Genomic DNA, 576,716 nt, shown 5'->3' on the forward strand with positions numbered 1-576,716 from the left:
GACCTTCCAGACTAGGTCATCCTCCACAAAGTCGCAGCCACAATCTCCCCGCCCCAAACTTCCTGCTCCTCCTCAACTAGCTCTGCCTCCTCGGCCGGAGACCACTGACTTAAAGAGAAATAGGAGTCCCAAGGGTAAGGAAGCCATGGACGGGGGAAAATCCCAATCTTCTAAGGAGAGGGATGAAGCCTCGCGTGTGAAACAATTGAAGATTGGGCACCAAAGTAAGGGTAAAGAGACCGAAGCCCAATCCGCCCAAAGCAAGGGGAAGGGGATCGAAGCCCAATCCTTGCCAAGCGCCTGGCTTCCCGCCCCAATGCTCCATGGGGGGCCACTGCTGGAAACCGCGTCCATGAGGGACCTTGGAGGTGGCGAAGGGGGTTATGTGGCCGACACACTAGGGAGAACTATGTTGCTTCCTAATGACGTGGATGAGTTGAAGAAAATGAGGATGCAGGAGGTTTTCCTCAGTACGGAGAGGTACTTGGGAATGGTAAGGCTCTTGAAACCTAAAACTTTATTAACTCTTGCTCCGGTTTGTTATTCACAATGTATTTACCTCACTTGACAGGCTCTCCAGGCCATATATAGAATGGAGGAGGAAGTTAACAAGCAGAGTAAGGCCGCCGAGAATGAACGCTCCAAGCGCATAGACACCGCGCGGACTCTCAAAGCTTCCGAGGACGACCTCGCAAAGGCCAAGGATGAATTAAAGGAGGCTATCCGAGAGAGGGATAACGCCTCGGCGGGTTTAGATGGCACCCAAAAACAGGCCGAGGAACAGACAAAACGTCTACTTGAAGCCGAGGATCAGTTGCGAATAGCCAAGGAGTAGATCAATGATTTAAAGAAAAGACTGATCTTGGCAGAGAATGATAAAGGCATGGCAGAGTATGCCCGGGACGAAGCCATGAGGGCCAAGCGAGAGGTCGAGTTTGCTAGAAACGAGGCTGAGGCTGCTAGGGAAACGGCCGAGGATGAGGGTTACAACACGGGGGTAGCTGAAACCCAAGCCTCCCTTAAAGCCCAAATTCCCGGAGTGTGCAGGCTATATTGCTCCCAGGTTTGGGAAGAGGCCTTAAAGCGAGCTGGGGTGGATGCTTCATTTGATTTGTGGAAAGCGAAGAACATATTTTACCCTACAGCCATCCGTGAGGCCGCCTCCGCCAACTCCGAGGCTGTGAGTGATCAACACGAGGGAGGGGTCACTCAGTCAGAAGCTGCACAGGTCAGCGTCCCTCCTGGCGAGTCGCTTAAAGGGGGAGAGCCCCATGATGTGATAGAAGCACCCATAAGTATGGATCCCGAGGTGCCCAAAGAAGATGCCGAGCCTATAATCAGCGCTCAGATCCCTGATGCCGTAGAGCCAGCCATCCTTGCCCAGCCCCTGCAGGCAATTCCTCTTACTGAGGTTCCCAAGAGTACCGACACCGATCCCGCTTAGCCTTCTCCAGAAGCGACTATCCTCCAGGGCTTCGAAGCCAGTCCCGTTTTGCCTTCCTAGGATGTGGCCGACATAGAACTGAAGAAGTAGAAGCCCCGGCCAGCCTCCGTATTTATTTTTAATTCAATGATTTAACTAGTTTTTCTTTTACTTTGAAAACTTTGTAGTTTGCCTGTAGTTGAACCTATTGAACACGTATATGAGAGTCTTTTCTTCCTCTTTCTGTTTGATTACATGTTAGTTGCCCTCGTCGATGCTTACTATCGCTGATGATTTTTGAGCTAATTATCTTAACATGTATGAATGGTTGTACATATGAGATGTTTAGGATCATATTTCGGAATGCTAGCTCACCCGCACCCATAGGGTATTGAACTCGTGTCTGAACCTATTTCAGTAGGGATATAGGCATCACTTGAAATGTCATATGTGTCGTTAGGACCAACTTGGCGTCTAAATTTCCTTTAAGTAGTTGGTTTCCCCATAGGTTTGAGTCCGAGGACCATGCAATACCTTGGTTCTGTCCAAAACTCGATTTTTTAAGTAGTTGGTTTCCCCATAGGTTTAAGTCCGAGGACCATGCAATACCTTGGTTCTGTACAAAACTTAATTTTTAAGTAGTTGGTTTCCCCATAGGTTTGAGTCCGAGGACCATGTAATACCTTGGTTCTGTCCAAAAACTTGATTTTTTAAGTAGTTAGGGGAATTAACCCCTCGACTATGGCGTGGGACCTTGGTTTAGGGGGATTAGCTCCTCGGCTAAGCCCTTAGAACCATCCGCGCTGCTGACGCTACGAAGCATAGCCCCTATCTAAGAAACGTAGCCCCTTGTGGAACTTTATGCTAGGACACTACAACCGGCTGTTGGAAATGATGGGGGGATTGTCTCAACCCACCGTCTGTGCCAACACACAAGCCCTTTCCCACAGACGGCGCCAATTATAAGAACTCAATTTGTAACAACCCAAAATGATATTGGGTTCGCACGTAAAAAAGGCCCAAACAACATCATTTGTAGAGCGTGGGTTTGAAAGGCTAGGCCTTAGTCACCGGACGGTGGTTGGTCGTGGTATTCGTACAGAGTTAAACCGTGTTCGCTCGAGGAGTCTTTCTCCTTGAGGCGGTCTGGGAGGCTCTGGTTCTTGGCCTTTTTTCCCAGCCTTCTTTTTTGGCGCATCAACCTTCACATTATATAGCCCTTCTTGGTTGATCCTAGCCCTCCACTTGTTGGTCAGGCAGGTGTCTACTTAAATACCCGTCCCATCAGCTGCCTCCCCTTGTTTTTTGTTAGTTGCAATGACCGAAGTCACCCTGTTTAGGCGTCTTTTCTCATTAATATGGTTAGGACATTTGCAGGCGCATTTAATGCGGAGGGGACGTATTTACCTTGAACTAGTTCTGCACCGTACTCCCACGTGGGTCCCGTTCTACTCGCCTCTTCTTCAGGGGGCTTTTTGGGGGCAGCCTTCAACGAGATGTTGCTCTTCCCTTTGAAGTCTTGGAATGCCGAGGACAGGGTCATCCTCGGCTGTGCCCCCAGGCATTTCGGCCTTTCCCTATTCGTCCTCGGCAAACACCTTCCTCAGCACGGGCCCTGGGCCCTAGTAGAGCGTAGGCCGGATCATAAGCTTTCTGGCCCCACACAACCCTTTTTCAGGTCGGCCTTATTATGCCATACAGCTTTAATAAATTCATAATAATATCTTTTATAAGGGTTTCGGCCCTAAGTATCGCTTTTTCAGGTCGGCCTTATTATGCCATATAGCTTTAATAAATTCATAATAACATCTTTTATAAGGGTTTCGGCCCTAAGTATCACTTTTTCAGGTCGGCCTTATTATGCCATACAACTCTAATAAGTTCATAATAACATCTTTTTTCGTTGTAAGGGTTTCTGCCCTAAGTATCTTCTGTTCAAGTCGGCATAATTGTGCTAGATAGTTTCAATAAGCGCAGAGTAAGGTCTTTTTATTAACAGGGATTTCGGCCCTAAGCATTGTTTAGAGTATAAAAATGAAGAGTTCATACGGTAATACGTCCATTCACGGCATAACCATTGCAGGAAAGGAAGAATACATAGAGTAAAACAATGGCAACTTTTATTAATGTAAAGAAGTAGTACATCGTACAATGAAGGGCTTAAACAAGCCTATATAGGAAACAAATTACAAAAACAAGAAAAAAAAAAAAAAAAAAAAAAAAAAAAAAAAAAAACCCAACAAACAACAATAAGAAGTCTTTTTAAATTCTGCTCTAGTAGCCACCATATTGAGAGGAGGACCCCTTTTGATGGATGAGGAGAAGAAGAGGAAGAAGTAAAAGCACCAGGATGGATCCGGTGATGGAAAAGAAGAAGAAGGGGAGGCAAAAGAAGGCACCAGTGAAGGAAGAGAGGAAGAAGCATGGATACTTAATCCTTGCGTCATCCCTGACTCCTAACATGCTGGTGCCATATTAGCTATGCTCGAAGGAGAGCGGATGGTACTGATGATGAGCAATCCCAGCTCAATTGCACCAAAAGCTTGATGCGATTAACACCTGCTTCGGATTTTGGCTGAAGGAAGATGAGAAATATCTTGAGTCTTTGCCTACCCTGCCCTGACCGAGCCATCTTAAGCTTTGGAGGGACACGGTGCTTCTGGAGAGGATGTGGTTCCTTCACCCCCGCTTTTACTTCAGACATATCACACTCTAAGTTTTGATTGCGCTAATAAGGAAAACTTTGAGCGCGGCTTGAGGTGTAAAGCTTTAGAAAGGTTAAAGGGTCTCTATGTAAAGGAAGTGCCCTCTTGCCTTGCTTCTTATATGGAAGGTAAGTTCAGTGACATTTAATCCGTACAGATTTCCAAGAATAGCTACAAACGAGATAGTGTCCACTCAACTCCCCAACGCCGTTTATAACCGTCAGATTTGGTTGGCCTCGTAAAGGGAAGTTATTAAAGACGCGCCTCGTACACGGAAACGGCAGGAGCGCATCGTGAGTAAATCTAGAAGAGTGTCTCGTAACCCGGCGCATTTTCTAAACAGATGAAGAGACACCAACATTAATGAGGGATAAAGATGGGCAAGCCTTGATACAGGCCCGACATCAGCAAAATCCTCCTCCCCAACAAAGAGGTGGGGCAGCAGGATTTTGAGGGGCTATTGTGGGGCCCAATAATTTGTGACCCTGGCCCATTTTTACATTGGGGCCCAAGGCCCGGGCCGAGGAGGGATATAGCCGAGGACGTATAATAAAAGTCCAAGTAATCTTGAGACATGGCCGAGGATGACTCTTTCCTCGGCATCCCCGTGGCCCTCCTGAAAGAAAGGGCAAGAGCGGTATAGGAATAGTTTTGGGAAAAACTTAAAATATCTGCGTTGATAGAGAAAGGACCGCTGGACAGTATGGCGACCAAGGACAAAGGGAAAGCTGTCATTACTGCCATTGAATACTCTGCACCTGACAGAACCATGCTCTTCAGCTTTTACAACCACCCTCAACCACTTTGGGTATGGGTTAATGGAACAAGTATCAGTCCTGGAAAATCGAACCTACACATGGACGTTAGATGAGGGGCACATGCTAATATAAAAGGAAAAGTAAGCAATCCAGAGAAAGAGGAGGTTGGGAAAAAAGGCCAAGAACCAGAGCCTCCCAGACTGCCTTAAGGAGAAAGACTCCTCGAGCGAACACGGTTTAACTCTACGAATACCACGACCAACCACCGTCCGGTGACCAAGGCTTAGCCTTTCAAACCCACGCTTTACAAATGATGTTGTTTGGGCTTTTTTTACGTGCGAACCCAATATTATTTTGGGTCGTTACAAATTGAGTCCTTACAATAAGAAAATTATTATGTATAAGCAATAAATTATGAGAATATGTATCATAAAAAATAATTAACTTTTGTACACACAATTAAATTCACAATTTTTTCTTATGGAAAGTTACGAGTGGTCCATAATTACTTTTACACAAATATACTATTGACGTTATTTTTATTTCCATCACTCATAGCTTATAACTTCAATAAGTTGTAGACCAAGTTGTGTGACTAGATCCATTCAAAACTAATAAGACCCTAAATTCAATATGTAATAATTTTTTTTCATAAAAATGTGTGTATAAGCAATAAAATTTGAGTTTGACGAACCCATTTGAACAGTTTTGAACCCTTAAAATGCCTCCACCATTCTTTGCTCTATATTGCTCTTTGGCATTCAAAGTTTGCCAAATTCAACGAAGATCTCAAGATCGCCACCATGATGCCACCATTGATGAGAAGACTGAAGTTTTTGACTTATCCAACCACCAAAATTCCCACGCTTTGCCAGTTAACAATCCAATCCGTTGATGAAGAATCCAACTAAACCCAATCCGTTGACACCTCTAGTGGAGAGAATGAGGAGACATCAGTTGGTTCAACTAAAGTATGTTTTTTTCCTAGAATTTTGTTTTAGGTCTATTATATTGATTCCATTATAGATATTTTAACTTTCCAATTTTAATTCTCATTCTTTGAAATTTTTTAGGCCATCTTAGACATATATCCTATGTCTGTTAAGTAGTTACTTTGTTTTTCTATAAGTTATATATATAGGGTTGGGTTCAAGTTACATCTGGTGTAACTTTAATCAATGTTACACCATTCAATATATTTTAATTGAATGTGACTTTTGACAAATCCACCATCAAATTACATTATTTTTGTATGTTTTCTATATTTGCAAAATTTTAAGGTGATCAAAGGTTAATATATATATCATCAATCAATTGTTTAAATTCAAGTTTTTCTACTTTAAAATAATGCATAAAAGATGAGTTAATAAATTGAATTGTATATAGCATCCAATTTGCATGAATATTAAGAATATATAAAACAAGTAATTCAACAGTGAGATTTTCAAATATGAATTTTATAATAAGTTATTGGATGGTATAACATTGTTTAGAGTTACACTAGATGTAACTTGAACCCAACCCATATATATAGACCTCATGGTATTGTGTCAAATAAGTATTTAAGGCATTACAATTTTACATATTATTATTCTAATATACATTTTGGGTAAATTACACTAACACCCTTGAGATATACAACAAAATTGAATATGCTCTACCTCATTTTTAAGAAGTGACACTTTATCCCAAAATGATCAAAATAATTTACACTTCGCCCCAAAATAATTCAAAAAAAGATGGCACCAGTGTCAATTGTTTTGATTATTTCAAGGTATGTGATGATGCTGAAAATCGTCAATGAGTCGAATGATCCATACGCGCCCTTGATGAAACTTGAGAAAACACAAACACCAAGAAAACCTCATAGAGAGTATTGGTGTGGTACCGACTAAAAACCCCCCCGAAAGTTAAGTTAGAAAAGAGAATTTTTCTATCACTCTAGAATGCCAGAACTAGGGTATTATTATGTGTAGCTCGATTTGTGAGGGTTTTGGGGGTTTTAATAGTAGTGTAGAGTTGACCTCCGTTTCTTGATGGAGAAGGTATTTCCTTGTAAAGAAGACCCTCTTCAATGCTCATATATCATGGGATTCTTTCCTTGTAGGGATTCCTCTGATTATGGTTGAGCATAGAATGCAAGACATTTCCATATTAGGTTCCTCAGAGACCACTTAGGCCACGTAGGTGCCACGTGGCTTTGCCACCCGTCTCCCTTGAGTCCGTCCACTTTAAAGAGTCCGTCCATCTCTCTGCCTTTCTGTCCAAGACACGATTCTATCTACTAGTTCTTTGACTGTTAGGCTATCTAGACCGTCTCTTTTGGCAACACCGTTGCTTATGACTAACTCTATTAATTGGATCCGTTTGCTTTGGGATTAATCCCTATCAGTTGCCCCCTTACTCCATGAGTTCGTCACTTGGTATCCTAGATGGACACGTGGAGTGACGGTTTCATGTAGGAGTCGTGTTTTGATTGACAGGGTAGTTGAGAGTCATAAATGCTGAGGGGACACGTGGCACAATTTCAGTGGTTGGCTACTTGGATCGAAGTGTCGCTTTGTCTTCTGCATCGTTTTCTCTATATATATGTCACCTCTCCCATCCAATTCTACTTTTCGCAACCATTTTCTAGTGTCAGAGCGCCACCATCATCTGCAAGAATCTATCACTCCACTTTGTCACCTTAGTGCATTCGTTCACCACACCATTTTCGTCTCTTTTCTGCATTGTACACCTGTAAGTGATCTCCGTCCTGTACACATATTTTTTATTTTCTTTTTTCATTTAAGTATTATATGTCCATTGCGTATACAGACCTGTAAAGTCTTAGGAGTTTATCCGTCACTTATAGGTGTAATAGATGTCTAGTGAAGCGTCGAGTGAACAATCGTGTGTCCGAGAAGGAGCGGGTTACGATAAGGTGTACCTGTCAGGTTAAGGCAACCTTGGCGCCTCTTATCCTGAAAGGGTTTTTTTTGCCAACTCACCTTCCGAAGAGGAGGATGAGGATTTGGACGTGGATGGGTCAGAAAGTGATACAGACGGAGACTTAAGACGACAAGGAGAGCTTTGAATCTCCTATTAGAATCGTTATTGGCCCTGACGGCCTTAGGAATTTCGACCTTCCCCCTTTGTGGATGGTCAATGATTTTAACTCGACCATTCAAAGAAAACACTTCAACACCTTACGGGAAAGGTATCAGATTCCCGTCGACGTCCCCATCCATCTACCTTTTAAGTTTGAAAAGTGCTACTACCGTGGTGCTGATGATGTCGGGGTGTATGAGCAAATGTTCAAGGCAAGATTTAAACTACCTTTGAGTGCTCTCCACTATCGCTTAGTCCAACACCTAGGACTAGCCATCATCCAGATTGCTTCGAATGCTTGGAGAATCTTTCTTGGTGCAGAGGTGTTATACGAGGTTCTGAGTAAAGGGAGACGTCGCTTAACCGTGGAGGAGTTCTTCCACTATTACTGTCCTACTGAGATTGTCAAGTCTAGGGGCATTTATAGCTACCTGCTAAGGAAACCGACGCTTAGGCTAGTGTACGAGAACCCTAACTCCAATCGGAACTAGAAGAACCGGTTTTTCTTCATCCAAGGAGACAACTGGGTGTGCCACCCTAACGAACGGGAGGACATGCCCCTTGTTGATAGAACTTAGGGTATAATGCCCCCATTTGGTAGGAGTTCGTTTACTTAATTTGCTCATTTATTTATTTTGTCCATTTTACTTGTTTGTCTAACCATCTCTTGTTGCAGCTCAGGACCGTCCAGAGGTTGACCTTGAATAGTGGAGCTTCTTAGAGAAGATCTTCAGTATTTCACTAGAAGAGAGGATGTGGAAGAAGCTCGTCAATTTGGACACCCTACACTGGTACTATGAGGGTCCCAAGCCTATAGACACTGCCCGTCATTACGATGCACTCGCACGCCAACGTGAGTTCGTCACTTATTCCTTACTTTTTTAGTTCCTTAGTAATTTCTGTCTAACTCTTTCTTCCCGTCCCCTTTGGCACAGAAATGGAAGATGGTAAGAGGAGGGCTTTCATTAGCCAACAAGCCGCCACGCATGCAAAGAAATGGCAAGAGGAGGGTGTGCCCCCTACCGGAGGGATGGGCCCAGTTAAACCGTTCATCAAGAGGAAGACAAATGGACAAGGTTGACCGTCTTGCAAAGAAGCCAAAAGTGGTAATTACTACAACCGTCGGGGAGATGCCTCTAGCTACCAAGCTACCTCCTCTACCCCGTCATGGGACTGAGAAAGGTTTAATGGTGGCTAAAGGTCCCGTCGTTGAGCAGCGCCCTCCCCTCCTTCGCAAGGACTCGCGATATGCCATCAGGCAACTCTCGTCCATCATCAAGGATGATGATTATGAAAACTTGGGCAACCGTGCAACTGAAACCATGGGAGAGACTGGCCTTTTCAACTTGGCATAGGTGTGTAACCATCCTCTTTCCCTTCTGTTTCTCAAATACCCTTATTTCTAACCTTATTTTGACTCTTGCAGGGGGTGCTGATGATGAAGGGCTTGATGGATCATTGCATGGCTTGAGAAAAGTTGGTTGTCCATCTAAAGGAGAGGGCCAAGGCCGCGGAGACGGGGTTGAACAAGCTTAAGGCTTAGAGGAAGGTGTAGATCAAGAAGCTAGACACGACGAAAAAGGCATTGGAGGAGTCGGAGAGTCATGTTGAGGCGCTAAAGAAGGTGCTCAAGGACAAGGAGGGGGAGATCTCCTTGTTAAGGAAGCAAGTCCATCGGGCTAAGGAGGACGAGAAAACGGAGTTTCGCAACTCCGACGATTTCCTTGACGAGCTTGGCAACTGCTATGCTAATGGCTTTCATGAGTGCCTCCATTAGGTCAAGGCTCTCTTCCCCGACCTGGACGTGTCTTAGGTCTCCTTGGACGTCGTGGCCCAGACCCCAGCCAGATCCGTTGAGCTTGAAGGTATCGATGAGCTATTTAAGGCTGACCCCACTCCCGACGCTCAAGGTGATGAAGAAGCCGCTCCACAAGATGAACAGGTTAAATCTGTCGAGGATGAGAACCGTCTTGTTGAGGAGGCCAAGCCAGTTGATCACGAGAAGGTTATGGACGAGGAGGCCCTCGTTGACCAACCTTAGCTTTTGAAACTTATTATTATGTCTTATTTTTCTTTTCCCCCTTTTTTTTTTGTTACTTCTATTATAGAAATCATTGGGAGAACAGTGTTTATGTATTTTTGGGCTTTGAATGTAAACATTTTGCCTTCCATGGGCTTTTATCTATTATCTTTTTCATATCCGTCGCTTGCATTTTTACTTGTTGTTTGAACATGCCTTTGCCATTATATTTCATTGGATTTTTCCGTCCATGTTAAGATCAGGTGGGATCAAATACACCCGTCCGTTCCCCTTTGGGATGCGACATGCGTAGTACAATTTTTACTCGTCCATTCTATGGACTTAGGAATGTTGGGCTCATTTTTTATTTTCATTTTTGGTGGAGATAGATACAATATACTGCTCAAACTCTTTCTTTCTTAGACCTCTAATCACTTTGTGTTGAGGTTTATGTTAATATGTTAGGACTTTGTGGTTGGAGTCTTGGAGACAATTCAGTCACAAAGTCATAATTTAAAAAAAAAAAAAAAAAAAAATCACAAAGCTAACTTATTTGTTTTTTTTTTTTTTTTTTTTTTTTTTGGTAAAAAGGAAATTTCATTAAAACAAACTAAAGGCTACCAGCAACAGCAGGAATAGCCCTGATACAAAACACACCCTCCTTATCCGTACTAATAAGATCTAGCAAGTCCACAGGAGGATCCTGATACACATAATAACAACAATCCTGGAGCATACATTTCCTAGCTAAAAAGTCAGCACAAAAATTAGCCTCACGATAGCAATGCCCAATCCGAACTTGGCCAAATTGGGATATCAACTATCTACAATCATCAACAATAGGCATAACAACCCGGTTCGAATAATAAGGATCTCTAATAATATCAACAACTGCTTTAGCATCAATTTGAATATCAACATCTTGAAGATGCATGTTGTGACAAAGGTTAAGGCCATCACGAAGAGCCCAAAGCTCAGCTATAAAGCTTGTGGTGACTCTGATGCATCTAGAGAAGCCACCAAGCCAATCTCCACGATCATTCCGAATGATGCCACCGCAACCAGCTCTACCAGGATTCCCTAAGGCTGATCCGTCAATGTATAAGTGAACCCAGCCAGGTGAAGGCTTCTCCCATTTGATCCGGAACATCCTTCTGCTACCTGCAATTTTAGGATTCAAAGCACAATATAAAAACTTAAGAGCTTGGAACACCGCCTCACCGTGAACACCAGGCCGAAAGATTTGACCTCTAAACACCACATTATTCCTTTCTTTCCACAACAACCAAATGACAAAAGGAAAAATAATTCTCCACGGTGGCTGATTGGGCACTCTGCACCCATGATCTTTGCAGTTCTTTTCAAGCCAAATGTGGAGGCTATCCTCAAAAAAGCTGCTGTTTGGCTGAACCCCCAGGCTAGTCCAAGTTGTTTTTGGCATCTCACAATCCCTAAGTCTATGAATAATGGTCTCAACTTCCCTTAGACAGATAAGGCACCTATCCATCTCACTAAGGTGCCTTTTAACAAGGCAATCTCCCACCCCAATGCTATTATGCAAGCATTGTCACATGAAAGATTTAATACGCAGTAAAGTATCCACCTTCCAAACCCAACACCCCATAAACTCCTCTTCCTCGTCACTGCATCTAGTGGCTAAAGAATACGCTGATTTGAGCTCAAAATCCCCATGCTTATCACCATTCCAAATCAACCTATCTTCCTCAATAGAAGTTCCCAAAGAAAAAGGCATGGCATTAATTTCCATAATAACATCATTTTGAACTTGGACAGAAACTTTTGACCAATCCCATCCATGAGGACCAAAAACCTCTTTAACTTGGAGCCTCTCTTCTTCTTCAAGGAGAGGACCTTGAATTAAAGCTCTTAACGGAGCCTTTGCAAACCATTTGACATGCTAAATGCTCAAACTACTATTTTGTCCCGGAATCCACCGAGTGCCTTTATGGAAAACCTCACTGCCCTTTTGAATTACTTTCCAAACTCTAGAGCAAGGAAGCTTGTCTTTAGCTCTAGCGTGCAACCGACGGCTAGTACAATACTTGCTTCTAAGAACCTTTGCCCACACAGCATCCTTCTCCGTCCGAAATCTCCAATTAAGCTTGGCAAGCAGAGCTTGATTCCTTCCCCTAGCTGATTGAATTCCAAGACCCCCTTGCTCTTTAGCTTTGGTCACTTTGTGCCAACCCACCCAATGTGTTCTTTTCAAAGAATCCGAAGATCCCCACAGAAAATTGCGATTAACTCTATCAATATCATCCAACAACTTCTTGGGTAACGCCGTGCATTGCATGACATAGGCAGGAATAGTAGACGTGGAGGCTTGAATGAGCACCGTTCTGCCTGCAAGTGATAATAAATTAGCTTTCCACCCCGCCAACTTCTGCTTGACCCTATCCAAAATGAAATTTTGATCTTGATTGTTCCCTCCCCGGTGCTTCAAGGGAAAACCAAGGTACTTTCCAAGATTAGGAGTAGATTTAAATCCCAAAATATCACACAAGGATTCTCTAGTATCCATGTCTACATTTGGGGAGAAATAAACTCTAGACTTACTCTCACTGATGGATTGGCTAGACCTAGTACAAAAGTCATCAAGCACATCCCTAATTGTAGAACAATTCACATGATCCGCCTTCACAAAGAGAAACAAATCATCCGCCAAAAAACAAGTGAGAAAAAGCCATCCCACTTTGAGAGCTTTTGACAGGAACCCAACTCTTTTCACTACACTTATCTTCAATGATATGCCCAAGAACTTCCATACAAAGAATGAAGAGGTAAGGAGATAATGGATCACCTTGCCTAATTCCACGCGAGGGGAAAATAGGCTCAGCAATTCCACCATTAAATAGAATAGAAGTGGAAACAGATGACACACAACTCATGATGAGATTAACCAAATTGTAGGGTAAATTTGCATTAATCAACACTTCTCGAATGAAACTCCATTCAATTTTGTCATAAGCCTTTTCAAGGTCCACTTTAATTGCCATGTAGCTTCCCAGCCCCTTCTTATTACTAATAGTATGAATCAACTCTTGCACCACAATAGCATTGTCTACACTTCGCCTCCCCGGCACAAAAGCTGATTAGAGAGGGCAGACCAGCTTATCAAGATGAGGTCTAAGCCTAGCTACAATGATCTTAGAGACAATCTTGTACACCGTATTGCAAAGGCTAATGGGGCGATAGTTCCCCAAACTTTCCGGGCCCGCTATTTTAGGAATTAGAATAATATTGGTTCTATTGAGGTAATCGGGGATTCTACCTTCTTCAAAGATATGCATAATTTCATTCCTCACAGATTCCTTTACAGTGGGCCAAAACCTTTGGAAAAACCCCGCATGGAGTCCATCCGGACCAGGGGCTTTGAACGGTTTGAGAGCCCACAAACCCTTTCTGATTTCATCATCAGACACCGGCAAATTCAGGCTGCCCTTATCCTTATCCGACAAAACCGCTTGCCACCTAGAGGGTTGGGGAATATGTAAAGGAGAGGAATCAAGGGTAGTCGAAAACAATTTACTAAACCCTTCTCTAATGAAAGATATAGTCCCACCCTCACTAGTAATCCATTCTCCCATATCATTTTTTATACGCGAAATACGGTTACGTCTTCTCCTAACAATTGTAGACATATGATGGAAAGCAGTGTTTCTATCACCCTCAATTAGCCGATTAATGCGAGACTTTTGCACCCACAACTCCTCTTCCTGACAAAGAATATCATTTAACTCTTTATGCAAAGATTTCTCCAATTCCACCAAAGAATGAGAAGGAGTTTCAGCCAAAGCTTTCTGGGCACCATTCAGCCGGGCTAAAACTTGCTTCTTCCTCCCAAAGATATTTCCAAAGTGGTGCTTATTCCAATCCGAAGCCTTCCTGGAAAAACAGTCAATAGCCACTTGGAGAGGTCGAGAAAGACCCCAGACTTCCGAAACAATCCCAGGAAAAGATAGGTCAGACAACCAAAAGCTCTGAAATCTAAACAGCCTAGGAAGACGAATCCCAATACTCGGGTTGGGTTCGAGAAGCACCGGGCAATGATCAGATGCATATCTTGTAAGATGAGTCACCTTCGCATCGGGGTGAGTAGCACACCAGTTTGGATTAGCAAAGAAACGATCAATTCTTTCTTGGACTAATGTATTAATATTACGCCTGTTAGTCCAAGTAAACCGAGGCCCAGTGAACCTCATATCTATCATGTTGCAATAATCAAGACAGTCTTTAAAAAGCAGAGACCTATTTGAGTTAACAGCTCTACCCCCAAACTTGTCCCCAACAGCAAGAACTTCGTTAAAATCTCCAGCTATTATCCAAGGTTTCTCATGCAGGTCAGCAACATTTTTAAGATTGTTCCACAATATGCATCTTTCATGGAATCTAGGACTGGCGTAAATAGCAGAAAAAATAAATTCAAGGGAAGTTGAGATTACCTTCACTAAAACGTGAACCTCCTGCTCAGACATAGCTAAATGAGTAATCTGCACTTTTTCAGAGTTCCAGAGAAGCCAAATTCCACCAGAGAAACCAATCGTGTCTGAATGGATGGCTCCATCAAACGGCAACCTATCTGAGATATCCCTAGCTCTATCACCACCAATTCGAGTCTCCATAACAACCATAATAGCTGGATCATGACTATTAACCAGCTTCCTAACATGATTTTGAAAAGAGGGCTTTAAAGCTCCTCTGCAATTCCACATAATAATACTCATCATTAAGCAATATAAATGACATAGACAAACCATTAGATGGACGGACCTAGCCCGCTTCCTTCATCAGATGTTGAAGTTGGTTCCCATACAAAAGGGATGCCGACCCACTCACTGGTTGTAGATAACCAAAACCCACAAAAGGCAGAGCAACCCGTTAAACAAAGAGCTATTCCAGCAACCAAGACCCACAAAAGGTGGAGCAACCCGCTGTACAAAGCCAGCACACCAGACCCACGCAGGAGCAAAGAATTTCGCCTCCAAGTTGCCAGATGGAAATTTGTCCAATTTCAAAGAGAGACCCACTTTCGTGAAGCATCCAAAGATAGAAGAAACATACACCAGGTACCTACACTGAAGCCAGGTAGACCAAAGGAGAAAGCTATTGTGAAGTTTAAGGGACAGAAAGATAGGTTAGTGAATACTGAAATTTGGGTTTAGATTTAGGGAACTGCAGAAAGTTAAGAGAAACCCACGATAAAAGTGGGTAGAGAAGACCCTCACGATGGAGGTGAAGACGCGCCACACGGAGGCGGAGAGAACCCACACAGGGAGGTGGAAAAGCGCCACACGGAGGTGGAGATAACCCACACAGGGCGGTGGAGAAGGCCACATGGAGGTGGAGGACAAACCCACACAGAGGTGGGAGAGAAGGCCACACGCTTTTTTTAGTAGCTAACTTATTTGTTAACAATAAATAATAAGTCATTTTTTCTTCAACAAATAACAAAGACACGTCACCATAAATAAGTCATTTTTTCTTCAACAAATAACAAAGACACGTCACCATAATGCTATGGCCTCAACACCCACCTCTCTCTTTCATTTTTCTGTTATTTTTGAGATTTTTTGGATAATTAATTTTTTTATAGGTTGGATAATTAATTGTTGTATATTCATTAAAAAAAAAATTGTTGCATAAAATATTGTGAATTAAAATGTATAAAAAATGACAATTTAAATGTAAAAATATAGTAGTTAATATGAAAGATAGGGAGTTAATCAAATATTTAATTCCACATTAAAAAGGTGAGAGACTCTTTTATTTATTTATTTTTTTAAATGTGGTGATTAATAGGCTAAAATGTATTAGAGTAAATATTGGACCAAATACGTGCGTAGGAACCAATCACGTAAGTTCTATAATAATTGTTGTATAAAATATTGTGTAATTAAAATGTATATAAAACGACAACTTAAATGTAAAAATATAATAGTTAATATAGAAGATATGGAGTTAATCAAATATTTAATCTCACATTAAAAAGGTGAGAGACTCTTTTATTTTTTTTAAATGTGGCGATTAATAGGCTAAAATGTATTGGAGTAGATATTGGACCAGATACATGCGTAGGAAAATGTGAAGAGAGAAGATTTTCACCCATTTCATGAACTAGCATTTGGGCTTATTTATTTCTTCAGAAACTCATTATCATCATTTATATAGTAATTAAAAGCATTCTTTATTATGAATGCCTTTTTTAAATGAAAATACATTTTAAAAATAGAAATATTTAGGATTCAAATAATAAAAATAAAAGATACTCATACATATATTTGAGGAACCATATATATTTGTTTTAGATGGAAAGATAGAGTGCTTAGAACATGTTTACTAAGATAAGAGTCTTCTTCAATAATAACCAAGAAAAAAAATGTGTTCTTTTTATTTAAAAAAAAAACATTGTGTATACTGTATATAATCTCCTTATCAAACGTCTTCATCATTTGTATAGCAATTATAAGGATTCTTTATTATTAATGCCTTTTCTAAAAATATTGTGTATATAACCTTCTTATCAAATTTCTAGAAACAATTTGAATAATGATTATTACACATTACTGTACGCACTCGGTATAAAAGTGTGGATATCTACCCCTACAAAATGTGGACATTGAATAGTTTTCATGAAAAGAACGTACCATATTGGAGAGAATGTAAACTTCTGGATCTATAATTTGAAGAGTGCTGAGTCCAAAGCCATTGGTTCAGCTTCAGAAGGACACATTATCCCAAGACCTATCTATGTATTCTATCACTCAAAATAAGAAGCTAAGTTGAGAACCATTTATCGGCCTCTCATCTTTGTATTAGAATTTAATCATTACGCAGTCACTTGGTAAAGGAGGTCAGGCCTCTTTGAGTACCTTATAAATGATACCCCGATCACATTTTAGCCAAGATATGTCTTATGAGAACTTTTAGCCCTCATTTTAGCTAACGATTTAATGATACGAACGTGCCCAAATACTAGGTTAGTCGTAATTGGTGAATGGAGGCCTAGGGCTAGGACTCAGTCTTGAGCCTACACAAATTACAACCAGTCAACAAACCCTTTAATGAGCCAACTACAAACTACTGACAAAACTACTTTGCATCATTAGGGATCATTTATAAACCCTGGGAATGGTTGGTGACCATAATATCAGGACAAGGGCCATATTCCCAACTGTACTGGAATGTACGTATCAAATATTAGAGTAATAATTTCATCCTAAGTAATCTTTAAGATGTTATATTGTTATAATTAGAATAAAAATGCTTTCACTTTAATTTATCATTAGTACTATTTTTATTATTTACTAATCACAAGATGTCATATCAACATTTTATATTTTAGAAAAAAATTTATAAAAAGTATTTCGCTTGTATACTTATTATTGTTTAATTTAATAGCATCTACTGGTTTTCAACATTAGTTCAAACCTTTATGAATAGGTAGTAAACCAAAAACAAGTCCTTCAGAGTAATACTAGGGACACAACTTTTACAATAATTTTTACTACAATTTTTACCACAACTTGCTCAAGTGACAAGTTGTGAGTGATGGAGTAAAATTATAGGTCTACAACTTTACCACTCACAACTTACCACATGAGCAAGTTGGCAAAAATTGTGGTGAAAGTTGTGTCTTGAGCATTACTCAATCCTTCATGTTGTTTTATAGTACTTGAACTGAAGCAACAATCCTTGAACTTACATTATTCTTGAGAAACAACTTACATTATTCTTGGTGATTCATTTCAACTTAATTTTATTTTTCTGATCATAACATGTTCTGGACATTACCACTATTGAACCATTAACATCTAACCTATTTGTTAGTGATAATATCATAATATGTATAATAAAAAAAAAAAAAAAAAACGTATTGGTGTTTCCTTTCTCCCTTTTTTCTAAGGATTTAGCATGGGCGGACATATGTAGTATCTTTGTTGGCTAAGGGGGCGCAAAATTACTTAGGTATAGTCGATGTTGTATCTTATATTCCTCAACTGAATTCAACCATATAGTTGTATTAATCAATACAACAAAAAGGTGTTATTTTAAGACAATTTATTTAGGGTGAGTGTGCACTTCTTATTTTCTGCGTCCTATATAATGTGCTCATTTTATTAGTCTGGCTACTTTCATCTTATAAAAGTTCGCTTATGCAATGATTAATGGCCAGGGCAAGGCTAACTATAGCTTTAGTGACATTATTTTAAAACGGTTCATATAAAAACTATAGGCAAATGAGTTGCAATTATACTTTTCTTGTCATTTGGAAAAAGAAATGGTAAATGGACTAATTAGAAAAAAAAATGGCAAATGGATTTTCAAAGGTCGTTATGGCAGTGACACCTTTTGCCAAGTTTACAGCAAATGGACGCCTACTGATCCTTGTTGTAAGGTGGCATGCTTGAAAGTTTCCTCAAAATATATTTATGTACAAACCAAGGCATGTCAAACTCAAGCACGTCGTGATACCATATTAATTTCATAGGAAACTATCAGTCAGTTTTCCTCACCAAAGGCCATGGTTTTGTACACCTAGCTTTGTGGGCTACCTCATAAATTATAAACAAAAATGGATCATGATATACGTTCATTGAAGTTCACCTTTTTTTTTTATCTGTTTGAGGTTGGGGAGAGAGAGAGAGAGAGAGAGAGAGAGAGGAGTTGCAAAATACAATCATGTTAAACCAAGTACAAGGACAAAACTAAAAACCAGATATAAAATAGATAATAATGTAGATGGACTTTGTTCACATAAAAGTAATGGAAAGCCAAGTCAAGACCTCACATTCTCAAAAAAGCAGCAAACATTCCCAAAGGTGAAAACTTTATTTTCTACCAAATATAAAGTCCTAACACTACAGGATTTGACCCTAACAACACCATCAAGACCCAAAAGACTAGAAACTCACAAGAAAAAGAAAAATAAACAAAGCACAAAGCAACTAGCTAGTAGATCTCAAACTACTAATACCTAAAACAAGTCCTAACTCTGAAAGACCTCAAACAAGACCAGCAAGCCAGAGACCCTATTGTGCATCCATGTCCTTCATTCTTTCATGGTGGTGAGCCAACACCAATGGGAATACCACTACCAGGGATTGTGGGGAGGATTGGAACACAGCCACCTGGGAAGAAAGTACAAAAGCTTGATGGACCAGAGCCAGAGCCAGAGCCAATGCCACCAGCAAAACCTGGACTTGGAATGGAGCCACCAACCCCACCAATGCCTCCAAGAAAGTTCTGAGGGTGTTCGACCTTGTCATTGCTCTTGAGTTGCCTTCCTCCTTCAACATCAGATGAAAGGACTAGTAGCAGGATGGTGAGCATCAAAAACACCTTAGTTACTCTCTCCATCTTAACACAAACACAACTCTCTGAAGTCTGAATACCCTAGCAATGCTCTCTCTCTCTCTCACTTTCAAACACACACTCTACAATGAAGAGAAGCTTGGTCATATACACCCATCTTATAGTACCAAGCTTTTCCATTTAAAGAAGGGTCTCTATAACTCTCAATTTGCTTAGCTTATGGTATGGTCGGGGATGGAAAAGAAGTGAGAGTAGTCACTAAATGCAAATTAAATTATATAGTCCTTTGGGAAGGGATATAACACACACCAAACAACCAACTTACTTGAAGTTACTAGCTAACCATGAGTTGGTAATTTGTTCACATAAATGAGTGGTGGATTAAAAAATTGTACATTTTGTAGCTAGGTATAAGTATAACTGCATTTTTGTCTAACTTATTTTTTGAACCCAATAAGTCAATTACAAAAATAAATTCAAACGTAAATAGCTATTTCACAACAAATGGAAGCATTTAGGTTGCTTTTAGCACATTCCATTATTTGGTAGTAAGTGATGAATTTCATTTCCATAATCCATTCCAACGTTTAACCCAAGAAAACATCCTCTTATTTTTGTTGGTCTGTAACGTATGTTTCGTGGCAAGGATTTATGATACCTATCTGATAGGATAGGAATGTCCAGAGAAGCATCCATGTTGAACAAAAAGTGACCATCTCTTAGCCAAAAATAATAAAATAAAATTTTAAAGAAAAAACCATCCATATAGTACAAAGGATTTAACATAACTTATATATGGTATTGGTCTTGAATTTATGACGATCCTAGCTACCTAACAATAAATGAATAGCGTAAAGGAACTCTGAAGATTTTTCTTCTTGACATAATGGCTACTTTACCCTCCAGTAAATACTTTTCCAAATTCTTGAACTGTCGTTCACTAGTTCATATATCCACCCCCACCGATACATTTCTATTATAGCGGGGTAATATTTAACTGTTGCGCAGCTTTGTCGCAAAAATTAAATTTGCCATCATTACGTATACTATATTGAAAGCGAAACTCTATAGAAAGGGATTAGTTTAATGTGAATTCAATAGTTTATATAATTCATTTTTCAGTGGTTGGTCGGAAACTTGGAATCAATAAAATAGGAAGTATGGACGATTAATTTCTGCCTCTTTTGGTGAATGAAATGATATGCTCCACATATGTGCCGAAGAGGGCTAGTTTTCAAAAAAATTTGTAACTCATTGTCATTATTTTCTTCCAATAGTAAGAATTAAGGTTCAAATATCTTCACTTGTTGTAAAACACACACACATAGATATATATATATATATATATAGAGAGAGAGAGAGAGAGAGAGAGAGAGAGAGAGAGAGAGAGAGAGAGAGAGAATCAACTGCAATTTTTATTGAATTTGATTGAATGAAAACTAGAATAATCAAGTTAGGGTCAGCTAATTAGTAAATAGCCTTTTCAAATCATTTTGTTTGTTTGTGCTATATTCACTTTACACATTTTTTGTATCAATTAAAAAAAAAAAAAAAAGATAGAGTTATGCACGTTTTTGTAACGTCACAAATACAAATTTATATTATTATTTTCTCACCAGAATTTATTCAAAGGCTTACAGAAGAACTTATTTATACTTGAATCATCCTTTTAAGAATGAAACCGTGTAAGTAATAATACAGAATAATTTCAATTGCTACACAGCCTATAATTTAGTTCACAAACTTACAGTCTTTCCTAATTTCACCCTGGCTCCCTGTGATCACTTCAATGTAACCCATTTTCACCATAGCTGCTCCAAACTTATAAGCCCATATTTCACCTTGCTTTGCATTATTCTTGACAATTTCAACCGTTGAAGAGCTGCTCAAAAGAGTTTGATCAGAGGTTAATAATCCATTGTGATTCTTCAAATCTGTATAGTACTTATTATCAAGCCTATGTGGTGTAAGTACATCAAGGGGCACAGTTATTGGATAGTCATTGCCAGCATTTTTTGGACACTTGGTCTTTAAGGCTCTAGCAAATTTGGGATCCATTGAAGGATCTTGTGGATGTGTTGCATTGAAAGTGTATAGCCGCTTTGAGAAAGAAGAACAATGTGACACGCCTATAGAATGTGCCCCAGAAAGTGTCACCATTTCATCAAGACTAAGGCCTTTTTTAGAAAACCATTTTTTGAGTTTCTTGGCATTGAAGTCAAATGCTGGAAGGTTATTGTTAGGCTCATCTATGTGGGAAACCCTGCCATCACGGCGTCCTGATGGTACCATGTAACTTATGCCTCCAACTTTGTAAGCACTGTCACGAGCAGCAAATGCAATAATATCTGCACAAGAAACTGTTTGTGGGCATTGAGCTTCAAGTTGAGTCTTTGCCTCATATATCACTTCAAAGCCTCGTAAGGGTTTGTTCGCTAAATTTTCCTTCTCTGCTTGGTTTCCAGGTGTTGACTCCAATAGGATAGAGGCATCACAACCCTAGCATAGATAAAATGGGAAAAATATGATTTAACTCTAACATCTTAGTAGCATTCAAAGTATTCTTTTAAACCCCCACCCCCCCCCCCCCCCCCAAAAAAACCTTAAAATATTGGAATATGACGCAATAATTATCTTATGTATCGGATATAATCTATCATTTTTTTTTAAGTATGTAGATCCCCGACTATGTTGTCGAAGTATTCTTCTCGCCAAAATAATAATAATAATAATAATAATAATAATAAACTTCAAATTTTGGCACATAACTACATCTATATACGATAATTATATATGTAGTGGACAAATGCAGTACGCCTTTGATTATAGATGGTAATTCATGTTTACGTGTTATATTGACTTATGAGTATTTGGTTGTATAGGCGTTTATTAATTGTGTTAAGATTTCTTGACAATAACATGATCTGTTTATTAAATAGGTTAACATGATACAACCTGACACGACTAGTCTGACAAATAAATCATGCAATCAAAGTTAACACATTTACTTTACACGAATAACCTATTTGCAATTCTCAAATTTTATAAAATGAAAAAAGTACACAATTATATTGCAAACAAAATTCTTCTAAAAGTTTAAAGATTTGAAACAAAGTCACAAACAATTAAAATATAATTATAACTATAAATTTTGAAGAGTAAATTTATCAAATTAACCTTAAATTAAATGGATCAAAATGAGTTCAAACAGGTTTCACATGTTAAACTTGAATTAAATAGGTTAATTCATGTTAACCCGAATTTGACCCGAACTCGTCAAAATTAAATTTTAAACTTCTAATATTGACACCCCCCCCTACTCTGATAGCAAAGAGATATTTGTTTCATCTATATTATGGGGATCTGCTCTTAAAGCAAGTTCAACAAAAGTCGTGGGTTAGACACCTGATGCTATATACTGTCCGTTAAGATGAACCTTTCTTCCGTGACACGAACCAAAAAACTAATATCTTAGAAGCTTGTTCCCGTAATGGTCCCGTAGCTCAGTTGGTTAGAGCGTTGGTCTTATGAGCCGAAGGTCGCGGGTTCGAGCCCCGCCGGGACCATTTCTCTCTCCGAATTTTTTATTCTAGCATTTTTTTAAGGTAGCCTATATATAGCATAATAGCAATGCGCAATTATGTTTGACTTGACTCTCTCTCTCTCTTTGTTCTTCAAACATAACAAATATGACTTCGAAATTAACATGTACAAGAAGCTTAACAAAACAAAAAAGAAAAAGAAAAAAAAAGAGCAGATTCTATTGAACATAAGATGTTGATGGATCTTGAAAATGACTTTGAAACGTGCATATATAAGAGGCTTAACAAAATAACAAAAACAGATTATATTGAACAATTGAACATGTTAATAGGTCTAAAAAAGTGTCTTTGAATGCTTGAGAAGCTTAACAGACAACAAAAGCAGAAGCTATTGAACACGACATGTTAATGGGTCTTGAAAATGACTTTGAAACATGCATAAGAATCTCAACAAATAACCAAAAAAAAAAAAAAAAACTATATTTCGAGCATAATATGCTCATGAGTCTAAAAAGTGACTTTAAGAAATAGCAAATTAACAGATTCTATATATTGAACGTAACAATTAAGTTGATTGGTGTATTGCAAAATTGAGCTAGCATACCCTGACAAAACAGTCATGATAATGCATTCTGATGATGGCAGCAGCTAGGCCAGGGTTCTTTGACACAGCTTTGTTCACAGTGTTTCTCACAATGGTCTCTGCAGAAGGACAAGTTGATTGATAGTAACCCACTTTGAGTAATGATGGCATGGCCAGTGACACTGACACCATCATAGACATAGTAACAAAGAGAACCAAGCAAATTTTGATGGTTGTTGCCATAGTTACTCTACAACTGATCAAATACTGTAAAGAGTGAATGATGAATAGGCGAAAAGAGCAAAGAAAGAACAATATATATTATAAGCAAGTTGGAGATGAAGGGAAAGGTCGATGTTAACCAAGTATATATAGGCAAGAAAATAGTGAAGATAAGATTGGCATGCAGTTTTACTTTTACACAAAAACGCGTATAGCTACATGGAAGAAAAACTTGAAGCTGTATAAGTTTGAGGGTTTCCGAGGTACGTAATTACTTAAAAGGAAACAGTCTTCAATGGCTCATTAATTTCAAGTAGCTTATTTTGTACAAGATCTTTTAGCCTATTAGATTTTTAGTGGTTGGTGATGTATCTATCTTCTTTGACTTTCAAAGAACTCAGCTTGACAATGGAGAGAATAAGAAGGCAAAATAATCTTCATACCCCTTCATGCGTTCATAATATGCAGACTGGGTCAGTCATTCATATTTGAGCTTAATTTTCAGAATCATTAGGGTTATAGTTTCTCTTCACGTGTTAACAACTTGATTAGGACAAGAAAATGGATGGAAAAGAACCGAAAGGAATATTAGTGCATCCCACTAATACTATTCTACTGTTTGAGAACTCTTCAGAAGAGAAGAATGGAACAAGTCTAATAGGGAAAATGCTGATCATTTTCCTAAATACTGAAGAAGAAATATAATATAAAGGGACTTAATATTAAATATATGTATATTTATTTACTTTTCATTCTTTAAAAAAAAAAAAATTCAAATAGACTGGAGAAAAATGAGAATAAAAAAGTAATTATTTTTCTATTTCATTCTATTTTCATTAAAATTTACTTATTTCATTTCATTTGATATATATAGTGTTTATAAACACCCATAATAGAGTATAACTTATTAGACAAATTAATTTAAGAAGGAACAAGTATGTATTGCAATTGGGAAAATAGGTTACCAAACAAGTAATTATTTATTATTTTCAAAGTTTTACAATGTGATACTTCGTCTCTCACATTAATTAGATTTGTATGATAATATTCACCATTCATATAAGATAAAGGAGTACTGTGTTCCTCTACTTTGAGAGTATCTAGTAATTTTCCGTGATTAATAGGGGTGGCGCTCGCTGACTTACCAAAAAAAAAAAATATATATATATATTATATATAATATTTTTATATTTATTTTGTTTTGACCCTCCTAAAATAAAATTTTCAACACTTTGACCTTAATTTTTTTTCTAAGTACAATTGAAATAAGCTTAAATAGGATCCTCTTACCAATATCTTAGCATTTTTAAACAAAGAAAAAAAAGCCCAACAATAAACCAATTTGATCTAAAACCTTGAAAAAAAAAAAGTTGCTAAATCTAAATGTATTTTTAATTTGTTGTTGAGTGGAGACTGGGGGCGGGCATGGTATAAGCCAAGAGTGATTGGGTGAAGACAAAAGCAATTGTTAACATAACAAAAATTTTCTTAGTCCATTTGGGAATGATTTATCTTACTTTTTGCTAAAAGTAGTATAAATAATAGGTAAAAGCTAAATAAAACAAGTAAGGACTCACATGAGACTTGCATATAGCAAGAAAAAAAAGAGAGAGCAATAAGCTCACATATAATCAAGACTCAAACACACAATAAAATTACAAAGAACAATAGTTGTTAAAGTTGAGTTCAATTGTTAAATAAAAGAATCATAAAGAGTAAAGACAAACTAATAGATAAAATAATTATGAGCAATAGTAATTAAAGTTCACTTAACAATAATAATTAATATGTTTATTGTATTTATAAACAATAAATGATTTTTAAGATTTCATCTTAGCAACAATAATTAATATGTTCATTGTATTATGAAACAGTATGCCAAATAAAGTAATAGTTTATCTTTTATTCTCTTGCATGCTAGTACTATGGTCAAATTTGTAATAAGAAAATCTCGTAGACTATAAAATTCATTTCCTATAAAAAATTCATCTATTTTTTGACACTCCTAAAAATAATTCTAGAGCTGCCATTGGTGATTAACCATGACAAATTAGCTAAATATATCCCATTGATCAAGTAGCTACATTTTAAAATTAATTGGAACCCACTTAAGATGACCATTTAAGTGTCATCCATAGGGAAGAGTTCGTTCTTAGCCTAATGAAATACCTTTCTCGGCTTACAAATCCCAGCTTTAATTTTATGGATTAATACATATGGCTAACTATGAAAAAACAACTAGTTTCTTAATTAGTTCAACCATTCAGTGTTTATTGCACCTTCGTAATTATTTCAGTTATGTTAGAAAACCTATTAATTAATAGATAAAAGCATACTCCAACTAATTCACAAAAAGTACTTTATTTTATTTCAATTGAATTTTGTAACAAAAGATTTGTTATCCCTAATGTAAGGACAGAATTTGGATTAGACCCAATATAGGGTTAGGTTTAGCCTAACAAGCCCAAACAATGAATTTATAGAGCGTGGGTAAAAAAACTAGTTCTATTTGGTAAGAAAGACAAAAACAGTTGTTTATTTAAGATAATCAAGCACAAGTGAAATGAGAAAAATTGTCTTCGGCACAGTCCAATGAGCTATACTATAATATCCAGTTGATGATCAATGTTACATGAGTTCAAAGGATTATTACCAAGATTACTTGACTTCTCCCTCTCCTTTCTTTAGGCCACTTCTCCATGCTATATACTATAATTTTGGTATCATCCCTACTATACACATGTAGGTTAGTTTTTAGGAATTTCTTCTTGTCCCATCCAACACCTCCCAGAACCTTTAACTAGTAGCTGTAAAAGGCTGTTTAACCACTGTTTAGGTATTACCTTCACATTAATGCGGCCAGAGAGTTAGCTGAGATGCATTTAATGTGGAGGTTACAGCCTTTGAAGATATTTGTTGCCTCTCTTTACTCGTCCCTTATCCAATATTCGACTTCTAATTGTGATGCAATCTTAAAGAGTGTCTAGGATGATAAGACATTCTTACTGACCTCGGATTTTTATTTCCGAGATGATTTTTCTCCTCGGACATATTTTGGACTATCATACACAATCCTTATTTTTTCTTCTCATACCATTCTCATAATAACCTTATTTGACCATCCTCGGATTGGGCCATAGGCCCAATTCATACAGCTTTAATAGTATCTTCTGGCTAATTGGCCCCCACACCTAAATTTTAAATTTTAACTTTAGCCTTTAACATAGAATGTTTCTAATTACTTTCAAAGATATTTATATAGTTTATCTAATAGATATGGGAATCCCCTATTCTTTTTCTTTTAATTATTACTTATCAAAAAAAAAAAAAAAAACCCAAGGCCTCTATTCTATTAGTCTTTACCTCATGGAAAACATGAAATAAAGTAAATTGAAAAAGGGATAAAAAACCATATCAAAAAGATGTGATATTGAGAGATTTGCCCTATATGTGTAAATAAAAATTGAGTCTATCTTTATTCAGAGTAGAGCATAAACCTTAAAATATTAACACTGAAAAATTCACATAAAATTTCACTTATTACTCCATCACATTGAATGACAACTCACCTAATTTGGCCCCACCGCAACATAGAAATTAGATTGGGGTACGAAAATTACAAAAGGTTTTCAGTGGCTATAGAATGGATCGTAGCACAAACTTGGGAAAATTTGTTGCCATCCTATATCATGTTCAATTTTTTATTAGTTCATTTAGTTGAGAATGCACTATGCAGCTGTAAATGTCATGAATTAGTAGTGTTATTAAGATCTCTCATTTCGATAATCAAATAAAGGATTTCTTTCTTTCTTTCTTGGGGAAGGGGACATAATGACTAGCCAAAGAAAAACCGATGTTCATGCATTTTAATTTTAGCAGCATATTACTATCTAAAAATAAAAACATTTTCACTCAGATTTTAGATTTTACTTTTTATTTAATTCTTTTCCAAATTTCACCTTTTTCAAAATACAAATATAATTTAGAACAATTTAAGGAAAAAAAATCAGTGAAAAGATAAATAATTTGATACTAAATGCAAACTTAGGGGTACAATTACCAAGTGCGTTATAACTTGATGGTATTGTTTACCTAAATGACAAGTTATTATTATAAGAACTAGAATGTAACTCATGCAAATGCATGAATGCATTTAAAATTAAACACAATTTTTATTATAAAAATATAAATAATAAGTCAAATCATTAAAAAAATATCATGTAATACATGCATTAATGTATACATATAGATACATTTAAAATCAAATACAATTTTTATCATAAAAATATAAATAATTAGTCAAATTTTTTTAAAGTAAACGTAATTAATTACATATTAAAATTCTTACCTAAATTTAATACTATTTATGCTTTTTTTTTTTTTTAATAAGAAAGAATATGTGGTGATTTTTATTTAGATTATGTGATTGGTTTTTCTTTTTAATTTTATAGTTTATCAATATTAGATTCTTAGTATTTTACAATACTCATCTTGACACAAAGATTAAAAAACTTAAGTGGACACATGGAACAAACTTAAGTGAATAATTATGGAGTGTGGTCCTCATATATATTTAGACATATAATGCAAAATTGGATTCTAATTTCAAATTCTAATTTAACTTTCTTTAAGTTTTGCCTCTTAATATCTATAAATATATATATATATATATATAGATTAATAATAATAAAAAGGTAGATCATCAGGTATTATAAAAACTAGCATGTAACCCATGCAAACGCATGAATGCATTTAAAATTAAACACAATTTATATTATAGAAATATAAATAATTAGTCAAATTATTTATAATAAAAAATAGCGTGTAACACATGCATATGTATAGATATTGTGGGGCCCGAAATCTGAGGTCCCAGCCCACTTTGTGTTGAGGGCCCAAAGCCCAGGCCAAGGAGCCCTACTGCCGAGGACGCGCAATGAAAGCTCCTTGAAGGCCCAAGGATGTGGCCGAGGACGATCTCACGCTCAACACCTCACAAAACACCTGAAGAAAAGGACAAACTTAGTACAAGAGCAGTACAAGGAAGAAAGCTGCCAACACCGTAATGTGGATCCCTGCGTCTGACAAGCCCATACTGTAGACCTTACTATTTAACTTTTCCCAACCACCCCCAACTACTCTGATGTATGGATTGATAGGACGAGTCATTACCCCCAAAAAGGAAAAATTGACACGTAGACGAGAGACGGGAAGTAAACACTGGTATAAAAGGGGAAGAGAGCCAGGGGAGAGGGGGGGAGACAGAAAGAAACTACAAAAAAGAAGAATGGGAAGAATGTGATGCTCCTCGGACTAAGTCGAGGAGTCAAACCCTTCAGGCTACATCGATGTAAGGCTTAGCTATTCAGGCCAAACCTACCTTTGTATGAGCTCCCATAAAATCAGGACCAGACCGCTGCCCTTCGACTAAGGGCAAGCCTTTCAAGCCCACTCTCTACAAATTATATTGTTTGGGCCTATTACACACGAACTCAATATCATTCTTGGGTCGTTAAAAATCGTGTCCCTACAATTGGCGCCGTCTGTGGGAATGCTTGTGCATTGGCGCCGTCTGTGGGAAGGCTTGTGCATTGGCGCAAGTGGCGGTGGAGTCAAATCTCTATCAAGCAGAGGTCCAAGAAGTTTCCTCCATTTCCAGCGACATGCAGTTGTTGCTCCAACATAAACTTCCGCTAGGGGTTACGCCTTGCAGTGCCAATGGCACGGGTAGCTCTAGGGGCTTCCAACCTCAAGCTAACTCTCCCCACCTTGGTCGAGGGGCTAACCTTTGAAAAATAAATACAAAGAAAAACTACTTAAAAGAAAAAATACAAGTTTTGGACAGAACCAAGGCCTTGTATGGTTCTCGGACTCAAGCCTATGGGGAAACCAACTACTTAAAAGAAAAAATGCAAGTTTTGGACACAACCTGGACGTTATATGGCACTTAGAATCTACCCTGGAGAGGAGTTACCCATTGATAGTAGGGTTAACCCATGGACTGAATGGGATCCCCAGTCTACCCTCGGATCCTCAATACCAAGGGAACTAATGCGACTATCATAGGGTCAGGTATTATCAACAGCACGGCCAATGTCCCTCACTGCTCGGCAGCCCTCTCGGACGGTTTATTTAGGGTTTATCGTTCTCGGGCGGTCGCCTTGCACACGTTGCGGAGCACTCAGCTGTTATCTCGGTTAGTTTCATGAGTTTAATCTACTGTGAGTTAGCATTATTATACTTGATATTGTCTATAAGTTCGAATTAATAGGATTCTGTTTCAGGGTTTCCTGCTCTAAGTATCATTAAAGAAAAATATAAATGTAGTATCCCATTCACAAAGTAGTTGTTGCAGAAAAAGAAAAATATTTAAAAGGAAACAAATCCATTTCTTATTAAGACAAAGAAACAGTACAGCGTACAATGAAAGAGCTGAAATAAGCTCATACTGAAACTAACTACATAAGCGAAAAGAAAAGATACAAGGGAGTGAAAAAAAAGCCGAAGAAGAAGTGCAGAGAAGAGACGTGCTGCCGTTCCAAAATTTTGTCTAAGGAAACCATTCCTCAATACTTTTACATGCCTATAACTCAGGTAGCAAAAGAGCCCAACTTGGGGCTTGCACCGTTGAAGAAAAGGTGCAGAGAGTCTGACTTTGGGCTACCACCGTTGAAGAAAAGGTGCAGGGAGCCCAACTTGAGACCAGCACCGTTGAAGAAAAGGTGCAAGGAGCTGGAAGTTGATGAGCCTCCACGTAACCATGCCTGCGATAGAGCAGACGGCGTTGATGGCGGAAAACCTTACTCCTGACGCACCAAGAATCTGGTGCGACCAGTACCTGCTTCGGATTTTGACTGAAAGCGGGAGAAATACCATTTCCCCCTTGTCAAGACGGAAGATTATCTTGAATCTGTGCCTCCCCTGTCCAGACCACGTCACCTTGAGTCTCGGAAGGACCCGGCGCCTCTGTGGCGGATGTAGTTCCTTTACCCCTGCCCGTGTCTCAAACATATTGCACAAAGGGTGGATAACGCTGAATATGAAAACTGTGATTATAGCTGAAGGATTATGATTTTGAAGAGAGCCGAAGGGTTTGTATGTAAGGAGAATAACCTCCTATCCTATTTATATAAAAGGTAAGGTGGTGACATTCAATTCGTGCAGCTTTCCAAGGAATGCTACGGACAAGGCAGACTTGGCTCAATTTCCAACATCATCCGCAGCTGTAGGATCTGAAGATCCTCGTGAAGGCGCGTCTCGAATACTGAAACGTCAAAGGACTCCGCGTGAGTGAATAAAGGAATGCCTCTTAATTTGGCACGTCTCACATGTAAATGGAAAAACACAAATATTAGTAGAGTACAGAATTTGAGTGAGCCATGATGTGGGCCCAACATCACCAAAACCCTCCTCCCCAACTAAAAAATCGGGCAGCAGGATTTTGAGGGGCTATTGTGGGGCCCGAAATCTGAGGTCCTAGCCCACTTTGTGTTAAGGGCCCAAAGTCCAGGCCAAGGAGCCCTACTGCCGAGGACGCGCAATGAAAGCTCCTTGAAGGCCCAAGGATGTGGCCGAGGACGATCTCACGCTCAACACCTCACAAAACGCCTGAAGAAAAGGACAAACTCAGTACAAGAGCAGTACAAGGAAGAAAGCTGCCAACACCGTAATGTGGAGCCCTGCGTCTGACAAGCCCATACTGCAGACCTTGCTATTTAACTTTTCCCAACCACCCCTAACCACTTTGATGTATGGATTGATAGGACGAGTCATTACCCCCAAAAAGGAAAAACTGACACGTAGACGAGAGACGGGAAGTAAACACTGGTATAAAAGGGGAAGAGAGCCAGGGGAGAGGGGGGGAGACAGAAAGAAACTACAAAAAAGAAGAATGGGAAGAATGGGAAGAATGTGATGCTCCTCGGACTAAGTCCGAGGAGTCAAACCCTTCAGGCTACATCGATGTAAGGCTTAGCTATTCAGGCCAAACCTACCTTTGTATGAGCTCCCATAAAATCAGGACCAGACCGCTGCCCTGCGACTAAGGGCAAGCCTTTCAAGCCCACTCTCTACAAATTATATTGTTTGGGTCTATTACACACGAACTCAATATCATTCTTGGGTCGTTAAAAATCGTGTCCCTACAGATACATTTAAAATTAATATTATCTAAAAAAATTAAAAATTAAAAACAATTTTTATCATAAAAATATAAATAATTAGTCAAATTATTATTTTTTAAGTAAACAAATTAGTTATATATTAAAATTCTTTCATAAATTTAATACTACTTATTGTATTTTTTTTTTCTTCTGATTTTAATAAGATAGAATGTGTGGTGATCTTTCTTATGTGGTAATTTTTATTGAGTATATGTGATTTTTTATATTTTATATTTTTTTTATAAATTTTATAGTTCATTAATATTAGATTCTTAGTGTTTTGCACTCATTTAACTCACTTGGCAGAAAGATTAAAAAACTTAACTGGACACATGACACAAACTTAAGTGGACAATTATGGTGTGGTCTCCACATAAATTTAGACATATAGAGCAAAATTGAATTCTAATTGAACTTTTTCTAAGCTTTGCTTATATATATATATATATATATATATATATATGAGATGGGTTCAAGTTACACCTGGTGTAACATGACAAGAGTTACACTATTTGTAGACCATAGATTTGTAATTGATCTAATGGTTAAAAAAATAATATTAAATGCTAATTGACTTACACCTCATTCACTTAATCAATAGCAATTTTGTTTCTCTCTCCTTATTTATTATTTAAAACCTTTTACATATATTCCTTTTTTTGCCAATGACTTTTCAAATATATTTGCAATACTTTTTTTTTTTTTTTAATTGAGTTCATACTACTCTGTTTTCTTTTTTCTTTTTTTTTCCTTCTTTTAAGCTGGTCATACTCTTATAGTCTTATCAATTGTGAATATATATCCTGTCTCCTTAAAAATAAATAAATGGCTAAATGTTGTTTAATGACGGACCAAGCTTGTAATTTTTTGATCTGAGATAGAATTTAATCTTCACATAGACAATGCGAGACCAAGGTACTCTGTATTTCCCTCAGCAGTTTTTAATCTAATGACTGACCAAGCTTGTAATTTACTCGATGCCACTAGTGCTAATCTAATTTATGTTAGATTTTTTGTCCCTTCAGAAGATGTGTCTATCATTCGCAATTGTAAATGGGACGTGGCTGGGTTCCTTGAGCTATTTGGATGCCTTTAACTAGGCTTTCCATCTAATGTCTTGCAAAAGTTTGAAGAGAGCTTCCATGACTGAAATTAATTGGGCTTCTGACCTGGATTTAGTTCGAGAAGTAAAATATGACACTCGCATCCATTTTCTATTTCGTGCACTCAGGAACTCATGGAAATATTTTGAACCATCTGCTGATGTATTTGAAGATTTATGAGAGTATAAAAGACACTAGTGCAAATAGGCTACACAGCCAACCCGTGTGCTCTTTTTTACCACCAAAATAAATTCTCTTTTGGCCAGCACACAACAATTTTCATATCAAAGCTAAATTTCTATTCCTATAAACTTGAACCATAAACTTTGTCAGCAAGTTCAAGTGAATCTAATTTCAACTATACCCAAAACAGGGTTCCTATTCTCATGAGTGAGAGCTATGTTTAAAGTTCATAATTGACAGACTTTTCATCTTACAAAATTTGTGGGATAAAAGTGAAGAATATAATTTAGATCGGTCTAACTAAAATTAGCTTATTAAAGAGAATGAGAAATAAAAAAAATTACTGGGTGATTGCAATACTCATGGGAAAAATAGAAACACCAACGAACCCGTGTTTTTGGCAAAACAACCACTTATTTGGGCTGAAACAATGAGCAGCACACTAGAGGAGACAACTTGTCAACTACAAACATGTGAAGGTAATACCATGGAGTTTCTTTTATGTGAAAGAATAAGCCCATGGTGTCCTAACAACAACAATTATATCCACTCTCCATCCAAGTCTGCAAAAAAAGCACAACAATTCCTAAGCTAAGGTTTACTTAAAAATGATTTAATAGGAATATTTAAGATATTCCGGGGAAATGTGTAGTACGAACTCAACCCAAAAAAAAAAAAAATATTGCAAATATATTTATAAAGTTATTGGAAAGAAAAGGAGTATATTTAAAAGGTTTTAAATAATAAATAAGGAGAGAGAAACAAAATTGTTATTAATTAAGTGAATGAGGTGTAAGTCAATTAGCATTCAATGCTATTTTTTTAACCATTAGATCAATTACAAATCTACGGTCTACAAATGGTATAACTTGAACCCATCTCTCTCTCTCTCTCTCTCTCTCTCTCTCTCTCTCTCTCTCTCTCTCTCTCTCTCTCTCTCTCTCTCTCTATATATATATATAAATAATACAAAAAGGTTGATGGTCAACTGTGAATTTTACATATTAAAATTTACTGAATAAAAAATCAAACTCTAAATTAGTGTCAGCTAATTGGTAATAGCACTTCAAATAATTATGTTTGTTTGTGTTACATTCACTTCACACATTTCGGTATCAATGAAGATAATCCATAACATCCACAAACGAATGCTTTGCACATTTTGTAACATCCAACAAATACCAATTTACCCCATTAATGTCTCAACAGAATTTACCCAAAAACTTTCAAAAGAACGAATTTACACTTGAATCTCAACATAGAAAAATGAAACAAAAATGTAAACAAATCATACAAAAAAGTTTCAATAGTCACACAAATAAACCTATAATATATATCTAATTCACAAACCTACAATTTTTTCTTATCTCTCCCTGGCTTCCTGTAAGCACTTCAATGTAACCCATTTTTACCATAGCTGCTGCAAACTTATATGCCCATACTAGATTATGTCTTGCATTATTTTTGACAATTCTAACCGTTGAAGGGTAACTCAAAAGAGATTGATCAGAGGTCAATAAGCCACGGCGCTTCTTCAAATTTTTATAATACTTACTATCAAGTCTATATGGCGTAATTACATCAAATGGTACTGTTGGATCATTGCCATTATTTGCATTTTGTGGACACTTGGTCTTTAAGTCTCTAGCAAATATGGGATCCATTGAAGGGTCATGTGGATTTGTTTCACTGAAATTATATAATCGCTTTGAGAAAGAAGAACAATGTGACCTTCCAATGGAATGTGCCCCAGAAAGTGTCACCATTTCATCAAGATTAAGTCCTTTTTGTGCAAATCTTTCTTCGAGTTGCTGAGCATTGAAGGTAGGAAATGGAAGGTTTTGATTGGGCTCATCTTCACGTGATATCCTGCCATCACGGCGTCCTGATGGTACCATGTAATTTATGCCTCCAACTTTGTAAGCACTGTCACGAGCAGCAAATGCAACAATGTCTGCGCATGAGACTGTTTGTGGACAGTGAGCTTCAAGTTCAGCCTTTGCCTCAAATATCACTTCAAAGCCTCTTAAGCTTGGATTGTTGGCTGGATTATCTTTCTCAGCTTGATTTCCAGGGGTTGAATCAAGTAGGACAGAAGCATCACAACCCTGGCATAGATAACATGTACAATATGATTTAATTCCACATCTTAGTAATTAAGCAGATTTTAAGGTATGCTCTTTTAGCGGAGAAAAAAAAAAGCAAAAGGGGCTACAAATTTAGGTACAGTTTCTGTTAAACATATAACAAGTTAATTGGTGTTGCAAAGAGCTAATTAACATACCCTGACAAAACAGTCATGAAAATGCATTCTGATGAGGCCAGCAGCTAGGCCAGGGTTACTTGACACAGCTTTGTTCACAGTGTTTCTCACAATGGTCTCTGCAGAAGGACAAGTTGATTGATAGAAACCCACTTTGAGTGATGGCATCGCCAGTGACATTGACACCATCATAGACATACTAACAAAGAAAACCAAGCAAAATTTGATTGTTGCCATAGTTACTCTACAACCCAAATATACCGCAATACTCTAATGAGGGAATGAATAAGACTGAGAGTAAAGAGCAGAGAAAGAACAGATAAAGAAGAATATTATAAGCAAGAAGGAGATGAAGATAAAGGTTGTTGTTAGCCAAGTATTTATAGGAATGAAGTTAGTGAAGATGGGACTGGCAGTTTTACTCTGTAAACCAAAACTATTGCTGTATAGAAGAAAGACTTGAAGCAGTCTAAGTTTGAGGGTTTCTATGGTAACAAAGAGGAAACAGTCTCTTTGGCTCACTCCAACGCACAGTAGCTTATTTTACACGATCTTTTATCCTATTAGCCTATTAGAAATTGAGTGGGTAGTGATGCATTTATGTTCTTTGGCTGTTAGGGATGTCAACTTGGCAGTGGGGAGGGTAAGAAGGTAAAATAACGTACGTATATATAATATCTGCATCTTTGGTTGTTAGGGATGTCAACATGCATCTAATGCAGACTAGGTCAGTGAGCTCAATTTTCTGTATCTTTGTATAGTTTTTCATGATATTTTAATATCTTGATTAGGACAAGGAAATGGATGGAGGTGAACCGATGGGGATAGTGGATCCCATCATTATTCTACCCTGATAGTTTTTCAAGAGAGTGGAAGGTAAGAAGTTAGGAAAAATGATCACTTTTCTCAATAATTAAGAGAAATAATTTTTTTTTGTTCCTATATTTTTATTTGATAGTAGGTGCCATCCCTATTTAAAAAGGAAAGAAATAAAATATAAGAGATTTAATAGTAAAACTTTTTTTTTCTTTTCATTTTATTTTATAAATTTTAAATAGACTAGGGAACTAGTATTTAAATATATATATATATATATATATTTTTTTTTTCTTTTCTTTTCTATTCCATTATATTTTTATAAAAATCTATTTATCTCATTTCCTGCACTTATAATATATACGTATGGAAGCATTTTCCATATAAATAAAAAGTATTACAATTGAGAAAACAAGTGATCAACCAAGTAATATATTATTAAATATTTTCAAAATACAATAATATACTCTCTCCTCTCACATAATAGCAATGGGGCCTATTTATTAAATTTATAGTTTAATCTACCATTCATATATTAGAGGAGAGAATATCTAATAATTTTCATGATTAAGCATAACAAACTAGCTAGGTCTCCCATTGAGTAGCTAGCATTTCATTATCAATTGGAACTCATTTTAGATGATCATTTATGTCACCTAAGGAAAAGGTCGTCTTTAATTGATGAAATGTCATTCTCAACTTACAAATCCAAACTTTTATTTGGTGGATTAAGACAAAATGAATAGTTGTGAAAATACAACTTGTAGCTTAGTTCAACCACTCAATGTTTCTCGCACCTTTAATTCTTTGTAATTTTTTTAGTTCGGCTAGATAAAAATTCCACATAAAATTTCATAGACTCCCTCACATTGAATATAACCATTCACTCGATATGAGACCACCAAAACACCTAGTTTAGAGAGGGTGTGAATATTTCTGTGAGCACAAACTTATAGTAATATTTTTCCCATTTGACAATTGTACATATAATGGGCCACATAAAAATCAATGGGCAAGTTGTTCACATCCTACATCATGTTCATAATTAGTTATTAGTTGGAAAAATGCACTGCATGCATCAAGTGATTGTAAATGTCCTGAATTTGTTGTGTTATTTAAGAAGAGCTTTGATTGTGTTGATGAAATAAAGGATTTCTTTCATTTTTCTTTCCTTCATTCTTTTCTTCTTCTTCTTTCTTTATTTCTTTATTTTTTATTTTTTATTTTTATAATTTTTATATTTTTTTTAAGAATTAGGGTTCAAATCTCCTATCCCCCATCTACCATCTACTATCAATTAAGAAAAAAGAAACTAAGGGCCTATTTGGTTTGGTGCTAACTCAATTTTCATATCTCAACACTCAAATCTCAAATCTCATCACTCAAACTCATTACTCAATTCTCATATCTCTAACTCAATTTTCCCATAACTCTATTGGTAGTGTGTTTGGTTGGATTCTTAGTGGTATTTCAATTCAAAAACTCAATTTTAAGTAAAGTTGTGGGACCCACAAAAATAATGCTCAGCAAAATGCATCCTCTCCACTTCACATCTTCATCTCTTTAAACAAAACCCAATGGCTACAACTTGAAGATAAAAGAAGAACGCAAAGTGAAAAAAAAAAAAAAAAGAAGCTTTAATCTCATAAAATAAACCTAGAAAATGAAGCCAAAAGATCTCAGTTTTAAGGGTTTGGTGTTGATATTTGAAGCTCTGATCTCATGTGATAAACCCAGCAAGTAGCACAAATATCACAAACCCAGAAAATACCCAAAAAAAAACTAAAATAATCTAGTCTGAAAATCAAAGCCAAAACCCATCTAGTAAAAAGAAAAAAAAATTGATGTAAAGAAAGAAAGAAAAAAATCAGTGTGAAGAGATGAAGAAAAAAAGAAGAAGCAGCTGTGAAGAAACAAAGAGAGAAAAGAGAAGAGAAGTGGTGGTGTAGTGCAGAAGGAAGAAAAAAATAAAAAAAATAGAAAGAAAGAGAGAACCAGGCGTGTGACCTGAAGAAGAAAGGAAGAAAGAAAGAAAAATAGGAAAGAGAATTGATGTGACAAGACTTTAGGTGGGTTCCATTATTTTTATGTATTTACTAAAATGCCATGTAACTCATAACTTGGAAACGTGAAAACACCAAAATTGTGTTTTCAATTTCCATCATCCAAACTCAAAATTTTGAGTTTTTGAGTGATGGAAACAAACATCCAAAACTAATCCAAACATTGCATCATTTGTGGGACCCATGAGTTTTGGATGATGGGTCATGAAAATTTAGTGATATCACTCAGTTTTTGGACTATCCAAACAAGCCTTAAATAAGTGAATTAATGGAATATTTATTAGGATAATAATCTTGTTGTTGAATTAGAAAAATATGGTAATTTCAAGGGGGTTCAGGAACCCTTTTGTGCTGGTTTTATTTAGCTAAGGTAACCTCAATGAAAGAAAAAAAATAGAAAAAAGAAAAAAAATGCACAGTATTGGGCTTTAAAGCCCAATGAGATCCAAGGTTTCTACCAACCCAACAAATTAACAAAAAACTCCCAAATCCAGCCGTTCAAGTAGAAAGCCTGTAACATGGTCCTAAATTAATCAAATGGTTCCTAGGTTTCTACTTTTGAAAGAAGTAACTTGAGCCACAGCCCAAATCTTCTAGCAATGCATTAGAGCCTCCTCAAGTAAAAAATTCTTAGGCAACTTTATCCTACATTCTTTCAACACAAGCCGAAGGCCTAAATCCAAGACCCAAGCACCACCCAAAATAAATAAATAAAACTCACAAAAGATTAAGTGTTAGAAACCTAATTCCAACATTGATAAAAAGAGAGTCTACAGAGTTATAATTAATAAAATGTTGTTCAGTTAAGTGTTAGAACCTAATTCCTATCACAATTCCCAAGTACCACTAGTTTTGATATAGTATCACTATCTCCATTTTCTTTTTTAGGAACCAACATGTTTTAGCCTTCACTAACTCACGAGAAATTATTCACTCCCACAATCTTTTTGCAAGAGTGAATAATTTCTTGTAGAGTTCACTCCTCAAAGAGGAGGTGTGAGTCCTAATGTGAGACCTATGTAGGACTCAAAACTTTTGTGAGGGGGGGAGGACTCCTCTCGTAGGACTAAAAAATTTCTTCTAACTCACGGTGTCACTTATCTAGTCTTCATAGCAATTAATTATTTTACGCAAACAACTTGATTGAAAACAATATTACATATTAAACCATGATATAGTAAAATGAGATTTACATCATTTGAAAGTAAATTAAACTCTAAAAAATGGATTAGTTTAATGTAAATTCAATGTTTCACATAATTTATTGCTCAATAGTTGGTGGAATTAATAAAATGAGAAGTTTGAAGAGTTAATTTTGCCACTTTTTGTCTTTAGTGAATGAAATAGTACACTTCATGTAAGTACCAAAGTTAAAGGGACAACTATCAAGAGCCTTATAACTAAATAGTATTGTTTGATTCCCCCAAAGGGGAGAACTTAAGTTTGATTCCCTCATTTATTATATAAAAAAAGGTAGAGAGTTATACATTGAATTTGGTTGAATGAAAATCAAAATCTATAAGTGCAGGTAAGCTAATTAGACAATAGCTCCTTCAATTTATTTATTTATTTTTTGTGTTGCAATCACTACTGCAAACATTTTTTTTTAATGATTTTTTTCAAAAGATAATAATAAAATTAAAAAACAAGGTTATAAATAAAGTAATGAACATAATTTTTAAGTTCCACTTTATTAAAAAACAAGGTTATAAATAAAGTAATGAACATAATTTTTAAGTTCCACGCACGAATGCTATGTAGATTTTGTAACATCCAACAAATACGAGTTTATCCCATTAAATTTTCAACAAAACTTGTTCAAAAAACTTACAAAAAGAATTAATTTACACTTGAATCATTAGTAAATAATACAAAATAATTTAAATTGTCACATGACTCATAGCAACAAACTTATAATATCTAGTTGACAAACCTACAACTTTTCCTAATCTCACCCTGGCTTCCTGTAAGCACATCAACATAACCTATTTTCACCATAGCTGCAGCAAACTTATAAGCTTATGTTTCAGTTTGCCTTGCATTATTCCTGACAATTCCTACCATTGAAGGGCTGCTCAAAAGAGATTAATCAGAGGTCAATAAGCTATGGTGGTTCTTCAAATTTATATAGTACTTATTATCAAGCCTATATGGTGTAAGTACATCAAGTGAGTACAGTTGGATCATCATTGCCAGCATTTTGTGGACACTTGCTCTTTAAGTCTCTTGCAAATATGGGATCCATTGAAGGGTCTTGTGGATTTGTTTCATTGAAAGTATATAACCGCTTTGAGAAAGAAGAATAATGTGACCTTCCTATGGAATGTGTCCCAGAAAGTGTCACCATTTCATCAAGACTAAGTCCTTTTTGTGCAAATCTTTGTTCTAGTTGCTGAGCGTTGAAGGTACGTGGTGGAAGGTTTTGAATAGGCTCTTCTTCAAAATATAAGAATAAGTCCCACAATAGACAATACCTTAAGCCAACATGAGACGTTTGGTGCCTGAAACACTTAACTCTTCTTCTTTTTTTTCGCTCTCTTATTGCTTCCCATCATCTCTGTCTCAATCTCTACAATATCAAACAGTGACGCTCCACACGTCACAAACCAATCAACTAATGTCTTTATAACTCCAACGTACAAACCAAAGGATAACATGAGGGGTGAGGACCACCAAAAGCGGTGGCAACTGTATATGCGGGAGTTACTCTGTGATATATATTTATGTCCGATCAAAAAAGAGACAGATATCCGCACCGACTAGACTAGTAACTGTGCACTGGCTGAGTCCATCATCAGGAAGCTTAGAGTGTATATATAGTAATAAATACACTGTATAGTATACCATACATAGAAAACATAGGAAATGTTATTTAACTCTACAGTTTAGTAATTAAGAAACGTATAGTCAGGGGCGGCCCAACATAATTAAGGGCCTAAGGCGAAAAATTTATGCGGGGCCTTTAATATGTAAATATTAATTAAACAAAATTATTTAATACTAATCAAATTAAGGTTAATTTGATACATTAAATACATAAATAATACCAACTAGACTAATGTTAATTTTATATAGAGAATTGAATATCATAGTTGAATTATAAATATTAATAACAAGAAATAAAAATATATTGCGATTAAAAAAGATACTTTATTTAGGATATAAGACGATACTAGTTAAATAAAATTGTAATCTAATTTTTAATTTTATATTTTGATTTTAAGAGAGAGAGAGAGAGATAGATATTATTTGGTATATAGTTTTGTAGGATATTAGTTTACAAAAATCAAAGTCTTAAACTATTAGAGGAGATTAATCTATAATTGATGATTTAACACATTTGTAACATCTTTTTGAAATATTTTAGGGTTTCAATTGAGTTAAGGTTCTATTGGTCTCGTACTTTGAGAGTCTTAATAAAAATGAAAAATAAAAATGGCTAATTAAAAGTACTATAAAATGTTCAAAATATAATGTGATAATGTCACTTATTGGTGAATTTCATCAATTTAACTAATGAATGTTTATATCACGCTTTTTTGTGATTAATAACATGACAATTTGTAAGCCAATAGTAAAATTTGTACATCACTAATAAAAAAAATGTACAACCTTTAGAAAATATATATAATTTTATAAAAATTTGGGTTTTTAACTATAAATAATGGGGTCTTTTTTTTCAAAGAAATTTTTGTTTTTTTGGTGGGGCCTTAGGCCTAGGCCTAACTTGCCTAGGCCTTGAGCCAGCCCTGCGTATAGTATAAGTATATTCTTTTAGCGGAGGAAAAAAAAAGGGAAATGGAGAAGGGGCTATAAATTGAGGTACAGATTCTGTTGAAGCTATAACAAGTTAGTTGGTGTTACAAAGAGCTAACATACCCTGACAAAACAGTCATGAAAATGCATTCTGGTGAGGTCAGCTGCTAGGCCAGGTTTGCTTGACATCGCTTTGTTCACAGTGTTTCTCACAATGGACTCTGCAGAAGGACAAGTTGATTGATAGTAATCCACTTTGAGTGATGGCATTGCCAGTGACATTGACAACATCATAGACATAGTAACAAAGAAAACCAAGCAAAATTTGATGGTTGCCATTGTTAAGCTACAACCCAAATATGAAAAACCCCAATACTGTAAAGAGTGAATGAATACGACTTAGAGAAAAGAGCAAAGAAAGAACAGATAAAGAAGAATATTATAAGCAAGAAAGAGATGAAGATAAAGATTGATGCTAACCGAGTATTTATAGGAAAGAATTAAGCGAAGAAACAGTCCTCTTTGGCACACTCCAACGTACAGTTGCTTAATTTACAAGATCTTCCATCCTATTAGCCTATTAGCTTTTGAGTGGGTGGTGATGTATTTTCTTTGACTTTCATGGATGTCAACTTGGCAATGGAGAGGGTAAGAAGGTAAATTAACGTACGTACATACCCCACATATATACATGCATGTTATGCATACTAGGTCAGTGAGCTTAATTTTCAGTATCTTTCACTTATTGTTTAGGGGTTCTAGCTTTTCATGATATTTTAACAACTTTGATTAGGACAAGGAAATGGAGGAAAAGAACTGAAAGGAATAGTGGATCCCACCATTATCTTCTGTTCGAGAGTTTTTCAAGAGAGAGGAATGGAACCAGTTATAGGGAAGATCAATTTCCTCAATAATTAAGAGAAATGAATTTTTCGTCACTCTTTTTTTATTTATTTAATAATTCAATAGTTGGCAAAGAAAAACTTGAACACTGGATATCTTTGTTAGAAGATCCATAGATGCCATCCCTATTTAAAAAGGAAATAAATAAAATGTAAGAAATTAATAGTCAAAAACTATTTTATTTTTCATTTTATTTAATAGATTTCAAATAGACTAGGAAACTAGATTTTTTTTTTTTTTAATCTATCTATTTCTATTCCATTTTATTTTTATTAAAATTTATTTTTCTCACTTCCTGCCTGCACTATACAAATATATTGAGAAAATAAGTGACCAACCAAGTAATCTATATCTATATAATAACTAATAGCCGAAACGTTTGACCTTTTGTTGACTTTACCTTATTGCGCCATGTGGCTACATATATTTATGCCACACAACTACATTTAAAAACCAAACAATTGTGTCATTTCTTTTTGCAAAATAAGACACTGAACAATTGTATCTTTTGGAATTTTAAATAACTAACCACAACCAAAAGAAACAAATCATTACACTGCATCATACTGTTGTTTTCCCTCGGTACATATAAATATAACCGGATTGCAAAAAAACTGCAATTTGCAAGCACTTATTCTTTTCCAACTGCACACCTTTGTCTCTGAAAAAAATCGTTGACAATCTCAATGCCAATATAGCAAGTGATCAACTTGTTCATGAAAATCACTGGCACTTCCGAGTCATTACCACTAAGTAAACTGGAGGTGCATTTTCGTCCTTATTTATCACTTCATTCTGATCTACCTTTGTTTTTCTACTATTTCTTTTATATTTTGGCAACTGATTATGTTGTTTTTCAAGGAGTACTCTTGAATCATTGTTGAAGAAAATGGAACAATTACCGTCGGCAATGATGATGGTACACCACATTATTTATATTTATTAACCTCAAAATTGTCTAACACTAACAGAAGTTGACTTCTCTTTAAAAAACTATATTGTTTCACTGGATACAAGCACCATACAATTGTAAAACAAAGACACAAAAAACATAGAAGAAAAAAAATAGAAATGCCAAAATAATAAAATCTTAATTTCATGATCTGATGCGTCTCTCTACTTCTCAACTTTACCGGTCCAAACTCCACCAAACCCAACAGTTTCCTATTTTTCAATTTTTACAGCAATTGATAGAAGAAGAGGAAGAAGAAGATGAGAATGAAAGCAGTGGATGATCTTATTGTGGGGGAAAAGAAACATAAATAAAATGAAAAATTGAAAACATAGGAGAGAGTTACAGAAGCACTATGAGAGAAAAAGAGGTTTAAAAAAAATAAGGAGACGAGAGAATGTCACAGAAAAGATAAGAATGAAGAGAATTAAGAAAGGGAAAGAATTAAAAAGATAAAGAAAAAGTGGCGTTGTAGAAGAGGAGATGATAGTCACGTGAGGGAGTTGAGTTTTGCTTCTTCAGCAACTTTTAAGCAGAAAGGCAACTTCTTGGAAGGTACACATAAAATACCATTCCATCCTTACTTTTATTATTTTATACAAAAAATAATAATAATAAATTTGTTTCATTTATTTATTTCATCTTTCACTTGGGCTTTGGTTTCCAACTATCTCCCAATAGTGTTATTAGAATATTTGTGTTATGTGACTCTAACAGTTAGATCTACACAGTTTCCTTTTAAATTGGTATGGGCATATAATATACTACAAAGACTAAAGTAATACTTAGACGTGTATATTGTATAGATTTTTGTACATTGCTGATTCAATATTAATCACAAAATATTTTTTTTAAATGATAATTTAAAATTTTATTTATGCAATTAGTTTTTTAGGCCTAAATTTATTATGTTCTTGATATCAATTAATTACTTTCTATAAAAAAATTTCCAATTAACTATGAATATATATATATATATATATATTTAAAATATTAAGTCATTTTCTTATGTCCTTTTATTATTTTCTTTTAGTTATATAATGTTATTTATTACCTATTTATGATTACATTTTTTTTTTAAATGATTCCAATGCTTGTTGTGGATATATATAGCCATCGACCCATCTCCTCACAAGCATTCCATGCATCTATGCTACGTTGCTAACTATTTTTCTTTTTTAAGTCTTAATAGTAACTATTTAAACTCAAATATAATGTTTTTTTTTTTCCCTTCCAAACTCATTCAGTAATTTAACCCGTGCATCGCACAGGTTAAACGACTAGTTATTCAATATTCTTAAAACACAGTGATATGCTTTTTTTTTTTTTTTTAATACAACATAGAAATTCTACACTAACTTAATCTAAATGTATATGTATGAGAAGCTCCCTTCTGAAGACTTGAATCCTAACCCTTACCTCCAACACCCCACAAGCACTTAATACTTGTGGAGTGACTTAATACTCTATAAATATATATATATATATATATATATCAAAACATTAGTGTAACTTAATTAAGCTTTCTATTCTTTCTTGATTCATCAATAAAGTTCACATTTTATTTAGAATGCTCTTAATTTAATATTGGTATTAGAGTATAAAATCCTAAGTTTAATCCTTATTTTATCTACTCTACCTCCCATTTAAAATTCTACGTGTTGGGTCTCATCTATTAAAAGGTAGTTTTGGCCCACATGTGAGAAAGAGTGTTAGAATTGTATGGGTAAATAGTTAAATTTACCATATATATCTTGATAATTTAATATTTTGGAACAATCGGTAATTTAACACTAATTAAATTTGTAGTTCAATTTGCCATTCACATATTAGAGGAGGGAATACCTAAAAATTTCCATGATTAAGCATGATAATTAGCTAGGTCTTCCATTGACCAAGTAGCTAGAATTTCATCATCAATTGGAACTCATTTAAGATGATCATTTATACATCATTCTTCCATTGACTCTTTTTTTTTTTTTTTCTCACTGGGTTTGGTGATTTTTTTTTTTTTTTTTTTTTTTTTTTTTTTTTTTTTACTGGGTTCGGTGAGTTTGGGTATTGGGGGTTGAAGGGGAAAAAAAAAAAAAAAGTAAAAGCTGCACCAAATTATAGGTATGAGGCCCATAAATAGTTGAAAAATATTGAGTGATGACAAATGAGTGATGGTGCCTAACGGGTGGGGTGTAGAGAGTTGGGGTATTTTAAGTGATGAGTGACAAAAATTGAATGATAAGTGATGAGTGACCATTTTTTTTAACCAAACAAGCCCTAAGTGCCTTATAACTCAATAGTATTGTCTACTTCTCTCGATACAGAGAACTTAGGTTTTAAATAACCATTTATTATTATAAGAATTAATAATAATAAAATGGTATATATCTCCAGTTATAATAATAATAATAATAATAATAATAACAAAAGTTGATAGTCAACTGTGAATTTTATGTATTAAAATATATTGAATAAAAAATCAAAATCTAAATTAGGGTCAGCGAATTGGTTAATAGCACTTTCAAGTAATTATGTTTGTTTGTGTTACAATCACTTCACATATTTTGGTATCATTAAAAAAAAAAAGGTCTTAAAAAAAGCTATGAACATAAACCTCAAGATCCACAAATGAATGCTTCGCACATTTTGTAACATCCAACAAATACCAATTTATCCCATTAATGTCTCAACAAAATTCACTCACAAACTTTCAAAAGAACGAATTTACACTTGAATCAACATAGAAAAATGAAACAAATACATAAGCAAATCATACAAAAAAGTTTCAATAGTCACATAAATAAACCTATAATATATATTTAGTTCACAAACCTAAAATTTTTCCTTATCTCACCTTGACTTCCTGCAAGCACATCAATGTAACCCATTTTTACCATAGCTGCCCCAAACTTACAAGCCCATGCTTGACCGTGCCTTGCATTATTTCTAACCATTTCAACTGTTGAAGTGCTGCTTAAAAGAGATTGATCAGAGGTCAATAAGCCATGGTGGTTCTTCAAATTTTTATAGTACTTATTATCAAGCCTATATGGTGTAAGTACATCAAGAGGTACTGTTGGACCATTGCCATTATTAGCATTTTTTGGACACTGGGTCTTTAAGTCTCTAGCAAATATGGGATCCATTGAAGGGTCTTGTAGATTTGTTTCACTGAAATGGTATAATCGCTTTGAGAAAGAAGAACAATTTGACCTTCCAATGGAATGTGCCCCAGAAAGTGTCACCATTTCATCAAGACTAAGTCCTTTTCATGCAAATCTTTCTTCTAGTTGCTGAGCATTGAGGGTAGGTGGTGGAAGATTTTGATCGGGCTCATCCTTATGTGATACCCTGCCATCACGGCGTCCTGATGGCACCATATAACTTATGCCTCCAACTTTGTAAGCATTGTCATGAGCAGCAAATGCAACAATGTCTGCACATGGGACTTTTTGTGGGCATTGAGCTTCAAGTTCAGCCTTTGCTTCAAATATCACTTCAAAGCCTCTTAAGCTTGGATAGTTGGCTTGATTGTCCTTCTCGGCTTGATTTCCAGGGGTTGAATCAAGTAGGACAGAAGCATCACAACCCTGGCATAGATAACATGTACAATATTAAACTCCACATCTTAGTAATTAAGTAGCTTATAAGGTATATTCAGAGAAAAAAACAGAAGCAAAAGGGACTACAAATTTAGGTACAGTTTCTGTTAAACATATTGCAAGTTAATTGGTGTTTCAAAGAGCTAATTAACATACCCTGACAAAACAGTCATGAAAATGCATTCTGATGAGGCCAACAGCTAGGCCAGGGTTACTTGACACAGCTTTGTTCACAGTGTTTCTCACAATGGTCTCTGTAGATGGACAAGTTGATTGATAGAAACCCACTTTGAGTGATGGCATCGCTAGTGACATTGACACCATCATAGACATAGTAACAAAGAAAACCAAGCAAAATTTGATTGTTGCCATAGTTACACTACAACCCAAATACCACAATACTCTAATGAGGGAATGAATAAGACTGAGAGTAAAGAGCAGAGAAAGAACAGCTAAAGAAGAATATTGTAAGCAAGATGGAGATGAAGATAAAGGCTGTTGTTAGCCAAGTATTTATTGGAATGAAGTTAGTGAAGATCTGGGATGCACGGACGCGGCTCCCAGGCCGGCGCACCCGCGTCCGACGCGGTGACGTGGGAGGGACGCCGCAGACCGCGCGTCCGTCCCACGTCGTGCCGCGTCGCGCCACGTGGCGGATCCTGATTCAGGCCGACGCGGGCTGACGCGGCCAAAGTCGGCGCCGACGCGGCCGAAATCGGGCCGACTCGGTCCGTATCAGCCTATATCGGCCGAAATGGCCGAGTCAGGCCGAAATTCAAAAAAAAAAAAAAAAAAAAAAAAGGTGCAAACGCACCGTTTGACTTAAGGGGTCTTAACCTAAATACCCAGACCCCTTAAGTCACTCACACTTCAGCCAAAATTCCTCTCTCACTTCGTCCCTCATCTCTTTCTCTGTGTGCTTCACTACTTCGTCCCTCATCTCTGTGTGCTTCACTGCTTTGTCCCTTATCTCTGTGTGCTCTGTCCATAGTGATTGCTGTGTGCACACTACACTACTTCAGCCTTTAGGTGTGCTCTCTCTGCTCTTTTCTTGAATTTTTATTCTTTGTTCTTTACTATTTCTCTCTTTCAAATTGCTTAGAAATAAATTTGTGAATCTGAAAATTTATGTGCTTGACTGCTTGCTGTGTTTTTTTGCTTGTTTTTTCAATTCTTGTGGGAGTTAAAGGGTTTTGTTAACCTATGATTTGTGATTTGTGGTTTGTGGGAGTTAGGGTTCTGTGTTTTTTTTGCTGTGAACCTGGTTGCTGTGTTTTTTTTTACTGTGAACTTGGTTTGATTTATCATTAATTTATTTAGTTAATAGTTATTATTTGTAGGTTATTTGTGGGGAGTTAAAGGGTTTTTTTTGGTTTTGTGGTTTTGTGTTTTTTTGCTGTGAAGTTCACAGTGTGAACCTGGCTGCTGTGTTTTGTTGCTGTGAACTTGGTTTGATTTATCATTAATTTGTAGGTTAAATTGAATCTATTGAATTTACAATGGACGAAGTTAATAGCACAGAAAGTTCACAAGAAGTATCAAATGCTGAATCCCCTCTTTGGCAGTATGTGACTAAAGTAGAAAAACCAGCTGGTGCATCTGTGAAATCTGGTGGAAACACATATTTTAAGTGCAACTATTGTGATATAGTTTTTATGGGATCCTATTCTAGGGTTAAGGCTCATTTATTACAAATTTCTGGCAAAAGTATTAGAGCATGCCGTAATGTGTCAAAGAGCCATAGGTTGGAAATGCAGCGAATGCATGATCAAGTTGAGGCTAATAAGTTAGAGTAAGAACAGAGAAGTCATATTCCCTTACCCCCACCTCCCCCAGGCCGTGGGATACCTATTTCCCCATTTCGGAGACAAGAAGGGAGTGATAATAGTCATAGTACAAATCCGGTTGATGCTAAGAGGAGGAAGGTGACTATGAATACTACTTTGGAGAAAGCATTTCAGAATAATGCTAGACATGATTTAGATAGTAGAATTGCTAGGATGTTTTACACCGGTGGGCTTCCGTTTAACTTTGCAAGGAACCCACATTATCGTAGTTCCTATGCATTTGCTGCTACTCATAGCATTCCGGGTTATCTTCCTCCTGGATACAATGCTTTGAGAACAACACTTTTGCAAAAGGAAAGAGCTCATGTTTAAAGACTCTTGAAACCAATTAAGGACTCTTGGCTTGAAAATGGTGTAAGTATAGTTTCTGATGGATGGTCAGATCCACAAAGGAGGCCTCTTATTAATATTATGGCTGTATCAGATGGGGGTCCAGTGTTTATAAAGGCAATTGATGGGTCAGGTGAGTTCAAAGATAAGCATTACATTGCTAGGGTGTTGAAAGATGCTATAAAAGAGATTAGACATGAAAAAGTTGTCCAAGTCATCACTGATAATGCAAATGTGATGAAGGCTGCTGGAGCTCTTATTGAGGGTGAGTATCCTAAAATATTTTGGACACCTTGTGTTGTCCACACTCTCAATCTAGATTTGAAGAATATTTGTGCAGCAAAAAACACTGAAAAGAATGAAGTTACATATGAGGAATGTAGTTGGATTACACGTGTTGCTGATGATGCATCCTTCATACGTGTTTTTATCATGAACCATTCTATGAGGTTGGCAATGTTTAATGAATTTTGTCCATTAAAATTGCTCCAAGTTGCTGATACTAGATTTGCTTCGGTGGTTGTAACGTTGAAAAGGTTGAAGTTGATAAAAAGATGCCTTCAAGCCATGGCTATTAGTGACCAATGGGCTTCTTATAGGGAGGATGACGTTGGAAAAGCTCAAAAGGTGAAAGATATGATTCTAAGTGATCTTTGGTGGGATAATATTGATTATATCCTTGAATTCACGGCACCCATTTATGATATGCTACGAATAGCCGACACAGATAAGCCTTGTCTTCATCTTGTGTATGAGATGTGGGATTCCATGATAGAGAAGGTGAAAGCAGTGATATATCGGCATGAAGGCTTGGAAGAGGATCAATATAGCTCATTTTGGGGTGTGGTGTATGATATACTCATTGATCGGTGGACTAAAAATTCTACACCACTACATTGCTTGGCTCATTCCTTAAATCCTAAGTAAGTACATTTATTATCTATTTTCCTTAGTTCACCCTTTTAGTAAAACATACGTTTGATCTATATTTGTTTTTTAATCTTTAACTAGGTATTACTCCATTGAATGGATTTCGGAGAATCCAAAACGTATCCCTCCACATCGGGATCATGAAATTTCTATGGAAAGAAGCAAGTGTTTGGAGCGATACTTTGAAGATGAGAATGACTTAACGGTGGTGAAGTATGAGTTTGCTAAATTTTCAGGAGGGAGGTTTCCTTCACCAAGTGCCTTGATCGATAGGTGGACCTTACTACCTTTGGTTTGGTGGCAATACCATGGCTCCGCATTTCCAACTCTTCAAACCCTTGCCCTTAAACTTCTTGGACAACCTTGCTCATCCTCATGTGCTGAGAGAAATTGGAGCACGTACAAATTCATTCATTCCTTAAAAAGAAACAAAATGGCTCCTGCACGCGCTGAGGATTTGGTATATGTGCATTCTAATCTTCGACTCTTGTCAAGGCGCAATGAAGAGTACATACATACCGCAACAAAGATGTGGGATATTGCAGGAGACTCTTGGAATGAGAGCGACATGCATGGAGGAGCTGGAATTCTTGAGAATGCAACTCTTACACTTGATGAGCCAGAGTTGGAGGCTATAGTTATTGGGAATGTTAACACTAGTGCTACTACTAGTGAAAGTGAAGTTCGAAGTGAAGCCATTGATCTTGAGGATGATGATATTTGTGTTTGATTGTCTTGTTGATTACCTTTTATTTTGTTTTAGTTTCAAACTTATGAGTTGTATTATAATTTCCAAACATCATGGAATGTTTTAGTTTCAATCTTGTGGATTATATTTAATTTATGAACATCATGTTTTAGTTGTTATCTACTATTGCTCTTAAATTTGGTATTTGTTTATATAATGTGAAAAAGTAAAAGTATGCTTAGCAATATATTAAACATATATTATAAAAATATTTTTAATAATTTTTTAATCGCCGAGTCCTGCCGCACCCGCACCTACCTTTTTCAAAAATTGCCGAGTCCCGCACCCGCACCCGAGTCCCGAAACGCACCCGTGCTTCATAGGTGAAGATGGGACTGGCAGTTTTACTCTGTAAACCAAAACGTGTATTGCTACATAGAAGAAAGACTTGAAGCTATCTAAGTTTGAGGGTTTCAATGGTAACAAAGAGGAGACAATCCTCTTTGGCTCACTCCAACGTACAGTAGCTTATTTTACAAGATCTTCCATCCTATTAGCCCATTAGAAATTGAGTAGGTAGTGATGCATTTATGTTCTTGACTGTTAGGGATGTCAACTTGGCAATGGGGAGGGTAGGAATGTACAATAATGTACGTATGTATATACCCCACAGACATGCATCTATTGCAAACTAGGTCAATGAGCTCAATTTTCTGCATCTCTATATAGTTTTTCATTATATTTTAACATCTTGATTAGGACAAAGGAAATGGATGGAAGAGATGTACTGAAAGGGATAGTGGATCCCACCATTATTTTTTTATTCTACTGTTTGATAGTTTTTTAAGCGCGTGGAAGGTAAGAAATTAGGGAAATGATCATTTTCCTTAATAATTAAGAGAAATAATTTTTTTTTGTTCCTAATTTATTTTATTCGATTGTAGGTTCCATCCCTATTTAAAAAGGGAAGAAATAAAATCTAAGAGATTCAATAGTTAATATATATATATATATATATATTTTTTTTTTTTTCATTTTATTTTATAGATTTTCAAATAGACTAGGAAACTAGAATTAATATATATATATATATATCCTTTTCTATTCCATTATATTTTTTTATCTCATTTCATGTATAGTATTATAATTGAGAAAACAAGTGATCAACCGAGTAATTATTCTGTATTTTCAAAATATAATAATGTGCTCTCTCCTTTCACATAATAACAATAGGGCATATTAAAGGACAGAGTGCCTAATAATTTCCATGATTAAGCATGACAAACTACCTAGATCTCCCATTAATTGACCAAGTAGCCAGCATTTCATTATCAGTTCGAACTCATTTTAGATGATCATTTATTTGTCATCTTAAGGAAAAGGTCCTCTTTGATGGGTGAAATGCCATTCTCAACTTACAAATCCAAACTTTTATTTGGTGGACTAAGACAAAATGAATAGTTTTGAAAAGACGACTTTTGGCTTCATTCAACCCCTTAACATTTCTCACACTTTTCTTCATAATTATTTTAGTTCGGCTAGATAAAAATTCCACATAAAATGTCACTTACTCCCTCACATTGAATAACCATTCACTCGATATGAGACCTCCAAAAAACCTGGTTTAGAGAGGGTGTGAAAATTTCCTTGAGCACAAACTTAGAGTAATATTTTTCCCATTTGACAATTGTACATATAATGGACCACAGAAAAATCAATGGGCAAGTTGTTCACATCCTACATCATGTTCATAATTATTAGTTGGAAAAATGCACTATATGCATCATGTGGTCGTAAATGTCCTAAATTTGTTGTGTTATTTAAGAGGAGCTCTGATTGTGTTGATGAAATAAAGGGTTTCTTTCATTTATTCTTTCCTTCATTTTTTTTTTTTTTAAATAATGTTAACATAGCCTGTTCCCTTTAAAAAAAAATAAAAAAATTAAGGTTCAAGTCTCCTATCCCCCATCTATCATCTGCTATCAATTAAGAAAAAAAAAACTAAATAACTAAATTAATGGAATATTTATCAGGATAATAATCTAGTTAGTTAAATTAGAAAAATATAGTAGTTTCAAGAGGGTTGATGACCCCTTTTGTTCTGGTTTTATTTAGCTAAGGCAACCTCAATTGAAAAAAAAAAAAAATGCACAGTATTGGGCCTCAAAGGCCAACGAGATCCAAGGTTTCAACCAACCCAACAAATTAACAAATAACTCCTAAATCCAGCCTTTCAAGTAGAAAGCCTGTAACATAGTCCTAAATTAATCAAATGGCTTCCAGGTTTCCACTTTTGAAAGAAGCAACTTGAGCCACAGCTCAAATCTTCTAGCAATGCATTAGAGCCTCCTCAAGCCTAAAATTCCTGGGCAACTTCATCTGAAATTCTTTCAGCACAAGCCAAAGGCTTAAATCTAAGACCCAAGTACCACCCAAAATAAATAAATAAAACTCTCAAAAGGTTAAGTGTTAGATACCTAATTCCAACATTGATAAAAAGAGAAAGTCTATTGAGTTATAATTAATTAGACTCATCATACGTGTTTTACGCGTGCAATAATTTTCTTTTTTATTTATTTGTTTTTTTAGTTTAGTGTTATAATGTTTAAAGTGATAAACAAATAACTGTGTGTGTGTGTGTATTTAAGAAAGAGGTAAGTTAATGTGGAATACTGTTTAAAAATGAGATAAAGATAGTGTCCTATGTTTTAGGTCAAATAAAGAAGATAAAGGAAAAAGCTTAAAATTTGGGAACAATAAATTACTCTTTTAACCAATTTGTGTTTTTTAATTTGAAATTATTTAATTAAAAAATAAAGGCATTTTAGAGTTTTTTTAAGAATTTGTGTGAGAGTATTTTCGTACACTAAAAATTGAAACCCGAATAGAGAATCATGTTATTAATAGTATAGATAAAATGTTGTTTAGTTAAGTGTTAGAACCTAATTCCTATCACAATTCCCAAGTACCACTGGTTTTGATATACTAACACTATCTCCTTTTTCTTTTTCAGGAACCAACATGTTTTAGTCTTCACTAACTCATTAGAAATTATTCACTCCCACAATCTTTTTGTAGGAGTGAATAATTTCTTGTAGAGTCTTCACTTCTCAAACAGGAGGTGTGGGTCCCAATGTGTGACCTATGTAGGACCAACACCTTTGTGAGAGGAGGTAGGACTCCTCCTGTAAGAGTAAAAATTTTCTTCTAACTCATGGTGCCACTTATCTAGTCTTCATAGCAATTAATTATTTTACCCAAATAACTTGATTGAAAACCATATTACATATTAAACCATTATATAGTAAAATGAGATTTACATCGTTTGAAAGTAAATTAAACTCTAAAAAATGGATTAGTTTAACATAAATTCAATGTTTTAGATAATTTATTGCTCAATAGTTGGTGGAATTAATAAAATGAAAAGTTTGAACAATTAATTTTGCCACTTTTGGTCGAAATAGCACTCTTCATGTAAGTGCCAAAGTTAAAGGGACAACTATCAAGAGCCTTATAACTAAATAGTATTGTTTGATTCTCTCAAAAGGGAGAACATAAGTTTGATTCCCTCATTTATTATATAAAAAAGGTAGAGAGTTATACATTGAATTTGGTTGAATGGAAATCAAAATCTGTAAGTGCAAGTAAACTAATCAGACAATAGCTCCTTCAATTTATTTATTTATTTTTTTGCAATCACTACTGTAGACATTTTTTTTAATGATTTTTTTCAAAAAGATAATAATAAAATTATAAAACAAGGTTATAAATAAAGCAATGAATATAATTTATACGTTCCACGCACGAATGCTATGTGGATTTTGTAACATAAAACAAATTCAAGTTTATCCCATTAATTTCTCAACAACATTTGTTCAAAACACTTACAAAAGAATTAATTTACACTTGAATCAATAGTAAATAATACAAAATAATTTCAATTGTCACATGACTCATAGCAATAAACTTATAATATCTAGTTCACAAACCTACAATTTTTCCTGATCTCATCCTGACTTCCTGTGTGCACATCAACGTAACCCATCTTCACCATAGCTGCAGCAAACTTATAAGCCCATGTTTCACCTTGCCTTGCATTATTCCTGACAATTCCAACCGTTGAAGGGCTGCTCAAAAGAGATTCATCAGAGATCCATAGATGCCATCCCTATTTAAAAAGGAAATAAATAAAATGTAAGGAATTAATAGTAAAATTATTTTATTTTTCATTTTATTTAATAGATTTCAAATAGACTAGGAAACTAGATATATATATATATATATATATATTTTTAAAATTTATCTATTTCTATTCCATTCTATTTTTATTAAAATTTATTTGTCTCACTTCCTGCATGCAATAGAAAAATATATTGAGAAAACAAGTGACCAACCAAGTAATTATTCAATATTCTTAAATACAATGATATGCTTTTTTTATATATACAACATAGAAATTCTACACTAACTTAATCTAGGTGTATAAGTGTATGAAACTCCCTTTTAGAGACTTGAATCATGTCCCTTGCCCCCCACACCACACAAGCACTTAATATTTGTGGAGTAACTTAATACTGTATATATATCAAAGCATTAGTGTAACTTAATTACGCTTTCTATTCTTTCTTGATTCATCAATAAAGTTCACATTTTATTTAGAAAGCTCTTAATTTAACATGGCATCAGAGTATAAAATCCTGAATTCGATCCTCGTCTCCTCTACTCTACCTCTCATTTAAAATGCCACGTGTTGGGTCTCATCTATTAAAAGGTAATTTTGGCCCACACGTGAGAGAGTGTTAGAATTGTGTAGTTAAATAATTAAATTTACCATATATATCCTAATAATTTAACATTTTGGGACAATCGATAATTTAACACTAATTAAATTTGTAGTTAAATTTGCTATTCACATATTAGAGGAGGGACTACCTAAAAATTTCCATGATTAAAAGCATGATAATTAGCTAGGTCTCCCATTGATCAAGTAGCTAGCATTTCATCATCAATTGAAACTCATTTAAGATGATCATTTATACGTCATTCTAAGGAAATAGTCTATTCTCTATCCTATGAAATGAATTTCTCAGCTTAGTAATTCCAACTTTTATTTCGTTGACTAAAACAAAATGATTAGCTGTGAAAAGATAACTTGTAGTTTAGTTCAACCACTTACTGTTTCTCACACCTTTCTTCATAACTTTTTTAGTTCGGATAGATAAAAAATTCACACACTCCGTCACATTGAATAACCATTCACTTGATATGGGGATACTAAAACACATGGATGAGAGAGTGGGCATGAAATATTTTGTGAAATTTTTTGGTAAGTAATTAAAGAATTATCGTAATATTTTTTTCCATTTGACAACTGTATAATGGATCATAAGAAAATCCGTGGGCTATTTGTTCACATCATGTTCAGAATTATTAGCTGGGGAAATGCACCATAATGCATATCTTGTGGTTGTAAATGTCTTGAATTTGTTGTGTTATTTAAGAAGAGCTCTAATTTCGCGGATGAAATAAAGGATTTTTTTCATTCATTCATTCATTCATTCATTTTTTTTTTGGTGGGAGAAGGGGGTAATGACTAATCCAAAGGAAAAGTGATGTTCAAAATTTTTTACTCTGTCTCTCATTAGATAACTGAATTAATGGACTATTGAAAAGGGTAATACCTTTTTTATTATTATTAATAATCAGATAACTAGGTAGTGCAAGCTCAATGGAAATTATAAACAAGACGGCACAGTATTGGGCCTCAAAGCCCAATAAAATCCAAGGTTTCTACCACATGACATCAGGCTCTAACAATACAACAAATTTACAAATTACTCCCGAATCCAGCCATTCAAGCAGAAAGCCTCCAACATGGCCCATTCTACTACTTTTGAAAGAAGCAACTTGAGCACCACAGATCAAATCTTCTAGAAATGCACTAGAACCACCTCAAGTAATATAAATTCCTAGGCAACTTAATTATAAATTCTTTCAGCACAGATCAAGGGCCAAGATCTGAGACCAAAGCACATAAATAAATAAAGACGCCCACTAAAGGTTAATGAGGTCAACCTAATTCTTACATTGATAAACAGAGAAATTCTATCGATTTATAATTAATTAATAACGTTGTTCGCTTTAAGTGCTTGAAACCTAATTCATATAATGAGTCCAAGAAACTTATTTTAAGAACCAACATGTAATTCGTCACAACATGTGTTACTAACTCACAAGAAATTATTTACTCTTATATGAGGAGTTTTTACTCCTCAACATGAGGTGTGGGTGTGGGGATTCCGGTATGAGGTCGGCTTTGTCACTGTCAAGGAGCTGCTGCTATGGATGATAGATGAAGATGAAGATAAATCCCTGGAACTTCTAGCTTTTACGGCATGGGGTGTATGGAACCAGAGGAACAGAGCACGTTTAAAGTTGCAGTCCAGCCCGCTTCATCAGGTTGCTGCACAATCACGGATTAGTCTGGTGCAATACCGAGCTGATTTGCAAGTTTCAGAGGTACAAGTGGGGTGTAGCGGCAGGGGGGGAAATAGATGGACGGCACCGCCAAACGGTTTTGTTAAAATAAACTTTGATGGAGCAAATGCCGAATCCTCAAGGCTGTCTGGTGTGGGAGTAGTGATTCGAGACTCGGAGGGTGCTGTTTTGGCTTCTTGTGCAGAGAAATTAAATCAACCGTTCAAGGCAGAAGATACGGAAGCCTTGGCTGCATTGAAGGCTTTGTCCTTCGCACACGAGCTGGGCTTCCAAAATATTGTCCTTGAAGGTGATGCGTTGGACTTAATTCAAGCGTTGAAGGCACAAGAACAGAACTTATTGCCGTGGGGTCTGCTGGTAGAAGATGTGAAAGAGTATGGAACAAAATTTAGAAGAATATTGTATTCTCATGTTAAGAGAAATGGCAATAGTGTAGTTCATAATTTGGCCAAACATGCTTTATGTATACCAGATTATCAAGTTTGGATGGAGGATGTTCCATCCTATATTGTTCAGTTTTTACAGATGGATGTAACTCATTTATGTTAATGGAATTTCATAAGTTCTTTCTCAAAAAAAAAAAAAAAAAAAAAAAAGAGGTGTGGGTCCTAATATGGTATCCTTGGTAGGGCCCACACTTTCCAAGAGAGGAGGGAGGACTCCTCCCACTGGAGTGAAATATTTCTTCTAACTTATGGTGCCACTTATCTAGTTTTCATAGCAATTATATTACATAAACAACTTCATTGAAAAATACAGAGTAAACCATATTTAAAATGAGATTTACATCATTTTGAAAGTAAAACTCTAAGAAAATGGATTAGTATCATGTAATTAAATTCAATATTTCTCATAATTCATTGTTCAATAGTTGTTGGAATCAATAAAATGGGAAGTTTGAACAATTAATTTTTGCCTCTTATGGTCTTTGTTGAATGAAATTGTATGCTTCATATGTAAGTGCCAAACTTAGGGGGACTAACTATTAAGAGCCCTATAACTCGATAGTATTGTCTGTGTGGGAGGGGGGGGGGGGGTGGTGTAAAGGGTTATATATTGAATTTGGTTAAACGAATAATCAATATCTAAGTTCGGGTAAGCTAATTGGACAATAGCTCTTCCAAATATATTTATCTTATTTTATTATTATTTTTTTTGCGTTATATTCACTATTGCAAACATTTTTGTATGATTTTTTCAACCAAAAAAAAAAGAGGTTATAAATAAGTAATAAACTTAATTTTTAAGTTCCACGCATAAATGGTATGCATATTTTGTGACATCCAACAAATACAAGTTTATCCCATTAATTTCTCAACAAATTTTATTCAAAAACTTACAAAAAAATGAGTTTACACTTGAATCATGTTGAAGAATGAAACATTGTAAGCAAATAATACAAACGTAACCCTGGCTTCCTGTAAGCACCTCAACGTAACCCATTTTCACCATAGCTGCTCCAAACTTATAAGCCCATGTTTCACCTTGCCTTGCATTATTTTTGACAATTCTAACCGTTGAAGGGTTGCTTAAAAGAGATTGATCAAAGTTTAACAAGCCATAGTGGTTCTTCAAATTTTTGTAGTACTAATTATCAAGCCTATATGGTGTAGCTACATTAAGTGGTACTGTTGGGCTGTTGCCATTTCCAACATTTTGTGGGCACTTGGTCTTCAAGTCTCTAGCAAATATGGGATTCATTGAAATGTCTTGTGGATTTGTTTCACTGAAATTGTATAATCGTTTTGAGAAAGAAGAACAATGTGACCTGCCAACCGAATGTGCCCCAGAAAGTCTCACCATTTCATCAAGATTAAGTCCTTTCTGCGCAAATTTTTCTTCGAGTTGCTGAGTATTGAAGGTAGCTAGTGGAAGGTTTTGAATAGGCTCATTTTCACGTGACACCCTACCATCACGGCGTCCTGATGGAACTTTGTAACGTATGCCTCCAACTTTGTAAGCACTATCACGAGTAGCAAATGCAATAATGTCTACACAAGAAACTGTTTGTGGGCATTGACCTTCAAGTGCAGCCTTCGCCTCAAATATCACTTCAAAGCCTCTTAAGCTTGGATTGTTGACTGGACTATCTCTCTCCGCTGGATTTCCAGGGGTTGAATCAAGTAAGACAGAGGCATCACAACCCTGGCACAGATAACATAAAAAATATGATTTAACTAACAACTTAGTAATTAAGCAGCTTATAAGGTTTATTGTTTTAGCAGGGAAAAAATGAAAAGAAAAGGAGAAGGGTCTGCAAATTTAGGTACAGGTTCTAGTAAACATATTACAAATTAAGTGGATTGCAAAGTGCTAACATACCCTGACAAAACAGTCATGAAAGTGCATTCTGATTAGGCCAGCAACTAGACCAGGGTTGCTTGATACATCTTTGTTCACAGTGTTTCTTACAATGTTGTCTGCCGAAGGACAAGTTGATTGATAGTAACCCACTTGGAGTGATGGCATCGCTAGTGACATTGTCACCATCATAGACATAGTAACAAAGATAACCAAGCAAAATTTGATGGTTGCCATAGTTACTCTACAACCCAAATACCCTAATACTGTAACGAGTGAATGAATAAGACTCACGAGTAAAGAACAAAGAAAGAACAGATAAAGAAGAATATTATAAGCAAGAAGGAGATGAAGATAAAGGTTGTTGTTAGCCAAGTATTTATAGGAATGACCTTAGTGAAGATGGGACTGGCAGATTTTCTTTGAAAACTAAAACGTGTATTGCTGCATAGAAGAAAGGCTTGAAGCTATCTAAGTTTGAGGGTTTCCATGGTAACAGAGGAAACGGTCCTCTTTGGCTCACTCGAAGATCTTTCCATCCAATTAGCCTCTTAGGTTTTGAGTGGGTAATGATGTATTTAAGTTTTTTGACTTTCAGGGATGTCAACTTGGATTTTTTTTTTTTGTTGGGGGGGGGGGGGGGGGGGGGGTAAGAAGGTAAAATAACGTACGTGTATATATATATAACCCAAGTACATGCATCTTATACAGACTAGGTCAGTTAGCTTAATTTTCAGTATCTTTGTTTACAGGTTTTACTTTTTCATGACATTTTAGCATCTAGATTAGGATAGGGAAATGTATGGAAGGGAAAGGGGTAGTGGATCCCACCATTATTCTACTATTTGAGAGTTTTTCAAATTTCAAGAGAGCGAGAAAGGTAAAAAGTTAGGGAAAATTATCATTTTCCTCAATAATTAAAGAGATTTTTTTTTTTTTGTTCCAATTTTATTATTCAGTGGTAGGTGCCATCAAAGAAACAAAATATAAAGAGATTTAATAGTAAAACTATTTTTTTTTCTTTTCATTTTATTTTATAAATTTCAAATAGACTTGGAAACTAGAATTAAATATATATATATATATATATTATTCTATCCTTTTCTATTCAATTATATTTTTATAAAAATCTATTTATCTTATTTCATGCATTCATTATATATATATATATGTGTGTGTGTGTAGTATTACAATTGAGAAAACAAGTGATCAATTGAGTAACTATTCAGTATTCTCAAAATATAGTAACATGCTCACTTCTCTCACTTAATAGCGATGAAGTTATTAAATTAATAGTTTAATCTACCTTTAACATATTGTAGGAGAGATTACTAAATAATTTCCATGATTAAGCATGACAACTAGTTAGGTCTCCCATTGACCAAGTAGCTAGCATTTCATTATCAATTGGAACTCATTTAAGATGATCATTTATATGCCATCCTAAAGAAAAGTTCATTCTCTATTTGATGAAATTCCTTTCTCAACTTATAAATCCCTACTTTTATTTCGTGGACCAAGACAAAATGAATAGTTGTGAAAAGACAACTTTTATAGCTTAGTTCAACCAATCCATGTTTCTCGCACCTTTCTTTGTAATCTTTTTTTTTTTTCTTTTTGGTTCGGCTAGATAAAAAATTCACATAAAAGGTTACTGAGGTCTCCTTTTTTATTGATTTATAATTAATAATTAATATAATGTTATTTAGTGTAAGTGTTTGAAACCAACATTCCCAGGAACACCTATTTTGGTATGCTAGTAGTATCTCCTTTTTCCTTTTTAGGAACCAACATTCAGTCAACCACAACATGTTTTAGCCTTCATTAAGTGCAATTGAATTAGTCTATGTAAAATAGAAAAAGTGGTGAATTTTACACATTTTGTATCACACCCTGAACCCAAAAAGATCCAAAGCAAGGGAAAAGAACCATTAGTAGAGAGACTGTAGAGGATTTTTTTTTTTTTTTTTTTTTTTTTTTTTTTTTTTTTTTTTTTTTTTTTCCACAGGATGAGAATATATAATCATACTAAAATCTCCACATTACAAGTCAGATCTTTATAACACACTTACGAATAATAACTAAAAATAATGTGCCTCCATGTAATACAGGAATGTATTACAAAACTTCAATTGGATTACACAAAGTCACAATCTTAGCAAGAATAAGGAACCTTAACATCGAGTTTAGGCCTACCATGCCTAAGGCTAACAAACCTCAAGTGCCTAACCTTCTATGGAATTAATCAAGACCTTGTTGAACATAGTAAGATCAAGTCACCAACTATTAACAGTACAAGTCTCCAAATTTAACATGGCACTCCAATCATCACCAATGAAGTAAGCTCCATACTTGAGGTATAGCTAATTGATCTAAAAAACTGTTAGAGGGTGAGATGAGCTAAAACCCAGTAAGTAACTTAATTAATGGGGGTGGAGGAAATGCAAGTCTCATGATGATGAACAGTATACAAAACACGTTTTAGTTTAGAAAATTTCTAACTGAATCTTGCAAGATCATTTTCTATAATAATATGACAAGAATGATTAAATGATAAAACACAAAGTTTCTCAAAATAATGCCATAAAACTATATACTATAATCTATGAGCACTAATAATATAATTCCAAAGGCATAAAATCTAACATGCCGTAATTTATCATAAATATACCACACTACCATATAGACTGGTTAGGGGATCCACTCATTCACAATTGGCATGATATTGTCCTCTATGGTATGCAGTCTCTTGGCCGCATAGGTAGCAGCCTCACCTATACCCTCAAGGTTTTGTCTCTCCCCTAATGGGGAACGCATTAAATAGGACCTCTTTTGCATGTGGCCTTTTGGCCCCATGGGCAGCAATCTCACCCACACACAATCAAGGAACCTCTTTCCCCTGTAAGCAACAGGAAAGAACATGTCATCCAAAGCGAAAAGACTACAGAAACCAGATCGACTGATCACTAGGAAATCACACAATGGCATAAGGTTAAAAAAACATAAAGCTCACAAGTTACATGTACTTTCAAATACATAGTTTATATTCAGGTAATTTCAGAAAAACTTTAAATAATCTAACTTTCACAAAGTTTTAAAGGTTTTCAACTTTATTCTTGTCAAAAAGATTTTCTATTAGTTTCCCAAATAACAAGACAAGATAAGCATCTTTAAATTTTCCAATACACCATAAAAAAATCAATGAATTTCGTATGAAAGATTAAATAAAAAATGCTCATATTTTCCATGTCAACAATTCATGCATTTCCCCAAATGCAATACCAAATATAATTCACTTTTCATATATAATAATATAAAATAGGGTCATAACAGAACACTTTTTAGAAAAACATAGTTCCACAAATAATTTCCCAAAATGTGTTTGACCCAAAAACAACGTTTATGCAACATGGTTATTTTTCAAAAATCCCATTAAAAAGTTACTTACCTTGCAACCCGCAAAAAGCCTAATTCTCTAAGCTCCAAAGAAGATTAGCTAGAGTCTAAACAATATCAAGCAAACCAATCACAATAAGTATAAAACTTGAAATTATATCTAGCTACAAACTAGGAATTGCCAAATAAGCAATTGATTGGGCAAGCCTAGTATTTAAACTCATCAATAATGTATTCCTCTTCCAAAGTTTCTCAACAATTTAATTCACAAGGCATAGGCTCCAATTTATAAAATTAACCCATTCAATGTATTATCTCTAACATCAAAACCTCAACACCTTCTAAGTACTTCCTACAAGATTTACATCACATCAACAAGAGACCCATGATACCAAAAATCATAATAACCTCCAAGGCAAACAATTTGAATACTTAACTAGCTCCAAATAATCAATAAAAAATTATACTCACCGTTTATTTCACATTAAGAAGCCAAAACCCCAAAATCTTCACCACTTAGTCACCATTGTAAAAATCATATATCCACTCATCAAATAATTCCATCAATACAACCCATACATATAAACACATGAATATCACTTTCAAAGTTCATAAATCACGTGAATATTATTATCAAAACTTGGACAAAAATAAATAATTAACCTCATGCAAAAGTACAAAACCCACAAAAAAAATTAGAAAATTTTACCTCAAATAAAAGGGATGAAAATGCTTAGAGTTTCCTAAGGTTTTGCAGATGACCTTGCTGGAAAAATAATGGTGGAGATGGTGGTATGAAGTGGCATCGTTGGGAGAGTAGGAGGAAGTTTGAGAGAAGTGTGTATGTTTAAGTGAAGAGAAAAGAAAAGAAAGCAAATGAGAATAAGAGGGATGGCCGGCTGAGAGAGAAGAGATATTTGTGTAATGAGTGGTGGGGGTGATGGGATAGGTGGGGTATGTGGGACTCAAATTTTTTTGTGTCCATACCTTTTTTTTTTCCCCCTAAAACTGGGACGTTACATTTTGGCTCAAAAATTACTCATATTAGCGGGTTTATAATACTGTATCTATGCAAAAATGTTACAATATATATATATTTATATAGTTACTGTAACTTTTTATTTGATTATTTTATTTGATTTCTCTCTCTTCACTCAGCCTTGTCAGATCTCTTCTCTCTTTCATTCCATGCCTCTCTTCTATGCCCAGAGAAAGAAGAATGAAGAAGAGGAAAAAGGAAGACCAAATCATCACCACCGTAGCCCTGCAACACTGAAACCTAGCACCACCCATCCACCCACTAACCATTACAACAAATCATCATAATAAAAAAAAAAAAAAAAATCAATCCAAAATAAGTGGAAATCAAATCAAAATAAACTCAAGCCTATCCTAAATCCAACTCAAAATCAACCAAAAACATAATTAACTCAAAACAAAATACAATGGAAAACCTAAATCAGCCCAAACCCCAAGCCGTCGCCTCTGCCAAGGAAGCTCACCGCTGCCATGAAAGAGAGTGACAACGAGGCTCTGGTGGAGAGATACTTTTCAAATTTGAGAAATCCAAAACCTAGCCAGCATTGCCGTTGCCTCAGCCTTGGAGACACGTGGCTACTGTCGTTGCTACCATGAGAAGGATGAGGCTCGGATGGAGAGAGTTTTCAGATTGATGATTTGAGTTATGGGGGCCAGTTAGAGAGAGCGAGAGTTTTTTATAAAAGATAGGGATAATTACACATAACCCACCTGTGGTTAGGGCGAAAATCACTTTGCCTACCCGTGGTTTGAAAAGTATCACTTAACCCACCTGTGGTATGTTTCCGTCAATCTCCGTAACCCACCTCAAGCCCAGCCGTTACAAAAACACCTCTTAACACCAAAACACAACATAACACGAATCAAAACACCCAAAACTCAGAAACTTTTCAAGAGAGAGACTTGTGGTGAGATCAACGTGTTCTTCGTGGTTTTTATATCTCTTTTTCAGCATCACTCACCCGCAAATCCCTACTCTCTTTCAGTTTCATGGGGTTTTCTCGCAGACCCATTTCGCATTCCACCCGAATTCCCACAAACCCAGTTCAGATTAGTGGGTTTCGTACTTGTTCTTCGTGCCACTCTTACTCTCACCCGTTGAGTTCTAGCCATGGAGCCGAGTTTAAGAATTTGGGCCGTTTTGAAATGCGATTTGGGCAACTGGGTTTTGATCATTTTCTAGTTTCTACAGTTTTGAATGGTGGGTCGGGTGGTTATGGGCAACTGGGTTTTTTTTTTTTTTTTTTTTTTTTTTTAATAAATTCGAGGAGTTAGCCAAAGGGTTGAGGGAGGCAATGAGGAAAACTTCTATCTTTCTTTTCTCTCTATTGTGAACCCATAACCACTGGCCACCGTGATTTCTGCAAAAAAAAATAAATAAATAAAGCACACCCATGAATCTGTAATAAGGTTGATCTGGCGAACCTATACTAGTAACTTAATTCGATAGTAACCCATCAAAAGCAAAAGTGATTTATAATGGAATAAACCAGCTGCCTAGATTGAAAAAAGAAAAAAAGAAAAGAAACTTGCAATAACATACAAAGAGATGGGAGTCACCTCAATGTGTAGAAGATATAAATCAGAGTCTATAACCAGGTTTTGTTCCTTATGAAATATCCATCGTGGCACAACTTTATTAATCCAATGACCATAGTTTCTTGGGAAGCTCCATATCAATCTGCTACTCCCTGGACTAACTGGAATGGAAAAAAAAATTTAAAAAAAATTCCTTCTGCACAGATGTATCCTACATCAACCAAGATTTACATAAATAGAAGTACTAAGGAACGAAAAATGAAATACATAAGTAAGAATTAACCAAAAATTTTGTTTATCATCTATGTATAAAAGATTAATCAATCTAATAGATAACCTTTCTGGTTCCAGCTGATGATTCAGATCCATTAGCTTGATCCTCAGGCTTAAGAGATGCATAAACCAAGTATGGGGCAATAAATGTGCATCTGCTCCATTCCTGAAACTGTACTATATTGAACCCATTGCCGTCCAACTTTTCAATCTTAAATTCAATCGGTGTGCACCCCTCTCTATCAGCCTCCGCTGTGAAGGTAACTTGGTTTCAGTCATAAATAAAGAAATCAAAACTTATTGGCAGAACATAAGGATTATTCAAAACTTCACTGTTTTTGGATGGTAGAATTTCCTTTACTCTATAATGTGCATAAGGAACATGAGCAGGATCCATAAGATTCTCAATCAATACCTCATATCTGAATTTGTAAAAAATCAATATATTCCCAATCAGATCTGCTAAAGAGAAAGGAGGTAAGATATAAAAAATAAAAAATAAAAAAAAGAAGCAAAGCCCAAATTCAGGTGCCCAACTTTTAGTGATACACACATTTGAAAACCTTCCATATGATATTTATGCCAAATGAAAAGAAAGAAGAAACCATTTACAATCAATCAAAAAGATATGAACTTTCTTATGACATTTGCCAAAATGAAATTATAAAATATTAATACTTTGTCCTTCAGCATTACAGGTGCCTAAAAGTTATAAAACATATAGCAGGAAAAAAGGCTAGATATGGTTTCATAAGTAGAAAAAATAGAATCTATATTTTCCAAGATAACAGGTTTTTGTCAGAAGATAGTGGCAGACCATACCCATTAGGAATATCTCTATTTCCCATTAAGTTAGTATATGAAAGATCATCTATTTCTGGAATGTAGGGGGGTTTCTTTTCCACAAGAATATCTTTGTATAAAAAAAAAAAAAAATAAAGCACACCCAAATGCAAAAACCAACAAAACCCACAAATGGTGACACAAAACCACCAAATGGAGAGCCACAACTCATTAATGGCGAGAAAATTTGTAACCACTTATGGAGAGCCAGAACCATCGTGATGAGATGAAACCACCGGGCCAGGATAGGCTGAAAAAGAGATATAAAAATCACGAAGAACACGTTGATCTCACCACAAGTCTCTCTCTTGAAAAGTTTCTGAGTTTTGGGTGTTTTGATTCGCGTTATGTTGTGTTTTGGTGTTAAGAGGTGTTTTTGTAACGGCTGGGCTTGAGGTGGGTTACGGAGATTGACGGAAACATACCACAGGTGGGTTAAGTGATACTTTTCAAATCACGGGTAGGCAAAGTGATTTTCGCCCTAACCACAGGTGGGTTATGTGTAATTATCCCTAAAAGAAACCATGAGATATGGTTTAGAAAAGAGGGAGAGTGTTTTAAAGTGGGTTAATAAAATAATAAAAAAAGAATAAATTATTACTATTTAAAGTTTCAACGTGGGTTAATAAAATAATTAAAAAAGAATAAATAATTATTATTTAAAAAAAAAAGAGTATATAATAGATAGACTTATGTGATTTTTTGTAAAATATCTGTGTAAAATAGAAAAAGTAAGTTCTAATGTTAAAATAGTTTTTTTTTTTTTTTTTTTTAAAGACTAATGTTAATGCTCTAACTCATGAGAAATTATTTACTCCTCCTCACTCTTCAAACATGAGGGGTGGGTCCCAATATAGGACCCATGGTAGGGCCTACACCTTTTATGAAAGAAGGGAGGACTTCCCTTATTGGGGTGAAAAATTTCTTCTAGCTTATTGTGCCACTTATCTAGTCTTTATAGCAATTAATTTATATAAAATACTTGACTAAAAAAACATATTACAAAGTAAACCATATTTAAAATGAGATTCACGTCAATGGATGAGTTTCATGTAAAGTCAATTTTTCACATAATTTTTGCATCTTTTAGTCTTACTCGGTGAAAGATATTGTACGCTTCATGTAAGTGCCAAAGTTAAAGGGGCAACTATCATGAGCCCTGTAACTCGATAGTATTGTCTGAATCTTAAAAAGGAGAACTCAAGTTTGAATCCCCTATATATTATATTAAAAACGAAGTTAGAGGGTTATTTATTGAATTTGGTTGAATGAAATATCAAAATCTAAGTTAGAGTCAGCTAATTGGACAATAGCACTTTCAAAAATTTGTGTATTTTTATTTTTATTTTTTTATGTTACATCCACAGCAAACGTTTTTGTATGATTTTTTCCAAAAATAAAAACATGGTTGTAAATAAAGCAATGAAAATAATTTTCAAGTTCCACGTACAAATGCTATGCACATTTTGTAACATCCAATGAATACAAGTTTATCCCATTAATTTCTCGACAAAATTTGTGCAAAATCTTACAAAAGAATCAATTTACATTTGACTCAACATTGAATAATGAATCAATCTAAGAAAATAATACAAAATAATTTCAATAGTCACACCAATAAACCTATAATATCTAGTTCACAAACCTACAATCTTTCCTAATCTCACCTTGACTTCCTATAAGCACATCAACGTAACCCATTTTCACCATAGCTACTGCAAACTTAAAAGCCCATGTTTCACCTTGCTTTGCATTATTCTTGACAATTCCAACCGTTGAAGGGCTACTCAAAAGAGATTGATCCGAGGTCAATATGCCATGGTGGTTCTTCAAATTTATATAGTACTTATTATCTAGCCTATTTGGTGTAAGTACATCAAGTGGTACAGTTGGATCGACATTGCCAGCATTTTGTGGACACTTGGCCTTTAAGTCTCTAGCAAATATAGGATCCATTGAAGGGTCTTGTGGATTTGTTTCACTGAAATTGTATAATCGCTTTGAGAAAGAAGAACAATGTGACCTTCCTATAGAATGTGCACCAGAAAGTGTCACCATTTCATCAAGACTAAGTCCTTTTCGCGCAAATCTTTGTTCGAGTTCCTGAGCATTGAAGGTAGGTGGTGGAAGGTTTTCAATAGGCTCATTTTCACGTGACACCCTACCATCACGACGTCCTGATGGAACTTTGTAACTTATGCCCCCAACTTTGTAAGCACTGTCACGAGCAGCAAATGCAATAATGTCTGCACAAGAGACTGTTTGTGGGCATTGAGCTTCAAGTGCGGCCTTCGCCTCAAATATCACTTCAAATCCTCTTAAGCTTGTATTGTTGACTGGACTATCTCTCTCTGCTGGATTTCCGGGGGTTGAATCAAGTAAGACAGAGGCATCACAACCCTGGCATAAATAACATTGAAAATAAGATTTAACTCTAACAGCTTAGTAATTATGTGGCTTATAAGGTATATTCTTTTTGCGGGAACATAAAGGAAAAGTAGAAGAGTGCAAATTTAGGTACAGATTCTAGTGAACATATAACAAGTTAACTGGTGCTGCAAAGTGCTAACATACCCTGACAAAACAGTCATGAAAATGCATTCTGATGAGGCCAGCAGCGAGACCAGGGTTGCTTGATACGGCTTTGATCACAGCGTTTCTCACAATGGTCTCTGCAGAAGGACAAGTTGATTGATAGTAACCCACTTTGAGTGATGGCATCGCCAGTGACATTGACACCATCATAGACATGGTAACAAAGAAAACCAAGCAAAATTTGGTTGTTGCCATAGTTACTCTACAACCCAATAAATACCGCAATACTCTAACGAGTGAATGAATAAGACTCGAGTGAAACAAGAAAGAAAGAACAGATAAAGAAGAATAGTTTAAGCAAGAAGGAGATGAAGATAAAGGTTGTTGTTAGCAAAGTATTTATAGGAATGAAGTTAGTGAAGATGGGACTGGCAGTTTTTCTTTGAAACCAAAACGTGTATTTCTGCATAGAAAAAAGGCTTGCAGCTGTCTAAGTTTGAGGGTTTCCATGGTAACAAAGAGGAAACAGTCCTCTTTGGCCCACTTGAAGATCTTTCCATCCTATTAGCCTCTTAGGTTTTGAGTGGGTAATGATATATTTATGTTCTTTTGACTTTCAGGGATGTCTACTTGGCAATGGGGAGGGTAAGAAGGTAAAATAACGTACGTATATATATATATATATATATAACCAATGTACAGGCGTCTTATGCAGACTAAGTCAGTTAGCTTAATTTTCAGCTTCTTTGTTTACGGGTTCTACTTTTTCATGACATTTTAATTAACACCTTGATTTGGACAAGGAAATGGATGGAAGTCTGAACTGAAAGGGATTGTGGATCCCACCATTTTTTCTACTGTTTGAGAGTTTTTCAAGAGAGAAAGGAAAAAAGTTAGGGAATATGATCATTTTACTTTAAAGATTTCAAGTACACTAGGAAACTAGAATTAAAAATATATATTTCTATCTTTTTCTATTCAGTTATATTTTTATAAAAATCTATTTATCTCATTTCTTTTATTCATTATATATATGTTATGTGTGTATGTATAGTATTACCATTGATAAAACAAGTAAACAATCGAGTAATTATTTAGTATTTTATATATATATATATATATATAATAGAAATTCTATCATAATCTAATCTAAGTCTATATGTATGTAAAACTCACTCATGGAGATTTTAACTCCAACCATTACCCTCCACACCCTATAAGCACTTATACTTGTGGAGTGACCATTATTCCAAGGGTGTGCAGTGGTATTATTCTGTATTCTCAAAATATAATAACATGCTCTCTTCTCTCACTTAACGGCAAGGAGGTCTACTTATTAAATTTATAATTTAATCTACCATTGACATATTGCAGGAGAGAGAACTTAATAATTTCCATGATTAAGCATGACAACTAGTTAGGTCTCCCATTGACCGAGTAGCTAGCATTTTATTATCAATCGAAACTCATTTAAGATGATCATTTATATGTCATCCCAAGGAAAAAGTCAATTCTCTGTTTGATGAAATGTCTTTCTCATCTTATAAATCCCTACTTTTATGTTGTGGACTAAAGACAAAATAAATAGTTGTGAAAAGACAACTTTTATAGCTTAGTTCAACCACTAAATGTTTCTCACACATTTCTTCGTAATCTTTTTTTTATAGTTTGGTTAGATAAAAAAATATAAATAAAAGGTTACTAAGGTCACCTTTTTTATTGATTTATAATTAATATAATGTTGTTCAGTGTAAGTGTTTGAAACCAACATTTCTCAAGACGCTTGTTTTTGGTATGCTAGCAGTATTTCCTTTTTCCATTTTAGGAACCAACATTCAATCAACCACAACATGTCTTAACCTTCACTAACTCATGAGTAATTATTCACTCCTCCTCTCTTTTCAAATAGGAGTGGTTCCCAATGTGGGATTGATGGTAGGGCCTACAACTTTTGTGAAAGAAGGGAGGACTCCCCTTGTTGGAGTGAAAAATTCTTCTAATTCATTGTGCTGCTTATCTAGTCTTTATAGCAATTAATTTATATAAAACATATTACAACATAAACCTTATTTAAAATGTGATTTATGTCATTTGAAAGTAAAACTTTACAACAAAAAAAAGGATTAGTTTAATGTAAAGTCAATGTTTCACATAATTCATTGCTCAATCATTGGTGAAAACAATATTATGGGGAGTTTGAACAATTAATTTTTACATCTTTTGGTCTTACTTGGTGAAAGAAATTGTACGCTTCACGTAAGTAAATCTATCACAATTACCAAGCTAGGCTCTGACTCCATAGACTTCCTTGATCTGGATCTTGTTCTCACATGAACCATTTGTTCATGCCTTGATCTTCAGTACGCTTGATAGTTGACGATTTGGCAGCAACTTTACTCCACCATTACTAGCAATATGGATTTGATCTTCGGTAGGTGCTTATAGAGTTAGAAGATTACAGAACCTCACAGATCTCACATGAGTATCTCACGACTTAAAAAACGTGTATTAAAGTTTCCCATTTATACCTAGCAATGTTGGACTCAAATTCTAAACATTTCGTGGGCTGTTGGGCCTAATTTAAAAATCTGTCAAATTGTAGTTCCATTGGTCGAGCTTGATAGTTTCTAAATTCTTCTTTTTGCCGCTTGTATGTTCTTGAATCTTAACTCGTATAAATTTGATTAATGTCTAAAACACTTCTAAGACACTAAGATCTTATACTAGACATATTTTTGTTCTCGGTTTTTCCAACATACAATAAAATTATAACCTAAACATTTATGACTAAATATTTAAAACCTAAAAGGGGGTATTATTAAGGTAATTAGATGCTCATACATTTTAATATTAAGTGAATAACTAAATTAATGGATATTTATTATAATAATAAGAAAAATTTTATAGATACACTCAATTTAACAATATGCTTGGATGTACTCGTGATTAGTGCACAACAATTTCACTCTTTCATCAATTGTTAATGGTGAGCCCATATGTATGTGATGAATTCAATTACAAATTAATATTCAAATATGTTGTGAAATTAGGTGTGAATTTGAGTATGTCTATAAATGGATTGTGATAATAATAGTTAATAGAATAATATGGTGGTTTCAACTTTCAAGGGTGTTCAATTTTGTGTGGCTAAGCCCCACAACTCATTTGGCAATTTATTTAAGAGGCTAATACCTGTACTCGAACTCAGGACATATTACTTTTAATTAAAGGAAATTTCTATCACACTAAGGCTAGACCTCAAATCACTTACCTGGTCATCATAGAAATTGTGTTATATAAACAACATGATTGATAACATGTTTCAAAATAACCCATTTTTAAAATGGGATTTACATAATTTGAAAGTAAAACTATATTAAAAAAAAGGATTTACATCATCTAAATTTAATGTTTCACATAATTCACTATTCAGTGGTTGGTAGATTCAATAAAATAGGAATTCTGAACAATTAAAAGTTTCCTCTGTTGTTTTTTAGTGAATGAAATTGTATGATTCTAATGTAAGTGCCAAAGTTAGAGGGAGAACTATCAAGAGCTCGATATTATTGTCTTATTCTCCAAATAGGGAGAACTTAGGTTTGGAATCCTTCCTTTATTATATGGAGTACATAAAAGAACAGGGTAGAAAGTGAAACTGCAATTTTTATATCTTCAATTTGGTCGAGTGAAAAATAAATATCTTGAATATAGTTGAATAACAAATCAAAATCCAATTTAGAGTCAGCTATTGGATAATAACTCTTTCAAAAAATTTTGTTTCTTTGGGTTACATTCACTACACGCATTTTTGTATAATTCCCCCCCCCCCCCCCCCCCCAAAAAAAAGGAGGATGTAAATTAAGCAATGAAAAAAAAAATCCATTAATAAAGCAATGAAAAAGAGGTTTTTAAAAAGAGCTATGCACATTTTGTAACATCCAACGAATACAAGTTTATCCCATTAATTTCTCAACAAAATTTGTTCAAAAACATGCAAAAGAATGAATTTACATTTGAATTAACATTGAATAAGGAATTAATGTAGGAAAATAATACAAAATAATTTTAGTAGTCACACCAATAAACCTATAATATCTAGTTCACAAACCTACAATTTTTCCTGATCTCACCCTGACTTCCTGTAAGCACATCAACGTAACCCATTTTCACCATAGCTGCTGCAAACTTATAAGCCCATATTTCTCCTTGCCTTGCATTATTCCTGACAATTCCAACCGTTGAAGGGCTACTCAAAAGAGATTGATCAGAGGTCAATAAGCCATGGTGGTTCTTCAGATTTATATAGTACTTATTATCAAGCCTATTTGGTGTAAGTACATCAAGTGGCACAGTTGGATCGACATTGCCAGCATTTTGTGGACACTTGGTCTTTAAGTCTCTAGCAAACATAGGATCCATTGAAGGGTCTTGTGGATTTGTTTCACTAAAATTGTATAATCGCTTTGAGAAAGAAGAACAATGTGACCTTCCTATAGAATGTGCACCAGAAAGTGTCACCATTTCATCAAGACTAAGTCCTTTTTGCGCAAATCTTTGTTCGAGTTCCTGAGTATTGAAGGTAGGTGGTGGAAGGTTATCAATAGGCTCATTTTCACGTGACACCATACCATCACGGCGTCCTGATGGAACTTTGTAACTTATGCCTCCAACTTTGTAAGCACTATCACGAGCAGCAAATGCAATAATGTCTGCACAAGAGACTGTTTGTGGGCATTGAGCTTCAAGTGCGGCCTTCGCCTCAAATATCACTTCAAAACCTCTTAAGCTTGGATTGTTGACTAGACTGTCTCTCTCTGCTGGATTTCCGGGGGTTGAATCAAGTAAGACAGAGGCATCACAACCCTGGCATAAGTAATATTGAAAATATGATTTAACTCTAACAGCTTTGTAATTATGTAGCTTATAAGGTATATTCTTTTTGCGGGAACATAAAGGAAAAGCAGAAGAGTGCAAATTTAGGTACAGATTCTAGTGAACATATAACAAGTTAATTGGTGCTGCAAAGTGCTAACATACCCTGACAAAACAGTCATGAAAATGCATTCTGATGAGGCCAGCAGCGAGGCCAGGGTTGCTTGATACGGCTTTGATCACAGCGTTTCTCACAATGGTCTCTGCAGAAGGACAAGTTGATTGATAGTAACCCACTTTGAGTGATGGCATCGCCAGTGACATTGACACCATCATAGACATAGTAACAAAGAAAACCAAGCAAAATTTGATTGTTGCCATAGTTATTCTACAACCCAAATATCACGTTACTGTAAAGAGTGAATGAATCAGACTCAGAGAAAAGAGCTAAGAAAGAACTGATAATTAAAGAAGAATATTATAAGCAAGAAGGAGATGAATATAAAGGTTGATGTTAGCCAAGCATTTATAGGAAAGAAGTTAGTGAAGTTGAGTCTGGCAGAAGAAAACAAAAACGTGTATTGCTGCATAGAAAGAAAAACTTGAAGCTGTCTAAGTTTGAGGGTTTCCATGTTAAGAAAGAGGAAACAGTCTCTTCTTTGGCTCACTCCACCAGCAGTTTCTTATTTTACTAGTTTTGGAGTGGGTGGTCAAGCGTTTATCTTCTTTGACTTTCATGGATGTCAAACTGGCAATGGTTAGGTAAAATAACTATACATATTTAATTTGCAGACTAAGTCGATGAAATTTTCATTATCTTTTTCTTACTACTATTTTGGGTTCTTGACTTCTGGCTTTACATGACGTTTTGGTTTTATTTTTTGTCCCTATTTGGAAAGGATAGAAATAAAATACAAGAGATCCAATAGTAAAATTTTATATTTATTGCCTTTTCGTTATTTTTATATATAAAAAAATTTTCAAACTGACTGTAGCAAAAAAAATTAATTTTTTTTTTCAATTGCTTTCTATTTTTTATTCAATATTTAATTATATTTTTATTCAATTTACTTATTATTATTAAGCATTTATTGCCAGCGGGAACAAGTAGGAAAACGCGTGATTAAGCATGCTTGACCAAGTAGCTGGCTTTTATGCATTGATGGGAACCCATTTTAGGTGACAATTTAGTTTAGCATGCTTGACCAAGTAGCTAGCATTTTTGTATAATGGGAACACAATTTACAGTGTGCTACCTATTAAAAAAATGATAAATATCATCTAAATTTATCCATAAATGCAGGGTTTATTTAAGATCTGCTTATTTTGCTGAAACTAAAAACTTTTTGCTGAAAGTAAGGTAGATAAAAGTAAAAGTTAGCTGAAAAAGAACAGTAAGACCCATAAATTGTATCAAAAAGTGCAGTGAGACCCATAAATAGTAGTAACAATTAAATAAATAGTAGAATAAACTAGCAACTTTCATCAATGCCAAACATACACGCAATGTGCTACCTATGGCTGTAACTATTATTTAAGATTTCTGATTTCACTCTTTCTTTTTTCTTTATCTGTTTTCTTTTTTCTTTAGTTGAGAATCCATAGAAAATTTGATGTTCATACATTTTAATATTAAGTGGATAATTGAATTAATGGATATTTAGTGTCGGTTTAAGAACAGTTTCTTTAGCTGAAACTGGAATTTTTTTACTGAAAGTATTATAGATATAGCTAAAAGTTAGCTGAAATAGTATAGCGAGACCTATAAATAGTACCAAAAATAAGCTGAATAGTGAAATAAACTAGCAAAAATAATCAATGCCAAACGCACGCTTATTATAATCAATGCGCCCCCCCCCCCCCTCCCAAAAAAAAAGAAGCTAGTATATTAAATTTTCGTTCTAATAGCCCCCCCCCCCCAAATTAAAAATAAAAATAAAATAATTGGTATACGAATGCAATCTGAAAAAATAACCGACAAACTCTCACAAAAAAAAAAAAAAAATATATATATATATATATATATACATGTATAAAACTGACAAACTAAAAACTACAAAATAAAAAATAAATATGGACTGAAAACCTAAATTACAATTCTCAAATTTTTACCCTAACCTCACTGTTCCTCCACTCAACCTCATCAACGCCTCCATCACTGCTGCTGCTGTTGTATGTTCTTTTCCTTAGATCAGATCTAGACTGTTGCTGCTACTGCTCCTCCTCAGATTCTTAATCACAGTCACACACAAGTCTGGTAAATCTAAGAAATTTCTCTCTTGAGATCTCCATTGGTGAAGGGCATAAATTTGAAGAGCTCAGCATAGTCCACCGTTCAAAATGTCAGGATTTATGTGGGACGAAGTGCCATCACTAAAGAAAGAGGAAACCTATTGACAAAGAGTGAGTTGTTCCGTCGATGATGTTAATATAGGTTTGCGAAGGATTCTCGCCCATGGCTGTAGGACCATCTGTACTAATTTTGGCTTAGCAATGCTATTTGGCGAAGAGGAAGGAACCTTTGTGAAAAAGGAGTGAAACTTTGTTATAGGAGGATGGTGTTTTAAGCGACATCCTATTGTTGATGTACTGGTTCAAAAGGTTGAGCCATTATTCTCATTGAAGTTGAAGCTCATTTCAAACCCGACACCCATTATTTCCGATAATGGCAATGCTTGGAAATTAGTTTTCAATGCAGCTATGCTTGACTTTGAGTTGGCCATCTTGTTGGAGGTAAATTGTCCCCATTGTTTGCTGTAAATTTGAATGGGCGAATTGGGTCCAGATGAGGAGATGATGATGAACGAGACATTAACGATGCTTCAATTTTTTAGTTGCTTTATTGTTGGCCAACTTGGTGAGATTGTGTTTGCCAAGATTAGTTTTGATGAAGCCATATCCATGAGCAACATTGCTAGTTGCCTTAGGACAACTTATTTGAGATGGAACAAAGCAAAGATATCACTTGGTGATATAATAAAGAGGCGTGACATAGCTGCTATATGTGATGGCAGTCCCCAGTATTGTGTTCTTGTGGTGAATGTGAATAAAAATGTAGAGTCACAAGTTGTTTTCACTTCATGCCTATTGTAATGATGAGAAAAGTGTTGGCAAAGCCATGATTAATGATTTCCATAGAGTGTCTATTGTTTGATCATGGTACTGCCCATCCATAATAGCCTTTGCATCTTAGGCCTTGATGGGAAAAATTGACCATAATAGCATGAGAAGACGCCTTGTAAGATGGATGTTGTATATGCTTAAAGAGATGAATAGCGCAACTTGTAAGCAAGTGGGAGGTTCTTCTTTGATGCACGTCTATAATAGGATATTATATAATGAGACTTGTTGTGCCGAGATGCTTTTGCATGTGGCAATGTCACATCCACTATTCTTTCTACATTGTTGTAACATACTAAAAATGGTACATGGACAGCAATTTCGTTTGTTTGAGAATGAAGCCGCAACTTTTTTGGCAAGTCAAAACTTGATGTGACAAGTCAAAACCTGCTACCACCCCTTCTTGTCATATCAATAGGAGTTCTTGAGTGCGCCACTTTTCCCTTTTGTGTGGAATAAGTGTTCTTTAGAAGGCTACACCATTATTGAGCGGGAACTTGTAACTCACTTAGTAAGTCACAGTTCTTCTCCATTTTCTTTTCTTGATTGCATATAATAGTATATTAAGCGAGCTGTACTTGGTTTCTTGTAAGATGACTTTGGCTTAGACAATTATGGTGCTATTGTTGGGAGTTTCATTCTCAAGGCCAATCTCATTACCAATGCATCATTTTCTGAGGTTGAAGCCGCTGTGGACACTTTTCCCTTTTGTGTGGAATTTTTTAACCAAACAAGCCCTCAGTGCCTTATAACTCAATAGTATTGTCTACTTCTCTCGATGCAGAGAACTTAGGTTTTAAATAACCATTTATTATTATAAGAATTAATAATAATAAAAAGGTAGATATCTCCAGTTATAATAATAATAATAATAAAAGTTGATGGTCAACTGTGAATTTTATGTATTAAAATATATTGAATAAAAAATCAAAATCTAAATTAGGGTCAGCGAATTGGTTAATAGCACTTTCAAGTAATTATGTTTGTTTGTGTTACAATCACTTAACATATTTCGGTATCATTAAAAAAAAAAAAAAAAGGTCATAAATAAAGCAATGAACATAAACCTCAAGATCCACAAACGAATGCTTTGCACATTTTGTAACATCCAACAAATACCAATTTATCCCATTAATGTCTCAACAAAATTCACTCACAAACTTTCAAAAGAACAAATTTTCACTTGAATCAACATAGAAAAATGAAACAAATACGTAAGCAAATCATACAAAAAAGTTTCAACAATCACACAAATAAACCTATAATATATATTGTTAGGTTCTAAAGACTTAGGTTTTTTTGTATTTAGAACTCTAATGTGTATTGTTGGCAAACCATGATCAAAACAATGTGTTTAGAAGTGTTTTAGTCTTGCTCAAAGTTGTATATTTTATGTAAAGTTGGAATCGAGCTAATGCAGAAAGTATTGTGCATTTCGATCTGGCTCGGTCGATCGAAGCTTAGGCTCGATTGATCGAATCTCGGGCAGAATGTTTTTTTCTGCAGATTTCCAACTCAACCCTAGTTGTTTAAAACGTTTAGGATTTTCTAATTTGTCATAAGTATAAAGGCAAACCCTAGCCACGTTTTAGTGTTGCTCATATTGATGTTTGTGTAAATCTCTTGTGAGATCTAGAGCAGTTTTCTTTTACACAAACTTAGGGTTTTCAAGGAGGAGATTTTATCTACACCTTGATAATCAACTCGGTTACTGCCATTGAAGCTTAAAGAAAACACAAGCGGGTATGCTTGTGTCTGGTGCTGAATCCAAGAAAGAAGAAGTATGTGGATTCGGAGCTTGCATGTGGTTGTGTCAGTAAGTTCTACTGGTGGGTAGCAATAAGAAGTCGTGCGTGGGGGCTTGTAAGTCTTATTGTATGAATTTCGATTCTTTCTAGTGGATTTGCTTTTTACCTTGAGGATAACTAGGTTAAATCCTCCCCAGGTTTTTACCTGTGTGGTTTCCTAGGTCATCATATCATTGTGTTATTTATATTTCTGCTGCTTTGCATGATATGATTATATGATTGTGTTAACTTAGATCTGAAACTTGGATTAAGTAATTACTTGACTAATTACCTAGGTTAATTTGATTGTGGTTTTAAGGGGTCTAAAAACCAACAAGTGGTATTAGAGCAGGTTGATCTTTTGTTTTAGATCTTTTGATCTAAGAGCTGATCCTTGACCCATGTTGTCATGGATAATTTGAAGTGTCTTTCTGATCATGTTTCTGCTCATGCTTTTGTTGATTTTATTGATACCTGTGAAACTCTTCGTAAGGAATTATTGAAATCTATGAAAATAGCTAAGAAATTCAAGGAAGAGTTAAAATTGGCTAATCTTGAAAAAGAGGAATTAGTTGTTAGATTAGATGAATCTAATAAAAAGAATGAATTTTTTAGAAATCAAATTTCCTCTCAAGATGAGAAGAGGAAAAGCTTAGAACAAGATTTAGTTGAATCTAAAACTAAAATTGAAAATTTGTCTTGTACCAAGTCTGCTGCTGATAACAGAAGTGTTTCTATTTCTCTTAAGCCTAAAACTAAGAAAGTTTATATCCCTCCTTTTAAGAGGAATGATAAAGAAAATGCTTATTTTGCTAGGTTAGACAAAGGTAAAAGTTCTGATGTTGACGCTGAAGTTTCTAAACTTAAGTCTAAACCTACTCTTCCTCTCCATTGTCAAATCCTTGAGAGGCATTATACCAAACCTGGTTCTCACCATCATCATCACTGTGAGACAGTTGTTTGGATTTCTAGGAAGCAGTTAGGAAGGAGCCAATCTTCATTGGTTGATGCTACGGTCTAGTAGCGGAATCCGGGAAGCTAGAAAAGAAAAAGGTTCGGCGCAACCTCGTTGGAGCAAGAAGCTTGGAGGGCTTAGGTGCACTGGGTAGATTAGGCTTGGAGGGTCTATTGCTGTCCTTGTATCCCAACTGTATTTTCTAGTGGATTGCTTACCGCTTGGAGGGCGGCGGAGAGGTTTTTCGCCGAGGACTTCGGTTTCCTCTTCGATAACACATCGCGTGTTGTCTTTGTGTTTGCATCTTCCTTCCTCTCTATCTTTGCCTTTTTATTATCTGCTGTGGTTTTATTTTGTTATGGCTTAGATAGTATTTAACCAATTTCGTATTATAGCATGTGTTAAGTTTCCGCATACTAGTTGTTTGACATATTGCTTGTATTGGTTAAGTTATAATCTGGGGGTCTAAACGTTCAAAGGTGTTTTGTACACGTTTTTGAACTTTCAATTGGTATCAGAGCGGGTACACTGCTATTGGTTTCATTACCATTGTGTGATCCTTGACTCCCTTTTGAGATGGATAGGTCTCAATCCCTAAATGCCCCTCCATATTTTGATGGTAGTAATTATGCTTTTTGGAAGGTTCGCATGAGAGCTTTTCTGTGTTCTATTGATGAATCCGTTTGGGATGCTGTTGAGATTGGTTGGACCAAACCTGAGGCAGCCAAATCCACATGGGATAAGGCAGCACTTGCTGCATCTAATGCTAACAGTAAAGCACTCAATGCTATTTTCTGTGGTGTGTCTCCAGATGAATTTCACAGGATTTCTCACATTACCATTGCCAAAGAAGCATGGGAGATTCTGGAAACCACTTATAAAGGCACGAAGAAAGTGAAAGACACCAAGTTACAAATGCTGACCACTCGGTTTGAGGAGCTCAAAATGAGTGAGGATGAGTCTTTTGACTCTTTCTATGGAAAACTAAATGAGGTGGTTGTCAGTAAGTTCAACTTGGGGGAGAAAACGAAGGACTCAAAGATTGTAAGGAAGATCCTTCGATCATTGCCGGAAAGTTTTCGTGCTAAAGTGACAGTAATTGAAGAGGGCAAGGATCTTGACGACATCAAAGTACAGGAGCTGGTTGGTTTTCTGCAGACTTATGAGATGTCACTGCCCAATCAACGGAAGAGTAAATCCCTTGCTCTAAAGACCATTAATGAGAAGGTGGAAGATCAAGACTCATCGGGAGAAGATGTGGTTGACAAAGATGTAGCCTACCTTGTCAAAAATTTCAGAAAGTTCTTGAAATTCAAAAATAATGGCAAATTTGATGATAAAAGAAAATTCCAAAGTTCTGGAAGAGAGAGGAGGGATTTCAAAAAGAAAGATGGAAAAGAATCCCAACCCACACAAGGTGTCACTTGTTTCGAATGTAACGGGCATGGACACTTTAAGAAGGAATGTCCAAATTATTTGAAATCGAAAGGAAAAGTGTATGCCACGACCTTGAGTGACTCAGATTCGTCTGACTCAGAATCTGAAGAGAGTTGTGATGGAGAGGGGAACTATTCAGCTTTTATGACTATTGCTCATGTTGAGTCTTCGGATGAGTTGAATCTGCTTGTACGAGACCTTGGAGAACATAGTGATGATGAATCACTAGGAATTGTTGAAGAATCGGATACTGAAGAAGATGAAAGCACAGCAAATCTTCAAGAGAATTATAACTCACTCTTAGAGAAGTCGGGTGAGTATACAAGGGTGGCCAAGGCTGCTGTGAGAAAAATGAAGAAGGCTGAGGAGGACTACAAAAGTCTCCTAATCCGATATAGGGAGGCCAAATGTGAGATAGAAACACTGAATGGTGAGTTGTCCGAAACTTACACAAAAGTGAGATTTCTTGAGAATGAGGTTGTGCAAGCGAATGCTAAAATAGAGAGGGTCACCACCAAGAAGCTAGATGATATTATATCATCTCAAAAGAGCTTTTCAGACAAATCCGGATTGGGATATACCGGAGGAAGTAGTTCATCTGGAAATGTCACTAAAGAGGTGAAGTTTGTAAAGGCCAAAGATCCAGTTGTAGCTGACCTTACTGGTGAAAAGCTCGAGGTGGAGGAGAAGAAGAATGTGGTGAACCAACGGATGCTGAATCCCCGTAATCAGTCTGTGGGCAGGTCTGAATCTCGTGCCAAGTCACGTTCACGACCACAAAGAGGTCCTAGAGGAACTTATGTGTGCCATTATTGCGGACTTCAAGGGCATACTCGACCAAATTGCCAAAAGCTGAGAGCAAAGAACAGTGCAACTCCTCAAAGGTCAGGAGGACCCAGAAATGATAGGAGAATTTGGGTAGGTGATCAATCTAGAGATCAAAATGGAGATCCCGGAATGATGAACGTGATGAAGATGATTGGTGCATTCACCAACTGCTTGGAAAGCTTCTCACGAAGGTTTGAAAGCCCTAACTCCCGTACCCAATCCTATAAGGAAATCACCCCAAACGCAAGTGACGTGTGGGTGAAAAAGGGTACTCATGCATAAGCATTACAACATGTCCATGCATTAATACTTCCTATGATTTGCGATAATGTTTGTTTGGTTTGCTTGCTGTTTTTGATGTTGGTTGTTTGCTTGTCTACTTGTGAATATTTTTTAATTTTGTTTTATCAATCTTTTTGTTTCTTGTGTCAAAAATCCAAAAATCACATAAAAATTAGAAAATCAAAAAGCTTGATTAACTTTGTTGAGTCTTGTCTCAAAACTTGTTTTGCCTTGTACCTTTGTGCTAATGGCTTTGTGCATTTTCGAGCATTGCTTGTTTTCATGCACTCATATCATTGTGGGAAAAATCTTGAAATCTATGTGATTGTTGTAAATAGATCTTCAAACTCGTTATGAATGATTAGTGAATGGTTATGTTGATCTTGAGACATGCATAGACTTGTGTCTATATATCTTCCCACTCTTTATTTTTGTTTTGCTATAAAGAGCTCACCAAATGTAAATCTCCAAATGAAAAGAGATCACTACAACAAAAGTGGACTATGGTGACGAAACCAATCGTCATAATATGTCCTTATTTCGTCACTGAATACATATGGTGACGAAATGGTGACGAAACAGTGTTCGTCACCTAAGCTCCGTCACAGAATGTATTGGTGACGAAAATGTTTCGTCACTAATAAAAAAATGATAGGTGACGAAATTTTTTCGTCACCAATAAAAAATGATAGGTGACAAAAGTTTTTCGTCACCTAATATTTTCGTCACTAAACCTTATTTTCAGTGACAGAATATTTCGTCACCAAATGTTTTATTTTTTCCAATTTCAATAGATTAGGTGACGAAGTTTTGTGTCATCGGTTTTTTATTTTTATTTTTTTTTATTATTAATTTCAATAGATCAGGTGACGAATTATTTTGTCACCAATTTCTACTTATAGTCAAATATGGCGATGAAAATTATCGTCACCAATTTTATTTTTTTATTAATATTCTTTACATTTGATTGCCATTACATTAAACTATTCATTTCTAACCAAATCCATAAAAACAAACGTCCATTCATTTCTAACCAAATCCATAAAAAAAAAACATCCATACAATCTAAAAATGCAATAAAGATGTTCACAAAGTAATTACAACCATTTATATACAAATGATGTCTTAGCTTCCAAACTTTATAGAAAATTATTTGAGTTCAAGTAGCCTCACAAAAGCTATCTTTTTGCCACCAATCCCATATCTGCACAAGTATAAAGGAAAATACATCAATAACAAACTAAATTGCAAACCTATATCCCTGATAAGATGTACTGCAACAAAAAATATTATTATTAGTAAGACAATGTAGAAAAAGTCCACAAAATACCCAATAACAAACTAGACAAAATAATCATAATGCAACATCATATGAAGCCAAACTATCAAAGAAAGAAGACTCACAACATTCTCATCAAATAAAAACCAAACCCACATTACAAATCTTGGAGAAATCATAAAGAATGCAAAAAAATCTCAATTTAAAACAAAACAAATAAAGTGAAATCCAAAACAAAAACCCAGCCACCATCATAAACACAAACCCAACCACCACAACGAATAAAAAATCTAGCCACCACCATTAAACAAAAACCACAACCACCACCATAAACAAAAAACATAGCCACCACCATTAACACAAAAACCCAGCCACTACCATAAACAAAAAAACCCAGCCATCACAATAAACAAAAAACTCAGCCACCACCATAAACAAAAAACCCACCACCACTATTAAACAAAAAAACACAGCCACCACCATTAACACAAAAACCCAACCACCACCATTAAACAAAAAACACAACCACCACCATTAACACAAACCCAACCACTACCATAAACAAAAATCTCACCACCACCATTAAACAAAAAACATAGCCACCAACACAAAAACTCAACCACTGTTATAAACAAAAAACCCAACTATCACAATAAACAAAAAGCATAGTTATCACCATTAACACAAAAACCCAGCCACTATCATAAACAAAAAACCCACCACCACCATTAAACAAAAAACACAGCCACCACCATTGACATGAAAACTCAACCACTGTCATAAACAAAAAACCCAACCATCACAATAAACAAAAAAACCCACCACTAACATTAAACAAAAAACTCAGCCACCACTATAAACAAAAAACCCACCACCACCATTAAACAAAAAACACAATCACCACCATTAACACAAAAACACAGTCATTGCCATAAACAAAAAGCTCATCCATCACAATAAACAAATAACCCACCACCAACATTAAACAAAAAACCCAAAAACCACCATAAACACAAGAACCCAACCACACAATAAACAAAAAATCCAGCTACCATCATTAACACAATCCACCACCACCATTAAACAAAAATTCCAACCACCACCACAAACAAAAAACCCACCACCACCATTAAACAATATAGCAACATATACCATATACAAGCCTCAATACTAATCTTTTAGGCAGGAAAATAAAACACTAACCAAGGTGTGTTCTAGTTAGTAGATGAGCTCCCTCCACTGCCACAAATGTCACTGTCACCCTTGCTCCTCAAATATTGTATGATGCAATCCATCTTCTCCTCCAGCCTAAAGTTTGCATCTTGGAGCTCTTCTACTCGATCCTCCAGCTTGTAGTTTGCATCCTGGAGCTCTTCTACTCTACCCTCGAGTTGTTGAGTATACTGAGTTGAGGAAGATGAGGCAGGAGTCTTAAGAGATAAAGAAGGCCTCATGCCAAGTCCCTTTACATAGCCAGATCTCGGCTTAAGAACCATCATAGAAATCTCCTCTTCAGTTAAAGGCTGTGCTTCAGGAGTGCTACAATGCTCATCTTGTACTCTCAACATCTCTTGCTGTCATTTCAAATAATAGAAACCATCAGAAATACATATGTTCTAGTTTTGCAAACATATATAGAATAAAAATACATATATTCTAGTTTTGCAAACTCAAGGCATGTACTGATATACATACATATGTATGTTCGCAATCATGGTGTACCCACTGTTTTGTCTTTGAATTGAAGTGGGTATCATAGTAGAGTTGTGCCACCTTAGGAATATGACCTCCATTTTTCCTTCTCTGATCAGTTTGCTTTCAAATGTTAGAAGACAAGTTAATTAATTACAACAAGTAATATACTAAGCTTTTGAAAAATTGAAATAACACACCGCCTCATCCACTCTAACTGCAAGTGACTTGCTTCCACATCTATGAATGTGTTTGTCAACCGTTTCCTCTTTATTTCTGTTTTTAGCATTTCTTTCTGAGACTTTCTATAAAAAATAAAGACCAAGAAAATATTAGAGTTTTGACTTAAGTTATATATATATATATATATTACAATATAAATCTACTCCACATTCCAAATAAGTATTAATCCAACAAATTTGATAGAACGAATAATCTAGTAGACATGACACCATAATAAGATCTACATAAAACATTAATCCAATGCATATATAAGTAGGTATTATCCAGGTGAAAGGTGAGAACATACTTCACTTGTAATTAAAATTTTCAAAGTATTAATTACCAGCCAATCTTCATCACTCCACTTTCCATCAATTAGTTCAATCCATTTTTCTCGTGTAACATTTTTTGGTGGGTGGTTTCTTGCATATGTGCTTCCTTCATCCTTTACAAGTTTTTTATATTTTGCAAACAACCTGTAGTAGTGGCTGCTCAATAATCTACCACACTTTGTATTTAGAGATTTGTTCACAAGTATAGATTCTCCTTGTATATCAAATTGATCCTGCACAGTGAAGTATGTATAAAGAAAATATTATGCCTTAAATTCAATATGCTTAGTGACAACATCAACAATACACTATAAAATATAGTATAAAGTATAAAGTAATGTAATGAAAACAACAAAATCAAACTCATGGACAATTATAAACATTTAAAGTACCGCCACATTTTGAATGATTGCCTCTTTTTCACCGCTACCAACATTCTTCCAACTATAAGCATTCATAGTGGACAAATTCGTACGCACATGTACACCAATTTGGCTAACAAGCTTCCCTGCATGTTCACCAACAGGAGCACAAAACTCTGGGGCAATGCGGACCGGTAGCTTCCCATGTTTCTCAAGAAGTCCTCGTACCCCTAATCCACGTGTCATGCCACGGGCACGTCTACTAGTCGATGCTATCAAGACATAATATAAATTAAATCAACAAGTGAACCAAATATAGTGTGACTACGAAATCAAGTAATGGAACTTAAATATCTCACCATCCGTGGTAGACGGTGTGCCCACAAGCTGTGCCTCTACATTAGTAGAAATTTGGGCAAGAGAATCTCCACCAAGATGCGTGCTCAATGATGGGCCAGTATGCTGGACTGCTGGGGTAGATTCCTCACGCCTATAACGAGCCATCTGTATCATGCAAAAGTATATAAAGATATCTAAATTCATTACAAGTTAAAATATAAATAAGTTATTTCATCATTTAAAATATCTTCAATCAATGATTTTCATTGATCATTCCAAGCACAATAATACAAAGTATCTCGGGCACCAGATCATGTATATAGTACCTTAGAATCTCCACTAGGAAGTAGGCTCGATAACGGGTCCTTATGCTGGACTGTTGGGGTAAATTTCTCACGGCGTGAACGAGTGCTACGTCCTGGTGCCATCTATATCATACCAAAATATGTATAGATTTTTAAATTCATTAAAAATAATAATAATACGTTATCAGGCACCATATCATGTATATAGTACCTCAGAATCTCCACCAGGAAGAAGGCTTGATAATGGGCCCTTATGCTGGACTGTTGGGGTAAATTTCTCACAACGTGAACGAGTGCTACGTCCTGGTGCCATCTGTATCATACCAAAATATGTATAGATTTTGAAATTCATTAAAAAAAAATAAAATAAGTTATTTCATCACAATATTACAAAGTACGAAATATCGCATGCACCAAATCATATATATAGTACCTCATTATTTAAAGAACTAGATAACTCATCATCACCAATAGCTGGTACATAGTCGTCGTCATCTACCTGAACACTTACTCTCTTTCTTCCCACATTTGCACATTTAGGTAGAAAAGTTGACAGATACTTCAATCTTAAAGCATCTATTTTCTCTTGGTTTTGCTTGATTCTTTGTGCTCTTTCCATCTCATATTCTGTTATTTTATTATGAGTGTCTTTGCCCTTTTTGACCATTTCTGCAACTATAGATTTACATAGAAAATAAAATATAATATCTATTCATTACAAATTCTTCCCAAGTACGAAACATAAACTGGAACATCAAATAAAAATATCCATGAACAAATAATAGGGAATCAAAAATTATTAAACGCAGGTTTCCACATACAAAGGAAAAAAATGAAATCTACATATCATAATCCATATCAGGATCCATATCAGAATTAGGTATGTTATGCACTTCATCTTCATTATTATCCCCTTGCTCTCCCAAATCTTCTGGAATATTCTCAACTTCAATACCACCCTTACAATATTGAACATTATCTTCAACATCGATAGGGACAACATCGATAGGGACAAAATCGCTAATGGCTTCTTGTTGGAATGCTTCATTTGCTTCTGTTTGATCATTGGATTCTCCATCACCCACCTCTGGCACATCAAACATTCCCCTATATTGTACACATTGCACAACATGCCAAGGTTCACCCCATTTGGTATCACGAAGGTAGAAAACTTGTTTCGCCTGACTAGGTAATATGAAAGGGTCATTTTGATACCACCGACTTTGCACATTGATACTTGTGCAATGTGTCTCAGTTCGTATCGTTCTCCTTCGACCGATCTTATTACCAGTATTGTACCATTCACACTGAAACAAAACAACTTTATATTGATACATATACTCCAATTCCCAAATTTTGCACACATGACCATAGAAGTCATGTATTTGTCCATCATGGTCCCCTTCTGTAGATACACCGCTATTTTGGGTTACACGACGATTGTCCAAGTCTTTTGTATGGAACCTTACACCATTGACCATGCAGACCGAGTATTCTTTCATTAGCAACTTAGGACCATTTGCTAATGACCACATTTGTTTTGTAACTTCTGATGAGTCGTTCTCTTTCAATCTATAGATCTATAATGACATGCAACATGTGACATTAGTAGTGAGAAAACTATATAACTGCTTAATACTGTTTAATGTGTCACAATATTCAAAATTTCTTACACGTTCTTTGAACCACTTAGGAAACTCTCGTCGTTGTATTTGAGTTATGTCTTCTCCAGTTGGATTATGTAATGTGTTTTTGTGTTCACTATTCAAAATAAGTGATTTATATTCAGCTAAGAAATGCAAATAATATTAAGGACAATTCAAGCATAATCAAAATAAGACTTCACATACTCTAAATACGGCTCCAACTCGGGACAATTGTACAACAAATACCACTGAGCAATATCACGCAATTCACGTGACATCCCCACATCATTCTGCCTAGACCCGGTGGGTCGAGCTGTTTGTGAGAAAATCGTCAACCCTTGGCCATATTCACCACAATCAGCATTTCTTTCCCTTCGATTATGCACGGTTTCAGCTCCATCCAGATATAATGATGAGAAAGTAATACACTCTTTAAGAATGTAAGCCTCTGCAATTGAACCTTCTGGTCGAGCTCGGTTAGAAACGTATCTTTTCAACGTTCCAAGAAACCTTCAAGGAAAAATGAATTGCGAGTATGACTACATACACAATATAATTTGCTTAAAAAAAAAAAAACACTCGCCAGACTATAATTAATGGATGGAGAGAGTTACCTTTCAATGGGATACATCCACCTATATTGCACTGGTCCTCCAAGAATGGCTTCACGAGGTAGGTGAACAGCAAGATGAACCATTACATCAAAAAATGCTGGAGGAAAGTACTTCTCGAGTTTGCATAGTATGAGAAGTATACGTCCTTCTAATTTCTCCAAGTCGCTCTTCCTTAGGGTCCTAGAGCATAAGTCTTGAAAAAAACTGCCCAACTCAAACAATACTGTACAAATGTCCTTATCAGCAAAACCCCGCATCCCAATTGGAAGAATCCGCTGTAAAAGCACATGACAGTCATGGCTTTTCAGATTTAATAGTCTACCATTTCTTGTGTTCACCGACCTCGATATGTTTGCTGCATAGCCATCTGGATACTTAACTGATTTCAAAAATTCATAAAAACCATCCCTTTCTTCAGGATACAATGAAAAGAAGGCATGAGGCTTGTCAAATGATCCATCAGGACGTTCTTGGAGGTGCAAAACACTCCTTATGCCCATATTTTTCAAGTCCTTGCGTGCCTTGTCTGTGTCCTTGTTTTTCCCCTCAATTCCCAACAAAGTTCCGAATGTACTCTCACTAATATTTTTCTCAACATGCATGACATCAATATTGTGTTTAAGCTTCTTATTCCTCCAGTATGGTAGCTTGTATAGGATACTTTTCTTTGACCAATTCGGTCCCCCAATAATTGGACGCTTTTTCTTATTGTTTGGATTCTTTCCTAAAATTATATTTGGCATTCGGTCAAATTGCTCATTTATCTTTTCCACCGGTAACTCCAATGATCTCATCCGTTTCTCAATTTTACCATTGAATGAGCAACTCCTTCGCCAAGGGTGGTCCATAGGCAAGTAGGCACGATGGTTAGTGTATCCAATTTTACTTTCCAATGTCTCCGAATATGGTTCATCATTGCAAGTGTAACAAGCATGATAACCCTTTGTCCTCCATCCAGACACATTACCGAATCCAGGATAGTCATGTATTGTCCACAACAAAGCGGCACGCATCTGAAAATGCATACCACAAGATGCATCGTAAGTGCGTGCACCCTCTTCCCACAACTCCTTCAACTCATCAACCAATGGCCTCAAGAAAACATCAAGCTCATTTCCTGGTTGACTGGGTCCAGGAATAAGTAAGGACATCATAAAATAAGGTTCTTTCATAACTAACCAAGGTGGTAGGTTATAGGGAATGAGGATGACAGGCCACATACTGTAGTTATTGTTCATATTCCCAAAAGGATTAAAACCATCTGTAGCCATCCCTAACCTCACATTGCGAGGTTCTAGGGCAAACTCATGATGTTTCAAATCAAACTCCTTCCACTCCTGACTATCAGCTGGATGCCTTAATATCCCATCATTCACCCGTTTTTCTATGTACCATCTCATGTCCTCAGCTCTTTTTCTAGACATGTATAATCTCCGCAACCTCGGAGTCAATGGAAAGTAGCGCAATACTTTTTGAGCAATCTTCTTACCACCTGTTCTATTATCCTTGTATCTAGGCGTTTGACACACCGGACATTTATCAAGGTTTTCATTTTCCTTCCAAAAGAGAGCACAATCATTTTTGCACGCATGAATGTGCTCATATGATAAGCCCAAGTCACGTAATATCTTCTTTGCTTCATAAGTTGACCTTGGAACCAAGTTACCTTTCGGTAAAATCTTACTCAACAAGTCTAGTATCATGTCAAGCCCCTTATTACTCAAGTTGGTTGTTACCTTCACATTTAGCATTTCAATGACAAACTTCAAAAGAGTATAATCTGTGCAACCTGGATATAGCTCATGCTTTGAATCACTAAACATTTTATCAAAATTACGCACTTCCTCATCTTGCTGGGTGGTATCTCTTGGTTCCCCTCTAATTCGATCCTCCACCAAGGCATCAATACCATCCAGATGATCATTGTCTGACATTTCTTCATCATCAATGTGCTCATTTAATTCACGGGGTTCTCCATGATAGTACCACTTAGTATAATCTTGCATAATCCCACGATGAAGCAAATGACTTTGCACAATGTGAGCATGTTGTTGATAGCAATTCAAACAGTCAATACATGGGCATAGAATTTTTCCACTTCGGTCCACAACAGTCATTGCAAAAGTAAGAAATGACTTCACCCCATCAATATATTGTTGACTTAGTCTGTCTCTAGGTGTCTTACCAAGTGTCATCCAACTATTATCCATATCTGATCACACATACAAGGTGAATTTTAAGTCATCAAGATAATGAAATGTCATACATAACGTTTTCTAACATCTAAACCTCCAATATACTTTGGAGTGACACATTATATCAAGAAAGAAAAAAAAAATTTGTACCTATTTTATTCTGAATAACAATAAGGAATTTTTTTATAATCATTATTTTTATTTTTATTCTGGGTTTCTTCCTTTTTGTGGTGGCCAATGACATCTTTTGAATACGGCTGTTATTTCCAACTAAAAATCTATACAAGTAATATAACACCTATTTTCGTAAATTGGATAGATTAACTGCAAGGCCATTGGGCCTTATGGTTAAAAGTTTCAAACAGGAAGTGATGGTGGTTTGTACAGTGCCAAAGATTAGCCCAACAACATAGCCCGTGAATGTGATGAAAGAGACATCTAAAAGAAAACAATGAACCATGCAGTAGAGGACACACAAAAGAAAGTTAATTAATACATACAATAGGACAAACAACAAGTAATTGTATTTTTTAATCACAAACAACATTGTTGATAAAATAATTTTTTGTTTCCAAGAGCAAGTTTGACTAGTATTTATTGAAAATGCAATTGTACTTGCCATGCATAGGAGGTAACAAAATTACTAATTTAAAGCATTTGTCAGGTACGATGATGCTTATGCCAAACCCAAACCCAATACTATTTTCCATTTTGTAATTTAAAAATTCTAGGATTAATTATAAATCTTTGACAAATTAATCAGTTCAGATCGGTCACATTCAAGAATATCTCAACGCCTATTTGTTGTGGATTTAATTTGCAAACTATCAACTTGAAATTTTCCTTGTGAAATAAACAAATAGGAAAAATAGTTCAAAGCAAAGTTAGTGTTGGTAAACAATATAAACTGTACAACAAACCCACCCTTCCATGTGCTAGCTTCTTGTTTTATATTACTGTTATCATTATTACTTAGCGTGCTAGTTGATATTCTCTATTATCTATATTTGTCAACCATATAAATTTCATTTATGTGGCTCCACAGTTGGAATGATGTGGTGCTTATTTCAACAAACTATTCTGCTCCAGTGAACCTTACTACGCTGGCCCAGTTTAAACTATTCTAGTACAAGGACCTGTGGTGCACCTTGGTTTTGCATTAGGGTACCCCACAACTACAAGACTAAGCCAATAAGCCTAGCCCTTCTCAGCAAACATCTATAAAAGCATTCAAAAGTGTGCAAATTTACGTGAGACTCTGCAAAGGTTTTGGCAAAATAAGTAAATAACCATGCTTTGACCACTTTTTGGTTATTTACCCTTCATGCATATATAATCGGCTATTCCAATTTTCACAATAAATTTGGATTTTTTTCTGTTTATAATATATTATAATTATAGGCCCCCAGTTTCAAATCACGCAAAGAGATTCTTGCTTAAAATTCGATAAGAATCAACAAACAAAAAGGAAAAGATGGATATTTTAACATGAATCATCAAAAACCATGTATCATGTGTGCACCACTGTTGCAATGATTACAAAAATCAACTTGCAGCTAACTTTGACATACTTTGGGCTCAATATCAGTAAAGCATTGACAACTAGCTAGCATTGAATAGCTTCTTCTAGCTACTTCATTTGCAATGACATACAGAATGATAATGATATTAAAAAAAAAAAAAAAAATCAAAAACATCTAGCAAATTAGCAATTAATAGGGTCTTCTCTCTTTAACTTTTTTAAACTACTAATATTTTCTTGTTTCCTAGCTAGTACTATTTATCTACCTTGATTAATAACCATTTTAAAAAAATGTATGAAAAGCATCAATATGCATAAATGAAAAAAAAAATGATATGATGATACAAATTATAATATTGTTTATAATATATATATTGTTTTAACAATTTTATATATATATATATATATTGTTTATAATATATTGATTATTATAATATTAAATAATATATTATAAGAATTTTAAAAAAGAAAGCAATGAAAAGAAAAAATTTAAAAAAAAAAAACTAAACAAAGAAAATACAAATACCTGGAGCAGACAGCACAAGCACAAGCACAGAAGCTTCACAAAATAGAGTCACAAATTCAGGGGCCCACAGCAATAGGTTATTGACAATGATAATGAGAAAGGGACAAAATTAGTCACTCTTTGTTGTCTAAATTCAACACATAGTACGTTTACCAAAGAAAAATTGAACACATAGTACATACATTACACTATTGCAATTCTGGAAAGTGCAAAACATTTACTTTTAAACAAAGAGACAAAACTTTTACTTTTAAACAAAGGGATGAAAATTACACTTTCTATTTTCTTTTCCCTGTCCAGGACGAAGAATATGTGTAGTGAAATTATGTTGGGAAGCAAATTCTCCCTTTTTGGCACAATCAGTGCATCAACTACTTCGTTCAGTGGTGGGGAAATAACAGATGAACTTGATGTGACTCATTGGACAAAGGTTTTTTTTTTTTTTTTTTGGGATACATTATAGAGGAATAAAAAATTTAAAAATCCTCTTTGACACAAACATTGGTCCAATACCATGTGTTATACGTTTGAAGTCAAATAGTCTAATCCTTAGTGAAAGGTATTTATTTTTTTAATTTTTTTATTTCGAGAATGTAGTGAAAAGTGTTTATAATATGAAAGGAAGTTTATGTATTTATTTAAAGAGAAAAGGAATGCATATTTAACCTAAATTTCAAAATTTTTTAATATAATAAAAGTGTTGGGGTTAACCCCTACGAGATAGAACAGTTGGGTTGAAATGGGTATTTTAGTATAGAGAGAATGGAGGACTTACCTCCCATTCAACAAAAAAACAAAAAGATCTTTTTTTTTTTTAATAATGCCAGTTTGTAATCTTTTTGGCTTGGGGATAATGTTCTTTTATTCTAAATCTGAACTGGGTTTGTTTGTGTGGTTGCTATATAAAAAGCAAGCACGTCATACTCAAGCTAATGATCATTCAGGAATTTCAACAAACAGGTGAGAGACATATTAAATTTGTCCATGAAACACATGCATTCATGCGTATAATTTGAACAAGGAATCTTTATAAATAAACCAAGAATTGGTGAGCATCATACCTGAGCAAAAACAAGAAAACATTTTTTTTTTTTTTTTTTGGTCACAATAAGATCTTTAAGGTCCTAGAAAAACCCAAATTCAGTACCAAACAAAAACTACCAAAACCCACAAAAATTAAACTTAAAAATCTAACATATCAAGTCACAAAATTGCATTTATTTAATAGACACATTTATGCACACGCATGAAAGGGGAAAAAAATTATAAAAGCAATGTCCAGAATCCATAATGATATACATAAATTTGCTGCTAAGTTTAAATATTATAAAATCAATAGGGATTGTTGTTCCATATCTCAAAAAATCAATAGGGAAAGACTCATTACCTTCTCCAATCCCAAAAGCTATGTCCTAAAATCAACACCCTCTCTAATCCCAAAATCAATATCCTGTTAATCCTGAAAGAAGAAAAAATAATCCACAAAGTCACCAAGTTTAACATGAGAGAGAGAGATAGAGAGAAGAGTGATGAGAGAGAGAGAGAGCTTACCAGTCTTTTTGGGAGAGGTTGAGAGGCGTGGGTCTGTGTATGGGAGGAGAAAGAGGGAGTAACAATGTTTTGTTTACACAAATAAAATAAAATAAAATAAAAGTAAGACTTAACTACAATACTTAGATGCTGTTCCTTAGATGCTATTCTTTAGATCACTCTTGTAAGATTTTATCACGTGGCTTTTTTCTCATGATAGAAGTGTATTTTTAAAATTAAGTAGCCACATGGAAGAATCTTAAAAGAGGAACTTAAGTAACAGCACCTAAAATACTATACATAAATTTTATCCAATAAAAAATAATGAAAGAAAAAGAAACCTAAAAAGTTTAGAACCCGCCAGAAAATTGGTCACCGCGCGAAAAGAAATAAAAAAAAATTCACTACGTGCTGTGCACTACTCAAAAGGATAAACTGAACCTCTACTTTTAGTTTGCTTTGCTAGTCTGCTAATTCTATTTGTATACACAAGTACACAACAATTCAATGAGAGCCACACCTTTGTTTTTTAGTTTTTAATATAGAATGAATGTGAGCCACATAATTGTGATATTCTTTTAAGCCTTGAGATTTTGTTTTACTTGCAACACTGTACATTATACTACTTTCTTCTTCTTTTTTGTTGAGTGTAGCAACGTACTACTTCTCAAAAATATTATTATTATTATTATTATTATTATTATTATTATTATTATTATATATATATATACATATTACCACTACTACTTTTTTTTGAGAAAGATTACCACAACTACTTGATAATTATGATTTAGCTTTGATATTCACATAATTTAGTTTTTTTTTTCTTCTTATGATAATTATGATTAGAAAAAAAAACAATAGTTTTGATTAATTAAGTGAATAAATTTAAAAAGTACTTAATTTTTCTCTAACATTAATTCATTAATATATATATACACAAATAAACAAATAATAAACATTTTATTTTTAAGATTACAATTCAATATATGTGATGTCCATTTTGCAAAAAAAAAATTAAATCTAAATGAAAGTATCACTAAAATATGTGATGGTCCATTTTTACGTTTTGCTATTTTTATTTTCTAAATATAAGATGTGAAAACCCACAAAAATCTTTTGCAAATTTTTACTTACATAATATTAGTAATAAACTTATTATATTTTTCCTTTTATAATTATAAAATAAATATTTATGACGTCACCGGTCAGACCAAAAAACTGGTAACTAGTCACTTTTTTAGCTCCTTGTTCGTATCAGTTTTTAAAACTAGACTAGACTTGCCAATTCAACCAGGAACCAATCACTGATCTGGTTTGGTTATAACTAAAAACCGAAAAATAGTAAAAAACCAAAATTAACTACGAATCGGTTGATCAATCGTGAAAACTGAAAACCAGGACAGCTCAATCGGTTTTTGAATATTTCTGTTAAGATGCCAAAATGATCCCGAAATAACAGTTGTTATAGCAATCAAAATTCATATCAAATTAAGATATGTAGGGCTGGGTTCAAGTTACACCTAATGTAACTCTAAAAAATGTTACACCACCCAATAACTTATTACTGAATGCATATTTTGAAAATCCAACCATTAGATTACATGATCTATCTATTCTTAACATGCATACCAATTTTCATGCCAATTGGGAATAATTTATCATTCATCTTTAAACTCATCTTTTATGCGTTATTTTAAACTACAAAAACTTGAATTTAGACAATTGATTGATGACATGCCTATTAATCTTTGATCACCTTGAAATTTTGCAAGCATGAAAAATTTATGAAGATAATGTAATCTAACGGTAGATTTTCAAAATTCACATCAAATTAAGAAATATAGGACTGGGTTTAAGTTACACTTGATGTAACTCTAAAAAATGTTACACCACCCAATAACTTATTATTGAATTCATATTTTGAAAATCTAACCGTTGGATTATATTTTCTATATGTTCTTAACATGCATGCCAATTTTCATGCCAATCGGATGTAGTTTACCATTTGATCTTTAAACTCATCTTTTATGCGTTATTTTAAACTACAAAAACTTGAATTTAGACAATTGATTGATGACATGCCTATTAATCTTTGATCACCTTGAAATTTTGTAAGCATGAAAAATATATAAAGATAATGTAATCTAACGGTAGATTTGTCAAAATTCACATCGAATTAAGAAATATAGGGCTGGGTTGAAGTTACACCTGCTGTAACTCTAAAAAATGTTACACCACCCAATAACTTATTATTAAATTCGTATTTTGAAAATCTAACCGTTGGATTATATTTTTTATAAGTTCTTAACATACATGCCAATTTTCATGCCAATCGGATGTAGTTTACCATTTGATCTTTAAACTCATCTTTTATGCGTTATTTTAAACTACAAAAACTTGAATTTAGACAATTGATTGATGACATGCCTATTAATCTTTGATCACCTTTAAATTTTGTAAGCATGAAAAATATATAAAGATAATGTAATCTAACGGTAGATTTGTCAAAATTCACATCGAATTAAGAAATATAAGGCTTGGTTTAAGTTACACCTGCTGTTAACTCTAAAAAATGTTACACCACCCAATAACTTATTATTGAATTCATATTTTGAAAATCTAACCGTTGGATTATATTTTCTATATGTTCTTACAATGCATACCAATTTTCATGCCAATCGGATGTAGTTTACCATTTGATCTTTAAACTCATCTTTTATGCGTTATTTTAAACTACAAAAACTTGAATTTAGACAATTGATTGATGACATGCCTATTAATCTTTGATCACCTTGAAATTTTGTAAGCATGAAAAATATATAAAGATAATGTAATCCAACGGTAGATTTGTCAAAATTCACATCGAATTAAGAAATATAGGGCTGGGTTTAAGTTACACCTGCTGTAACTCTAAAAAATGTTACACCACCCAATAACTTATTATTGAATTCATATTTTGAAAATCTAACCGTTGGATTATATTTTCTATATGTTCTTAACATGCATGCCAATTTTCATGCCAATCGGATGTAGTTTACCATTTGATCTTTAAACTCATCTTTTATGCGTTATTTTAAACTACAAAAACTTGAATTTAAACAATTGATTGATGACATGCCTATTAATCTTTGATCACCTTGAAATTTTGTAAGCATGAAAAATATATAAAGATAATGTAATCCAACGGTAGATTTGTCAAAATTCACATCGAATTAAGAAATATAGGGCTGGGTTTAAGTTACACCTGCTGTAACTCTAAAAAATGTTACACCACCCAATAACTTATTATTGAATTCATATTTTGAAAATCTAACCGTTGGATTATATTTTCTATATGTTCTTAACATGCATGCCAATTTTCATGCCAATCGGATGTAGTTTACCATTTGATCTTTAAACTCATCTTTTATGCGTTATTTTAAACTACAAAAACTTGAATTTAAACAATTGATTGATGACATGCCTATTTATCTTTGATCACCTTGAAATTTTGTAAGCACGCAAAATATATGAAGATAATGTAATCTAACGGTAGATTTGTCAAAATTCACATCGAATTAAGAAATATAAAGCTGGGTTTAAGTTACACCTGCTGTAACTCTAAAAAATGTTACACCACCCAATAACTTATTATTGAATTCATATTTTGAAAATTTAACCGTTGGATTATATTTTCTATATGTTCTTAACTTGCATGCCAATTTTCATGCCAATCGGATGTAGTTTACTATTTGATCTTTAAATTCTTCTTTTATGCGTTATTTTAAACTACAAAAATTTGAATTTAAACAATTGATTGATGACATGACTATTAATCTTTGATCGCCTTGAAGTTTTGTACACATAAAAAATATATGAAGATAATGTAATCTAATGGTAGATTTGTCAAAATTCACATCGAATTAAGAAATATAGGGCTTGGTTCAAGTTACACCTGATATAACTCTAAAAAATGTTACACCATCCAATAACTTACTATTCAATTCATATCTTGAAAATCTAACCATTGGATTACATTTTCTATATGTTTTTAACATGCATGCCAATTTTCATGCCAATCGAATGTAGTTTACCATTTGATTTTTAAACTCATCTTTTATGCATTATTTTAGACTACAAAAACTTAAATTTAAATCAATTGATTGATAACATAACTATTAATCTTTGATCACCTCGAAATTTTGTAAGCATAAAAAATATATGAAGATAATGTAATCTAACGGTAGATTTGTCAAAATTCACATCGAATTAATAAATATAGGGCTTGGTTCAAGTTACACCTGATATAACTCTAAAAAATGTTACACTATCCAGTAACTTATTATTCAATTTATATTTTAAAAATCTAACCGTTGGATTACATTTTTTATACGTTCTTAACATGCATGCCAATTTTCCTGCCAATCGGATGTAGTTTACCATTTGATCTTTAAACTCATCTTGTATGCGTTATTTTAAACTACAAAAATTTGAATTTAAACAATTGATTGATGACATGACTATTAATCTTCGATCACCTTGACATTTTGTAAACATGAAAAATATATGAAGATAATGTAATCTAACGGTAGATTTGTCAAAATTCACATCGAATTAAGAAACATAAGGCTTGGTTCAAGTTACACCTAATGTAATTCTAAAAAATGTTACACCATCCAATAACTTATTATTGAATTCATATTTTGAAAATCCAACCATTGGATTACATGTTTAATATGTTCTTAATATGCATGTCAATTTTCATACCAATCCGATGTAATTTACCCATTATTATCCATTTAACTAATTAAATCTTATCCAAACCTAACTCAACCAAATTATTATGAGTAAACCCCAACCAACCCAATTACCCAATAATCAAAATTACCAAATTACAACTAAAACTTGTAAATAAACAAAGTACTCCTAAAATCCTCTAAAATTGCCAAAATGCACCCTAAACCTAAAAAATGACCGAAATATCTCTAAAATCATAAAATTACTAAAATACCCCTTAAACTTAAAATATTACCAAAATATCCCCGAAAACTATAAAAATACCAAAATACCCCATAAACCTAAAAAATAACCGAAATACCCCGGAAACCTTTAAAATGACCGAAATACCCCCCGAAACTTAAAAATGACAAAAAATACGTCCTAAACCTAAGAAATGACTGAAATACTTCCCAAAACCTAAAAAGTACCAAAATGCCCATGAAACCTAACAATGACCAAAATACCCTCAAAATATTAAAATTAACAAAATACCCCCCCAAAACCTAAAAAATGACCGAAATAGCTCGAAATTATAAAAATGAGTATTTTGGTCATTTAGGGGTATTTTGATCATTTTTAGGTTTAAGGGTATTTTGATCATCTTTTAGGTTTAAGTTATATTTTTATCACCATATAGGTTTTAGGGCATTTTTGTCATTTTATAAGTTTCAGGGGTATTTTAGTCATTTTTTAGGTTTCGGGGGGGTATTTTGGTCATTTTTTAAGGATTAGGGGTATTTTGGTAATTTTCAAGCATCAAGGCTATTTCGGTCAGTTTTTTTTTTTTGGAGGTATTTTGGTAAATTTTTTATTTTATTTTTATTTTTATTTTTGTTTCGAGGGTATTTTAACCAAATTTTAGGTTTTAGGGGTATTTTGGTCATTTTTTAAGTTTCGTGTGTACTTTGGTCATTTTTTAAGATTTGGGGGTTTTGGTCATTTATTAGGTTTAGGGGATATTTTGGTAATTTTTAGTGGCTTTTGAGCATATTTGGTGATTTTTGGGGTATTTTGGTCATTTTTGAGGTTATTTCATGGGTATTTTGCTCATTTTAGAGATTTTGGGATATTTTGGTCATTTTAGTGGTTTTTTTTAAGCATAATTGGTGATTTTAGAGATTGTAGGAGTAGTTTGGTCATTTTAAATGTTTCATGAGTATTTTGCTTATTTTAGAGATTTTGAAGATATATTGGTCATTTTAGTGGGTTTTGAAAATATTTGGTGATTTTATAAAAATTGGCTTTGGGTAGGGTATGGATATCTATGGATAAACAGACCGAGTAACAATTGGGTATGAATACTAATTGGGTAAGGTAATCAGATATCCATAGAAAAATTAATTGGGTCGGGTATATATGGGTATACCTTACCCATGACCATCCTTAATAGGTGATGAACACTTATTTCTTCACCAAAAACACCTCCATCTTAATAGTGGATGATAAATTTGGAATTTTGTCACCCTCCAGTTAGTCTTTGGTTAAACAATAGGAGACCAAAATTTATTTCGTCACCAAAAACACCTACATCCTAATATTAGGTGACGAGTTTAGAATTTCATCACCTTTGGTAAGTCTTTGGTGACATGAATATTTCGTCACCCTAGGTTTGCCTTTTTTTCATGACCTATAGTGACGAAATAAATATTTCATCACCAATTTGTGCATCTTTGGTGATAAAATATTGATTTCGTCACCAATCGGTACATCTTTGGTGACGAAATATTGATTTCGTCACCAATTTTAAATTTTTTATAATATTTGGTGACGAATTCTTCTTTTCCTCACTAAATGTTATCATTTGGTGACGAAATTGTTTATCCTCACTAGATTTCGTCACCATAGCCCACTTTTGTTGTAGTGGATACTGAGCTGCAAAAGCCTGTCGCACATTCTAGTATTTGACTAGGAAAAATGGTAAGCGACCTTATATTAAAGTGAATGTTTATTCAAAAAGGCCAAAGGCCTGTTCTTTAAAGTGAAATGTCATATATCACTCTCACAATGAAAGATGATTGCCTCAAAAGATCAAAAAGATCAAATGTTATGATTGAAAGTGGAGTCAAATGATAAGCTCCAAGTTATGTTATCAAGTTGTGTGGGAGGTCATATATACATATTTCTATAATTGAGATGGGTCACATAATCTAGTGCTTATTGTGTATGCCTTGGTTGAATTGATCATTGAAGCTTCACATTAGACAAAGGACTATCTCATTGTTGATATCCACACACAACACACAAGTTTATGTTCAATAAATGTCATATTCATTTGTGTGATTGTACTTGATGAAATATGTTTTCACATGCTCAATCTTTGTTAATTCAAGCACAAAAAGATTTTTGAGTGTTTTAGGTGTTTTTGGAAAGTATTTTGTTAAAAAATCTGAAAATTTCAAAAATCCAGTTTTTGCCCTGTTTTGGCGGCTCAGTCGCGGGTATGTCAAGTCGCGAGCCTCAGTCGCATCTTCGCCGGTCATTTTTGGCGACTTGTTCGCAAGTGGAAGGTCCAGTCGCGAGGTTCTCTCAGAGATTTTCGCGGCTCAGCTCGCGACTCACTCGCGGGTAGACCTTCCAGTCGCGAAAAACACTTAGAAAAATTTTTCAAATTTTTGTTCTTGAGTGCTTTGGCGGCTTGAGCTGGCGACTGTGTGGCGACTTAACTAAGTCGCGAAAAACGCGTGTTTTGCAGAAACAGGAGCAGTTTTTAAAACCTCTTTTCAGTTTTCCCTCGAACTTTTGTAACTGTTCATCTTCTCTCTAAACTATCTTCCTTCCAAACACTTCGTGAATCCATTTTCAAACCTCATTGGTGCTTCATTTCTTATCCAAATCATCAAGAAAAGGTATGGGTTTTGCTTTCTCAATCTCATTTTCTTTTTCCTGCATATTTTTGTTACCGTTTGGACTGTTAGTATGTTCGAAATACTTCTCTCTTTGTGTAATGGGTATGGAGTGTCTTGTTTGATATTGTTCTCTCCTGTTTTCATGCTGAGCGGTTACAATGGGTTTTTCATTGTTCTGATTTTTGCCTATTATTGAGTCTAAAAATCTTTTCTTAAATGGGTTTGGTGTCTATTTGACTTACTCATTTCACTTGCTTAATTATTGATGTTGGTGTTCGGTATTGGTTACTGAGTTTTTATGATAACATAATGTATGTCTCTCAACCATGTGCTCTAGTGTGGATTATTGGTTTCTTCATGTTGAAATATTTTCCCCTTGTTCATATCTTTGGTGGAGTGTTTTATGTTATCTGCTCTAAATGTTCGAATGCTGTATCTGTTTGCATATCATAGTCATGATAACCTGTCTCATTGACAGTTTTGTCAGTTGTGTTGTCTATCTATGTCTTGGTGCACTATCACCATTTTGCTGCACCTGTTATTTTGTGCTTCTTTGTATTGTTGGAAGTTTGGTTGGGTCTGCACTATCTTCAGTTTGTGTTTATATATTGAAATTTTGTTTACACTGAATCTTGTTGACAATTATCTTGTGTGGTATTGTTGTTTGGTTCTTTGCTGTGGGCCTATTCTCTTGCAGATGTCTCGTCGATCTTCTAGGGGTAAAGACATTGTTGCTGACGAACCAACAACACCAGTTGCTAAAAGGACTCGTCTATCATCTCAGGCATCTCAAGATCCCAATGAGGATAGGTTCAGACTTCCGCTTAACTCACACGCCTACTCAAATGTGTTTGACAAGTCAACCACTATAGTGGAACGGGTGGTAGAGTTCAACACCTTAGGGACCACTTTCATCCCTCGAATCTTTGAGAAACGAGATTGGGCAAACTTGTTCGGGAACTTTGATGATCCAATGGATGAGCTGGTCAAAGAATGCTTCTCCAATGCAACTGATCTTGGACCTCAACTCATTTTCTGGGTTAGAGGAACAGAGTTTAGTGTTACCCCAGACTCCATCGCAGATCTTCTCAGCATCACCAGACCTCAGAATGTGAATATAACTCCTTATGATGAACGAAATCCAGAAGTTGGAGAAATTTTACAAATCCTAGGATACGATCATGAAGTATCCAGTGCAGGAACATCCATCAGCACCGCAAAATTTGCACTTGAGCTGACCACACTGAAGTTGATCATGTTCACCAATCTCTACCCACTGTCCAACACTACATTCATCAATCTTAGGAGAGCTCTATTTCTTTGTGACCTTATTACAGGAGCCCCCATTGATATATGTGCTCACATCTACTACACCTTGAGGAAGACCGCGTGTCGATCTGCAGCTCGAGGAGTTATTCCATTTTGCAGTCTCATCATGAAGCTCATTCTTCGTGCAGGCATTATTCCTCCTGCAGATGGAAAAATGTTGCCTCGTCAACGTCCCATTTCCTTGTTCACTCTTCAAGCTAGCAGAAGTCACTCCTCTAAATCACCAAGAAGTGCTCACATCTCTCCGGTTACTCCATCTGCCCCTGACTCAGAGACACCTGCACATACCACATCTACATCACGTGCTGTTCCTGAAGCTTCACCGGCTAGTATTCCGCAAGCACAGACTGCTCCTCATACTGATAGAGTCGGCAGTGTACTTGAGCATATTCAGAAACGTGTTGATGAGCTTGTGGCACTTCTCTACTCCACAAACAACCATGTCCAAATGCGTCTCGAGACTATGGAGAATCAGCTAGATGATATTCAACGAAAGTTGGACGAGAGCCTTTAGCTATTCGTGACAAAAAGGGGGAGAGCATTCAGTAAGGGGGAGAAAAGTTCAAAGGGAAGTGTGCATAGTGATAGGGGGAGTACACACATACTTTTGTCATACTTTTGTTTTTAGTCTTATCCTCTAAACTTATGGTTTTAGGTTTATGTTTGTTGAGTACTTTTAGTGTTTTATGGTTTTGATACACTGTGTTTTGGTGTATAGCTGTTTCTAACTCTTAACTTATACTCTTGGTTTAATCTTTAATATATTTTGATGATGTTATTCAGGATGTTTTTTTGTGTTTGTACCCATGTGCTTTTGTAAGCTTTTAGGGTTAATGGTTTATGCATAGTTTGTAGGCTTTATGGTATGTAGCTTGCTTAATGCAGCCTTTATGCTATGTTGAAATCAATACTTTAATCTAAATGTTCTACATTTTGGTTTATGTACTGTCACTCTTGTGCCCTTGTAGGATTGTTCCTAGATGCATATGCCTTGTGTGTTATGCATTGGTTGAGTGTTGAGCATACAAGTGTCTTGCCTTGTGCTTGGTAACTTGTATGTCCTTGTGTTCATTCCAAGTGTGAATGAGCACTGTGATCACTACCTTTTGGTGTTCACTCGGTTGATCAAGCCATGGTTTGTTTATTAACTCCATCTTTGCTTGATCACATATTGCCTGTTTCATATGCATTTATAATTTTCTGCTTACAATGATCATGGTGTATTGTTGTGTTTCAGGAGTATTATGTTCATATGATTCAAGTGCTTCACAGCTTCTAGAGTTAGGTGTGAGTGAGTTTTGTTCAACTGTTCCCAACTCACATGTTAAGTCTAGAGTCTGTTTTAGGGTTTTGTCACGGAATAGCCAAAGGGGGAGATTGTAAGGTTGAATTTATTCAACCATCTAATTGGCTTTATTCCGTGCCAAATTTGCTTGTAATTCAGCATTTAGTAACCCTGTATTTAGGTGGGTTTGTTGTAAGGGTAGTGAGTGAGATAGAGTGAAGATTGCTCAAGAGTGTGCAAGAAAACAGAGACTCGCGGCTGGGACTCGCGGGTGACTCGCGGCTGCAAGCCGCCAGAAGCTGTACACGTGCCAAGCATGCTGGAAGATGAACAGTCATGCTAGCTGGAGCACTACAGGACAAAACAGGACAACTGGCCATACGGTTAACTCGCGACTGGATCTCGCGACTTAGTCAAGCCGCGAGCCACCCCTGTTTTGTAAAACCTGACGTTTCACATTCCTCTCCCACTCCAGTATAAATACCCATTTTACCCACGATTGAAAGAGAGCTTCCAGAGAGAATTTTGAGAGAGAAACCCTAAAGAAAAACCAGATTGCTTCACCCACAATCTCTACCTTAGAGTCTCTTCAAATTCCTCAACTCTCCTCCTCTCCATTGTCAAATCCTTGAGAGGCATTATACCAAACCTGGTTCTCACCATCATCATCACTGTGAGACAGTTGTTTGGATTTCTGGGAAGCAGTTAGGAAGGAGCCAATCTTCATTGGTTGATGCTACGGTCTAGTAGCGGAATCCGGGAAGCTAGAAAAGAAAAAGGTTTGGCCCAACCTCGTTGGAGCAAGAAGCTTGGAGGGCTTAGGTGCACTGGGTAGATTAGGCTTGGAGGGTCTATTGCTGTCCTTGTATCCCAACTGTATTTTCTAGTGGATTGCTTACCGCTTGGAGGGCGGCGGAGAGGTTTTTCGCCGAGGACTTCGGTTTCCTCTTCGATAACACATCGCGTGTTGTCTTTGTATTTGCATCTTCCTTCCTCTCTATCTTTGCCTTTTTATTATCTGCTGTGGTTTTATTTTGTTATGGCTTAGATAGTATTTAACCAATTTCGTATTATAGCATGTGTTAAGTTTCCGCACACTAGTTGTTTGACATATTGCTTGTATTGGTTAAGTTGTAATCTGGGGGTCTAAACGTTCAAAGGTGTTTTGTACACGTTTTTGAACTTTCAATTGGTATCAGAGCGGGTACACTGCTATTGGTTTCATTACCATTGTGTGATCCTTGACTCCCTTTTGAGATGGATAGGTCTCAATCCCTAAATGCCCCTCCATATTTTGATGGTAGTAATTATGCTTTTTGGAAGGTTCGCATGAGAGCTTTTCTGTGTTTTATTGATGAATCCGTTTGGGATGCTGTTGAGATTGGTTGGACCAAACCTGAGGCAGCCAAATCCACATGGGATAAGGCAGCACTTGCTGCATCTAATGCTAACAGTAAAGCACTCAATGCTATTTTCTGTGGTGTGTCTCCAGATGAATTTCACAGGATTTCTCACATTACCATTGCCAAAGAAGCATGGGAGATTCTAGAAACCACTTATAAAGGCACGAAGAAAGTGAAAGACACCAAGTTACAAATGCTGACCACTCGGTTTGAGGAGCTCAAAATGAGTGAGGATGAGTCTTTTGACTCTTTCTATGGAAAACTAAATGAGGTGGTTGTCAGTAAGTTCAACTTGGGGGAGAAAACGAAGGACTCAAAGATTGTAAGGAAGATCCTTCGATCATTGCCGGAAAGTTTTCGTGCTAAAGTGACAGTAATTGAAGAGAGCAAGGATCTTGACGACATCAAAGTACAGGAGCTGGTTGGTTCTCTGCAGACTTATGAGATGTCGCTGCCCAATCAACGGAAGAGTAAATCCCTTGCTCTAAAGACCATTAATGAGAAGGTGGAAGATCAAGACTCATCAGGAGAAGATGTGGTTGACAAAGACGTTTCACATTCCTCTCCCACTCCAGTATAAATACCCCTTTTACCCAGGATTGAAAGAGAGCTTCCAGAGAGAATTTTGAGAGAGAAACCCTAAAGAAAAACTAGATTGCTTCACCCACAATCTCTACCTTAGAGTCTCTTCAAATTCCTCAACATCTCTTCCTCTCCATTGTCAAATCCTTAAGAGGCATTATACCAAACCTGGTTCTCACCATCATCATCACTGTGAGACAGTTGTTTGGATTTCTGGGAAGCAGTTAGGAAGGAGCCAATCTTCATTGGTTGATGCTACGGTCTAATAGCGGAATCCGGGAAGCTAGAAAAGAAAAAGGTTCGGCGCAACCTCGTTGGAGCAAGAAGCTTGGAGGGCTTAGGTGCACTGGGTAGATTAGGCTTGGAGGGTCTATTGCTGTCCTTGTATCCCAACTGTATTTTCTAGTGGATTGCTTACCGCTTGGAGGGCGGCGGAAAGGTTTTTCGCCGAGGACTTCGGTTTCCTCTTCGATAACACATCGCGTGTTGTCTTTGTGTTTGCATCTTCCTTCCTCTCTATCTTTGCCTTTTTATTATCTGCTGTGGTTTTATTTTGTTATGGCTTAGATAGTATTTAACCAATTTCGTATTATAGCATGTGTTAAGTTTCCGCACACTAGTTGTTTGACATATTGCTTGTATTGGTTAAGTTGTAATCTGGGGGTCTAAACGTTCAAAGGTGTTTTGTACACGTTTTTGAACTTTCACTATTATACCCTTCATTTTAAAGAATATAAAAAATAATCAATGAGAACTTATAATTGCTTTGAAATACTTAGTATTTAGTGGATGATGTGAAACTAGTTAGCCACAATTGGGTCTGTGTTAGATTATTGAATTACAATATTGTTTTGTCAAGGTGAATAGATTGTATCACGCTAATCAATAATTTAACAGATGAAGATAATGGCATGAAAAATTAACAATAGTACAATTTATTTATTTCAATTTGCAAATTTTTTTTAGGGGCTGCTAGTTTTAGATTGGATCTTTTTTGGCTGGTATGCTTTACAATGGATTTGATAATTTAATACATCTCCATCTCCCAATTTCATTAAGGAAAAAAAAATTATTGTAGCTAAAAAACAAGTTATGTATATTTCTATGTTGTAAAGCAATTCACGCATCACATATTTATTCTTAACAAAATAAATATTGTCTAACAATGCAAACAAATATCTTTTAAAAAAAAAACTCTGGTAATGAGTTATGCCAAAACAAGACAAAATAACATAATCCATTCCAAAACTAAGTTGGCCAAAAAATCCCACACTTTTTTAATTTTTAGGCCTAGACATCAGTGTCAATAAGACACATTTGCGCTCATGATCTGGGCAACCAAAGAACATCTCTTTATAAGTTGGATTTTCCATAAAAAATATGTAGGCCTCAGGCATAAAAAAAATTTATATTAAAAATAATCTACTCCAACTTATTAAAGTTCTAAACTACTATTATTTTAATTAAAATACTTTTCATTTTATTTTCTTCTCATTTAAAATTTTTTTTACTCTTGTTTTTTTCTTAACCACACACCTGTCCTTGTACATTAGCTTTAACATCTTAATAAGTTGTAAACAAATGCATAAAATATATTATGTATATATTTTGTTTAGACAGAAGGGGAATTGACGTTGATAAATTATAACATAGATTGATGGATAGAAAAGGGAACTATCTTGGTCTGATATTGGTTTTGTTATTTGCATTGCAAGAATTCTGTTGTGATTTCATGAATAAGTAGTGGGCAATAAATTTGTTTGAATTATTTTTGGCTAAGAATATATTCAATGAAATGCCTTGATTTGAATTTGGGCAAAGTCATGTTACTCGGTCCTAGGCTGAATCATTTTCATGTTCAACATTAATAGTAAAAAAATAAATTTCTATGCTAACTCAGTGTATGATTTTCTGCAACAGTGCATTACTTTCTAATTTCTTCTCATTTAATTTTTTTTTTTACTCTAGTTTTTTTCTTAACCACACACCTGTCTTTTGTCTAAACTTGTACACTAGCTTTTGTAGACATTTCCTCTTAACCAGACACATGGTGAAGCCTTGGAGCTATTAACTAATTGGATGGTTGACTTAAAACTACAAGTGTACGTAACACACCACTTGCTTCGTAAATAACAGAAGAATCAAAGAGGAAACAGAGTAAAAAGCAAATTTGAGTTCTCTAGTGGTTCTCAGTTTCAAATTCACAGCAGTTTTCCAGCAATTCTCACTTTTAAATTTCTAAATACAATTTTTTTTTAGCGGTACAGGTAATAGCAGTTTTCGTTTCTTTTCACTTTCAAGGTTTTTTCGTTTCTTTTCACTTTCAAGGTTTTTAGTTGTACAGAATGTAGTTTGTTTTGGTTTTTAGGTGTACAAAAACACTATATATCACTCTCATGAATCACTAGCAAACAGTTCATAAAAGTTAAAAAAAAAAAAAAAAAAAGACTAGCAAACAATCGAAAAGAAAAAGAAAAAGATATACATACTTGGTTTGAGCAATATCTGAAAATTGCAGCAGACAAAAAAAAAAAAGGACCAGCAGCAGTAGCTTCACTTTGTAGAGGACGAACAATATTGTGCAAGAATTATAGCTTTATTTTTCTTACGGCTGAATGAGAAAAAAAAAAAGGCTGATATTAAAGGGGTATTTTAGGGATTTTAACAAAAATTTCATTAAACCTAAATTCATTCCCTCCCATTCCTCCCAATTTTGAGGGGAACAAAAATTTGAGGTTTTGAGGGAAAAGGGAGGAATGAGCATTCCCTCCTAACCATTCCATTCCCTCCCACTTAAACTCCCAAAGAAGGGAATTGACATTCCATTCCCTCCGTTAAAACTCCCAAACAAGAGGAGGGAAGAATATTCTAAAAATATTCATTTTATTCCATTCCATTCCATTTCATTCCCTCCTCCCAAACGGAGCCTTAGAGAACATAATAAATCTGTTTTTGTGCCTACCTGTCACCTTTGTGGTGTTGTTGGTCATATTAGACCAAATTGTTCTTTGTTGAGGCAAGAAACAAAGCCTATGACCAGAAACCCCACTAGGAATATTGATGTTCCTAAATTTGTTCTTGTCTACCACTTTTGTGACGTCCGTGGTCACATTTGTCCTAATTGTCATAAACTAAAATTTAAGCATTCTATGTTTCAGTCTAGGATTTGTGATGATATTTCTCTTGTCATAAGTCCATATAAATTTTTTCATATTATTTTGAAAAATTTAAGCTTGTTGGCTTGTAAAAGGAATTTGCAGGATTTAGTCTTTCTCAGAAGATTGGTGTAATCCCTCAAATACACTCTACTTCACATGGATTTTCACGTACAAAGCCGAAGACTCATGCTAGATGGGTGAGAAAAAATTCTCTAAGGTGAGTGTTGTTGACTTGTCCCTGATTTAATTCTTTCAATTTTTTGTGGACATGTTTTGTTTTTGTTTTTGGTTGTTTTGTTTTTGTTTTTGGTTGTTTTGTTTTTTAGGTTGTTTAAAAAAAAAATCCAAAAACATTGAAAAATTTCAAAAAAGACAAATATTTTATTTTGTGTCTTGTTTTATTTGTTTTGAGGATTACATGAATTACGATATCTCTCTTGATTTAGAACATGCTTGACATTGTGGAGAAACTTGAATAGTATGTGTTAAATAAGTGCTAAGTTATTTCTGATTTTGTGTGAGTATGTACTAGTTTGTACATGTACTCATGGGTTAATTAAGAAATTGATATTTCTTGTTTGTGTACCATCTATAGCTTAGTTAAGCACTGTCATGCATTGCATTTGCATTGTTCATTTAGCATAATGTGTACTTTTTGTTTTTGGTCATAAATTTTTTAAAACCAAAAAGATTTTTGTTTTTTGTATTTCACATCTTAGATTTATAATCAAGAATTGACCATATTATCTTTACATAACAAGTTTATGTACCTTGTTTAACTTTGATGAGCTTACTTATTGCACTTTACTAGTTGAAACTTTGTAGTGCATGTTGTGTGGGAAAGATGTTTATGGTTTTGATCACTTTGTTTTGATCTTAAAGTCACATGTCTTTGACTGTCGGACTTGAATCTTTAGAGAAAGGAATAAATAACCATCTCACCACTGTTCACTAGCCAATCATGAACACCTTAGTGCATATCGTAAGATTTCGTGCTCGAGAAAGTGTAGCACATGCACAAAAAGAACATAAGGTGTAGCCTCGATTATAAATGCTAAAATTGGTGTGTACATTATTGGACTAAATGTGAAATCTATAATTAAAATTTGTGTGTACAATATAAGGCAAAATCAAGAAATTTACTTGATTGCAAGCTTATGATCTAGGAGATGTGGGAGTTATATGATGTAACTCTTTAGGTGATAGTATCTTTCAAATTCTATGTGATACATTTTGTAGATATTGTGATTGATTTCTATTTACATATCACCTCACATGTATCTCAAGTTTTTACTAGTTGCACACACTACACAAGTTACTCTTTGCTAAACTTGGTACATTATATTGTGTGTGATCTTGTTGTGGCCATCCAAGATTAAAGTTCCTTGATTTTGATACAAAATGTGCTTAATATTTGAGTTTTTGAGACAAATTGGTTGAAAAACTTGTTTTTGGAAGATTTGGGTTGAATTCAAGTGTTTTTTTAAAAAAAAAACTTTTAATCTCATACTCATGTATTTCATTCATGAAATATTGTGCTTTGAGGAGTTTCTGCATTAAATTGTTCTATTTTTCAAAAAGTTGATTTTTCCATGCATCATTTATGTTTAGGATTTACATGTATTGCATTAATTTTTTTTTGTATCCATCTTGCAGTTTTGCAATCATATCTCTCATTGTTTTCACACATAACATGCATACACTTTGCTACATTGGGTACTCAACTTGATCAAAAAATTGATTGATTAATTTTTGAGCTATGTACTTTCTAGTATATGCCTTTTTTATGTGTGAACTGTAGAAAATATTTTTCTTAAGAGATATGATGGATAATCAATGTGCAAATATTTTTTTTTCTTATGCAACTGTTTATGGGTCACATAGTGCCATGTTTGCATTTTATTGAAAGAGAGAATATTTTTTCTTCATGTGTATCCTCAACTTAGTTTTTTTTTTTTTTTTTTAAAGTTGGCTTGTGTCTTTTTATTTATCCCCACCCCCTTTATTTTTCCCCAAAACTTGTTTTGTTTTTCCTATTTTTATAGGGGGAGAAATTTTTTTTAACCTTTGTGGTTCTTAGGGGGAGTTGTTGCTCTTCATAGGGGGAGTTGTCTCTATTTTCTCTTACTCTGTTGCGTATGTTTTCTGTCTACCTTCTGATTAGGTAGACTTTGCCAATACATGACAAAAAGGGGGAGACATAGATGACCTGTTCGTTTTGTTTAGGGGGAGAATATAAAAAACTTTTTGTTGTATCTAACTTAGGGGGAGAGTTAGTTTATTTTTTTTATATTCTATTTCATATTATTGTTTATATGTCTTTATTATGTGTTGTTTGAAATCAAGAATTTACTTTATTTACTTGTACTTTTTCCACACATGCGGTTATGCATTTTGTTTAGTGTTTCAGGAAATATACAGCTTGATTCAATTGAGCTGCTGTCTACACTTGCAATTGATGGATAGTAGTTAGAATTGAATTTCTTTTATGAGCATTATTTGTGTAAAGGGCTCTTATTTTGTAAACTTTGAGCTTCTAGTTGTGTTTTGTCACGGATTGCCAAAGGGAGAGTTTGTTAGGTTCTAAAGACTTAGGTTTTTATGTATTTAGAACTCTAATGTGTATTGTTGGCAAACCATGATAAAAAAAATGTGTTTAGAAGTGTTTTAGTCTTGCTCAAAGTTGTATATTTTATGTAAAGTTGGAATCGAGCTAATGCAGAAAGTATTGTGTATTTCAGTATGGCTCAATCGATTGAAGTTTAGGCTCGATCGATCGAATCTCGGGCAGAATGTTTTTTTCTGCAGATTTCCAACTCAGCTCTAGTTGTTTAAAATGTTTAGGGTTTTCTAATTTGTCCTAAGTATAAAAGGCAAACCCTAGCCACGTTTTAATGTTGCTCATATTGCTGTTTGTGTAAATCTCTTGTGAGATTTAGAGCATCTTTCCTTTACACAAACTTAGGGTTTTCAAGGAGGAGATTTTATCTACACCTTGATGATCAACTCGGTTACTACCATTGAAACTTAAAGAAAACACAAGTGGGTGTACTTGTATCTGGTGGTGAATCCAAGAAAGAAAGAGTCTGTGGATTCAGAGTTTGCACGTGGTCGTGTCAGTAAGTTCTACTGGTGGGTAGCAATAAGAAGTCAAGCGTGGGGGCTTGTAAGTCTTATTGTATGAACTTCGATTCTTTATAGTGGATTTGTTTTTTACCTTGAGGATAGCTAAGTTAAATCATCTCCAGGTTTTTACCGGTGTGGTTTCCTATGTCATCATATCATTGTGTTATTTATATTTCCACTGCTTTGCATGATATGATTATATGATTGTGTTAACCTAGATCTGAAACTTGGATTAAATAATCACTTGGCTAATTACCTAGGTTAATTTGATTGTGGTTTTAAGGGGTCTAAAAACCAACATATATTTAGTTCACAAACCTACAATTTTTCCTTATCTCACCCTGACTTCCTGTAAGCACATCAATGTAACCCATTTTTACCATAGCTGCCCTAAACTTATAAGCCCATGCTTGACCGTGCCTTGCATTATTTCTAACAATTTCAACTATTGAAGTGCTGCTCAAAAGAGATTGATCAGAGGTCAATAAGCCATGGTGGTTCTTCAAATTTTTATGGTACTTATTATCAAGCCTATATGGTGTAAGTACATCAAGAGGTACTGTTGGATCATTGCCATTATTAGCATTTTTTGGACACTTGGTCTTTAAGTCTCTAGCAAATATGGGATCCATTGAAGGGTCTTGTAGATTTGTTTAATTGAAATTGTATAATTGCTCTAAGAAAGAAGAACAATGTGACCTTCCAATGGAATGTGCCCCAGAAAGTGTCACCATTTCATCAAGACTAAGTCCTTTCCGTGCAAATCTTTCTTCTAGTTCCTGAATATTGAGGGTAGGTGGTGGAAGGTTTTGATCGAGCTCATCCTTACGTGATAAATTGCCATCAGGGCTTCCTGATGTCACCATGTAACTTATACCTCCAACTTTGTAAGCACTGTCACGAGCAGCAAATGCAGCAATATCTGCGCATGAGACTGTTTATGGGCATTGAGCTTCAAGTTTAGCCTTTGCTTCAAATATCACTTCAAAGCCTCTTAAGCTTGGATCGTTGGCTCGATTTTCCTTCTCGGCTTGATTTCCAGGGGTTGAATCAAGTAGGACAGAAGCATCACAACCCTGGCATAGATAACATGTACAATATTAAACTCCACATCTTAGTAATTAAGTAACTTATAAGGTATATTCGGAGAAAAAGAAGAAGCGAAAGGGACTACAAATTTAGGTACAGTTTCGGTTAAACATATTACAAGTTAATTGGTGGTTCAAAGAGCTAATTAACATACCCTAACGAAACAGTCATGAAAATGCATTCTGATGAGGCCAGCAGCTAGGCAAGGGTTACTTGACACAGCTTTGTTCACAGTGTTTCTCACAATGGTCTCTGCAGAAGGACAAGTTGATTGATAGAAACCCACTTTGAGTGATGGCATCTCCAATGACATTGACACCATCATAGACATAGTAACAAAAAAAACCAAGCAAAATTTGATTGTTGCCATAGTTACTCTACAACCCAAATACCGCAATACTCTAATGAGGGAATGAATAAGACTGAGAGTAAAGAGCAGAGAAAGAACAGCTAAAGAAGAATATTATAAGCAAGATGGAGATGAAGATAAAGGTTGTTTGTTAGCCAAGTATTTATAGGAATGAAGTTAGTGAAGATGGGACTGGCAGTTTTACTCTGTAAACCAAATCGTGTATTGCTGCATAGAAGAAAGACTTGAAGCTGTCTAAGTTTGAGGGTTTCTATGGTAACAAAGAGGAAACAGTCCTCTTTGGCTCACTCTAACGTACAGTAGCTTATTTTACAAGATCTTCCATTGTATTAGCCCATTAGAAATTGAGTAGTTAGTGATGCATTTATGTTCTTTGACTGTTAGGGATGTCAACTTGGCAGTGGGGAGGGTAAGAAGGTACAATAATGTACGTATGTATATACCCCACAGACGTGCATCTATTGCAAACTAGGTCAATGACCTCAATTTTCTGCATCTCTGTATAGTTTTTCATTATATTTTAACATCTTGATTAGGACAAAGGAAATAGATGAAAGAGAAGTACTGAAAGGGATAGTGGATCCCACCATTATTCATTTATTCTACTGTTTGATAGTTTTTCAAGCGCGTGGAAGGTAAGAAATTAGGAAAATGATCATTTCCCTCAATCATTAAGAGAAATAAATTTTTTTGTTCCTAATTTATTTTATAGATTTTCAAATAGACTAGGAAACTAGAATTTAAAATATATATATATATATATATATCCTTTTCTATTCCATTATATTTTTTATAAAAATCTATTTATTTCATTTTATGTATAGTATTATAATTGAGAAAACAAGTGATCAACTGAGTAATTATTCTGTATTTTCAAAATATAATAACGTGGTCTCTCCTCTCACATAATAGCAATAGGGTATACTTATTAAATTTATAACTTAATCTACCATTAACATACTAAAGGAGAGAGTACCTAATAATTTCCCTGATTAAGCATGACAAACTACCTAGATCTCCCATTAATTGACCAAGTAGCCAGCATTTCATTATCAGTTGGAACTCATTTTAGATGATCATTTATTAGTCATCTTAAGGAAAAGGTCCCCTTTGATTGGTGAAATGCCATTCTCAACTTACAAATCCAAACTTCTATTTGGTGGACTAAGACAAAATGAATAGTTATGAAAAGACAATTTTTAGCTTAGTTCAACCCCTCAACATTTCTCACACTTTTCTTCATAATTATTTTAGTTCGGCTAGATAAAAATTCCACATAAAATGTCACATACTCCCTCACATTGAATAACCATTCACTCGATATGAGATCACCAAAACACCTAGTTTAGAGAGGGTGTGAAAATTTCTGTGAGCACAAACTTAGAGTAATATTTTTCCCATTTGACAATTGTGCATATAATGGACCACAGGAAAATCAATGGGCAAGTTGTTCACATCCTACATCATGTTCATAATTATTAGTTGGAAAAATGCACTATATGCATCATGTGGTCGTAAATGTCCTAAATTTGTTGTGTTATTTAAGAGGAGCTCTAATTGTGTTGATGAAATAAAGGGTTTCTTTCATTTATTCTTTCTTTCATTCTTTTTTCTGAAAAAATAATGTTAACATAGCCTGATCCCTTTAAAAAAAAAGAAAAAAAAAAAAGAATTAAGGTTCAAATCTCTTATCCCCCATCTATCATCTACTATCAATTAACCCAAAAAAATAAATAAATAAATAAATAACTGAATTAATGGAATATTTATCAGGATAATAATCTAGTTAGTTGAATTAGAAAAAATATAGTAGTTTCAAGGGGGTTTAGGATATTTTTTGTTCTGGTTTTATTTAGCTAAGGCAACCTCAATGAACAAAAAAAAATGCACAGTATTGGGCCTCAAAGCCCAACGAGATCCCAGGTTTCTACCAACCCAACAAATTAACAAATAACTCCCAAATCCAACCTTTCAAACAAAAAGCTTGTAACATAGTCCTAAATTAATCAAATGGCTTCCAGGTTTCTACTTTCGAAAGAAGCAACTTCAGCCACAGCTCAAATCTTCTAGCAATGCATTAAAGCCTCCTCAGCACAAGCTGAAATTCCTAGGCAACTTTATCTGAAATTCTTTCAGCACAAGCCAAAGGCTTAAATCTAAGACCCAAGCACCACCCAAAATAAATAAATAAAACTCTCAAAAGGTTAAGTGTTAGATACCTAATTCCAACATTGGTAAAAAGAGAAAGTCTACTAAGTTATAATTAATTAGACTCATGATACGCGCTTTACACGTGCAATAATTTTATTTATTTATTTATTTTGGTTTAGTGTTATAATGGTTAAAGTGATATATAAATAACTATGTGTTTTTTTTTTTTTTTTTTTTTTTTTTTTTTTTTTTTTATTTAAGAAAGAGGTAAGGTAATGTGGAATACTTTTTAAAAATGAGATAAAGATAGTGTCCTAAGTTTTAGGTCGAATGAATAAGATAAAGGAAAAAACTTAAAATTTAGGAACAATAACCAATTTGTGTTTTTTAATTTGAAATTATTTAACTAAAAAATAAGGGCATTTTAGAGTGTTCTTAAGAATTTATGTGAGAGTATTTTAGTACACTAAAAATTGAAACCTGAATAGAGAATCATGTTATTAATAGTATAGATAAAATGTTGTTCAGTCAAGTGTTAGAACCTAATTCCTATCACAATTCCCAAGTACCACCAGTTTTGTTATACTAACACTATCTCCTTTTTCTTTTTCAGGAACCAACATGTTTTAGTCTTCACTAACTCATGAGAAATTATTCACTCCCACAATCTTTTTGTAGGAGTGAATAATTTCTTGTAGAGTCTTCACATCTCAAACAGGAGGTGTGGGTCCCAATGTGTGACCTATGTAGGACCCATACCTTTGTGAGAGGAGGTAGGACTCCTCCTGTAAGAGTAAAAAATTTCTTCTAACTCATGGTGCCACTTATCTAGTCTTCATAGCAATTCATTATTTTACCCAAACAACTTGATTGAAAACCATATTACATATTAAACTGTTATATAGTAAAATGAGATTTACATCATTTGAAAGTAAATTAAACTCTAAAAAATGAATTAGTTTAACATAAATTCAATGTTTCACATAATTTATTGCTCAATAGTTGGTGGAATTAATAAAATGAAAAGTTTGAACAATTAATTTTGCCACTTTTGGTCGAAATAGCCTTATAACTAAATAGTTATAAGGGACAACTATCAAGAGCCTTATAACTAAATAGTATTGTTTGATTCTCCCAAAAGGGAGAACTTAAGTTTGATTCCCTAATTTATTATATAAAAAAGGTAGAGAGTTATACATTGAATTTGGTTGAATGAAAAATCAAAATCTGTAAGTGCAGGTAAGCTAATTAGACAATAGCTCCTTCAATTTATTTATTTTTGTTGCAATCACTACTGCAAACATTTTTTTTTTTTTATGATTTTTTTCAAAAGTTAATAATAAAATTATAAAACAAGGTTATAAATAAAGCAATGAACATAATTTATACGTTTCCACACACGAATGCTATGTGGAATTTGTAACATCCAACAAATACGAGTTTATCCCATTAATTTCTCAACAACATTTGTTCAAAACACTTACAAAAGAATTAATTTACACTTGAATCAATAGTAAATAATACAAAATAATTTCAATTGTCACATGACTCATAGCAATAAACTTATAATATCTAGTTCACAAACCTACAATTTTTCTTGATCTCATCCTAACTTCTTGTATGCACATCAACGTAACCCATTTTCACCATAGCTACAGCAAACTTATACGCCCATGTTTCACCTTGCCTTGCATTATTCCTGACAATTCAAACCGTTGAAGGGCTGCTCAAAAGAGATTGATTAGAGGTCCATAGATGCCATCCCTATTTAAAAAGGAAATAAATAAAATGTAAGGAATTAATAGTAAAATTATTTTATTTTTCATTTTATTTAATAGATTTCAAATAGACTAGGAAACTAGATTTTTTATTTATTTTTAATCTATCTATTTCTATTCCATTCTATTTTTATTTAAATTTATTTGTCTCACTTCCTGCATGCAATAGAAAAATATATTGAGAAAACAAGTGACCAACCAAGTAGTTATTCAATATTCTTAAATACAATGATATGCTTTATATATATATATATATATATATTTATATTCAACATCGAAATTCTACTCTAACTTAATTTAGGTGTATAAGTGTGTGAAACTCCCTTGTAAAGACTTGAATCATGACCCTTGCCCCCCACACCCCACAAGCACTTAATACTTGAGGAGTAACTTAATATTGTATGTATATATATCAAAGCATTAGTGTAACTTAATCACACTTTCTATTCTTTCCTGATTCATCAATAAAGTTCACATTTTATTTAGAAAGCTCTTAATTTAACATGGTATTAGAGTATAAAATCCTGAATTTGATCCTTGTCTCCTCTACTCTTCCTCCCATTTGAAATTCCACGTGTTGGGTCTCACCTATTAAAATGTAATTTTGGCCCACATGTGAGAGTCTGTTAGAATTGTGTGGTTAAATAATTAAATTTACCATATATATCCTAATAATTTAACATTTTGGGACAATCGATAATTTAACACTAATTAAATTTGCAGTTAAATTTGCGATTCGCATATTAGAGGAGGGACTACCTAAAAAATTTCATGATTAAGCATGATAATTAGCTAGGTCTCCCATTGACCAAGTAGCTAGCGTTTCATCATCAATTGAAACTTATTAAGATGATCATTTATACGTCATTCTAAGGAAATAGTCTATTCTCTATTCTATGAAATGAATTTCTCAGCTTAGTAATCCCAACTTTTATTTCGTTGACTAAAACAAAATGATTAGCTGTGAAAAGATAACTTGTAGTTTAGTTCAACCACTCACTGTTTCTCACACCTTTCTTCATAACTTTTTTAGTTCGGCTAGATTAAAATTCACACACTCTGTCACATTGAATAACCATTCACTTGATATGGGGCCACTAAAACATATGGATGAGAGAGTGGGTATAAAATATTTTGTGAAATTTTTTGGTAAGTAATTAAAGATCTATCGTAATATTTTTTTCCATTTGACAACTGTATAATGGATCACAAGAAAATCCGTGGGCTATTTGTTCACATCATGTTCAGAATTATTAGCTGGGGAAATGCACCATAATGCATATCTTGCGGTTGTAAATGTCTTGAATTTGTTGTGTTATTTAAGAAGAGCTCTAATTTCGCGGATGAAATAAAGGATTTTTTTCATTCATTCATTTTTTTTTTGGTGGGAGAAGGGGGTAATGACTAAACCAAAGGAAAACTGATGTTCAAAATTTTTTAGTCCGCCTCTCATTAGATAACTGAATTAGTGGACTGTTGAAAAGGGTAATACTTTTTTTTTTTATTATTAAAAATTAGATAACTAGTGTGTTCCAGTTAACTCAACTGGTAAAATTTCTAATGGTTGTATATGAGATTTGGAAACTATCTAAAAAAAAATAGATAACTAGGTAGTGCATGCTCAATGGAAATAATAAACAAGACAGCACAGTATTGGACCTCAAAGCCCAACAAAATCCAAGGTTTCTACCACATGACATCAGGCTCTAACAATCCAACAAATTTACAAATTACTCCCGAATCCAGCCCTTCAAGCAGAAAACCTCCAACATGGTCCATTCTACTACTTTTGAAAGAAGCAACTTGAGCACCACAGATCAAATCTTCTAGAAATGCACTAGAACCACCTCAAGTAATATAAATTCCTAGGCAACTTAATTATAAATTCTTTCAGCACAAGTCAAAGGCCAAAATTTGAGACCAAAGCACATAAATAAATAAAGACGCCCACAAAAGGTTAATGAGGTCAACCTAATTCTTACATTGATAAAAAGAGAAATTCTATCGATTTATAATTAATTAATAACGTTGTTCGCTTTAAGTGCTTGAAACCTAATTTATATAATGAGTCCAAGAAACTTATTTTAGGAACCAACATGTAATCCGTCACAACATGTGTTACTAACTGATCACGAGAAATTATTTACTCTTATATGAGGAGTTTTTACTTCTCAACATGAGGTGTGGGTCCTAATATGGGATCCTTGGTAGGGCCCACACTTTCCAAGAGAGGAGAGAGGACTCCTCCCGTTGGAGTGAAATATTTCTTCTAACTTATGGTGCCACTTATCTAGTTTTCATGGCAATTATATTATATAAACAACTTCATTGAAAAATACAGAGTAAACCATATTTAAAATGAGATTTACATCATTTTGAAAGTAAAAATCTATAAAATGGATTAGTATCATGTAATTAAATTCAATATTTCTCAAAATTCATTGTTCAATAGTTGTTGGAATCAATAAAATGGGAAGTTTGAACAATTAATTTTTGCCTCTTATGGTCTTTGTTGAATGAAATTGTATGCTTCATATGTAAGTGCCAAACTTAGGGGGACTAACTATTAAGAGCCCTATAACTCGATAGTATTGTCTGATTCTTTAAAAGGGAGAACTTATATTTGAATCTCCCATTTATTATGTCAAAAAAAAAAAAAGAAAAAAGAAAAAAAAAAAGGTAAAAGGGTTATATATTGAATTTGGTTAAACAAATAATCAATATCTAAGTTCGGGTAAGCTAATTGGATAATAGCTCTTCCAAATATTTTTTTTATTTTTTTTCTTTTTGCATTATATTCACTACTACAAACATTTTTGTATGATTTTTTCAACCAAACAAAAAAAATGGTTGTAAATAAAGTAATGAACTTAATTTTTAAGTTCCATGCATAAATGGTATGCATATTTTGTAACATCCAACAAATACAAGTTTATCCCATTAATTTCTCAACAAATTTTATTCAAAAACTTACAAAAGAATGAATTCACACTTGAATCATGTTGAAGAATGAAACATTGTAAGCAAATAATACAAAATATTTTCAATAGACACATCAATAAACCTATAATATCTAGTTCACAAACCTACAATTTTTTCTGATCTCACCCTGGCTTCCTGTAAGCACCTCAACGTAACCCATTTTCACCATAGCTGCTCCAAACTTATAAGCCCATGTTTCACCTTGCCTTGCATTATTTTTGACAATTTCAACCGTTGAAAGGCTGCTTAAAAGAGATTGATCAGAGTTTAATAAGCCATAGTGGTTCTTCAAATTTTTATAGTACTGATTATCAAGCCTATATGGTGTAACTACATCAAGTGGTACTGTTGGACCGTTGCCATTTCCAACATTTTGTGGGCACTTGGTCTTTAAATCTCTAGCAAATATGGGATTCATTGAAGGGTCTTGTGGATTTGTTTCACTGAAATTGTATAATCATTTTGAGAAAGAAGAACAATGTGACCTACCAATGGAATGTGCACCAGAAAGTGTCACCATTTCATCAAGACTAAGTCCTTTTTGCGCAAATCTCTGTTCGAGTTCCTGAGCATTGAAGGTAGGTGGTGGAAGGTTGTCAATAGGCTCATTTTCACATGACACCCTACCATCACGGCGTCCTGATGGAACTTTGTAACTTATGCCTCCAACTTTGTAAGCACTATCACGAGCAGCAAATGCAATAATGTCTGCACAAGAAACTGTTTGTGGGCATTGAGCTTCAAGTGCAGCCTTCGCCTCAAATATCACTCAAAGCCTCTTAAGATTGTATTGTTGACTAGACTATCTCTCTCTGCTAGATTTCTAGGGGTTGAATCAAGTAAGACAAAGGCATCACAACCCTGGCATAGATAACATAGAAAATATGATTTAACTAACAACTTAGTAATTAAGCAGCTTATAAGGTATATTGTTTTAGCGGGGAAAAAAGGAAAAGAAAAGGAGAAGGGTCTGCAAATTTATGTACAGGTTCTAGTAAACATATTACAAATTAAGTGGATTGCAAAGTGCTAACATACCCTGACAAAACAGTCTTGAAAGTGCATTCTGATTAGGCCAGCAGCTAGGCCAGGGTTGCTTGATACAGCTTTGTTCACAGTGTTTCTTACAATGTTCTCTGCCGAAGGACAAGTTGATTGATATTAACCCACTTGGAGTGATGGCATCGCTAGTGACATTGTCACCATCATAGACATAGTAACAAAGATAACCAAGCAAAATTTGATGGTTGCCATAGTTACTCTACAACCCAAATATCCCAATACTGTAACGAGTGAATGAATAAGACTCACGAGTAAAGAACAAAGAAAGAACAGATAAAGAAGAATACTATAAGCAAGAAGGAGATGAAGATAAAGGTTCCTGTTAGCCAAGTATTTATAGGAATGACTTTAGTGAAGATGGGACTGGCAGATTTTCTTTGAAAACTAAAACGTGTATTGCTACATAGAAGAAAGGCTTGAAGCTATCTAAGTTTGAGGGTTTCCATGGTAACAAAGAGGAAACAGTCCTTTTAGGCTCACTCGAAGATCTTTCCATCCAATTAGCCTCTTAGGTTTTGAGTGGGTAATGATGTATTTATGTTTTTTGACTTTCAGGGATGTCAACTTGGTTTTCTTTTCTTTTTTGTTGGGGGGGGGGGGGGGGTAAGAAGCTAAAATAACGTACGTGTATATATATAACCCACATACATGCATCTTATACAGACTAGGTCAATTAGCTTAATTTTCAGTATCTTTTTTTACAGGTTTTACTTTTTCATGACATTTTAACGTCTTGATTAGGACAAGGAAATGTATGGAAGGGAAAGGGGTAGTGGATCCCACCATTATTCTACTATTTGAGAGTTTTTCAAATTTCAAGAGAGCGAGAAAGGTAAAAAGTTAGGGAAAATTATCATTTTCCTCAATAATTAAAGAGATTTTTTTTGTTCCAATTTTATTATTCAATGGTAGGTGCCATCCCTATTTAAAAGGAAAGAAATAAAATATAAAGAGATTTAATAGTAAAACTAATTTTTTTTTTCTTTTCATTTTATTTTATAAATTTCAAATAGACTAGGAAACTAGAATTAAAAATGTATATATATTATTCTATCCTTTTCTATTCAATTATATTTTTATAAAAATCTATTTATCTTATTTCATGCATTCAATATATATATATATATATATATGTGTGTGTGTGTGTGTGTGTGTGTGTTTGTGTGTAGTATTACAATTGAGAAAACAAGTGATTAATCGGGTAACTATTCAGTATTCTCAAAATATAGTAACATGCTCTCTTCTTTCACTTAATAGCGATGAAGTTATTAAATTAATAGTTTAATCTACCATTAACATATTACAGGAGAGATTACTAAATAATTTCCATGATTAAGCATGACAACTAGTTAGGTCTCCGATTGACCAAGTAGCTAGCATTTCATTATCAATTGGAACTCATTTAAGCTGATCTTTTATATGCCATCCTAAAGAAAAGTTCATTCTCTGTTTGATGAAATTCCTTTCTCAACTTATAAATCCCTACTTTTATTTCGTGGACCAAGACAAAATGAATAGTTGTGAAAAGACAACTTTTATAGCTTAGTTCAACCACTCCATGTTTCTCGCACCTTTCTTCGTAATCTTTTTTTTTTTTTTTTTGGTTCGGCTAGATAAAAAATTCACATAAAAGGTTACTGAGGTCACCTTTTTTATTGATTTATAATTAATAATTAATATAATGTTATTTAGTGTAAGTGTTTGAAACCAACATTCCCAAGAACACCTATTTTGGTATGCTAGCAATATCTCCTTTTTCCTTTTTAGGAACCAACATTCAGTCAACCACAACATGTCTTAGCCTTCATTAAGTGCAATTGAATCAGTTTATGTAAAATAGAAAAAGTGGTGAATTTTACACATTTTGTATCACGCCCCAAACCCAAAAAGGTCCAAAGCAAGGCAAAAGAACCATTAGGAGAGAGACTGTAGAGGATTTTTCTTTTCTTTTGTCCACAGGATGAGAATATATAACCATACTAAAATCTCCACATTACAAGTCAGAGCTTTATAACACACTTACGAATAATAACTAAAAAATCATGTGCCTCCATGTAATACAGGAATGTATTACAAAACTTCAATTGGATTACACAAAGTCACAATCTTAGCAAGAATAAGGAACCTTAACATCGAGTTTAGGCCTACCACGCCTAAGGCTAACAAACCTCAAGTGCCTAACCTTCTATAGAATTAATCAAGACCTTGTTGAACATAGCAAGATCAAGTCACCAACTATTTACAATAAAAGTCTCCGAATTTAACATGGCACTCCAATCATCACCAATGAAGTAAGCTCCATACTTGAGGTATAGCTAATTGATCTAAAAAACTGTTAGAGGGTGAGATGAGCTAAAACCCAGTAAATAGCTTAATTAATGGAGGTGGAGGAAATGCAAGTCTCATGATGATGAACAGTTTATAAAACATGTTTTAGTTTAGAAAATTTCTAACTGAATCTTACAAGATCATTTTCTATAATAATATGACAAGAATGATTAAATGATGAAACATAAAGTTTCTCAAAATAATACCATAAAACTATATACTATAATCTGTGAGCACTAATAATATAATTCCAAAGGCATAAAATCTAACATGCGGTAATTTATCACAAATATACCACACTACCATATAGACCGGTTGGGGGATCCACTCATTCATAATTGGCATGATATTGTCCTCTCTGGTATGCAGTCTCTTGGCCCGATAGGTAGCAGCCTCACCCATACACTCAAGGTTTTGTCTCTCCCCTAATGGGCAGCAGGGAGAACGCATCAAATAGGACCTCTTTTGCATGTGGTCTTTTGGCCCCATGGGCGACAATCTTACCCACACACAATCAAGGAACCTCTTCCCCCCGTAGGCAACAAGAAAGAACATGTCATCCCAAGTGAAAAGACTATGGAAACCAAATCGAGTGATCACTAGGAAATCACACAATGGCATAAGGTTAAAACAACATAAAGCTCACAAGTTACATGTACTTTCAAATACATAGTTTATATTCAGGTAATTTCAAAAAAACCTTAAATAATCTAACTTTCACAAAGTTTTTAAGGTTTTCAACTTTATTCTTGTCAAAAAGATTTTCTATTAGTTTCCCAAATAACAAGACAAGAAAAGCATCTTTAAATTTTCCAATACACCATAAAATCAATGAATTCCATATGAAAGATTAAATAAAAAATGCTCATATTTTCCATGTCAACAATTCATGCATTTCCCCAAATGCAATACCAAATATAATGCACTTTTCATATATAATAATATATAATAGGGTCATAACACAACACTTTTTAGAAAAACATAGTTCCACAGATAATTTCCCAAAATGTGTTTGACCCAAAAACAACATTTATGCAACATGGTTATTTTTCAAAAATCCCATTAAAAAGTTACTTACCTTGCAACCCGCAAAAAGTCTAATTCTCTAAGCTCCAAAAAAGATTAGCTAGAATCTAAACAATATCAAGCAAACCAATCACAATAAGCATAAAACTTGAAATTGTATCTAGCTACAAATTAGGAATTGCCAAATAAGCAATTGATTAGGCAAGCCTAGTATTTAAACTCATCAATAATGTATTCCTCTTCCAAAGTTTCCCAACAATTTAATTCACAAGGCATAGGCTCCAATTTATAAAATTAACCCATTCAATGTATTATCTCTAACATCAAAACCTCAACACCTTCTAAGTACTTCCTACAAGATTTACACCACATCAACAAGAGACCCATGATACCAAAAATCATAATATCCTCCAAGGCAAACAATTTGAATACTTAACTAGCTCCAAATAATCAATAAAAAAGTATACTCACCGTTTATTTCACATTAAGAAGCCAAAACCCCAAAATCTTCACCACTTAGATAGTCACCATTGTAAAAATCATATATCCACTCATCAAATAATTCCATCAATACAACCCATACATAAAAAACACATGAATATCACTTCCAAAGTTCATAAATCACGTGAATATCATTATCAAAACTTGGACAAAAATAAATAATTAACCTCATGCAAAAGTACAAAACCGACAAAAAAGATTAGAAAATTTTAGCTCAAATAAAAGGGATGAAAATGCTTAGAGGTTCCTAAGGTTTTTCCAATGACCTTGCTGGAAAAATAATGGTGGAGATGGTGGTATGGAGTGGCACCGGTGGGAGAGTAGGAGGAAGTTTGAAAGAAGTGTGTATGTTTAAGTGAAGAGAAAAGAAAAGAAAGCAAATGAGAATAAGAGGGATGGCCAGCTGAGAGAGAAGAGATATTTGTGTAAATGAGTGGCGGGGTGATGGGATAGGTGGGGCATGTGGGACCCAAAATTTTTTGTGTCCATACCTTTTTTTTGTTTTTTTTCCCCCTAAAACTGGGATGTTACATTTTGGCTAAAAAACTACTCATATTAGTGGGTCTATAATACTGTACCTATGTAAAAATGTTACGGTATATATATTTACACAGTTACTGTAGCTTTTTATTTGATTATTTTATTTTATTTCTCTCTCTTCACTTAGCCTTGTCAGATCTCTTCTCTCTTTCATTCCATGACTCTCTTCTATGCCTGGAGAAAGAAGAACGAAGAAGAGGAAAAAGGAAGACCAAGTCATCACCACCGTAGCCCTGCACCACCCATCCACCCTCTAACCATTACAACAAATCATCATAATCAAAACAAAATCAATCCAAAATTAGTGGAAATCAAATCAAAATAAACTCAAGCCTATCCTAAATCCAACTCAAAATCAACCAAAAACATAAGCAACTCAAAACAAAATACAATGGAAAACCCAAATCAACCTAAACCCCAAGTCGTTGCCTCTGCTAAGGTAGCTCATCGCTGTCATCACCGCTGCCATGAAAGAGAGTGACAATAAGGCTCTGGTGGAGAGATACTTTTCAAATTTGAGAAATCCAAAACCTAGCCAGCATTGCAGTTGCCTTAGCCTTGGAGACTCGCGACTGCTGTCGTCGCTACCATGAGAAGGATAAGGCTCGGATGGAGAGAGTTTTCAAATTGATGATTTGAGTTGTGGGGGCTAGTTTGAGAGTGAGAGTTTTTTAGAAAAGAAACCATGAGATATGGTTCAGAAAAGAGGGAGAGTGTTTCAACGTGGGTTAATAAAATAATAAAAAAAGAATAAATAATTATTATTTAAAGAAAAAAGAGTATATAATAGATAAACTTATGTGATTTTCTTATAAAGTATCTGTGTAAAATAGAAAAAGTAAGTTCTAATGCTAAAATATATATATATATATATATATATTTATATATATTTTTAAAAGACTGATGTTAATGCTCTAACTCATGAGAAATTATTCATTCCTCCTCACTCTTTAAACATGAGGGGTGGGTCCCAATATAGGACCCATGGTAGGGCCTACACCTTTTATGAAAGAAGGAAGGACTTCCCTTATTGGAGTGAAAAATTTATTCTAACTTATTGTGCCACTTATCTAGTCTTTATAGCAATTAATTTATATAAAATACTTGACTAAAAAAACATATTACAAAGTAAACCATATTTAAAATGAGATTCACGTCAATGGATGAGTTTCATGTAAAGTCAATGTTTCACATAATTTTTGCATCTTTTAGTCTTATTCGGTGAAAGAAATTGTACGCTTCATGTAAGTGCCAAAGTTAAATGGGCAACTATCATGAGCCCTGTAACTCGATAGTATTGTCTGAATCTTAAATGGGAGAACTCATGTTTGAATCCCCTATATATTATATTAAAAACAAAATTAGAGGGTTATTTATTGAATTTGGTTGAATGAAATATCAAAATCTAAGATAGAGTCAGCTAATTGAACAATAGCTCTTTCAAAAATTTGTGTATTTTTATTTTATTTTTTTATGTTACATCCACAGCAAACATTTTTGTATGATTTTTTCGAAAAATAAAAAATAAAATAAAAACATGGTTGTAAATAAAGCAATGAAAGTAATTTTCAAGTTCCATGTACAAATGCTATGCACATTTTGTAACATCCAACGAATACAAGTTTATCCCATTAATTTCTCAACAAAATTTGTGCGAAATCTTACAAAAGAATCAATTTACATTTGAATCAACATTGAATAATGAATCAATCTAAGAAAATAATTTCAATAGTCACACCAATGAACCTATAATATCTAGTTCACAAACCTACAATCTTTCCTAATCTCACCTTGACTTCCTATAAGCACATCAACGTAACCCATTTTCACCATAGCTGCTGCAAACTTATAAGACCATGTTTCACCTTGCTTTGCATTATTCTTGACAATTCCAACCGTTGAAGGGCTACTCAAAAGAGATTGATCAGAGGTTAATAAGCCATGGTGGTTCTTCAAATTTATATAGTACTTATTATCTAGCCTATTTGGTGTAAGTACATCAAGTGGTACAGTTGGATCGACATTGCCAGCATTTTGTGGACACTTGGCCTTTAAGTCTCTAGCAAATATAGGATCCATTGAAGGGTCTTGTGGATTTGTTTGACTGAAATTGTATAATCGCTTTGAGAAAGAAGAACAATGTGACCTTCCTATAGAATGTGCACCAGAAAGTGTCACCATTTCATCAAGACTAAGTCCTTTTCGTGCAAATCTTTGTTCGAGTTCCTGAGCATTGAAGGTAGGTGGTGGAAGGTTTTCAATAGGCTCATTTTCACGTGACACCCTACCATCACGACGTCCTGATGGAACTTTGTAACTTATGCCCCCAACTTTGTAAGCACTGTCACGAGCAGCAAATGCAATAATGTCTGCACAAGAGACTGTTTGTGGGCATTGAGCTTCAAGTGCGGCCTTCGCCTCAAATATCACTTCAAATCCTCTTAAGCTTGGATTGTTGACTGGACTATCTCTCTCTGCTGGATTTCCGGGGGTTGAATCAAGTAAGACAGAGGCATCACAACCCTGGCATAAATAACATTGAAAATAAGATTTAACTCCAACAGCTTAGTAATTAAGTGGCTTATAAGGTATATTCTTTTTGCGGGAACATAAAGGAAAAGTAGAAGAGTGCAAATTTAGGTACAGATTCTAGTGAACATATAACAAGTTAACTGGTGCTGCAAAGTGCTAACATACCCTGACAAAACAGTCATGAAAATGCATTCTGATGAGGCCAGCAGCGAGACCAGGGTTGCTTGATACGGCTTTGATCACAGCGTTTCTCACAATGGTCTCTGCAGAAGGACAAGTTGATTGATAGTAACCCACTTTGAGTGATGGCATCGCCAGTGACATTGACACCATCATAGACATAGTAACAAAGAAAACCAAGCAAAATTTGGTTGTTGCCATAGTTACTCTACAACCCAATAAATATCGCAATACTCTAACGAGTGAATGAATAAGACTCAAGTGAAACAAGAAAGAAAGAACAGATAAAGAAGAATATTTTAAGCAAGAAGGAGATGAAGATAAAGGTTGTTGTTAGCAAAGTATTTATAGGAATGAAGTTAGTGAAGATGGGACTGGCAGTTTTTCTTTGAAAACCAAAACGTGTATTTCTGCATAGAAAAAAGGCTTGCAGCTGTCTAAGTTTGAGGGTTTCCATGGTAACAAAGAGGAAACAGTCCTCTTTGGCTCACTCGAAGATCTTTCCATCCTATTAGCCTCTTAGGTTTTGAGTGGGTAATGATGTATTTATGTTCTTTTGACTTTCAGGGATGTCTACTTTGCAATGGGGAGGGTAAGAAGGTAAAATAACGTACGTGTATATATATATATATAACCAACGTACAGGCATCTTATGCAGACTAAGTCAGTTAGCTTAATTTTCAGCTTCTTTGTTTACGGGTTCTACTTTTTCATGACATTTTAATTAACACCTTGATTAGGACAAGGAAATGGATGGAAGTCTGAACGAAAGGGATAGTGGATCCCACCATTTTTTCCACCGTTTGAGAGTTTTTCAAGAGTGAAAGGAAAAAAGTTAGGGAATATGATCATTTTACTTTAAAGATTTCAAATACACTAGGAAACTAGAATTAAAAATATATATTTCTATCTTTTTCTATTCAGTTATATTTTTATAAAAATCTATTTATCTCATTTCTTTTATTCATTCTATATATGTTATGTGTGTGTGTATTACAATTGATAAAACAAGTAAACAATCGAGTAATTATTCAGTATTTTATATATATATATATATATATTCTATCATAGTATAATTTAAGTGTATATGTGTGTAAAACTCACTCATGGAGATTTTAACTCTAACCCTTACTCTCCACACCCCATAACCACTTATACTTGTGGAGTAACCATTATACTAAGGTTGTGCGGTGGTATTATTCTGTATTCTCAAAATATAGTACCATGCTCTCTTCTCTCACTTAACGGCAATGAGGTCTACTTATTAAATTTATAATTTAATCTACCATTCACATATTGTAGGAGAGAGTACTTAATAATTTCCATGATTAAGCATGACAACTAGATAGGTCTCCCATTGACCGAGTAGCTAGCATTTTATTATCAATCGGAACTCATTTAAGATGATCATTTTTATGTCATCCCAAGGAAAAAGTCAATTCTCTGTTTGATGAAATGTCTTTCTCATCTTATAAATCCCTACTTTTATGTTGTGGACTAAAGACAAAATGAATAGTTGTGAAAAGACAACTTTTATAGCTTAGTTCAACCACTCAATGTTTCTCACACATTTCTTTGTAATATTTTTTTATAGTTTGGTTAGATAAAAAAATATAAATAAAAGGTTACTAAGGTCACCTTTTTTATTGATTTATAATTAATATAATGTTGTTCAGTGTAAGTGTTTGAAACCAACATTTCTCAAGACACTTGTTTTGGTATGCTAGCAGTATATCCTTTTCCCATTTTAGGAACCAACATTCAATCAACCACAACATGTCTTAACCTTCACTAACTCATGAGAAATTATTCACTCCTCCTCTCTTTTCAAACAGGAGTGGTTCCCAATGTGGGATTGATGGTAGGGCCTACAACTTTTGTGTAAGAAGGGAGGATTCCCCTTATTGGAGTGAAAAAATTCTTCTAATTCATTGTGCTGCTTATCTAGTCTTTATAGCAATTAATTTATATAAAACATATTACAACGTAAACCTTATTTAAAATGTGATTTATGTCATTTGAAAGTAAAACTTTACAAAAAAAAAAAAAAAAAGGATTAGTTTAATGTAAAGTCAATGTTTCACATAATTCATTGCTCAATCGTTGGTGAAAACAATATTGTGGGGAGTTTGAACAATTAATTTTTACATCTTTTGGTCTTACTTGGTGAAAGAAATTGTACGCTTCACGTAAGTAAATCTATCACAGTTACCGAGTTAGGCTCTGACTCCATAGACTTCCTTGATCTAGATCTTGTTCTCACATGAACCACCTATTCATGCCTTGATCTTCAGTACGCTTGATAGTTGAAGGTTTGGCAGCAACTTTACTCCACCGTTACTAGCAATATGGATTTGATCTCTGCTTGTAGAGTTAGAAGATTACAAAACCTCACAAATCTCACATGAGTGTCTCAAGACTTAAAAAAATGTGTATTAAAGTTTCCCATTTATACCTAGCAATGTTGGACTCAAATTCTAAACATTTCGTGGGCTGTTGGGCCTAATTTAAAATTTTGCAGAATTGCAGTTCGATTGGTTGAGCTTGATAGTTTCTAAATTCTTCTTTTTGCCACCTTTATGTTCTTGAATCTTAACTTGTATCAATTTGATTAATGTCTAAAACACTTCTAAGACACTAAGATCTTATACTAGACATATTTTTGTTCTCGGTTTTTCCAACATACAATAAAATTAGAACCTAAACATTTAAGACTAAATATTTAAAACCTAGAAGGGGGTATTATTAAGTGAATTAGATGCTCATACATTTTAATATTAAGTGAATAACTGAATTAATGGATATTTATTATAATAATAATAAAAATTTTATAGATACATTCAATTTAACAATATGCTTGGATGTACTCGTGATTAGTGAACAACAATTTCACTCTTTCATCAATTGTCAATGGTGAGCCCATATGTATGTGATGAATTCAATTACAAATTAATATTCAAATATGTTGTGAAATTGGGTGTGAATTTGAGTATGTCTACAAACGGATTGTGATAATAATAGTTTATAAAATAATATGGTGGTTTCAACTTTAAAGGGTGTTCAATTTTGTGTGGCTAAGCCCCACAACTCGTTTGGCAATTTATTTAAGAGGCTAATACCCGTACTCGAACTCAGGACATATTACTTTTAATTAAAGGAAATTTCTATCACACTAAGGCTAGACCTCAAGTCACTTACCTGGTCATCATAGAAATTGTGTTATATAAACAACATGATTGATAACATGTTTCAAAGTAACCCATTTTTAAAATGGGATTTACATAATTTGAAAGAAAAACTGAAAGTTCAAAAACGTGTACAAAAACACTTTTGAACGTTTAGACCCCCAAAAACCAACTTAACCAACACAAGCAATATGTCAAACAACTAGTGTGCGGAAACTTAACATATGCTATAATATGAAATTGGTTAAACAACTATCTAAGCCAATTAAAAACACAGCAGATAATGTAAAGGTAGAGATAGAGAGGAAGGAAGATGCAAACACACAGATAACACCCGATGTGTTATCGAAGAGGAAACCGAAGACCTCGGCGAAAAACCTCTCCGCCGCCCTCCAAGCGGTAATCAATCCACTAGAAAATACAGTTGGGATACAAGGACAGCAATAGACCCTCCAAGCCTAATCTACCCAGTGCACCTAAGCCCTCCAAGCTTCTTGCTCCAACGAGGTTGCGCCGAACCTTTTTCTTTTCTAGCTTCCCGGATTCCGCTACTAAACCATAGCATCCGCCATCTTTGGCATCTTCCAATGCTTCCCAAAACTCCAAGAACACTCAACACTCTAAATGGGTGTGGGTAGTGTTTGGATAGAAATCTCCTCTCAATAGGTATGACAATGAGAGAGGGAATGAGAAGAGACTACAAAGATTTCTCTCTAAGAATGAGTAGCTCTCTCTAATTGGGTGGGTGTTTTGAAGAAACCTCTTTTAGGGTTTTTCTTTCTGAATAGCCACACATATCTTGTGGTAATGAGGGGTATTTATACTGGTGTGAGAATGGAATACGAAGAGTCAGTTTTTCCAAAAACAGGGCTGGCTGGCGACTTGACCTCGCGACTTGACTGAGTCGCGAGTTCAAGTCGCGAGCTAACTTAATGGCTAGTCTGGATTTTTGTCGTGTAGTGCTCCAGGTGGCGTGACTGTTCAGCTCCCCTGCATGCTCTGCACGTGAGCAACTTTTGGCGGCTTGCAAGCCGCGAGCCACCCGCGAGTCCTAACCGCGAGTCTCTGCTTCACTGCACTGTCTTGAGCATTTCTTCACACTCTCTCACACACTACCCTTACATGATTCCCACCTAAATACAAGGTTTCTAAGTGCTATATTACAAGCAAATTTGTCATGGAATAAAGCCAACACATGGTTGATTAAATTCAACCTTACAATCTCCCCCTTTGGCTATTCCATGACAAAACACCCTAAAACAGACTCTAGACTTAAACGTGAGTTTGGGAACAATGGCAAAACTCACTCACACCTAAATCTAGAAACTGTGCAGCTCTTGAATCATATGAACATGAATCTCCTGAAACACAACAATACACCATGATCATTGTATGTAGAAAAGCATGAAATACATATGAAGCAAGCAATATGTGATCAAGCAAAGATGGAGTTAAGAAACAAACCATGGCTTGATCAACCAAGTGAACACCACAAGGTAGTGATCACAGTGCTCATTCACACTTGGAATGAACACAAGGACATACAAGTTAACAAACACAAGGCAAGACACTTGTATGCTCAACACTCAACCAATGCATAACACACAAGGCATATGCATCTAGGAACAATCCTACAAGGGCACAAGAGTGACAGTACATAACCAGAAAATGCATGACATTTGGATAGAAGTACTGATTTAACAAAAACATAGAGGCTGCATAAAGCATGGTACAAACCATAAAGCCTACAAACATAAACCCTAAAAGCTTACAAAAGCAACATGGGTACAAAGCACATTATATTGAATAAAAACTTAAACAATATAAACTAAAAGTGCTTAAAGTTTCTCCCCTTCAAAATGATGAGAAGCTATGATGCACTTGGAACATATATACTTGTAACCTGAAACACTTGCACAAAACACATTAGACCCTCGAGGTAAAGCAAGTAATAAATGACAAGTATAATATAACAAGTATAGAAATGACTACAATGATCACATAGCAAAGCAAATGATCATCTGAACATGCATTCAATGAAGCATAATAACATAGGGATATATGCATGTCCAAAGCACAAACATGATGCAATGAGAACAGCAAAGCATAACACAAAGCACCATAAAGCCAACAAGAAAACAAACAGAACAAGGTTTTCTAGTTAACACAATGTCTTCTCCCCCTTGGTATATGCATCTCCCCTATGGAATATCTCTCCCCCTACAAATGTGCATGAGAAATAGAATTTCTCCCCCTAAGGATGTGCACAAGAGTCATATAGAAATGACAAAATACTCCGAAACATACTCTAGAGTATACTCTCCCCCTTTTTGTCAGGAATAGACAAAGGGTCAAGAAGAAACGAGGGCAAGATATGAAGGTATGAACAATGCTAATGATGCATGAGGGATGCAAGATGAATGAGAAAATGAAGCTCAAATCTAAGACAAAGAAACATGCTACAAAGCATAAGGTAAGCATGACATGCTAGGATGAAGAAATAAGGTAAAGACCAATGCATGACAAGGGTAGCAAAGGTGTGTGCAAGAGGTGGCTAAGTGCAATGCATGACCAATGCATGAAAAATGCACATGTGGGGCAAAGTGTGTTAAAATACACAACCAATGAACCAAACATGTTCCTAATGAGGAAACATGAGAAACCCTAAAGTTTGGTACTCATCGGAGTCCAAACAAGCGAGAAAATGTCTAAGAGGCATTTTATCAAACACCTAGCATGCACACTATGAACAAAAATATGAAACAATGCATGAACATCATGAAATCCACCCTTAATACATGTTCTTTCTGCCACAAGGGGCCAACATCCAATGCATAACAACAAAAGAAACCAATCCCATGAAGAAAATTGACAGAAAATAAGTTTTCCCAACCCCAATGATAAAAATCTCAACCAAGAGCACAAAACTCTCCAAAACATAATCCAAGGATCAAAAATAATGAAAAGAGTTTATAATTACCTTAGAGATATTAATGGATTGAAAAACCATTCAAATTGGTTGGGTTTTGATGTAAAAATATTGAAAGAGGGGTTTTAGAGAGGATGGGAGAGGTTTAAAACAAGTTTCCCACGAAAAAGCTCTTTAAAAAGCTGATTCTGGGCGACTCGCGACTGGCGAGTCGCGAGCCAAGTCGCGAGCGAGCCGCGAAACCTCTCTGTCTGAGCTCGCGGCTTAGACTCGCGGCTTGCAAGCCGCCAAACCGACCAGCCAAAACTGGCAGCTTGCTGGCAGCTCACGCAAGTAGCCAAAATGAGTGGCCAAAAAATCTGACACTTGTTTTTCAAACCAGAACATGTTTAAACATTGAAAAACAAAGTAAGCACTAAACATAAACACAAAAAGTGATAAAAATCACTTCCAAAAACATATAAAATGATCAAAAATATTTTTGGATTGAACCATATATGATTGAGCACACACACATCACATTTAAACAAGTACAATCTAACAAATGAATAAGACATTCATTGAACATTAGGCATGTGTGTTGTGTGTGTGTGTATCAAATGTGGAATAGTCCTTAGTCTAGAGTGAAGCTTCAATGATCAATTCAATCAAGTCATACACAATTAGTGCTAAGTCAAGTGGTCTATCTCAATTATAGAAATGAGCATATATGACCTCCCACACAACTTGATAACATAACTTGGAGCTTATCATTTGACTCCACTTTCAATCATAACATTTGATCTTTTTGATCTTTTGAGGCAATCATCTCTCATTGTGAGATAGATATATAACATTTCTCTTTGAAGAACAGGCCTTTGGCCTTTTTGAAAGAACATTCACTTTTAAAATAAGGTCGCTTACCCTTTTTCCTAGTCAAATACTAGAATGTGCGACAGGCTTTTGCTGCTCAATATCTCTTTTCATTTGGAGATTTACATTTGGTGAGCTCTTTTTAGCAAAACAAAAATAAAAAGTGGGAAGATATATAAGCACAAGTCTACGCATGTATCAAAACCAACATGACTATTGACAAATCATTCATGACAAGCTTGAAGATCGATTTACAATAATCACACAAAGATGTCAAGATTTTTCCCACAAAGATATAAGTGCAAAAATAACAAGCTAAGCTCGTAAATGCACAAAGCCATTTGTACAAAGGTACAAGGCCAAATTCACATGTGATATGTGCTCAAACAAATATGATCAATCTTTTCGAATTTTTCACTTTTTATGTGGTTTTGGATTTTTTACTCACACAAAATAGAAACATAAAAGTAAGATCAAAAACGAAACAATGCATACAAATAAATGCAAGATGCACAAAATGCATGAAGATATGACATTTAATGCATGAAGGGTCCTACAAAGATCGAAAGAATTAGATCAAGGACCAAAAGAGCAAAAACTCAACCATAGGAACCCTTCCTCATCCAAACGGAACGATTGTTTGGAATGAGTGTCTCAAGAGAAGTGAGACGAGGGTTGGAAGAATGAGAATCGGAGATGCACATAGACAAGGAGTTAAGAGCACTAAACACTTTCTTTAACAACATGCTATTATCACTAAAATCCGGTTTATCCTTTTTAGCACAACTTCCAAAAAGCTCAAGTTTTTCTTTTCTTTTGATTCTTTTAAAAGCATGAAACTTAGAGCATTGAGGTCTTACATGACCAAAAGCACCACAATGGTGACACACAATGTGTTTAGGTCTACTAGGCTTTTTGGGAAGAGATCTAACAACAAAGGTTTGTTCTCTTTTTAACTTGGGGCATTGGGGTCTTATGTGACCAATCACACCACAATGGTGGCAAGTTGGAACAAACTTAGATCCATCCAAAGCCTTAGGTTGAGACCTAAACAGAGGCTTTGACTTAACAGCCTTTCTCTCCACCTTTTGATTTCTTTTATGTGGAGGAATGTACACCGATTTGTCCTTTACGGTAGAACACACACTAGGCACAAAATCGGGTACCACAACATGATTGCAACACATATTTTCATCATTTTTAACAGTAGGTTCAGCAATCAAACACTTGGCATGCATCTTAAGAGATTCATTTTCACATTTAAGATCATCAACAAGTTTGTTAGAGAAAACAAGTTTAGCATCCAAGTCCATATTCAAACGTTCAAACTCTTTCAGCTTTTCAAGAGAAATTTCAACAAGTTTTTTATATTTCTCAACCAATTTGTTGGATTCATTGAGCTTAGCAATCAAATCATCCTTTTCACAAAATAACTTGCTCAAATTCTTTTGAAACTTCTTAGCATTTTTCTTCAAGAGTTTGTCAACAACACCTATAGATTCAAATAACATGTCATCACACTTATGAGGATTAACACTCATAGAGGCATTTTCACAAACATGTGGCATGTTACATTCATCACCAACCAAATCATGCAAAGAGTCATACAAAGCACAATCCATGGCAAATAGACACAAGGGGTCAAGGATCACACTTAGGTATTTAAACCACAACAAGTGTACCCGCTCTGATACCAATTGAAAGTTCAAAAACGTGTACAAAAACACTTTTGAACGTTTAGACCCCCAAAAACCAACTTAACCAACACAAGCAATATGTCAAACAACTAGTGTGCAGAAACTTAACATATGCTATAATATGAAATTGGTTAAACAACTATCTAAGCCAATTAAAAACACAGCAGATAATGTAAAGGCAGAGATAGAGAGGAAGGAAGATGCAAACACACAGATAACACCCGATGTGTTATCGAAGAGGAAACCGAAGACCTCGGCGAAAAACCTCTCCGCCGCCCTCCAAGCGGTAATCAATCCACTAGAAAATACAGTTGGGATACAAGGACAGCAATAGACCCTCCAAGCCTAATCTACCCAGTGCACCTAAGCCCTCCAAGCTTCTTGCTCCAACGAGGTTGCACCGAACCTTTTTCTTTTCTAGCTTCCCGGATTCCGCTACTAAACCATAGCATCCGCCATCTTTGGCATCTTCCAATGCTTCCCAAAACTCCAAGAACACTCAACACTCTAAATGGGTGTGGGTAGTGTTTGGATAGAAATCTCCTCTCAATAGGTATGACAATGAGAGAGGGAATGAGAAGAGACTACAAAGATTTCTCTCTAAGAATGAGTAGCTCTCTCTAATTGGGTGGGTGTTTTGAAGAAACCTCTCTTAGGATTTTTCTTTCTGAATAGCCACACATATCTTGTGGGAATGAGGGGTATTTATACTGGTGTGAGAATGGAATACGAAGAGTCAGTTTTTCCAAAAACAGGGCTGACTGGCGACTTGACCTCGCGACTTGACTGAGTCGCGAGTTCAAGTCGCGAGCTAACTTAATGGCTAGTCTGGATTTTTGTCGTGTAGTGCTCCAGGTGGCGTGACTGTTCAGCTCCCCTGCATGCTCTGCACGTGAGCAACTTTTGGGGGCTTGCAAGCCGCGAGCCACCCGCGAGTCCTAACCGCGAGTCTCTGCTTCACTGCACTGTCTTGAGCATTTCTTCACACTCTCTCACACACTACCCTTACATGATTCCCACCTAAATACAAGGTTTCTAAGTGCTATATTACAAGCAAATTTGTCATGGAATAAAGCCAACACATGGTTGATTAAATTCAACCTTACAAAAACTATATTAAAAAAAAGGATTTACATCATCTAAATTTAATGTTTCACATAATTCACTATTTAGTGGTTGGTGGATTCAATTAAATAGGAATTCTGAACAATTAAAAGTTTCCTCTGTTGTTTTTTAGTGAATGAAATTGTATGATTCTAACGTAAGTGCCAAAGTTAGAGGGAGAAGTATCAAGAGCTCGATATTATTGTCTTATTATCCAAATTGGGAGAACTTAGGTTTGAAATCCTTCCTTTATTATATGGAGTACATAAAAGAACAGGGTAGAAAGTGAACTTCAATTTTTATATCTTCAATTTGGTCGAGTGAAAAATAAAAATCTCGAGTTTAGTTGAATAACAAATCAAAATCCAATTTAGAGTCAGCTATTGGATAATAACTCTTTCAAATAATTTTGTTTCTTTGGGTTACATTCACTACACGCATTTTTGTATAATTTTTTTCCCAAAAAAAAAAAAAAAAAAAAGGAGGATGTAAATTAAGCAATGAAAAAAAAATCCATTAATAAAGCAATGAAAAAGAGGTTTTTAAAAAGTGGTATGCACATTTTGTAACATCCAACGAATACAAGCTTATCCCATTAATTTCTCAACAAAATTTGTTCAAAAACATACAAAAGAATGAATTTACATTTGAATTAACATTGAATAAGGAATTAATGTAGGAAAATAATATAAAATAATTTTAGTAGTCACACCAATAAACCTATAATATCTGGTTCACAAACCTACAATTTTTTCTGATCTCACCCTGACTTCCTGTAAGAACATCAACGTAACCCATCTTCACCATAGCTGCTGCAAACTTATAAGCCCATATTTCTCCTTGCCTTGCATTATTCCTAACAATTCCGACCGTTGAAGGGCTACTCAAAAGAGATTGATCAGAGGTCAATAAGCCATGGTGGTTCTTCAGATTTATATAGTACTTATTATCAAGCCTATTTGGTGTAAGTACATCAAGTGGCACAATTGGATCGACATTGCCAGCATTTTGTGGACACTTGGTCTTTAAGTCTCTAACAAATATAGGATCCATTGAAGGGTCTTGTGGATTTGTTTCACTAAAATTGTATAATCGCTTTGAGAAAGAAGAACAATGTGACCTTCCTATAGAATGTGCACCAGAAAGCGTCACCATTTCATCAAGACTAAGTCCTTTTTGCGCAAATCTTTGTTCGAGTTCCTGAGCATTGAAGGTAGGTGGTGGAAGGTTATCAAGAAGCTCATTTTCACGTGACACCCTACCATCACGGCGTCCTGATGGAACTTTGTAACTTATGCCTCCAACTTTGTAAGCACTATCACGAGCAGCAAATGCAATAATGTCTGCACAAGAGACTGTTTGTGGGCATTGAGCTTCAAGTGCGGCCTTCGCCTCAAATATCACTTCAAAACCTCTTAAGCTTGGATTGTTGACTGGACTGTCTCTCTCTGCTGGATTTCCGGGGGTTGAATCAAGTAAGACAGAGGCATCACAACCCTGGCATAAATAACATTGAAAATAAGATTTAACTCTAACAACTTAGTAATTATGTAGCTTATAAGGTATATTCTTTTTGCGGGAACATAAAGGAAAAGCAGAAGAGTGCAAATTTAGGTACAGATTCTAGTGAACATATAACAAGTTAATTGGTGCTGCAAAGTGCTAATATACCCTGACAAAACAGTCATGAAAATGCATTCTGATGAGGCCAGCAGCGAGGCCAGGGTTGCTTGATACGGCTTTGATCACAGCGTTTCTCACAATGGTCTCTGCAGAAGGACAAGTTGATTGATAGTAACCCACTTTGAGTGATGGCATCGCCAGTGACATTGACACCATCATAGAAATAGTAACAAAGAAAACCAAGCAAAATTTGACTGTTGCCATAGTTACTCTACAACCCAAATATCCCGTTACTGTAAAGATCGAATGAATAAGACTTAGAGAAAAGAGCTAAGAAAGAACTGATAAGTAAAGAAGAATATTATAAGCAAGAAGGAGATGAATATAAAGGTTGATGTTAGCCAAGCATTTATAGGAAAGAAGTTAGTGAAGTTGAGTCTGGCAGAAGAAAACAAAAACGTGTATTGCTGCATAGAAAGAAAAACTTGAAGCTGTCTAAGTTTGAGGGTTTCCATGTTAAGAAAGAGGAAACAGTCTCTTCTTTGGCTCACTCCACCAGCAGTTTTTATTTTACAAGTTTTGGAGTGGGTGGTCAAGCGTTTATCTTCTTTGACTTTCATGGATGTCAAACTGGCAATGGCTAGGTAAAATAACTATACATATTTAATTTGCAGACTAAGTCGATGAAATTTTCATTATCTTTTTCTTACTACTATTTTGGGTTCTTGACTTCTGGCTTTACATGACGTTTTGGTTTTATTTTTTGTCCCTATTTGGAAAGGATAGAAATAAAATACAAGAGATCCAATAGTAAAATTTTATATTTATTGCCTTTTCGTAATTTTTATATATAAAAAAAATTTCAAATTGACTGTAGCAAAAAAAAATTAAAATTTTTTTTTTCAATTGCTTTCTATTTTTTATTCAATATTTAATTATATTTATATTCAATTTACTTATTATTATTAAGCATTTATTGCCTGCGGGAACAAGTAGGAAAACGCGTGATTAAGCATGCTTGACCAAGTAGCTAGCTTTTATGCATTGATGGGAACCCATTTTAGGTGACAATTTAGTTTAGCATGCTTGACCAAGTAGCTAGCATTTTTGTATAATGGGAACCCAATTTACAGTGTGCTACCTATTAAAAAAATGATAAATATCATCTAAATTTATCCATAAATGCAAGGTCTGTTTAAGATCTGCTTATTTTGGTGAAACTAAAAACTTTTTGTTGAAAGTACGGTAAATAAAAGTAAAAGTTAGCAGAAATAGTACAGTAAAACCCATAAATAGTATCAAAAAGTGCAGTGGGACCCATAAATAGTAGAAACAATAAAATAAATAATAGAACAAACTAGCAACTTTCATCAATGCCAAACATACACGCAGTGTGCTACCTATGGCTATAACTATTATTTAAGATTTCTAATTTCACTATTTCTTTTTTCCTTTTTCTTTAGTTGAGAATCCATAGAAAATTTGATGTTCATACATTTTAATATTAAGTGGATAACTGAATTAATGGATATTTAGTGTCGGTTTGAGAACAGTTTCTTTAGCTGAAACTGAAATTTTTTTACTGAAAGTATTATAGATATAACTAAAAGTTAGCTGAAATAATATAATGGGACCTATAAATAGTACCAAAAATAATTTGAATAGTGAAATAAACTGACAAAAATAATCAATGCCAAACGCACGCTTATTATAATCAATCCCCCCCCCCCAAAAAAAATAATTAAATAGCTAGTATATTAAATTTTCGTTCTAATAGCCCCCCCCCCCCAAAATTAAAATATAAAAATAAAATAATTGGTATACGAATGCAATCTGAAAAATTAACCAACAAACTCTCACACAAAATATATATATATATATATATATATATATATAACCGACAAACTAAAAACTACAAAATAAAAAATAAATATGGACTGAAAACCTAAATTACAATTCTCAAATTTTTATCCTAACCTCACTCTTCCTCCACTCAACCTCATCAACGCCTCCATCACTACTACTGCTGTTGTATGTTCTTTTCCTCATATCAGATCCAGACTATTACTGCTACTGCTCCTCCTCAGATCCTTAATCACTGTCACACACAAGTCTGGTAAATCTAAGAAATTTCTCTCCTTGCTCAAGTGTGTGTGTGTTTTTTTTTTTTTTTTTTTTTTTTTTTTTTTTTTTTTTTTGTCTTTGCTATATTGCTCTGCCTTAGCCAATTAGCCCTCTGCCCTCCATGTTTTTTTTTATGAATTGTGGTGACTGTGTTGACTGTTGTATTTGTGAGTTATGGGCTTTTATGGACTGGTGTGTTGTGTCATGTGTAAACCGTACACTAGTTTGTGTTTGTGGCTTTGTATTGACTACTGTGTAATTGTTTGTGGCCTTTTGTGATTGTGTGGACTGGTTTCAATGTTTGTAACTTTTTTTTTGGTTTTGGTTTTATCTATAAAGAAATAAAGTGGGACCACTAGGACAGTAGGACGTGAGTACTGAATTGTGATAGTGAACTTGTGAGAGTAGTCTTTGGTAGTCACTATTTTGTCATTTGTGAGTACTGTTAACTGTGATTATGAATTTGTGAGACTAGTCTTTGGCAAGTCATAAGTGACTTTTTTCTGAGACCAACTGACCAAAGTCTTTGGTCTGATTGTTTTGGTTTTATCAAAAATTTTGTCTTTGTCACTTTGTGTGATGTGTCTAATATTAGTAATATATATATATATATATATATATGTATATGAACTTGTGAACTTTGTCTTTGTCACTTTGTGTGATGTGGTTAATATTAGTAATATATATAAACTTATGCTTATCTGTTTGTAATTATTTTGGTTTTAGATTTTTTTTTTTTTTTTGGGTTGAGAAGTCCCTTTTTTTTAGTTGGTGTATAGAACTACGAAATATGGAAATAATGAAACAATTTTTTTTTTTTAATTTGTAGATCATGAGTAAGTCCACTACATTATTAAATTTTTTCAAAAGAAAAAATATAAATAATTCTGAGGTCATAGCTGATGATGCAAGATTGCCAACCCCTAGCATTGATGTCCTAGTTTATGAAAATCTCCAAACAGAAGTTCCAAATGTCACCATAGTCAAAAGTACAGGTTTTGTGCATGATCCTGGAATGCGTAAGCAAATATGGGAATATGATGCTAATGAATAGGATGAAATTTGTCGAGCTTACATTAAGCTTGGTTCATACCAACGTAAACTAGATGAGTACAAGAAAACTAAATTTGGAAGTCATTCTCGTAAATTTAAACATTCATGGTTTGCAATTAAGGCATTTAGTACATGGCTTGAATATTCACCTAGTAAAGATGTTGTTTTTTGTCTACCATGCTTTCTCTTTGACAAGCCAACTAGCAATTCTGGGACTCATGTATTCACTAAGGACAGATTTCGGAATTAGAAGAAAGTTAATGATGGAAATAATTGTTCCTTTTTAAATCATATGGGGAAAAAACCTAACTCTTTTCATAGAGCTTCCGAGCAAGCCATGATAGATTTGATGAACTAGTTTCAACACATACAAAATGTACTTGAAAATTTCAATTCTGATCAAATTGCAAGCAATTGATTGTGGTTAAAGGCCTCAATTGATGTTGTCAAAGTGCTTGCATTTCAAGGACTTGCTTTTAGAGGACGAGATGGAAATTCTGATTCAATTAATAGTGTGAATTTTCTTGAAATATTGGATTTGGTGGTATCATATAATGAATATGTTACAGAAGCGATAGAGAAAGCTCCCAAAAATGCCTCTTACAAATCATCAAAAATCCAAAAGGAAATCTTACATGTATTTTCAAATAAGGTGAAGAAGGCAATTCGTGAAGAAATTGGTGATGCAAAGTTTTGCCTAATTGTTAATGAAGCTTGTGATGAGTTAATGAAGGAGCAAATGGCTATTGCTATAAGATTTGTAGACAAAGTTGGTTTTGTTTGAGAACATTTTTTTGGGGTAGTTCATGTCCCCGATACTATGGCATTAACTCTAAAAGATGAAATATATTCTATCTTGTCACATCATAGTCTGGATATTCAAGATATTCGAGGGCAAGGATATGATGGTGCAAGCAATATGTGAGGCGAGTGGAATGGATTAAAAGCTTTGGTTTCAAATGATTGTCCATATGCTTACTACATTCATTGTTTTGCACATCGCTTGCAATTAGCATTAGTGGCAGCATCAAAAGAAGTTATTCTTGTTCAAAGTTTTTTTAATAGATTATCATCTATTGTCAATGTTGTTGGTGCATCATGCAAGCGTACTGAGCAACTAAAAAAAGCTTATGCTAATGAAATTGCATATTTTGTTGAAATTGGTGAGCTTTAAACAAGAAGAGGACTTAACCAGATTAGCACATTACAATGGGCTGGAGATACTCGTTAGGGTTCTCACTCGAGATTGATTTCTAGCTTGGTAAATATATTTAGTCCAACATGTGAAATTTTACTTAAGATCAAGGAAGGAAATACTACTTCCCAACTAGAAGCAGCATACTCATGTTATCATGCTCTGATTTCTTTTGAATTTGTGTTCATTTTGCATCTCATGAAAGAAATTATGAAGATCACTGATGCACATTGTCAAGCTTTTGTAGTGTCAGTCTCAAGACATTTTGAATGCGATGAATTTTGTTTCATCCACTAAAGCACTTATTCAAAAATTCAGAGATGAAGAGTGGGATAATTTACTTACCACTGTGAAATCATATTCTGAGGCACATGATATAGATGTCCCAGATATGAATGCTCATTATGTTGAGAAAGGAGATCTAGCACGTTATCAACAAGATGACTTCACAATTAAACATCATTATTGGGTAGATATTTTTATGCTGCAATAGATTCTATATTACAAAAATTAAATCATCGGTTTAGTAAGCATGCAATGGAATTGCTTAATCTTAGTTCAGCACTTGATACTAAAGAGGCACGTGAGTCTTTTAGAAGTATAGACATTTTGTTGTTAGTAAGCAAATTTTATCCGAAAGACTTCATAGATCAAGAAATGACACTTTTAGAGGCAAAAGTTGATCATTATAAGCACAATGTAGTTCAACATCCGGACTTCAAGAAGCTATCAAGTATTTCTGAGTTGTGCCAATGGTTGGTAAAAACCTGAAAGTCATTATTTTACCCATATATTTATAGATTGATTACACTTGTGATTACTCTTCAAATTTCTACTGCAACTACAGAGCGAGCATTTTTAGCCATGAATATTATCAAGAATAGGCTTAGCAACAAGATGGAAGATGATTTTCTAATGGACTCTATGATTCTGTACATTGAGAAGGAGATTGCTGCAAAATTTGGTACAGAATCAATCATAGACGACTTTCAAGACTTAAAAGACCGTTGATTCCATTTTGATAAATGTGTTGAAATGTTTAAAAAACACTTATTTTATATGTTATACTTTGTCGATATTTTTATAATATTAAATGTTTAAGAAACACTTATTTTATATGTAGTATTTTGTTGAATATGAAATAGGTGTTAGTTTTTATTTTCATAAAAAAAAATTTGTTTTAAGCTTTGGCCCCCCAAGTTTGAATCCTGGTTCCATCCCTAATTATTATAATAATAAGAAAAAATCTATATATAGACAGTACACATCCTCAATATACCTAGATGTCAACTTGTGATTAGCAGTTAGCACATAACTAGTTTACTTTTTCACCAATTGTCAACAGCAGACCTATGTGTAAGTAATAAATTCAATTACAAGTTAATATTTAAGTATGTTGTAAAATTAGATGTGAATTTGGGTGTGTCTATAGATAGATTGTGATAATAATATCGTTAATTGAATAATATGGTGGTTTCAAGGGTGTTACAATGTTCTTTTTTGTGTAGGTACAATAAATGACATTGTACAGACTGTACAGTACTAGGCCTAGATCCAAGATTTCAACGAAATGACATTGAGCTCTCCCAAATCCCAACCCATCGATTCAGTATACTTGTTATACTCAAATCCTACTTTTTGTAATGCGAACACAGTCACAATGGGCTACTTGGATGATTACATTTAAGTCTCGCTAGAAGTAAGCCTATGGCCATATGTATGTAGGCACAAGCTTGAGCTTTCTCATGAGCGACAAAATCGCAACCTGCTTGGCAAGGGTTTTGCACAAATTAAGCTCCTATTTTTGTGGAGCTTGGAAGAGGTAATGATAAACAATATTACTCTAAATTAATTTGAGAGTTTAATTTTTGTACTTGAATTTGTGATTTGTAAAACAATGAACAAAATTTAGAGTTCCACACATGAATGCTATGTACATTTTGTAACATCCAACTAATCCAAGTTTATCCAATTAATTTCTCAACAAAATTTGTTCAAAAACTTACAAAAGAAAGAATTTACATTTGAATCAACATTGACTAATGAATCAATGTAAAAAAATAATACAAAATAATTTCAATAGTCATACCAATATACCTGTAATATCTAGTTCACAAATCTACAATCTTTCCTTATCTCACCTTGACTTCCTGTAAGCAAATCAATGTAACCCATTTTCACCATAGCTGCTGCAAACTTATTAGCCCATGTTTCACCATGCCTTGCATTATTTCTGACAATTCCAACTGTAGAAGGGCTGCTCAAAAGAGATTGATCAGATGTCAATAAGCCATGGTGTTTCTTCAAATTTGTATAATACTTATTGTCAAGCCTATGTGGTGTAAGTACATCAAGTGGTACTGTTGGATCATCATTGCCACCATTTTGTGGACACTTGGTCTTTAGGTCTCTAGCAAATATGGGATCCATTGAAGGGTCTTGTGGATTTGTTTCATTGAAAGTGTATAATCGCTTTGAGAAAGACGAACAATGTGACCTTCCTATGGAATGTACACCAGAAAGTGTCACCATTTCATCAAGACTAAGTCCTTTTTGCGCAAATCTTTGTTCGAGTTCCTGAGCATTGAAGGTAGGTGGTGGAAGGTTTAGAATAGGCTCGTTTTCACGTGAAATTCTTCCATCACGGCGTCCTGATGGAACTTTGTAATTTATGCCTCCAACTTTGTAAGCACTGTCACGAGCAGCAAATGCAATAATGTCTGCACATGAGACTGTTTGTGGGCATTGAGCTTCAAGTGCAGCCTTTGCCTCAAATATCACTTCAAAACCTCTTAAAGCTTGGATTGTTGACTGGACTATCTCTCTCGGCTAGATTTCCAAGGGTTGAATCAACTAGGATAGAAGCATCACAACCCTGGCATAGATAAGAACAAAACATGATTCAGCTCTAACAACTTGGTAATTAAGTAACTTTCAAAGCATTCTTCTAGTGGCAAAAAAGGGAGGGTCTACAAATTTAGGTACATGAGTACATCTATACGTGATGATCAACTAGGTTCAATCCCCACCTCTCACTTTGGTTTTCTATTCTTCCAAGTTATATGGTTTTGTATTAATTATTAAGGTGATTCCATCTGTCATTTTAGAAAAAAATAAATAAATAAAGATTCTATTAAATATACCATAATTAATGGGTCTTAAAAGTGACTTCGAAAAATGCATAAGAAGCTTAACAATATATATATATAAATATATATATATATATATATATTAATGGGTCTTTAAAATGACTTTGAAAGTTCTCTTTTTCGATGAATAATTACTTTTAAACATGCATGAGAAGCTTAAGAAAAATGGCAAATTAACAGATTCTATAGAACATATAACAAAGTTAATTGGTGTTGCAAAGAGCTGACATACACTGACAAAACAATCATGGAAATGCATTCTGATGATGCCAGCTGCTAGGCCAGGGTTCCTTGACACTGCTTTGTTTACAGTGTTTCTCACAATGGTCTCTGCAGAAGGACAAGTTGATTGATAGTAACCCACTTTGAGTGATGGCATTGCCGATGACACTGACACCATTATAGACATAGTAACAAAGAAAGCCAAGTAAATTTCGATGGTTGGCATAGTTACTTTACAACCCAAATAACCCAATACTGTAAAGAATTAATGAATGAATAAGAGACGAGCAAAGAAAGAACTTAGATGAAAGTTGAAAGAAGAATATTATAAGCAAGTTTGAGATGGAGATAAAGGTTGATGTTAACCAAGTATATATAGGCAAGAAGATATATAGTAAAGATGAGTGTGGCAGTTTTACTTTGTAAACCAAAACGTGTATAGCTGCATAAGAAAAACTTGAAGCTGTCTATGTTTGAGGGTTTCCATGGTAACTAAGAGGAAACAGTCTACTTTGGCTCACTTCAACAGTTGCTTATTTTACAAGATTTTCCATCCTATTAGCCTATCAGGTTTTGGAGTGGGTGGTCAAGCATGTATCTTCTTTGACTTTTATGGATGTCAAACTGGCAATGGCCAGATAAAATAACCTACATACTCTTCAAACATACAAATTTTGCATACGAGGTCAGTGAGCGTAATTTTCATCATATTGGGGTTCTTGTTTAACCATGATATAAATAAAATACAACAGATTCAATCGTACGATAGTAGAATTTATATTTTATAGTATTTATTTTCTTTTCTTTTTCTTTTTTAAATATAAATTTCAAATAGACTAAAAAACGGAAAAATAATAATAATTTTTTTTCTTGTCCCATAATATATATATATATATATATAAAGGGTTTAGTGTTTGACAACCATCATAATCATATATTAAAGATTAACTTGATTAGGAAGGAAAAATCATTAATTGCCAGCGGGAACAACCAGGAAAGAGCGTGGTTAAGCAATAAGCATGGCAAGCTAGCTAGGTCTCTCACCTTGACCAAGTAGCTAGCATTTCTGCATTAATGGGAACCCATTTTAGATGAAAATTCAGTTTAGCATGTCATCCAAATGGAAAAAGTCGTGGACTATGTGCATATATAATGACTAATGACTAGCTGTAAAATTACAACTAATTTCTTAGTTCAACCACTTGGTGTAACCGTGTTTCTTGCATCTTTCTTCATAATGTTTTTTTTTTTTTTTTTTTTCAAAGACAATTATGCATTGGATCATAGTACAATCCAAAAGAAATTTGTACATTGAAAGCTCGAAAATGTGTTAAAACACAAGAGCTGTTTAGAACCCCAAATTAAAGTTACGGCTCAATAGATTTTACTCTAAATTATACTAAGTGCGGAATAGAATAAATACGAGCGAATAAACAAATAAACTACTTTAAGCCATATTTAATATAACACATCAGTAATATGAAAGCTAAAAGAGTAAGGAAGAAGAATGCAAATAGAAGATAACACGCTGATGTGTTATCAAAGAGGAAACCGAAGTACTTAGTGTAAAACCTCTCCGCCGCTCTCTAAGCGGTAATCGATCCACTAGACAATTAGTTGAGATACATGGGTTAGCAAAAGACCCTCCAAGCCTAATCTACCCAATGCATCTAAACCCTCCAAGCTCCTACTCCAATAAGGTTTCTCAAAACCGTGTCTTGTCTAACTTTTCGGATCCCATAATACACCCAATTGCTTCTGCCAAGCCTTACCGACTTCTTTTGGCAAATCCCCCAAACTTCCCAAGCTCCAAAACACTCTCTACTCTCTGAAAATGTGTGGGTTGTGTTTGGGTACAAATCTCCTCTTAAGGTATGTCATTGGGAAAGGGAAGGAGAAGAGGCTACAATGATTTCTCATTAAGGATGAGTAGCTCTCTCTCTAAAAGATGGGTGTGTGTGTTGTAGAAAACCTATCTAGGGGTTTTCTCTCTGAATGGACTCCTTTACATTTGTGGGTAATGAGGGTATATATAGTATAGGTGAAGGGTAAGAAAGTCACACTTAAAAATCCTCCAAGCAGAGAGTCTTGCGAGTATCTCGCGGGAAAGCCTTACCTGCGAAATACTCACGAAATTGACAGCCTAACACGACTTTTCAATTTCCAGTCATGTGCTTCTCACATGCCCTTTTTGCGGGAACCCTTCTCGCAAGCTAGTCGCGAAATGCACTAATTTTCAATTTATGCTCAATTCTTCACTAACTTAATATTAAACCCAATACAATAAAATCTCACAAAATACAAGGAACAAAATTAAAGCAATTACAACACTTTTTGTCATGAAATAAAGCCAACATAAAACATAATTGTAAATCACAAATTTACATGCATAATGGACCAAGTAGGCCAAAATTCACCAAATTGGCCCAAATAGACCGAAATAGACCAAAGTAGGTCAAATAGGTAAAAGTGGACTGAAGTAGACCAAAGTGGACTGAAATAGATCGAATAGACCTAAGGGGACCAAATTGTTCTCCCTAAAAATTAAACAATTTTTAAAAGTAATTTCTATCTCCCTATTTTTATTGTCTTTGATTGATATAATTCCTTTTTGAAGTGATTCATATTCTTCTAACTATTGTTATTATGCATTACTTCTATATTTTTCTAATTTATTTTGGTACAACTAAAATTCTTAAATTTTAAATCTATTATTCAAATTTCTCATTTACTTAAGGAGATTATCATTATAATCAAAATTTATCTTATAATTACAATTAATATTACTCAAATAATTCATATTACTCTTAACCTAAACTTTTCATTTCTCATTTTTAAGTAAGTGTACCAAAATTGGTTGAATGGACCAAAGTTGACTGAATCAAATGGAAGTGGACTAATATAGACCAAATTGGACTGTAGTGGACCAAATGGACATATGGACCGAATAGAACAAAATAAACCAAATAAAACGAAATGGACCAAATAAATGAAAATGGACCGAATTGGACTAAAGTGGATTGAAGTGGACCAAATGGACCGAATAGACCTATAGGGACAGAATTGTTCTCCCAAAAAATTAAACAATTTTTAATAGTAATTTCTATCTCTCTATTTTACAAATATATAATTTTTTTTATTGATATTATTCCTTTTATAACTTAAATTTATATTATATTTTCTATGTTAATCAAATATTTTCTTTTTTTTTATATTAATTTAAAATTTTGGAATTAATTTTTTCTTCAATATTTTATCTTAATTTTACTCCCCTAACCAAAATCCTGGCTCCACCACCAAAAGAAAAAGCGATGAACAGTTACCTTACATTTTAGACAAATCTATATCTTATAAAATAACATATTTGGTTAGAGATTCAAATATAAAACCAGTTGAATTGATTGTTCATAATCAAAAAATGACTATAGCCTACGTGTATTGTGTTCTGTGTTGTATATCTATGTATGGTGTTTATATTACGTGATTATCATTGATAACAAGAAAGTATCTCATGAGACCATTTCATACAAGATTTTTTCCACTTCTAACAGGTATTTGATAGGATATTTTTTATCATGTTAATCAACTCTATTAGTTATATAAAAAATTAAAAAAATAAAACAGAGTTGTATTGTAGTCATTATTCTTGATTAATGAAAATCACTTAGCTTTTTTTGCTAATGTCATTTGGATATATTAAAAGTATAAATAAATAATTAAATAAATTAAATACTGGGTCTATGACCTTAAAAATCGGGTTAGAAAAGTCCCTTTGATAGCCTTGAATGGGGATTAATTCTAGGTGCTAATTTTCTTTAAATTTTCTAGCCACCTTAAAAAGTTAATTATGAGTTATATATATAACTTCACCCGTAATCTCAAGTTGAGAGAAAGCTTAACCTCAAATTAATTACTTAAAACTTAAAATTATACCATGTAAAATGATAATTTTTTTTCAAACTTAAATCATTATCTTTTGGGCAATTTTCATTTTAACTAAACTATCTTTGCATTGGCGAAAATCAATACCAGTTAGGTTTCATCTACTACATTGTTGGCACCGGCAACCCATTGGCATTGCTCAATAGGTTCAGTTACTTGAGCTAAAACTATTATTTCATTAGAACAGGACTTGTTTTGCTGAAGGGAGAGTCAATGAGATAAGGCATATTGCTGTCTCAATCAAACTGTAAAGACAAACTAGTTGTGCATATTGTTTCAAAAGTTTTCAAATTGGACTATTGAACATCATTTAGAGTATAAACACCAAAATTTCACCAACCATGGTTTTAAAGCAACAAATCTGAGGCGTTTTTAAAGACACAAATAAGAGATTCACATTACATGCTACGTTGCATGCCCTTTTGGAAATCATCAAGTATATTCTTTCATATATATATTTTTTGAAAGAATTATCTTCTTACAAAAACAAGAAACTTTGACAAAGTAAATTTACAGTTGAATCAACAATGAAACAATGAAAAAAAATGAACATTAGAGTACAGACATTTCCCCACCCTGCACGCCAAAGTACACAAAATAATCTAATTGACAACCCTGCAATTCTTCCTGACCTCACCCTGCCTTCCAGTGAGAACATCAATGGAACCCATTTTCACCATAGCTGCTGCAAACTTGTTAGCCCAAGCTGCTTCATTTCTTGCATGGTACCTCACAATCCCCACCTTTGCGGGGCTGCTCAAAAGAGTTTGATCGGAGGTCAACAAGCCATGGTGATTCATCAAATCTTTGTAGTACTTATTATCAAGTTTGTTTGGTGTAAGAACATCCAGTGGCACTGTAGGATCACCACCATTTCCAGAACTTAATTGTGGGGGACACTTAGCTTTCAAGTCTCTAGCAAATTTGGGGTCCATTGAAGGGTCTTGTGGATGTGTTGCATTGAAAGTGTCTAGCCGTTTTGAGAAAGAAGAACAATGTGACACGCCTATAGAATGTGCCCCAGAAAGTGTCACCATTTCATCAAGACTAAAGCCTTTTCGTGCAAAGTTTTCTTCGAGTTGCTTGGCATCAAAGAAAGGCGGGGGAAGGTTTTGGGTAGGCTCATCTTCATGTGACACCAGGCCATCATGACGACCTAATGGCACTTTGTAGTTTATGTCTCCAACTTTGTATGCACTGTCATGAGCAGCAAATGCAATAATGTCTGCACATGAGACAGTTTGGGGGCATTGAGCTTCTAGTTCAGCCTTTGCCTCATCAATCACTTCAAAGCCTCGCAAACTAGGATTGTTGGCTATATTTTCCTTCTCTACTGGGTTTCCAGGAGTTGAATCAAGTGAAACAGAGGCATCACAACACTGAAACATATAGCATGAAAATTATGATTAAGTCCAATCGATGATAATGAGAGAATTATTTTTTTCTCGTTTTGGGAGAATTTATTTTTCATTAGCTTACTGCATTTAAAAACTATCTATAAATATATATATATATATATATATATAATAGCAGAAGCTGAGAGAAACTGAGTTCCTGCAATTAAGGAGGTGATGACAAATAGGATAAGTGGTTATCTAAAATTCAGCCATGTGCCACTTTGAAAAAGCGATACATTATATTGTTTTCAAAAAATTAACACCGTTTGGCTGTAATTGTTTATATTTAAAAAAAAAAAAAAAAAAAACAACTGTTAAAAGAAAAAAAACGTAGAAATTAAAAAATATCTACCGATCTCTTCACACTACTTAACATTTTCTCTCTCTTAAAAAAAGAAAACCCCTGCCAATATTGCGATACAAAGAAAGGGAAAAAGGAAAAAAACCTAGCCTCTTCACATCAGTCTTCTTAACATTTTCTCTCTCTAAAAAAACCCTAGCCATATTGCGATAGAGGCAATCTCTTCACATCAAACTCTGCTAGGAGAAAAAAAAAACTTGCGCCACACTGGAGATTCGGTTGGCCGACCATCGCTATCCCCTTTTAAGTTTTCTAGATATGTTCTTATTTCTCTCCCTCTCTTTCTCTCTATGATTTTTTGTTGTTTTGATTCGGTTTTGAAACTTCTTTGTGATTTCGGGATAAGTTTCCCCTGTTTCCGTGAATTTACGGAATATTCTAGATCTATTTTGCGATTAAAACCCTAGCGATCTCTTCTCTTCAGACTCTGCGAACCAGTGGATATTTGTACGGCCGGCCACCACCATACCCTGCCAGACTTAGACCATCACAATCGGCATCCATCAAAGCTAAATACGATCAAACGTCCCATAGGTTTTGAGAAACGGAGTTAGAGATCGGCGCTATTCTGACGAAAGGTACGCATCAATTCTCTGTGTTCATTCTTCCCCTTTTGGTGCTTTGTTGTGAAAATTGATTCTTACGGCATGGACAATAATGCAGAACCCTAGAATATTGATTCTTCAAATTTCTACAATAATTTTCCTGCATAATTTCGTTTAAGAACTATTGTTCGATAAATCTGTGTGCTGTGATTGATATATGTGATATATTAATTCAAGTTTCGGATACTGTGGCTTGCCATATATATAATTTTATATGGGTACAAACTTGATTCGTAAAACCTATGGTTATAGATGCACACCGCCAATAAGATTTTTAGGTTTATTCAGATATGATATAACTTCTTTGTTTTATCATATAATATTTGAAGCACTAGAATCTTTGTTATGATTCTGATATATCTATGGAATTATGTGCTTTACATCGTTCGTATGCTTTTATATCCTTAGATTAAATGAATATATATATATATATATATATAAATTCATGTGCGGATATTAACTATTGTTTTTTAACTATAGGTTTTTTGATATCAGTTCATGATTAAATGGGTTAGATTTTGTTTTAACTAAGGTCTTTGGGTTACAATTGATTTTGTTTTGGGTATTTATGTTAGATTTGATTCTTTTTGGGATTATTGCTTTTGGGTAAGAGAGATTGAAATGGTGTTGAATCACACCAATCACAGGTTCTTTACAAATACAATTTCTTTGTTTTCAGTGAATATAAATATTTGAATGGGAAGGAATTCATGAGAGGCAGGCATTAAGAAGTGTAGCAATTTAAAAATGAATATTTGGTGTGAGATTCAATTCTGATGTATATTTGTGTTGTTGGTTAGATTGGATTGGTGTTTAGTGATCTTCTTCAACCTAACTTAGAAAAGTCTTTTAATAGTAATATTAAAACATATTTATTCCGCCTTTTCCTACATCTTCATGCCTACTCTATTATTATGTATGGATTCCTTGACAATAAGAACACCATATAATGAAATAAAAATTAAAATTGTTTGTTCAATGTTGTTCAAGATTATCTTTTGTATGAGCTGAATCTGTTTTCACCAAAATGTATAAATATTGTCTAAATTTGTTGGATTCTTTTTCATATGCAAAGTTTATGGTTCTTTGTTTTGATGTATTAATGTATTTCTTTCCTAATTGTTTAATTGCACATTTGTTAGTAGAATAGTGACTATATTTATCTGTAAGCTCATGGAATTAAGTTAAAGCACTAAATACATACTAAAATTTAGAAGTTGGCATTTACAATTTACCTTAGGCTGTTGGTTGTTGCTGTTATTTTTAATGGGTGTAAATATATACTAAGTTTACTTATTCATAAAAGTCACTGGTCATATGACATTGAACTATTATGTTTTATTTACAAAATATAGTGTAAATTTTGCTTTAAGTTTTACTGTTTGATGTGCTTTAAGTATTTATTTATATATATCCTTGGCTAATGGAAACCAAATTCTTTACCATCATCATATTGGAAATAGGCAATAGATTATTAAAAACTAAAACAATCTTTCATATTTTTTGCAACTCAAAACCATATTACAATGTTTGCTTCCGCTTCTTTTATAGTCTCTCTTTCATCTTTCTTTGTCGCGGTTCTTAAAAACTTTTTTAGAAGAACCTTTTTATTTTAAAACCCAATAAAAGTATCATGCAAACGTTTTTTTTTTTTAATTCTTGGTTCCATCTGAATGACCAAAGAACAACAATATTTTGCGTACTTCTATTGATTCATTAATTCATTTATTCTTTAATTAATTTTTTACATTAGTCCATGAATGTTGATTATTATGTTTGCTTGGCTTTGCAATTAATTTTGGCTTATTTGTTTTTGTTAAATTTTACTATTTAGTGTAGCTCAATGATTACATTGTGTTGGTTTTGAAGGATTTGAATTTCTATTTGTGATGATTATGTAATCATTAATTTCAGTTCTTATTTCACATCCTCACCGCTATTTTTTGTTATTTGAATTTGAATTAAAATCCGGACGTTTTTTCTCTTTCTTTCAATGTTTTGGCCTCAAGTTATAATCTTTAATTATTTACTGTTATTAGGGACAATCTAAGTCATTAGATGATTTGTATTTATTCATTAGGGACAATCTAAGTCATTGTGTTATACTCTTTATTTAGATGCTTTCTTCTTGATTTATCATAATTCAGAGTTTTTGGGGTGGCATCATGAGTTTTAGCTCTTGAATATGTGTAGGAAAAAACATGTTAGTTGTTCAATAATGATTGATTTCTAAACCTTTTTTTTTTTCAATGTTTGTAGGTTTTGGTGTTTTGGGCTGCTTTGAATAAGTATATGATAGTTTTCTTATAAGATTTTTGGTGTTGGCCTATAATAATTTTTCCTAAGGGAATATTTGCCTATATATATATATATATATATATACACATAATATTTAACAATGCTTTTACTTGGTTCTTTTTTAGAATAGCATTTCGTTATTTCCTATTGGCTTTTCTTTTCTAATTGTCTTTATGTTTTGTAAGATGGATGGTTTAAGATCTAAATGTTTGAGGAGTAAAATTATTTTGTAATTTTTAGTAAGTAAAATTATTTGTTTTTAATGTTAATTACTTGCTAAATGTGGTTTCATCTCTGGAGGATTTAGTTAAGTCAGTTCCAAAGCCAGAGGAGTTGATAGAGTTAGAAATTTTTGGAGAAGATTACCATGATCTAATTGTATTTAATTGTATGTACATTTTTTGTATGTACCCTTGGTCTGTTTGATTGGAAGCCTTTTATTTTGGTTTTTCTTGGGTTTGAAAGGTGGTTTGGTTTGGTAACAGACACATTGTTAATTGGCTTATAGTATGCATCTTAGAGTTTGATAGCCTTTGTATTTTGGATGATGTATGTTAGATTGTTGGGCTCTTCTACTTTAATGAAGATTTGGAATTTTTTTTGGGAGAATACTAAAAAAAATTAAGTATCTACAATATTTCATTATGCAACATTGATGCTTGAGGTGGTAGATAATTTGCAGTTGGTTCATTGTGATAACTTTTTTTTCTCCCTCCAATCATTCTCTTATCAATTTTTTTTTTCTTCCTCAGGTCAAAGCTGATTGATTGTGTTATGTGGAATCTATAACTGTATAGGACCCTTGCTCTTCTATAGTTTTAGAGTTAAGATGAGGACAGGTTCCATGTGCTTTTCCATCTTGCAAGTTCCCAGATGCAGAATCCCCACCTTAGCTACTTTTTGGAGGGAAAGCTTCCACAATTTGAGTAGGATTGACAAAATCAGTTCTAGCTTTAGGCTACTTGATTCTAATATCTATGGGCTTGAGAGAGGTTATAATAGAAAATGGACTTAAAGTCCTGTATTTACAAAAAGTGATACATTTAGTGTAAACTAGTCGCTAACCCGTGCGATGCACGGGAAAGCCATTGATAACTTCCCCAATATGAAAAAAAAAAAAAAAAAAATCAAGATCATGGTAGAAGAATCTCTTACATACAATGAGGTGGTTGTTGTGTTGCATCTCTTAAGAAGAATCTACCCTTTACATTTTTTTTTTTTTTTTTTTTATGTAATTGACCCATAACAAAATAGATGTACCACATTCAGAGTATGCACATTTAAGAGATTAAAAGTAAAGGAAAATGAGAAAATGAACCCATGTAAAGTTTTTTTCTCTTCCTCTTGATGTTGACTTTTCTAGCATCATCTAGAATCAAATTTAAGTACTCCTCCAAGCTCTGTAAAGCATAAAAATTAACATTTGAACAAATTTACACGTATTCACTTAAAAAGCTATATGTTGCAACTAACAATGGCAAAATTGCTCAAAAGCTAAATGGTGCAATTTTGGCCATCAAATTTTACTCAAAAGCTAATATTAGACAACCTCCATCCTGCATTACTCTAAGAAATCTGTAGAACCCTTACCCTAAAATCAAAAGGAACATGCCACAGCCATGGGAAGGAGGCAGAACAAAAAAATTATATGTTCACAAAGATTTCGAAGTTCTCAAGATGTAAATTTGACAATATCACCCCTAAACTTGCTTAATCTATATATATATAAAAGCAGAAGCTGAGAGAAAATGAGTTCCTAGAATTAAGGAGATAATGACAAATAGGAAAAGTCCCTATCTAAAATTCAGACATGTGTAACTTTAAAAGCGATACATTACATTGTTTTCAAAAAATTAACCCCGTTTGGCTGTAATTGTTTATATAAAAAAAAATGTTAAAAGAAAAAAAAAAACGTAGAGATTAAAAAATATCTACCGATCTTTTAGACTACTTAACATTTTCTCTCTCTTAAAAAAAAAAAAAAAACCCTGCCAATATTGCGATACAGAGAAAGGGAAAAAAGGGCTTACAATACTCCCAAAAAACACTTGCGTTACTGAGAACGGAGAAGGAGAGAGAGATCGAAAGATCAAAAACTGAAACCCAAAACATCAGACACCAATCAAGATGAAGAAGAGCCGTACAATCTCTTCTAATATCCCCAAACTCTCTCTCTCTCTCTTCTCATGAACCCTAATCTTTTTCTTCAAGAATATTCAATCCCTTCAATCCAGGCTACAGGTTTGTTCTTTAATTTAATCTTTTTCCAATTTAAGATTCACGTATTTGTTTCTTTCTCTCTATATTATTGAATTCCTCAAATTTTTGAAGTTAAATTAATTTTGTTATATGTTTTCCACTTATACAATTGCAATGAGATTTTGTTTCCTGAAATTAGGGTTAAGGAATTCGGAGTTATGATATTTGACTATTTTTATTAAATATCTTCGGTAATGGTTTGTTTGAATTCTTCTTTTTTGGATTTAAATCATTCAATTTCTTTCTCTGCAGATCTAGAGTCTCTAATTTAATCAAAGCAAAGGTATTAATTTCTTTTCCCTACATTCTCTTCGATTATGGTTTGCTGTCAATTTAGGAATTTGGATTCATAACCCTTTTCCTCTCTATTTGTTAAAATCAGGGAAAACACTCACAATATGAAAATCCTACCTGTGTTTTATTGGCCTCTTATCTGTTCTGTTTTTTTAAGGGGAGTGAAATTGTGGGATTTTGAAATCTGATAGAATAACTTTCTCTATATATTTTTTAAAAAGATATTTTTAAGTCTTGATTTTGTTGTTTTTGATGTTGGATTTTAATGGGTTTAAATTGTGAAATCTAAATTAATAATAGTAAAAGGAAATGGATCAAGTTCTAAAGTTTTTTTTTTGTTTGTCTCAAATTTCAATTACATTTGTTAGTATACTTTTATAATTGTGGATTACTTCTGGTATTTAAATACCATGAAATTTCAGTAAGTTGCGGAGACAAGTAGAGAATCTGTCATGTAGCCAGAACCACTACAGGTAAAGGTTATTGTTTATTCGTTTTTAAATTATACCATAACTTGATTTTATGTTCAGTCCATAACTTGATTTTATGTTTAGTCATTTGGTTGGATAGGTTTGGATTTATGTATTTCAGTTGGATTTGGATTTGGCTACAGTAATTGGGCTAGAATTTATTTTATTTTATGTTTTTTCCCGTAATGAGCATTTTTAAATTCGTGCCTTTGGTTTTTTGTTAAATTCTTGATTCAAAATCTTGGTTTCTCTATTTGTGTTTGCCTTTTGTTGGAGCCCCTGGATTGTGTGGAATTATAATGGTGTGGACATCAGTTATTTTTAATTGGCATGGACCTATTAATGTTCCTCAAGTTTTTTTTTTTTTGGATACCTCATCGGTTCTTTCTTTGTTTTAGAGTTATGATTGAATTTTAACCTATGGTGTCTATTGTTTCTGTTTGTGTTATTTATATTTCAATCTATGTAGAGAGCAAAGAGTAGGGAGGCAATGAGACATGAGAGAATTAGAAGTGTTACCAACAAAGGATGCAATTTTAACATGATTGGTAGACCCAATGCGGCTGGCTAATCTTCTTTGCAGGATAGCCTTTATTGTCTACAACAATCTGTCATTAACACAGGTTTTAAACTTTTAATTCTTTTTCACCTTTCTTATATGGCATACTTTGTACTTCTTTCTATTTGTGTATAGGACTTCTATTATTTCTGTTAATTGTTTCTTCAAACTTATCTTATTTTAAAATGTTATTTTATTTCATATTTTTAGTGCATATTGGCATGACCAGCATGAAGATTTATTGAGCTTTTTTAATGCCTCTTATAAGTGTTGAATATAGAGGACAAAACAGGGGTATAATAAAGTTGTTGGTGACGGATAATGTCTATATTCCCATGTATTTTCTTTTCAAGTTCTTTTTGGCACTTAAATGTGAAGAGAAAACAATAGAAGACCAGCAATTGTTGTGGAACATTCCACTTGACAATATGCAACTAATCCTAACCATGAAGAATAGATTATCATTGTACAAATACATATTATCATTTCTTAGAGTATGAGTTTTTGATGGCCGTAGGTAATATTTTGAATATTATAATCCACCTTTAATCTTATGTAATGAAAATTATCATAAATAGAGGGGTTATACGTCTTTAGTAAACTTTGGTGCTTGGTCTTACTATAGTTTGAAAATGTACTACAATTTGACAGTAGGCATGATCTATTGACAAACAATCCTTAATTTCCAACCTGTTACTTAAGATTGCATTAAGAAATTGGTCTTACAGTCACCCATCAATGTGTAGTAGTCTCTCTTTTGTTTCGGTTTTGCCCTTGCAACACGTGAATAAAATGCTTTTTGGAAAAATCTTGATAGAATTTTGGAGGGTTAAATTATAATGGAAGTAACTACTGCCATCCTATTTCCTTTTTTTTTTTTTAATATATCAAAATTAAATATTCAACAAACTAACAGAAAAACATGTCAAATGGTGATGCATAGAATGAACACCACAATGGACATTAATGTTACACAAATGATACCAAGGAGACCACGTGAAGTACATGATGGAGAACTTTCCTTGCATAATGGAAAATCAATATCTTAAATAAAGGACTTGGAGTGGAACTTAGAGACAAAGGTATCAAAGGTAAACGAGAAAAACTATTTGTAAATTTACAAATGCACACATAATAAAAATATACATTATACTAACAACTTTGCAACTGAAACAAGTGTAGGATACATGTCCAAGTAGAAAGTAAAACCGATTCAACAACATTCATTTCATTTGACAAAGCGACTGAGAAATTTGTATCTAAGACTATAAAAGAACTTGCAGAGATATAAGCAGAGGTAATTTCAATTAGAAATATCAATTCTATTTACGTAGCTTTTCCTCTTACATACATTATCCCCAATCTGTCCTGGCACTCGAAAACAATGCCAGTCAATTTTATTTCTATTAGCAAAACACCTGCACTTTATGAGCATCATTATTTGAACAATTAACCATCCACCCCCTTTCATATTTTACTATTACATTAAGTGAAATAAACCAACCTTCAAATACAATTTTGTTCTTCAAAAAACACACAGAATCTCATGCAAAGCGTTAATCATGATGAATGTATGTTTACTTTGCTAAATTTATGAGCTCTTAGGTTTTCTTCTTTTCCTATTACTAACCAATCATATTGACAGTTTATGCCTGATGTGTTAGTGTACAATATTGTTGATTAAAATCATAATGGTTGTTGAGGTTGTACTACTCTTTGTATTTCTATGGTAGGTAACGTAGAAGTAACAACCATATAGTTTATCTCTACTATATACAATCTCTTCTATCAAAAAAAAAAAAAAAAGAAAGATTGGTGGGGAGATATTTCTAAGAAAGGGGCTCTGCCTTGGCAAATAACAGCTGTGATGGAAGACATCTGAGACTTCCTGGCTTAGTGTAGACATTTATATTTTGTACATAGAAATTTATTGGCAAAAGAAAAGTCTTAGGTGCATTTTTTTGGGACAATAACTGCAGTGCTTAGTAGTTTTTCTTTCTTCAAGATTTATAGAAAGCTTATAGAAATGTTCAAAGGGCTTAAAAAGGTTTGTAATTCCATATGCAATATATTTGGATCAATGATGATTTAAATGCCAGTCAAGTTTTTTGGTTGGCATGTATGTTATGCATTATAAAATGCATATAAGTTTAGACTTTTTTTTTTTTTTTTTTGAGAAATAATTACAACATGCTGCTAACCCCGCAGCTCGAACCCTTTTCCCCCTAGACCCCCAAGCACTTTGTGCATGGGGAGGTGCCAATTCAGCTACAAAGCCTTTGGCAACATATAAGTTTAGACTTAAATATGATTTTTTATTTTATTTTGTTAGTTAGTATGGTTTAGTAGGAGTTGTGAAATTGAATTAAACATCTATTGAATGGATAGACTAAGGAGAATATGTGTCTAAAATTAATGAGGTTAAGAAAATTTATGTCATGAGGTAGCTTAAACAAAACATAGATTATGATCAAACTTTGTGGTTTATATGCATTTATGATTTTTTATTTTATTTTGTTAGTTAGTATGGTTTAGTAGGAGTTGTGAAATTGAATTAAACATCTATTGAATGGATAGACTAAGGAGAATATGTGTCTAAAATTAATGAGGTTAAGAAAATTTATGTCATGAGGTAGCTTAAACAAAACATAGATTATGATCAAACTTTGTGGTTTATATGCATTTATGATTTTTTTTTTAGTTCCTTGGGAGGGGAGAATGTTCCACATGGAAGCCTTTCAAAATTGGATATGGAATTTGAGCATATTGGTTTGATGGGCATGTTTCCTTTTCTTTGCAAGTATTGATTTTAAAGCTTTTCAATCTGTGAGTCTTTACATTGTCAATTAGTTAACAGTTTTTTTTTTTCTTCAATTTCCTTTGGGGCTTCTTGAATGCTGAAAAAACTATAAGAAAGATAGAGAATTACCATTTTCTGTTTGCAAGATTTGGGGCTGTGCAAGCTTGAAAATAATATAATTTAGCTTGATTTTTAAAAAAAAAATATTTTTGTTTGTTTAGCTTTTGAGAAAATTAACTACTATGAAAGAAAATATCATGTTGATTCTCACAACAATTCTCTATTTGCAGCTTATAAACCTGCTGAAGATGGAAAATGAGAAGATGATAGCATGCTTATTCAAATGCTTCGCAAACGAAACAATGCTACTAAACAAAATGCATCAAAGAAGAAGAAAAATTGAAGGAGGAAAAATAGCAACTACAGAATTCAATTTAATTTTCAGTTTTTGTTTTTCCTCCTACCTGGTGGGTGAATTTTTAATAATAAAACAATGAATGCGATTGCTATTAAGTTGACAGGTTTTTAGTGGTATCATCTTAATATCTTTTGGTTAATTTTTTGTTTATAGTTTGTGAAATTTCTATTGCTATGACAGCCTTGCAGCTATTCTTTGATGATAACTTCATATTATCCAACCAACTGATGTGAATGCTCTTAGGGTGTTTATGTGTTGATCATCCTTATGTTTGGTTTATTTGTTTTACCATTAAGCTGCAATTAAATAATGTGCCAAGAAAAAGACATATTTTAAAACTAGGAAAAAGCAAAGTCACCATCAATTATTGTTCTTATTATCACAAATTTTTTGTCACTGATGAATAATTATTGGAGGATTTACAGACAGTTCAGTCAACCTCAACTAATATACATAGATGGTTACAAATTAAAGAATGATCATATATACTTCCTTTTCTAAATTTTTTGTTTCCTTACATCTTTCCTTTTCCCCCTTTTATGTACCAACTTTAAGTCCATACTTTCGGGTGAAAGAAGTTCCGGGGCAATGCAAGATGGACTCAAGGGACTCCTTGGGCTGACACTTAATTGAGATGGCTCATATCCCATGAGGAAGTACTCCAATGGTATTAACTTAGCATGGGGCTGCTCCTCTGTCACCATTGACCCACATGCCTGAACCTGTATGTCCCCATATTCATAACAGCTTAATGTATATAGTTTTAGGTATTGGACACTATATGCTTAAATATACTATGTTATTAAAGTTTGAATATATGTAGTAGAAGTATGATAAGTTTATGTTAAATGCAAAGTTCATTAATATGTAAAACGATCCCGCGCATTGCGCGGGTTAAACAGTAGTATACATAATATTACAACCCTCTACATAATATATATATATATATATATATATTTTTTTTTTTTTTTTTTTTAAAAAGACTATCCTTAACATTTTATCTTCAAAACATTATAATAGGGAATGTTGCAAAAATTTGGAACGATTTACCTATATACAGCTTAACCATACTTGCTACTCCATATAATTCAAATCAAGACGTTTGCAAAACCCAGAAAAGCCCAACATTGAAAAGGACAAAATCAATAATTAAAAGTCTCTAAAAAAACATTACCACTATCATGCAATATCCAATACAGCCACTTTTAATAAGCACTATGAGAAGCAAATATACAAGAAAATACCATTAAACTGAATAACACATAATCAAGAATATACATTCTTTTCTTATTAAAACTACACCATTTGGTATCGGTGTAGACACAAGAACTTCTTTGTAAACAAATGCAAACATGATCACTTGAAAGCATTAGAATATATGTTTTAAGGGTGACAATTCCTCAAATTCAATTTGTTCAAGGAACCTACAGAATCAAAGACCAATCCTACAGATTATAGAGAAAATTAAAATAAAAGACATTGTAATGGCAAGTTATGTCTGCCTCAAGCAATGTGTTCCAAGTTTGAGTCTTGAAATCAGCCTAACCCACCTCTCCCAAAGCCTTTTTTTTTTTTTTTTTTTTTAAAGTAAATATCTAACACATCAGTAACATTTATCATATATAAAAATATGGAATGATATTCTTACCAAAAGAGATAATCTCTCCATGTCGAACTTCGGCTTTGACCCTATTCTTCTTCAACCTCTCCCAATTGAGATATGACATTTTCTCTGCAGTCAAAAATATATTCCAAAGCCAAAAAATAAATGTCGTTTCCAATTCTTTCAAAATCATCTATGTTTGTATAGGCAATCAAGGAAGACTCTATTCAGCCTTGCAGTAATAAGAGCAACAAAAGTAACATAAAAGTAACATTCTAGGTAGCAAAAATCCAGACAAACATCAATTGCCCTGCCATAATTCAAAATAAGGAGCACAAGAACAAATACCCAATTGAAATTAGAAGGAAGAAAAGTTCCATGTGCCTAGCATATGTCTTCTTGGTAGAAAGTTCAAGTCCTAAAAATATATGTATAAATTTCAAGAAATATATGCTACAAACAAAAGCTATTTGCAAAGCAACAGCTATAGCCTAACTGAAAACATAAAATTAAGACCTATAAATTACAATTTGACACAAACCAAGACAAAAATATTATATTACCCATTAAAATGTCTTCAAAATACACAAACAAATTACCTGCTATATGGAAAAAAAAAAAAAAAATCATTAATGTAAGCATATATCGTATACACTTAAAAAAAAAAAAAAAAAAAAAAAATCTTCAATACAAAGTAAGCCTAGAGTCATATTTATTTCATTTGTTTTTTGGGTCAGTGTCAGATTGCTAACCTTGATATAAAACTTAGACTAAAAAAGAAGTTGGAAGTCACATATATGAGACAGATAACTTTTCATTAAGAAATTTCGTTCAAAATGAAGCAAGAACCATCCAAAATTACAATGAAAGAAGTCCACAACTCCCAGAGATAAACAGCAGTACAGAAACTCTAGTGAGTGGGCAGAGATTAACAAAATAAAAATTAAAAACAAAGGAAAGTAGCAAACCTACTGACATCATGAAGATAGATCATTCAATAGCGGCCCCCTGATGCAAGGAAGGACTGTCTATCTGTGGCTTCTTCAGAATTAGCCTCCTTTTTACTTGAGTCATAAGCACCTTGCCAAATTTTCCAAAATTTTAATATTCTAAGATGCATAGGACCTAAACGCTTGTCAGAAAGCATATCCTGAAAGGAATATTTCAAAACTGCATGTAGGTGAATGCATTACCTGATAGCATGAATAATCAAAAGTTTGTAGGTAATAGATATGAAGTTTTCCCATACAATCACCAGCACTGGGGTACTTGCAAAGATTGATAAAATTTAAAAGCATTCTTATTAGCTATGTTGTCACGGAATATTCTCTGATTAGCCAAAATCAAGAAATTCAAAAACCTAAAATCGAAATTCTAAGTAGGAGTGGAAAAATTAAGAACCAACTGGAATCTAAATATCTACGAAAACATTCAAAAACCTAAAAATCAAAATTCTATGTAGGAGTGGAAAAATTAAGAACCAATTGGAATCCAAATATCTACCAAAACTGAAAACCCAAAGATTGAGAGAGAAAAACCTGAATGCCCGGTGCTCTAAAGAGAGAAAAAAGAGAAAAGACGTTACCTGTGAAAGAGGAGATTGGTGGTGAATCAATAGCAAAACCGGTTTTCCAAATCAAAACCCTAGGAAAAAAAAACCACCATGAACGCAGATGTTAGAAAACAGACGATGGAGATGCAGAGAGAAATCAATGCGGTGGCGGTGATCTGTGTTGGCGACGGCGGTGGGAGGAACTGGGTTTTGGGTTTTGATTTTGGGGGAAGGAAAGGGTGATATTTAAGCTAGGGGGAAGGAGAGTTTAGGGTGACAAATGAGAGAGATTTTTTTTTTTTGTTTTTTTAAGGAGTATCGGGTGTATTTAATTATTATTTAATTAATTAATGCTGACGTGGAAAATTGTGGGAGCTTCAAAAGCTTCGGTTTTATATATATATATATAGATAAGACAAAGATTAGTCAATTCCACAATACTGAATATTGTGAATCATAAGATTTACTTCTTATAGATTATTGAAATAAAACAAAAAATATATATGACTACCTTCAAAAGAATAATCTACGGTATGATTATTTTTATTGTGTATGTCTTAGTGTTTTGGATTTGAGTACTTATAGATGATTTACTTTTATTTAACAAATTTTCTCTGTATCATTGCAACTTTTTCGGGATTGTGAGCTTTTTCTTTTTCTTTTTTTGTTTTGCAATTGAAATTTAGGGTCAAGATTAAGATTCGATGTTGTTTTTATGGGTTATGACTTATGAATTGGTTTGGTTTTAGAATTTGAGATTCCCATCTACTATTGATTATGCATTTTATTTGTTGCAGGTGGAATTCTGTTTTGTTTATATATTGTGGCTTGATTATGCACTACAACTTTTTCTTTTTTCTTTTGTGATTAAAAAGTTGGATTCAATGTCCCTTTTAAGGGTTATATATTGGTTTGGTTTTAGAATTTGAGATTCCAATGTACTATTGATTATGCATTATTATTTGACTAATATTTTTCTGACCAAACCAGTAGCCATTTTTCTTTTTTAAACTTTTTGGTGTAAAATTCTCAAATCTTATGGTTTAATTCATTGTGGTTCCTAGGAATGGTAGATTTGGTATTTGAAATTGTCTTGCAAGTTTTAGTTCAGTGTGATTAATTATGGTTCCTAGGAATGGCAGATTTGGTATTTGAAATTGTCATGTAAGTTTTAATTGCTTAAAGTCAGATTCTTTTTTATTAGTCTCTCATAACAGGGAAGTACACACATGAGGGATTTGAAGAAACTAATTTTTTAAAATTTTAGGGGATATTGGACACTATATACTTAAATATACTACATTATTTAAGTTTGAATATATGTAATAGAAGTATGATAACTAAGTTTATATTGAATGCAAAGTTCATTAATATGTAAAATGATCCCGCGCATTGCGCCGGTTAAACACTAGTGTTGGATAAAAGAACAATACACCTTTAAAAAAAATAATACTTTAAAAAGTCGTACAACAAAAGAAATTGGGGGAAAAAAAAAAGTCAATCTAGTTTAGTTTGCCTAGAAAAATCTTGATAGACATTTAAAATGAAGCTAAAAAAAATCTGCGTTTTGTGTCAGTTTAATTTGTCTGGATTGAAATATAATCTTTAACACCTACCAATTACAATAAAACCATTATCCACCATTCAAAAAGAATGTCATTAATGTGTACTAGTCGCTAACCCGTGCGATGCACGGGAAAACTATTAGAAAATAATAAAGCATGCATATATTAAAAGACAATTTAAGTTCATGTGTGCTTGCAAGGGATACATACCTAAATATTTCTTGCGGTAGAAATAAAAGCCTTATCTTTGAGATAAAGAACTGATGTAAACAAACTAACCTTACATAAAACAAATTAAAATAAATAAATAAATAAAAAAACATAAAACTGATGTCACGGGAAATTCAGCCACATAGTAGTAATATATAAATCTCTTAAAACCTAAACCTAAACCTAAACATAAGGACTAAATATATAAACAAACTAACCTTACAAAAGCTGAACTTTATAAGCTAAAATCTATACCGTGAGTTGTAGATCTTGAATGTTATACCGTGTGTTTAGGGCTTCCTACATCTAGAGAGAGAGAGAGTTTGCAGAAACCAAAAAAAATCTCTCTATAGTTTAAGAAACACAATATACTAAAATCAAAGCGATAAAATTTTCAGAGGACAAAATATTATAGATAATTTAAAAGAATTTTGGTTTAATTCTTGAACACCGCAACTCTATAAAATTCATACTAATAATAATATTTTATGATAGCGCAGTTAGAATTTTGGTTTAATTCTTGAACACTGAATTTGGAATTGATTATATGAGTATTCAATGGTGAAAAAAGTACTATGTATTAATTAATATATAAACAAAACTAACCTTACAAAAGCTGAACTTTATAAGCTAAAATCTATACCGTGCATTGTAGATCTTGAATGCTTTAGGGCTTCCTACGTTTGGAGAGAGAGAGTTTGCAGAAACCGTGGCTTTATATTTCTTAACTTGAGAGAGGGGTAAGGTTGCTAGGGTTTTGTAGATCTTGAATGCTTTAGGGCTTCCTACATCTGGAGAAAGAGAGAGTTTGCAGAAACCGTGGCTTTATATTTCTTAACTTGAGAGAGAGGTAAGGTTGTTAGAGTTTTGAGGAGTTATAATTTTTATTTATTTTTTATTTTTTATTTTTTAAATATTGTGCTGACGTAGAAAATTGTGGTGTCAGCAAAGGCTTCGGTTTTATATATATTTTTTAAATATTGTGCTGACATGGAAAATTATGGTGCCAGCAAAGGTTTCGGTTTTATATATATATATATATATATATATATATAGATTAGTATCAAATTGGAAAAGTGCCACAGATAATATCATGAAATGTTTTTCATGCAACGGTCCCGTAGCTCAGTTGGTTAGAGCGTTGGTCTTATGAGCCGAAGGTCGCGGGTTCGAGCCCCGCCAGGACCAATACTCAAATGATTTTTATTGGTATCAATGTCATGGCTAGCCAAAAGGGTTAATAAGTTTTAAGTTATCAAGTTTTTGATACACATGTCATATCTATATATGTTAATAATGTGATATTTTAAGAAAATGTTTTGCTTTTTTTTTTTTTTTTTTCTTTTTTGAGGAAAAATGTTTTGCTTTTAAGCCAAAAAAATTAAATAAATTTGGATCAAATAAGCTCTTGATAGACATGTTATTTCTATATATTGTGATATTCTAAGATAAGGTTTTGCTTTTAATCTAGGAAGCACGGACGTGTCGTCAGAGGAGCCGCACCCGCGTCCGACGCGGCGCGATGTTGCGACGCGTAAGGGACGCCGCTGCCCATGCGTTGGGCCGCGTCCTGCCACGTGGTTTTTTTTTTTTTAGCCGACTCGCCCGACTCACGCCGACGCTGCTCAGACTCAAGCGGTAGCGGCAAAACCGATGAACTCATCCCCTTACAGCAATTTTCCAACACGTGACGGTTGCTAGAATAAACCCAGGCCATGGCAGAGGCGGCTGCTGCTGCTGCTTCTTCTTCTTCTTCTCCTTTGTTCATTTTGTCTACTCATCCTTTTCAATTCTATTTTAAATTTTCCTTGCCTTGTTTTACGTTTTCTTTTTGTTTTGTGAACCTAGCACGTGACTGGGTGTTGGAAATGATAAAGAGATTTGACAAAAGCTTTATTTCTATGGGCCCACATGTAATACTAATATATGAATAATAAACCTATTTTAATATTTAACTTGAGCCTTTATATTGCGTTTTTAATAGTAATTTTTTTAAAGAATATTTTAATAGTAAAATTGTTTTAATAGTATTATTATAATTATTAGATAGATATTTAGACTTGAAATTGATAAATTAGCTGAAATTAGCTTTCAATCTTGTGGAATGTTTTAGTTTCAATTTTGTGGGTTGTATTTAATTTATGAACATCATGTTTTAGTTATTATCTACTATTGCTCTTAAATTTGGTATATGTTTATATAATGTGAAAAAGTATGCTTAGCAATATATTAAAAATATAAATAAAAATATTTTTAATAATTTTTTAATCTCCAAGTCCCATTGCACCCACACCCACCTTTTTCAAAAATTGCTAAGTCTTGCACCCGCACTCGAGTCCCGAAACGCACCCATGCTTCATAGCTTTTAATACATACAAAAGTCATCGTAGTAATTAAGGATGTCATAAATGCTTTTTTTGAGAGAAAATGGTGTATTTGATTTATAAAATACTGAAAATATAGTGGCCAATAAGGGTGAGAAGAAGCTGTACCCTAACAAAACAGTCATGGAAATGCATTCTGATTAGGCCAGCAGCTATGCCAGGATTCCTTGACACAGCTTTGTTCACAGCTTTTCTCACAATTGCTTCTGCAGAAGGACAACTGGTCTTATAAAAGCCCACTTTGATTGATGCTGATGAGACAGAAGCCATCGTAGATGTACTAATTAGAAAGAAACCAAGCACAAGTGTAGTGTTGCCATCTTCATTGTACAACCCAAATGACCTTAATTTGTGTGACGCAAAGAAAGAGTAAGGAACAATATATAAGGTAGTTAAGAACGAAGCAAGAAATGGATTGTGTGCTACAAAGAAAGATAATGTGAGAGGAAGATGGTGAAATGAGGTGATTGAGATTTGAGCTGAAGGGAATGGTTGATGTTAAGTTCATATTTATAGGTAAAAGGAAAGAAGAAGATTATGCCGGCTGCTTTTACTTTTTGTATTCCAAAATGTGCGTTAAGCAAAGAAGTGAAGCTTTAAGCTGTCTAAGTTTGAACAGTTCCATATACAGTGGTACACTCCCTTCGCCTCCTTGCTTGGTTTGACTTCTAATTTTCCAGGCCAGCTGGTTCAGAAAAGTACGGGTTTTATTTTTTTATTTTTTTCAGACTTTCAAATATGTCGAGTGGCAATGAAGAATGAATATTATGGTCATGACTGAAAATATCCATGACAAATTCTCATACTGATCATCAAATGAGTTTTATATTAATTTTTTTTTTATATATTACATTTTTTTAGGGGTATACTTTGACAATTCCGTTCTTGCATCAGCGTTTTATATTACATTTTAAATGAATATATTGAAGAAGTCTATTCGCATGTAGTAGGATATGAATTGAAGTATCAGATTCAGCCCGAAAAAAGATATGAAGTCATCAAGCTAGCTTTATAATTTTTGAAAGGGAAAGTCTAATCAACTTTTTCTTTTTTTTTTCAATTTTAAAGAGGAAAGTGGATTTTTAAGTTCTAATACAAAGATACGCCATAAACTCTGCTTTAAAAATAGATTCAATTTTTACACAATTTTAAGTAGTCGTGGTGGTAAAATGTGGCAAGTCCATATAAAAAAAAATGTCCACCACTTCATCAAATTGTAATAAAAAAATTAAAAATAATAAAAAATAATTTTGAACCCTTAAAATCTGCATCAGAATCACCAAAAAATAAAAAAAAAATACTAATTTTGAACTTACGAGCCTCTTACCTTTTAAAATATTACGTTAGTTCAAGTCCTTAGACAATCACCTTAAAAGGGTAATGAATAAAGTAATTAACAAAGGGACAAATGTGATAAGTATGATTCAGATAAGTTTGACCATGTCATGCATTGTAGCTACTTGTTCAATCTCCATGTATCAAATCCCACAGAAATATGAACTTTCAAGAAATTTAATCGAATAAAAATCAAGGTTATTAAACCCGGACCGGACCGTACGGTCCGACCGGAAAACCCGGGAACCGTTCAAATTCACGGTCCATTTAAGGTAAGGAACCGTTCCATGCGAAAAAAGCATGGAACCGTCCGGACCGCGGTCCGACCGTCCGGGTCTGTGAACCGTGACCGGTTCACACGGTTCGGACGGTTCCCTAATTTCAGCCTTTTTTTTTTTTTTTTTTTTTTTTTTTTTTTTTTTTTTTTTTAACCCTCTCTCAAAAATCACTCTTAGCCTCACTCTGAAACCCTCTCTCAATCACTCTCAATCCTCACTCTCTCAAGTCTCAATCACTCTCTCGTCTCTGCCTCTCCCTCGTCACCGTCGCACTGTCGCAGCTCAACCCAGATTTCTTCCTCAATCCTCACTCTCTCAATCACTCTCTCCCTCGTCGCCGTCGCACTGTTGCAGCTCAGCCCAGATCTCTTCCTCACTCTCTCAAAGTCTCAATCACTCTCTCGTCTCTACCTCTCTCCCTCGTTGCCGTCGCAGCTCAACCCAGATCGTAGCTCACTCTCTCACGCTCATCTCTGCCTCTCTCCCTCGTCCCTGTCGTAGCTCACTCTGTGCCTCGTCGCCGTTGCCGTCGTTGGTACTTTAATCTGTTTTTTCTTTGTTAATATTTGCAAGTTGATTGTGGATGATGATATAGATTTGAAGTGTTGGTGTGTAAATTGATTTGGGTCAATTGAAAATTGATTGTGGATGATGATATAGATCTGAAGTGTTGGTGTATGTGAAGACAAGGCTTGTGATATTATTGTAATTGTGAAAATTGATTTGGGTCAATTGGTGTTTCTGTCTGCCAAAATTACTTTGTTGTGTCTGCAACTTCTTGCTGCATGTTTTTTTTTTTTTTTTTTGTATTTTTTATTGCTGTTGGTTTCAATAATATTTACATTATTCTCAAATCATTTGCCCCATTACTAAAAGCAATCTCAACATAATTGAAATCCCATAATTAACATAGCATCTGAATATGCTAGATTTCAAATTTACTTAACTACAGCTATCAGACCACATATTAATAAAAAAATAAAAAGAGAAGAAGAAAAATGACCCTCAAGAATAGAACAGGCGGACCATGGACCTGTTTCAAAATGAGTTCAGTGATAGAACAGGCAGACGCCTTATAGTATCTTAACTAGCTTTTTCTTATGATGGTGTCCTGAAAACAATTGGCCCTAATGTCTCACATACTTGACAAGCACAATGAAGAAGAAATGACTAATCAAAATATGAAACAAAAGTAAGCTAATAGCTAGTCAAAGTGAGAAGAAGCAAAAACAGTGTGAAACAAAAGTAAGCTAATAGCTAGTCAAAGTGAGAAGAAGCAAAAACAGTAATACAAGTACCAATGACTTGCAGAAACCCTGTGCTTTCCCAGATAAGAAGACATTATTCTCAGAAACCCTATGCTTTCCCAGCAATACAAGTTAATTATTTAGGTTTTTTTTTTTTTTTTTTTTTTTTGGGGTCTGTTGCATAATGAGTAGGTTCTGTGGAAAGTTGAAAAGGAAAAGTGAATGTGGGATTAGGATGTTTTAGGGATCAGTTTTTGTATTATGGTTCAATTAACTTGTGGAAAGGATGTTACATTTGAAAAGTTTTTTTGTCTAGTGACTTGTTTCTTTCATGCATTTTTGATGGGAAGGAGTTTTTTTTGTCTAGTGTGTAACAATGTGTAATTGTGTACTGTATTTTTGTAAGTTTTATGTATTTTTTAGAAATAAGCTTTTCTAAATGAATTAGGCTATTTTAGTTAATTTTTCTTTTTTTTTTTTATTAATTTAATGTTTTTATATATATTTAAAATAATTATTAAATTAATTATGACGTCATCACGGTTCGACCCCGGTTCGACCTCGGTCCAACCTCAAAACCCTTGAACCTCTCCCTTTTACGGTTCAATGAACGGTCCGGGTCTGAAAACCTTGATAAAAATTACTTGTTCTTGAAATGCCTTTAGCAACTAGCTGCTTAAACTGTAAAACAAGGCACTGGACAAAAAGCTACTTGAGAAATTCTCATCTATGTCCCCTCAAAAAACAAAAAACTAATAAATAAATAAAATGTCTTCATTCTGAAAACCAAAGAGGTTGTCGTCGATAAAATGAGTTCCTTGCTAAATTTTAAAATTAAAAATAAGAGAATTCAAGCTTGAGAGGTCTCAAAGGTATTAGCAACCTCACAATACTTCCTCTAATGATTTAGTTATAACTTAAACTAAATCTCATCAAGATCTTAAGATAGCATTAGGTAGTAGGTTTCAAATAATTGTTGGCAAATCAAACTCATTTCTCCCTAGGATTTGAATGCACCTAAAGACCTATCCATCACCAAACCACGTGGAGCCTTTTATTATACTAGACCTTTTATTATGGTGTTGCATAGAGATATGGTTGGAAATTTAGTTTCATCATCAGTACTAATACCAAAATTGATCAATTTAATGAATTTAGTTGCATATGGTAAAAAATTTAGTATGTTACCTCATTGAATTTATTTGTATATAGTAAAGAGTTTATATGACCTTTAGCCAACTACCTCGATATCTCCAACTCTTAAAGTAAAAAATGAGTATTTATGAATTGTGAATAGTATCTCTCTCTTTATTATAAATTTATATTATGTGTGTGTGTTTGATACTAATTGTGTGCATTATTATTATTATTATTATTATTATTATTATTATTATTATTATTATTATTATTATGTTGAAATGTTATTCCTGTGAATGGTGATTTGTGTGAATGTGTGCGTATATAGTATGAGTATAATATAATTTTATATAATTTAATAAATAGAAAATAGAGAGGGTTTGTTACACATGTGTGTGTTGTTATCACATTTTAATAACTCCTTGTAATAAAGTTAGTGATTCAAGAGAAAAAAAGTAAAGTTGGTGATGTTTTAAGCATTTGATTGATTAAGTAGACAACTAGTGTATTATTTATGTTCTAATAAGTGTAGTTGTGTGGGTCAATAATTAATATAGTGCCAATGGATTGAGTTTTATAATTCTGTTTTAAATATTTTTATAAAAAAATGACAAATGGAAAATGAAAACTACATCTATCTATATATATATATATATATATCTAAAAACTAAAGCGTAGCATTTATTGATGCTACATTCTAGTTAAGCCATATTAGCATAATTAATGTCATCATTTATTTATGTTTTTTATTTACCAGTTGACATTTATTAAGCCTCTCCTTAAATTCAGATACTACTCTATCTCCAACTCTATTGTTTTTCTCTCCATTAACCCAAGCTCTTCATATGCCGCTATTATATGAAATTCTAATAGTCATCAATAGATTTTCTTTCCCTTTAAACCACATTTTTAACCTTCTCACCTCTCATTTGTTTTCTTTATAAATTTTCAATTTCTCTCTCTCTCCACAAATGATTGGTATGGCTTTTAACGGGATAGTTTCTTGAGTGTTTTTCCCGTTCTTTTGGTCATGGTTAAACTTGTGTACCAAAACTCAATCAAATGAGTGCAAGAGACAGAGAGTGTGTCACGCCCCAAACCCAAAAGGGTCCAAAGCGTGATAGAAGAACCATTAAGAGAAAGAATGTAAGAGTTTTTTTTTTTTTTTTCTTCTCCTTAACACACGATAAGGATAAATAACCATACTAAAAATATCCATATTACAAGTCAGAGCTTTATAACACATTTACAAACAATAAAAATTACAAATAATGTCTCTAAATATACACAAAATTCCAAAACTCCAAATGGATCAACATCAAATCACAATCCTTCCTAGGATAGGCAACCTCAACGATAGAATCTATGTCTACCATGCCTAAGGCTAACAAACCTCAAGAGCCCAACCTCCGATAGAATTAGCTATGGCCTCAATAAATTCTAAAAGTTGAGTCACCAACCAATCATAGCATAAATCTCTCAATTAGCACAACGCTCTAACACCACCAATAAAACAAGCTCCATGCCCGAGGTATAGCAAATTTATCTAAAAAATTGTTGGAGAGTGAAATGAGTTAAAGCCCAGTAAGTAGCATAATTAATGGGAGTGGGGGAAATGCAAGTCTCATGATAATGGGCATTTTACAAAACATGTTATACTTTGGGAATTTCAATGAAAATCCAAAAAATTCATTTTCATTGGTAAAATGACAAGAATGATTAAAACTATGAAACACAAAGCTTTCTTAAAATATCTCAACATGAAACTACATACTATACACTATGAGCAATAACAACATTGTTCCAAACCAAAAAATCCAACCCAAGGCCGCATGACAATCGCCGACACAAAGCCGGAACTCATCTGCCGACACAAAGCCGAAACTCATTGCCAACACAAAGCCGGAACTCATCTATCGACACAAAGCCAAAACTCATAACCATCACAAAAATGGGTGCTAAGATACCAATGTCACACAGACTATAGTATCTAGCTGGGTAATCACCGGACAATCACATGTCACAACCCAAGGATAAAACATAAAGAGCTTACAGTTTATAGGAATTCAAAACACAGTTCATTTCCAAATAGTTTCACAAAACCTTTAATATCTGAAGATATTCACAAGGTTCTCAAAGCTTTCAAACTCATTCCTTGTCAAAAATATTTTGTATCATTTTCCCCAGTTATCAAAGCTCCTTTAAACTTTGCAAATAATGCAATAAATCAATAAGATCCATTCTCAGGAATTTCATCAAAGGTGCTTTTCTTTTTCATACCAAATCATGCATTTCCCCATATGCAATAAGAAATACGATGCACTTTCAATGCTTCATGCATTTTCCATAAATGATTAACAATAATAATACACATAGTACGTTTTAGGAAAACCATGAATAATTTTCCAAAATGGGTTTAACCATAAAATATTTTAGTGCAATAATGATTCCTTTTTAAAAATCCCATTAAGAAGCCACTTACCTCAGCAGTCCAATCCAAATTTACCTCAACTGGACACCGCATTCAACCAATCAAGTTACTAGTTCCATCACCAAGTACCTTAGAACCTAGAAACACAAGTATCAAGCCAATTAATAACAAGGCTTACTACAAAATTACACCATCAAATTTGTCTCCATAAATTGGAAATGATTCCCTCAAAAATATAACCTAAGGCCCTAAATCCTAGCTTGACCATCCCAAGACAAGTACCCCTACCCAAATGGGAACCAAACAAGCATACAAGAAACTCATAGGACTATAACACAACCAAAGCCTTTAATTTCCCTACTGCAAACAATGTGCATTTACCAACTTGATACAAAGTACGTTGCTACCAAACCATGATAAAATTAGCCAAAATAAAACACTTGTTAAAGAAAGCACATAAAAACTTACAAGCTAAACCACACAACAAAAGCTTGGAGTAAATTCCTTAAAGTCTCAGCATCCTAATCACACTTTCAGATAACTTCCAATAGGTCAGCCCTTATTATAAAATTCGTTTGGTCCACTTAGTGTTATCCAAAAGGCTTGAAATTAAATAAGGAGAAGCTTTTATATGTCTAGTATGTACCACCAAAAATTCGGCTCAAAATGGTTTTTCTATAAGTTATAAAAAATCATGTAGTGCCGCTTACTCAAATCTGTCAGGGACAGATTTAGGGTTCGAAAAGAAAAATACTATAATTTTAACACTATGCCAAAAGCTTCGAGACTTGGTTAAACCTTAGAGCTACTTGTGTTAGCACATATAAACAACTAAGATTACAACCCATAACCTCATATAACAATCATCACAACACAAGTCAAGAAATTCAATCTCATAACTCATATAGGCAATTTATCAAACACTTGGCACGCAACGAGCATAATGTACATATCAATTAAACAATTTCATAGTCAATGCCATCAACCATCGCATATGTCAAAATCTTTCCCAAAATGCAAGGAACTCAGATTCAAAAATAAATCACAATCCTCAACATAAATCAAAAACCATGTGATTTCTCAAGAAATTTAATTCACATGGTTGCCAAACAAAACATCCAATTCACCTCATTAAATCAATAGCCTCCAAATAAAGTCTTAAATGCCCCTACTTCAGGAACTATAAGAGTCATGGGAAGGATTAAACATAGGACTTTTGTGATTCTCATTGATTCAGGAAGTACTAATAACATCATTGATGCTGCCTTGATGTCATAGTTGCATATTCATGTTGATAATCAAAACTCAAGGTGTTTGTGAGGAAGTTTCAATCTTGTTGCAAGGGCATCAGCTCTTGGTACACTTGCATGTGTTGCCAATTTTGGGGGGGGGGGTGATTTAGTTTTGGAAACTCAATGGTTGCGCACTTTGGGAGTAATTCAATGGGATTTTAAGTTGTTTACAATGAGTTTTTGTCATAATCATAGGCAGGTTCTGCTACAAGGATTAAGGAGTGCAAGGTCTCAATTGCAAGGTGGAGATACCTTCTTGAAGCAGTCAATTAAAAGGGGAATGGTTCTCCAAATTTCACTTCAGCCTTGTTTGTTGTCTATAGAAGGTTCAGCTCAGTGGCCTGAAGAAGTTATTACTGTGTTAACTGAGTTCAAGTCTGTTTTTGCTACACCTGAGGGACTGCCTCCCTTAAGAGATCATGAACACTAGACTATTTGTCAGAGGCCTTACAGGAACCCTTATTACCAAAAAAAATGAAATTAAGAAAATTGTCAAAGAATTGTTATCTATTGAGTTTATTAGAAACAATAGTAGTCCTTTTGCTTCACCAGTTCTCTTAGTTAGGAATGCTGACGGCTCTTGGAGAATGTGTATTGATTATAGGGCCTTAAATCAGGAAACTATTAATGATAAAATACCTATACCTATCATTGATGAACTGTTAGATGAATTGTTTGGTGCTACTGTTTTCTCTAAGCTTGATTTAAGGTATGGTTACCACTAAATCAAAATGAAGGAAGAAAACATCCCTAAAACTGCCTTTAGGACTTATGAGGGTCATTATGAGTTCCTGATGATGCCATTTAGCTTAACCAATGCTCCTTCCACCTTTCAATCCCTCACAAATTCCATTTTTAAACCTTACTTAAGGAAATTTGTCTTGGTGTTTTTTGATGACATCCTTGTTTATAGTAAGAATTTAATTGATCATGTGGAGCACCTTTGTTAGGTGTTAGAATTTTTGGTTAAACATCAATTGTATGCTAAGCAATCTAAATGTGTGTTTGCTTGTAAGGAGGTGGAATATTTAGAGCATTTTATCTCAGGTGATGGAGTCAAAATAGACCCAAGAAAGACAACTACCATGCATCAGTGGCCAATTCTCAAGGATGTTAAGGCCTAAAAAGGATTCTTAGGCTTGACAAGCTACTATAGGAAGTTTGTAAAGGGATATGGTTAGATTGCAGCCCCTTTGACAGCCTTGTTGAGAAAGGATTCCTTTGTTTGGACTTCTAAAGCTTCTCATGCCTTTCAACTTCTTAAGGATGCCATGTCAAATTCACTTGTGTTGGCATTACCTGATTTCTCCAAGCCCTTTTTGGTAGAGTGTGATGCATCTAGATTAGGTGTTAAGGTTGTCTTAATGTAGAATCAAAGGCCAATTGCCTTTCACAGCTAGGCTTTGAAGGGTAAAAACCTTGCTCTTTCCACTTATGAAAAAGAATTATTGGCCTTGGTGGTGGCAATGAAGAAGTGGAGACCTTACCTTCTTGGAAGACCCTTTGTGATCAAGACAAACCATCAAAGTCTCAAAAATTTGCTAGAACAGAAAATTGGAATTCCTGCTCAGCAAAAATGGAACACCAAGCTTCTTGGTTATGCATTTCTGGTTGAATATAAGCATGGCAAGGAGAATTTGGTTGCTGATGCACTCTCTAGAAGGGAGGTTGTTGTGGATGTTGCTGCTGAGTTTGATAATGTGGGCACCTTATGCATCATTTCTTTTCCCACTCTCACTTGGCTTAATGATCTCAAGACTAGCTATGAATCTGATCCTGCTATTTAGAATATCATTCTTGCCATTAAGTCAAGGCAGAATGTTCCTGTTGGTTTTACTTTTTGCAATGACTTGTTGTTTTATAAAGGAAGGCTGTATTTAGGAGGTTCTGCTCTGGATTTAAAAGTTCATGTGTTGCAACAAGTGCATGCTAGTCCTTTAGGGGGTCATTCTAGGTTTTGAAGTCTTTTCAAAGGCTCAAAAAGGATTTTTATTGGACTTGTATGGTGAGGGACTTAAAATAGTTTGTTAGGGAGTGTGATGCTTGCCAAAGGTTGAAGAGTGATACCTGCTTCCTTGCTAGTCTGTTGCAGCCCTTGGCTATTCCTAACAGGCCTTGGCTTGACATTAGTATGGATTTTGTGAAAGGGTTACCTAAGTCTCAACAAAAGTCAGTGGTGTTTATTGTCGTAGACAGGTTCACTAAGTATGTTCATTTCATTCCATTGACTCACCATTACACTACTATTAAAGTTGCTCAATTGTTCATGCAGTTTGTGCTTAAGTTACATGGAATGCCTTCTACCATTGTTAGTGACAGGGATCTAATGCTTTAGTTACATGGAATGCTTAAGTTAATATAACCTGCTCCCATTTTTTAAAAAAGAATTAAGGTTCAAATCTCCTATCCCCCATCTATCATCTACTATCAATTAAGAAAAAAAAATTGAATTAATGGAATATTTATCAGGATAATAATCTAGTTAGTTGAATTAGAAAAATATAGTAGTTTCAAGGGGGTTTAGGACCCTTTTTGTTCTGGTTTTATTTAGCTAAGGCAACCTTAATGAAAAAAAAAATGCACAGTATTGGGCCTCAAAGCCCAACGAGATCCAAGGTTTCTACCAACCCAACAAATTAACAAATAACTCCCAAATCCAACCTTTCAAGCAGAAAACCTGTAACATAGTCCTAAATTTATCAAATGGCTTCCAGGTTTCTACTTTTGAAAGAAGTAACTTGAGCCACAGCTCAAATCTTCTAGCAATGCATTAGAGCCTCCTCAAGCCTAAAATTCCTAGGCAACTTTATCCGAAATTCTTTCAACACAAGCCAAAGGCTTAAATCTAAGACCCAAGCACCACCCATGAAAGCTTAAAAATGTGTTAAAAAACACAAGAGCTGTTTAGACCCCCAAATAAAAGTTACAGCTCGATAGATTTTACACTAACTTAATTCTAAGTGCAGAATACTATAAATGCGAGCGGATAAACAAACAAGCTACTCTAACACATATTTATATAATCACAGCAGTAAAATGAAATGTAAAAGAGTAGGGAAAAAGAATGCAAACACAGATAACATGCGGATGTGTTATCGAAGAGGAAATCGAAGAACTCAGCGAAAAACCTCTCCGCCGCCCTCCAAGCGATAATCGATCCACTAGACAATCAATTGGGATACATGGGTTAGCAAGAGACCTTCCAAGCCTAATCTACCCGCTGTACCTAAGCCCTCCAAGCTCCTACTCTAACAAGGCTTCTCAGAACCGTGTCTTGTCTAGCTCTCCGAATCCCGCAACAAGCTCCATGTTGCATCTGCCATCCTTGACTTCTTCCAATGCTTCCCAGCAGCACCAAACGATCACTTGACACTCTAAAAGGGTGTGATAAGTGTTTGGGCTATCAACCTCTCAATGGTATGGAAATGGAGAGGTAGGAGTTGAGGAAAATCCACAAGCTATTATATAGAGGATTGTGGGTATAACAATCTCTAACTCTCAAGGTGTTTCGCTAGGGTTTTCTCTCAGAAGCTCTCCTTTACACTTGTGGGTAATATGGGTATATATAGTGTGGGTACAGAAAGTGTGTATTAGATAGTACAGTTTGGCAAAATAGAATGTCTCGCGGGTGTCTCGCGGGAAGGCCTTACCTGCGAGATACTTGCGAGACACAGCTGTCTCCATCTGTACTGACTCTTTGCATTCCAGTCATGTGCAGGGCACATGCATTACTTTGTGGGATGCTAAGTTGCGAGATACTTGCGAAAACCTCTTCAGTCTTCAATAGCTTTTCTTCACACACTCTCTCTCTATCACACAACCCTTACAATCAAATCCCACAATAAATACAGGGTACAAAAGATTGAATAAAATTACAATCAAATTTGGCACGGAATTAAAGCCAACAAAACACATAGTTGTAAATCACAACTTTACAATCTCCACATTTGGCTATTCCATGAACAAAGGAAGAAGATACAAAAAACACTTTAAAGTTGTCTTTCAATCACTAAGATTTTCTAAGCACAATTTGGTTTTAATGGATTTGTGATTTTGGTACTAAAGACAGTGGAACAAAGGAAATTTTTTTGCTTTTATGCACAATTTGGTTTTAAATTGAAACAGAGAGGAATTAAATTCTTTTATTTAGTTATTTGAGGATACAGCTCTACTTCAAAGTTTTTTTTTTTTAAATATTATGAATACAATGAATATTTAGTGGAAGTCATGAAATAAATGAAATTGAAAAAAAAAAAAAAAAAAAAAAAAGCCATAGCAAAAATACATGGTATTGGGACTTATGTGCAAATTAAAAACTGTTGGGAGGAGCTTCAACTTAAAACTGTGATCTATGTGTCATCTTTTGGGACAATAATGATATTTTATGTCCTTCTATTATGGATATAATTTTTATTTATTTTTAATTAGAAAAATTAGTAGCATTCTCGTGCGATGTTCTTTTGTAATACTTATTAAACCAAATGTAAAAGCATATTATGATTATTGTAATATATTACTTCATAATATCCGTATTTATCTCATTTTTAATATTACTTCATAATATTATATGTTTCATCTTATATCAGAGTCAATTTAGCTTTCAATAATTGAAATTAGAGAAATATTTAAATCTGAATGTGTTAACATTTGATTTAAAACTATCCCGTGCATCGCATGAGTTTGCGACTAGTTTTGCTAAAACTAAAAACTTTTTCCTGAAAGTACGGTAGATAAAAGTAAAAGTTAGCTGAAATAATACAGTAAGACTCATTAATAGTATCAAAAAGTGCAGTGGGACCCATAAATAATAGCAAAAATAAGATAAATAGTAAAATAAACTAGCAACATTCATCAATGCCAAACACAAACGCAGTGTGCTACCCATGGCTGTAAATATTATTTAAGATTTCTAATTTCACTCTTTCTTTTTTCTTTATCTTTTTTCTTTAGTTGAGAATCCATAGAAAATTTGATGTTCATACATTTTAATATTAAGTGAATAACTGAATTAATGGATATTTAGTGTCGGTTTGAGAACAGCTTCTTTAGCTGAAACTGAAATTTTTTTGCTAAAAGTACTATAGATATAGTTAGCTGAAATAGTATAGTAGAACCCATGAATAGTACCAAAAATAAGCTGAATAGTGAAATAAGTTGGCAAAAATAATCAATGCCAAACGCACGCTTATTATAATCAATGCCCCCCCCCCCCTCCCCCCCAAAATAAAAAATAAAAATAAAATAATTGGTATACAAATGCAATCTGAAAAAATAACCGACAAACTCTCATACAAAAATATATATATATATATATATAAACGACAAACTAAAAACTACAAAATAAAAAATATATATGGACTGAAAACCTAAATTACAATTCTCAAATTTTTACCCTAACCTCATTCTTCCTCCACTCAACTTCATCAACACCTCCATCACTGTTGTTGCTGCTGTTTTTTTCCTCAAATCAGATTCGAACTGTTGCTGCTACTGCTTCTCCTCAGATCCTTTATCATAGTCACACACGACTCTAGTAAATCTAAGAAATTTCTCTCCTCTCTCAAGTTTTTTTTTTTTTTTTTTTTTTTTTTTTTTTTTTTTTTTGTCTTTTTGTCTTCGCTATATTGCTCTACCTTAACCGGTTAGCCCTCTTCCCTCTACGTTTTTTTGTGAGTTATGGCTTTTTATGGACTGGTGTGTTATGTCATGTGTGGACCGTAGACTAGTTTGTGTTTGTGGCTTTGTATTGACTACTATGTAATTGTTTATGGCTTTTTGTGATTGTGTGGACCAATTTCAATGCTTGTAACTTTTTTTTTGGTTTTGGTTTTATCTATAAAGAAATAAAGTGGGACCACTAGGACAATAGGACATGAGTACTAAATTGTGATAGTGAATTTATGAGAGTAGTCTTTGGTAGTCACTGTTTTGTCATTTGTGAGTACTATTAGCTATGATTGTGAATTTGTAAGACTAGTCTTTGGCAAGTCATAAGTAACTTTTTTCTAAGACCAATTGACCACAGTCTTTTGTCTGATTGTTTTAGTTTTATCAAAAATTTTGTCATTGTCACTTTGTATGATGTGGCTAATATTAGTAATATATATATATATATATATATATGAACTTGTGAACTTTGTCCTTGTCACTTTGTGTGATGTGGCTAATATTAGTAATATATATAAACTTATGCTTATCTGTTTGTGATTATTTTGGTTTTAGATTTTTTTTTTTTTTGGGTTGAGAAGTCCCTTTTTTTAGTTGGCGTATAGAACTACGAAATATGGAAATAATGAAACAATTTTTTTAATTTGTAGATCATGAGTAAGTCCACTACATTATTAAATTTTTTTAAAAGAAAAAATCTAAATAATTCTGAAGTCATAGTTGATGATGCAAGATTGCCAACCCTTAGCGTTGATGTCCCAGTTTCTGAAAATCTCCAAACAAAAGTTCCAGATGTCACCATTGACGATAGTACAAGTTTTGTGCATGATCCTGGAATGCGTAAGCAAATATGGGAATATGATGATAATGAACGGGATGAAATTCAACGAGCTTACATTAAGCATGGTCCATACCAATGTAAACTAGATGAGTACAAAAAAACTAAATTTGGAAGTCATTCACGTAAATTGAAACATTCATGGTTTGTAATTAAGGCATTTAGTACATGGCATGAATATTCACCTAGTAAAGATGCTGTTTTTTGTCTACCATGCTTACTCTTTGACAAGCCAACTAGGAATTCTGGGAGTCATGTATTCACTAAGGACAGATTTTGGAATTGGAAGAAAGTTAATGATGGAAATAATTGTTCCTTTTTGAATCATATATGGAAAGAACCTAACTCTTTTCATAGAGCTTCCGAGCAAGCCATGATAGATTTGATGAACCAGTCTCATCACATACAAAAGGTACTTGAAAATTTCAATTCTGATCAAATTGCAAGCAATCGATTGTGGTTAAAGGCCTCAATTGATGTTGTCAAAGTGCCCGCATTTCAAGGACTTGCTTTTAGAGGACGAGATGAAAGTTCTAGTTCAATTAATCATGGGAATTTTCTTGAAATATTGGATTTAGTGGTATCATATAATGAATATGTTGCATAAGCGATAGAGAAAGCTCCCAAAAATGCCTCTTACAAATCATCAAAAATCCAAAAGGAAATCTTACATGTATTTTCAAATAAGGTGAAGAAGGCAATTCGTGAAGAAATTGGTGATGCAAAGTTTTGCCTAATTGTTGATGAAGCTCGTGATGAGTTAATGAAGGAGCAAATGGCTATTGTTATAAGATTTGTAGACAAAGATGGTTTTGTTCAAGAACCTTTTTTTGGGGTAGTTCATGTCCCCAATACTATGGCATTAACCCTAAAAGATGAAATATATTCTATCTTGTCACATCATAGTCTGGATATTCAAGATATTTGAGGGCAAGGATATGATGGTGCAAGCAATATGTGAGGTGAGTGGAATGGATTAAAAACTTTGGTTTCAAATCATTGTCCATATGCTTACTACAATCATTGTTTTGCACATCGCTTGTAATTAGCATTAGTGGCAGCATCAAAAGAAGTTATTCTTGTTCAAAGTTTATTTAATAGATGTAAGGTTGAATTTATTCAACCATCTAATTGGCTTTATTCCGTGCCAAATTTGCTTGTAATTCAGCATTTAGTTACCCTGTATTTAGGGTGGGTTTGTTGTAAGGGTAGTGAGTGAGATAGAGTGAAGATTGCTCAAGAGTGTGCAAGAAAACAGAGTGTCGCGGCTGGGACTCGCGGGTGGACTCGCGGCTGCAAGCCGCCAGAAGCTGCACACGTGCCAAGCATGCTGGAAGATGAACAGTCATGCTAGCTGGAGCACTACAGGACAAAACAGGACAACTGGCCATACGGTTAACTCGCGACTTGGTCAAGCCGCGAGCCACCCCTGTTTTGCCAAAACCTGACGTTTCACATTCCTCTCCCACTCCAGTATAAATAGCCCTTTAACCCACGATTGAAAGAGAGCTTCCAGAGAGAATTTTGAGAGAGAAACCCTAAAGAAAAACCAGATTGCTTCACCCACAATCTATACCTTAGAGTCTCTTCAAATTCCCTTACTCTCTTCCTCTCCATTGTCAAAACCTGGTTCTCACCATTATCATCTCTGTGAGACAGTCGTTTGGAGTTTTGGGAAGCAGTTAGGAAGGAACCAATCTTCATTGGTTGATGCTACGGTCTAGTAGCGGAATTCGGGAAGCTAGAAAAGAAAAAGGTTCGGCGCAACCTCGTTGGAGCAAGAAGCTTGGAGGGCTTAGGTGCACTGGGTAGATTAGGCTTGGAGGGTCTATTGCTGTCCTTGTATCCCAACTGTATTTTCTAGTGGATTGATTACCGCTTGGAGGGCGGCGGAGAGGTTTTTCGCCGAGGTCTTCGGTTTCCTCTTCGATAACACATCGGGTGTTATCTTTGTGTTTGCATCTTCCTTCCTCTCTATCTTTGCCTTTGTTTTATCTGCTGTGGTTTTATTTTGTTATGGCTTAGATAGTTGTTTAACCAATTTCATATTATAGCATGTGTTAAGTTTCCGCACACTTGTTGTTTGACATATTGCTTGATTTGGTTAAGTTGTTTTTTGGGGGTCTAAACGTTCAAAGGTGTTTTGAACACGTTATTGAACTTTCAATAGATTATCATCTATTGTCAATATTGTTGGTGCATCATGCAAGCGTACTGAGCAACTAAAAAAAGCTTATGCTGATCAAATTGTATATTTTGTTGAAATTGGTGAGCTTGAAACTGGACGAGGACTTAATCAGATTAGCACATTACAACGGGCTAGAGATACTCGTTGGGGTTCTCACTCGAGATTGATTTCTAGCTTGGTAAATATATTTAGTCCAACATGTGAAATTTTACTTAAGATCATCAAGGAAGGAAATACTACTTCCCAACAAGAAGCAGCATACACATGTTATCATGCTATGATTTCTTTTGAATTTGTGTTCATTTTGCATCCCATGAAAGAAATTATGAAGATCACTAATGCACTTTGTCAAGCTTTGCAATGTCAGTCTCAAGACATTTTAAATGCAATGAATTTTGTTTCATCCACTAAAGCACTTATTCAAAAATTCAGAAATGAAGAGTGGGATAATTTACTTACCACTATGAAATCATTTTGTGAGGCACATGACATAGATGTCCCAGATATGAATGCTCGTTATGTTGAGAGAGCAGATCTAGCTCGTTATCAACAAGATGACTTCACAATTAAGCATCATTATCAGGTAGATATTTTTTATGCTGCAATAGATTCTATATTACAAGAATTAAATCATTGGTTTAGTAAGCATGCATTGGAATTGCTTAATTTTAGTTCAGCTCTTGATCCTAAAGAGACACGTGAGTCTTTTAGAAGTACAGACATTTCATTGTTAGTAAGCAAGTTTAATCCGAAAGACTTCATAGATCAAGAAATGACACTTTTAAAGGCAAAAGTTGATCATTATGAGCACAATGTAGTTCGACATCCAGACTTCAAGAAGCTATCAAGTACTTCTGAGTTGTGCCAACAGTTGGTAAAAACCCGAAAATCATTATTTTACCCATATATTTATAGATTGACTACACTTGTGCTTACTCTTCCAATTTCTACTGCAACTACAGAGTAAGCATTTTCAACCATGAATATATTATCAAGAATGGGCGTCACAATAAGATGGAAGATGATTTTCTAATGGACTCTATGATTCTATACATTGAGAAGGAGATTGCTGCAAAATTTGGTACAGAATCAATCATAGACGACTTTCGAGACTTAAAAGACCATCGAGTTCCATTTTGATAAATGTGTTGAAATGTTTAAAAAACACTTATTTTGTATGTTATACTTTGTCGACATTTTTATCATATCAAATGTTTAAGAAACACTTTTTTTATATGTAGTATTTTGTTGAATATGAAATAGGTTCGAATCCTGGTTTCGTCCCTGATTATAATAATAAGAAAAAATCTATACATAGACAGTACACATCCTCAATATACCTGGATTTCAACTTGTGATTAGCAGTTAGCACACAACTAGTTTACTTTTTCACCAATTGTCAACAGTAGACCTATGTGTAGGTAATAAATTCAATTACAAGTTAATATTTAAGTGTGTTGTAAAATTAGATGTGAATTTGGGTGTGTCTATAGATAGATTGTGATAATAATATCGATAATTGAATAATATGGTGGTTTCAAGGGTGTTACAATGTTCTTTTCTGTGTGGGTACAATAAATGACATTGTACTGACTGTACAGTACTAGGCCTAGATCCAAGATTTCTACGAAATGACATTGAGCTCTCCCAAATCCCAACCCATCGATTCAGTATACTTGTTATACTCAAATCCTACTTTTTGTAATGCCAACACAGTCACAACGGGCTACTTGGATGATTCCATCCAAGTCTCGCTAGAAGTAAATGGCCATATGTATGTAGGCACAAGCTTGAGTTTTCTCATTAGCGACAAAATCGCAACCTGCTTGGCAAGGGTTTTGCACAAATTAAGCTCCTATTTTTATGGAGCTTGGAAGAGGTAATGATAAACAATCGTACTCTAAATTAATTTGGTTAATTTCTGTACTTGAATTTGTGATTTGTTGCTTTTTATAGAAGACACCATCACACCGAGATTCAACCTAGTCATCATTTTGGTACAATTTTTCAATAAAAAAAAGTTGTAAAACAATGAACAAAATTTTAGAGTTCCACACTTGAATGCTATGCACATTTTGTAACATCCAACGAATACAAGTTTATCCAATTAATTTCTCAACAAAATTTGTTCAAAAACTTACAAAAGAAAGAATTTACATTTGAACCAACATTGACTAATGAATCAATGTAAAAAAATAATACAAAATAATTTCAATAGTCATACCAATAAACCTGTAATATCTAGTTCACAAATCTACAATCTTTCCTTATCTCACCTTGACTTCCTGTAAGCAAATCAATGTAACCCATTTTCACCATAGCTGCTGCAAACTTATTAGCCCATGTTTCACCATGCCTTGCATTATTTCTGACAATTCCAACTGTAGAAGGGCTGCTCAAAAGAGATTGATCAGATGTCAATAAGCCATGGTGTTTCTTCAAATTTGTATAATACTTATTGTCAAGCCTATGTGGTGTAAGTACATCAAGTGGTACTGTTGGATCATCATTGCCACCATTTTGTGGACACTTGGTCTTTAGGTCTCTAGCAAATATGGGATCCATTGAAGGGTCTTGTGGATTTGTTTCATTGAAAGTGTATAATCGCTTTGAGAAAGACGAACAATGTGACCTTCCTATGGAATGTGCGCCAGAAAGTGTCACCATTTCATCAAGACTAAGTCCTTTTTGCGCAAATCTTTGTTCGAGTTCCTGAGCATTGAAGGTAGGTGGTGGAAGGTTTAGAATAGGCTCGTTTTCACGTGAAATTCTTCCATCACGGCGTCCTGATGGAACTTTGTAATTTATGCCTCCAACTTTGTAAGCACTGTCACGAGCAGCAAATGCAATAATGTCTGCACATGAGACTATTTGTGGGCATTGAGCTTCAAGTGCAGCCTTTGCTTCAAATATCACTTCAAAACCTCTTAAGCTTGGATTGTTGATTGGACTATCTCTCTCGGCTAGATTTCCAGGGGTTGAATCAAGTAGGATAGAAGCATCACAACCCTGGCATAGATAAGATGCAAAACATGATTCAGCTCTAACAACTTGGTAATTAAGTAACTTTCAAAGCATTCTTCTAGTGGCAAAAAAAGGAGGGTCTACAAATTTAGGTACATGAGTACATCTAAACGTAATGATCAACTAGGTTCAATCCCCACCTCTCACTTTGGTTTTCTATTCTTCCAAGTTATATGGTTTTGTATTAATTATTAAGGTGATTCCATCTGTCATTTTAGAAAAAAAAAAAAAATTTCATAATGAAAATTACAGATTCTATTAAATATAACATGATTAAAGGGTCTTAAAAGTGACTTTGAAAAATGCGTAAGAAGCTTAACAATATATATATATATATACACACTAATGGGTCTTTAAAATGACTTTGAAACTTCTCTTTTTCGATGAGTGATTACTTTTAAACATGCACGAGAAGCTTAAGAAAAATGGCAAATTAACAGATTCTATAGAACATATAACGTTAATTGGTGTTGCAAAGAGTTAACATACCCTGACAAAACAATCATGGAAATGCATTCTGATGATGCCAGCTGCTAGGCCAGGGTTCCTTGACACAGCTTTGTTCACAGTGTTTCTCACAATGGTCTCCGCAGAAGGACAAGTTGATTGATAGTAATCCACTTTGAGTGATGGCATTGCCAATGACACTGACACCATTATGGACATAGTAACAAAGAAAGCCAAGTAAATTTCGATGGTTGGCATAGTTACTCTACAACCCAAAGAAAGAATGAATAAGAGACGAGCAAAGAAAGAACTTGGATGAAAGTTGAAAGAAGAATATTATGAGCAAGTTGGAGATGGAGATAAAGGTTGATGTTAACCAAGTATATATAGGCAAGAAGATATACAGTAAAGATGAGTGTGGCAGTTTTACTTTGTAAACAAAAACGTGTATAGCTGCATAAAAGAAAAGCTTGAAGCTGTCCTAAGTTTGAAGGTTTCCATGGTAACTAAGAGGAAACAGTCTACTTTGGCTCACTTCAACAGTTGCTTGTTTTACAAGATTTTCCATCCTATTAACCTATCAGGTTTTGGAGTGGGTGGTCAAGCATGTATCTTCTTTGACTTTCATGGATGTCAAACTGGCAATGGCTAGATAAAATAACCTATATACCCTTCAAATATACAAATTTTGCAGACTAGGTCAGTGAGCTTAATTTTCATCTTATTGGGGTTCTAGTTTAACCATGATATAAATAAAATACAACAGATTCAATCGAACAATAGTAGAATTTATATTTTAAAGTATTTATTTTCTTTTCATTCTTTTTTTTAATATAAATTTCAAATAAATTAAAGAAAGGAAAAATAATAATAATTTTTTTCTTGTCAAGGCAAATTATTAGGTACTCCTAGAGTACCATAAATGCGTACTCCCTTCTCTCACATGAATGATGGATCTCACCATGAATTTAATTAGTAGGACTCACCATTTATGTTAAAAAAGGGAATACGCATTTATGGTAATCCAGGAATACACAATAATTTTCCAATAATATATATATAAAGGGTTTAGTGTTTGACAACCATCACAATCATATATTAAAGATTAACTTAATTAGGAAGGAATAATTATTAATTGCCAGCGGGAACAACCAGGAAAGCGCGTGGTTAAGCATGGCAAGCTAGCTATAGGGCTCTGCATTAATGGGAACCCATTTTAGATGACAATTCAGTTTAGCATGTCATCCAAATGGAAAAAGTCACTTCTTTGCGTGATTCTTCTAAAATAAATAACTAATGAAAATGGCTTACAAGTCCCAGCTTTGATTCTGTGGATTAAGGGTCCGTTTGGATACAGCTAAAAACTGAAACTGAAAACTGAAAAACACTGTAACAAAATAATTTTTAAATGTATGAATAGTACCGTAGGATCCATTTTTAATAAAAAGTTGCTGAAAGTGAGATTTGTGGGTCTCGTGAATAGTGCACGGGATCCACTGATATGGCTAAAAATTGTTTGACAAGTCAAATATTGTGGCTACTATTCATGAACAGTAGCCGTAACAGTAAAATTTGTCCCTAAAACGCGGGGAAAAAAAAAAAGAGGCCAGACGCAGACGCTTTCAGCCGAATCCAAACATACACTAAATGCATAATGACTAATGACTAATTGTAAAATTACAACTAGTAGCTTAGTTAAACCACTTTGGTGTAACCGTGTTTCTTGCATCTTTCTTCATAATGTTTTTTTTTTTTTTTAATTTCAAAGACAATTATGCATTGGATCATAGTACAATCCATAAGAAATTTGTACACAATGGACCAAATAGGCCAAAATTGACCAAATTGGACCAAAGAGACCAAAATAGACCGAATAGACTAAAGTGGACCAAATAGGTAAAAGTAGACTGAAGTAGACTAATGTAGACCAAAATAGATCGAATAGACCTAAGGGGACCAAATTGTTCTCCCTAAAAATTAAACAATTTTTAAAAGTAATTTTTATCTCTCTATTTTTACAAATATATAATTTTATTAATTTTTGTGTTTTCGATTGATATTATTCCTTTTTGAAATGGTTCATATTCTTCTAACTATTGTTATTATGCATTACTACTATATTTTTCTAATTTATTTTGGTACAACTAAAATTCTTAAGTTTTAAATTTATTATTCAAATTTCTCATTTACTTATGGAGATTATCATGATAATCAAAATTTATCTTTTAATTACAATTAATATTACTCAAATAATTCATATTACTCTTAACCTAAACTTGTCTTTTCTCATTCTTAAGTAAGTGTACCAAAAATTGGCCGAATGGATTGAAGTTGACTGAATTGAATGGAAGTGGACTGATATGGACCAAATTGGACCGAATAAAGAAAATTGGACTGGAGTGGACCAAATTGGACTGAATTGAACCAAATGGATATATGGACTGAATAAAAAGAAGTTGACCAAATGAACCGAAATGGACAGAATAAACCAAAGTGGACCAAATTGGATCAAAGTAGACTGAAGTGGACCAAATGAACCGAATAGACCCAAGGGAACTGAATTGTTTTCCCAAAAAATTAAACAATTTTTAAAAGTAATTTCTATCTCTCTATTTTACAAATATATAATTTTATTAATTTTTGATTGATATCATTCCTTTTTTATAACTTACATTTATATTATATTGACGAAAAGCACATTTTAGTTCCTATATTTTCAGGCTATTCCCATTTTAGTCCATACGTTTTATTTTTACCACTTTTAGTCCCTATCTTGAAAAATCCTTCCCGTTTTGGTCCCTTCCGTTACATCAGAAACGGAGAAAACTGACGTGACAAACGGCAAAAATAAATAATACTAAATTAATGTCCACATGGTCTAAATTAATAATAAAAAATATTTTTTAACATTAAAAAATGTCAAGTTAGCATCTAAATTAAAAAAAAAATTATTAATTTATTAATTTTAACTAAATTAAAAACTAAAAATCATATGAATTGAGATCTTAATGTATTTTGAACAAAAACAACAAGAACACAAATCCAGATCCAAGAACACCAAGCCAGTAATTATAATTAAAAAAAAAAAAAAAAAAAAACCCCACAGATTGGCCACAGATCCTCAACAAACCCCAAAAAAAACCCGGATCCTTTATGCAAAAAGCCAAGCCCTTTGATCGTAGCTTCACTTCGAAACAATGAAGACTGAAGAGTACGTTAAATTTTTTCTCTCTTTTGTTTTAATTAAGCTCTCCCTTTCACTTGGCAAGTTTGCATTTCCATTCACCTTCTCATTGCCATAATTCCCAAAAAAAAACAAAAAACAAAAAAAAAAAAAAAACCTCACAATTTCCACTACAACCCCAGAAGAACCTAAATTGCAAAACGGAATCGTACCCGAACCAAACTCGAATTCTGAATTAGAACCAGAACCACAACCCAAACCATCAGACCCACTGCCTCAGCCTGAATCACAACCAGAGTAAAAGGCTCCAGAACCAAAGCCAGAACCAGAACCAGAAAATCACCGATGCAGATCCAAAGCCCGAAGATCCGAAACCAAGTCTGATCCAATCCAATGGATCCGAGAACGCAACGGACAAAGAGTCTTAAATTTCGAAGCCGGAGCTGCCCAAAGACGAAGGGAGCCAAACTTTCACGATGAGAGAGTTGCTCCACGGTTTGAAAACCGATGAAACCGATGCCACCTCGCCAATGCTCCAAGCAAAGCAGAAACTTTCTCAGCGACAAAGTTTTTTTTTTTTTTTTTTTTTTTTTTTTTTAATTTATGAGTTTATGTTGTTGGATCTGGTCTGTGTTCTTATTGTTCTTGTTCAGGACACAGTTAATCTCAATTTATATAATTTTTCGTTTTTAATTCTGTTTTTAATTTATTTATTTAGTTAAAATTAATAAATTAAATTTTTTTTATTTAGATGTTGACGTGGCATTTTTTAATGTTAAAAAAAATTATTTATTCTTGGCGACGTGGATATTAATTTTATTAAAAAAAATTATTAATTTAGAAAACGTGGACATTAATTTAGTATTATTTATTCTTGTCATTTGTCACGTTAGCTTTCTCCATTTCTGATGTAACGGCAGGAACCAAAATGGGAAGCATTTTTCAAGATAAAGACTAAAAGCAGTAAAAATAAAATATATAGACTAAAATGAAAATAGCCTAAAAATATAGGAACTAAAACGTGTTTTTCGCCTATTATATTTTCTATGTTAATAAAATATTTTCTCTTTTATATTAATTTAAAATTTTGGAATTAATTTTTTCTTCAATATTTTATCTTAATGTTACTCCCCTACCCAATATCCTGGCTACACCCCCAAAAGATAAAGCACAGTTACCTGACAATCTATATCTTATATAATAAACATATTAAAATAACATATTTGGTTAGAGATTCAAATATAAAACCAGTTGATTTGATGAAAACATGAATTTTTTTTTTTTTTTGAGAATGAATGAAAACATGAATTGATTGTTCATTATCCAAAAACGACCATAGCCTAAGCGTATTGTGTTCCGTGTTTTATATCTATGTATGGTGTTTATATCACGTGATTATCTTCTGAGACTATTTCATACAAGATTTTTTCCACTTATAACAGGTATTTGATAGGATATTTTCGGTCATGTTAATCAACTCTATTAGTTATATATAAATATATATATATATATATATAATAAAAATAAAACTGAGTTGTTGTATTGTACTCATTATTCTTCATTAATGAAAATCGCTTAGCTTTTTTTGCTAATGTCATTTGGACATATTATATTAAAAGTATAAATAAATAATTAAATAAATTAAACTCTGGATCTATGGCCTTAAAAATCGGGTTAGAAAAGTCCCTATGATAGCCTTGAATGGGGATTAATTCTAGAAGTGATAATATTCTTTAAATTTTCTAGCCACCTTTATGAGTTATATAACTTCACCCGCAATCTCAAGTTGAGAGAAAGCTTTACCTCAAATTACTCACTTAAAGCTTAAAATTATACCTTCTATCTTTGACGTCAAAAATAAATAAATAAATAAAAAGCTTAAAATTATACCATGTAAATGATAATTTTTTTTTTCAAACTTAAATCATTATCTTTTGGGCAATTTTCATTTTAATTAAACTATCTTTGCATTGGCGAAAATCAATACCAGTTAGGTTTCATCTACTACATTGTTGGCACCGGCAACCCATTGGCATTTCCCAATAGGTTCAGTTATTTGAGCAAAAACTCTTATTTCATTAGAACAGGACTTTTTTTGCTGAAGGGAGAGTCAATGAGTTAAGGCATATTGCTGTCTCAATCAAACTGTAAAGACAAACTAGTTGTGCATATTGCTTCAAAAGTTTTCAAATTCGACTATTGAACATCATTTAGAATATATAAACACCAAAATTTCACCAACAACCATGGTTTTAAAGCAACCAATCTGAGGCGTTTTTAAAGACTCAAACAAGAGATGGACATTATATGCTAGGTTGCAAGCCCTTTTGGAAATCAACTAGTATATTCTTTCATATATATATATATTGAAAGAATTATCTTCTTACAAAAACAAGAAACCTTCACAAAGTAAATTTACACTTGAATCAACGATGAAACAATGAAAAAAATGAACATTAGATTACAGACATTTCCCCACCCTGCACTACAAAGTACATAAAATAATCTAATTGACAACCCTGCAATTCTTCCTGATCTCACCCAGCCTTCCTGTGAGAACATCAATGGAACCCATTTTCACCATAGATGCTGCAAACTTTTTAGCCCAAGCTGCATCATTTCTTGCATGGTTCCTCACAATCCCCACCATTGCAGGGCTGCTCAAAAGAGTTTGATCGGAGGTCAACAAGCCATGGTGATTCATCAAATCTTTGTAGTACTTATTATCAAGTTTGTTTGGTGTAAGAACATCCAGTGGCACTGTAGGATCACCACCATTTCCAGAACTTAATTGTGGGGGACACTTGTCCATTGAAGGGTCTTCTGGATGTGTTGCATTGAAAGTGTATTCCGCTTTGAGAAAGAAGAACAATGTGACATGCCTATAGAATGTGCCCCCGAAAGTGTCACCATTTCATCAAGATTAAGGCCTTTTCGTGCAAAGTTTTCCTCTAGTTGCTGGGCATCAAAGAAAGGAGGGGGAAGGTTTTGGGTAGGTTCATCTTCATGTGACACCCGACCATCACGACGACCCGATAGCACTCTGTAATTTGTGTCTCAAACTTTGTGTGCACTATCTCGAGCAGCAAATGCAATAATGTCTGCACATGAGACAGTTTGGGGGCATTGAGCTTCTAGTTCAGCCTTTGCCTCATCGATCACTTCAAAGCCTCGCAAACTAGGATTGTTGGCAATATTTTCCTTCTCTACTGGGTTTCCAGGAGTTGAATCAAGTAGAACAGAAGCATCACAACCCTGAAAAATATAACATGAAAATTATGATTAGGTCCAATTGATGACAATGAGGGTATTATTTTCTTCTCGTTTAGGAGAATTTATTTTCAATAGCTTACTGGATTTAAAAACTAAGTTGCATAAAAAATCAATACACCTTTTAAAAATAAAAATAAAAAGAGAGCTGTAGCAAGTTCAGTAAATCTAGTTTAGTTTGTCTAAAAAAATCTTGATAGACGTTTAAAATGAAGCTAAAAAAATCTGCGTTTTGTGTCAGTTTAATTTGTCTAGATTGAAATTTACATTAATATACCTACCAATTACACTACATTTACAACCATTATCCACCGCTCTAAGAAACAGTACATTAATGTGTATTAGTATCAGATTGGAAAAGTGCCAAAAATAATATCATGAATTATTTTTCATGCAACGGTCCCGTAGCTCAGTTGGTTAGAGCGTTGGTCTTATGAGCCGAAGGTCACGGGTTCGAGCCCCGCTGGGACCAATACTCTAATGATTTTGTTGGTGTCAATGTCAATACTAGCCAAAAAAGTTAATAAATTTGAAGTCATCAAGTTTTTGATACACATGTCATATCTATATATGTTAATAATGTGATATTTTATGAAATTTTTTTGCTTTGCAGCCCAAAAAAGTAAATAAATTTGGAACAAATAAGCTTTTGATGGACATGGTATTTCTATATGTTCTTTGTATTGTGATATTCTAAAATAAGGTTTTGCTTGTTGGGGAATCAGACATGGGAATTGACTGAATTGCCAGTAGGAAAGAAGACTTTGCACAACAAGTGGGTATACAGAATAAAGAATAAGCATGATGGTAGCAAACGTTACAAGGCCAGATTAGTTGTTAAAGGGTTTCAGCAGAAGGAAGGCATTGACTACACAGAGATATTTTCTCCAGTTGTGAAGATGTCAACAATCAGACTGGTACTGGAAATGGTGGCTGCAGAAAACTTACATCTTGAGCAGTTAGATGTGAAGACAACATTCCTTCATGGTGACTTGGAGGAAGACCTTTACATGATTCAGCCAGAAGGGTTCATTGTTCAGGGACAAGAGAATTTAGTCTACAAACTGAGAAAGAGCTTGTATGGCCTAAAACAAGCTCCTAGGCAGTGGTACAAGAAATTTGACGGTTTTATTTATAGAATTGGGTTCAAGAGATGTGAAACTGATCACTGTTGCTATGCTAAATCTTTTGACAATTCTTACATTATATTACTGTTGTATGTGGATGATATGCTTATTGCAGGGTCTAGCATTGAGGAGATTAAGGCGCCGTTTGGTTACCATGTTTAAACACTAGTGTTCAGTGTTTAAACACTGAACACTAGTGTTCCAAAAAAAAAAAAATGTTTGGTGTACCAGTTTTGTTCTTATTGTTTGGAAAACATTGTTCAAAAACTAATGTTATAAAACCCATTTTTTGAAATCAGCTCCAGATAGTTTTTAAACAATAAACACTAGTGCTTAGTGGCAATTCCGTAATTATCTCAAACAACAAACACTAGTGCCGGTCAACTTTTTCATACTTTGTCAGTTTTTTTTTAAATGTTTTGGCTCTCTCCTGATATTTATGGGCTTCTCTCTCCTAATTTAAAATATATTTATTTTGTACTTTGGTCAGCTTTTTTTATCATTCAAAACACACATACCAAACACATATTTTATATTTTTTGAATACTGAAAAATGTTATTTAAACCATGATACCAAACACATTTTTTTGTTTTATCCACACTAAAAATACGTTTTTCAACAACACTTTTTAAACCACAATTTTCACATCTTTTTAAACAACAATTTTTGAAAACTATAACCAAACGGGCCCTAATAATCTGAAGAAGCAATTGTCCAAACAATTTGCAATGAAGGATTTGGGAGCTGCAAAGCAAATCTTTGGTATGAGAATCATTAGAGACAAGGCTAATGGTACATTGAAGCTTTCACAGTCAGAGTATGTGAAGAAAGTTCTCAGCAGGTTCAACATGAATGAAGCTAAACCAGTGAGCACACCCTTGGGTAGTCATTTCAAACTAAGCAAAGAACAGTCACCGAAGACAGAAGAAGAAAGGGACCATATGAGCAAGGTGCCCTATGCCTCAGCTATTGGCAGCTTGATGTATGCTATGGTGTGTACAAGGCCAGACATTGCACATGTAATGGGAGTTGTGAGTAGATTCATGAGTAGGCCTGGAAAGCAGCATTGGGAGGCAGTCAAGTGGATTCTAAGATATTTGAAGGGTTCATCAAATACATGTCTTTGCTTTACAGGTGTAAGTTTAAAACTGTAGGGTTATGTAGATGCTGATTTTGCTGGTGATATTGATAGTAAAAAGAGTACTACTGGGTTTGTTTTTACTCTGGGTGGTACAGCTATATCATGGGCTTCAAATCTGCAAAAGATTGTCACTTTGTCTACTACAGAAGCTGAGTATGTTGCAGCAACTGAAGTTGGAAAGGAGATGATTTGGCTACATGGTTTCTTAGATGAATTGGGTAAGAAGTAGAAGATGGGCATTCTACACAGTGACAGTCAAAGTGCAATCTTTCTTGCCAAAAATTCAGCTTTTCATTCAAAGTCGAAGCATATACAAACAAAATACCACTTTATCTGTTATCTTGTTGAAAATAAACTAGTAATACTTGAGAAGATTTGTGGATCTAAGAACCCAGCAGACATGTTAACAAAGGGTGTCACTATTGAGAAGTTGAAGCTGTGCGCAACTTCAATTGGTCTTCTAGCTTCAGGACAGGAGGATGAGTTGCAGGGATGAGGGATTGTGTTATGGAGGATTGTGGTTGATGTTTGCAGCTTGTGAGCCCTTAAGGGCTAAGGTGGAGCTGATGGAGAAGTTTGCTAGTGTAGCTTGATCAATTCAAGCCAAGGTGGAGATTTGTTAGTGTGGCTTGAATTTTGCCACAAGCCCATAAGGCCCAACCAAGCCCAATCCGGTCATAAGAATTGACCTAATACAATTTGTATTAGGAATCCTAGGAGCCGATTATATAAAATTGCCGAACCAGGTAAATATTGTCTTGTGCGTGTGATTGTTTTCTTTGGCGTGTGTTTTCTCTATTTGTTTTGTTTCTCACAAGTTGGGATTTTGATTAAATTCCCTACAAAGGATACTACAAATTTTACTATTGACTTACAAATTGTCATGTTATTAATCACAAAAAATTGATATAAACATTCATTAATTAAATTGATGAAGTTTATCAATGAGAGACAATGTCACATTATATTTTGAACATTTTATAATGTTTTTAATTAGCGCATTTTTCTTTTTCATTTCTATTAAGACTCTCAAATTACAAGACTAATAGAACCTTAACTCAATTGAAACCCTAAAATATTTCAAAAAGATGTTGCAAATGTGTTAAATCATCAATTATAGATTAATCTCCCCTGATAGTTTGAGACTTTGATTTTTGTAAACTAATATCCTACAAAGCCATACACCAAATAATATCTATCTCTCTCTCTTAAAATCAAAATATAAAATTAAAAATTAGATTACAACTTTATTTAACTATGCATCATCTTATATCCAAAATAAAGTATCTTTTTCAATCGCAATATATTTTTATTTCTTTTTATTAATATTTGTAATTCAACTATGATATTCAATTTTCTATATGAAATTAACATTATTCTAGTTGGTATTATTTATGTATTTAATGTATCAAATTAACCTTAATTTGATTAGTATTAAATAATTTTGTTTAATTAATATTTACATATTAAAGGCTCCGTATAAATTTTTCGCCTTAGGCCCCAAATTATGTTGGGCCGCCCCTGATCATGCCTGAAAAAGCTACTTGAGAAATTCTCATCTAGGGTCACCCAAAGAACAAAAAACAAATAAATAAATTAATGTCTTCATTCTGAAAAAAAAGAAAAGTTTTGTCGTCTATAAAATGAGTTCCTTGCTAATTTTTAAATAAAAAAATGAGAGGATACAAGCTTGAGAGGTCTCAAAGGCATTAGGATCCTCACAACACTTCCTCTAATGATTTAGTTATAACTCAAACTAAATTCCATCAAGATTTTAAGATAGCATTAGGCAGTAGGTGTCGAATAATTGTTCGTAAATCAAACTCAGTTGATCCTTGAAGTCTTGGAAGTAGCTCGTGGAAGGTATTTAGAATAGAAGAGTCCAAGCGGCCTAAAGCCAATTATGTGGTCATCTCAGTAAGTCATTTTTAGATGAGAATTCAGTTTAGAATGTCATCCAAAAGGAAAAAAGTCACTTCTTTGCCTGATTCTTCTAAAATAAATAACAAGTTCTTTGCCTGATGATTTCGTGTACAAAGGCATAATGACTAATTACTACTTTGGTGTAACCGTGTTTCTTGCATCTTTCTTCATAATAGTTTTTTATTTCCCAGACAATTATGCATTGGATTATAGACAATCCATTAGAAATCTGTACACAATGGACCAAATAGATCGAAATGGACTAAATTGGATGGAATAGACCAAAATGAAGTTAATGGACCGACATGTACAGAATTGGACCAAATAGACCCGAGGGGACTGAATTGCTCTCCCTAAAAATTAAACAATTTTTAAAAGTAATTTATATCTCTTTATTTTTACAAATATATAATTTTATTAATTTTTGTGTTTTTGATTGATATTATTCCTTTTTGAAGTGGTTCATATTTTTCTTAGTTCTAACTATTATTATTATTATGCATTACTCCTATATTTTTCTAATTTATTTTGGTACAAATAAAATTTATAAGTTTTAAATTTATTGTTAAAATTTCTCATTCACTTGAGTAAATTATCATGATAATCAAAACTTATCTTATAATAACAATTGATTTTACTCAAATAATTCATATTACTCTAAATCTAAACTTGTCTTTTCTCATTCTTAAGTGTGTGGACCGAAATATGCTAAATGGACTGAAGTAGAATGGATTGAACGGAAGTGGACCGACATGGACTAAATTGGACTGAATAAACCAAATTGAACTAAAGTGAACCAAATGGACCGAATTAGACCAAATTAGACAGAACTAGACGAAACAGACCGAAGTTTATCAAATTGGACCAAATGGACGGAGTTAAACTAAATTGGGCCGAAGTGGAAAAAATAGACCAAAAGGCTGTAGAAGACTGAATAGAATCAAATGGACTAATTTGGACTAAAGTGAACCGAATAGACAAAGAGGACCGAATTGACCAAAATAAACTGAATTGGACCAAATTAGACCGGATTGGAAATTTTTAAATTATTTTTCTTCAAATTTTTTAAATTAAAAATTTTGAATTAATGATTGTAAAATATTTTCCAGAATTTTTTAATAAAAAAATTAAATTAAATGAAGCTGACAGAGATAAAATAAAATAAAACGAATCACAAAAAACAGAGTCTTTTGGCTGAATATTGCTAAATCCAGAGTTTATTTGCTTTATAGGCACTGTTCCAAGTTATTTAGGGAATTGAGGAAAGAGAGTGAATTTCGGAAACGGTGTTGCCGAAATTCAACAAAAGTATGAGAGAGAAAGAGAAAAAGTGGGAGAGAGAAAATTTTGAATTTCGGTAATCACATTACCGAAATTCCTGCTACCCAAACCTGCTGACCGAAAACCAATTGTGGCAATGCCATTGCCGAAATAGGGGAAAAAAAATTTGTGGCAATTGTGGCAATGCCATTGCCAAAAATGGAAGGAAAAAAATAAATAAATAATGGTTGCCGAAATCTAGGGAGGAATTAAAAAAAAATATGCTACGTCCATAATATTTTTACAACATTTTCACAACAAATCACAGGTGATTAGTTATTATTAATTAAAATTTGAATTTAACGCTGAGATTACTTTTTTAATCCAACAATAACAACCTACCACTTAAAATTTGTTGTAAAATTATTGTAAAAATTGTGTGCACATATCATTTCTAAAAAAAAAAAAAAAAAAAAAAAGTGGAATGGATTTGTGGCAATGGCATTGCCACAAATCCATTCCACTTTTTTTTTTCTTTTTTTCTTTTTTTTAAGAAATGATATGTGCACACAATTTTTACAATATACAACAAATTTTAAGTGGCAGGTTGTTATTGTTAGATTAAAAAAGTAATCTTAGTGTTAAATTCAAATTTGAACTAATAATAACTAATCACCTATGATTTGTTGTGAAAATGTGGTAAAAATATTGTGAACGTAGCATTTTTTTTTTTTATTCCTCCCCAGATTTCGGCAACCATTATTTTTTTTTTCCACCCATTTTTCGCAATGGCATTGCCACATATGCCACAAAAAAAAAAAAAATTTCCCCTATTTCGGCAATGGCATTGTCACAATTGGTTTTCAATCAGTAGGTTTGGGCAGCAGGAATTTCAGTAATGTGATTACCAAAATTCAAAATTTTCTCTCTCCCACTTTTTCTCTTTCTCTCTCATACTTTTGTTGAATTTCGGCAACACCATTGCCGAAATTCACTCTCTTTCCTCATTTCCCTAAATAACTTGGAACAGTGCTTATAACGCAAATAAACTCCAGATTTAGCAATATTCAGCCAAAAGACTTCAAAAAAACAAATCATAACTTACTTATATTATATTTTCTATGTTAATCAAATATTTTATTTTTTATATTAATTTAAAATTTTGAAATTAATTTTGTCTTCATTATTTTATCTTAATTTTACTCCCCTAATCAAAATCCTGGCTCCACAACCAAAAGATAAAGCGATGAACAGTTACCTTACCTTTTAGACAAATCTATATCTTATATATTAACGTATTAAAATAACATATTTGGTTAGAGTTTCAAATGTAAAACCAGTTGATTTGATGAAAACATGAATTGATTGTTCAAGATCAAAAACGACTATGGCTAAGCTTATTGTGTTCCGTGTTGTATATCTATGTAGGGTGTTTATAGAGTTTTAATTTCCAAATTGCTCTATCTTTGAGTTTATAGAGTTTTCAAGGCTAAATATTTTCCAAATGTCTCTTTGAAGAAAAATCTTCCTCTGGTTTTTTGTTTGGAAGAGTATTTTACGCACAAGAAAGCTTATAGCTAAAGAGTCTAGATGGCAAATTGTTGATGGGAAGACTACTCGGATTTTCTATGATTCTTGGCTATTGGACTCAACTGATGGCAAAGTAACTTCCCCCCTAATTTTATCTCACCCGAAGCTACTGTTGATGTTCTCATTGATTCACATACAGGGTGGTGGAATACAAATTAATCTTACTGTTCTTTGTTTCTATCCTCCCGAGGCCAAAATGGCCAAATACCACTGTTTATCGAGATATATATCAATTTACCACTATTTCAAAAATATGTAGAGATCTACCACTTTTTAGATACTTAAGTTTGGGGAAATCAAGTTTTTCATGGTACTTGAGTTCTTTGAAAAAACAGTCTTCAAAGTTGCCGAAATTTTTTTAATAGAACTCAAGTTCATAGAACTCGAGTACCATGGAAAACTTGAGTTCTCCAAAATCGAGTACCCAAAAAGTGCTACATTACTAGATATTTTCAAAAGAATGGTAAATTGATATATATTTCGGTAAACAGTGCTATTGTGCTATTTTGGCCATCCTCCTGAAGCTCAACTCATAAAATCAATACGTCTGCTCAATCCCACAACCCAATATCCTCATTTGGCCCGAGGTAAATTCGGGAAACTATTCTATCAAAACAGATTACAAAGCTTTGCAGGAAAAGCCAACTCTGTCCGCAGATGAAATTGAAGCTTCTGAAGAAAAAAAAAGGTTTTGGAAAGGCATTTGGAAACTGAAAACTCCGGGGAAGATTAAACAATTTCTATGGAAATCGTATACAAACTCTCTACACACTAGAGAGAATCTGCTGAAGAGAACCATTCTCCACGATCCACTGTGTCATCTCTGTGCAAAGGAACCTGAAAATGTGTTACATGCTCTGGACAGCAAAGTTTCAAGGGATCGAAGCACAGTCAAGAAAAAATGGAGCCCTCCAGTTCTAGACTCTTTCAAGACAAACTTCTACGGAGCAATGTTTATCCCATTAATTTCTCAACAAAATTTGTGCAAAATCTTACAAAAGAATCAATTTACATTTGAATAATGAATCAATCTAAGAAAATAATACAAAATAATTTCAATAGTCACACCAATAAACCTATAATATCTAGTTCACAAACCTACAATCTTTCCTAATCTCACCTTGACTTCCTATAAGCACATCAACGTAACCCATTTTCACCATAGCTGCTGCAAACTTATAAGCCCATGTTTCACCTTGCTTTGCATTATTCTTGACAATTCCAACCGTTGAAGGGCTACTCAAAAGAGATTGATCAGAGGTCAATAAGCCATGGTGGTTCTTCAAATTTATATAGTACTTATTATCTAGCCTATTTGGTGTAAGTACATCAAGTGGTACAGTTGGATCGACATTAGCAGCATTTTGTGGACACTTGGCCTTTAAGTCTCTAGCAAATATAGGATCCATTGAAGGGTCTTGTAGATTTGTTTCACTGAAATTGTATAATCGCTTTGAGAAAGAAGAACAATGTGACCTTCCTATAGAATGTGCACCAGAAAGTGTCACCATTTCATCAAGACAAAGTCCTTTTCGCGCAAATCTTTGTTCGAGTTCCTGAGCATTGAAGGTAGGTGGTGGAAGGTTTTCAATAGGCTCATTTTCACGTGACACCCTACCATCACGGCGTCCTGATGGAACTTTGTAACTTATGCCTCCAACTTTGTAAGCACTGTCACGAGCAGCAAATGCAATAATGTCTGCACAAGAGACTGTTTGTGGGCATTGAGCTTCAAGTGCGGCCTTCGCCTCAAATATCACTTCAAATCCTCTTAAGCTTGGATTGTTGACTGGACTATCTCTCTCTGCTGGATTTCCGGGGGTTGAATCAAGTAAGACAGAGGCATCACAACCCTGGCATAAATAACATTGAAAATAAGATTCAACTCTAACAGCTTAGTAATTATGTGACTTATAAGGTATATTCTTTTTGCGGGAACATAAAGGAAAAGTAGAAGAGTGCAAATTTAGGTACAGATTCTAGTGAACATATAACAAGTTAATTGGTGCTGCAAAGTGCTAACATACCCTGACAAAACAGTCATGAAAATGCATTCTGATGAGGCCAGCAGCAAGGCCAGGGTTGCTTGATACGGCTTTGATCACAGCGTTTCTCACAATGGTCTCTGCAGAAGGACAAGTTGATTGATAGTAACCCACTTTGAGTGATGGCATCGCCAGTGACATTGACACCATCATAGACATAGTAACAAAGAAAACCAAGCAAAATTTGGTTGTTGCCATAGTTACTCTACAACTCAATAAATACCGCAATACTCTACCGAGTGAATGAATAAGACTCAAGTGAAACAAGAAAGAAAGAACAGATAAAGAAGAATATTTTAAGCAAGAAGGAGATGAAGATAAAGGTTGTTGTTAGCAAAGTATTTATAGGAATGAAGTTAGTGAAGATGGGACTGGCAGTTTTTCTTTGAAAGCCAAAACGTGTATTTCTGCATAGAAAAAAGGCTTGCAGCTGTCTAAGTTTGAGGGTTTCCATGGTAACAAAGAGGAAACAGTCCTCTTTGGCTCACTCGAAGATCTTTCCATCCTATTAGCCTCTTAGGTTTTGAGTGGGTAATGATGTATTTATGTTCTTTTGACTTTCAGGGATGTCTACTTGGCAATGGGGAGGGTAAGAAGGTAAAATAACGTACGTGTATATATATATATATATATATAACCAACGTTCAGGCATCTTATGCAGACTAAGTCAGTTAGCTTAATTTTCAGCTTCTTTGTTTACGGGTTCTACTTTTTCATGACATTTTAATTAACACCTTGATTAGGACAAGGAAATGGATGGAAGTCTGAACTGAAAGGGATAGTAGATCCCACCATTTTTTCTACCGTTTGAGAGTTTTTCAAGAGAGTGAAAGGAAAAAAGTTAGGGAATATGATCATTTTACTTTAAAGATTTCAAATACACTAGGAAACTAGAATTAAAAATATATATTTCTATCTTTTTCTATTCAGTTATATTTTATAAAAATCTATTTATCTCATTTCTTTTATTCATTATATATATGTTATGTGTGTGTATGTATAGTATTACAATTGATAAAACAAGTAAACAATCAAGTAATTATTCAGTATTTTATATATATATATATATATATATATATATTCTATCATAGTATAATTTAAGTGTATATGTGTGTAAAACTTACTCATGGAGATTTTAACTCTAACCCTTACCCTCCACACCCCATAAGCACTTATATTTATGGAGTAACCATCGTACCAAGGGTGTGCGGTGGTATTATTCTGTATTCTTAACATGCTCTCTTCTCTCACTTAACGTCAATGAGGTCTACTTATTAAATTTATAATTTAATCTACCATTCACATATTGTAGGAGAGAGTACTTAATAATTTCCATGATTAAGCATGACAACTAGATAGGTCTCCCATTGACCCAGTAGCTAGCATTTTATTATCAATCGGAACTCATTTAAGATGATCATTTATATGTCATCCCAAGGAAAAAGTCAATTCTCTGTTTGATGAAATGTCTTTCTCATCTTATAAATCCCTACTTTTATGTTGTGGACTAAAGACAAAATGAATAGTTGTGAAAAGACAACTTTTATAGCTTAGTTCAACCACTCAATGTTTCTCACACATTTCTTCGTAATCTTTTTTTGTAGTTTGGTTAGATTAAAAAAAATATAAATAAAATGTTACTAAGGTCACCTTTTTTATTGATTTATAATTAATATAATGTTGTTCAATGTAAATGTTTGAAACCAACATTTCTCAAGACACTTGTTTTTGCTATGCTAGCAGTATATCCTTTTTCCATTTTAGGAACCAACATTCAATCAACCACAACATGTCTTAACCTTCACTAACTCATGAGAAATTATTCACTCCTCCTCTCTTTTCAAACAGGAGGAGTGGTTCCCAATGTGGGATTAATGGTAGGGCCTACAACTTTTGTGAAAGAAGGGAGGACTCCCCTTATTGGAGTGAAAAAATTCTTCTAATTCATTGTGCTGCTTATCTAGTCTTTATAGCAATTAATTTATATAAAACATATTACAATGTAAACCTTATTTAAAATGTGATTTATGTCATTTGAAAGTAAAACTTTACAACAAAAAAAAAAAAGGATTGGTTTAATGTAAAGTCAATGTTTCACATAATTCATTGCTCAATCGTTGGTGAAAACAATATTGTGGGGAGTTTGAACAATTAATTTTTACATCTTTTGGTCTTACTTGGTGAAAAAAATTGTATGCTTCACGTAAGTAAATCTATCACAATTACCGAGCTAGGCTCTGACTCCATAGACTTCCTTGATCTGGATCTTGTTCTCACATGAACCACCTGTTCATGCCTTGATCTTCAATACGCTTGATAGTTGAAGGTTTGGCAGCAACTTTACTCCACTGTTACTAGCAATATGGATTTGATCTCTGCTTGTAGAGTTAGAAGATTACAGAACCTCACAGATCTCACATGAGTATCTCAAGACTTAAAAAAATGTGTATTAAAGTTTCCCATTTATACCTAGCAATGTTGGACTCAAATTCTAAACATTTCGTGGGTTGTTGAGCCTAATTTAAAAATCTGCAGAATTGCAGTTCGATTGGTCGAGCTTGATAGTTTCTAAATTCTTCTTTTTGCCGCTTGTATGTTCTTGAATCTTAACTTGTATCAATTTGATTAATGTCTAAAACACTTCTAAGACACTAAGATCTTATACTAGACATATTTTTGTTCTCGGTTTTTCCAACATACAATAAAATTAGAACCTAAACATTTATGACTAAATATTTAAAACCTAAAAGGGGGTATTATTAAGTGAATTAGATGCTCATACATTTTAATATTAAGTGAATAACTGAATTAATGGATATTTATTATAATAATAATAAAAATTTTATAGATACACTCAATTTAACAATATGCTTGGATGTACTCGTGATTAGTGCACAACAATTTCACTCTTTCATCAATTGTCAATGGTGAGCCCATATGTATGTGATGAATTCAATTACAAATTAATATTCAAATATGTTGTGAAATTTGGTGTGAATTTGAGTTTGTCTACAAACGGATTGTGATAATAATAGTTAATAGAATAATATGGTGGTTTCAACTTTCAAGGGTGTTCAATTTTGTGTGGCTAAGCCCCACAACTTGTTTGGCAATTTATTTAAGAGGCTAATACCCGTACTCAAACTCAGGACATATTACTTTTAATTAAAGGAAATTTCTATCACACTAAGGCTAGACCTCAAGTCACTTACCTGGTCATCATAGAAATTGTGTTATATAAACAACATGATTGATAACATGTTTCAAAGTAACCCATTTTTAAAATGGGATTTACATAATTTGAAAGTAAAACTATATTAAAAAAAAGGATTTACATCATCTAAATTTAATGTTTCACATAATTCACTATTCAGTGGTTGGTACGGATTCAATAAAATAGGAATTCTGAACAATTAAAAGTTTCCTCTGTTGTTTTTTAGTGAATGAAATTGAGCGATTCTAACGTAAGTGCCAAAGTAAGAGGGAGAACTATCAAGAGCTCGATATTATTGTCTTATTCTCCAAATAGGGAGAACTTAGGTTTGAAATCCTTTATTATATGGAGTACATAAAAGAACAGGGTAGAAAGAAAACTGCAATTTTTATATCTTGAATTTGCTTGAGTGAAAAATCAAAATCTTGAATTTAGTTGAATAACAAATCAAAATCTAATTTAGAGTCAGCTATTGGATAATAACTCTTTCAAATAATTTTGTTTCTTTGGGTTACATTCACTACACACATTTTTGTATGATTTTTTTTCCCAAAAAAAAAAAAAAAAAAAAAAGAGGTTGTAAATTAAGCAATGAAAAAAAAAGTCCATTAATAAAGCAATGAAAAAGAGGTGGTAAAAAGAGCTATGCACATTTTGTAACATCCGACGAATACAAGTTTATCCCATTAATTTCTCAACAAAATTTGTTCAAAAACATACAAAAGAATGAATTTACATTTGAATTAACATTGAATAAGGAATTAATGTTAGAAAATAATACAAAATAACTTTAGTAGTCACACCAATAAACCTATAATATCTAGTTCACAAACCTACAATTTTTCCTGATCTCACCCTGACTTCTTGTAAGCACATCAACGTAACCCATTTTCACCATAGCTGCTGCAAACTTATAAGCCCATATTTCTCCTTGCCTTGCATTATTCCTGACAATTCCAACCGTTGAAGGGCTACTCAAAAGAGATTGATCAGAGGTTAATAAGCCATGGTGGTTCTTCAAATTTATATAGTACTTATTATCAAGCCTATTTGGTGTAAGTATATCAAGTGGCACAGTTGGATCGACATTGCCAGCATTTTGTGGACACTTGGTCTTTAAGTCTCTAGCAAATATAGGATCCATTGAAGGGTCTTGTGGATTTGTTTCACTAAAATTGTATAATCGCTTTGAGAAAGAAGAACAATGTGACCTTCCTATAGAATGTGCACCAGAAAGTGTCACCATTTCATCAAGACTAAGTCCTTTTTGCGCAAATCTTTGTTCGAGTTCCTGAGCATTGAAGGTAGGTGGTGGAAGGTTATCAATAGGTTCATTTTCACGTGACACCCTACCATCACGGCGTCCTGATGGAACTTTGTAACTTATGCCTCCAACTTTGTAAGCACTATCACGAGCAGCAAATGCAATAATGTCTGCACAAGAGACTGTTTGTGGGCATTGAGCTTCAAGTGCAGCCTTCGCCTCAAATATCACTTCAAAGCCTCTCAAGCTTGAATTGTTGACTGGACTATCTCTCACCGCTGGATTTCCAGGGGTTGAATCAAGTAAAACAGAGGCATCACAACCCTGGGATAAATAACATTGAAAATAAGATTTAACTCTAACAGCTTAGTAATTAAGTAGCTTATATGGTATATTCTTTTAGCGGGAAAATAAAGGAAAAGGAGAAGAGTGCAAATTTAGGTACAGATTCTAGTGAACATATAACAAGTTAATTGGTGTTGCAAAGTGCTAACATACCCTGACAAAACAGTCATGAAAATGCATTCTGATGAGGCCAGCAGCAAGGCCAGGGTTGCTTGACACAGCTTTGTTCACAGCGTTTCTCACAATGGTCTCTGCAGAAGGACAAGTTGATTGATAGTAACCCGCATTGAGTGATGGCATCGCCAGTGACATTGACACCATCAAAGACATGCTAACAAGGAAAACCAAGCAAAATTTGATGCTTGTCATTGTTACTCTACAACCCAAATATCCCGTTACTGTAAAGAGTGAATAAATAAGACTGAGAGAAAAGAGCTAAGAAAGAGTAAAGAAGAATATTATAAGCAAGAAGGAGATGAATATAAAGGTTGATGTTAGCCAAGCATTTATAGGAAAGAAGTTAGTGAAGTTGAGTCTGGCAGAAGAAAACAAAAACGTGTATTGCTGCATAGAAAGAAAAACTTGAAGCTGTCTAAGTTTGAGGGTTTCCATGTTAAGAAAGAGGAAACAGTCTCTTCTTTGGCTCACTCCACCAGCAGTTTCTTATTTTACAAGTTTTGGAGTGGGTGGTCAAGCGTTTATCTTCTTTGACTTTCATGGATGTCAAACTGGCAATGGCTAGGTAAAATAACTATACATATTTAATTTGCAGACTAAGTCGATGAAATTTTCATTATCTTTTTCTTACTACTATTTTGGGTTCTTGACTTCTGGCTTTACATGACGTTTTGGTTTTATTTTTTGTCCCTATTTGGAAAGGATAGAAATAAAATACAAGAGATCCAATAGTAAAATTTTATATTTATTGCCTTTTCGTAATTTTTATATATAAAAAAAATTTCAAATTGACTGTAGCAAAAAAAAATTAAAATTTTTTTTTTCAATTGCTTTCTATTTTTTATTCAATATTTAATTATATTTATATTCAATTTACTTATTATTATTAAGCATTTATTGCCTGCGGGAACAAGTAGGAAAACGCGTGATTAAGCATGCTTGACCAAGTAGCTAGCTTTTATGCATTGATGGGAACCCATTTTAGGTGACAATTTAGTTTAGCATGCTTGACCAAGTAGCTAGCATTTTTGTATAATGGGAACCCAATTTACAGTGTGCTACCTATTAAAAAAATGATAAATATCATCTAAATTTATCCATAAATGCAAGGTCTGTTTAAGATCTGCTTATTTTGGTGAAACTGAAAACTTTTTGCTGAAAGTACGGTAAATAAAAGTAAAAGTTAGCAGAACTAGTACAGTAAAACCCATAAATAGTATCAAAAAGTGCAGTGGGACCCATAAATAGTATCAAAAAGTGCAGTGGGACCCATAAATAGTAGCAACAATAAAATAAATAGTAGAATAAACTAGCAACTTTCATCAATGCCAAACATACACACAGTGTGCTACCTATGGCTGTAACTATTATTTAAGATTTCTAATTTCACTCTTTCTTTTTTCTTTTTCTTTTTTCTTTTTTCTTTAGTTGAGAATCCATAGAAAATTTGATGTTCATACATTTTAATATTAAGTGGATATCTGAATTAATGGATATTTAGTGTCGGTTTGAGAACAGTTTCTTTATCTGAAACTAAAATTTTTTTACTGAAAGTATTATAGATATAGCTAAAAGTTAGCTGAAATAGTATAGTGGGACTTATAAATAGTACAAAAAATAAGCTGAATAATGAAATAAACTGGCAAAAATAATCAATGCCAAACGCACGCTTATTATAATCAATGCGCCCCCCCCCCCCCCAAAATAAATAAATAGCTAGTATATTAAATTTTCGTTCTAATAGCCCCCCCCCCCCCCCCCCCAAAAATAAAAAATAAAAATAAAATAATTGGTATACGAATGTAATCTGAAAAAATAACCAACAAACTCTCACACAAAAAGAAATATATATATATATATATATATATATATAACCAACAAACTAAAAACTACAAAATAAAAAATAAATATGGACTGAAAACCTAAATTACAATTCTCAAATTTTTACCCTAACCTCACTCTTCCTCCACTCAACCTCATCAACGCCTCCAACACTGCTGCTGCTGTTGTATGTTCTTTTCCTCAGATCAAATCCAGACTGTTGCTGCTACTGCTCCTCCTCAAATCCTTAATCACTGTCACACACAAGTCTGGTAAATCTAAGAAATTTCTCTCCTTGCTCAAGTGTTTTTTTTTTTTTTTTTTTTTTTTTTTTTTTTTTTTTTTTTTGTCTTTGCTATATTGCTCTGCCTTAGCCGGTTAGCCCTCTGCCCTCTACGTTTTTTTTATGAACTGTGTTGACTGTTGTATTTGTGAGTTATGGCTTTTTATGGACTGGTGTGTTGTGTCATGTGTGGACCGTAGACTAGTTTGTGTTTGTGGCTTTGTATTGATTACTGTGTAATTGTTTGTGGCTTTTTGTGATTGTGTGGACTGGTTTCAATGTTTGTAAATTTTTTTTTGGTTTTGGTTTTATCTATAAAGAAATAAAGTGGGACCACTAGGACAGTAGGACGTGAGTACTGAATTGTGATAGTGAATTTGTGAGAGTAGTCTTTGGTAGTCACTGTTTTGTCATTTGTGAGTATTGTTAACTGTGATTATGAATTTGTGAGACTAGTCTTTGGCAAGTCATAAGTGACTTTTTTCTAAGACCAATTGACCAAAGTCTTTGGTCTGATTGTTTTGGTTTTATCAAAAAATTTGTCTTTGTCACTTTGTGTGATGTGGCTAATATTAGTAATATATATATATATATATATATATGAACTTGTGAACTTTGTCTTTGTCACTTTGTGTGATGTGGTTAATATTAGTAATATATATAAACTTATGCTTATCTGTTTGTGATTATTTTGGTTTTATATATATATATATTTTTTTTTTTTGGGTTGAGAAGTCCCTTTTTTTTAGTTGGTGTATAGAACTACGAAATATGGAAATAATGAAACTTTTTTTTTTTTTTAATTTGTAGATCATGAGTAAGTCCACTACATTATTAAATTTTTTCAAAAGAAAAAATATAAATAATTCTGAGGTCATAGCTGATGATGCAAGATTGCCAACCCCTAGCGTTGATATCCTAGTTTCTGAAAATCTCCAAACAGAAGTTCCAAATGTCACCATTGTCAAAAGTACAGGTTTTGTGCGTGATCCTAGAATGTGTAAGCAAATATGGGAATATGATGCTAATGAATAGGATGAAATTTGACGAGCTTACATTAAGCTTGGTTCATACCAACGTAAACTAGATGAGTACAAGAAAACTAAATTTGGAAGTCATTCTCGTAAATTTAAACATTCATGGTGTGCAATTAAGGCATTTAGTACTTGGCTTGAATATTCACCTAGTAAAGATGTTGTTTTTTGTCTACCATGCTTTCTCTTTGACAAGCCAACTAGGAATTCTGGGACTCATGTATTCACTAAGGACAGATTTCGGAATTAGAAGAAAGTTAATGATGGAAATAATTGTTCCTTTTTAAATCATATGGGGAAAAAACCTAACTCTTTTCATAAAGCTTCCGAGCAAGCCATGACAGATTTGATGAACCAGTCTCAACACATACAAAATGTACTTGAAAATTTCAATTCTGATCAAATTGCAAGCAATTGATTGTGGTTAAAGGCCTCAATTGATGTTGTCAAAGTGCTTGCATTTCAAGGACTTGCTTTTAGAGGACGAGATGGAAATTCTGATTCAATTAATCGTGTGAATTTTCTTGAAGTATTGGATTTGATGGTATCATATAATGAATATGTTGTAGAAGCGATAGAGAAACCTCCCAAAAATGCCTCTTACAAATCATCAAAAATCCAAAAGGAAATCTTACATGTATTTTCAAATAACGTGATGAAGGCAATTCGTGAAGAAATTGGTGATGCAAAGTTTTGCCAAATTGTTGATGAAGCTCGTGATGAGTTAATGAAGGAGCAAATGGCTATTGCTATAAGATTTGTACACAAAGATGGTTTTGTTTGAGAACATTTTTTGGGGGTAGTTCATGTCCCCGATACTATGGCATTAACCCTAAAAGATGAAATATATTCTATCTTGTCACATCATAGTCTGGATATTCAAGATATTTGAGGGCAAGAATATGATGGTGCAAGCAATATGTGAGGTGAGTGGAATGGATTAAAAGCTTTGGTTTCAAATGATTGTCCATATGCTTACTACATTCATTGTTTTGCACATCGCTTGCAATTAGCATTAGTGGCAGCATCAAAAGAAGTTATTCTTGTTCAAAGTTTTTTTAATAGATTATCATCTATTGTCAATGTTGTTGGTGCATCATGCAAGCATACTGAGCAAATAAAAAAAGCTTATGCTAATCAAATTGCATATTTTGTTGAAATTGGTGAGCTTGAAACTGGAAGAGGACTTAACCAGATTAGCACATTACAATGGGCTGGAGATCCTCGTTGGGGTTCTCACTCAAGATCAATTTCTAGCTTGGTAAATATATTTAGTCCAACATGTGAAATTTTACTTAAGATCATCAAGGAAGGAAATACTACTTCCCAACGAGAAGCAGCATACTCATGTTATCATGCTCTGATTTCTTTTGAATTTGTGTTCATTTTGCATCTCATGAAAGAAATTATGAAGATCACTGATGCACTTTGTCAAGCTTTGCAATGTCAGTCTCAAGACATTTTGAATGCGATGAATTTTGTTTCATCCACTTAAGCACTTATTCAAAAATTCAGAGATGAAGAGTGGGATAATTTACTTACCACTGTGAAATCATATTCTGAGGCACATGACATAGATGTCCCAAATATGAATACTCATTATGTTGAGAAAGGAGATCTAGCTCGTTATCAACAAGATGACTTCACAATTAAGCATCATTATCGGGTAGATATTTTTTATGCTGCAATAGATTCTATATTACAAGAATTAAATCATCGGTTTAGTAAGCATGCAATGGAATTGCTTAATCTTAGTTCAGCTCTTGATACTAAAGAGGCACGTGAGTCTTTTAGAAGTATAGACATTTTGTTGTTAGTAAGCAAGTTTTATCCGAAAGACTTCATAGATCAAGATATGACACTTTTAGAGGCAAAAGTTGATCATTATAAGCACAATGTAGTTCAACATCCGGACTTCAAGAAGCCATCAAGTATTTCTAAGTTATGCCAATGGTTGGTAAAAACCCAAAAATCATTATTTTACCCATATATTTATAGATTGATTACACTTGTGATTACTCTTCAAATTTCTACTGCAACTACAGAGCGAGCATTTTCAACCATGAATATTATCAAGAATAGGCTTCGCAACAAGATGGAAGATGATTTTCTAATGGACTCTTTGATTCTGTACATTGAGAAGGAGATTGCTGCAAAATTTGGTACAGAATCAATCATAGACGACTTTCAAGACTTAAAAGACCGTTGATTCCATTTTGATAAATGTGTTGAAATGTTTAAAAACCACTTATTTTATATGTTATACTTTGTCGACATTTTTATAATATCAACTGTTTAAGAAACACTTATTTTATATGTAGTATTTTGTTGAATATGAAATAGGTGTTAGTTTTTATTTTCATAAAAAAATTTGTTTTAAGCTTTGGCCCGCCAGGTTTGAATCCTAGTTCTATCCCTGATTATTATAATAATAAGAAAAAATCTATATATAGACAGTACACATCCTCAATATACTTGGATGTCAACTTGTGATTAGCAATTAGCACATAACTAGTTTACTTTTTCACCAATTGTCAACAGTAGACCTATGTGTAAGTAATAAATTCAATTACAAGTTAATATTTAAGTGTGTTGTAAAATTAGATGTGAATTTGGCTGTCTATAGATAGATTGTGATAATAATATTGTTAATTGAATAATATGGTGGTTTCAAGGGTGTTACAATGTTCTTTTTTGTGTCACTTTGCTAGAGCTATATGGTATGGTTCTGCTCAAGGGCTGAGAACTCATTTGATATACACAACAGATATAGCTAACTGGATGCAGTCACAAATTGAAAAGTGTAATATAAAAAGTCAAGGGGATTTAGAGATATTGACTGAACAAGGAGCGATTCTTTGGACAATTTGGAAGACAAGAAATAGAGCTATTTTTGAGAGACTAGAGCCAGACATCCATCAAGCTTTGCATACAGTCCAAAGATTAAAGAGTGAATGGATGCAAGCAATGACTCCACAAGAGCAACACTTCTACAACCCACAAGAGAAAAGAGATTATATAAATTTCTCAAGCTGTAAGGGATGGCAGATTTTAATTATCATAGGAAACAAAAACCGTTGCGGCAATACAAATTGGGATGGAGGAGCCTTTGTGATTAAAAATCACTTAGGACAGTCCGTCAAGAAGGAATGTTTTTCATGGCATACGAGGAATAAGAAGACCAGCAATCTTTTAACCATTCGCGAAGCGCTCTATACTGCTTGGAAGGAAGGATATAGAAAAGCCATCTTACTTGTTAACTCAAAAAATTTAGCGGATGAGCTGGCAACCATAAATACAGACAACAAGGAAGCAGAGATTCTCCTAGAAGATATCCGAACCCAAAAGAGAATGTTTCAAAGTCTACAAATCAAAGTTGCTCCTGAACCCATATTCAAGGAAGTCCAGCAATTGGCGAAGATGGCAACCCAGTTTTTTACATACACTCTTTGATTTTCCATTGTTACCAAAAAAAAAAAATGTTCTTTTTTGTGTAGGTACAATAAATGACATTGTACAGACTGTACAGTACTAGGCCTAGATCCAAGATTTCAACGAAATGACATTGAGCTCTCCCAAATCCCAACCCATCGATTCAGTATACTTGTTATACTCAAATCCTACTTTTTGTAATGCTAACACAGTCACAATGGGCTACTTGGATGATTACATTTAAGTCTCGCTAGAAGTAATCCTATGGCCATAAGTATGTAGGCACAAGCTTGAGCTTTCTCATTAGCGACAAAATCGCAACCTGCTTGGCAAGGGTTTTGCACAAATTAAGCTCCTATTTTTGTGGAGCTTGGAAGAGGTAATGATAAACAATCTTACTCTAAATTAATTTGAGAGTTTAATTTCTGTACTTGAATTTGTGATTTGTTGCTTTTTATAGAACACACCATCACACCAAGATTCGACCTAATCATCATTTTGGTACACTTTTTAAATAAAAAAAAGTTGTAAAACAATGAACAAAATTTTAGAGTTCCACACATGAATGCTATGCACATTTTGTAACATCCAACGAATACAAGTTTATCCAATTAATTTCTCAACAAAATTTGTTCAAAAACTTACAAAAGAAAGAATTTACATTTGAATCAACATTGACTAATGAATCAATGTAAAAAAATAATACAAAATAATTTCAATAGTCATACCAATAAACCTGTAATATCTAGTTCACAAATCTACAATCTTTCCTGATCTCACCTTGACTTCCTGTAAGCAAATCAATGTAACCCATTTTCACCATAGCTGCTGCAAACTTATTAGCCCATGTTTCACCATGCCTTGCATTATTTCTGACAATTCCAACTGTAGAAGGGCTGCTCAAAAGAGATTGATCAGATGTCAATAAGCCATGGTGTTTCTTCAAATTTGTATAATACTTATTGTCAAGCCTATGTGGTGTAAGTACATCAAGTGGTACTGTTGGATCATCATTGCCACCATTTTGTGGACACTTGGTCTTTAGGTCTCTAGCAAATATGGGATCCATTGAAGGGTCTTGTGGATTTGTTTCATTGAAAGTGTATAATCGCTTTGAGAAAGACGAACAATGTGACCTTCCTATGGAATGTGCACCAGAAAGTGTCACCATTTCATCAAGACTAAGTCCTTTTTGCGCAAATCTTTGTTCGAGTTCCTGAGCATTGAAGGTAGGTGGTGGAAGGTTTAGAATAGGCTCGTTTTCACGTGAAATTCTTCCATCACGGCGTCCTGATGGAACTTTGTAATTTATGCCTCCAACTTTGTAAGCACTGTCACGAGCAGCAAATGCAATAATGTCTGCACATGAGACTGTTTGTGGGCATTGAGCTTCAAGTGCAGCCTTTGCCTCAAATATCACTTCAAAACCTCTTAAGCTTGGATTGTTGACTGGACTATCTCTCTCGGCTAGATTTCCAGGGGTTGAATCAACTAGGATAGAAGCATCACAACCCTGGCATAGATAAGAACAAAACATGATTCAGCTCTAACAACTTGGTAATTAAGTAACTTTCAAAGCATTCTTCTAGTGGCAAAAAAAGGAGGGTCTACAAATTTAGGTACATGAGTACATCTATACGCGATGATCAACTAGGTTCAATCCCCACCTCTCACTTTGGTTTTCTCTTCTTCCAAGTTATATGGTTTTGTATTAATTATTAAGGTGATTCCATCTGTCATTTTAGAAAAATAAAAATAAAATAAAGATTCTATTAAATATAACATGATTAATGGGTCTTAAAAGTGACTTTGAAAAATGCATAAGAAGCTTAACAATATATATATATATATATATATATATTAATGGGTCTTTAAAATGACTTTGAAAGTTCTCTTTTTCGATGAATAATTTCTTTTAAACATGCAAGAGAAGCTTAAGAAAAATGGCAAATTAACAGATTCTATAGAACATATAACAGAGTTAATTGGTGTTGCAAAGAGCTGACATACCCTGACAAAACAATCATGGAAATGCATTCTGATGATGCCAGCTGCTAGGCCAGGGTTCCTTGACACTGCTTTGTTTACAGTGTTTCTCACAATGGTCTCTGCAGAAGGACAAGTTGATTGATAGTAACCCACTTTGAGTGATGGCATTGCCGATGACACTGACACCATTATAGACATAGTAACAAAGAAAGCCAAGTAAATTTCGATGGTTGGCATAGTTACTCTACAACCCAAATAACCCAATACTGTAAAGAATTAATGAATGAATAAGAGACGAGCAAAGAAAGAACTTAGATGACAGTTGAAAGAAGAATATTATAAGCAAGTTGGAGATGGAGATAAAGGTTGATGTTAACCAAGTATATATAGGCAAGAAGATATATAGTAAAGATGAGTGTGGCAGTTTTACTTTGTAAACAAAAACGTGTATAGCTGCATAGAAGAAAAGCTTGAAGCTGTCTATGTTTGAGGGCTTCCATGGTAACTAAGAGGAAACAGTCTACTTTGGCTCACTTCAACAGTTGCTTATTTTACAAGATTTTCCATCCTATTAGCCTATCAGGTTTTGGAGTGGGTGGTCAAGCATGTATCTTCTTTGACTTTTATGGATGTCAAACTGGCAATGGCCAGATAAAATAACCTACATACTCTTCAAACATACAAATTATGCAGACTAGGTCAGTGAGCGTAATTTTCATCTTATTGGGGTTCTTGTTTAACCATGATATAAATAAAATACAACAGATTCAATCGTACAATAGTAGAATTTATATTTTATAGTATTTCTTTTCTTTTCTTTTTCTTTTTTAAATATAAATTTCAAATAGACTAAAGAAAGGAAAAATAATAATAATTTTTTTCTTGTCCCATAATATATATATATATAAATAAAGGGTTTAGTGTTTGACAACCATCATAATCATATATTAAAGATTAACTTGATTAGGAAGGAAAAATCATTAATTGCCAGCGGGAACAACCAGGAAAGCGCGTGGTTAAGCAATAAGCATGGCAAGCTAGCTAGGTCTCTCACCTTGACCAAGTAGCTAGCATTTCTGCATTAATGGGAACCCATTTTAGATGAAAATTCAGTTTAGCATGTCATCCAAATGGAAAAAGTCGTGGACCATGTGCATATATAATGACTAATGACTAATGACTAGCTGTAAAATTACAACTAATTTCTTAGTTCAACCACTTGGTGTAACCGTGTTTCTTGCATCTTTCTTCATAATTTTTTTTTTTTTTTCAAAGACAATTATGCATTGGATCATAGTACAATCCAAAAGAAATTTGTACATTGAAAGCTCGAAAATGTGTTAAAACACAAGAGCTGTTTAGACCCCCAAATTAAAGTTACGGCTCAATAGATTTTACTCTAACTTATACTAAGTGCGGAATAGAGTAAATGCGAGCGAATAAACAAATAAACTACTTTAACCCACATTCAATATAACACATCAGTAATATGAAAGCTAAAAGGGTAGGGAAGAAGAATGCAAATTCAAGATAAATCGCTAATGTGTTATCAAAGAGGAAACCGAAGTACTTAGTGTAAAACCTCTTCGCCGCCCTCCAAGCGGTAATCGATCCACTAGCCAATTAGTTGAGATACATGGGTTAGCAAGAGACCTTCCAAGCCTAATCTACCCAATGTATCTAAGCCCTCCAAGCTCCTACTCCAATAAGGTTTCTCAAAACCGTGTCTTGTCTAGCTTTCCAGATCCCACAATACACCCGATTGCTTCTGCCAAGCCTCACCGACTTCTTTTGGCAAATCCCCCAAGCTTCCCAAGCTCCAAAACACTCTACACTCTGAAAATGTGTGGGTTGTGTTTAGGTACAAATCTCCTCTTAAGGTATGTCAATGGGAGAGGGAAGGAGAAGAGGTTACAATGATTTCTCATTAAGAATGAGTAGCTCTCTCTCTCTAAAAGATGGGTGTGTGTGTGTTGTACAAAACCTATCTAGGGGTTTTCTCTCTGAATGGACTCCTTTACATTTGTGGGTAATGAGAGTATATATAGTATAGGTGAAGGATAAGAAAGTCATACTTAAAAATCCTCCAAGCAGAGAGTCTTACGAGTATCTCGCGGGAAGGCCTTACCCACGAAATATTTACGAAATTGATAGTCTGGCACGACTCTTCAACTTCCAGTCATGTGCTTCTCACATGCCCTTTTTGCGGGAACCCTTCTCGCGAGCTAGTCGCGAAATGCACTAATCTTCAATTTATGCTCGATTCTTCACCAACTTAATACTAAACCCAATACAATAAAATCTCACAAAATACAAGGAACAAAATTAAAGCAATTACAACACTTTTTGTCATGAAATAAAGCCAACATAAAACATAGTTGTAAATCACAACTTTACATACACAATGGACCAAATAGGCCAAAATTGACCAAATTGGCCCAAATAGACCGAAATAGACCAAAGTAGATCAAATAGGTAAAAATGGACTAAAGTAGACCAAAGTGGACTGAAATAGATCGAATAGACCTAAGGGGACCAAATTGTTCTCTCTAAAAATTAAACAATTTTTAAAAGTAATTTCTATCTCCCTATTTTTACAAATATATAATTTTATTAATTTTTGTGTTTTTGATTGATATAATTCCTTTTTGAAGTGATTCATATTCTTATAACTATTGTTATTATACATTACTTCTATATTTTTCTAATTTATTTTGGTACAACTAAAATTCTTAAATTTTAAATCTATTATTCAAATTTCTCATTTACTTAAGGAGATTATCATTATAATCAAAATTTATCTTATAATTACAATTAATATAACTCAAATAATTCATATTACTCTCAACCTAAACTTTTCTTTTCTCATTTTTAAGTAAGTGTACCAAAATTGGTTGAATGGACCAAAGTTGACTGAATCAAATGGAAGTGGACCAATATGGACCAAATTGGACTGGAGTGGACCAAATGGACATATGGACCGAATAGAACAAAATAGACCAAATAAACCGAAATGAACCAAATAAATGAAAATGGACTGAATTGGAACAAAGTGGATTGAAGTGGACCAAATGGACGGAATAGACCTAAAGGGACAGAATTGTTCTCCCAAAAAATTAAACAATTTTTAATAGCAATTTCTATCTCTCTATTTTACAAATATATAATTTTTTTAAATTTTTTTTATTGATATTATTCCTTTTATAACTTACATTTATATTATATTTTCTATGTTAATCAAATATTTTCTTTTTTTTATATTAATTTAAAATTTTGGAATTAATTTTTTCTTCAATATTTTATCTTAATTTTACTCCCCCTAACCAAAATCCTGGCTCCACCACCAAAAGAAAAAGCGATGAACAGTTACCATACATTTTAGACAAATCTATATCTTATAAAATAACATATTTGGTTAGAGATTCAACTATAAAACCAGTTGAATTGATTGTTCATAATCAAAAAATGACTATAGCCTAAGCGCATTGTGTTCTGTGTTGTATATCTATGTATGGTGTTTATATTACGTGATTATCACTGATAACAAGAAAGTATCTCATGAGACTATTTCATACAAGATTTTTTCCACTTCTAACAGGTATTTGAAGGATATTTCGGTCATGTTAATCAACTCTATTAGTTATATTAAAAATTAAAAAATAAAACAGAGTTGTATTGTAGTCATTATTCTTGATTAATGAAAATCACTTAGCTTTTTTTGCTAATGTCATTTGGACATATTAAAAGTATAAATAAATAATTAAATAAATTAAATACTGGGTCTATGGCCTTAAAATCGGGTTAGAAAAGTCCCTTTGATAGCCTTGAATGGGGATTAATTCTAGGTGCTAATTGTCTTTAAATTTTCTAGCCACCTTAAAAAGTTAATTATGAGTTATATATATAACTTCACCCGCAATCTCAAGTTGAGAGAAAGCTTAACCTCAAATTACTTACTTAAAACTTAAAATTATACCATGTAAAATGATAATTTTTTTTCAAACTTAAATCATTATCTTTTGGGCAATTTTCATTTTAACTAAACTATCTTTGCATTGGCGAAAATCAATACCAGTTAGGTTTCATCTACTACATTGTTGGCACCGGCAACCCATTGGCATTGCCCAATAGGTTCAGTTACTTGAGCTAAAACTATTATTTCACTAGTCGCAGACCCGCGCGTTGCGCGTGATAATTTTTTGATTTATTATTATTATTATTATTTTTTATGATTGTGTTATTATTTTGAATAATTTTCAATGTATTACTACTTAAGCCCTCTCAATAGTTGGGCTCCGATATTGAATTTTAAATTCAAATAATTTTGAATAATTTTCAATGTATTACTACTTAAGTCCTACCAACCATCATTTAACCGTCATTATAGCAAAAAATCATTTCAAATAACTGGTGGATAATATGAACACCCTACCAAAAGAGAATATAAAAATTATTTTAGCACAAAAAAAGATAATATAATCTCAATTTTATAATAGTCATTTCATTAATTGAGAGTTGGACATACTTTACGAAACAATCTAGCTGTTGAACTTGAAATTCAACAGATAATCCGTAATCAACTGATAGAAAATATGAACAACCTACACAACCAAATGAAAATATAAAAAATATTTTAGCATAGCCTTTTCATTTTATAGCTGTTGAACTTGCAATTTAATAGATATTCCATAATCAACTGGTAGAAAATATGAACAACCTACACAACCAAATATAAATATAAAGAATATTTTAGCAAAGCCTTTTCATTTTATTTATAATTAAAAGTTAGAAATACTTGAAAAAACAATCCAATGTCAAAACATGTAAATTAATAGGTAACTTGTGAGCAACTGGTAAGTAAAATAGTAATCAAAACGGTGACAGGTGTCCACATCATTGAACACCAAGACCCTTTTTTTTTTTTTCTTTTTTTAATCTTTTGATAAATGAACACAAACACTCACATGAAAATACACACTCAAACACTAAAAAAATATATAATATTTTATGTCATCTATCTATAATGTCTTCCTGCTTGGTAAGTAAGTTCACACAAGTATCATGAAGACCATTTTTCTAAGACTATTTGGAGATTCCTGTCTTTATGCAGTTCCGTTAAAAATTAAAATATCACAAGGTAAGACCAACCCAAAAACTTAAACTATAATAGTTTTTTAGACCAACCTCATTCTTTTTAATCTCCCTCCTTTTTTGCTTTTAATCTACCTTTGTTTTTACTCTTTCACTTTGTGTTAAAACCTTCCACTACCAAGCATGTGAATTTCTGTCAAAAATTCATTAAATAACTTATTGTTCCACAATTGATTTTCCAACTGCTATAATTGCAGTTAACACCTTCCTTTTGAATGAGATCAATAGACAAAAGACCCAAAACAATAGCAGTTTTATTTTTTTGTACTTCGAAATGTATTATGTATACAACCATGTTTTGAAGCTTGGCCTTTGGTAGCAATTATTTCACAGAATGGACCTCATAAGAAGACTAAATTACTGAACTTTTTTGAAAATCAACTAAATTATTGAACTTAATGATGTATATAAGGCTACATCTAGGAAATAATTAATTAACCATGTTCTAAGGCATCAAGATGGTTGCTGAAAAATGTTGTAGACACTAATCTCAATGTTGATTTCTTTTTCCTTAGCTCATCGTGCTTAAATAGTAGTGACATGACATAAGAGGCATAGATTTTAAAAAAAGTATGCAGTTAATTAAAACTTCTCAATTTGAGGAAAATATTTCATCAACTTCAAAAATTCTTGAAAAAAATGTTCACTGAGTGATTTCATGATAACACATCTTCGTCTTTTTACACATATATCTCTACATCCTCATCAACTTCAATATGGAAATTTTCACACCTCAGCATAATCACCTAAATGTACAACTTGCCCTCAATATGAAATATTTAAATAGTAATAAATAAAAAACAATGACAAACAAACAGAAAATAGTGTCAAGGTTTTCTTGTGAGAGAGAGAGAGAGAGAGAGAGAGAGATTGAAACAGATATTATATAAATCACAATCTAGTCTTGGATTTTGACATGATTTTTTATTTGAACCCTTATGTGTTACAGTGGCTAAAAATATTAACTCCATGAATCTTCAACAAAATATTTGTTTACAATCACAAACAAATCAAAGTAACCCCACATAGTTATGAAAATTTCACCTTCAGAGCATTGGGGTCTCAAAGGTCAAAAAAATTGATTGTATCATCCTTAAGAGGTCCACAACACCACTTGCCTCTCTGAAAATACAAAACGCATATATCAAGTTTCATATGCTTTTAACTATGGCATCTATGAAATCAAGAACAGAGGACATTCTGTTGACGACAAATTAACACAAACCTTTGACTTTGATTAAAATTTTGGATGACAATTTTCTATTAAATTGAATAGAGTCAAACTAATCACATATAATGAATTAAACAATTGTGCATAAGCTATATATCACGTGGCTAGATTTAGAAGATTCATCCTAAGTGACACTTCCAGTGTCATTGTCATTGTTAACTTAAATTATCGAGTGGCTAGAAGATGCATTAGAAACATGTACTGCACTTTCTGTCAAACATTTTATTAGATATTTTGCATTCAAATAGGCTTCATAACAAAATTCTTATACATGGGTAGGAGCTGTTAGTTAACAATTCAACCATGGACAACCAAAAGATTCATCCTAAGTGACACTTCCAGTGTCATTGTCATTGTTAACTTAAATTATCGAGTGGTTAGAAGATGCATTAGAAACATGTACTGCACTTTCTGTCAAACATTTTATTAGATATTTTGCATTCAAATAGGCTTCATAACAAAATTCTTATACATGGGTAGGAGCTGTTAGTTAACAATTCAACCATGGATACCTTTAGTTAATTTTTTGTGAACACATGGAAGAAGAACAATTGAATGTGAAACCACATGACAAATCCAATTGAAACTTCTGGTTTTGTTGCTGATGCCACTACTAATGATTATGGTTCTGATATTATGATGGTTTTATTGTTATAAAATGCTCTAAAATTTGCATGAAATAAAATAGATTTGCGATGAAATCCTCCACTCTATTTAGCATTCTAGCTATCCAAAACAATTCCATTAAAATTTTATGAATAGGAATAAAATGGATAGTCCGTCAATTAATCCAATTCAAAACACACGCTAAATTATAAACCAATCCCAAATCTAATCTTATTATCAATTATCATGGCTAGTTTAGCACTTAGCAAACTTTATTTTATTTTTATTTTTTATCCTTTAGGTAGCATTCAAATTTGGCTTGATAGTCCTACAATACACCTACCATTTTTACTAAAAAATACATTACAATTTTCCAGAAAGCAAAACATAAAGAACATTACAGCATTGCATCCCTTCCTCATTCTGATTGTGCGAGGTCTTTCATTGATCAAAACAAAGATAACATAGTCTTCATCCCATACCCACAATTATGATAGGGGGAAATGCCACAACAAATAATTGTATGATCACATATTAATTCAACTTTTGGTTGTTCTTTCCCTTTTGAAATCATCCTATAATGACCAAGGCAATTAAAATAATAAACTCTAATTCAAGCATATTATAGCAACAGATACAATTTCAAAGACATAAGATTAAAATTCACTTTGTTAGAGAAAAAACATACAGGCAGCAAGCCACTACTACCAATCCATATAAATCAAAAGACAAACTACTGGCAGTATTTCTGTAGCTTCTGTCAGACAGTGCACCAATTAAAAACCACAGCCACCATAACAATCATCCACACCATTCCACGAAAGAGGCAGTAACAAAATGCAAAAAGGGAAACCAAAAACATCAAGCAAAATAATGGAGCACAAAAACAACTGGGGTTTAGAGATACCTAACTAAATCAGCCAGGTTCCGTAAGTATTTATATATTGTGAGGAGAGGAAGACAGCAAGGAAAGAACTCAGATAAGCGGACGTTACTGTGAAATCGTAGAGTAGGAAGGTGGGGAGATTTTCAGACTCTTTGGTTGTCCTTGAAACCGTTACTGTGAAACCATAGAGCTGAAGCGTATCACACTGTGCTTCTCACACACAACCCTTCAAGGTTCCACGGTTTCAAATCTTTCTTTTAAGTTGAAAAGGCCTTGGGCTGGGCTTTATGGTGGAAGTAAATAGATAGAGAGTGGGCTGGGATTTATTATACATATAATACTGGGATTTATTATTCTGAAACTTGTAAAAATTGTTTTAAAATTGTAGGTAAAAAAAAATTAAAAAAAAAAAAAAAGGATTGGGATGACATGGCCGCTGACGTGGCTCAACGTGAGCGCAGCGACATTAAACGCTACGCTTCAGCTTTTAGTAATATATTGATTAGAACAGGACTTGTTTTGCTGAAGGGAGAGTCAATGAGATAAGGCATATTGCTGTCTCAATCATACTGTAAAGACAAACTAGTTGTGCATATTGCTTCAAAAGTTTTCAAATTGGACTATTGAACATCATTTAGAGTATAAACACCAAAATTTCACCAACCATGGTTTTAAAGCAACAAATCTGAGGCGTTTTTAAAGACACAAATAAGAGATTCACATTACATGCTACGTTGCAAGCCCTTTTGGAAATCATCAAGTATATTCTTTCATATATATATTTTTTGAAAGAATTATCTTCTTACAAAAACAAGAAACTTTGACAAAGTAAATTTACAGTTGAATCAACAATGAAACAATGAAAAAAATGAACATTAGAGTACAGACATTTCCCCACCCTGCACGCCAAAGTACATAAAATAATCTAATTGACAACCCTGCAATTCTTCCTGACCTCACCCTGCCTTCCTGTGAGAACATCAATGGAACCCATTTTCACCATAGCTGCTGCAAACTTGTTAGCCCAAGCTGCATCATTTCTTGCATGGTACCTCACAATCCCCACCGTTGCGGGGCTGCTCAAAAGAGTTTGATCGGAGGTCAACAAGCCATGGTGATTCATCAAATCTTTGTAGTACTTATTATCAAGTTTGTTCGGTGTAAGAACATCCAGTGGCACTGTAGGATCACCACCATTTCCAGAACTTAATTGTTGGGGACACTTAGCTTTCAAGTCTCTAGCAAATTTGGGGTCCATTGAAGGGTCTTGTGGATGTGTTGCATTGAAAGTGTATAGCCGTTTTGAGAAAGAAGAACAATGTGACACGCCTATAGAATGTGCCCCAGAAAGTGTCACCATTTCATCAAGACTAAAGCCTTTTCGTCCAAAGTTTTCTTCGAGCTGATTGGCATCAAAGAAAGGCGGGGGAAGGTTTTGGGTAGGCTCATCTTCATGTGACACCCAGCCATCACGACGACCTGATGGCACTTTGTAGTTTATGTCTCCAACTTTGTATGCACTGTCACGAGCAGCAAATGCAATAATGTCTGCACATGAGACAGTTTGGGGGCATTGAGCTTCTAGTTCAGCCTTTGCCTCATCGATCACTTCAAAGCCTCGCAAACTAGGATTGTTGGCTATATTTTCCTTCTCTGCTGGGTTTCCAGGAGTTGAATCAAGTAAAACAGAGGCATCACAACCCTGAAACATATAGCATGAAAATTATGATTAAGTCCAATCGATGACAGTGAGGGAATTATTTTCTTCTTGTTTTAGGAGAATTTATTTTCATTAGCTTACTGGATTTAAGAACTATGTTGGATAAAAGAACAATACACCTTAAAAAAAATAATACTTCAAAAAGTTGTACCAAAAAAAAAAAAAAAAAAAAAGAAGAAGAAGAAGAAGAAAGAAAGTCAATCTAGTTTAGTTTGTCTAGAAAAATCCTGATAGACATTTAAAATGAAGCTAAAAAAATCTGCGTTTTGTGTCAGTTTAATTTGTCTAGATTGAAATATAGTCATTAACACCCACCAATTACAATAAAACCATTATCCACCATTCAAAAAGAATGACATTAATGTGTATTAGTATCAAATTGGAAAAGTGGCACAGATAATATCATGAAATGTTTTTCATGCAACGGTCCCGTAGCTCAGTTGGTTAGAGCGTTGGTCTTATGAGCCGAAGGTCGCGGTTTCTTCAAGCCCCGCCGGGACCAATATTCCAATGATTTTGTTGGTGTCAATGTCAATACTAGCCAAAAAAGTTAATAAATTTGAAGTCATCAAGTTTTTGATACACATGTCATATCTATAGATGTTAATAATGTGATATTTTATGAAATTTTTTTGCTTTCAAGCCCAAAAAAGTAAATAAATTTGGAACAAATAAGCTTTTGATGGACATGGTATTTCTATATGTTGTTTGTATTGTGATATTCTAAGATAAGGTTTTGCTTTTAGTACATACAAAAGTCATCATGCTAATTAAGGATGTTATAGATGCTTTTTCTGGAGAGAGAACGGTGTATTTGATTTTATAAAATACTAAAAATAGAGTGGAAAATGAGGGTGAGAAGAAGCTATACCCTAACAAAACAGTCATGGAAATGCATTCTGATTAGGCCAGCAGCTATGCCAGGATTCCTTGACACAGCTTTGTTCACAGCTTTTCTCACAATTGCTTCTGCAGAAGGACAACTTGTCTTATAAAAGCCCACTTTGAGTGATGCTGATGAGACAGAAGCCATAGTAGATATACTAATTAGAAAGAAAACCAAGCACAAGTGTAGTGTTGCCATCTTCATTGTGCAACCCAAAAGGCCTTAATTTGTGTGAGGCAAAAAAAGAGTAAGGAACAATATATGAGGTAGTTAAGAACGAAGCAAGAATTGGATTGTGTGCTCCAAAGAAAGACAAAGTGAGAAGAAGATAGTGAAATGAGGTGATTGAGTTTTGAGATGAAGGGAATGGTTGATGTTAAGTTCATATTTATAGGTAAAAGGAAAGAAGAAGATTATGCCCGCTGCTTTTACTTTTTCTATACCGAAACGTACGTGTGTTAATTACTTAACAGTTGCAGCAAGCAAAGAAGTGAAGCTTTAAGCTGTCTAAGTTTGAACAGTTCCATATACAGTGGTACACTCCCTTCGCCTCCTTGCTTGGTTTGACTTCTCATTTTGCAGGCCTGGTTCAGAACAGTACTGGTTTTATTTTTTATTTTTATTTTTTTTCTGACTTTCAAAGATGTCAAGTGGCAATGAAGAATGAAGATTTGGTCATGACTGAAAATCTCCATGACAAATTCTCATATTGGATCATGAAATGAATTTTATATTACTTTTTTTTTTATTACATTTTTTTAGGGGTATACTTTGACAGTTCAGTTCTTGCATCAGCGTTTTATATTACATTTTAAATGAATATATTGAAGAAGTCTATTTGCATGTAGTAGGATATGAATTGAAGTATCCGATTCAGCAGGGAAAACATATGATGTAATCAAGCTAGCTTTATAATTTTTAAAAGGGAAAATCTAATCAACACTTTTTTTTTTCTCTTTATTCAATTTTAAAGAAGGAAAATGGATTCTAAATTCTAACACAAAGATACGTCATAAACTCTGCTCTAAAAATTGATTCAATTTTTACACAACTTTTAAGTAGTCGTGGTGGTAAAAATGTGGTAAGTCCATATAAAAGTAAATGTTCACCACTCCATCAAATTGTGACAAAAATTACTAATTTTGAACCCTTAAAATCTCCGTAAGAAACACCAAAAAAATACTAATTTTGAACTACAAGCCTCTTACCTTTTAAAATATTACTTTAGTTCAAGTCCTTAGACAACCACCTTAAAGGGGTAATGGATAAAGTAATTAATTAACAAAAAGACAATTAAATATGATAAGTATGATTGAAGACCAAACAGACAAGTTTGACCAAGTCATGCATTGTAGCTACTTGTTCAATCTCCATGTATCAAATCCCACAGAAATATGACCTTCCAAGAAATTCAATCGATTAAAAAACTACTTGTTCATGAAATGCCTTCAACAACTAGCTGCTTAAACTGTAAAATAAGGCACTGGACAAAAAAATCAGTAACGCGTTTGCTTTGTTAATTGTATCTTGTATAACATCAGCACCATAATAGTGATACTATTCTCTCCCTTGGCCTCCCTCCTTGATTTGAATTCTAATCTAAATGTTTTCTTAACTTGTGCATGAGGTTTAGAAATTTGTTTTCTTTTTCACTTTCAAAGATGTCAACTGGCAATGATGATCATGCCTGTAAAAGCTACTTGAGAAATTCTCATCTAGGGTCGCCCAGAGAACAAAAAACAAATAAATAAATTAATGTCTTCATTCTGAAAAAAGAAAGGTTTTGTCGTCTATAAAATGAGTTCCTTGCTAATTTTTAAATAAAAAACTGAGAGGATACAAGCTTGAGAGGTCTCAAAGGCATTAGGATCCTCACAACACTTCCTCTAATGATTTAGTTATAACCCAAACTAAATCCCATCAAGATCTTAAGATAGCATTAGGCAGTAGGTGTCGAATAATTGTTCGTAAATCAAACTCAGTTGATCCTTGAAATCTTGGAAGTAGCTCGTGGAAGGTATTTAGAATAGAAGAGTCCAAGCGGCCTAAAGCCGATTATGTGGTCATCTCAGTAAGTCATTTTTAGATGAGAATTCAGTTTTGAATGTCATCCAAAAGGAAAAAAGTCACTTCTTTGCCGGATTCTTCTAAAATAAATAACAAGTTCTTTGCCTGATGAAAATGGCTTACAAGTCCCAGCTTTGATTTCGTGTACAAAGGCATAATGACTAATGATTACTTTAGTGGAACCGTGTTTCTTGCATCTTTCTTCATAATAGTTTTTTATTTCCCAGACAATTATGCATTGGATTATAGACAATCCATTAGAAATTTGTACACAATGGACCAAATAGATTGAAATGGACTAAATTGGACCCAGTAGACCAAAATGAAGTTAATGGACCAACATGTACAGAATTGGACCAAATAGACCCGAGGGGACTGAATTGCTCTCCCTAAAAATTAAACAATTTTTAAAAGTAATTTACATCTATTTATTTTTACAAATATATAATTTTATTAATTTTTGTGTTTTTGATTGATATTATTCCTTTTTGAAGTGGTTCATATTTTTCTTAGTTCTAACTATTATTATTATTATGCATTACTCCTATATTTTTCTAATTTATTTTGGTACAAATAAAATTTATAAGTTTTAAATTTATTGTTAAAATTTCTCATTCACTTGAGGAAATTATCATGATAATCAAAACTTATCTTATAATAACAATTGATTTTACTCAAATAATTCATATTACTCTAAATCTAAACTTGTCTTTTCTCATTCTTAAGTGAGTGGACCGAAATATGCTAAATGGACTGAAGTAGAATGGATTGAATGGAAGTGGACCGATATGGACTAAATTGGACTGAATAAACCAAATTGAACTAAAGTGAACCAAATGGACCGAATTAGACCAAATTAGACAGAACTAGACCAAACAGACCGAAGTTTATCAAATTGGACCAAATGGACGGAGTTAAACTAAATTGGACCGAAGTGGAAAAAATAGACCAAAAGACTGTAGAAGACTGAATAGAATCAAATGGACTAATTTGGACTAAAGTGAACCGAATAGACAAAGAGGACCGAATTGACCAAAATAAACTGAATTGGACCAAATTAGACCGGATTGGAAATTTTTAAATTATTTTTCTTCAAATTTTTTAAATTAAAAATTTTGAATTAATGATTGTAAAATATTTTCCAGAATTTTTTAATAAAAAAATTAAATTAAGTGAAGTTGACAGAGATAAAATAAAATAAAACGAATCACAAAAAACAAATCATAACTTACATTTATATTATATTTTCTATGTTAATCAAATATTTTATTTTTTATATTAATTTAAAATTTTGAAATTAATTTTGTCTTCATTATTTTATCTTAATTTTACTCCCCTAATCAAAATCCTCGCTCCACAACCAAAAGATAAAGCGATGAACAGTTACCTTACCTTTTAGACAAATCTATATCTTATATATTAACGTATTAAAATAACATATTTGGTTAGAGATTCAAATGTAAAACCAGTTGATTTGATGAAAACATGAATTGATTGTTCATGATCAAAAACGACTATGGCTAAGCTTATTGTGTTCCGTGTTGTATATCTATGTAGAGTGTTTATATAGTTTTAATTTCCCAATTGCTCTATCTTTGAGTTTTATAGAGTTTTCAAGGCTAAATATTTTCCAAATTTCTCTTTGAAGAAAAATCTTCCTCTGATTCTTTTGTTTGGAAGAGTATTTTACGCTCAAGAAAACTTATAGCTAAAGAGTCTAGATGGCAAATTGGTGATGGGAAGACTACCCGGATTTTCTGTGATTCTTGGCTATTGGACTCAACTGATGGCAAAGTAACTTCCCCCCTAATTTTATCTCACCCGAAGCTACTGTTGATGTTCTCATTGATTCACATACAGGGTGGTGGAATACAAATTAATCTTACTGTTCTTTGTTTCTATCCTCCTGAGGTCAAAATGGCCAAATACCACTCTTTTATCGAGATATATATCAATTTATCACTATTTTGAAAATATGTAGGGATCTATCACTTTTTAGATACTTGAGTTTGGGAAAATCAAGTTTTCCATGGTACTCGAGTTCTTTGAAAAAACAGCCTTCAAAGTTGCCGAAAAATTTTTAATAGAACTCAAGTTCATGGAACTCGAGTACCATGGAAAACTCGAGTTCTCCAAACTCAAGTACCCAAAAAATGCTACATCACTACATATTTCCAAAAAAATGGTAGATTGATATATATTTCAGTAAACAGTACTATTGCGCCATTTTGGCCATCCTCCTGAAGCTCAACTCATAAAATCAATACGTCTGCTCAATCCCACAACCCAATATCCTCATTTGGCCCGAAGTAAATTCGGGAAACTATTCTATCAAAACAGATTACAAAGCTTTGCAGGAAAAGCCAACTCTGTGCGCAGATGAAATTGAAGCTTCTGAAGAAAAAAAATGGTTTTGGAAAGGCATTTGGAAACTGAAAACTCCGGGGAAGATTAAATACTTTCTATGGAAATCGTATACAAACTCTCTACACACTAGAGAGAATCTGCTGAAGAGAACCATTCTCCACGATCCACTGTGTCATCTCTGTGCAAAGGAACCTGAAAATGTGTTACATGCTCTGGACAGCAAAGTTTCAAGGGATCGAAGCACAGTCAAGAAAAAATGGAGCCCTCCAGTTCTAGACTCTTTCAAGACAAACTTCTACGGAGCAATGTTCAGCGAATCAGATGATGTGGGCATTGGTGTGATTATCCTTAATTCTGCAGGTAAGGTTATGGCTGCTTTGTCAGAAAAAATACAAGAGCCGCCTTCTGTGATGACATGTCAGCTTTTGGCAGCTAGACGAGCGTTGCAATTTACAAAAGATTGGGATTCCGGCTGTCTTCTTTTGAAGGTGATTCAGAGACGGTAATAAACTCCTTGCGTTAAGGGTGGGATGAAAAAACCTCAAGTGAATCACATTATTAAAGACACAGTTTTTGGCTAGCTTTCTCTAGAGCTTTTGTTTCTCTCATATTGTTAGGCAAGGTAATGCAATTGCACATGCCTTAGCCTAGAGAACAAAACTTTTCTTTTTATTAATAGTCTGGATGGAGTCTGTTCCATCAGATTTAGACTCTTTTGTTTTGGCTAGCCGATTGAGTAATAAAACTGAACTTGCATTCTTCTCAATAAATTAAAAAAATGTGGGGTGTTTATATCACGTGACTATCACTAATAGCAGCTACTATTTGTTAGGATATTTTCGTTTATGTTAATCAACTCTATTAGTTATATATAAAAACAGAGTGTTGTATTGTAATCATTATTCTTGATTTATGAAAATTGCTTAGCTTTTCTTGCTAATGGCATTTGGACATATTAAAAGTATAAATAAATTAAAGTCTGGGTTTATGGTCTTAAAAATCGGGTTAGAAAAAGCCTTATGATAGTCTTGAATGGGGATTCATTCAAAAAGTGCTAATATTCTTTAAATTTTCTAGCCACCTTAAAAAGGTAATTATGAGTTATATAACTTCATCCACAATCTCAAGTTGAGAGAAAGCTTAGCCTTAAATTACTTACTTAAAGCTTAAAATTATACCATGTAAATGATAAATTTTTTTTTCAAACTTAAATCATTCTTTTGGGAAATTTTCATTTTAACTAAACTATCTTTGCATTGGCAAAAATTAATACCAGTTAGGTTTCATCTACTACAATGTTGGCACCGGCAACCCATTGGCATTATCCAATAGGTTAAATTACTTGAGCTAAAACTCTTATTTCGTTAGAACAGGACTTGTTTTGCTGAAGGGAGAGTCAATGAGTTAAGGCATTCACATGCTGATGCTGTAGACAATTAGACACTGTTACTGTCTCAATCAAACTGTAAAGACAAACTAGTTGCGCATATTGCTTCAAAAGTTTTCAAATTTGACTATTGAACATCATTTAGATTATAAATACAAAAATTTTCACTAACAACCGTGGTTATAAAGAAACAAATCAGAGGCGTTTTTAAAGACTCATATAAGAGATTGAGATTATATGCTACGTTGCAAGCCCTTTTAGAAATCAACAAGTTTATTCTTTCATATATATATATATTTTTTGAAAGAATTTTCTTACAAAAACAAGAAACTTTCACAAAGTGAATTTACACTTGAATCGACAATGAAACAATGAAAAAAATGAACATTAGAGTACAGACATTTCCCCACCCTGCACGCCAAAGTACACAAAATAATCTAATTACAAAATAATCCAATTGACAACCCTGCAATTCTTCCTGACCTCACCCTGCCTTCCTGTGAGAACATCAATGGAACCCATTTTCACCATAGCTGCTGCAAACTTGTTAGCCCAAGCTGCATCATTTCTTGCATGGTTCCTCACAATCCCCACCGTTGCAGGGCTGCTCAAAAGAGTTTGATCGGAGGTCAACAAGCCATGGTGATTCATCAAATCTTTGTAATACTTATTATCAAGTTTGTTTGGTGTAAGAACATCCAGTGGCACTGTAGGATCACCACCATTTCCAGAACTTAATTGTGGGGGACACTTAGCTTTCAAGTCTCTAGCAAATTTAGGGTCCATTGAAGGGTCTTGTGGGTGTGTTGCATTGAAAGTGTATAGCCGCTTTGAGAAAGAAGAACAATGTGACACGCCTATAGAATGTCCCCCAGAAAGTGTCACCATTTCATCAAGACTAAGGCCTTTTCGTGCAAAGTTTTCCTCTAGTTGCTTGGCATCAAAGAAAGGAGGGGGAAGGTTTTGGGTAGGCTCATCTTCATGTGACACCTGACCATCACGACGACCCGATAGCACTTTGTAATTTATGCCTCCAACTTTGTAGGCACTGTCACGAGCAGCAAATGCTATAATATCTGCACATGAAACAGTTTTAGGGCATTGAGCTTCTAGTTCAGCCTTTGCTTCATCAATCACTTCAAAGCCTCGCAAACTTGGATTGTTGGCTATATTTTCCTTCTCTGCTGGGTTTCCAGGAGTTGAATCAAGTAGAACAGAAGCATCACAACCCTGAAACATATAGCATGAAATATATGATTAGGTCAAATTGATGACAATGAGAGTATTATTTTCTTCTTGTTTATGAGAATTTATTTTCATTAGCTTACTGGATTTAAAAACTAAGTTGGATAAAAGAACAATACACCTTTAATTTTGTTTTATCATTATTTTGTTTCTTGTGTCAAAAATCCAAAAATCACATAAAAAAATTAGAAAATCAAAAAGCTTGATTGACTTTGTTGAGTTTTGTCTCAAAACTTGTTTTGCCTTGTACCTTTGTGCTAATGGCTTTGTGCATTTTCGAGCATTGCTTGTTTTCATGCACTTATATCACTGTGGGAAATATCTTGAAATCTATGTGATTGTTGTAAATAGATCTTTAAACTTGTCATGAATGATTAGTGAATGGTTATGTTGATCTTGAGACATGCATAGACTTGTGTCTATATATCTTCCCACTTTTTATTTTTGTTTTGCTAAAAAGAGCTCACCAAATGTAAATCTCCAAATGAAAAGAGATATTGAGCTGCAAAAGCCTGTCACACATTCTAGTATTTGACTATGAAAAAGGGTAAGCGACCTTATATTAAAGTGATTGTTTATTCAAAAAGCCAAAGGCTTGATCATTAAAGTGAAATGTCAAATATCACTCTCACAATGAGAGGTGATTGCCTCAAAAAGATCAAAAAGATCAAATGTTATGACTAAAAGTGGAGTAAAATGTAAAGCTTCAAGTTATGTTATCAAGTTGTGTGGAAGGTCATATATACATATTTCTATAATTGAGATAGGTCACATGATCTAGTGCTAATTGTGTATGCCTTGGTTGAATCGATCATTGAAACTTCACATTAGACGAAGGACTATCTCATTGTTGATATCCACACACAACACACAAGTTTATGTTCATTAAATGCCATATTCATTTGTGTGATTGTACTTGATGAAATGTGTTTTCACATGCTCAATCTTTGTTAATTCAAGCACAAAAAGATTTTTGAGTGTTTTAGGTGTTTTTTGGAAAGTATTTTGTTTGAAAAATCTGAAAATTTCAAAAATACAGTTTTGCCCTGTTTTGGCGGCTCAGTCGCGGGTATGTCAAGTCGCGAGCCTCAATCGCATCTTCGCTGGTCATTTTTGGCGACTTGTTCGCGAGTGGAAGGTCCAGTCACGAGGTTCACTCAGAGATTTTCGCGGCTCAGCTCGCGACTCACTCGCGGGTAGACCTTCCAGTCGCGAAAAACACTTAGAAAAATTTTCAAATTTTTGTTCATGAGTGCTTTGGCGGCTTGAGCTGGCGACTGTGTGGCGACTTAATCAAGTCGCGAAAATCGAGTGTTTTGCAGAAACAGGAGCAGTTTTTTAAACCTCTTTTCAGTCTTCCCTCGAACTTTTGTGACTGTTCATCTTCTCTCTAAACTATCTCCCTCCCAAACACTCCGTGCTCCCATTTCCAATCTCCATTATTGCATTCTTGTAGCTCAAAATCGTCAAGTTGCAGGTATGGGTTTTCAGTTTTGCACCCTTTTATACTTGATTTTGTGCTTTTCCCTTTGATTTTTCACATATGTTTGTGATTTAGAAATGGGTTTGTGTTTCGGATTTTACTCCTTGTTCATGCTTAGCTTGCGAATGCTGCTGCTAGTATTTGATGTGATCTTAGTTGTTTCCTTATTGCTCTTCATCTTGTGCTTAGCTAAGTGTTACTTTTATTTTAATCTGAACTTTGAGCTGTTGAGTTGTTTCTATCTGTTCATTTTGAGGTTGTGAGTTTTACTGTGCTAAATATGCATGTTTTATTATGTTAATCTGTTGGGAGCTTCTGTTAGTCTCATAATACTGATTGTGTGTCATGTCATTTTTTTTCATTATATGTCTCAATGACATATATCTGCCTTTAGGATAGTTTCTCCATGTTGTTCATGTGTTTCCTATCTTAGGCTTGGTTTATCCATGTGATTGATTAAGTAGCTTATTGTTTAAGTGTTCAAAGTTAATTTGTATGAGTGATATCTCTTTGTTAATTACATGGTACTGACTGGTTCTGCACATATATTGTTCTATGCTGTTGTGGCCTTTTCTGATTGTTCACAGATGGCTCCCTCACCTCAGAAGAAGAAATCTACTGCAAAGAAGGCTGACAAAAGATTAAAGATGGATTCTAAACTGTTTAGGTCAGTTCACCACTTTGAGAGATACAAGGATAACTTCTTGAATGTAGGAATCATTCAAAAAAGATTTGTAGATTTGGAGGACTTAAGACAAACCTTTATTCCCAGCTGTTTTGAAGGAAGAGGATGGGAAAAGCTTCTGAGTGGTTTCCCTGTTGTGTGTGAACCCCTAATTAGGGAATTTTACTCAAATGCTGTGATAAAGGAGAATGAATTAAGTTGCTGGGTGAGAGGTAAAGAATTTGTTTTGGATGCTCATGTCATAGATGATGCATTAGGGCTTGAAGGATTAGATGATGAAGAATTTATCAATTACAAGGATAGGAGTGTTTCTATTGAAACAGTTCAACAAAGGATAGGTGGGCAGAGAGAAGGGAAATGTTTGAATACCACTGCCTTTCCAGTGGACATGAGGTGCCTTACAATAATCATGATGTTTAACCTCTATCCCATTAAGAAATTGACTACAATCAATTGTGCTAGAGCAGTTTTTCTGATGGATCTCAAAGAAAAGAATTTCATAGACATAAGTTCCCACATTTATGACACCATTGTGGATGAGACTAGAACAACCTCTAGGCCTAAATTGATCTTTCCCAGTTTGCTAATGAGGATTTTTAGAAGGAAGGGTGTTCCAATCCCTCAAGACATCAGTCCCATGTCCACACCCTCTGCAATTAACAAGCTTACCTGCAAAAGGATAAGTGTTAGGCTTCCAGGAGAAGAAGATGAAGGTGATGAAGGAGAGGCTGTCCCAATGGAGACTGAAGCAGAGGCAGCAGGGCATGCATCAACCTCAACACCTAGGAGGAGTGGCAAAAGACACAGAGCTTCAACTTCTGCAGATACACCTCCAGATGCTTTCCAAATCATTCTGGAAAGGCTTGATGGGATCAGGGCAGTCCAAACTGAGCACTCTGACAGGATGAGAGCCATGCAAGACCAGATTGATGTCTTGACTGCTAAACTTGACAGCTTCACAACTCAGCATGACCAGTGACCCTTTGGCCATTCCGGTCAAAAAGGGGGAGAAATTATGTCATTGATGATGAAAAGCAGAAAAGCAAATCTTAAGGGGGAGTAATGTGTTGAGGGGGAGTTGTCATAGTTATCAAATTCAGAAACTTTGTTTATATATGCTTATGTTTTTGGGTATTTTGTGTATAGCTGTTTCTAATTCATAACTTATACTCTTGGTTTAAACTTTAATATATTTTGATGATGTTATTCAGGATGTTTTTGTGTTTGTACCCATGTGCTTTTGTAAGCTTTTAGGGTTATTGTTTTATGCATAGTTTGTAGGCTTTATGGTATGTACCTTGCTTAATGCAGCCTTTATGCTATGTTGAAATCAGTACTTTAATCTAAATGTTCTGCATTTTGGTTTATGTACTGTCACTCTTGTGCCCTTGTAGGATTGTTCCTAGATGCATATGCCTTGTGTGTTATGCATTGGTTGAGTGTTGAGCATACAAGTGTCTTGCCTTGTGCTTGTTAACTTGTATGTCCTTGTGTTCATTCCAAGTGTGAATGAGCACTGTGATCACTACCTAGTGGTGTTCATTTGGTTGATCAAGCCATGGTTTGTTTATTAACTCCATCTTAGCTTGATCAAATTATTGCCTGTTTCATATGCATTTATAATTTTCTGCTTACAATGATCATGGTGTATTGTTGTGTTTCAGGAGTATTATGTTCATATGATTCAAGTGCTTCACAGCTTCTAGAGTTAGGTGTGAGTGAGTTTTGTTCAACTGTTCCCAACTCACATGTTAAGTCTAGAGTCTGTTTTAGGGTTTTGTCACGGAATAGCCAAAGGGGGAGATTGTAAGGTTGAATTTATTCAACCATCTAATTGGCTTTATTCCGTGCCAAATTTGCTTGTAATTCAGCATTTAGTAACCCTGTATTTAGGTGGGTTTGTTGTAAGGGTAGTGAGTGAGATAGAGTGAAGTTTGCTCAAGAGTGTGCAAGAAAACAGAGACTCGCGGCTGGGACTCGCGGGTGGACTCGCGGCTGCAAGCCACCAGAAGCAGCACACGTGCCAAGCATGCTGGAAGATGAACAGTCATGCTAGCTGGAGCACTACAGGACAAAACAGGACAACTGGCCATACGGTTAACTCGCGACTGGATCTCGCGACTTGGTCAAGCCGCGAGGTCAAGCCGCGAGCCACCCCTGTTTTTGTAAAACTTGACGTTTCACATTCCTCTCCCACTCCAATATAAATACCTCTTTAACCCACGATTGAAAGAGAGCTTCTAGAGAGAATTTTGAGAGAGAAACCCTAAAGAAAAACCAGATTGCTTCACCCACAATCGCTACCTTAGAGTCTCTTCAAATTCCTCAACTCTCTTCCTCTCCATTGTCAAATCCTTGAAATGCATTATACCAAACCTGGTTCTCACCATTATCATCTCTGTGAGACAGTTGTTTGGATTTCTGGGAAGCAGTTAGGAAGGAGCCAATCTTCATTGGTTGATGCTACGGTCTAGTAGCGGAATCCGGGAAGCTAGAAAAGAAAAAGGTTCGGCGCAACCTCGTTGGAGCAAGAAGCTTGGAGGGCTTAGGTGCACTGGGTAGATTAGGCTTGGAGGGTCTATTGCTGTCCTTGTATCCCAACTGTATTTTCTAGTGGATTGATTACCGCTTGGAGGGCGGCGGAGAGGTTTTTCGCCGAGGACTTCGGTTTCCTCTTCGATAACACATCGCGTGTTGTCTTTGTGTTTGCATCTTCCTTCCTCTCTATCTTTGCCTTTATATTATCTGCTGTGGTTTTATTATGTTATGGCTTAGATAGATTTTAACCAATTTCATATTATAGCATGTGTTAAGTTTCCGCACATTAGTTGTTTGACATATTGCTTGAATTGGTTAAGTTGTAATTTGGGGGTCTAAACGTTCAAAGGTGTTTTGTACACGTTTTTGAACTTTCAGTGTTGAAAAGAAACCTTAGGAGAATATAACTATAACATATTTGCATCCCAAACCCAATAGGTTACAGGGACTAATACCACAAAGAGATAAGATTCACGAAGTTCCTTCGAGTAAAAAGTAAAATTTTGATTTGAAATATTCTTGAAATGAAATTCTTCAATTGGAAGAACTATGCAAGTAACTAAATCTACGTTGAGTTGGAAAGAAACCAGGTTAAATTATTAAATTCATCATTTTCTAATAGTCTAAGTTTTTTAAATTATTGATAATTTATCATGGTATCAAGAGTGATCAAGAGTGATCCTAGGTGGGAAATCCTATCTGCTATCTCTATTAAAATTGAAGTTTTAACACATTTGCAACCCAAACTACCTTTTTGGACTAAAGTTGAAAATTTGAACATATTTGCATCCCAAACTACTCTACATTATTAAGGACGACCTATTCACAAATTTAGAAAGCTCATGCCGTGTGCTACAAAAGAGAAACCCAAAGCCTAGAAATCCTCAACCATGAGTAAAAAGATGAAAGAGAATTATTATTTACGGTGTTATTAATGTCATAGAGCATATCAAGAATTAAAGCCACTGATCAGTCATCCCAGTGTGTTGCTGCAAAGATAAAATCTTCAAATGGGCCCTTGTAATCTTGGAAGTAGCTCATGGAAGATATTTAGAATAGAAGAGTCCAGGCGGCCTAAAGCTAATTATGTAGTCACGTTAGTAAGTCATCTACTAGATGTAGAGTCTAGGGGTAAGTCTATTTTAAAAACTCTATATATTACTTTTATGTTTGTGTGTTCTAATAAGTATTATTGTTTTCTCAAAAAAAAATATATATGAATGTTTATCCCACATCGGTTGTGTGTGTTAGAGTTTCAGTCCTTATAACCCATGCTACTGATACAAAGATTAAGCCCTTTTTGTAGTGGTACTCTGGTTATGTAATGTATTATAAACTTATTCAAAAAACTCTATATATTATTTTCGTGTTTGCATGTTCTAATAAATATTATTGTTTCCTTAAAAAACACATGTCATGGAAGATATTTAGAATAGAAGAGTCTAGGCGGCCTAAAGCTAATTATGTAGTCACGTTAGTAAGTCATCTACTAGATGTAGAGTCTAGGGGTAAGGATTTATCTCAAATTCTGAACTTCAATTCTATTTAGTGAAGTCATTCTTGGGATTAGAGAACCTCATAGCAGTTTTTCCTTTGGAGGCTCTCTACTGGTTTTTCACTTCATCACCATATTGTTGTGTTATTTACTTTATATTTACTGAATTACTACTTTATATATGATGAAATGTTGGCTTGTGATAATAACATGTGTTAATACTTATTACATAATCCAGTTAATTGGCTTAAATAAATTAAATCGATAAATTAAGGGATTAAAACATAGTCTTTCTTACATAGTATTCAATCTACAAATGTGAAGTATTTTCAAGGACTCGAACAATGACATTTACTATGGGTTTCAGTTAACTTAATTAGTAAAGCCTCTAATAGTTGAATAAAAAATTTGAAGTTCAATCCTCTCTTATACCAAAAATCAATTGGTATTTTGGTCTGATAATAAAAAGCACAATTATCATAAGCGAATGTCATAGGTTGAAACTCTAAAAAAAATAAATAAATAAATAAACAAACCGCATTCACTTCAATTGCTAAGTTGCAAGCATGTGAATGTTAATGCTTAACATTAGATCAATCAAAAAGAAGATTTTTTCATAGTTTACAAAAGAATATCCTTAACAAACAAACAAAACTAAGAAACTCTCACAAAGCAGATTTACACTTTGATGAATCAACAATTAAACAATGGAAACAAAAAATGAACAACAGTTCAGACACTTCCCGCCATGCATGCCAAAGACACCAAGTAATCTAATTGACAACCCTGCAGTTCTTCCTGACCTCAGCATGCCTTCCTGTGAGAACACCAATAGAACCCATTTTCACCATAGCTGCTGCAAACTTGTTAGCCCAAGCTGCATCATTTTCTGCATTGTTCCTCACAATCCCCGCCGTTGCCCGGCTACTCAAAAGAGTTTGATCAGAGGTCAACAAGCCATGATGATTCTTCAAATCTTTGTAGTATTTATTGTCAAGCTTATTTGGTGAAAGAACATTCAATGGTACTATAGGATCACGTCCATTTCCAGAATTCGATGGTCGGGGACACTTGGCTTTTAATCCCCTTGCAAATCTGCGGTCCATTGAAGGGTCTTGTGGATGTGTTGCATTGAAAGAGTACAGCCGATTTGAGAATGAAGAACAATGTGACACCCCAATAGAATGTGCACCAGATAGTGTCACCATTTCATCAAGACTGAGGCCTTTTCTAGCAAAGTTATCTTTGAGTTGCTTGGCATTGAAGGAAGGTGGTGGAAGGTTTTGGGTAGGCTCATCTTCACGCGATACCCTTCCATCACGGCGTCCTGATGGCACTTCGTAATTTATTCCTCCAACTTTGTAGGCACTGTCACGTGCAGCAAATGCTATAATGTCTGCACATGAGACTGTTTTTGGGCATCGAGCTTCAAGTTTAGCCTTTGCCTCATCAATTACTTCAAAGCCTCTCAAGCTTGGATTGTTGGCTCTATTTGCCTTCTCTGCTGGATTTCCAGGTGTTGAATCAAGTAGGACAGAGGCATCACAGCCCTGAAACACATAACATGAAAATTATGATTAGTTTCAATTGATGACAATGAGTAATATAGACTTTGGGCTCATAAAGTAAAATTTCAAAAAGTTGCATATGAGCTAAAAAAGCTGAATAAACTAAAAAGGCTATGACAAACATCAGTCAATCTATACAGTAAAATGAACTTCCATGAAATGTATTTGATACAATAGTCATGTAGCTCAGTTGGTTAGAGTGTTGGTCTCAAGGACCAACAGCCCATGATTTTGGTAGCCAATATATTGGCCAGACAAAAAAGCAAATAAATTACAAGTCATTAAGTTCTTGATAGACATGTACTGTGACTAATGTTTATATTATAATAACTATGTGACTCTGGTTTTGCATTTAAGTACATTCCAAATTCATCATGCTAAGAGTGTCATGGACGCTTTTTCTGGAGAAAAAATGTTGTATTTAATTTTATGAGAGACTAAAAATATATTTGACATTAAAATAAGGGTGAGAAGGAGCTATACCCTAACAAAACAGTCATGGAAATGCATTCTAATGAGGCCAGCAGCTATAACAGGATTCCTTGACACAGCTTTGTTCACAGCTTTTCTCACAATTGCTTCAGCAGAAGGACAACTTGTCTTATAAAATCCTACTTTCAGTGATGCTGATGAGACAGAAGCCATGGTAGATATAGTAAGAAAGAAAACCAAGCACAAATATAGTGTTGGCATCTTCATTGTACAACACAAAAGACCTTTGTGTGAGACAAATAAAGAGAAGGAAACAAAGTAATCAAGAACTAAGTAAGAAATGTATGTGTAACAAAGAAAGAGAATGTGGGAGGAGGATATTGAAATGAGGTGATTGAGATGATTGTATAAGTAGAGGAAAGGAGAAGATGGTGCTGGCTGCTTTTACCTTTTTTCTTTTGTAAAGAAAGGACCGCTTTTACTTTTTCTTTTTTTTTTGAGAAAGGGCTGCTTTTACTTGAGTATACCAAAACGTGCATAAATATTAATTATAGTTGCTGCATGCAAAGCAGTGAATTTGTCTAATTTTGAATAGTTCCATAGTGATACACAGTACACTCCCTTGACCTTCTTGCTTGGTTTGAATTATAGTCTTTTATGTTCTAATATTACAGGCCAGGTTCAGAAATGTATTGGCCTTTTCTATTTTTGTCTTTTAAAGATGTTAACTGACAATGAAAAATGCTAAGAACTTCTTAGAGAGAATATCTGATCTCATATATGCGAAAAACAAAGGTTTGACCTCACTTAGTATAACAATTGTATTATTAAAAAAGAAAAAAAAAATTGACAATGAAGAATGAAGATGATTGTAATGTCTGAAAAACTCCCAAACAAATTCTTATATAGGTCCTTAAATGAATAAATAAATGTGGCTTTGCATCATTTATAAAATAAATTTCAATACCACTTATCACAGTCTAAGAAAAATATTAGTCATATCTCAAATTACAATTAAAGATTTTCGTGAACCATCTATATAACCAAATTCTACCTAATAAACACTTAGCACACATTTGGAGAACTAATTCAATAAAAATATAAAATCCATATCATCTGGGCCTCACAGTAAAGTAGGTTCATCTATTTTACTAAGATTACTGTGTTTGACAGCCACCTTAACAGCTAATCAATAAATAAAGTAATTCCAATCAAAAATAAATAAATAAATAAAGTAATTAACAAAAGAACAAAAAAGTTATGGTTGGAAGAGCAACCAGACAAGACCATCAGACAAGTTTGACCAAGTCAGCAATGCAGCCCTTTTATTTTATTTTTTTTTTTTTGAAGAGAAAATGAATATAATTAACACGGGAAAAGGAATACAACAGGGGCCAAGGCTTACAACATTCAGCCAAGGCCTGCTTGAATCAGGTTCTTTAAGAACAAAGGAAAATCATCTTTCCAAACATAATTTAATGCAGCCCTTTTATTGGCTAAGAACGCATGCGTGTATCAAACCCGAATACTTGTTTTTTGTCGCTATGTTTATTGTTGACGTCCTTATTCCCTATTTGAAGGCTTTTGGATCTTTGTACAATATTTTAAGAACACACACATATTGCATCTCAAAGTCATGGATACAAATAAGTTTAGTGACAGAAATAATTTAACATCTTTTTTCACAATTACTAAGGTAACATATTATGATTGATACATAATAAAAATGATATCAATAATGGACAAAGTAGTGTTACATCCATCACTGCAAGCTTAGCAAGTTATGAAAAAAAAATGTCCCTACACCCTATGACTACTCTTGTGGATAACCCCAATGCTTGTGTTAGTAGTAACTCCATCCTTTCACAAGTGAGCACTGATGAGTGTTGAAATGTGTTGTATTTGAAGGTGATTCAAAAACAATTTGTGAGGCTCTACAAAATCCATCATTAGCTCAAGAGCTGTTCACTCTATTATATTACTCTATCAAATCAAATCAGCTTTAAATTCCTTTTTCTGCTGGGAATTTGTTTTTGTCATTAGAAATGTAAAAAAAAAAATTCTCATAACTCTGCTTGTTAGGCCACTTCTTATAATTGAAATGTACGGAAGTGGATCAAATGGACCAAACTAGACAGAATAAACTGAAGTGGACCAAAATTGACTGAAACGCTAGGCTGATGTGGCTCAACGGGAGCGTAATAATAATAAATGTTATGCTTCAACTTTTAGATATGATATATAGATATATTGATATAGATACATAGATGTCATGTTTATTGGGAGATGCGGTTTCAAATTCCAAAATGAAATAAACCAAAATGATGTTTTGGAGTTTACAACAATAGGATATATTCAATCTATAGTAAGCCTCGTATTCAGATGGCTATGAATATGAAAATGACAGTTTTATGGGAAATAAAATTCATCATTGATCTCGGATAAGTATAAGTGATTGGATCTATCCTTGCGCACAAGATTTCGATTGAAGGTTAAAACAGAATTGATTGACACTCAGATAATTGAAGGATCACTAGTGACTGCATAGTGTTTACATCCATGTGATGCTAATTAAGGACGACTTATTCATTGGTTTAGAAAGCTCATGTTGTGTGCTAGTGTGCTACAAAAGAGAAACCTAAACCTAGAAATCTTCAACCCATGAGTACAAAGAGCAAAGAGAATTATTATTTATAGTGTTGTTTATGTCATGGTGCAGATCAAGAATTAAAGCCATAGAGCCATGCATGCATCCCAGTGTGTTGTTGCAAAGGTAAATCATAAAATTTTCAAATTAGTCCTTTTTAAGTCTTGCAACTTGCAAGTAACCGGGTGGCTTGATACATTTGGGTGCCTAAGGCAATAACGAATTATCTTGTTTTAGATACAAAATTACTATTAATTAACATGAACCACATAGAATTTTTCTTTTTTTTAGAAAGTTTATAAACACAAAAAAAAATTGACAAAACTTTTCACACTTGTTGATGTGGCAGATTGATAGTGGTAAATAAAAAAGTAATACTAATGGTGGACCTAGATGAGAACTAGTATAAGTTTGCTAACTCAACTATTATGAAAAATGTTGGGAATTTTTTTGTGTATTACTACTCTCTTTTTTCTTTTCTTTTTTGAGAAGTGCAAAATTCAAAATATTTTTCATAACAGATGCTTGGTGTTAAGTTTCTTGTTTTCTATTTGAACCCACCACTATAATTATTCTTTTGCCATCAATAACAAGCTATAACAACGTATTTGTTGTAAAAGTGTAATATAAAAAGTTAAAGGACATAGCATTTCTCTCTCTCTTTTTTTCATTTGATAAAAAATTATTACTCCCTCTGTCCCACTTTGTTTGTCCTCTATTCTATTTTGGGATGTCCCAAAATATTGTCCTGTTTCTAAAAATAAAAGTCATTAATTTACTAATATTCCTATTATACCCCTCTTTTATTTTCAAAACTATTTAATATTCCAATTTTTTGATAAATTTATTTATAGATAGTTTTGGAAACTTATACATTTTTTAAAAGGTAAACAAGACAATAAATGATGTTCCCTTAAAAAATTTGACTTTTCAAACAAGACAAACAAAGTAGGACGAAGGGAGTATTTTACTTATAAATTATAAATAACCATATTGGTTAAAATTTAGGAGCCTGTTTTTTTACTTGAGGCCTTAGGTGACGGCATCAATTGCTTCTAGCATTCAGCCAATATTGCAATTAGCTCATGGGAGGTATTTAGAATAGAAGAGTTCAAGTGGCCTAAGGCTGATTATGTGGTCACGTCAATAAGTCATCTAATAGGTGTACAGTCTAGGGATAAGGATTTATCTCAAATTATGAACTCCAATTCTATTTATAGAACACCAAAGTGGTTTTTCCTCTGGAGGCTCTCTATCAAGTTTTTACTTCGTTGCCATATTGTTATGTCATTTACATTATGTTTACTGAGATGGATCTCAGCTAACTTAACTGGTAAAGTCATTGAAAAAGAAATTTGAGGTTCAATCTCTGCCTACACTAAAAACCGATTGATGTTTTGGTTTTATGATAAAAAGCTATCATTAGAAGCAGACACCATAGGTTAAAACAATCTCTTCAAAAAAAAAAAACATTTTGTTTATTGAAGTACTACTTTATATATGATGGTATGTTGGGTTGTGATAATAACCTGTGTTAATATTGATTACATAATCCAGTAAATTGGCTTAAATAATTTAATTTGCTGCTCAATAATTAAGGGAATAAAACAGAGTCTAAATCTTTTATCTCACTCTTCCTGTTTTACTATATACTCCACAAATAAAAATATTTCACATGATCATCTACTTTATTAAATGCTAAATTTGTCTTCAATTATTTCAATTTCCTAAAATGAATAAATAAATAACTCATCATATTTAGGTAATTGAAATAATAGAATGCATAAATTTTACATTTAATAAAATAGATGAATATGTAACATATTTTTATTTGTGAAATATATTGGGAGCAAAAAGAGTAAAATAGAAAATTTGGACTCAAAGTGCACCTTGTGTGGACAGCGTGATCAGCCGACTCATATCTTATGGGATTGCCCGTTTGCTAGAAATGTTTGGGCCTTGATGCGTGGGAAGCTGCAGAAGAGTAGATCGGGGGTTTTAAGTTTCTATGAGCTAGCACAAATGATGATGACGCGGCTAACAACCTCAGAGCTGGAGACTTGGGCAATGGTTTCGTGGTCTATATGGAATGCCAGGAACAAGTCCCATTTTGAGCAGGTGCAGACTCCTCCTTGTGTGATTTTTAAAGGTGCTTCGTCTCTTCTGGAAGAGTACAAGAGACTTACTGGGGGCATTTTCCAACCGATGAGCTCTGTTGTGGGTCTCATCCCCTTTTTATACTTTTTTGTCTCTGTTTTCTTTTTTTCAGAATTCTTTCTTTTTTTTTTGGTTTTTCCCTGAGGTTGATAGCCACTGAGTTGGTTCTTCTAATTGTACGACCTTCAGGTGCTAAATCGTTGTATTCTTTTTTTAGAGTTAATATACTTCTATCGTTTTACTGTCAAAAAAAAAAATTGGACTCATTAAAACATAGTAATTCTTACATGGTATCCATTCCACAAATGTGAGGTATTTCCAAAGACTCAAATAACGACATTCACTTTAATTGCTAAGTTGGAAATAAGTGAATGTTAATGATTAACAATTAACATTGGATCAATCAACCTATCAAAAAAAAAAAAAAAACATTGGATCAATCAAAATGAATATTCTTTCATAGTTTTCAAAAGAATATCCTTGACAAACAAACAAAACTAAAAAACTTTCACAAAGCAGACTTACACTTTGATGAATCAACAATTAAACAATGGAAACAAAAAATTTACAAAAAGAGTCAGAAAATTCCCGCCATTCGTGCCCAAGACACCAAATAATCTAGTTGACAACCCTGCAGTTCTTCCTGACCTCACCGTTTCTTCCTGTGAGAACACCAATAGAACCCATTTTCACCATTGCTGCCGCAAACTTGTTAGCCCAAGCTGCATCATTTCCTGCATAGTTCCTCACAATCCCTGCCGTTGCACGGCTACTCAAAAGAGTTTGATCAGAGGTCAACAAGCCATGATGATTCATCAAATCTTTGTAGTACTTATTATCAAGCTTATTTGGTGTAAGAACATCCAATGGTACTGTAGGATCACGTCTATTTCCGGAATTTGATGGTCGGGGACACTTGGCTTTTGATTCCCTTGCAAATTTGCGGTCCATTGTAGGGTCTTGCGGATGTGTTGCATTGAAAGAGTATAACCGATTTGAGAATGAAGAACAATGTGACACCCCTATAGAATGTGCACCAGATAGTGTCACCATTTCATCAAGACTAAGGCCTTTTCTTGCAAAGTTATCTTTGAGTTGCTTGGTATTGAAGGAAGGTGATGGAAGGTTTTGGGTAGGCTCATTTTCACGCGATATCCTGCCATCACGGCGTCCCGATGGCACTTTGTAATTTATTCCTCCAACTTTGTAGGCACTGTCACGTGCAGCAAATGCTATAATGTCTGCACATGAGACTTTTTTTGGGCATCGAGCTTCAAGTTCTGCCTTTGCCTCATCAATTATTTCAAAGCCTCTCAAGCTTGGATTGTTGGCTCTACTTGCCTTCTCTGCTGGGTTTCCAGGTGTGGAATCAAGTAAGATAGAGGCATCACAACCCTAAAACAAATAACATGAAAATTATGATTAGTTTCAATTGATGACAACGAGAGTAATATAGACTTTGTGCTAGAGAAAATGGTGTATTTAATTTTTATTGAGAGACTTAAAATATAGTTGACAAAAAAACGAGAGAAGAAGCTATACTCTAACAAAACAGTCATGGAAATGCATTCTAATGAGGGCAGCAGCTATGACAGGATTCCTTGACACAGCTTTGTTCACAGCTTTTCTCACAATTGCTTCTGCAGAAGGACAACTTGTCCTATAAAAGCCCACTTTCAGTGATGCTGATGAGACAGAAGCCATGGTAGATATAGTAAGAAAGAAAATCAAGCAAAAGTATAGTGTAGGCATCTTCATTGTACAACCCAAGAGACCTTTGTGTGAGACAAAGAAAGAGTAGGAAACAAAGTAATCAAGAGCAAAGTAAGAAATGTATGTGTAACAAAGAAAGATAATGTAAGAGGAAGATATTGAAATGAGGTGATTGAGATGAGGGAAATGGTTGATGTTAAGTGCATATTTATAGGCAGAGAAAAGGAGAAGATGGTGCCGGCTGCTTTTACCTTCTTCTTCTTTTGTTCAGAGAAAGGGCTGCTTTTTAAAAGTCCATAATTATTAATTATAGCTGCTGCATGAAAAGCAGTGAAGCTTGAAGCTGACTAATTTTGAACAGTTCCATGTCGGCCAGTCCCTATGTCCTTACTGCTTGGTTTGAATTACAGTACACTCCCTTACAGTCTTCTATGTCCTAATATTGTAGGCCAGGTTCAGAATCGTATTGGGCTTTTCTTTTTCTTTTTTGTCTTACAAAGATGTCGACTGACAATGAAAAATCACAAAGAGCATTTTAACTTAAAATGGATTACCTCATCTCATTCATCAAGAAAGCTAAGTGTGTAACAGTTAAATTATCAAACAAACAATGGCAATAAAGAACGAAGATAATATATTATCTTCAAGAAAGCTAAATAAAAGTGCCTTTGCATCATTTATAAAATAAATTCCAATACTATTTGTCACCATCTGAGAAAAATGTTAGTTACATCTATACTATATCTTAAAATAAGTGACTAATCCAATTACAATTAAACACATTTGAAGAAGTCATTCAATAAAATCCATATCAGATGGGTCTTACAGTAAAGTTGGTTCATCAATTTTACTATTCGGTATTGTTTTTGACAGCCACCTTATACAGCTAACCAATAAATAAAGTAATTAACAAAAGAACAAAAGAGTTAAGTTAGCAACCAGACAAGACCACCGGACAAAGTTTGACCAAGTCAGCAATGCAGCCCTTTAATTGGCTAAGAACGCATGTATTAAATCCCACATAATACGACCTTCCCAGAAGGGCAATCCAATAAAACAATTATTCGTTTCTTGTCCCTATCTCTCAAGGCTTTGGGATATTTGTACAATATTATCTCATTGGGAACTGTGTTTTTTATCTAAATATTGTCCAGATGAAGATGTCTCAACTCTCGAAGATAAGTATGGGTTTTTAAGAGCATTTGTAGCCGTTGAGCTAAAAAGTTATAATGTTATTTTAACTCCATTAATATAGTAAAAAGGGCTTATAACAGTGGAGCTAAATCTATAAAATTTAGCTTATTTGCTACCGTGCACATCTATTTATAAATGTGCATTGTAACACTCATCTAAAAAATAATAATAATTTTTTAATTCCACTACCGAATAAAATAATAAAACTCATCTTATTTTTTTCATTCTTTTATTCCATTTCTTTACCGTGCACTCAGATTACTCATCTCCCTCAAACACTCATCTCCCTCACTCATCTCTCTCACTCCATCAAGCACTCATCACCGTCGCTGTCCCAGCCCCAGCCCACGCCGTCCGTCGCCGTCCCAGCCCAACCCAGCCCATGCCGTCGCAAACTCTCATCTCCCTCACTCATCTCTCTTACTCCATCAAGCACTCATCACCGTAGCCGTCCCAGCCCCAGCCCATGTCATCCGTCACCGTCCCAGCCCAACCCACGCCGTCACAAGCTCTCATCTCCCTCACTTATCTCTCTCACTCCATTAAGCACTCATCACCGTCACCAATCGCCAATCCTTCATCGCTGATCTTCATTGCCCAATCCTTCATCGTCGATCTTCATCGCCGATCCTTCATCGCCCAGTCCTTCATCGCCGATCTTCATCGCCCAGTCCTTCATTGCCGATCTTCATCGCTGTCCCATCTCTGGGTTTCATGATGGTGGTTTGGCTGGATTTCATGGTGGCTGTGGGCGGTTGTTCTTGGTTGGCCGTGGTGGTGGATCAGTTTGTGGAGTTTTTATTGTAGTGAGATAGAATATTTTATTGTAGTAGATATATTATTTTATTGTGATGTTTATATTATTTTATTGTGTTAAAGGCTAAAATAGATCCACTGCTGCAGCATGTATGTAGGTAAAATAGATAAAGTAACTTTTGGTGGAGCTAAAAATTTGTCAATTTCAGTTTATTTTTATTATTATTTATAAGTTTTATTGTATTTTTGGTATTATTTATAGGTTTCACGGTACGATTCAGTTAACTTTTACTTTTACTTATAGTATTTTCAACAAAAAATTTTCAATTTTAACTAAATAAATTGTTCCTAAACAGACACTAAATTTAACGACATAAATAATTTAACTTTTTTTTTACACAATTATTGAGTGAGCATATATAATTGATACGTAATTGGTGTTACACCAATCACTGCAATCTTAGCCAGTCATAAAAAAAAATGTCCCTACACCTAACGACTACTCTTGTGGATAACCCCAATGCTTCTGGTAGTAGGAACTAGGAAGTATGAACTCCATCCTTTCACAAGTGATCATTGTTGAGTGTTGAAAATGTTGTATTTGAAGATGATTCAAAACAGTTTGTGATTCTCTACAAAATCCATTATCAGCTCAAGATTTGTTGACTCCATTATATGACTATCTAAATCATCTTTAAATAATTTTTTCTTTTTCTTTTTTTGGGAATTTGTTTGTCATTAGAAATATAAGTTTTTGTCTCATATCGTTGCTCATTAGGCCACCTCTTGTAATTAAAAAGGACCAAGTTTATCGAATTGGACCAGATGGACTGCAATGAACCAAAATAGATTGAATTAAGACCAAACTATATTGAAATGGACCGAAATGTTGCGTTGATGTGACTCAAGAATCAAGAGAGCATAACAATGATATATGTTACACTTCAGTCTTCAGATATTATATAGATATAGATATGTTGATGTCAGAATTATTAGAAAACGTGGTTCCAAACTCCAATTTCAAAATGAAAGAAACCAAAATTATGTTTTGGAGTTTACAACAATCCAATATATTCAATCTAGTAAGCCTCATATTCAGAAGATTATGAATTCGTAAATGACAGTTTTATGGGAAATAAAATCTATCATTGACCTCGGATAAGGACAAGTGATTGGATCTCTCCTTTGCTCACAAGATTTCAATTGAGGGTTAAAAAAAATTGATTGACACTCAGATAATTGAAGGATCACTAGTGAACACAGAGTGTTTACAACCATGTCATGCTTACTGGAAGACATGATTTCCAATTTTAAAACGAAAGAAATTTTTTTTTTTTTTTTTTTAATGTTTTTAGAGTTTACATTTTACAACAATCCACTCTTCTCAATCTTTTGCCTTAAAGGAAGCCTCATGATAAATTATTCCTGGCACACATTCAAACAAGTTCTTTTGAAACAGACTGACACATGTTGACCCTCAGTAGCAAAAATTATTGTGGAATTAGGCTGCAGCCATGACGCAGTCTGTCGCCTGTTTGTAGATTCCCGTCATGGTCGCCTCAGGTCCATACACCTGCAACAAAAACATCAAAAAAGTTCAGCCAAAGAAATAAATGTAGAGAAGTATTCCATATTTCAATCCTCAAATAAAAAGGGGAAAGAAAAGGGTAAGAAAACCTGGTGGATTTCATCCACCAATATAGGTATCAGTTAAAAGTTTTTCTTTTCACATATGAAGCTTTTGCTGACAGCACCACTTTTTACTTGGTGTTCTTAAAGTTTATGGATAAGCTACAATTTCAGGTTTAGTACTAATGTTATATGAGGTTTTAAGATAAATCATGCCACTTAGGAGCACCTTTCACATTACTACTGCAAATTGCTCTTAAGCAATAAATCCAACCTTAATCAGACAGATCTGTCTGATTAAGGTTGGATTTATTGCTTAAGAGCAATTCTAGAATGCCTACTCTCTAGAATTCCTACTCTCTCTCTCTCTCTCTCTCTCCAAAATAAAAAAGAAATATATCAAGTGAAATTGCCCCATGCAATTTTCAATCTAAAAAGTCCCAAAACTTTTAGCCATTTGCAGTAAGTTGCTCAGCCGCCTACAGATTTATTAGACATAAGGTTTCCAAAAAAAACACCACCATTTCATACCTCAATGGGTACTCCGAGTTCCTCTCCCAAAGCACGCATCTTTGCCAGATCAGTCTGGTAGTTTGGACCAACTCTACGAACATAGATGTGCATTCTTGCTGCTTTTAATTTGGACTCCAATCACACAAAGGGAGAGAATTAATTGTTGAAAAACAAACTAACACTTATTGATGCATGTGATAGATTGATAATGGTAAATAAAAGAATAATGATAATAGTGAACCTAGATGAGAACTAGTATAAGTTTGCTAACTCAACTATTGTGAATCCTTAATAGGGTAACTCCCCACACAGTGGTACAGGCGAGCCCCCGAGATCGGGCTACCCCGTCTGAGGCCATCTGGCGCCCTGCCCGGGGTGTAATATATCCATAAAGGCCCCTATTTTCTCTTTCTCAAAAAAAAAAAAAAAAAAAAAAACTATTGTGAAAAATGTTGTAAATTTTTTTGTGTATTACTAATCTTTTTTTTCTTTTTTTTTTTTAGAAGTGTAACATTCACAATATTTTTCATAACAAATACTAAGTGTTAAGTTGCTTCTTGTTTTCTATTTGAACCCACCACTATAATTATTTTTTTACCATCAATAACAGGCTATATAACGTATTTGTTGTAAACGTGTAATGTAAAATATTATAGATATAACATTTCTCTCTCTTTTTTGTTTGTTTTTCATTTGATAAAAAAATATTATTTTATTTATTAATTATAAATAACCTTATTGGTTAAAATTTGGGGGCATGTTTCTTACTTGGGCCTTAAGCAACGACATCAATCAGCCGGCACTGCAACTAGCTCATTGGAGGTATTTAGAATAGAAGAGTTCAAGTGGCCTAAGGCTGATTATGTGGTCACGTCAGTAAGTCATCCAATAAGTGTAGAGTCTAGGGATAAGGATTTATCTAAGATTATGAACTTCAATTCTATTTATAGAGAACCTCGTAGTGGTTTTTCCTTTGGAGGCTCTCTATCAATTTTTTACTTCGTTGCCATATTGTTGTGTCATTTACATTATGTTTACTGAAATGGGTTCTAATTTGCTCAAATAGTAAAATCTCTGATGATTGAATAAGAGATCTGGGGTTCAATTTCCGCCTACACCAAAAATCGAGATTAGTGTCTTGGTTTGATTATAAAAAATTATCTTTAGGAACAGATGCCATAGATTGAAATAATCTCTCAAAAAAAAAAAAACATTTTGTTTACTAAAGTACTACTTTATATATGATGGTATGTTGGGTTGTGATAATAACCTGTGTTAATACTGATTAAATAATCCAGTAAATTGGCTTAAATAATTTAATTTGCTGCTCAATAATTAAGGGTTTAAAACATAGTCTTTCTTACATGGTATCCAATCCACAAATGTGAGGTATTTCCAAAGACTCAAATAACGGCATTCACTTTAATTGCTAAGTTGGAAATAAGTGAATGTTAATGATTAACAATTAACATTTGATCAATTAAAATGAATATTCTTACACAGTTTTCAAAAGAATCTCCTTGACAAACAAACAAAACTAAAAAACTTTCTCAAAGCAGATTTTCACTTTGATGAATCAACAATTAAACAATGGAAACAAAAAATGAACAAAAAGAGTCAGAAAATTCCCGCCATTTGTGCCAAAGACACCAAATAATCTAGTTGACAACCCTGCAGTTCTTCCTGACCTCACCGTTTCTTCCTGTGAGAACACCAATAGAACCCATTTTCACCATTGCTGCTGCAAACTTGTTAGCCCAAGCTGCATCATTTCCTGCATAGTTCCTCACAATCCCCGCCGTTGCACGGCTACTCAAAAGAGTTTGATCAGAGGTCAACAAGCCATGATGATTCATCAAATCTTTGTAGTACTTATTATCAAGCTTATTTGGTGTAAGAACATCCAATGGTACTGTAGGATCACGTCTATTTCCGGAATTTGATGGTCGGGGACACTTGGCTTTTGATTCCCTTGCAAATTTGCGGTCCATTGTAGGGTCTTGCGGATGTGTTGCATTGAAAGAGTATAACCGATTTGAGAATGAAGAACAATGTGACACCCCTATAGAATGTGCACCAGATAGTGTCACCATTTCATCAAGACTAAGGCCTTTTCTTGCAAAGTTATCTTTGAGTTGCTTGGTATTGAAGGAAGGTGATGGAAGGTTTTGGGTAGGCTCATTTTCACGCGATATCCTGCCATCACGGCGTCCTGATGGCACTTTGTAATTTATTCCTCCAACTTTGTAGGCACTGTCACGTGCAGCAAATGCTATAATGTCTGCACAGGAGACTTTTTTTGGGCATCGAGCTTCAAGTTCTGCCTTTGCCTCATCAATTATTTTAAAGCCTCTCAAGCTTGGATTGTTGATTCTATTTGCCTTCTCTGCTGGGTTTCCAGGTGTGGAATCAAGTAAGATAGAGGCATCACAACCCTAAAACATATAACATGAAAATTATGATTAGTTTCAATTGATGATAATGAGAGTAATATAGACTTTGTGCTAGAGAAAATGGTGTACTTAATTTTTATTGAGAGACTTAAAATATAGTTGACATAAAAATAAGGGAGAGAAGAAGCTATACCCTAACAAAACAGTCATGGAAATGCATTCTAATGAGGGCAGCAGCTATGACAGGATTCCTTGACACAGCTTTGTTCACAGCTTTTCTCACAATTGCTTCAGCAGAAGGACAACTTGTCCTATAAAAGCCCACTTTCAGTGATGCTGATGAGACAGAAGCCATGGTAGATATAGTAAGAAAGAAAATTAAGCAGAAGTATAGTGTACGCATCTTCATTGTACAACCCAAGAGACCTTTGTGTGAGACAGAGAATAGAAAACAAAGTAATCAAAAACCAAGTAAGAAATGTATGTGTAACAAAGAAAGATAATGTAAGAGGAAGATATTGAAATGAGGTGATTGAGATGAAGGAAATGGTTGATGTTAAGTGCATATTTATAGGCAGAGAAAAGGAGAAGATGGTGCCGGCTGCTTTTACCTTCTTCTTCTTTTGTTTCACAGAAAGGGCTGCTTTTTTTTTTTTTTTTTTTTTTGAGAAATAAGGGCTGCTTTTTACAAGTGCATAATTATTAAGGGTCCGGTTAATGTGTGCCCTATTAAGCTTTCTGTTTTTGGAAATATTTTCTCAAAAATTGAAAAAGTTATCATTATTTTTTCAATTCTCAAAAAAAATTTTTCTAAAAATGAAAATTAATGTGTGTCCTTAAGACACACATTAGTAAAATCCAATTATTAATTACAGCTGCTGCATGAAAAGCAGTGAAGCTTGAAGCTGACTAATTCTAAACAGTTCCATGTCGGCCAGTACCCCTATGTCCTTCCTGCGTGGTTTGAATTACAGTACACTCCCTTACAGTCTTCTATGTCCTAATATTGTAGGCCAGGTTCAGAAACGTATTGGGCTTTTCTTTGTCTTTTTTGTCTTTCAAAGATGTCAACCGACAATGAAAAATCACAAAGAAGTTTATAACTTAAATGGAATACCTTATCTCATTCATCAAGAAAGCTAAGTGTGTAACAATTAAATTATCAAACAAAAAATGGCAAAAAGGAATGAAGATGATGGTAAAACAAATTCTCATATGGGTCCCAAAATAAATAAATAAATGTGCCTTTTCATCATTTATAAAGTAAATTTCAATACCATTTGTCACCATTTGAAAAAAATGTTAATTATATTTGTACTATATCTTAAAATAAGTTACCAATCCAATTACAATTAAACACATTTGGAGAAGTAATTCAATAAAATCCATATCAGATGGGTCTCACAGTAAAGTTGGTTCATCAATTTTACTATTTAGTATTGTTTTTGACAGCCACCTTGTAGCTAATCAATAAATAAAGTAATTAACAAAAGAACAAAAGAGTTAAGTTAGCAACCAGACAAGACCACCGGACAAAGTTTGACCAAGTCAGCAATGCAGCCCTTTTATTGGCTAAGAACACATGTATTAAATCCCACAGAATACGACCTTCCCAGAAGGGCAATCCAATAAAACAATTATTCGTTTCTTGTCCCAATCTCTCAAGGCATTGGGATCTCTGTACAATATTATCTCATTGGGAACTGTGTTTTTGTTCTAAATTTTGTCCAGATGAAGATGTCTAAACTCTCAAAGTCATAAGTATACAATAAGTTTAGTGACATAAAATTATAATTGATTATTAATGGATTATTATTTTTTCTTAAAATTTTTCAATTCTTTATAAAATTTTTCTTAAAATAAATTATTAATGTATACTCTAGGGCATATATTAACAAGATTCAATTAGAGATAATCTAACTTTTTTTTTTTACACAATTGTTAAGTAAGCATATTATAATTAATATTTGATTGGTGTTGCACCAATCACTGCAATCTTAGCAAGTTATGAAAAAAAAAGTCCCTAATCCTGAGTACTATTCTTGTGGATAACCCCAATGCTTGTGGTTGTAGGAAGTGATCATTGTTGAGTGTTGAAATTTGTTGTATTTAAAGGTGATTCAAAAACAGTTTGTAAGGCTCTACAAAATCCATCATCAGCCCAGGACCTATTGGCTCCATTCTATCACCCTGTCAAATCAGCTATAAATTCCTTTTTCTGCTGGGAATTTGTTTGTCTTAGAAATGGAAGAGCCTGTTTGGCCAACCATTTTTCATCACTCAATTCCCATCACTCATCATTCATCACTCAATTTTTCACACCCGTTTGGCATTATCACCCAATTTTCATCACTCAATATTTTTCACACTATTTATGGGCCCATACCTGTCAGTCGGTGTAACTTTTTTTCTCTTTTTTTTTTTTTTTTTTTTTTTTTTTTTTTTTTTTTTGTTTTCAGTACCCAAACTCATCGAAGCTAAAAAAAAAAAAAAAAAAAAAAAAAAAAAAAAAAGTCAAAAGTTATGGCTGTGGGTCCCTCCATGTGTATTTATTTACAAAAATGCCATTGAGTTATGAGTTTTGGTTGTTTTCAGTTTCCATAACTCATAACTCAAAAATCAGAGAATTGAGTGATGGAAACAGAGTTATCGTTTGGCCAAACAACCTTTTTGCTATGGGTCCCACCATTTTTGAGTTATGAGTTATGGAAACTGAGAATTGAGTTATTAAATTTGGTTGGCCAAACAGCCTCTAAATTTCTTTGTATCTTAACTTTGCTGGTTGAGTGTTTACATCCGGTTTCTACCAAAAAAAAAAAAATCATTTTACCATTTCAAAAGCTATTTTATTATATATATCATAATATTTTACAATATACCTAACATTCCAAATTTTATTTTACCATACTACACATTAAAATAATATAAAAATATTTCTTACTTCTCTCTCTAATCTCTATTTCTCTTACTACACATTAAAAAAGTATTATTTAGTTTTACAATTGTGCTACAGTTGTGATGGTACTATAGCACAATTGTAAATTTTTTTGGATTTACAAGTCCGGGTAATGGGGGTTTTTAGAGCTTTGATGCTAAAACTTACCAACACATGACATTTGGAAGACCCAATGTGAATGCAGCCTGCCTCTTGTAATTGCTGGGAATTTGTTTGTCATTAGAAATGTAAACTTTTTATATCATTACTTTGTTTGTTAGGCAGCCTCTTGTAATTAAAATAGACCAAAGTAAATCTCATGGACCAAAGTGGACTCAATTATAGATCGAACGGACTAAAATGATCCAAAATGCTAAGCTAATTTAGCTCAACAGACTATAGCAACAATAAATACTACCTATGCAGACACAATTAACATTATTTTTGAGCAATTATTTATAGTCTTTGAGCAATGGGGAGATGTTGAGGAACCAATTGGCATACATTTAGGGCACTGGCTGTTGTATATGATTATACACAAGCTTTTGGGCATGGTCTTTGAGTGATGCATTTGTACAAATTTTGAATTTTATTCTGCCTCCTTATTGTAATTTCCTTTTGATCATATTCACATCATTTCTTTTCTTCCTTTTGAGTAACACTCTCTTCCTTTTTCTCGAACATACAAATGAAGTTAGTTTTTGATTCTCTTGTGAAGTCCACTAAAAGCATATAACTCTCTTCCCTTTTCTCAAACGTGCAAATGAAGGTAGTTTTTGATTCTCTTGTGAAGTTCATTAAAAGCATATAACTCAAGTTGTTGGTAAGCAAGAATTTATTTCTTGCTTGCTTGTGTTTTTGTTCTTTCTTTGTTTCCTTTTCTTTTAAGTTGGAGAATGAATTTATATTTTTGATACGATAGGATACACCATATGTAGTAGAAGTCATTAATGAGTTCTTCATGACCTTAGTTCTAGCAATATTGAAATTGAGGCTAACTTGGAGGTTTTTCCTAGTGTGTTTTGAAGCCAAAATTGGATTCTTCTTGCTATAAGTATTAATAGTTGCTTTTGAAAATTTGTTCATATATATGCATGTTTTTCTATTATTATTCATAAACGGTAAATTGCTATGCTTGCTTAAATTTGTCATTTTGATATTAAATGTAGTAAATTTTTATTGCACTTGGATTAATACTATAATTTTTGTGAGATATTACCACTAAATAGTTTGCTTTATGTTACTATATTCTTGGATCTATGCTTTTATTTAATATTTATTTATAAGTTAATCCCATGCAAAATTTCAAAATAATAAGTTGCCATTTACTGTTAAATCTATAAGGTTAGCTGTTTACTACAAATTTTTTTGTCAAAATTTTTGTTATGTATATTGGATATTCACTATTGCAACATTTGGGCACTTTACATCCTAGACTTCCAACGAATTTCTAGTTACGTGAAAATCAAACATCCATAATTTGCTTAGATTCTACACGATCCAAGGGAGGATCAGAAACCTAACATCCAAATCTTCCATGAGATTTATAGTATTATGTATATCAAACATCCATGATATGGGTAGGTAGTACACTATTCAAAAGTTTGGATACCTGAGATCTAAAACTTCCAAGTGATTTACAGTATTGTGCATATCAAATGTTCAGGATTTTGGTAGGTATACACAATGCTAAGGAGGCTTAAATGTCTAATATCCAAACATTCTAAGTGATTTCCAATATTGTGTATATCAAATATCCATGATTTGGATTGGTTATTTACAACCCTAAAGAGGTTTGGATATTTAATATCCAGACATTTTAGGAGATTATTAGTATTGTATATATCAAATGTTTACGATTTAGGTAGGTGATACACAATTCTTAGAAGATATGGATATTTGACACTAGATATTCTAGAGAATCTGCAGAGTTGTATACATCAACATCCATGATTTGGTTAGGTGTCAAACTCATTAGTTATCCTGCTAAGTAATACATAACTACAAAGACAATTAAACCAAAAATTCATCACACTAGTTTACAACAACTCAAATAATATAGAAGAATGACCATTTGCCAAAAAAATACATCATCACAATCCTCAAATGGTGATACATTAACTAAAAAAATACAAAATACATCAACATACATTATAAATGCATTCACAACAAAACAACATCACAACTCTCAAAAGGCAATACATCAAATTAATACATATTTCCCACATGGTAATTTCTTCTTTGGAAACCTCACACTACACAATGTACAAGAGGTTGGGAAGCCTAATCTCAATACCTTTCAAAGAATATCCGATATTGTTGGTATTAAATATCTACTATTGGGAGGTTTGGATACCCTACACTATACATTGCAAAAGCTTGGAAATTTGATCTCCGATGCTCCATAGAATACCAATATTTAGGAAAAAAAAAATGAAAGTTTTTTCATTTTCAAAAGTTCATCTCCGTATGGTATAAAGTAGTGGGAAAAATATAAGTATTCTTATTTTCACATGTTCATCTCCATATGATGTGAAGCAGTTGGAAAAATGAAGGTTTTTACATTTTCAAAGGTTCATCTCCATTAAAAAAAATGTTTCTTCAGTTTCAAAAATTGATCATCATATAGTGTACATTACAAGCAAAGCATGCAAACCACCCCAATACTACGGCTTAACTATAAGGGTTTGTTTGGTATGTTGTAAATTTGTAATAGCTCCTGTAATGAAATAATTATTCATGTATAATAGCAATTCGGTTATTTGGTTGCATCATTATTATATGTATTAGTTATTACATAGGAATAACTATCCTTTAAATTGAAGAATAGCTATTTCTCTTTAAAATTGATGTAAATCTAATAGCTATTCCTTAGTGTATATAATAGGTTTTAAAATTAACATATTTCCAAAAATATAAGGATATATTTGGTAACTGTTTTTTTCCCTTATTTTTTGTTTCCAAAAACAATTTTCTATTTTTGAAACTAAAATACTTGTTTGGCAACCTAAAATGGACAGAAAACAAAAACTATTCTCAAAACTCAATTTGTGAAGAAAATTGAAAACATACATAAGTCTAATGACCATTACAATTCAAGTAACCCATAAGATACGCTATCTTTACATACAAGCCCAACAATAAGAGAAAAACAAATAATCTTTTTAATAATAATAACACAAAGGCAAAGAATCTTCCAACTCTGGGACAACAATATTGCTATCATTTTTCATCTGCTGCTTTCTGAGGTAGCTGCACAACAGTTAAAACAAGGACAGCAATTGCAGCAAATAAGCCAAGGACAGTCAATGGGCTCCTCTCTGTAGACGCTCACAGTTGAAAAAAAGAACTCGGTGAAATAATTTGTTCCTACTCCCTATATTTCCTTCCACGTTGCTTAACCCAAACCCAAAAACTCTTTTAAACTTTTTTCTTTCACTTTTTTCTCATCCACTCATTCACTTCTTCCTTATCTTCTTATTTTTCTTTTTTCTTTTACTTTCCTCCACACAAAGCCTCACACACTCCACCACATATTAGTAAAGGACTTCAAGATTTTCAGAACTAGATCTTCAACCGGGGCTGCCTTGTTGTTGTTGTCGTCTCCAGCTGACTTATTAGGCAAAGAACGTAGCTGATTTGCAATATCACGGCCTTGAACAAGCTCTTCTATTGCCTTTTTTTTGCTAGAAGGTAAGCTCTCAAGCCAAGTGGTTTCAAAAAGCACACTTGGAAGAAAATAAGCTGACTTTTGTGGCTTGTCCAACCACCTCTTTAATGAGGTGTTTTATCAAGTGTGCGCTGGTGCTATGATGCACCCAACAAGTTTCTCTGCTGCGTTTCTTATTTTTCTTTCCGTTTGAATTCTTTTTAACCCCTGAACTTTTCGTCATTTCATTTCTTCCTCTTGTTCTTTTTCATCTATTTTTCTTCTCTAGGCTGCAGCAATCTGCAAAATCTCCGTGGACTTTTCAGTTGGATTCTTTGTTTTCGTCAAAATGGTAAAGTCTCTGTTTAAATGTTTACTTTATTTGTAGTTTTTACATGTCTGAAATGATGTTCTGGCCCTTAATGACCGAAATTTGCATTAAAAAGCCCAAACATTCTGAAACACGCGGCATTTTGTATCGGTATGTTTCCAGGGTTTAGTACGCTGGTTTGGCGACCACTACGCTATACATTTCGACCTTACCGGCATTCACTTCTTTTTACTAGAACAAGTTATTTTTACAACCGATTTCATTTTATTTCTTGATCAATCATGGATGGCTTACCGCTTATGTTCTTGTTGAAGTGCTAATTGCTAAGGACCTTTAGGAGGTGTCCGACTCTGTGCGCCATATGTTCTATGTGGCTTCCACCTTGTGGATCTTTACAGCGAGATTGAAACTCGCATGCCACGTGGTGCTCATCAACATGCATAGATCTATCTAGGAGATTTAACTGTTTTTTTTTTTTTTTTTTTTTTTTTGGCAATAATCCTAAAAACACAGCGAATTGCCCTATACATACATATACATATACATATATATATATATATATATATTTTTTTTTTTTTTTACGTTTGAGGCCACATGTCATGATAAATAGATAAATCACCTCAACAATTTGCAATTTTTTTTTTCCTTTTTCTTTTTCACACATGAAGCTAATTATGTCAGGGTAAACCTGCACAGGAGAATGAGATCTTCTTGGAAGCAGACCTATTGCAAGAAATGATTGATCACCAAGCCCGATCTCAAGAAATTAATGAACACGGAGCTGATTGGATAATCAACGGCTGTAACATACCCACGGAGCTAAAATCCTTTCTGGACGATCAAGGCCACCCCATAAAAGAACAGAAAATAAAGGTATGTTTGGTATGCTATAATAGCTCCTGTAATGGAATAGTTATTCATGTATAATATCAATTCAGTCCTTTGATTGCATCTTTATTACATGGATTAGTTATTACATTGAAATAACTATTCTTTAAATTGAAGAATAGTTATTCTTCTTTAAAATGGATGAAATAGCTATTTCTTAGTACATATAATAGGTTTTAAAATTAATATATTTCCAAAAATATAAAGTTTTCTCATACATCATCTTTTACAAGCTTTCCATATGTAACAACTAAACTTATGAATAATAATAGTTATTCTATTACAATATCTTCAATTCCTATTAATAAAAAATATTATTTCTAATGTAATCTACATTCAGTGTACCAAACGTATCCTAAGCGTACCGACAGTCACTTGTCCGAAAGTCCCGCCAATGCTGCGAAAAAGAAGCAACGAATACTTTGATCCCAAGATTCTCTCTTTCGGTCCTTACCACCATGGCAAACCAGAACTCCAGGAAGGAGAGACGCACAAAACAAAATTCATGCTGGAGTTTATTAAAGAATCTGACAAATCGGTTCAGGAATTTTACAGTGAAGTACGTAAAATGAATCGTGACAATAGAGCTTGTTATGTTGATGGTTCAACGAACAATTATGATGATAATAAGTTTGCATTGATGATGCTTCGAGATGGCTGTTCCATTCTATATCTACTGGACCTCGTACTAAATAATACGACTAAAATAGGAGAGGTCTTTGCAGATCGTAGAGACATACTTCCGTATATACTTCCTGACATGATTTTGCTGGAAAACCAAATTCCTTTTGCAGTTTTGGAACTTTTGATGAGCCTTAGAAACAATAAAAATGTATGGCCAAGAATGATCAAGTCATTCATTTATTTTGTTCTTTGGGGAATATTAGAGAAGACAGTTACTGGAGACGAGAATGAGGAGGCATCTTCATTAACCAAAGTTAGTGATGATGCAAGTAGAAGGAATCATCTCCTTGAACATATATATAAAAAATTAACCAAAATTAGGAAAAAGGAGAGACAGAATGAGGATGCAAGTACAATGGAGCCAGAGTTTGATTATGCAAATTTTTTTCCGTCATTCAATTCTGTTATAAAACTTAAAGCTAAGGGGATCCATTTCAGGCCTATCAATTCTAGTTTTCTTCGTCTAGCAAAAATTGGAAAATCAATTTCTCTACGAGATGTAGAATTCAGTCCTGGCTTCCTCCGCGCAGAGCTTAAGCTTCCCCCCCTCATCCTTGATCCTGCTAAAATAAAACTGTATAACAACTTGGCAGCCTTTGAATGGTGTCCTCCTACGTCCAATGATGCTGTTCTTACATCTTACATCAGTTTCCTGAATACACTCATTGATAGTCCCGATGATGTGAAAGAGTTGCGGTCCAAGCGTATACTTCTCAACAATGTAGGCAGTGACGAAGAGGTAGTTAAAATGCTTAGAGAGATTACCACGTGTGAGAGGCAGGATGTTACATTTTACCACAATGTTAGAAAAGCTATTGAAAAGCATTATAATAGCCAGATAAGAACTTGGGAGGCTGAGATAATTTACAAATATTTTAGCAGCCCATGGACTGTCCTTGGCTTATTTGCTGCAATTGTTGTCCTCGTTTTAACTGTTGTGCAGACTTGCTTCACTGTCCACCCTGTAAAATAAAAGTGAATGGAATCTATTTGCAGCTACCTCAGAAGGCAGCAGATGAAAAATGATAGCAATATTATTGTCCCAGAGTTGGAAGATTCTTTGCCTTTGTATTATTATTAATAAAAAGATTATTTGTTTTTCTCTTATTGTTGGGCTTGTATGTAAAGATAGCGTATCTTATGTGCTACTTGAATTGTAATGGTCATTAGACTTATGTTTCTCAACTAGTTGGGCACATTTTACATTGTTGTAACTTGTTTCTCTTTATTTCCATTTGTTACATTTCCCAGCTTCTAGTTTCATCAGTGTTGTTGTTGTTGTGTGTGTGTGTGTGTGTTTTTTTTTTTTGGTGAGATAAAATCTTGTTTTTCAGTACATAAAGATGATCTTTTGATGAAATCTTGTGCATGCATAACAAGCTAAGCTCGTAAATGCACTACGTCATTAATATGGAGGTACTATGCCAAATTCAACATATGATATACACAACACAAGCGATCAAACTATTTGAGATTTTTTAGTTTTTATGGGTTTTTGAATTTTTCAACACACTAAAAAACAAAGCAATAAAGTAAGATTAAAAAAAAAATGCATATAAAGAGATGCATAATGCAAAAATGCATGATAATGAAGCATTTGATGCATGAAGGGTCCTACAAAGATTGAAAGAATCAAAAGAGCATAAGTTCAACCATAGGAGCCTTTCCTCATCCAAATGGAACGATTGTTTGGAATGAGTGTCTCATGAGAAGTGAGACGAGGGATGGAAAAATGACAATCGGTTATGCACATAGACAAGGAGGTAAGAGCATTAACCACATGCTTTAACAACTTACAACTTGCAATCAAATCCGGTTTATCTTGCAAAGCACAACTTCCAAGAAGCTCAAGTTTCTCTTTTCTTTTGCTTCTTTTAAGAATTTGAAACTTAGAGTAATGAGGTCTTAAATGATCAAAGGCACCACAATGATGACAAACAATATATTTAAATCTACTAGGCTTTTTAGGGAGGGATCTAGCATCATGATCTTGTTCTCTCTTCAACATGGAATATTGAGGTCTTATGTGACCGATCACACATAATGGTGGCAAGTAGGAACAAACTTAGATCCACTCAATTCCTTAGGATGAGACCTAAATGAAGGCTTAGGCTTAAGAGTCTTTCTCTCTAATTTTTGGTCTCTTTTGTATGGAGGAATATATACCGATTTGTTTTTATAGGAAGAACTCAAAATAGGCACAAAATTGGGTCTCACAACATGATTGCAACAAATAATTTCTTCCTTTTTAGCAATAGGTCCAGTAATCAAACACTTAACTTGCATATTAAGAGATTCATTTTCACATTTAAAATCATCAAGAAGTTTGTTAGACAAAACAAGTTTAGCATCCAAGTCTACATTCAAACTCCTTTAGTTTTTCAAGAGAATGTTCAGCAAGTTTCTTATACTTTTCAACCAATTTGTTGAATTCATTGAGCTTTGCAATCAAATCATCCTCTTCGCAAATAAATTTACTCAAATTCTCATGAAACTTCTTTAGCCTTTTTTTTCAAGAGTTTGACATTTGGAATATTAACAAAACTCATAGATTCATGTAACATGTCATCACGATCATAAGGATTAACACTCATAGAGGCATTTGCACAAACACATAGTATGTTACAATCAATAACATTCATAGAAGCATACAAAGCACTATCTATGGCAATAAACACAAGGGGTTAAGGATCAAACTCAGGTAATTAAACCAATACAAGTCTACCCATTCTGATACCAATTGAAAGCTCGGATTTGTGCAAAAACATACGAGCTTGTTTAGACCCCAAATAAAAAATTACAGTTATATTGCTTTTACTCAAACTTAACAAAGTGCGGAACAAGAGTAAATATGCACAATGAACCGATTACACTACTCTAAGCCATATCCATCCACAATTAACAATAAACTGAAATCTTAAGAGTAAGGTAAGATAGATGCAAACACAAGATAACACCAAGACATGTTATTGAAGAGGAAACCGAAGAATTTGGCAAAAAACCTCTTCGTGACCCTTCAAGTCGAAATCGATCCACTAGTGAATAAGTTAGAATACATGAATAACAAAAGACCCTCCAAACCTAGTCTACTCCATATACTTGAGCCTTCCAAGCTCCTACTACCTACAAACTTCTCAGACTCTTGTCTTCTCTAGCTTTCCAGATTTCGTAATTTATCTCGATTGCATCCACCACTAAATGGCTCATTCCAATACTTCTCAACAATACCAAAACCTCACTTAACACTTAGACCTGGTGTGATAAATGTTTGAGCTATGAACCTCTCAAGGATGTAGAGATGGAGAGATAGGAGTTAAGGAAAATCACAAGGAAATGTGTAGATGATTGTAGATATAACAATCTCTAACTCTCAAGTGTATTAGCTAAAGTTTTCTCACTAAAAGGCACTCCTTACAATTCATGGGTAACGATGGTATTTATAGTATGGATAAAGAATTTGGTAAAGTAACTTAACTTTTTGCCTAACAGAACGTTTTGCAGGTACTTCGCAGGATGACTCTTCTCGTGAAACACTCGCGAACTTTATTGCTTGGTGTGACTCTTCAACTTCCAGGCATGTGCTTCACACTTGGCCTTTTCACTGGTTGCTTCTGCGAGCTACTTGTGAGCTAGTTGTGAATTGCATTGATTCATTTTTTGAAGCTTGATTCTTCACCGATCTCTCACACCCATCTCTTACAAATAAACTTACATACATACAAGGAAATGATTGAAGAAATTACAATCAAATTTAGCATGGAATTAAAACCAACATAAGCTAGATGGAAATCACAACTTTACAAAAGCTAAAAGAACAAATAATATAAATGGATGAAAAGCCCATCCATCTTCTCGATCATCTGAGGACAAAACTCTTGGGCAAACCACAACTGGAATCTTATATGATTCTGAAGGGAAAAGCAGTCCAAGATTGGCAATCCTATTGCAACATTCAGGAGCTTAAAGTAGCAGGTATCCATATGAAACGTAGTGACAATAGTTGTTTGCGTAACATACATTTTAGTAAACAAATCCTTCACTTTGGGCACCTTTATCTTCCACCAATTATTGTGGATGACTCAAAAAGGCCGAAGTTCTTGAACTTGATAGCCTACGAAATGTGTCTGGATTTTGAAAATGATTTTGGGATCACGTCTTACATATCTTTTCTTGATTCACTGATTGATGAAGCCAGTGATGTTAAGATGTTACGAAAAGCACGGATACTCCACAACCTCCTTGGTAGTGATGAAGAAGTGGCTCAGCTCTTCAATAAATAAGATTTTCACCGACTTGGTGCCTAAGCCCTATATATATCTGAATGTCAAGTTGTAGATTCAGGGATTCTATGACTTCAAATGTACAACATGGATGGCTCAATTCATCCACGACCAGGGGCGTAGCCAGGAATACATACTTGGGGGGGCCGAGTTGTAACAGAGATATACTAAATATAATTCTTAAGTCTATTGGATACAAAATTATCAACTTTCATATATTATTATATACTTGAACATGTTGGGAATTCAACCGAAATTCCAATCCTGTGAGAAACAAAAAAATAGAGAAAACAAAATGCCAAAAGTAAAACAATCACACGCACATGACAGTATTTACATGGTTCGGCAATTTGCTTACGTCCACGGAGTTGTAGGAATTTCACTATTATCAAAGAAAATTACAATGTGCGGCTACAGTGTTTTTCTTTCTCAAAAACAACAATAAGACAACCCTAATCACCATAAAAACGGCTTTTATATCCTGCGCACAGAATTCACAATGGGCTATAAAACGAGCCAAAAATTTTTTGTCGGCCCAAGCCTCCGCTCCATGGACTAAGCCTCAGTAAATCTCCCATTATTCGGGTCAGGTTGGGTCATCAACAGATCAAATCATGCCTGACGATGATTTTTCATGGAATAAAATTCATCCATTATCATATCTATAGTGAAATTCCCTGCAATTTCCTTCTCTATATAAACTATCATATTATCTGCTAAAAGCTCATCCTCCATTCTATTGCGAAGTCTTGTTTTTAACAACTTCATAGTTGAGAAAGCTTGTTCTACAGTTGCTGTAGAAACAGGAAGGGTCAAAATCTCCGTTCTACAGTTGGTGTAGATAAATCTTCTCCTTGAAAACTCTAAACTTGTGTAAAGGAAAGCTCTTCTAAATCTCACAAGAGATTTACACAAACCACAAATATGAGCAACACTAAAACGTGGCTAGGGTTTGCCTTTTATACTTAGGACAAATAAGAAACCCTAAAAACGTTTTAAAACAAATAGGGCTGAGTTGGACGAATCTGCAGAAAAGCAATCTGCCCGAGCTTCGATCGGTCGAGCCTAAGCTTCGATCGATCGAGCCAGGCCGAAAGCCACAATGCTTCCTGCTTTCACTCGATTCCAACTTTACATTCACACACAACTTGGAGCTAGCTTTAAATACTTCTAAACACATTGTTTTGATCATGGTTTGCCAACAATACAAATTAGAGTTCTAAATACATAAAATTCTAAACTTTAGAACCTAACAAATACATTAGTGGCTAGTTATTCACAAGCCGTAATCGCTTAGAAAATTTGTGGAAAAGTGACAATCGGTCACCATTTCCACAATAACTGTTGAACGGTAAGGAATTTTTAGACACAACCAGAACGTATTAGGAAGTAGACATTTGGTGCTTGAATTTGAACACAAATTTTGTATTTTTTTGATGGAAATTTAGATAGTTATTTCTGTTTGAACATGTCCCACTGAGTTAGCCGAAATACAGATTCCAATTATGTGCCGATGGTGGGACATAAAAATGGAAGTTTAACGATTCGCTCGTGAATTTGGCTTGGAAATATTTTTCATATATCGCAAGGTCAATAATCTTGAAATCAAATGTTGGGTAAAAAAGACGTTAGTGTCCAGTTATTCACGAGCCATAATAGCTTAGAAAATGTGTTGAGGATAAATTCAACCTAAACACACCTTCTCTTTAAGGGCTCGAATTATCCCATTGAACGTAGCAGCAACATCAGTGAAGTTAGCAGTACCCCCTCCAATAAGAAGGGCTCTCTTACGACCATCAGGGTCTGCAGTAGCACACTGCAAAACCATAAAGCATAAATTGTTGTACAATGTAGACATTGAAAGAAGTTGAAGTTCCAAAAGAAGCCAAAAATAATGTAATCTCTTACATCAATAACAACTCTTGCATATTGCAACACCTCGTCCTCATTTGGAGCTCCACTATACTCTGCATAGTTACCAAGCTCCTGTGCATAACCCAAATCGCCAACCTAGTTGAAAACAAAGGAAAAATAAGTCACAGAAGCCCCCACAGCTTCCAACAATCACTGTTAAAAAGTGCCACATCACTAAAACTTTTTTCTTTTTTTGGAAAGTTGCACACACACCCATTGGGTCTCAAAACCCAAGACCTCATGCTCCAACCTATCATTATGGAAGGAGGAAGTGTCATTTGAGCTAGAGCTCATTGACAGCTAAAACCTTTCAGCAGAGATGAGATTATGACAAGAATGGTAGGTGCACTATAGGGAATGATATTGGGGGACTCACAGTGTCAGCATATATAACACTAGCACCACCTCCAGCGACCATTGTCCAGATGCGTCCTTTTGGGTTCAACACAGTGAATTTCAAAGATGAACTCGTCTGCAATGTTAACAAAAAGAATATGATTTATTCATTCCTTCCATTCTGTTGAAAGGCAGAGAGACTTGATGAGTACTAAATATGAACATGAGATGGACACATGAATGCAATTACCTTTTCATCCAAGGAGTGAATGAAACTTTCTGTAGGGTTCAGGACTCTTCCAAAAGGCAGCGGAAACTCGATGTTACCCCACCTGAATGTATAAAAATACGTCCACAAGACAACACACATTGCAAAATTGATGGTTCCAAGGTCAATTAATAATTTCTTGAAAAACAAACATCAAAAAAGGCATACTTCTTAAAGTTCTTAAATGCAGCAGTATCATCCAATTCTCCCCTCATATCCAAGGGATATGGCTCCCCATTCACTAGTGTAAACGGATTCATCTCTATGAAACTGAAGTCAAGATCTATGAGAAGAAAATAAAACAGTTAGAATTGAAAAACATCACTTTTAAGAATATTTCCCAAAAAAGTGCAAGTGATGACCAAAAGTGAAAACAAAAACGAAGAAAGCTCTCTTTTTTCATAACAGAAATTATCATTCAACTTTTATACAGAATAAGATACTACTAAAATTGAAATTAGTTTCTATCCATTAAGATGCCAAAGTAAGACAGCATATAAATTTGAACAAATAAAGTTTGATGAAGTCATAAATCAGAAGTCATGTTATTTCTCAAGTTCCATAAATGTGGAAGACGACTGCAAGCAGTTTTCTATCTTTAAGCATTTCGTACCTTGAAACACTTTAAACACGCCAATTATGTAGTCGCCAATTTTCCCCCGAACCTAAGTAAAATAAAAGTAGAGTCAGTGCATGGCAGAGACAACAAGAAAGCAATACTAAAAGAAAACAAAACTAATCATTAAAAAAAACTGTACTGAAAGACTATAATTATGAGAAACTTGAAAATCAGGGAGATTTCATAGGATCTAAGTGCATTAAATGTGTCAGCAGGGTGTGTAGATGGAGGTTCATTGAAGTTAAACAGCTTAGTGACTTCTCAGATTACTCATCATTTGAGATCAACTTTCACAAAATTTTGTGGAAATTATCACATCTGGAACATGAAATGATATATTAGAAAACTATACCTAAACTCACCTCCAAAGGAAGTGTAGCTATCAATGGAGCACAAGCCTCCAGTGTGATAGGCTTTTCAGTTGGAAGGAAGATAGTTTTAACCTGTACAAATCAAATACGTCGTCGCTATTTTGACATATAAACACACCAATCATAGAAGAGATAAAAGAGAACTACAAGATGAACGGTGTGTCAATACTTTATCCCAGTTCTCTTCAATTTCAATACCCCCACATTCCGAAAAGCTAATGGTGCATCCAAGCCTGTCAGAGACTATAGAGAGGTAATATTCTTGGTCATGGGGAACAAAGGGCTCAACAATGAATGTAGTTATCGGTGACTTGCAACCGCCCATCTCAACCTAAAGAAGATCCAATACCCACATCATCAGATTAATAATCACACAAAAATAATAATCAGAACAATACAGCAGATATGTCTTGCCCATCACCTCAACACCAAGGCGAGCTTTCACAAACTCAGCAACTTGAGCTAAATCCAAGTTCAGCGCCACCAAGCCACTCTTTCCACGCTTCCCAAACAACATGTCGGGCTTGACTACCAATCTGGTGGACGAAAGCCATGGCTCTTGGTTTGTTAATTCAGCAAAGTCTGTTGCTTCCGTCACCTAAACAATAAACATGTTCATTTCTTACACAACCTTTTACCAACATATATTCTTCTTTATATTTAATATCAGCTTAATCAAATATTTACAACAAAATACCAACACAATTTAAATCACACACATTTTAATATCACAAAGGACAACCTAAATTCAAAACGCAGTTTTTATTATTATTATTATTGGTAAGTAACACACACATCCAGTGGATTTTAAACCCACAACCACACACTCCACTTTACTCTTTTAAGGCAGAGCTCAATGTCTATTCCTTAGCCTGTGCATTTCTTGAAGTAATCACATACTGGCAAACACATAAAATTGAAAATCTTTGAAATGAATACAATAAATTCAATGTTATAATACAAAATATGTTTAGTATCATTGAAATTGAGTATCACATTCATACATACACACCAAAAATTGAGTATCATTGAAATTGATATCATAAATTCAACGTGATATGCAATAATAACATACCAAGGACTAATGCTTAGCCCACGTTTTTTTTCCTGAGGAATGATATAACTACATACTATACATACAAACACATTGAGTAGCCTCGGATTGAATCTCATTACTTCAAATGGTAGATAATAAAGTATATTGTTTAGCCCATGTTTACTCCAAAAATACCACATACATAAGTTACATACACATACATACATACATCGTTTAACAGAGCTAGACCAACAACACGAACATCAAAAACTTACCTTTCTACAAACTTCTCACTCAACATTCTCCAAATTTTGACTTTAACAGTTCAAATTCAATGATTTCAAATCTAAATTTTCTCCGTGCGCGCGCGCACACACATATTATATATGACTACATACAAAATCTCCTCAAACCTCGACTTCAAAGTCATACATGTTATAACAAAAATCGAATTCTCATCCCTGATCAAGTTTTTTGCAAAGCTGAATTTCACAACACGTGATTTGCAGATTCAAAATTCAGTGAGCTCAAATTCAAGTAAAATTAAACAATCGATCATTTTATCAATGGCAATCAAAAGCAAACCTTCTAGAACAGTTAATTTATCACTTAATCAATCACTTCACAAATGCCAAGCTCAGTGGAGCTGAAAATTCGAACCTTTTTAGTTCAGCGAATCGAGAAGATTCTAGAAACTTCTAGAGTTAACGAGTTCGATTCTTTCGAATCGAGTGCAAAATTGCTTTTTTTTCCACATGCTATAAACAGAGCAAAATCGAAAGCTAAATAGAGCGAACTCAAGGAGGTTCTAGAAGGATCGGATCGGAGGTGAATTATGAAAAAGAAAAACATAAGGATTATTGATAGAGCAAAATTGAAAAGCTATAGAAATATCGAGAAGGTTGTGGAACCTGAGCCTTGTATTGTGCCTCCAACTTAGGTTCAATACTTAAGTGGATTTTTAAAGTTTATATTACCATTGTGTATTTTTTGTGTGATAGTCACTCCACAAGTATAAGTATACGTAGGATGTAGGGGGGAAAAGACCGGACTTCAAGTTTTCAGAAATGAGACTCTCATCCTCATACATATATACTTTTTTTTTTTTAATAAAAAGATCAAATTATATTAAAATAGAATTTATATATTGTTTATTAAAAAAAATGTTTATGTTAGGCTCCTGTCTCCAATATGGATGTAGAACATTAGCATATAGGTTGTTAGTAAAAGTACACAACTTTTTTCTTTTTATTTGACTTGTTGGGACGATAATGTGAATATTTGATCCCTAAAGTAGTACTCAAACTTTACCAAAAAAGTTTACTACACGTTATGCCTCTTGTGCTGTCTTAATCAAAAATACGCAGCTCGAACCAGTGCCCTCTAGAAGAGATTCAGGTCCGCTTGGCTTTCCTTCCCGGTTATCGATTTCGATGAAACTTTGTTCCCAGGACGGTATAGAGACATGACCAGTCAATTCACCACATTCGTGCATGACTCTCTTGACCGTCGTGATCCCAATGCTTGTTTAGAAAAGTTAAGGATTAAGGGTGTCTTTGATGGTTCTACGTTCAATCATTGGCTCATCAATTATGCTTTGGATAAGCACGTAAAAGAAATTTATCTTTTCGATGATTCCTATGTTGATACGTCCTTGCCACAGAGGATGTTTTGTGCCAATTCAATTCGGGTTTTGGAGTTAAAAGGGATTAAAGTATAAGTCCCCGATTTGATTTTAAGCTGTCCTTTGATTGAGGATTTTAGGGTTACTCACTGTTCAGGGTTGAAAAGTATTAGGGTTTGAAGAGCTAAAAAACTCAAAGCTGTAAAACATCAGGAAAGATACCAAATGATTCGATTCGTTTAATTAGAGAAATGACTACAAAGTAATGCATCATTCTTGCAATGCCACCAAACACGTGATTAAAATCGGCAATGGAAGGCAAAGGGCGCGTGTGAAGCATTTTATCAAACATCTCTAAGGCATGATCAACATTCCTAAAGCTTCTATATTTGCATTGATCTTCAATTGCTTCTACTTGGAAACTCCAATAACACCCAAACCAAGTCATTCTAGAAGTATACACCTTCGCCATAAATGAAGTTCCAAATGATTTAGTTGAGGGCAATGACTTGAGCCTGGATTAACGACAAACTCATCCAACCCAAATAATTTAAGACAATCTTGTTCTGTTAAAAATCCCAAACAAAAACAAAGTTTTGAAAGAAAGTTAACCTGAGCATTTGTCTTTCTATTTTAGCTAGAGAAAAGTTAAAAATATTGTTTAATCATAAATTATTATAGATATATTTTCAAATGTTTGGATATATTAATTAATTATTATGAAAATCAGTGTCACCTGCAAAATTCTAAGCAACAAAAGAATTTGTAAAATCCAACTACCTATAACTACAAACAAGCAGCACATTATATAATAGAACAATGTTAACAATATAGCAAAAGAATACCAATGGTAGGAAGGGTGGTCCCAATCTCTCCCAATTTCAGCTTGTACAAAATGGTAGTCTTGCTCGCTGCATGAAGACCGACCATTAGAATATGCATCTCCTTGGCAAAAGGCCAACTGAAAAGCTTGGTGAAAGAGAACCCCATCTTTTATCTCAAGCTGAATTCCCAAAATCACAAGTCAAAGATCTAATCAACCTAACAAGAAAACACTCATACATAATAATTATCTCATTATAATGATTTTACAATAACCTACAGCACGACTTTTATAAACCTTGTTGTATATTTCACAAGACCTATGGGATTATCTATATTATACTTGAACAAACATGACATCACTAAGTTAACCTTGTGTGTTTCAAAAAGATTGGTTTTTTTTAAGCATAACATCACTAACTAAAACTAAGAAACCTAACCTAAGTTAGGCTAGGAAATCACAATCTACATACAACAAAATGAAATTACAAAAGCTCCAAAAGAATTAGCTCTTTGTGTCCCTGAAATGTAATCAATCACTAACAAATGAACTATTCTTTAGCTATATGATCGCAAGTTGGGAGTTTCCAACTCAATTCATTTACTTTAAATCGTAAATGTCAAAATGATTATACCATGAAGTTAATTTTTTATTGCACTACAACCTAAGTTGCTTCTCACTTAGACAATTCAAGGAGAAACACATACAAAATTATCAACTAACTCCTTGAGTTGATAAACCAACCAAGCTAGACTAACAAAATTTGACCTGAGTCCACTGCACAAAAGCACCACAAGGCTTATAAGAGGGGGAAAAGGGAAAGGGGAGGGGGGGGGGGGGGACTCAGTTTGCATAAATGCAACTCCAAAACTTAATTTCATTGGAGGGAACATTTATTATCATTAATTCCACTAGCTAAGGGACGTATAACCACACAAAAAATGTCAGATTTTAGAGCAACAATATTTGGCATTAACCTTAAATAAGAAAAAAATTTTGAAACAACTATCCAGGAAAATAGGTTCCAACTTCCAAGCAACAACATGAGTGCACAATGAAATCACAACAAAAGATAGAATAGTTAAAGGTACAAACAATCATGCATACATAAATGAAATAGAAAATCATCTTTAGAAACTATAAAATTTACCTGAAATGATACACATCTTTTAAAGATTGACATGTGATGGATAAAATATGAAACTTGTCCTTGATGTTGAGAAACTAAAAAACCTTCACTTAGGCTTCTAGAAAAATTCTTGAATGTTCTTATCTACTTGATTAGATGACAACAAGTCAAAAAACACGTTTGCAACTGTCGCATTTGCTGAAAAACCCTTGTCAACCATTATTTCAAGATATTTAATTGCCTTTGATGTCTCATTATGTTGCAGTAACCCTTGGATTATTGTGTTATATGTGCAATCGTCAGGTGAACAACCGCTCCCATCCATTTTCTCAAATATCTCACTTGCTTCTTCTAGCAGTCCCTCTTTGCAAAACCCTTTGATCATTATATTGTAAGTCCGAACATTGGGTTGCAATCCTTTTGCAGGTAGACTATAAAAGAGTTCTCTTGCAACTGTAAGATTCCCAACATTACACAAACCATCAATTAAAATGTTGTAAATCACAATATTGTTGCCCAATGTTTTGTCTTCCATCTCATGAAACACTTTTATTGCCTCAACAACTTGTCCATTCTTACACAAGCCGTCCAATAAGACAGCATAGGTTTGGGGATCTGGAGGTTGGCCACAAGCCTGCATCTTATGAAATAGCTCTAGAGCAGCCTTGTGTCTTTCCACTCGACAAAACCCACCTATAAGAGTGTTGTAAGTCACAACATTAGGAGTTACTCCCTTGTTGGACATTTCATGAAGGAGATTCATTGCCTCATCAATTCTTTTCTTTTTACAAAATCCATTAATCAATGTGTTATAGCTAACAACATCAGGTGAACAACCCCTCTCAACCATCATGTTCAATGCTTTGATGGCATCCTTCAATTTATTTTGCAAACAGTATCCATCAATCAAAGTACTATAAGAGACTACATCAGGCTCAATACCTCTTTGAATCATCATATCAAAAACTTTTTTCGCCTCCATCAACATCCCCTCTTTGCAATATGTGTCCACCAATATGCTGAAGGTCCTCACACATGGCACGATCTTCCTCTATGTCATCTCATTCAACAAAGTAATAGCCTCTCTCCACCGGCTGGAATTGCATAGGCCTTGAATTAAGGAATTGTAAGTGACAAGGTTCGGCTGAATGTCTTTACTCATCATTTCAGATAAAAGGTTCAAAGCCTCAGTTACTAATCTATCCTTACATAAACTATCAATGATTGTGTTATACGCTGACAGATGAAGCTCAAAATTCCCTTCTTCCATCTTCCTAAGCAACCCAATAGCCATATCAGTCTTACCAATCTTACACAGAGCATTTAGTATCGTTCCACAAGTAAATGCATCAGGTTGATAGCCTTTCTTCTCCATATCTTCTACCAACCTCACGGCTCCAGCAATGTTACCTTGAAGACAGAGCCCCTTGACAAGGGTGTTTAGAGTAACAGAGTTTGGGTGATAACCAAGTTTCAAAATTGTTGCCAAGACAGAAAACCCAAAATCTACTCGGTTCAAATGGCAAAAGCAGTTAACCAAAACATTAAGAGTATAAACATCAGGAGAGATACCAAATGATTCGATTCGTTTAATTATAGAAATGACTACTAGGTAATGCTTCAACCTTGCAATGGCTCCCAATATGTGATTAAATTCCACAATGGAAGGCAAAGGGCGCATGTGAAGCATTTTATCAAACATGTTTAAGGCATGATTAACATTCCTAAAGCTTCTAGATTTGCACTGATCTCTAACAGATTTCAAGAATTGATTTTGATTCAGATTGTGATTGTGATTCGGGTTTTTATTAGCACTAGCAATACTAGCAACAGTAAGAATAGAATAACAATAAGAACTAAAAGAAGAGTGGGAAGTACGAAGCAACGTACCCATTTTCCTGAAGATCCAGCAAACAATTCGGCAGTGGAAATCAGAACGAAACGATAGAGTTTGAGAATCGAGAGAGAGAAAGAGAGAGATAGAGAATCCGTTTTGACTTTTGAGGGAAGTTTACTGATTGGTTATCTGATGGTGAGAGAGCATAAAAACAATTGGGGAAAGGGACGGCTAAAATGTGGTCTTTATATAGAGAGAGAGAGATAGAGAGAGAATCGATTTTGAGGGCAGTCTACTAATCAGTTATCTATGGTGAGAGTGAGCATAAAAATCATTGGGGAAGGAGGCAGCTGAAATGTGGTATTTATATCATGCTCCTTGGGTTAGGGTCTTCAAAATGTAACTAGCAAAAAAGCTCGAACTTGAGGTCGGTTGGCCAAAACACACCTACCACACCACTACGCTACTGACCAGTTCTGTGTCAAAGTTATGTAATTCATATATATATAGAACTGAAGCTTCTGACTTTTGGTTCGCATCTCCACAATTTTATACATCAGCATTATCAATAATTAATTGTAATTTAGAAATAAAAACACACTTAGTAAGGAAGGTAAGGATTTGAACGAAGAACCAAAAAGAAACCAATTAGAAACAGGGAAAAATAAATAAAAGAGGAGATTATTGGCCCAATGAATGAGGAAGAACAGGGCAAAGGAGAGCTAAGGCATTGCAAAGCCAATTTATGGATAGACATCTTACTTTGATTGGTAATTTGGTGCTTCCCTTGTTTACTGCATAATCTTTATTTTTCACGAAATTTCATTGATATTTTAAATTATATTTGTTTCTTTTTTATTTGTCTATAGTGTTTGTATCCTGTTTCAATGATTGAACCAATACCATTGTTTCATGACGCCATTGTTGACGTTGTTAATATGTTGTTTTAGATTATATTTCTGGGTATTAAGAATAACAACTTGAATTTTGAGGTAAAGACAGTGTGCTTTTTTATTAATGTATCTATATGATTGATTAAGGACAAAATGCTGTAGTTGAATGTGGTTACAGTCATGTTATTACACCTTTGGATGTTTTTAGACAAGTGCAAGGGAATTTCCACAGTGAATTTAGAAGTTTCTACAATATTTTCGTGAGAACAATAAGTCAAAAGCAAACATACTATCAGACCAAGGCATCTAGTTTGATCAATAGTAACTTCAAAGGATCTTTGGGATCAGCAGTGCATATACAGTGACATTGATCATTCATCAAGTAACTCATTATAAGACTAGAACTGCAATAATAGTCGGTAGGAAAATAGTCAGCTAAAAAATTGTGTAAAAAAATGATGGTGCCTATCTCCATGTCTTTTCCTATTATGTAAGTGCACAAAAATAAATCAAAGTGGGCCAAAATGGACTGAAGTGATCCAAATGGACTCAATAGGACCAAATGGAACAAAGAGGACGAAATAGACCAAATAGAAACAAGGTGGACCGAACGGACCAAATAGAACTAAAGTGGACCGAATAAGAATGAATGGACAGATTAGGACCAAAGTCGACTGAATAGGAAAAATGTGGACTGAATAGGACCGATTTGGACAGAATGGATTGAATACCAAAGTGGACAAAATGAACTTTTTTTTTTTTTTTTGAGAATGAATGGACAAAATGAACTGAATAGGACTAAACTAGACAAAATGACCCGAATAGGACTGAAGTGGACCAAAGTGGATAGAATGGACTGAATAATAACAATGTGGACCGAATAGTTCTAAATAGAACCGAAGTGGACAGAATGGACCGAATAGAATCAAAGTGGACAGAATGAATTGAATAGGACGAATGTGGACCAAATAGAATTTTAGTGGACAAAATAGACTAAACAAGGCTAAATTGGACCAAAGTTGACAGAATGGACCGAATAGAACCAACGTGGACCAAATAAGATTTTTGAATATTTATCATTTTTATTGCAATTTTTGGACTCATATTTCTAATTTCTAATGTCTATTTTCTTTGTATTTTTTAACTCAAAACTAAAGAGTTTAGCCCAAATATAATAAAATCTCATACTTTTCAACCCAAAAATTAAGACAAAAAATGAATTTTTGAGCAAAACTTGAAAGGAAAACCTACAAAAAGAATCAATTTAAGGCTCAATTAGTCTAAAGTGGACAAAAATAGACCGCGTAGACCAAATTCAACCAACATAGACCTAATTGGACCGAATTGGAATGAATGAGATTTAAGTAGACCTAATTGGATCAAATAGAAAAAAATTTAGCGAGATCAAATTATCGTCAACAATTTTTTTTTTTTTTAAATTATACATTATATTACAATACAAAATAATTATTTATTCTCATGCATCACATGAGTTTGTGACTTGTTACATATAATTCTCACTGCTAAAGATAGCAGGATCAATAATTTTTACATTTTCTCGTCTGATTAAAAGAGAGTGCACATGCCAGGAAATCCAACCAATAAGTCTGCATAAATGCAACATCAATATTACTTCCAGTGCAAAAGCTCTAAGCTCTGAATAGACAAAACAGAAAATATCATGTTTAAATTACATTTTCTAAATTAAACAAACTAATTTGTCTCCATCTCTTAAAAAAAGCCACCTTTTTGATCTATTGTTATGGAATGCCATCAGTATATGTATACAAGGGTATGTTTGTATGAATTTTTCAAGGTTTGTGACTTGTAAATCTATATAACATTTGTTGGTAGCTAGTAGACATTTTCTTTTCTTGTAATCCCTTTCTGCCCCCTTGAATAATAGCTCTAGTTGCTATTATTTAATTGGAATTTATATGCCATTACATAATTTAGACATGGCAGAATCTGAATGTAGATAACAGAGGTTATGACGCATGTTTCAGCAGGCAAACACAGTGGAAATAATGTGCAAAGAAGTTTATACTTCTCAAGAATTCTATAGCTTCATCTAGGACAAGGTTCAGCAACTGGTCGTAACCTTTCAATGTCCCGTGGCCGTAACAATAAATAAATTAGCAATAATAATAGCTTGAATAAAAAAATAATGGTTGATCCTCAGTTTTACATAGAACATAGGAGTGGAACAGGTAACAGAAGTATCATAAAAAATTATGCCAGTGCTTTCAATGTATATTATACGAGTTTAATATTTTTATTATCTAAAGATCTCAAAGAATTTATGTCTTAGGTCATCACCAACCTCACCCCATAAAACATAAATTTGTTAATACCAACTGATCTGACTTATTATTTCCCTCAGCTTTGGGACCATCTAAGGAGGAGCATTTTACCTTGAAAACAGATAGTAAGATCATGATAAGCCCCTAATATAGCTTATTCATTTAGCTTTTTAGCTTATTTGCTTATGTACAACTTTTTAAAACTCACATTTTTAAGGCACAATTATACTTTAACTTACTTTTAGCAAAAAGCAACATCTAAGCGCACTAAGCCACTTGGAAAGATCCAAGTCTCGCTAAAAAGATATCAATTTGAATTCACTAAGCCACTTGGAAAGAAACTAAATAAATTTTTTTCCTGAGGTTATTAGAGGTAAAGATAAATCCATAAAAAAAATAAATGATTCAGTTCCAATACTAGTTTTGTTGAATCCTAAGAAGTATAAACACACACACACACCAAAAAAAAAAAAAAAAAAAAAAAGGTTCCAGCTAAATCAACAGCATATTTCCATACAATTCCAACCAAAGCCACTGAAGACTACATGACATGCTATATACAAGTTACATGTAGGGCATTATTTCTCTTTTTGTTCTCTTTCTGCCAAACGAATCAATTTGCAAAGATGTTCCTAGCTCATGAAAAAACAAGTAAACAAGGGCAACATGGTAAGCATAGCAGATTCATCAAGATCCGTTTGATAACCATTTTGTAAAGCATCATTATTTCAAGGGGTGGAGCACAAGTATCATTAAAAGATCCCAGAATCCAGACTGCTATCTCTAAACTGAAATCATTCAGAGATGTTGGATGATAGAAAGTGAAGATAAAGGTATATCTAAGTTGAGTGGATGATAAAAATAAAAAAATAAAAAAGATTCATCACAGACAAATCGGAACACTGTGTATGCAACTTGTTTAACATTTCTATTACATAGCTGAAATTATAAATCTGTCAATAATCCCTATACAATATGCTATATGCATATCCTTATACATATCCACCCAGACATGTTAAACAAGTTGAAGTGATATGAAGTGATATGTAGGGCCTAGGAATTCATCAAAGATTGGTTTTCTTTAAGCATAACAGCACTAACTAAAACTAAGAAACCCAACCCAAGTTAGCCTAGGAATTCACAAAATACATACCACAAAATGAAATTACAAAAGCTCCAAAAGAATCAGCTCTCTGTGTCCATGAAATGTAATTAATCACTAACAAATGAACTATTCTTCAGCTATATGATCACAAGTTGGGAGTTTCCAATTCATTTCATTTACTTTCAATCGTAAATGCCAAAATGATTAAACCATGAAGTTAATTTTGTATTGACAATATTAGCATTAATTTAAATCAGAAAAAATTTCGAAACAACTATCCAGTAAAATGGGTTCCAACTTCCAAGCAACAACATGAGTGCACAATGAAATCGCAACAAAAGATTGAACAAGTACAAACAACCATGCATACATAAATGAAATAGAAAAATCATGAAAAGAAACATCAATGATATGAAAAGAAACATCACTTCACAAAAAGTAAATAACCACTTCCAACAAATATACATACACCTTATAGATTGACCGGCAAAGTCTAAAGTGCTTTATCTGCTGGATTTGTAGATAGCAAGTCAACCAACATGGATGCAGTGGTTGCATTTGCTGAAAAACCCTTGTCAACCATTATCTTAATAAGTTCCGTAGCCTTTGCTATCTCATTCTTGTTAGGCTAAAAATACAAAAATAAACATTGTTCACATGGCCCAAATCTTGATCAGTGTAAACCATGGCCCAAATCTTGATCAGTGTAAACCGTGGCCCAAAAAGCAAAACTTGCAAGACCTGTTTTAACAAGAGAATATCAGAGTCACTTATCCACTAAGTCAGAGTGCAATAGAAGTTACCAAAAAATAAGGAGAAGTGCAGTAACTGTTTTGTCTACTATAAATAAAGATTAAAGGTATTATCAGAGGACAAAACAAAAATCTGAAAAACTTGATTCACATTCCCAGTCAATGGAAGGATAACTTCATGTTTGTAAGTGCGTTTGCCTCACATGAATTATCTAATTATAGTTTTTGTAATTTAACTTAGGAGTTTGTGTGATTTGAATCTTTCTTATTTGTATGAACTTGAATTAAGATATCTACATATTGTGATTACATTGCTTGTTCCCTTATTTTTCTTAGTTGAATATTTTGTACTTTTGAAGTCCTACTAGTTTAGGCAATGGCAGAGCCCATCAATTTGGTGCGAAATCTTGTCTTGTAAGTAGTTCTTTCTAAGAAAGTTTGTATTTTCACAAACAATTATGTTGCAGCAACCCTTAGATGATTGTGTTATATGTTCGATCATTAGGAGAGAAATGGTTCCCATCCATTTTCTCTAGCAGCTCACTTGCTTCGTCAATTAGCCCCTCTTTACAAAACCCTTTGATCATTATAGTGTAAGTCTGAACATCAAGTTGCAATCCTTTCGCAAGAAGACCACTAAAGATTTCTCTTGCAGTTGCAAGTTTCCCAGCATTTTGTAAAACACAATATTGTGGTCCAACTTTTTGTCTTTCATCTCTTGAAACAATGCCATCGCATCCCCAATTTTTTTGTTCTTACAAAGGCCATCCAACAAGATAGCATAGGTTTGGGGATCTGGAAGTTGGCCACATGCCTGCATCTTATGTAATAGGTCTAGTGCAGCCCGGGGTCTCTCCACTCGACAAAACCCACCTATAAGAGTGTTATAAGTCACAACATCAAGAGCCACTCCCTTGTTGGACATTTCATCAAAGAGACTCCTTGCTTCATCAATTCTTTAATTTATTTTTGCAAAATCCATTGATTAATATGTTATAGCTAAACACATCAAGTGAAAAACCCCTCTCATCCATCATATTAAATGTTTTGACTGCATCATCCATTTTGCTTTGCAAACAGTAACCATCAATTAGAGAATTGTAAGTGATTGTGTTAGGCCTGATTCCTCTTTCAATCATCACATTAAAAACTTCTTTTGCCTTTATCAACATCCCCTCTTTGCAATATGCGTCCACCAATATGCTGAAGGTCCTCACACATGGCACGATCTTCCTTTGCTCCATCTCATTCAACAAAGTAGTAGCCTCTCTCCACCGACTGAAATTGCATAGGCCTTGAATTAAGGAATTGTAAGTGACAACATTCAGCTGAATGCCTTTACTCATCATTTCAGATAAAAGGTTCAAAGCCTCAGTTACCAATCTATCCTTACATAAACTATCAATGATTGTGCTATACGTTGTCAAACCAAGCTCAAAATTCCCTTCTTCCATCTTCCTAAGCAACCTAATAGCCATACTAGTCTGTCCAATCTTACACAGACCATTCAGTATTATTCTACAAGTAATTGCATCAGGCTTATACCCATTCTTCTCCATTTCTTCTACCAACCTCACAGCTCCAACAATGTTACCTTGAAGACAGAGCCCCTTGACAAAGGTTTTTAGAGTAAAAGAGTCTGGGTGATAACCAAGTTTCAAAATTGTTGCTAAGACAGAGAACCCAAAATCTACTTGGTTCAAATGGCCGAAGCAATTAATCAAAGTATTGAGAGTAGTAAGACTGGGAGCAATTCCTGATGAGCCCATTTGTTTAAATAGAGTAATGACTAATGGGTAATGCTTCATTCTTGTAATGGCACCCAAAATGCGATTAACGTCAACAATGTAAGGCAAAGCGCACATTTGAAGCATTTTATCAAACATGTCTAAGGCATCATCAACATTCCTAAAGCTTCTAGATTGGCACTCATCTCTAACAGATTTCAAGAATTGATTTTGATTCAGATTGTGATTGTGATTCGGGTTTTTCCTAGCACTAGCAATACTAGCAGCAGTAAGAGTAGAATAACAATAAGAACGAAAAGAAGAGTGGGAAGTACGAAGCAGCGTACCCATTTTCCTGAAGATCCAGCAAACAATTCGACAGCGAAAATCAGAACGAAATGATAGAGTTTGAGAATTGAGAAAGCGAGAGAGAGAGAGATAGAGAACCGGTCGGTTTTGGGGGCAGTTTAGTTGAACTAAGCTACTGATCAGTTATCTGATGTACACACATCACCAGATCATTCTTCTTCTTTTTCCTGTTTAGAACAACGATTTTACTATTTAGTCCTCATCCCCATTAATTTCAAGGAGCCGGTTGTTGGGAACTTTGATTGGGTTTCGGTGGGGTAGTTTTGGAATTTTGTGGACCTTTTTAATAAGCCTGCACCAATTACAGAAAAAGAGTGTTATTAAAAAATAATAATTGAGAAATGCTAATGAGTGCCCTTACGGTACTGATTAATAATCCATATAAAGAAAGTTTTTATTGGAAATGAAAAAAAAAAGTAATTAATATTTTGACAGCTTTTTTCATTTTCCATAAAAGTGATATTAAAACTTTCTTAAAGTGGATTATTAATGAGTGCCCTAAGGACACTCGTTAGCAAAACCCTAATAATAATAATCCCATCAAAATAATAATAATAATAATAATAAAATAACAGAAAAAGAGTGGTTTTTGGTTGCTTGGACTATAAAAAAGTAATGGTTTTTATGCATCTGCGACTATTAATTAATGATCCACTGTTGCATAAGTGTAATTAATTATTATTTGAACCAGATGAGTGATGAGATTATGGGGTCATCCATTCTAAATCATAAAAATCACAGTCAGGGATTCAAGCAGGTTCCATCAGTACTACGTTGGCTCCAACATTTCCATCCAGATCTCTCTCTCTGTTATGAATTTGATTGAAGAGGAATTTGTGTGCAAAATGTATTGGATTCTCTAGTGCTTGCACTATTGGCTAACCAGAATCGAAAGTTTATCTATGTTGAACAGGCAAGTTTTTTGGTCCAATTGATATTTCTCATTTTAAAGATATCATATATTATTGTAATGAGTTTGGTAGACGAAGAAACATTGGGAAAGAGAAGAAAACTAAACTTTTAACCTTTAATGGTTTAATTGATGAAAATTGAAAATCCTCACACTAAGTAATTATGTTGGCTTTTTTTACTTATTTGATGGATAATCTAAGATTTAAAACTGCTATTTCAATTTCTTTTTCTACATTGTCCTGGTAAACAAACAAAGCATCATGGCTTGGTTGGTGGAGAGACTGTGAAAAATGCATGGGACTATGCTGGACTTGCACATAGGATTAGGAATAGGAAAATTGGAATTTGGGACAGTGAAAGTTAAAACAAAAACAAAAAACAATTTTTATTGCATTTGAATTATGCCCCATCTCAGTCTCACTAATGCCCTCTTTGCTGTTCTTGCAATTAAACTGTAATATTGCAGTTCATTGAATCACAATGTCTTGAAATTTCATGCCCTCTTTGCTGTTATTATTCATCCCAATTTTTCTTTTAAAATTTTTTTTTTTGCAATTTTCTTATTATTATTTTTTTGTGCAGAATTGTAAACTGCTCCAAAAAATTGTACAGGAAGGTCATTTATCATCTACATGATTGATCAAATGTGTTGAATATGTTGTAAGTTTATAAATAATATATGGAGAAAATGGGCAAATACCCTTTTTTGGGAAATTAAACAGTCGTTTGCCCTCTTTCTGAAACTAAATAGGGAATTTCCCCTCTTTTGTAACTCGACAATAGAGAAATCGAGTTTTAATGAATAACTCGATATTTGTATAGTCGAGTTAGTCTGACCCTTCGAATTTTTCCCAATAAAAAAATGTTTGTGTAGACGGTCATAACTCGGGAAACTGGAAATCGAGTTATTTTCAGCGGTTTGAATCAATAGGACCCTAACGTCTCACAACGCTATTCAGTCACTCGCTCTCCCTGTACACTCTCTTTCCCTCGCTCTCTGCCATCACTCTCTCTCCACACTCTGTCTCTCTCGCTCTGCGATCAGGCTTCCCCACTCTTCCTCGAGTCTCCATCAGTCGTCGTTGGTTCCCGCCGCCGCTGATTACAGGTACGGTCCTCTCCCTCTGAAATATTTTCTGATGTTGGTTAATGTTAGGTTGCGTTTTGTGTGGGATTTTGATTATTTTGTTGAAACTTAAGGAAGTAGTAAATTTACTAATGAAGATGAGAATTTTGTTGTCTTTTATATGCTGCAATGATGATTTTCTCATTAATGAGTTTAAATGTGCTTGGGGTTTTGATGAGGGGTTTTGGCAAATCGAGTGGTGTTATAACTTATATTTTCATAAATAGTTAATTAATAATTATCCGAAGCTTTAAGAAGTGATTTAAATAGTTCTAAAATAATTTTTTTTATGGCAAGTTCTTATTTATTTAAGAAGTGATGTTGAAAATCTTGTGCTCAAAATATAATGTCTTACTGAATCTATGCTTTTATTTTATATTAAATGTGGTTTACTTGTTAGAAAATTGCTAACAATGTATTTGCTGCCATGTCAGATATGCAGGCACTAGATAGAGTGCGGCCTGGACCCGATGTGGATACCCAGTTGGCCCAGCAGCCGAATCATCGGTCAAGTCCACTTTGGAGGTGCGCCGCTGACGAGGTATGTAGTAGTATTATTAATACATGTTTGTTTTATAATTACCTCGTGTTTAATCTCCTAACACAATACTCGTCCGTGTGCAGGAGGCGCCTGGCATGATAAAGGTTCGACGCCGTAAATGTGTATTGCCACAGGGTGGGTTAGATCCACGAATCATGCAACACATAGATGCAACAGGGTTGACTGGTTTATTCAAGGTTCCTGATATGGAGGTCGACCACGCCTTGATCATGGCGTTGGTTGAGCGGTGGCGTCCGGAGACGCACACGTTCCACTTACCCCATGGAGAAATGGGTATCACCTTGCAAGATATGGAGGTGATGCTGGGGCTTCCGGTGGATGGGTTGCCTGTCACTGGGAAGACAGACTACAAATGGAGTGAGCTGTGCGAACAGTTGTTGGGCCATAAACCTCCACCCCCGATACCAAACTCAAACAAGTCTACCCTTGCTGGGGCGAGGATAAGATACACCTGGCTTGATGCACAGTTTGCCGATCCCTTAGTTGTGGACGCTGCTGACGAAGTCGTGCAGCAACATGCCCGCTACCACCTACTTGTACGGATGGGGGCCCTCTTGTTCATGGACAGGTCTGCGGATCGGGTCTCACTGCTGCCTCTGCAGTTGCTCAACCCAGTCAGCAATGCGAGACGGTATAGCTGGGGTAGTGCAGCATTGGCCTGGCTGTATAGGCAACTTTGTGGTGCATCGAAGAAGGATGCGATGCAGATTGGAGGAGCACTCTTGTTGGTGCAGCTATGGGCCTATTCAAGGTTCCCACAATTATGCCCTGTTGTGAGGCCGCCTCTACCGCCAGTGCACTCAGGGCCCCTTGCCATTAGGTACGTTCATTGAGTTCTCGTTATTTGTCTCTTTCATATAATTAAAAATATGCCAAACTAACAAACGAAAGAAACTTATCAATGCTTAGTATATGGATGTGAAATATAAAATCAAAGTTTGTTAAATGTAAGGTTCAGTAATGAGCATTTGTCGACACCTCATGTTTGGTAGGTGGAGCGGGCCAAAATGCACCGCAGAGCATGCCACACACGTCCTTGCTGCGTACCGGGCGTCACTGGCTACAGTACGGGCCGAGCAGGTATTCGGTTAATTTAGTTTGAATTCTTATGACCACGTTTCCCTCAATTCTTATGACTACGGGCCGAGCACGTTTCCCTCAAATGCACCGCACATGCTTTTATTTTCGTTTCCCTCAATTTTTATTTTATTTTGAATTCTTGGATTGTTGTAGGAATGAGTTGATTTCATAATACCATCCAATCATTTTGTTTGATACTTGGATTTCCATCCCATCATTTAACTCAATTGGAATGTCCATCGTGAAGTACTTCACATTAGAACTTCCATTTGTAGCACCTGCATGAATACTTGCTCGTCCTTACATAAAGTAAAACAAAAGTAAAAAATTCTTGAATGTTAAATCAAAGGGTTTTTTCCAAATTGGGTTGGATTGAAGGGTTTTTTCCAATGCAACCCAACTCACATGACTCAGGTTAAGTTGGGTTAAATCAATGGGTTATATATAAATTTAGTCATATATATATAAAGTAGAATTTGGCTATATTCTTCATTATGTACGGAAACGTTTGTGATTTACACCGAAAAAAAAAAAAAAAAACACAGAGTAAATTGTCCCTTTTCCAAGATGTTTGAAGCATGTGCAACATGCGCAAAAGATTGAGCATGAAGTCTTGGTTTAGTGCAAGACAGTGAGTTCAAACTTGTGTTGCAACCAAAAAACAAAAACTCCACCAATTGTTACAAATGTCATTAAGCTGATGCAATGAAGAGAAGACGCACATATTGGATTATGTAATTGGTTATAATTCAATGAGAAATGAATTTACCTAATAGTATACCAAAGATAATCAGATTTGTCTTTGGTTGTATTTGTGTGCTCAAGTAATTCATTTGATTTTAATGATGCATCTTCGAAACTGACGATGACATCTTTAAATTCTTTCCAGCTACTAACTGAATCAAAAGTTTGTGTTCATTTTCTGATTATGTCATTATACACCGTTTCAACCTATTTAACATGAGAAAATAGAACTTTTACCCTGCTATGAAAATGAACTAAAAAATTTCAAAACAATATTTCTTAAGACTTTATATAAGGCGAATGATTGTAAACGCAGAAGATATCAATTAAATTCTAAACAACAAATTTCCTACTATAAACTTGACAAATATGGGTCTTTTCAGAACAAGGGAATCAAGGCATATTAGAATACAAATGATATTTTCAAAACGCATGGCCCCTGCGCAAGGATGACACACATAAATCGAGAAATGGTCCAAATTTTTTTCTTTCCCTAATCCTTGCGTGAATTCTACTTCACTGTCTTCTTCGTTGTTTTTGCACTTTCTGCTTCTTTACATGCGTTTTGGAGTCTTGCTCAACAGGTTAGCCCAGACTTGTGCTCATAATTCTTTTAGAGAGAGTTTGAATCTTTGATAGTTGTTATACTTCAATATTAAAGCTTTAAAATAGAAATTTTTTTTAGAACTGTTGAAGCTTATTAATATTTCACACCTTCTGGATTCGCTATAGTTTTGGTGGTTGACTTAGATATTACCACAATTATATTCCAGATTTTCGTTGAATTAAATTTGCTGAGTTAGAGCTTCTCTTCACTGTTGTAATATAGTTGGCTGTTAAATCTCATAAAATGATAAAATTCTTTAAATTTAGAACGTTGGGAAAGCTGCAAATGTTAAACTACGAAAATTTTATCTAATTATTGTGTAATCATGACATGAGAGCAAAAATATAACCCCAATTTGCATTTTTGGCCTAAGTACAGAAACAGAGGGAATGATGACATTATTGATCATTGGCCCGTAAAACACATGATCACTTCTCTGGCTTTCATTGAAATTTGAAATTAAGCAAACTAAAGGATGGAGTTACTCTGTCTTGAATGTCATAGAGTGACCATAGGCTAAGCCATTGCCATAGCTTGTCCTTGTCCAATGCTGGATGGTTGTCATTGCTTGGGTCCACACTGTGAAATTTCCAAAATACAAAGCCATTAGTGCCCCCCCACTAGGAACTCGAGAGTCCAGGGTATAGGTTAAACCCTTTGTGAGATTTGGGGTTGTTTAGGATGCCAGAGTGAGCACCGAAGATAGTCTCAATTGTTGCTTTGCCTTCAAAAACTTACTAATGTTTGGAGTTTATGCATTTCACTACCCCTGTGACAGAACATAGCAATATTTAGTATTAAGTGACCATCTAAGGTTAATATAAACTTTTATGTTATCTAAACATCCGTTTGGGATGTTCTAGTTGATGGTGTTTTCATAGGTAGTCAATGTGAATCTAAGCTCTTTACAATTCATTGGTGCCACTGGTGCTGCAGGTGGTTTTAGTGTGTGAGCTCCATTTGGGCATAGATATAAGTTTCATAGGTACGATCGAACTCTCTTGGCTAGAAGTTTCATATGTACAATTGCACCAGATTACTATCACGCTCTACTTTAGTCGGTTGTTTTTGCATATAGTCTCAATATATGCTACAAATTTGATTAAACAAATAAAATTTAAGCTTGTACGGTTTGTAATTAAGCTTGTGAAATCACTTGTAATTAATTAATAAAATGTTATGAGCTTAAAACCATAGTTATTGCTCTGCCTAATAAGTAGACAATTTAGTATTTCTTCTTCTAACATAGGGGTATCCAGGATTACAAACATTGTTATTGTGATGCAAAAAACATTGTTACATTGTACGTTATAAATTACCTTTGCTGAATTGAAGGTTATATTTTTACAGTCTAGTAGAATACTGTTTGACTTCGATTTACGTATTCAAGTGGTATATTTTGAATATGCACAGCCTCGATTGTCTTCTTGGAAAACAATGGCCTAAGTTTAAAGAAACAAATAATTGTTAATCAGTGATATATGAGAAAACATAAAGACGCTTGACACATTACCTCTTGTTGTTGACCTAAATGAAAAGTTAGTTCGTGCTCCTTGCACCAAAGTTGGAGAGCACAATTTAATTGCAGCATGCAACTCCTTAAGTTGTCCCCACTTTAGCTGCCTTAATAGTCCTAAAATTATTAAAAGCTATGGATTATTAACGAGTACTTTATTCATATAATTTTAGAAGCGTGCAAAATATGCTGCTCACCATATTCTTCAAGAGGAATGTAATTTTAGACATTGACATGATTAGTTTGAGATAACTAAAAGGCTTACGTAATTTCCAACACTAAAATTTATAAGAAATATATATTTACATAGAAATATAATAACAGTATTTGATGAGGATTATACCATGTAATAATTTACATAGCTTCCATTTCTTGCAATATAAAGTGGTACTTGAAATGCAATGTCTTCAGTAGACCTTATAATAGTCATTTTGTTCTCATTCATTGAAACATTGTTAATGACTAATGCAATTAATGTAGCACAATATTTCTATTACGATAAAAAGATTTTGCGAAATCATCAACTTGGATTCATCTTACAACCATAAGGATGCTCTAGTACCCTCCTCTAAGTTTGGTTCAGATTGAAAACCCTAGTATTTGATGGTGTCAGTTAGCTTTGAACCCTGTCCAGCATATGAACATGGGGCTGAAAATGGTGGACATGAACAACCTAGATCTTTTAATATTTTTTGCAGGTCAATTTTGTTGTTCTTTTAGTTTCTGCCCAATAATCCCTGAAGATTTTGTGTACGACTAGAAGCTAGAAATTCCATGCTTTGCATATTACATATCACAAACATAATGTTAAATTAGTATGATGTCTCACTATCACAAACATAATCTACTTATGCAGATTGTATGGGAGCCGTACACGCATACGCTAGGCTCCCTACCTGCGTATTGCACTGCTGGGCAGCATATTTGGAGGGCCGAGGTGCAGTTGATATTCTTTTGGATAGTGGAGTGGCATCATCCTGAGCGAGTCCTCCGTCAGTTTGGGATGAAGCAACCAGTTCCAAGTGTCGTGGATACGTCGACTACCCTTCGCAAGATATCCCTTCAGGGTAAATGGGAGAAGAACTGGGAGGTAGAACATGATCCCTTTATTCGGCAATGGGCCAACCGAGTGAATGTAGTTCGCGGGTCCGATCTCCTAGACGATGATGATACGTATCTCGTTGAGTACATGATGTGGTACAATCGCCACACAAGGCGGTACATAACACCAGAGTCTGCGTATTGAGAATTCATGGTGAGGCAACAATTCCTATTTTATGGATGAAACCATTGTTGGATTAAATATCCTCAGCAGCTTTATCATGCATGCAAAAGTCCACAATAATTATCGTTGTTACATCTCTATAAGTTTCTCTGTCATTTTGTTTTAAAGTCAAAAAATACTGCATGACATGTCATTATGTTTTAAAGTCAAAATACTGCATGATTTAAGTTGTTCATAACAAACTGAATTTGTCTTGATCCAATTTGTTTGCATGAGGAATGGTTAATGGGCAATGACTAATGATGACCACACCTTTGTTCATATAATTACATTCAACTTTTAAAAAGGGTAGATTGGGTTGGGTTTTATTGTATTTTATTTTATTTTTTGTTTATTTTTTTTTTGTTTTTGGTTGGCTTGTACTTTAAAATGGACGGTGCAACTCTGTGTAGTAGTGATAAATTCACATTTCATGATAGTTTAGATAGCCTTTCCTCAAGGACTGATTAATGTATTACATATTCCTTGATAGATATTACCTCTAGGATTGGGAAGTCCCTTACTAAACTGTTGGTAGAATGCAATTCCCAACAGCTTAAAGGTCATTTAAAATCTTGCAAGTATGCAGCAAGGAGATGTGCATTTATACTAGATTCAAGTATGATATATGTTCTAAGTTTTTGGTACTTCCCTTAATTGAAACTTGAAGCTTGCGTTTGATATTTTCAATTCATTTGATTTGGGCGTGTACGTTAGGAAATAATAACTTCAAAATATGTGTCCTGATTGCAATGTGATATTAATGGAGTTGTAAATCTCGTGAAGCCTAGATACAGAAGTGAAATTCTGATATTTTCACTTATGCTAAGATTGAACTTATGTACAACCAACTATACGTGTTTTTTAGAAGTATTATCTCAATGTTTAGATTGCATAGCGATAAACATAACAGGAAACTGAAAATTCCTGAGTGTTGGGTTGGAACTATAAATTTTTGCACAGGGGGGGCCAACCCCTATTTTTATACACTGTCTTTTTAAAGATGCTTCATAATTATAAGTAATATAAGGATTTCATTAGCTATGTTTGCTACTTTTTCTTTTGATTTTGGAACAGATTTATCCAAGTTTTGCATCATACTTGCGTTCTTGCTTTTATGACGCCCTTGTTTTGTAGGTTCGGACGATGATTAGGTCTATACAGAGGTGCGATGAAGGTTCTGACATGCACACTGACCTTACATTTACACTAGAGCTTGTGGAGGAGCTAGGCCGACTTAAATTGGCGAATGCGCTTGCAGAAGCAGTTGACATTGATACACAGGCCCCAGTTCGTGGCGGGCAACGTGGTGGGTCTCGTGGAGGTGGACATCGTGGAGGTGGTCAAGCTGGTCGCAGCCGTACAACCGAGTCGGCTCCCATCTACGAGGAAGGGAATGAGGAGGGTGTAGAAGAGGCATGGCTTGGCACTGATTGGGTACTGTCTGATGACGACGGCAGGACACCGCGATGCACGCCTGGCGATGGTGCTGGGCCATCCCATAGCGTCGATCATCAGGGCACTGTTCCAGCCCACACTACATCCCATGGTGCTAGCACGGACTTTGAGGGCCCTCCTTGTATGTCGCCCCCAGTTTTCAGTGGATCTGCCCATGATGGTGGATGCATATTTGTCCCCACACCAGGCATGCCCACCCCACCTCTAGTGCATGTGGACCCCACCATGTCAGCTCCATCTCAAACCGCCCACGGAGAGGCTGTACAGATTGAGCAGATACCGGCTGAGGACATTGAGCCGGTGGAGGCTTTGCGGAGATCGCGACGCCCGCGTGCGCATGCTCCCGATTGCGGGACCGGTGATGGTATGTACTTCGTCTACACTTCCCATCTTCTTGAGCTACTTGTACTGTGCATTTGATTGATTATGTTAATTTAATTATGCTGTTGTGTCTGATGAAACAGGTAAGATTAGACCTGTCAGGGCATATGGGCGGAAACGAAAAGATCATTAAATGCCTTAGTGTATGCTTATACTTCCTGCCTATAGGTGACTGCATAGTTACGTTTCACTTTTCTTCTAAAGTCGTATTTTTTTTTTTAGACCTAACTGCAATGGTGGACACGAAAAGGCCATTGAGCTGGATTGTCCTTGTGTGCTTATTCTTCATGTGTATAGGTGACTGGAATAAGCATGCAAAATGTTCTACTAATTGGGGAGAATCTTGGTGGCTGTGCATCTATTTCTGGATCATTGCTTGGGGAGAATACTGGCTGTCAATGTGTTTGTTGTCAAGAAATTGATATTTTGGAGAAAACCCATAAGGCGTATTGTATTTATTGATGTATTAGGAAGTTTTTCTGCACTTGGAGTTTTGATTGCAATTTGACAAATGTCTGGATTGGTATTCATTTGAAGCCAAACTTTCTTGTGTTTTTGTATGTTGTTAGCTACAGTAAAGTGGGTTGTAAGAGAGTAATTTGTTTTTTTATTTTTGTTATTTTTGTGAGAAACAAATGTGTGGTATTGTTGATAAGCAAGAAGAAGTAATTTGATACTTTCTGTAAAAGAGTTTGATGACGAAGTTTATGCGGATCAATGGCAGAACCAACTCCTTTGTAGCAAATCATTTATCCGAGTCTCTACAATGCTTGGCTAGGTATGTGTCTCTCTCCTAATTTTCTGATTCGCCTTCCCTACAATTCCTAGATTGGTACATCCTCCTTCCCATTTTCTTATTTTTAATCTCCTTTAAATCCCCTCCTCTCTAGAATGATTAGATCTGTGTACATTTGATTACAAGTTCGTTAGTAGGAACTTTGGAGAATAGAATTTATATTTTTTTCTAGCATTGTCCTAGAGCAGCTCACAATATAACTTACCCAAAGCTGAAAACGGCAAAAATCTTAGTTATGTGTGCATGTTTTGTTCCTTTCGCTTCTTGGGGTTTGTAATTGTTATTTATCATTGTATATATTACCTTTTCATTTTGGTAGCAAATTGGGAACCCAATGAGAAACATTTAATTGATTATTGATTTTTTCATCAATTAGCCTTCTTATTTTATGATTTTCAGTATATATATATATATATATATATGTTGTGTGTGTCATTGGCCAATGAATCAAATCTTGTCCATCATTTGCTTTAATGAAATGATGGAGGCATTAATGAAAAATTTGCATACTGTTTGAATGTTACTTTTATTGTTTGTGTATTGCCGTTTTTTGGGTTTGAATTATTATCTATGCTTACAAAGGTATATGCATTTTTCTCAATAATTTTCGGTTAGTATCTAATGTCTCCTTCACCACAGCACATTAAGACGTTGGAGAAGTGGCCAACCTTCAGAATCCTGGGAGGCTCATAAGGCAGCAATCCAAGCACTCATAAAGCTGCCTTCAGGCGAGCTTGTTACAGGTATAATATGATTCAGTAGATGACTGTTCTGCTAGATATTGTTTTAGATTTTGTTGGTAGTTAGAACTGGTTACATCAGATTGGAATGCATAGATCCAACTATGTCTTTCACTATCAACTTATGGGGTTCATTTTTATGCTACCACGATTTTAGGTTCAAGTGATACAACTTTAAAACTTTGGAGAGGAAGCAAATGTACACATACTTTTGTTGGGCATACAGGTATTTTTTCCATTTATTTGCCTTCATTGTGCTTTATATATATATATATATATATATATATCCTTATCTGCAATGTGTTGAAATCATGTGGGAATGAAAATAATTGTAGATTTTGCAAACTAACGATGCTGTAAAATTTTCTTCTTACATGTCTGTTTGGTGATCATCAAACATATTTTCTTTGAGCTTCCTATAAGTTAGAAGTGGAAGAAGCATTTAATATCGATTAATTCTGATCTATAAGTTGGCATTAATTGACCAAACTGTTGACATGGGTAATCCTCATATGTTTAGTGCTTTACATGGTTTGATTGCTAAAAAATTTAGACATGATGATACCTCTTTGTCTCCTGTGGAGTATTTAGTGGGAAAGGAATGCTTGCACTTTTGATGGAAGTGAGATTGATTCTTGATTTGAAGTTGCTCTTCCGGACTTTATCTAAGCGGACTAATGCTTTGGCATTCATTACCAATCTGACTGGTTTTGTATTTATCTTCACATGATTGAGAGTTGTGTTATTTGCTTCAAACTTGGCTTTATAATATGGCTTTATATATCATTGATAAAACAGATCAAATATAGGCTGATGCACTTGTTCTGAGGGGGATCAGTTGCACATTTGAGGAAGGGCACAAAATACGTATTGTTGGCAGAATTGGCAGTGGCAAGACCACTCTCATAGAGATGAACCTGTTTTGTCCAGTGGAGCTAGCTAGAGGGAAGATATAGTAATGTATCTATTGAAACCTGTAGTATTCCATGTAATGTTCACTTTTTACGTAACTTTTAAATTTTAAGTGTTCATTTTTTTTCTAATTCAGAATAATATTACAAGGTACATCATAATTTTAGGGTTTTATTTACTGTGTTTGGGATTCAAGAACCTTTATATAGCTGTGTTATTTGTTTTTTTAGTTGGTTGGTGTCAATTTTTATTCATGGTCATTTTGTTCTGGACTTTCTATATTGTGGCTATTAAAATTTTTAGAATTGACTTGAAGAATTTAGATAATTTTCTAATGTTGGACGATTTATCATGTATGAATAATTCCAATCCTATCTTTTTTAAACTTTGAATTTTCTTTGATTGGTATGGATTGCAGTGAATCCTCCAACGAGGAGGATTTCCAAATCGTTCATGTAGAGGTTATGCAATTCATTGTTGTTTTTTACGTCATGTACATTCGTTAATCGTGGCTCATTGTGTATAGGCTGATGTAGTATTTTGTAACTACACAATAATGGATTGCAGTGAATCAAATAGACGGGGTACAACCAAAGCTGGCTGAATAGGATCAAATAGAGTAAATAGAATGTAGTACACCAATTTTCCTAGAAACCACAGTGGACCGAATAAGACCAAAGTAGATATAATGGACCGAATAAGACCAAAGTAGTCCAAGAACAAAAATAATAAGGTTATTTTTCCATACATACATATCTGCCAGTGAAACAATTGGAAAACGATGACACTTCTACTTAAAGCACACATGACAACAGATGGTACTTGGAAGTATACATATCTTACTAAATACCACAACAAGAAGTCGTACTTTTGCATTCATGCATCCGTACGTTGTCTCGTGGGTGCATCAACTTCATCATCCCCCACAACATGAGCCACCACTTCATTCAACATGTTTGCACTCAACGTTGCGATCCTCCTTGCGTGGTCACGCTCCTCAATGGCAACTTCCAACTGATACCTTAACAAAGTGTGCCTAATGTCTCCACTGCCATAGTTGGTTCCTTCGCTTTGAGAAGTGCTAGGTGGAGTTGAGGTTGATATGTTTGGAGTTTCCCACGATGTAGACGCACCACCATGCACGCCCATACCATTACCATGCAAATACTCCATGTATGCAGCTTCGGCTTCCCTTCGATCTTTATATGATTTGTGATTGGCGTTTGGGAATTTATGAACTTGTCTACTCGCATCTAGCCAACTGTCGTATATGCCTGGAACACGACCGTTAAACACAACATAGGTTCGTCCCATCCTGCTCTACAAAAACGCAATGGTGGGAACTCTTTGCACTAGAATGTGGTTGCACCTTCTAACGTGTGAAGTGGGCTTTTGTAGAGGAAATGGGGCTAAAACTCGAATCTATAGAAATCGAGTTATAGCATGCGGAGTTACATGTAACTCGACTTCTAATTAACCGAGTTTCTGAAATGCCGTCATTTCAATACGTCTTGTCAACAGTAACTCGATTTATGTGGTATCGAGTTTTATATAAAATCGATTTCCTTAATATCGAGTCATGTTGTCCCCCTCCCCACATTTCAGAATCCATGCACATGTCTGGCTCTATCTGTGTTGAAAACCTTCACTGTCTGGTCTCTGAAAAAGAAAGCCTATGAGGTGAACAAAGTTTGCTAACTCTTCTGCCATTTTCCTTGTCATTATTGCATCCTCACCAGGCGTGCTGTTGCTGTGGTCCCCTTCTTCTTTGTTCTGGCACATCTTCCCTGACAGGTATATATTCACTTACATAACTACTTATAAATGGATTGACTTACATAACTACTTATAATTTGGATTGCTTTCTACAACTGTCTTATTCTGACATTATGTGTGTATATATATATACATAAATGTATGTATGTATAGAAATATGTATATATAGACAAACGTACTTACCCATATCATAAGATGTATATGTGGCATTCCCAAATATATGTATATATATATACACACACATACACACACACACACACACACACATATATATATATATACATGTATGTATGTATGTATATGCAAATATATGTAAATATAAACAAAGCTACCTACCCATATATGATCACATGTATATATATATATATACACACACACACATGTATAGGTATGTTTACATATAATGTATGTGCTTAGGGCACCAATTTTTTGAAACATTTTTGTTAGGAATTGCAAAAACTGTTAGTGCATTGAAAATCCTGGAAAAAATTGTCCAAGAAACGATTAATTATTGTGTGCTCTTATGACTTATGTGAGAATAATCTTATGTGTGTGTGTGTGTGTGTGTGTGATAGTGACATTGTATACATATTGTTCCTAAATATGTCGAGTTTTATATAGTAATGTATATAATAATTATTTTTGAGAATTCTTTTGGGAAATATGTATATAATCATTCTAAATAAACATATATATAAACAAACATTGTACGGTGAATTCATATGATGACATATGCATTCATTCATACATATTAACAATGATGTGTAATGTATACTGAGGTTTAAATTGTATGGCTCTTTCAGTTCTGAAAGTCTTTACTGTGTGGGTTCTGAAAAAGAAAGCCTGCGAGGTGAACAAGTTTTGCTGACCATGTTTGCATTTTCCTACTCCATATTGCATCCTTACCAAGCGATATTACAAACACCCTGATTCTTTGTTGTGGCACGTTTCCCCTAAAAGGCCAATGTTTGTGTCCAAACGAATCAAGTGTGTACACCTATAATTAGGATAGCATCATAGTGCATCTGTAAAAGATTAATTACTGTTGCATTAACATAACCCCCTATCTTCTGCATGATAACCACAATTAATTGTCCTTATCCAGGTCTGGCATGGGTCGTCACTGCTTCTACGTTTACTATGATGGGGAACAGTATTTCCATGACTTGCATGGGCTGTCCTATAAAGGCGAGTCAGTGAAGCAGAAGTTCATTGAGTTGAAATGGGGAACACACTTGAGAAAAATGCACCGGAAGATAATGGAAGCTCTACGGTTGGACAAGGAGTCACATAAGATATCCATTGTGTACCGTGCCCCCCAGATACTTGTGAGTACTCAGGTTGTCTACAACTCAAATCCGTTGGGTTGCGATGCTGACGTGGACATGATGTGGGCAGTGATTAAGCGGACCCCCCAGTTCATAGCGTCCGACTTGTATGTAACTGTTGAGGCTGTTAGGTTCCATGGTAGTGCAAGTTCACAGCATGCCAGTGGGGTGGAAGAGCCACACTCATTGTCGGTTGACGTGCATCCTCCCTTTGCCTATGCCATGCCTTTCCCCTACAATACTCAACCATGTAGTGCGGTTGATCATTTGGACAACACCGAAGTGGTGGGCGCCACCAATACACATGATGTGGGAGGGTCTACTCACACATATGAGCATGTCCAAGCTGATATGGACGGGGGAATTGATATTGATGCCAGCCGAGATGTGTATGAAGAGTTCATTGATACTGATGGACCAGTGGACGACGTGGAGGTCTTAGATGTACCACTGATCGAAAATAACGAGAAGGATTGCCTTACAACAGTTCCTATCCTAGAATGGTTCACATCAAACACATGGGACAATATTAATGACCCATCACCTGTATTGGGTACAGGACATCTTACAAGTTGGCATAAAGATGACCACCCAACAAGGGGGATGCTATTCAAGAATAAAGCCTCTGTTCAATATGTGTTGACCCTCTACTCTGTGGAGCATAATAAGCAATACAAGGTCATCAAGTCTAACACCAATAGGCTGGTAGTGCGGTGTAAGAATGAGGCATGTCTGTGGTCAATTCGGGCCAATTGCAGCAAGAAGCACGGGATGTGGGTTATCAGTACATGTAAGGGTCCCCATAGTTGCTCATCCCTCCAGCTACCAACTGATGGGCGGATGATGGATTCAAAGTTCATCTCCATTGCACTTGAGAAGTATGTACGGGAAGACCTAACCCGAAAGGTAAGGGACTTGCGTAGTATGTTGCATGCAAGGCATGGGCATGATGTAACTATGTACAAGGTTTGGGAAGCCAAACAGAAGGCAGTTGCACGTATTTACGGGGATTTTGACGAGTCGTACGCAGAATTGCCACGATTTCTAGCTGCATTGTCTGATGCAGATTCGGATACTGTGACCACATTAAAGTGTGACCCCAATGTCCCGGGGACTTGTATATTCAACTCCGCGTTTTGGGCTTTCGGTCCGTGTATTAGAGGGTTTAGGCATTGCAGGCCGGTGATAAGCATAGATGCAACGCACCTTTATGGCAAGTACAAAGGAAAGCTGTTGATAGCAATGGCAACAGATGGTAACAACGAGGTTTATCCACTCGCATTTGCCGTTGTCGAAAGCGAGAGCACGGAGACGTGGGGATGGTTCTTGGCATGCCTGTTGACCTATGTTACAGACCGCACCAATTTGTGTATAATATCCGACAGGCATCGTGGGATACAATCATGCTTCGATGACACCACTAGAGGCTACTTGCAACCGCCCTTAACCCATCACTGGTATTGCCTCCGCCATTTAGTAAGCAATGTTAACACTAACTTCAATAGTGTGCCGTTGAAGAACTTGGTATGGAACGCAGCAACTGCGAATCAAGTTAGGAAGTTTGAGAACACCATGGATTGCATCAAGAATGTCAACCCGGCTGCGTACGACTATCTTAAGGAGGTAAATCAAGAAAAGTGGACACTTGTACATGACCATGGGCACCGATATGGGGCAATGACAACCAACCTGTCAGAGTGCTTCAATGGGGTACTTAAGGGCGCACGTAGCTTGCCCATAACTGCAATGGTGAAGTTTACATTTTACAAGGTGAACTCATACTTTGATGAACGTCGAAACAAAACCCTAGAGAAGTTGGAAGAGGGGCAAGTGTGGTGCAAATATGCCTATGACAAGTTCGAGGAAAATCAAGAGAAGGCGAAGCTCCATATTGTTAGAAGGATGAGTGCGCAACAACGGTTATATACAGTGGAGACACAGTCTTCATTGTTGAACACTGGCGGGGGAAATCACACCCATAGGGTTTCCCTCATAGACATGACATGCACGTGCGGCAAATGGGAAGCAAACAAGATCCCTTGTTCCCACTTGATAGCAGTTTGTGCCAAACACAACCATGATGCCACTGAGTATATGGATCATTTCTACCGCCTTGAAGAACGGTATCACAGCTATGAGCCTATATTCCAACCACTAAAAGATAGGTTAGAATGGCCGGAGCCAGCAGAAAGGAGAACCGTGATGCCAAACCAGCGGTTGATCCGTGAAAAAGGTCGGCCCAAGTCCACGAGAATCCGCAATGAGATGGATGACGATGATAGGGAGTTGCCAACCTCATTGTGGATTGAGAATGGACCAAAGTTGAAGTGTGGGTTGTGTCGCCAAGAGGGTCATAACCGTCGTACATGTCCAACTCGAAATGTGGCTTCAACAAGCCATGGTGCTATGTAGCAGGTAACAATTACAAATCATAGTAACAAGGGGGTATCATAAGTTATTCTTCTTTACATGTTTAGATATTACATTATATGAGTTATAATTAAGATATGGGCAGTAATTTGTAGTATTCTTTCAATCTTATTGTTTGTGGTGTACATATTCTAGTATTCATGAGGTCTCTATTTCCCTAACTGTATATGTTTTGCTGCAGATTTGTAATTGTTGCCAAGGTGTAACTGTAGATGCTCCTCATTTAAGCAGGCAAGCTTGAATGCTCTTCTATATTTGTCAATTCAATTTATTAATTACCATGGGTTGTATACTAATTTCTGTGTTGGCTACTCCTCAGAAAGGAGGCAACTTCTGAAAAGAACAAATAGAAGGTGTCACTCAAATGCTATGACTCCATGTTTGCCTAAAACCATTGTTGGCGGATGCTGTCCAAGTTTCAACTTACAATTGTGAAGAATGTTTAAAATGCAGAAATGGAAATTTTTATTTTTGTACATCAACTAATTTAAATGCATAGAGGCTCTTTACTTACAAATAAGCTTGTATATATGGAAGATTTTTTTATTCGCGTAATGCAAATGGGGGAATGTTACTGATGGATGTGGTTGGTTATGATTTGTATGGATGACTTGTTGTTCACAGCATGGTTGTCAGCAGGTCCACTTTTACTATGAATAAGCATGATACTGAATGGGTGTGAACAGTGCAAATCGCAAGCAAAACTACAAGTAGAAAGGTTATACTAAATGAAACTCGATTTTCCAGCTAACGAGTTACGTTGCAGTCCATTTTCAATCCCCTTCGACTGTATCCATTCTCAATTGTCAAGTATCTGGGTTACTCGATTTCTCTATATCCGAGTTACGTTCAACATAACTCGATTTATAGGGTACCGAGTTACGTTGGAGAGCACTCTACACAGCTAGATTCCTCTTGGACTGTGTATCTGGACCAGTCCAAATAGCTGGACTGGGTGTTTGAGCCCAGTCAAGGTAACTCGATTTCCTTATAACCGAGTTATGTTGAGAAGAACTCGCTATCTGTAGCTTCGAGATACGTTGAAGACCATTGTGCACACTTAGATTCCTCTTGGACTGCCTCTGGACCAGTCCAAATATCTGGGCTGGGTCGGGAAGCCAGTCAACTTAACTCGATTAAGTTATTACCGAGTTATGTTGAAAAAAACTCGATATCTTTAGCATCGAGATACGTTGAAGACCATTGTGCACACTTAGATTCCTCTTGGACTACCTATGGACCAGTCCAAATATCTGGGCTGGGTCGGGAAGCCAGTCAACTTAACTCGATTAAGTTATTACCGAGTTATGTTGAAAAAAACTCGATATCTTTAGCATCGAGATACGTTGAAGACCATTGTCTACACTTAGATTCCTCTTGGACTGCCTCTGGACCAGTCCAATTATCTGGGCTGGGTCAGGAAGCCCAGTTAACTTAACTCGATTTAGTTGTTACCGAGTTATGTTGAAAGGAACTCGATATCTATAGAATCGAGATACGTTGATCACCATTGTTTACACTTAGATTCCTCTTGGACTGCCTCGGGACCAGTCCAATTATCTTAACTCGATTTCTGTATAAGCGAGTTATTCGCATGTAACTCGATTTCTTGAGTATCGAGTAATTCTACTTTAACCTGATGTTCAGGATATCGAGTTACTTCAAATGGACTTCCAAACCACCACACACAACATGGATTCCTCTGAGATACACTGTGCACAGCATGGACTCCTTTTAGTCCCAGTACACATAACTCGATTTCTTAATAATCGGGTTATGTGTATGACCAACCCACTATTTAGTGCTCAAACGTACGAAGCAGCAACTGTTCAACTTCTTCTCAGCGAAAGTTTGGAGAACCAGAACAATGGCTTCTCAATGGCGGAGAGACAACGACGATGGTCCTGCTGATCGGTCCCCACACTTTTTCAAGATTATTCTGCCGAATGCTGTTCAGGAAGGAAAGCTTGTAAGTATGCTCAAATTTATAAACTAGATTCCTCTGAAAATCATATGCTAATATACACTTCGAACACTTCATCTTCTTTATTTGTGATTCTTGAAAAAATGTACATTTGTTACATGTAGTCAGAAAAACTTTCATTTTGCAATACGTAGGTTACACTTTAAGAAGAACACAGTCACATAACAGAGTACTTTTGCATCGTACACTTTTATATGAACAAAAAATGAAACAGGGATAAGCGCATGGTAGAGATTGAGGAAAAATAAATACAGAGCAAGAGCAGATGGCATTTTTTTGAAAATGTGATAGGGCTTATAGGGTCACCACAGATGTATAACTCAATTTAAACTGTGAAACTATGTCCTGGGATCAAACTAGGATACAGAAATCGTTCACTCTTTTTATCATTTGTTTTTTAGAGTTCACAAACTTATGAAGTGGCTAAGTGGCAAAAATTACTACGTCTAAATCCAAATCCTGCCCATAAACAAAAGTGGGTCATCTTCAATGTTTCCCCAACACCCCAAAACCAAATCACAGACACATTATCAAAATACAACATTTCCCCAAAATTTTTTACATTTCAACAACAACAGAGAAATGTAAAATGTTGACAGCTGTTGATGGTTATTTTGGTTATAAGATTAGGTTGTATAATTTGGTTTCAAAATTCATAAGATTTGTTACTGTTATAGCTATTAAATATAACGTCAATGTTGCAGGATTACATTTTATTTTGTTTGATTTTCTTTTCTTTTTTGTGTGGGGGTGGGGGGCTGTAACTAAGAAGTATTCTGCCATCATTCAAACTTTTATTTTCTAGCATTGTGTATAAGGATTGATTGCATGTGTTTATTTCCCTAGCCTGCATTTATGTTATGGAGATTCTTTTTACAGCGGATTCCAGATAAGTTCGTGCAGAAATTTGGAGTGGATCTGTCAGATATGGCCTTTCTCACTATTCCAAATGGTAGAAAATGGAAATTCAAGTTGACACAACATGCTGGGGGGGTTTGGTTTCAAAATGGTTGGTCCGAATTTGCAAGCTCTCATGGTGTAGCCGTGGGGCACTTGCTGGTTTTCAAATATGAAGGAAATTCACAGTTTCATGTACTCATATTTGATGCCACTGCAACAGAAATAGACTATACTTTAGACGACGAACTCCAAGTTCATAGGATCGAAGATGATGAGAGTGATGACAGCTCTGTTGAAATCATCAAACACTTTTATAGGGGAGAGGGTTCAGGTTTGAATGTTACACTTTTGTAAGCAACTGGTTGATTTGTTTAGCTTCTGCTCTATTAATTTTATGTGCATGACTTCGTATTTTCAACTTCTTTCAGGATCAGCCCATCCTAAGAAAGACGGTGGTGTAGCTAAAAATCTTGTTATAGCCAATGCTTTTAAATCAGAAAATCCCCTTTTCACTGTTATCATGCGTCCATCCTACGTTAATGGCAAGGATCGTGCGGTAAGCTTTTAGCTTCACTAAAATGGAATATTTTTGTAATTTAGAAATGCAACTCCCATTAACTATCATTTTTCATAGATCAATTAGAAAGATTGTCACACTAGATACTTGTGGCTGGACATTTTGTTCGTAATGATTTTTTCTTATTTGTGTTTTTAGGTGAAAAGATGTAGATCAATTAGATACTTGTTGCTGGAATATATTTGTTAAATATCTATTATTGTTCCTTGTACAGAGTTTACCCCAACACATTATCAACTACTTACCAAGAGACGGGTTTACCAAGGACTACACCAAAGCAAGTATACTCCCTGTCAAGCTCCAGATTGTGGACCGATTATGGCCTGTGAAGCTATACCTTTATGAACGAAGTGGGGGTTCATCATGTGTCGTATCAGCTGGTTGGTCTGCGTTTGTGAGGGAAAATAGTTTGCAAGAAGGAGATGTTTGCGTATTTGAGCTGATTATGAGGGAAGGTGTTGTGTTAAACGTCCACATTTTCAAGTGCCAAGACTAAGTGGTTAGGGTGGATGCAAAGTGATGATAATATTATGTGATGTTTAGAGTGTGTTTACTTTGCAACTTTACTATTCATCCCTATTTTGTTCATCCCAGTTTGCAACTTTATTGATTGGGTACTTTTGTGATGTTTAGAGTTTCACTCTTGGGAAATTTTTAATTACTATGATGAACTTTCATATGTATTTTAAAATGAATGTGATGCTGTATTTTTTTCTGCGCTTTTGTTTGGATTTTGGCCTTTTTTGCATGTCATTCAATTATATTACATTGAATGGCGACTCTTGGATTTTATTTTAGGGGGGTCAACATTGTTATTGCTATAGGATTTTGTTCTTTTCAGATGACATTGTTGTATATTTTGTATATATTGTAACACTTTAATACAATAACACCATGTGCAATAATTTTTAGTCATTATTTTTGATGTTTGCAAATTTAGATGTTTAAAAAATAAGTGAGAAGTTAATCCATCAATTGTGTCAATCAATATAATGTGGCAAATTGAAAAGCTTGATAGCTAAATTTTCAAAATTTCACTTGGTAGCAATTTTTCAAATGTTATAGATGAAGTTGGAACTTCTTGTAAACTGCAAGGACTAAAATATGTACTGTTTTATTCAATGAACTTGATGAATCGTTGCTCAAAGAAAAATATCATTGTTTCCTGAAAAATCTTTGTATCTTACAAATGAATAACACAAAATACTGGTGAAATATGTACCAATACGCTATTTGCAGCCAAATTTTCCACGGCTCCTTTGCCAGCTAAAAAACCACGAACAAGAGGACTGTATGGAACTATTCCAATGCCAAGCTCCCTGCATGTACAAAAACATTAAAATTCGAGAGACCATACTCATGCTTCTGGATAAGATAATTAAATTATATTGAAATCAAATCTACACAAAATGGATGATATTTTTTTTTTTTTGTTGCAGTAGTCCTTCAAAAGAACAGTAGTGTTGCAAACGCAAGGATGAATATAAGGGGAAAATAAAAAAGGAGAGAGATTTAGGATACACGGAAGCATTTAAAACACCAAAATTTATAGAAAAACATCATCTTTGAACTAAACAAACCTGCAAACAACATCTGTCAGACTCCTATCATAACTGCTGCCATTAACTACTTATGAAAGTGGGTCATCCACACGGTAGAAATGCAAGTAATTCTATCATTGTCATAAGGAATCATGAGTCTGGATTATTTCAAAATCCATTTTCTCAAGAAATTTTCATGAAAAATAAATTTTCATGAAAACTATGAAACTTACATTTTATTGAGAATCATACCACTAAAAAAGAAGTAAATAAAAAATATTAAATAAAAAGGCTCCGCATGATTTTTGGAACAACTTAGAAGACTACTTGTTATTGTCAATTAATGTTGAGAAATGATTACACCTAACAGGAAGATTAAGGGAGACCAGTGAAAATAACTCAAGTTCTACAAAATTGAGTAACTCTGCAAATAACTCGCTTTATGATGTATCAATTTATATGCAAGCCATTACACACAGAAATTGCATTCTTGAGATATTCTACTGCAAATAACTCGATTTTACCGGAGTTCGGTTTTGTGCGAGGTAGCCATATACAGTTGGATTCCTCTTGGACTGCATCTGGACCAGTCCAAATATTTGGGCTGGGTGGGTGCATGTGTACAACGTAACTCGATTTTCCAAATCTCGAGGAATTTGAATTCTTGTGAGTGTCCACTGCATAGAACTCGATTCAAGTAGAATCGAGTATTGTGGCAGGCCTACCTTTAAACTTCGATTCGTCTTGGACTGCATCTGGACCAGTCCAAATATCTGGGGGCCCAGAAAAATAACTCGAGTTATGTATAATCGAGTTATTTGAAATTAACTCGTTGTCTGCAACATCGAGTTATGAGAAAGCCGTTCCACCATTAACTGGATTCTTGTTATTTGTGCTACACATAACTCGATTTACGGACAGTCGGTTTATGTGCAAGCCCTTGTGCTGAAAATTTGATTGCATGTAACTCGATTTCCAGAAAATCGAGTTATATGGACATTACAATCTATTACCCATTTTTATTAACTCTTCCCCAGTTCTGCAGAACTTGCAGCTGTCCGAAATTACATCTTCAATTGCTCTCGCTTCATCCGGCTAGAACCCACAATTTCCCGCGCAAATTCGTCGAGGATTTTACATAGTAAGACTCTTTTAACGGTTGCTGTCTTTGAAATTACACATTGTTGGTGCATTATTCTCAAATTTTGCATTTTGATGCGTCACACTTCTATGTCTATGTCTATGAAGATTGTGATGAAATTGGGTGTTTGCCTAGTCAAATGCATTGTTGTTAGTAAGGTTGCCTATGTCATAGGTTGTCTTCCTTCCACAAAATGAACTTGCCAGTGGCTCCATATGTGTGTGGTATAGATATATGCTGGTTGTATGTCTGAACTGTACATTGTGCAATTTATTTTCTGTTTTTTGTAGAAGCTGGTGAAACTTACTACATGTAGCTACGATGGTATGATATATGTCAGTTCCTAAATCCACTTGTATGTTTCCTATATGATAAGACTTCTGTTATATACTCTAGGTCTCTAACTTCAAATTATTGACTCGGACCAAAATGCATTACAATTATTGCACCAACTAAACAACCCGTGAATAAGAATATTTGGTTTTCATTGTGTTGTTGTAAACTGCTCTAGACAGTATATTGTGTGCATGATTTTCTACACATGGTAGCTGGTTACTCTTCAATTTTTGTTCTCTGCTTCAAACTTCATTTTGGTTCTGTTTTTGTGTGAGCTGATCGTGTTTGCACTACTGACCATCGATTAGTTATGGGTCCGAAGAGGACTAAGAGGGGAAAATGCAAAGCTGCATCCGAACCTGAAGTGGTGTTTGACCAATTAAGGTTCCTCACGCCAGAAAATGAGCAAACCTTTGAAACCTTGATTAAGCGTAGGCGTATTTGGGGAGAAAGGCAAATCAATTTACAGGAACTGCATCCTTTTGTTCGTGAGAATCTACAGTCTAGGCATTGGCTGTCCCTATGTACAAACATACAACCCCCTCCAGCTGACTTGATTAGAGAATTCTATTCGAATCTATCGATGCATGAGGATCTTGGTGGTCACAAGGTGGCATCGTCCATACGTGGTGTACCGTTTACAATAACTAGGGAGCACGTATCTAAAGCCCTTGATGTACCTATAATTTGTACACCTACTTATCCAAACTCTATGTCTCCTCGTATTGATGATGTTATGGATGTTCTTTGTGGACGATCAAACAATCGGGATTCTGGCCGAAGTATTAGCTCAAGTGAGTTGACTGAGCTTAATTATATCTTCTTTAGGATAGCTTGTCACAACATTTTCCCTATCTCTCATATCCATACAATCCCTGTAGACAGGTGTATCTTGCTTTACGCCCTTGTCACCAATAGTTCCATTTGTTTTCCTTCCCTTTTCATCGAAACCATTGTCAAGGTGCGTAGGAGTAAGTATAAGAGGCATGCTTTGTTTTTCCCAGTTCTCATCCATAGGGTCCTCAAATATTTAGGATTAAAGAACTTTCCTTCCCACGAGTTGGTTCACATCCAAGCCCCTACAGGAGCCAAATTTTCTGAAACAGCGAACTGCCCAAAAGAAGGTTGTCGACCTCAGTGTTGGTCCATCCAATAGACCACGAGTACGGTCTACTACTGGAGATGTTCAAGATGAGGACATGCATAGGGATCCCACATCTGTTGTTGCCGAGGATGGTGATGATGAGATAGATGTTGACACTGTTGATGCAGCGCATACATGCCCTCTTCCTCCCTCTCTTCATGCTATGATGGAGACCATTATGACGACTCAGGCAGCCCATGGTCAGCTTCTACATGGTCTTCTTGCCGAGGTTGGAGCTATGCGAGCGGACTTAGCTCACTATAGACGTCCTGTTCCACCTTCTACACCATCTGACTCTTGATGATTCCCATTGGGTATTGTACCCAAGGGGGGGACGATTTTCAGTTCGTGGTTGCTATAACATATTTGGAGAATTGTATGACAGTTCTATATTTTTTTATTTTAGTGGCAATTTGAAGAACATGGTATCCGTTGAAAGTAATTTGATATATTAATATGATGGTTAGTTTCATGCCCATCGTTACTATCATTAGTATTATTGAAATGGATGTAATGGTCTAAGAATTTTTTATGTTATTATGTGATTCTATATAATATCAAGTAGATCCAAGTCTATGTGTAAATAACATTTATTTCATAATTCTGTACGACGCTCACGTGTTTTTAGATTATAGTAATTATTAATACAAATGGAAGGTTTTGTGAAAGCACAATTCGTTTACAGGTTTTGATATTAACGATGAACCACCTAGGAGATTTTCCTTGGAACAATGGCTGAAGCTATATCTTGACTTCAGGCAACTATTTTTATTGGAGGTTTTGCTGAGCTTACATGTATTTTCCACTAATTGGATATTTTTGTCGATCTTAAATCAGCAATTATATTATTCTGAATTTGATCCTCGCCTGGACTATTCCTCATGCATCATATTTTCATTACAAAATTTATTGATGAAACCTTGCAGTGCAGACTCGTCGAAAAAGATAAAAGCGACACTTGGCATGACCTCATTCACTCTAGCATTAGGTCTAACGGATTTTTTTTTAATCAAATATGAGGAATCCAAACCTGAAGTGGTGGCCCCTTACATAATATATTAGATAACAGTGAGCTGAAGATAATAAACATCGTGAAGTTTAAGTATGTTGTGAAGGACCAAACACGATTAAACAGATATAACAGTGACCTCAAGCCACTAACATCAAAGTTCTAAGAGCAAAGTGGTGCTTTCAACCTGTAAATTATTATGGCACGCGTTTGTTTGAGAGCTTAGTTTCAGGGTTGAACATGGTTTTACCTATGTGCAATCTCTTCTAACCAACAGTCACGAATTATGGGAAGAGCGTTTTGACTACCATCCTTGAAAATGACCAACGATAATAAACACCCTGATGTTTAAGATTTTGTAAAGGTAAAGTCCACAATTAAACAGATATAACCAGGAGCTCAAGCCACCACCAACATCTACGGTATAACAGATGTGGTATTCAGACCAAATTGGGCCTCGCTTCAAATCGACAAGTCTTTGACCACGATGTTTGATCGAATAGTCGAGTAAGTAGGTATTCCCTCAAATGCAGTCTCACATCAATTGGCTACGATTACAAGAGAAATTTCAGTGTTTCAGCCTATGGCGCTACGTAATTTGTAAGAGTGATGGTTCTGAGACCAAAGTGATGCTTTTAACCTGTAAATGTTTAATGACCAAAGATAATGAACACCGTCATATTTACACACCATGATGTTTACAGACATTCAAAATGACCAAATCACAGAAAACACTGTGATCTTCATAATTTATTTTGTGAAAGACCAAACATAATTAATAAATTAATATTGCGAACTTGCTGGTGAAAGACAAAACACAATTAATATAGCGAAGTTTGAAGGTGACCAAGTTCCAACTATAAACACACGTCACCAGCCTGCTTCTGTAGCACCAACTGTAGTCATATCAAACTCCTTCAATCGCAGCACATGTGCCAACAGACGCTGCTGCTTAGTCAAGTCATGTTCGGTGCTCTACACGAAGTGGATACCCAAGTCGACACTGTTTCACACCCACACTCATGTGAATACAGAATTGTGAAATTGGATGCACAGATGTCTCATTTACATCTACTGTTGCAACTACTGCCCACCTTTGATGTGACATTAGGAACATTTAAAATCCTGTTCATATAGTGTTTTTCCTGAAGGGTTTGACATGACAGGCCCTAATAAGTGAAATTGTAATGCCTGGACCGTGAAATGAGGTTATAAATGCACCAGTGATATAATGTTAACTTTCTACCCCGCTAACTTCGTAGATTGATTAAGCTATGAGTCGCAATGCCTCAACATCAAATCGTACAATGCGAAACAAGTTTGGACCTACTTCAACAAATGCATCATCACAAGTTCCAACAGATCAACAACTACATACATACACAGACCACTATGGAGGAAAATGGGTTGGAAAGAAGAGAGATTTCGTTAATATGCCAATATACACGTATGAGAGTCTTGGAAGCGTCGGACACATCATGGTCGGCAAACCTACAAAACTAAGTACAGATACCACCGCAATAGAGTTCACTATAGCAGAACCACCATGGTCAACCCTATACGAGAAGAGGTGTGAGTTAGAGGTGTATTGTCGATGGCACGGGTTACGAGTTCCTAAGGCACGCTCTGCCGAGTTACCTAGAGATGAACCTGCCAACATACTTGCTCGTCTTGAACAAGAGAACAATCAAATGCAAAGGCGACTAGACCGTTTTCACGCAATCCAAAAAGCTAGGAAGCATCTAAAGGGGAAGGCGCAAGAGCGAGCCATGAAGTCTATTAATGAAATTACTGCGTTAGATGATGAAACAGATATTTCAGACTTCTCAGATTCAAGCAATGATGATTTCCAAAAATTTCTACCTACGAACATTAGACGTTGTTGTTAATGTCTACACATTATGTGCAATACATGATGTTATTGTTAATGTGTGACAAATGATGATTATGTATGTTCAACTTTTGCAACTCTAAAGATTAACTGTTTATTACTTTTGGCTAAGTTTATGTGAAATCACTTTCTCATTTTTTTCATACGTGTTCTTTGTTGCTACATTCAAGTAATGTGGGTCATGGACAAACAATGTCCTTTGCTTTGTAATGTAGGGAAAACCTTAGGAAGTGAAATGCCTCCAAATTATATTTATTGCACATTACTTGTAGGAAACTTTAATAGATTCAATACATACAGACTGATCCAAACCACATAGACCAACCGCGCATATGATTCAATAATTCGAATAATTCTTTTATATGAGTTGTTTGAGTCACGATATAATATGCACGTATCTGTGTATCTTAGTTGTAATAGTGTCCTACTTTATATAGATACATTACATAAAGACTCGTCCAAACCAGACTAACCACTCACTCACTGAAAATCCATATGGCTCACCCAACACACTCTCACAACGATATTTGGTTTGCTTAAAAATAGAGTAAAGGCCTAAAAGCCTGATCAGCCTTTGAAATGTTTCATTCAAGTTATTGGTTTGTTGTAGCATTGCTTGAAAGCTCCCTAATATTGCAATTGTGATGATCGGAAGCCATTGATGTAAAACTTGGAAGCATAGTTTTCTTCATGTAATTTTACATTGATGTTGAGAAAATGTAACTACATTTTCTACCTGCAAAGACTCCCTGAAAAGTTTGTAGGGAAACAGGGGGATAAAACTCTCTACTGTTGCTACACTCACTGCTCGTAATACTAGCATTTGGCAAGTGAGGTTGGAAAAGGCTAACACAGCTCGGCACTGTTCGGCGAAGTCATGTTCGCAGTTCTGCATGTGCTGCTCAACAACTCGACACTATTGAACCCTGTCCAGTCATATCATCCATGCTCACGTGAATAAACAGATATGCAACATTTTGCAATGCACTATTTTCAAGGATGCAAAGGACCCTTCAAAAGTGTAAGCAAATTTTTGGGGGTAAGCTGTCCATCATTGCTACACTTGATTGATGTAGTTCTGCATGTGATACTCAACATCTCGAAACTATTGAACCCTGACCACACGTACCCATCCCCACTCACGTGAATACACATATGTGCAACCCTTTGCAATGCACCGTTTTCGAAGAGGCAGAGCATCCCTGAATTGGCTATGCATTAATTTTGGGTGTGAGCTGTCCACCATTGGTACACAGATGTTGTTCGTAGTGCTACATATGCTGCTTAACAGCTTCACACTGTTCAACCCTGTCCAGTCAATACACAGATATGCCTTCTTTTGCAATGCACCGTTTTCAAGGATGCAGAGCATGGCTGAAAAGTTTATGATACATTGAACACAGCTCAGTACTGTCTCAACAAGTCATGTCAGATGAAGCACAGGAATTCTGAATAGTTTTGAACAAGACATACCAAACTGGTCAGAGAAATAAACCATAGTAGTGATCAAAGTCCCTAATTAAATATAAGCATAGACATCACTAGTTTAAATTTTAAATAGGTTATCCTTGTCCAAACTCTGATGGTCAACCAAGTGAAATATTGAGACACTAATCACAACAGGAGTCCTTTCGATCACCTCATTGGCAGTGACATCTCCTTTTTCTAAATTATTGTCTTTCGAAAATGCAACCCAGCCTTCCCCGAATCTCATTGCTTAATATGTTTTGATGGAGGGTAATAGCACAAGACATTGATGTGTGACAAATTGCTTCCCAATAATATACTTGCTTCCCATATATGTTTCCAAGCCATATTTAAGAGAACATCATAATCACATTATGTATAAAGGCTCACCATATTATGTGGCCACGAGATACCCATGAAAGAAGGATTTTTAGGCTTCAATTTTTTGGCTGCTTGGATTGCTCTCTCTCTCTTCCTCTGGACATAATCTGTAATTTTTTAAGAACAAACTTTTCTCTGACTTCATGTTTTATGGGTTTGTACATTAAGGAAGAAATGTTTGTATCATCTTCATCTAAGTTTTTGATATTTTTACCTGATGATCTTCCAATTTACAATTCTTCCTTCGTGGATATTGAATCTCAATGGCAGTCTTATCAAATATAACAATATGGAAGCTTGAATTTCCTTCATATCTAAAGACTAAAAAATAACCATAACAGATAGAATGGTATTCAACGAAATCCTGCCAACCATTACAAAACCTAATGTTGTTATCAGCTTTCTTCAATCACACTTGCCAAATTCCACCATAGGGAGCAATGACTGTAGCTACGGTGGATAGCTCAGTATTGTTAAACCCTGACCAGAAGTACCCATCCACACTCACATCAATACACATAGCAACGCAGAAAATTTTGTGCATCAATTTCGAGTGTTATTGGTCCTATTACTACATTGATGTTCGTAGTGCTGCTCAATAGCTTTGCACTGTTGAACCCTATCCAGTCATATCACCTACACGCACGTCAATACACAGCTATGCATCCTTTTGCAATGCAGCATTTTTAAAGGATGTACCTATAGCATCCCTGAGAAGTTTATGATACATTTAACACAGCTCAACATTGTCTCGTCAAATCATGTCAGATGAAGCACATTAATGTTGAATAGTCTTCACGTGAATAAATACGCAACCTCTTTTGCAGTACACATCACCAGCCCGCTACTGTAGCACAAGCTATAGCCATATGAAACAGCTACCTCAACGAATCACATGCACCAACAGACGCCACTGAACAATATACTGTCAACTCATATCATCTTTATTCACGTGAATACTTATACTCACATCCACCTGAATACTTGCCCTTGCAAAACTCCTATATAAAGTCCCATTTACATCTACCCTTGCAAAACATCTACACATACCGAAGTCCCATTTACATACATCTACCCTTGCAAAACTTCTACACATACCGATCTAAAGTCACATTTTCCAATGTCAATGCGTAATTGGATGCTACCTCGTTTTCCAAATAACTATAGAACACAAAGAGATTCTGACGAGAGGGAATACTATGCCGGATTGCAACAGGAGTAGGACTTTCGCGTGAACGAGTCCAACGCTCTGCACAATGATCTCCTGCAAATCGAAGCGCCTCTTGTCGAGCGTAGCTCGCTCACACTGCCACGACAAAACATGCACCAATATGAGCGTACAGTGACGAAAATAAAAAAAGAGAACAATCTTATGATACTTCGTAGGTCCAGGTATCATATGCTACAATTGGCGGAGGAGCAAGCCGTTGCAACAAACAGGCAACTCACTCCGGCAGAACGTAACAATGTCCTCAACTACGAGGACTACCTATCAGAATGAATGCCACTGTGGTGTATGTGTGTGTGTGTGTTATGTCTATGGTTAAGTTAATAATGTTAGTGTAAGTTATTTTATGTTTTCTGTGTTATGTCGTACGTGCTTATTGAAAAACATCATGTGTGAGAATGTTTGACTTTTATGACTTATGTGAGAATAATCTACATTACGAATAACGTGCATGCTTCTCATAATCAATAATAAGGTTTACATAGTACAAATGCAACCATACATATAACACATAGTTAAGCAAAATAGTTCTCCAACAAAATCTAATTACACCACGACACGACACGATTACTCTTCATCTGACATCTCCACGTCTGACTGATAAATGGGATCAGCAAGAAGTGATTGCATGAACTGTGCATGCTCGTACCACCCTTCCTGCACTGACTCTCGAATCTCGACTTGGGTCCGATATCGATTAAGACGTATCTTCATTCGAATATTTTCTTCTCTTATGCGGTTCAATGCTTTACGAAGTTCGTCGATGCTGTCTCTGGGCATTTGTGATGCGAGTCGCCGAGGCACTGGCAACTTAAAACCAACCAACTCATCATAAAACATTTGTTGTTCACGAAATAACCAAGCCCACTCCTGTCTCATGGTATTGTGAACGTAAGCACTATTTCGCAAATTCGGATTGATTGGATAGCTGAACTCATCTTCCAATACCCAACAACGACCCATAGCAGTGAACACATCATGAGGCTTATAGAGTTGTGGGTTGCCAGAACCAGACATTGACACTGAATACAATAACACCAAATGATCAAGTTAACAGTGTGTATCAACTGTTGCTAAATAATGTAATCCTGCATAGAATGGTACACAGCAAAGACATTCATAAAATTGTGTATTATTGCATGCTAAAAATGAAATACTAACACTAACACCAACATTTGACCATAAACAATAGACATTGTTGGTAATGTCTACACATTGTCTTCAACACTAAATGTTGTTGTAAATGTCTGACCAATGATGATTATGTGCAATACAAAATGTTGCTATAGTAAAGAAATTATTTCATTCTCTTCTCACCAACGTTTACTACAACAAATAACCAAAATCACACCAATGTACTTACTTCACATTCATTCAACCTAAAAAATCAAAATTTAGTACAATATCAAATGAAAATAACATTGCCCTAAAATTGTGATGTGAATTTTTTACCTGAGGTGATACAAATTTCAATTGAGTTTGAAGAAAGCCGCTGTTGATCCGTGGAGGAGTTCCAACTCAATTCAGCAGAAAGTCCTCAGTTTAGCAGAGAGCAAGGCACACTGAGTGGGAGAAGGTGTGCAGAAATTATAAGAGAATAACTCGACTTTACGGATATCAAGTATACTTTATAACTCGATATTACAGGAATCGAGTTACATTGAAACACTCCACCTGACACAAAGACAGTACGAAATCAGGGTTTATAACAGTATAACTAACTCAATTTTAAAATAATCGAGTTATGTAGAGATTCAAAAAAAAAAAAAATGCCAGCAGTGCGGGAAAAACCTGTGTATAACTCGATCATTGGAGTATCGAGTATTTCATATAACTCGATTTTAGGATTATCGAGTTACAAAAGAGGGGCATTTCCCTATTTAGTTTCAGAATGAGGGCACAAAGATGTTTAATTTCCGAAAAAAGGGCATTTGCCCATTTTGGCCAATAATATATAGATAATATAATTTTTATAAACGTTTGTGATGTTTATAAAAGGTTTAAGATTTACAATAAATTGTCTACTTTATATATGGTGGGCATGAATTTTGTCCTGATATTGTATCTCAAATAGCAAATAAATAAATAAAAACATTGCAATTTAATATTCTATCACACCTTCAAAACCTTTCAAAGTAGATACAAATGGCGGTGGAATTTACTTATGTAAATGATGATTTTGTGTGATTTTAGTTCATTTAAAAATTAGTTATAATAATTATTATACTTGCTTGAAAAAGCAAGTATATTAATTATGCCCCATCTCAATCTCACTAATGCCCTCTTTGCTGTTCTTGCAATTAAACTGTAATATTGCAGTTCATTGAATCACAATGTCTTGAAATTTCAAGGACCACGTTACATCAAATGTCTAGGTTGTCATTAAGAATCTAATGCTAACAATTGGTTGAACTTGGTCAATTTTGGTATTTTGTCCATGGTTGGAACCATCAACAAGGTGACTGATTGTTAAAACTGCAAAGATGGTTTCTCCATCATCATCATAATCTTATGCCTTTCAAGTCTCTAAGAATTCCTTAAGTTGAGGATTGTTTGACAGAATATTGTTTAAGTTATAATCTGTGATTAAATATGCATGTCTCATGTTTATTAAAGAAAGGCAAATTAGATGATAAGATACTCATTTGAACTAAGATGTATTGTATTTCTAATAAAGGCTGCTGGTAATAATTTATGGAATAATGTTGGTAATCTACTATAAGGTGAGTATCAAATTACTAATTCTTCCAAAAACTTGAGGAAATTGTGAATTTAATCACTTAACCATAATGCTAACCCTCCCCCTCACATGTTGGCCTAAAGTTCCCCTTAATTAGTGAGGCCCAACACGTAGGATTTTTAACATTTTAAATGGAAGGTAGTAAAAATAGGGATTAAACTCAAGATTTTCTACTCTAATACCAGGTTAAATTACTAATTCTCCCAAAAGTTTAAACTTTTAAGAAAATGGTAAATTTAATCATGTGGGGCCCAATAATTTGTGGCCCTGACCCATTTATTCATTGGGTCCAAGGCCCGAGCCGAGGAAGGTTATAGCCAAGGATAGGTAATACAGGTACAAAATAGTCTCGGGACACAGCCGAGGACGATTCGGTCCTCGGCATGTCCGAGGTCCCCCTGGAAGGAAGGACAAAATCGATATAGGAACAGTCTGGGAAAAACCTCTAAAATATCTAGGTCAATAGAGAAGGATACGCTGGGTAGTATAACGACCAAGGACAAAGGGAAAGCTGCCCTTACTGCCATTCAATACTCTGCACCTAACAGAGCTACGCTCTCCGACTTTTACAATCACCCCCAATGACTTTAGGTATGGGCTGATGGGACAAGTATCAGTCTTGGAAAAATCGACCCTACACGTGGACGAAGGATAAGGAGCACAGGCTAATATAAAAGGAAAAGCAAGCAATCCAGAGAAGGGGCTAGGAAAAATGGCCAAAAACCAGAGCCTCCCAGCCCGCCTCCAGGAGAAAGACTCCTAGGGCGAACACGATTTAAATTATGTATGAACACCACGAAAAACCCACCGTCTGGTGACCATGGCCTAGCCTTTCAAACTCACGCTCTACAAATGATATTGTTTGGGTCTTTTTACGTGCGAACCCAATATCGTTTTGGGTCGTCACAAATCGTGTCCTTACAATTGGCGCCGTCTGTGGGGAAGGCTTGTGTGTTGGCACAGGGGGTAGGTCGAGGCTGTCCCCTTGTCATTTCTAAACAGCCGGTTGTAGTGTCCTAGCGTAAAGTTCCGCTAGGGGCTATGTTTCTTTACTAGGGGCTGCGCTTCGTAGCGTCAGCAGCACGAATGGTTCTAGGGGCTTAGCCGAGTAGCTAATTCCCCTTAAACCAAGGTCCCATGCCGTAGCCGAGGGGTTACTTCCCCCAACTACTTATCAATATCAAGTTTTGGACAGAACTAAGGTATTGCATGGTCCTCGGACTCAAACCTATGGGGAAACCAACTACTTATCAATATCAAGTTTTGGACAGAACCAAGGTATTGCATGGTCCTCGGACTCAAACCTATGGGGAAACCAACTACTTAAAAATCAAGTTTTGGACAGAACCAAGGTATTGCATGGTCCTCGGACTCAAACCTATGGGGAAACCAACTACTTATCAATATCAAGTTTTGGACAGAACCAAGGTATTGCATGGTCCTCGGACTCAAACCTATGGGGAAACCAACTACTTAGAAATCAAGTTTTTGACAGAACCAAGGTATTGCATGGTCCTCGGACTCAAACCTATGGGGGAAACCAACTACTTAGAAATCAAGTTTTGGACAGAACCAAGGTATTGCATGGTCCTCGGACTCAAACCTATGGAAAGGTCAGCTACTTAAGAAGAATTCTAAGTTGCTCAATCCTCGGATCAAATACCAGGAGAGGTTAAGGCTATGAAAATTATTAGGAAGATGATGAAACACCTTATTACTCAGCAACCTGCAGGTGCTGTTCATTTTTGGGTTACATGTCCTCGGATGATTACCTCCTACACCGCACCGAGCCTTCAGCTGTTATCTCGGCGGTTTTGAGGTATGTATCGTTTTCTCAGGTCGGCATTATTGTGCCAAACAGTTCTATTAAGTTCATAATAATGTCTTTTTTCTTAGCAAGGGTTTCGACCCTAAGTATCATTTGTTCAAGTTGGCATTATTGTGCCAAACAGCTCTATTAAGTTCATAATAATATCTTTTTCTTTCCTTTTTAGTAAAGTTTTCTGCCCTAAGTATCATGTGTTCAAATCGGCATTATTATGCCGGATAGTTTCAATAAGCACAGGACAAGGTCTTTTTATTAATTGGGATTTCGGCCCTAAATATCATTTATAGTATAAAAATAAAAAAGAAGTCGCAAAGTAGTGCGTCTATTTACGACATAACCATTTAAAAAAAAAAAAGATAGAATATACGAAATAAAGCAATGATGACTTTTATTAATGTAAAGGGGTATTACAGTGTACAAAGAAGGACTTAAACAAGCCTATATAGAAAACGAGTTACAAAAAAAAAAAAAAAAAAAAAAAAACAAAAACAAAAACAACAAACAAACAAAACAACAACAAACGAACAGCCAAAAATCTTTTTAAACTCTGCTCCCAAGTCTTTCCAAATTCTGCCCCATTAGCATCCATATTGAGAGAAGGACCTTCCTTGGTGGGAGAGGAGAAGAAGAGGAAGAAGGAAAAGCACCAGGATGGATCTGGTGGTGGAAAGAAGAAGAAAGAGAGGCAAAATGAGGTACTAGTGAAGGAAGAGAGGAAGAAGCAGGGATACTTTGTCCCTGCGTCAGTCTTGACTCCTAACACGCTGGTGCCATGTTAGCTATGCTCATGAGAGAGCGGCTGGTACTGATAATGGGTGACCCTAGCTCAGTCATGCCAAAATTTTGACGCGACGAGCCCCTGCTTTGGATTTTGGCTGAAAGAAGGATGAGAAGTATCTTGAGTCTCTGTCATCCCTACCCTGACCGAGCCATTTTGAGCTTCACAAGAACGTAGCATTTTTGGGAAGGGTATGGTCTCTTCATTCCCGCTCCTATCTTGGACGTATCACAGTTTAAGGTGTAAGCGGGCAGGTAAGGGAAACTCTGGGGGAGGCTAAGGGTTTTCAGACTGTAAAAGGATTGAAAGGTCTCTATGTAAGGGAGATAACCTCTTACCTTTCTTCTTATATGAAGGGCAAAACGGGAGGTATTTAATCTGTCCAGATTTCTAAGAAAATCTGTAAACGAGAATGTACCCGTTCCACTTCCCCACATCGTCAATAACCGTCGAATTTAAATGGTCTCGTAAAGGGAAATCATTAAAGACGCGTTTTGGATAATCAAACGGCAAGAACGCATTGTGAATGAATTCAGAGGAATGATATCGTAGCCCGGTATGTTTCCTGGGTAGATGAAGAGACACCAACATTAATGAAGGACAGAGTTAAACGAGCCGTAATAAAGGCTTGGCATTACCAAAACCCTCCTCTCCGACCAAGAGGTCGGACAGCAGGATTTTGAGGGGCTATTGTGGGGCCCAATAATTTGTGGCCCTGGCCCATTTATTCATTGGGTCCAAGGCCCGAGCCGAGGAAGGTTATAGCCAAGGATAAGTAATACAGGTACAAAATAGTCTCGGGACACAGCCGAGGACGATTTGGTCCTCGGCATGTCCGAGGTCCCCCTGGAAGGAAGGACAAAATCGGTATAGGAACAGTCTGGGAAAAACCTCTAAAATATCTAGGTCAATAGAGAAGAGTACACTGGGTAGTATAACGACTAAGGACAAAGGGAAAGCTGCCCTTACTGCCATTCAATACTCTGCACCTGACAGAGCTACGCTCTCCGACTTTTACAACCACCCCCATCGACTTTGGGTATGGGCTGATGGGACAAGTATCAGTCTTAGAAAAATCGACCCTATTCGTGGACGAAGGATAAGGAGCACAGGCTAATATAAAAGGAAAAGCAAGCAATCCAGAGAAGGGGCTGGGAAAAATGACCAAAAACCAGAGCCTCCCAGCCTGCCTCCAGGAGAAAGACTCCTAGGGCGAACACGATTTAAATTATGTATGAACACCACAAAAAACCCACCGTCTGGTGACCATGGCCTAGCCTTTCAAACCCACGCTCTACAAATGATATTGTTTGGGTTTTTTTACGTGCGAACCCAATATCATTTTGGGTCTTCACAAATCGTGTCCTTACAAATCACTTAGCCATAATTCTAACAGTAAGAATGGAAATGGTGAATTTGATCACTTAACCATAATTTTAACCCTATCCCTCACATGTAGACCTAAAGTTCCCCTTAATAAGTGAGGGCCCAACACGTGAGATTTTTAATATTTTAAATGGGAGATAGAGTAAAGACAGGGATCAAACTCAAGATTTCCTACTATAATACCATGTTAAATTATTAATTCTCTTAAAAGTTTAAACTTTTAAGAAATGGTAAATTTAGTCGCTTAGCCATAATTCTAACCGTAAGAATTGAGGAAACAATGAATTTGTTTCCTGGTTGAAAAATTCAAACATGATTTAGGTTAAATCTGAAGAATAAATGGCAGAGGTACAGAGATTTGACCTAGTTGAAATACATTATACTGCTTATATTCACATTAAAATATAGAATTGAGTCAAGTTAAATGGTTTTTTCAATTCAACCTAACTCAACTCATCAAATGGGTAGAACCCAACCCAATCAAATTTACCAATTAATTATAAATAATAATTTGATGTTTTATTAACTAATTAGCAAAATTACACTATCCAATATCGAGCATGTTATATATATATATATATATATTTATTTATTTATTTATTTACAGTGAGTCTCTTACTTTCAAAGCTTATTCATGAACATATGCTCATTTAGAAGTGAGTATAAACTTGGGCTTAAATTTGACTTATTTCTTAATTTTTATATATGTAAGTTTTTTCTCATGCCAAGCTCAAACTGTTCATGACAATGTGATAGTTACATTCCAAAAAAAACTCTAAACTTAGTTAATAGGAGTGTGCATGAGTCTAGTTGGTTCAAGTTAAATGATTTTTTCAATCCAGCCTAACTCAACTCATCAAATTAGTAGAACCCAATTCAACCCAATCCACATGGGTCAGTTTAGTCAATTAGTTATGCATCATATTTTATGCTTTGTGGAAAATTAGACTTTTACCAATTGATTCTCCAAAAAAAAAAAAAAAACACTTTTTTCAATAAATTATTGCAGTTGATATTATATACTTAAATTAAATTCCAAAATTTTCAAAATACCAAAAATTTCAATATTATATACTTAAATTAAAATTAGGATAATAAAATAAACTTATATGCATGATGGATTGTGTTAAGTTAGATGAATTGAAAACACTGTCAATCCAAACTAACCCCATATCACTCAAAATAAAATTCTAACCCAATCAGCCCACGAAAACCAACCCGAGACGAGATTGGATCGGTTTTGTAGAGTTGTTGGATTTGTTGCACACCTCAAACGGGCTTTTTAAGTCCAATCCAGTCTAACCCAAAAGCCCATTAAGAACCAAAAATTTGCAGCACCCACGCCCTAACAAGTAACGACAACGGTTTGTCTGTATAATTCTTCAAAACTCTAAACCCTCTGAAAAACCCTAAGGTCCCGCCGGAAACCCAAAAAAAAAAAAAAAAAAGCAATCAAACAAAGAGCTTTTTACTAAAACCCTAACGAGAAAAACTTTTCCTTCACTTTCTCGGGCATTTTCTCAGCTACCAAAAGCATTTTAGGCAGCTCAATCTATATCAAAATGAAGAAGAAAGTGTCGGCAGCTCCAAGAGGAGGAGGAGGAGGAGGAAGAGGAAGAGGAGGTAGAGGAAGAGGAGGGGCAAGAAAGGACGAGAAGTTTTCGGAGGATTCGTTTTTCATGGCGGAATCGAAGAAGCGGCGGAAGATTTCGGACGATGCCGACGTGATAGACAGCGGCGAGTCGGACGATGAGAGGGGCTATGGATTCCGCGGCGGTTCCGATGGGGAAGATGACGGCGGCGAAGTTGAGACCGCCGACGAGGTGAGGCAGCGCGTGGCTATGGCACAGTTGGATAAGTATCGTAGAATTGCTAAGGAAGAAGAGGACGAAGACGATGAGGACGACAGCGATGAAGGGATCGATAGGGTAGGCGAGAAGGAAGGCCTCAGGGACTCGCTTGTGGCGAAAATTTTGCAGCAGGAGCAGCTGGAAGAGAGTGGCCGTGTTCGCCGAGCTATGGCCTCTAGGTATTGTATTGCTTTTTCATTAGTGTCTATTGGTTTTAGCGGGTTTTGTTTAGTAAAATTTATAGCATTTGGTTCTGAATTGGGTGCTAATTCAATTAGAAAATGGCGGCCTTAATACTTGTATTCTGAACAATATGATTGATTTTGAGTTAAGAATGTTTATTTATGAGAATATGTAGAACATGTATGTATGATCTACAATGCAATTCAGGGTACAAAAGCCGGAAGCTACTGGTGGGTTCAAAGTGTTATTGAAGCACAAACAATCTGTGACTGCTGTGGCATTGTCAGAGGATGACTCGAGGGGCTTTTCAGCTTCCAAGGATGGCAACATTTTGCATTGGGATGTAGAAAGTGGGAAACGCGAAAAATACCAATGGCCTAGTGATGATGTAATAAGGTCCCATGGAGCCAAGGATCCACAAGGTTCAGCTAAGAAGCATAGTAGAAATGTTTTAGCACTAGCTGTTAGCTCTGACGGTCGGTATTTGGCTACTGGAGGATTAGATCGCCATGTTCATTTGTGGGATACCCGTACACGAGACCATATTCAGGTAAATCTAGTTTATTACTTTTTTTTTTTTTGGAAAAAAATGTGTGATGATTCAAAACTAATTGTGGTTTTTGTTTAAACAATTACTTTGATTGGGTTTAACTGTGGAATGTCAGCGACCTATCAGAACATGCGACATTTAGTGACAGACAATAGAGAGCCTCTGCTGAATAAACAGGGTCTTAGAATTAAAGGGGTTATTCTACATTCTGGGTTATTTTGTATGGTACCAAAGTTCACTTAATCTGGGTTATTTTGTGCCAAAAAGATGTAAAAAAAAGTACTGTACCCCACTGCCTGAGACTTGCACACCCCTGGTCAAATCAGCCAAGCTGGTCCAGTCCCACTTGTTGACAATTGAGCTACAAGCCTCTTGGCTTGAAGATGCCCAGATATTTTGCACACTGAAATGCTTAGATTCATAATTATGATCTGTCTATTAATATTGACAAGATCTTTGAATAATTTCTCAAATGGCAGACATCCTGAACAGGTGACGGACTGCTGAGTTTTGAGAGGATTCTCCTTATGGCCTATCTATGTTTGCAAGTTGAACTTCAAAATTTTGTATCTAATATAAATTTTTTATTTCCTGACGCTGTTAGGGCAACATTTAAAACCTGAAGTTTATGGATCTTATGTACTATTCTTAATTGTCTGTGGTGTGTTTAACAGGCCTTTCCAGGTCACAGAGGAGCTGTATCATGTTTAACCTTTAGGCAAGGGACTTCAGAACTTTTCTCTGGTTCATTTGATCGAACAGTCAAGAAAGTTAATAAATTTGAAGTCATCAAGTTTTTGGTACACATGTCATATCTATATAGGTTAATAATGTGATATTTTAAGAAAAAGTTTTGCTTTCAAACCCAAAAAAGTAAATAAATTTGGAATAAATAAATTTGGAACAAATAAGCTCTTGATGGACATGGTATATTGGTATTTCTATATATTGTTTGTACTGTGATATTCTAAGATAAGGTTTTGCTTTTAATACATACAAAAGTCATCATGCTAATTAAGGATGTTATAAATGCTTTTTCTGGAGAGAATGGTGAATTTGATTTTATAAAATACTAAAAATATAGTGGAAAATGAGGGTGAGAAGAAGCTATACCCTAACAAAACAGTCATGGAAATGCATTCTGATTAGGCCAGCAGCTATGCCAGGATTCCTTGACACAGCTTTGTTCACAGCTTTTCTCACAATTGCTTCTGCAGAAGGACAACTTGTCTTATAAAAGCCCACTTTGAGTGATGCTGATGAGACAGAAGCCATGGTACATATGCTAATTAGAAAGAAAACCAAGCACAAGTGTAGTGTTGCCATCTTCATTGTACAACCCAAAAGACCTTAATTTGTGTGAAGCAAAGAAAGAGTAAGGAACAATAAAGAAGGTAGTTAAGAACAAAGCAAGAAATGGATTGTGTGCTACAAAGAAATTAAAATAATGTGAGAGGAAGATAGTGAAATGAGGTCAGTGTTGTTAAAAGTGCGCTTAAGCGCAAAGCCCTTGGGGCTTTTTTCCTCTAAAGCGAAGCTCCCTCTCAAAAGCGCGCTTTAAGCGCGCTTTTTTGAGCTTTTTTATTAAGCGCAAGGCGCGCTTTTTTGAGCTTTTCGTATATTTTTTTTTAAAAAGTCCTGATTTGATTCTTAGCCATTAGATCTAAATATTTTTATATAAGCCATTGATCTAATATATAAAAACTAATAGTATGGTGTGCTACCATACACCTAAGCCTATCTCTTTAGATATTTTTTAACTTTTAACCACAACCAATCAAAGTCTCAAACACACAAACAAACACATCAGATTCAGACACTCCCAACCCCACGCTCAAACAAACACAAACAAACAAATCAGACACTCCCAACCCCACTGCCAACCCCACTGCTCCCTCCCAATCACAGTGCTCTCTCGGTATCAAGCTCAAAGATTCAAAGGTACGTCTCTCTCTCTCTCTTTTATATTCTTCCTTTTTAAACCTTTCTTTTTTTTTACTCTTTTTGAAACCCAGACCTCAATCTTCTTCTCTTCCTCTTTCTCTCTTTTTTTTTCCCCTCATTCTGAAACCCACGACACAGTCATAACTCCTCTTTCTTCTTTTGTTTTTTTTTTCTTTTCTTAAACCTGTTCCATTCTCTCTCTGTCCTCATTTTGAAACCCACGACCCAGTCACACAGCTCCTCTGTTTCTTTTTCTTTTTTTTTTCTTAAACTTGTTCCATTTTTTTCCTTCATTAATGAAACCCGAAGCTCCTCTCTTTCTTAGTTGGGTCATTCATGAAAATAAAAATGTATGAATGTATGAAATTATTTATGTGTTAATTGTTTGGTAACTTACTTTAATATATGTCAACATAGCACTTAGACTCATATTGAATTTTTCTTAAATTTTGTTAAGTGATTAAATTATTAACTAATGTTAGTAATTAGTTATAGGGCATTAATGCATTATGGCTACTGGAGATTCAAATTCAAGAAAAGATATTGCATGGAAGTATGCGTATCTAGCTAATCAAAACAATAAAAATGATTTAACTTGCAATTTCTGTGGGAAAGTTGCAAAAGGAGGGGCTTATAGACTTAAGCAACACTTGGTTGGAGGTTATAGAGCTATTGTTGGCTGTCAAAAGTGCCCTGAACATGTGAAGGAAGAAGTTAATCAATATATGCTGAGAAAAAAAACAGAAAAAGAGCAAGTAAATTTGATGGCTGAATTTGATGATATGGCTTTTGATGAAGAGGAGGATGAGGTTGCTGAAATTGATGGTCGTGGAAAACGAGTGCAAAATGTAGGTGGCAGTGGCACTAGTAAAAAGAAGCCAAGGCATGTAGGTCCTATGGATGCATTTGTCTCTCCTCCTAAATCAGCACAAATAGGAAAGAGTGGAAAGGGGGTCCAAACAACAATTAATGATGCTTACAAGAAAGAGTTAAGAGAAAAGGCTTGTGTTGATATAGCAAGGTGGATGTATGAAGCAGCAATTCCATTCAATGCTGTTAATTATGATAGTTTCAATGCTGCAATTCAATCCATTGGACGATATGGAATTGGTATGAAGCCTCCAAGTTACCATGAAGTGAGAGTTCCTTTATTGAAAAAGGAAGTGGTCCACACCAATGATATAATGAAGAGCCATAAAGAAGAATAGGCAAGAACTGGATGTTCTATTATGTCTGATGGATGGAAAGATAAAAGTCATAGATCTTTGATAAATTTTTTGGTAAATTGCTCTAAGGGAAGCATGTTTATCGAGTGTATTGATGCGTCTTCATATATGAAGACCGGAGAAAGGATGTTTCAACTACTTGATAACATGGTGGAGAAAATTGGAGAAGACAAAGTTGTACAAGTTATAACTGATAATGACTCAAGTTATGTGATGGCAGGTAAGAAGTTATATATAGAACTATATATCTTAATCTCATGAAATTAGAAAATAGTATTCATATTTTATTTTTATTTTTTTCTTAATTGTTACTAATTGTCATACTTATATTTTTACATTATTAGGACGATTATTGGAGGCAAAAAGACCTCATTTGTATTGGACCCCATGTGCTGCCCATTGTTTGGATTTGATGTTGGAAGACATTGCAAAGCTTCCTACAATCATGAGAACAATAAAAAGGGCAATTGAGCTTACTGGGTATATATATAATCGTACTGGTCTCATAAACATGATGAGACAGTTTACAGGGCAAAGGAACTTGCTTAGGCCCGCTAAAACTCGATTTGCTACATCCTTTCTCACATTATCAAGTATACATAAGCAAAAGGAAAGCTTGAGAAAGATGTTTACTTCAGAGGATTGGACCCGTAGTAAGTGGGCAAAGGAGCTAACGGGAAAAAGGGTGGCTCAAACAATTCTAATGGCTACATTTTGGAACACTGTTGTCTATAGCCTTAAAGTGTCAGGTCCTATTGTTCGTGTGCTTCGATTGGTTGATGGAGAGAAAAGGCCTGCCATGGGATACATTTATGAGGCTATGGATCGAGTTAAAGAAGCAATTGAAAAATCTTTTAATGGAAGGGAAGAAAGATACAAAGAAATCTTTGAAATAATAGATCGAAGGTGGGATTGTCAACTCCACCGGCCTTTGCATGCGGCTGGCTATTTCTTGAATCCAGAATTTTTTTATGATAATCGCTCTGAAATTGAGCGAGATGAAGAGGTGATGGCTGGCCTATACAAATGCATACAAAGGTTGGTTCCAAACATTAATCAACAAGATAAGATTCTTGAAGAGTTGACATCATATAAGAGAGAAGAGGGTCTCTTTGGGTTGGAAATGGCTAAGAGGCAAAGAAAGAAAAAGGCACCAGGTATTTGCTTTGTTAGCTTTTGCCTTTTGTTAGTTGTTACTTATTAGTTTGCCCATTTTATTAAATGGAAAAATTATTTAGTTCTTATAAAGTTTGAGTTAAGGGTTAAGATTTAAGAGTTAAGACCATTTTTTATTTTCCTTAACAGCTGATTGGTGGTCTGCTTATGGAGCTTCAACTCCAAGTTTACAGCAATTTGCTGTAAAAGTTCTTAGCCTAACTTGTAGTTCATCAGGGTGCGAGCGGAATTGGAGTATGTTTGAACATGTGAGTGACTAAAAAGTTAGGGACTTAATTGTGAAATTTATTTCATGATTTAATTATCATGATATCGTCATTTATGCATATTAATATATGGCTATATGGATTGTGTAGGTGCATAGCAAGAAAAGAAATAGGTTAGCACAATCCCGGATGAATGATTTGGTATATATCAAGTACAATAGAGCCTTGAAGCGAAGATATAATTTGCGTGACACAATTGATCCAATCTCCTTGAAAGATGTAGATGATAGCAATGAGTGGTTGATTGGAAGAGTAGAAGAGGATGAAGTAGAAGAATTTGCTGAAGATGATCTTGTGTTTAATGATGATATTTTGACATGGGGCAATGTTACTAGAGCTTTTGGAGTTGAAGAAGAAAGATTCAACTTCAGATCAAGAATGGGACCATTAGGACAAGCTACAGGTTCAAGTTCTAGTTCACATCATGCTCCTCATGATGGAGATGAAGAGGATGAGGAAAATGATGAGGGCTACAAATCTTGTGATGAAAATGATGATGGTCCCTTGCTTGATGAGGATGATGATGATTATGTAGATTAGGATTTCATTGCCTATTTGCATTGATTTTGTTAGGCAAAGATATTTTGTTAGGCAAAGATAACATTACTTAACATTCTAGTACTTTTTAGCCTTTGCCTTTTTGGTTCTATACTTCTATTTTGATTCAACCATGTTTTGTAATTATGACCATCAAAAATCATGGTTGCATATATTTTGTAAAGCACAATAGAATTATGTAAATGTCATATAAATTATATAAAATGTTTTATTGTAATTTATATGATTAATTGATCACTTGATTGTTGTATTGATCATTAATAATTTTTTTTTTTAATTTATTAAATTTTTTTTTTAAATGTGCGCTTCACATCGATCAGGCGCGCGCTTGCGCTTTGCGCTTTGCGCCTAGGCTCTAGGAGGCCTTTGCGCTTAAGTGCGCTCAGCGCTTTTAACAACATTGGTCATGACTAAAAATCTCCATGACAAATATTCTCATCTTTAAAATGAGTTCCCTCCTAAACGGCACACATTTAGGGGTATGCTTAACAATTTAGTTTCATACATCAATATTTTATATTACTGTCTAAATGGACATATTCAAAAAGTCTATTTGCATGTAGTAAAATAAAAATTAAAGTATCCAATTACGTAGGAAAAAGATATGAAGTAATCAAGCTAGTTTTGTATTTTTTTTTTTTTTTTTTTTAATTTATAAAGAGAGTGTGTAGGTAAAGATATAACTTTTGTGTCATAATTTTTAAGTAATTGTGATGGAGAAAATGTGATGAATTCACATAAAAATGATTATCCACCGCTCCATCAAGTTGTGCTATAGTTGAATAACTTTTTTCCTAAAATGGTATTTCATATTTATATTACAAATAAAAATAAATAAATAAAGCTCTTAACTTTTAAAATGTTACTTTAGTATGATTGAAGCCACCTTAAAAATGAATAAATAAAGTAATTAACAAATGGACAAAAATGATAAGTGTAATTGAAGACCAAACAGACAAGTTTGACCAAGTCATTCATTCTAGCTAGCTGTCTTGGCTAAGTAACACATGTATCAAATCCCACAGAAACATGACCTTCCCAGAAATTTAATCGAATAAAAAACTATTTGCTCATGAAATGCCTGTTACCAACTAGCTGCAGAAACTATAATAAAACAAGGCAGTCTAAGCAAAATCAGTAACGCGTTTGTGCTCTGTATAACGTTAGCACCATATATAGTGATACTTTTCTCATTCATAAAAAAATAAAATAAAAATAGTGATACTTTTCTCTCCCTTGGCCTCCATCCTTCATTTGAATTCTAATCTGAATGGGTTCTTTTAAATTTTAGATGAGGTTTAGACTTTCTTATCTTTTACCTTTTCATTTTCAAAGATATCAACTGGCAATGATGATCATGTCTGAAAAAGCTACTTGAGAAATTCTCATGTAGGGTCCCCAAATAACAAAAAACAAACAAATAATAAATAATTTTTTTCATTCTGAAGGGAAAATACAAGTTGGGATTTGTCTGTATAAAATGAGTTCCTTGCTTAATTTCTAAATAAAAAAGAAGGGGTTACAATTGAGAAACCAATAATGATTGAGAGGTCTCAAAAGTATTAGGGACCTCACAACGCTTCCTCTAGTGATTTGGTTATAACCAAAACTAAATCCCACCAAGATCTTAAGATAGCATTCGGTAATGGGTGTCGAATAATTGTTGGTAAATCAAACTCGTTGCTCTCTAGGACTTGAATGAACCTTTAAACTTTTGTTATACTAGACCACTTCTAATGGTCGTCCATGGCGATATAGTTGGAAATTTAGTTTCATCATCAATACTAATACCTAAATTGATCGATTTAATGAATTTATTTGCATATGGTAAAAAATTTAGTATGATAGTACCTCAATGAATTTATTTGTATATAGTAAAGAATTTAACGTATTAGATCCCATTTAAGATGACCCTTAGCACAAATTAACCATAAAGTTATCTTCAAAAAAGAAAATTCATGCACAAAGGCATAATGACAAGCTGCAAAAAAAAAAACAAAAAAACAAAAAAAACAAAAACAAAAACAAAAACAAAAACAAAAAACAAAACAAAACAACTAGTAGGTTGGTTCAAACACTCAACATTTCTTTCACCTTCCAGTCAAAAAACAAACCGTTTCTATCACCTTGCTTCATAATGTGGCTTTTTCCCCCATTTGACGAGCACACACGGGATCATAGCACAATCCAAGTAAATTAAATTCACCAAGCAGCCTATGACTGGTCATCTTTGCTTCGAGTAGAAGGTAATCTTTAGATAAATATTCATCTAAAAACAATCTTCATTTAGAAAAAAAAGGCAATGGCCAATTCTCGATTGTGTTAAAAAGAAACCTTAGGAGAATATAACTATAACATATTTGCATCCCAAACCCAATAGGTTGCAGGGACTAATACCACAAAGAGATAAGATTCACGAAGTTCCTTCGAGTAAAAAGTAAAATTTTGATTTGAAATATTCTTGAAATGAAATTCTTCAATTGGAATAACTATGCAAGTAACTAAATCTACGTTGAGTTGGAAAGAAACCAGGTTAAATTATTAAATTCATCATTTTCTAATAGTCTAAGTTTTTTAAATTACTGATAATTTATCATGGTATCAAGAGTGATCAAGAGTGATCCTAGGTGGGAAATCCTATCTGCTATCTCTATTAAAATTGAAGTTTTAACACATTTGCAACCCAAACTACCTTTTTGGACTAAAGTTGAAAATTTGAACATATTTGCATCCCAAACTACTCTACATTATTAAGGACGACCTATTCACAAATTTAGAAAGCTCATGCCGTGTGCTACAAAAGAGAAACCCAAAGCCTAGAAATCCTCAACCATGAGTAAAAAGATGAAAGAGAATTATTATTTACGGTGTTATTAATGTCATAGAGCATATCAAGAATTAAAGCCACTGATCAGTCATCCCAGTGTGTTGCTGCAAAGATAAAATCTTCAAATGGGCCCTTGTAATCTTGGAAGTAGCTCATGGAAGATATTTAGAATAGAAGAGTCCAGGCGGCCTAAAGCTAATTATGTAGTCACGTTAGTAAGTCATCTACTAGATGTAGAGTCTAGGGGTAAGTCTATTTAAAAAACTCTATATATTACTTTTATGTTTGTGTGTTCTAATAAGTATTATTGTTTTCTCAAAAAAAAAAAATATATGAATGTTTATCCCACATCGGTTGTGTGTGTTAGAGTTTCAGTCCTTATAACCCATGCTACTGATACAAAGATTAAGCCCTTTTTGTAGTGGTACTCTGGTTATGTAATGTATTATAAACTTATTCAAAAAACTCTATATATTATTTTCGTGTTTGCATGTTCTAATAAATATTATTGTTTCCTTAAAAAACACATGTCATGGAAGATATTTAGAATAGAAGAGTCTAGGCGGCCTAAAGCTAATTATGTAGTCACGTTAGTAAGTCATCTACTAGATGTAGAGTCTAGGGGTAAGGATTTATCTCAAATTCTGAACTTCAATTCTATTTAGTGAAGTCATTCTTGGGATTAGAGAACCTCATAGCAGTTTTTCCTTTGGAGGTTCTCTACTGGTTTTTCACTTCATCACCATATTGTTGTGTTATTTACTTTATATTTACTGAATTACTACTTTATATATGATGAAATGTTGGCTTGTGATAATAACATGTGTTAATACTTATTACATAATCCAGTTAATTGGCTTAAATAAATTAAATCGATAAATTAAGGGATTAAAACATAGTCTTTCTTACATAGTATTCAATCTACAAATGTGAAGTATTTTCAAAGACTCGAACAATGACATTTACTATGGGTTTCAGTTAACTTAATTAGTAAAGTCTCTAATAGTTGAATAAAAAATTTGAAGTTCAATCCTCTCTTATACCAAAAATCAATTGGTATTTTGGTCTGATGATAAAGAGCACAATTATCATAAGCGAATGTCATAGGTTGAAACTCTAAAAAAAATAAATAAATAAATAAACAAACCGCATTCACTTCAATTGCTAAGTTGCAAGCATGTGAATGTTAATGCTTAACATTAGATCAATCAAAAAGAAGATTCTTTCATAGTTTACAAAAGAATATCCTTAACAAACAAACAAAACTAAGAAACTCTCACAAAGCAGATTTACACTTTGATGAATCAACAATTAAACAATGGAAACAAAAAATGAACAACAGTTCAGACACTTCCCGCCATGCATGCCAAAGACACCAAGTAATCTAATTGACAACCCTGCAGTTCTTCCTGACCTCAGCATGCCTTCCTGTGAGAACACCAATAGAACCCATTTTCACCATAGCTGCTGCAAACTTGTTAGCCCAAGCTGCATCATTTTCTGCATTGTTCCTCACAATCCCCGCCGTTGCCCGGCTACTCAAAAGAGTTTGATCAGAGGTCAACAAGCCATGATGATTCTTCAAATCTTTGTAGTATTTATTGTCAAGCTTATTTGGTGAAAGAACATTCAATGGTACTATAGGATCACGTCCATTTCCAGAATTCGATGGTCGGGGACACTTGGCTTTTAATCCCCTTGCAAATCTGTGGTCCATTGAAGGGTCTTGTGGATGTGTTGCATTGAAAGAGTACAGCCGATTTGAGAATGAAGAACAATGTGACACCCCAATAGAATGTGCACCAGATAGTGTCACCATTTCATCAAGACTGAGGCCTTTTCTAGCAAAGTTATCTTTGAGTTGCTTGGCATTGAAGGAAGGTGGTGGAAGGTTTTGGGTAGGCTCATCTTCACGCGATACCCTTCCATCACGGCGTCCTGATGGCACTTCGTAATTTATTCCTCCAACTTTGTAGGCACTGTCACGTGCAGCAAATGCTATAATGTCTGCACATGAGACTGTTTTTGGGCATCGAGCTTCAAGTTTAGCCTTTGCCTCATCAATTACTTCAAAGCCTCTCAAGCTTGGATTGTTGGCTCTATTTGCCTTCTCTGCTGGATTTCCAGGTGTTGAATCAAGTAAGACAGAGGCATCACAGCCCTGAAACACATAACATGAAAATTATGATTAGTTTCAATTGATGACAATGAGTAATATAGACTTTGGGCTCATAAAGTAAAATTTCAAAAAGTTGCATATGAGCTAAAAAAGCTGAATAAACTAAAAAGGCTATGACAAACATCAGTCAATCTATACAGTAAAATGAACTTCCATGAAATGTATTTGATACAATAGTCATGTAGCTCAGTTGGTTAGAGTGTTGGTCTCAAGGACCAACAGCCCATGATTTTGGTAGCCAATATATTGGCCAGACAAAAAAGCAAATAAATTACAAGTCATTAAGTTCTTGATAGACATGTACTGTGACTAATGTTTATATTATAATAACTATGTGACTCTGGTTTTGCATTTAAGTACATTCCAAATTCATCATGCTAAGAGTGTCATGGACGCTTTTTCTGGAGAAAAAATGTTGTATTTAATTTTATGAGAGACTAAAAATATATTTGACATTAAAATAAGGGTGAGAAGGAGCTATACCCTAACAAAACAGTCATGGAAATGCATTCTAATGAGGCCAGCAACTATAACAGGATTCCTTGACACAGCTTTGTTCACAGCTTTTCTCACAATTGCTTCAGCAGAAGGACAACTTGTCTTATAAAATCCTACTTTCAGTGATGCTGATGAGACAGAAGCCATGGTAGATATAGTAAGAAAGAAAACCAAGCACAAATATAGTGTTGGCATCTTCATTGTACAACACAAGAGACCTTTGTGTCTTCATAGGTGGTTTCCAAAATCTCCCATGCTTCTTTGGCAACGGTAATATGAGAAATCCTGTGAAATTCATCTGGAGACACACCATAGAAAATAGCATTGAGTGCTTTACTGTTAGCATTAGATGCAGCAAGTGCTGCCTTATCCCATGTGGATTTGGCTGCCTCAGGTTTGGTCCAACCAATCTCAACAGCATCCCAAACGGATTCATCAATAGAACACAGAAAAGCTCTCATGCGAACCTTCCAAAAAGCATAATTACTACAATCAAAATATGGAGGTGCATTTAGGGATTGAGACCTATCCATCTCAAAAGGGAGTCAAGGATCACACAATGGTAATGAAACCAATAGCAGTGTACCCGCTCTGATACCAATTGAAAGGTCAAAAACGTGTACAAAACACCTTTGAACGTTTAGACCCCCAAATTACAACTTAACCAATACAAGCAATATGTCAAACAACTAGTGTGCGGAAACTTAACATATGCTATAATACGAAATTGGTTAAAGACTATCTAAGCCATAACAAAATAAAACCACTGCAGATAATAAAAAGGCAAAGATAGAGAGGAAGGAAGATGCAAACACAAAGACAACACGCGATGTGTTATCGAAGAGGAAACCGAAGTCCTCGGCGAAAAACCTCTCCGCCGCCCTCCAAGTGGTAAACAATCCACTAGAAAATACAGTTGGGATACAAGGACAGCAATAGACCCTCCAAGCCTAATCTACCCAGTGCACCTAAGCCCTCCAAGCTTCTTGCTCCAACGAGGTTACGCCGAACCTTTTTCTTTTCTAGCTTCCCGGATTCCGCTACTAGACCGTAGCATCAACCAATGGAGATTGGTTCCTTCCTAACTGCTTCCCAGAAATCCAAACAACTGTCTCACAGTGATGATGATGGTGAGAACCAGGTTTGGTATAATGCCTCTCAAGGATTTGACAATGGAGAGGAAGAGAGTAGAGGAATTTGAAGAGACTCTAAGGTATAGATTGTGGGTGAAACAATCTTGTTTTTCTTTAGGGTTTCTCTCTCAAAATTCTCTCTGGAAGCTCTCTTTCAATCGTGGGTAAAAGGGGTATTTATACTGGAGTGGGAGAGGAATGTGAAACGTCAGGTTTTACAAAACAGGGGTGGCTCGCGGCTTGACCTCGCGGCTTGACTAAGTCGCGAGATCCAGTCGCAAGTTAACCGTATGGCCAGTTGTCCTGTTTTGTCCTGTAGCGCTCCAGCTAGCATGACTGTTCATCTTCCAACATGCTTGGCACGTGTGCTGCTTCTGGCGGCTTGCAACCGCGAGTCACCCGCGAGTCCCAGCCGCGAGTCTCTGTTTTCTTGCATACTCTTGAGCAATCTTCACTCTATCTCACTCACTACCCTTACAACAAACCCACCTAAATATAGGGTTACTAAATGCTGAATTACAAGCAAATTTGGTACGGAATAAAGCCAATTAGATGGTTGAATAAATTCAACCTTACACTAATCAAATTGCATATTTTGTTGAAATTGGTGAGCTTGAAACTGGAAGAGGACTTAACCAGATTAGCACATTACAATGGGCTGGAGATCCTCGTTGGGGTTCTCACTCAAGATCAATTTCTAGCTTGGTAAATATATTTACTCCAACATGTGAAATTTTACTTAAGATCATCAAGGAAGGAAATACCACTTCCCAACGAGAAGCAGCATACTCATGTTATCATGCTCTGATTTCTTTTGAATTTGTGTTCATTTTGCATCTCATGAAAGAAATTATGAAGATCACTGATGCACTTTGTCAAGCTTTGCAATGTCAGTCTCAAGACATTTTGAATGCGATGAATTTTGTTTCATCCACTAAAGCACTTATTCAAAAATTCAGAGATGAAGAGTGGGATAATTTACTTACCACTGTGAAATCATATTCTGAGGCACATGACATAGATGTCCCAAATATGAATACTCATTATGTTGAGAAAGGAGATCTAGCTCGTTATCAACAAGATGACTTCACAATTAAGCATCATTATCAGGTAGATATTTTTTATGCTGCAATAGATTCTATATTACAAGAATTAAATCATTGGTTTAGTAAGCATGCAATGGAATTGCTTAATCTTAGTTCAGCTCTTGATACTAAAGAGGCACGTGAGTCTTTTAGAAGTATAGACATTTTGTTATTAGTAAGCAAGTTTTATCCAAAAGACTTCATAGATCAAGAAATGACACTTTTAGAGGCAAAAGTTGATCATTATAAGCACAATGTAGTTCAACATCCGGACTTCAAGAAGCTATTAAGTATTTCTGAGTTATGCCAATGGTTGGTAAAAACCCAAAAATCATTATTTTACCCATATATTTATAGATTGATTACACTTGTGATTACTCTTCAAATTTCTACTGCAACTACAGAGCGAGAATTTTCAGCCAAGAATATTATCAAGAATAGGCTTCGCAACAAGATGGCAGATGATTTTCTAATGGACTCTATGATTCTGTACATTGAGAAGGAGATTGCTGCAAAATTGGTACAGAATCAATCATAGACGACTTTCAAGACTTAAAAGACCGTCGATTCCATTTTGATAAATGTGTTGAAATGTTTAAAAACCACTTATTTTATATGTTATACTTTGTTGACATTTTTATAATATCAAATGTTTAAGAAACACTTATTTTATATGTAGTATTTTGTTGAATATGAAATAGGTGTTAGTTTTTATTTTCATAAAAAAATTTGTTTTAAGCTTTGGCCCGCCAGGTTTGAATCCTAGTTCCATCCCTGATTATTATAATAATAAGAAAAAATCTATATATAGACAGTACACATCCTCAATATACCTGGATGTCAACTTGTGATTAGCAGTTAGCATATAGCCGCTTTGAGAAAGAAGAACAATGTGACACGCCTATAGAATGTGCCCCAGAAAGTGTCACCATTTCATCAAGACTAAAGCCTTTTTGTGCAAAGTTTTCTTCGAGCTGCTTGGCATCAAAGAAAGGCGGGGGAAGGTTTTGGGTAGGCTCATCTTCATGTGACACCCAGCCATCACGACGACCTGATGGCACTTTGTAGTTTATGTCTCCAACTTTGTATGCACTGTCACGAGCAGCAAATGCAATAATGTCTGCACATGAGACAGTTTGGGGGCATTGAGCTTCTAGTTCAGCCTTTGCCTCATCGATCACTTCAAAGCCTCACAAACTAGGATTGTTGGCTATATTTTCCTTCTCTGCTGGGTTTCCAGGAGTTGAATCAAGTAAAACAGAGGCATCACAACCCTGAAACATATAGCATGAAAATTATGATTAAGTCCAATCAATGACAATGAGGGAATTATTTTCTTCTTGTTTTAGGAGAATTTATTTTCATTAGCTTACTGGATTTAAGAACTATGTTGGATAAAAGAACAATACACCTTAAAAAAAATAATACTTCAAAAAGTTGTACCAAAAAAAAAAAAAAGAAGAAGAAAGAAAGTCAATCTAGTTTAGTTTGTCTAGAAAAATCCTGATAGACATTTAAAATGAAGCTAAAAAAATCTGCGTTTTGTGTCAGTTTAATTTGTCTAGATTGAAATATAGTCATTAACACCCGCCAATTACAATAAAACCATTATCCACCATTCAAAAAGAATGACATTAATGTGTATTAGTATCAAATTGGAAAAGTGGCACAGATAATATCATGAAATGTTTTTCATGCAACGGTCCCGTAGCTCAGTTGGTTAGAGCGTTGGTCTTATGAGCCGAAGGTCGCGGTTTCTTCAAGCCCCGCCGGGACCAATATTCCAATGATTTTGTTGGTGTCAATGTCAATACTAGCCAAAAAAAGCTTCTGGATTCTCTCCGTCACACCTAGAAGCTAAAACAAATTGCTTCTTATATCCAATTTCAGACATATCTAAGCCAAAGCTAAACTCTTAAGAAAATAACACCATGGCTGATGCGTTTTTTGGGTACCCCTTCAGGCGCTTCTTCTTGAGCCCTACGATCTTCCGTGAATGGTCAGGATCGACGGCCCTCATGGACTGGTAGTCTGGTTCGAATCCCCTAATGCCCACATCTACAAGATCAACGTTCCAGGTAACACCACTGGACTCTCTCATTTTATTTGGGTACTAAGCATAATTGAATCGTTGTTATTCATATATTCTCCCAATCTTTTAATTCTCTTTGCTTTTTAATTTTTCAATTTCAATTTTCAACTGGGTTCTTCTTATTTTGCAATTGTCTCACCTTTTTGAGAGGAAAATTTTTGTGAGTTTGTAAGAGTTGTCAATTTTTTTCAAATGGGTTTTGCTCAAATTATGGATTTGGACTAAGCGAATTTGTGTGTGAATAGGTTACAGCAAAGATAACATAAAGGTGCAAATAGAGGATGGTAACGTTTTGCACATAAAAGGAGAAGGTGGGAAAGAGGAGCAGCACAATGCAAAAGACACTGTTTGGCTTGTAGATGAGATTTGAGATGAAGGGAATGGTTGATGTTAAGTTCATATTTATAGGTAAAGAAGAAGATTATGCCCGCTGCTTTTACTTTTTGTATACCGAAACGTACGTGTGTTAATTACTTACAGTTGCAGCAAGCAAAGAAGTGAAGCTTTAAGCTGTCTAAGTTTGAACAGTTCCATAAACAGTGGTACACTCCCTTCGCCTCCTTGCTTGGTTTGACTTCTCATTTTGCAGGCCTGGTACAGAAAAGTACTGGTTTTATTTTTTATTTTTTATTTTTTTCTGACTTTCAAAGATGTCAAGTGGCAATGAAGAATGAAGATTTGGTCATGACTGAAAATCTCCATGACAAATTCTCATATTGGATCATGAAATGAATTTTATTTACATTTTTTTAGGGGTATACTTTGACAATTCAGTTCTTGCATCAGCGTTTTATACTACATTTTAAATGAATATATTGAAGAAGTCTATTTGCATGTAGTAGGATATGAATTGAAGTATCCGATTCAGCAGGGAAAACATATGAAGTAATCAAGCTAGCTTTATAATTTTTTGAAAGGGAAAATCTAATCAACACTTTTTTTTTTCTCTTTATTCAATTTTAAAGAAGGAAAATGGATTCTAAATTCTAACACAAAGATACATCATAAACTCTGCTCTAAAAATTGATTCAATTTTTACACAACTTTTAAGTAGTCGTGGTGGTAAAAATATGGTAAGTCCATATAAAAGCAAATGTTCACCACTCCATCAAATTGTGACAAAAATTACTAATTTTGAACCCTTAAAATCTCCATAAGAAACACCAAAAAAATACTAATTTTGAACTACAAGCCTCTTACCTTTTAAAATATTACTTTAGTTCAAGTCCTTAGACAACCACCTTAAAGGGGTAATGGATAAAGTAATTAATTAACAAAAAGACAATTAAATATGATAAGAATGATTGAAGACCAAACAGACAAGTTTGACCAAGTCATGCATTGTAGCTACTTGTTCAATCTCCATGTATCAAATCCCACAGAAATATGACCTTCCAAGAAATTCAATCGATTAAAAAACTACTTGTTCGTGGAATGCCTTTAACAACTAGCTGCTTAAACTGTAAAATAAGGCACTGGACAAAAAAATCAGTAACGCGTTTGCTTTGTTAATTGTATCTTGTATAATATCAGCACCATAATAGTGATACAATTCTCTCCCTTGGCCTCCCTCCTTGATTTGAATTCTAATCTAAATGTTTTCCTAACTTGTGCATGAGGTTTAGAAATTTGTTTTCTTTTTCACTTTCAAAGATGTCAACTGGCAATGATGATCATGCCTGAAAAAGCTACTTGAGAAATTCCCATCTAGGGTCGCCCAAAGAACAAAAAACAAATAAATAAATTAATGTCTTCATTCTGAAAAAAGAAAGGTTTTGTCGTCTATAAAATGAGTTCCTTGCTAATTTTTAAATAAAAAAATCAGAGGATACAAGCTTGAGAGGTCTCAAACGCATTAGGATCCTCACAACACTTCCTCTAATGATTTAGTTATAACCCAAACTAAATTCCATCAAGATTTTAAGATAGCATTAGGCAGTAGGTGTCGAATAATTGTTCGTAAATCAAACTCAGTTGATCCTTGAAGTCTTGGAAGTAGCTCGTGGAAGGTATTTAGAATAGAAGAGTCCAAGCGGCCTAAAGCCGATTATGTGGTCATCTCAGTAAGTCATTTTTAGATGAGAATTCAGTTTAGAATGTCATCCAAAAGGAAAAAAGTCACTTCTTTGCCTGATTCTTCTAAAATAAATAACAAGTTCTTTGCCTGATGAAAATGGCTTACAAGTCCCAGCTTTGATTTCGTGTACAAAGGCATAATGACTAATGACTACTTTGGTGTAACCGTGTTTCTTGCATCTTTCTTCATAATAGTTTTTTATTTCCCAGACAATTATGCATTGGATTATAGACAATCCATTAGAAATTTGTACACAATGGACCAAATAGATCGAAATGGACTAAATTGGACCGAATAGACCAAAATGAGGTTAATGGACCGACATGTACAGAATTGGACCAAATAGACCTGAGGGGACTGAATTGCTCTCCCTAAAAATTAGGCGAAAAACACATTTTGGTCCCTACATTTTTAGCCGATTTCCGTTTTAGTCCCTAAGTTTTTTTTTTTACCGCTTTTAGTCCCTCTCCTGAAAAACGCTTCCATTTTAATCCCTGCCGTTACATCAGAAACGGATATTACAGACGTGGCAAACGGCAAAGTTAAATAATAATAAACTAATGTCCACGTGGCCTAAATTAATAATAAAAAATTTTTTTTAATGCCACATCAGCATCTAAATTAAAAAAATTAATTTATTAATTTTAACTAAATAAAAAAAATTAAAAACAGAATTAAAAACTAAAAATCTTATTAATTGAGATCTAAGTGTGCCTTGAACAAGAACAACAAGAACACAAACCTAGATCCAAGAACACAAACCCAAAAATTATTTAAAAAAAAAAAAAAAAAAAACTAACCAAAGCCAAAAATTCCGATCTCAAAGCCAACCCACAACTACCAAAATAAAACCCACAACAACCCAGGCCAAGAAAATCAACCCACAGCGACAAACCCACTAATCACTTTAATAAGCTCACCAAACAAAACAGTAACCCTGGTTAGAGATCAGAGAGACACAACAAATTCTACAAAACAAACAAACAAATAGAAAATAGAAAAAGCACGAAGAAAACGAAAGAGAGATCACGGAGAGAGAGACACTTTTTTTAAAAGTTAAAACTGTTGTTCACGCTTCCATTGTAGAGATCGATTGACGGTGAAGGCGATGGCGGTGGCGCCGAAATTCATAGGGACGCAGAGGAAAGAGCAGCAGCTGGCGGAGATGATAGAGAAGAAGGTGATAGAAGCGAAGGAGGTGTGCGGCGAGGACAGGAGATCGGACGAGTGCAAAGTGGCGTGGGACGAAGTGGAAGAGATTAGACAAGCCAAAGCCGATCTGAGGCTCAGGTTGGAGAAACAAGATCCTCTCGAGTTCTTTTGCCTGGGTTGTTGTGGGTTGATTTTCTTGGCCTGGGTTGTTGTGGGTTTGTGAGTTTTGCTGATCTGGGTTTGTGGATTTGTGGCAGATTGGTGCACTGATCTATGGCGGATTTGTGGGTTCGTGGGTTTGTGAGATTTGTTGATCTGGGTTTGTGGGTTTTTGGCGGATTGGTACACTGATCTGTGGCGAATTTGTGGGTTACGATTCAAAGGCTGGGTTTGAGAGAATGGTGGGATTTGGAGGATGGTGGAGATCGGTGGGTTTTCAAGTTGGATTTGATTTTGTGTTTTGATGGATTGGTGGGTTTCCAACTTGGAGATTGGTGTTGATTTTGTGAACAAAGAGGATGCAGGTCTTTTGATTTTAATGGGTGTATGTTGGGTTAAAATTTTTGAATGTGCAGATCTGTTTCTGGGTTTGATTGTTGGTGTATGTTGATTTCTGGGTTTTCAATTTTGGTGGGTGTATGTTGATTTCTGGATTTTGGTTGGTGTATGTTGATTATTGTTTGATCTAAGTTCTGAATTTCGATTTGTTTGGTTACAAAGAACGTACTGGAAAGGCAAAGAAAAGAAAAGACAAGAACTAGGAATTAATTTACTAAAAACATGAAGAATATGAACGGTAAGAAAACGAAGAACACAAAGATGATCTTCCAACAAAATAATGAAAAGAAAAAAAAAATTTATGTTAATTATTAATTATTATTTAAATAATTAAATAATAACTAAAATTTTATTTTATTTTAAAATGCGGATGTGGCATATAAAAATGCCACTTAATCGCCACATCAACGCCACATCGGCGCCACGTCAACTAATAGGGTTTTCCGTCTGCCACCTAGGATTTTGCCCTAACGGCACTGACGGAAAGGACTAAAACAGAAGGCGTTTTTCTAAATAGGGACTAAAAGCGGTAAAAAAAAAAAACTTAGGGACCAAAGTGGGAATCGCGTGAAAATGTAGGGACGAAAATGGGTTTTTCGCCTAAAAATTAAACAATTTTTAAAAGTAATTTATATCTCTTTATTTTTACAAATATATAATTTTATTAATTTTTGTGTTTTTGATTGATATTATTCCTTTTTGAAGTGGTTCATATTTTTCTTAGTTCTAACTATTATTATTATGCATTACTCCTATATTTTTCTAATTTATTTTGGTACAAATAAAATTTATAAGTTTTAAATTTATGGTTAAAATTTCTCATTCACTTGAGGAAATTATCATGATAATCAAAACTTATCTTATAATAACAATTGATATTACTCAAATAATTCATATTACTCTAAGTCTAAACTTGTCTTTTCTCATTCTTAAGTGAGTGGACCGAAATATGCTAAATGGACTGAAGTTGAATGAATTGAACGGAAGTGGACTGACATGGACTAAATTGGACTGAATAAACCAAATTGAACTAAAGTGAACCAAATGGACCGAATTATAGCAAATTAGGCAGAACTAGAGCAAACAGACCGAAGTTTATCAAATTGGACCAAATAGAAGGAGTTAAACTAAATTGGACCGAAGTGGAAAAAATAGACCAAAAGACCGTAGAAGACTGAATAGAATCAAATGGACTAATTTGGACTAAAGTGAACTGAATAGACAGAGAGGATCGAATTGACCAAAATAAACTGAATTGGACCAAATTAGACCGGATTGGAAATTTTAAAATTATTTTTCTTCAAATTTTTTAAATTAAAAATTTTGAGTTAATGATTGTAAAATATTTTCCAGAATCTTTTTATAAAAAAAAAAAAAATTAAATGAAGTTGACAGAGATAAAATAAAATAAAACGAATCACAAAAAACAAATCATAACTTACGTTTATATTATATTTTCTATGTTAATCAAATATTTTATTTTTTATATTAATTCAAAATTTTGAAATTAATTTTGTCTTCATTATTTTATCTTAATTTTACTCCCCTAATCAAAATCCTGGCTCCACAACCAAAAGATAAAGCGATGAACAGTTACCTTACCTTTTAGACAAGTCTATATCTTATATATTAACGTATTAAAATAACATATTTGGTTAGAGATTCAAATGTAAAACCAGTTGATTTGATGAAAACATGAATTGATTGTTCATGATCAAAAACGACTATGGCTAAGCTTATTGTGTTCCGTGTTGTATATCTATGTAGGGTGTTTATAGAGTTTTAATTTCCAAATTGCTCTATCTTTGAGTTTTATAGAGTTTTCAAGGGTAAATATTTTCCAAATTTCTCTTTGAAGAAAAATCTTCCTCTGATTCTTTTGTTTGGAAGAGTATTTTACGCTCAAGAAAACTTATAGCTAAAGAGTCTAAATGGCAAATTGGTGATGGGAAGACTACCCGGATTTTCTATGATTCTTGGCTATTGGACTCAACTGATGGCAAAGTAACTTCCCCCCTAATTTTATCTCACCCGAAGCTACTGTTGATGTTCTCATTGATTCACATACAGGGTGGTGGAATACAAATTAATCTTACTGTTCTTTGTTTCTATCCTCCTGAGGCCAAAATGGCCAAATACCACTGTTTATAGAAATATATATCAATTTATCACTATTTTGAAAATATGTAGGGATCTACCACTTTTTAGATACTTGAGTTTGGGGAAATCAAGTTTTTCATGGTACTCGAGTTCTTTGAAAAAACAGCCTTCAAAGTTGCCGAAAAATTTTTAATAGAACTCAAGTTCATAGAACTCGAGTACCATGGAAAACTCGAGTTCTCCAAACTCGAGTACCCAAAAAATGCTACATCACTACATATTTCTAAAAGAATGATAGATTGATATATATTTCGGTAAACAATGCTATTGTACCATTTTGGCCATCCTCCCGAAGCTCAACTCATAAAATCAATACGTCTGCTCAATCCCACAACCCAATATCCTCATTTGGCCCGAAGTAAATTCGGGAAACTATTCTATCAAAACAGATTACAAAGCTTTGCAGGAAAAGCCAACTCTGTCCGCAGATGAAATTGAAGCTTCTGAAGAAAAAAAAAGGTTTTGGAAACTGAAAACTCCGGGGAAGATTAAATACTTTCTATGGAAATCGTATACAAACTCTCTACACACTAGAGCGAATCTGCTGAAGAGAACCATTCTCCACGATCCACTGTGTCATCTCTGTGCAAAGGAACCTGAAAATGTGTTACATGCTCTGGACAGCAAAGTTTCAAGGGATCGAAGCACAGTCAAGAAAAAATGGAGCCCTCCAGTTCTAGACTCTTTCAAGACAAACTTCTACGGAGCAATGTTCAGCGAATCAGATGATGTGGGCATTGGTGTGATTATCCTTAATTCTGCAGGTAAGGTTATGGCTGCTTTGTCAGAAAAAATACAAGAGACGCCTTCTGTGATGACATGTCAGCTTTTGGCAGCTAGACGAGCGGTGCAATTTACAAAAGATTGGGATTCCGGCTGTCTTCTTTTGAAGGTGATTCAGAGATGGTAATAAACTCCAAGTGAATCACATTATTAAAGACACCGTTTTTGGCTAGCTTTCTCTAGAGCTTTTGTTTCTCTCATATTGTTAGGCAAGGTAATGCAATTGCACGTTTTGTTAGTGTGGCTTGAATTTTGCCACAAGCCCATAAGGCCCAACCAAGCCCAATCCGGCCATAAAAGTGACCTAATACAAGTTGAAAAAGGAATCCCACTTAGCCGACTTTCATAAAGTAACATATATATATGTACTTTATTATATGCGGCTGTATTGTAGAGAATTGATTAGAGAGAAATTTCAATTAACCTAGTGAGCAAGCCACATGAGAGAAAATAGAGAAAAGAGAGGCAGCCAGCTTCTATTCTTTTTTTTTTTTATGTGAGAGAGTGCTAGGGTGTAATTGGGATTTGGGTTTCTTGAGAGTGTTCTTATGCACTATTGTATTTTCCCTGATAATAGTGAAATCCCTGCAACTCCGTGGACGTAGGCAAATTGCCGAACCACGTAAATATTGTCTTGTGCGTGTGATTATTTTCTTTGACGTGTGTTTTCTCTATTTGTTTTGTTTCTCACAGGTTGGGATTTTGGTTAAATTCCCTACAACTGGTATCAGAGCCTAGGGTTAGGTTTGAGTGGGAGCAATGGCAGAGGAAGCAGGAAAGGCGTCTGGAATAGAAAAGTTTGATGGCACAGACTTCGCGTATTGGAGGATGCAGATTGAAGATTATCTCTATGGGAGGAAATTGCATCTGCCTCTTTTGGGGACAAAACCTGAGGCTATGAAGGCTGAGGAATGGGCTCTTCTTGACAGACAGGTACTAGGAGTTATCAGGTTAACTCTGTCTAGGTCTGTTGCACACAATGTTGTAAAAGAGAAGACCACAGCAGATCTGATGAAGGCTTTGTCTGGTATGTATGAAAAGCCGTCAGCAAACAATAAGGTGCACTTGATGAAGAAACTGTTCAATCTGAAGATGGCAGAGAATGCATCAGTAGCACAACATCTGAATGAATTTAACACTATCACAAATCAATTGTCGTCTGTAGAAATTGACTTTGATGATGAGATCCGTGCACTGATCTTTTTGGCTTCTTTGCCAAACAGTTGGGAGGCAATGAGGATGGCAGTAAGCAATTCTACAGGAAAGGAAAAACTCAAGTACAATGATATACGAGATTTAATTCTGGCTGAGGAGATTCGCAGAAGAGATGCAGGTGAATCCTCAGGATCTGGTTCTGCCCTAAACCTTGAGACAAGAGGCAGAGGTAATAACAGAAATTCAAATCGGGGCAGATCAAAATCCAGAAATTCTAATCGGAACAGAAGTAAATCTAGATCAGGCCAACAAGTACAATGCTGGAATTGTGGGAAAACAGGTCACTTTAGGAATCAATGCAAAAGTCCTAAGAAGAAGAATGAAGATGATTCTGCTAATGCTGTAACAGAAGAGGTACAGGATGCATTACTTCTTGCAGTAGACAGTCCACTTGATGATTGGGTTTTGGATTCAGGAGCTTCGTTTCATACCACTCCACACCGAGAAATCATACAGAATTATGTTGTAGGTGATTTTGGTAAGGTGTATTTGGCTGATGGTTCAGCCTTGGATGTTGTGGGTATGGGAGATGTTCGAATATTGTTGCCCAATGGGTCTGTTTGGTTACTGGAGAAGATTCGACATATTCCTGACCTGAGGAGGAATCTGATTTCTGTTGGACAACTTGATGATGAAGGACATGCAATACTATTTGTTGGTGGTACTTGGAAGGTTACAAAGGGAGCTAGGGTATTGGCTCGTGGAAAGAAAACTGGTACTCTGTACATGACCTCAAGTCCAAGAGACACAATTGCAGTTGCTGATGCAAGTACTGATACAAGCCTATGGCACCGAAGACTTGGTCACATGAGTGAGAAATGGATGAAGATGCTGCTGTCAAAAGGAAAATTACCAGAATTGAAGTCCATTGATTTTGACATGTGTGAAAGTTGCATCTTAGGAAAGCAGAAAAAGGTGAGCTTCTTGAAAACTGGCAGAACACCGAAGGCTGAAAAATTGGAGTTAGTACACACTGATTTGTGGGGGCCTTCTCCGGTTGCATCCCTTGGAGGTTCAAGGTACTACATCACTTTCATTGATGACTCAAGTAGAAAGGTATGGGTTTATTTTCTGAAAAATAAATCAGATGTATTTGAAACCTTTAAGAAGTGGAAGGCCATGGTTGAGACAGAAACAGGTTTAAAAGTAAAATGTTTGAGGTCAGATAATGGAGGAGAGTACATAGATGGAGGGTTCAGTGAGTATTGTGCTGCACAGGGAATTAGGATGGAGAAGACCATTCCTGGGACACCACAGCAGAATGGTGTGGCTGAGCGCATGAATAGAACTCTCAATGAGCGTGCTAGGAGTATGAGGTTGCATGCTGGACTACCAAAAACTTTTTGGGCTGATGCTGTTAGCACTGCAGCTTACCTGATAAACCGAGGACCTTCAGTTCCCATGGAGTTCAGACTTCCTGAGGAGGTTTGGAGCGGTAAAGAGGTAAAGTTTTCACACTTAAAAGTTTTTGGTTGTGTTTCTTATGTTCATATTGATTCTGATGCTCGTAGTAAACTTGATGCAAAGTCTAAAATATGTTTTTTCATTGGCTATGGTGATGAGAAATTTGGCTATAGGTTTTGGGATGAACAAAACAGGAAAATCATCAGAAGTAGAAATGTGATATTTAATGAACAGGTTATGTACAAGGACAGGTCAACTGTAGTGTCAGATATTACAGGGATAGATCAAAAGAAATCTGAGTTTGTTAACTTAGATGAATTGACTGAAGGTACTGTCCAGAAAAGGGGTGAAGAAGACAAGGAGAATGTAAATTCACAAGTAGATCTGAGTACACCTGTAGCTGAAGTCCGCAGATCTTCCAGAAACATTAGACCTCCACAGCGTTATTCACCCACTCTAAATTATCTCCTGTTGACTGATGGTGGTGAGCCAGAGTGTTATAATGAAGCCTTGCAAGATGAGAATTCAAGCAAGTGGGAGTTAGCCATGAAGGATGAGATGGATTCCTTGTTGGGGAATCAGACATGGGAACTGACTGAATTGCCAGTAGGAAAGAAGGCTTTGCACAACAAGTGGGTATACAGAATAAAGAATGAGCATGATGGTAGCAAACGTTACAAGGCCAGATTAGTTGTTAAAGGGTTCCAGCAAAAGGAAGGCATTGACTACACAGAGATATTTTCTCCAGTTGTGAAGATGTCAACAATCAGACTAGTACTGGGAATGGTGGCTGCAGAAAACTTACATCTTGAGCAGTTAGATGTGAAGACAGCATTCCTTCATGGTGACTTAGAGGAAGACCTTTACATGATTCAGCCAGAAGGGTTCATTGCTCAAGGACAAGAGAATCTAGTCTGTAAACTGAAAAAGAGCTTATATGGCCTAAAACAAGCTCCAAGACAGTGGTACAAGAAATTTGACAGTTTTATGCATAGAATTGGGTTCAAGAGATGTGAAGCTGATCACTGTTGCTATGTTAAGTTCTTTGACAATTCTTACATCATATTACTGTTGTATGTGGATGATATGCTTATTGCAGGGTCTAGCATTGAGAAGATTAATAATCTGAAGAAGCAATTGTCCAAACAGTTTGCAATGAAGGATTTGGGAGCTGCAAAGCAAATCCTTGGTATGAGAATCATTAGAGACAAGGCTAATGGTACATTGAAGCTTTCACAGTCAGAGTATGTGAAGAAAGTTCTCAGCAGGTTCAACATGAATGAAGCTAAACCAGTAAGCACACCCTTGGGTAGTCATTTCAAACTGAGCAAAGAACAGTCACCGAAGACAGAAGTAGAAAGGGACCATATGAGCAAGGTGCCCTATGCCTCAGCTATTGGCAGCTTGATGTATGCTATGGTGTGTACAAGGCCAGACATTGCACATGCAGTAGGAGTTGTGAGCAGATTCATGAGTAGGCCTGGAAAGCAGCATTGGGAGGCAGTCAAGTGGATTCTGAGATATCTGAAGGGTTCATCAGATACATGTCTTTGTTTCACAGGTGCAAGTTTGAAACTGCAGGGTTATGTAGATGCTGATTTTGCTGGTGATATTGATAGTAGAAAGAGTACTACTGGGTTTGTTTTCACTCTTGGTGGTACAGCTATATCATGGGCTTCAAATCTACAAAAGATTGTTACTTTGTCTACTACAGAAGCTGAGTATGTTGCAGCAACTGAAGCTGGAAAGGAGATGATTTGGCTACATGGTTTCTTAGATGAATTGGGTAAGAAGCAGGAGATGGGCATTCTACACAGTGACAGTCAGAGTGCAATCTTTCTTGCCAAGAATTCGGCTTTTCATTCAAAGTCGAAGCACATACAGACAAAATACCACTTTATCCGTTATCTTGTTGAAGATAAGCTGGTAATGCTTGAGAAAATTTGTGGATCTAAGAACCCGGCAGACATGTTGACTAAGGGTGTCACTATTGAGAAGTTGAAGCTGTGCGCAGCTTCAATTGGTCTTCTAGCTTGAGGACAGGAGGATGAGTTGCAGGGATGAGGGACTGTGTTATGGAGGATTGTGGCTAATGTTTGCAGCTTGTGAGCCCTTAAGGGCTAAGGTAGAGCTGATGGAGGAGTTTGCTCATGAAGCTTGATCAATTCAAGTCAAGGTGGAGATTTGTTAGTGTGGCTTGAATTTTGCCACAAGCCCATAAGGCCCAACCAAGCCCAATCCGGCCATAAAAGTGACCTAATACAAGTTGAAAAAGGAATCCCACTTAGCCGACTTTCATAAAGTAACATATATATATATATGTACTTTATTATATGCGGCTGTATTGTAGAGAATTGATTAGAGAGAAATTTCAATTAACCTAGTGAGCAAGCCACATGAGAGAAAATAGAGAAAAGAGAGGCAGCCAGCTTCTATTCTTTTTTTTTTTATGTGAGAGAGTGCTAGGGTGTAATTGGGATTTGGGTTTCTTGAGAGTGTTCTTATGCACTATTGTATTTTCCCTGATAATAGTGAAATCCCTGCAACTCCGTGGACGTAGGCAAATTGCCGAACCACGTAAATATTGTCTTGTGCGTGTGATTATTTTCTTTGACGTGTGTTTTCTCTATTTGTTTTGTTTCTCACAGGTTGGGATTTTGGTTAAATTCCCTACACGTTTTAGCTTAGAGAACAAAGCTTTCCTTTTTATTAATAGTCTGGATGGAGTCTGTGCCATCAGATTTAGACTCTTTTGTTTTGGCTAGCCGATTGAGTAATAAAACTAAACTTGCATTCTTCTCAATAAATTAAAAAAAATGTAGGGTGTTTATATCACGTGACTATCACTGATAGCAGCTACTATTTGTTAGGATATTTTCGTTTATGTTAATCAACTCTATTAGTTATATATAAAAACAAAGTGTTGTATTGTAATCATTATTCTTGATTAATGAAAATTGCTTAGCTTTTCTAGCTAATGGCATTTGGACATATTAAAAGTATAAATAAATTAAAGTCTGGGTTTATGGTCTTAAAAATCGGGTTAGAAAAAGCCTTATGATAGTCTTGAATGGGGATTCATTCAGAAAGTGCTAATATTCTTTAAATTTTCTAGCCACCTTAAAAAGGTAATTATGAGTTATATAACTTCATCCACAATCTCAAGTTCAGAGAAAGCTTAGCCTTAAATTACTTACTTAAAGCTTAAAATTATACCATGTAAATGACAAATTTTTTTTTCAAACTTAAATCATTATCTTTTGGGAAATTTTCATTTTAACTAAACTATCTTTGCATTGGCAAAAATTAATACCAGTTAGGTTTCATCTACTACAATGTTGGCACCGGCAACCCATTGGCATTACCCAATAGGTTAAATTACTTGAGCTCAAACTCTTATTTCGTTAGAACAGGACTTGTTTTGCTGAAGGGAGAGTCAATGAGTTAAGGCATTCACATGCTGATGCTGTAGACAATTAGACACTGTTACCGTCTCAATCAAACTGTAAAGACAAACTAGTTGTGCATATTGCTTCAAAAGTTTTCAAATTTGACAATTGAACATCATTTAGATTATAAATACAAAAATTTTCACTAACAACCGTGGTTATAAAGAAACAAATCAGAGGCGTTTTTAAAGACTCAAATAAGAGATTGAGATTATATGCTACGTTGCAAGCCCTTTTAGAAATCAACAAGTTTATTCTTTCATATATATATTTTTTGAAAGAATTTTCTTACAAAAACTAGAAACTTTCACAAAGTGAATTTACACTTGAATCGACAATGAAACAATGAAAAAAATGAACATTAGAGTACAGACATTTCCCCACCCTGCACGCCAAAGTACGCAAAATAATCTAATTACAAAATAATCTAATTGACAACCCTGCAATTCTTCCTGACCTCACCCTGCCTTCCTGTGAGAACCTCAATGGAACCCATTTTCACCATAGCTGCTGCAAACTTGTTAGCCCAAGCTGCATCATTTCTTGCATGGTTCCTCACAATCCCCACCGTTGTGGGGCTGCTCAAAAGATTTTGATCGGAGGTCAACAAGCCATGGTGATTCATCAAATCTTTGTAGTACTTATTATCAAGTTTGTTTGGTGTAAGAACATCCAGTGGCACTGTAGGATTACCACCATTTCCAGAACTTAATTGTGGGGGACACATAGCTTTCAAGTCTCTAGCAAATTTGGGGTCCATTGAAGGGTCTTGTGGATGTGTTGCATTGAAAGTGTATAGCCGCTTTGAGAAAGAAGAACAATGTGACACGCCTATAGAATGTGCCCCAGAAAGTGTCACCATTTCATCAAGACTAAGGCCTTTTCGTGCAAAGTTTTCCTCTAGTTGCTTGGCATCAAAGATAGGCGGGGGAAGGTTTTGGGTAGGCTCATCTTCACGTGACACCCGACCATCACGACGACCCGATAGCACTTTGTAATTTATGCCTCCAACTTTGTAGGCACTGTCACGAGCAGCAAATGCTATAATGTCTGCACATGAAACAGTTTTGGGGCATTGAGCTTCTAGTTCAGCCTTTGCCTCATCAATCACTTCAAAGCCTCGCAAACTTGGATTGTTGGCTATATTTTCCTTCTCTGCTGGGTTTCCAGGAGTTGAATCTAGTAAAACAGAGGCATCACAACCCTGAAACATGTAGCAGGAAAATTATGATTAGGTCCAATTGATGACAATGAGGGTATTATTTTCTTCTTGTTTAGGAGAATTTTTTTCATTAGCTTACTGGATTTAAAAACTAAGTTGCAAAAAATGAACAATACACCTTTTAAAAAAAAAAAAAAAAAAAAGAAAGCTATAGCGAGTTCAGTCAATCTAGTTTAGTTTGTCTAAAAAAATCTTGATAGACGTTTAAAATGAAGCTTAAAAAATCTGCGTTTTGTGTCAGTTTAATTTGTCTATATTGAAATGTAGTCATTAATACCTACCAATTACACTACAACCATTATCCACCATTCTAAGAAGAATGACATTAATGTGTATTAGTATCAGATTGGAAAAGTGGCACAGATAATATCATGAAATGTTTTTTATGCAACGGTCCCGTAGCTCAGTTGGTTAGAGCGTTGGTCTTATGAGCCGAAGGTCGCGGGTTCGAGCCCCGCCGGGACCAATACTCCAATGATTTTGTTGGTGTCAATGTCATTGCCAGCCAAAAAAGTTAATAAATTTGAAGTCATCAAGTTTTTGATACACATGTCATATCTATATATGTTAATAATGTGATATTTTATGAAAACTTTTTGCTTTCAAGCCCAAAAAAGTAAATAAATTTGGAACAAATAAGCTTTTGATGGACATGGTATTTCTTTATGTTTTTTTTTTTTTTTTTTTTGATAAGATTTCTTTATGTTGTTTGTATTGTGATATTCTAAGATAAGGTTTTGCTTTTAATACATACAAAAGTCATCATGCTAATTAAGGATGTTATAGATGCTTTTTCTGGAGAGAGAACGGTGTATTTGATTTTATAAAATATAGTGGAAAATGAGGGTGAGAAGAAGCTATACCCTAACAAAACAGTCATGGAAATGCATTCTGATTAGGCCAGCAGCTATGCCAGGATTCCTTGACACAGCTTTGTTCACAGCTTTTCTCACAATTGCTTCTGCAGAAGGACAACTTGTCTTATAAAAGCCCACTTTGAGTGATGCTGATGAGAAAGAAGCCGTAGTAGATATACTAATTAGAAAGAAAACCAAGCACAAGTACTGTAGTGTTGCCATCTTCATTGTACAACCCAAAAGACCTTAATTTGTGTGAGGCAAAGAAAGATTAAGGAACAATAAATAAGGTAGTTACGAACAAAGCAAGAAATGGATTGTGTGCTACAAAGAAAGATAATGCGAGAGGAAGATAGTGAAATGAGGTGATTTAGATTTGAGATGAACGGATATGGTTGATGTTCAGTTCATATTTATAGGTAGAGGATTGAAGAAGATTATGCCTGCTGCTTTAACTTTTTGTATACCAAAACGTGTGTTAATTACTTACAGTTGCAGCAAGCAAAGAAGTGAAGCTTGAAGCTGTCCAAGTTTGAACAGTTCCATATATAGAGAGTTACACTCCCTTGGCCTCCTTGCTTGGTTTGAATTCTCATTTTGCGGGCTAGGTTCAGAAAAGTATTGGTTTTATTTTTTACTTTTTATTTTTTTAATCTGACTTTCAAAGATGTCAAGTGGCAATGAAGAATGAAGATTATGGTCATGACTGAAAATCTCCATGACAAATATTCTCGTCTTTAAAATGAGTTCCCTCCTAAACGGCACACATTTAGGGGTATGCTTGACAATTCAGTTTCGCACATCAATATTTTATATAACTTTCTAAATGGACATATTCAAAAAGTCTATTTGCATGTAGTAAAATAAAAATTAAAGTAACCAATTCAGTAGGAAAAAGATATGAAGTAATCAAGCTAGTTTTGTATTTTTTTTTTTCTTTCTTTCTTTCTTAAAGAGAGTGTGTAGATAAGGATATAACTTTTGTGTCACAATTTTTAAGTAATTATGATGAAAAAAATGTGATGAATTCATATAAAAATGATTATCCACCACTCCATCAAATTATTCTTGTATGACAATAACCTTTTTTTCTAAAATGGTATTTCAAATATAAATAAATAAATAATACACCCAAAAAAAAAAAAAAAAAAACCCTCTTAGCTTTTAATATGTTACTTTAGTACGATTGAAGACACTTAAAAATGAATGAATAAAGTAATTAACAAATGGACAAAAATGATAAGTATAATTGAAGACCAAACAGACAAGTTTGACCAAGTCATACATTCTAGCTAGCCGTCTTGGCTAAGTAACACCTGTATCAAATCCCACAGAAACATGACCTTCCCAGAAATTTAATCGAATAAAAAACTATTTGTTCATGAAAAGCCTATTGCCAACTAGCTGCAGAAACTATAATAAAACAAGGCAGTCTAAGCAAAATCAATAACGCGTTTGCTGTGTATAACATTAGCACCATATATAAGTATAATACTTTTTTTTTCCTTTTCATTTTCAAAGATATCAACTGGCAATGATGATGTCTGAGAAAGCTACTTGAGAAATTCTCATGTAGAGCCCCCAAATAAATAAAACAAACAATAAATAAATAATTTTTTTTCATTCTGAAGGGAAAATACAAATTGGGATTTGTCGTGTATAAAATGAGTCCATTGCTAAATTTCTAAATAAAAAAGGAGGGTTACAAATTACAATTGAGAAACTAATAATGAGGTCTCAAAGGTATTAGGCACCTCACAACGCTCCCTCTTGTGATTTAGTTATAACTTAAACTAAATCCTACCAAAATCTTAAGATAGTATTAAGTAATGGGTGTCAATTGTAAATCAAACTCGTTGCTCTCTAAGATTTGAATGAACCTTTAAACTTTTGTTATACTAGACCACTTATCATGGTGGTGCATGCATAGAGATATAGTTGGAAAATTAGTTTCATCATCAATACTAATACCTAAATTGATCGATTTAATGAATTTATTTGCATATGGTAAAAAATTTAGTATGCTAGAACCTCAATGAATTTTTTTGTATAGAGTAAAGAATTTAATGTATTAGAACCCATTTAAGATGACCCTTAGCACAAATTAGCCATCAAGTTATCTTCAAAAAAGAAAATTCATGCACAAAGGCATAATGACAAGCTGCAAAAAAAAAAAAAAAACAAAAAAAAACAAAACAAAAAAACAAAAAAAAAACTAAAAAAAAAAAAAAACAAAACAAAACAACAAAACAACTAGTAGGTTGGTTCAAACACTCAACATTTCTTTCACGTTCCAGTCAAAAAAAAAAAAACGTTTCTGTCACCTTGCTTCATAATGTGGCTTTTTTCCCTTATTTGACAAGCACACAGGGGATCATAGCACAATCCAAGTAAATTAAATTCACCAAGCAGCCTATGACTGGTCATCTTTGCTTCGAGTAGAAGGTAATCTTTAGATAAATATTCATCTAAAAACAATCTTCATTTAGAAGAACAAGGCGATGGCCAATTCTCGATTGTGTTGAAGAGAAACCTTAAAAGAATATAACTATAACATATCTGCTTCCCAAACCCAATAGGTTACATGGACTAATACTACAAAGAAATAAGATTCGCGAAGTTGCTTCAAGTAAAAAGTAAAATTTTGATTTGAAATATTCATAAAATGAAATTCTTCAATTGGAAGAACTGTGCAAGTGGCTGAATTTACATTGAGTTGGAAAGAAACCAGGTTAAATTATTAAATTTATCATTTTCTAATAGTTTAAATTTTTTAAATTACTGATAATTTATCATAGTATCAAGAGTGATCCTAGGTGGGAAATCCTATCTGTTATTTCTATAAAAATTGAAATTTTAACATTTTTGCAACCCAAACTACCTTTGGACTAAAGTTGAAAATTTGAACATATTTGCATCCCAAACTACACTACATTATTAAGGACGACCTATTCACAAATTTAGAAAGCTCATGCCGTGTGCTACAAAAGAGAAACCCAAACCTAGAAATCCTCAATCCAAGTAAAATGATCAAAGAGAATTATTACTTGCAGTGTTATTAATGTCATAGAGCATATCAAGAATTGAAGCCACTGAGTCATCTCAGTGTGTTGCTGCAAAGATAAAATCTTCAAATTGGCCCTTGTAATCTTGGAAGTAGCTCATAGAAGATATTTAGAATAGAAGAGTCTAGGCGGCCTAAAGCTAATTATGTAGTCACGTCAGTAAGTCATCTACTAGATGTAGAGTATAGTGGCAAGGATTTATCTCAAATTATGAACTTCAATTCTATTTAGGCATAAATACACTTTTGGTCCCTACATTTTGGGTCATTTCTCGATTTGGTCCCTAAACTGATTTTGCTCCTAGGTCAGTCTCTGAAATCAAAAAATCGATTCTATTTTGTTCTTTGCCGTCAACCCCCTAACAGAAAAATTTAATGTGGCAAACGGCATGTCCTACTTGCTGACATGGCGCTGACGTGGATATTAAAATATTATTAAAAAATACCACGTCAACATCCATGTCAACATTTTAATGACAAGTCAGTATTTTAATTAATAAAAATAATTTTAAAAAAATTAAACTAAAAAAATTCAAAATCAAAAACAAAAAAAGAAAAAACTTTTTTAGATCCTCTCTTTTGCTGTGTTTGTGTCTGTACCTTTCTTCTTTTCGTTTCCTTTTTCTTTTTTTCAGATCCTCTCTTTCTCTGTCTTTTCCATTTTCTCGTTGGCCACGCGGACAAGGTACCGAACGAACTTCGACGAGACCATGATGGACTCAGTAGTCCCCAACAGAACCTCCAACCAAATCGAGCTGTGGATCGCGACAATCATGCGCTTGTTGTTCGCGTTGGTTATGCCGGATTCTCTGAACCCGACCGATCTCGTTGTGGAGACCAACAACTAAGCCGAGGCGAGGTCTTTGCACTCCACGGCGACGATGAGCGGTTCGAATCGGAGGACGAGTTCAGACTCAGGTTTAGGTTCGAAGCGAGTTGGTGAGTCGGGGAAGAGGAGGGAGATGACCGAGTCGGGATCGGCCGAGTCGTGGGAGACGAAGAGCCAGGAGCCGCCTTTGGATTTTTTGTTGGGTTGGGTTTGGTGTATGAGTTGGGAAAGGATAGAGATACGGCCGAAGCAGGAGCTGGTGTATATGTTCTTCTGATATGGGTTTGAGTTCTTGGTAGCTGGGTTTGTGTTATTGTGATTTGAGTTCTTGGTTGCTGGGTTCATGTTCTTGTGATGGGTGAGTTCTTAGTTTGTGTTCTCGTGATTTGAATTCTTGGTTGGTTGCTGGGTTTGTGTTCTTGTGATGGGTGAGTTATTAGTTTGTGTTCTTGTGATTTGAGTTCTTGGTTGCTAGGTTTGGTTTGTGAAGAACACGAAGAACAAGCTGAAGAACATGAACAACGTTATGAAAAAAAAGAATTTTAATAAAAATTTTTAATTAAATTAAATTTATGGTTTTTCTTTAAATTTTAAAAAAAAAAAAATTTCTGAGGTGGCTTTTTCTAAAAATTGAAATGCTGATTTGGCATTTAAAAAATGCTAAATAAAATATTTTATTATTATTTTAATAGCCACGTCAGCATTTAATGTGCCAACAAGGCATTCTGTTTGCCATATCAGATTTTTCTGTTAGGGGATTGACGACAGGGACCAAAATAAAATCGATTTTTTGATTTCAGAGACTGACCTAGGAGCAAAATCAGTTTATAGACCAAATCGAGAAATGACCCAAAATATAGGGGTCAAAAGTGTATTTACGCCTTCTATTTAGTAAAGTTACGCTCTGTTTGTTTCAGCATTAATGTTTTCTAGAAAATGATTCATTTTCCAAAGAGCATTTTCTAGAAAACTATCTTATTTTCCAGTGTTTGATAACGATCTTGAAAATGAGTTGGAGAATGTTTTCTGGTGTTTGATATGCAATTTTTAAAAAATATTTCTTGTATAATTTAGAACGTGTATATTATGTAAACTAGCTAATGTAATCATTATAAATAAAAAACCAAGAATGAAATTGGTTTTCATACTAAAATTTTGACAATAGATACAATCAAAATTAATTAGTTGTCAAATTTCATGATCTTTGCCACTCATCTTGCTCATATATATAGACAATAACGTACATACACACACACATACACATATCAACTATTTGTCTACTATGGTCAACCACAAGTCTTCAATATTACTCTAAATTATGTATTTACATAATGTACTGCATAAAATATCATCACTGCATAGTATCTGTCAACAAAAAAAGTATTTGCTAACAAATGCAATTCTCCTAAACAATTATCATTTACTATATAATAATATTATTAGTCCACGTTAAAGATTGTCCCATGTAAAAGCAATTTAGAGCAATATAGGTACTATATTTAAAAATTTCATCTTTTACTTCATTCATTCTTTCTTCTTCTTCCTTTTTTTTTTTAATTTTTAATTTTATTTTTTTGCACTTTACGTACGAAAAAAAAGTAACTTCTGCTTGGAATCTATCAAACCAAAAATTTCTTAGAGAAAAAAGAAAATTGAGCTTGAAATTCAAAGCAAAAAATTGGGATTTTGATAGAGAGGAATAAAATAATTACCGCTGCAAATTTGTTTTCCTTTGCAAGTCAGAGCTATTGACCTATCAGTGAAGGAAGAAAAAAAATCTAATTAGAGAATTGTGTTACAGAGGGGAAGAGAAATATGGAGAAAAGAGAGAAGAGAGAGATCTATGAGAATAGGAAAGACCAGAGTTAGTGACACTGAGGGTGTGAGGAGAGAAAAAGTAAAGGAAAGAGAGAAAAAGTGAGAAAACTTACCATGAGAGAGAGAAGGCACCAAAAAATTATGTTTCCCACGACTATAGACGAAGATAATATTTTTAGGAGATGCAATGCGTGAAAGAGAGATTGTTTTCCAAAAAAAAATTTTGGAAAACAACTTATAGAAAGTAAGCCTTATTTTTATTAGAGTTTTCCGTTGACTAAAGATAGTTTTCCATTGACCAAGTTTTTTTTGTGCTACCAAACACTGGAAAATGTGGAAAACTATCTTTAAAGAAGGTTTTCCAGCGAAACAAACAGAGCGTTATTCTTGGGATTAGAGAACCCCATAACAGTTTTTCCTCTTAGGGTTCTCTACTGATTTTTCACTTCATTATCATTTTGTTGTGTTATTTACTTTATGTTTACCGAATTACTACTTTATATATGATGATATGTTGCTTGTGATAATAACATGTGTTAATACTATTACATAATCCAATTAATTGGCTTAAATAAGTTAATTCAATAAATTAAGGGATTAAAACATATTATTTCTTACATGGTATTCAATCTACAAATGTGAGGTGCTTCCAAAGACTCAAATAATGATATTTATAGTAGGTTTCAGTTAATTCAACTGATAAAGTCTCTGATAGTTAAATAAGAAATCTAAGGTTCAATTCTCAACAACACCAAAAATTAATTGATATCTTAACCTGAGGATAAAAAACACAATTATTAGAAGTGGACGTGATAGGTTGAAATTCTAAAAAAATTAAAAATAAATAAAAAGGCATTCACTTCAATGGCTAAGTTGCAAACATGTGAATGTTAATGCTTAACATTAGATCAATCAAAAAGAAGATTCATTCATATTTTACAAAAGAATATCCTTAACAAACAAACAAAACTAAGAAACTTTCACAAAGCAGATTTACACTTTGATGAAGCAACAATTAAACAATGGAAGCAAAAAATGAACAACAGTTCAGACACTTCCCGCCATTCATGCCAAAGACACCAAGTAATCTAATTGACAACCCTGCAGTTCTTCCTGACCTCACCATGCCTTCCTGGGAGAACACCAATAGAACCCATTTTCACCATAGCTGCTGCAAACTTGTTAGCCCAAGCTGCATCATTTCCTGCATAGTTCCTCACAATCCCCGCCGTTGAACGGCTACGCAAAAGCGTTTGATCAGAGGTCAACAAGCCGTGATGATTCTTCAAATCTTTGTAGTACTTATTATCAAGCTTATTTGGTGTAAGAACATCCAATGGTACTGTAGGATCACGTCTATTTCCGGAATTCGATGGTCGGGGACACTTGGCTTTTAATTCCCTTGCAAATTTGCGGTCCATTGAAGGGTCTTGCGGATGTGTTGCATTGAAAGAGTATAGCCGATTTGAGAATGAAGAACAATGTGACACCCCTATAGAATGTGCACCAGATAGTGTCACCATTTCATCAAGACTAAGGCCTTTTCTAGCAAAGTTATCTTTGAGTTGCTTGGCATTGAAGGAAGGTGGTGGAAGGTTTTGGGTAGGCTCATCTTCACGCGATACCCTTCCATCACGGCGTCCTGATGGCACTTCGTAATTTATTCCTCCAACTTTGTAGGCACTATCACGTGCAGCAAATGCTATAATGTCTGCACATGAGACTGTTTTTGGGCATCGAGCTTCAAGTTCAGCCTTTGCCTCATCAATTATTTCAAAGCCTCTCAAGCTTGGATTGTTGGCTCTACTTGCCTTCTCTGCTGGGTTTCCAGGTGTTGAATCAAGTAAGATAGAGGCATCACAACCCTAAAACAAATAACATGAAAATTATGATTAGTTTCAATTGATGACAACGAGAGTAATATAGACTTTGTGCTAGAGAAAATGGTGTATTTAGTTTTTATTGAGAGACTTAAAATATAGTTGACAAAAAAACAAGGGAGAGAAGAAGCTATACTCTAACAAAACAGTCATGGAAATGCATTCTAATGAGGGCAGCAGCTATGACAGGATTCCTTGACACAGCTTTGTTCACAGCTTTTCTCACAATTGCTTCAGCAGAAGGACAACTTGTCCTATAAAAGCCCACTTTCAGTGATGCTGATGAGACAGAAGCCATGGTAGATATAGTAAGAAAGAAAATCAAGCAAAAGTATAGTGTAGGCATCTTCATTGTACAACCCAAGAGACCTTTGTGTGAGACAAAGAAAGAGTAGGAAACAAAGTAATCAAGAGCAAAGTAAGAAATGTATGTGTAACAAAGAAAGATAATGTAAGAGGAAGATATTGAAATGAGGTGATTGAGATGAGGGAAATGGTTGATGTTAAGTGCATATTTATAGGCAGAGAAAAGGAGAAGATGGTGCCGGCTGCTTTTACCTTCTTCTTCTTTTGTTTCAGAGAAAGGGCTGCTTTTTAAAAGTCCATAATTATTAATTACAGCTGCTGCATGAAAAGCAGTGAAGCTTGAAGCGCTGACTAATTTTGAACAGTTTCATGTCGGCCAGTCCCTATGTCCTTACTGCTTGGTTTGAATTACAGTACACTCCCTTACAGTCTTCTATGTCCTAATATTGTAGGCCAGGTTCAGAATCGTATTGGGCTTTTCTTTTTCTTTTTTGTCTTACAAAGATGTCGACTGACAATGAAAAATCACAAAGAGCATTTTAACTTAAAATGGAGTACCTTATCTCATTCATCAAGAAAGCTAAGTGTGTAACAGTTAAATTATCAAACAAACAATGGCAATAAAGAACGAAGATAATATATTATCTTCAAGAAAGCTAAATAAAAGTGCCTTTGCATCATTTATAAAATAAATTCCAATACTATTTGTCACCATCTGAGAAAAATGTTAGTTACATCTATACTATATCTTAAAATAAGTGACTAATCCAATTACAATTAAACACATTTGGAGAAGTCATTCAATAAAATCCATATCAGATGGGTCTTACAGTAAAGTTGGTTCATCAATTTTACTATTTGGTATTGTTTTTGACAGCCACCTTATACAGCTAACCAATAAATAAAGTAATTAACAAAAGAACAAAAGAGTTAAGTTAGCAACCAGACAAGACCACCGGACAAAGTTTGACCAAGTCAGCAATGCAGCCCTTTTATTGGCTAAGAACGCATGTATTAAATCCCACAGAATACGACCTTCCCAGAAGGGCAATCCAATAAAACAATTATTCGTTTCTTGTCCCTATCTCTCAGGCTGTGTTTGGTTGGGATGATTTTAGGAGGGATGGAAAACATAGAGCGGAAAACTGAGTGGAAAACAGTGTTTTTCACTGTTTGGAAAAGAGAGGAAAATAGGGAGAGTGGAAAACCCGGGAGAAAATTTTCTCTCCCGGGCCCACAAATTTCGTCTCCCCAAATCGGGAGGAAAAGCTTGAGTGGAAAACTGATGAAGAAGACTTTGTCCATAATGCCCTCTGGAATCAAGCTTTAAAAAAAAAAAATAAAAAAAATAAAATAAAAAAAAAAGTAAAGAAAGGAAAGAAACAGAGAGAGAGTGCTGGAGAATGTGAGCTGCACCTGTGGAAGCCTGGAATGTTCTTGAATGAGGAAGACAAAGCAAATAAAAGAAAGGGGATAGAGATATAAGGACAACGTGTGGAGAAGAAAAAAAAAAAAAAAAAAAACCAACCAGAGAGAGCAAACTGGAGAAAAAAAGAGAGAGTGCTGGAGACTTTTTTATTGAAGAAAGTAGGAGTGCTGGAGACTTGAATGAGGGAGAAAAAGAAAAAGATGGGGTGGGATAGAGATGCAACGTGTGTGGAGGAGATAGCATAGAAAAAAAAAGAAAAAAAAAAACGTAAGGATGAAATGAAAAGAGAGAAAAGAGAAATAATATAAAGAACAAAAATCCTATTTGAGAAATGTTACTACAATATTTTCACAATAAATTTTAAGTAACAGATTGTTATTAGTTAATGTTGGTGAGTAAAAAAATAATTTTAATAGTGGGTTCAAATTAAAACTAGTAACAACTTTCCACATAAATTTTGTTGTGAAAGTATTGCGAAAAATATTGTGGACGTAACACTTCTCATTGAAAAATATAATTGTTGGTAAATTTTATATTATTTAATAAGTACAAATAAATCTATTTCTTACCTATTATATAATAAGGGTATAATAGTCAATTTATATAAACTGCATTTTCTATCCTCTCACTTTTCTTTTCAACCAAACAAAAGAGTTTTCCACCCTCCTACTTTTCCATCATTCCAACCAAACACACACGAGGGAAAATTAAATATTTTCTATCCTCCCAATTTTCCATCCTCCTACTAATTTTCCATCCTCCCAATTTTCCACTCCTCCATCCAAACGGACCCTCAAGGCTTTGGGATATTTGTACAATATTATCTCATTGGGAACTGTGTTTTTTATCTAAATATTGTCCAGATGAAGATGTCTCAACTCTCGAAGGGATGGATAAGTATGGGTTTTTAAGAGCATTTGCCGCCGTTGAACTAAAAAGTTATAATGTTATTTTAGCTCCATCAATGTGGTAAAAAGGACTTACAACAGTGGAGTTAAATTCATAAAATTTAGCTTATTTGCTACCGTGCACATTTATTTATAGATGTGCACTGTAGCACTCATCTAAAAAATAATAATAATTTTTTAATTCCACTACTGAATAAAATAATAAAACTCATCTTATTTTTTTCATTCTTTTATTCCATTTCTTCACTGTGCACTCAGATCACTCATCTCCCTCAAACACTCATCTCCCTCACTCATCTCTCTCACTCCATCAAGCACTCATCACCGTCGCCGTCCCAGCCCCAACCCACGCCGTCCGTCGTCGTCCCAGCCCAACCCAGCCCATGCCGTCGCAAGCTCTCATCTCCCTCACTCATCTCTCTCACTCCATCAAGCACTCTTCACCGTCGCCGTCCCAGCCCCAGCCCATGTCATCCGTCGCCGTCCCAGCCCAGCCCAGCCCAACCCACGCCGACACAAGCTCTCATCTCCCTCACTCATCTTTCTCACTCCATTAAGCACTCATCACCGTCACCGATCGCCAATCCTTCATCGCTGATCTTCATTGCCCAATCCTTCATCGTCGATCTTCATCGCCGATCCTTCATCGCCCAGTCCTTCATCGCCGATCTTTATCACCCAGTCCTTCATTGTCGATCTTCATCGCCGTCCCATCTCTGGGTTTCATGATGGTGGTTTGGCTGGATTTCATGGTGGCTGTGGGCGGTTGTTCTTGGTTGGCCGTGGTGGTGGATCAGTTTGTGGAGTTTTTATTGTAGCGAGATGGAATATTTTATTGTAGTAGATATATTATTTTATTGTGATGTTTATATTATTTTATTGTGTTAAAGGCTAAAATAGATCCACTGCTGCAGCATGTATGTAGGTAAAATAGATAAAGTAACTTTTGGTGGAGCTAAAAATTTGTCAATTTCAGTTTATTTTTATTATTATTTATAAGTTTTATTGTATTTTTGGTATTATTTATAGGTTTCACGGTACGATTCAGTTAACTTTTACTTTTACTTATAGTATTTTCAACAAAAAATTTTCAATTTTAACTAAATAAATTGTTCCTAAACAGACACTAAATTTAACAACATAAATAATTTAACTTTTTTTTTTACACAATTATTGAGTGAGCATATATAATTGATACGTAATTGGTGTTACACCAATCACTGCAATCTTAGCCAGTCATAAAAAAAAAAATGTCCCTACACCTGACGACTACTCTTGTGGATAACCCCAATGCTTCTGGTAGTAGGAACTAGGAAGTATGAACTCCATCCTTTCACAAGTGATCATTGTTGGGTGTTGAAAATGTTGTATTTGAAGATGATTCAAAACAGTTTGTGATTCTCTACAAAATCCATTATCAGCTCAAGATTTGTTGACTCCATTATATGACTATCTAAATCATCTTTAAATAATTTTTTCTTTTTCTTTTTTTGGGAATTTGTTTGTCATTAGAAATATAAGTTTTTGTCTCATATCGTTGCTCATTAGGCCACCTCTTGTAATTAAAAAGGACCAAGTTTATCGAATTGGACCAGATGGACTGCAATGAACCGAAATAGATTGAATTAAGACCAAACTATATTGAAATGGACCGAAATGTTGCGTTGATGTGACTCAAGAATCAAGAGAGCATAACAATGATATATGTTACACTTCAGTTTTCAGATATTATATAGATATAGATATGTTGATGTCAGAATTATTAGAAATCGTGGTTCCAAACTCCAATTCCAAAATGAAAGAAACCAAAATTATGTTTTGGAGTTTACAACAATCCAATATATTCAATCTAGTAAGCCTCATATTCAGAAGATTATGAATTCGTAAATGACAGTTTTATGGGAAATAAAATCTATCATTGACCTCGGATAAGGACAAGTGATTGGATCTCTCCTTTGCTCACAAGATTTCAATTGAGGGTTAAAAAAAATTGATTGACACTCAGATAATTGAAGGATCACTAGTGAACACAGAGTGTTTACAACCATGTCATGCTTACTGGAAGACATGATTTCCAATTTTAAAACGAAAGAAATTTTTTTTTTTTTTTTAATGTTTTTAGAGTTTACATTTTACAACAATCCACTCTTCTCAATCTTTTGCCTTAAAGGAAGCCTCATGATAAATTATTCCTGGCACACATTCAAACAAGTTCTTTTGAAACAGACTGACACATGTTGACTCTCAGTAGCAAAAATTATTGTGGAATTAGGCTGCAGCCATGACGCAGTCTGTCGCCTGTTTGCAGATTCCCGTCACGGTCGCCTCAGGTCCATACACCTGCAACAAAAACATCAAAAAAGTTCAGCCAAAGAAATAAATGTAGAGAAGTATTCCATATTTCAATTCTCAAATAAAAAGGGGAAAGAAAAGGGTAAGAAAACCTGGTGGATTTCATCCACCAATATAGGTATGAGTTAAAAGTTTTTCTTTTCACATATGAAGCTTTTGCTGACAGCACCACTTTTTACTTGGTGTTCTTAAAGTTTATGGATAAGCTACAATTTCAGGTTAAGTACTAATGTTATATGAGGTTTTAAGATAAATCATGCCACTTAGGAGCACCTTTCACATTACTACTGCAAATTGCTCTTAAGCAATAAATCCAACCTTAATCAGACAGATCTGTCTGATTAAGGTTGGATTTATTGCTTAAGCAATTCTAGAATGCCTACTCTCTAGAATTCCTACTCTCTCTCTCTCTCTCTCTCTCCAAAAAAAAAAAGAAATATCAAGTGAAATTGCCCCCATGCAATTTTCAATCTAAAAAGTCCCAAAACTTTTAGCCATTTGCAGTAAGTTGCTCAGCCGCCTACAGATTTATTAGACATAAGGTTTCCAAAAAAAACACCACCATTTCATACCTCAATGGGTACTCCGAGTTCCTCTCCCAAAGCACGCATCTTTGCCAAATCAGTCTGGTAGTTTGGACCAACTCTACGAACATAGATGTGCATTCTTGCTGCTTTTAATTTGGACTCCTATCACACAAAGGGAGAGAATTAATTGTTGAAAAACAAACTAACACTTATTGATGCATGTGGTAGATTGATAGTGGTAAATAAAAGAATAATGATAATAGTGAACTTAGATGAGAACTAGTATAAGTTTGCTAACTCAACTATTGTGAATCCTTAGTGGGGTAACTCCCCACACAGTGGTACAAGCGGGCTCCCGAGATCAGGCTACCCCGTCCGAGGCCATCTGGCACCCTACCCGGAGGTGTAATATAGCCATAAAGGCCCTTATTTTCTCTTTCTCAAAAAAATAAATAAATAAAAATAAAAACTATTGTGAAAAATGTTGTAAATTTTTTTGTGTATTACTAATCTTTTTTTTTTTTTTTTTTTTTAAAGTGTAACATTCACAATATTTTTCATAACAAATACTAGGTGTTAAGTTACTTCTTGTTTTCTATTTGAACCCACCACTATAATTATTTTTTTACCATCAATAGCAGGCTATATAATGTATTTGTTGTAAACGTGTAATGTAAAATGTTATAGATATAACATTTCTCTCTCTTTTTTGTTTGTTTTTCATTTGATAAAAAAATATTAATTTATTTATTGATTATAAATAACCTTATTGGTTAAAATTTGGGGGCATGTTTCTTACTTGGGCCTTAAGCAACGACATCAATTGCTTTGCATTCAGCCGGCACTGCAATTAGCTCATTGGAGGTATTTAGAATGGAAGAGTTCAAGCGGCCTAAGGCTGATTATGTGGTCACATCAGTAAGTCATCCAATAGGTGTAGAGTCTAGGGATAAGGATTTATCTAAGATTATGAACTTCAATTCTATTTAGAGAACCTCGTAGTGGTTTTTCCTTTGGAGGCTCTCTATCAATTTTTTACTTCGTTGCCATATTATTGTGTCGTTTACATTATGTTTACTGAAATGGGTTCTAGTTTGCTCAAATGATAAAATCTCTGATGATTGAATAAGAGATCTGGGGTTCAATTTCCGCCTACACCAAAAACCGACTGGTGTCTTGGTTTGATTATAAAAAATTATCTTTAGGAACAGATGCCATAGATTGAAATAATCTCTCAAAAAAAAAACATTTTGTTTACTGAAGTACTACTTTATATATGATGGTATGTTGGGTTGTGATAATAACCTGTGTTAATACTGATTAAATAATCCAGTAAATTGGCTTAAATAATTTAATTTGCTGCTCAATAATTAAGGGATTAAAACATAGTCTTTCTTACATGGTATCCAATCCACAAATGTGAGGTATTTCCAAAGACTCAAATAACGGCATTCACATTAATTGCTAAGTTGGAAATAAGTGAATGTTAATGATTAACAATTAACATTTGATCAATCAAAATGAATATTCTTACACAGTTTTCAAAAGAATCTCCTTGACAAACAAACAAAACTAAAAAACTTTCACAAAGCAGATTTTCACTTTGATGAATCAACAATTAAACAAAAGAAACAAAAAATGAACAAAAAGAGTCAGAAAATTCCCGCCATTTGTGCCAAAGACACCAAATAATCTAGTTGACAACCCTGCAGTTCTTCCTGACCTCACCGTTTCTTCCTGTGAGAACACCAATAGAACCCATTTTCACCATTGCTGCCGCAAACTTGTTAGCCCAAGCTGCATCATTTCCTGCATAGTTCCTCACAATCCCTGCCGTTGCACGGCTACTCAAAAGAGTTTGATCAGAGGTCAACAAGCCATGATGATTCATCAAATCTTTGTAGTACTTATTATCAAGCTTATTTGGTGTAAGAACATCCAATGGTACTGTAGGATCACGTCTATTTCCGGAATTTGATGGTCGGGGACACTTGGCTTTTGATTCCCTTGCAAATTTGCGGTCCATTGTAGGGTCTTGCGGATGTGTTGCATTGAAAGAGTATAACCGATTTGAGAATGAAGAACAATGCGACACCCCTATAGAATGTGCACCAGATAGTGTCACCATTTCATCAAGACTAAGGCCTTTTCTTGCAAAGTTATCTTTGAGTTGCTTGGTATTGAAGGAAGGTGATGGAAGGTTTTGGGTAGGCTCATTTTCCCGCGATATCCTGCCATCACGGCGTCCCGATGGCACTTTGTAATTTATTCCTCCAACTTTGTAGGCACTGTCACGTGCAGCAAATGCTATAATGTCTGCACATGAGACTTTTTTTGGGCATCGAGCTTCAAGTTCTGCCTTTGCCTCATCAATTATTTTAAAGCCTCTCAAGCTTGGATTGTTGATTCTATTTGCCTTCTCTGCTGGGTTTCCAGGTGTGGAATCAAGTAAGATAGAGGCATCACAACCCTAAAACATATAACATGAAAATTATGATTAGTTTCAATTGATGATAATGAGAGTAATATAGACTTTGTGCTAGAGAAAATGGTGTACTTAATTTTTATTGAGAGACTTAAAATATAGTTGACAGAAAAATAAGGGAGAGAAGAAGCTATACCCTAACAAAACAGTCATGGAAATGCATTCTAATGAGGGCAGCAGCTATGACAGGATTCCTTGACACAGCTTTGTTCACAGCTTTTCTCACAATTGCTTCAGCAGAAGGACAACTTGTCCTATAAAAGCCCACTTTCAGTGATGCTGATGAGACAGAAGCCATGGTAGATATAGTAAGAAAGAAAATTAAGCAGAAGTATAGTGTAGGCATCTTCATTGTACAACCCAAGAGACCTTTGTGTGAGACAGAGAATAGGAAACAAAGTAATCAAGAACCAAGTAAGAAATGTATGTGTAACAAAGAAAGATAATGTAAGAGGAAGATATTGAAATGAGGTGATTGAGATGAAGGAAATGGTTGATGTTAAGTGCATATTTATAGGCAGAGAAAAGAAGAAGATGGTGCCGGCTGCTTTTACATTCTTCTTCTTTTGTTTCAGAGAAAGGGCTGCTTTTTAAAAGTGCATAATTATTAATTACAGCTGCTGCATGAAAAGCAGTGAAGCTTGAAGCTGACTAATTCTAAACAGTTCCATGTCGGCCAGTCCCTATGTCCTTCCTGCTTGGTTTGAATTACAGTACACTCCCTTACAGTCTTCTATGTCCTAATATTGTAGGCCAGGTTCAGAAACGTATTGGGCTTTTCTTTGTCTTTTTGGCTTTCAAAGATGTCAACCGACAATGAAAAATCACAAAGAAGTTTACAACTTAAATGGAATACCTTATCTCATTCATCAAGAAAGCTAAGTGTGTAACAATTAAATTATCAAACAAAAAATGGCAAAAAGGAATGAAGATGATGGTAAAACAAATTCTCATATGGGTCCCCAAATAAATAAATAAATGTGCCTTTGCATCATTTATAAAGTAAATTCCAATACCATTTGTCACCATCTGAAAAAAAATGTTAATAACATCTGTACTATATCTTAAAATAAGTTACTAATCCAATTACAATTAAACACATTTAGAGAAGTAATTCAATAAAATTCATATCAGATGGGTCTCACAGCAAAGTTGGTTCATCAATTTTACTATTTGGTATTGTTTTTGACAGCCACCTTGTACAGCTAATCAATAAATAAAGTAATTAACAAAAGAACAAAAGAGTTAAGTTAGCAACCAGACAAGACCACCGGACAAAGTTTGACCAAGTCAGCAATGCAACCCTTTTATTGGCTAAGAACATCTGTATTAAATCCCACAGAATACGACCTTCCCAGAAGGGCAATCCAATAAAACAATTATTCGTTTCTTGTCCCAATCTCTCAAGGCATTGGGATCTCTGTACAATATTATCTCATTGGAACTGTGCTTTTGTTCTAAATATCGTCCAGATGAAGATGTCTAAACTCTCGAAGTCATAAATATACAATAAGTTTAGTGACATAAAATTATAATTGATTATTAATGGATTATTAATTTTTCTTAAAATTTTTCAATTTTTTATAAAATTTTTCTTAAAATAAATTATTAATATATAATCCAGGGCATATATTAACCAGATCCAATTATAGATAATCTAACTTTTTTTTTACACAATTGTTAAGTAAGCATATTATAATTGATATTTGATATGTGATTGGTGTACTATTCTTAGCAAGTTATGAAAAAAAATTTCCCTAACCCTGAGTACTATTCTTGTGGATAACCCCAATGCTTGTGGTTGTAGGAAGTGATCATTGTTGAGTGTTGAAATTTGTTGTATTTAAAGGTGATTCAAAAACAGTTTGTAAGGCTCTACAAAATCCATCTTCAGCCCAGGACCTATTGGCTCCATATTTGTTTGTCATTAGAAATGTAAATTTCTTCGTAGCTTAACTTTGCTGGTTGAGCGTTTACATCCGGTTTCTACCCAAAAAAAAATCATTTTACCATCTTAAAAGCTATTTTATTATTTATATCATAATATTTTATAATACATCTAACATCCCAATTTTTATTTTACCATACTACACATTAAAATAATATAAAAATATTTCTTACTTCTCTCTCTAATCTCTATTTCTCTTACTATACATTAAAAAAGTATTATTTAGTTTTACAATTGTGCTACAGTACCATCACAAAATAGCACAATTGTAAATTTTTTTGGATTTACAAGTCCGGGTAATGGGGGGTTTTTAGAGCTTTGATGCTAAAACTTACCAACACATGACATTTGGAAGACCCAATGTGAATGCAGGCCGCCTCTTGTAATTGCTGGGAATTTGTTTGTCATTAGAAATGTAAACTTTTTATATCATTACTTTGTTCATTAGGCAGCCTCTTGTAATTAAAATAGACCAAAGTAAATCTAATGGATCAAAGTGGACTCAATTAGATCGAACGGACTAAATTATCCAAAATGCTAAGCTAATTTAGCTCAACAGAGTATAGTAACAATAAATACTACCTATGCAGACACAAGTAACATTATTTTTGAGCCATTATTTATAGTCTTTGAGCAATGGGGAGATGTTGAGGAACCAATTGGCATACATTTGGGACACTGCCTGTTGTATATGATTATACACAAGCTTTTGGGCATGGTATTTGAGTGATGCATTTGTACAAATTTTGAATTTTATTCTGCCTCCTTATTGTAATTTCCTTTTGGTCATATTCAAATCATTTTTTTCTTCCTTTTGAGTAACACTCTCTTCCTTTTTCTCGAACATGCAAATGAAGTTTGTTTTTGATTCTCTTGTGAAGCCCACTAAAAGCATATAACTCTCTTCCCTTTTCTCAGACGTGCAAATGAAGGTAGTTTTTCATTCTCTTGTGAAGTTCATTAAAAGCATATAACTCTAAGTTGTTGGCAAGCAAGAATATATTTCTTGCTTGCTTGTGTTTTTGTTCTTTCTTTGTTTCCTTTTCTTTTAAGTTGGAGAATGAAGTCATTAATGAGTTCTTTATGACCTTAGTTCTAGCAATATTGAAATTGAGGCTAACTTGGAGGTTTTTCCTAGTGTGTTTTGAAGCCAAAATTGGATTCTTCTTGCTATAAATATTAATAGTTGCTTTTGAAAATTTGTTCATATATATGCATGTTTTTCTATTATTATTCATAAACGGTAAATTGCTATGCTTGCTTGAATTTGTCATTTTGATATTAAATGTAGTAAATTTTTATTGCACTTGGATTAATACTATATTTTTGTGAGATATTACCATTAAATAGTTTGGTTTATGTTACTATATTCTTGGATCTATGCTTTTATTTAATATTTATTTATAAGTTAATCCCATGCAAAATTTCAAAATAATAAGTTGCCATTTACTGTTAAATCTATAAGGTTAGCTGTTTACTCAAGGGCGGAGGGAGGGGAGGGGGGGGGGGCGAGAGGGGGTAGGTGCCCCCTCTGAACTCTCAAATTTTTTTACCTATAATATTATAATGACCTAAAATGCCTTATTTCCCCCCCCCCGACACAAAAGACAAAAAAAAAAAAAATCAATTCACGATACCTTTTCTCAGTAGACTTCTCCTCCTACTACAATTCTAATATATAAAACCAATGGGTCCCATTTAATAATGATTAAAAAAAAAAAATCTCTACATTGAATAGGATAAGAGTCTGAACACACTACACAGTAGCTTGATGGACTTTTAAAAACAAAAACGTACAACTATAATATAAAACAATGGGTCCCACTTGGTAATGATTAAAAAAAATAAAAAATAAAAAGATGTTTCATATTCATTAGTTTACTCATTAGTGACTTTGGCATTGATCTTACTAGTTGCAATAGCTACTGTTGAAATAGCCTTTTCGACAATGAACATAATTAAAAATCGATTACGTAATCAAATAGGAGATTAATAGATGAATGATTGCTTAGTCACATATATTGAAAAAAATATATTCAAGACTATTGAGTGTGAAGAAATCATACAGCAATTTCAAAATATGAAAAATTATCGAGGGCAATTGAGTAAAATAAGCTAGGTGTAAAAAAATAAATTAAAGTTTACATTTTATGTTAGATTCTGTATGACAATTACATTATAATATAGTAGTTTATTTATTTTGTTATTAATATTGATTAATTTTTTTAGATTAATTTTTTACTTTCAATCTTATCTTTTAATCTTAACCCCCTTAACCTAAATTCCTGACTCCACCACTGTGTTTACTACAAATTTTTTTGTCAAAAATTTTGTTGGATTGGCTTTGTTGTTTTGAGCTGTACTAACTGACTTGACATAAGTAAAAAGTTGCATACAATAGCAAACTTAGTTGCACTTTCTACTTGATATATAGAACAAAGGAAAACTTAGATTTGGGTTAGATACTTTTTAATGAATTTTAAGAAATTAAGAATTGACATAATTAAGTGGAACAAAGTAAAATAAATGATACTTTTTTAGTCTCAAAAATTGGGAGAAGAATAAAAGACATGGATCAAACTTTTGTTGTGAAAACATTCTTATTATTTATTCCTAACTTTTTAGGTTTATTTCCTTTAAATAAATAAAAAATCAGAATTTTTTTTATTTATTTAAAGAAAAAAAAAACAATTAAAAAAAACTCGTCTCTTACTCAATAGTTTTAAGTTAGACATTGACTTCCACTTTTTAGATTCCAAAACATAAAAACAATAATTTATATCTTTAACTAGAGGAAGTTATTACGAATGGTATTGTCTTTATCTTTACAAAAGACGAAAAATCATCTGTCATAACAATTTTTTAACAAAACCATAAAATTATTCATCCCCACCTGGGCCACGCCCATGCCTCTTAAACAATTGGGCCCAATTCCAATTTTCATTCAAAATCCAAACTTCTTTACTTACTTTTGTTAGACACAGAATCAAACACTTCATGTGCAAGTGTTGCTCTCACTCATGCCCAAATTCTACACATACTCCTTCCTAAACATTTGATCCCACCCAAAAGAAGCCTTCAATTTTTCTTAAACTAAAAACATTGTGTTTCACATCAAAAAAAAGCAATGTAAAAAATGCTACAAAACTGAAAAGGCAGCCTATTGCTCTTTCTCTGTTTCTTTTCATCTATATATGATATATAGATTTGGATTCAGCTTACTAGCGCTGTTGTATTGAGTCACGTTTTTTGTGCGTATGTAAAATAGAAAAAGGTATGCTTTGATAATCAAATGTAGGGTGTTTTGAAAAGTGAGTATGTAAAATAGAAAAAAGTATGTTCTTATATTAAAATAAACAAAAAATTTTGCCAAGATGATGAGAATGCTCTTACTCTTTGTATTAGATAATGGAGTCCATAAGTATAGAGCTTGATAATCATATTATTTTCCGAAGGAATCAATCAAGCATAGCAGACTGCATGTGAGATCACAAGAAGATCAAGATACTTATTGATCAAAAAATCTGATTTGTCTAATGTTTTCAATTTAATTATTTGCATGCTGGGAATATCCTTGACCTTCCCAAATAAAAATTACATTAATTGACTAATTGTAAAGCGCAAGGCTTTTATATAAGGCCCAACATTGCATGATATTTCAACTATCACATGTCTGAGTATTATATATAATCTGATCAAATCCTTGTAATTATGTTCATTAGGCACAAGGTCGATTGTTTCTTGCTCAAAAGAATTACTATTACAATAAGAATGATTACAATGCAATCAAAATGATGATGGTTACTTGTTTATTAGGCTACCAAAATATATTGTCTTGAAATTAACAACACCATTAATTACATAGATCTCTTTGGCTTTGGCACCAATTTTGGTACTGCACTAGCTAGTTGATAAAGTCAATAGTATGCTTTGCATATGCTCTACAAAGGGAAGCATTAGCATCTTGTGTGATTATGCCTTGCTTGAGATAGTTGGGCGCAAAGGATCATAAGACAAAGGCACTACAATTAATGTTTAACAAACTGCCAAGAAAGGAAGAAAATTATGCATGGTGTTTTTTTTTTTTTTTTTTTTTGAAGGAAACAGTTTTTCTTTCTTTCATTTCCTATTCTATTGTTTCCCCCACAATCACATTCACAGTACAAGAACAATATGGGTTACTATTGAAAAATTCTATAGTCACAATTTTTTTAGGGGAATAATTATAAAAGTTTTCACAACCTTTTCTCAAAACTTGTTAATGTGGTAAGTTATTACTGGAACAGTATTTTTTTTCTCATTAACTCACTATTAACATCATTTTTATGATACATCAATCACAAAAAACAACATCAATAATTACAAATTTAAAAAATTATAAAATTTGTTTGGATCTTTTGATTTATCACACGCCAAACCCTTCAAAATAAGAAGTTAGAAAGGAAGTTAAGTGTGTATATAGAAATTGAGTCTTACATTGGCCATCACCGTTTGGCCCAGAGAGTGAGAAACTATATGAGAGGAATAAAGTGGGCTGAAAAACTATATGTGGGCGATCATTAATTTGAAACACCTTACTACAAATGTCCACGAGCCCAAACTTTGACCACCCTTTCTATAGTTAGGTGCCTTGAAAGTTCAATATCAAGAAGGGCACATGATTTTTGGCTAAGAATGGCCTACAACTCTTATAAATTAAAAACGCTTTTAATCTCCCTAAGCAAGATAAGGAAAATTTAGCAGTAGGCCCACATGAAATTTCCAAAGTACAATTTTAAGAAAATTCCACCTCAAAATTCATCATATGCAAGAGATAGAACTTTATGTGTAAAAACTAGTTTTTTTTTTTTTTTTTTTTTTTTTTTTTTAATGAACAAAAAAAGGGCTCATACGGCGTGGTATCATTGCCATGGCCCACTTAAGCCCGAATTCTATGATGTGGGACCACCGAAGTTGCTTGGGGCTACCCATGTGGGCATAGCATTTTAAACTAAAGCACCATGACTTGAACCACAACCCTTGAACTTGCAAGGGTGATGGTTTAAGGGACTTCTACCATTAGGCTACCACCCTTTGGTGGTATAACCTAGTTAGAGATGCATAACAAAATCTCATAAATAAATGAAAAAAAAAAAACTTTTTAGCATGAACATGTTTAGAAAAAATATAAATAGAAAAAGGAAATGGTAGTAAGAAGTCATGACATGGATAAGTAAGATTAAAAAATATAAAAGATTAGATAAAAGAAAAGGTAAAGTATATAACTTTACGTTGTTGGCAAGCAAGAATATATTTCTTGCTTGCTTATGTTTTTATTCTTTCTTGTTTCCTTTTCTCTTGAGTTGGAGAACGAATTTATTTTTTGATACCATAGGATACACTATATATACTATATAGTAGAAGTCATTAATGAGTTCTTCATGACCTTGGTTCTAACAATATTGAAATTGAGGGTAACTTGGAGGCTTCTCTAGGAGTGTTTTGAAGCCAAAATTAAATTCTTCTTGCTGTAAGTATTAATAGTTACTTTTGCAAATTTTTTCATACATACACATGTTTTTCTATTATTATTCATAAATGGTAAGTTGCTATACTTGCTTAAAATTTGTCATATAGATATTAAATGTTTTTTTTTTTTTTTGAGAATCATATAGATATTAAATGTAGTATGTAGGGACACAATTTGCTTAACGGCCCATGAGTGACGTTGGGCTCGTATGCAAAGGACCCCAACAATATGATTTATAGAGAGTGGGCTTGAAAGGCATGACCTTGGGCACAGGTGAACGGTTTTATCATGGCGTCTATGGAAATTCTTGTATGGGCGGGCCTGGCTTAACTAGCTAAGCCTTCCATTGGTACGAGTTGTGGGACTCCAGTCCTCGGACGCTGTCCTAGGACCCTTATATCCTTTTCTTTTTCCATTTTTGTCGGGGGAGAGACCCCCCTTCCTTCTAGGGAGTTCTTCCTTTTATATCTGTGTTTCTTCTCCTCCTTCAAGTTCACGTGTAAGTCTCACCCTTTTTTCGGGGTGCAGACCTGTCCTGTCAACCCATACTCCAGTATGGTTTGGGGTCGCTGGGAAAGTTAAAGGGTATGGTTTAGAGCATGGACTTGTCAGATACAGTGCTTGGTATTATGATGTTGGTAGCTTTTTCTCTTACCTTGCCCCTGAACTCAATTTCCCCCCTTCCTCAAGCATTTCGTGAGGTGCCGAGCAGGAGGTTGTCCTCGGCAATGGTTCTCCTCGGCGTGGGCCCTAGCCCCTGGGCCCCCATGTAGAATGGGCTTGGGCCGCGAATTCACTAGCCCCATATAGTAAATTTCTATTGCACTTGGATTAATACTACATTTTTGTATCCTCAAACTATAGGCACATAAATTGAAAGTTATTATTCCAAAAGACTTTGCTCTTTATTTTTTGTATCCTAAAACTATAGTCACTACTAAATTTTTTGTTAGAAGTTTTGTTTGAATGGCATTGTTGTTTTGAGTTATAGTGACTGACCTGACTTAAGTAAAAAGTTGCATAATAGAGAACTAACCATATCAAATATGAAAGCAAACTTAGCTACACTCCCAACTTGATATATAGAACAATAAAAAACATGGATTTGGGTTAAATACTTTTTGATGAATAGTAAGAACTGACATAAGCAGAACAAAGTAAAAAAAAAAATGCTTTTTAAGTCTGAAGAATTGGGGGAATTCAAAGACATGGCTGGAACTTTTGTTGTTAAAGTATTCTTATTATTTATCTTAACTTTTTAGGTGCATTTCCTTTAAATAAAAAAATTATATTTAACTAAAGAAAAAAAAAATACAATTTAAAAAAATTAGTCTCTATCTCAATACTTTTAAGTTTAATATTGCCTTCCACTTTTTAGATTCCCCAAAAAAAAAAAAAAAAAAGAGTAATAATGAAATCTTTAACTAGAGGAAGTTACAGATTGTATTGTCTTCATCTTTACAAAAGATGAAAAAATCATCTATCATAACAGTTTTTTGCCGCAACCATAAAAATATTTCGTCCGCACCTTGGCCTCTTAAACAATCAGGCCCAAATCCAAACTTCTTTACTTTCTTTTATTAGACACAAAATCAAACACCTTATGTGCAAATTAAATGCTGCTCTCACTCACACCCAAATTTTGTTCACACTCCTTCGTAAACGTTTGATTCCCCCCAAAAGAAGAAGCATGACTGAAGAATGAAACATCGAATTAGGCTCAAGTAACGTGGCTCAAAAAATAAAAAAAGAATTAGGCTCAAGTACTGAAGCACTTTGTAGTTTTACCAAGGTAAAGAATATTAACATAGATATATACACTATACAGCATGATTCTTGACAACTCACACAGGGAAAGCTACTAAAATCTTGACATTCCAAGTCACTTGGTAGCACATTCTCTCACATGATTAAAAATCCTAGATGTGACTCAAAGGTTTCAATACAACCCACGCCAATTGTTTGGCCAATTCTAGTAAAAGGTGACAGATTTAATATATAGATTCAATATAGCTACATGATTGTCACACTATTTTTGGGTTTTCCCAACCTAGAAAATCCCAAAAGAACTCCAAATGAACATACCCAAAAGAAACAGTGCTCCAATTAAATAACTCAGCAGTAACAAATTCAACACCCTAACAAAAATGATTTAAAAAGTAAATGTAACGTAACAACCATCCACACCACAGACAAAATAGGCAGAAACAAAACGTAGAAAGGAAAAAAGAAACCATCAAGCAAAATAATAGAGCACAAAAGAAGATGTAGGGATACCTCAACTGAACCACCCAACTTACATCAGTATTTATATAGATGTGAGGAGAGGAAAGAAAACAGAGAGGCTACCGTTAGAAGCCAAAACAGAAGCTGAAATCGTAGAACAAGAAAATGAAATCGTGAGTGAAACAGTAGAACAAAAGCTGAAACTGTGAGAATCAAAAGGTGGGGAAGGGGAAGGAACTAAACCTAAAACGATGAAACAAAACGTGAAAGACAAGAATTTGAATTTGCAGAAGGAAAGGGAATAGCATAAGTTGTAATCGCGAAAAGCAACCAGGTTTGACAAAGGGAGTCAGTTGAAAAGCTTTGGATTTGGGCTTGGACTTTATAGTGGATTTAAATGTATAAGAAGTGAACTTTAAAGTAAAGATAGGGCTGTAAATAATTTTAGTATTATTAGTATTTTAAAATTGGTAAAAATTATTTTAAAATTGAATTAAAAATTTTAAAAATATAATGAGAATGATATGACTGTTGATGTAACTCAATATAAGTATAACAATAATAAATGCTTCGCTTCAGTTTTTAGTAATATATAGATGCATAAATGTCATGTTTACTGGATGTCATGTTTACCCAAAAACGTGGTTTCAAATTCCAAAATGATGTTTTGGAGCTTACAACAATCCAATATATTCAATCTAGTAAGCCTCATATTCAGGAGACGATGAATTTGTAAATGACAGTTTTATGGGAAATAAAATTCATCATTGATCTCTGATAAGGTTACGTGATTGGATTTCTCCTTGCTCACAGGATTTCCATTGAAGGTTAAAACAGAATTAACTGACACTCGGAAAATTGAAGGATCACTGCGAATGCAGTGTTTACAACCATGTCATGCTTACTGGAAGACATGATTTCCAATTTTAAAACGAAGGGAATTTTTTTTTTTTTAAATGTTTTTAGAGTTTACATTTTACAACAATCCACTCTTCTCAATCTTTTGCCTTAAAGGAAGCCTCATGATAAATTATTCCTGGCACACATTCAACCAAGTTCTTTTGAAACAAACTGACACATGTTGACTCTCAGTAGCAAAAATTATTGTGGAATTAGGCTGCAGCCATGACGCAGTCAATTGCCTGTTTGCAGATTCCGGTCATGGTCGCCTCAGGTCCATACACCTGCAACAAAAAAATAAAAAAAGTTCAGCCACAGAAATAAATGTAGAAAAGTATTCCATATTTCAATCCTCAAATAAAAAGGGGAAAAAAAAGGATAAGAAAACCTGGTGGATTTCGTCCACCAATACAGGTATCAGTTAAAACGTTTTTCTTTTCACATATGAAGCTTTTGCTGACAGCCCCAGAATTTTGCTTGGTGGTCTTAAAGTTTATGGATAAGCTACAATTTCTGGTTAAGTACTAATGTTACATGAGGTTTTAAGATAAATCATGCCACTTATGAGCACCTTTCACATTACTACTGCAATTGCTCTCAAGCAATAAATCCAGCCTTAAGCGGACAGAATGCCTACTCTCTCTCTCTCTCTCTCTCTCTCCCCTTCGAAAAAAAAAATATATATATATATATATATATATATATCAAGTGAAATTACCCCCATGCAATCTTCAATCTAAATAGTCCCAAAACTTTTAGCCATTTGCAGTAAGTTGCTCAGCCGCCTACAGATTTATTAGACACGAGGTTTCCAAAAAAAACATCACCATTTCATACCTCAATGGGCACTCCGAGTTCCTCTCCCAAAGCACGCATCTTTGCCAGACCAGTCTGGTAGTTTGGACCACCTCTTCGAACATAGATGTGCATTCTTGCTGCTTTTAATTTGGACTCCTATCACACACAAAGGGAGAGAATTAATTGTTGAAAAAACAAACTAACACTTTTAGGATAAATTCAACCTAAACACACCTTCTCTTTAAGGGCTCGAATTATCCCATTGAATGTAGCAGCAACATCAGTGAAGTTAGCAATACCCCCTCCAATAAGAAGGGCTCTCTTACGACCATCAGGGTCTGCAGTAGCACACTGCAAAACCATAAAGCATAAATTGTTGTACAATGTAGACATTGAAAGAAGTTGAAGTTCCAAAAGAAGCCAAAAATAATGTAATCTCTTACATCAATAACAACTCTTGCATATTGCAACACCTCGTCCTCATTTGGAGCTCCACTATACTCTGCATAGTTACCAAGCTCCTGTGCATAACCCAAATCGCCAACCTAGTTGAAAACAAAGGAAAAATAAGTCACAGAAGCCCCCACAGCTTCCAACAGTCACTGTTAAAAAGTGCCACATCACTAAAACTTTTTTCTTTTGTTGGAAAGTTGCACACACACCCATTGGGTCTCAAAACCCAAGACCTCATGCTCCAACCTATCATTATGGAAGGAGGAAGTGTCATTTGAGCTAGAGCTCATTGACAGCTAAAACCTTTCAGCAGAGATGAGATTATGACAAGAATGGTAGGTGCACTATAGGGAATGATATTGGGGGACTCACAGTGTCAGCATATATAACACTAGCACCACCTCCAGCGACCATTGTCCAGATGCGTCCTTTTGGGTTCAACACAGTGAATTTCAAAGATGAACTCGTCTGCAATGTTAACAAAAAGAATATGATTTATTCATTCCTTCCATTCTGTTGAAAGGCAGAGAGACTTGATGAGTACTAAATATGAACATGAGATGGACACATGAATGCAATTACCTTTTCATCCAAGGAGTAAATGAAACTTTCTGTAGGGTTCAGGACTCTTCCAAAAGGCAGCGGAAACTCGATGTTACCCCACCTGAATGTATAAAAATACGTCCACAAGACAACACACATTGCAAAATTGATGGTTCCAAGGTCAATTAATAATTTCTTGAAAAACAAACATAAAAAAAGGCATACTTCTTAAAGTTCTTAAATGCAGCAGTGTCATCCAATTCTCCCCTCATATCCAAGGGATATGGCTCCCCATTCACCAGTGTAAACGGATTCATCTCTATGAAACTGAAGTCAAGATCTATGAGAAGAAAATAAAACAGTTAGAATTGAAAAACATCACTTTTAAGAATATTTCCCAAAAAAGTGCAAGTGATGACCAAAAGTGAAAACAAAAACGAAGAAAGCTCTCTTTTTTCATAACAGAAATTATCATTCAACTTTTATACAGAATAAGATACTACTAAAATTGAAATTAGTTTCTATCCATTAAGATGCCAAAGTAAGACAGCATATAAATTTGAACAAATAAAGTTTGATGAAGTCATAAATCAGAAGTCATGTTATTTCTCAAGTTCCATAAATGTGGAAGACTGCAAGCAGTTTTCTATCTTTAAGCATTTCGTACCTTGAAACACTTTAAACACGCCAATTATGTAGTCGCCAATTTTCCCCCGAACCTAAGTAAAATAAAAGTAGAGTCAGTGCATGGCAGAGACAACAAGAAAGCAATACTAAAAGAAAACAAAACTAATCATTAAAAAAAACTGTACTGAAAAACTATAATTATGAGAAACTTGAAAATCAGGGAGATTTCATAGGATCTAAGTGCATTAAATGTGTCAGCAGGGTGTGTAGATGGAGGTTCATTGAAGTTAAACAGCTTAGTGACTTCTCAGATTACTCATCATCTGAGATCAACTTTCACAAAATTTTGTGGAAATTATCACATCTGGAACATGAAATGATATATTAGAAAACTATACCTAAACTCACCTCCAAAGGAAGTGTAGCTATCAATGGAGCACAAGCCTCCAGTGTGATAGGCTTTTCAGTTGGAAGGAAGATAGTTTTAACCTGTACAAATCAAATACGTCGTCGCTATTTTGACATATAAACACACCAATCATAGAAGAGATAAAAGAGAACTACAAGATGAACGGTGTGTCAATACTTTATCCCAGTTCTCTTCAATTTCAATACCCCCACATTCCGAAAAGCTAATGGTGCATCCAAGCCTGTCAGAGACTATAGAGAGGTAATATTCTTGGTCATGGGGAACAAAGGGCTCAACAATGAATGTAGTTATCGGTGACTTGCAACCGCCCATCTCAACCTAAAGAAGATCCAATACCCACATCATCAGATTAATAATCACACAAAAATAATAATCAGAACAATACAGCAGATATGTCTTGCCCATCACCTCAACACCAAGGCGAGCTTTCACAAACTCAGCAACTTGAGCTAAATCCAAGTTCAGCGCCACCAAGCCACTCTTTCCACGCTTCCCAAACAACATGTCGGGCTTGACTACCAATCTGGTGGACGAAAGCCATGGCTCTTGGTTTGTTAATTCAGCAAAGTCTGTTGCTTCCGTCACCTAAACAATAAACATGTTCATTTCTTACACAACCTTTTACCAACATATATTCTTCTTTATATTTAATATCAGCTTAATCAAATATTTACAACAAAATACCAACACAATATAAATCACACACATTTTAATATCACAAAGGACAACCTAAATTCAAAACGCAGTTTTTATTATTATTATTATTGGTAAGTAACACACACATCCAGTGGATTTTAAACCCACAACCACACACTCCACTTTACTCTTTTAGGGCAGAGCTCAATGTCTATTCCTTAGCCTGTGCATTTCTTGAAGTAATCACATACTGGCAAACACATAAAATTGAAAATCTTTGAAATGAATACAATAAATTCAATGTTATAATACAAAATATGTTTAGTATCATTGAAATTGAGTATCACATTCATACATACACACCAAAAATTGAGTATCATTGAAATTGATATCATAAATTCAACGTGATACGCAATAATAACATACCAAGGACTAATGCTTAGCCCACGTTTTTTTTCCTGAGGAATGATATAACTACATACTATACATACAAACACATTGAGTAGCCTCGGATTGAATCTCATTACTTCAAATGGTAGATAATAAAGTATATTATTTAGCCCATGTTTACTCCAAAAATACCACATACATAAGTTACATACACATACATACATACATCGTTTAACAGAGCTAGACCAACAACACGAAAAACCCACAACCACACACTCCACTTTACTCTTTTAGGGCAGAGCTCAATGTCTATTCCTTAGCCTGTGCATTTCTTGAAGTAATCACATACTGGCAAACACATAAAATTGAAAATCTTTGAAATGAATACAATAAATTCAATGTTATAATACAAAATATGTTTAGTATCATTGAAATTGAGTATCACATTCATACATACACACCAAAAATTGAGTATCATTGAAATTGATATCATAAATTCAACGTGATACGCAATAATAACATACCAAGGACTAATGCTTAGCCCACGTTTTTTTTCCTGAGGAATGATATAACTACATACTATACATACAAACACATTGAGTAGCCTCGGATTGAATCTCATTACTTCAAATGGTAGATAATAAAGTATATTATTTAGCCCATGTTTACTCCAAAAATACCACATACATAAGTTACATACACATACATACATACATCGTTTAACAGAGCTAGACCAACAACACGAACATCAAAAACTTACCTTTCTACAAACTTCTCACTCAACATTCTCCAAATTTTGACTTTAACAGTTCAAATTCAATGATTTCAAATCTAAATTTTCTCCGTGCGCACGCGCACACACACATATTATATATGAATACATACAAAATCTCCTCAAACCTCGACTTCCAAGTCATACATGTTATAACAAAAATCGAATTCTCATCCCTGATCAAGTTTTTTGCAAAGCTGAATTTCACAACACGTGATTTGCAGATTCAAAATTCAGTGAGCTCAAATTCAAGTAAAATTAAACAATCGATCATTTTATCAATGGCAATCAAAAGCAAACCTTCTAGAACAGTTAATTTATCACTTAATAATCAATCATTTCACAAATGCTATAAGCTCAGTGGAGCTGAAAATTCGAACCTTTTTAGTTCAGCGAATCGAGAAGATTCTAGAAACTTCTAGAGTTAACGAGTTCGATTCTTTCGAATCGAATGCAAAATGCTTTTTTTTTTCCACATGCTATAAACAGAGCAAAATCGAAAGCTAAATAGAGCGAACTCTAGGAGGTTCTAGAAGTATCAGATCGGAGGTAAATTATGAAAAAGAAAAGCATAAGGATTATTGATTGAGCAAAATTGAAAGCTATAGAAATATCGAGAAGGTTCTAGAAGGTTGTGGAACCTGAGCAGAGTGGATCTGGAGGTCGATATTGGCGAGACGTTTGAGGTGCTCCTTCACGAGGCGTTTCGAGTCGTACTCTCTGATCTTCTTCCTAGCCATTTTTTTTTATTTTTTTGCAGAAGAAGAATATCTGTGAGAGAAATATAAAAATATTGCTCTGTTTTTGAGAGAGAGAAAAGAGATAGAGATGGAAGAATTGAGTTGGATGGGAAGTAGGTGGTTATTGGTTAATTGGTTGGGTTGGTGGCAAGAAAAACACAATTGTTATTGAAGGATGACCATAAATTTACAATCAATTTTTTATTTTGAGTTTAATGTAATTTTTTAATTTTAATTTATTTATTATTAGTGAAGTTATGTGTGAAGGGATTTTCAAGAAATTAGAATTTAGGAATTTGAAATGAAGTAAATTACTGAGTTTAGTGTGTGTTAATTTTTAGGAAAAAATGTATCAATCATGCGTTATATATATTTAAATAGAAAGTGTGCTATTTTTTTTAATTTAATAAATAATTAATTTTTATTTAAAATCAATAATTACTTATATCATTAAGCTAAAATACCTATTAGTTTTTAGTATAAGCGATTTTTATTTGACAACAAAATATTTTACAAGTGTTTTTTTTTTTTTTTTTAAAGAAACAAACACATGGTTCTAACACAAAAATACACTATAAAAAAAAAAAAAAAAAATCATGATTACTAAAAGAATATAAATTTGGTGGCTCAACTTTTATAACTTACCATTTACATTTTTTACTATCATAACAATATCAATATGCTCAATTTGTAATCCTCCATCCATTTAAAGTGGCATTGTTTATCATTTTCTTTTTTATGTTATGTTCAAAATGAAATTATTTTTGTGTAATTTAACAACAAGATTTTAATAAATGGGAAAATTTTCATTGTTAATACCCAATGGTACATTTTAAATATAATCAATAGAATAATTTATAAATTATCCAAAACTTAAATGGTGTAAACAATATGGTATCTCTTTTTAATAATTAAGGCATTTTGTCAGTGATTCTAACACAAATGAGATAATGGTGAGAGAGAAAATAGAGGGACAATAGTTGATAATTTCAAGAGTAAATTTGGGTGTAGGATCGTTGATAATAATAACGAAATGTAGCTGGAGTAAATATGCATTGTAATTCATAATATATATTTTTTCTTAGGTATATATAAACATTTCATTAAAAAATAAAAGAAAACAAGAAACAATTTATAAATGGAGAGAATCAAACCATTCTCCATTGTGTGACCTTAGGAAAAGAAAAATAGAGATGGGAATCATTCCCCGAGCTCAAACAAAAGAGCCCATTTGATAATGTTATGGGCAATAAATTGGTTATCCTAAAAGTATGGTTTACAAACCACTCATCAAAAGAATCCAAAATTAACAAAATTTCTTATGTAATATGTTTAATCACCTAATGAGGATGGTAAGAAAGTTTATGTTGTGGAAGTTTAAAAAGGAACTTGCATGGAAATTTTAATTTGTAGATTATCCAAATCTACTCTAGGTTTAATAGCATGCTTACATAAGCTTTAACAATACATTTTATATAATAAAGAAGCATAATAAGCTTAACAAATAAAAATGAAAAAAAAAAAAAATATATATATATATATATATATATAATATTGATGTATAAGGTGCCTAATCTTTAAGGTTAATATGGAGAAAGCATAAAATATTGAGGAAAACGATGAACATAAGCATCTTCATTGTAACATCCGCCCTCATAACATTTTTTTAAGTGATCTATTTCTGAATTTAGATTAAGAAAGCTTTTTATTTTTTTAAGGAAGAAAGCATTTTTTATTATTATTATAAAGGTGTTGATTTCTGTAATTAAAAAGATGGCCGGTTTGACTTTTGCAACAAAATATTAAGATGGGACAAAGATTTAGACCCATTATCATCTGTTAGAACACTTGATGTAAGCCAAACTAAATATAATAATCTCATATTAATTGCTATGTATCAAATTAAATGATAGGAAAGCATTTGAAAGTGACAATAAATTTAATGACACAAAATGTTTAATTTTTTCTCAGGGGCAAGACTTCCGTCTAATGTATAAACATAACACGAAAGCAGGAATGAGGCTAATTTTGTACATGTATAGTGCTCCTATAAGGCTAGTGCTCACTCAAATGCATAGAACACAAACCTAACCATTTTTTTTTTCATAAATTCAAGATTTAAATTTAGCATTTTTTTATATATATATTTTTTCAATTAATATTCCCAAGAAACAAATTATTCCATCAAAGGATATTGTCATCATTATGAGAAAGAGTATGGGAAATTTAGAGATGAGATAATATCTTATACGCCTAACCCATACAAAACTTTTGCTTTGGAGATAAGGTTTTTTTTTTTTTTTGGCGCTGAATCGGTAGGTATGGTTAGTTGAAAGAAAGTAGGTAGCATGCGCTTCAAGCATTGCATAACCATGTTGCCCGCACACCCATCATGTCGAGAGAGTGACTTCTCTTTTCTTTTTCTTTTTCTTGTTGTCCTTTTTCTCCCATTGAAAATGACTGATTTAATTAATTTTTAAGATTTGTATGAAATAGCATCTGTGCTTATATTAAGTTCTAAATCTGACACCACAATTTCTATTGAAAAATTCCCATACTCTTTCACAAACCCACGTGCTTGGAACACACCACATGTACATAGCACAAAAAATGATTTGGTAAAAAAGTTAGGTAAATTATTCGTAGCAGTCAGTGCATAGTAGTATAAAGAGTAAATTTTGCACATTCAATTTCAAAAACTATCCACATTAGTCTATGTAAATTTGTATAAATTTGATTATTGCTAAGGTAACCATGTAAATATACATAATTATTATTCACATGCAAATCTATTTTTTAATAGATCTTTGTGTGTGTGTATATATATATATATATATATATATATATATAGAGAGAGAGAGAGAGAGAGAGAGAGAGAGAGGATTTGAGAAAATTAAAAAAAAAAAAAACTTGATAAAGATATTATATTAATAAATGCAGTATAAAATAGATAATATGATATATGAGCTTTTGAGAAGTGGTTATATCAAATAAAAAAAATAAATTATTATGTTAAAATAGACAAAAAAAAGATTTGCATGAGTTTATGCAAATGCTCTAATAGGCCAGTAATTGAAGTAAAAAAAAAAAAAAAAAAACAATACAATCCTATTGTTCACCATCAAAATACCAACACAATTTAAATCACACACATTTTCATATCACAAAGGCCAACCTAAATTCAAAACACATAATTTTTTTTTTTTTTTTTAATTGGTAACACACACAATGGATCTTAAACCCATGACCGTACTCTCCACTTTACTCTTTTAAGAGGACAGGACGAGGTGCCATTTAAGGTTGAGCTCAATGTCTGTTCCTTAGCCTTTGGTTTTCTTGAAGTAATCACACGCCGACGAACACATAAAATTGAAATCTTTGAAATAAATACAATAAATTCAATGTTATAAATTATAATACACCAAAAAAAAAAAATACCAAATATATTGCTTAGCCTATGTTTTTTTCCTGAAGAATCACATACATACATACATACATAGACAAAAAACTGAGTGTGATTGAAATTGAACATCATAACTTCAATGTTGATACATAATAACATACCGGGACTAGTGCTTAGCCCATGTTTTTCCTGAGGAATGATATAACCACATACATATATAGATAGAAACGCGGAAAATTGAGTAGCATCGAATTGAATCTCATCAATTCAACATAGTAAATAATAAAAACACCAAGTATATTGCTTAGCTTTTGTTTACTCTGAAAATACCACATACATACGTACATACATAAGTTACATGCACATATATTTACACATAGATAATTGACTGAATTTGCATCTTTTAGCCAAATTCACAGCTGAACCGACAACGCGAATATCAAAAAAAAAAATTTACTTTTCTACAAACTTCTCACACGACATTCTCCGAATTTTCACTAAATATTGAATTTAGCGGTTCAAATTCAATGATTTCAAATCAAAGTTAATTATTTTCTTTTATCTCCATACGTACAGAGACTACACAGCTACACACTCGCACACAAACACACTATACATACATACATACATACATATGAAATTTCCTCAAAATCGAATTCTCGACACTAATCAAGTGTGTTGCAAGGCTACATTTTACATCAAGAAATTCACAGATTCAAAATTCAGTGAGGTCAAATTCAAAGTAAAATTAATCAACCAATCACTTTATCAATGGCAATCACAAGCAAACCTTCTAGAACAGTCAATTTATTAATTAACCAATCATTTTTATTGCGTTTTCCAAAGCTAAAACTTTTGATCACACAATATTTCACAAATGCTAAGCTCAGTGGAGCTGAAAATTCGAACTTTTTAGTTCAGCGAATCGAAAAGATTCTAGAAACTTCTAGAGTTAACGAGTGCAATTCTTTCGAATCAAAGTAGCCTCGCAACAATATGTCTGCCTACAATTTATCACGAAGAACATAAGATTCTAATGTAAAAATTACAAGATGCATAAAACAAGCTATTCCCAATAGAAATTCCGTAACAGAAACAAATATAAGACAGACAAGGTGTTCGCATGAGAAAGTAAAGGGACTAGTTATGTGAACTTTTTGATACTAGCATGATATTTTCTTCTTCCTTTGATTTAAGTTTACAAACCGGCTGGTTTAAACCCACACAAAAAAGTCCATGTACACCCGCATACTGAGAAAGTTAAAATTGGAAGAACATTTAAATTATTTAGAATACTTCAAGGCCATTTTACACATAACTAGTAGACAATAGTTCTCGAAATTTTAGAGATGTGACTTTCAGACTGGTCAGCATCTAAAATCCTGAGTTAAACAGGTAAGATAAATTTAAAATATAGTTCAACAGGATCTCAGACACTTCAATTTCTTACAGGGACAATCCTCCATACCTGTGGCTTCAACTAAATTCAAACTAATTACTAGTAAGACAAGCGACCGAGCTATACTGGAAGTATACAAGGGAGTCCTCCCAAGAATTATATACAAATATAGCCAATGAAATCTACAAAAGGAGGTGATATGTTAAAAAAATTATGCAAATGACTCCTTACAGTGGCCTCTAGAGATGATCTTGATTATTAAAATATGACCAGAATCTCAAACACGGAAAGCAACAAATCCAATATACAAAAACCGTTAGGCATTCGAGTACAATTTACAATTAAGATATTTCAGGCATATAATGAATTCTGTAGTGATTCTAGTGAAGAATGATATCACTTCAAATTTGACTTGATTAAGCCGTATCAAATTAACGAAATATTAGGCATTAGTACAACTTACAATTATGAACATTTCAGGCATATGTATGACAGAGAAATAGATAAAGAATACATAGGAACAAAATAAGTGAAATGCAAATTCCACATCACCTCGAATTGGACTCCACTGAGCCTCATCCAAATTCATGGAGTGGGAATACAATTACATGAACCCCTTTTCCTCAAAAGTTCATAGAAGCATAATATAAAAAGATACCATCCACTCCCATTCAACTCCAGTTTGCATGAAACCTACAGAGTCTGTTTCAGAACTGGGATCAATTCCCAATCCAGATGGTGCCTTTTGGAATATAACTGCAACGATCTGTAAGCAAGAGCAGAACACGTAAAATAGTTAGATTGGGAATTTGGAAGCAAAACTACCCAGCATAGGATGACATGAGTTTCAACCTAACAGAAAACAGAGTGTAACAAACACAGTGAAGCTAGAGAGAAAGAGAGAGAGAAAGAGAATCAAGTTTAGAAGCTCTGAGAATTTCTGAAATTAAATCCAACAAACAGTTACAGAAAGATTATATATAGCCTAAAGAACTAAGAAAATAATCTAACCACCTCTAAACCACTTCATAATTACACGGATCAACTTCACACCATCTGATCATTACAACAAACCAGTGATCATCACCTTACACATGTTAATACAAATAAACTAACTACACTACAACATCAAAGCTACATGTAAACTGATTATATATTTACAGAAAGCTACAGGTCGTATTTGTAGCTGAGGCAATTGTCGTTTAATGACAAAACACAAGAATACTCTGCCCCAATGCTCTGCCTCTCTGCCTCTCTGCCTATTCTGATATCTCATCTTGATATACTTTCATTTACCTTCAAACTTTGACATTCCCCCTCAAGATGAGAATCTGATCTGTTGCTTGCATCTGCATCTGTCTTCTTTGCAATTAATCTATCATCATCTAAGAGTGTACATTCCCCCTTAGGAAGAGAAGTTGAAACATGAATGTTCATAACATTCATTTTTCTTAACAAATGTCGCAACTGTGAACTGTTAAGGGCCTTAGTGAGTAAATCTGCCAGCTGAGTGTGTGTAGGAGTGAAAAACAGCCTAACTACATTGTCTTGTACCTTATCTCTAACAACATGACAATCAACCTCTATATGTTTGGTTCTCTCATGAAACACAGGGTTTTCTCCAATATAAATGGCTGCTTGATTGTCACAAAACAGTAGAGCAGGTTGAGGATGCCAAATCTCCAAATCCTTCAACAATGATAGCAGCCAAGTCAGCTCACACACAGTGACAGCCATAGCTCTGTATTGTGCCTCAGCAGAATATCTAGACACTATAGATTGTTTCTTAGACTTCCAAGAGATTAAGGAATCACCTAAAAATATGCAATAGCCTGTGGTTGATCTTCTGGTGTCTATACAAGCTGCCCAATCAGCATCTGTGTAAGCCTTCAAATGAAAATCTGAAGATGCAGACAAGAAAATTTCTTGACCTGGACATCACTGTAAAATCTTGTAAGCTGCATCTAAGTGAGGCTTCCTTGGTTTGGACATGAATTGACTCAACTTGTGAACTGGGTAGGCTATGTCTGGTCTGGTGATTATTAGGTATATCAATCTACCAACTAACCTTCTATAAACTCCAGGATCAGGTAACAAAGTACCTTGCAGCTTGCTCAACTTTAAATTCTGCTCCATTGGTACTTTACTCGGCTTACAAGCTGACATACCAGCATCCTTTAGAATCTCCAAAGCATATTTTCTTTGGCATAAGCTGATCCCTTTGGCTGATCTGGCTATTTCAAGACCAAGAAAGTACTTCAAACCTCCAAGATCTTTAAGCTTGAAGTGTTGATCTAAGGAAACTTTGAGTGCTTCAACCTCTTGAACATTGTTGCTAGCTATGAGAATGTCATCAACATAAACCACCAATGCTATGAAAGAACCACCAAGCCTCCTTGTAAAGAGGGAGTAAGCAGCCTTGGATTGCTTAAAACCAAGCTGTTTGACAACATAACAAAATTTTGCATTCCATTGCCTTGAGGCCTGTTTGAGTCCATATAAAGACTTATTTAACTTGCAAACAACATTCTCCTCTTTGCTGTGAAAGCCTTGAGGGAGTTGCATATACACCTCCTCATATAAATCCCCATTCAAGAACGCATTGTTGACATCTAACTGTACCAAGTGCCACCCTTTCACAACAGATATAGCAAGAAGAGTTTTAACAGTAGTTAACTTGGCAACAGGTGAAAAAGTGTCAGTAAAATCTAATCCCTCTCGCTGAGTAAATCCCTTAGCAACTAGTCTTGCTTTATACCTCTCCACAGATCCATCTGCCTTGTATTTAACCCTATAGACCCACTTGCATCCAATTGCCCTTTTGTTGGAAGGCAAAGGAGTAAGTGTCCAAGTATTATTAGAAACCAAAGCTACAATCTCAGCATTCATGGCATCTTTCCACTTAGGATCCTTAATAGCCTCATGATAGAATCTTGGTTCAGGGATGGAGGTAATAAGGGAACAAAAATGGGCATAGGAAGGAGAGAGTTGGGAAGAATCAATGTAATTAGAGAGAGGATATTTAGTACCTGATGGGTGAATAGAACCTGACTTCTTGTTGCTGAGATGAGTGGACTGTGTAAGTTCATTTGAAGTAATGGTGCTGCATTTGTAATCCTTCAAGTATGTAGGAGTCTTAGAAGGTCTAGAAGATCTTCTTAAGGAAGGAATAGATGCAGGTGGATCATTTATAGGATTTTGAGCAACTAAAGGGATAGTGACAGATTCTGCAAAAGTGGAATGACCAGAATTTGATATGGCAGGTTCGGGTACAACAGAATTAGGGATGACATTATGGATAGAATCTACTTCTTGATGTGAAACTTGGGTAGGATTACAAGGGGAAGGAGAAGGGTGGGAAGGTGGAAGGATAGGATCAAGAAATATGGCATCAACTGGGGTTGCCACATTAGGACAGATATGAGGAAAAGATATAGAGGCTTGTGGTGAAGTGATAGAAGAGATGAAAGGAAAACTATGTTCATGAAAAGATACATCCCTTGAAATGAAAATTTGTTTGGTTATCAAATTCAACAATTTGTAACCCTTGACACCAAAACGGTATCCAAGAAAGACACAAGGAATAGATCTAGGAGCAAATTTTGATCTATTGTGAGCTAAGGTAGATGCAAAACATAGACATCCAAATACTTTTAAGTGATTATAAGAAGGAGTTTTGCAATAAAGTTTCTCAAATGGAGTTTTATGATCCAAAACAGTACTAGGCAGCCTATTAATAATGTGAACAGCTGTCAAAACACAATCCCCCCAATAGCAAAGTGGTATATTTGATTGAAATTTCAATACTCTAGCAATGTTTAAAATGTGTTGATGCTTTCTCTCCACAACTGAATTTGACTCGTCATTAAATGGAGTCATGAATGATTAACAAATTAAAAAAAAAAAAAAATTTCAAACCAATTTCACTTTCAAGTCGTTTCAATTTTCTAGCATTGCAAAATTCATAGAATACCCAAATCCACAAAAAAGACTCCAATTTGAATTCTGAAACAGGTTTTGGCATGGATCTAAAAGACATGGGATTCACCAAATTTTGACCAATCACATACACAAATATTTGAAATTTTAACAAAATTACAAAATTCTTAAGTGAGGACGAGTTCTCCCACTGTGTGTGAAGCATTTCAGCAAGCACTTTCCACGCAAGAAACATCAAAGAAAACATAAAAGTTACAGGCACAAGGCACCCCATGTCGATTGATCAAAAATTATCCTCATCAATAGTATTGCTCAAAAAATAAAAATGTGTGGACAACACGTCATTAACGCAGAAGCAAGAGTGGATACCTGGAGAAATAGAAGTATGAAACACGTATTAAGAAAATGACACCTAGTGGTCCAATACTTCTAAATTTGTATTTTTGTGATTATAATTGACTGCGACAAGTTTTTGACAATAGGCTTGCAAGTAATTAGAGACCAACAATTTAGCCTTGTATTGTGCCTCCCAACTTAGGTTCAATACTTAAGTGGCTTTTTTAAGTTTATATTACCATTGTGTATTTTTTGTGTGATAATCACTCCACAAGTATAAGTATATGTAGGGGGAGGGGGGAAAAGACCGGACTTCAAGTTTACAGAAATGAGACTCTCACACATATATACTCTTTTTTTTTTTTTATAAAAAGATCAAATTAGATTAAAATAGAATTTCTATATTGTATATTAAAAAAAATGTTTATGTTAGGCTCCTGTCTCCAATATGGATGTAGAACATTAGCATACAGGTTGTTAGTATAAGTACACAACTTTTTTTCTTTTTATTTGACTTGTTGGGACAATAATGTGAATATTTGATCCCTAAAGTAGTACTCAAACTTTACCAAAAAAGTTTACTACACGTTACGCCTCTTGTGCTGTCTTAACCAAAAATACACAACTCGAACCAGTGCCCTCTCGAAGAGATTCAGGTCCGCTTGGCTTTCCTTCCTGGTTATTGATTTTGATGAAACTTTGTTCCCAGGACAGTATAGAGACATGACCAGTCAATTCACCACATTCGTGCATGACTCTCTTGACCGTCGTGATCCCAATGCTTGTTTAGAAAATTTAAGGATTAAGGGTTCTACGTTCAATCATTGGCTCATCAATTATGCTTTGGATAAGCACGTAAAAGAAATTTATCTTTTCGATGATTCCTATGTTGATACGTCTTTGCCACAAAGGATGTTTTGTGCCAATTCAATTCAGGTTTTGGAGTTAAAAGGGTTTAAAGTAAAAGTCTTCGATTTGATTTTAAGTTGTCCTTTGATTGAGGATTTTAGGGTTACTCACTGTTCAGGGTTGAAAAGTATTAGGGTTTCAGGAGCTTAAAAACTCAAAGCTATAAAACATCAGGAAATATACCAGATGATTCGATTCGTTTAATTAGAGAAATGACTACTGAGTAATGCTTCATTCTTGCAATGCTACCCAACACGTGATTAAAATTGGCAATGGAAGGCAAAGGGCGCATGTGAAGCATTTTATCAAACGTCTCTAAGGCATGATCAACATTCCTAAAGCTTCTAGATTTGCATTGATCTTCAATTGCTTCTACTTGGAAACTCCAATAACACCCAAACCAAGTCATTCCTAGAAGTATATACCTTCGCCATAAATGAAGTTCCGAATGATTTAGTTGAGGGCAATGACTTGAGCCTGGATTAACGACAAACTCATCCAACCCATATAATTTGAGAGAATCTTGTTCTGTTAAAAATTCCAAAGAAGAACAAAGTTTTGAAAGAAAGTTAACCTGAGCATTTGTCTTTCTATTTTAGCTAGAGAAAAGTTAAAAATATTTTTTAATCATAAATAATTATAGATATATTTTCAAATGTTTGGATATATTAATTAATTATTATGAAAATCAATGTCACCTGCAAAATTCTAACCAACAAAAGAATTCGTAAAATCCAACTACCTATAACTACAAACAAGCAACACATTATATAATAGAACAATGTTAACAATATAGCAAAAGAATACCAATGGTAGGAAGGGTGGCCCCAATCTCTCCCAATTTCAGTTTGTACAAAATGGTAGTCTTGCCCGCTGCATGAAGACCCACCATTAGAATATGCATCTCCTTGGCAAAAGGCTAGCTAAAAAGCTTGGTGAAAGAGAACCCCATCTTTTTATCTCAAGCTGAATTCCCAAAATCACAAGTCAAAGACCTAATCAACCTAACAAGAAAACACTCATACATAATAATTATCTCATTATAACGATTTTACAATAACCTACAGCACGACTTTTATAAACCTTGTTGTATATTTCACAAGACCTATGGGATTATCTATATTATACTTGACCAAACATGACATCACTAAGTTAACCTTGTGTATTTCAAAAAGATTGGTTTTCTTTAAGCCTAACATCACTAACTAAAACTAAGAAACCTAACCTAAGTTAGGCTAGGAAATCACAATCTATATACAACAAAATGAAATTACAAAAGCTCCAAAAGAATCAGCTCTTTGCGTCCATGAAATGTAATCAATCACTAACAAATGAACTATTCTTCAGCTATATGATCGCAAGTTGGGAGTTTCCAACTCAATTCATTTACTTTAAATCGTAAATGTCAAAATAATTATACCATGAAGTTAATTTTGTATTGCACTACAACCTAAGTTGCTTCTCTCTTAGACAATTCAAGGAGAAGCACATACAAAATTATCAGCTCACTCCTTGAGTTGATAAACCAACCAAGCTAGACTAACAAAATTTGACTCGAGTCCACTGCACAAAAGTACCACAAGGCTTATAAGAGGGGGAAAAAGGGAGGGGGAGGGGGAGGGGGACACATTTTGCATAAATGCAACTCCAAAACTTAATTTCATTGGAGGGAACATTTATTATCATTAATTCCACTGGCTAAAGGACGTATAACCACACAAAAAATGCCAGATTTTAGAGCAACAATATTTGTCATTAACCTTAAATAAGAAAAAATTTTGAAAGAACTATCTAGGAAAATAGGTTCCAACTTCCAAGCAATAACATGAGTGCACAATGAAATCACAACAAAAGATAGAACAGTTAAAGGTACAAACAATCATGCATACATAAATGAAATAGAAAATCATCTTTAGAAACTATAAAATTTACCTGAAATGATACACATCTTTTAAAGATTGACATGTGATGGATAAAATATGAAACTTGTCCTTGATGTTGAGAAACTAAAAAACCTTCACTTAGGCTTCTGGAAAAATTCTTGAATGTTCTTATCTACTTGATTAGATGACAGCAAGTCAAAAAACATGCTTGAAACTGTTGCATTTGCTGAAAAACCCTTGTCAACCATTATTTCAAGATATTTAATTGCCTTTGATGTCTCATTATGTTGCAGTAACCCTAGGATTATTGTGTTATATGTACAATCATTAGGTGAACAACCGCTCCCATCCATTTTCTCAAATATCTCACTTGCTTCTTCTAGCAATCCCTCTTTGCAAAACCCTTTGATCATTATATTGTAAGTCGGAACATTGGGTTGCAATCCTTTTGCAGGTAGACTATAAAAGAGTTCTCTTGCAACTGTAAGATTCCCGACATTACACAAACCATCAATTAAAATGTTGTAAATCACAATATTGTTGCCCAATGTTTCGTCTTCCATCTCATGAAACACTTTTATTGCCTCAACAACTTGTCCATTCTTGCACAGGCCGTCCAACAAGACAGCATAGGTTGGGGGATCTAGAGGTTGGCCACAAGCCTGCATCTTATGAAATAGCTCTAGAGCAGCCTTGTGTCTCTTCACTCGACAAAACCCACCAATAAAAGTGCTATAAGTCACAACATTAGGAGTTACTCCCTTGTTGGACATTTCATGAAAGAGATTCATAGCCTCATCAATTCTTTTCTTTTTACAAAATCCATTAATCAATGTGTTATAGCTAACAAAATCAGGTGAACAACCCCTCTCATCCATCATATTAAATGTTTTGACTGCATCATCCATTTTGCTTTGCAAACAGTAACCATCAATTAGAGAATTGTAAGCGATTGTGTCAGGCATGATTCCTCTTTCAATCATCACATCAAAAACTTCTTTTGTTTTTAGCACTTGGCCAACACTCGTATGAATAGGCTCCTGCCCTCTTTTCACCTCATTAAGTGGAATATAGGTCAGTTTCTTTTTCTTTTTTTTTTTTTGGTGAAAAAAAAATGGGGCCCTTATGGTTGTATTATACCCTCAGGCAGGGCGCCGAGCCCCAACGGGAGGGACACATGTGGGGGGTCAACCCCACTGAGGATGCCCACCAACAAGAGCCCACTAGCAGCGGGAATCGAACCTGGGCTAGTTAGGCAGAGTGAACGAACCATGCCAGCTGAGCCAAGCCCTCATTGGCTATAGGTCAGTTTCTAGTCTATGTAAATTTTGCGCATTCGATTTCAAAAACCATCCACATTTGTCTATGTAAATTTGTATAAATTTGATTGTTGCTACAATAACTACGTAAATATACATGATTATTATTCGCATACAAATCTATTTTTTAATAGATCTTTATATATATACACATACATACAGAGAGAGAGATGATTTGAGAAAATAATAATAAAAAAAATTGATAAAAATATTATATTAATAAATGCAGTTTTAAATAGATAATCTGATGTATGAGCTTTTGAAAAGTGGTTATATAAGATAGAAAAAGTAAATTATTATGTTAAAATAGACAAAAAAAGATTTGCATGGGTTTATGCAAATGCTCTAATAGGCCAGAAATTGAAGTGAAAAAATAAAATAAAATAAAATAAAAACCCAATTTAATCCTACTGTTCACTATCAAAATTAATTGTTATGATCCTATTTTTCACTATCGAAATTAATTGTTATAATTCATGTTAGGAGAATTAATTTAGTAGAAGAATGACATCACCATTGTCTAGTGATACCTCCATTCAATAATATAGTGACATAGTTTAAATTAATTAAATTAAATTATAATCTCAATTTTTTATTTATAATTCGATAATTTGGGATAGAAAATTTGAATTCCATATTTCAATTAGAAATGCTAGTGTGGGTTCTAATTAACTCAATTGGTAAAATCTCTGATGATTGTATAAGAGATCTAAGGTTCAATCCCCGTTTATACCAAAAACTGATTGGTGTCTTGGACTGATAATAAAGAGTTATTATTAGGAGCGAACGCCACATTAGATGAACTATAAATCTCTTTCCAATCCTAATCTCAATTTTAAATCATAACAACTAAAAAGTGATTTGCCCTCACATCAACCATCCCCAACTTTGGTGTTGATAAAGTCCTTTACACCATTCAAGTAAAAGCTTTAACAATTTGAGTAACAAAGATGGGAATTGCTGAATTGGCGATTGACACAAAACAACATTGTTGTTAGCACTTTTAATGTTTTTTTTAAGAATAAAATTTTTTGCATTCTTCCTTACATTAAACTTCTCAATTAAATTCAAACAAACATATAATTATATTGATCTTAATTCTGATTTTCAAAAAATATATATTGAATTTAATTGTCTTTAAAAAAGATAAGACTTGTTATATTTTATTGGCCAATACAATCAAACATTTGAATTTAATTAATTTGAGTTATTAATGTTGTCTACCTAAAAAACACTACACTTAAATTTTGGAGAAATTTTACGTCTACAATATTTTGATAACAAATCATAAATAGTAAATTATTTTTTTACTCACCTGTAACAACTAGTAACAACTTATTACTTAAAATTTGTTGTGGAAGTATTGTGAAAAATGTTGTAAATATTATATTTCTCTAAATTTTGCCCTTACAAGGTACAAGTTACAACACAACATATGACTAAAATGTAAGACAGTAAAACTTCTTTTGTCCTTTTGATCGGTAAAGCCAGGGAATCATGGAGATGTAGTGTCATGCAACCATTTCTCACATCTTGTTAAGTTGTAAGATATCAAATTCAAGACACTACATGGGTGCATGTGGGTCAGTCCAGTCCAGTTCGGTCCTTGGCTACTTGAAAGAACTGTATACTCTTTTGAGTGAGGTCCTGAAAAGTAAAACCAGTGGGTGACTGTCCAGTTCGGTCCCTGGCTACATGTGGGTGCATGCGGGTAAGTGGGTTTTAGGCAAGTGAGTAAGGATTAAGGTAGTCATTTTGATTTTTGCAGAAAGAATTGTGAATAGGTTACTTGAAACTAAAATTAAAGAAATTAAAATGGACAATTGGTATAAAACTATACTATAATTAAAAGCTAATTTGGATTCGATTTTGGATTTTGATTATGCTCTGGCTTTAATATATTATATATGATATGCTTATAAATAATAATTTGATGTCTTATTAGCTAATTTGTAAAATTACACTATCCACTGTCGGGCATAATAATATATACACACACACACACATTGAGTCTCATACTTTCAAGCTTATTTATGAACATATGCTCATTTAAAAGTCAAGTGTAAACTTGGGCTTAAATTTGACTTATTTCTTAATTTTTATATATGTAAGTTTTTTTTTTTTTTTTTTTTTTTTTTCAAGAAGCTCAAATTGTTCATGACAATATGATAGTTACATTCTAAAAAAACTCTAAACATAGTTAATAGGGGTGTGCATGAGTCTAATTGGGTCAAGTTAAATGGTTTTTTCAATCCAATCTAACTCAATTCATCAAATGGGTAGAACCCAACTCAACCCAATCCACATGGGTCGAGTTTAATCAATTGATTATGCATACATATTTTATGCTTTGGAAAAAATTAGACTTTTACTAATTGATTCTTAAAATTGAAAATTAAAAATTAAAAAAAAATTTCAATAAATTTTTGCAATTCATATAATATGCTTAAATTAAATTCCAAAATTTTCAAAATACCAAACCAAGCAAACTAAAAAAAATTAAATTTAGGGTAATAAAATAAACTTATATATATGGTAAGTTGGGTTAAGTTAAATGGGTTGAAAACACTTATCAATTCAAACCTAACCCAACTCAATACTCAAAATAAAATTCTAACCCAATCAGCCAACCCAAGACGTGAGATTGGATCAGTTTTGTAGTGTTGATGGATTTGATGCACACCCCCAAACGGGCTTAAGTACAATCCAGTCTTTAACCCAAAAGCCCATAAGAACCAAAAATTTGCAGCACCCACGCCCTAACAAGTAACGACAACGGTTTGTCTGTATAATTCTTCAAAACTCTAAACCCTCTGAAAAACCCTAAGGTCCCGCCGGAAACCCAAAAAAAAAAAAAAAAAGCAATCAAACAAAGAGCTTTTTTACTAAAACCCTAACGAGAAAAACTTTTCCTTCACTTTGTCGGGCATTTTCTCAGCTACCAAAAGCATTTTAGGCAGCTCAATCTATATCAAAATGAAGAAGAAAGTGTCGGCAGCTCCAAGAGGAGGAGGAGGAGGAGGAAGAGGAAGAGGAGGTAGAGGAAGAGGAGGGGCAAGAAAGGACGAGAAGTTTTCGGAGGATTCGTTTTTCATGGCGGAATCGAAGAAGCGGCGGAAGATTTCGGACGATGCGGACGTGATAGACAGCGGCGAGTCGGACGATGAGAGGGGTTATGGATTCCGCGGCGGTTCCGATGGGGAAGATGACGGCGGCGAAGTTGAGACCGCCGACGAGGTGAGGCAGCGCGTGGCTATGGCACAGTTGGATAAGTATCGTAGAATTGCTAAGGAAGAAGAGGACGAAGACGATGAGGACGACAGCGATGAAGGGATTGATAGGGTAGGCGAGAAGGAAGGCCTCAGGGACTCGCTTGTGGCGAAAATTTTGCAGCAGGAGCAGCTGGAAGAGAGTGGCCGTGTTCGCCGAGCTATGGCCTCTAGGTATTGTATTGCTTTTTCATTAGTGTCTATTGGTTTTAGCGGGTTTTGTTTAGTAAAATTTATAGCATTTGGTTCTGAATTGGGTGCTAATTCAATTAGAAAATGGCGGCCTTAATACTTGTATTCTGAACAATATGATTGATTTTGAGTTAAGAATGTTTATTTATGAGAATATGTAGAACATGTATGTATGATCTACAATGCAATTCAGGGTACAAAAGCCGGAAGCTACTGGTGGGTTCAAAGTGTTATTGAAGCACAAACAATCTGTGACTGCTGTGGCATTGTCAGAGGATGACTCGAGGGGCTTTTCAGCTTCCAAGGATGGCAACATTTTGCATTGGGATGTAGAAAGTGGGAAACGCGAAAAATACCAATGGCCTAGTGATGATGTAATAAGGTCCCATGGAGCCAAGGATCCACAAGGTTCAGCTAAGAAGCATAGTAGAAATGTTTTAGCACTAGCTGTTAGCTCTGACGGTCGGTATTTGGCTACTGGAGGATTAGATCGCCATGTTCATTTGTGGGATACCCGTACACGAGACCATATTCAGGTAAATCTAGTTTATTACTTTTTTTTTTTTTTTTTTTGGAAAAAAAATGTGTGATGATTCAAAACTAATTGTGGTTTTTGTTTAAACAATTACTTTGATTGGGTTTAACTGTGGAATGTCAGCGACCTATCAGAACATGCGACATTTAGTGACAGACAATAGAGAGCCTCTGCTGAATAAACAGGGTCTTAGAATTAAAGGGGTTATTCTACATTCTGGAGTCCACTTAAACTACGTCCTGGGTGTTAAATAAATGTTTTGTATGGTACCAAAGTTCACTTAATCTGGGTTATTTTGCGCAAAAAAGATGTAAAAAAAAGTACTGTACCCCCCTGCCTGAGACTTGCACTCCCCTGGTCAAATCAGCCAAGCTGGTCCGTCCCCACTTGGTGACAATTGAGCTACAAGCCTCTTGGCTTGAAGATGCCCAGATATTTTGCACACTGAAATGCTTATGCTCCGTTTGTTTCGATGTAAAATATTTTCAAATGTAAAATATTTTACATGTAAACATTTTCAGGAAAAAATTTTCAAGTGTTTGGATTGAACTCAATACTAGAAAATGCAAATACAAACCAACAACCACCAACCACCACAAACCCAATCACCACAGTCATCAACAGCCACCTAAATCACAACCGGAGAGAAAAAATCAACAAAAGCCAGCCACCCACCGCAGCTGACTCGGCCACCACTACCCACAAACGCACCCAGCCCCCACTGCAACCCCCAAGCCATCCCAAAAACCCAAATCGTGAAGGAACGAAAAACCCACTCACTCTCAGTGATTCCAGATTAGAGATCTTAGTAGCAGCGTTTCTAGATTTGAAACTAGATCCAAGCAATGAGCAATGGAGTGGCAGTGATAGTGACCTCGGGCCTCTCGCGGCAACTTCTCCGACGACAAAACAAGTCGAGATCTGATGGTGGTGCCACCAGAATAGAGGCAAAGAGCGGCAAAGGGTGTTGGTTGAGTGGAGCGAAGAGTGGCGTGCCGGTGGGTGCTGTCGCTAGTTTGGGCAGGTGTGAGAGTGGATGAGTAAAGTATGAGAAAGAGGGAGAAAGAGTCGGGTGTGAGGCTGTGTGATTTTTGTAAAATGTTTTACACTTGTTTTTTTGGTAAAATATTTTACTAGTTTTTACGCACAAAGTTTTAGTCAAAGGAAAATATTTTACAACTTTGACTATATTTTACCTCCAATCAAACACTTGAAAATGGGAAAATATTTTACAAAAAATATTTTACATCGAAACAAACAGAGTGTTAGATTCTCAAATGGCAGACATCCTGAACAGGTGACGGACTGCTGAGTTTTGAGAGGATTCTCCTTATGGCCTATCTATGTTTGCAAGTTGAACTTCAAAATTTATGTATCTAATATAAATTTTTTATTTCCTGACACTGTTAGGGCAACATTTAAAACCTGAAGTTTATGGATCTTATGTACTATTCTTAATTGTCTGTGGTGTGTTTAACAGGCCTTTCCAGGTCACAGAGGATCTGTATCATGTTTAACCTTTAGGCAAGGGACTTCAGAACTTTTCTCTGGTTCATTTGATCGAACAGTCAAGATATGGAATGCAGAAGACAGAGCCTACATGAATACATTATTTGGCCACCAGAGTGAAGTATTATCTATTGATTGTTTACGGAAGGAAAGGGTGTTGACTGTTGGACGAGATCGAAGCATGCAGTTGTTTAAGGTAAAGCATCTTTCAGTGATTCCTTGCAAATAGATTTACTTAGTTGAAATAAAATCACATAGATAATGTCAACTTTGCATAATAGCATAAGTTGACATGAAGGGTGATGGCAAAGGAAAGGACACGGTTTATACTGTACTTAAATTAGATCTTTCCAAGAGTACATTTAATAAACTTAAAGTAAACATACCCGAAGGAAATGCCAAGAGCCTCATAGCTCAGTGGCATTGCACTGATGCTTGAAACTGAGTCCAATTGCTACTGCAGATATGTGGTTTTAAACGGAGAACTCTGGTCCACATATTTTTATAGATTATTGTTTTCTTTCAGTAGTATATTTGAGTTTTTGTGGTGCTTTTTTTCTGTATCTGTTGGATTTGTCTTTCATGTTGTTATATTTGGTCTTGACATCACCTTCTATGCTTTGTGAAATAGGTCCCTGAGGAGTCACGTTTAGTATTTCGTGCCCCTGCATCTTCTCTGGAGTGTTGTTGTTTTGTTAGTAATGATGAATTCTTATCTGGCTCCGATGATGGAAGTATTGAGCTTTGGACCATGTTGCGAAAGAAGCCTGCACACATTGTAAAGAATGCTCATCCTTTGTTGGCTGCAAACACGAATCTCGAGCAAAAAAATAGTGAAATAATCCCTAATGGACATAAAGGTAAAATTGTAAAATTCTGTTTTCATATTATCTATCATGGAAATTATATGTAATATTGAAGTATCAAATGGTCCTATCAATCTTTAAATTTCTAGGATTACTCTATTTTTGGAGGAAGTAAAGATTTTGTAGTCAGTGAGAAAAGATCTCATCGATTTTCTTATTCCATGCCTTCTGTCATTTACAAGTGGGTATAAAATTATTTTACCCCTGCAGAGTACATCAGGTGTTATACTTTGTGTTGTTTAAACTGAAATCCCTCAATCTTTAAAAATAATTGGTGGAAAACAGAATTCTAATATATTGTATTTTTTGGATAAGTATATTCTAAAATACTTTATTAATCTTTCTTTGTGCTTTTTCATTTCACCTGTATTCTAATGACATGCTAATGACTTCCATACTGCAGAAAATGGTAACCATAGTTATGAAAGCTATCATTGTCAATCAGCAAATTCCTGGGTCAGTTCTGTCACTGTATGTAGAAACAGTGATCTTGCTGCATCAGGAGCCGGTAATGGTTCTGTTCGATTATGGGATATTGAAAGTGAGACCAAGGACATTCGACCATTGTTTGACCTTCCATTGGTAAGCCAAAGCAATATTAAAAATAATTCTTAAATCTTTTTGCGATCAGAATTTACCAACATTGTACTTATTAAAAAAAATACCAACAGTGTGAATATAGCGATTACTATGGATTATACTTTGGTGATATATATATTCTTATTTTTTCAAAAGAAGTTCAAATGTGAATCTATTCTAAATTTTAAGAAATAAAAATTGATAATAATTGTGTGTGAATTTTTTTATCTATCTATATAAAAAAATCCTGTATTTAGAATAATTAGTAAATACTTTTTTTTAATATATATATTTTTTCTTCTTTTTTAATATGGATTATGCTTTGGGGTATTTCTTAATGTTAAGATTTGTTTCAATTACTAGTACTATTATATTGCTCAATGGACTTATGATATGCAGGCCAAATTTGGTATGTTTAGGTTTTTATGGTTGGTAGAAATTTTGTCTAGAGTAGAACTATAGAGATATGAAATGGAGCCTTTTTGAAGATTATATAATTAAGATTTCATTTGAGCATAATGTGGTTAAAAGAATTGAATGCTCATTACATTAAGTTCTACTCAGCTTTATCTAGCAGTCTCTTTGGATGTCCTGGATGCTTCAAATCAAATTGAGAGAGGAAAGATTTTATTGGCCAAGCCGAATGTTAGGAATCCTGAATGTGCATGCTGCCTTGTGTTAGTGCATGCTACCTTGTGATTGGTTGTTGTGGACATTAAGGTTGTTGGCAGGGCTATGTGTGCACGTGCATGCATCAGTGTGAGACAAGCTTGAGAGCATATGCATGGAGACTAGGGCTTGTTGTAACTTATTCATGCTTGCTCATGTGTGTATTTTTAGAGCATGTGCTTCATTAGATAAGCTGTTAGGCGGGCTGTAGGCCAACTGGCAGACAGTTAGAGAGTTGGTCAGGCTATTATTGGCTTTGGCACTTGGCCAACACTTGTATGAATAGGCTCCTGCCTCTTTTCACCTCATTAAGTGGAATATATGTCAGTTTCTAGTCTCAATTCTCTCTCAATTTTCAATTATTAAAAAAAAAAACAAAAAAAACTCTCCCAATTCTCCCTCTCTTAGGAGGCCTGGATACCTTGAATCAGCCACTTCACTATACATTTCACACGCCCATAGTTTCTTAACACCAAACTTACCAAGATAAGTTCTTAGAAAGTCAAACCATGCAACTCAACGACAGTTCATGCTGTTTTTAGTGCAAGGATGAAGGACATCAAGATGATGAATCAACTATTGGAAGAATGTCAAAAAACATTCTATGAAATTAAAGGAAAGTTTAAAGTGAAATCAGTTCTAAACACTCATTCTTCAAGTATACAATGCTCACAATTCATTGCATTGCAGAAGATTAATTGGTCATGATGTGTTACTGTTTCGTTATCCAAGCACAAGCAAGCTTGATCTAGTAAAAGGAGCTGATCCTGAGCCAAACCCATATTGCTCCCACAATTTGTGGTATTAAGTTCACAAGATGGGAAGATTGCTCTAAGCTTGAAATGATTCAGTGTTGATGTGATTTAGGTTGCTTGTACAGGACTTTTTAGCAGGATTTCTAGACAGCAGGTAAAAATACGCTGTGAAGGCTGTTTTAATAGGAGTAAGGTGGCAAGGAAATGACTTCTTGGTTGCTGTTCTAGGGGCTGTGAATGGTGCTGGAGAACAGTGATCTTATATTTTGAGTGGTTTTTGTTGTCCATAACATTGATTTTATGGCGTTGAAAAGTGAACTGGAAATTAAAAAGGAAACAGAGTACATAGGTTTCACACTTAGGATTTCTAAGGCGTTTACTCTAAATTTAGTGAAGTGTTAGTAAACTAGGTTTTAAGCAACAAAAAGATCACAATAAGTACCCAATGACATAACTTACCCAATAGCAAAACCCATTGGCCTGACCACAACTACATGCATCCTGGATTCTTGAATTTTATAAACTGTCCCTAATTCCTAAATATTTAGAATTGAAAATGAGAATTGTAATTAACTAAATAAGCCTATACAAGCTCCAAGGAAGCTTGGTATCATCCAGTATGTGCCAAATCAATTCTTAGGCATTGGAGTTATCCTTGTTCTGCCTACTGTCTTTAGAGACTGTTGCCAGCATCCTCCATCACGTTTAAAGATAGGCTACTGTTCACTCGTTTGAACATGAACACATCATTTTTCATTACTTATCTTACTAGATAATAGGTAATCGATATACTGTGTTAAACTGTCAGCAATACAAGTGGACGGCAGGGATTTCACAATTCCCATTTGGCAAGTATCTATGTCAACGATTAATTTCCAGGGCGGATATTGGGAATTAACAATGTGTTGATTCCCCTGTGCCTTCTTTATTGAAGAGGGGAAAACCTATTGTGTGCATTGATTTAAGTCAGAGTGCTGCCCTTGATTTGGTTATATAAACATCATCCCCCTCCCCCCCCCCCCCCCCCCCTTCTCCCTGCAAACACATTTCATTTTTTACTTTATTTCTTATCTCTTTCTTTGGTTTATTAATGAGATCTTTTGATCTTGGGCTCACAATCTGATTGGTTGTCTGATTTGGTTTAGAGAGCCACCAAAAGAAACTTGTTTTTTCCTTACTTGAGTTATTTGTGTAACACAGGTTGGGTTTGTGAATTCCTTAGCTTTTGCAAAATCTGGACAGTTTCTGGTTGCTGGAGTTGGGCAGGTAATTTTTTGTCCCATATCTGCCATCTATGACATAACCCTTTCTGAATATGGTATGAGAACTTGATTTGCCATGATTTAAGAAAAGCTGATCTTTAATTTGAAATTTCTAAGATCCCTATATTTAGTCACTTATCAAAAAATAATATCAAATCCTAGAAATTCCCACACACACTTTGTTCCCCTGCACCTTTCAAACGAAGTTAATCCTCTTTCTGTCCAAAAATATAAGGGCAGGTTCATCAATCTATAATTTTGGTTGATGAAATTTGATTAAAGGATAGTTTTCAAAAACCTAAATGAATCCAAGAGAGGTTGAATTATTGATAGCACCTGGCCTTCAACTATTAGGAATTCCCCTTGATTACCTGATAGACAGTTTTGATGGGTGGGGTCATGTATTATCCATGTTTTACTCCCCAAGGGTGGGTCCAAAGGGTATTGCCTTTGTGAGGATCTCATCATTTAAAAAAAGAAAGTGTAGACAGCAGAACCTAGGATGCATTTGAAATCATTACTGAAAGAGGGGGTCCGGGGGAAGATATCAAGTGGGATAAAAGAAATTAATGTTCTAATGTATGTATAAGGAAAAGATACAAGCTCAAAATTCATGAGGTAAACGTGAATCTGAACTTCTGTCTGAAAAGAATCCTAGTCTCACTAGGTACTAGTACCTTCGAACCTTGGAGGTCCTTCCCTCTCTTGTGGGGCTGATGAGGCTTCTCCAAGCTTTTACTTTATAACCATTTTCCATTCGAAAAGCACAAAGAATGTGGAACTAAAAGTATGGAAATAAATTTCTGGATTTAATTTTTGACATTTAATAAGGCAGAAAACCATGGTACTGTTAAATTGCAAGTCAGTTTCTTCCATTTATAAAATTCTCTTATGTTATGCTTCACTTGGTGTCTACTGTTCACATTTTAACATGATAAATCTCTGCAACAGGAACCTCGTTTGGGAAGGTGGGGACGTATCAAATCTGCACAGAATGGAATTGCGGTTCATTCCCTTAAGCTCTCATAAGATGGGCAAATGATTTTTGTAGCTCTCCAATTTTGACTAATCTGAGTTTTTAAGTAAAATGAAAAAAACATTTCTCGGCCTGGTCCAAATGATATATATTTAATTACCCTTCATTTTAACACTTAGTGGCTTTGTATCCTGTCTTGTAAGTTTATTATTCTTGTTTTGTTTCTCTTTCATCTGAGGGGAAATAGGAAATCATGTTTTTAATGTGAAATGCACTTATTCATCTTATGGTAAGAGAAAGTGCTTGGAAGAAACTTCAATTAGCACTTGGGATGGGATAGCTTTGTGATATCGGATGTTTGTCTGTGGGTCATTCAAGGGTTTGAATGTAGATTTTTATTGGGAGAGAAAAGTAAGAAAATGATATAGATGTTTTGATCAGACTTCAAAGACAAACTTTAATTAGTGCCTTGGTATAATCTCAAAAAATTATCCAGGGAACAACTGAATTTTAGTTTTTGATTGGAACATTTATGTGATTTTGCACATTTTAGATCCAAGATGGATAGAGCCTTGAGTTTGATTCCTCAATTCTTATGATTTATTTAATAATATATTACTTATCCTCTGGTTGGTTGGCAAGAAAAATTAGGAGAAATGGAAAACTGCAGGTTAGTTTCAGTGTTTTTATTTTTGTTCTCTTAAGTAAATGTGAACTAGTTTCTTCCCCAAAAAAAAAAAATTAATAGCTTCAAAAAACTTTAATATGTTGATTCTATAGGCATATTTCTCTCTTTAGAATTGAGCATGAAGCAAAAGAGAAAACTACCCAATTGCATAAATGAGTTAAGTTAAAACGTTGAGCTTCCAAAAGGTTTTGATGGTTTCAATTGTAGAAAGTTGATTTATGTTTCAATGAGAATGATTAACATAGATTTTAATCAAATGCACTTGTTTGAAATAAGAAACCTCTACTGTGGGCACAGGTGCAACTAAATTGCTAAGAGCTTATACAATTATAATCCCTTAAAATGGAACTATTAAGTCTTTGACCATTGTGAATCATTCACAAACTATGTACAAATATATATATGTTTGTACATATTATATAATAATAATATAATTATCCTTTTTTTAAAAAAATTATATTTTACACTTACAGTTTCCAAACAATGAGGTGATAATTTAAACATATTCATTTAAAACTTAACAGCTAACTGCCCTAACCTGATTTTCCCGCCATGTAGTGTACAAAATCACAAAAAATGAATTAATTTCCCGCCACTGCCCACGCAAACGACGTCGTCGAGCTTACTCAGCTAAAAAAAAAAAACAATTAAAAAAACGACACCGTCTGCAACCCACAATCACTGCAAATCCCAAAACCATCCCTACACAAAACCCAAAAATACAATCCAAACCAACCTCACAAGCCCGTAATTTCCACCAATTCCACTGTCCTTTTCCGTCAAAAAAAAAAAAAGCCAAAAATTAATTTTACCTTTACATTTATTTCCCGCCCATCTTTAACAAAAAACCATTTCCCGCCACCGCCAACGAAACGACGTCGTCAACACCCTAAAACGACACCGTCCGCAACCCAAATTGCCCTTATCAGCCACTACACACACAAAATCCCCAAACTAACCCTACGCAAAACCCAAAATCTACCCCCAAATCCACCGTAATTCCTCCAAACACCACTGTCCTTTTCCGTCACATTAAAAATCCAGGGGCACTCAAACAACGGTCTTAGCTCTCTCATATAAATACCCCCCAGACCCCCCAAAATTTCCATTTCTCTCTTCTGTCTCTCTCTGAAATTTTCTCTCTTCGAAATCTCTCTCTCTCTCACCGAAATCTCTCTCTCACTTCTATTCTCTCTCTCTCTCTCTCTCTCTCTCTGATATTCCACTTCGCCGATATTTCGGCCCTTTTGTTAAAAGCCAAAAGCTTGGCCGTAACCCTAAATAACCATTATTGTAATATTCAAAATCACTATTATCATTGTTTCTCTTTTGTTATTGTTTATATAGCTTATTAGCCCTAGGGTTTCAACTTTAACGATAAGGTTCTGATATTTCTAAACACGAAGAGATTTGAAGAAGGTCTTCGAGTTAATCAAAATGTGAGTATTTCTAACTCTGCTTTTTTGGGTTTTGTTTGATTTTATTTCTGTTGTTTTTGGTTTCTTCTAGGGTTTTGTTTTTTTGGCTTATTGAAGTTGCGGTGGAAACCCTAATTAGGGTTTAAAAATGGAGGGGTTTTGATTTTGGTTATATGTGTTTGGTTTCTTTGGGTTTTTTGGCGGTTTCTGTTACGCTAAACCCTAATTTCGGTGTGAATTTGTATGTTTGGAACCCTAACCCTAACCCTAACTTTTTTTTGTGTGTTTTGTGTGTTGAAGATTGATTGGTTGAGCTGGAGTGTGAAGTTTGGGTCGAGCTTGGCTTCTGGGATTTGTTGAAGCTGGTCTGTGAAGGTCTGGGGAATGTGAGTGTTTTTGGGTTCGATTTTGTTGGTTTTAGGGGTTTCTGGAGGGTTTCGAAGTTGCTGGAACCCTAATTTGGGGGTTTTTCTGGGATTCTGTTTTGTGGGTTTTTGTGGGTCTGTTTTGTTGTGTTCGAAATCCTAACCCTAGCTTTGTTATTTTGTGTGTTTGGCAGGCCCAGAGTATGAACTTCAACTCGAATCAGCTTTGAAGAACAAGCCCTTGATCTGAAGAGTGTTTGAGAGCCCTTGTGAAGTTCGAGTAAGTGAAGTCCTATGCTTTGATTTCTATGATCTTAGTGGGTTTTTGAAGCTTTTTGAAGTTGGTGAAACCTTAATTTAGGCTTTTAATTTAAATTTTTATTATTATTATTTTGATGAATTTTGAAGTCTAACCCTAGCTTTATATTATGATCTGAAGATTGGTCAGAATACCATTAGTACACAAGTTTAACCATAATTGGCATCATTATCTTGAGCTTGTCCTCCTAAGATCAAAGAGCTTCTTTGTGACTATCGAGATATGTAAGTTTTCTGCTTCAGTTTCATCAAATTTTAGGGTTTTTCAGTTAGTTGGTTTTAGTGTGTTGAATAATTTTCCATTATGTTGTGCAGCACAGTTATCAGCCCTATACTTAGCCAATGGCTGATCAACGGAATGGAAGTGGGCAACCTTCTAATGGGAAGGCTAGTGCAGCAGCAAATTCTTATTCAATTGATTTGGATAAATTCACTACACGATTGAAGTCTCTATACTCACATTGGAATGACAACAAGGATGATATGTGGGGCACTTCTGATGTCCTTGCTATTGCCACGCCTCCACCTTCAGATGATCTGCGGTACCTCAAGTCCTCGGCATTGAACATCTGGTTGCTGGGTTATGAGTTCCCAGAGACTATAATGGTTTTTATGAAAAAACAAATCCATTTTTTGTGTAGCCAAAAGAAGGTCTCTCTTCTTGAAGTTGTGAAGAAGTCTGCTAAGGATGCTGTTGGTGTAGATGTTGTGATGCACGTGAAGGCAAAGAATGATGATGGAAGTGGTCTAATGGATGCTATATTCCGTGCTATCCATGCTCAATCAAAAGCGGATGGCCTTGATACGCCACTGGTTGGGTATATTGCAAGGGAGACTCCTGAAGGGAAACTTTTGGAGTTGTGGGCAGAGAAACTAAAGAACGCAAAGTTCCAGCTCAGTGATATTACTGGTGGGTTGTCTGATCTGTTTGCTGTGAAGGACAAGGATGAGATTGTGTGTGTCAAGAAAGCTGCTTACTTGTCTGCTCATGTGATGAAGAAAGTTGTAGTTCCAAAGCTTGAGAATGTAATTGACGAGGAAAAGAAAATCAGTCATTCCTCATTGATGGATGAGACTGAGAAGGCCATTTTGGAACCAACTAGAGCTGGTGTGAAGCTGAAGGCAGAGAATATTGACATTTGCTATCCTCCAATTTTTCAGAGTGGAGGGGAATTTGATCTCAGACCTAGTGCTGCCAGTAATGATGAGATGTTGTACTATGACTCTGCCAGTGTTATTATATGTGCCATTGGATCACGATATAATAGTTACTGCTCAAACATTGCAAGAACATTCTTGATTGATGCCAACCACCTTCAGAGCAAGGCTTATGAGGTTCTTCTTAAGGCCCAAGAAGCTGCGATAAGTGCATTGAAGCCTGGTAACAAGGTCAGCGCTGCATATCAAGCTGCCATTTCTGTAGTTGAGGCAGATGCTCCTGAGTTAGTTGCAAATTTGACAAAATCTGCTGGGACAGGAATTGGTCTTGAATTTCGCGAGTCGGGGTTGACTATCAATGCCAAAAATGATCGAGTGGTGAAAGTAGGAATGATATTTAATGTGTCAATTGGTTTTCAGAACTTGCAGACACAGACCAAGAACACAAAAAATCAAAATTTCTCCCTGCTGCTTGCTGATACAGTAGTTGTCACTGATGAAAAGACAGAGTTGGTGACTTTAGCAAGCTCTAAAGCCATTAAGGATGTGGCTTACTCTTTCAATGAGGAGGAGGAAGAAGAAGAAAAGCCTAAAGCTAAAAAAGCTAAAACTGAGACTAATGGCACTGAGGCCTTGTTGTCTAAGACAACACTCAGGTCAGATGTTAATGAGATCTCAAAGGAGGAATTACGAAGGCAGCATCAGGCAGAACTTGCCCGACAGAAAAATGAAGAAACTGCCCGGCGTCTAGCTGGTGGTGGACCTGGGGCTGGGGACAAAAATGCTGCTATGAAGGCTTCAACTGAATTGACTGCCTATAAGAATGTGAATGATCTCCCCCCTCCAAGAGATTTGATGATTCAGATTGACCAGAAGAATGAAGCTGTTCTTCTGCCTGTTTATGGAAGTATGGTCCCTTTTCATGTGGCTACCATCAGGACAGTTTCTAGCCAGCAGGACACCAATCGAACTTGTTATATCAGAATAATCTTTAATGTGCCTGGGACCCCTTTCAATACTCAAGATGCGAACTCATTGAAATTCCCAGGGGCTATATATCTGAAGGAGGTTTCATTCCGCTCCAAGGACCCAAGGCACATAAGTGAAGTGGTACAGCAGATCAAAACGCTCCGGCGGCATGTTATGGCTAGGGAGTCAGAGAGAGCTGAGCGGGCAACTTTGGTTACTCAGGAGAAACTTCAACTAGCTGGTAACAGATTTAAGCCAATTAGATTGACTGACCTTTGGATCCGTCCTGTTTTCGGTGGCCGTGGAAGGAAGATACCTGGTACTCTTGAAGCTCATGTGAATGGGTTTCGTTTTTCAACTACAAGGCAAGATGAGCGTGTGGATATTATGTTTGCGAACATCAAGCATGCTTTTTTCCAGCCTGCAGAAAATGAGATGATCACTCTGCTCCACTTTCATTTGCACAACCACATAATGGTGGGTAACAAGAAAACCAAGGATGTACAGTTTTATGTTGAGGTGATGGATGTGGTCCAGACCTTGGGAGGTGGAAAGAGATCTGCGTATGACCCAGATGAGATTGAAGAAGAGCAACGGGAGAGGGACAGGAAGAATAAAATTAACACAGATTTTCAGAGCTTTGTGACTCGGGTGAATGATCTCTGGGGGCAGCCTCAATTTAGTGGCCTTGACCTTGAGTTTGATCAGCCTCTAAGAGAGCTTGGCTTCCATGGGGTTCCCTTCAAATCCTCAGCATATATTATCCCATCTTCCACCTGCCTTGTGGAACTGATAGAGACTCCTTTCCTGGTTGTTACTCTAAGCGAGATTGAGATTGTGAATCTGGAGAGAGTTGGACTTGGACAGAAGAACTTTGATATGACGATTGTATTCAAGGATTTTAAGCGAGATGTTCTTCGGATTGATTCCATCCCTTCCACATCGCTTGATGGCATTAAGGAATGGCTGGACACAACAGACATCAAGTATTATGAGAGCAGGTTGAATCTGAACTGGCGTCAGATACTGAAGACAATCACTGATGACCCACAGAGCTTCATAGATGAAGGGGGTTGGGAATTTTTGAATTTGGAAGCTAGTGATTCAGAATCTGAGAACTCAGAGGATTCAGACAAGGGTTATGAGCCATCAGATGTGGAGCCTGAATCGGACACAGAGGAGGAAGATTCTGACAGTGCGTCTTTGGTGGAGTCCGAGGAGGATGAAGAGGAGGATTCAGAACCAGACTCAGAGGAAGAGAAAGGAAAAACGTGGGAAGAGTTGGAGAGGGAAGCAAGCAATGCGGACAGAGAGTTTGGGGATGAGTCAGACAGTGAGGAGGAGAGGAAGAGAAGGAAAGCAAAGGCCTTTGGGAAGTCTCGAGCTGGCCCTAGTAGCAGTGTCCCCAAGAGGGCCAAGTTACGATAGATTTGATAGGAAATCTCTTGTTTCTTAGTCTTTTGTTTTTGTGGTTCAGCAACCAGCAGCTCCTTTTGCTGCAGAATGCAGATGTCTGACTTTAGCTTGGAATTGTTATTTCTTACTAGTTTATTTCGAGGATTTCTTTCTTATGGCAATAGCTTATCTAGAAGACAGGATCTTTTATTGTAAATTGGTTCCATCTCTTTGCTAGAAGTAAAATGATCTCTCTTGGCCGTGTTAGTTCTGATGTTCTATTGCCATGATTAACTAATGAGCTCCTGCCCTCTTAAAATTTTGGGTAAAATACCATTTTGGTCCTTAAACTTTACTAAAAGTTTGTTTTTCATCTCTAAACTTTAAGAAGTTCATTTTTCGTCCCTAAATTAATGAAAATTTCATCTTTCATCCCTAAACTATTAAAAATATTTTATTTATGTCCTTAAACTTTATTAAAATTTTGTTTTTCATTCTTAAATTAATGAAAAAAAGTTCATTTTTCATCCCTATTTTTGTCTCTAAACTATTGAAAAATCTCTTCCTAAAGTTTAGGGAGGGATGAAAAAAGAACTTTTTAAAGTTTACGGACAAAAAAAAAAAAAAAAAAAGAAAAGTATTTTACCCTAAAATTTTCTTAAGAGATCCTTTGAAACAAGAAAAGTTATTCGTGGTGACTGTATGCTTTCAGCAAACTTGAACTTGATAGTTTTTGTGCTGAAATTCATGTTCTTGGGTATTTGAGTGATTGTTTTTAGTCAGTTATTCATTGTAACCTTCTTTCACAATTTCTGCAAACTATGAATTGCATGGTTTCCTTCTTGTGATAATCATGTTCCTTGATATTTAGGAGACTTTTTTGAAGTCAGATTTCATCTCTTAGGCTTTAAAAAAAAAATTGGCTAGCATTTTTTTTAAAAATAATTTTAAAGCTTGATCTTCCTTATTTCATTTGATATCTACTGGGACATTATTTCTCAGTATGGCCGTATGCATGACTCTTTGACTTTCTACAGTGTTAGGTGTCCCATTAGTTACTGTTATTTTGTATTCATAAGACATTCTTCTCCAGGTGTCCTTAACAAATAAATATATATACTGCATCATGTGGAGAAGGCGTATTAGAGTACACACAGCAGCTGCACCAGCGGTTGCAGATCTCGGAGAGATGTATTGCCAGGCTGATGTGGATTTTCTTAAAAAATAACTATAAATCCGAAACTATGTTATTAGTTAAGCAATGTTTCAAACTATTTTCGTTTCTAACAATTCGAGTCCAGAGGATTCGATTATGCCATTTTGAAAATGCGTTTGGAAATCGAGTGTGAGAAACCTGAGTTTGAAAATTGAGTGTCTCACACTCGATTTCTAAGTGCATTTTCAAATGGAAAAATCGAGTCGTCTGGACTCGAATTGTTAGAAACGAAAATAGTTTGAGATGTTACCTTACTAATAAAAAAATCCGGCTGATGTTGGAGCCGTTGTTTCTGTGTTTAGCAGGCTAGGTACAATAAAACAGGTCCCTTCTTCTGGTGATGTCGTGTGATTATGGATCTTGATTTTTTTTTCTTTTATATAATATTTATTGAAATAACTTGCAGCAATTGAGAAAACGTTGTCCAGTAAACTGGAAGATGCACGAAACTCAGTGCAACTAAGAATTGTTAAAGCCCTTAAAGAGTATCGAAATCTTTATGCTGTGCAACATTGCTTAGGAGACGGGATAATATTTCCAGAGTCTCTGAAGTTCTTGCCATTGTACGGATTAGCACTTTGTAGATCCACACCTTTTCGGGGAGGATATGCTGATGCTCCACTTGATGAGTGCTGTTCAGCAGGTTACACAATGATGACTCTACCAGTAAAGAAATTGTTGAAGCTTCTATATCCTAGCTTAATACGACAGGAATCACGGGATGAGTATCTTTTGAAGGTAATGAATTACTGGATTCAGTTACGCACTTGTGATGATTTTTATATTAGAACATCCTCAGAATTGGTTTTACTTCTCGCGTTTGCAGGCATCTGCTCAAGTCGATGACTTCAAAAACCTTGAGAAAAGATTACCACTGGCTGCTGAGAACTTAGATTCCAGAGGCCTTCATTTATATGATGATGGTTTTCGCTTTAATATATGGTTTGGTAGAGCTCTTTCACCTGATGTGACCATGAATTTACTTGGTGCAGAATTTGCAGCAGAATTGTCAAAGGTATGGTGGATCCCATAAATATAAGTCTAAAAGAAAAAAAAGATAGTGTATGATAGTATGTAAAATAAATAACATAAAATAAAATCCTTGTGATGGTAATCCTCCCCCCCCCCCCCCTCCACCCAACAAAAAAAAAAGCATGTACTACAACAACGGCAAGATCAACAAAACCCAGTTTTTGGGGTTGGTTTTGGATCTTTGCCATTTGATCATATCCAAGATCTTAATCTCTATTATCTCCTTAATTAACATTTCATTTTCTACTACTTCAATATGTTATTTTAGGTATTCTGGCCACTGGACACGTTGCGATGCGGACACGTGTCCAGTGGCGACTGGACACAAGCCATTCCCTTCTTCTACCTCCTTCCGTTCCCCAATTTGAATCAAAGCATGTACTTTTTCCTTTCACTTTGGACTTTGATGTGCCTATGCTTGTCCTAGGGGGCGGGCTGTTTGGGAAATTAATAATTTATCAGCTTGGGTCCGATCTTGATGTGTTGTTTGATAAACAGATTTTTAGTTTTGTTTATCTTGAGACCAGCTTTTTCTTGGTTCTATTTGGAATTTTCAGATTCATCTGTATCCTTATAAAACAAATTTTCTCTACAAAGCATCAAATACTGGTCACTCTATCTGCAGCTGACTTGCTTTTGGGGCTCCCTAACAACTCTACTAAAGTTCTGTAGTTTTAAACAAAAAAAAAAAAAAAAAAAAAAAAAACCCTTAGTATTCACTTAAATGGTTTTATTCAATGTAGTCTTGGTGTTGAGTTTTATTTAATTAGTGTGGATGTGGCTGCTATACACAGCCAGTGCCTTAAATGCATGCCCAAAAAACCTGTTCCCTTTCATAATCAATCTGTAACTGACTTCCTCTGTTGCAATATTTTTGTTTTTTTGTTTGAATCAGGTTACCCCTTCTGAGCGTGACAATGAAATGTCAAGGAAGCTGATAGGGATACTTAAGAATTTAGAGAAAGTGACCCTTCATATTATCATGTGTCATCTTGTAAGACAAGGAGAACATCCCAGAGAAGGCTTTCCTTCTTCTCTCCGATCTTGTTGAGGACCAGATGGGGGGTGCTAATGGTTATGTAGATTGGATTCTGCAAATACACCGGCAAGTTCAGCAAAATCCATAGTATACCAAGTTCAGCAATTTTTGTAATATATAGGTAATGAATTCTTCTGTTAATTTTGGGTCTACTTGGGACATTGCTTTAGAATGTTTTCAATTAGGAACTATGGTGTGTCAAATCATTTAGGCTGTGTTTTAGGATTACAATTATAAACAGCTTATTGAGAACATCTCTGTTTGAAAATACTTCTAAAAAAAACTATGTTTGAAAAGTAATGATTTTCATGTTTTGATGTCTTCCTTGACTTGTATTCTGCAGGGGGCTTAACATGCTTGTTCTGTGCCTCATCCATACATTGATGGAACGTTTCATTCAATGTAATTATCAGTTTGGATTCAGACATCGGTTCCCCTCGAGAAGCATTGATGGTTTAGTTGATGAACTGGTCACCAGACGTCGAACAATTGCTTTGTCCATCACAGGATGTAATAATTAGGGGATCTTACTTAGTGATATAATCTTATGCTTCTTGTCTTTAAATTGAGAAGAAAAATAGAAAAAAAAATAAAATTGAATGCGATATCTTAACTAACTACTTTAGCTTCTTCTTCTTTTTCTTTTTCTTTTTTCTTTTAAAAAAAAAAAAAATCTAGTTTGTGTTGTATTATGATTCCCCACCCCCCCCCCCCCCAACACACACACACACACAGAGAACGCATGATTGTTTGGAAGAGATGCAAAGTTTGTTCATTAAATTATTGGGTTTTGTTATGTCACAATGATAATATTTGAAGAAACATTCGTTTCCTTATCTTTGGCTTAGCATGAATCTACTTCTGTGCTCTGCATGTCTTGGTATTTTGCATGGCTCCAAACCATCAGGTAGTTTGGTTTGTGAATAACCTGATTGGCAACCCAAGATGAATATTCAGCTGCTCCTCCCCTTAAATTCCAAAATGGGTCTTTGAAAGTTGCTATGCTTCACTAATCTGTCACTCTTAAGGAACTTGGTTGGTTCTTTGCTATTGAAAAGCTCAATATCAGTTTTGTAGGTGCTAGATACAGTTTAGTCACAGGGACAATCTTCATCAACTAAAATAACGAACCAGTAATCAAAGTAACTAATGTTATCTGAATGTCTAATCTCCTAAAGGGGAAAAAAATCATTATAGAATTTAATCGAATCTAGATAAGTTGATGCACCACTTGAATTGAAATAACAATGAAATAAATTTGAATAGTCAATGGTCCTAATCAGTCCATGTTGATAAGGCTGAAGATCTTTAATTAGGTGGATCGTCCAACTTCTAGCTCAAGGCGGATAAAAGCAACTGTAAAACAAAATATTGGATTGTTACATTTTTTGGGGTGCTTGTACACTCCCATAGAATTGGATTAGATGCATAACACTGCCTATCTGATTCTCCAACAAATCTACTAATGAACTTTTTCTATAGTATATGCACAATAACATCGTTAATATTCAATTTAGCTTGAATTCTTGACAAAGCAACACCAAATTTTTGGTTCAGACGATCTTCCATAATGGCAAAGGATCAATTAGTCCTTATGAAAGATGCTATATACAAACTGCTACATTTCTTACTTGAAGGCATTCAAAATGAAAACCAGCTGTTAGCAGCTGGGTCTCTGATGTCTTGCAGTGAATATGAAGATGTTATGACTGAGCTGAAAATAAAATCCATCTTTGTGGTTGAAGGAGCACAAGGCTAATGAATTATGATCTTCATCACACACACACACACACGTATATATATTGCTCCTCCAGTGCGTTGTTGAAAGTCTAGCTTTTGCTAAGAGCTTGCAAGATGAGAGATGCTTGGTTTTGAATCAGGAGAAACTTAATGATGTGCCGGGGCTGTTTGGAAATTTTGATCGGGATTCTCAGGAGGAGACTCTTATGTAAGAATTGAGTTGGATTCTCGGGACAAAATGGAAATCAAGGTTTGTGAAGTGTCTTTGGAACAGTTGATGGGTCCATGAAATGACATTGAGGGCAATGTTCCACACACAGTTCAACTTCAAGCCTTCATCTTTCAATTATCACAAAGAATAAACTACAATTTTTTCTTCTCGGTCTATTTTTTTGTTTTAGATTTAATTTTTAAAGTGCATCTTTCTGTCACGTCAGATTCTTGAGATGTTGCACTTATCAAGTTTCTGACTCAGATTCTCACGCTTGCTGAGGTTGCTGAAAATGTTTTCTTTTGTCACTATTCCTAAAAAAAAAAAAAAAAATGAAAATTCAAATCCAATCTGCCGAGTAACTGGACTAGGTTTTCATTAGTGGAGTTCTTTTAATTTTTTTTTGTGGGAGGTCCTAAAGAACACAAATATCTAAGAATAGTCTTGATTTCTTAAGTTTTCCTGCTTTCTCAAAGTGAGCACATGAAAAATGTTTACTTTCTAGTGCTGATTTGTAAACATTATTAGCCTTTTTCACAAAATAAAAAGCTTTGCCCGATATATTGTTGTCTCTAGCCATAAAGTTGATCTTGGATTGTATAGGTAGTCATACAAAACTGACTAGTCAAGAAGAATTCCTAACTAATGAGATGGATTTCACGAGAACCATAATCACTCAAGATGAATATAGAATATAGTGTCGCAAAAATGTCCTCAGATTTGAGTCATTTGACAGAGAATACTTCCAGTACTAAATTGAAGAATGAAGAGGAAAAATCAGTAGTAACGACTCAAAGGATAGTTGGAAACTTTATCTGCTCTAACACAGAATGATTTTCAATGGAAATCATGATATTCAAAAAGAGAAAGTGATAAAATTGTCAAACAAGATGATCTTAGCATTTAAGAGGTGCCTTCAACTTCCTGCTAACTAGCTCTAAGGCAAGTACAGAAGAAGCAGAAGAGGATATGATAAAGTAGTTAAGTTGAGTGAAAGCATGCACATGGTCCCTCTTTTTTTGAGGATAAACGGCAGAGCACATAGTCCCTCTTAAACCTTCATGTGTAAAGAATTAATCGTTTTGTTATTTGGGCTGATGAGGAAATTGATAATAGCATAAGAATAAATCATTGCAAGGTTTGAGAAATGGAAGATATCAAAGAGACTGTCTGAGATATTATGCAGTGCATATATGGGAGATGATGATATATTATGGTTTGCGTCAGCAGAGGCTTGTACATTAGCATTAAGCCAGGCAGCTGAGGATGTTACTTCTGGAGAATCTGATGTCATGCCACTAATGCTGCTACATTGTTAAGTTCTTTTAAGTTTATCAACCTAAATTTACTTTGTTCTAGATAGGTCAAAATATTCAGTGTTCTTTTTCCCTGTAATCTGTTGCATTCTAAACACAGCATCTGATGCTGGGATTTGTCATATTGTGACCACCGTATGATGTGAATGAAATGGATTCTTTCAAGGACATTGATATGCTTGAACCAGAACCAGCTCCTTTGAAGTGGCCTAAAAGACAGGAATTCCACACTCTGAATTTTTTTTTTTTTTTTTATATTTATTCTGAGGATTATTGTTATGATGCTTCATCAGAGGGTTTCAGTTTTGACTAATTTTCTTAAAATAGTAGATTGTCATCTTTTTTCATTACTCTAGGACTATGCTTGACTGTGAACATCATTGGTGTCACCTTTTGCAACAATGTTGGATAACATGATCTTGGCAGACTGTTTCTATTCTGAAATCAAGCAAACTGTTGATGCTTGTGTTGCTGAGGCTTTGCCTAGACTTATTTCTGATGTCAGGCTGACAACACCAGTATTTACTTTGAAGCAAGGAATAATACTCACTTTTGAACTTGTTCTCTCTTTATTAGCAATGTCTAATCAGATGAGGGGACTAGCACTAATTTGTCCCTTATTATTAGATCAAGAAACTAAATGTTCAGTAGAGTCTGTAGGACTCACATTATTTTCATTATTAATTGACAAATGATTTGTTTAATTTCTCAAAATCCATTTGGATCTCCAAGGACTGGAACTGCAGAGTAGAATATAACATGAATGTTTTCCATTTGGGTCTCCTATTGTTTTCCACTTGAGTAAACTATGCAATCATATAACATGAAAGTATGCAAGACAAAAGCCTCAATTTTTTTCTTTATTGTGTCCATTAGGCTACATAACTAGAGGCAGCTCTTTCTCATCACTAAAACCCACTTCCCTTGCTCTAAGGTTGTGAATAAAAAATTGGATCCAAAGTTCAAACCTTCTTGCCTGACAACAAACGACCTTTACCAGCTAAGGATAGAAGATTTAGGACGTAAGATCAACTAGGTTGCGATAGAGATGATTGCGTTTTTACTTTCTCATCAACCAATTCAATGTGTACATCTTTGAAATTTTTTTTAACTAGATTAAAAAGTTCATAAAAAACTGTATATGTGCATGCCATGTTAGACTTCTCATTGTTGACTTAATCTTTTGGTTCCATTCTTGCGTCAGTACTGAACAAGTCTTGATTGAAATTGAATACTTTGTTAATGGCAAGTTCCCTGTATTGATCATTTTCTCTCCATGAAATGACAAATGTGATAATTGTGAAATAATAGGATCACTTAATCTTTGACATATATGCTTTTTTTTTTTAATATAAAAACCTTTCAACCGCTACTTTTTTTTATAACTCTATTATTGACATAAGGGATAAAAGGGACTGTTTATGATTGATGAACTGTCACCTAGCACTGGAGAAAGTATATGTTGTTACAGGAATACTAACTCAGCATCCAAGTTAGGGTGCTTGTTGGATACAATGTCTTTCACCAATGGTCTCTCCATTTGCAGTATTCCTACACTTACTCTGCACATGACCAACAAGAGGATGTTGCTTCACAAGATGAGACCCCAAAAATACATATAAGGATAGAGATACATAAAGCATCACAAAAAGGACCTTCAATTTTTTCCATTATAACTGGTCACTTTTTATGCACTTAGTTATCATGGAAGAGAAAATAGCACTTAAACTGGGGGTAATGAAAATTTTGAAGTTTAGTAAATTGCTTGGCAGCCCAAGGATAAGACAGGAATGCCATGACCATGGCATATCTTGAATTAGTACCGTATGCAGTAATCAAATAAGGTGATATGGCAACATAATATTGAAATTTTGGATTTTTACTGTCTCTTAAAGAATAACTTGTTAAGTGTCCTTCTGGTTTTGTTGTTTGCTTACTAGCTGCTGGGTAGTTCTCAAGTAAGCGCAAGAAAAAGTGCAAGGCTATGAAGGATCTTATAATGTCTTCAAAGACTACAATGAGATTCTCTTCTAAAAGTTCTGTGGGAAAATTGATCTTGGACATAAACAACCATGATTGCCCAAAAGATTGAGAGGGAAGAAAATAATGTGACCTCTTTTGCTTCTCATATTTCTTCAAGTATTACCTTGTATATCTTAGTAGCTACCAAGAATGATAGCTTAATAGTAACTTCTGTAGAAAATTTAGGGTCTTTAACTGAGCATTTGAACATGGAACTTGGATATTGGATTGGTAAGTCTATACACAACAAAAATACATGGCTATTGAGCTGTTGACTAACATGAAACACAATGTACATACTACATCCAATACTTTGGCCTCTGTGGCCAGTATGTAAATTTCTTCTTTTGTTGAATATAACGTCTGTTAACCAAAAAAAAAAAAAAAACAAGCAGCAAAATTCTAGCTATCATCTTATGGTAATGCTAATATTCCTAGCTGGGGCTAGCTAAGGTTTCTTTCTGCCTGACATGTCAAGCCAAGAAACAATGGTCAAATGTCTTGCAAGTTTTGTGGAGCAAATTCTGAATGTAAAAGGAATAGGATAAGGAGCTACTTTGTCACTTACGACTTTGGAGTTATCAACAATGTTAAATCACCATATATGCATTAGATTTGAATATCAATCATCATTATTAAGTGCCATATTGCCTACTATTCAGACATGCCAGAAGTGCACCGCCACTGCCATTAGAAGCGTTGATAACTTGATAGTTGATATCCTCTTGAATGAAGAAAATTGACTATGTTAGAGACACAACATTTTTTTACACTTGTTAAGATGATAAACTGTGTTTATTAGAAAATTCTCTTTTTCATTCGGATCAACCATTAGACACTTTTTATTATACACCAATTACAATGAGTCGCGTCAACAATTGTGAAAAAAATTGTGAACATTTTGCTGTCCTTTGGACTTAAAACAAATAAAGAGCATTGAGGCTCTTTCTTTATTAGTGGGGGGGTGGAAGTCCTAGTTAAAATTTGACAGCTTGTTTGTTTTTTTACCAGTATTTTCTTTGTTTTATGTTGTGTCTGCTGGCCCCACTTTCCTAATCATTACCTAATTTTCCTTATTCTTTTAGTGAAATCATAAAATAATCTATTATATAATAATTTTTTTTTAAAAGACAAGTTTTCAATTTTGGACTTGTTATATGTCACCAAAAAATAATAAAAATAAAAATATATAAAGACAATGAACTTAATCATCAATATAGATTTTCAAAAATAAAATAAAATCATCCAATAATATATTCTTCATTTGGTTCATCCATAGGTAGCCTGCCTAATTTTCTTTATCATTATCATTGACTTTAAAAGCATTTTTGATTCGTATATAAATTACAAGGGTGATATTGTAATTTCCTATAGATCTTATAATCTAAGACATTGTGCTTGAGCCTGGTCTTTAAACGGCAAAAGGAGCTATGGTATATTCGCATGTTGCAATAATGATTTGGACTGTCCTTTTGACAATATAGGCGCCCATCTTGAAAGGACAATATTACCCTCATAAAGAGATTGTAGTCTAATTAGTACTACTTACGTGTTCATGTGTTCTAATAAGTATTATTGTTTCCTCACAAAAAGTCTAACTAGTAAATTAGTTTAACTGGTAATGTCTCTTATTTTTTAATAAGAAATTTGAGATTCTATCCCCTAAGGGCAATCATTAAGAGCAGACGTTATAAGTTAAAACTTTAAATTTTTTCGGTTTTCCATTGGTGAGTGTGTTGATGTCTGATTCTCTTCGCATTATTATAAAAATGCAGGGGTTGTCACCTTCCTCTTCTACAAATATTTTTCCTTAAAAAAAAAAAAAAACTCTTTGTTGAGCATGAGATTTGAATTTAAATATGATATGTATAAAAGAAATCTAACATTTTTTTTCCGAATGAAAAATATTAATTATCATAAAGTGTGTATCATTAATTTAAATCATATCATATTTATAAAAATTATTATTATTTTATTTTTGATAAAAGTCTTGGTTAATTAATTATTATACTCTTATAGTTTCATCATAACATATGAAATGAAACTTCAACAGGGTTGAATGGACTGTTAATGTAATAATAGTGGAGCCTCCTTTGGTCACTTCAATCATTTTGAGCCTGATTAAAGCAACTGTATGAAAACAGGTTGAAATGATCAATATGTGAAAAGGTTTTTGTGATAGAAATTTTTAGTTGTAATGTGGATTACAATTTTGCCCAAATAATATAATAATAAATTTTGTTTTAAAAAAAAAAAAAAAAACTCCACCTAACTTAAACTATGTATAATCACACCACATTCTTCTCTTCTTGAAGTATTACGTAATTTTCTGGTGCTAGAACATGAAACTTGAAATTTGAATGGATTATTAATGCAATATTTATAAGGATTTTTAGGTCAATGTCCAATAGAATAACTGTTGAGTCTAGATAAAGGTTTGAATATGTAGATGTTAGCTTTCTAGAGTTATGGACCTTTTATAGCTTAAGAAAACAAGAGAGTAGCTAAAAGGTTTGAACAAATTGTGTGAAAAAAATTTCTACTAATAATTGATCTAATGACAAGTTCTTATTGAAAATTTTGACAAAATACACAAGATGTGATATTGTATGCACATCATGTGTATTGATCTCACCAATATTAAATTGAGTGACATGACAAGGATCATACATGTAGCCATGTGCCATACCAAAGCTTAACTTCTCATCCACCCATCTCTTATATCCTACAACAAGTCATACCATAAAATGCAATCTTCTCATCCGCCCATCTCTATATAACCTACCACAACAAGTCATACATAAAAATGTAATAGTACTAGTAGTTGAGAAAAGTGGGCAATTTGTTTTCTTTATATAGGTTTAGAAATGTTCTAATTACTACCAAACCTCTTTCCCCTTTTAACCAAGTACTTAGAACACGTTTGGTACACTGTAATAATTATTATATGAGAATAGAAATAAGTATTACAATGAATACATTAAGTTATAATGTAATAAGTATTACTATTCATTAGTTTGGTGATCATTTAGGAATAGAATCCTGAATATACATCCACAATGTCGTAGAGTATAAAAAGAAAGTGTAATTAAATCATTTTTAAGTCAAATTTCCTAAAATACACTTATTTTAGGGTGTTCAAAATAGAGCTAATAATTTGTTTTCTTTCCTTTTGAATATGTGGCAACTAATGACTTTTTAGGAAATTTTAAAAAAAAGTTATTACATATCGTGAAGGAATAGATATTCAGTATTTTTGATAAGGAATAATTATTCCTCATTTTAAAGAATAACTATTCATAAAAAATAACTATTAATTGTAATAAAAACATAACAAAACAACTGAATAGTTATGCAATATGAATATCTATTACATTATAGTGTCTATTACAGTCTACCAAACGTGTCATTAGTATTGAGGAGCTACCGTTTGAATTAAAGAGTTTGGTGGTACCTCATAAGTGGGCAACTTATTGACAACATTAAAAGTAGTAAAAACTTTCTTTATCAAAACTTCATTAGATTAAAAATATTCCTAGAGGCAACTTAGTAGTTGAGCTCCCTATTATGGCTCTCTTAATACCATAATTATTGGGTTAGAGTTAGTTCGATAATTTTATGTAGTAACTAAGGAAAGATATTAGTAATTTGTAGACTTAATTTAAAAGAACTATTAGCCTTTAACCACTCCACCATTTCTTTACACATATTACAAATAAAATATTTCACCATCATTTTGTAATGGTTTCTAACAAGAGAATTTAGCTGTTGTGAGAAAATCAATCATTTTCAAAAGTTTCATAAATGGTTTTAGAATCCAACTTTTTTTTTAGATTCCCTAAATTTTTTGGGATGATTTTATTGTAAGAATTCTTAAATTCTAAACCGTTCAATATTATATGGATGGTTAAACATTAAACTTTATCACATTATCAACATATGAAAAGTTATTGATTAACACAATTTTGATATTCATCTAAATAATTGATGACATGATAAATTTTGAGAGAATTATTTTCAATTTTTCAGGTTTATGTATAATTTTTTGGATATAATTGATCAGTTTTGTTTAGTCCAACTTTTTTTTTTAACTTCGATAAATAAATTAAAATAAGTTATCCTCAAGGAGCCATTTTTAAAAAAAAGGATTATTAAGATTTAAAAACTTCGGCATATTCCCTCAAAAAAAAAAAAAAAAAATCCAGCATGTTTTTTACCTAAATAGAATCTATCAAATTATTCAAAAAGAACATGACGATAAAAATAAAATCTACAAAAAAAAAAAAAAAAAAAATTATCCAAATACCCTTAATAGGAAAGTGGGTGCCCAATAATCAAAATCACATAGGTGCCAAAATCAAATTCCCTTTAGACATTTATTAAACACCATACCTTTTTAAAATTCTAAAAAAAAAAAAAAAAAAAACCCAAAACACAAAACTTATAAAGTAAGTTTGAATGGTCAAAAAGATAGGCAGTAGGCACAGACTTCTTACAAAGTTTTATGATTTTCATTTACCGAATTTTTTTTTATTTGTTAAAATATTCCATTAAAAAAAATATAAAACTAAAAACACCACAAAATAATAATAAAATATTCATTATTTTTTTAAGAGCTTCGGTTCTTTCTTTGACTGTCACCAGCGCATTATAGCACACTTCACAGAAAAAAGCAAAGCATTTACTCTCTCTCTCTCTAAAACACACACAAATCCATAAGAGTGAAAAGCCAAAAGCTTTGAAGTTTTTAACCCATCAAAAAACCCAACTGGATCTAAGTTTCTAAAGCCTCTGATACTTTGCTGTTCAAGGAGCTCTTGTTGATGCCTGGGAATTTCTGGTTTGATCGGTATGGATGTTTTTTTTATAATTTTTTTTTTTAAAAAAATTTCTCAAAGACCCAGTTTTTGTTTTTTCACTTTTTTGAGGTTTTTGGTTCTCGGTGTTGTTTGTTTTTGTTAAAGTTTTGATCTTTGTTGTTGGGTTTGAGTTTGCGTTGTTGGGCTATTTGGTTGGTATGGATCTATGGGTTTCTTTGTTTAGCTACTTTTTGTGATGGTTAAATTTTGTTTAGTTTATGATCATGTATTTTATGTTGGATTTACTTGCTTTAATTATCATTTTTTTAAAAAAAAAAGTTCTTTGATTGCTTGTGGGTATTTATAGAGTGCAAAAGATTTATGCTTATCAGCTTCCATTTTCTTTATTTTTAAAGAGAAATTGCATCTTTGAGCTCTTTTTATTGATCTCCAGATCTCTCTCTCAAAATTCCCATCTCTTATGTTAACTCAAAAAGGTGTCAAAATGTGAAAACTTTGATATTTTTTAGCTTGATGGGGTTTTATAGCTTTTTAGTGTTTGGTGTGGAAGTAGATAGGTTTTGACAAACCAAAACTTTGTGCATACTTTGATTTTGTTAAATATTTTGTGGGAATTTATAAGTTTATGTTAAGCAGTTGATGTGAAGTGCTTAAGAAATCCTTGAATATATCTTTGGTTTTAGGTTTAGGTTGTGGAAGTAGGAGCATTTGTTTGATCTGCAGCTCATCTTTTGTATTGTTGGCTAATTTGATGGGTTCTAGGTCTCATTCTGTTTCTTTCTGTATAGGTTTATAATTCATTCTTTTATGTGAATTATGGAGGATGGATAAAGGATATTTATCTTGTACAAAGCACTGCACTATAGCTAAATTTGTTATTTCTTTATTTTTATTTGAGCAGGTAAATGATTGGTCTCATCAAGGTGAATATTTAAGGAGATTAGGAAACATTTTATACTAATGGCTTCAGTGGGCGTAGCACCTGCTTCTGGTATGAGAGAACCTAGTAACCATAATGTTGGAGTTGATCGATTGCCTGAGGAGATGAATGACATGAAAATTAGGGATGACAAAGTACGGAGTTGGTTTGGCATTTCTCTTTCTTATTATTTTCTTGTGTTCACTTGATTAGTGAATTTTATCAACCAGTTATTCATAGGATTCACTGTTTTTGTAGGAAATGGAAGCCACAGTTGTTGATGGTAATGGTACAGAGACAGGTCATATAATTGTAACAACTATTGGTGGTAGAAATGGCCAGCCGAAGCAGGTATAGCTTTGTTTTACAAGTTATTCTCCACAATTTCTGTAATTGAGGACCTTATGTACGCTCTTTTGGATGAAAATGTCAAAATGAATCCTACATGCTCTACAGGTGTCCAAACTAAAGCTGGTTTAGGACTATTGCAAATGTCAACAATTGTAAAATTTGTCCTTCTGGATATGTGTTTATCTTTGATTTAAATGCAATGTATCATTTCATTACGTGTATTTCTGATATGGCCTTCTGATATTTGCAGACAATAAGTTACATGGCCGAGCGTGTTGTTGGACATGGATCTTTTGGAGTCGTGTTCCAGGTGAGGATTTATAGCATTTAAATTATAACTAAGTTTGATGTCTGTTAATTTAGCGTCTTTTAGTTAGTATGATGCAAGCTGTTAAATACTGGTTTACTATGTTTATGTAGGCAAAGTGCCTAGAGACAGGTGAAACTGTTGCCATAAAGAAGGTTCTTCAAGACAAGAGGTATAAGAACCGAGAGCTGCAAACCATGCGCCTTCTTGACCACCCAAATGTTGTCTCTTTGAAGCACTGTTTCTTCTCAACCACTGAAAAGGATGAACTTTACCTTAATTTGGTACTTGAGTATGTTCCTGAAACAGTTCATCGTGTGATCAAACACTACAACAAATTGAACCAAAGGATGCCACTGATATATGTGAAACTTTATACATACCAGGTATTGTTACTTGTTAAGAATTGGTTTCCTTCTACTCTCACGATAAGTCATGTTTTGGAAAATGTTTATATGTTCATGTGGTTAATTTGAAAATTTGTTTTGGAAACTGCTTATGTCTAATATTGCTTGAGCAAAGATATTTAAATGTTAAGTTAGTCTTAACTCGTTTAAGAGTATCGGACTGGTGTTCTACACCATGGTCTGTGAGCCTAGGCTGACCAATGTGTCTTGATGCATTAAAGACAGCCTCAAGACTTAAGCCTCGGAATCTTCACTTGTACGGTTAATTATTTTACATTTGGGTTGACATTCCATTCTTTTTCTTTGAAGGGGGGTGGGAGGTAGGGTTTATAGCTAGCTTTAACTTCATCAACTTGTGTGGTTCTTATAGTTTTGCTGATTGTTTTTGTTCTTGCTTAGATTCTAATATATCTTTATGCTTTGCAGATCTTTAGGGCCTTATCATATATTCATCGCTGCATTGGAGTATGTCATCGGGACATTAAACCTCAAAACCTTTTGGTACGTCTGCTAAAAAATTTGCATGTCTATTTTAGATATTTAACTTGTGTTTTCTTTAAGCTGCACTGCCATTGCCTTTGTAAGGATGACACAGGAAAAAAAATGCAGGTTAACAACTTATTCTAACTAAAAGCTATTGCTCTTGTACAGGTGAATCCACATACCCACCAGGTTAAATTATGTGACTTTGGAAGTGCGAAAGTCTTGGTATGTTTTTATTTTGTTATTTATGTCCTTTTTCCTGAAGTTATTTTTGTCTTTGCTGTAATTGGAATGCTTAATATCCTTATTTTCTTTACTGTTGGACAGGTAAAAGGTGAGCCAAACATTTCTTACATCTGCTCTAGGTATTATCGAGCACCAGAGCTTATATTTGGAGCAACTGAGTATACTACAGCTATTGACATTTGGTCTGCTGGCTGTGTTCTTGCTGAGTTACTGCTTGGACAGGTAATTGATTATTCATATAAGCTCTGGTCAACTTCTGGATTTGTAATTTGTACATTAAGATTAAAATGAACTTTTTGTTCTATCAGCCTTTGTTTCCTGGTGAGAGTGGAGTCGACCAGCTCGTGGAGATAATCAAGGTAAATATAATATTTTGTTATGTAATGGAACTTGGATACCATCAAAAAAAAAAATGTAACTTGGGATATTTATTTATTGTGGGATTTTTTGTATGAAATTTGCTGGTTGGGAACTAGCTGATGAGACAAAATGAAGTCTTTTGAGTACAATTATATCACTGGGCTGACCTAGCAGATGCTTTAGCTTTTAGCCTCTTAGATTGGGCAGTGGTTGGTTTGAATTATGGTCATGCATGTTTACATGGTATATGGATATTTTTTACACTGCTGTATTTGATATGAATTTTTCTGTGTTGTAGGTTTTGGGCACTCCTACAAGGGAGGAAATCAAATGCATGAACCCTAACTATACAGAGTTCAAATTCCCTCAGATTAAAGCCCATCCATGGCACAAGGTATTCAAGATGGGAATCTTAAGGTCTCATAGTATATATTTTTATCACCAATCCTCCTACTAATATCTGTTCATTCCTCTTTTATTAGATATTCCACAAGCGTATGCCTCCAGAGGCTGTTGATCTGGTTTCAAGACTACTACAATACTCCCCTAACCTACGATGCTCAGCTGTGAGTACATTAAAATCTCAGTTTTCCAATATCTTATTTTACCAATTTACCAGCAATCTTGCACTACTCCATTGGGAACATCTTCACTAGGCTGTGTATGATATGATTCATCTGTTGATCATAGGAATCTTGTAGTTGTATATTGGTAATTGTTCACAATAGTTGTATGATGGTGGAGATTGCTTTTACTGCATGGATCAATCTGTTCCATTTTTGTTTGGGACGGGTTGGTTTGGAAAGAGCATTTAATGACAAAAGTCTACCAAATATGTTTGACTATACAGGTGGTCCTACTTGGGTTGTATCATTTTCTAGATTCCCTCTTGGTAGAGTTGGTTCATTTCATTCACCTAACACAATTTTAGACAGCATCACTTATAGGAGTCAAAGCTTGAGGAATTTTCCGTGAGACTGAGGGCCAGTGGGGCATGCACATTTTAAACTTGGGCTGCATCTCATCTTGATACCATGTCGCCACTTGATGTTGGTTAAGCATGAGTCACGATTGTTTTGTTTTTGTTTGTTTTTTTCTTTGGCTGGAAAAAGTGTGATGCACATTTGGTACTGTATATCAATTCGACTCAAATAAGCTTTAGCCATGATTCCCACTGACTTGTATCGGCTCAATGGATCATTTTACAAGTTACTGGGATTGCTACACATTTTTCTCAATGCCTTTTGCAGCTTGACAATCAGAAATGTTTTTGAATGCAAATATTGTCTTCTTGTCACAGTATGAGTTTAGTGACTTTTTGGCCAATTGTCTTCATGCTTCTCTTTTTTTGAGCTTTGTGTTTTCTAATCATGCTTCAATTGCAATGCAGCTGGATGCCTTGATCCATCCCTTTTTCGATGAGCTACGTGATACCAACAGTCGCTTGCCAAATGGACGTTTCCTTCCACCACTATTCAACTTTAAATCTCATGGTATGATATCATTTTAAAACAATTTAAATTACCTTATAAACTGCTATTCCCATCCAAAAGTCTCACCTACTGTTTTTGTCAACTAGAATTGAAGGGGGTGCCGGTTGAGATTTTGGTGAAATTGATCCCAGAGCATGCAAGAAAGCAATGCCCCTTTCTTGGTTTGTGATTTGATGTAATGTAACAAACCCACGAGTGTTCTCTCCGTATGGAGCTGTGTTCAATCTATTTATGCTATTTGTTCTCAGTTCTTCAATGTATCTTTTGTTCTATTATTACCTTGTTTTGTAAAATCAGATTTAGAGATATGCTACCTATTTGCCCAAACCTCAATGGGTGTCTGATTACCTTGTTCTTGTATCACAGCCAGATTGTAACCTCACATAGAGAAGACAAACATCAGCATTATCTAAGTGTTTTATCTGTATTGCTATTTCTAGATGACAATATCAGCATATGTCCGGTAGTTTCTATCTGTCATGGGATTTCAATGTTAGTCTAGGACTTGGGAAGTCATCTAATAGGAGACTGTAAAAGTCTTCTCACACCCTTTGTAAGTGCCTCAATAGTCTTGGTCTCTTAGCTTTTATACTTGGTTTCATGGTGTATTGAAGTAACCACCCTTGGTCTTGCATAAGCTTCATTGGTAGCAATTAAAATATTTGTATCTCCATTAGGGGCCCTCGTTGTGGTGGTTTAGTTGTCATTTTCCAATAATTAAAAAAAAAAAACAATTTAAGGATTTGCTGTTCAAATAATACAGGTGGTCAAGAAAACAACTAGATTGATTATTCTTTATTTTTCTAGGATAAACCTGACATTTCATGCCACCCAAGTCACTTTTGTTTTATGGTATTATTTGAAATATACAATCCGTCTTGTCCAATAATTGAATAGATGGTTGATTTTGTCAAACCAAAATCATCTTTGGTCCACATGTTTGCTCCTGTTCTCACGTTTCAGGCTGTGAATGATTTGTGGTCCGTCTCTGCCCACCATATATAAAAAAGAAACAAACGCTAAACACAGGACCAAGCTTGGGTAAAGTAAAGGTTCCTTAATTGAGTTGAATTTTATCGTTGTATTGACTAATGAAGTCAATTGGAGAATTTAAGGTGCAGTATCTAAGAAATTTTACATAAATTTTATTCTAAACATATCTTTTTGATTATATCCACACATGTACTAGAGTTCATTTGAAACATGAGGCTGTGAAATTGGATTTCACGGGCATCAACATGGGTCCCTCGTCATTTTTCGTAGTTTGCCCTTAATTAATGATGAAGACTTTGTAGTGTGGTTAGAAAAGCACCCCCATTGTTGAAGCCTGCCCTTGAAATGGACAGGCCTCCTTCCTTACTTTCCTTCTTTCACTAACCTAACGTTTGACAGAGAAAGAAAGCATTCTCAAAAAAAAAAAAAAAAAAAAAAAGAGAGAGAGAGAGACAGAAAGAAAGGGAATTCCATGCAAGTTTGGTCCTGAAGTTCCTTGTCAACTAACTTGGCTGCTTTTGCATATAATTGCTATCCTCCTTCGAATTGGCATTGTCTTCACTCTTCATGACCAATTCTCCCATCTTGTATAACCAAAACTTGCTATATTTATTGCCAAAAACAAGGACAATGAGATTACTTTGATGAGAAAACAAGTTTACAAATGATGGGATTTACAATTTAAGAATCATGATATTTCATATTTGAATATTGTGCTCTCTAGTGAATAATAGTTCTTTACAAGTGAAATCGTACATCTATCATTACTAAAGTCTCTAGGAAGAGAGAATTCTCTCTTGTAGTAGTTACATGGACCATCCCTTTCATTAAATGTGAGATTTATAAGTGTTAGAGAAATGCTCCATATGACTGTTATAAGAGATACATTCTTCTAAGAATGATTTGTTATTTAAAAAATAAGAGAGTTAATCACAGCTATTTATCCTAAATTAGGATATTTTACAAAATTTCCCCTAAAAAAAAGGGTATTTACAATATATTCTAAACAATAAAAATCCTACAAATACAATCCCTCATATGCTAGTTTAGATGACATAGTAAACATTGTAAATTAATCTTGAAGTAGATGTTGATTATTAAATTAATCAAAGGTGTACAGGACTTTCATAATTAAACATGGATAGCTTGAATTTAAAAATAAAATAAAATAAAATAAAATTGTGAGAGTAGCCCATCCCAAAGAAGTGATGAGACAATCATGATCTAGAAAACTTCTCATCTATTGCCACACCTACTTTATAATATGTCATACTAGTCGCTAACCCGTGTTAATCTTGATTTATTTACAATAGTCATCATATCATAAATTCATATTATACTTAGAAACATGAGGGAGCATTAATAATATACAAATTTAAGCAATTGAACTTGCATAATAATCTTCTAAAAAAAAACTTGCATAATAAATTAAGTACTATCCAACAAATATTGTAACTCTTTTGGGAATGAATGTTAAGTGAGCACAATTTTTCTAAGATGTATATGAATGTTTTGCAAATGTAACTTTCATAGATTTTTGTAAGAAGATTTAAACAATTCTTTGTTTCTTCTTCTTTGATTGCACATTAGGATTCTAATCTCAAAAAACCCTAACCTCAATATATGAAACATTCGATTATTAAATGAAAAATATCAATTAAACAAAAATTAGAATATGAAAAACAAAAGAACTCATTATACAAAAATTTAAATAAAAATTAGAATATGAAAAACAAAAGAAATAAAAGTTACAAAAAGAAATTCACATACCTTGAGGACAAAGAGTTTTGTAGAAACAAAAGAAGTCTCTTTTGTAATATGGTTCTTTATGACAATCTTATTCTCGAAAATCCTAATAACAGAGGGAGTGGGAAAGAATTTCTAAGCAAATCCGGGAAAGAATAACTAATTAATTAATTGAAAATAAAGCCAAATAAAATAGAATTAGTAAAAATCTTAATAAGAGTTAGATTCTAAAAGAATTAATAGATTAATTAAAACCCCTTTCTTTGGGTTTAGATTTTGTCAAATAAATGAAGAATTGAAAGAAAATGTGATCACTCCAAACCTTTTGTGTTTATATATTATAAAGTCAACAATAATAGGTTTATATTAGATTAAATAAACTCACTTTCAAAAAAAGAAAAAAGAAAAAGAAAAAGAAAAAGAAAAAGGTATTGTTTTAAACGGTTGTCGCTTTCAGTGTCCAGCAACAAAACGACATGCCACACTTCCTAATATAGGCGAAGAGACACACACATAGAGAGAGAGAGAGAGAATGCCGTTGGGGAAATACTACTGCGACTACTGCGACAAGGAATTCCAAGACACCCCATATGTTCGGAAACGCCATCTCCAAGGTCTCCAACACCTTAGAAACAAGGCTCTCTGGTTCGACTCCTTCCAATTCAAAGGTCTCTCCTTTTTCTTCTTCTCTCTCTATCTCTATGATTCTCTCACCTTTTTTTTTTTTACCAAGTTGCTTTTTTCATTTCAGATGCTAACCAGGCTTACACTGAAGGATTTGGCAAAGGGGTGTGCAACCGCTTTGTCAAGACGGTACCTTTTTGAAAATCTCTCTCTAAATTGCAATTTCTTTGGTTACCCATGTCGTTTTATTGGATATTGGATAATGGGTTCATGGCAGAATTTGGATTAGCTTTTGATTTTTCTTTGATTGCCCAAGTTGTTTGATTGGATATTGGATAATGGGTTAAAAGCAGAATCCATATTAGCCTTTTGCTTTGATTACCCAAGTTGTGTTGTGGGATAATGGGTCTATGCTTTATGTCAGAATTTATATTAGCTTATGCTTTTTCTTTGCATGGGTTGATGGCACAATTTAGATTACCTCTTGCGTAAGTTGCTGTCATTGTAGATTGTAGTGGTTGAGCTTCTTCTAGCTGTGTGTAAATGTGTCCTGCTATTCATTGTACATGTTGTTTGAGATAAAATAAAATCTGTTCATTCATCTTTAAAAAAGGATTAGCTTTTGGGTTTTCTTTGATTGCCCAATTTGTTTTATTGGATGTAGAATAATGGGTTGAAGGCAGAAGATGGATTAACTTTCAATTTTTCTCTGATTACCCAAGTGGTCAAGTCATTTTGATAGATATTGGAGCTGGAGACTGGATTTAGACTAGCTCCAAGTCATTTTGTTGGACATTGGATTTTGGGTTGAAGGTAGAATTTAGATTATCTTTTGCTTTTCTTTGAGCACCCGGGTTGTTTTATTGTATTTTGGATAATGGGTTGGAGACATGATTTATATTAGCTTTTGTGTTTTCTTTAATTACCCAATTCAGTTTCATTGGATATTGAGTAATGGGTTGAAGGAAGAATTTAGATAGCTTTTTCTCTTTCTCTAATTGTTTAAGTAGTTTTATTGTGTCATAAATAATGGATTGGAGGAAAATTTTACTTTAGCCTTTTGTATTTTTTTTACTGGTTATGTAAGTTTAAGTTTATTTTTGCCTTATGACCTTTAGGTCGATTAGCACTTCTTATTGTTTCCAAAGGAAATGTCCAGGGTTTGAATCCCCTCACATAAGATGTATCAAAAAAGTTTAAGTTTATTTCTAAGTGCAAAATGGGTTGGAGATAGAGTTTAACTTGGCTTTTGTTGTGAAAATTTGAGCTTGTTGTCTTGAGTACTGAAGTAATTTTATTACATACTGAGTAATGGGTAGGAGGAGTTTATGTTTGCGTTTGGTTTGGGAATTTTAATTCGGTTTTCTTTGATTGCCCAATTAATATTAGTTGATAATGAAAAATTGGGTGAAGATCTTGCAATGGCTTTATAGCTTTTGGAATGGAAATGATTTGGCCTTGATTTAACATGTTGTTTTTTGGCATGATGGGAGTAAAGGGGTTTTGCCAGTATGGAGATTCTTGCAAATATGTTCATCCCAAAAACAACTTAGCAAATGTTAATAATCAAGGCATATCAGGTAAATTATGTCCCTAATATATATTATTCTCTTTAATTCTTTTTACTTATTTTTCAGGCTATTTTTCTTTTTAATTTTTAATTTATCTTATGAATTAAAACAAATCTGATTAATACTGTATCTTAAATTTGTTATAAAGCTCTTAGTTCTATAAAAAATGAAAAAAAGAAATGGGTTGTGGAAATATTCAAAACTGTATCTGGGTTAATAATGACATATATGTTAGATAACTGTTAACAATGATACTATTAGATAACTAACTTTATCAAACATCAGTGACAGGCTTTGTGGATAACAATCAGTCACCAATTATCCCTGGAAATCAGTCGGTTGGAGGCAGTTTTTCAGGTAAGGATACATTGTATGTTTGCTTAGACTTGAGCGTTTATTTGTCAGTGGTTGCATTTGTCATAGTTTTTGGATTATTATTTTTTTCTTATGTTATTGTTAGACTTAATGTGGTATACAAACTATGCATAAGGTTTACTGCTGTTCAATCTTGAAGGAATGGGGCTTAATTTCTTTATTCCTTTTTTAGTAACTGTAACATGTGGACATCAGCTTATAATCTGTTATCTGTCATAGACATTTTTATATTTATTTTTGTAGCTTTATTTTCTACGTTTCAGACTACTTTTACTCCAAATGCTTATGTTTCATCATTGTGATTCACAGGGGATGTAGTACGAGATAATATGGGAATGTCATGGGGCAATTTACCTCCATCTCTAAAGCCTCCTCCAGAGGGTGGATATCCTTCTCTTCCCTCTGTGGATTGGGGATAGGTCTGCTACTTCATTTAGTCACCTTTTTGTGTGGTGCCAGTAATAGAGTTCCTTCTATATTTCCTATTACCTTTCCTCAACATACATTTTTTTTTTTTTTTTTTTTTTTTTCTTCGAGAAAGTTTCCTCAACATACTTGATATGGTTACTATCTAATTTGAGATATGTGTGGATATAGGTTCATGCAGCTTCTGTATGTGATAGTTGAGTGGAAGATGTTGCTCATTTTTCCTCTATTAAGGAAAAAGAAAGGAAGTGTTTTTGATGTGGGAGGTGTAACAAAAATATTATTTTGATTTACTTTTATTTCCTTTTGGAAATCAATTGTATTTTTATTGGTCAAATGTATTTTATTATAGGTTTTAGTACTTAATTAATTTTATTAGTATAATTTTTAATTTCCTAGAGTCAAGGGTAGTTTTGTAATTCAACGATGGGGATTTCCCAAGTCAATTAAAATTAGAATTAGGGTTTTGTCCTAGTAGTTTATATAAGCATAATATTGTACTTCTATGGAGACCGTTTATAGCTTGATTGGTAAAAAATTCTCTTGAAATTCTTCCAATGATCTGGTGCCTAGTGCCTACACCACCCAACCAAGTGTTGACTCTTAGGCTATGTTTGTTTTGGGTGAAAATAACTTCTGAAAATGCTTTTCCGTATTTACGGGTGTTTGGTTGCTCATGGAAAATGCATTTTCCGAAAATGCTTTTCAGTTGACCTGTGTTGGGGGTGTAAATTGATTTCCGTTTTTATTTTACCTTCAAATACCATTTTCCGGAAAACAGAGAGAGAGCTGAGTGAGAGGGAGATTGCGCCCGCGCGTAGAGAGAGAGAGAGAGAGAGAGAGAGAGAGAGAGAGAGAAGAGACCGAACCCAGAAACCGACTCCGACGAACCCAAAAAACCTAAGACCGAGCTCGTTCGTCGCGCCGATCGCACCACCGGCGAGATCGTCACACCCCAGCACCGATCCACCCAAAACCGATCGTTCTCGTCGCACCCCAAAACCGATCGTCCTCGACCCAGATTCGTCGTCCCTGATCGCGATCTTGTCTTCGTGCCGATCACGATCGCAGCACCGCGCCGCGCGATCTCGCCTCTCGTCGAACCCAGTCGCCTCTCTCTTCCTTCTTCTCTCAATTTGACCGGATTATGAATTTTTTTTTTCTGGGTTTTATTTGTGTTTCTGGATTGAGAAATGAAATTATATACTTGTTTGGCAGCTAAGAAAATGTGCGAAAATGTGAGCAATAAGTAGAAAATGTGTTTTCTATGGTATTTTCAACAACACAACCAAATACTAGAAAATATTTTTCACAACATTTTGTGAAATGCAACCAAACACTTAAAAATATTTTCCTTTCCTGAAAATAGCATTTCCGGAAAATAAGTATTTTCCAGAAAATATTTTACATGAAACAAACACAGCCTTAGAGGTTCTCTCTTGCTTGGTGCTGAATATAAGTCTAAGCAAGCCTATGTGTTGACTCCTAGGTTGCCTATCCTTTAGTTTATATTCTTCAATTTTGTTGTTGCATCGTTTTGGTTTTGTCCTGCATCAATGCTCCTTCAATCAGCCTGTCACTTGTTGCTTTATATAAACTTTTTGAATCCAGCGGTTGCCTCTGACTTGGTTTAGGCTACTTTAACACCTTTGAAATTAAAGTGTTTCTAGAAACTACATATTGAATATTTTGCAATGCCAAGAAATACAATAATTTGGAAAGGAAAAAAAATGTAAAGCTGTACACGAATAAATCGCAGTGCCCAACTTATAGGTACAACAAATAGGAGGGATGTCAGCAGTGTGATAATTCACGTTGCTATGATTATAATTGTAGCTGAATGCATTTTTTATTGTTTGGAGTCCTTTTAATTTAATCTAGTTCAAATTTACCCTATATATGCTTCTTTGTGCTGTTTGCTTGTTTTGTCTTGCTCCTTAAACACTTCGCATCTTTGCTTTGTGACGTCCATAACTCTATATGGGAGGGGGTGAATTGTATGTCTCATCACAACAAAGAAGACAGACGCAAGGCTGGCAAACAGCAAGCACATTGCAAACAAAATGAGTATGTCCAAATCTATCCTCTCATGGCTCAAGCTTCTTAAAGTTTCGAACCTATCCCACACATAAGAACCATCTTGTAATCGTGGACAGTTGCACTATGATCCACACCCCTCTGTATTACAGTAGAAACTGATTTGAGGTCATCACATTCATTGCATACTGGATTGGGTTACTCCAATACATCCATCTGTAAAACTTTATGTCAGATAATAGAACAACCACATTTGAAGCTGACACCCACAATGATGTCACAATTGACACGGCAAATGTAGCTAGTGTTGGCACTGGTGCTAGGAAAGTGATCATCATTCCAAAATAAATTAGGCATAGTGTAAACAGGAAGAGCACTATCCAGTACTTGATGAATTTTGAAGGGGATTGTGTCCCAATACCTACCATCCCATTCTCAATTCCTACAACTGCAAGTGTTGCCATGAGAAAGTAAGGAATCTCGCCCACTACCCATGATATTGGATAAAATACTGGAAGATACATTCCAGCCATTTTCTCTCGAAAATAGACCAACCCGTTTGTGCCAATCTGGGGTATGACATTGTTTGCTGAGATCACCCCTATGAGTATAACTTGCATGTATATATATAGTGTACAGCACCATATATGTCCTTGTATTCGATTTGAAAGTAGGGGGAACCCATCAGGAGACCAATAATCACACACCCGGGAAGTCTAGCATATGTATATTGAACATTCCTCCATAAGAATCTTTGTGTTCTTAGTATTACCAAAATGGCTTGCCGTGAATACAGAGCTGGATAAGTAGAAGATAGATAATTTCTTCTTATGTTCTTGATCAACTTCTTTACATTGCAAATTTCTTTGTTATTCATCTCACACAGAGAGCTGGCTTGGTAGATTTGTGAAAAATTTAGGGAAGGAGTGTTCCTCTTTTTGGTTCCTATGCCAAGAGCTCCCATGATAAAACTAACTGGACTATCTCTTCTGGAATAATGGGGAACCTTTGGGATTTATGTGAAATAATGTAGCAAGTCATTGCAGTTAGATCCTATCGGGCCAAAGTATGCTTGATTTCCCTCTCGTGTTAGAATGAGTGCTAGGTCAAAGAATGATAGTGTGCGTGCATTAGGGTGTGTAGAGTAGAAATAATGACCCGACCTGAATTTGACACCTGAGAGAGAATGTTGAGGATAGCCAAGGTTCCATTAGTATCAAAACCAGAAATTGGTTCTTCAAGAAGGAGAATACTTGGGTTGGCAGCCAACTCAACTGCAACGGTTATCTTTTTGGCTATTTCAAATGTCTTTCCTGTGGCATTGCAAAGATGACCTACGAGTTCATTGGAGTAGGGCAGTAGACCAAGTTGGTTGAGAACCAACTCAACATGAATGCGGCGGCTTGTGGCACTAATCTCTTGGCCAAGATGGAGTGCAGCACTAAATTGAAGGGATTCACGGATGGAGAGGTAAGGTTGGTGAGCATCAAGCTTCTCAACATAGCCTATAGTTTGGAGAAGGTAGTGCCTATCCCCAAACCACTTGCCTGGAGGTTGCCACTGAGGCTGCTGCTTACTGGTATCCTTCCAGCCAGGCATTTGAGGAGTGTGACCTTACTTGTTTGATTACCACCTAACAAGGCTAGCATGGTGTGGGGTCTTGCATAGCCTGTTATATTGTTGAAAACTGCTGTGCCTTCTTTAGCTCCCTTTTCATACCTGATGCACCACAAGTGTGAAAAAATATCTCATGGGGATCAACCCTTTAATTTTATAAAGATCAACTGGGAATTTTCCCCCTATTTTTTTGTTTGGTAGGCTATTGTTATTACTTTTATTATTTCTTGTTGTAGACAATTTGTTTTAGGGGATTGTGATAGGTAATTATATAATTATTTTTTGGGTACAATTTGGAAATTGGGACACATATGGTTGGGTTAGGAGTAGGGAACAAACCTTGTGAATGATAAATCCTCGAAGAGTAGAGTTGCCTGCTTCACTGGAATGCCTAACCCGTGCCTCTCCAGGTCAATTCGAAACTCCTCAATCCATTTCTCAACTCCGCTATTGTCCTTCATTCCTTCTTGTTGTGAAATTAAATGTTGGCTATTGCTGTTGTATGACTGAACTTCTTTCTCTCTATCTTCCTCATACTTTCTTATTATAGGGGTCTTTTTGAGACGGGGCAGAGACTAACTCATCCCCATGAACTCTATCTTCTTTAGCCCCAACACTGTTAACAAGTTGGCAATTCCTATCCATCCCAGGAGAATAACATAAGAAAGCCATGGTATCTTAGCATCCTGTGAAAGCTCATAAAAGTTTTCCAACTGTCATTGATGGAAATTGGTCACAGAAAGGAAGTTCACCAAGGTACTTTGAGCAGGGCTCTGTGTATCCCTTGTTAAACAGGAACTTGCAAAATGAGACATTGGCCCAGTGAATTGGGTTCAGGTAAACAAGCCACTTCCAGTAAGTTGGAAGGATAGATCACAAAGCCACTGAAGAGTAGGAAGACCGAGACAAGTAGACCTGCACGAAGTACAAGAAATTACATAGTGGGTTTCATACCTGATGTAAAAGTAGTGCTATCTCAAGTAGCATTCACTCAAAAAGAACTTTGAAATATTGACTGTTTTATGTATATATGAGATTGATGAGGTGAATATCATAATACATTTATTTTCCCAGGAGCATGGCAATTTTGAGAATTTTCTAAATGAATTTTAAGGATGCATCATTGATTGCAATCTTTGTATTTATTTATTTTTTGATAAATAACGGAATTGTATTAATCAAAAGTCAAGTACACCGGGGGTGTACGTGGAAAATAGTACATCAAACACAAAAATTACAAAGATCAAGCATTTCTAAAAAATTAGAACAAGGGAAAAGATTAAAGGAAGAACTCCACTCTAGCAAGGTGTGAAGAAGAAGAGATTTAACTTCTGAAATAGACCATTCCTTCCCTTTGAAACATCTTGAGTTCCGCTCTCGCCAAATACACCATAGGACACAATGTGGGACAGTCCTCCATAAATCAATGCTCTGATGCCCACCGAAGGAACCTTGCCAACTCGAAAATAAATCAGAGACACCATGCGGCATAACCCATTGAAGACCAAATAGAGCCCACACCATAGACCATAATTCATAAGCAATAGGACAATGAAGAAGAAGATGATTCACCGATTCTCCACTCTTTTTACACATATAGTACCAATCTACAACTGCGACACCCTTATACCATAAATTTTTAGTAGTCAAAATCTTACCCAATGAGGCAGTCCAAGAGAAGAAAGCAACCTTACTAGGGACCTTTGAACGCCAAACAGGCTTCCAAGGGAAAGAAATGTTGAGAGTAGAGGAAAGGGAGAGATAGTACTCACTCACTTTAAAATTCTTATTCCTAGTTGGTTTCCAGCATAGTTTGTCCTGACCTTCACCATTAAGGGGCATTGAATTGATAAGATCTAGAAAAGTGTAAAAATGTTCTGTTTCCCAATCTTGGGGAGCTCTAGAAAAAAGAAGATCCCAGTGAAGCCTCTGGTTAGGAAAGTGCATAACATATGCAATAGAAGACTCCTTATTACAACTAATATTATAGAACTCCGGAAAAGCCTCCCAGAGAGTACAACTCCCACACCACATATGATGCCAAAATTTAATTCTGTCACCAACACCAACCTCGAACTAAATGGATTTTGAAAAGGCTGGCCAGCCTTGTCTTATGGTTCTCCAAAGACTAACACCATAAGGATTAGAGACTTCTTTTGTAGACCAACCTCCCCAATCATTCCCATATTTAGCCTCAATAACCTGCCTCCAGAGATGGGTTGTCTCTCTTCCATATCTCCACAACCATTTCCCCAACAAAGCTTGATTGAAGGTTCTCAAATTTTTAATGCCCAAACCGCCATACTGCAATGGAGAACAAACTTGGGCCCAATTTACTAGTCGGAATTTAGGAGACTCATCTATCCCACCCTATAGAAAATTTCTTTGAAGCCTCTCAATATCCACAAGAATAGGGAAGAGAGATAGGAAATAAGTTGGCAAACTTGAGAGAGTGCTTTTGATTAAGGTAATCTTACCACCTTTTGATAAGTATAATTGCTTCCAACTCGTTAATCTTCGCTCCATTCTTTCTAGGATAGAGTTCCAAATCGCCCTGTCCTTGAATTTAGCACCTAACGGCAGTCCCAAGTATGTCATTGGCAAAGATGATTGTCTACAACCCAGTAATGCCACAAGCTCCCCCATATTAGTCACTTCTCCAACTGGAACTAATTCTGACTTAGCCAGGTTAATGTGCAACCCTGACACCGCCTCAAAAGAGGCTAAAATCTTCCGCAAATATTCAATCTGACTTGCTGTAGCATCACAAAAAATTAAAGTGTCATCTGCAAAGAGTAGATGTGTCACCATAAGGGGGGTATTAGACCTGGTACCAACACTGAAACTTGAAATGTGTCCAGCCAGAACCGTACCATCCAACAAACAACTTAATGCCTCCATAACAATAGCAAATAAGAGCGGGGAGAGAGGATCTCCTTGGTGCAGCCCCCTAGAGCTCCCAAAGAAATCCTTAGGGGAGCTATTTATCAAAATCGAAAATCTCACTGTGGAGATACAAAACAGAATCCACTTTCTCCATTTCTCAGAGAATCCGCAACGCTGCAACATATACATAAGAAAATCCCAGCTGACATGATCAAAAGCTTTCTCCACATCCAACTTACATAAAACCCCAGGTATCCTTGCCTGGAGCCTACTATCCAAAAACTCATTAGCAATTAAGAAAGAATCTAGGATTTGTCTATCCAGAACAAAAGCATTTTGAGACTCAGAGATAATTCCAGTAATCACCCTTCTCAGCCTACTAGCCAGCAACTTGGAAATGACTTTATAAATACTACCCACAAGACTAATAGGTCTAAAGTCTCTCACACTGACAACATCTACTTTCTTTGGAATGAGAGCAATGAAAGTTGCATTAGGGCTTTTCTCAAAGACAGCTTGTGAATTGAAGTTGGCAAGAACCTCCATAATTACAAGTTTTAAAAAGTCCCAACAAGCCTTAAAGAAAGCCATTGAGAAACCATTTGGTCCTGGAGATTTATCACCATTACAACCTTGGATGACACCATATACCTCCTCTTCCTCAAATGGTTTTTCTAACCAAGCAGCTTCCTCCTCAGAAATCATAGAGAATTCCACTTCATTAAGCACAGGTCTTTGGCCCTCATTTTCAGAGTACAATTGTTTGTAGAAATGAGAGATGCAAGCTGCTATTGAATTAGGATCCGATGTCAATTCACCTTCCACTAACAGATTGTCTATAGTATTAAATCTTTAATGGGAGTTTGTTGTTCTATGAAAGAACTTAGTGTTTCTATCCCCCTCTCGGATCCAAAGGGTCCTAGATTTCTACCTCCAACATATTTCAACCATAAGAGTTACCTTTTCAAGTTCAATGCGAAGCAATTCTTTTTCCAAAGTCTCATCATATGATAGAGGACGACTATCTTCCAGCAAGTCAAGTGCTTCAAGGTTCTTCCATAACTTGTTCATCTTATCCTCCACATTGCCAAATTCTTCTACATTCCATTTCTTTAAATCTAGCTTCAAAACTTTCAATTTGCTTGTGTGAGAGTGCCTTTTTCGTGACACTCAGGCCCAAGGATCCCGGGCCTAAATAAAAAAAAGAGGATTTGGTGAACCGGGCCTTGACTCACTACAGCTAACGAGCTGTTTAAGAATCAAGTGGGATGCAGAGGATGCTCCTGACAATATACAAAATGACAAGCAAGGATATCGAAGAGTGCCAAAAATTAACAAGGTAAATTTAGAAGGAAAGAAACAGGATTAGCAAAGCGATAAAAATTAGTGCTGTGGGGATCCTGGGAAATATGAAGCAATATTTCATTAATACATTATCTGTTTGATTACAGAAAGCTTACTAGGACGTGATACAAGGTTCAGTCAAGCTCAAAAATTACAGTCTTGAATGGCTATTTCAGCCTTCAAAACTTGCAAAGTTTGATTCTCGTTGAATCCGAGTATGTGCAATAGTGGCTTTTACAGGATACCGGGAAGCAATGTTAGTTTTTCCCTTAGTATTTTTTCTTCACTCTAGATTTTTCTGACAATTTCTCTAGAGAATTTCTTCTTTCTTGTGTTTCTCTCTTTTTTTCACTGCCCCTTTCTTCACAACCCATCCCCTCCTTTTATAATGGGGTTCTTGGTCTTCCCGGGGAACCGTTGGTTCCCCTGTTTTGCCCTTTTGCAAACAGAGCATGTCCTGTTCCCATCATCTTGGTAAGTCCCTTTTCCGTTTTTTTCTCATTCTTTCCTTCTTTCAGCTCTGATTCTTTTGAAAGTTCTTGGTTGGCCATCTTCTTTGGGATGTGCTGAGGTATGCCCTTCTCGGCATCCCCGTTTCTGGCGTCTTCCACTTTTCCCTTTTCTTTCCCATCTGGGCAGAATCCTGTTCTGCCATTTTTGAAAGTCGTTTGTTATCATTCTTCTTCCCTGTCCTGGTTCCCCGAGGCCTTTTCTGTCTGTGCCATGAGAGGTCGCTCGCGTTCTTTTTGCTTTTGTTTCTTGTTTTCTTCTTTTGTCTTCTTTCTATCGAGCTGTCCTAGTCTTCCTTTTTCTTTGTGCCTGAAGGGATCCGCGCCTATTGATGGTTCTTGAGGATCCTTGCTTCTTATACTTTGCCGTGGTCCTCTTTTTTTTGGATGCTTCTTTTTCTGGGCTTCAGGATCCTCTGGGCATTTCTTTTATTCCCTCATGGGTCTCCTGTATCTATTACTTTGGGCTTAGCTTGAATTTTCCTTTTGGGCTTGACTTATTCTTTTTGGGCTTATTTCACTATGACCCTTTTTTAGACCTCAACATTTAGCCCCCCGAGCTCGTGAGTTGCCTGAAGCCCACGCGTGAGTGATTTAGGTTTCCTAAGATTTTCGTGGGTTCCCCTTTTTCTCAACTTCTACTGGGTTCCCTTCCTTTTTACTTGGGATCCCGACCCTTTTCTGCTGCTTTTGGTCACCTCCTTTTTGTGTGTCGCGTTCCCTTATAATTATTACTTTTTGCAACTTCCTCTTTACACGGGACGTGGCAGTTGAGTATTTGAGGTAAAACTCCTCTACCCACTTTTCTCGTTTCCCGTTACTTCTCATTAATAACCGCTGATTAATCCCTTCTTCAAATTAAATTTTTTGGCAACTGGCGCGTCTTTCCATAAACTGTTTTCCCCAACTGCTATTTGTGTCTTTATTGTAGCCGTTTCATCTTATCACTTTGCTTCTCTAAGTCTTTCACTCTTTGAGTTTCTCTTTCTTTTTCTCTTCTTCTCTGTTATTCCGGTCTTCCCCCTTTTCGCACTTTCAATCTCCTTTCTTCTCATAGTACGTGTTGTTTCGATGGCTTCTTCTTCTTCCCGAAAGAGGAGAGAGCGTACTCCCAGTCCTTCTGAGGGTGAAGGTTCTTCTGGTTCTGCTCCGAGTGATTCTCACGAGGTTACCGAACGTCCGGCCTTCCCTTTACGGGATCCTTGGTATTCTCCCAGTTTATTTTTCCCTCATGTATCTCATGGTGAGGCTCCTCCATCCCCTCATGTTTGGATGTTTTCCGGCCAAGCGGGTTTCGCTGGTTCCGCCCAGGTTCCTGACCCTAGAGAGATTTTTGATCTTCAGATTAGACAAGGAATTCGAGAGGCAGTTCCTATTTTCTTTGATTTTGTTCCGGGAAAGATTCAGGGCTGGCCTATATGGGTAGCCAAGGAACTGTCTGATGCTGAGTTTGTGGGTCGCTTGAAGTGCGTCGGTATCCTAAAGGCAGTGGCTGTTTCCAGAAACCTTAAGGGCTTCAGAGACGCCAAAGGGCTCAGGCATCTGGTACGTCGTTGGTGCCCTTCCCTTCATACTTTTTTCTTTTCTGCTGTTGAATTGACGATCACCTTGGAAGATGTGGTTAATAACTTCTTCCTCCCGGTGTTTGGTGACGAGAGCCCCTTTGATATTAACCTTTCTGGTGAGGATCTCGTGGTAGAAGATAAATTGTTTGGTCATTTTGGTGGTCGCGCCGCCTCTTCTGGTGGTAAGCCGGCTAGGATGGGGAGATGGGTGATGACCCTCTCTCGTGAGAAGGATAAGGAAGTGAGGTGGGCCGGTTTTCTGGCTTTTTGGCTTAGTAAGTTCTTGTTTAGTGAGTTCCCTGGGTACGGAGTTAAGTCTTCCTTTTTTTCGTTGGCAATCAAGTTGGCTCGAGGTACCTAGTATCCTTGGGCCCCTCTGTTTTTGGGTCATGTTTACTCTCAATTGGACCAGCTTCATGGAGATGAGACTGAGGGTGATTTTTGTTATGTGATCACTTCATCTCTTCACTGTGCTATCCTTCAGATTTTCATGTGGGACCGTTCTGCAGCTACTTTGGCCAAGTGCAGGAATTTGAAATTTGTGAAGGACAAGTTCCAAGGATCCCCTGACATAGTGAAGGGTCTTTGTGGCAATTCTACCGATGCCTTTCCCATTATCTTTCGTTGAATTAGCTTGAAAGGTGGTGGCCTCAATCTTGTGGAGTTATTTGACCAAGCAGGGAGCTTACATTGGAGATCCTCTCGTGAGTTTGGCCCTGGCTTTGCGTGTGATTCTGCATTGTCTTCTTTTTATCTTCTACAAGTAATACCTTTGACTTGCACCGTGGTGATGAGGGCAGTCTGGCTTATCTTGCCTGCATTAGCCCCTCTTGGCTTCCTGTGCCTTCTTCAAGTGGCCCAAAATATACTCATTATTCAGCACACTGGGTGCTCCGACAATTTGGTTTTGACCAGGACATTCCTCTAGTCTTTAAGGACGTGGTGCCATCCCTTCCTTCCTTGGATCCTTTCCTGAGGCTGCAGGCCTTTTCTTATTGGTCACGGAGGAGCCCCCAATTTGCAGTGCCTAACTCCCAGAGAGGAGTCTTTGCTTCTAGTGGCTATACCAGTTATTGGAGAAGAGTACAAAAGTCTTTTGTTGACTATGTTGGCTCTGGCACAGTTCAGGAAACCCCAGATCCTAGTATTGTTTCTGCTCCGACATCCAATAGGCGTTTATCCCTTCCTACTGCTGGGATTGTTTCTGTTGCTGCAAGCAGCAAGACTGGGTTTGCAGAGTGGCATGCCTCCAGGGGAGGTTGGGTGACTTATGGACAGGATTTTCCTGAGACTTGGCTGGGTTATAGTCTCATCATTGGCGCTTCCTCTGGAGTGCCCATCAAGAAAGGTGCAATGGAGACAATAAGTGCTGCCAGGATGTCAGGCCGAAGAAAATGAAAGCTGTTGATGTCGATGAAAGTGTGGAGATAGGTTCTGAGACAAAAAGAAGAAAAACTGGGAAATCTCAAACACACTTGGCATCTCAGGAAGGCAAGGATGCCAGGGAACCTTTGGCTTCAAGGACCCGGAAGAAGACCAAGGTAGAGTCTTCTTTTTCCCAGGTTCCTGTGACTGCTTCAGTCCATGGTTCTTTAGGATCCTCTGGTCTTGTATCCCAGCCTCCTCTAGGACCCTCTGGGCGTACTCGTAGTAAGCAAAAGACTTCTAGAGAATCTGTAGAGAGAGAGAGAAGGGCAAGACCTCTTTCCTTCTTCTCTCTTTTTCATTTGTTCACCTTGTTGCACTTATTTCTATTTTTTGCTGACGAGTGGTGGTTTCCTTTGCAGTCCAAACGCAAGTCTGATTACAAGAAGGGCAAAAGCCAATCTTCTGGTGACGACGTGGTATGTGCCCCCCCCCCCCCTTTTTTTTTGTTCTGACATTGTGTTGTTAGCATTACCCCATTGTTTTTTACTTGACACTGCTTTTTCTTCTTCTTCTTCCTTTAGGTGGAGGTATCTCCTCCTATGACTAACAAGGCTCTGGGAGAGGAAACCGTCACAGCTCTTTCTGTTGCTTTTCCTGCTGCGGGGGAGGAGCCCCCTACTGGTGGTCCAGCTGAGGAAACCGGACAACCGATGCAGGGTTCCCAGGATTCTCAGGATCCCAAAGCCTCTAGGATCCCTTCATCTCAAAGTCTCCATCTTGAGCGCACTCCTAGTCCCATCAGGACTGTGTTTCCTCAAACCTTGTCAGATAAAGGCGCTTTGGGAGACACTCCTTTATCCAAACAGACGGGTGAGTCTTGTTTCCTTGAAATAGCGTTATATCTTTATTTTCTTTTCCAGTTTTTTTTTTTTTGAATTCCTCCTTTTCTTTCTCCTTTTAGGTCAAACCAGTGAGAAATCCGCTCCCAGTGTTGCCTCTTCTTTAGAATCAGAAAGCTCAGAAGGTGAGTGCGAGCTGCTCTCATTGTGTTTCCTTTTCTTTTCTTTCCTTCCCTTCGCCCTTCTCTTTTTTTATTTTTTTATTATGGCGAAGCCCCCTACATCTATTCCTTCGTTTAGCCACTTTGCCATTGGTCCTTCACCTTTTCTTCAACTTGCCTTATGTTCTTTCCCAGAATCCTCGGGGAAGTCAGGGGATCAGGAAGAAGAAGCTCTACCCCAAGAAGCCGGAACTGGTTTGTCCTTCTTTTCCCCCCCCCTTTTTTTTTTTAAAGAATAAATCTGTTCTTCCTTTTTTTTTTTTTTTTTTGAATATTGATACAAGCTTTGCAGGTTCTGAGCCTGTTATCCCTGAAGGAATTGTGAGACCCGTTCAAGTTGCTGACCTTCATCCAGAGAGAAACGTTGCAAGTCCTCCTGTCTCTGCAAGTGGTGACACAGTGATGGGGGACGCCTCGAAAGTGGCTGCCTCAGATCTTGATTCAAGGCTTTCCTCCTTCCTAGCTCGCTTTGATCTCTTGGAATTTAACAGTCTTCCTACCAGCCATTTCCATGTTTTTGGGTCTTCTTATGGCAGCTTCCTGCCCTTCTCTGTTCCTGTTGAAGGCCTGCCGCTGTTAGAGAGTCTGCTCAAGAGTCATGGGGATTTCACCAATGGCTTCAGGGGAGGCGTTTTTCTGGGCAATATTTTGATGGAGTTGCTATGTGCTGTGCTGGTTTCCTTGAGGGATTCTTCTGTAGATTCTTTGTCTGAAGAAAAGCTTCTGGAGTGGAGAGGGGTGGTGCAAGACCTTCTGGAGGCCAAGTTCAATTTATCTTTTCTGCTGGATCACTTGCGTCTGCTGGCTCATATGCTGTTTCAGAGGCAATCATTCAAGAGTATAGACACTGAGATAGTTGCTGCTGAGGAAGCTTTGGCTCATGCTCACAAGGTTCTACAAGACTTGAAGGTCAAGCGGCAGAGGATCCTTTCTACTTTGACTGTGCCTATTATTCCTCCGGATGCCTCCCTGTTGGCTGGCCTCATTCCTTAGCTTATTTTAGATTTACTTAAACAATTTGGGGTTGTATAAGTTTTTTTTTTTTGAACATTGCTTTCCTCTTTGTTTCTTTTTTTTTTTTTTTGTTTCAAAACTGCTTCTCATTTCTTAGCATGTGAATCTGCCTTTTTCTTTGATATATTGTCTTTTCTTTCCTATGACTTTTTTCTTTTCTTTCCTGAGTCCTGGACCATGATTTCCATAGGCTTCACTGTAAGTTCTGGTCCAGGTACTCGGTAATCTATTATGCAAGTACTGAACTAGGTACACTGGTATCTTTTCCTATACATATTTTTGAGATACGGTCCCAGTTCATGAACTTTGACAGGTTCCCCTTTTGCCAAGTGCTAGGCTAGGTATCCTGGATACTTTACTTTTATCTGTGATCCTAGACCTATGCACTTGGAGCTGTCTGTGGGATATTTGAAGTTATCTGTGAGGTGGATCCTGGGCCATATGTAAAAGGGTATTACATACCTTTTTTTTTTATTTGACTCAGGTATCCTTCCTTAAATCTATCCAAACTTGGTCTTTGCAGTATTTAAAGAAAGACTTAAATGTTGAAGAAACAGGAACTTCATTAAAACAAGGTCATTTTTAAGGAACAAAGAAAAATCATTTAGTGCAGTATTGACCACAAAGTGTCAATCTATCACATGTTCCTGAACAAAATCATCTTAGACCAGAATTCATGATAAAGGCTGAAAAAAAAAAAAAAAGAAAAAAAAAAAAGAACTTAGCAGATAGTGAAGCTGGTAAAAGGACCTTGAGGTACCGGGATCCCCTTGTCCTTATGCATAGTATTGCTTCAGCAATTTCCCGTTTATGGGTTCTGTCAGGACTGTCCCATCTTCTTTGGTAAGGTAATAATACCCACTCTCATGAGCTGCATTGATGATATAGGGTCCTTCCCATTTTGAGGTGAACTTGGAAGGCCCTGGTAGGTTCCTCCTTACATGCTCCGCCATCCTTAGTACTAATTGCCATTCAGTGAACACTCTTAGGCGTACTGCTTGTGCATATGCTCTGGTCATTCTTTGTTGGTACCTCTGGCTCCTTTTCTTGGCCAGCTCTCTTTCTTCTTCTACCCCTTCCAGATTTGCTAGCCTCCTTTCATTGTTTGTGTCCTCACTTTCTCCTTGATTTTCCTCCAGAACTACCCTTGGTGTAGGAATGACTAACTCCACGGGGCTGATGACTTCTGTTCCATAGACCAAGGAGAATGGGGAGAATCCTGTGGCTGTCTTTACAGAGCTTCTACATGCCCAAAGTACATCTGCCAGATGTTCACTCCATTTCCCTCCATACTCATGCTTCATTTTCTTAAGGATCTTCAGCATTACCCTATTAGTAGCTTCAGCTTGGCCGTTTCCTTGTGGGTAGTATGGGGGTAGATCTCCCATGCTTGATGTGGTATGCTTCAGCTAACCCCTTCATATCTTTGTTTATGAATGGGGTTCCGTTGTCACTGATCAATCTTCTAGGGATCCCGAACCTAGTAATGATGTGGTTTCGAATGAAATTTGCTACAGCTGCTCCAGTAGCTTTCTTCAAAGGGATGGCCTCTACCCATTTTGTAAAGTACTCTGTGGCTGCCAGGATCCATATATAACCGTTGGATGGAGGGTTTATAGGCCCTATGAGATCAAGCCCCCAAGTATGAAAAGGCCATGGCGTTGTCATATCCTGTAGGACATTTGGGTGAGTGTGAATTGCATCTCCCAGGACTTGGCAAGCATGACATGTTTTGACCAACTCCTCAGAGTCTCTTTTCATTGTTGGCCAGTAATATCCCAACAACAGTAACTGCTTGTACAGCCTTCTCTTCCCCGGGTGACTTCCACAATCTCCAGAATGTACTTCTCTGACTACTTCTCTACCTTCCTTTGGTCCCAGGTACCTGAGGGGATTCCCATGGTATCCCTTTCTGAATAAGATGTCGTTCTGCAGGAAATACCTGCCTGCTAGCTTTTTGAGCTTGTGGGCCAATTTCCTGTCGGTTGGCAGGATCCCCTGAGCCAGGTATCCTATGAAAGGAACCCGCCAATCTTTTGCAATAAACACTGCGTAGCTTTCTTCTTTATCAATTGCCAAACGACACTCCTGGTATTTCTCCTGTACAATTGCTGCTTCCTTGTCCATATCTGGCCAGTAATACCCCATGCGTTGCATCCTTCTATATAGGCTGACCTTTTCTGCAACTCCACATGCTTGGGCGTGTAATTCTTCTAGTTTCGACTTTCCTTCCTTCTTGGCGATACATCTGGACAATATTCCTCCTGGTAGCCTTCTATACAATTCTCCTTCTATCTGAGTGTAATCCATTAGTTCTTTGATGTTCCTTCTAGGCCCTGCCTCTTTCATCTTTTCTTTGATTTCGTCCCTCCAGTCCTACTGTTTGGACTCTCCGGGGTACATTCCTTGGAGGATCCTTACAATGGAATGTTTCTGCCTTCCTATTTTTATCAGCGTATCTCTCCCATTAAATGGTATTTGGGATCCCAGGGTGGCGAGGGCATTAGCAAACCTGTTTTCACTTCTTTGAGTGTACTCTACGCTGAAGGTCTGAAATTCCATCTCTAGCCTTTGTGCCCAAGTCCTGTAGGCTGCTAAGCTTTGTTCCCGTAATGCGAAGTCACCTTTCACTTGGGAGACTACAAGATTGGAATCTCCCAACACTCTCATATGCTTTACTCCTATGCTGAGTGCTATAGTCAACCCAGTTAAGTATGCCTCATATTCAGCTGCATTATTAGAGCATGAGAAACCAAGCTTGAAAGACAAGGGCATGATATCCCCATTTTCACAACTTAGTACAATTCCTACCCCATTTGAAGTTGCTGTAGCCGACCCATCAAACCTCATGGTTCATTTCTTCCCTGGGATCTCCATTACTGCTACCTCACCTGGGATTTCTTCGCTTAGCAGGCTTTCCTCCTTCCCTGGGAATTGAGCTAGCAAATCTGCTATGGCCTGGCTCTTGACAGCCTTGGGAGTTCTTATGCCTATATCATATTGAGAGAGCAACACTAGCCATTGTGCTACCCTTCCCTTAAGAAGGGGCTGATGCAGGAGTGCTTTTATGGGGTGGGACTTGGTTACCAAGAGGATTTGGTGAGCTGAGAAGTACCTCTTCAGCCTTTGGGATGCATAAATGATCACTAGGCAGGCTTTCTCTATTCTGGGATACTTGGTCTCGGTATCCTTGAGTGTTCTGCTTACATAATATACAGGCTGCTCATTTCCTTGGTCATCTTCTTGTGCCAGCAAAGCTCCTATTACTTGGGAGTTTGATGCTAAGTATAGCAACAGAGGCGCCCACGTACTGGTGCCTGGAGGGTGGGCAGATGAGTCATGATGCCCTGAATTCTTTGAAAAGCTTCCTGCTGCTCGGTTCCCCAGGTAAATTCATTTCCCTTTTTCAACAGTTTGGATAGGCCTGCTGTAGCTGAGGCTAAACCAGGCACAAATCTCCTAATGTAGGAGACCCTTCCCAGGAAGCTTTTGAGTTCCCTAACAGTAGTTGGTCTTCTCATTGTGGCGATAGTTGTGGCCTTGGCTAGATCCACACTTATGCCTTTGTGATGTACCAGGAACCTAAGGAACTTTCCAGCAGACACTCCAAAGACGCACTTCATGGGGTTCATACGTAACTTGTACTTCCTGCATCTTTCAAAGACTTGCTCAAGTACTTGGAAATGTCCTGTTCTGGTTTTTGACTTGACCACAATATCATCTACATAATCTTCCATCTCCTCATGCATCATGTCATGGAAAATGGCTGTCATGGTCCGCTGATACGTAGCCCCCGCATTTTTGAGGCCAAAGGGCATTACAGTGTAGTAAAAGTTCCCAATCGGAGTTCTGAATGCCGTCTTCTCTGCATCTTTGGCTGCCATGCGGATTTGGTTGTACCCACTGTACCCATCCATAAATGAGAACATTGAGCTTCCTGCAGTTGAATCTACAAGGAGGTCGATATTGGGCAAGGGGAATTCATCTTTAGGACATGCCTTTTTCTTCTTCACAGGTACAATGTTGGAAAGCCATTTTGGGTGTTGGATGGGTTTGATAAAACCAGCTGTTAGCAATTTTTTGACCTCTTGAACTATTTGAGCTTCTACCTCAGTGTGGAAGACCCTAGCCGGTTGGACTACTGGCCTCATCCCTGGGTCCACATTAAGAGAATGGACTACCAACCCTGGGTCTAGATCAGGCATCTCATCATAGGTCCATGCAAACACATCTCTGTATTTTTGAAGCAAGGTTACCAGTTGTTCTCTTTCTTGCGCCACCAATTGACTGTTAATAAAGACAGGCTTTCGGGATCCCGGTTCTGTCCCTAAATCTATTTCCTTTAATTCTTCCTCAGGCTGAATCTGGGCCTCTTTAACTGGTTCTTCTGAAATTTCTTCTTGGGCCATCATGTAGCTTGGTGGTCCGGGACCTTCCTGCACAATGCATTCGGGTCCCGCGCACCTTCACAAACGATAGATTAGCCTTCCCCCAGGTTCCCGCACCACCACACATTCTTGGGATCCTGAAGAGCTGGGCTCCCTTTTTTGTCATTTTCTTTCCAGAAGGTTCCTCAGGTCACGGGTGCCCCTCCCTCCTTCTTCTTCTTCTAGGATAGGTGTCGCTGGGGTCCCCGGGGCGGGATTCTCATCATCCGGCTCCAACTCATCATAAAACATCATTTCTGCAAAGTTCACTTCTCCCTAACTGAAAGGATTATGGTTGGCAGGGATCCTTATGGGCCTCCCATTCAGTCTCCCTTTAATGCATTGATGGAATATGGATGGAATAAGGCGATGTTTATGAAGCCACGGGCGTCCTAGCAATACATGATAAGAAACTTCTGCATTAATCACATGAAACCTTGTCAGGGCTACTATTGGCCCTACCCTTAAGGCTAGCTGCACGTATCTTTCTGTTGATTCCACCGATCCTCCAAATTCTGTTATTTCCATGGGAGCCCTCAGGATCCTTCTGTCAACTAAGCCAACAGCTTCCAGGATACTCAAGGCTATGAGATTGAGCGATGCCCCCGTATCCACCAGTGCTCTTCTGACTTGAACGCCGTTTATGGTGGCCATTAGATAAAGGGGCCTACGGTGGTCTGGGTGCTCAATCTCCATGTCTTCATCAGTGAAGGTTATTGCATTGGTTGTCTCCAGGAAAGCTCAACTAGCATGTGACTCAGCTGTAAAGTATTCCATCCCTGAATCTGCTGCTATGCTCATGAGAGACTCTGTGGCCACTCTTCTTGCTTCTGGTCCGAATCCTAATTGATTGAATAGTGACCTGAACTTAGGATTCTTCTGGAGGGTCCTGACTGTGCTCGGGTGGAAGGATCCTTCAGATTCTCCTGCTTCTGCCGGGTTCCCATGTATTACTACTGCTACCACCCCTTTTCCTTTGTGGTTAGGCAAGGGGTTCCTCTACACTTCTGGCTCCTTCTGAGTGAGCTCCAAGGTTCCTTCTCTCAACTTTTTGTGGAAGAGTCTGCGAAGGGTCCAGCAATCCTTGGTGGAGTGCTTGACATAATTATGGATTCTGCAAAATAAAGGATTCTTCCTTTCTTCTTCAGTTAGTGGCCTGGACACAGTGAATGGCCTAACAACCCCATCTCCGATCCATTTGTCTAGGACATGGCTTAACTCCTCAGCTGCACATGGGATCACTGGTGGTTCCTCGAACACCTTCTCATCTGGTCTCTTCCTTTTCTCTCCTATTGATACTGTCATAGCTTGGGACGCGGGCAGCCTTTTTGTCCTCATGGTTTGCGTCGTCCTTCTGGTTCTCTGTAGCAGGTCAGCAAACTGTGTGATACATAGATTTTCAAGGTTGAGCCTGTAATCAAAAAGCATGTTGGCTATACAGGTTTCCACGAGCTCCTTTTCTTCGTGGTCCCCATAGCAGTCTAAGGACACATCTTCGAATCTTTTAATGAATTGAACAGGATCTTCTCCAGGTCTCTGCCTCACCATTTGCAGATTCTGGAAAGTGATTTTGTCTTCACCAGGGTAATATTTGGCGCAGAATTTTTCCATCATCTCATCCCAGGTTTTGATGGACCCGGGTCTCAGCGTGATGTACCAAGTGTATGCCCTATCCACTAAGGATTTGGCGAATTCCCTTAGACATAATTCTCTGTCTCCTGCATAGGGGCCCATAGTGTGGACAAACCTACTCACATGTTCCATGACACTTCCATTCCTCCCATCGAAAGGATGGAACTTTGGGGGTTCGTACCCCTTAGGGTATGGTTTGCTAAGAAGTTCTGGAGGGAACGGGGGATCCCGAGAGAATTGCTTGGGGATCCTTGAGAGTTTTTCCCTTTCTTGCTCTAGGAGGGCATTGACATCTGCCAATGTCAAGTACTGAGGGTTGGCTTTTCCTCCCACTGCTGACCCTCCTTCTGGTTGCGTCCCATCTTGGTGGCCAGTAGGGGGAACATTGTCTCTGATTTCCTGTGTCCTGCCCTCTTTGAGAAGACGAACTTCTTGCTCCAGATCCTTCAACATTGCTGTCATCCTGGTCATGAGGTCTGGTTCCTGCCTCGCGTGTCTTTGTTCTGACACAACCTCCTGTTCTACCAAGGGTATCCCACCTCCTTGCCTGGAAGCTACCTCGTTTTCTCCTACGGGCTCAGAGGCCGTAGGTGGCACATTAGTTTTTGCTGTTTCTTTGTCTTGGAGGCATACTCTGTGAAGGGATTGCTTCTTTCTTCTTCTTTGCCCAGTCCTCAGCGGAGTCGCCAAAATGTGAGAGTGCCTTTTTCGTGACACTCAGGCCCAAGGATCTCGGGCCTAAATAAAAAAAAGAGGATTTGGTGAACCGGGCCTTGACTCACCGCAGCTAACGAGCTGTTTAAGAATCAAGTGGGATGCAGAGGATGCTCCTGACAATATACAAAATGACAAGCAAGGATATCGAAGAGTGCCAAAAATTAACAAGGTAAATTTAGAAGGAAAGAAACAGGATTAGCAAAGCGATAAAAATTAGTGCTGTGGGGATCCTGGGAAATATGAAGCAATATTTCATTAATACATTATCTGTTTGATTACAGAAAGCTCACTAGGACGTGATACAAGGTTCAGTCAAGCTCAAAAATTACAGTCTTGAATGGCTATTTCAGCCTTCAAAACTTGTAAAGTTTGATTCTCGTTGAATCCAAGTATGTGCAATAGTGGCTTTTACAGGATATCGGGAAGCAATGTTAGTTTTTCCCTTAGTATTTTTTCTTCACTCTAGATTTTTCTGACAGTTTCTCTAGAGAATTCTTCTTTCTCGTGTTTCTCTCTTTTTTTCACTGCCCCTTTCTTCACAACCCATCCCCTCCTTTTATAATGGGGTTCTTGGTCTTCCCGGGGAACCGTTGGTTCCCATGTTTTGCCCTTTTGCAAACAGAGCATGTCCTGTTCCCATCATCTTGGTAAGTCCCTTTTCCGTTTTTTTCTCATTCTTTCCTTCTTTCAGCTCTGATTCTTTTGAAAGTTCTTGGTTGGCCATCTTCTTTAGGATGTGCTGAGGTATGCCCTTCTCGGCATCCCCGTTTCTGGCGTCCCCGTTTCTGGCGTCTTCCACTTTTCCTTTTTCTTTCCCATCTGGGCGGAATCCTGTTCTGCCATTTTTGAAAGTCGTTTGTTATCATTCTTCTTCCCTATCCTGGTTCCCCGAGGCCTTTTCTGTCTATGCCATGAGAGGTCGCTCGCGTTCTTTTTGCTTTTGTTTCTTGTTTTCTTCTTCTGTCTTCTTTCTATCGAGCTGTCCTAGTCTTCCTTTTTCTTTGTGCCTGAAGGGATCCGCGCCTATTGATGGTTCCTGAGGATCCTTGCTTCTTATACTTTGCCGTGGTCCTTTTTTTTTTGGATGCTTCTTTTTCTGGGCTTCAGGATCCTCTGGGCCTTTCTTTTATTCCCTCATGGGTCTCCTGTATCTATTACTTTGGGTTTAGCTTGAATTTTCCTTTTGGGCTTGACTTATTCTTTTTGGGCTTATTTCACTATGACCCTTTTTTAGACCTCAACAGCTTGCAAACTGAAAGCTAGGGGAACCTTGAAAATGATAGGACTCCAACCAAGTTCTCACTTTCTCCACAAAACCCTCTGCCTTTAACCACATATTCTCAAAGCGAAAAGGACGGCTGCCTCTGTGAAAATTTCCCCCTTCTAACAGAACTGGAAAGTGGTCTGAAAGTAATCTATGCAGTCTTTTTTTACGAATATTAGGAAAGTGCTCTTCCAAATCAGAAGAGAGAAGAAACCTATCAAGCCTAGACCGCGAAGCCACTTCTCTAGAATTAGACTAAGTGAAAGTACCTCCCTCCAATGGTAAATCAATAAGATTGTGTTCAGAAATGAAATCTGAAAAATTAAGCATGGCTGAAGAGAAAGAGTTTGCACCAAGTTGCTTCGAAGGAAATCGCACGACATTAAAATCACCTCCAATGCACCAAGGCACATTCCACCAACTATGAATACCAGCCAGCTCTTCCCAAAGCAGTCGCTGGTCATGATCAGAGTTTGGTCCATATACACCAGTGAAAGCCCAAACAAAATGATCTACCACATTCTTAAATTTGTAAAAGACAGAAAACCTTCCCACTGCTTCGTCAATTTTTTCCACCATCCTTCTATCCCACATCACCAAAACACCTCCCGAAGCACCTATAGAGCCCAAATATAGCCAATCCAAATGTTGACAACCCCACAAGCTCCGAATCTCTCTCCTTGTTATCAATTCCATTTTTGTTTCCTGCAGACAAATAATGTTTGCACCCCAACCTCTGATCATATTCCGAATTTGAAGTCTTTTTTCACAATCATTCAGCCCCCTAACATTCCAGGAGATAATTTTTAGATTCATTGAGGCACCATAGAATCCCGTTCCCCACTGGCAACTCCTACCAAATAAGAGTTATTCTCAAAATTCCAAAAATTTAGCAGACTTTTCAACTCCCGACGCCCTTTATAACTTGTCTTAGGCTCTCTCTTATGAGAGCATTCTACCTACATTTTAGCTTTCTTCCTAGCCTCCAAAGCTAAAAAAATCCCAGTAATTTTCGCTTCAAAGCCTTCCAAGGAAGTACCCACAGATTTCCTAAAGGCTTTAATTCGTTTCTCAACCCATGGTGATAATTGAGTGGAAGCATCTACCACTTCTACAAGTGGAGCAACTAGGTTAGCCATCGCTAAAGGTTGCATAACCAATGGTTCTTTAACATTTTCCCAGTTTACAAGACCCCCATCAGATTCCCCCAACTCACAATCTGACCCTAAAACAACAGAAACATTATCCAGAGCACCATCACATTCATCCGCCCAACTAACAATATGCCCTTCTTCCTTGAAAGTGTTGTTACCCTGTCCCACAGCTCCCTCGAGATCAGAAAAATCCGACAAGCTCCCAGGAGAGTGGTAAAGTGAGAGAGGAATAACTATCTGCCTCCCTCCACGAAGCTTTAAGACCTATTTCTCTGAATTACCCTAGGTGTTCTCCAAATCTTCAACGAAATTCTTAATGGAGGGGTGAGGCTTAACATGACAATCCTCAGCTGTATTTAGCATCGGAGCTACTAGCAAATCGGAGATCGTAGCACGGGCCACCGCAATAGTGCTCGATTGAGAAATGCCGTTGGTCAACGGTGGGAGGTTGATGCCCGACACAAACCCAAATTGTAAAGAATCAGCCCGTAGTGGAGAAGGGCTGTTGCTGTTGGTGATGGGGCTGTTCTTCAGTGGTGGGGAGATATTGATATCGATCGTCGACGGAGGAGTGCTGTTCTTCATTGGTGGGGAGATGACAATGTCGGACAACAAAGTGGTTTCCTTGATGATGGTGGATGTCGGAGGCATATCGGTGTCATTACTAGTGGTGCTCCTCGGTGGGTTAGAAGTTTCGTTGGTGGTAAAGGTAGTTGAAGGTGCATGGAGGGGGAGGTAAGCTTCATCGGCATCATATCGGTGCTCTGATGAGAGTGGGTGGCTTTAGGCTTAGAAATAATGGGTTGTTGAGGTTGGGCTTTAGGCTTAGAAATAATAGGTTGCTGAGGTTGGGCTTTAGGCTTAGGTTTGGGGGCCCAATTTTGGGCGTACATGTAACGGCCCTTGAAAGTATTGGGCCTCATTCCATGGCTAATTTGATTGGAGCCCACATCTTTAATAAAAGAAGAAATCACAGCCCACTGCCCCTCTTTCCCACACTCCACACGTAAAGAGATGTCTAGAGTCAGCAAATCTCTTTTGGCAATCACATTAATATTAGACAAAATATTAGCCCCGAAATGTGCTGTATCTTCCCTAGAATAACTTCTGCCTTGATCACGGTATGAATTACTAGAAATTGAAGGTTTCAAATTTTGAAAGACCGAAATTTTCTCCTTACCTATATTTTTTGCACCGCCGTGATTATGAGGTCTACCAACCACCACCACCGCATCAGCCTTGGGTGCACTTTGTATTCTATGAAGCAATCCCTGACTACTCAGGGAAGTTGGTTTTAAAATTTTCCTCAGTTTAAGCCAAAGCCAAACCAGCCACTACCCAACCTTCCCTCAATATCACTATGTTACCCTTTCGCCGACCATGAAGAAGTTCAGAAACCATTAAAAACGTGCCAGGGGCATTGGACCCCAATTGAAGGATGAAAAAAAATCACCCTCTCTAATCGTTCTTACATAATGACCAAGTGATCGCTTTGAAATTAGTTCCTCCAAATGGAACAAGAATCGGTTTGCACTCTCCTTGCCCATAAAAGCAGAGTGCATTGAGGTAAGGCCTCTCTCAAAGATCCGTAATAAGTAATAAGAACCCCCTTCCTCAGCAGAAAACTCAAACGTTTTGGATTCAATGAAGAAAAATGCGGAACCACCCATTGCGAAAAGAAAGAAAGCAGCAGCTACCAAATCAGAAAGAAAACACGAAATCTAAGCAACAGCAACCATACTATGAAGGAAGCACAAAATCTATGGCTAATTCAAGGTAGCCAGGCCTCATATGTGACTAAGATATTTCCTAATGTTACAACTTACAATCAAATGTATGAATATACAATCTCTGTATATATGCAACTGATTAAGAACTTCTGTAGTGAACATGCTTATGCTGTGGGACATCAGGTCCTTCCATTAGTGTTCAATTTTGGAGATTCAAAATCCAAACAATGCAGTGTTGATGCTTTTGGATAGCAAAAACCACCTTTTTGCAGGATGGGACTTATTTCAATTTCTTTCATTTCCATTAAGGTCCTAATAATAACTTGTGGAAGTCATCATTGTAAGTTAGATTAACTATTGTCAAGGAAGCAGAAGTACCTGCTAAAGCATTCCCAACTTCTTGAATTGAAGAGATAGCACTGATAAAGAAGAATACTAATGAGCCAAAGTATGCTACTAAGAATAAGAGCATTAGATACTCAAAGAATGGTGCCCCATCTCCTGCCATTGATAGCCCTGCTAGAAAATAAACACACAGAGTATATTCGAGTGCCTACAAGAATTATTATATGTCTGAGTTATTTGAAAGTTATAGATATTTCAATAGGGAAAAGTCATTGAGAAGATTACTTCTATGAGAGTCTATGGGAGATTGACTATGGAATGAGCTGTGATATATGATGAAGTTCTGAAGAATCTCTGGGCCCTGTGCTTGTAAAATATTGGCCTTTGGAGCATGTAGAGAGGAAGCTGTACAAGATATAGGAGCATAATACTCATGGTGGATACAAACCCTAGGGCCCTTACGGAATTCATTTGCTGTTGGTCATATTGTCCCCCAAGTGTTCCTGCAAATATTGTAAAATAGTGTTCCTGCAAATATTCCTAGCACCATTGCCTGCAAAGTTTAAAAATGGGTTAGTTTTTAATATTCTTTGTTTCTCTTTTCGCTATACCAAACTTGTAACATTTGACCTTGGTGGTAGCAATTCCAACAACTCATGCCACCAAACACCATGGTTCAAGGAAGATTGGTGAGATTCTTTTTATTTATTTATTTTTAAATAAGTATGGGATACTTAATGAAATAAAGATCAGGGTTTTCCTTCCACATTGGTTCTGTAGACGTGGCTTTTCTAGATTTCAATAACTTGAAATTTTGACATGTCAGATGATTTTTGTGACCTTCATGAGCAAGGAAAGCTGTGAAGATATGGTAGTATTAACCTGGAATAGCCTTAATTTGATTATAGCATGAAGCCTTTTGGTGATCTTGATTTTCCTGTAAGTCAAAGTCTTGGTTGATTGCAACCATGTTTGTACAAAGGGCCTTTGGAACTGCTTTCACTGAGCTTGATACTCCTCCTAAATAACAGATAACCTCTGTAAGTACAAATCATGTAGTATATCTTTTGTTTCTCACATTGGTTTGAATGTCAGTATTTTTCATTACATTTGAAAACCAATAAGCTGATATCTCATTAGTCCTTTCTTGTTGGTAGGAAAAGCTTTTTATATACCTGTTCTTTACAGCGCTTAACTTAGAGGCAAGTGTGACCTCTTGCCTGCTTCAGCATAGCATATGCATGTGAGGCACGATTGTGCTTAATTATTTGAGATCCCACTGATAGGTATTGCATTTCTTCATTGTTCATAGATATTGCTGTGATCACATCCCCGACTTGAACTCTTCCAGTGCTTTTGATCCCCTTTGAGTGCCCTACTTTGGTTGAGAGTTTTGACACCACTAGTTTTGAAATCATGTTAGTAATCATTAATTGTTGGAATAAACTGCTTCAGTTAAATTCTTGAATCAGTTCCAGCTGCATATATAGAGTTTACTCTGATAGTTTATTGATATTCTCATGGAACGATTTCTTTACCTGTCTCTCTTCTTGGCTGTGCATTGATTATGCTATGGTATTTGGATGGTGTTTTAAGGGACAACCCAATCCCAGGCTCACTTTCCACCCAGTAGGTGTGCTTCGCATCATCTCCATTAACAATTCTCATTACATCTTTGTAGGGATCTGATGCTCTGTAGCACTCTACTAGCTCTTCTAGTGTTAAGGGCGTTGCTTCAGGTACAATATAATGAAAACCGTCTCCAGCTGCAATATCTTTGAGAAACTCATTGGAATCCACGTATGATGGTTTTATGTACCTGAATAATTAACAAGTGTTACTGCTTTCTAATGTTATGTTGAACATTGTTACTTATAAAGAAGGGTATGCACATATTAGCTTTGCTGTTTTGGCTATGACTACTACCATGTTACTGTATGCTAACCCGAGTCTGGCAAAGTAAGGAATGGCATCTTGACGGGGGCCTTGGAACAAAACACGTCCATCAATGAGCAATATGATTCTATCGAAAAGATTGAACACTTCCTGAGAGAATTGTGTCAGTGACATCATTGCCGAAGATTGCTGAATCCTGCTAATAGTTCTTATGGTGTCAACTAGGTCATACGTAGCTGCTAGATCACACCCAGAAAATGGTTGGTCATAAATCATAACAGAATATGTTCCAAGTGCTAACTCAACCGTAGTGAGCTTTTGGCAATCAGCATCGGATATTGCCTCTCCTGTGAGCTTGTTTTCTATATGTTTTAAACTTAAGATTTCTAACACATATTCCAAAAATGGATCCTGTCCCTCTACTAGTGCATGGGCAAAGAACTTTCTCATCCGAGGAGTGAAGTTCTCTAGCCGAAGCCCTTGAGTGCAGTCCCTAGCAAACTCGAGCGTCTATCGAACTGTTAAAAATGGGACGTGTCTGCAATTTTACAAGTAAGAGAAAGTGAATATGCCAACAAGTAATCTTTAATTTAATTATTGTGTAGTTAGTAAATTTGTTTGCACATAAGTATGGATCTATGTTAATACATTTAGATGTCGGATGATGCTTATTTGAAAACTATGAAGTCAAATGACTACTTTGTGTGTTCATTCATGGTAGCTCCGATAAGTTATTTAATTTGTCTGATTTAATTAAATTTTGATTAATACTGGTGTTTGAATGCCCATATGGTATGATAAATGTATACATGTTCCAAAATTTGGTCATTGTGTGCTTACATATTAAGCTGGTTGCTAATATATGCAATGAGTCTACTGAGACGAATGTCAGAGGCATATTTGTTGTTGTACATGACTGCACCTTCCACTATTGACTTCTTATTTCCACTAGCTCTCCCTGCTAGAATTTCTAGGAGAGTACTCTTACCACTGCCTGTAAGATTTAATTAATGGATAAGTTCAGTAGCAATGAAATGTCTAATCATATGAGGGCTATTGTACTGCAGGTGAATGAAGAAAGATGTATTCATTGTAGCATAAAAAAGTCAAGAAAATACGCGTTAGAAATTATATCAAATAGTCCAATTGTGAAATCTTAGAATTCAATTACTATACAAGTAATCTTTTTTGGCATTTTGGAATAAGCCTAATGGAAATTATGAATATGAATGCATATAAAATACATACATATGAAAATAAATCTTAATTTATAGGGCTACTTGTTTGTAGATAGGAAGTTTCAGGATGCAGTTTCAAAGAGTTGTAGGTTGCAGGGATTTCTTTCTCTAATATAGTGCTGCTGACTTTGTGTAATTCCTAAGAGATGAGAGCATAATTTTCTTTTTGACATTACTGGTGCAACTTTTTTTTTTCATTGAGAAAGACTAATCTAAAGCTTAAATTTTAATCTGGGCACTTAATAAAGAGGATTTCTCACTTTTTTCTCTCATTAAGTGCAAAATAATTTCATTTCACATGGCTTCATCCTTTATGAAGTTCTTGAGCACGACTTGCAATTGATCTCAACATTTTACAAATTAGTGTCCTGCTCGGTATATAGCTTTAGTTCCAATTCTTTTTATTTGTGCTTAAGGAGTAATGTATGTTCTGGCCAATAGATCTTAATTATTAAATTTTAGATTGTATTTATGTTGCTACCTGGAGGCCCTAGTAGGAGGGTCATGGATCTAGGCATGATATACCCATCCACCCCCTTCAGAATCTGCAACCATGTTGAATTCTTTCTTTGAAGAAGAGTCTTTAGGGGCCCAACAAAACAACCCACCAGTTTGTTTCCAAATGTTTCATATCCATTGTTGGGTATCTCAAACTTCCTTCTGTACTTTATGTCTGAAAAGCGAACTACCTGCAAAATTTTCCAATCCATTGAAGTTGCATGATAACTGGGCCCTATAGATGTATCAGGTTTAGAATTTATTGGCACCAAGGAATAGCATAGTCTACAGTACAGACAAAGTCTAGCACTAAATAATTATCTCATGTATTGGATATATGCATGCTTCCTTTTACAGTGTGTGAATTCTGCAATTGTCACGCAGTGAGAAGAAAGATGCATATATATGATATATGCGATAGGTTCTCCTCAGCATTGGTTGCTTGAATTATAAACATATGGGCTATTAAATGATAGAAGAACCTAAACTCCACAAAAGTTATATGTTAGATGAGTTTCAAATATATGATCTTTCAACTAAAATCACTTGGGTGTGTTTGGTTTACAGAATCTGAACAAGATTCTTTCCTTTTTAGGAAGTTAATGAGAGTATCATGTTTTGTTTTGCTAATTATGTTATGCATTTGAGAACCATTGATATATGCAATAGACAAAAATAAATAAATAAATAAATAAATAAATATCTCTAGAATACAGTTGATATGGCACCATCCACAGATAAAAGCAAGCCACCTAATATAAAATTTGACCTTTTCACATGACTCTTTTAGTTTATGTCAAATTTTTGTATTAAGTGGTTTATTTTTATTGGTGTGGGTTATTATGTCAGCTTTATTTTGAGAGTATGTAATAATTACTCATCAGCCATCAGAGACCACTATAACAAAACCGTTGGTGTATATCATCATTTTAGCATTTCTTCCTTTTTCTTTTTAGAAAATCCCATCTAAACTCTCAAGAGTGTATCCCCAACTATCGAATTATCCCTTCTCCTTTAAAAAAGAAATACTATCAATATATATATATATATTAATATTAGCAGTCCAACCATGTTCTGCCTAATCAATCCGACAATCTTCTCTGTTTCTCGTCTTTAACCTTAATATAGTTTACTTATTATTTAAAAAAAGAACAAAAAAAAAAAGAAAAAAAGAAAAAAAAAACAAAAAACTCTCAAGAGTATATCCTTTTTTATTTTATTTTTAAATAATAGGGGTATCATACATCATACATTTTTATGTACATACTCTTTTTGCCAGACCAGGTTTAAAAATCTTTTAAGCCCATGACAATGATAGCTAATCAGTCGAATAATGGTCAATGTTAATATCAGTGTCTCTTAACTTTAGTTTAATCCATATTCAAACACAAACAATGTTAAAACATAATGTATGACATAGGAACTATCTCAATCAGAAACTAAAAAAAAATTGCTCCGGCTTGGACAAGTCAAAACAAGAATTTCTTATTATATGCTGTGGGAATCACTTCATGTTAATATTAGGCAAAAGTATTTTTTGAGATAGTCAACCAACTTAATGAAAATAATTCAACATTAAAAATTCTTCTTTTGCCTTAGTCAAAGTAAAATATGATATGTTTCTAAAAAAAAAAAAAAGAGTAAAATATGGTATAAACCCATGTGGTGACTTAGTCACATAGGCAGTCATAATGATCACCTTCCTTATTATTCCCCCTCAAAAAAAAAAAAAAAAACCTTCCTTATTATTCAGTGACATAAATTATTTAGCTCTTTCTTAGCTAATATATCAAAACAAGTGTAATTCAATCCAATTCAATTAAACTGATATGATTTTTGGGCTTTGAAAATTTTCATTTTTTTCATATTGTAAGTTACACATGTATTCGGTGGATCTTGAATCCATAGCTAACTCTCCAGTCTCGAAAATCCTTCAAATAATTGGGTTGTTTATGTCACTACATTTATTTTATTTCATCCAAAGGCTACACTTTATGCGCGCATTTTGATTAACTTTTTTTGAAAAGTTAATTTGTTGAGCTATATATAAGTAAATAAGTTCATGGAAAAAAAAAAAAAAAAAAAAGCTAATCCAAATAGTTGCGTTATTGATCAATGTTATTTTATTTTCTTCTTCTTTTTATTTATTTATTTATTATTTACTCCATGTTATTTCATCTTTTGATAATCTTTTTTTTTTTTTTTTTTTTTTGGGTTTCTTAAACTCAAATAAATACTACATAAAAACGCTTTTTTGGTTTTTGAAAAAAAAAACACACACACACACCCAAAGCAAGAGATATGGACCAAGAAAAATGAAAAATAAAATAAAATAATTCAACAAATAGATCAAACTAACACATGTTATGAACTTTTTGAGAAGTAACAGTCATACAAAAGCTGTTAGGATTTGAATATATGGTTAACGGAATTGAACATCTCTTAACAAAGTCAACTTTTTACTTTTTTCCTAAATCCTTGCAATTAATTTTGTTGGACCTCTTAAAAAAGATGTACTAATATTTTATCTTAAAGGGGATGTGATTGCATTGCTAGAAAGATCTTTGTCCTAGCCAATAAAAAAGTTAAACTAACAATTTTCATAATGCAGACTCCACCTAACATTTTACTGTTCTTAGAATGTTGAAAACATCATCAAAAGAAGTTAGTTTAAAATTTCCAAACATTTTTGTTATGGTTAATAACAAAACTACTGAGTGAGTCTTAAATTCATTCTCTCTCCTTTCATTCCATTATTATTATGGACCAAGAAAAGTGCCATTTAAAAAAAAAAAAATTATAGAAATTCAGTGTCATTGAACCAGAGCTCATTGACTTAACTATTGTTTATAATGCCAAAAATGACCGACTCAATCTTTGCATGCATGGTACACTACATAACCATAAGTCCAGCATACAAAACATTTCGTAACTCTTTTTTTTTATTTATAAGGATTGATAATGACATGACCTCTTGTGATTAGTTATAATAAAGATAGTATTCATGATGAGAGTTCATATAAAAGTAATTTTACTCAAATCATAACTTGACACCTAAGTAAGTTGGGAAAAAAATGGTAAAACTAACTTAGTTCTGCTCCCCTAGAGACATAATAATAGTTAAACTACTTGCTGAGGTATTGGAGGTGTGATTCTTGCCATGTCACGTAGATAGCTAACAAAACCATCCCTCAGCATGTACTCCATTCCCAAGAGCTCCTCACTCTTCTTGTCAATCCCATCAACTTCCTCTTCTTTTATCTCTTCAATCTCAGTACTCTCTATTTCCACTGCCTTGCCAGCCTCGACTTGCAACCCATGTTTTTTCAAGCTCTTGTACATCCTCAGTGCAACATGCCTAATTGTCTCTGGTGATGCATTCTCTATCTTATATTGAATTATGGGTGATACCCACCTGAGATTTCAGGAATCTTGGCTCCAATTGTTGGTGTCCCTGGTGTCATTGGTGTCACAGTGCCTGTAACTGGCAATGTTATCACTCACTTTTGGTAGAAGACTCACTATAAACTGAAGATGGTCTAGGAGATTGCATGTTGCTAAGCTCAATATCATCATGAACCCACCATACGAAGTCTGAAGAACTCATACGATTGTTTGTCATTTTGTTTTGAAAAGTATAGGCAACTCAGTTTAGAGAATTTGTAGGGGAGAAGGATTAATGAAGCTTGTCAGGGATTAAGACTTAGAGACTTACGAGATGGTATTATGGTTTATATCAAGTACCATGTTGATTTCCTAGATATAAAAAAAGCATGTTGGTTTTATTAAATTGTTCTTCATGATTTAGTATTTAACTAATTAGATTGAGAGAGAAAGGGAGAAAAGTAAACAAGAAGTAGGTCAATTGTGAAAGTCGGCTGGTGAAATCCACACGGAGGATGGAAGTTATAATAAGGACAAGGAGATGTGGACAGAAAAACAAGCTGTTCATGTATTATGGTTATTAATTATGCACTTCCTTTGTTATCTCACTGGTGTAATCAATATGTTAACATATAAAGAATACTTAATAGATGCCTTCTCTAGTTTAGATCAATCTAATCAATAGGTAGCTAGTTCAAGGAACTTTGTATTATATGATTCTTGAAATACTTTAGTCTCAAGAATGATCAGCCTCTCAAAAAAGAATTAAGAATCACCAATCATCTCTCTTAGACCCCATAAAAGTGAGAACTTTGCGCACAAAATACGACATTTTTGAAATCCTATAGTTGTAACATACTACTATTCTGCAGCCATATATTTGAAAGAGCCAAGTGAGCTGCCTATATAAAATGCTAATGTTCAAGAATGATAATGGTTGGCAATTAGCTCCCACTCAAGATGAATTTTCATATTTTTCACTAGGGTTCATGTGTAATCATCCATTCTCTAGCTTGTCTATAGCAAAGTGGACCAGAAAAATGAAGGTTAACACATTCAAATTTGCTATTTGGGTTTCATCACAGTTATGGTTCAAATACTCCTAGGTGCATGACATAAAGATTCTTTCTTATAGACTGTTATCTTGAATGTGATCATTAAAAAATTTTTGTGCTAAGATTAATTAATACAGATGTACAAGTTACAAGATAATTTCTTAAAAGTTCTGAGGCCAGCAATGTTGCAGTTAGGGGATTTGGCTATTATTACCAGGTCATGTAACAAATTTGTCAGCTGCTGATTTTTGTAATTGCTGGTTCACCTTACCCTAAAAATTGAAGAAGAAGGAGAAAAACTCATGATGATTTAAATTGGCAGACTGAGTTGACTTTGTCCCTGCCTACTAAATTTCTAACAAAAGCAGGCCAGGTTCTTCAAAACCAAGTACAACCTCTCGCCCTTGCAAGCACTTACAACAGGCATGCACCACATATGCCTTTAGTTTGTTATTAAGAGAATAGAATTTCTTTCAATGATGATTTTGATAGCTCTCCACTAGTAAGAAGAACCCTTTCTTTAGCAAGACTAACAAGTCTTGTTTTACATGGAAGTTTATTATTGTTGATTATGTTTTGTTATCCAAAACATTGAACAATAGATATTATTTTTATAATGCATCTTGCAATTTTGATGCGAATAAAGTGATGTCATGAGAATGAGAAAGAGAAAGAGCCTCTTTTTGTATTCATCACAATGTTCGGCACTCTCTGGTTGGTTGTAAATGAAGAAATTGTTATTCTAAACTAAAACTATGTTGTCTGTTGGTTTTTCTCAGATTCGGCACTCTATCGGATTAGAAATTTATTGATGATGAAAAAGAAGTTTCTTTCAAGAAATGGTGTTGCCTTGTGTCTGTGTTACTTAAAATTTGATTATGATCTCTTCCTTGTTCATTCTATAGAACCCGTTGTCCCAAATTGCAAGCTTTGGCTCTGGCTTAGTCAAGTAGGCCATTGCTTGAGGTGCCTTACAAGAGCAAGACCCCAAATTTTAGTTTGAACATTAGTTTTATTGAAACAATTATTAAATTAAATCTGCGGTTTGCTTGGATAGGGCCAGCTCTTAGGCTAGGCCAATTAGGCCATCACTAAGGGTCCGTTTAGTAAGAAGGTGAAAAAGTGAGAGGATAGAAAATAGAAAGATGATAGAAAAAATTTAGTTTTCTCTCATGGTGTTTGGTTTAGGAGTAGAAAAGTGGAGGGATAAAAAAAATGTAATTTGTTTAAATTTTCTTTTATGCCTCTACTAAAAAAAAAAAAGTAACAAATTAGGGGGAAAAAAAACAGGATGAACCAAAAAAAATAAAAACGAAATAGATGAAACACAACCAAAAAATAATATATATATATATATATATATTTATATATTTATAAAAGCAAACTGAATGAAAAGTATAGAAAAGGACAAAAAGCTAAAATCCTTTTAGTAAGCTCGGGGAGAAAACAGTCTAATCTCACTAGTTTTTCTTCCTTAAATCTCTCCAACCAAACATCCAAAAAATCCATTTTTCTCTCCACATTTCTCTCATTTCTTTTCCATCCTCCCTAAAATCTTTCCAACCAAACGGATCCTAAAGCCACGTATGATGTGGGTCAATATAAATTCAACCTAATTGAAATTCTAAAACATTTTTTTAAAAAAATAAATAAAAAATATTGTTAGAAGTGTGCTAAATCACCGTGAATGATCAATTTTTCATAACAATTCAAGACTTCAATTTTTTATAAACAAGTCTCCTACATTATACATACCATTCGCTAGACAATCTCACTCTCAACATGAAAATTAACATTGGAAATTAGATTTTAGCTCTTCTCACATTACCCAAGGTAAATTATAAGTATTTTCTAAAATAATAATAAATTTTAATCTTTTTGATTTGGATGTTGAGTGGCATTTTTTAAATACCAAATATTTTTTTTACTATTATTTTATTAATCACGTTAGTATCTACTATGCGAACTATGCATCCTATGTGCCACATAAACAATTTTATTTAGTAATTAGACGATGGCTGTGATTAATTGAAAATGATTTTCAAAAATTAGGGGCCAAATAGGGTCCTAAAAAATTGAAAGCCAAAGTAAAAAATGACAAAAAATACAAGAACCAAAAAGATAGTGTGTTCAAATGTTCCTATATAACGTTCATATAAAAAAAAAAAAAAGTTCCTATTTAACTATTTCATCGTGGTCGACACTACACTATGACTATAGTACTACAACTTTATAAAGTTGATAACTTTGTAAATAAGCGGGGAAATTCACTTCACTTTGTGCCTTGTGGGTAGGTCAAAGAGAATATAATAGATCAGTGTGAACAGATAACGTAGGGCCTGGACTTTTTTGATGAGATTCAAGAGAATATAATAGATCAGTGGATTAGAGCGGGCCCTGCTTTTGAATTTGCTATTTGGTTTCTCCTGAATATCATCAACCAGTTCATTATCTACCTACTCTTTCACTGACTCTTGTGATATACAGCAAATTTCCCATTTCCAAACTATGGCTCGCTCGTGCTTTACTTTCTGCTATTGTGGAGCAGCTTGGTCCTTTCATTTCTTCAGAGTTCACCTTGACTGCTCATTAAATGGAGAGAAAAGAATGTGACCAGGATCGCTGATGTGTCAATTTATTGTAGCCATTAGATTATATGAAGGGCTGAGATTAGAGCTATTGTTGCTCAAAAAAAAAGAAAAAAAAGAAAAGAGATTAGAGCTATTGCACGCTGTGGAATATCCAAATTGACAGTATATCAAGGGCTGAATAGCCTCTTTTGTTTTCCTTCAGCTTTTCTTTTACTTCAGCGTGTGAGCCACGCTAATTAAAGTCATTATTTCTCAAAAAATGAGAAAGCTGGCCTTCCAAGACTTTTGAACAAGCTCATTAAATGAGCTAAGGACTTTGTGCGGTGCGCTGGATATAATAGATGACTAGTGTGGACTAATAATGTAAGACCAGGACTTCATTGATAAGAAGTGGCTATGCTTTTGAGATTTACTATTTGGTTTCTCCTGAATATCATCAACAGGTTCATTTATCAAAGAGAGTATAATAAATCAGTGTGAACGGATAACGTAGGGCCTGGACTTTATTGATGAGAGATAGCTATGCTTTTGAGATTGCATAGTGGATTCCAGTGTGAACTGATAGACTTCATTGATTGACCAGCAAATTTCAATCTATGGCTCGTGCTTTACTTTCTGCTATTATGGAGCAGCTTGGTCCTTTAATTTCTTCAGAGTTCGCCTTGACTGCAACTGTTAAACAAGAAGTCCAAAAGCTTGAAACCAAATTTCGTACCATCCAGGCAGTGCTCAACGATGCTGAGAAGAGGCAGCTGAAGGAGGAAGCTGTGAAGCTTTGGTTAGATAAGCTCAAATGCGTATCCTACGAGATGGACGACGTGTTGGATGAGTGGAACACTGCCATGATCAGAAAAGAGATTGAGAAACAACAAAAAGAAGATGAAAATGCTGAAACTAGCACTACTAAGAAGAGGAAGGTATGGCCCCTTATCTCAGTTCCTAATCTTTTTCAGCATCGCGATATTGCTCATAAGATAAAAGAACTTAACGAAAAATTAGATGAGATAAACAAAGAGAGAGAGATGTACGGGTTTGAATTGAGTAAGGCCATTGAAGAAGTAGTTGAGAGACCAAAAACTACTTCTTATGTTGATGTGTCTGATATTCTTGGTCGCGGTAAGGTTAAGGATGAGCTAGTGAGCATCCTATTGGGTGAGGGTACTAAAAAACAAAAATGCCCTCATGTCATCTCTTTGGTGGGCATGGGCGGTATGGGAAAAACAACTCTTGCCCAGCTAGCCTTTAATCATCATGAGGTGATGGATCATTTTGAAAAAAGAATTTGGGTTTGTGTTTCTGAACCCTTTGATCAATGTAGGGTTGCCAAAGCTATCGTTGAAGCGTTGGGAGTTTGTGATTTTAACACTACTGAATTGCAGAGTCTATTGGAAAAAATTTGTGAATTAATTGGGAGAAAGAAGTTTTTTCTTGTCTTTGATGATGTGTGGACTGAAGACTATGCAATGTGGAAGCCATTCAGAGATGCACTCAAAAATTGTGGTTCCCAAAGTAGTAAAATTCTAGTCACTACACGTAAATGCAAAGTTGCAAAGATGATGGAAAGTGCAAATACGATCAAGTTGGAGGAATTGTCTGAGGAAGATTGTTGGTTGGTGTTTAGTAAAATAGCATTTTCTGATAAGGATCCTAAGCAATGTGAGCAACTAGAAGTCCTTGGCAGGCGAATATCAAAGAAGTGTAAAGGTTTGCCCCTTGCTGCAAAAACTCTAGGGAGTCTCATGCACTTCAAGAAAAGTAAAGAAGAATGGAAGACTGTTTTGGATAGCAATTTGTGGGAATTAGAAGGTGTTGAAAGAGGTCTTTTTGTGCCGTTGTTACTTAGTTATTTTGATTTGCCCTCACCACTAAAACGGTGTTTCTCATATTGTGCTGTCTTTCCGAAAGATCATCTCTTTTATGTTGACGAGTTGGTATATATGTGGACAGCACACGGATTTGTTGAGTCAAAGGGAAATATGGAGGTGGAAATTATGGCAAGAGAATACTTTGAGAATTTAGTCACTCGCTCTTTCTTCCAAAAAGATATTTGGGGGTACAAAATGCATGATATAGTGCATGACTTTGCACAATCAATTACTAAGAATGAATGCTTTATAATTAGGAGTAACATAGAGTCGGAATCAGATTATAATAATGCTCGCCATTTGAGATTAGAAATTCCAAAAGAATCCCAATTTTCTATGTCCATTGATAGTGCCAAAAATCTACACACCCTCATCTTTTTTGATCAAAGTGGTTATAACATATCCAATTTATTCCAGAATTTTAGACTTTTACGGGTATTAACTTTGAATTCCACTATGGAACTTCCGCATACAGTGGAAAATTTAATACATTTAAGGTATCTCGATTTGCTTCGGTGCAATGAGGTATTGCCTGAAACCATCTATAATCTATGCAATTTACAATATTTGAAGATTGCCCAGGCTTCTAATTTTGTGTTCACAAAATTACCTCAAGGGATAGGTAAATTAATTAACTTAAGACATCTTATTGGAGATAATTTAGTGATTCCAAGAGGGATTGGAAGATTGATTTCTCTTAGAGCATTAAAATGTTTCAGCATAAGTGATGAGGATAACGAAGGATGTAAAATTGGAGAATTAAAAAATTTGAACCACCTGCAAGAGAGTTTTGAAATACGTGGGTTGGGGAACGTGGTAGATGTAAGTGAGGCCGAGAATGCACAACTTAAGAAGAAGATACACCTTCGTGAAATGAAACTATCTTTTAAGAAAGGGAAGGATAGAGGAATGTGGGATGATTGGGTTTCAAATGCCTTCGACCCCAATGATAGAAGAATGGAGAGGGATGTCTTAGTTTTAAATGCCTTAGAGCCACCTCAAGACTTGGAGCTGTTAGACATTTATTGGTACCAGGGCACCACAATGTCTCCTAATTGGTTAATGTCCTTGACCAAATTGAAAACAGTTACTATCTCTTCAGCCACAAAGTTAATGAGTTTGCCTACTTTGGGGAAGTTTCCGCTCCTCGAATCGTTAACTATATGGAATGTGTGTAGTTTGAAAAAAGTGGGTGTTGAATTTTTGGGAATAGAATCTGAAAACAAGAAAGAAGACACAATATTCCCAAAGTTGAAATATCTCAGTTTTGTGTACTTGGAGGAGTGGGAAGAATGGATTGGGATTGGAGGAAAAGAAGACGCAGACTGTATTACTATAATGCCACGTCTTCAACGGTTGGAAATTCATTGTTGCGGAAAGTTAAAGTCATTGCCGAACTTCCTGCGTACAATTCCATTGAATGAATTGGAGATCGTTGGCTGTCCAATTATCAAGGAACGTTGCCAAAGTGAGACAGGAGAAGATTGGCGCACCATTTCTCACATCCCAATAATCAATCTTTTAGAATATTCTATTTATCCTAAGTTTAGGTAACTCATTCTGCTTCTTAATCTCCTTACGCTTCATTTATTTTGCAAACAAATACTCACATTTTTATGAAAATAAATTACTCACAACCTAGATTGATGAATTTAGAGTAGTTATTGTTGTTGCTTAGATTCAGTTAGGTTGTGATGTATACAAAATTGCTTGATGGGTACAATAAATTTTTAGAAATGATTTAAAAAATAAAAGGCTGGACATTCAGATGGAATAATCAAATGAACGTGTCTCCAGATTTTCATTCATTTGCATTTAAATGTAAACAACTCAAAATCAAATGCCTACCTCTTTCTATTTCATTTGCGGTTTAATACTTATATGGGTCTTGCTCGTTTTTTAGTAGATTTAGATGAAATCGTAAAAACTGCGCATGAGCAAAGTTCATCCTCGGCTTGATTCGGCATTGCAAGTCTGAACCAGTAAAGGGTAACTTCTTCCTACTTCTTTCTTCCTCTTCTGCTGCTTTTGTCATTTGACTAAAATATCAATTAATTATTTTCATTATCTCTCAAAAAAATCCCACCAAAGAAATTACTAGCAACTTTCATAGAGTGATTTATCAAATTTTTGTCACACTCACAACAGAACTATCACGAGTGGTTTAATCTAGTAGGCCCACTATTTGCAACATTAACAGAATGTGTTAATGTATGGAAGATTTTTTATTTATTTTAAAGAACCCAGACTGAATGGTACTGAAACTTTACTAGTGGATTTTTATTATTGGCATATGGCCTTGTTAAATAACATTTCTATTTTACTTAATTTTGAGTAGGATTTTTCTTGTGTCTAAACATAATACAATCCTTGCATCTCATTTTTTTTTTTTTTTTTTTTTGGTGTTCAAACTTCAAACAGCTTTCATTAAACTGGACCGTGGTCCAAAACAGTTACATCTTTGATAACTTGAAATTCAATAATGGGTGGGATATCCTCAACCCAAATAACAGAATCATTTACACATTTTGCATTCCTAGCCATACGGTGTGCAGCCATATTGCTTATTCTACAAACATTGCTGACTTTCCAAACCAGGACATTACAATTCAGCCTCTGGATGCCTTCTATAATCATCTGGATAGAGGTTGGATAGAAAATGCTGTCCATTTTTAAAGAACTGTGCAATTTTCACTAGTATAACATAATTATAAATTTGTCAAAAAAAAAAACATTGCCAAGCTTCCTTTTTTTTTTTTTTTTTTTTTTTTCTTATGTTCTCTTTTATTGCAAGGTATATCCAAATATTATTTTTTATCTTTTGTAACGAGGTGATTTTTCTTACTGTTTTGTCCATCTATAATAACCTCATGCTAGATATTTAATTTTGTTGGCCTCATTTAAACCATACATCAAATTCTATTATGTAGGGAAGTATATTTTGTGCTTGAGCAAAATTTCACGCATGGATGCACTTTTGAGAAAGACCTATAGAAGAAATGCGTTCATTTTATTGTGGTAGTAAAGCTTGCATATCGTATGACACATGAAAGGTTAGGTAGGTACTTGACAATCTACAACTTATGCAACCTTCTATCTTTAATCTTCAGGCTTTGATGTTTCAACTTTAAAATTTGATTCTGGATGCGCACAGATTTCTTGTCTTAGTAATGTGTTTCTTATCAATAAAGATGAGGAAGAGTGGGATGTTACCACCAAGGGTAGAGGGCACAATTTGATAAATACTTGCTATTTTGAAAAGGACACCTTAAGAAGTGGAGAGGAGAAGATAGGACCAGTCCAAACTTCCTTGATCTAGGAACATAAATGTTGCTTCTTGTATAGGTAACTCTCTCCTTTCTATCTCTTTTTCATTTTTAATTTGTTGCTGCATTTGTTTTTTGTTCCATGGTCAATCGTTCTTTTTTCAACCTAATAATACCCTAGGAATATTTTTCTCTCATTCAGTCTAGGAACAATACCCTAGGAATATTTAACAAAAATTGTGATTTTGAAAACACAATTTCACAATTTGAACTAAAATCGTGTTTTGAAAACACGATTTCAATTAAAATGTGCGCAGAATTTGAAATAACGAGTGTGTACCAAGACTTTTCCTTTTGACTAAACCAATTCTAATTTCCAATGTCACAATTTCCTTTACTTTGTCCATCCCAACTGGTTTCGAAAGAAGGAGGGGACCCCTTCCATCCATGCAACCATAATTGTAGTGAAAACTTTGACTAAACCAAAAAAGAGAAAGTCTAACTACACAAACAATTTGACAACAAGTTTCACATATGTTGAGGTGTTTGGTCTATGTTGAGGTTTAAAAAGTCACAATGCTACACCTAGGGGGAGATTTCAGTACGCTGAGACCTTTTTGCCAGCTCCCCAATCTGCTAAGTGTTTCATCGCTTTTTATCTTTATTTTTTATTTATCATGAATTTTGTTTAAGTTCCCTTGTTGTTTAGGAAACCATGGTAGGAGGACATTCTATGATCCCTACTATCTTTGTCAACCCCTTTTGTGTTCCTTAGTATGGTAACTATGTTGTGTTTCAATGAAAATTTTTTTTTCCTTTTCTTTTTCTCTGAACTACAGCTAAGATGTATAATTGTAAAGTATCACATAACCCAAGTATGGGCAAGTTTGGGAAGGGTACCTGGGTCAATGCAAAAAAAAAAAGGGAAGGAAAACCTTAGCATATGACCTAGCACTCACACCACAATCAGTTCAAGTACATGGCCTGGGACTACGGGTAAAAATAAGCGCCTGGGATATCTAGCCTAATACTTGTCCAAAAGGGTTTGCTTGGTTCATGACCTGGGACTTTTTTTTTTTTTTTTAAAAGAAAAAAAAAAAAAGAAGAGAGGAGGAGAACATCCAATGTACCCAGTTCAATACCTGCGCAATCACACAACTACTAGGGTACCTAGTCCAGGACCTATTGCAAAACTTTTAGGGACCATGGCTCAGGACTCAGTTCAAAAAAAAAAAAAAAAAAAAAAAGAGAGAGAGAGAGAGAAAAGCAACAAAATAAATAGCAGAGTGCACATTGTGAATAGATCCACATATTGTTAAAACTAGAAGTAGTTTTAAAAAGAAAATTGATCCACATTGCAAAGAAATAGATCCACATATTGTTAAAACTAGAAGTAGTTTTAAAAAGAAAATAGATCCACATTGCAAAGAAAAAGAGAAGTATTGTTCAGAAGCAAGAAGTAAAGATAAACTTATATAGCCTTAATTGTCCACAAAAAAAGGGGGGGGGGGAGAAACTAATAGATCTGAACTAAAAAAAAAGGGAAGCAAGGAACTAAGGTATAAGGTCGGCTAGCAAAGAGCCTCCTGAGGGAATCACAGGGACAGGTGATGAGGAAAGAAATCGCTGCTTCTTAACTTTCAAATCTTGCAAAACCTTATGAGCATGGGCCAAGGCGTTCTCAGCAGCAGCAATCTCGGCATCAAGGTCCTTAGAAATCCTCCTTTGGAACAGCATGTGGGCCAAGGATTGCAAGTACTCCAGCAGGAAAGATAGATTGAACTTGGCCTTCATGAGATCCTGTACCACCCCTCTCCACTCCAAAAGCCTCTCCTCAGATAGGGAATCAGGAGAGGAGTCCCTCAGGGAAATCAAAACGGCACACAGGAGTTCCGTCAGAATGTTGCCTAAGAATACGCCTCCCCTAAATCCACTGGTGAAGTCCCCGTGGACTTTGAACAGCTCCTCCAAGAGTGGTAGAGCCTCCATAGGCACAGAGAAGCGTAGGAAGTTACCAAAGGAAGGCCTAAAGCAATGAAAGTGGCTTACAGGGAGAATGTTGAACTCCAGGAGATCAAAGCAGGCCAGAAAAGCGGGGAGCCTTGAACCAGGATCTAAGACAGTCACCCCTGGAGCCTCCCCCATTGTTGTATCTCCACTCTTAGGAATTAGAGAGCTTTCAACCCTCTGGATGGTTTGGGGGGTCCCTACCTGAGCTTCAACAACCTGAACGTCAGAAGCAAATTCCACAGCTACCTCAGGAACTATGAGCTTAGGATCCTTAGCACCTGTGTCAGCACCTGTAAAAGTAGACAAAATTCAAAAAGGGGAAAGAACAAAGGAAGAAATGTAAAGTGGGAAAGTAAAAGAAAGCTAAAAACAAAAAAAAAAGTATCAGCTTCTTGTGGCAGAGCTTCGTCCTCTTGTCCCTTTGATTTCCTGGAGGACTCTGTGAAAGAACACACAACACGTTAGAGAAAAGGTGAGGAAACTTTGGCAAAATTGCTAAAGGAAGGAAAGGATACTGGGGGATTCGCCATAGAAGGAAAAGGCAAGGGAGAAGTATGAAAAAAAAAGAGGAGGGGGAAGTACAGTGAGGGTGAACAACATGCACCTTCAGAACCCTTTAACTCCAAGGAAGAGGCAGTCTCAGGGACAAATTGAACACTGGTTTGATCTAAAAGGTGTAGAGAAAACAAGAATTCTCAAAAAGAAAAGATAAAAGAGATAAGATTAAACATATTTATAAGGGGTGGATGAGGCTCACCTGCTTGTATGGATAAAGACACGCCCCCCAAGGACTTTTTGCTTAACACAGGCTCAGTCATGGGCTCAAATGATAGAGTTTTGGTAGGACTAAGAGTCTGCAAGGGGTAGGGATCTTGGGGAACAGGAGGCTGAGAAGCTTCAAGGTTCTGAGCAGCTAGGGGAACAGAAGGCAAAATGGGCTGGACATCCTTCGCTGCCTGCCTAACTTCCTTAGTCACATCACCACTAGGGGACTCCTTTTCCACGCCTGGGGGAATGGCAGAGGGAGCTATCATCACTTCTTTCACCAGAGTCTCACCAGTCGTGGGAGGAGGTACCTCCACCTATAAAAGGGAAAGAAGAGCAAGTGGCAGAACATCACAAAATGCATATGTACATAACATCGAAAAAGAATGGAAGCAAACAGTAAAGGGCACAAATAGAAGAGGGCCATACCACATCATCACCAAATGACTGACTCTTGCCTCTCTTAGGGTCTGACTTCTACAAGGAAGAAATGACCATTCATTAGTTAAAAGAGAAAGGGAGAGACACAACAAGAACAATGAACTACTGCAAATAAAAGAGAGAAGAAGGAAAGAAGCCTTGCCCTTCTCTCTCTCTCTACAGATTCTCCAATGGTCTTTTGTCTACTACGGGTACACCCAGAGGGTCGTAAGGGAGACTGGGGTATGAAATCAAAGGACCCAAAAGAACCCTATGCTGAGGAACTCACAGGAACCTCAAAGAGAGAGAAGACTCTACCTTAGTCTTCACTCGAGTCTTTGGGATTAAGGGGTGGCCAACTTCCTTTCCAATCATAGAGGGGTCCACTCTGTCGGGTCTCTCAAAAATGACCAACTGTTTATGAGATTGTGCAGTCTTCCTTTTCTTAGTCTCAGAACCAACTTCAGTTCCCTTAGCACATTCTTTGAGCTCGGCTCTCTTGATGGCTTCCTGTTTGGTCTTTTTACCTTTGCCTATAGTAGCACCAATTGCCTCTACTACCCCTCTCTTGATTGGCACACCAGAAGAGGTACCAACAATAAGGTCACACCCTGACCAAACCTCAGGAAAATCATGTGCATAACATACCCAACTACCCCTAAAAGCATGCCACTCTGCAAATCCTGTCTTGCTACTTATGGTAGCAAACATAATACCGGCAGTAGGGAGGGACAGGCGATTGTTGGAGGTAGGAGCAGAGATAATACTAGGATCGGGAACCCTCCCAATCTTACTAGAACCAACAAAGTCTGAGAAGGACTTCTGAACTCTTCTCCAGTAACCATCAAAGCCACTGGAAGCAAAGACTCCTCTCTGGGAGTTTGGCACAACAAACTGAGAGCTCCTTCGTGACCAATAGGCCTGAAGCCTTAGGAATGGATCCAGAGAAGGGAGAGAAGGTACCATATCTTTAAACATTGGTGGGACGTCCTGATCAAAGCCAAATTGCCGAGTACCCAGTGTGCTGAGTAGTGGGTACACCTGGGGCCACTTAATGAGGTCATTGGAAGCCATGATGGACTGATGCAAGCCAAATACACCAAACTGCCTTCATCCCCACAACGCAGATCAAAGGTGTTCCTTAGAGAGTTGAGAAAAGAGGCCAACACAGAATCACATGGAAACCTAGGGCTGAACTCCGGGGAAGAACGCCAACTTAAGTGCCCTACTTGATCAAACAACACAACCAAATTGAGGCTGCCACCTTTTAAGTTGGCCCAACGAAAAATGATGGGGTGGCTATCAATAGAACTACCACACAGACCCTTAACCACATCCAGGGATCCTTGAAATTATCTTTTACAAATTTCAAACTCCTACAATTCGCCAAAGTAACAGAAGAGCGGTCTTACATGAATACCTAGAGAATGGCATAGTGAAGGGACGAAGTGATAGCATAGCAAGAATTGCCCTCGACTTCATCTCCATGGAGCAAGTCTAATTGGGAGTAAACATGGCCTAGGAACATGGGGGTTAAGGGATACTGAGCACCCCGAGCCAATCTGATTGCCAAAGGAAAGAAAATAGACTTAACCCGTACGCGGGGAACTCACTGAATAAAAACTTATTGAGCCAAAGTGCCAAGAATCCAGCTCGCCTAATTGCCTTGTCCTTCTCTCAAGAAAGGTTCATGACCCACTTGCCCATTCTGGCCAGTTTCTCACCAGGAGAAGTAGTACGCCCGCCAAAGTGGCTAAACAGTTTGTCTTCTACTTCGAGATCCTCGCTGGAAAGACTGATGTCGAAAGGATTCTCTTCACCAAACACTGGGAGGAGGAAGTTATTGACCACATCCTCTAAAGTGATAGTAAGCTCACCAATGGAAAAGAGAAAGGTGTGAAGAGAAGGGCACCAACAGCGTACCAAGTGTCTAAGGCCCTTGGCGTCTCTAAAACCTTCAAGGTTCCGGGAAATTGCTACTTATTTCAGGATCTCAGCACACTCCAGACAACTAACAAATTCACAATCTAAAAGCTCCCTGTCCACCCAAATAGGCCAACCAGTGATCTTCCCCGGAATGAAGTCAAAGAAAATAAAAACCACCTCTCGAGATCCCCACCTAATCTGAAGATCTAAAATCTCCCTTGGATCTGGAACCTGGGCAGAACTGGCAAACCTCGATTGGCCAAAGAACACCCAAGTGTGAGGGGAGGGAGGAGCCTCACCGTGAGACACCTGAGGGAAAAACGGGCTGGGGGTGTACCAGGGGTCCCGTAAAGGGGAAGTTGGGCGCTCCATGACCTCCTGCGTCTCGTCTTGTGCAGGCCCAGAGGAGCTTTCACCCTCAGAAGGACTGGAAGTGCGCTCCTTCCTTTTTCATGAGGAAGAGGAAGCCATGGAACGACAAATGCATTGAGAAATAGGGAAGTCAAAGGAGTGAAGAACACAAAAGAAGAAACAGAGAAATCGAGTGATTGGAAGAAAGGGGATGCGCTGGGAAACGAAGGTCTTTGGAAAGTGAAAAGAAAATATGAAGTGACTGCAATAATGGTGTAAAGAGCAGTTGGAGAAAACGATGTATAAAAAGGCACGCTAGTTGCCAAAATTTAATTTTAAAGAGAAGAGTTATTGGCAGTTATTAATGGGAGTTATAGGGAACGTGCAAAGTGGGTGGGGGAGGTTTTCACTCCAACATTCAACTGCCACGTCCTGTGCAAAGGGGGGGGGGTGGGGGAGTTACAAAAAGAAAGAAGTGCAACACGCAAAGAAAACCAGGATACCTGAAAGTAGCGGGAAAGACAGGACCCTGAAGGAAGAAGAGGGGGGACCTTGAAGTTAATTAAAATAGTGAAGAAGGAATTCCTACAGAAATTAAGGCTCTAGTCTACTCACGCGTGGGCTGCAGGCAACCCATGAGCTTGGGGGGCTAAATGTTGAGGTCTAAAAAGTCACAATGTTGCACCAAGGCCCAAAATGGCATAGAGAGTTGAACTCCATGAAAAATAATAAAAGCTTGAGCTCGCAATAAGGAAAAAAGATGGTAGGCCCAAATCCATTAAAATATTTAAGCCCAAGACCCATGAACGGATAGGCCTTAGGGCCCATAAAACGAAGGGAATAAGGAAAACAGCCCAACCCGCCAGAATCAGAAAATCATTAGGGAGTCCAGTGGTAAGAACTGGGCCAGGATATGCAGGGATTTCCAGGAGCTCGGGGTCCTTGGGACATGCAGCAAAACTAGGATGAGATTAAGACAGCTCAAAAGGAGTGCTAAGAAACACAAGGAACGAATAACAGATGCGTCCTTATCAGCCACCCCAATGATGCAAAAAGGAAATAGAAAACTTGGAAACTAACAATTCATGAACAATGGGCTGGTACCTCGAGGAACCTAGAAAGAAGAACCTAGAAAGAAGAACCTAGAAAGAAGAACCATTAAGGGAAGTAGCTGGGAAAACTTTCAACCTGGCAGAGAGGAATCAGCTTACTTGGGAAAAATGACAAAAGGAAAGGCAGCCAAAAAAGCTGAGTCTGAAAAGGTTAGGTTTTGAAGCCTTGAAGGAAGAGGGATCAGAGGTCAACTCTCTGGAGATACCCCAGAACGGAAAGTCAGCAAGAGACTTTTGGGGAAGAAGTGCCAAAAGAAGAAAATTATGAGAAACAAGAAAGGAACTAGCCACCAATGTTTCTGGCACAACATTGGTTCTTGTACTCAGGGGAGCAAATGGGGGGAATCAGTGGTATTCCAAAACTTTAGAATGACACTATAAAAAGAGGAAGCAGCCAATAATGAGGGGGCATTTAGCAACAATGAATTAGAATAAAATCATTGAAAAAATTCTGTTAAAAACTCAAAAAAAGTAGCAAAAGAAAGGAAAATACCGTTCGGTATCCTCAAACAGCCACTATAGAACATACTTGGATTCAAAGGGATTCAAACTTTACAAGTTTTAGAGGCTTAGAGAGCCATCTAAGTTTGTGATTTTTGAGCTTATTTGGACCCTATAACACGTCTTAGTGAGCATATTGTAATACACAATTAAGAAAAGTAATGGAATATCTCAGATTGTTTTAAGGATCCTTAACGTTTATTTTGTGTCTTTCTTTATCACATTGCTCCCTTTTATGTTTTCTTGCTGTTCAATGCATATATCTCTTGTTTGCTAGCGTGTTTGTGTTGTAGGATTCGTGCTCTGTGCACCATCTGGTTCGTAATCAACCTATTTAGCTGCAGTGAACCAAGCCCAGTCCCTTAAAACAATAACTAAAGGCCCGGGGTCCTCACTTCTACTTGGGCCTAGGCACTGTCCAAAAAAAGGCTCTCACAGTTTGTAATTTGAATGTCATAAAGTGATGATAATGGTGATTCTAGATAAAAATGATGTTGCCATCAATTATATCCTACTGAGTGCTAAAAAATTGTAAAATTTATTGTGTAGCATTGCACCGCCACATGAACCTGCCATTTTTTCTCTGCAACTCACAGTCTAATACATAACACAGTTGTGGCAAAGTGCATGTGAAAGTGTGCAGTGAAATATATACCGGCTTCTTTCTCCGTCCCAACATGTAAAACGGTGTTCAAAGCACATGCATTTCTGTCTTCGTCCCTTCCATCCATGAAGTAGCTCTCCCTCAGTCAGACTTGGTGGGCTCCAATTGAATCACTATGACTGGCATGCACATGGGCTCCTCTGTTGCTCAGTTTTTCTTCACGCAAAAGCTCTCACCCACAGAGCTCTCTTAACGCAAAAGATCGTTAAAACGAATTTGATTCTCAACTGAAATCCACCAATCATGCACATACGTCGCTATATCTATAAATACCCTTACCCCCTCAAACACTCTCCAGTCTCCAAACACTTGAACTAATTTTGCTCATGATTTCTCTCTAAATCGGTGAGTTTTAGTTTATATATATATATATATGCTAAAAGCCAACTTTGTATTGAGGTTCTGTATTGAGATTTTAACCCTGCTTCATTCAGGCACTGAGCCTCACCCACTGTCACTCAGATGGTGTTGTTTCCTTCTCTGCAATCTGCATATTGAAGCTTTTGTTAGCTTATTTCATTTGTGTTTTTAGCAGCTGCTTTGTTTTTACTGTAGCATTTCACTTGTTTTAGGCTGGATGCTCTTGTTGTTGCATGGGTTTTGTATTCTTCTTGATTTGTTTAATGAAAGTTACTGATTCATCAAAAAAGTTATTCACAATCTCTTTCATTTATTTTTTGTTTCTTATTGACTAACTTGTATGTATTATTTTATTCATACATGCTAAAATTTACATTGTTCCATATTTAACCAAATGCCTTCAAACCACACTTACGAAAAGGGGAACAAGCTCTAAATCCATGAAAAGACATACTTACCTAAGGCACATGAATTCATGCATTATCGAAAATCCTTCTGGTTGTGTTATTAGTATACCTATAAGCTGAGTTTTTTTTTCTTTAAGCCTATTGGTTGATTTTGAGATAAAAAACTCACTTGCTTTTTGGCTTGATAATGAGAAGATCGATGGAACTCTTATGGCACTAGATGGATTTGAAGCATGGTCGCCAAAAACTAGTATGCAAGAGAGTCTGATCTTCATAGGTATCAGGGGATGTTATTGCACAGGGTTGGTCTTATAAATGGCAGATGAGAGAAATGGTGGAATATTCATGGCAGGCATGACAAAGTGAACCTTTTTATTTATTTCTAATCATACCTCATTAATGTTGACATCCTATATTAATGGAATAAATCTTGATGATGCTTTAAGATGTAAACAAAAGTAGCTAGAAATTTAATTTGGAAGTTAAACTCTGTAGAAGTTCTTCCATTGAAGTTTTTTACTTATGTCGGCCATGAGTTTTGCTTCTAGTTTTGGTTTGAAAGTAAGGGGAGTTGAGTTAAGATCAGCCCCAGGTTTCATTTTGGATTCGGTCATTTTCAAAATGTCCTTTTAGAATTGGTTAGCATAAAATCACTTGTTGATAATCCCAATACGGATGGAATTCACTTGGAAGAGAGAAATAATGTGAAAATATTCAATTCATTCATATCCACTGGCATATTATTCCACAAGCTCTCAAATCCTAGTTCTTGTCTTCCCTATGTATTTCCTATTCTAAAAATGTCTTACTGTTTGGGTTTAAACCTTTGATACAGGTGATGATTGTATTGGAATACAATGTGGATATAAGGAATGTTACATGTATTTACTATTCTCAAAGGGTAATACCGATTTTTGGTTTGTTGGTCTAAGCTACTACATAGCATCCTTTTTGCATGGAGTTCTGATTGTTTAGGGAGTACAAGAAATCTATACAGGTACTGCTTCACCTACATCATCCATACATACCTTTTAACTAATTATTGAGATTTGAGACAAAAAACTATCAAGTCCAAGTTTTAGTTTAAAAGATTGAAACAAAATGCCATCTTCCTTTGTAGTATGGTCAAATTAAGGTAATTGGCTTGTACTTCAATGTATTGTGGATAGACCCTACTCTGTTAATAGAGAATTTGTTCTATATATAGATAGATATCTTCAAATCCATATTCTCACAAGGAAAAGGCATACTCAGTTAAGGCCAAGCTAAAGCATGAATTTCTCTAGGGTAATTAGTATTGTGTTTTTCATTATCATTTTAGCTTTCTTAATCCTTTCATTTAGGGTAAATTTCCTAGGTCCACATAACAGAAACATTTGCCTGCATTATTAAGAAAATCAAAACCATGTTCCCTTCCACATGTGGCTTTAACCTCAAGTAAAAGAGGTATTTCTACTTCTACTATTACCAATACGGTTCTCAATGTACTTTCCGTTGCTACTGTTGGGGATGATGTTATTGGTGACTCCAAAGCATTCAAGAATACAGCCTGCAATGCTTCTTGTTCCTCCCAAATATTTTTTGAGGTGCAGCGTACAATTTTCAGGGGGCCTTGTGTATCAACCTTTATCCTTTGTCTAATACTGGATTCATCAATCTTGGAAGAGCACAGTTCCTATGTGATCTTATCACCGGAGTTTCGATTGATATTTGTGCTCACATTTTTCAGACCATCGAGAGAACAGCAACTCAAACGACAGCACCAACATGTCTTCCTTTTTGTAGTCTTCTCATAAAGATCATAGTTCTTGAAGGTGTTCGTCCACTAAAAGATGGAAAAATACTGGTTCGTCTTCGCCCAATATCCATGGTGTCTCTTCAAGCAAGCAAAAGTCACTCTTCCAAAGCACCTAAGAGTGAATCTTTCCTTCATGCCATTCCATCCAGTCATGGCTCAGCTACTCACACTACGCCTGTGCATACCGAGATTGCTTCTCCCATCACTCCTAAGCTACAGACGACTAACACTCAACATGTACAATCTAGCTTTCAAGGTAACAGGTTGAGTATTTTGATTGAGGGTCTACATCAGCGTATTTCTGGATTTGAAATTGTTCTCTACTCCACCAACAATCAAGTCCAAATGCGTATGGGTTCACACACAAAATCACCGTGTTCACACATAAAATCTCCATATTCTCCCTCACTTCTTCACCAATCTTCAAGAAAAGGTATGGGTTCTGTTTCTTTCTCAATGTATTTCACATTTCTTACCTAAGATCTCTTAGATTGGGTGTTTTTGATGATATCTGTGAATATTATGTTTGAATATGGGTATTTGATGTTTTCGTGAGATTGATGTGTGGGTTTTGTTGGTTGTGTGTTTTTGCACTTTGTACTAGGTTGCACATGGTGTCATTTGTGGCACACACACACACACTCAGTGACATGATTAAGACCTTAATCTTATGATTTTAGGGTTTTATTCAATATTACTGATTTGGGACTAACTCAATGCTAATAGAGTTTGTTGTCTTGTGTGGTTTCTCTTGCTCTTTGGTGTAACATGATGCAGCTTGAAAATGTCTCCATTCAAGAGATCAGCTGTGAAAGTAGGTAGCAACAAAGGGAAAGAGCTCGTGATTGATGTTGATGACCTCTCTCCTAGGTCAAAGAGGACGATCATCGACGAGAGGGTATGACCCTTACAAGTTCAGATCCTATGCTGATTTTCAGACCTATGAGAACTACTTTGAAAAAGCCACATTGCTGGTTGAAAGGGCTGTTAACCAACCGTCTCTCCTGGAAACCAACATCCCTAAATGGTTTGTGTAAGAACCAAGTACAAGAACTCTGGGCCTTAGATCCCTTGGGCTCACAATTTATTTGTAGTGGGTTTAAGGATTTCCTACAATGGGTCGTTCTCGGCAGAGAGACTCAAAGCAACACTCAGTTGAAAAGCTCTCTCCTTGACTATTTTCTCTCAATTTTTCTCCACCCCTTCTTCTCCCAACTTTCCTCTATTTATAGCCAAGGTTAGTGGGGAGACCATGATTATATTCATCGTTAGTGCTATTGAAGGTCCAGTATTATCTGGTTAAAGTGGTTGTTTTAGGTGAAAGGGCGGTGCAGCATTTATGATCTTGGAACTTGGCTCCATTTTCACCGATTGTGTTCGGTAACTCACGTTCCCGTGCATATCATGACCTTCCCGGGTATTGACTCATGCGCTCTACCGGGAAATGTTAACCGGTCAACCCCGGGAGCTTAATAACCAAAACTTGTTTTTGGCCCTAAGGCAGTTTTAAGAAGGGCATAAGGTAACTGGAACTATCTGCTGGGCCTGCGCCCAAGGCTGGTATGGGCTTGGGCCCGGGGCCTAGATGGGTCTGGGCCCAAGGCCTGTATGGGCTTTGGGAGCTCGGTGCCGTACAGTTTGCTACCAAGGATTGGAACTTCCTTCTCTCCAACCTTGATGATGCATACAAGAACATGGTAAAAGAGTTCTATGCTAATGCCATTGTTGAAGGAGAGGAGCTCAAATGCTAGGTTAAAGGAAATAGTTTCTCAGTGACTTTCGTTTATCTGGCTGAAATCCTACACATCAACTGGTTGATGTTTTCTAATCCACTGATATATGATGATTTGAATTCGGATGAGGATTTACTTTGGGACACTCTTAGAAGAAATTTGGAATTCTCACCAAATGGGAAATTAATCAGTGTTTCCTCTCTATCTCCAGAATTGAGGGTGCTTACAACAATAATGTTCCATAATCTCTATCCTCTATCAGGCACCGAGTACATGAATCTCGGGAGAGTTTTGTTCCTTCATGATCTAATTTCTGATGAAGAGATCGATATTTGCGCTCACATCTTTCATATTTTGCGCAAAACAACTATGAGAACTGCCTCGAGGAACTACATTCCTTTTTGTTGTCTCATTTCAAGGATATTGAAACTCAAAGGCATTCATCCATCGGAAGACGAGTCCCTCTACCTGAAGCAAAGTCCAATCAACATTCATATGCTAATGCTAGTATTGGTCATAGTCGAAAGGGGATCAAGACCGAAAGTCCAGCTTCTCATGGTGGTTCACGCTTTCGCTCATCCTCCTATGATGAGAAGTTAGACAACATTATGGAATCTGTCCACGACATAAGCACTAAGATTTCTGGACTTGCCTCTCTCCTACACCATCACAACATCTGTTGTGATACGAAGTTCAGTTCTCTCCAAATTCAATTGGACCAAATTCAAAGAAAGCTAGAAGAAAATGAGGACTAGTTGCTCTATTTTTACTTTTTACTCTAGCATTTTACTCGTTTTAGGCTGGATGCTCCTTTTTTTTTTTTTGGTGTTCTTCTTGATTTGTTTAATGAAAGTTACTGATTTATCAAAAAAGTTATTCACAATCTCTTTCATTTATTTTGTGTTTCTTTTAGACTAACTTGTATGTATTATTTTATTCATTCATACTAAAGTTTACATTTTTTGTTATTTAAGTTGCAATATTTTAGTGAGCAAGTGTTCTAGCCTGCTAAGTGTTTGAGGAAATGGCTAAACATGTTTTGGAATGGGTTGGCGAGGGAATAAGAAACTTGCCCCCAAACTCAGTCCATAGACTACTTTAACCTTCCTTCTTGCAAACCAAATTCTTAACAAAATACTAGAATTTCTATTTGCTATGCCTAAATTTTTTGTTTACTGTTTCAGTGTTCATCTCCGAGTTTATTGGGAACAAATTATTAGTAATCTACTGTGGAGTCCTGTTTGTTTTAAGGAGTCCTAATGTCACCTATGAGACCAATGTACAAGAAATCTATATCGGACATTCAAGTAGGGCCATTTAGAAACCTGACTGCAATTTGACTTAATTATCCGTGTATTATTTCGTGGCTCTGTTTTTGTAAAAATTGAAAAAAAATAATAATAATAATTGAGTGCAACATTTTTACAAAATAATCAACTCAATGATTGAGTCCAGCCAATGCACTTAATGGGCCCTGCAATTGGACCAAAAATGTTGACAAATGACCTTTACAAGTTAGGAAGAGGAAAATTAACAATTGAGTTAAAAAAAAGAGTCAAAAGCTGGCCACTGAAAAAATTCCTTTTATATCGATTCCAAAATTAGGAGAAAATTTATTTGAAACCTTATAATTTAAGGGTGTAACAAATTAAACATGAAAGTTTCAAATGTAACAAATTAAATCTTGAAGTTTCAAAAAAGTCACAAATTAAACCTTAACTCATTTAAGTGGAATAAAATTGTGTTTTAGTTTAATATGGATTGAAGGTTTAATTTGTTAGCTTTTCAAATGCTTAAAGTTTAAATTGTTCCTTTTGAAACAATAGTATTTAACTTGTTACATTTCTAAATTATAGGATCTAAAATATTATTTTCTTTTTATATTTGGAATGAGATTGAGATTTATATATATTTTTTAATAAATTCAATTTTAAAATAAGGTAAATTACTATTTACCCACCTGTGGTTTGGTCTAAATTTAAGTTGCCTACCTATAGTTTGAAATTTGACACTTTATTCACTTGAGGTTATCTTTTTTTTTTTTTTTTTTTTTTTTTTTTTTTTGGTATAGTACTTTACTTTCAAGAAATCAAGAACTAGGTAAATTTTTTTTTTCACTTTTTTTTGTTGTTGTAAATTTTGTATTATTAAGTGGATTATAAATATTTAAAATAGTAATTAGTATTTGGCGTACATAATTATAGAATCTTCAATAAATATTTATAGATTAAAACATATTACTCTTAAATATAGTCACTCTAAGATTTGAATGTGATCTAATAGTATTTTAGAACTTAACAATTCGATAAGTTATCTCTTTTTAAGAAAAATAAAATAAATAAATTGTTGAGTTTGAAATGAGTTTGGATTCATTAATAAATATATGTGAAACAAATTTGAGATTAAACTGCTAAAATTTAATATAATTTGGAACAAGATTGAGATTTATATATTTTTTTAATAAATTCAAATTTAAAATAGGGTAAATTGTAATTTATCCACCTTTGATTTGGTTGAAATTTAAGTTGTCTACTTGTGGTTTGAAATTTGACTCTTTACCTACATGATGTTATCGTTTTCTTTTTCTTTTTGTATGGTACTTTTCATTCAAGAAATCAAGTACAGGGTAGATTTTCATTTTCAGTTTTTTTTTCTTTTCTTTTGTAAATTTTATAATATTAAGTGGATTATAAATGTGGGGCCAGAGAATTCGTGGCCCAGGCCCACTCTAAATTAGGGCCCAAGGCCTAAGCTGAGGAGAGCTATTGCCGAGGACGCATAACGAAGGCCCAAAAAAGGCACAAGGATATGGCCGAGGACGAATTTATGCTCAGCACCTCACAAAATGCCCGAAGAAAAGGACAAACTCAGTACAGGGGCAGGACAAGGGAGAAAGCTGCCAACATCGTAATACAGAACCCTGCCTCTGACAGGCCCATACTCCAGACCATGCTGTTTAACTTTTCCAACCGCCTCCAACCACTCTAGGTATGGATTGACAGGACAAGTCTGCACCCCAGAAAGTAAAACTTACACGTGGACACTAAAAGGGGAAATGAAGACTAGTATAAAAGGGAAAGAAAGCGAATGAGAAAGGGGCCGGACCCCCCTGGGGGAAGGAGGAGAAAAATCCTACAAAAAGGGAGAAGGGGAAGGATACTAGGCTCCTCGGGCGAAATCTGAGGACCTAAATTCTTCAACTCATACCAATGGAATGCTTAGCCGGTCAAGCCAAATCCAACCATGTAAAAGCTTCCATAAAAATCACGGTTAAACCGCTGACCTGTGACCAAAGTCCTGTCTTTCAAGCCCACTCTCTACAAATCATATTGTTAGGGCCCTTTACTTATGAGCCCAATGCCATTCTTGGGTCGTTAAATAATCGTATCCTTACAATAAATATTTAAGATAGTAATTAGTATTTAGCCTACATAATTATAGAATCTTGAACAAATATTTATAGATTAATTAATATTACTCTTAAATATAGTCATTCTAAGACTTGAATGTGATCTAATAGTATTTTAGAACTTAATAGTTCGATAAGTTCTCTTTTTAAGAAAAATAAAATAAATAAAAAGTGGATTTTGAAATGAGTTTGGATTCATTAATAAATATATGTGAAACAAATTTGAGATTAAATTGCTAAAATTTAATATAATTTGGAACAAGATTGATTTTTTTTTTAATAAATTCAAATTTAAAATAGGGTAAATTACAATTTACCTACTTGTGATTTTGTTGAAATTTAAGTTGCCTACCTGTGATTTGAAATTTGACACTTTACTCACTTGAGGTTATCTTTATCTTTTTTTCTTTTTCTTTTTGTATGATACTTTACTTTCAAGAAATCAAGTACTAGGTAATTTTTTTTTTTACTTTTTTTTCTTTTGTAAGTTTTGTATTATTAAATGGATTATAAATATTGAAGATAGTAACTAGTATTTTTGTGTACAAAATTATAGAATCTTCAACAAATATTTATAGATTAAAATACATATTACTCTTAAATATAGTCACTCTAAGATTTGAATGTGATCTAATAGTATTTTAAAACTTAACAATTCAATAAATTATCTCTTTTTAAGAAAAATAAAATAAATAAATAGTTGAGTTTGAAATGAGTTTGGATTCATTAATAAATATATGTGAAACAAATTTGAGATTGAATTGCTAAAATTTAATATAATTTGGAACGAAATTGAGATTTATATTTTTTTTAATAAATTCAAATTTAAAATAGGGTAAATTACAATTTCCACACCTGTGGTTTAGTTGAAATTTAAGTTGTCTACCTGTGATTTGAAATTTGATACTTTACCTACCTAATGTTATCGTTATCTTTTTTCTTTTTCATTTTCTTTTTGTAACTTTACTTTCAAAAAATCAAGTACAGGGCAAATTTTTTTTTTTTTTTTTTCAGTTTTTTTTTTCTTTTGTAAATTTCATATTATTTACTGAATTATAAATATTTAAGATAGTAATTAGTATTTAGCCTACATAATTATAGAATCTTCAACAAATATTTATAGATGAATTAATATTACACTTAAATATAGTCACTCTAAGATTTGAATGTGATCTAGCTAATAGTATTTTAGAACTTAACAATTTGATAAGTTATCTCTTTTTAAGAAATATAAAATAAATAAAAAGTTGAGTTTGAAATTAGTTTGGATTCATTAATAAATATATGTGAAACAAATTTGAGATTAAATTGCTAAAATCTAATATAATTTGGAACAAGATTGAGTTTATATTTTTTCTAATAAATTCAAATTTAAATTAGGGTAAATTACAATTTACCCACATGTGATTTGGTCGAAATTTAAGTTGCATATTTATGGTTTGAAATTTAACACTTTACTCACTTGAGGTCATCTTTATCTTTTTTTCTTTTTCTTTTTCTTTTTGTATGGTACTTTACTTTTAAGAAATCAAGTACCAGGTAAATTTTTTTTCTCTTTTTTTTTTTTTTTTTTTGTAAATTTTGTATAATTAAGTGGATTATAAATATTTAAGATAATAATTAGTATTTTGCCTACATAATTATAGAATCTTCAACAAATATTTATTGATTAATACATATTACTCTTAAATATAGTCACTCTAAGATCTGAACGTGAACTAATAGTATTTTAGAACTTAACAATTTGATAAGTTATCTCTTTTTAAGAATAATAAAATAAATAAAAATTTGTGTTTGAAATGAGTTTGGATTCATTAATATATGTGAAACAAATTTGAGATTAAATTGCCAAAATTTAATATAATTTGTTACAAGATTGAGATTTATATATATTTTTAATAAATTCAAATTTAAAATAATTTACCCTCCTGATAAATGCTCTTACCGCACCCCCTCACTCACACAACATTTTTACATAAAACAACAGTCTAGCCAATAACAATTTAGGCTTTTTTCCATACATAAACACTATATAGGCTATAGACTCTACTAGTAAAATTATATGTTGATTATATTTAACTCCAAAACCACGCTAGAGAAATTTCTTTTCAATTAAATTCCTTTATTATATGTACTTATTAAATTCCGTTACTTTTTTAACTCTCGGAGTATGAATAATGGTGCTCCCTCTTCTAATATTCATGGTGAGGTCTACTCATTAAATTCATGGTGGGGTCCACCATGATTGTGAGAGAATGGAGCACAATTTCTCCATGCTCCAAGTGTGCATAAGAATTTTCTCTTTTTATAGATGCACATACCTAATGATATGATAACAATGGAAAGCAAATAAAAAAAATCATGACTTGTATTGCCTTCATGTGGTAGATACTAAACGGTATGTTTTGCCAAAAATACTGTTCTGCCCTTCGTTCCTTTTATATATTAGTGTAGATAATAAGACCAACATGTAGCCGCCCCCTTCATTCAATACATGCTCTCTTTCCCTAACCTAGCTTTCTTCTCACAAACTCTCTCTAACCCTTAACTTCTCTTTCTCAACCAACCAACCAAAACCTTCACACACTCTCATTCCAAAGCTCTCTCATATGGAGGAGGAGGAGAATGGTTGGACTTTGTCTGACCTCAGGGAAATTGAGATCTGCTTGCTTGGACAACACGAGCTGAATGGTAACCGGAGTTATGTAGAGTGTTATGTGATTAAGGTCCCAGACCTTGAGGCTTGTACTCCGCCTTCTTCTTTGTCCTATATTCAAACTAAAACACAAGAAAAAGCAACCTTTGGCTCTGGCTTAGTCAATTAGGACATTGCCTGAGGCGCCTTACAAGAGAAAGACCCCAAATTTTAGTTTGAATGTTAGTTTTATTGAAACAATTATTAAATTAAATCTGCGGTTTACTTGGATAGGGCCAGGTCTTAGGCCAAGCCAGTTAGGCCATTACTAAGGGTCCATTTGGTTGGAGGGGTGGAAAAGTAAGATGATAGAAAATGTAGAGATGATAAAAAAGTTTTTAGTTCTCTCATGGTGTTTGGTTTATGAGTAGAAAAGTTGAGGGGAAAAAAAATGTAATTTGTTTAAATTTACTTTCATGCCTCCACTAAAAAAGAGAGTAACAAATTAGGAAAGAAAAACTGGATGAACTAAAAAAACAAAAACGAAACAGATGAAACACAACCAAAAAATAATATATATATATATATATATATGTATGTATGTATGTATGTGATGAGTCCAAACTCTAATGACTTTGTTAGTCATAATGGATGAACCCAAGATATATTACACATCTATGGTGAGCATTTATGCCAAAGAGTAACAAACGGAGCAACAGGAAAGAAGATGTTACACGAATCAAAGCATAAGTTTGTAACGTATTAACCATTACAAATAATAATGAATACAAAGATTTGTTGCTCATTAAAGACAAGATGGCTATAAAGCCAGAGGGGAAGAGAACCAAAAGATACACAATTCTAATCTCCAAAATACTCCCAAAGTTGAATTCCATTGTGATATTCCAATTGAATTCCGTTCTAACTTAATCGTCAGAAAGTTTTTAGCAAACACCACACCGGTGAATCCATATTTCTCTATTTCATATCTTATTGCAAGTTTGCCTTAGACGAATCCATCCTCTTTGTCCATCTGCATAGACAAGAACTCAATTGACGATTTTTTGCATCATCAATATATATAAGCAAATCGAATGAAAAGTTTAGAAAATGACAAAAAGCTAAAGAAGGAAATTTAAAAAAAAAAAAAAAAAAGTGCCGAGAAGAAACCAAGAAAACCTAGCATGTTGCAACACATGGGTGCTTTAGTTCAAACATTTTTCTCCGATTTTCTTCCTAATTTGGGGAGAAAACATTTTGGTGAACTCAATGAGAAAATAGTATGGTCCCACTAGTTTTCCTTAAATCTCTCCAACCAAACATCCAAAAAAAAATCATTTTCTCTCCACATTTCTCTCATTTCCTTTCCATCCTCCCTAAAATCCTTCCAACCAAATAGATCCTAAGGCCATGTATGATGCGGGTCAATATAAATTCAACCTAATTGGAATTCTAAATTGTTTTTTAAAAATTTGTTAGAAGTGTGCTAAATCACTATGAATGATCAATTTTCCATAACAATTCATGACTTCAATTTTTTAAAAACAAGTCTCCCACATTATACACAACCATACACTAAATAATCTCTCTCTTAACACGAAAATTAACATTGGAAATTAGATTTTAGCTCTTCTCACGTTACCCAAGGTAAATTATAAGTATTTTCTAAAGTAATAAATAAATTTTAATTTATTTGGATGTTGAGTGGCATTTTTTAAATATCAAATAATTTTTTTTAATAACCACGTTAGTGTCTAATATGCTAACTATGCATCTTATGTGCCACATAAGCACTTTTATTTAGTAAGATTACGGTTTTGAAAACGATTTTCAAAAATTAGGGGCCAAATAGGAAGCTTAAAAAATTGAAGGCGAAAATACCATTTTTGATCCTTACATTTTGAGTTTACGGTCAATTTGGTCCATATATTTTGATAGCAATCAATTTGATTCATGTTATTTTCAACTTACAATCAATTTGGTCCCTATCATTAATTCATTAACGGAAAATGTCTACGTGTCAAACAGTGAGCATTGTTGGCATTCTTCATGCCTACATGGCTTATAAAATAATATTAAAAAAAATTTAATCAACATAAAAAATTTCTACATCAACATTTATATGAAATTATAATTTTTTAAGGCAAAAATAATAAGAATCACACTTTATTTTCTTTTCTTTTCTTGGCAACAAAACACAATCTAAACATTAAAAAAATAAAAATAAAAAAAAATAAAAAAACACTCAATACAACCATTGTTCGATTGGTTTTTTTTTTTTTTTTTTTTCAATTGAAATTGCTGGGTTTGATTTTTATTCAAACCCAAAGTCCTCTCTCTCTCTCTCTTTCTCTTGAAAATACAAAAAATCAAACTAAAAGGAGTATAACCCAGAAACAGGGCCAAAATGGGTAACTAACCCTAATTTTCTAACCATTTAGTTAGTAGGCTCAGTTATCAAACTATATTATTTATTAGCATCTCGAGTCTAAGAAACTTGATTTTGGCCTATAAATCGAGTTTTTGAGGGTCTATTTTCATGCTCTGATCGGGTCCGAAGTGGCACGCACTTTTGTCACGTGGCGTCCACCTATAAATTGAGTCTTAGAGACTCGATTTACATCTACAGTACAAATATTTTCAAGTTTCAAGTGTCTAGGTCGTTCTTCTCCCATTCTCATTTCTCAAACTTCCAAAGTGCCAAAAAACCCAAGAACAAAATCAAATCAAACTGAAAACCCAAGAACAAACTGACCCAGGCCAGCGCGACCTGGGCCAGCACAACCTGGGTTGACGAGCTCGAACCACGGGCGGCGCTGGGCGAGGTTGTTGCGGACCGTGACGAACGTCGCCAGAGAGATCGACCTCCTCGGCGGTCCAGAACGAGGCCTCGGCCTTCTTGTACATCTCCCAGATCTTCGGGTACTGAATCGGGAACATGCAGAACCGGTCCAAGTTCGGTGCTAGCAATGGCTCTTCAGGATCAAAGGCATATTGGTATTTGAAATTTGAAAGAAATTTGGGTTTTGTTTATATGATTTTGGGGTGATGAGAATTGTTTATATAAGGGTTATAAATCGAGTCTTAAATACTCGATTTTCAGCTGATCTAACGTGGAAAAAATGCCACATCAGACCATAAAAATCGAGTCTTTGAGACTCGATTTACAGGCCAAAATCAAGTCTCTTAGACTCGAGATGCTAGTAAATAATATAGTTTGATAACTGAGCCTACTAACTAAATGGTTAGAAAATTAGGGTTAATTACCCATTTTGGCCTAGAAACAGCTCCCTAAAGCTAAATTATAATGACCACAAATCAAGTAAATATCCAGATTTTATCAAAAAAGAAAAAAAAAAAAGTAAATATCCAAATTAGAAATGGCCAAAAAAAAAAAAAATTAACATCAATTCCCATCGTGACCAACGATTTGGGTTTGTTGGGGCAATCTTTTTTTTTTTTTTTTTCTTTTTTTTCACGATTTCTCGAAAACCAAACGGTGGAGAGAGCTTGAACCACCTGTTCCATTCTCTCTACCTTGCCACCAACGAGGACCAAGCCTCCGTCGCGCCGATCATTCGTCGCATGACCCAACAAGGACTGCAGAAGTTGTCGCCATTGAGGAGTTTCTTCAGGTCGTCAAAGATGCACCATTGGGTTGGAGTCCATTGCCACTGCTACTGTTAGGATCGGCGAAGGCAGATGTGATGAATTTCTTTGAATGATGAGTTGTAGCTGCAACTGGTGATGAGTTTCATTTTGGTTGGAGATGGGTTGTGGCTAATATTAGTGAGGGGTTTTGTTTTGAATTTCAATTCACAGATCTAGACTTGATTTTCTGGGTTGTTCATGGAGTTTTCAACGAGGATGTTGTGTTTGGTTACCCAGAAAGTGGAAGAAAGAAATGGAAAAAAAATGAATTATAGATTTTTTTGAGGATAAATGTCAGAAAAAGGAATTAGAGATTGATAGCCAAAAAAGTGATTTAAAAAATAAATAAATAAAGAACATGAGAGAATCAAGTCAATCTATATATATATAAATATATATATATATATATATATATAATAGGTCATATGATGATAAAATTCAATTAGATTTTAAATTGAAATTAAATTAGAGTATAATTTTATATCATGTGTCGTATCTAATCTAAATTTTAAAATTTTTGTGCTAAGTGAGTTAATTCAATGTAAAAATTGAATTTCAATTGGAGTTTAATTTTGTGCTATGTGTCCAATTTAATCTAGGTTTTTTAATTTTTGTATCAAATGAATTAATTTAGTGTAAAAACGAGGAGTCTAATATAAGTAAACCATAAAAAATATAATTTTTGAATGATTTTATAGTTATGAGTCTTTTTTTTTTTGTATAACTAAAAGCAATTCAAGTTTATAAGTCACACACACACACACACACACATATATATATATTAATAGTCAAAGTTAAGAGAAAATCTAATTAAATTCTAAATTGGAGTCTAATTTTGCGCCACCTGTCTTATCTAATTTTTAAATTTGTGTGTCAAGTAAATTATTAGGTGCAAAAATTAAAAATTAAAAAATCAATTAGATTCTAAATTGAATTTTAATTGGAGTTCAATTTTGTGCATGTGTTCCATCTAATTTTTTAATTTTTGTAGCAAGTAAATTATTGAATGCAAAAACAGAAGAGTTTAGATCTAATTAGATTCTAAATTATATATATATATATATATGTAATTTTGATTGTTTTTAAATGTATCCATGCATATGTACGAGGTTACACACCAGTTAAATTAACTCTCAAGATTTTTTATTAAAAAAATTGAGGAATTAATTCAGTTTTTGTTTTTTTTTTATGCTAATGTGGCAATTTTTTTTTTATGTTAATTATAAAATTTTATTATTATTTTATAAGACACTTAGGTGTGAAGTTTGTTAATTGTGCATACCGTTTACCACGTAGGTATTTTTTTTTTTTTAAGGAGTTAATGCTAGAGACCAAATTAATTGTAAGTTGAAAATAACCGGGACCAAATTGACTATTATCAAAATATAGAGATCAAATTGATCGTAACTTTGAAATGTAGGGACGAAAATAGTATTTTTGCCAAAATTGAAAGCCAAAGTATAAAATGACCAAAAATAAAAAAGAACCAAAAAGATATTGTGTTCAAATGTTCTTATATAACTCTTTCATCGTGGTCGACACTACACTATGACTATAGTACTTCAACTTTAAAAAGTTGATTACTTTGTAAATAAGCGGGGAAATTCACTTCACTTTGTGCCTTGTGGGTAGGGTATGTCAAATAGAATATAATAGATCAGTGTGAACAAATAACGTGGGGCCAGGACTTTATTGATGAGATTCAAGAGAATATAATAGATCAGTGGATTAGAGCGGGCCTTGCTTTTGAATTTGCTATTTGGTTTCTCCTTAATATCATCAACCAGTTCATTATCTACCTACTCTTTCATTGACTCTTATTTGTTAAGACATATGTTATTCAATGTTAGAAACATATGTCACTATTTTATGTAATTGGTCAATCCTTTGACAAAACGCACTTGTAATTGGATAGATCTAGGATGTATTTAATACTTTAAAGAACAAGGTTTCAATTTCAAGTGTTAAAGCCATGCAAGTCTGTCCAAGAATCAAGTGAGAAAGTACTAGATTTTAAAACTCAACAGGTAGCATCTATCGAGGTTTAAAAGCTGTTTCAGCCCATAGCTCAACAGCTAGCTTGATAGATGGCTATCTATCGAGGTTTATGACACTTAGTATTTCAGAGCTATTTTTCATCCAATCCGTGGATATATATTTGGGCTTTCTTTTCTCACAACTCTAAACATATATAAGGATTATTTTAAGGGTCGTCAAAGATTACGCAACTGTGAAGTAAAGTTTTTGTTCATGCAAATTGTGACCGAAGACAGAATTTTTCCTAATTCATCTTTCTCTTGAAGAAGCTGCTGTGTTTGTACACCATAGGGTTTGTGATCAAGGAGCTTCTTGATCTTCATCGTGTGATGAATTGAAGAACTTTGCAGCCAACATCTTTCTCAAGTTGGTGATTAAGTAGCGAACTGGGATCTGCGTATCTATTGGTTAGTTACGTACTAAGAGCCATGCATTGAAAGGAGAGATTGTCACTACAGAACAAGTCCAATTGGGTATTGAGGTAAGGGTTCAATTGTAAGTTGGTACAAGGTACTAGGATTCCTTTACTTGTAATTACTTGTTGTAATAATAATGAATTCTTGGGAGTGGTGACCTTAAAATCACCCGATGAGGTTTTTGCCGTGTAGGTTTTCCCCATTTGAAAGCAAATCACTGTGTCAATTTAATTTCCGCTGCATATTTAGTTTAATTGGTGATTTGTTTGTGCTAGCACGCGTTTTATATGTTAATTGAATTAATTAATTAACTTAGCTAAATCAATTGGTTAATCTATCATAAGGGGTCAATACATTCTTAGCCTATCAAGTGGTATCAGACTAGACACACTCTGATTAAGTTTTAATATTTGCTGTGTGATCCATTGACCCTTGTTTGTCATAGATAGAGGACAATCTCTTATTATACCTCCTTTATTTGATGGCACAAACTATGCATACTAGAAAGTACGCATGAAAGCTTTCTTGTAGTCCTTAGATAAGAAAGTGTGGCAAGCTATGAAGATAGGCTGGACTAAGCCTACGGAAGCGCCGGCCAACTGAGATGATGCTAAGATCAAGGCGACAAACTTCAATAGCAGGGCATTGAATGCTTTATTCAGTGCAGTCATAAATGAGGAGTTCAAGAAAATATCCTCCACTGAAACTACAAAGGAAGCATGGACCATCCTCTAGACAACCTATAAAGGAACCAAGGCTGTCAAGGATTCAAAGTTTCAGAGGCTGACTATAAGCTTTGAAGAGATCAAGATAGAGGAGGATGAGTTGTTTGATGAGTTCTATGACAAGCTCAAGGACATGGTGAACTTAGCCTTTAATCTTGGGGAAACCATTCCTAAACCCAAGATTGTGAAAAAGGTGTTCAGATCTTCACCTGAGAGATTTCATGCCAAGATCACCGTGATTGAGGAATCAAAGGATATTGACAAAATTCTTTTGACAGAGTTGGTTGGCAATCTACAGACCTATGAGTTGGGTTTGACAAGGATCGAGAAATCGAGTAAGAGCAAGAGCATGGCATTAAAGGCCAAGAGCAGTGGTACTAATGAGTCTTTAGATGATGAAGATTCTGAAATGAAGTCCTACATTATAAGGCAATTCAAGAAATTCATGAAGAATGCCGATGGGAAGGGCTTCGACAAGGATCGTAGGTAATTTAGTTCCTCATAATTCAAGAGCCAAGATAAAGAGAAAAAGGATGCTAGGGATGACGGTCAGTACACTGTTCCCTCGGGACCAAAGTGCTTTGGGTGTTAAGGTTTCGGTCACATGAAACAAGAGTGCCCTACTTATCTCAAGACCATCGAAAAAAGTAAGGCACTTGCTGCTACCTTAAGTGACACCGAACCTGAGGATGACTCCAATAATAAGGATGATGGAATCCTAAATGCCTTCACTGCCACCGTAAATCCTACTGAAGGGATTGTTAAAGATGTGGATAAAGAAGAGGACTTGTTGGAGTCTAAATTTGAGAAGATGGATGAACAAGATAACATCCACACAACCTATGCAAAGTTATACAAGGTCTCCAAAAAGCATGAAAAGTTGTATAGGTTGCCTACCAAGAAGCTTAGTGATGTGGAGCTTGAGTAAGAAGAAATTTCCACAAAGTTTGATGAAGCCAATCAGACTATTGGAGCACTGAGATTTGAGAATAATTTCTTGGCTGAGAAAACCAAGAAGCTTGAGACAGAAATGTTCCAAGTCAGAGCTTAGTTGGAAAGGACTTCAAGCGCTAAACTCGATGAGATGCTCAGTCTTCAGAAATCAGCTTCCGATCGAACCAGTTTAGGGTATGATTAATCTTCTCCTAATATTGCTACTTCTAGTACTAATATTTTTGTTCCTCCTACTAATAATGTTGAAACTGAGAATAATGATGTTAAAAATGAATTAGCTAGTGAGAACATAGACAAAGGTAATCTATCTTAGGAGAACCCCCTAAGCTTGATAAGAAAGAGATTAAGAACCGTAAGACTAAGAAGGGAAACACTTAAAAGCCTAAGCAGACGAAGTAGCATCTCTGTCATCACTGTGGAGCAACTGGACATACTCGACCTAATTGCTATAAGTGGTTAGCCACTCAACAGAGCAACAGCATGATCGCGTCAGGAAATCAGAATCAGTTTCCATCCTTCTTTGCTCCTTTTGGAGATCTTCTCAAAGCCTTCATGTTCCTTTTGAACTTGAATGGTTTTAATTCTTCCCCTTCACCGCCAGATCAAGGGTTTGCTAAACGGAAAAGTTCTTCCAAGGTGTGGAAGGAAAAGGGCTCTAAGTGATTCTATCACTTTTTCTCTCTCTCCGCTTCTTATTTTTGTTTTTGTATTACTTGTGTATTTTGCTTTTATGTTTTAAGTCAGTCTATTTTTATGCTATGTTTTGTTTAACATGTTTTTGTTTGTTTTGTTTTTAGTTTTGCTTTATTTTTTTTTCATATAAAATAAAAAAAATTGAAAAATCAGAAAAATATAAAAACAGTGTGTGTTTGTATACATTGGTACTTATGTACCTTGGATGGCCATTGAAACAAAGTTTTCTAAACTTTGTATCTTTTGTAGTTTAGATGAGCATCGCTATGCACAACTAAGCAAGTGAGCTTTGTGACTCGTGTTTGTAATGAGTAAGATTAAGTAATCTCTTGTATTTAACACTCGTATCACTCTTTTTGATGGGAAGGACTAGAAAATCCAAAAAGAAAGGCATAAACAACTATTTCAACACTGTTGCTCGCTAATCATGAAATGACATTTGTATGCTTCGACATAACAAAAGTGGAATGTCAAATGCTTAACATAATTGGATATTTCTTTTCTATCTCTTATATGCCCATGTATGGTTTGCTTAAAAGAAAAATATGCAAAAAAAAATAAAAGTAAAAAGAATCAAAATGCTTTATATATGATTGCAAGCATGTCTTCTAGGAAATGTGGGAATTATAGGATGTACTTCGAAGGTGATAGTCCCCATCAAACAGTTATGATTGTATGTGAGTTAAAGTAATTTTCTCATATCTCAAATCGTCATAACATATAGACACTTATGCAATCTTGCAATGTTTTTCACACACAACACGCAATATTCCTTGCTACTTTTGATACATGTGCAGGTACAATGTGATTTCGCCATCACAAGGAATATATGTGTTAATGTATGCTCACTAAACTGTCTTAACTTGTTTTTGAAATATAAAATTGGTTAGACTTGTTTAGTGTGTGTGTGTGTGTGTGTGTGTGTGTTTTGGGATCTATGTGCTTAATATTTTTCTTGATTGAGAGATGATTTTGAGAGCTTAAAATGTTGTTTGGATCTTTGGTTGAGTAGCATGCTTGATTGCATTCATATTTGTGTTTTTCTCTTCTTTGAAAAATTGTTTTAAGCATTCTCGATAGCTTCTCGATAGCTCTCAACAGCTAGGCTATCTATCGAAACCCTTCAGCTTCTTTTATCGCATTCTTGATAACTCCTCGATAGCTAGTTTGATCCATTGAGAAACTTTTTAACCTCTCGATAGCTTCTCGATAGCTTCCTCGATCCATTGAGAATCTTTGCTGTGGACACCTCTCGTTAGATCCTTGATAGCTAAAAGGCATGTTTTAAATTTCGATAGCTCTTGATCCATCGAGGTTTACGAATTCTCTATATATAGGCGCCTCGCGATTTCAGATCCATTCTCTTCAATCTCTCTCAATTGCTTTGAGCCTTTTCACCTCCCAAACTCCTCTCTCTCACTCCAAACTTCATTCCCAAGAGTTCTTCAACCTTGATCTTGTTCTTCTTCACTGGTAAGGTCCTTAATCCCTCTCTTCATCATGCATTTCATATTTTTGACCTAACTTTTGGGTTTTTGGAAAGTTTTGAGATTTTTCAAAATCAATGAAGTTTTTGCTCAATTTTTGGGATGGGTTTTGTGAAAATGATGTTAAATGTTGTTGATACCAATTTTCGTGACAAATTTTCTACAAGCCCGATTCAACCAAGCCTGACTTCCTTGTGGGCTCAATTCATGTATTATATTTTATTTTTTTTAAGCATGGCCCAAGCCTATGCGACTTATTGGGAGAAATTGAGGAAGTGTGGTTTTAAGGGTATGGTTAGTTCCTTTCGGACCTTTTGCATGAGCCTAGCCCATGCGTGTTACCAAGTGGGCAAGGGACACTGGTAGCACCTCAGGCTCATGGAATAGGTCTTGTATCCAAAATTTCCGCCCTAAAATAGGTTTTATGCTCTGGGTGACTGTGTACCAAAGGCAACCAATTAGAGCAAACCTCATTTATTTCCAAAATTATGTAAAAAGCTTACCAAACTCTTCCCTAAACAAAAGCAACCCAAGCCAAAACACCAAATTGGTATCATAGGGGATAAAAGCCTCTTCCACTACTCAAAACCAGTCAAGAGCAACACCCCAAACTCTATATAAAACTCTCTCTTCAGCTCATAAAAAGGGGCAACCACGTTCTACCTAGAGCCCTGAAACTTCAGAGCAAAAAACTCATTCAGCTATTCAACAATCTTACAATTTTGAAGCTTGGGGGTGGAAATATGGGTATAGGGGAACCTTCCCTCTCTTCCTCACGACTTCCCTCAATTTCCTCTTCTGTGTGACTGTAGGTCAAAATTTCAGATCTGTTAAACCACATTTTCCCTATAGAGCTGAAACTTGAGAGCAAAAACCCACTGAGCCAAGAGACATTCTCACAATTCTGAACCTTAGGGGTAGAAATATGGGTACAGGGGAACCTTCCCTCTCTTCCTCATTTTCTTTTTCTGTGTGACTATGGGTCGAAGTTTTAGACCTGTTATGTTTTTATGCTTTTCTGTACTTTCATTATTAGCATTTTGATTTTCTCTTGTCAAAGCACCATTAGCCTTTTGTTCATTATACGTTTGGAATTTTGGGCTTGATTCTCCACAAATAAACACTTCTAAAGAACCCAAGGGGAAATTTGGGCCATTCTCGCATTTTCGGCCCTTGTTGCAAAAACGTCCCCGACATTTTGGCAACTCTGCTAGGGAGTCAAGCAGCTGACACAAGAGAAATGATGCCTCCAAAGGTGTGGAACCAGCAAAGAGATGATGTTTCTCACACCAACTTGTCGTTCCAAGGGAAGTTGTATGATGCTTTATCACGCAAGAAGAGCATTGTGAAGTTGAGCTTGAAAAAGTTCTATCCTTAGCTCATTGAGCTGCTGGAGATGCTCCAAATCATGTGACGAAATCGCTCCAACCTCCAGAAACCACCCAAGAAGTGAAGGATGGAGGGAGAATCAACTTTCTTATTCAATGGAAAAAAAAAAAAATTTCTTCCACTCATCCATATATATATATATATATATATTTAGCTATCATTCTTATGGATGAATTATCATTTATCTCTTGCTTTACATGATATTTGTGAAAAAAATTTTGTTGTAACTTGAAAATGCAAAAATGGCGAGCCACAAATCCAATCGTGAAGGGTATGATGGTTCCAACCAATAATCAACAATGCAAAGCTCTAAACATCAATTTCAAAACCAAGAACCCCTCACGCACTGAGCATATGGGAGTCGCGGGTGATTGACTCATTTTGGCACAACAATAATTGCCATTGTGTGCGACCCTTCGTAGCTGAATATTTTTGGCGTCACCGCTAAATGAAGTCTTCACCAAAGAGCTAAAAGCCATAACTAAATGGCCTACCGTAAGGCGCTAGACATTCCATGCACCAAGCCTTGAGGTTGTGACACACCATACATCAAGTCTTTAAGAAGTGACATTTCATAAGCCAACTTTTGAAGTCATACGAGCGACATACTATCGTTTAAAGCATGCTTAAGCTAAGACTCTCGAGCACTCTCTTCGCTAATTCATTTTTTTTATACATATCGTTTAAACCATTTTAATCTTTCAAATTTTTAATCAAAATATTTTTTATAAGTCGTTTATGCTATTTCGCTTGGCCATGACTATCACTTACTAATATAAATCACATTTGCACTTAGGGTGAAATGGAATCCTTCTCAAAGCACCCAATGACAAAGAAAATCCAAACTCAATTCCCTTTCACCGAAGCTGTGACACGCTTATGAACGCTAAGCTATGACGAGCTCACGCATCCAAAATCTTGGTTGATCCGCGCACGCCAAGCCATAGCATGTTCATATATCTCAAGTCATGACAAGCGCATGCATTCTAAGCCATGACAACACCTTAATCCTCCTTGAGTTTGAGATTATACTTGAAGAGGGAAGTTCAAACGTTGCCATCATTAAGAAAATTGTTCTTGTCACTCAATTCTTGCAATTGAAATCTGCGGCCAAGCCAACTAATAAGGAAAGTTTGCGCTCACCTTTGAAGAATGCTTCACTAGAGCTCACTCTAAACATTGATGTCAAACAACTCAAAAATCACAAGTTAGTTGCTGGAAATCCATTCCAAAGATTTTCGAGTGGAATCTTAGTATTGATGTGAAAGCTCGGAATAAGTAGCATAAAGGCCAATGAAAAAAATTGTTGTGCTAGGGATGCAACAACCCTATACCGACGTCTCTAATGCTTAGCCCATCATTGTCCGAAAGTTAGAAGCTAAGCAAAGCAAAGTATGGAGTTGCTATTTGCAATACCATGTATCTTCGACAAAGAGGCTAACTAAAGTGTGGGAGAAAAACTGTGGTGCTGGGAATGAAACAACCTTATACCGACATCTTCGACGCTTTGCCTATCATTGTCCCAAAATTAGAAGCCAAGTTAGCTGAGTATAGAGACGTTGTCTATGGCGCAACAAATCTTCAACAAAGAGGAATTATATTCTGCCCTCTATATAGCACTCCAAGCTTCCAAGTGCACTCCAAGCTTATACGCACACACCATATAAGCCTTCAAGACGTGAGCCCTCCATAGCCTTTTATACTTAGGGGCTTGAACTCATCGGACCTATCCATTCACCCTTGAATGAGTACATTCGGGTCTTTGCCGCCACTAAATAGTTCACTAAGTGGGCAGAAGCAATTTGACTCGAGCAAAGCGATGGGAATGGTTGTAGCCAAACTCATCAAGAAGCATATCATTTGTTATTTTGACGTCTCATTCGTAAGCGACAACAATACGTCTCGCTTATACCAATTTTTGAAGGCAAGCCCTATGAAATACTAGGAAGCCGACGAACTATCATATTATCCAAGCATGGTGAGATCCCTACATGCAAAGGTGCAATGCCTTCAATAAGGTGCGGAAAGCCAACACTTTCTTCTAATGAGAAACCTTGCGAAACGGCAGGAAAACCAACAAATTACTCTTACGGCAAAGCCTCTACAGTAAAAGAAAATGCTCTCAATAAGGTAAGGAAAGCCAAACACATACTCTCTCAATGGTAAGCCCTATCAAATGGCTAGGAAGCCAATGAGACGTTTTATCATGGCGATACCCTTACTTGTGAGGGCACGACTAGCCCTTAACAAAGTAGGGAAGCCAATGCGACCTCAAAGGAAATCCTTATCGAATGATTAGGAAGCCAACGAGATGTCATATCATTCATATGTGGCAAGACCCCTACTTGCGAGGATGCAATGCCCTCGACAAAGTAGAGAAAGCCAACATTTTCTTGACGGCAAGCCTTTCAAAGTGGTAGGGAAGCCAACATAACATCTTAAAATTCAACCACGGTGATCCACTACATGCGGGGACATAGCCAGCCCTCAAAAGAATGAGAAAGCCGATGCATAAACCTTATAAAGTGGCAAGGAAGTCAATAAACTATTACCCCATTGCTGAATGATAATTCGTTATATGCAAGGATACAACTCCTCAAGAGAATGGCAAAATCGTGCATTTTATAGGGCGTTATATGCAAGAATGTGATTTCTTCAAAATTGATAGTAATACAAGCTTCATTCAAGCCGCTGTCTGTGAGAACACAATCAGCCTTTACGAAACAGTGACAAACAAGTGCACCATGAGCCGCAGCATGCGCAAACGCAGCCCATATGTGGGGGTTTCTTGAAACTAAAGAAATAGCAACCTAGTGTATGTTGACTACCAAGCGGCGAGCCAAGCTTCAATACATATGAGGTGCTATTTGTGAAACCAAATCTACCTGTCAATAGAGCGCTGAAAAATGGTGCACAGACAGCGAGACGTGCACTTAGCCAAAACCTTTTTGCGAGGGCATGACAACCAAGCAACATGTCTACTAACTTGCCCTTGCAAAGGCAAAGCCATATTCACAACATATCCAATTAAGCATGAGTTATTCTCAAGAGACTACGTGTATATAATCTATCAAAATTATGCTACTTCATCACAAGGTGCATTCAACCCTTCCAAGCAAGCTTTTCTCAATATATTCAAATGGTCACAGCCATACAAGAGTTGTTTTCGTAACAAAAACGTGTTCATAGCTTATTGAAGAAAGGTAGAAACTTATTCTCAAGGTACAAAATACAAACTATTCACATCCTTAAGGTACAAATCATTCTTTTCATTCCAAAATTCAAATTACATGTTGAGACATAGTATATGTGTTTCTTTGTACAAAATAAAAATTGTACTTACTAACCATAACAGTACAAATTCAAAGTGGCACCAATATAACTAGACAGGAGTTACTCTATACATAAGTGGGCTGTCCACAAAGGTGGAATACAAGGGAAAATGTTTCCAAGGCAACAGCCCATATTACACACTTGAACTAGTTTGAAATTTCAAAACTTGGGGCTTAATACAAGACAATCGGATAAAAAGAAGAAGGGGAAAGCAAGAAAGGAGGCAAAGGAAAAAGTTGAAGCAATGTCGTAGTCCCTATCCAACATCACCATCTTTGGGACATTGGCTTGTAATCGCTCTCTTCTTTACTTCGAAGCCGCAAGTGAGAGACGGACTAAAAATGGCCCAAAGTTATTAGCAGCAGCCATGGTACCATCTATTGCAGTTCTATGTTGTTGTTCGCAGCGGCTTTAATCTCAGAAAATGAAGCATTGGCAATGGGATTGGCCTCGAGAATGAAAGTCCCAATGACGGCATCACAATTGTCTAAGCCACAATCATCCTACAAGAAATCATAGTACAACTCACTCAATATACTATTATATGCAATCAAGAAAAGAAAATGAAGAAAGATATGTGACTTACCAAGTGAGTTACAAAGTTCCCACTCAACAATGGTGTATCTCCCAAAGTATACTTATTCTATGCAGGACGGCAATGCAACGCACTCAATAATCCCTATTGGCATGAAAAGGGGTTGGCAATGAGTTTTGACTTCTCACAATAGATTTTATGTTGCCAAAGAAATCCGGGGCTTCATTCTCAAACAAATGGAGCTGCTACATTACCACAAGTGAAAGCATCTCGACATAACGACGTTTCATTGAACATTTTTTATAGCCACACAACAAAGAGGAATCTCCTACTTGCTCACAAGTTACACCATTCATCATTTTAGCGTACACAACAGCTATTTTACAAGGCGACCTCTCATGTTATCATGGTCAATCTGGTCCTATCAAGGCCCAAGATGCGAGGGTTGTTATAGATGGGCAATGCCACAATCAAATAATATACGCTCTATGAAATCATTAATAATAGTTTCACCAACACTCTCCTCTTCATCACAACAAACATGAAGCAACAACAACTTGTGACTCTGCATTTTATTCGCATTCGCCATGATAACACAATATTGGGGGCTACCAGTGCCAGCACATACAGCAACTATGTCACACCCTTATACTACATCGCCAAGTGATATTTTAGCTCCATTCCATCTCAAATGTGCTATACGGCTAGCAATATCACTTATCGCTCATGGTTATAGCTTCATCGAAACAAATCTTGGCAAACGTAATCTTATCAAATTAACCAACAATTAAGCAACTCAAGAAAATTGAAGCATCCTTAATGTGGTACAATTTGCATAGAGTTTCAAGATAGCCTTTCATTCATCATCATCTTCTCCTATGGACCCAAGTCAAATTTACAGTCAAGTATGCTACTTCTACTTCCAACACCAATACCAACTCAATATCAGGCATGGTCGTGCTACGAACTGATTTTCATGCCTTGCGACTATCGAAATCAATAAGGAGTCTACTTCGATATGAAATTCGGATTCAATTACAATGACTCAACCTTATGGGTCAGTACCTCGTGGTATCTGCGATCTCCTAAGGAAGAGCCAACCTACGCATCAACGACACTATTCATTCAACATGTTGCCAAATACATCCAAGAGATCGGCAAAAAAAAAAAAAAAAGTTAACTCACCGAGGTGAGCGTCGCATCTAACTTTATCGAGCTTGCACAAAGAACAGATTCAACATCATGTCGCCACTTTCGGCATCAAATCTCTTACAACAAAATCCTCGCTCCTTAGTGAGGAAGGTTCCTTCCTCTTCACCAACAACATTGCTTAGCCAAAATTGGTATAGATGGTCTAGCAGCCATGGGCGGCAATCTATCGCAAACCTCCACTAACATCATCGATGGAACAACTCTACTCTTTGTCGATGGGTTTCCTCTTCCTTTAGCGATGGCACTTCATCCCACCTAAATCCTGACATTTTGCACGGTGGACAGTGCTAAGCTCTTCAAGTTTATGCTTTCCACCAACAAAGATCTCCTCTAGTCCTCCGTTTCACCGTCATCATCTCACCGCCCTTGGGTTTAAGCAAATGTGGGTTAAAACAAATATTCATAGCTCTTGAAGTGAATAACGAAGAATAGAAGAAAGTATGAAAGATGACATGTCAGTGGAGAAGAAGAAAAGGCCACCAAAGGAAGCCAAAAAAAAGTGGCGTGAAACTTTGGTAAATCTAAAAAAAGAAAAAAGAAGGAAAAGCTTTCCATCATTAATAATAGGAGGATTTTGCTCCTACACTCCTACAATAACAACGAGAGGGGGAGAAGAATAGCCTAAAGCATGTGGCGTGAAATTTAAAAGAAGACATGGAGTCATCTGGAGCAAACCAAGGAAATGAAAAGGTGAGATGGTTTTTTTAAGACAAGCCAAAAACCAAGGTTTATATGGCAAAGCTTAAGTGACGTGGTGGGCTTAAAGCCACACACCATCCAATTGAAGGAATGCTAAAGTTACCTGGTGGTGCATAGAAAAACCATAGAAACAATAAGAAGATACTATGAAGGCGTTGACTTGAGATGTGTGGACATGAAGGCTATTGGTCAAATAGTTGGACTAAAGCTTAAAGTTGTCCCGAATAAATTTCATCAAGTTACATTCGACTTTTCCGAGCTCCACAACTCACCTTATTTCTACAAATGAGCTCCATTGACCCGCATCTTCTCAATGAAAAATAGAGCGTTTGGGGTAAATTATTTTCCAAACCCGCAACATATGCAAGTAATGGGAAACATCAACTACTCACACCGCATGCCGCAAGCGCCACGTGTGCTCGGGGGCTAATGTTGATACCCATTTTCGCGACAAATTTTCTACAAGCCCGATTCAACCAAGCACGACTTCCTTGTGGGCTCAATTCATGTATTATATTTTATTTTTTTAAGCACGGCCCAAGCCCATGCGACCTATTGGGAGAAATTGTGGAAGTGTGGTTTGGAGGGTATGAGTTAGTTCCTTTCGGACCTTTTGCATGAGCCTAGCCCATGCGTGCTACCAAGTGGGCAAGGGACGCTGGAAGCACCTCAGGCTCATGGAATAGGTCTTATATCCAAAATTTCCACCCTAAAATAGTTTTTATGCTCTGAATGACTGTGGCCTAAAGTTTCTGCTCTAACCCACTTTTACCTTTAAAACATATTTGGCTCCCATTAGCTAACTCCATCTGCTAGACCTCACTTAGGTGAGCCTCCCAATGGTCTGAAATGTCTGACCAAAGGTAACCAATTAGAGCAAACCTCCTTTATTTCCAAAATTATGTAAAAAGCTTACCAAACTCTTCCCTAAACAAAAGCAACCCAAGCCAAAACACCAAATTGGTATCATAGGGGATAAAAGCCTCTTCCACTACTCAAAAACCAGTCAAGAGCAACACCCTAAACTCTATATAAAACTCTCTCTTCAGCTCATAAAAGGGGGCAGCCACCTTCTACCTAGAGCCCTGAAACTTCAAAGCAAAAAACTCATTCAGCTATTCAACAATCTTACAATTTCGAAGCTTGGGGTGGAAATATGGTATAGGGGAACCTTCCCTCTCTTTCTCACGACTTCCCTTAATTTCCTCTTCTGTGTGACTGTGGGTCGAAATTTTAGACCTGTTAAACCACGTTTTCCCTATAGAGCTGAAACTTGAGAGCAAAAACCCACTGAGCCAAAAGACATTCTCACAATTCTGAACCTTAGGGGTGGAAATATAGGTACAGGGAAACCTTCCCTCTCTTCCTCACGACCTTCCTCATTTTCTTTTTTTGTGTGACTGTGGGTCAAAATTTCAGACCTGTTATGTTTTTATACTTTTTCTGCACTTTCATTATTAGTATTTTGATTTTCTCTTGTCAAAACACCATTAACCTTTTGTTCATTATACATTTGGAATTTTGGGCTTAATTCTCCACAAATAAACACTTCTAAAGAACCCAATGGCAGATTTGGGCCATTCTTGCATTTTCAGCCCTTATCGCAAAAATATCCCTGACAAATGTTCATGCATTGCATCACATTTGCATTATAACAATGTTTCATGCATTTTAGATGTGTGTTTACTCTGTTGCTATGTTGTGTGCTAAAAGGTTTGGATTGGGCTGAGCCCATGATGCATTTAAATTTGCATGTCAAATGTTCATGCATTTTCGTGCATACATACCTTCAAGTTTTTATATTTTTATATATCTGTCTTGTTGGTGTTTTTTTGATTGTCTCTCTCTCTTTCTTACGTCAGTTGCATCATGGCACCTAAACATAAATCCACTCCATCTCGAAACCCTCTTCGTTCTGGGGCATCTTCTTCTTCTCCTTCTGACCCCACTCCATCTCACGTACGGTTCCGTGATGAGAAGGTCAAATCGGACTTCTTGGAGAACTTTTCATGACAAGGAATTCATTCGGAATGCCAAGTCGTTCTATCAAATTTTTCTGACACTAACCTACCCACTGTCATCTACAGTAGGGGTTGGGAGTCACTGTGTGGCGTCCCGATCACGTGCCCTTCCGTGACCATACAGGAGTTCTACTCCAATATGCACGGATTTGATCATTTTGTACCTCAGTTTATTACTCGCGTTCGAGGTATGCATATGGTAGTTACTCTGGATATTGTATCTGAGGTACTACACATTCCTAAGGTAGCGCATCCTGACTACCCTAGTTGTGATAATCTTAAGATTGTGTCTAAAGACGAACTCGCGTCTTTCTTTTGTGAGACACCCTCATCTTAGGGTGAGCATCAAAACACCCCTTGCTCGGCCTTTGTAAAAGGTCCGAGATTCCTTAATATAGTGATGACATTTATTCTTCATCCTTGTCTCACTATAACACTATCACAGAGCCTCGTGCTCGATTTTTGTTATCCCTCTTAGAAGATATCTTTATCAACTTCCCTTCTCACTTCATACTCTCCCTTATAAATGTCTATAAGGATACGGCGACCCGTGATAAGCTCATTTTTCCTTCAGCTATCACGCGGCTCCTTCGCCATTTTTTTGTCTCCTATCCCGAGTCTTCTCACTTCACATTCATGTGTGCCATAGATGCAGCTACCGCTCGACAGAGCGCTACACAACTTAGACCGAGGCAACCTCGGATAGAGACGGCAGCTCCTCCAACTTCTACCACTCCATCCATCTCCGCTCTTTCGTCTTCTGCGGGTGGAATGACACTTGAGGCCATTATGGCACAGCTTGTGCACATGGATGCTCACCTTGACACTCTCAACGATGAATTGTGTCAGGTGAACACCCGTGTTGGTCATATCGCACAACGACAGGCTGTCATGCATGGTTTCATTGTTGCTTCCTCTTCATCTCCATCAGCTTTTGAGGATGAGAGTGACAATGACTTCAACAGTGATGATGCTGATGAGGATGAGGATAATGATGCTGGTTTGCCTAGTGATGATGAGATGTTTACTTGATATACTTGCCCTTTGTCACTCATGACAAAAAGAGGGAGTAGTTTTGAGATGAGAGTAATCATACTCATAGGAGGAGGGTTAGTATAGGAGATAAGGGGGTGTTTATGAGGGATGTAATGAGGATATTTTTTGTGTATCTTTTCTTTTCTTTCTATTTTAGATACATTATTTCTTTGTATATTGGTCTTGTGATCATTTGACATACATTGTACTTATATTTGGTTTTTATATATATTGATGTATGTTATTCATCTATCTCTCCATGTGTTGCTTCTTTTCTCTCTTTATGCACATATTTCTTATTTATTGTATGCAATCTATTATTTTTGTTTCACACTAAGATGCCGTGATGAGTTTTGTTTAAAGTGTTTCAGAAATACAGGTTGTTAAAGTTTTCTTGCCATAAACTCTCTTCTTACAAAGTTTTTCAAGAGTTTGTATTAGGATAGATTTTATTGTATTCAATAAGTGAGTATAAGTTAAGTGATTTATGACTTCTCTTATATGTTCATTTGTTTGTAGTGGTTTTGTCATGGATTGCCAAAGAGGGAGATTGTTAGGACATATGTGATTCAATGTTAGGAACATATGTCACTATTTTATGTAATTGGCTAATCCTTTGACAAAACGTATTTTATTTGTAATTGGGTAGATCTAGGATGTATTTAATACTTCAAGAAACAAGGTTTAAAGTTCAAGTGTTAAAGTCATGCAAGTCTGTCCAAGAATCAAGTGAGAAAGTGCTAGATTTTAAAGCTCGATAGCTAGCTTGAGTGATGGCTATCTATCGAAGTTTATGAAACTCAGTTTTTCAGAGTTGGTTTTCATCCAATCCGTAGGTATATGTTTAGGCTTTCTTTTCTCATAACCCTAAACATATATAAGGATTATTTTAAAGGCCATCAAAGGTTGCGCAAGTGTGAAGCAAAGTTTTGTTCATACAAATTGTGACTGGAGACAGAATTTTCCCTAATTCATCTTTCTCTTGAAGAAGCTGTTGTGTTTATACACTGTAGGGTTTTGTGACTAAGGAGCTTCTTGATCTTCATCTTGTGATGAACTGAAAAACTTTGCAGCCAACATCTTTTTCAAGTTGGTGATTAAGTCACGTATTGGAATCCGCGCATCTATTGGTTAGTCATGTACTGAGAGCTGTGCATTGAAAGGAGATATTGTCACTACAAAATAAGTCCAATTGGGTATTGGGGTAAGAGTTCAACTGTAGGTTGGTATAAGGTACTGAGATTCCTTTACTTGTAACCGCTTGTTGTGGTAATAATGAATTCTCGGGAGTGGTGACCTTAAAATCACCCGGTAGGGTTTTTGCCGTGTAGGTTTTCCCCATTCGAAAACAAATCACCGTGTCAATTTAATTTCCACTGCATAATTAGTTTAATTGGTGATTTGTTTGTACTACCATGCATTTTGCATGTTAATTGAATTAATTAATTAACTTGGCGAAATCAATTGGTTAATCTATCACAAGGGGTCAATACATTCTTGACCTATCATTATTCTCTTGTGATATACAACAAATTTCCCATTTCCAAACTATGGCTCGTGCTTTACTTTCTACTATTGTGGAGCAATTTGGTCCTTTCATTTCTTTAGAGTTCACCTTGACTGCTCATATAAATGGAGAGAAAAGAATGTGACAAGGATTGCTGACGTTCAATTTACTGTAGCCGTTAGATTCTATCAAGGGCTGAGATTAGAGCTATTGCATGCTGTGGAACTTCTCTTCAGCTACTCCCAGGGGCGAATAGCCTCTTTTGTTTTCCTTCAGCTTTTCTTTTACTTCAGCATGTGAGCCATGCTTATTAAAGTCATTATTTCTCAATAAATGAGAAAGCTGGCCTTCCAAGACTTTTGGAACAAGCTCATTAAATGAGCTAAAGACTTTGTGCAATGCGCTGGATATAATTGATGACTAGTGTGGACTAATAATGTAAAAGCATCTCCAACCGGAATTGCCATCCCATCTTATTTTACCATCCCAAAAAGTTACTTTACTAATTATACCATAACATTTTACAACACACTCAACATCCTAAAATTCTTTTTTTTTCCCCATTTTATTTAAATATTATATTTTATTCTTTTTTTACTATTTCTCTTTTTCTATTCCTTTTCCTCTCTTTTTCCCTCAACCTCTAGCACCGGTTTCAACACACAGAGCCCCCCACACACAGAGACCCATGATACACTGATCCACCTATCCACACCCATCACCGCACACACAGAGCCACACACACACACACACACACACACAAACACAGGTAATCACTCTTTTGAAACAAACTTTTTCATTCTTGAAAAACCACGACAAAAAAGATTAAGAATCAAGATTCATAAGTTTCATTTTCTTTCTGTTCTTCCTCAACTTTCTAGGAAACCAAACAATTCACAATGAAAACTTTGATAAATTTTTATTTTTATTTTTATTTTTTAAAAAGTTATCTTGAGTATTGACTGATGGGTTCTTTTGTCTAACAGTGTTTGTGAACGCAGAGAAGTATTGCTCGTCTGTGGACGATACAGAGAGTTCGTAGGAGGAAGAGTTTACAACTTTACATCAGCGAAAGCGCAAATAAGGTGAGTAAAGAGAGCTGAGTTTATGTCTGAAATTGGAAACTCAGAGCCGGAGAACCAGTAACCTGCTTTGATCCAAGTTTGTGTTTTTGAAGGCTTCAATTCTGGATAGAGAAGGATATGGAAAAGAACCATGAGAATTTTGGACATCATGTATGCGTACTTGATCCTCTGGAGTGAGCAAATATAACTAAGGTTCATATAGAAATGTCTCCAAACTGACAGTTTCGGATTCTTATATTTGTGCAAGGAGAGGATTTTGTGAGTACCTTTGATAGGTGGGATTTAAGAGGGAGAAGGAGGAAGGAGGGAAGGGAACGACAAGTTAGGACTTAGGAAGCCATTGAAGAATGAGAAAATATTCTTTATTAATGTAAACTATATACACAATATTCACATTTTTAAGCTTTTCCATATTTAATACGTATAATAGATGATGTATTCAAACGATTTACACTAACGATTGTAAAGTAATGAGTGCCCTTGAAGAATGGTGTGGCAAGCTATGCTTTGGCTACATATGCTAAACATTAAAAGTTGTATTTTGGAATATGATTTTTTTTTCCCTGATTCCTTCTTGTAATTATGGAATTATCAAAAAAAAAAAAAAAAAAAAAGAGTTTTGATAGAGAAAATGTTAAGGCTACAAAATACCTATGAACTTTGTTAAAGAAATATATGTCATTATTAGCAACGCGATGTGTGTTATATCATGTTGTGTATGCTAAAGTGGATACAGAAGGGAAAGCATAGAATAGAAACATCGAAAACACGAGGGTTACGTGGTTCAGCCTTGACGGCCTACATCCACGGAGGAATCCCTTAAGGGCTACATCTTTATTGTGTAAGAGTGTAGTACAATAACCTGTGTTACAATGAACCCTAACATGAGTATATATAGGCAACTAAATCCTAGACTACTAGTACAAGTAGGACTGGGCTTGGGCCCATTACATTGGGCTAATATGTCTAATATATATCTCTAACACTCTCCCTCAAACTCAAGGTGGAAGCTTGATGAAGGCTTGAGGTTGGATAAGCATGAGAAGATTACTTGGAGATGCCTTGAAGAATGCCTTTGAAGAAACCACAATGAAGAATGTGCCAATTGACCAATTTCGGAGCTTCAAATGAAGAAACGGAGGTCGAAATTGGAATCTACACGAAAAATTGAGCAAGATAAACCCTGTCAAAAATTTTGACTTTTGGTCAAAGGTCAACGTAAAAAGTCAAAGTCAACGAATCTTGGTCAAGTCAACAGTCAGTGCTCACAGGTCAGATCCGGGTGGTCCGGGTCGAGTCGGCCAGGTCAACGGTCAGCTAGGTGACGTGGTGCTGATAAGGCGACACTGTTGACGTGGCTAGATGACGTGGACTAGGGCGTGCGTGGCATGCTGACGTGGAGCGGTGACGTCATCTGATGACGTCAGATGACATCAGCAGCAATTCTTCGGCGCGTGGAAGGCGCGTGCTAAGTCCACCGGTGCGTGATGTATATGCCAAAAATCCTGGAAGCGCGTGAGAGCGCGTGTAAGCTCGAATGAGGGCCGGAATCTCAGGTTCTGTAGATTGGTAGACGAGGAGGCTGTCATGGCGGCGTGTGTGCCAAGAACACGATCTGGAAGTCAGGAATCTGAGGCGGCGCGTGTGAGTGTTCTAGGAGCCGTTGTCCACGCATGAGGGCGCGTGCGGCTGTCGTTGGAGGTCGGGTTTCTGGGTTTTGGTCGCGATATGCCGTGGAGCACGTATGTCTTGTTGGTTTCATCAGGCGAAGGCTTGATATGCATATATCTGATAGGGAGAGGCACGGATTGCTTGGGCTAGAGAATCTGGACATAATAGTGAGCCATGGCGACTGCGAGATGCTGTGAAATCTGCATCCAGCAGACAAGCATGTGTGACTTCTGATGGTGGTGTGCACGTGAGAATCTTCTTTTGCTTGTTAGAGATGTTTGTTTGATGCCAAGAACAAAGTTTGGCTCTGATACCATGTTAAATATATTATGTCATTATTAGCAATGCGATGTATGTTGTATCATGTTGTGTATGCTAGAGTGGATGTGGAAAAGGAAGCATAAAATAGGAATATCGAGAACATGAGGGTTACATGGTTCAGCCTTGACAGCCTACATCCACGGAGGAATCTCTTAAGAGCTACATCTTTATTGTGTAAGAGTGTAGTACAATAACCTATGTTACAATGAACCCTATCATGAGTATATATAGGCAACTAAACGTTAGACTACTAGTACAAGCAAGACTGGACTTGGGCCCATTACATTGGACTAATATGTCTAATATATATCTCTAACAAACTTATTCGACATTGATTATGAGTGATGGCGCATCAACAGTATACGAAATAAATTTTTTTTTTTTATACTAATTTTTGTCTTCTAATTAAAATTTGACACTTGAAATTTGTAACACTAATGTAATAAAATATTTACTTATTTAGTATCACTAGCATCACTCTCTTGATGAAGGTTGAAATTCTTTACAACTCTTTAATAACAACTCTCTTATAAGGCCTTTACTTCTAGGTAGCAAAATACTAAATTTACTACTAATTTTAATACAAGATACTTATAAATTGATGTGACAATAAATGTAATGGGTGTCATATTCATAAATAAATTTCGTAAATGCTTTTCATGTTTTGTTTAAAAATTGATACATTAGTTTGTAAAGTCATGAAAGTGTTTATAATATATCCCTAACATCACCTTTTTTTTTCCAATAATTTAATTTTAAATAATGCTAGAGGTACTAAAAATTTTATTATATAAGCTTTTAAAAATGGCTGTGTTAAGATTTAAGCAGATTAAGGAAGCTGCTCTTCCATGTTGTGGCTATGGAGGTGGGGGCTATCGCTACCTGAGAGAAGCAGAAGCTGAGGCCACAAAGCCTATGTGTTGACCGTTGAGTTAGTGGAAACTCTAACACTAGATTGTTGAACAAATGACTGAACAAGAAAGCTTTTATTTAAAACTTGACTCTTTGAATTACAACATTTTACAAGCACTAATGCTTTAACTCACTAACACTAGTGCACACAAAGCTACTCTAGCACACTTAACTTTTACAAGACACACACCAACTCTCTAGACACCTATTTACTGACACTACACAATTGCTATCTATGGCACACACTTCACCACCTCATACAACTTCACACATCTCTCACTTGATGCTTTATGACACTCTTCACTTCACAAGTCTCTCACTAGTCTCACACACTAGTCTCACTCTCTAGTCTCACACACTAGTTTCTCTCATACCACCACATCTATTTATACTAGGTGTACGTTGGTTAGGAAACCAACTTGAAGCTTCTAGCATCTTCTTTTTGAATACTTTATTTACCAAGCTTCTAGACTATTATAAACATGTGGCTAAGATTTACTTCTTCATAGAAGTCTCTAGAGATATCTCATAGAGAAATCCAGAAAGAGCATCATGGAGAAATTTCCGGAATGCAAGAAAACTTTCTAGAGAATTCCAGAGAGAAGTAAATTGAGTGGAACTCTAGAAGTTTCTAGAGAGAGAGAATCTAAGAGAAGTTCTAGAAATTTCTAGAATACTCTAGAAATTTCTAGAGACAAGATGGTAAATGTTGATTTCTAACATTGACTGTTGAGTGTGTCAATTGAAAGAAGAGGGGAAACAAACTCAAAATTATAGAAAACTCATAAACTAACTATTAATAAATATGATCGGTTTAATGTCAACAACATAATAAATAACTTTCTTAATAGAAAGTTAAAAAATTTATTCATTCTAATATCAATGTGATCCGTAGCTGATAAATCAATTTGTAAAATTTTTAAAATAAAATTGAAAGTACGACTTTTTAAAATTTTCCTTTAATTTTTCACTCAAATGATACGGATGTGCATTTTGTGAGATTTGAATGAGTTTTGTCGACTGGTGCTCCAAGTTGGTGGAGAGTATGTGAAATAGGTGTTCCAAACTTCCAATTATCCTAGAAAAGTCGAATAGAGGTCAGAAAAAATTGATGCTGTCTTCCTCACGTGTCCTTTACTGCACATGTCATTGAGTGGTCGGGCTAGCTGGTCATAAGAGAAAGTCTGTATATGTGCCATAATTTTTGTTACGACCATGACGTATGGACGGTAAATGGTGTATGAAAAGTTTTTTTTGATAAACATAGTGTATGAAAAGATGGAATAGGTAGGCGTAATAACTCACATTAGAGTTTTGCTAAAGATACTGGTCCTCCCAAAACCGATCCATGTTGTCTGTGGCTGTTGATGGGAATTCCCAGTCAAAGTCAAGGCCATAGAAGTCATAAGACCTGGCTATTGTTATTGAGGAATGAATGAATGAATGTTTTTGGGGTACTGGCTTGGCTAGCCATGGAAGAAAAAGTTGAAGGATTTGAGTCTCCTCCACCGATGGATAAGAGGGTTTTAACAGATGGGTGTTTTTTGCTGCACGGTTTTGGTGAAGGCTGAGAATTGGATTATGTCTGATGAGGAAATGTTAACTTGGAAGGAGTCGGGGTCAAGATAAGGAAAGGCGCAAAAGAGGTGTGTGAAAAGGGTTGAATCTATGTTGGACAATGGGTATCCACTGCCAGATAACCAGTAGGAAGCTTTGACGACATTCTTATTCCCAGCTGAGAAGCGAAGTTGGAAAAGGAACAGGAGGGTGGAACGTGGAAGAGAATAAAGCAAGTCCTTTCAAAGCCATTAAGGGAATTTGGGAGTTGTTTTCCTTTCTATGATTATGGTAATGGAGCAGATATATATTGGAAAATAGCATGGTTTCTCTTTCAATATACTTGTTTTTTTTGAAAATAAATTTAATTCTTTCTTGGATGGAATATTGTATTTGCAACTTGCATATAGGATATATTGGGTTTTAAAGTCAAAAGCTGTTTCAATTTTGAGGTTGTTGAGAAACGAATAATCTTTTGGTAAAATCCTCGGAAAACCCGAAAAGTAGAACCACAAGTAATCAACAAGACAACTTTTTTTTTTTAAATAAATAAAAAATATACTTTTGAAAAGAATAATGAATATGTCGGCCTATCATTGTGATACACTTATATATAGTTATATAGATAGTTGTTAGATCAGATTCATATAACGCTATGTAATTATATTTTATAGTAGATTATTTTTCAAAACATGTTATATATTTGGGCTTTTATTATCTCTAACACTTGTTTTTTTTTTTAATGTCAATTGTATGTCTTAAAATGTAGACATTCTCATATCAATAATGAACATTGATGTAAAATTGTGAAGTTAAACAAATGTAAGAAGATATATTTCTTACATATTTTTGCTCAAATAAAAGTAAAAACAAAAAAGAAACAAGTTCAAACAATTCTATCAAATATATTATTAAGCTATACTCTTGTTACGGGTCTCATAATTAATCACCAAATTAAATCCACAAGACCAATAAATTCAAATACAAAGCTTAAGAAATTGTGGGAGGACAGGAAACCGATGACAAGAGTATGCAAACTGAGAACAAGAATAAATGAGAAGAGGTCAAGACAAAAGGGGCACACCTTGGAAAGTTTTGTTAAGGAAGCCTTAGAGAAAACATGATAACACAATCACAAAACCGGAGAAGATCAGCGTGGCCGAGGAACTCGAGGATACGGGTACATTCCTGGAAGGGCCAAGGTCTGGCCATGAAGACCACTAGACACGTGTCCGAGGAAAGGAAGGAATGTTTGTCATTGAGTGGATGAAGGAAGGATACAGATAAGGCATCCATTACCTCCACATTCAATGTTATGCACCCACTTAGCTGGCCGCATTAATGGTGTCATCATAGCTCACAATCTAACAGAGAAACCTTCTAGTAAGGCCCTGATGAGACAAGTATCTAGGGAAAAAAAAAACACCCTTGGCCACCCAAGTGGAAGGCCAGGATGCAATTTGAATGATTATATAAAGGAAAAGGATCCCTACAAGAAAAGGGATCAAGAAAAAAAGTAGAGAGAGAGAATGAGAGTATTGTAGTTCAAGAACAAGTATTAACCTACACCTCGGCCTAAAACCGAGAAGCATAGTATTAATCCCAGACATAAGTTGTTTTATTTTGCCGGGCTTATATATATCAAACATACATTCCAACATCATTCATAGAGTTGTTAAAAAAGGGTAAACAAGGTTGATTGACATCCCATCTTTATAAATTAATTGTATGAGGTTGAAATCTTACTTATCCAATTTTGGCCCGCCATAGAAACATTGGTTGAAACCCTAACTTTTTTTTTCTTTTATCGTAATTTCTTTTTTGCTTCAAATTGAAAATTATCATTATAGCAAACTATTTTAGAATCTAGAAACTAACACAAAAATATTAGAAAATGATAAATTCATAAGTTTTAACCTTTTTAATTTGGAGAGAGTCCAATTGTAATCAAGGTCAATCTGCCACGAAAAGTAACCAAGCAACCCCTTTCCCTTAGCATATGTGACCTTTGTATAAATACTTTGTACATCATCATAACCAATCCAAGTTGTCCCATTGTAGCAATAATCTGATACAAGCATGGAATTAAACGCTGTTGTGGTACTGTTTTGCGCTATGAATTGAACCAATTTCTTTGTGACCACCCTAAATTCATTTTTAAGTCCAACATAATTAAATTTTGGACAAAATTTGGCAACAAACTTGGTTGTAGACTAAGACCACAACTCTATTCAATATTTTTTTATTGAATGTGAATTTTAACAAATTCACCATTTAATTTCATTTTCTTCTTAAATCCTCCATACTTGCGAAATTTCAAGAAAATAAAAGATTAATAGCTATGTCGTCAATCAAATATTTAAATTTCGAGTTTTTGTAGTCCAAAATTATACATAAAAAATAATTTTATGGATCGAATGGTAAATAACATCCGATTGGCATGAAATTTTGAAGTGTTTTAAGAACATAGAGAACATGCAATTCATCGAGTAGATTTTCAAAATATCTAACAATGTTAATTCATTTATGAGAGTGACTACAACTAAGTTTGTAGCCAAATTTTGTTCTTAAACTTTGGTCCTCTTAACAATATATTAGGTCCTTACAAATAAAAAGAAAAAAGTTCAAGAAAAATTTTATTTAACTAAACTTTTGAAGAGATGTAGCTTGCAACATTGATAATGAGATTATCATGTAACAATTTCAAAATAAATAAATAAAAATTGTAGAAGAAAATTGTAAGATTTTGTGTGTGTGTGTGTGTGTGTGTGTGTGTGTGTCTTGTCAATGTATAAAATTCTCTTTTTATTAGATTTTGTATAATTTAAGTTTCTTAATAATCACTCCCAACAAAAATTCCTGGAGCTGTCACTGCCGATGAGTGATGGCCCATGGGGTGGTGGCTGTTGTATATATAGGTATATAGAAGGATATGTTGTAATAATGATGTTTGAGTTTGGAGAATATGGTTTCATAAAATGAAAATTCAAGTTCTGAAATTTTCTGTAGAATTTTCTGGTGACTGTTCAGAAAGGTTGAAGAGGTTTCAATCTTTGTTAACCGTTTTATGAAAAAATAACTAACTCTTCATACGCGTCTTTTCATGAAACATACGTGCCTTTTCATGAATAGAAGTTTATGTTCACTTGAAAAATAACTAACTTTCCATTCGTAACTTTTCATGAAACATAACCCTATAAGTAAAAATAGAGGCTTATGTTCACTTGAAATCACTTGAAAAATAACTAACTCTACAAAAAAGTAAGTTTGAAGGAAACACAAGAAATCCGGTGGTCATTTTTCAGAATTACTATCTGTAGAACCTAACATCTTGATTGTATCCTGGAGACAAATTTGCGATAACCCTTTAGCAACAAAAGTGTGGGGGACAAATATTGTCTAAGGAAAATGATATAGTGCCTCCAAGTTATCTATTTTCTGTTTGTTTTTTGTGTTAACCTTGTTCTTCCATTATTACTTTGTGTAATATATCCAACAGTGGCTTGGTCGTCGTGGCGTGGGTTGTGGTAGGCGTGGGTTTGATGTGCGTGGGTTATGGGATGTGTGGGTTTGGCGTGGTTCAGAATTTTGGTTGTAGGTTGTTGTGGTTTGGTGGTGGTGGATATGTGGGTCTTGGCTGTGATGTTGGTTGTGTGGGTCGGAATTTAATTGTGTGAGTTTGATGTTGGCTGTGTGGGTTGGAATGTGGCTGTGCGGGTCAGAACGTAGTTGTGTAAGTTTGATTTTTTCAATTATTTGAATTTTTTCTTCGTATCCCAGATTGGGTGTAACAAAATGACTGAATCCTTCTCCTCTCTATTCAGGCTTGGTTACGTGAGTTCAATTGTATGTTAACCGTTCAGCTTAACCCAAAGCTCAATATCTAATGCTTGAATTGATAGGCTTTCTGTCTTCTTTTGCTTCTTTTGACCCAAAGCACAATACATTCAGCTTGATCCAAAGAAGCTTTATAGCATTAAAAGTTCTCTTATGATCTGTGTATTAATTAATCGTCGAAGTGTGGAACTAGTCCTAACTCACCTAAGCAGAGCCATATGCAATGGCAGATTCTCACTCCAATAAGAAATCATTGCAATTTTCAATATCACATTTCTATCAACACCAAGAAGAAACTTTCAAAATTGATAAATTTAGGTAGTGCTAGAACACTTGCAGGCAAAATCATTCCTCACAGAGGTTGTGAATCACTTCAAGTTGCCAAATGTAATGAAATCCTGCACCCAGTGACCCAAATGAAGTTTAAAACTAGTAAACTAGTCTTAAAGTTCAATATGCTTCTTTCAAGACTCATTCTGCACCGAGTTTAAATGTGTAAATCAGTGAAAGAGCACTCATCAAAAAAAAAAAAAAAAAAAAATCCCACACATTTAGTTAATAACAAATAATATTGCTATAGAGGGAATGCACATGCTAAAAGTTTATCAGGTGAGCATCAATTCTCATTCACACACTCAGATGCAAGTACTCAAAAGATGTAACAGATCATTGACTAAGAAAAATATTTTGATATGAAAGACAATGTATTAGACGATCTAATGCTATTAAGCTTCCAGTAGATGTATTGATTTCAAGTGGTGGTAATTTGAGTATCCAATTTTTAGAAGTCAGCACAATACAAACTCATTTGTTTACTACGGGGAAGAGGTTAAGCCCAGACTCATAAACCTAAGTACTATTGTTTTACTCCCTATAATATTATATTACAGAAGAACTTTCTCAGACTGTCAACTGAACTCTAATTGTAAAGAAAATCTAAATCATTGTTCCCCTCAGAAGAGAAATTTCTGCGTGGGCCTCCACCACCGTTGCCCCTAGTCCTTCTTACCATATGTCCATTTAATGGCGAGAGTTGATGCAGATTGACCACCACCAGCCGGCCCATTCCTCTTTGCAGAATTAGACTTCTTTGTGGACAAATAATCGTGCAATCTTGTGACAAAAACAGTCAAAATAACGGATAAAGTTATTTTTTCGAGGATGCATGCACCTCCACCCTTATAAAGGGACTTAACACCCTCATTCCTGATAATCTCTGCAAATGCATGCATTGAACTCTGATACTTAACAACTTCTCCAGAGGTCATCATCATCCTCCTATTTACAGTGTCCAATGGGTAAGTTGCCATCTTTTGACAAACTGCAACTCCCACTGCCATTACTGGTGCAGCCAAGAAGTCATCCTGCAAAAACAGCAAGTGTAATTCAACATAATTCTGTATCATGAATGGATTGCTATTTCACACTTATCAGCAATAGCAAAACCTTTAAAAAAAAAATCTCTGGATTACATGAAATGAAGATGCCACTTAGACAATTAAAATTAAAAATATTGGGAAAGTCAAATGTAACCAAAAACAAAAGAGAGAGCGAAAGGAATTTGTCAAGAAACACTTGGAAAAAATAAATCAAGGGTGACCTTGATTGTAAAAAAGCAATGCATGCTGGGTATAGGGGCTATGAATGTCATCAAGGAAATAGCCCCAATGACACTAAATTCTCATGTTTGCACTGACCTGTGACCGGACCCAGTGTAACATAAACGGCCCGAAGATAACATGTATGCCAAAGTAGAGCCCAGTACTTAATAAGCTTTTACAACATGAGATAGCAAATCCACGGTACAGTCCAGCAATGCCATCTGATCTTATAGTTTTTTTGTAGACATCAATCAAACCTTTGAATTGCCTTTCTTCAATCTTATTGTTTGTCTTGATATCATTGGCTAGGCGAGTCTGGGCATAATCTAGGGGATAAACAACAAAATGAGTTGCTAAATTAGCAAAAATTCCTCCTCCCAAGCCTCCGAGTAACCATTTCCAGTAGCCATCTTTGTCTTTCTTGAAATTGGTTAAAGTCAGAAAATAGTTGTTAAAGCCAAAGCTTATTACCTGTTGTACATATAAATATTGTGGATTTAATAAACAAGATTAGATGAGACAAAGAAGAAATAAACAACAAAAACATCTACAAATTTCTAATGGTCAAAATCAAGTTTAACCCAGTTCGAGAGTCAGACTTCTGCTTTTCCAGCGGAGCTCTTACAAATACTGGAAGCAGAGGTGAAGCAAGATAGGAGGCAGAGCCAGCATTTGCTGTGAGCAATGTTTTGTGCAATCTGACGATCGCATATCCACCAGCACTGGGAATGTTTTGCAAGCTTGAAGTCCAGGCTTGATGGTTAGGAAAGTGCGTGATGGAGAGGTAAGGTTGCACTCTTATCTTCTGGATTACAGATGGAAGTTGTGGCCCATCTGCCATTTTTGCAACTCAATTTGGTAACCTGCAAGGACATTAACAAATCAGGCAATAAGGAAAGCAAAATAAGGACAAAGGATAACTCTTAAAATCTTAATAAAATTTCACAAGGCCAATGAAAGCATAAATGACATGCATATAATTATGCAGATATGGGTGTAATTCCAGCTGCAGAAAGAAAGAGGGCTGGTAAAGCAGACCCAACTAAGCTTACAAGTTCTATAGGCATAAAATCAAAACTTGACGTAAATGAAGGGTCTGGAATAGAAACCACAACGCATTTGTTTCTCTCAACAAGAGAAAACAAGAAGTAAAAATATCAATACATCAGGTTCAGTAGCATATCCATTTCACATATATGAGAAAGCTCCTTAAAGATTCAATATTAATATTCAGAAAGCAAAGTTTCCATTGAAGCCAAAACTGAGTCCACTTTCTGGGTCTTATTTTCCAGACTGAGATTGCACATAAATTTTTAGATACTCATAAAAATAATGCTTGCACCATGACCTGGAGGAGATATTCAAATGGGGAAACAAAACAGAGACTTAAGATTTGCCTGACTATTTCTAAGACACCATACTACTACACTAGAAATACTTTTTCCACACACACACCCACACAAAAAATAAATAAATAAAATAAATCATATCAATGTGGTCATACATTGGCACACTCTTTGGATATCTGTAATGGGTTGGCCATTTCACTATTTGCTTACATTGACCAAAAACTTGTGAACAAAATCAGTGCATCAAGCATCAAATTCTTTTGTGTCGAGGATATAACATCTTAAGGTGATATTATTACCTCTACTCCCATCTCCCTTTTCCCTTAACCTTAAATATTCTCTAAATCATCTTAATCTTATTTAATCATTTGTTCACCTCTACATATTAGATCTTTTAAATTAAAAGGAAAAAAAAAATTCACAAAAATTAAGAGGACTTTCATATTAAATTGAATTACAAATATGAGAGGGAGGAAATAATTATAAATAAATAAATAACCAAGTCAGAAATGCTTAACACTATGAGAGTGATTTCAAGGAACCAGATAGAGCAAAAACCACATCAAAAACATATTGAGACCTTCAGCTAAGCAAGGAGTGAACTAGTGTAATTTCATTCATTCAAAAATCCATTTTCTCTCATTTCAAAAACCAAAAAGTGCCTAAAACCATAGAGGAAAATTAGCATGAAAATAAGAATTTTGGGTCTCCCGAGTTATAAACACCATAGTGATTAAGAGAGAGAGAGAGAGAGATACTCAGTGCATAACAAACAAGACTAGCTGTCTAGCTCAGGCTGCTCTGCTGTGAATAACTGAATATCCAAGTCTAGTGAGAAATGCGTCTTGCATGTAGCACATGAGTCATCCATCACATGTAGTGGAGTGGAGGCCTAATATAACCGATGCACAAGAGTGGGTCCCAGCTCACATGTCATTCTAGTTTAAGAAAATTGATAATAATAATAATAATAATAGATTTAGAATATGACAATTTTTTACATAAATATAACGTACAGGAGTAAGTAAAGGCCGTACAAAATGGACAATGATGGCGATGGCCAGAACAGTGAAGGGATTCAGTTGCAACCCAACAAAACAGAAATCTTTTTAGTAATTTTAGTGAAAGACTCTCTCTCTCTCTCTCTCTCTCTCTCTCCTTTGTTTAATTGTTCTCTCTCTACTGTATATTTTGTCTTTAGCTTTTTTTCTTCCCAACCGAACCGGAAAGCCCTTTCTTTTTTAAATTACTTTGATTGATGGATGGGTATTATATTATATTATAATACACCCCTCTCTCTCTCTCTCAAACCCTTTTTCAGCGTTTCTTTTTGGGTAAACTCTCTCTCAATCTTTCTTTCTCTGGTCTCTGTATGGAAGTAAAACAGTGTAAGAACCTTTTGGTTTCATAATAGACATCTCATGTCCACAACAAGTTGATAGACCCTTAACCCTTTACTTAAAAAAAAAAAAAAAAAAAACTGAATACTTTTTTTTTTTATAGAGGAAATCAATTTCATTAAACCAAAAAAGGGTTACAATAGAGAGTCACGAGCATGAGGCTCTAAATCAGATACAACCAAATGAGATACAAAAGGTGGGGTAACACCTTTCCAGACTTGAGAATAATAATTAGTCTTGGCGAATTGAGCAAGCTCGTGAGCAACCATGTTGTAGTCCCTTTTCAAGTAAGCAAAAGAGCAGCAAGAGAACAAAGCTTTGGCCCGCAAAATACCTTCCACCAAATTACCAGCTTCACCTCCAATATTGCCATGGTTAATAGCAAGAATCGCCAAAAGAGCATCTGATTCCATCATGACTTGAGGGAGATCCATTTCCTGTGCCAACATAAGGCCTTGCTAAATAGCAAATAGTTCCGTCCACTAAGCAGGGAAATTAGAAGACAACAGCTTGCTGAGAGCTACTATAACCATGCCAGACCCATCTCTGATAACTACACCAACCCCTGAACTCCCCCCAGAATCTATAGAGCATGCCCCATCTACATTTACCTTAAACACACCAGGAGGAGGGACGGACCAACCCATAGGAGTGGACTGCATAGGGGGAAAATCCATTTTAATGGCACCATGGTAGTCGATATTAATCTCTGAGCCATCTCCCAAGTTTGGAGGGGTGAAAGACAATCTTCATCATGGACACGCAGGTTCCTATTGTGCCAAATCGCCCAAGAAATGGCAAAGAAAAACAGCAAGTGCCTTGTAAATACCAGTATAATAGTGCTTTGTAAGTCAAATGTACTTTCTGAGTCTATTAAATAATAGTCAGCCAAAATCAATGGGTTCTCCCTCCATATAGCTAAAATTTTATAGCACCAATGATTCTATCATAAGTATGCTTTTCATGTAGAAATTATATGGTGACAAGGGTTATAAGAGCATCCACAGCAATGGAGCTAAAAATTTAACTTTTTAGCTCCATTAAAAGTTATTTTATCTATTTTACCTACACACATGCTGCAGCAATAGATCTATTTTAGCTTTCAACACAATAAAATAATATAAACATCATAATAAAATAATATAATCACTACAATAAAATAATATATCCCACTATCCAAAAAACATCCACAGCACCAACCATAACCACCTCTACCATCAGCCACAGCCACAACCACACCCACAACCACCACCAGCACCACCACCACCGCCACCGCCATTCATCAACCAGAGAAACCCAGCCACCATTCATCAACCATCAACAAACCTCATTCATCAACCATCAACAAAATCAAAACCCATTCATCAAAATAAAAATAGAACCCATCATCAACCATCAAATTAGCCAAAAGCCACCACGAAACCAGAGAAACCTAGCCACCATTCATCAACCATCAACAAACCCCATTCATCAACCATCAACAAACCCCATTCATCAACCATCAACAAAATCAAAACCCATTCATCAAAATAAAAATAGAACCCATCAACATAAAACCCAATCACAGCGACAATGTTGTTTTGTTAATCACGACGACAAAATCAAAACTCAGCACCGACGATCATGGGTTTTGGTGTTTGAGACAGAGAAAGATTGAGAGACAAAGTAAAGGAAAAATGAGATAGCAGAGAAATAAGGGCGGAGAATGAAGAGATCAATTGGCTTGGGTCGGCACTGGGCAGGAGCTTGGGTCGGCGTTGTTTCGGCGCTGGGCAAGAGCTTGGATCGGCGTTGGGCAGGGGCTTGGGTCGGCGCTAGGCAGGGGCTTGGGTCGACGCTGTCAGCGCTGGGCAGGGGCTTAGGTCGGCAGCGAATGGAGGAATTGAAGCTTGCAACCGGAAGAAATGAAGAATGTGAGGACCGACTGAGGGGAAAGAGGAGCAACGAGTAGAATGGGGAAGGAAGAGAAAGAAAAAAAAAAAAATTCTAATCCTAGTGTGAACACAAAATAAAATAATATATATTTTTTTACCTTTGAGCTACAATGCACATCTATCTTTAGATGTGCACTGTAACTGAGAAGCAAAAAAACTTGGCTATAGCTCCACTGCTATAGCTCTTCTTTTGTGATCAGTGGTACTAAAAAATAGTAATATAACTATTTAGCACCACTGTTGTGAGTGCTCTAAGGTTATTAAGGTTTATAAATATTACTAATAATTCCAAATAATGACTCATTTTTCAAAACAAAAAAAAAAAAAATAATGATTCCTTAATTTTTATTTTATTTATTTCTTAATATTACAAGATTTGAAAAGAATTACATGTGTAAAAATGTCATGGTCAACAATGGAACATTCTGCTAAGTTTTTATTTCTTAATTAAAAAGTTACTAATATGCAGATAAATTGTACTGTTCCTCCTAAACTATAAGTACAAGGAAAATGTAATGTCTCTGTTTAATTTAAAATTTATTAATTCCTAAATTATCTTTTTTTAATAAGCACTCTATCCTTACATTTTTGTTAAATTAAGATAAACAAACGAATTTTTGAAAAATGAGTCTAAAGACTCACGTTAATGGCCTTAATGCCCTCCAATAACAAACAAATTTGACATAAATTCAAAACCGATCCTCTAAGTTTCAACTTTTATCATTTTAGTCTTATAAGTTTCAGTTTTGTTATTTTAGTTCTTTAAGTTTCAAATTTTGCCAATTAAGTCCTCCGTTACCCTTCTGTTAGTTGTTGCCATTTACTAACCAAAATGACGTCGTTTGGGCTATTTTTTTTATTTCGTAATTAAAAGAAAATGTAAAACTGTTATTACAAAATAGAAAGAAAAAAGAAAAAAAGAGAGGAAACAACATCGATCCCATTGAAAACAAAACACAAAACCCAAACCCACCCCACCGATACCTTGCCTCACCAATTTTTGAGAAAACAATTAAGGGGCTAAGGGAGAAAGAAAGAAAGAGGGAGAAAGGGAGAGGGAGATAGCGAGGCAAGGTATCATAACTTAGGCCTGATTGATTCTCTTGAATGAAAGACCATAGCTTGGTGTTACAACTCAGAGTACTCCTCAATTTCAAAGATAGCTTAAATTCACGATGAATGATTCTTGGACTTCTCATCCAACAAGACTTCTTTGAACAAGGATTGCTTGGTGAGTTCTATAACTTCATAAACAAGTAGTTGCCTTCATCGTTATTTGCTTAGCATATCCTGAAGTTATAATCTAGAGTTTAACAATTAGAAGTATGACGCATGTGAAATATCACATGAATCTGGCACCTTCTATACTTGAGCACAAGAATTTACTACTTATCAAAAGGCTTTTAAATTGAATACTAAACTACAATAGCTAGAAGAGAATAACCCTTTCCCCCACTCAATCTCTCACTCTTTCACTTTCCCTCTCTTTCTTTCTCCCTCAACCCCTTAATTGTGTTTTCTTAGAAATTGGCGAGCCAAGGAATCAATGGGCTGGGGTTGGGTTTTATGTTTTGTTTTCAGCGGGGAACAACATTGTTCTCCTTATTTTTTTTATTTTTTTATTTTTGTAATAACAATTTTACAATTTCTTTTAATTACGAAATTAAAATAAAAAATAAAAAAGAGCCAAAAACGACATCGTTTTGGTTAGTAAATGGCAACAACTAACGGAAGGGTAATGGAGAACTTAATTGACAAAATTTGAAACTTAGAGAACTGAAATGACAAAAGTTAAAACTTAGAAGGTCAATTTTGGATTTTTGCCAACAAATTTTACGTACAGTAATGACCTTAATATATTTAAATAAATAATAAAAAGATTACACGCCACAAGTAATGGTCTTTCAAATTGTATGTCATGTTGCTTGTTATTTGAGTGTTAAGATTATTAACATGTATGTTTAGACACATTTTGATAGGAAAAAAAGAAAAGAAAAAGATGTTTCCTTTAATGTAAATTGTTCATTACAAAGACATAAGGAAAGATATTGCTATTTTTTAAACTAAAAGGAAACCTTAAACTGACACGGGCCTTTTTCAATGTACATGAGTATTGGATGGAAGTCCTTTTATATATGTGTGTGTGTCTTTACCATAATTAGGGTAATATAAAAAATAAAAAATAAAACTACAAGTTAGTTCAATTAAAAATATGCAAATTGTCTTTAACCTAAAGATAGTGATTGGTTGGGTGATTTGTGGGAAGGAGAAAATAGAAGGGATTTTTGTGTTTGATTTGGGGAGGGGAATGATTTTTGTGGGGCTCAAGAGTTTGATGGGAAATTACCTATCTGCCATCTCCTCCCCCCTTTTTTGTTGCTTTATTGCTTTATTTTCTTTTTCTTTCTCTTTTTCTTTTTTAAACTTTTAATTTTTGGGTTTTTTCAATTTTTTTAAATACTTTAAAATATTTATTAAAAAAAATTATATACTAAGGGCATAAGAGTAAATTTATACCATCTACATTTGCTATCTTCTTATCTTTCTTTTTAAATAAAAGAGTTCTCCATTTTTTACACTTTTCTACCTGCAATCAAACATGCATAAATAAAAAAAAAAAATTAAAAAAAAAAAAAAAACTTTTCTAATCTTCCATTTTTCCATCCCCAATCAAACCAAACCTTACTATGAATTTAATTACGTTGATGATGCATCAAATTAAGTCCAACAAGCCCAATAAATTCAAAGACAAAGCAAAAAAGATTTTGATTGAAACCCTATTTCATTTCTCCATTATAACACGATCAAGACTCCTCAAAACTTGATCAAGACTAGCTTATTAGCAGACTTTCTGTTTCCACTTTCCACAAAAAATGTTACAACATAGTAATATGTACAGAAGCTAGTACCTAACAAACCTAGGGAGGAATAGGATCTTTTCATTTAAAAAGAAAATTTTTAAACACACATATTTTTATACTCTCTATTTGTAATTGTGTCCTTTCAGGGTTTTGATTAAATAAAATCTAAAGGTGTATCATGTGATGTGGTACTATATGCATTATTAAATCAAGAAGATCATATGCTCTCGATTTAACAGTAAAACACTCTCTATATTTTAAATAAAAAGGATTTCAAAATTCTGAATGCATGATCATACTGGCATAACATATGTTCATAATTACTAAACTGTTTTGGAGAGAGTCCAATTGTCATCAAGGTCAACTCGCCATGCAAAGTAACCAAGCAATCCCTTACCCTTAGCATACAAGACCTTAGCCAGAATACTTTTAACATCGTCATAACCAACCCAAGTTGTCCCATTGTAGCAATAATCTGTGGCAAACGTGTAGTTGAACGCTGTTATGGCACTGCCTTGACCTATGGTCCTGTTCCTGATATGCGTATAACCTAATGCTCCATCTGCCGTTATATCAGCACCATTAGCTGGTGCTAAAAATCCATGGTTATTAGCATCTTTAAGCTTCCATGCATAGCCATAGTATGGCAAACCAAATACAATTTTTCTGGCCGGAAAACCAGCCCGAATCCAAGAACTAATCCCAGAATCACCACTAACCTCACTGAATGGATTGTATAATGCAGCTGGCGCTTCGGTCAGATTTGGTTTCCAAGTTGGTGCACCGAAATCAAAAGCCATTACATTGATCCAATCCAAGTTGTTTTCCATAGCCTCAGCCGGATAACTCAATGAACGAAATACTGATGAGAAATAAACCGCCACAGTTAGAAGCAACTGTGGCTTGTTAGAGTTCTTGGACTCTTTTTCCACTGCTTCTCGCCACTCCTTGAAGAGTAAACCAAGGTTGGTCATGTCTGTGGTTGTGGATGAGAATTCCCAGTCTAAGACAAGGCCATGGAAGTTATAAGGCCTGCCTATTGTTATTGAAGAATCAATGAATTTTTTTCGGGTACTGGCATTGCTAGCCATTGAAGACAAGGCTGAATCATCAGCGATTCCTCCAGTTATGGATAGAAGGGTCTTAAGTGAAGGGTTTTTTTGCTGCAAGGTTTGTGTGAAAACTGAGAACTGGGCTGTTTTTGAGTTAGATATGTTGAGTTGGAAGGTGTTGGGATCAACAAATGCTTGGGCACACAAGAGGTGGGTGTAAAAGGTAAAGTCTATGTCGGAGAGTGGATATGCACTGTCAAAAAACCAATACGAAGATTTAACGACCTTCTTCTCATCATCTGATAAGCAGACCTGTAGAAGGAAAAGAAGGATGGAAGTGAATAATGAAATGGTTTTCAAAGCCATTGAAGGGATGAGTCTCTGTGTTCTTATTTCAATATGAGACTATAGCTTGATCAACGACTATATTTATGCAATTTGCTTGTAAGGTATTGTGATTTTTTTAATGATTTATTATTTATGCAATTTGCTTGTTTTGTGATTTTTTTTCTCTGTCTGAGTTGTAAGATATTGGGTTTAAATAAAGTTAGAGATTGAGACTGTTGAGCAACTGATCTTTCGGTAAAAGGACTAACAGATGTTATTTTCAATTTTTATGGAATATTTCAAACATAATGCTGCAGGTTAGGATATGTTGAATTCAAACTCAGTGATATAGAGGGTAGCCTTCAACTTTAGCATAAAATTGAATATTTATTTGTCAAGCAGGGGAACTTCATATTTATTTGTCAAGCAGGTAGTGTCAATTGCAACTACATCACCAAAATAGCCATATGCAACCCTGGCTCTTGCATCAGTCCAGAACAAATTCCGCAAACATCCCTTCTAATTGAGATCCACCACATAAAAGAAGTTCGGATTAATTTAATTGCAAGTGGGTGAAGTGATTAAGTACTGCTTGAGCATCTCCTACTTTGAGCTTCAATTGATTGCAGATATTAAGGCTTTCATATCCAATTGCTTCAATGTCATATGTTTCTTCATAATCTACAGTTTAAAAAGTCTATTATAAACTGGCATAGCTTCCTCTAAATAGTTTCATTCGTTCAGCAATGGCAACCATGAGTGGTTAGAGGAGACATGTTTACATGAGGTCATAGGTGCATAGAGGAGTTTCTTTAAAAGCCCAATGAACCTGCAGATCATTGCATCATCTGCCAGATGCATTAAACTGTCAAATCAAACATATACCTAAAATCTGAATCACTTGGGCAAGCATATTTAGTGAAAGGATAGCACCGAAAATTGGCCCTAAAAATATATATAATTCAAACCAGTGAATTTGAAACTTGAAAAAGAACCTGCTTCTCATGATCAGCAAGTCCATGATGGGATAGCTAATTTGAGGTTGCTGGGCCTCCAGAATAAAGAAAGATGAGAATGAGAGAGAGACTAGAGAATAAGAGAGAAGCTTTTACACAACAGTTCAATTCTTGCCTATTACAGTTGCTTATGCATCTGTATGCTTGCTCAATATTACATTCCAAGAATCACTCACTAACTCTCCCTTTACTCCTAACTAACTAACAGATTTACTCAATTAAGCAAATGGCTTTATTCAATGCACATGGCTAATCAGTAACTGGTTACAACTATATATGATTAATTCCTAGCTATCACTTATCAAGTCCATACAACAGTCAAGGTCAGCTGGATTGATCTCATGAAATTAATACTTCCACTAATGACAATGTAAATCCCCTTCTAAGCTTTAAACCATTTACTATTATTCTCTAGAATGCATCCAGAAAAGCTTCATGACTCTTGGATTGCACCTAAAGACATACCCAATGCCAGTGGCCAAGCAATTTCGCTGATTCGCTCACTAAAAGATTCAAAAGATAGCTACCATATATCATCCAGATTATTATTCTTGATAACACTCTTCTTAGGTTGGATTTTCAACTTGGCACATCCAAATCTTGGATGGTCCATCACAAACTAAAGAATTAAACCTCATAAGCTATGTGTGCAAGATCAGAGGTGACAAACATGCATGTGGGTCAATGGCTGTCGCCGGCAGCAGCTAGGCCTTGGGCCGTCGCCAGCGACAGCTAGTGCTTGAGTCTCCGGGGGGTCAATGCTTAGGTTTCTTCACTCTCTCCCCTTCTCTCTCTTGGGGTGGGTTTGTGATTTTTTTTTCCCTGAAGCGTGGGTTTGTGAATGAAATAAGATTCAATACTTGTTTTAATTTGGTATTGGTTTGTGAATTTTTGTAATTTTTTTAATTAAAAAATGTCATGTCATTAAAAAAATTCAAGTTATTGTTTTGTTAGTCACGTAAATAACACTGCTGATGGCGGTTAGTAAAATGACTAATACAACTCATTTTTAAATTTTAAAGAACCAATTGTGTTCAGTTGAAATTTGAGGGATCAATTGCACACATATAATAAACTTGAGAGACCAACATTGTAGTTTCGCCTTTGCATTTTCTTTCTTAAATTTCATTTCTAACTACTAACAGATGGTAATTTTTTTTTTTAAGGGAAAACAGATGGTCAGTTGATTGCAAAAAACCTTAAAAAGTATATAGAATTGTAAAAGAGTTTATTTCTTAAAACAACATAAAAAAATTCGGCATATTGGTTATAGTAGAAATTGCCATAGTACACTGATAATAATATATTTTTGCTCAATTACGTTAGGAGATTTAAAAGTTATATTCAATAATGAATTAAAAAAAGTGTAATCTATTTATTTTTGTTTATTTTTTAAAGTAAATATTGCCAGAGGAGTGGGGTCAAGGGGCAATTGACCCCGGGCTGTCCCAAATGACAACTTGAGAGAGAGAAAGAGAGATTTAATTAACCTATAAACTCATTTAACTGGTAATGATGCCAATCTGAAAATAAAGTGAAAATTTGAAAGGGAAAAAATAGTAGAAAAAACATCAACTACAATAATCATGGGTTAACTTTTGATTTCAAGAACAATACCGCACATACAAGTACTAATTATGCACATGAAAAAGCTTCTAAAAAAATTTATGCACATTAAAAAAGATACTGGCAGCTAAGGATAATTTCCATTGTCAACTTAAAAAAATGCATACTATTGACAAAATTTTGCTCTAGAATTATTATTATTTTTTTTTTGGTTGAGAAAGGCGCTTTAAAAATTAGCTAGTGAAGACTAAAAAACAAACAAACAAACCTAGTTAGTGAAGAATGAAGATAATGGCCATACATATTAGGTATGATTAATCTTCTCACCCTCATTCTAGAACTTGTTTAGGTTCACAATTTTAGTTCGTTTACAGAACAATAATGATTTTCTCTAAAGAGTTCTAACTTTAATCTAAATTAATAAAATATATAATAGAGTGGTTAGAATCTTCTCCATTTGATTCCTCTTCAGGCAATTACCTTGAAAAGATGTGCAAAAAAAGTATTAAGCGATTTGCATATATTTTTATGCAAGGATTTGGCCTATTTAACCTATTCTATCATTATCTATGGAGCATGGCTATCCCAAATGACAACTGAAACCATCCTAATCCTTTGGAAAGTGATGAACTCAAGAAATCTATTGGAAAATGATTAACTCAAGAAATGAATACAACTTTTAAAGGGCAAGTAGACATATATAATCCGGACTATCGGGTGCAATCATGGAAAGGGAATCCTAACAAAGTTGGGCTATGGCCTATCAACTATGAAAGAGAGGTACAACTAGCTAGTATATTCTTCTAATGTCCTCGAAGTACTTTCAAGTGTATCTAGGGTTTTTCAGGATCTTTGTATGGAGGTAGTGTCAAAGTCACGTACCCATTTATTCAACTCACATTTTGTATTCATTAGCCAACCTAACCATTATAGTTTTAAACTTAAAAATAGTTCAATTAATAGCTTTAGCTTTATATAACTCTATATTATATGTTTGAGCACATTTTCTAGAGCATGTGACAAGCACAAGCCCCATTATTTTACTTAGCAAGAGACAAAATTCAATGTTTAATTTGCATAGAAATAATGCCCCATTAAAATTGAACCTGCATACTTTGTGCCCGTTTGGTTCCACATTTTCAGCTCAAAAAGCGCTTTTTGAAAAAAGCCAGTCCTAAATTTGCGTTTGGTCAAGCCCAAAACGCAACTTTTATCAAAAAGTTGCGTTTTGGGCATAGAGCAAAAACGCGGACAAACGCGAAAAATTTTATGGACCTCTGAGGGTCCATAAATGAAAACGCGCAGTGCGCGTTTTGGATGGTTACCGTTGCTACGGTAAAATTACGGAAATACCCATTCAATTAGAACATCAACTCTTTCGGAAACAGTAGATCAAGAACAGAAAAAAAAAAAAAATAGAACAGCTCTTTCGGAAGCAGCAGATCAAGAACAGAAAAAAAGAAAAAAAAATTTAGAACAACTCTTTCGGAAACAGTAGATCAAGAACAGAAAAAAAAAAATTAGAGCAACAACTCTTTCGGATCAACAGCAGATCAACAACAACAACAAGAAAATTAGAACAATAGCAGATCAAGACCCTCCGGCGGATCAAAAAGACTGACGAAAAAAAAAGGGGAGGGAGAGATTTACCGACCATCCAATCTTCCCGATCATCCAAGAACAAGAAAAAAAAAATAGAAAAAGAAGAAGGAGAGCTGGTTCCTTCATTCGTTTCGAAGTGCTAAGAGAACAAAAAAAAAAAAAAAAAAAAAAAAAAAAAAAAAAAAGAAGAAGGAGAGCGACTGTTCTGGCCTGAAGTGCTAAGAGGAAAAAAAAAAAAAAAAAGAAGAAAGAGAGCGACTGTTCTGGACTGAAGTGCTTAAGAGGAAAAAAAAAAGATGAAAGAGCTGTGGAATGAATGTTCTGGATGGTGCTGGTGTGGTAGGAATAAAAGAGGAACGAAGGAAAAAACAAAAGAAGGAAAAAACAAAAGAAAAGAGTGTGGGTACGTGGGTGGAGGAGAAAAAAAGAGGGGAAAAAAAAAAAAAAAAAAAGAAGGGAAGGAGAGCCCACGTGTGTGTGTGTATGTGGGGAGAGAAAAAAAAATTATATCACAATATTTTTACAATAAATCTTAAGGTAGGTTATTATTAGCTAATATTAGTGAGAAAAAAATAATTTTTTTAGAAAGAGAAAAAAATAATTTTAATAGTATGTTAAAATTAAAATTAGTATCAATTTTTATCACAATATTTTCACAATACTTTCATAATAAATCTTAAGTGGTAGGTTATTATTAGCTAATATTGGTGAGAAAAAAATATTTTTTTTAGAAAGAGAAAAATTGATTTAAGTATGATGAAATAATTGATTTAAGTATGAAACAAACTCACATAAAAAAAAAAAAAAAAAGTATGAAATAAATTCCCTTATATATACATTGTCTTTTTTGGTCATTTACCCTTCAAAAAGCCACTTTTAACAGTTTTTACCAAACATTCAGCTTTTTCATTATGCACTTTTTAACAGCTTTTACCAAACACTCAGCTTTTTAAAACTCCACTTTTTCATTATGCACTTTTACAAAACTCCACTTTTTCATTATACACTTTTTCAAAAAGCTGAACCAAACTCACCCTTTACCAGATTAATGAATGTTGAAGACAATTTTCAAAAGCACTAGCTAGGGTAGGGTAGCCCCTAATAACAAAGTGCTGCTTTATGATACTTTACATTATATTAATTTAAGCATATTTTCTAAAGCGTGTGACAACTGACAAGCACAAGCCAACCTTATTTTCATAACCAAGACCCCTATCTATATTTTAATTTATAAACAATATCATATAACCCACAAAAAATCCCCCATTTGAAGGAATTTGCATAACTTGACCTGCCCAGATAGCAACGCACATATTTTGGCTTGTCTATATCTAGTGCTTGATTCTCCGGGGGGGGTCAATGCTTAGGTTTATTCACACTCTCCCCTTCTCTCTCTCGGGGTGGGTTTATGATTTTTTTTTCCCTGAAGCGTGGGTTTGTGAATGAAATAAGATTCAATACTTGTAATTTTTTTTTTGGTATTGGTTTGTGAATTTTTGTAATTTTTTTTAATTAAAAAATGTCATGTCATTAAAAAAATTCAAGTTATTGTTTTGTTAGTCACGTAAATAACACTGCTGATGGCGGTTAGTAAAATGACTAATACAACTCATTTTTAAATTTTAAAGGATCAATTGTGTTCAATTGAAATTTGAGGGATCAATTGCACACATATAATAAACTTGAGAGACCAACATTGTAGTTTCGCCTTTGCATTTTCTTTCTTAAATTTCATTTCTAACTACTAACAGATGGTAATTTTTTTTCTTAAGGGAAAACAGATGGTCAGTTGATTGCAAAAAAACCTTAAAAAGTATACAGAATTGTAAAAGAGTTTATTTCTTAAAACAACATAAAAAAATTCGGCATATTGGTTATAGTAGAAATTGCCATAGTACACTGATAATAATATATTTTTGCTCAATTACGTTAGGAGATTTAAAAGTTATATTCAATAATGAATTAAAAAAAGTGTAATCTATTTATTTTTGTTTATTTTTAAAAGTAAATATTGCCAGAGGAGTGGGGTCAAGGGGCAATTGACCCCGGGCTGTCCCAAATGACAACTTGAGAGAGAGAAAGAGAGATTTAATTAACCTATAAACTCATTTAACTGGTAATGGTGCCAATCTGAAAATAAAGTGAAAATTTGAAAGGGAAAAAATAGTAGAAAAAACATCAACTACAATAATCATGGGTTAACTTTTGATTTCAAGAACAATACCGCACATACAAGTACTAATTATGCACATGATGAAAAAGCTTCTAAAAAAATTTATGCACATTAAAAAAGATACTGGCAGCTAAGGATAATTTCCATTGTCAACTTAAAAAAATGCATAATATTGATAAAATTTTGCTCTAGAATTATTATTATTATTTTTTTGGTTGAGAAAGGCGCTTTAAAAATTAGCTAGTGAAGACTAAAAAACAAACAAACAAACCTAGTTAGTGAAGAATGAAGATAATGGCCATACATATTAGGTATGATTAATCTTCTCACCCTCATTCTAGAACTTGTTTAGGTTCACAATTTTAGTTCGTTTAAAGAACAATAATGATTTTCTCTAAAGAGTTCTGACTTTAATCTAAATTAATAAAATATATAATAAAGTGGTTAGAATCTTCTCCATTTGATTCCTCTTCAGGCAATTACCTTGAAAAGATGTGCAAAAAAAGTATTAAGCGATTTGCATATATTTTTATGCAAGGATTTGGCCTATTTAACCTATTCTATCATTATCTATGGAGCATGGCTATCCCAAATGACAACTTGAAACCATCCTAATCCTTTGGAAAGTGATGAACTCAAGAAATCTATTGGAAAATGATTAACTCAAGAAATGAATACAACTTTTAAAGGGCAAGAAGACATATATAATCCGGACTATCGGGTGCAATCATGGAAAGGGAATCCTAACAAAGTTGAGCTATGGCCTATCAGCTATGAAAGAGAGGTACAACTAGCTAGTATATTCTTCTAATGTCCTCGAAGTACTTTCAAGTGTATCTAGGGTTTTTCAGGATCTTTGTATGGGGGTAGTGTCAAAGTCACATACCCATTTATTCAACTCACATTTTGTATTTATTAGCCAACCTAACCATTATAGTTTTAAACTTCAAAATAGTTCAATTAATAGCTTTAGCTTTATACAACTCTATATTATATGTTTGAGCACATTTTCTAGAGCATGCGACAAGCACAAGCCCCATTATTTTACTTAGCAAGAGACAAAATTCAATGTTTAATTTGCATAGAAATAATGCCCCATTAAAATTGAACCTGCATACTTTACCAGATTAATGAATGTTGAAGACAATTTTCAAAAGCACTAGCTAGGGTAGGGTAGCCCCTACTAACAAAGTGCTGCTTTATGATACTTTACATTATATTAATTTAAGCATATTTTCTAAAGCGTGTGACAAGCACAAGCCAACCTTATTTTCATAACCAAGACCCCTATCTATATTTTAATTTATAAACAATATCATATAACCCACAAAAAGCATTGGTGGTAATGATGGCAAGTACTGACAATATAAACTCATGAATGCAACCCGAGTAGAGTTACATTTATGCTATACCCAATTGGACAGTTTTGAATTATAATCAAAGTGGCTCAAAGTTTATGAAACTATATACAATATTTTCATATAATTAGTGCCTATTCAGCATATTCATACTTTGATACCATGCGAGCTTTGGCGCAACCACTTTTGTGTCCAATGAATGCTTGATTCTCCTCATTCCTATTTGACTATTTGCCTATATATTCAATTTTTAACATGCCTCGTGATACACGGTGTAGAAAATTCTAATCACACTTCACTTGCATTGGCGCAGAAATTTTTTTTCATTTTAATGGAGATTCAACTTTTAAAGTGGCTATGTACGACAAGACCATATATGTATAATGCAAACTCTTTTAATAAAGCATTATTACTAGCAATATTATACAGAGAGCCCCTAAAAACTAAAGAAAATTGTTGTATTTTAATATTTTATTTACTACTAAGAATTAGCCATCTTCATTTTAATAGTTCTCGACGTATGAAGATTTTTATCTTTTGTTAATAGAAAGTGATGAGTAGGGGTCCAATTATTGATAAAATTAGATTTCATCTTTAGCGGGCGAAAGTATGAAGATTTTTCTTCTTCATCATTTAAGAATTATAATTCTATTAAAATGATTATATTAAAATGCAAGAATAAATTAACACATAAAAAATAAACTAGAGTATAATTAATATTCAATGTTAAAAAAATATATAATTAAAAGAAAAGATACTGCATCAAAAAAAGAAAAAGAAAAGATACGATAATTATTTCTTAACACATTTCAACTTTATAATTAGCTATATATGAAAACATAACTTGTTTGTGTAATAAATTTCACAACAATTTTCCTTGACTATAAAGTTAAAAAAGGCTATCCTCAATTCTCTTACATAAACAAAATTAAGTTGTCAAAGATTTTTTTTTTATAGCTTAGAGAAAATAAAAATGATGAGAGAAAAATGTATTTTGAGAAGATGCAAAAACCAAATAATTAAGTTTGACACAAAAAGAGTGCTTTCAATTCAACTCTATTGAGTTTCGATACTACTCAACATAATATCCAACAATCATAAACTAGCATGATACAGAGAGCCCCTAAAACTAAAGAAAATTGTTGTATTTTAATATTTTATTTACAAAGAATTAGCCATCTTTATTTTAATAGTTCTCCACGTATGAAGATTTTTATTTTTTGTTAACAGAAAGTAAGTAGGGATCCCAACATTTTGCCCATTTCAAAAAATCAATCCAGCATTTTGCCCTCTTTTCCAAATTAATTAGGGAAATGCCCTTATTTTGAAACTTGATTTTCTCAAAATTGAGTTAAACCCTATAGTGACGTTTTTAAGGATCCTATAGTGACGTTTTAAGGACCTATAGTGGCGTTTTTTAATCTGATTTCCATTATAGGCAAAAAAAAGAAAAAAAATTGCATGTAACTCGATTTCATGGAGATCGGATTACAAAATGCTACTATAAGTCCTTAAAATGTCACTATAGGCTCCTTAAAACACCACTATAGAGCTCCAAATTTTTTTTTTATAACTCGATTTTGAGTAAATCGAGTTTTAAAAGAGGGGCATTTCTCTAATTAGTTTGTGAAATGGGGCAAAATGCTAGATTTTTTTTTTTGAAAGAGACATTTGCCCATTTTCTTCGTCCAATTATTGATAAAATTAGATTTCAACTTTGGCGGGCCAAAGTATGAAGATTTGTTTTTTCATCAGTTATGAATTAAAATTATATAAAAATGCAAGAATAAATTAATACATGAAAAATAAAACTAGAGTGTAATGTTAAAAAAAATATAATTAAAAAAAAAAGACATGATAATTGTTTCTTAACTCATATCTTAATTGGCTATGAAAACATAACTTGATATTCTTCCAAATCATAAAAATATTTCGTGTAATAAATTTCACAACAATTTTTCTTGACTATAAAGTTAAAAAAGGGTATCCTAAATCCTCTTATATAAATAAAAAAATAAAAAGTTGTCAAAGATTTTTTTTTATAGCTTAGAAAAAATAAAAAATGATGGGAAAGAAAAATGTATTTTGATGGTTTTCTTAGGTATATCAACACATAAACATACAAATTAAAGCATATTATCTTCCATTATATTTATTGCTTTTTTTTTCTCTCAAAAAAAAAATCTTTATTGCTTTTTTTTTCCTTATAACTATAAATTTGTTCATATTTTGTATTCAAGAAAATAGAGTGATTAATAAAATCATTTCAAAAATAAAATTTCTCTCGAAATTAGCTCTAGAGAGAAAACAAGAGTAAGTGGGGAGGGATGAGGGCACCTTGAGGTTTCGATGGTTTGTGTATAAGTGAGCAACACTTCTTGAGGTGGTTGATTTCTTCAATATGGTAGAACCACTTGAAATATGGTATTTCTTAAAAAAAAAAAAAAATGGTGGGGGAAGGGGGCATACCGCATATGTGTGGTTGGTTTAGTTGGTCATTTTCATTTCTTTGAATCTCTTTGGACTAATTTAATTCTTGAGTGGAGACTGGATGCTACCTTTGGAGTTTAAATTTTTTTTGTTTATATATATATTACCATACATCCTATATCATAAGGTGGAAATTTGTGAGTTCTAGTAATTAGTTCAACTGGTAAACTCTCTTATCGTTAAATAAAAGATTTAAGGTTGATCTCCGCCTACACCAAAAACCAATTTATATCTTGGCCTAATGATAAGGAACAATCATCAAAAGTGAGTATCATTGGTTAAAACTTCTTCAAAAAGAAAAAGAAAAATAAGGGAGGAAAAATTCAGGTTCATAGCCCGCTTGATCTAAAAGTGGTAATGTCCTTGGCTAATCATGGAAACCTTATCTAGACGTGACCTCTGTGATCAGCCCTACCAAAATTTCAATAGCATCAACTGGTGTAGATTACGATTTGAATTGACTCCCGAGGATTAAATTGGTGATCATTGTATGCCTTCAAATCACATACAAGTAACTTGGTGCATGATTGTATGCTTTCAAATTTTCAATAGAGATAGTATTGTAATGAAATCACATAGGATTGAACCTTTGTCATTAGAACTCATCCTAGGCCGTGTTTAACTTAATTGGTGATTGTATGGTTTCATTATTAATCTAAGGTATAATTCTATAGCATCTTATCCAAAGTGAAAAGAGTTTCAGAGCTTGACCAAAACCTAACCATATATGCAAGATTTAAATTCATAAAGGAAATGATTTTGCCGCCAAATTGAAAGACAAAGACATAAAGATATTATAAACCTAGAAGATAAACTAAGCAAGCGCATACTGAGGCAAAAAATAAGGTTTATAATCAGTTCTTTTTAGGTACAGTTCGGTTGAGACCATCCCAAAACTTGAAACGTGCACAAATGTCGCCCACTCATTTGGATGGTACAAACTGCATCAATATTTTAAGCTATATTGATGTAGATCATGTAAATGCCATTAATCAGATTATATGGGTCTATGACTCTAAGTGGAGTGTAGTGGAGGGGACCAAATTTGTACTATAATTGATACGGCTTTCAAGGTTTTATATTTATTCAAAACCATATCATTCCCAAAATATATATGGCTGCTGGGTTGGAAAACTAATCAACTTACTAAAATTGGCCAAAATGGGGATATACCCCTTTCGCTGAAACTTTCCAGCAAAATGCCTCCTGTCTGAAACTATTTAGGGATATGTCCCCTGTTTTAAACTCGATTTTCTAAAAATTGAGTTTCAATGAAAAACTTGATTTGGCGAAAATCAAGTTATAAGCAATCAAACTTAAAAAAAATAAATAAATAAAATAAAAAATTGCATGGAACTCAAGTTCCATGCAGAAATTTTCAAGAAACTCGATTTTCAGCAAATCGAGTTTTTCATTGAAATTTGATTTTCTAAAAATCGAGTTTTTCATTGAAACTCGATTTTTTTAAAATCAAATTTCAAAACAGGGGCATATCCCTAAATAGTTTAAAACTAGGGGCGTTTTGCTAGAAAGTTTTGCAAAAATGGGTAAAACCCTATTTTGACCTACTAAAATGTGAAAGCCCTATTCTTTATTCACTTTTATTTGAAACAAAATTTAACTTTTTTCAATAAAAATGGGAAGGGGTGAGCAATTATGACTTTCTATTTAAGCATGACCATAATATATAATTCTCTTTTTATTAAATAACTAATGTCTGAGAGATTTAAATGAAAGAGGAGTCTCAAATAGGGGATCTGCAAACACTTACTCCAATGAGTTGGGCCATAAATCTGGTACATGATGCATTAGGTGAATGAAATCACTAAAGTTAGGTCCACGTTGAGCTCTAGTGATATGACATGACTAATTCGGTGTCTTGACAAAAAAAAGTTTTCTATTAACAAAATCTTGCTACTTTGCTAGACACTAAGGTGCGGTTTGGATTGGACTTATTTATATCTGCGTTTTTCTCCTTCATGTTTCTTTTTTTTTTTTTTTTTTAACCTGAAGTTGGTTTCATGTGGGGGACAAACCTGCCAGTGGGTCCTGTGCACTGTGCACGGGACCCACTAGCACTTTGGACGTCTACATATTGGTTTGAAATGGCACTGTTTAACCTAAAAAACATCCATACCAATACTTGTAAAAATGTGTAAATATACAAAACATGAACAATAACCGTGCATATATGCACGGTTACTATTCATGTGCAAACGATTTTTTTATTCTTTTTTTCTCCCCCTTTCATCATGCTCTCTCATCTGTCTTCTTTTCACAACAAAGAAAGAAAGAGGTGGGTGGGGGCCATGTGGGTAGTGGTTTGCTTGATATAATAAAAAATTAAAGAAATATTATTATTTAAATAAAATAGATGATAGAATAGATAAATTGATGTGTGTGTTTTGTAAAAGTGGATGTGTAAAATAGAAAAAATATGTTTTTTCTTGCAAAATAGACAAGAATTTTGCACGGACTGATGCGGTTGCTCTTTGATTAACAGGAGTCTGATACGTTGATTCCCTATCTCTTTACATATGGTAAAACCATTTGACATCGACAACTTCAATATCAGCTATAGATTTAGCGGAACTTTATTTTAATATTTCGAAGTCAAACTTTGAAACATAGACCCTAGTGCTATTGCATCACCAAGATCATGTCCCTACCTAGGCTTTTACATCATAGATCATACCATTATGACCATGGTGACACACCTTGACATGCAACATATATATCCACAATTGTTTTATGTACATAACATGTTTCATGCACATAGACACATGCATATACATGATATACATACTTTCATCTATATAAGTGAAGATACAAGATCCACAAGCAACATGTCCGTGTTTGAGAAGAACAAAATTCATTTGATTGCCAAGCCAACTTTAGAAATGGATGATGAGCAAGAAAGATTGTTTCCAATTGCAAACGTGGGTAGGATCATGAAGCAAATCCTTCCCCCAACAGCAAAGATTTCCAAGGAAGCCAAACAAACTATGCAAGAAAGTGCAACTGAGTTCGTAAGTTTTGTCACAGCGGAGGCATCTGATAAGTGTCACAAAGAGAACAGAAAGACTGTCAATGGGGATGACATCTGTTGGGCTTTGAGAACTCTAGGTTTTGATAACTATGCTGAGGCTATAGTACGGTACTTATATAAATATAGAAAGGCTGAAAGGCTAAAAGCTAATCAAAACAAAGGTAATAGTACTCCTGACAACCATGAAGAAGAATCAAACTATAGAAGTGGAGGTCAACATGGGAGGCAAACTGAGCTTCCTATCCCATTAGAGTTTAGAGTTATGGAGAGGGGTGACAACTCTCAAGCAAGACCATCTTGAACTATAATATTGTCTACTGCATGATATGATGTGATAATGAATAAGACCACTACTGGAGGTAGAGGTTCAAGCCATGTGTGTGGATGTAATCAACTGAGAAAGATTTAAATCTATCTTTCTTCAATACTTTTGTAGTTTAAGGTAAATTTGCATCTTTCTGCTCCACTTCATGTATCATTTTCTTCATATTGTACTTTTTTTTTTTCTTCCTCTCTTTTGCTGAAGGAGGAGAGGAAATTCTGTAGAAGGTGATAAACAATGTATGTAGTTTGGCTTGCACTTAATTTGCAGTTTTCATGACAGATCTTAATGTTATATGATGGTACATAGAACTTCTATAGAAAGCATTCCGGTATTTTAATTTAAAAAGAAAACAATATGTGAAATTTATTTCTACATTAATTGAAATTCAAATTTTGATCATTAATTTTTAGTTATTGGAGTTTTATTTGAGAACTAGTCGCTAACCCGTGCGAAGCACGGGAAAACTATTGTGTACGAAGATTTAAACAATTCTTTGTTTTTTCATCTTTGATTTCACATTAGGATTCCTATCCTTGATATGAAACATTAAATTACGAAATGGAAAATATAAATCAAACTTAAATTAAAATTAAAATTAGGATTTCAATCCTTACATCCTCAAATATCCAATAAATGCTAAAATATCAATTTCCAATAAATTGAAAGACAACTTTAAAGTACTTTTTGTATCTTCTTCCATTGTTGTTCTTACATTTATTTGAAGTACCACTAATATAAGGTTGTCAATAAATTACGTTGAGAAATGTATTACGATATGCAGAAGTTAGATATCAAATTTGTAATTTTGCTATATTAAAAAAAAAAAAATGCACTTCTCAAGCTTAATTTTTTTGTCAGTTTCTATAACAGAGTCAAAAACTTTCTTAACTATATAGAATTCCCATCTAAACTTGAGATTATATTCATTTAATTATATTTGGAAAATAAATGTTTTTCCATTCAGCTTCCATCAACTTCCATACACTTGAGAATCCCATCCGAGGCTCTACTTCCTTCGAGCTTAATCTCAGTGGTCTGCTTGGGCTACAATCTTCGGTCTTTCCTTAAGCTTCTTGAGTTTGATATGATCCTTCCACATTCGCCTTTCCAATTCTTTTGCTTCAATCTCTTCATCATTCGCTTACCCTTCTTAGGAATGATACCATAGACAAAGCCGCGAGCTTTGCAAACTTCCATCAACTTCAGCATATACTTGAGAATCCCATCTTGTGCTCTACTTCCTCCGAGCCTGATCTCAGTGGAATGCTTGGGCTTCTACTTCTCTGCAGCTTGTTGGGCTAAAATCTTCGGTCTTTCCTTAAGCCTCTTGAGTTTGATACGATCCTTCCACATTCGCCTTATCCGCTATGTTGTCACACTTAACTAAGTCATCAACTTCTAAATCCAAACTGTTGCCCAATGTGTCACCAACCAGCATAAGGTGGTTCATTGAATCAAATTACAACAACCCTCTGGTTGATGAGAAAAGCACTTGGAAAAAAAAAAAAAAAAAAACAAAATCATTAATCTTACTAATTTTGTTTCACTCCCCAAGCTATACAGCCACTCTAGGACTAAAACGAAAAGTTGTACCAGGCTCCCTAATAGCACAGGGTTCTATTACATTGAACATCAAAATCAATCCACAGTCAAAAACCCAAATTAATTTTCTATTCCTACCTTATCTCAAAAACCAAACAAAACATAATTATTGTTGAAAGCTAATGAATTCACAAATATTGTGCCAAATAGCCCCTTTTCTTTATTCAATCAAACCCATCTTCCTGATGACCCCAAACCTATAAAAATCCCTAAAAAGTCTTAGATTACAACAATTCAAATATTAATATACAAGACCCAACATCCTATAATAGATTTATAAACAAACCCACATTTCAAAAAAAAAAAAAAATATATATATATATATATATATATAAAACCCCAATTCTCAGAATTTCCAAAAACTGAATCTTTTAAACAGATAGAAATGAATCAAACACAAATTCTATAAAATTATTAAATAACACGTAAAACAGGTCCACAACAGAATTAATTCAAAGGACCAGATTAAGTTATACAACAATTTCAATAGCCATAAAACAAAGTGGTTGACAAATGACAGCAAAAGTTATACTCTTACACTACTGGGGTTTAATGTGACTTATAAATTCTGACTTATATCTTTGACTTATATTATTTTATTTATATTATTCATCTGTGAAATTACTCAATGTCTACAATTTCCTAAAAAACCTTTTTGGCTTTCTGAAATTTGGAATAAAGAGTGCTGTTATAAGGTTATTATAAATTAGCCATCTACTTTGTATTGGGTTTTATATCAATAAAACATCTAACCCAATATATATGGTTGTTAATAGGTCAATCATAGATTCAAGGAGTTCAAGAGAAAGGGGATGAGACACTATGAGCTGTTGGGCACTCTTTTCAATTCAAACACAGCCACGGGTTTCCTCCAAATGTCATCTGCCCAACCAGCTCCCAATAGTGATGAAGAGAGAGAACTTGATGCAGCCTTTCTATCTGAGGGGGTACATGTCAATGTCAGCATCGATGGTTTGGATGACGTGGAGGAGCTGCCCACACCGAGTGAAGCCCAAAGCCGGAGGCAAGCTGAAAAGCGGCCAGCTGAACCGTCTCATTCAAGTGGAAAAAGGAAGAAAGGGCACTCCCTTGAATCCATGACTGAGGCAATATGGGGTTTTACTGACATGAGGAACCATCGGGGGAAAAAGTCCATCAACACTGGAGACTCTGCTGTGGGGGCTGCCAATGAGTCAATTACAGCAGCTGTAACTCTTCTGAACCAGCACACCGATGTCGATCATGTCACGTATTGCAAGGTCATACAAGAGCTTCATAATGCCAAGAGTAGAGCCGCTTTTTTTGCCATGACGGTTGATAGAAGAAGGGCCTGGATTAAGTTTATTGGGGGTGGATTGCAATAGTGGTGGTTGTGGTTGATAGTCTAGGAAGTTAACTGATGATGTGCGCCGTGTAGACAGCCTAGGAAGTTAATTAGTACTCTTAGTTTGGTTTAATGTGAATACGCAAAGTTTGTATTATGTTAATACTATGAACAATGTTTGCATTATGCCTTCCTTTATTATGTTAACCTCCTTGGGACATGTATGGTATTTATGTAAGAAATATGTTTTGTGGTTATCGTGTCTTCTATGAATTTCTAACTTTGGTGACATATATATATATATATATGTAAAAAGTAAGCTGCTGCATTCCATTTTGTAAATTTCTTTTTTGTGTCACATATCTGCTTCAGACGTTGTCAGCTATTTTAAGAATGTAGTATTTTATTGAGCATACAAGTGACATTGGCTGGAATGAGTATTTGGCTTATCCTTTCTCTTTTGTTAGTTATTTGTAGTTTTGGTGGAATTAGTTTGAAAGCAGCACATGAATTGTCTGCAAATTTTGTATACAACTTTGGCTAATAAAAGGATTGTAATTTCTATGAAATCTGCAAGTATGAGAGAGCCACGTCTGTTATAATTGATCCAGGTCTATATAGCTTGCATAAATCAGGTGCATTTTGGGTCTCAGAGCAAAGGAGTGTACCATCTGCATATACGGTATTTACAGGTAAGGATTTTTGTTTATTGCCTCTCATTACTAAATCTTCATGCCTCCACAACCAGCTTTAGCTTTCAGGTATTCCTTTTTATAAATCTTTGTTTCATTCTTTGTTAATTATGATTTGATTTTGCTGGAAGTATCAGTTTCTTCGTTGAAAAATTTTAGATTAAGTCTCCCTTTTTCTGCTTTATGTAAGCTTTATTAATTTTGTTTCTTGCTGCTGGTTTTTTGTTTGTGTTGCAAAAATATCAACTTCTTAATTAGAGGTTAGAGTGTGTTCTTTCTCTTCTTCACTAATAATAATGGAACTACTATGGAAGTGGGGTTGGGTTTGGATCCTTCCAGCCTGTCCTTATTGATCTTATAAAACCAAGAAAAGATAGATGCATTTGCTTGCATTCACTTCTATTATTTTGTGAACATTGTAACAAGTTAAAAAATTGAGCTAACATTGTCTTTGGGTGTGTATTTGAGCTTTGACCTGCTTTTGTAGGCTTTGAAAGGCTCTGTCTTTTTTTTTTATTAATTTTTTTTCCTGTTTGGGTTTAGATCAAATGTCTTTTCTTAGAATATTTAAACACGTTAAATAGTATATCTGATGTACTTTTACTCCAATAATAATTGAACAGGAACAAGTAGAGTATATAATTGCAGTTTTTCCTTCTCTTAACTAGAGCTTTTGAACTCATTTTGGAGGGCTTTTTTTTCCTCAGAAATCAAAAACTGCATAATTTGTGGAAATCTACAAGGAGAGGTACTATATGTAGCCTTAGCTCTTGTTTACTGCTCTAGGGCACTTCAATTCATAGGAAATGATTTATTTTCTAGTAATTAGAAGGATGTACTGAAGTTTGCTTTCAGACCACTGTTCACAGATGTTCACTAATTTCTTATTCTTTTCCTTTCTTCTGCTTTGCATGCATTTCTGGGTGAATAAAGTATATCAACCTGACTGTCATACGTTCTAGGAATCTGTTTTGTTAATGAGTTTGCTGTCAGGATTGGGATACTCACTACTGTACTTATATATATTCTCATTTTTTTAGGTACAATTTGATCAGCCTTTGACAAATAATCCGGAGAACAGTCAAGTGCCCAGAAGCCAATTGTTGCCTCTAAGAAGAAAAAAAGTAAATATACTTTCAGCACTTTACATTACTTCAATGAAATTACTACATTTATATCTTGAAGTCAAAAGTTTAACATTGGGCAACCTCTCAAGATTTAAAGAATGGATATATTATCATAGATTCACCTTCTCTTCTTTGATTGCCTGAATTGAGTATTATTAACAAGTATGTGCGTAGGTGATGCTTGAATGTAAACATGCATGAATATAATCATGATTGTATCATTTTATATGTGTGTATAACACACGCTTATGATAGGAAATAAGTTAATATTGATGCCAAGAATATGGGAACAGGTCAAAATAAGTTGATATTGAATTATTGATGCAATAATAAGCTAGTGTTTTAATTTCTTTGCTTACATCCATGATCCATCCCTTACTTCTGATAGGAAATAAACTCTGTTATACTATATATTAAACAGCTTTAGAATGGGTATTTTTGGTCTCGTGTCTGAATTAGTTGGATGTGCGTCGAAGGGCATGCAGTTTATCTTTTGCCTCTATTTTTGGGTGTTTTTTACATCAAAATTATGCCTTTGTGTATTTGCAGCTTTCCCACGGCATTACTTTAAACACAGGGTTGAGTTTAATTGTTGTTGTTGTTTTTAAATTATCAGGGAGGACCTCTAGTCAAATCTAACTTACCATGGTCAGCTAGAAGGGGAAATCTCTCTGAATACGATCGTGTCTTAAAAACAGCAGCAGATAGGTAATATATTAAAATATCATAATTGTGATGCTTCTGCAAGATTTATGATTCTTGCCTCATGTGCTGTTTAGTGCTCGGATTTTCGTTTGTTATATGAAGTTATGAATAGATCATTAGTTAACATGGATTGTTGACTCTGAGCTTTGTTAGCCTATTATTAAGTTTTAACAATCCAAATCTTGAAATTTTAAGACGCTATCAGAAAAATGCTCTATGTTCCTGAGACTAAAAACATTCTTTTGTAACAAGGTAAATGCGTAAATTGAAATGATTAGTGAATACTTCTAATGCTTGTTCTGCACAGACGTTTTTAAATTGCAAAATTGTTGTGAAAAACAGGGGGGGAAAGAAGGAAAAGGCAACAAACAGAAGGTTCAAAGCTAATTTCCTCACTAAACAAAATTACGTCTTCCAACTCTCGCACACACAATAAAGGCAATAGCTTCCATTTGATTTGAATCTGTCTTTAATTTTTTGTAGTTATTTTTCAATTTCTTCTTTTTGTTCTTCCTTTTTCTATTTGATAAATTTTTCTGGTTAGTTTCTCATCAACAAAATAATAATAATACTAATTGTGGTCTGTCATAATGTCATTCTGATGAATTAATCAGAGTTATAAAATTATGAACTCTAATATGTCTATTATCTTGTGAGTATATTTGTCATGCCTTACCCATGAGGTTGTTGGTCTTGTTTAAAAATGACCACTGCATGCCAGTTCACTTCACGGAAGCTTTACTCCATCACAGTCCAATGATTCTACACAAAAACCACTTGTCATAATCAATAGCATCCCACCCAACCTTTCCCAACTGTCTCAACAGCAGAGACCAGACCAGGAATAGGATCCAGTTAGCCTTTTGACAATGAAAGGTTGATTTCTGCACAAATCCTAGCCATGCTTTGCTTCGTAAGATGAAAGGTCTATTACAACATTTCCTTACTCGGAAAGAAATGCTAGAAGGCCTGTAATAAAATCCACACAGACAGTATTTATGGTATTTTCAATATTTATGGTATTTTCAATATTTATGGTATTTTAAAACTTATTAAAGAAGAAAAAAGAGCCATGTATATTGTAGTCAACCATTTATGTTGTAATCACTAATGAGGTAGTGACAATATATATACATCATGTCCATCTCCCATGTAGTACATTGATTTCAACATAATTCTTTGCAACTTAGTAGATTCATCATCTGGTTCCATCAGATTAGCAATTCGGCCTACTTGGTCCATTTCAGTCCATTTGGTACATTTCTAGACAATTTAGTCTATTCAGTCCACTGGTTACACTTCGGTCTATTACGGTCATTTCAGTCTATTCAGTCCATTAGGCATAATTCAGTCCAATGGGTATGTTTCAGTCCATTTTCAATACCACGAAGCTACATGCTCTAAAAGCAGTTTAATGATATTTTCCACGCACTCTCACAATCGGCTTTTCTTCTTGAGTTTTTGAAAAGGAATTAATGAATGTGAGTCAAATTATGAGCAATAATGAAGATACGTAATTATTTTTAGGAATATGAAAGTTAGTAATGAATGAGAATTGAATTGATGGCATAGGACAGGGTAAATGCCAACATCGTGGGTAAAAGCTAGTGAACATACCATAGGACAGGGTACCTTACTTGGCTGCACGTGCATGATTGGTCCGAAAACTTCAAAATGTACATTAATGACCACTTGGCAAATAAAACCCTACAAATAAAAAAGAGAGTGGCAGCAATTCAATACGAGTGAAAGTCATAGCTAAATATTAGATTGGTATATTTTCAGCTCATATTGATCCATTCAATATTTCACTTTGACATTCTTTCACCCATGTAAAACGCAAGGGCAATGCAATAGCTGATAAATTAACTAAATTAGCAAAGATCTTTCTCGAACCTTCAATTTTGGTTAGAAGACATCCATTGTGATGCTGCCAATCTTGTAATGTTTGATAGAAGTTTCTATTAATTCAATAAAGGACTAGTCTTATTTCTCAAAAAAAAAAAAAAAAAAAATCCATTTAGAGATTTTTTTTTTTTTTTTGGAAAAAAAAATTATTTCAAAAAATCATTACATTTTATGCTTTTTAATAGGTTAAGGAGGAAGTCAGGTGAACTCATACTTAATCTTGTCTATAGTAACTTGTCAATTGTATCCATAGAGTATTCCATGTATAGTAGTCAATTACTGCGGAGGCTCCTTCAACTAATTAAGCCATAACAAACTAATGGAATCCATTTACTTTTTTGAAAAGGTAATACTATTTTGTTCATATGTTGTATTTGAGTATAAGCCAATAATAATAATAATAATAATATCATTTTGAAGAAAATATATTAAATGAAATCATTTTAAATTTTCGAAATTTTTAAAAAAACTAAACCAAAGATAATATGTAAAATTATCAATGTCATAATAATCTCTTACAAATATTTCTTTGCTATTCCTTAAATTAGGTCTTCTTGTGTTTGACAAACCATATTTGTCTTGAAGTCGTAAAGGTTTAATATTGTTTGGATTATATGGTGAGATGAATTTATCAAACACTTGCCTCCAAGGTTGGCCACATATCCACTTGATGGACTTACATATTTTTGCCATTAGAAAGGGGTTAACTCACAATTTTTATTTTATTAAAATATTAACATCATTAAAAGAAAAGGAAAAAAAAAAAAATCATAGTGTACTCTACAAAGTAAAGCAATTTGTTCAATGTTTAGTAAGTCCATAATGTAGAATTAGCGAAGGCGCCTACATTTTTTTAGGCTGCAAGGTTCATGTGATTGTAGGATCTATCATAAAAAATCCCTTGAGAAGCAAGTTTCTATACATAGAGCAATATAGATATATATACATAAAGCGATATATATATATATATGTACTTCTTTATAGTGGCTGATGTGAACTTAATGGCTGCCCACAGGTGTGATTCAGTTATGGCCGACACCGATTCAGATCGTGATTCAGGCATGGCTAAGTCCGATTCAGATCGTGATTCAGGCATGGCTGAGTCCAATTCAGATCGTGATTCAGGCATGGTTGAGTCCGATTCAGATGAGTACGATAGTGAGGTGGAGCTCGAGATTGCCACAGCCTACGTTCAGCTGTGTATAGAGTACGTGCAAAAGTACTACATGAAGCGACCTATGTGCACTAGTATCCTGAGTGGGAGGTCATATGTGATTGAAGTACTAGAAGGAAATCCGCAAGTGTGTTATGACATATTCCGCATGGACAAGACCATTTTTAGACACTTGTGTAATGAGTTGAAGCGGTTGCACCTATTAAAGGAGGACACTGGTTGGGTTTCAGTTGAGGAGTTCGTTGGGACAATTCTATTTATCGTCGAACACAACGCTGAATACCGGGTAGCTGCCAACCGCTTCCAACATTCTCTCGAGACCATTCAAAGGCGGTTCCGGCGTACCTTGCGTGCTATCCATGCTTTGGGATGTATCATCATCCGACCTGACGTTGATGCAGCTGAGCTCCCTCAATCACTTCGAGGGAATGGGAAATATTATCCATGGTTTGAGGTATGCTTTGATTTTTCTTTTTTTGGTGCTATCCATGCTTACTTATTCACACTATATTGCACATAAGTGTAATTTATTAATTACAGCTACCTATTTTTTTTACAGAAATGTGTGGGGGCTATCGATGGGACGCACATAAGTGCTTCTACCCCATCCGGTAGGAACACCGCATTTAGAGATAGACGGAGTGATATCACCCAAAACGTGATGTGTGCATGCAACTTTGACATGCGGTTTACGTATGTGCATTCGGGATGGGAAGGGAGTGCAAATGATTCACGAGTCATGCAGGACGCACTTGGACATGCCGAGTATGAGTTCCCTTGGCCACCTAGAGGTGAAAAAAAAAAAAAAAAAAAAAAAATTTACCGCATTTGGTTTTCGATTTGGTCATTATTGCATCTGACTTCGCATTTCCAAAGTATTTTGTAGCATATTACAGATGTGAAAAACTATTCAAAATGGGATTATGGAGTAGCAGGATGAAATTCTTGTCTATGATAATTCTCAAAAAGGGTGTGAATTTTTGTGGGTTGTGTGGTTTATATGTCATATTTTTTTAAATCTCATGTCACATATTTTATTCATGAATGTCTTTTAATGGGTTTGTTTAAATTTGGATATTTACGTTAGATCACTTAGAAATCCAAACTGAGGTCAATGAGTTTGTAACTACTTTATATTTTGTCCTTTCTGTAAAAAAAAAAAAAAAAAAAAAAAAAAAAAAAAAAAAAAAAAAAAAAAAGCTTCTATACACTGCACTTGATTGGTAGCTAGGTAGTTTCATTATATCTAAACTAATTCTCTCAATACATGAACTGTGTGATTCATATTTAGCACTCTATATCATGGATAAAAGGCCGTGTAAAAGTTTGTCATCTCACTAGGGAAAGTTGCTTTCATGGAGTAGTAAGTTAAAGTCAGTCACTGCATGGTCACTCATTGTTTAAGCTGACATCAAAAAACTGTAGTGCATGCTTCGTATACATACATGTATAGATACACTTTGGTAGTAAGGAACTAGCAAGAATAGTTGTGTTGGGTAACATTAATTGGCAATGGTTATCACTCGTATTGCAGGATCGTACTACCTTGTTGACTCGGGGTACGCAATAGGCAGTGCATTCCTCCTCCCACACAAGTCCACACACTACCATGCCCAAGAGTTTCGGGGTGCAAACCGGCAGCCTAGTACCCCACAAGAGTTGTTCAATTATAGGCATTCCTCATTACGGATGGTGATTGAACGATGCTTTAGCGTCTTGAAGGCGAGGTTCCCGATCTTGACTGGAATGCACTCCTTCTCTATCTCTAGACAACGGGTGATTGTGACTGCTTGCTGTGCACTGCACAACTTTATTCGCATGTATAACCGGGCGGATGAAATGTTCCATGTGTGGGAAGGATCATTTGTGCGTAACAGCGACGCAAACCTAGCAGGAGCTGCACGCGTAGGCAGTGGGGGCACTGAAGAAGCTTTTAATTCTCGGGCACAACGAGCAATGTCGGAGTATCGTGATGTGATAACTGCTGCTATGTGGGCAGATTACATTGTTCAATGATTGAGCTTTTTGGGCATTATTTTATTAAAATGTGGATGACATGGAACTTTGTATAAGTCTAGATGAAGATTACTGTGTTTTGTTGTTGTTATAGGTTTGTATAACGGGGTAGTGAGCCTCTTTAATTTGGACTGTAGCGGCTCTTACTGTTGTTTTTGGTGAACTTAATGGCTGCCCATGAAGCTGGATTGTCAACATATATTAGTCACTTTTTGAATGGCTTTCACACAATTACACTACTCTCCCTCTTTTTGAAAAGCTAGATTCTATTTTGTCCCAAATACATATATCCTTTATAGGATTTTAGTGATAATACTTGTTACATTTGTTTATGTTCAAAGAAAATTTACAAAAAAAAAAAAAAAAAAAAAATCCTTCTTAATTATGATCAATATTTTTGTCACAAAAACATTGAGTACATTATTATCAATTAAAAAAATTGTTTGCAAAAAATTAATTAGTTATTTTGCATCATCACCAAAAGTAAGAAGAATGATTGTCAAATGAAAAGATAAAATATCAAATAATAGAAACTTAAAAACAAATATGCATTAATTGATATTTAAACATAAGAAATACCTCATTTATATTAATTGACTTAGGCGAATATTGAGCCAATTTTGCTAATAGGAGGGGGAGGGCTGCTTAATTGGTTTGCCGAGGATTGCAAAGGTACTGGTGTGTTTTGTGTGTGTATGTGAAAATGTATTATGCCTGACCCCAGTGGTAAAGAATTGTAACTGAATACATGCTTTGTGTTTATGACATCTTTTTCGTTTTTCTCCTTTTTGCAGGTATCACTACTCCATGAATCAAAGTTAATGCTTTGTTGGCTCTCTTTTCTGGTTACTATAAAAATATGATTAGCTATTGTCAACGTGGTTGGAGAGAGGATGGGTAGCCTTGGATAAACAGATAATAATGGATTATTATTATTAATAAGAACTTCTTGGGTTATTTCCCAGCCTCATGATTGATGATTATGTAATGTACTGTTCTTTAATTTCTATGAATTAAACTTATTTATTATACTAAAGAATATATTGCGGGCTTAGTTACATTTTTTTCATTCCTTCGGATATCTCAGCATCATCATTTGCGGGTACGACAGAGAAGCTAAGCGTAAGTGGATATAGAGGCAATATCCTGACAATGAACGGCCTATATTCAAGTATATATACTTACTATCATCAATAATAACTTTGTCAAATAATTACTATCATCAATAGAAGAGAATTGTAACTTACAATTCTCCTATGTTCCAATAAATTATCAGTACTATAAAAGTACCATTAAGCCAATAACATACTATTGTAAGAATCAAGAGTCAGCCCGATACATATTGTATACACTAGCAAAATGGATGACTCAAGATTGTCTAAAAATATTACATAGTGCATCAAGTTCAAAAGGAGTTAGTAGTACATAATAAGATAATATGATTACATAGTAGGAATTAACACATCATCATAACAGTTTGGTTTACAACATCGTCATAGTTAGCAGTAGTGCAAGCGCGGTGAAAAACAAACACCAAGCAATGAACCTAATCTTCACCATTTTCTTTGGTTGGTCTGAGGGGTGGACCTTGTCATGTATGACCCTCAATTCCTCTCGCAATACACATAGCTCTTCTTGTAGTTGCTGGAAATCCTCCGCATATGACAATGGCGTCTTCAAGGGAATACACCATTGAAAAAACCGACATGTGTCCTTTGGGCAACATTGGAAAAGCCTCTACCGGTTCTCATTTCGCTTATCCAAAATCTTCACACTTGCTTTCAAGCCACAAAAACAGTTGCAATTTCGGAACCGAAGGCCATCGTCAATATCGTCATGCATTGTGTCTGACATCTGTAAGAAGAAGCCACAAGCCTACTCACTTACACATTACAAAACGTAATCAACACTATTAAACAACCATTTGAACATGCTATCCATTCGTGCAACAAACACTATAGTAACATATCCAAGCAGCCCAATTGAGGAATCCATGTCGTTACTACTGATTAGTCCGATTTTTTTTTGTTACTTAATAAACATCATAGCTAAGACCTAATTGAACCCATTCTACATTTTAGCACCTTTTATATATATATATATATATATATATATATATAGACAACGCAATCACAGGAAGGTTAATTTTTTTTTTCCCCCTAATCAACAACATTATCATTCAACAAGCGAAACAAAGGCTGTCAGCTTTACAAGCATCAGCAATCACTGCTGGGATACAATACATATTGAAACAACATGCTCCACAACATCTAAATGCAAACTTTGCAGCCACATGGGCAGCAGTATTGCAACATCTCCTAACACAACTAAACTTACAATTCAGAAACAGTTTACGCAGATCAAGTATATTACTAATAGTAGTAGCAATGGACCAATCAGACTGCATTGCCTGTGTGGTTAGGGAATGAAAACAGTACTTAGCATCAGCTCACAGGAAGGTTATTCAAAGAGATTCCCTTATTATACACACCTGACTCGGGAATGTGGGGGCAACTAAGAATTAAGATGGATATAATTACTCTAATACTTTGGTAAACAGAAGCTATTATTGCTACAAACTTTCAAAATTTTTTCTAGCACAACCACTGTTCACAGAACCCAAACAGAGAAAACCGACAGTACTGAAATCTACAAATCAGCAGTGAAAAACCAAAAACAGTAGATTTTGTGCATTATTCATTAATTCTATATGCAGATATTAGCCAAACATTGAGAGTACCAATTACCAACAATAAAAAGCTACAATCTTGATACATTATAATGAGGAAATCAACATTGGCAATAAATAAAAACAGGTTGTTTTGTATATGACAAAGTAAGGAGAAACGAATCATGAGGTAAAATCCGTGCGAAAAGTAGATGTTGTGCATCTTTGTATGTGCAGCCATCGCTAAGCAATATTCTATATGCTGAGCATTAGTTAAACAAAAGAACACTAGATGCTAAGCATTATTCTATATGCAGCAAACAACCAAACAAGGAGTCCTAACTATAAAAAGCTACAATTAACATGAAGTTTTGAATACAGCATATGACATAAAGAATCAAAACAATTAACACAGAGAGAGCTATAAAGGAAAACCAACCAAACGGGCTCCAAACCTCACAAAACCTTTGTTTTGCTCACTATAATTGAGGAACACATTATATCCATCATATCCAAATTGAATTCAACATAATTCAGTAAAACCTGTCACAAATTCATGAGTAATTAAACTACACCCAATCAACTAAAACTAACAGTACAAATTCACAAATGAAACTAATAATCAGCTACGGAGAATTTCATATTAGCTTAAAAATCACACTCAAAAGACCCTCAAATTTCAAACAGCAAGCAAGTAACATTGGAGTTTGGTTGCTATGAAGCCCTACGAAAAACCACAACAAATTATTAATATATAGAGTTCTCAGATTTGTTAGAATTTTTTTTTTTTTTTTGTTTAATCTTCCGACGCTTTCTCGGCAACCAAACAGAGTGTTAAGAAAAATGGAAAATCGACTAGGTTGTAAATCAAAAATTGTTTCAACAGCAAAAGATTTTGAGAAAACCCTTCTACATTTCGAGAATGTATGGCGTGTATATTTGGATTGTAAATCAACTATTCTCTCAACAGCAAACAAAGAACTGGAAAAATGGGTTTTCCCGATTGGTGAGGAAAAACAAGGAAAAAAAACAAAAAACAAAAAACACAAACAAGTGGAGACATCTGAGTGAAGAAGGATATGTTCAATCTTTACACAAAAACCCATTGACAAGCAAGGTGAAAGTGAGATTTGAACCTGGATCTTCGAGTGATGGGTCGGCGGTGACAAAAGCTCGATCTCGGGCTCGATCTTCGAATGTTGACGGTGGAGATGAGATACAACGACCGTGAAGCCCAATCGTGGATCTTCATTGGCGTCAATGGAGATGAGGACGGCGTAAGTTTGGCTTTTTGGTGGAGATGAGGACGGCGTGGGTTTGGATTTTTGGTGGATCTTCTTTGGCGTCAATGGAGATGAGGACGGCGTGGGTTTGGCTTTTTGGTGGAGATAAGATACGACGACCGTGAAGCCTAGCCGTGGATCTTCTTTGGCGTCAATGGAGATGAGGACGGCGTGGGTTTGGCTTTTTGGGTTTCTGCTCTGAGGGAAGACTGAAGAGAAATGGATAAAGACGGAAAGAAATGGGATAAAGAAGGGATAAAAAAGGGATTACAAATTTGTTATTTAATACGGGTCAGCTTTTTTTATCAAACAAAACATACATACCAAACACATATTTTACCTTTTTTGAACATTGAAAAATATTGTTTAAACTATATACCAAACACATTTTTTTGTTTTATTCACACTAAAAACACGTTGTTCAACAACACTTTTTAAACCACAATTTTCACATCTTTTTAAACAACAATTTTTGAAAACTATAACCAAACGGGCCTTTCATCTCCAGAATTGTTTATTCAAATTCTAGCAAATTAAAACACTATATGCTAATTGCTAGTTTAAAAATAAAAAATAAAAAATAAAAAAGCATTAGAAAGGTTCTTTCTTTTTTCAGTCCTTTTTAACAACTAAAGATGTTAGGTTTTAGTTGGCGAATTCCATGTATGAAAAATGTATACACATTTATTTTTTCTTCTTTTGTGAAATTTGTTAGGTTCTAAAGTTTAGGACTTTATGTATTTAGAACTCTAATTTGTATTGTTGGCAAACCATGATCAAAACAATGTGTTTAGAAGTGTTTAAAGCTAGCTCAAAGTTGTATGTCAATGTAAAGTTGGAATCGAGTGTAAAGCAGAAAGCAGTGTGGCTTTCGGCCTGGCTCGATCGATCGAAGCTTAGGCTCGACCGATCGAATGTCGGGCAGATTGCTTTTCTGCAGAGTTCCAGTTCAGCCCTAACTCTACTTAAACGTATTAGGGTTCAAGTAAAACTCTCCTATATATAAGGGAAACCCTAGAACATTTTTCAGTAGTTGTTTCAGAGAGATTAGAGTGCCTCTTGTGCCTCTTTTTGTATTTAGGGTTTTGTACCCAAAGGCTCTCTAAGGTTGCTCATATTGCGGTTTGTGTAAATCTCTTGTGAGATCTAGAGGAGCTTTCCTTTACACAAACTTAGGGTTTTCAAGGAAGAGACATTCTCTAAACCTTGATGATCAAAACAGTTGCTGCCATTAAAACTTAAAGAATACACAAGCGGGGGTGCTTGTAGCTGGTGGGAATCCAAGAAAGAAGGAGTCCGTGGATTCGGAGCTTGCACGTGATCGTGTCAGTAAGTTCTACTGGTTGGTAGCATTAGGAAGTCGAGCGAGGGTGCTTGTAAGTCCTTTTGTATGAACTTCGATTTTTTCTGATAATGGATTCAAATTTACCTTGAGGATAGCTAGGTCAAATGCTCCCCAGGTTTTTACCAGTTTGGTTTCTTGGGTGATCATATCGTGTGTTATTTATTTTCCGCTGCTTTGCATGATTTGATCTTTATTATTGTGATAACCTAGACTTGTTAATCTGATTAAGTAACAACTTGGCTAATTAACTAGGTTTAATCAATTGTTTAAGGGGTCTAAAAACTGTCAAGTGGTATCAGAGCGGGTTGCTCTTTTATTTTAGATCTTTTGATCTAAGAGCTGATCCTTGACCCCTGTTGTCATGGATAATTTGAAGTGTCTTTTTGATTATGTTTCTGCTCATGCTTCTGTTGATTTTATTGATGCCTGTGAAACTCTTCGTAAGGAATTATTGAAATCTATGAAAATTACTAAGAAATTCAAGGAATATTTAAAATCGGCTAATCTTGAAAAAGAGGAATTGGTTGTTAGATTAGATGAATCTAATAAAAAGAATGAATTTTTGAGAAATCAAATTTCCTCTCAAGATGAGAAGATGAAAAGCTTGGAACAAGAGTTAGTTGAATCTAAAGCTAAAATTGAAAATTTGACTTGTACCAAGTCTGCTGTTGATAACAGAAGTGTTTCTGTTTCTCTTAAGCCTAAAACTGAAAAAGCATATATCCCTCCTTTTAAGAGGAATAATAAAGAAAAGACTTATTTTGCTAGGTTAGACAAAGGTAAAAGTTCTGATGTTGACGCTGAAGTTTCTAAACCTATGTCTAAACCTACTGTTAGAGAGCATAATAAATCTGTTTTTGTGCCTACCTGTCACCTTTGTGGTGTAGTTGGTCATATTAGACCAAATTGTTCTTTGTTGAGGCAAAAACCAAAATCTGAGACTAGACTTGTTGTTAGGAATACTGATGTTCCTAAATTTGTTCCTGTTTGTCACTTTTGTGGTGTCTCCGGTCACATTCGTCCTAATTGTCATAAATTGAAATTTAAGCATTCTGCGTTTCAATCTAGGATATGTGATGATATTTCTCCTGCCATAAGTCCATATAAATTGTTTCATATTATTTTGAAAAATTTAAGCTTGTTGGCTTGTGAAAGGAATTTGCAGGATTTTAGTCTTTCTCAGAAGATTGGTGTACTCCCTCATATATACTCTGCTTCACATGGATTTTCACCTACAAAGCCGAAGACTCGTGCTATATGGGTGAGAAAAGATTCTCCAAGGTGAGTGTTGTTAACTTGTCCCTGATTTAATTCTTTCAATTGTTTATGGACA

At 35.1% G+C, this 576,716-nt stretch overlaps 35 protein-coding genes, 5 long non-coding RNA genes, 6 other non-coding genes and 8 pseudogenes across 65 annotated transcripts; 22 read left to right on the forward strand and 32 right to left on the reverse strand.

Moving 5' to 3' along the window:
* Positions 1–20,916: 20,916 nt before the first annotated feature.
* On the reverse strand, positions 20,917–42,407 carry LOC126716665 (peroxidase 5-like). Of its 2 annotated transcripts, none has more exons than XM_050417598.1 (2): positions 42,146–42,407; positions 20,917–21,828 (listed from the first exon to the last, which is right to left on the reverse strand). In XM_050417598.1, the coding sequence occupies exons 1-2, from the start codon at positions 42,359–42,361 to the stop codon at positions 21,061–21,063; spliced, it is 984 nt and encodes a 327-aa protein (XP_050273555.1). In that variant the 5' UTR covers positions 42,362–42,407; the 3' UTR covers positions 20,917–21,060. The 2 variants fall into 2 exon arrangements, with proteins under 2 accessions (XP_050273555.1, XP_050273554.1); XM_050417597.1 differs by lacking the exon at positions 42,146–42,407 and adding an exon at positions 23,476–23,777.
* TRNAI-UAU (transfer RNA isoleucine (anticodon UAU)) lies at positions 22,822–22,895 on the forward strand. The gene has a single exon. It is a non-coding gene; the product is annotated as a tRNA-Ile (tRNA).
* LOC126716666 (peroxidase 5-like) lies at positions 34,304–35,948 on the reverse strand. Its single transcript, XM_050417599.1, has 2 exons — positions 35,409–35,948; positions 34,304–35,232 (listed from the first exon to the last, which is right to left on the reverse strand). Exons 1-2 carry the CDS (start codon positions 35,622–35,624, stop codon positions 34,462–34,464), a joined length of 987 nt encoding a protein of 328 aa, XP_050273556.1. The 5' UTR covers positions 35,625–35,948; the 3' UTR covers positions 34,304–34,461.
* A 4,283-nt stretch (positions 42,408–46,690) lies between the features above and the next one.
* LOC126716667 (peroxidase 5-like) lies at positions 46,691–47,930 on the reverse strand (annotated as a pseudogene).
* Positions 47,931–49,731: 1,801 nt separating this feature from the next.
* LOC126716525 (uncharacterized) lies at positions 49,732–51,310 on the forward strand. Its single transcript, XM_050417340.1, has 2 exons — positions 49,732–50,573; positions 50,662–51,310. Exons 1-2 carry the CDS (start codon positions 49,732–49,734, stop codon positions 51,308–51,310), a joined length of 1,491 nt encoding a protein of 496 aa, XP_050273297.1.
* A 3,934-nt stretch (positions 51,311–55,244) lies between these two features.
* On the reverse strand, positions 55,245–62,266 carry LOC126716677 (peroxidase 5-like; annotated as a pseudogene).
* Positions 62,267–66,058: 3,792 nt separating this feature from the next.
* LOC126716678 (protochlorophyllide-dependent translocon component 52, chloroplastic-like) lies at positions 66,059–66,959 on the reverse strand. Its single transcript, XM_050417607.1, has 3 exons — positions 66,647–66,959; positions 66,378–66,565; positions 66,059–66,251 (listed from the first exon to the last, which is right to left on the reverse strand). Exons 1-3 carry the CDS (start codon positions 66,708–66,710, stop codon positions 66,198–66,200), a joined length of 306 nt encoding a protein of 101 aa, XP_050273564.1. The 5' UTR covers positions 66,711–66,959; the 3' UTR covers positions 66,059–66,197.
* A 1,826-nt stretch (positions 66,960–68,785) lies between these two features.
* LOC126716674 (peroxidase 5-like) lies at positions 68,786–70,034 on the reverse strand. The gene is made up of 2 exons (XM_050417605.1): positions 69,731–70,034; positions 68,786–69,556 (listed from the first exon to the last, which is right to left on the reverse strand). Exons 1-2 carry the CDS (start codon positions 69,944–69,946, stop codon positions 68,789–68,791), a joined length of 984 nt encoding a protein of 327 aa, XP_050273562.1. The 5' UTR covers positions 69,947–70,034; the 3' UTR covers positions 68,786–68,788.
* Positions 70,035–73,618: 3,584 nt separating this feature from the next.
* Positions 73,619–75,036, reverse strand: LOC126716673 (peroxidase 5-like). The gene is made up of 2 exons (XM_050417604.1): positions 74,729–75,036; positions 73,619–74,554 (listed from the first exon to the last, which is right to left on the reverse strand). The coding sequence occupies exons 1-2, from the start codon at positions 74,942–74,944 to the stop codon at positions 73,787–73,789; spliced, it is 984 nt and encodes a 327-aa protein (XP_050273561.1). The 5' UTR covers positions 74,945–75,036; the 3' UTR covers positions 73,619–73,786.
* Positions 75,037–88,274: 13,238 nt separating this feature from the next.
* On the reverse strand, positions 88,275–95,628 carry LOC126716648 (uncharacterized). The gene is made up of 6 exons (XM_050417567.1): positions 95,558–95,628; positions 94,007–94,039; positions 89,764–91,975; positions 89,354–89,659; positions 89,177–89,264; positions 88,275–89,083 (listed from the first exon to the last, which is right to left on the reverse strand). Exons 3-6 carry the CDS (start codon positions 91,971–91,973, stop codon positions 88,343–88,345), a joined length of 3,345 nt encoding a protein of 1,114 aa, XP_050273524.1. The 5' UTR covers positions 91,974–91,975; positions 94,007–94,039; positions 95,558–95,628; the 3' UTR covers positions 88,275–88,342.
* An 18,703-nt stretch (positions 95,629–114,331) lies between these two features.
* LOC126716668 (peroxidase 5-like) lies at positions 114,332–115,574 on the reverse strand (annotated as a pseudogene).
* Positions 115,575–122,487: 6,913 nt separating this feature from the next.
* Positions 122,488–123,650, reverse strand: LOC126716676 (peroxidase 5-like; annotated as a pseudogene).
* A 5,800-nt stretch (positions 123,651–129,450) lies between these two features.
* Positions 129,451–130,886, reverse strand: LOC126716671 (peroxidase 5-like). Its single transcript, XM_050417601.1, has 2 exons — positions 130,551–130,886; positions 129,451–130,376 (listed from the first exon to the last, which is right to left on the reverse strand). The coding sequence occupies exons 1-2, from the start codon at positions 130,764–130,766 to the stop codon at positions 129,609–129,611; spliced, it is 984 nt and encodes a 327-aa protein (XP_050273558.1). The 5' UTR covers positions 130,767–130,886; the 3' UTR covers positions 129,451–129,608.
* Positions 130,887–140,926: 10,040 nt separating this feature from the next.
* On the reverse strand, positions 140,927–208,164 carry LOC126716664 (peroxidase 5-like). 3 transcript variants are annotated; one of them, XM_050417595.1, is made up of 3 exons: positions 207,823–208,164; positions 207,272–207,648; positions 141,038–141,452 (listed from the first exon to the last, which is right to left on the reverse strand). In XM_050417595.1, the coding sequence occupies exons 1-3, from the start codon at positions 208,036–208,038 to the stop codon at positions 141,053–141,055; spliced, it is 993 nt and encodes a 330-aa protein (XP_050273552.1). In that variant the 5' UTR covers positions 208,039–208,164; the 3' UTR covers positions 141,038–141,052. The 3 variants fall into 3 exon arrangements, with proteins under 3 accessions (XP_050273553.1, XP_050273551.1, XP_050273552.1); XM_050417596.1 differs by lacking the exon at positions 207,272–207,648 and having other exon boundaries at positions 140,927–141,829; XM_050417594.1 differs by lacking the exons at positions 207,272–207,648; positions 207,823–208,164 and adding an exon at positions 142,004–142,340 and having other exon boundaries at positions 140,936–141,829.
* On the reverse strand, positions 148,431–150,028 carry LOC126716679 (peroxidase 5-like; annotated as a pseudogene).
* On the reverse strand, positions 159,441–166,924 carry LOC126716684 (uncharacterized). The gene is made up of 2 exons (XR_007652220.1): positions 166,750–166,924; positions 159,441–159,701 (listed from the first exon to the last, which is right to left on the reverse strand). It is a non-coding gene; the product is annotated as an uncharacterized LOC126716684 (long non-coding RNA).
* On the forward strand, positions 160,266–165,352 carry LOC126716681 (uncharacterized). Of its 2 annotated transcripts, XR_007652217.1 has the most exons (6): positions 160,266–160,542; positions 160,813–160,843; positions 161,277–161,327; positions 161,794–161,947; positions 162,827–162,974; positions 164,974–165,352. It is a non-coding gene; the product is annotated as an uncharacterized LOC126716681 (long non-coding RNA). The 2 variants fall into 2 exon arrangements; XR_007652216.1 differs by lacking the exon at positions 162,827–162,974 and having other exon boundaries at positions 160,276–160,542.
* Positions 171,146–171,219, forward strand: TRNAI-UAU (transfer RNA isoleucine (anticodon UAU)). The gene has a single exon. It is a non-coding gene; the product is annotated as a tRNA-Ile (tRNA).
* Positions 190,902–192,635, reverse strand: LOC126716675 (peroxidase 5-like). The gene is made up of 2 exons (XM_050417606.1): positions 192,342–192,635; positions 190,902–191,837 (listed from the first exon to the last, which is right to left on the reverse strand). Exons 1-2 carry the CDS (start codon positions 192,555–192,557, stop codon positions 191,070–191,072), a joined length of 984 nt encoding a protein of 327 aa, XP_050273563.1. The 5' UTR covers positions 192,558–192,635; the 3' UTR covers positions 190,902–191,069.
* Positions 199,152–199,225, forward strand: TRNAI-UAU (transfer RNA isoleucine (anticodon UAU)). Its single transcript has one exon. It is a non-coding gene; the product is annotated as a tRNA-Ile (tRNA).
* Positions 208,165–211,771: 3,607 nt separating the features above from the next.
* LOC126716672 (peroxidase 5-like) lies at positions 211,772–213,114 on the reverse strand. Its single transcript, XM_050417602.1, has 2 exons — positions 212,817–213,114; positions 211,772–212,642 (listed from the first exon to the last, which is right to left on the reverse strand). Exons 1-2 carry the CDS (start codon positions 213,030–213,032, stop codon positions 211,875–211,877), a joined length of 984 nt encoding a protein of 327 aa, XP_050273559.1. The 5' UTR covers positions 213,033–213,114; the 3' UTR covers positions 211,772–211,874.
* Positions 213,115–219,952: 6,838 nt separating this feature from the next.
* On the reverse strand, positions 219,953–221,767 carry LOC126716670 (peroxidase 5-like). Its single transcript, XM_050417600.1, has 2 exons — positions 221,421–221,767; positions 219,953–220,923 (listed from the first exon to the last, which is right to left on the reverse strand). Exons 1-2 carry the CDS (start codon positions 221,634–221,636, stop codon positions 220,156–220,158), a joined length of 984 nt encoding a protein of 327 aa, XP_050273557.1. The 5' UTR covers positions 221,637–221,767; the 3' UTR covers positions 219,953–220,155.
* A 5,643-nt stretch (positions 221,768–227,410) lies between these two features.
* LOC126716685 (uncharacterized) lies at positions 227,411–229,681 on the reverse strand. Its single transcript, XR_007652221.1, has 2 exons — positions 229,295–229,681; positions 227,411–227,672 (listed from the first exon to the last, which is right to left on the reverse strand). It is a non-coding gene; the product is annotated as an uncharacterized LOC126716685 (long non-coding RNA).
* Positions 229,682–230,017: 336 nt separating this feature from the next.
* On the reverse strand, positions 230,018–232,264 carry LOC126716657 (peroxidase 5-like). Its single transcript, XM_050417587.1, has 2 exons — positions 231,865–232,264; positions 230,018–230,975 (listed from the first exon to the last, which is right to left on the reverse strand). The coding sequence occupies exons 1-2, from the start codon at positions 232,081–232,083 to the stop codon at positions 230,199–230,201; spliced, it is 996 nt and encodes a 331-aa protein (XP_050273544.1). The 5' UTR covers positions 232,084–232,264; the 3' UTR covers positions 230,018–230,198.
* TRNAI-UAU (transfer RNA isoleucine (anticodon UAU)) lies at positions 231,419–231,495 on the forward strand. The gene has a single exon. It is a non-coding gene; the product is annotated as a tRNA-Ile (tRNA).
* Positions 232,265–238,057: 5,793 nt separating the features above from the next.
* LOC126716655 (peroxidase 5-like) lies at positions 238,058–332,041 on the reverse strand. Its single transcript, XM_050417585.1, has 2 exons — positions 331,681–332,041; positions 238,058–238,930 (listed from the first exon to the last, which is right to left on the reverse strand). The coding sequence occupies exons 1-2, from the start codon at positions 331,897–331,899 to the stop codon at positions 238,142–238,144; spliced, it is 1,008 nt and encodes a 335-aa protein (XP_050273542.1). The 5' UTR covers positions 331,900–332,041; the 3' UTR covers positions 238,058–238,141.
* Positions 245,769–247,531, reverse strand: LOC126716658 (peroxidase 5-like). The gene is made up of 2 exons (XM_050417588.1): positions 247,198–247,531; positions 245,769–246,696 (listed from the first exon to the last, which is right to left on the reverse strand). The coding sequence occupies exons 1-2, from the start codon at positions 247,411–247,413 to the stop codon at positions 245,920–245,922; spliced, it is 993 nt and encodes a 330-aa protein (XP_050273545.1). The 5' UTR covers positions 247,414–247,531; the 3' UTR covers positions 245,769–245,919.
* On the reverse strand, positions 252,389–253,862 carry LOC126716662 (peroxidase 5-like). The gene is made up of 2 exons (XM_050417591.1): positions 253,493–253,862; positions 252,389–253,345 (listed from the first exon to the last, which is right to left on the reverse strand). Exons 1-2 carry the CDS (start codon positions 253,706–253,708, stop codon positions 252,569–252,571), a joined length of 993 nt encoding a protein of 330 aa, XP_050273548.1. The 5' UTR covers positions 253,709–253,862; the 3' UTR covers positions 252,389–252,568.
* Positions 256,879–277,047, reverse strand: LOC126716654 (ATP-citrate synthase alpha chain protein 2-like). Its single transcript, XM_050417584.1, has 11 exons — positions 276,845–277,047; positions 276,593–276,754; positions 276,415–276,495; positions 276,047–276,098; positions 275,602–275,716; positions 275,416–275,497; positions 275,206–275,301; positions 274,824–274,925; positions 274,614–274,731; positions 257,774–257,889; positions 256,879–257,186 (listed from the first exon to the last, which is right to left on the reverse strand). Exons 1-11 carry the CDS (start codon positions 276,938–276,940, stop codon positions 257,115–257,117), a joined length of 1,092 nt encoding a protein of 363 aa, XP_050273541.1. The 5' UTR covers positions 276,941–277,047; the 3' UTR covers positions 256,879–257,114.
* On the reverse strand, positions 259,211–260,690 carry LOC126716661 (peroxidase 5-like). The gene is made up of 2 exons (XM_050417590.1): positions 260,342–260,690; positions 259,211–260,190 (listed from the first exon to the last, which is right to left on the reverse strand). The coding sequence occupies exons 1-2, from the start codon at positions 260,555–260,557 to the stop codon at positions 259,414–259,416; spliced, it is 993 nt and encodes a 330-aa protein (XP_050273547.1). The 5' UTR covers positions 260,558–260,690; the 3' UTR covers positions 259,211–259,413.
* LOC126716650 (UPF0481 protein At3g47200-like) lies at positions 266,470–269,820 on the forward strand. Of its 3 annotated transcripts, none has more exons than XM_050417571.1 (4): positions 266,470–266,776; positions 267,022–267,084; positions 267,745–267,936; positions 268,292–269,820. In XM_050417571.1, exons 2-4 carry the CDS (start codon positions 267,082–267,084, stop codon positions 269,606–269,608), a joined length of 1,512 nt encoding a protein of 503 aa, XP_050273528.1. In that variant the 5' UTR covers positions 266,470–266,776; positions 267,022–267,081; the 3' UTR covers positions 269,609–269,820. The 3 variants fall into 3 exon arrangements, with proteins under 3 accessions (XP_050273528.1, XP_050273529.1, XP_050273530.1); XM_050417572.1 differs by having other exon boundaries at positions 267,760–267,936; XM_050417573.1 differs by having other exon boundaries at positions 266,474–266,776; positions 267,763–267,936.
* LOC126716683 (uncharacterized) lies at positions 287,602–290,168 on the reverse strand. The gene is made up of 2 exons (XR_007652219.1): positions 290,000–290,168; positions 287,602–287,914 (listed from the first exon to the last, which is right to left on the reverse strand). It is a non-coding gene; the product is annotated as an uncharacterized LOC126716683 (long non-coding RNA).
* LOC126716682 (uncharacterized) lies at positions 291,614–292,779 on the forward strand. The gene is made up of 3 exons (XR_007652218.1): positions 291,614–292,041; positions 292,494–292,600; positions 292,684–292,779. It is a non-coding gene; the product is annotated as an uncharacterized LOC126716682 (long non-coding RNA).
* LOC126716651 (uncharacterized) lies at positions 292,827–302,260 on the forward strand. Of its 7 annotated transcripts, none has more exons than XM_050417578.1 (8): positions 292,827–293,441; positions 293,614–293,701; positions 298,970–299,654; positions 299,755–299,850; positions 299,969–300,449; positions 301,107–301,210; positions 301,365–301,433; positions 302,006–302,260. In XM_050417578.1, exons 1-4 carry the CDS (start codon positions 292,831–292,833, stop codon positions 299,802–299,804), a joined length of 1,434 nt encoding a protein of 477 aa, XP_050273535.1. In that variant the 5' UTR covers positions 292,827–292,830; the 3' UTR covers positions 299,805–299,850; positions 299,969–300,449; positions 301,107–301,210; positions 301,365–301,433; positions 302,006–302,260. The 7 variants fall into 7 exon arrangements, with proteins under 7 accessions (XP_050273535.1, XP_050273532.1, XP_050273534.1 ...); XM_050417575.1 differs by having other exon boundaries at positions 299,755–299,839; positions 299,922–300,449; XM_050417577.1 differs by having other exon boundaries at positions 299,755–299,839.
* LOC126720162 (U6 spliceosomal RNA) lies at positions 294,820–294,930 on the forward strand (annotated as a pseudogene).
* Positions 329,359–416,146, forward strand: LOC126716649 (U3 snoRNP-associated protein-like EMB2271). 2 transcript variants are annotated; one of them, XM_050417569.1, is made up of 8 exons: positions 329,359–329,607; positions 408,221–408,629; positions 408,841–409,183; positions 410,663–410,887; positions 411,323–411,551; positions 411,961–412,139; positions 414,761–414,826; positions 415,774–416,146. In XM_050417569.1, exons 1-8 carry the CDS (start codon positions 329,547–329,549, stop codon positions 415,849–415,851), a joined length of 1,590 nt encoding a protein of 529 aa, XP_050273526.1. In that variant the 5' UTR covers positions 329,359–329,546; the 3' UTR covers positions 415,852–416,146. The 2 variants fall into 2 exon arrangements, with proteins under 2 accessions (XP_050273526.1, XP_050273527.1); XM_050417570.1 differs by lacking the exon at positions 329,359–329,607 and having other exon boundaries at positions 407,972–408,629.
* LOC126720011 (uncharacterized) lies at positions 333,723–335,719 on the forward strand. Its single transcript, XM_050422497.1, has 4 exons — positions 333,723–333,957; positions 334,082–334,894; positions 335,043–335,161; positions 335,270–335,719. The coding sequence occupies exons 1-4, from the start codon at positions 333,741–333,743 to the stop codon at positions 335,717–335,719; spliced, it is 1,599 nt and encodes a 532-aa protein (XP_050278454.1). The 5' UTR covers positions 333,723–333,740.
* LOC126716680 (peroxidase 5-like) lies at positions 339,739–341,461 on the reverse strand. The gene is made up of 2 exons (XM_050417609.1): positions 341,227–341,461; positions 339,739–340,725 (listed from the first exon to the last, which is right to left on the reverse strand). The coding sequence occupies exons 1-2, from the start codon at positions 341,440–341,442 to the stop codon at positions 339,949–339,951; spliced, it is 993 nt and encodes a 330-aa protein (XP_050273566.1). The 5' UTR covers positions 341,443–341,461; the 3' UTR covers positions 339,739–339,948.
* On the forward strand, positions 345,161–345,237 carry TRNAI-UAU (transfer RNA isoleucine (anticodon UAU)). Its single transcript has one exon. It is a non-coding gene; the product is annotated as a tRNA-Ile (tRNA).
* LOC126716468 (15.7 kDa heat shock protein, peroxisomal-like) lies at positions 345,290–345,921 on the forward strand (annotated as a pseudogene).
* Positions 358,588–360,896, reverse strand: LOC126716656 (peroxidase 5-like). Its single transcript, XM_050417586.1, has 2 exons — positions 360,435–360,896; positions 358,588–359,553 (listed from the first exon to the last, which is right to left on the reverse strand). Exons 1-2 carry the CDS (start codon positions 360,654–360,656, stop codon positions 358,777–358,779), a joined length of 999 nt encoding a protein of 332 aa, XP_050273543.1. The 5' UTR covers positions 360,657–360,896; the 3' UTR covers positions 358,588–358,776.
* On the forward strand, positions 359,964–360,037 carry TRNAI-UAU (transfer RNA isoleucine (anticodon UAU)). Its single transcript has one exon. It is a non-coding gene; the product is annotated as a tRNA-Ile (tRNA).
* Positions 367,009–376,516, reverse strand: LOC126716663 (peroxidase 5-like). Its single transcript, XM_050417592.1, has 3 exons — positions 376,396–376,516; positions 368,156–368,388; positions 367,009–368,004 (listed from the first exon to the last, which is right to left on the reverse strand). The coding sequence occupies exons 2-3, from the start codon at positions 368,369–368,371 to the stop codon at positions 367,228–367,230; spliced, it is 993 nt and encodes a 330-aa protein (XP_050273549.1). The 5' UTR covers positions 368,372–368,388; positions 376,396–376,516; the 3' UTR covers positions 367,009–367,227.
* On the reverse strand, positions 372,698–392,129 carry LOC126716653 (ATP-citrate synthase alpha chain protein 2). 2 transcript variants are annotated; one of them, XM_050417583.1, is made up of 12 exons: positions 391,900–392,129; positions 389,869–390,045; positions 389,617–389,778; positions 389,439–389,519; positions 389,071–389,122; positions 388,629–388,743; positions 388,443–388,524; positions 388,233–388,328; positions 387,851–387,952; positions 387,642–387,758; positions 387,447–387,563; positions 372,698–373,002 (listed from the first exon to the last, which is right to left on the reverse strand). In XM_050417583.1, the coding sequence occupies exons 1-12, from the start codon at positions 391,996–391,998 to the stop codon at positions 372,931–372,933; spliced, it is 1,272 nt and encodes a 423-aa protein (XP_050273540.1). In that variant the 5' UTR covers positions 391,999–392,129; the 3' UTR covers positions 372,698–372,930. The 2 variants fall into 2 exon arrangements, with proteins under 2 accessions (XP_050273540.1, XP_050273538.1); XM_050417581.1 differs by lacking the exon at positions 372,698–373,002 and adding an exon at positions 386,531–386,893 and having other exon boundaries at positions 391,900–392,127.
* On the reverse strand, positions 375,003–376,399 carry LOC126716659 (peroxidase 5-like). Its single transcript, XM_050417589.1, has 2 exons — positions 376,163–376,399; positions 375,003–376,011 (listed from the first exon to the last, which is right to left on the reverse strand). The coding sequence occupies exons 1-2, from the start codon at positions 376,376–376,378 to the stop codon at positions 375,235–375,237; spliced, it is 993 nt and encodes a 330-aa protein (XP_050273546.1). The 5' UTR covers positions 376,379–376,399; the 3' UTR covers positions 375,003–375,234.
* Positions 416,147–417,588: 1,442 nt separating the features above from the next.
* Positions 417,589–422,376, forward strand: LOC126716686 (FACT complex subunit SPT16). 4 transcript variants are annotated; one of them, XM_050417610.1, is made up of 5 exons: positions 417,589–417,925; positions 418,205–418,290; positions 418,464–418,549; positions 418,709–418,812; positions 418,903–422,376. In XM_050417610.1, exon 5 carries the CDS (start codon positions 418,930–418,932, stop codon positions 422,140–422,142), a length of 3,213 nt encoding a protein of 1,070 aa, XP_050273567.1. In that variant the 5' UTR covers positions 417,589–417,925; positions 418,205–418,290; positions 418,464–418,549; positions 418,709–418,812; positions 418,903–418,929; the 3' UTR covers positions 422,143–422,376. The 4 variants fall into 4 exon arrangements, with proteins under 4 accessions (XP_050273567.1, XP_050273568.1, XP_050273569.1 ...); XM_050417611.1 differs by having other exon boundaries at positions 418,908–422,376; XM_050417612.1 differs by having other exon boundaries at positions 418,205–418,279.
* A 1,213-nt stretch (positions 422,377–423,589) lies between these two features.
* LOC126716526 (protein transport protein Sec24-like At3g07100) lies at positions 423,590–425,516 on the forward strand (annotated as a pseudogene).
* Positions 425,517–435,316: 9,800 nt separating this feature from the next.
* On the forward strand, positions 435,317–440,546 carry LOC126716688 (shaggy-related protein kinase alpha). The gene is made up of 13 exons (XM_050417614.1): positions 435,317–435,534; positions 436,407–436,579; positions 436,683–436,775; positions 437,026–437,085; positions 437,196–437,468; positions 437,916–437,990; positions 438,141–438,197; positions 438,300–438,440; positions 438,527–438,577; positions 438,877–438,972; positions 439,061–439,144; positions 439,969–440,071; positions 440,158–440,546. The coding sequence occupies exons 2-13, from the start codon at positions 436,466–436,468 to the stop codon at positions 440,238–440,240; spliced, it is 1,230 nt and encodes a 409-aa protein (XP_050273571.1). The 5' UTR covers positions 435,317–435,534; positions 436,407–436,465; the 3' UTR covers positions 440,241–440,546.
* Positions 440,547–443,296: 2,750 nt separating this feature from the next.
* LOC126716689 (zinc finger CCCH domain-containing protein 3) lies at positions 443,297–446,172 on the forward strand. Of its 2 annotated transcripts, XM_050417615.1 has the most exons (6): positions 443,299–443,478; positions 443,562–443,623; positions 444,933–445,014; positions 445,291–445,362; positions 445,690–445,799; positions 445,978–446,172. In XM_050417615.1, exons 1-5 carry the CDS (start codon positions 443,343–443,345, stop codon positions 445,797–445,799), a joined length of 462 nt encoding a protein of 153 aa, XP_050273572.1. In that variant the 5' UTR covers positions 443,299–443,342; the 3' UTR covers positions 445,978–446,172. The 2 variants fall into 2 exon arrangements, with proteins under 2 accessions (XP_050273573.1, XP_050273572.1); XM_050417616.1 differs by having other exon boundaries at positions 443,297–443,478; positions 445,297–445,362; positions 445,690–446,172.
* Positions 446,173–481,569: 35,397 nt separating this feature from the next.
* On the forward strand, positions 481,570–497,608 carry LOC126716690 (putative disease resistance protein RGA3). 2 transcript variants are annotated; one of them, XM_050417619.1, is made up of 7 exons: positions 481,570–484,552; positions 484,906–484,991; positions 485,933–486,060; positions 486,157–486,347; positions 495,620–495,781; positions 496,318–497,015; positions 497,360–497,608. In XM_050417619.1, the coding sequence occupies exons 1-2, from the start codon at positions 481,734–481,736 to the stop codon at positions 484,916–484,918; spliced, it is 2,832 nt and encodes a 943-aa protein (XP_050273576.1). In that variant the 5' UTR covers positions 481,570–481,733; the 3' UTR covers positions 484,919–484,991; positions 485,933–486,060; positions 486,157–486,347; positions 495,620–495,781; positions 496,318–497,015; positions 497,360–497,608. The 2 variants fall into 2 exon arrangements, with proteins under 2 accessions (XP_050273576.1, XP_050273575.1); XM_050417618.1 differs by having other exon boundaries at positions 495,620–497,015.
* A 38,585-nt stretch (positions 497,609–536,193) lies between these two features.
* Positions 536,194–537,897, reverse strand: LOC126720018 (ADP,ATP carrier protein 3, mitochondrial-like). Its single transcript, XM_050422501.1, has 2 exons — positions 537,134–537,897; positions 536,194–536,800 (listed from the first exon to the last, which is right to left on the reverse strand). The coding sequence occupies exons 1-2, from the start codon at positions 537,155–537,157 to the stop codon at positions 536,432–536,434; spliced, it is 393 nt and encodes a 130-aa protein (XP_050278458.1). The 5' UTR covers positions 537,158–537,897; the 3' UTR covers positions 536,194–536,431.
* A 7,007-nt stretch (positions 537,898–544,904) lies between these two features.
* Positions 544,905–546,981, reverse strand: LOC126716527 (class V chitinase-like). Its single transcript, XM_050417342.1, has 4 exons — positions 546,956–546,981; positions 546,743–546,825; positions 546,550–546,641; positions 544,905–545,945 (listed from the first exon to the last, which is right to left on the reverse strand). Exons 1-4 carry the CDS (start codon positions 546,979–546,981, stop codon positions 544,905–544,907), a joined length of 1,242 nt encoding a protein of 413 aa, XP_050273299.1.
* A 12,044-nt stretch (positions 546,982–559,025) lies between these two features.
* On the forward strand, positions 559,026–559,799 carry LOC126720019 (nuclear transcription factor Y subunit B-4-like). Its single transcript, XM_050422502.1, has one exon. It carries the CDS (start codon positions 559,066–559,068, stop codon positions 559,513–559,515), a length of 450 nt encoding a protein of 149 aa, XP_050278459.1. The 5' UTR covers positions 559,026–559,065; the 3' UTR covers positions 559,516–559,799.
* An 8,099-nt stretch (positions 559,800–567,898) lies between these two features.
* LOC126716528 (uncharacterized) lies at positions 567,899–570,087 on the forward strand. Its single transcript, XM_050417343.1, has 3 exons — positions 567,899–568,525; positions 568,631–568,862; positions 569,606–570,087. Exons 1-3 carry the CDS (start codon positions 567,899–567,901, stop codon positions 570,085–570,087), a joined length of 1,341 nt encoding a protein of 446 aa, XP_050273300.1.
* Positions 570,088–576,716: the final 6,629 nt, after the last annotated feature.

Source organism: Quercus robur, chromosome 3 (genome assembly GCF_932294415.1).
Source record: "Quercus robur chromosome 3, dhQueRobu3.1, whole genome shotgun sequence".
Classification (NCBI taxonomy): domain Eukaryota; kingdom Viridiplantae; phylum Streptophyta; class Magnoliopsida; order Fagales; family Fagaceae; genus Quercus; species Quercus robur.

Coding starts and splice junctions, on each gene's coding strand:
- LOC126716656 (XM_050417586.1), bottom strand. CDS start 360,656: ATGAAGATGGCAACACTACAGTACTTGTGCTTGGTTTTCTTTCTAATT. Junction 359,554..360,434: donor TCCATGACTGTTTTGTTAGG/GTATAGCTTCTT, acceptor TACATGTTTCAG/GGTTGTGATGCCTCTGTTTT.
- LOC126716675 (XM_050417606.1), bottom strand. CDS start 192,557: ATGCCAACCATCGAAATTTACTTGGCTTTCTTTGTTACTATGTCCATA. Junction 191,838..192,341: donor TCCATGATTGTTTTGTCAGG/GTATGTTAACTC, acceptor TATCTATGCCAG/GGTTGTGATGCTTCTATCCT.
- LOC126716657 (XM_050417587.1), bottom strand. CDS start 232,083: ATGAAGATGGCAACACTACACTTGTGCTTGGTTTTCTTTCTAATTAGT. Junction 230,976..231,864: donor TCCATGACTGTTTTGTTAGG/GTATAGCTTCTT, acceptor TATATGTTTCAG/GGTTGTGATGCCTCTGTTTT.
- LOC126716674 (XM_050417605.1), bottom strand. CDS start 69,946: ATGGCAACAACCAAATTTTGCTTGGTTTTCTTTGTTACCATGTCTATG. Junction 69,557..69,730: donor TTCATGACTGTTTTGTCAGG/GTATGTTAGCAC, acceptor TATTTATGCCAG/GGTTGTGATGCCTCTGTCTT.
- LOC126716666 (XM_050417599.1), bottom strand. CDS start 35,624: ATGGCAACAATCAAATTTTGCTTGGTTTTCTTTGTTAGTATGTCTATG. Junction 35,233..35,408: donor TTCATGACTGTTTTGTCAGG/GTATGTTAATTA, acceptor TATCTATGCCAG/GGTTGTGATGCTTCTGTCCT.
- LOC126720018 (XM_050422501.1), bottom strand. CDS start 537,157: ATGTTACACTGGGTCCGGTCACAG. Junction 536,801..537,133: donor TACACTGGGTCCGGTCACAG/GTCAGTGCAAAC, acceptor CTGTTTTTGCAG/GATGACTTCTTGGCTGCACC.
- LOC126716688 (XM_050417614.1), top strand. CDS start 436,466: ATGGCTTCAGTGGGCGTAGCACCTGCTTCTGGTATGAGAGAACCTAGT. Junction 436,580..436,682: donor TGAAAATTAGGGATGACAAA/GTACGGAGTTGG, acceptor CTGTTTTTGTAG/GAAATGGAAGCCACAGTTGT. Junction 437,086..437,195: donor CTTTTGGAGTCGTGTTCCAG/GTGAGGATTTAT, acceptor ATGTTTATGTAG/GCAAAGTGCCTAGAGACAGG.
- LOC126716672 (XM_050417602.1), bottom strand. CDS start 213,032: ATGACAAGCATCAAATTTTGCTTGGTTTTCCTTGTTAGCATGTCTTTG. Junction 212,643..212,816: donor TTCATGACTGTTTTGTCAGG/GTATGTTAGCAC, acceptor TATTTATCCCAG/GGTTGTGATGCCTCTGTTTT.
- LOC126716654 (XM_050417584.1), bottom strand. CDS start 276,940: ATGTTGTTTGGGAAGCGTGGAAAGAGTGGCTTGGTGGCGCTGAACTTG. Junction 276,496..276,592: donor TTGAAGAGAACTGGGATAAA/GTATTGACACAC, acceptor TGATTTGTACAG/GTTAAAACTATCTTCCTTCC. Junction 276,099..276,414: donor TAGCTACACTTCCTTTGGAG/GTGAGTTTAGGT, acceptor TATTTTACTTAG/GTTCGGGGGAAAATTGGCGA.
- LOC126716661 (XM_050417590.1), bottom strand. CDS start 260,557: ATGAAGATGCGTACACTATACTTCTGCTTAATTTTCTTTCTTACTATA. Junction 260,191..260,341: donor TCCATGACTGTTTTGTTAGG/GTATAGCTTCTT, acceptor TATATGTTTTAG/GGTTGTGATGCCTCTATCTT.
- LOC126716665 (XM_050417597.1), bottom strand. CDS start 23,697: ATGGCAACAACCATCAAAATTTGCTTGGTTCTCTTTGTTACTATGTCT. Junction 21,829..23,475: donor ATCATGACTGTTTTGTCAGG/GTATGCTAGCTC, acceptor TATCTATGCTAG/GGTTGTGATGCCTCTATCCT.
- LOC126716655 (XM_050417585.1), bottom strand. CDS start 331,899: ATGAAGATGGCAACACTACACTTGTGCTTGGTTTTCTTTCTAATTAGC. Junction 238,931..331,680: donor TCCATGACTGTTTTGTTAGG/GTATAGCTTCTT, acceptor TATATGTTTCAG/GGTTGTGATGCTTCTGTTCT.
- LOC126716689 (XM_050417615.1), top strand. CDS start 443,343: ATGCCGTTGGGGAAATACTACTGCGACTACTGCGACAAGGAATTCCAA. Junction 443,479..443,561: donor CGACTCCTTCCAATTCAAAG/GTCTCTCCTTTT, acceptor TTTTCATTTCAG/ATGCTAACCAGGCTTACACT. Junction 445,363..445,689: donor GGTTGGAGGCAGTTTTTCAG/GTAAGGATACAT, acceptor TGTGATTCACAG/GGGATGTAGTACGAGATAAT.
- LOC126716528 (XM_050417343.1), top strand. CDS start 567,899: ATGGCTGCCCACAGGTGTGATTCAGTTATGGCCGACACCGATTCAGAT. Junction 568,526..568,630: donor AATATTATCCATGGTTTGAG/GTATGCTTTGAT, acceptor TTTTTTTTACAG/AAATGTGTGGGGGCTATCGA. Junction 568,863..569,605: donor GTTCCCTTGGCCACCTAGAG/GTGAAAAAAAAA, acceptor CTCGTATTGCAG/GATCGTACTACCTTGTTGAC.
- LOC126716651 (XM_050417574.1), top strand. CDS start 292,831: ATGGCGTTGGTTGAGCGGTGGCGTCCGGAGACGCACACGTTCCACTTA. Junction 293,702..298,969: donor CTACAGTACGGGCCGAGCAG/GTATTCGGTTAA, acceptor CTTGTTTTGTAG/GTTCGGACGATGATTAGGTC. Junction 299,655..299,754: donor CGATTGCGGGACCGGTGATG/GTATGTACTTCG, acceptor CTGATGAAACAG/GTAAGATTAGACCTGTCAGG.
- LOC126716649 (XM_050417569.1), top strand. CDS start 329,547: ATGAAGAAGAAAGTGTCGGCAGCTCCAAGAGGAGGAGGAGGAGGAGGA. Junction 329,608..408,220: donor AGGAGGAAGAGGAAGAGGAG/GTAGAGGAAGAG, acceptor GAAGAGGAAGAG/GAGGTAGAGGAAGAGGAGGG. Junction 409,184..410,662: donor GTACACGAGACCATATTCAG/GTAAATCTAGTT, acceptor TGTGTTTAACAG/GCCTTTCCAGGTCACAGAGG.
- LOC126716670 (XM_050417600.1), bottom strand. CDS start 221,636: ATGCCAACCATCGAAATTTACTTGGCTTTCTTTGTTACTATGTCTATA. Junction 220,924..221,420: donor TCCATGATTGTTTTGTCAGG/GTATGTCAGCTC, acceptor TATCTATGCCAG/GGTTGTGATGCTTCTATCCT.
- LOC126716658 (XM_050417588.1), bottom strand. CDS start 247,413: ATGAAGATGCCAACACTATATTTGTGCTTGGTTTTCTTTCTTACTATA. Junction 246,697..247,197: donor TCCATGACTGTTTTGTTAGG/GTATAGCTCCTT, acceptor TATGTGTTTCAG/GGCTGTGATGCCTCTGTCCT.
- LOC126716659 (XM_050417589.1), bottom strand. CDS start 376,378: ATGAAGATGCCTACACTATACTTCTGCTTAATTTTCTTTCTTACTATA. Junction 376,012..376,162: donor TCCATGACTGTTTTGTTAGG/GTATAGCTTCTT, acceptor TATATGTTTTAG/GGTTGTGATGCCTCTATCTT.
- LOC126716653 (XM_050417583.1), bottom strand. CDS start 391,998: ATGGCTAGGAAGAAGATCAGAGAGTACGACTCGAAACGCCTCGTGAAG. Junction 389,520..389,616: donor TTGAAGAGAACTGGGATAAA/GTATTGACACAC, acceptor TGATTTGTACAG/GTTAAAACTATCTTCCTTCC. Junction 389,123..389,438: donor TAGCTACACTTCCTTTGGAG/GTGAGTTTAGGT, acceptor TATTTTACTTAG/GTTCGGGGGAAAATTGGCGA.
- LOC126716650 (XM_050417571.1), top strand. Junction 267,937..268,291: donor TAAAAGAACAGAAAATAAAG/GTATGTTTGGTA, acceptor ATCTACATTCAG/TGTACCAAACGTATCCTAAG.
- LOC126716678 (XM_050417607.1), bottom strand. CDS start 66,710: ATGGATCCTGCTCATGTTCCTTATGCACATTATAGAGTAAAGGAAATT. Junction 66,566..66,646: donor AATTCTACCATCCAAAAACA/GTGAAGTTTTGA, acceptor TTACCTTCACAG/CGGAGGCTGATAGAGAGGGG. Junction 66,252..66,377: donor CATCAGCTGGAACCAGAAAG/GTTATCTATTAG, acceptor TGGTTGATGTAG/GATACATCTGTGCAGAAGGA.
- LOC126720011 (XM_050422497.1), top strand. CDS start 333,741: ATGTCTGATGGATGGAAAGATAAAAGTCATAGATCTTTGATAAATTTT. Junction 334,895..335,042: donor AAGAAAGAAAAAGGCACCAG/GTATTTGCTTTG, acceptor TTTCCTTAACAG/CTGATTGGTGGTCTGCTTAT. Junction 335,162..335,269: donor ATTGGAGTATGTTTGAACAT/GTGAGTGACTAA, acceptor TGGATTGTGTAG/GTGCATAGCAAGAAAAGAAA.
- LOC126716527 (XM_050417342.1), bottom strand. CDS start 546,981: ATGGACTTGCTGATCATGAGAAGCAG. Junction 546,826..546,955: donor TTGCTGATCATGAGAAGCAG/GTTCTTTTTCAA, acceptor TTGATTTGACAG/TTTAATGCATCTGGCAGATG. Junction 546,642..546,742: donor CTATGCACCTATGACCTCAT/GTAAACATGTCT, acceptor TTTAAACTGTAG/ATTATGAAGAAACATATGAC.
- LOC126716680 (XM_050417609.1), bottom strand. CDS start 341,442: ATGAAGATGCCAACACTATATTTGTGCTTGGTTTTCTTTCTTACTATA. Junction 340,726..341,226: donor TCCATGACTGTTTTGTTAGG/GTATAGCTCCTT, acceptor TATGTGTTTCAG/GGCTGTGATGCCTCTGTCTT.
- LOC126716690 (XM_050417618.1), top strand. CDS start 481,734: ATGGCTCGTGCTTTACTTTCTGCTATTATGGAGCAGCTTGGTCCTTTA.
- LOC126716663 (XM_050417592.1), bottom strand. CDS start 368,371: ATGAAGATGCCTACACTATACTTTTGCTTGATTTTCTTTCTTACTATA. Junction 368,005..368,155: donor TCCATGACTGTTTTGTTAGA/GTATAGCTTCTT, acceptor TATTTGTTTTAG/GGTTGTGATGCCTCTATCTT.
- LOC126716671 (XM_050417601.1), bottom strand. CDS start 130,766: ATGGCAACAACCAAATTTTGCTTGGTTTTCTTTGTTACTATGTCTATG. Junction 130,377..130,550: donor TTCATGACTGTTTTGTCAGG/GTATGTTAGCAC, acceptor TATTTATGCCAG/GGTTGTGATGCCTCTGTCTT.
- LOC126716673 (XM_050417604.1), bottom strand. CDS start 74,944: ATGGCAACAATCAAATTTTGCTTGGTTTTCTTTGTTACTATGTCTATG. Junction 74,555..74,728: donor TTCATGACTGTTTTGTCAGG/GTATGTTAGCAC, acceptor TACTTATGCCAG/GGTTGTGATGCCTCTGTCTT.
- LOC126720019 (XM_050422502.1), top strand. CDS start 559,066: ATGGATGATGAGCAAGAAAGATTGTTTCCAATTGCAAACGTGGGTAGG.
- LOC126716662 (XM_050417591.1), bottom strand. CDS start 253,708: ATGAAGATGCCTACACTATACTTTTGCTTGATTTTCTTTCTTACTATA. Junction 253,346..253,492: donor TCCATGACTGTTTTGTTAGA/GTATAGCTTCTT, acceptor TATTTGTTTTAG/GGTTGTGATGCCTCTATCTT.
- LOC126716664 (XM_050417596.1), bottom strand. CDS start 208,038: ATGGCAACAACCAAATTTTGCTTGGTTTTCTTTGTTACTATGTCTATG. Junction 141,830..207,822: donor TTCATGACTGTTTTGTCAGG/GTATGTTAGCAC, acceptor TATTTATGCCAG/GGTTGTGATGCCTCTGTCTT.
- LOC126716525 (XM_050417340.1), top strand. CDS start 49,732: ATGGCTGTATCAGATGGGGGTCCAGTGTTTATAAAGGCAATTGATGGG. Junction 50,574..50,661: donor GCTCATTCCTTAAATCCTAA/GTAAGTACATTT, acceptor ATCTTTAACTAG/GTATTACTCCATTGAATGGA.
- LOC126716648 (XM_050417567.1), bottom strand. CDS start 91,973: ATGGATAATAGTTGGATGACACTTGGTAAGACACCTAGAGACAGACTA. Junction 89,660..89,763: donor TGGATGTATCCCATTGAAAG/GTAACTCTCTCC, acceptor TTTTCCTTGAAG/GTTTCTTGGAACGTTGAAAA. Junction 89,084..89,176: donor CTAAGTGGTTCAAAGAACGT/GTAAGAAATTTT, acceptor ATGTCATTATAG/ATCTATAGATTGAAAGAGAA.
- LOC126716686 (XM_050417610.1), top strand. CDS start 418,930: ATGGCTGATCAACGGAATGGAAGTGGGCAACCTTCTAATGGGAAGGCT.